Source organism: Sorex araneus, chromosome X (assembly GCF_027595985.1).
Source record: "Sorex araneus isolate mSorAra2 chromosome X, mSorAra2.pri, whole genome shotgun sequence".
Classification (NCBI taxonomy): domain Eukaryota; kingdom Metazoa; phylum Chordata; class Mammalia; order Eulipotyphla; family Soricidae; genus Sorex; species Sorex araneus.
Window position 1 is genome coordinate 318,195,508 of NC_073313.1, and position 525,794 is coordinate 318,721,301.

General features: G+C 40.2%; 2 protein-coding genes and 1 long non-coding RNA gene across 10 annotated transcripts; 2 read left to right on the forward strand and 1 right to left on the reverse strand.

Moving 5' to 3' along the window:
• The first annotated feature begins 27,079 nt into the window (after nucleotides 1–27,079).
• EML6 (EMAP like 6) lies at nucleotides 27,080–307,318 on the forward strand. 4 transcript variants are annotated; one of them, XM_055121945.1, is made up of 43 exons: nucleotides 27,080–27,319; nucleotides 28,161–28,910; nucleotides 147,123–147,282; nucleotides 150,333–150,431; nucleotides 154,295–154,363; nucleotides 158,328–158,513; nucleotides 159,987–160,122; nucleotides 179,729–179,930; nucleotides 182,856–182,993; nucleotides 184,786–185,042; nucleotides 186,593–186,805; nucleotides 193,330–193,497; nucleotides 194,552–194,658; nucleotides 198,620–198,738; nucleotides 201,061–201,247; nucleotides 201,962–202,067; nucleotides 211,218–211,311; nucleotides 226,215–226,315; nucleotides 227,532–227,734; nucleotides 230,488–230,599; nucleotides 231,701–231,828; nucleotides 236,059–236,200; nucleotides 239,698–239,850; nucleotides 240,092–240,223; nucleotides 249,604–249,692; nucleotides 253,022–253,198; nucleotides 264,352–264,553; nucleotides 264,668–264,794; nucleotides 283,426–283,504; nucleotides 287,087–287,216; nucleotides 289,093–289,191; nucleotides 289,796–289,816; nucleotides 290,164–290,337; nucleotides 293,919–294,127; nucleotides 294,939–295,096; nucleotides 295,688–295,802; nucleotides 297,796–297,984; nucleotides 299,254–299,426; nucleotides 299,847–300,009; nucleotides 302,419–302,522; nucleotides 303,332–303,485; nucleotides 303,825–303,925; nucleotides 305,510–307,318. In XM_055121945.1, exons 2-43 carry the CDS (start codon nucleotides 28,714–28,716, stop codon nucleotides 305,532–305,534), a joined length of 5,898 nt encoding a protein of 1,965 aa, XP_054977920.1. In that variant the 5' UTR covers nucleotides 27,080–27,319; nucleotides 28,161–28,713; the 3' UTR covers nucleotides 305,535–307,318. The 4 variants fall into 4 exon arrangements, with proteins under 4 accessions (XP_054977920.1, XP_004609272.1, XP_054977923.1 ...); XM_004609215.2 differs by lacking the exon at nucleotides 289,796–289,816; XM_055121948.1 differs by lacking the exons at nucleotides 283,426–283,504; nucleotides 287,087–287,216; nucleotides 289,093–289,191; ... (10 more) ...; nucleotides 303,825–303,925; nucleotides 305,510–307,318 and adding an exon at nucleotides 281,243–282,479.
• A 126-nt stretch (nucleotides 307,319–307,444) lies between these two features.
• Nucleotides 307,445–370,548, reverse strand: RTN4 (reticulon 4). 4 transcript variants are annotated; one of them, XM_055121949.1, is made up of 9 exons: nucleotides 369,771–370,548; nucleotides 352,011–352,067; nucleotides 348,954–351,344; nucleotides 325,413–325,620; nucleotides 322,679–322,817; nucleotides 310,401–310,470; nucleotides 309,499–309,545; nucleotides 309,250–309,308; nucleotides 307,445–308,453 (listed from the first exon to the last, which is right to left on the reverse strand). In XM_055121949.1, the coding sequence occupies exons 1-9, from the start codon at nucleotides 370,330–370,332 to the stop codon at nucleotides 308,411–308,413; spliced, it is 3,576 nt and encodes a 1,191-aa protein (XP_054977924.1). In that variant the 5' UTR covers nucleotides 370,333–370,548; the 3' UTR covers nucleotides 307,445–308,410. The 4 variants fall into 4 exon arrangements, with proteins under 4 accessions (XP_054977924.1, XP_054977925.1, XP_054977926.1 ...); XM_055121950.1 differs by having other exon boundaries at nucleotides 370,165–370,254; XM_055121951.1 differs by lacking the exons at nucleotides 348,954–351,344; nucleotides 352,011–352,067 and having other exon boundaries at nucleotides 369,771–370,535.
• A 61,241-nt stretch (nucleotides 370,549–431,789) lies between these two features.
• On the forward strand, nucleotides 431,790–454,721 carry LOC129400013 (uncharacterized). Of its 2 annotated transcripts, XR_008627362.1 has the most exons (4): nucleotides 431,790–431,901; nucleotides 433,390–433,455; nucleotides 436,940–437,081; nucleotides 454,601–454,721. It is a non-coding gene; the product is annotated as an uncharacterized LOC129400013 (long non-coding RNA). The 2 variants fall into 2 exon arrangements; XR_008627361.1 differs by lacking the exon at nucleotides 436,940–437,081 and having other exon boundaries at nucleotides 454,601–454,697.
• The last annotated feature ends 71,073 nt before the right edge of the window (nucleotides 454,722–525,794 follow it).

Sequence of the window (525,794 nt, forward strand, 5' to 3'; positions counted from 1 at the left end):
GGTCAGGCACGGGGCTTGACGTTTTGCATTTCTGTCACGTTCGGTCGGCGCTGCTGCACCTGGGAGAATACGTTACGTCGTCGGTTGCGTGGTTTCTCGGAGCGACTTTAACCCAGGGTTAAGAGCGCGTCGTTTTGAACCGCATTAAGTGCCGGAGTTTGAATTCTGGTCCTTTACGCAGTGCCCAAAAGCTCTGGTGGCATAGCCCCACCCCTCCCCGAGTGCCGCCGGCGGCCTTTCTTGCTCAGGAGACTGATGGAGTGGGAGCAAAGTGAACCTTTGCGAATGTTGCTGCCCTGTTTGATTTTTCAGTTTTTCCAAAAATAAAAGTGCTCCTATACAGTTCTGATAGGCATTGCTTTACATCTGTAGATGGCTTTTGCACTATTCTTGTTTGTTTGGGTTTAGGGCTACACCCAGCAGTGCTAAGGACATACTCCTGGCTCTGCTCAATGGGCTCACTACTGGAGGGCTCAGGACTGAGGTGCCAGGGGTGAAACCCAGGTTGACCGTGTGCGAGGGTCACTTTAGCGCAGGCTTTTGCACTATTGACAGTCTGACATTACTTTTTATATTACCTTTTTCTAGACAATTTAATTATAGTGTCACAATTGTCAGATTTGACAGTCTCTTTGGAGATATTGGGTCTTGTAGATCTGGACCTGTGTTTCCCCGTATTTGGGAAGTTTTCAGCTATTATTTTTCAAAATATACTTGATATAACTTTTCTGGGATTCCCAAAATGTGAATAGTTTCATTTTATTGTATCCCATAAATCCTATAGACCCATAAATCCTATAGACTGAGTGTTTGTTTTAGCAACCCTGAGTGGATAATTTCAAACATCCTTTCTTATAGTTTGCTGATTCTTTCTTCTGGATGGTCAAATCTGCTTTTGAAACTTTACTTAATTCTTCGTACTGTAGGATTTGATGTTTTGCTTGATGGTTGCTATTTCCTTGTCTTACTTTTCACTTTGCTCATGCATTTTCTTAATTTTGTTCTGATTTTGGTGTTTTTAGTTCAGTTGTCTTTTTTTTTTCACAGTTACAAAGTTGTTTATTTTTGGGTTTCAGTCATACAATGTTCCAACACCTTTCCTCTCACTAGTGTCCATTTCCCACCACCAATGTTCCCAGGTTCCCACACCCTAACCTGGTGGTCTCTGCAAGTTCCCAAAGCCCCGCCTTTCTCTACCTTTGTTTTGTAGTTCACTAAACTTCCTGGCAAGCACTGCTACTCTTTTTCCCCACCTCTCCCCCAAACCCCATCTTTGTCTCCTCTCTCTCTTTCTCCCTTTCTCTCTCCCTCCCTTTGTCTACCTTTGTTTAATAGTTCACTAAAATTCCTTCATAGGATTATTGTGAATCCTTTGACAATAAGTTCATACGATTTTTTTCCTCCCACCCTGGACCATTTCTGGTATTCCTTGTAGACTACTTCCCACTCATTTCTCAAGGGTTACTTTTGGCAGTACTCATGGGACTGTGGTGCCAAGGATTGAACCTGGGCCTCCTACATAGAAAGCATGTGCTTCAGCCCTTTCAACCATTTTAGATCTCAATTTCTATAGGGTCAATTTTTAGAAATTTATTGGTTTCTGTCAGGTCATACATATCTGATTTTTCTGGTTCTTTTTGTTTGGTAGGATTTTTGCTTTGGGGCCACACTTGGTGGTCTCACACACTTCCTGGCTCTGTACTCAGGATCACTCCTGACAGGGCTGGGGGGGACTGGTTCCAGGGATCAAACTCTGGTCAGCTGTTAAGGAAAGCACTCTACCTGTGGTACTATTGCTCCAGCCCCTTTTCTGTGATTCTTGATTTCTATATTGCAGTCTGTACATTCAAGTAATGAGGCCTTCTTTCAGGCTTACAAAATTGTTGTTTTTCAGTTTTGGCAGATAAACTTCTTCACCAGTCAGTGAAGTTTGGGTTTTGGAGTGAGCCTTTCAGTATATACTTTAGTGGATGGGGCCTGCTATTATGGTCTGTTATAGGTAAGGTAGATATTCTGAAGATGGACAAGGAGGATGGAGGCCTGTGCCACTGACTATTATTTAGGCCTGGCTCATGTTCTCTTGTGTACACACTCAGTGTCTAGGCCTTTCTTGCTTACACTCAGTGTTTAGGCCTGGCTCGCAAACAACTTCTGTCTAGGCTGGCTCACGTAAACACTCAGCATCTAGGCCTAACTATGTAAGCAGTGTCTAGGCTGGCTCGTGTGCGTACACTCAGCATCTAGGCCTGGCTCGTGCACACACTCAACATCTAGGCCTGATTCATACAAACGCTTAGTGTCTAGGTCTGGCTCATGTACACACTTAGCGTCTAGACCTGGCTCATATGCATACTTGGCATCTGGACCTGGCTCATGTACATATTCAGTGTCTAGGACTGGCTGTAGGTTAGGGTCCATAATTGTCTGTATTCTCTGCGTAGTCTTCCTAGATGGCCAGAACTGGGTATTCAGCATTAGATATGGCTATAAGTTAGCTATAAGTCAGTGGTTTTGTTCAGGGAATTCCTGACTTTGCCTGCTCTTTTCATGGCTCATGTGCTGTTGGGTGTATCAGTCCCTCACCTCATGGGCAGCCCTTCAGGTCAGGTGGGCTAGAAGGCACCATTCACTGTGGGTGAGCTGTGCCTCAGTCTCCTTTCTTGTCATAGGCAATCCTGAGTTTAAGGCAAAGTGCTACTTGGAGGATCTGAATCAGGTAAATCTTACTTTGTCAGATTGTCTGGTTCGAGAGTATACCCCTAATGGGCTGTACAGAAAATCTCAGCTGCTTGTGGTATGACTGCTTAGTGCTTGTGGCATAAAGTTCTGTTCTACCAAGATCCTTTCCCCTTCTGCATCTCATATTCCTGGTGGTTCAGCTCACAATTCCCCAGCTACTCCTGTGGGCAATATCGGAATTGAGATTTGCATGGGTAGTGCCCAGCTAAGGTAGAGGCTTCCTTTCTACTGTCCCCCACCTCTAGGTTTTCTTAAGCACTAGAGGTGCTGTTTATTCTGCAGAGACTTGTCTACAGAGGGGCAGTTTGGTCCATGTGAATGTACTTCTCATAACTTCTGACAGCAGTCTGTCCTAAGCTGGCTGCAAGAGCATCTCAGCCCACCCTAGGGGAAGCATACTCCCTGCTGTCTTGTTCTGGGGCGGTTCTTTTGGGGAAATGGGTGATAAGCACAGGGATCTGTTACACAATGTTGATGTCATGGCAGAACTATCAACATTTAATGTTGCTTTTCTGTTATTATCTGCCCTCTGTCTTTATTGTCTATCCATATACTCACTGACATACTTATACTGATAACAGTTCTTTCCTCTCTAAGTTAAAACAGAGCTTTTTCTGCTTGGCACATAGATGGTAAAAAATAGGGGGTCCACTTAATTTTACTTCAAATGTTAATTTTATCCTTTAAGTTTGTCTCTAAAAAATGCTCAGTGAGGGGGCTGGAGCGATAGTACAGCTCGTAGGGCATTTGCCTTGCACGAGGCCGACCCGGGTTCGAATCCCAGCATCCCATATGGTCCCCTGAGCACCGCCAGGGGTAATTCCTGAGTGAAGAGCCAGGAGTAACCCCTGTGCATCGCTGGGTGTGACCCCCCCAAAAAAAAAACAAAAAAAATGTTCAGTGAAAAAAAAAAGTTCAGTGAGACAATTAAGTGGACATTGTTATGTGTAGTATGCTATGTGTTTGATGTGCATTTGAATGCTTTTTATCTTCCTAGTCATTCTGCATTTCATCCGGATTCTTTTTTATTAATGTAGAAGTTCTCAAAACAATATAAAATTTTTTTTCATTGTTTGCCTCCAAAAGAGATAATTATATATATAAATTGACAGAAGTTACCCTGACAGACATATTCATTGGGTATTTAGTTGGAAATACTTTATGGTTGGCACAGTTAGCTATTCTATCTATGTAACGATTCTAGAATATAATGGTAAGTATTCTACCATTGTTATTCTACCATTGTATTCTACTATTGTTATTGGCTGACTGGAAAATTAACAGGAGTGTTTTAACAATACTAGTAAATTTTGTTTATCTTTCTGGAGCATTTATAGATGCTGTTTTAAATGTTATATATATAAATTATACCTAATCATATTAAACTATACTATATAGATATTTACTCCCATTTTTCAGATATAGAAAGATTCACTTGCCCATGGTCCTGTAACAAGAAAGTAGAATAACTGGTATATAACAGATTTTGTAATTTTAAGGTTTTATATTGTCACTGTCACTGTCACTGTCATCCCATTGTTCATCGATTTGCTAGATGCCAGTAACAACATCTCCATTCTTCCTAGCCCTGAGATTTTAGCAGCCTCTCTTTACTTATCCTTCCCAATGGTGCCGCATGGAGGCTCTTTCAGGGTCAGGGAAATGAGACCCATCATTGTTACTGGTTTTGGCATATTGAATATGCCACGGGGAGCTTACCAGGCTCCGCCGTGTGGGCAGGATGCTCTTGGTATCTTGCCGGGTTCTTTGAGAGGGAGAACTAGACAATAAGAAGTTGCAGATTTTATATTAAAATCTTAATACAAATTAAGATTTTATATTAAACCATATTATTTCCAAGTTACTTAGAACCCAGAATTTCCTTTTCTTAGGCTTTTCAGTTTGGGGTTGTTAACAATAGGTTAGAGTGGGACAAGGCTTGAATTCAATGGAATGAATACATAAGTATATAAACTTTAATACGTTTGCCATTAAAGTTTTTTTTAAAACTTTTGTTTTTTTTGTTTTGTTTTTATTTTCGCTTTTTGCTTCTGTTTTTGAACCACACTTTACTGTGTTCATGGCTTTACTCCTGGCTTGGTGTTCAGGAATCACTCCTGGCAGGACTCAGAGAGTGATGTGTATGACCAGGGATCAAACCCAGGTTGGCCACATGCAAGGCCAAGTGATCTACCCACAGTACTATCTCTTAGGATCCTTCATTTTCTCTTTGTATAACCATAAGTCAGGCCCTGCTTTTGTCCATCTCTGAACATGTTTGCAAGTTTAAAATCCTGCTAGCAGTTTATTCTTCTTGTTTTTGTTTTTGGCCCAACAGTGCTCAAGAGTTATGCCTGGCTCTGCATTTAGGAATTAATCCTAGTGGGGCTCAGGAGACCATATGGGATGCTGAGGATAAAACCCAGACTGGCCATGTGTAAAGCAAATGCCCTATCTGTTGTACAATCACTCAGTCCCTAGCAGTTCATTTTTAATATGAATGAGAAGTATTTGCTTTATTCTTCATTTCTATTAAGAATTCTTTCCAGTAAGTTGAACTGAAATAAATCTAGAGATGTAATGATTTGTTAACCTTATGTTATGTTTAGCCCTTGACCTGGATTAGAATCTTCCTTTGAATTTGAACCTGCCCATTCATAAGGAACTACTTGGTCCTGCTTAGACTATAGTGCTGCTTTGGAGCATTGGGTTTGTTTGTTTGTTTGTTTGTTTGTTTGTTTTTCTCTAGTTCAGGGAAATGTGTTATGTATTACACCATGTTTCTGATGAATGACGATTAGAACTCTACAGGATTGTGGTTTCTGAGTAAAATTGTGATTTTTTTTCCTGGTAATGTCCTATAATTTAGAATAGTTTGAGTGTAGACAAATTTCATTTGGAGGAACTCCTGTATGAGAAGTTTGTAGATTAAAAGAGTCTCCTGAACCCTGCACAAGGCTCGGTTGTCTGGGGCACCTTGGAGAGAGGCTGATCAGCCCAGTGCCCACCCAAATAGAGCCTCGGCAGCCAAAGCTTCCAATACTCCACAATTGCTGCCATGCCCCCAGGCGAACACCACTGCTCAGGATGAGCCTCACTCAGAAATTAATGTGTTGAAAAAAAAAAGCAGGTCTTCAGATTTTGTGACTGAAACCTCCAGGCTCTCAGGGAGTCTCATATGGACTATTTCTCCCCATCTCCCTGTACTTCAAAAAGTTCTGGCAATCACACACACAGACACACACACACACACACACACACACACACACACACACACACACACCCCCCAGTGCCAACACCCAGTTAAAAATTTAATTCCAGCTGTATCATCCCATTAAAAATTTTAGAGTGACTTCTCAAACTCTACAACACTGGTAAGCCAGAAGTAGTTTGGATGGCATGTAATGGAGAAGGCAACCAATCTCAATTGACAGTATGTAGACACAGAAGGCTTAATTTATAACAATGTTTTAGTAATCTCTTGTACAAGAACTTAATGGCTTCATAGTGAGATACAACAATCTTCACAAATTTTCTTCTAAGGAAACCTTATTATCCTAGTAGCAAATTATTGATAAGCAATATAAAATAAATTATTGAGGGCCTGCTATGGGGGCAGGCTTAAGAGGTGATTGGGAAAATTAGAGACAATGGTGGTGGGAAAGTGTTATGGTGATGGGATTGGTGTTGGAATATTGGATGCCTGTTAAAAATCATCATGAACAAAAAATAAAAGAGAAATATGTAGATTAGATCACTTGGGGACATACCTTACTTTAGAGAGTGTTAGCTCTTCCCTCAAGTTTGGAATCCTAGTTGGGAAATATAATGCTTTCAATGTTTAGAATTCTCAGCTGAATTCTTGGCAGCTTCTGAAGCAGTCATGGTGTTTTCATTAATATTTCTGATGTGCATCTCTCACTCTAAATATCTCAGTCCAGGTTTGCTGAAGTAATCCCCCTCTGGTCTTCTCAGCCATGAATTCTCGAGATAGAGGTAACTGTGGAGGAGAGATAGTATAATTCCACCTCTAGCACTGTCTCGTTGATTTTGTATCTTCTGGTAAGCCAGAAGTAGTTTGGATGAAAACCTTTGTATCTTCTGTATTGGCACCCCATGCTGTAATAGGAGCAGTCTGTATTAGTCATTTTTAAAAATGTGTGTCTTTCTCGATATTGAAGATAAAGGTATCTTCAAAGGTGACACAGAACTAAGCAATCTAGTAAAAACAGAGATCAACAAATGGGACTACATTAAACTAAAAAGCTTCTGCACCGCAAAAGATACAGTGACCAGAATCCAAAGACTATCCACAGAATGGGAAAGGATATTTACACAATACCCATCAGCTAAGGGGTTGATATCAATGGTATATAAAGCATTGGTTGAACTCTACAAGAAGAAAACATCCAACCCCATCAAAAAATGGGGCAAAGAAATGAACAGAAACTTTACCAAGGAAGAAATACGAATGGCCAAAAGGCACATGAAAAAGTGCTCTACATCACTAATCATCAGAGAGATGCAGATCAAAACAACCACGAGATACCACCTCACACCACAGAGACTAGCACACATCCAAAAGAACAAAAGCAACCGCTGTTGGAGAGGATGTGGGGAGAAAGGAACCCTTCTACACTGCTGGTGGGAATGCCGACTGGTTCAGCCCTTCTGGAAAACAATATGGACGACTCTCAAAAAATTAGAGGTTGAGCTCCCATTTGACCCAGCAATACCACTGCTGGGAATATATCCCAGAGAGGCAAAAAAGTATAATTGAAACAACATCTGCACATGTATGTTCATCGCAGCACTATTTACAATAGCCAGAATCTGGAAAAAACCCGAATGCCCTAGAACGGATGACTGGTTGAGGAAACTTTGGTACATCTATACAATGGAATACTATGCAGCTGTCAGAAAAAAGGAGGTCATGAATTTTGTATTTAAGTGGATGGGCATGAAAAGTTTCATGCTGAGTGAAATGAGTCAGAAAGAGAGAGACAGACATAGAAAGATTGCACTCATCTAGGGTATATAGAATAACAGAGTGGGAGACTAACACCCAAGAATTGTAGAAATAAGTACTAGGAGGTTGACTCCATGGCTTGGAGGCTGGCCTCACATTCTGGGGAAAGGGCAACTCAGAGAAGGGATCACCAACTATAATGTAGTCGAAGGCCATGTGGGGGAAGGGAGTTGCGGGCTGAATGAGGGCTAGAGACTGAGCACAGTGGCCACTCAACACCTTTATTGCAAACCACAACAGCTAATTAGAGAGAGAGAACAGAAGGGAATGCCCTGCCACAGTGGCAGGGCGGGGTGCGGGGAGATGGGATCGGGGAGGGTGGGAGGGATGCTGGGTTTACTGGTGGTGGAGAATGGGCACTGGTGAAGAGATGGGTTCCCGAACTTTGTATGAGGGAAGCATAAGCACAAAAGTGTATAAATCTGTAAATGTGCCCTCATGGTGATTCACGAATTAAAAATAAATAAATTAATTTAAAAAAATGTGTGTCTTTCTTTTCCAGCATTGCCATTTAAAAAAATTTCAGTCATTCTTCTTTGTTTGCACCTCTCATTCTGCTTTATGTACTGTCGTTAGCACTAGGCTGGAGCTTTACCCACAAGGTGTGTTTCTTTTACAAGTACGGAGTGAAGTGACAAGGAGAAGTGAGATTGCATCTGAATTATGTCCACAGAATTGGTAAAATGATTTCTTATCAAACTTGTACATAAATCATTGTAGATATCTTTGTAGGGGCTGGGGTCAGAGGAGGGGGCTAACACCTGGCTTGTTCAGGGCTTACTTCTGGCTCTACACTCCGGGCTCAGTCCTGGCAGGGCTCATGGGACCATATGGGTTGCTGGGATTCAAACCCAGGTCAGTGGTTGTACAAAGCAGGTGCCCTACCTGCTGTACTATCACTCTGGCTCCCATTGTAGATATCTTAAGACTATGTACTTTGCAAATGTGTGTAAGCATATGTTAAGACTATTGCAAGTACTTTCCTTAAAATTAATTAAATGTACATCTCCTTAATAAATATACTTTTTAAACTAGAGCAAGCTTTTTCTTCTTTCTAAAATGGACACACACACAAAGTATTTATTGGAGGATATGGTAATAAACATATGTATGCTCTCCCCCCCCTCCCCTCATCTCCACACACACATGCAAACCCAGTGATTTCCAATAGACTGTTTTCAGTTTTGTTTGGGAGCCACACCTGGGCTGTGCTCAGGGGTTACTTCCTGGCCCTACACTCAGATCAATCAATATGGGATGCTAGGGAACAAACCTGGGTCAGCCATGTGCAAGGAAAGTGCCTAACCCACTGCACTCTCTGGCCCCATTGGGCTGTATTTTAAACACTTGTTCAGGCCACATGGTCCTAGTCTAACCTTCAAAAGCCTCCTTGGTGAGAACTTGAAGATAGTTTAGAAAGATCTTGTGCCCACTTTCTCTCAGACATATCAAATAAACAGACACATATGGAAGAACAGTGAAGTTGGAAAAGGGTCTGAGTGAGCTAAACCACCACTGCCACAACAAGAGAGCAATTTACCATGCTAAAAGGAGAGGCAGAGCTGTGGTGTTCCCAAGAAATACTTCTCAGACACAGCAACCCACAGGTGGAAGAGATCCCATTAGTACACAGCTGTTTGCTTTGATAAGGAATTTGTATCCAGTGCTTGGGACCATAAAAACCCTAGTATAAACCAGTGAGGATTGAGACCAGGAAATCACAGAAGCAGTGTGGAACAGAGTATCCTCTTAGAGGGCTTTACCTTTGCACTGGGTCTCAGAATCTATGAGTCCTGGTGCAAAAATACCAGTTTAAAGCATATCCCCATGCATACATCCAGTAGACATGGTTCACCAATGTTCCCAGACCCAGAGAATTCCCCTGCTAGAGCTAAAGCTCTGGAAATGTAAGCTGGGATGATATTATTTTGTTTGGGGACTACATTTGGTGTGCTCCTGGCAGTGCTCAGGAGGCCATATGGGATGCCAGGAATTGAACCTGGGTCTATTGCATGCAAGGTCACCTTTGCCATTTAATTGCCTTCAGTGCAGAGATTAGGGCATATGCACCATTGAGTGGCCCTGGAAATCCCCAAACATTACCCAGTGTAGTCTGAAAGGGACCTTACCATTGCCAGGGTGGCCCTGGAGGTCTTTGGCAGTGCAGGGCCTAAACAGCACCGTATCCTTGAGTCTTTGTATCAGCCAAATGGCCTGGATGACTGAGAATCACCATGACTGGCTCTGGGCCCTCTACATAGTATTTGAGAGGCCACTAGTTTTTTTTGTTGTTTTTTTTTAAGACTTCACTAATATAATAATAAAAGTAAACTAATTCAGGAAAATTGCAGGGTACAAAACCATTTAAAATTGGTAGAATTTCTCTATACTAATAATGAATTACCACTGTCATCCCGTTGCTCATTGATTTGTTCGAACGGGCACCAGTAACATCTCTCAATGTGAGACTTATTGTTGCTGTTTTTGGCATATCCAATGCACGGGTAGCTTGCCAGGCTCTGCCGCGCGGGCTGGATACTCTCGATAGCTTGCCGGGCTCTCCGAGAGGGGCAGAGGAATCGCTCTCTGAGAGGGGTGGAAGAATCGAACTCAGGTTGGCTGTGTGAAAGGCGAAAGCCCAACCGCTGTGCTCCAGCCCCAATGAATTATCAGAAAAAGAAATTAAGGGTTTGAGTGATAGTATAGTGGGTAGCGTGCTTACCTTACAAGGTTTGATCCCCAGCACACCATATTGTCCCATGTGCCCCATCAGGAGTCATCCCTGAATACAGCCTTGAGTAAACCCTGAGGATCTCTGGGTGTGGCCCAAAAAGAAAAAAAAAATACACATTTACAATGGCATCAAAAGATAAAATACCTAGTAATAAGCACAGAGTTAAAAGACAATGGATACTTTAAGACATTGATGAAAGAAATGAAGACAGAAATGCAAAGCAATATATTTTATGCACATGTATTCTAAATATCATTATGATTAGAATGCCAATGTTGGGGCTGAAGAAATAGAACAGGGATTAAGGCATGTGTCTTGTATGCAGCTGATCCTGGTTAGATTTTGTCACCATATATGATGCCCCAGGCACTACCAGGAGTGACCCTTAGGCAGGGAGCCAAGAGTAGCTTTTAAGTACCTCTGAGTATAACCACCATCATACCCCTGACCCAAGTAAAATTTCCACATTAACCAAACCATACAGATTCAGTGTGTTACTTATCAAAACTACAATGGCATTTTTCAAAGAAATTTAATATACTAAATATGAAATTTAAAAAAGGCCCCATGTAGCCAAAAGATTTTGGAGAAATGAGAATAAATTTTAAGCAGGGGTCAGAACAGTAGTACAGCAGGTAGACTTTTTGCCTTGCACATGACTGGCCCGGGTTTGATCCCCGATATCCCGTATGGTCCCTCAGGCACCACATGAAGTAATTCTTGAGTGCAGAGCCAGAAATTGAGCATTGCCAGGTATGGCCCAAAAACTAAAACAAAAAAAGAATTACTGTAAATTGGAGTTGTAGAGTACTGTGGATAGGTTACATGCAGCGGTGGTTTCAGTCCTGGGCACATATAGGTACCCCAAAACACACCAGGAATTATCCCTGGGTGCAGAGCCAGAAATCAACCCGGAGCAAAAAAAAAATGATGAAGACACAAAAGAGATTTTTGGAACAGCCAAAGAGAAACAACATTTGCAACATATGGATTCCTAAGAAGAAACACAGAAGAAAAAGAATTGATGGTGGAAGAAGTATTAGCTGAGGATTTCCCCAGTCTGAGATTAGAGAAATAAGCCTGATTCAGGAGACAAAAAGTTTCAAGGAAAATAAATCTAAATAGACCCCCAAAACATGGTGTACTCAAAATGGCAATACCCAATGTGAGGAATTTTAGCGATTTAGAGCAGCAAGAGAAAAGCAGACACGGGGGAAAAGTAACTCTGGTAAGGCTCATACTAGGTTTCTCAAATGAAACTCTACAGAAGGGAATGGTATGATAGACCCAGTATTGAATGACAAAAACTCCACCCGAGGATTCTCAGTTCTGCTAGTTTATCGTTCAGAATTGAAGGAGGGATGGAAACATTTTTGAACAGGTAGACATTAATTGCCTCTAAGCCAGCTCTACAATAATTACTAAATGGTCTTCTGTAAAAGTCAAGGACATCCCGTTCAGAAGCAGAAAGACATGAAAAACATAAAATATGGGAAAGGAAAGATAACACCATTTATAGGATGTGGTATGTGAAGAAGCAAAGGAAAGACAAATGAAAACAAACCCTTGTACTCTGACAACAGAGAACTAAGGATACTGAGCCAGGGCGTGTGTGTGTGTGTGTGTGTGTGTGTGTGTGTGTGTGTGTGTGTGTGAAATTCTCACATGTGCACATAGTTCTCACTGTGTGGGGAAGGTGGGGGCTGGGGGCGGGGTTCTTTGGGTGTAAGTGACTTAAGGAAAGCAATGGAGAGATTTTGGTACTTAACTGCTAGTGGAGGTGCAATAACTTTGTTTTGTTATTCTGCTTGGGTGCCAATACCTGGCAGTACGTAAGGGCTACTCCTGGCTCTACTGGGAAGTCACTCCTGGAGGTACACAAGGGACCATGTGGTACCAGGGGTTGACCTGGGCCTCCAGCAGGCAAGCATGCATTCAGCCTATTGAGCTATCACTTTGCCCAGTAACTTTGTACATCAAGAGTATGAACCTAGGGGCTGGAGTGATAGCATAGCGGGTAGGGCGTTTGCCTTGCACGCGGCCGACCTGGGTTCAAATCCCAGTATCCCATATGGTGCCCTGAGCACCGCCAGGAGTAATTCCTGAGTACAGAGCCAGGAGTAACCCCTGTGCATCGCCAGGTGTGCCCCAAAAACCAAAAAAAAAAAAAGAGTATGAACCTAAAAGAAAAAAAAAAAAGCATAATCCTGACACCATTGTAAACCATGTTACCACAACAATAGTTTTAAAATAATAAAATAAGGATTTAAAAATAAAGGGCAAATGAGAAATTGTGTAAAAAAATATACTTTCTATAAATTTGCTTTATGTAAAATTTGTTTTGTAAAAGCTGTAAATAACAAATAGAACAAGTTGATTTGGAAAAACTGAACCATTTGATGTTTTAGGCAATATATCAAATATTTAAGATAGTACTGTTCAGCTCCGAGAGTATTTCTCCCTCTGAGATTGCCCAGTACTTAGAACCATGCTTGTCCCTAAATTATGTGAAAGTAGTATTTTGATGAATCTCCTTAGAGTAGGCATGGCCATAATGATGGTGTGATAATTACTAATTTTTTTAAATGTGAAATCTTTGTGAGGCTCTCACATTGTATGCTTAGTCTCAGTAAGCATCACCTCCATTTTAAATATGTGGAAACCAACATAAATAGGTTTTTATATCCCGAGAATTACAAGTTTGGTAAATGATGAAGCTGAAACAGCCAGAAAATCCAGGTCTTTATTAAAACAGAGACTGTCATGAACAGACAAACAAACCTGGGCATTACCATAGTAACCAATGCTAGGGCCCTATGGAGTTTTACATACCTGCCTCAATATATCATCTATTACCCCAGTTTTCTTTTTGCTCTAGTCCGCCACCCCCGCCTTTTTTTTATTATTACTTTTTACAAAGCAAATCAGACGTTTCAATAGTCTACCCTTGAAACTAACAGACATCCTGAGATATGTAATCTTGGAGCTATTTATTTACAGACCAGTTTCCTTTTAAACTTGGTAAGGAAACAAATTCAGTAAAGAAAAATTATTTTCCTTTTCATTTAAAAGGAACATGGGAGATCCTGTGTTGCCCTCTTGAGGGAGAACTATGAACAGCTTCACCTTTACTTGGGATATAAAGTTTTATAACCTTCCCAACTTCCTTCAAAAGTTGTAAGGCACAAGGAACTAAACACAGAGCTAAAAAATACAATTTCACAGTGCACTTCATAGCAACCTGAGAAGATATTTGCTTTCTTATTGAAATCTTCCCTTTTGGTATTGGTTCTACCTTGTTTTCACCTCCCTCAGTAGGACTTCATTAAATGTTGTATGTTTGAGTTATATTGCTTCCTGAGATGTATATTGCCAGTAATAAACTAATGCTGTAATTAACCATAACATTTCCTCCTTCCCTTCCTCTGTCTCTTCCTCCCTCTTTCTCTCCCTTTCTTCCTTGGTGGTGCCTGGGAACCCTCCCTGCTGGATGGGTGGCTACTTGTGGTGGTTGGAGGAATCATGGTGCCAGGATCCAGCCTGTGCCTTCTGTACACCAAGCACTTTATTTATCCTATTGAACTGCCTCTCCTGGACCTACTATAATGTTTCAGAGGTGGGAAGGTCCAAACCCTTCATTTAACGCTTGAGTAAACCAAGACCTGAAAAGACTAGGTGTCTTGTTCAAAGCCACAGAGATATGATTGGACCAGTTCCCAGATCTTGTTTTTATGCGTTGTTTCCCTGACTCTGTGACTGACTACCCTGTTCAGATTGTTCATTCACATTTCATCAGTGAAACTGACAACCTTACCAATGTGGGGAATTAAATATTTAACTGCAAAGTTCAGGAGTAAGTGTTTAGCCTTCCCACAATCTTAACAATGTTTTCAGAAATTCATATATTTGCATAATAAATGTTGCTTTAATTTTCCTCTCTCCAGGTCACAGGTACTTGATTCTGGAGCATTTGTGTTGTTGTTCATTTGCTGATGTACTGCAGTGCCTTTGTGTGCAATTTTGAAAAGTTTTTGGCATATATATATATATATAATGCCAGTGATTTAAATGTCAATAATATTTAGCTCTTCAATGTTTTTGCTTTTAAACAATGTTAGTATGAGAAATTTTAATTTGAGAAAGTGTCAGTTTCAGTGATCTAGAATTTTGTCAGGAAACTTTTATTCAGAGAATAGAGTAACTTCATTACTAGCAGTATGCATAGTAGAAGTAGTGTGAGTGAGTAACTCAGACACTCACATCTATAGGTGCATGATTTAATACCTCATTTCAGTTCTTTGGGTGATTTTGTTGGAGGAAATTTCAAGTATTGATGATGAGTCATTATTAAAAATAATATTTCGAGTGTATTCTGTTCTAAGCATGCTAAACATTTTGTATACTTTAGCTTGTTTCTTGGATCTTCACAATATACTTAATAAAAGGGCATTATTGTTATCTCCATAACTTGCCTAAGTTCTCAAATACACACGGTTAATATCTGCCTCCAGAGCCAAAATCCTTAGCTCATGGGAGGAAGTATTAAGCCAAGATTTTACTTGACTCATTTTAATAAAGCTGTAATTAAAAGTACTGTGCAGAGGGTAATGAATAAACATCTGTAGACAGAATTGAGCCCAAGATAAAGTTCTGTAGGGGTTGCTGTTTAGTGATTATGCAGCATAGAATATTTTTTCCATTTGTTTGTTTTGAGGTTTTACCCAGCGGCATCCAGGCACTACTCCAGCACCACTAGTGTTGGGGCTGGACTGAGCTACCAGGGCAAGCCCATGTATACTATACTGTACTACGGACAGGAACATAGGGACCCATGAAAATGGGCGAGACTTCTCGTGTGTCCTGACTGGTTTGGATGAAGCTGAACATTTTCCCCCTTCAAGCTGCCTTCAGAAAAATAATTTCAGAATACTGAAAAGAGCAGTTTTTCCTTCTCTCACAGAAGCCTGGCTGGTCTTTGACATGCAGATGGTGTTAGCCAGGCCTGACCTTTGATATTGTAAATTGTAGATTTCAGGTGCAGGCCCAGTTTTGTCTTTGGGATGTAAATCCAAGTGCTTTTAGCCCAAGGAAGGTTTCAGTTTTGGTTTTGCATCTTCTTTCCAGAGGCCTAGATTACTGGCCTGCGGATACAGGAAATAATGTTGCCTCAATGTTCTTCCTGTAACATCTTTTGATGCCTTTGGTGACGTCACTGTATTGCGCCCTTTAGGGGTACCAAGATCAGTAAAAGGAGGTCCACGAGGCCCTCTGCCTTTGCTAAGAGCCAGAGCGAGCCTTAGTCCTCCAATCAATGCATTTCTTCCGCGTTCCTATCTCAGCGCCTCCGATGCACGAACGTTCACGCAACACACTAGGAGTCCCGTGTACTCCAGCCCTTTGCACCATCTCCCCAGTCCCCAACTTAGAATCTTGACACTAATAGCTAGAGTATAGACTCTGTCCAGAATCAAGAGAGTAGTACTTACATTCTGCTGACCTCAGATCTAGTGGCACTGTATGTGGTCCCCAAGGACTGCCAGGAGTAACCTCTGAGCACCATAGGTCTGGCCAAAAACCCAAGCTCACCCCCACATACATAGAAAATCCTAGCTTCAACAATATTGAAAGCAATTTAAATTATATGTGAGAAAAGGTTGGGATTTGGTTCAAAGGACTAGTGTGCATGTTTGCATGGGGGAGGTTGAGGTCATATTCCCAGCAACATGGTTCGCTAAGCACTGCTAGGAAGTAACCCCAAGCAATAAATACCCTGGGAGTAGCCATTGAGCACTACCAGATGTGGCCCTTAGACCAAAAAAAATAGATAAATAAAAGTAGAACAGTATAGTGAACCTAGCTGTATTGATTACTCAGTTCACTAATATTCAACTCAGGGCTAATCTGATATAATCTAAATCCCACTCTCTTCATGTTATCTCTTTAAGCAAATTATACCAGTTCAAATCTCAAAGCCTTTTCATACATAAATGTTTCTGCTTGTATCTCTAATAAGAATTCTTTTTTCAAAAACATAATCAGTGGAAGGATCTATACGTCTGGCTCTAGACTATATCTTTCATCCCTGGCACCACATGCCCCCTGTACTGCCAGGAGTTTACCCATAACAAAAATGAAAAGCACACTCACCAAAACCCTATAACTCCTAAATTAATAATTCATAAAAATCCCCAAATATTAACATATTAAAATATTCCCATTCTCCTGGTTATTTCATAATGCTTTTGATTGTGATAGCTTGTTCATATCAAATATGCTTCATGAGGTTGGTATGTCTTTAAAGTGTCTTTTGTTGTAGTTTCCCCTTGGTGGCTTGTTTTTTATTATAGTTTATCTGATTAAAAATACTAAAAGCAGGGGCTAGAGCGATAGCACAGCGGGTAGGGCATTTCCCTTGCATGCCGTAGACCTGGGTTCAATTTCCAGCATCCCATATGGTCCCTCAAGCATCGCTAGGAGTAATTTCTGAGTGCATGAGCCAGGAGTAACCCCTGTGCATCGCCAGGTGTGACCCAAAAAGAAAAAAAACTAAACTAAAAGGAGCTTGTCATTTGAAATCCCCGTTTGAATCTTGTTGACTGCATTACAGTAGTATAATTTGTTATGCACCAGTATGATTACAGAAAATATTTTTTAAGTTAAACTTTCTTCAGAGACATATCCTTTTTAATTTTTTGTCTTTCAGTATATCTGTGGGAATGAACAGTTTTCTGTGTTTAAATTCAGGATAGTTTCAATTTGCATTTTTAAAACTTTTGAACTTATCTTTAAAAAATATGATTAAAGTCCACTTATATAACCTCTTTTGTGAACTGCCTATTTATATTTTCCATAGCATTATTGCTCTTATGAGGTGGGACAATTAGGCCATAATTTGAGATGCTCGAGGGCTTTTCCTGATTTTCTTGCTCTGGAGTGACACCTAGCACTGCTCAAGGGACCATATGGGGGTCACTGGAGGTTTGAGTCTGTGTGGGCTGCTAGCAGGGCAAGTGCCTTACCTATTGCTATTTCTCTGGCATATTCTTATTTTTCAATCAAAGAAACTCATGTATCAGAGATGTTTATTTGAAATATGAATATTAATATGTATATGTATCAATATGTATATCTGATACATATTGAGTATAAACATTTGCCCCAGTTAATAATTCCCCCTACTTATAATGATATTCTCTCCATTCAAATGATAATTTCTTGATAATTGAATTTATATCAACTTTTGCCTATGTTGGTTTTGTATTTTTCATCCTAGTTGGAAATGCTTTTCTAGATTATTGGTGAATTAACCATGGGTTTATTTTGGAGCTTGATGGTTTTATTTTTACATGTATATTTATGATTCATTTAAAATTTTTCTAGGTGACAGGTATAAAGAATGAATCAGCGGGGACTAATAAGATAGTACAGTGAGTACTATCTCTTCAAGGGACTGACTGAAGAGATAATACTTGCTTTGCATGCTGCTGGCTCAGGTTCAATCACCCTTACCCAATATGGTCCCTCAAGCCCAGATCATAATGGGTGTGGCCCCAATCCCACCCCTCAGGAAACAATAAAACAAAGAATCAAATTATATCACCTTTAGAACAGGTTTTTAAGTTATTAAATTTTATTAATTCAGGAATTTATAAAAGTATTGAAGGGATCTGCCTTACCTGGGAGTTCTGATTTTTTTTTTTTTTTTTTTTTTGCTTTTTGGGTCACACCCAGCGATGCTCAGGGGTTACTCCTGGCTTTGCACTCAGGAATTACTCCTGGCGGTGCTTGGGGGACCATATGGGATGCCGGGGATCGAACCCGGGTCGGCGGCGTGCAAGGCAAACGCCCTCCCCGCTGTGCTATCGCTCCGGCCCCGGGAGTTCTGATTCTTTATGTTTGTAGATACTGAGTTCAAGTTTAGTGTGAGGTCTCTGTCAGCTGACCTTTGCAGAGGGCTTTGTTTACCTCTCTGTGGCACTCAGTCAACTGAAAAGTGCTTTGACCTCAGCTGAGCCTTTAGACAGACATCTCAAAGCCTTGCAGCTCCGTGTTCCCTGGTTAGCTGGCTATCTCTCTCTCTCTCTCTCTCTCTCTCTCTCTCTCTCTCTCTCTCTCTCTCTCTCTCTCTCTCTCTCTCTCTCTCCTCTCTCACTCTCTCTGTCTCTCTCTCCTCTTCCTTCTTCCTCTCTCCTGTCCCCCCTCTCTCTCTCAAGGCAAGACTTCATTTTGCTACTTCTGTGAGAAGAGTAAGTAATTTCCTTTAGTTATGTAAGTGCAGTAACAAATTGACATGTGAATGCTTTCTGATACAGTTTTATCCAGAAGAAAAAGAAAACTAAGGGAGGCCATATTTAAAAAAAGACCTCTATTAAAAAGCCACCTCATTTTGTCAGATAAGCCAAGATTTTCACAGCAACTTGGATGAACAAATTCCAATTTAGCTTTGTTGGACTTCTTGAATTTTAGATGTGAGCTACGGCTCCCAGCCTCCAGGCTGCCTCCCTTCTGGCCTCACCTACTCTCTGAGATCCCAAGCACGAGGGGGCTTGCCCACAAATTTGTGGATCCTCTGCTCAAACATCCAATTTCCACTTACATGCTCCCCCACCCCACATTTATCTGTTTTTCTGGACATTCTCTGGCTTAGAGATTTTTCTCCAACAGAGAACCTTGGAAGATGCCTTGTAAAAGGCTCAGGACTGTTTGTAAGGACCTAAAGACTGTTTCAGGCAAGGTCTAGATGTAAAAAGGGTTTTTCTTAGTTAAAGAAAAGGAGTCAAGATAGGGAATACAAGATGCCATAGCTCAATCTTTACAATATAAGAGATAGGAACTATTGTGTCAGTCTTATAAAAAATGAGGCTAAAAGATTCAGTTAGCTACCTAAGACCAACTAAGTGACAAAGCAAGACTTAAATCAGGACAGTCTGTCTCCAAAGTCTTGTCTTGTGAATTTAAAATGAGGAAGTTTCTTATAGAATTCCATATTTTTTTTGTACTCTTTTTTAGGAGGTGGGGCTGGTCATCTCCCAGGCAGTGTTCAGGAGGTCTGGGAGCTCCTCCTAGTGATTCTGGGCCAACTAGGTGGTACTTCAGTTGCGTGTCCAAGTATGCTTTGTTGTTTGGGACCCTGTATTCATGCTCTGGACCATGCGTTGCCAGCATTGAAATGGGGTGGGCTACATATAAGGCGTGCATGTGCCTTAACTCCCATACAAACTCTTTCTCTCTCCCCCTTTCTCTCTCTCTCCCTCCCCTTTCTCCCTCTCTCCCTGTCCCTCTCCCATGTAGTCATCTCAATCCCTTCCTATAGAAGAGCTCAGGAATGATAAATCCAAAAAGAGTTGTAATTATGGATTTCATTCTTGGCCATCACCTGAGAAACCATTGGCAGTAAATTAAAGTATCTCTCAAATATCTTCCAGCTATATTCCTGTGATTTTTAGATGGGAATTATTATTATAATAATATCTTTTTTGTTGTATCCTTACTGTTCTATAAAATATACCCAAAAGTTACATGAAATGATTATAAATTAATAATAAGTACTTTTATAGGGATTTACCTAGGAGTGAGATTGCTGTGCAGCATTAAAGCTTTGGGACCTAATTTGACAATATTCATAGGAACCTCTTATTGATTTCTCTAAAAACAGTGGGGCAATTTGGTATCCAAGAAAGGAGTAAAAGTTGAAGGAGGGGCTGGAGCGATAGCACAGTGGATAAGGCATTTGCCTTGCATGCGCCAACCCGGGTTCGATTCCCAGCATCCCACATGGTCCCCCGAGCACCACCAGGAGTTATTCCTGAGTGCAGAGCCAGGAGTTAACCCCTGTGCATAGCCGGGTGTGACCCAAAAAGCAAAAAGCAAAAAAAGGTTGAAGGAAATTTAGTATAACAGAATAATAGGAAATTTAATATAGAAGAGATTAACAAAAATTGTCAAACTGTAAAAATGCAAATATGATTTTTTTTGAATGGGTTATGGATAAGTCACATTAATTAAACTCTAAAATCCACTGAGGAAGTATATATTATGATGTCAGAGAATGTGGTTTCACATTTAGCAACTAAGTGTAACCCCTATATGTGACTTTTTTCCAATTCTCTTTTTGAGATTAGCGACATTGTGTAAGAGTTGTGTAATAATAGAGGCTTTATTATAAATATAACTAGATTATTAGAAGGAGCAGAAAAATAATCACCAGAGATAATTTTTGGGTTTGGTAATATTAAGTAGTGTTGAAACTGTACATGTCTGTACATTGTAGTTTGGTTTTAGGTAAACTAGGCTGTAGAGAGAGTCATAATTACATTTGAAAGACAGATATTTTGGGGTTGTGTAGGAATCCTATGTAAAGTGGATCCTTTGCAATTATGGATTAAAGAGGACTTTTTTTTCTGATCTGTTTCCCTTATATTTCTTTCATTGAATAGAGAATATAGAAAAACTATATTCAATTTTTAAAAGTCATGGAAACTTTTCATTGATTAAATCTCCTAGATTGTAGCATCTCTACAGCTCACTAGGTAGAATTTTTTTATTCTTTGTTTTAAAAGGGTTGGAGAGATAGTTCAGCAGGTTGGAGAACTTGCTTTGCAAACAGGAGACCTGGATTCAGTCCTCAGCATTTCATGGTCTCCTGAGCTCTGCTGGATAAGACCCCAAACAATAAAAAATGTACTTAAAGAGAGATAGATGGGGGAAACACTTCAAAAGTTCTCTCTTGGGGCTGGAGCGATAGCATAGCGGGTAGGGCGTTTGCCTTGCAAGTGGCCAACCCAGGTTCAAATCCCAGCATCCCATATGGTCCCCTGAGCACTGCCAGGAGTAATTCCTGAGTTCATGAGCCAGGAATAACCCCTGTGCATCGCTGGATGTGACCCAAAAAGAAAAAAAAAAGACAAAAGTTCTGTCTTTATAAATTACTGATAATTTTTCTTGGCATTTAGCATTTTTATATTTTCAAATGTAACTTGTATAATTTACTTTGAGCCCTATAAAAATATTAAACATGGTATAAGTTCAGATAACAGATGAAATCATGACTTTACTTAAACTGCTGATCACTTTTCTTATGTATGGAAATTTAGTTTTGATCTAAAAATGATTGGAATTGGGATTGAGGGACAGCACAAGATTTTGAGAAGGGGTGAGGGGCCACACCTAGTGGTACTCAGGGCTTAGTCTGTGCTTGGGGTTCACTCCGAGCAGGGCTTCGGGGGTGAGGGGGAACCAATAAATGAACCCAGATTGGCTGTATACAAGGTAAGAGTTTTATCTACTATACTCTCCAGCCTGAAGTAGTGGAGTTTTAAAGTATAAAGTATAACTAGCACGTGTGAGATTCTGAGTTTGATATTAGGCTCTGCTGTTTCACGGCCCCTGAGTGCTGCTTGAGTACCAAACCACAGGACCTGTCACTGAACCATTAGGCCCACACCACTGGGTGGAGCATCATACTCCCTGGTTCTTCCCCCTGCCTCCACTCCCAGTACTGTTGGGGGGGTGACCTCTATAAGAAAAATGGTATTTAAGAGAAAATAAAAATTACTAGTATCTATATAGTATTATTTTTGTTGTAGAGATACTGGTGATTAAAACCAGTATCTCACATCAATCATGCGCTATACTGCTTAGCCACATTCCTGGCTGTATAGTAAATAGGAAATCAGTATACAACAACCAAAGACTTAAATCTTTTCTTTTTAATAGCTTTATTGATCCAATAACCTATTTAAAGTATATGATTCACTTTTTAAAGTATATTCAGTTGTAGCCTCACCCACAAGTGAATCCCCAGAAAACCCAGGTATGTGTGACTGAGAGCTCTGGATTCAATGGGACTGGGAACAGAGATCCTCTGCCCGTATTCCCTGTCTCTGGCAACTCAGTAGTCATGCCCATAAGCCACTCCTGGCTGGCGCCAGATAAGCTTGTCATCAGCCACCATTCAGATCACATGTCCTCTCCTGGAAGGGAGCAACATGATACCATAATTATGCCGCCAGACCCCATGCCAAGCTGTTTCATTCAGAGCACCCCGGAGGGGGGCGGGTGAGACCCCTCCTCGCCCCAAGGGATCTGGCCCGGAAGCTGAAAACCTCCAGAATTCAACCACCACCATGCTCATGGCTGCTCTCCACACACTCAGCTGAGCCTCACCAGAGGGAACCTTTTCCTGGACCACGTGACTGCATTTGCAGCTGAGCAACACTTCACAGGACACACCCGACCCATACTCCAAGAATACCGCACCAAATGTGATGGGATTCAAAGTCGGAGGCAAACAACCTTAGAGGGAAATATATTATTTCGATTCTGCTTTGGGGCAGGAATTGGGATTTGGGATAGAAACACCTGAAATATGGTGGTGAGAAGTTGTAATGGTAGTGGGATTGGTGTTTGAATATTAAACATAATCAAATATTGTGAACTAGTTAATAAAATAAAATAATAAAGTATATTCAATTGTATAATCATTGCCAAAATCTAATTTTATAACATTTTCATCATCTCCCAAAATCCTGTGCCAATTAATACTCATATTTCTCTGATTTACCTATTTTCAGCACTAGAAAATAAGTCACTAACTTGCTTTCTGTCTATATAGAGTTGAACATTCATTTGGAAATAAAATACAATATTTTGTTCTGTCATCGACAAAATATTCTCAAATTCTCTGTTGTAGCTTATATCAGTACTTTATTACTTTTCACAGAGGAATAATAGTCCATCATAAGAATATAACTTTTTATTTGCCTCTTCATCAGACATATAGATTCTAACTATGTCTTGCTATCATGAATAATGCTGCCATGAATGTTCATATATAAGATTTTGTGTGGATGTATGTTATTTCTTTTGGATATATATCTAGAAATGGAATTGTTGAGTCACATAGTAGCATTATGCTTAACTTTTTGAAAAGCTTCCAAATTGTTTTCCAAAGCAGCTGCATCATTTTATATCTTCAGCAGAAAATTAATGAAGGTTCTAGTCTCTCCATATTCTCTCTGATGCTCAAAATTATCTTTTTTGATCATGACCATTTTAGCTGATATGAAGTATCTCACTGAAGTTTTAATTTACATTTCCAGGAGAGATGCTACAGCTGAGCCAAACCAGGTAGGCTGGGGCTTTGGACCCAGATCTCTGAGATATTTTCTCGTAATGAGGGTGGGCTGAGTCCCTGCCCTATTGGAAGACCCAGTGTTACACCCACACTCGACTTCTGCTGGTAAATAAATGTTCCAGCTCTACAACCTATCTCTGAGAGATGCTACAGCAGAGAAGACCCTGGTGTGCCCAGTATCCAGGTTCAAATATCTGGAGTATTCATGGGATGATGGAAAGCTGAGTTCTTACCCTGTTGGAAGGACCAGCAGTCCGCCTACACCCAACTTCTTCCATATTTAAACAGCCCAGCTGAAACTCCTTGCTGCTGAATCATCGGTTTCGCAGCTCTTAGAGCATGTGTATACATATGTGGCTGCACAACATCTCCAAATTTCATAGTATTGACTGCCCAGTAAGAGCACAGCAAATTATATAGGAAAGTTGCATACAATCCTACTAAGATCAATGAGAAAAAAAAAAAAAAAAACAGAAGGCTCAACTAGCACCTAACAGCTCAGTAAGTACTCAGACAATGACTTTAGTAATAACATTATGAGATATATATTGTAGCAAGCAACATAAAGTAAATTATTTTGTGCCTGCTAAGGGAGCAGGCTGGGATGGGGGGCATGGGGTAACTGCGAACATTGATGGAGAGGTCACACTGGTGGTGGGGTTGGTATTGGAACATCGAATACCTGAAATAACTATTATGAACAGCTTTGTAAATAGCAGTGTTTAAATAAAGTTTCAAATATTAAAAAAATTAAAGCATGTTCACTAAGGGCTAAATATTTTGAGTATCTTTCCACCCTTTAAGTCTTTTGCTTGGCTAACCTCATTAGGTGATAACTGGTGAATTATCATTGTCAATTTTTTAAAAAAATATAATTGGCATAAACCCAATTATTCAAAAAATTAAAACCAATATAAATGAAAAAAATTAATGAAAAAAATTCAGAAATCAGGTAGGGCGTTTGCCTTGAATGTGGCTGACCCGGGTTTGATTCCTCCAATCTCTTGGAGAGCCCAGCAAGCTTCTGAGAGTATCCCATGTGCACGGCAGAGCCTGTTAAGGTACCTGTAGCGTATTCGATATGCCAAAAACAGTAACAAGTCTCACAATGAAGACGTTACTGGTGCCCACTCAAGCAAATCGATGAACAACAGGACGACAGTGATGCAGTGATAAGTCTATCTTAAATGAAAATATCATGTATCAGCTATTAAATATTCTGACCTCAGAGAAAAAGGTGAGAGATTGTTACAAAGAAGTTGCTTCATATTAACTGGTCCATTTTTAAGACAATAAGATGATCAACACTTAGTGGTACAAGATGTGGTATAGTTCTAAGGAGTGATCCCCGAGTGCAGAGCCAGAAGTAAGTCCTGAGCACCTCTGGCTGTGACCCCCCTCCTCCAAAACAAAATAATAAAACAATGAGATGGTCAACTTTTAGTGGTTTAAGCTGTGGTATAGTTCGAAGGTGCTACTAATGAGGTCTAATTTATCTCATGTGCTCTGACTTCAATAATCTTACAGGCTTTTAATTATGTATAACTGATTATTACTATCAGTTAATGGTGTGGGTGGATCAAAGGATACATACTATAACTATGCAAATAATTTCAACAAAAAATGTCTCCAATTTATACTTTTAAGAACAATGACTTAGTTTTAGTAAAAATGGTACATGTTCATATCAAAGTTTTGAATCATCAAAATGCTACACCAAATTGTCCTAAATCTCACTGCTCCATATGTAATCATGTTAGGTTTCAGTGCACTATATTATAATGTCTCTATACACAGATGGTTTGACTAGAGATATGGTTGAATGGATAGAAATAATTTCTTAAGAATTGGATTTTTTTTTCTGCTTTTTTGGTCACACCCAGCAATGCTCAGGGGTTACTCCTGGCTTTGCACTCAGGAATTACTCCTGGGTGCTAGGGGGAACATATGAGATGCAGAGGATTGAACTGGGTTGGCCGCCTGCAAGGCAAATGCCCTACCCGCTGTACTATTGCTCTGGCCCCAAGAACTGGATCTTATCTATTTTTTAAAAGCAGGGATAGAAAGATAAAGTATTAGGTAGTTTTGCTTAATAAAAGAAAAAATACTAGGTAACATTGAAGAATGGAAAAAAACTGTTTCAGTGCTCACGTCTCATCCTTTTACCATGACTTCCCTATTTTCTAATTCCTTTGTTTGCTTCTTGGATAATGGAATATAATATTTTTCCTTTTTTCTTGGAAAAAGGGACTCATGGGTGGGATAGCAGAAACTTCTGGTGAACATCAGATCACTTTTCCACTAGTAAAGCATTTCTAATTTTTAATGAACTAAGTGCCTCCAAGAATACGGTGTATAATTCTTGCTTTCCTTGCTGTTAGATGTGTTCAGTAACTAAGTTCTGGTCATTCAAACGTTGGCACTTCTAATTGTTCATAGACTTTTCTATAATTCAGGGGGCTCCTGAAGTAGTTGAAGACCCGAGAGATCACACTGAGAGCACGGAAGAGAAAGGGCATGCTCCGAACGTTCATTCTATTATATTTTTGCCTCCTCTTAAATCTCTGTTTGCAGGTCAACTCAATTTGGAAGTACTGTCTCAAGAAACTGGATTTCATACTTCACTTAGTTTTTTTTTTAGATGCTTCTCGAGTGTTTGAGAGCTGAGGCTGGTTGTTCATGGCATGAGCACCTTCCACATCCCCAAAATTTATTTTTGGAGGGCGGGGGAGAGGGCACACACGGCGATGCTCAGGGCTTACTCCTGGCTCTGCTCTCGGGGATCACTCAGGGCAGTGCTTGGGGGACCATAGGGGATACCAGGGATCCAACCTGGGTCAGCTGCGTGCAGGCAAATGCCCTACTCGCTGTACCATCGCTCCCTCTCCAAATCTGGTCACTCTAGAATACCCAAGTCCTGTGAATGGGGGTCCATTCACAGGAACACGCTGGTTCCCAGAGAGAGCCAAGTGAGCCACATTCACAGCATTTTCTCTAAACTTGCAATTGCTCGCTTTAAAGAGGTGATTTAAATAAACTGGAGCCCATGGGAGCGAAAAGGAAAAATTGAAATAGGAAAGTTAGTGAGTCAGTTACGGAAAGATGAGGAACCCTTCTCAGCAACGGGTGCGGAAGAAAGTCTAGGCGGGCGCAGCGATTGTCTCCACTACGACTCCACGCAAGCCCCACCATCCTCTCTGTCACTAGGAAACGCCGGGCGTGGTCAAGCCCTTGATACCGCGTCTTCGGAACTGGAGACCCGCAGGCTCCACCGGCGCAGAAAACGCCCTCTCAATGACCTCCCCTAGTCACGCAGAATCCTGGGAGATGTTGTCTCGCACCGCGCGCTGGCCTCTGGTACTGGCGTCGAGAGAACTACATTTCCCAGGATGCACCGGGCGAAGGGCCCAGGCAGTGGGAGGGGCGGCTCCCGCGCCCCGGGGCGCCGCTGTTTCCAAGCTCGCCGAGCTCGCCTAGTAACCCGCCTCCCGCCGCGGTTCCCGAAAGCTGCGCGGGGGCCCCGCCCCCGGAGTCCCGGAGGGTTGGAGGAACCCGGCTCCCGCGGCCACCCAGTGACGAAGCCCAGCCTCGGGCGCGGGAGGCGGGGAGGGAAGGGCAGGCAGAGGATTTCGCTGGCCTCGGCGAGATCCGGGACGAGCAGGCGGCGTCGCTGCAAGCAGAGGTTAGAGGGGGAGAGAGCGGAGATGCTCCGCGGACGAGGCTGATTCGGGCACGGGAGGAGTGCAGGACACCGGAGGGGACGGGGTGCGCACGGGCCGGGGCTGTCCAGGGGCGGGGGTCCTCCGACTCGCGGCGGCCGCTGGCGAATGCCCAGGCTGTGAGTCAGGTGGGGGGAGCTTCGAGTCCCGGACCGTTCTTTGGGAGACCCCGCCTCCCGCCCGCCCTGCTATAGGCGTGATCCTTGAGTTCGCGGGAACCCTTAATCAGCGCAGCCCTTCTAGGGTAGAGGTACAAGCCTTTTGCCACTTGTCAGTTATTTAATGTCTTCGGGACCAGAAGTGTTTGTCGGTAACGTTTTCCTCCCTCCTACGGCAGTAGCGCCTCTTTTCCTTGGATTAAAAAAAAAAAAAGCTTTAATGTTGCTTGTAATCGGAGTTGCCGATTAGTTAGAGCTGCTAAGTTCTTTATGGTTTTCTCGGAGAAGAGAGACTTCATGGAGAATATAAAATTTAAGCACATATACTACAACAAATTGGAGCATCCCCCCACCCCCAAATGATCACTGCCTATTCGCCCAGGCTTAATGGGGGAAACAGCAAAGAACCCACCCCCACGTCCCCAAACCCTATCAGCAACCCCCAACCAGCTGCATCAGGGTATATTTCATACCCTTGAAGAGATGAATCTGGAGGAAGAAAGGGAGAGTAGTTAACATTAAAAAAAAAAAATCACAACCACAGAAACTTGGTTTAGTTTGGGGGTTATTTTGTTGGACTGGGTGACATGCAAAAAAAAAAAAAAATCTTTTTTCTTTTTTCCTCGCTGTCTCATCCTGGATGTAGACTGTCAGTTTCGGATCCGAGAACGGTGATGGCAACGCTCTCCCGGCTTCGCTGTTAAATCAGAGCTGTCACCGAATAAATCCCGCTGCCTACCGCGGAGCCCCCACGCCCTGCAAACTTATGTGAGCGAACTGGGTAAATTAATCAGTGCCTGGATATGCAGATCCCTGACTTTGACTTTAAAGGCGGGGTGATCCGCCCGAGAACCGCTCCCGGGGGCCGGAGCCCGCAGGTGCAGTGAGGCGTGCGCGCGCGGGTGCTGGCTGGCGCCCCCGAAGACGCCTGGCCCGGGGAACGGGAGCCGGGGCACCCGGCGGGGTCTGGCGGCCGAGCCCCAGCAGCGGCGGCTCGTCTCCCGCGGCAGCGGATGATGGTGGCGGCCGGCGCGCCGGGCCGTGTGTGCGCGTCGCCGCGGAAATCGGTGCCCGGGGCTGCACGCTGAGCCCTTGCAGGTCCGCCGCAGCCAGCGCCTGGGCCGGCTCAGACCCGGCGCGCAGGGCCCCGCGGACCCGCGCGCGGGGGGGTGCCAGGGGGCGCGTGGGGTCGGCTTATCATGGCGGATCGGACAGCTCCCAGCTGCCAGCTCCGGCTGGAGTGGGTGTACGGGTACCGGGGTCACCAGTGCCGCAACAACCTGTACTACACGGCCGGCAAGGAGGTGGTCTACTTTGTGGCCGGGGTCGGGGTGGTGTACAACACCCGCGAGCACAGCCAGAAATTCTTCTTGGGACACAACGACGACATCATCAGGTAAGGAGGTGGACTGGGGAGGTGGGGAAGGGGAAGGGGAGAGAGGGTGGGTGTGGAGGTTGGAAAGGCGGGGAGAAGGATGACCAACTTGGGCTTTCCTGAGGTCGGATCTGGAGTTCCAGGGAATAAGGTTCTCCCTGGAACTGCTTGGAATTACAGAGGGGCTGGTGGTTCCAAGACTGGGGCAGAAACAGGGGAGACATCTCCTTTCTTCATTCCTCGGGAAGGCTTTCAAATATCTAAGGAGTTGAGTGTCCCAATTTTTTCGTGTGTGGGGTTGTTCATTCCTGCTACAAGTGGAAGGATCCTTGGTAGTTAACTAACAAACAATCCACAGCGCTTCCGTCCCTAACCAGGTAAATGCAGTAACCGCCTATAGCCTGGGTGGCTCCTTTGAGTGGCTCCTCAGTAGGTTCTTCAGCAAGCAAGTGAATTTAAAAAACGAAAAAAAAAGAAACTCACAAATTTTGCAATAAGGTAATTTTGATTTTTCATCCCAGATGCTTCAAAACTGGGAAATTTCTGCAGTGTGTAGGGGGAGTTTGATTCTATATTTCTCTTGGCAGTGTTTTAGTGAAGAAAAAAAACACTAAATGGATGCTTCCTCAACATCAACTGATTTTATAAAATGCTGGCAGCTGCTGAACCACGAAATCCTCCAGAGATCCCACAGAATGACCAACATCTGGTTGCAGATGGCAGGGCTGATAGAAGAGCAGGATTGGCTGAGTAGCTGTGTTAGGGGCTAATTAAATGCGCAGGGGGCATGTTTTAATTCTTGGCCTCTCCTGTCTTTGTGTTTGGACATTTTCCATCAAATCTTGTCAGCTCCTCGTGTGATCAAACAAGGTGTGGTTCTGATGTTGTTGGCATGAAATTCCTTTTCAGCATTGAGGATTCCCATGATACTGGAGCTTCAGTCTACAGGGAAAATGACTTGCTGAGAATGGGCTACAAGCAGAGACCTTATTTGAATCTTCCAAACTTGTGTGTTCCTTAATGTAAAATAACTTCCACTTCACTTTCAGAATACTATCACTTTGTGCCTTCATAATGAAATAGATGATCAAGGGGTGTGAATGTTAACAATCTTAATCTTTCAGGAGACAGAATGATTCAAAAGACAACTTTGCCTTGTCCCTTGTTAGTACTGTGCTCATCCCAGAATCTTTTTCCCCCCTGAGGCCTAACATTGAACAACTTCTAGAAAATAAAACAACTTAATATTTGAAAATACAGTGAAATTTTTTTTTCTAAGTAGACTTTTAGAGGCCAAAGTTTTTAAAGATATGGAGTGCTATCTGTTTCAAGATTGGGTGAAACTGACACATATAAATTTGTTCATGTCATATGTGGCAAAGTAGCTTTTTCTCCTTATTTCTTTGACATGATAATAGTTGGGGGATAATGATTGGGGGAATCCCTTAGTCCTATCCTGCAGATTTGGCTTCTCTAATTGCCAGGAGAATTATTAAAGTCACAGGTGCAAATGATTAAGACTGATGTGAAAAGGTTACATGTTTAAAAATTTAAACCTATTGTGTGTGTGTGTTTTCCTCTACTTTAATACAAATGCTTTCAACATCCAAAATAAGATGTAGTCCTTTGGGGGAAGGGAGAGATTGACAAATTTTTTTCTTCCTTTTTCTTGAGACTGACTAACAAGAAAATTTCCTGGAGCTGGACCATATTAATGTGATCAGTAACTGAAATATTTTTAGAATTTAAACTCTTAATCTTATTTCTTTTCCTCTAATAGAAAAAAAAAGGTACTGCTGCCACTGAAGGTGGGAAAGGGTGGAACTGCAGTAAACCACTGTTACCAAGGGCAGCTGGACTAGGAGATGTAATGATAGCTGGCTTAGTTGAAGCAATTCTGAGATTTGGAGAAAGAGTGAATGAAGCTATTTGTGTGACTAGGTTTGTGGGGGAACCTCAGTTGATGAAAGAGGATTTGACTTCTTATTGATTTATTAAGGTGGTCATATTTTTGTAGGGAACCGTGACATCGCAGTAAACCTTCCTTCAGAGGATGGGATTGATTGCTAGATTTTCCATGTTATTTGCTTTTGTCTGAGTTATGCATATGTAAGAAGAGTCTTTAACATGCATCTATATCTTGCATATAGGAATACAATTAAGTCCAATAGAGTGAAAAACACACTACAGGTAGCAAATAAGAGCTATAAATTGAGAATTTTTTTTTCTTTTTGGGTCACACCCAGCGATGCTCAGGGGTCGCTCCTGGCACTCAGGAATTACCCCTGGCCATGCTCAGGGGACCATATTGGATGCTGGGAATCGAACCCGGGTCGGCTGTGTGCAAGGCAAATGTGCTACCTGCTGTGCTATCACTCCAGCCCCCAAATTGAGAATGTTTTATGTTGTTGCTTTCTCTCTCTCTCTCTCTCTCTCTCTCTCTCTCTCTCTCTCTCTCTCTCTCTCACACACACACACACACCTTTTTCTGTCGAAGGCAGTAAACTGTGTTTGTTTTTGCTTTAGTAAATGACACTCCAAGATCATTTTTTCCATGATTTTCATTCCAGGAACATATGTGAAATTAATGTTGTAAAATGTTGGGAATATTAATGTATTAAATACTGTGAATGGACAGGAAATTCATGTTGTTTCATCTTTATGAATTTCAACTCATTTATGTATTTTTTACTACTGATTTTTCTACTTGAAATACTGAAATGTGTCTATGAATATATAGAACTACAGCTAAGGTTCTTTTTTGTTTTGTTTTGGAGCCAACCCAGCCTTGCTCAGGGCTTACTCCTGGTTCTGTGCTCAGGGATTATTCCTGGGAGCCCTTGGAAGAGCATCTTAGGTGCCAGGGACTGAACCCTGGTCGACTTACCCACTGTACTATTGTTTTGGTCTCAGGCTAAGGTTTTAATGAAAAAATGTTTTGGTCTGTTTTAGAATCATTAAATGAATAAGAAAGCTTCTAACCTTTAAATCCCATCAAATGAGGTACTTTCCACTTGAGTTTACTTGAAAGATGTATTGATAATGCAAATATGTCCTACTGCTTTATTTATTGTGCTACTTTGCCTAGAACATTAACCAGAAACCAACCCAACAATTTTGATATCACTCTCTGTTTGGTAAAATATGTGATCTTTGAGATGATAGTGAACTTTAATAGGAGACAGAATTTGCCAAAGCTCATTAGAGCCCAGCATCTGTGTCTTCCTGATATGACAGATATGTATTTAAGGCAGATTTTTAAAAACTGTTGATATGTGAAGCATAATATGATTTATCGGATGTGGAAGCTTAATTTTATTCTCTAGAATGACTGCCCTTCAAATGATAACAGGTTAGAAGATCACATAATATGTTTGCCCTGATTGCGTTGTGAAAGGATAGGTAAGAATCTTAAGCAGTGTTTGCTGTTAGTCTAACAAGAGGACTCAGCTCATAGCTTGAAGACTAAAATGGAGACTTGGTTTATACTTCAGGTAGCAGAGCATGACATGGCGAAGGAGTGAATGAAAGAAAAGGTCATGCACACATTTCCTCTCTGTTTGCCTCTTTCATTTTCACAGAGACTCCATTTGAAACATTTATTTCCTTACGTGGATCCCTATATTGCTTTTGACTAGTCCCTGTCTATATTTTGTCTTTTTTTTTTCTTCATATTTTTGAGCTGTCATTTGTAAGGGAGATTCTCCTACAGTGCTGCTGTAGAGGGAAGAGAATTGACACTGATTTCACACACCAAGATATGAACTGAACCCCATTCTGCCATTTCATGGGAATATTTGAGTGACTTGACCTCTCATTTTTGTTCTTGTTGTTTCTTTGTTTCTGTTTTTTGGGCCACACCCATCTGTATTTAGGACTTACTCCTGGCTCTGTGCTCAAGGATCACTCCTGGTGGGATTCAAATGACCCACCAGGGATGCTGAGAAACCTGGATTCACTGTGGGCAAGACAGGGCCCTAACAGCTATACTATAGCTTGGCCCCTCCTTCCTATTTGTGAAGAGAGGTAAATAGTTCTTAAATTGCAAAGTTGTAACCATCAAAAGTAATATATACAAATGGCTTGGAGGAAGGCCTTACCTTTAGTTGACAATAAATGCTCAGTATTGATAGCAGTAGTGTTCATCTCTTAAACTCTTTTGTTTGCTTATTTTTGGGGCACAGTACAGAATGCTCAGAACTTACTCCTCACTCTGGAAATCAAACTGATGTCAGCATCTTATAAAACAAGCACTTTAACCTCTGGAGTACCTTTGTAGTCCTTTGTTTTTTAATTGATTGAGGTTTGGGGCCAGAGTGATGTGGCTGCCTTGGATTTTATCCCTGGCACCACATCTGGTTTTCTAAGCCCTGCCAGGAGTAAGCCCTAAGCACAGAGCAGGAGTACAGCAAGGTGTGGCCCCAAAGCAAAAGCAACAACAAAAATTAATTGAGGCTAGTTGATTTACAATACTGTTAATGATGATTTCCCATGCTTGTAATTACAACATCATCATCATCATCATCATTATCCCGTTGATCGTCTAGTTTCTCGAGCGGTCTCAGTAACATCTCCATTCGTCCTAGCCCTGAGATTTTAAAAGCCTCTCTTTACTCGTCCTTTCCAATGGTGCCGCATTGGAGGCTTTTTCAGGGTCAGGGGAATGAGGCCCATCATTGTTACTGGTTTGGGCATATGAATACGCCACAGGGAGCTTGCCAGGCTCTCCTATGCAGTCAGGAAACTCTAGGTAGCTTGTCAAGCTCTCCCAGAGGGAAAACTAGGCTATAAGATGTCACTTCCGGAAGTTTTGTAGTCTCTAGATTTTGGCTGTTGGTGGGATTACATGACGCAAGGGGCAGTCCTTGGGTGTGACCACCTAGCTACTGGAAAATGGGGAATCTAGGTGGAAGAGGCCCAGTCCCCATCCGAGCAGGCTTAGAGGTCTCAGCCCCAGGTCCCACACACCTGGGTTCCTCTGCCAGTTCCTTCATGCATGAGGCTTGTCTGAATGTGTGGAGAGGGGCCTTGAGCATGGCTGTGGCTAGGCTCTGGAGGTCTTTGGCCACGGGAGCTCTGCTCAGGGCAGGGAGGAAAACTGAAGCCCAACCCCTCCAAAGCTCCCTGGGGAAGACAGCCAGGTGCGGAGGCAAGAGACTCTCTTGTAATTAATAACCCGTAATTACAACATAATGATAATATTTAATATACACATATACCAAAACCAAAACTATGATTCTTCATTGCCCACAGGCTGAAGTATAAATTCCTTCGTTTTCTATTCTTTCAGGCTCTTACCCATATTTCTATCTTTGGTATCCTTTTAAAAATGATTTACTTCCCACTTGCCATAAAACTGTAGTTTTTTTTCCCCCTTCTGCATCATATTGGAGTGATTTCTCTTCTCCTGATCTCCTCCCACCATTGTCATATTGGGCTGACATGGATTTGGTATCCAAAGGACTTGATTTTGGACCTAGATCTGTCACCAGTTGGGTGGGCTGAGGAAATGACTAAACCTCTGTGGATCTTCTCTGTCTTCATTAAAACTGCTTCTCATTATAGAGTAGGTTTGACAGACATCTATTTTGTAGCTTGTGGAGATTCCATAAGAGTGCTTCACAGAGTTTGACAAATATCAAGTGCCCATCACAGGGCCTGTTGGCGCCCCTCTCCTGTGAGACCTGGGCCTGCCTCAGATGAAGGGATGCCTCACAGTCCTCATCTTTTGTGACCAGTGTTGCTTACTTTAAATGTATAATTTTAAGACATTTTATTCTGATATATATATATATATACATATATGTGTATAGAAGTGTGTATATGTATGAGTTTTAATAGTCAGAGCTAGTTCTTTTCCCCGAGTACATACTTAAACTAAATCAATGTATAACATTTATCTTCTCAAGCCTCTTAGCAACCCAATGAGGTTGAACTGTTCTTAGTTCTGGGGAGGAAATAGATACTAAAAGTTAAAAGTTCAGGATCTTGTCTGTCTCACTGAATAGATTGTAGAAAGGAAATCAGAATTCAAATCAGTTTCATTCTAAAGCCTAAAGTTAGTTTCCCTGCTTTATAGCCCCCCTTTTTTAAAAAAGAAAAAAGCAAAAGTTACTGCAGTCCCTTCCTATTGTACCTTTTATCTACCCTTTCTTAGTAACAGTTTTGCTCCTTATAACACTGTTTACTAACCTGTGGTTTATTTAAGAGTATCTGAGACTTGGTCTTCAAGCTAGTGTTCTTCCTTGAACACACTTTTCTCCTGTGTTTCTTTACTTGCTTTTTCCAATCTGGATTAGCCTGTGTTCTCCCTCATATATGTACTTTTCCTTTTTTCATCGCTCACATCTTTCTACATAAATTTCAATAAAAACTTTCTTGCTTCACCAGAAAAAAAAAGAAAGTATTTGAATCAAGTCATTAAGCTTCTTTCTATGAATGGGCTTATGTTCAGGTTCACTTTAGGAATATCACAGGGGCCAGAGAGAGTACAGGGTTACAGTGCTTACCTTCCTGCAGCTCACCCTGGGCTGATCACAGGCACCACATAGTCCTCCTAGCATCTCTGCGTGCAGCCCTTTGGTTCCTGCATTGAATTGCCTAACTAGTTGACTGAAAATGTGGGAGGGGGATGTCAGGCCCCCTGAACGCTGATAAATCCTTTCCAATATTACCACCTTTAAGCACCACAGAGATAGTACAGCAGTTAGGGCGCATGCTTTGCATGCTTGGACTCTGCTTCAATGGCTAGCACTGTGCGTTCCTCACCAAGTGTCTCCTGGTGTCGCTCTGAAGGCCTCTAAGCTCTGCGGGTGATTCCTAGCAACACAGGGCCCAAGTGCACTACATATTTGTAACCTCGCATTGAACCTTGCTGATTGGTCAAATAACACTGGTAGTTGTCCCCAACCCTGACTTCACTTGGGAGATCCCCCTCCAAAGTAACACCAAGTTTGAAACAGTGACTAAGGTAGGTCTTTACTCTAGATTCAGACTATCTTACCTCATGTTTTTATTTGGAAAATGTCTTATCTGCTATCTCTTCAGCCCCTAAGAGTTATTTACTAGAGACACTTCACATTTTTGGGTGGGGTTTAAACTGCGAAATGACAAATTATCTCTTGCAGAAATCACAATGGAACTTTTTGGGTTGAAGGGGAGGGGAGAAGGGAAAGAGAGTGAGAGGGAGGGGGGAGATAAAGAGTGTAAACAGCAATGGTTGTTGGATATGGCATGCTGGATTACAAGGTTCATGTGATGGCTGGAGGGACTTTTTATTCCTTAACTCTTCAACCACTTTGAATAAGAACAACTATAAAGTAACAAACCTATGCTAAGTTGGGTGCCTGCTTTGTAGTAGACACTTGGCCTATTTGGTGATTTTTGTTATTCTTTCTTTCTTTGGGGGGGAGGGGCACATGCAGCTTTACTCAGGGTTTAGTCCTGATCCTGCACAGAGGGATCACTCCTGGTAACGTTCCAGGGATCATGGGGTGCCAGGATCAAACATGGGTCTGGGTCAGTTATGTGCAAGATTGGGCTGGAGTGATAGCACAGCGGGTAGGGCGTTTGCCTTGCATGCGGCCGACCCGGGTTCAAATCCCAGCATCCCATATGGACCCCTGAGCACCGCGAGGGGTAATTCCTGAGTGCATGAGCCAGGAATGACCCCTGTGCATTGCCGGGTGTGACCCCCCCCAAAAAAAGCAGTTATGTTCAAGATAAGTGTCTTACCTGCTATCTCTCCAACCCCTAAGATTCATTTTATTTTTGGGGTACATTTTATTATGTCTTGTTTGTTTACTAATCAACAACTTAACTTCACATCTAGAATGTACCAAGTGCAAAGGGTGCAGCAGATACTTTAACTTCCTGCTGCCTTACTTGTAGGGGCGGTCAGCAATAAATGAACAAGAAAACAGGGTGAATATAGATTGTGATGAGTAGTACAGAAGAACATCTTAGAGAGGAATTGGGTTAAACAGAATGTGAATGCAATATTAGATAAGGTCTCCTGAGCCTTTCTTTAGGAAATGGCATTAAATAAGCTGAGACCTAAATGATCAGAGGGACATATGTGACCATGCCATGGCAGAGGAGAGGTATCAGGGTCGATAAAAGAGAAAAGTCGATATGCCCAGAATTCTGGTGTACTCAGGGAAAACCTGAGTCATCACAGTTCTCATCCAGGTTATTCATGCCTCATGGGTTTTGGCACCGCATGCCCTAGATTACTCAGGACAGTTACAAATATTCCATTCAGTTATTTTCATAAATACACTTGCTCTTGTCAAGGTAGGTCTTTACCTTAGATTCAGAATATCTTATCTCATGTTTTTATTTGGAAAATGCTTTAAAAACATTTTGTTGGAAACACTGCATTACTGTATTATAGAGTGTGTTTTTGGTGCTGCCAACAGTGGTCGATTGTGTTGCTTTGGAAAGCAAAAGACTGGAAGCATCTCTAAGCAGGACCATTCTAGGACTGCTCCTGTCTCCAAAGATGTGGTTCTAAATACCTCTGAAATCTAGGTGATATTTTTGACACCTTCAAATGAAAGATAGCTGCTTGGAAGGCTAACTTGGTCATTCTTCCTTGGGATCTGACTCCCCTGCACCTCCACCTCATGTGCTGGGGCCATACAGAGAGCTATTCTCTAGCCCGTGCACCACACACCTTTAGCAGTCAGACTCCTTTGTAAGTTGAACATCAGTTTGTCATCTTAGATGTAATTAAAGTATCTGAGACCAAGAAGTTAATTTGAAATAACATTTTGTTTAGGAGCACTTTGTAAAATGCAGATTCTGAGTCATTAAATCATGCATGAGACCTGATATTCTGCATCTCTACCCCTTTATGCTCTTGCTACTGATTCACAGGACTCTAAAGAGCAATATTTTAGGGACTTCATTGGTATGTTTCAGATCTCAGTGGGGTGTGTGTGTGTATGTGTGTATAAACACAGTTGTTTTAAAAAAAGAACTTAAAACTAGAGAATATCATGCTGAGCTAGAATGATCTCTCATGTTCTCGTGTGTGGGACTTACAGATAATAGAGCAACACAGCAACGAAGGGCCAAAGGCAACCAAGTGGGAGAACTAATCCACACGATTGAGTTGGTGGTTGGTGAATAAATGGGGCACTGGGGCCCTTGCAGGGGGGAAAGACAATGGGATCTCAATTATTTAAAAATATGAATATAGGGTCCTGGAGCTGGAGAGATAGATTAGGGGTTAAAGTGCTTGCCTTACATGCTGCTGACCCTGGTGTCATCCCCAATACTCTACATGGTCCCCTGAGCACCGTTAGGAGTGATTATGGAGAAAATAACCTAGAGTAAGTCCTGAGTACTGCTAGGTAAGACACCCAAACCAAAATAGACTAAAAAGGACCCAGGAAAGAAAGGAAAAATTATATCCACCCCCAGGCATTGCCTTTGAGTTCTGCTGAGTGTGACACAAAAATAAAACCGACAAATGAGTAACAGAAGGAGTGGTCAGAGAGGATATCCTTTGACCTCCATCCCTTTATCAGTTATTGTTGCATCCTCTAATGGGAGGCAGACACTTGGATAGTCTCCATGGAGAAGTCAAAGGATTTCAGGGTTGCCTACTGATTCTCTGCCACTCCCTCTCCTTTCCACATGGAGGAAGAAAGCAGTGTGTCTCCTCTTCTTCCCTCGGACAAAAACTGCATCTCTCTGATAATACCTAAATAGTCTGGTCAGAATTATTCTAAGGCTAATGAGAATTACTTAAAGGCACAAGGATTCTAGTTTAGCTTAACTGCTATTTAATAACATCATTGTAACATTGTTTCTGCCTTCACTGTGAATTGATTTTCCGGTAACAATGAAACAAGATCCACAAATGACACAATGCTTCTAACCAAGATTATACCTTGCAAGAAATGGAAACTCAAAGAAGTACAATTAAGGAGAGGATCTTAAGGTGACAGAAGGATCTTCTCCCCTCCCCTTTTTTTTTCTCTTAAGGGAAGGATTGAATCTTTTTTTACTCAAAGTGAAAAGGGAAATTACATAATAAAGTGGAGGACATGACTTGTAATTCCGAGTTCCAAGGACAGTTTAGAGGAAAAAGAAATAATGTGACATCAGATCCAGACAAGAGGATCTTTTGAAATTCAATTAAATCTGGCCTCTCAGACAGTGCCTGGTTACCAGGAGCACTTCTCCCCTATTTATTTCTCTTGCAAGCATGCCCATGCTTTGCAGTGTTTCACATAAGAATATGTGCTTTTATTCTTCTCTACCTTCAGATTGGTTTCTTAACTCACTGATCCATTTTGTGTGTAATTGTACCCTCCCAATCTAACCACTTCCCATTATATCGGTTTTAACATCACAGAACATGTTGTTATCCAGTGTGGCCTTTCAATTAAATTTGTTTTTTGAGTCTTAATTCCAAATATCAAAAAAAAAAAGGATATAATTGACCTGGAACAAGTGAGGATGTTCAACAATCAGGCCTTAGTTGTGTCCTGGAGAATGGGACCATGAATCTTAGGACTTCGGCTTAACTCAAGATTGTTCATTAAAGGGAGTTCAGGCTGAAAGGAATGAATAACATCTCTGCTATAGGAGGTCGATTTGAAGAGGAAGAAACAAGTGATTTCTTGATGGACAAAGAAGAGTAGGATGATGATAAGAAATATTTAGCTAAAGGCAAGACAAAGGTAAAGAAAGGGCTTTAAGAGGGCTTAAATAAAAAGTATTGGTGTTGTCTCAATCCTCATAAAGTCTATGTCAGGGTAAGATAGTTGGGTCAAATTGGAGCTCCATCGTCTCTGTTTTGAGAAATAAATGCATTATTTTTTATTTTCCATAAAGGCTGGACTAGATGACCTTACCACAAACAATGAACGAGGGTTCCCTCTTTGCCATACCCCTCCTAACACTGTTCAGTTTTATTAATACATGCCATTCTCACTAGTACAAGGTGATACCTCATTGTCATTTTTTATTTTTCTGATATAAAGCAATAAGAAATACTTTTTGGTATTTATTTGTTTGGAGGCCACACCTAGTGTTGCTCAGGATTTCTCTAGGCTCTGCATTTGAGTTTCACTCCTGGTAGGCTCCGGGGATCATATGGGATGTTAGGGATTGAACCCTGATCAGCTTTCTACAAGGAAAGCACCTTAACAACTGTACTGTCTCTGGAACCTTGGGGAACTATTTTTAATATGTGTGTGTTGGCCATCAGTATGTCCTCTTCATGGAACTGTCTTTTATCCCTATTTTTTGCTGGGTGATTATTTTTGTTGTTGTCGTTGCTGAGCTTTGTGAGTACTTTGTAGATTTGGAATGTTAGACTTTCATCTGAAATATGTTGTGTGCCAATATCTTCTCCAAATCACTAGAATGTGTTTTTATTTTTTCCCTGAGTTCTTTTATTTTTTCTGTGAAAAAAACTTTAACTTCATATTTGATTGTTTTTGTTATCTTTGCCAGTGGAATGAGGTCATTGAAACACCTTTGAGATTCAGATCCAGGAGAGCTCTGCCTATGAGTTTCTTTAATGTTTTTTATGGTTTCTGGTCTAATCTCTAGGTCTTTGATCATTTTGAATTAATTTTTGTGTATTGTGTGAGATGTAGATCCAGCTTAATTTTTCTCCCAAGTGGTTATTCAATTTTCCTAACACCATTTGTTGAGAGGCCTTTCTTGCTCCTCTTCACCTTTTAACAACATCCTCAACATTGATTATCAGGTTTTCTTGCCCAAAATTCAAGACCTGAAGCTAATCAGGAGGAAACAAACCAATATAAATAAGGGTCATTTTAAAAAACAATTGATCTGTCCTTTGTCATTTTCATAAATGACAAAAGGAGAGCAGAGTTGGGAGGTAGCTCAAGTAGTAGAGCACATGACAAGCAGTACCCTGAATTTGACTGTTGCACCACAAACCCCCTCCGTAGCTCTGCTGGGCATAGCACTCATGACCCCTAAGGTCCCACAGGGTCTAATATTGCATTGAGTGTTCTCGATGACCTTCTACCATCTCTCAGTACAATGGAAGTGGTTGCTGTAAAAAAATTGAGGAACAGTTCTAAATTAAAGGAGACTAAAACAATATAATTGACTGCAATGTCTAATCCGGGATAGGTAAGTAATAATAGATAATGTTATTGGGACAATTTATTAAATTTAAATATGATACTATTAGGTAATAATAGCATTATGTAAGTGCTAAATATTCCAAATTTGATTGTAGCTGTGCACTTATTTAAGAAAAGTTATATGTATTAGAGGATATGTCCTGTAATATTTAGGAGTAAAAAATCATGATGGCTGTAGATTGCTTTCGAGTGGTTTATTTATTAACACCAGATATAGTAGCAATAGTCTCTGGATGTTGGCCGTTGATGGGATTACACTGCATCAGAGGCAGTTTCTGGGTGTGACCACCTAGCCTCTGGTAAATGGGGGATCTGGGAGGAAGAGGCCCAGTTCCGATCTGAGCAGGCTTAGAGATCTCATCTCTGGGTCCTGCACACCTGGGTTCCTCTGTCGGTTTCTTTGTGTGAGGCTCATCTGAACATGTGGAGAGGGTCCTTGAGCATGGCTGTGGCTGGGTTCTGGAGGTCTTCGGCTGCTGGGGCTCAGCTCAGAGCGGGGAGGGAAACTCAACCCACCCCTCTGAGAGGCCCCAGTGAAGATAGCCAGGCTTGGGGGGCAAGAGACTGTATCGCTCTCTTCTGGTAGCTTGGTTTTATAGTCTCTGGAACCCAGGTGTGCAGGAGGAACCCAGGTGTGCGGGACCTGGGGCTGAGATCTCCAAGCCTGCTCAGATCGGAACTGCGCCTCTTCCACCCAGATCCCCCATTTTTCAGTAGCTAGGTGGTCACACCCAGAAACTGCCCCAGCGTTGTGTAATCCCACCAATGGCCAACATCCAGAGACTATAAAACCGAGCTCCCAGAAGCAACATCTTATAGCCTTGTTCTCCCTCTCAGAAAACCTAGCAAGCTACGGAGACTTTCCTGCCCATATGGGAGAGCCTGGCAATCTCCCCGTTGGGTATTCATATGCCAAAACCAGTAACAATGATGGGTTTCATTCTCCTGACCCTGAAAGAGCCTCCAATGCGGCACCATCGGGAAGGACAAGTAAAGTAAAGAGAGGCTTCTAAAAGCTCAGAGCTAGGAGGAATAGAGACGTTACTGAGACCACTCGAGAAAATTGAAAATCGATGACGACGACGATGATGATGATGATGATGATGATAGTAGCAATAGAAATAGTCACAATATACGTGTGTTTGTGTATACATATGAGTTTGTATACCTCATGGCATCTGTCTTCTCCTTTTTATCCCACACTTTATTTTCTTCGGAAGTTTTTTTTTATATGTAATAATTATTTCCTCTTTTAAAAAATTGAATAACCATGAGATACAGTTACAAAGTTGATTGGGTTTCAGTCATATAAAGTTTCAACACCCATCCCTTCACCAGCGTACATTTCCTACTACTAACGTCCCCAGTTTCCCTCTGCCACTCCTTCCCCCCATCTTGCTACTATGGCAGGCACTTCTCTTCTCTTCTCTTCTCTTCTCTTCTCTTCTCTTCTCTTCTCTTCTCTTCTCTTCTCTTCTCTTCTCTTCTCTTCTCTTCTCTTCTCTTCTCTTCTCTTCTCTTCTCTTCTCTTCTCTCCTCTCTCTCCCCCCTGTTTCCCCCTCCCCCTCTCCCTCCCTTCTCCCATTTTTCCCTCCCTCTAGGTATTATAGTTTGCAATACAGGTACTGAAAGGTTATGTATATTCCTTTGCCTACTTTCAGCACTTTGGTCTTGTCCAGAATGACCGTTTTTAATTATCATTGTCATAGTGGTCCCTTCTGTATCCTAGGAGCCCTCCCCTCAAACTCCCCCACTTGTGATAAGCTTCCAACTGTGGACGAGTCCTCCTGACCCTTGTTTCTACTTGGGTATTAGTCTCATACAGTATTTTTTTTCATATCCCACAAATGAGTGCAATCATTCTATGTCTGTCCCTCTCCCCCTAACTCATTTCACTCAGCATGATTGATACTCTCCAGGTCCATCCTTTTTAAAGAAAGTTTTAAAAGTTATTTTCATAAATTTGTTCACAATAATTAATTTTGTTTAATATTTCAACACCAACCCCACCACCGTTGCCCCTTTCCACCACTATTATTTTGAATTTTTCCACCACCACTCAAGCCTTTCCCACAGGCAGATGTAACATAATTTATTTTGTGTTACTTGTTATGAATAATATGAGATATCTGTAAGGGCCTATCTCACACTGATTCAATAAAAAAGTAAAATTTTTTTAAGTAAAAATTTTTTTAAAAGTTAAAAAAATTAAAAAATAAATAGTATGTGATGTCGTGCATATGCTCCTGTAATTCTAAAGTTTTAAACAATCGAGGTCTAGAATCATCTCTCCAGTGAGCTGCTCTGTTCTGAGATTCATTTGTGAGCCTCTGGATATGGCCATTAGTGAACTTAAATGGTACCCGGAGGCAGTTTATGGGTGTGATTCTCCATGTCCATCATTTTATAAGCAAATATTATGACTTCATTTTCCTGGTGGCTGCATAGTATTCCATTGTATAGATGTACCATAGTTTCTTTATCCAGTCTTCTGTTCTCATGCACTTGGGTTGTTTCCATATTTTGGCTATTGTGAACAGTACTGCAATGAACAGACAAATGCAGATGTTTCTACTGTTTCTTTTTTTTTTTTTTTTTTTGCACCTCTCCCCAAACCCCCACCCCAGGATATATTTCCAGAAGTGGTATTGCTGGGTCATATGGAAGCTCAGTTTCTAATTTTTTGAGGAATGCCCATATTGTTTTTCAAAAAGACTGAACCAGTCAGCATTCCCACCAACAACAAATGAGAGTCTCTTTCTCCTTACATCTGCACCAGTCTAGTTGTTCTTGTTCTTTTTGATGTGGATTTTACACTCTTTCCCTAAGAGCTCCTACCCACTGACTCCTCCTCCCTGCTTCATGGATGCCTGTCCATTCTATTCTTAACACATCACATAAGGTCTCTTTTCTGAATCCCCAGAGTAACACAGCCCTTATAATGACCTCTAAGCCTCCATAGACTTGCCCCTGCTATCTCTATGATCTATTTTCTCCTATCCTGTCCTCTGCATCAGGCACACAACATACTAGCTCTTACAATAATACCTGGCACTCCTCTGCCTCTGGGCATTTACAGTTGTTTTTCCCTGTGTCTGGCTCCATCTTGTGCATTGCCAGGTGTGACCCCCCAAAAAAGAATTTATTTTGGGGGACCCCTTTGGTATATTGTGAAACTGAAGGATCCATCTCATAATAATGTTTTTCTGTTCTGTTTTATTCTTTTGTCAGAGTATAATATAGAAACAGAAAAGTGCATCAGTTATCACAAACCAAATATACCTCTAACCCTCATCTGTGTCAAGAAATAGAACATTTACAAGTATGGCAGAGCCCCCCTCCAGGTCCCTTGCAAGAATGACCTCCAGTGCAAAAGGAACCTCTTCCTGACCTTTAACTGTATAAGTTTTGCTTACTGTCCTTTTATTTTAATTTTATTATAATTTTATAGAGTAGTCCATAATATTTTATTACATTTAATATTCAAACATCAATCCCACCACTATTACACCTTCTCACTACTAAATTTGGATGTTTCCAGAACCCCAACCCCTGCCCCAAAGCGGAATCAAAATAATTGATTTTGTATTGTTTGTTATGGGCTGGAGTGATAGCACAGCACGTAGGGCATTTGCCTTGCACACGACCGACCCGGGTTTGATTCATCCACCCCTCTTGGAGAGCCTGGCAAGCTACCGAGAGTATCCTGCCTGAATGGTAGAGCCTGGTGAGCTACCCATGGCGTATTCAATATGCTAAAAACAGTAACAAGTCTCACAATGGAGATGTTACTGGTGCCCACTCAAGCAAATCGATGAGCAGCGGGATGACAGTGATATTGACAGTGACAGTGATTGTTTGTTATGAATAAACTGCTGAAAAATCTCCAAAAAAAGCTTTCCTTAGAGGAGAGAGTGTGAAGTTTGTTGTATTTCACCCAGGGGCCATTAGACCCTTCTATATGAGATTACTAATGTATTAAGGGTTGAGCCTTGTGTACATATATATATACACATATATATATATCTGTAAAAATATATTTCCCTCTAAGTTTGGTTGCCTTCTACTTTAAACCCCATCAGATGTGGTGTGCTACTCTTGGAGTATGAGTGGTGTGAGGTACGAGATGTCGTGTGGCTGCAAATGCAGGTGTGAGGTCCAGGGATAAGTTTACTCATGGGTGAGACTCGGCCTGAGTGTGTGGAAAGCAGCCGGAAGCATGGCGGAGATTGAGTTCTGGAGGTTTTTGGCTGCTGAGGCTGAGTCCCTTGAGGCGAAGAGGGGCCTCACCCATCTCCTTCCTGGGCACCCCAAATGAAACAGCCTGGCATTGGGTCTGGCAGCCTGGCTATGACAGTGTTGTGTTATGCTCTCTTCCGAGAGAGAAGGACAATGAGTCTCTGGATTGTGGCCCTTGAGATTATCTGGTGCCAGCCAGAGGTGGCTTGTCGGTGTGACTGGAAACGTGGGGGACATGGGTATAGGATACCTGTTCCTGATTCCATTGAACTCGGAGTTTTCAGTCACCAGTTCCGCATACCTGGGTTTTCTGCAGATTCACTTGTGGATGAGGCTCTGCCTGATCATGTGGACAGTGGCCAGGAGCATGGCAGAGGTTGAGTTTCTGAAGGTTTTTAGCTGCCCAGGCTGGGTCCCTTGGGGCAGGGAGTGGCCTCAGGCACCCCCCTCTGGGGCACCTCGAATGAAACAGCTTGGCGCGGGGTCTGTTATTTTCCTCTTAAAATCAATTGTACAGCATGCATTCTTTTGTATCTGACTTCTGTCAACATTGGGTTTCTGAATACATCTTTGTTTCTCTGTTTTTATTTCCAGTTCTCTATTTTTCATTGTGTAGAGATACCATAAGTTATTCTCACTCTTTGGGTATTGATTTGGGGTGACACCTGGCAGTACTCAGGGATTCCTTCTGGCTCTGCACTCAGGGATCAGTCCTGGCAGGCCTTGGGAGATAATTGGGGATGCAGTGCTCAAACTCAGATTGACTGTGTGCAAGGCAAGCACCCTATTCTCTGTGCCATTGCTTTGGTTCCAATTTATCCTCACTTCTATTGATATGCATTTGGGCAGCTTCTGGTCATGGTTACTGTCAACATCCTAGCTTAAGTGAATAGGTGTATGCACTGCTCTCAGGAAGTGGTGTAGATGCACATGTGACCTGCTTTGCTTACTGTTGCCATACAGTCTTTTAAAATAGATATACCAATTTATATTACTACCTTCTTACCATTAAAATACTTTGAAATTATAATAATTAGGATGGTTTCAAAGTGATAATGAATTGATATAACATCTGAGAGATCTGTAACAACTCTAATACTACATGAAATATCATTGATTTTACTAGGTTTCAAGGTCATAGGTTTTACTAATACTACTGTGGTTTGTGGCCTACACTTTAATAAGAAATATTAAAGTCTATTACAAGTCGGTAAATTACATTTTTCATTTTTCATTATTTTTACTTCACCTAAGCTCATAACCGCCCTGAATTCTTTTAAGGAATATGTGGACTTAGATTATGAACTCCTGGTTTATAGAAACAAAATGGCTTGCAACAAGATTTCTTAAATGCTGACAATGTGTGATATACTGCACTGGGCACTGGGGTTTCCACAATGAGCAACATAAATTATTCTTTCATGGAACTAGTATGGCAATGCTGATCAGTAGATGTGATGCTCATGGAAGTAATATGGAAATACTAATAAGTAAATGAGAAGTATGTTCGATTCTATGTTCTCTCACAGTGGTATGTGGTTCAAGGATATGGGAGTCTCAGGACATATAACCAATGCATTCATGTGGGAGAATGATGGCCAGATAACACTTTCTGGAGGAAGAAATGTTGGATTTTGAAATCTGACGACACTGACTGTTGGGTGGATAAACTGTTGGAGGAGAGAAAGTCTGGAGACACTTTATCTAATTTAGGTGTGAGGTAATTATGTTTTTTTATGCAAGGGAAGTAATGACTATTCTTGAGTGTAGATTCCTTGTAACTGATTTGATCTAGGCATTGGGGGAGGAGGATATAAGGTAATGGTCAAGTTTTTGTCTTGGTCAGCTACTTAGATGCTATTTATCATTCATAGAAATAGAAAAAGGAATAGGCTCAAGGTCGGGGGTAGTTAGTTCAGCTTTAACATATTTGGGTTAAAATGGCTGAAGGGGGTGCTGGAGTGATAGCACAGAGGGTGGGCATTTGCCTTGCACACGGCCAACCTGGGTTCGATTCCCAGCATCCCATATGGTCCCCTGAGCACCACCAGGACTGATTCCTGAGTGCAGAGCCAGGAGTAACCCCTGAACATCGCTGGGTGTGACCCGAAAAGCAAAAGCAAAAAACATGGCTGTAGGAGATTCAAGAGGTGATCATACATGTTTATGGGTCTCTTGCTCAGGAAAGAGAGTAATGATTTCTGTGCTTATGTAGGAATGGATGAGATAACTTAGTATGTGGAAGAAAGAGAAATCAGGGATAGGACTTTTAGGGAACCAGCAGAGAAAGGGTGTTTATGAAAAATATGGGAATAGTGGGGCTGAAATGATAGTATAGTGAGTAGGGTTCCTACCTTGCTTTAGCCAATCTTGGTTCGATTCTTGGCACCCATATGGTCTTCAGAGCCTTCCAGGAGTAATTCCTGAGGGTAGAGTCAGGAGTAAGTCCTGAGCACTGCTGGGTGTGACCCACAAACAAACAGAAAATAGAGGAGTTAGAGGAAAACAATGTCCTGGAGACCGAGAGCAGAAAGTGTTAAGAACTTCTACAGTATCAGTAGACTATAACAAGGTAGGTCTATAAAAGGCTGTATATTTTTAGCAATAAGATCACTGATGAATTCTTTTTACTACATAAACACAATAAGCTATTTTTCTTTAGGTTGTACCTTTGTCTGGTTTTAAACTTTCTGTTATAGCAGTTAGAATGTTCAAGGGTCATTTCCTTCTAGCTTTACCTTTCTTCTTCATCTCCTTTATATATTTTACTCATGCTCCAGTGAGCTTTATGCTGCTGCTCAGGTAGTAAGCAATCAACTAAGCTTAATGCCTTCTATCTCTCATAGACTCTAGCTCTTCGTTGAATAATAATATATACTGTTGCAGACATTGCCTCTTGCTAAAAATTTTCCAGGTCTATAATTCTGCACAGTAGACACAAACACAATTACTGTCGCCGGGCCATGTTTATCAGTGTGAATGCTTTACCTGCTGCTGATGAATTCACGAGTCATCCTTTTTGGCTTGAGTAAAACTCAGTTTCTAATTTATCATGGTGGTCAAAATATAATGAAGAGATGTGAATTTCAGAATATTTAATAATGATTTTCCACCCCTCCCCAGAACATGGCTTGGAGTTTTAAATAATCCATAGGAGAGCAGTGAGAAGTATTCAGTTAAGTAAATGTGTATTCAGCACTTACTGTGTATATGACAGTGTGCAGGCCTGAGTAGTGATGATTTTCCAAGCAGGAAACATGAAGTCCCCGTCACAATTTTCTTCTCTCATCTCCACTATCCAGCCAATCTCAGGTGCAGACGGTCATGTTCTTCCCACAGTGCTATTCTTCCTACCTTTATTGTCACTCCTCTTGTTAATTCTCTGTAAGTAGCAGTAGTAGCATTGTCGTCCCATTGTTCATCGATTTGCTCGAGTGGGCACCAGTAATGTCTCCATCGTGAAACTTGTTTCTGGCATATCGAATATGCCATGGGTAGCTTGCCAGGTTTTGCCGTGTGGGTTGGATACTCTTGGTAGCTTGCTGGGCTCTCGGAGAGGGATGGAGAAATCAAACCCAGGTTGACTGCGTGCAAGGCAGATGCCCTACCTGCTATGCTCCAGTCCAATATCAAAACCTGGCTAAAATGTAAATAAAACCACATTTGTTCATTTATTTTGAAAAACTTGGATTCAGTAGATATTTTTATGAGTGCACCAAATAATGCATTTTAAATAAATTTATCATAGAAACATTGTTGTAGGTGTATACATAGGTGTACACATACAAACACACAGTATCCTTTCTCTGTCTGTTCAGAGGACTGGCATGCTCTTATACATCAGTAGCAGAAACTTGGCTTTAAAATACTATTCTTTACAAAAATTGATCAGAATCCCTTACAGAAATAACTGGTTTCAGATCAGAATCCCTTACATAAGGAGTCTGGACTGTCTTGTGCTAGAAAGCACAGCAGTACTTAGAGAATAAGCTAAGATATAAAAGAGCCTCTTAAAGGGATTGCAACTGCCCAGATTTGGGATAAATTGAGCATGAATTATAATCCAATAGCTAGAATAAAAAGCTATGTATCTTTAGTGATGCAACAAGGCTCTTTAAAAAAATTTTTGTCTGTTTTATTTTAGGGCCACATCCAGTGGTGTTCAGAGCTTAGTCCTGGCTCTGCACTCAGGAAACACTACTGCAGGGTTTGGTGCACCATATGGGATGCTAGGAATTGAACATTGGTCAACTGCATGCAAGGCAAATGCCCTATCTGCTGTACTACCTCTCTGGCTTCAAGACAAGGTTCTTTTTAAAATACATTGTCAATTATGAAGTACAGGTGGAATGAAGGAGCTAGAAAATCAATTGGTACTATTAATAGTGATGAAATTTTCTTGTGGAGAGATACTTATAGAGTATTTTGAAATGAGAATTTTGAAACAGCATACTAATTACAAAGAATACACATTGTGTAGTGAAGAAATTTGTTAGCCTCAACCAAAGATGATCAAAATTAGCATTCACAGTAATGGGCCAAAAAAAGTCAGTATAAAAAATATTCCTTAGTTTTTGTTTCCAGAATACCTACTCTTTGCTGACACTGATTTGCCATCAGTCATACAATTCTGATCTATTCTAGCACTGCTTATTCTATTACTTCTAGACTGTGCCTTGAACTCTAGGTATGGCCCACCTATCTTTTGGGAGGGAATGAATTTCACCACAGTTTACTCTCTACTGCACCCTCGTTAGCTCCTTTCACATTATATTCTTTGTGACTTAGAGTTTTACCCTTGTTGTTAGACACAAATCATCTGCTTAAAATGCCTTCCCTGTCTGCTTACAGGGCAGACTCAACTAAGCCAAGCGGAAACTCCTGGCATCATCTCTGTGAAATCTTCCCAGAGTTCTTGAGCCAGAACCAATTTCTCTTTTCCCAGAACCTGAGCAAACATTTTCTCTATACCTCTCCTATAGCACTTCTCAAATTGTGACATTTTCCATTTGTACATCTCCCCACCCTACCTGGCCAATCTACTGACCCCTCTATATTCAGGTGGCATTTTATGTGATAATAAAAAGCAGGGGCCATACCCAATCAAACCTTGCTTTGATCTAATTCTTCAACTTTTAGCTGTTATCTAACTGATCTTCCTTAGGAACTACTGGGAGGTTATTGTGAGATCCACCTTCGAGACCAGTTGTGTCCGACTACACAATCATGTGCTTTCTGTTATGTGGAAGCTCAAAAACTAGGAAGGAGAGATGGAGCCAAAATTGCCTTTAAAAATAGGCTCATTGCCAAATATTCATAGGAGTTGTATTTTTTTTAATTTTAAAAATTTTTATTGACTCGGGCCAGAGCAATAGCACAGCGGGTAGGGCGTTTGCCTTGCATGTGGCCGACCCAGGTTCGATCCCTGGCATCCCATATGGTCCCCCAAGCATCGCCAGGAGTAATTCCTGAGTGCAAAGCCAGGAGTAACCCCTGAGCATCGCTGGGTGTGACCCCAAAAAGCAAAAAAAAAAATTTATTGACTCACTGCGAGATAGTTACAAGCTTTCATGTTTGGGAGTTGTATTTTCTAACCTATTAATGGGAGGACTGGAGGTGAGAGATAGTAGTTGGTTGAAGTTGCAGATTTGATGTTCTTTTACATGGGTGATCACCAGAATTAATGAGGGTGACATTTATTCCACAGGCATTAAGTGCCTGTCAGGAGATGCTCATGTTGGTCACCTGTGTGAGATCAAAGGGTGGGGTGAAGAGAAAAGGACAGGCTTAAGATAGAGCCCTCCCATACACTCTTAATTTTAAGTCTTGGGGAGAGAAAGATGACAAAGGGATCTGAGGAGGAGCAGGAACAGAAGAATTGGGGGAGTGCAGGGACTTGGAAGGAAAGGAAAGAGTAAACATCTGTGTCTGCTTTGGTGAGGCTGGTAATGAAAAATATGTGGTGGAGGGATCTACCATGAGTCTTGTGAAGAGAACAGGATTGAGACTCAAAAGAGGTCAAGAGAGCATAGTCATTGGAGTCATATGGGGGCAGAACCCACATTGTTAGAACAATGAGTAAGAATGAAAATGTGGGTGCAACAGGAAAGTGTAGCCTAATTAGGGCAACATTCCCACATACTTAGGCAAAACACTTCCTGAGGGCTGGGAGATTTAATCATCTTGTTCCTAGGCACCTATTCTGGGAGAGTAAGCACCTCAAAGATGCCATCTGTTTCAGCAGGGAAAATAGAAAGAAGGTGCAAGTTGACCATCAACTATATCTCTTCTTTCTCAAGGAATCCTTAACCAAGAGGCTTTGATGGAGCAAGAGGTCAGAGACTTGAAAATCTTTCACAAACCAAGGACAGGCTTGTCATTTCTGCTGATTTTTAATAGTGCTTATCACTTAAGACTTAAACAGCATTCTACTTAAATATACCCTTTTCCTAACAGATTAAAAAAAAGTAGAAGTTTTTGTTGTTGTTAATCCTTTGCAGTATAACAGACTGCAAAGAACAAATTACAGGCTCAAATTTCACATAATTTGAAGCTTAGGTTTTTTTTCCCCCCCTCAGCTCAAGAAGCTTTTTCCCTTTGTGATACTTTATTTATTTTATAGATGTAAAATGATTTATCTGTTGAGAGGCATATGAATTCCAGCTATATCACTGTATTACTGTCATCCCGTTGCTCATTGATTTGCTTGAGCGGGCACCAGTAACGTCTCCATTGTGAGACTTGTTGTTACTGTTTTTGGCATATTGAATATGCCACGGGGAGCTTGCCAGGCTCTGCAGTGCGGATGGGACACTCTCGGTAGCTTGCCAGGTTCTCCAAGAGGGGCGGGGAAATTCCAGCTGTATCCTAATTTTATCTAAATGTCTCACAAATCTCAGAAGCAAATTCAACTACTGACTTTTCCTTTCTGGGCTTCACAAAAAGCACATGGAAATTATATTTCCAGCAATAAATCAATGCAAGTTTTGAGCCACAGGTGATCACAAGACATGTCACATCAGAAAAGCAAATAACCTCAGAAAAGTTTATCAAATATCAGTTTTGGAAGTCTAAGTTGTTCTTCTGCACAGAGCATTCTTTAAAGGGATGGCAGTAGGAGCACTGTATTTCTTACAGTTAGTTGAAGTCAGCACATATCCTTCATCTTTACCTTCAACATTCTTAGACATTTTATCCAAAGGATTAAAAATAGGTGATCATACTAACTATTGAAGAGTACACTTTGGTAAGTTTGTTTATAGCAACTTGTGTTGTCACTTGTGACTTGTCATTCCATTATTCATCGATTTGCTTGAACGGGCACCAGTAATGTCTCCATTTGTTCCTGTCGAGTGCTAGTGTAGCCCAATGGCATCTGCTCGCTCCAGGAACACGAAGAGCACCAAACCGTTTGTTCAGGGTCTTAATGAAGAAGTATGACCATCTCGTAGGTGGGCGACCAGTGTTCTTTTGACGTTTGACTCATTCCCAGTTTATAGCAACAATACTAATTAATAACTTTAGACATTTGCTGATGTCTTTAGTTTGTTAGTAACGTTGCTTTATTTGTCTCCATAGAGGGAACACCCAGTACACTATCCAGAGGTGCAAAATCTTCACATGCTCAGAGATGGCTCTTTACCTTTTGTCAACCATAAAGGAATATATCTAACAAAGAGCGCCCCCCCTTTTTTTACATCACATGTGCTAGATGTTATTAAGGTGGTAACAAGTAGAAACAAGTAGCCAGTGAATATACAATGTCTCGGATTTAGAGAGAGGAAGGCAATAATGACATCTTAAAACTCTTTATTTTTCAAGTTTAGATTAGGGGCCATAGTGATGGTACAGTGGGTAGGGCATTTGCCTTGCATGAGGCCAATCCGGATTTCATCCCCAGAACCCCTTATAGTCTCTGAGCCCTGATAGGAGTGATTCTTGAGTACAGAGCAGGGAGTAAGCCCTGTGCACCATTGAATGTGGCCCCAAAACCAAATAAAATAAATTTCAGGGACTAGAGCAGTGGGTAGGGCTGTATATTTGCCTTACATGTGACCAATCCAGGTTCAGTCCCTGGACATCCCATATGGTCCCCCAGCACCGCCAGGAGCTGTTCCTGAGTGCAGAGATAGGAGTGACCTCTGAGCATTACTGGGTGTGGCCACCCAAAAAATTAGATTCATGTTATTTGGGGTTTCCAAAAACACCATACAGAAATGAAATAAGTATTTATGAAGTGGAATAAAGCACTATTAACTTTCTATACATTTCTGTTATAAACTTGTGTTATATTGTGCCAAGCTTTTGGAAACTAGCATATATGCCCAAAGCCTATTTATAAATTTAATTTTCACATATCACTAAAATAGCAATAGAAATGGTAATTACGAGGGGGAATTATAATTTAGTAAATTTATTTCAGGCTGTTATATTTTGTTTGCACTCTAATATTTTGTTTGCACTCTAAGGAAAACTAATTAGCATGTTTGATTTTTATGGCATGTAATTTATCCTTGAGATATGTGAAATTATGGATAAAAAATCCTCAAAGTATATGTAGAAAGATATTGAGCAGTTCTTGTTTCTAGTAGTGAATTCATTTGAATATTGTTTATTCATAGTCATACTATGGAAATTTGTCTAGAATTACTAATTTATATTAATACTTGAATTCTAGAACCTAACCATTATTACTCATTCTAATTTTGGGCATGGTTTTATATATATGTGTGTATATATGCATGCATATATAATATACAGATTAAATAAGCTAACATTAATATGTACAGAGTGTTCCAGTATTTCTGGAGGAAACTGATTCTTTTACAGCAATTTTTTTTATAAAATTTGTAAAGGGTATAATTATTTATTGAATTTTGGCAAGCTACAAAAAAGAAATTAGAGCTATTTGACAGAAAACAGAAAAAATAAATGATAATAGTAAAGTGACATAAGAAACTGATTAAATGGTTCCAAAAAGTCAACAAAGACTTGTTTCCAAATGAAAAGCAAACAAATGAAATAAAATAAAGACTTATTTTCTTTTCATGCAGAAATCACCCTGGTGATTTTGGTGGGTATAATTTTTAAATGATTGTTAGTGAATTTATAAACTAAAAATCATGAATGTCATTAAAACAGTCTCTTAAGAACTTAGGTGGATTGGGAAAATATAATCAGGTTTTAAGTTTTTCTGGATATCAAACCAGAGTTTAATTTGATCACCTCTGTCCTCAGCATGAAGCCTGACGTAGAGAAGATACTTAAATTTTTTGACATGAGTTGACTCATCAGCTAGTGATTATCTTCACATGGCTATTAAATAGGACCACCCTTGGACTTTTAATTTATCAGTTTAATCAGTGTTTTGTGTTTAGTTTTCCTATTGGAGACAGGGATGTGACTCAAGTGGTAGAACACATACTCTGCATGTATGAGGCCCTGGTACCTTGTGGAAAATAACAATAATAATAGCATTCCTATTGATGAAAACTGAAATTGGTCACTATTATAAATAACATTATACATGCTTAGGTGAGCTTTCTAGAGCATAGGTACGAGTATTTCTACAGTCAATATTTCTCAGACGAGAATAGTGAGGGTCAAAGAATATTTATATTTTGTTTTGTGGAGGATACTTCCAAATGTGCGTGTAGGAGAATGATGTTCCTTTGCAACTTTTGCAGATCCAATATGAGATCATTTAAAGTCCACTAAAATCAGAAGAAATGTGGAAATTATTCGTTTGTTATTTGGGTCCACACCTGAGGGTGCTCAGAGTTTACTCCTGGCAGTGCTCAGGGCACCATATGGGATGCCAGGGACTGAATCTGGGTAAACTTCATGTGAGGCAAACACCCTACTTGCTGTACTATCTCCCTGGCCCCAGAATTTTTTAAGATAAAAAAGTGAGGTGTTTCTGGATGAAAGGAAAGCTTCTTCTATTTCCCACCCCTTTTAATGCTGATGCCTTCATTATATACATGTGAAAATTCACAGAAATATGAAAATATTCAGTGTTTAATATTATGTTTAAGTCTATTTTTGGAGCACGCTGGATGGATCCTGTGTAAAAACACAAAAAAAGAAAAAGAAGTGGGCACCATACCGGGGAGGTTGATGGCAATGATGAGGCAGGCGAAGGAAGGAATGGAGCCAGGCTGGTTGGTCTCAGTTGCAGTTTATTCCATTCCCATCTCCATTCTCCTCTGATTCTCCTCCTGCTTCTTCCTCCCCATCCTACTTCATTCTTCTTCTCTTCTGGATCTGGATGTGGATCTAGCTTCTCCAGATCTCGCTCTGGGACTCGCACTGGGACTGGCCAGGGACAGGCCCCGGGACTGGCCCTGGAACTGACCCTGGGACCGACCCTGGGACTGACCGGGACTCCCCCCACAGCCCACTCTCACAGCCTAGTTAAATCTCCCAGCATTAGGGTTTGGGGCTTACACATAGGTGTGGTCACAATCAATAGGGTAAAGTTCTTTCCTTCAGGGGATGCTGCTTCTAGGACAGATACTCTTTCAGCAGGACACCCGCCCAAGAGCAGAATCCCATGGGTGTGTTTCTCCTCTCCTTGTCCAGCTAACATATAAGTATTCATATTATTAATCATTTTGTATGGACATAGCAAGAGATGCATTAAGCTTATAGAATTACTCTCCTGGGATCATCTCGATCTCAGACTACAGTGCTCAGGCCAGAATAGTCTTTCCTATCCCTAGTAGGGTCCTAGTCTCATCGTTGCTTTGGATCATAACATGATATGTCCATGACCAATCTCTTAACATATAGTTAAGCATTAGGCACTTTGGCCAGGCCCATCTCGATGCCAGGGTAGCACATAACTCACCACTTGCCCTGGGTCCATCCCGTCCCTCATCGGGACCCTACTTTTGGGGGTGCTACGAAGTAAGGGCAGCTGAGGCTTAAGTCGAGAAAGCAAATGCTCGGGAGTGAATAATTTTTGAAGCCAATTAAGTCCCACGTTACCAAAGCATATTAACAATTGTCTTTCTTTGTCCATACAAAAAGGATATTGCTTTAAAGTAAACTATTCAAAAGACATAAGGAGTGGAGAAAGGCAATATTAACTTACAATACAAGTTCACTGTCCTAGCAAGTCTGACCTTACAAATTAACAGATTCTGATTAGGGGAAGAGCTGAATGACTAGTTGGGGAAGGGAGCATAGAAGTGATTATGGATAAGCAAAGGAATGGGAGTGACTTGGGAGCACTTTGATGGGTGTGACTGATATACCTAAACTCCTAGTGGCAAGGGGTGCAGGACATACCAGTGTAGTCTAGAATTGTTTAGAGATTATTACCAGATAAGCCCAAACTCTGTGGCAAGGGAGAAAGGACAAACCAATGATATCCAACAGATCCAACCTAGGGTCTCACATGCAAGGCATGTGTTCAACCACTTAGCTACCTCCCCAGCCCCTTAAGTATATTTGTCTTTCGGTTTCATATGAAATAGTTTTAGTAACTTGTCTACAGAGAGAATAGTTTTATTAGTAATATATTGCTGATGCAGAGAATATAAAAGCAATATTTTTGTATGTGTGCTTTATTGGTTTAAAATATATTCATCCCATTGTGATTTATTAAAAAATATATATTCATATGTGCTAGGCACTTTGGTAAGCATTTGTGTATGTTATCTTTTTAGGGGGATGGATGCATATCTGGTAATGCTCAGGACTTACTCCTAGCACTATGCTCAGGGATTATTTCTGATGATGCTCAGGAAACCATCCGGGTCCCAGGGATTAAACCTGGGCCTCCACATGGAAGATGAATGCCTTACCTGTTGTCCTACCTCTTCAGCATCTAACAGCTTTTTTCTTTTTTCTTTTTGGGCTATACCTGGCAAGGCTCAGGGCCTATTCCTATATAAGTGCTCAGAAATGACCCCTGGCTGTCCTTGGGGGACCTTCTATGAAGTCAGGAATTTGAACTGGCTTTGCTATTGGTTGCCACAGTCACATGCAAGAAACTTGGGTTTGACTCTTAGCTTGATAATTATGAATTGTGGTCCTTGTGAATATCAGTAAATTCTCTAGACGGAGTTTCTTCTTTAGTATAGAAAAAGAAATAATACTGTCTACCCTAGTACTTAATGTAAAGAATAAATTAGGCAATGTACACATCTGGAGCTGAAGAGACAATCAGGAGGTAAGGCTTTTTGCCTTCTATGCGACTGATCCTAGTTTGACCCCCGTAACATCTATGGTCCTAAGCACAGAGCCAGGACTAGCCCCTGAGCCCTGCTGGCTGTGCCTGCCCAATTAGTTTTATTTTGCAATTCAGACAGAATATATTCTTCTGTGCTAGAGAACAGAAGCTGAAGATTTTTACTAGTTGATCTTGCAAGCTTTGTTATGCATATTGTGACCCTTATTGTTACTTTAGAGCTCATAAAGTGTTTTCATTTACTTCTGAAAAGGAAGGCAGTAAAAGAGTATCAAAAACAGGAAAAGACAATTCTATAATCTAGTTTCAAAAAATCAAGGGCAGTAGAATTTTGAATTTTTTAAGGATAATTTAAACGCTTTAAATGTTTGTATTTTACAGGGCTGACTCTTTGGAAAGTAAACTTTTATTTCCTCTATTTGTAACTTAGGCTTCCATAATTTTATTCCTCTTTCCCACCTTCAGGATACTCATAGGTCATGCCAGGTCATTTTCAGCATGTCTAGCAACCCAATGTTTTTCATTTACACAGTGTTTAAATTACTCATTATACTTAGATTTGTTTGGAATCTCACAGAATCTCAGTTCTGCTATTTTTTTTTAAACTTCTCTCCCTCCACCACAATAATATCTATATATACCCACTTAACAAAACTTTGAACATTAACACAGGGAAGAAAAATTGTCCCTGGGTGGACATTTCATTTTCATTTATCATATTGTAAATACTTTGCTTTTCTGTTTGTTACTGGTGCCAGGGATCAGACATAGGACTTCACATATGTAAGGCAGGTACTCTGTCATTGAGCCATGGGTCTCTGGCCCTTACCTCTTTGTAAATTTTTAAAATTCAAGTATACATATATTAAAAAATTGTTGGTGCTCAGTTTGATAAAATTTGGCAGAGTATACTCATAAAATCACCATGGAGATGACAAAAAATCTTCACATGGCAGAATTTCTCATTGCACCTCCCAGTCACCGTCCCTTTTTGATGATAATCACTATCCTGACTCTTCTCATGTAGGTAAATTTAACCACTCATACACCTCAATCATACAGTATGTGCTCTTTTTGTGTGTGTTTACTTATGCAATAATCGGAAACTCCTGCATGTTAGAACATATAAAAGTGGTTTATTCTTTTTCATTGTGTCACAGTTTATTGTGTGAATATAACTTACTGTGCTTATTACCTGGCATTTGAGTTGTTTCCACTTTGGGAATACTGTGCTGCTGCTTTCAGCATTCATATATATGTCTTTTGGAGATTAATATATGTTTTTCTGTTGGTATTTAGGAAACTAAAGGTGAGGAAACAACTCAAATGCCAGATAGTAAGCATAGTAATTTTTTTTTTTTTTGCTTTTTGGGTCACATCCGGCAATGCACAGCGGTTACTCCTGGCTCATGCACTCAGGAATTACTCCTGGTGGTGCTTGGGGGACCATATGGGATCCCCAGGATGGGATGTCAGGAATCAAACTTGGGTTGACTGCGTGCAAGGCAAGCATAGTAAGTTATAGTGACACAAGTGACACAATAAGAGCACATACTCAATGAGTAGGTATATATTTTTAGTGGTCTTTATCTTTGCCCTGATATTACAGTCTTACTGTAGTTGAAGATACATAACTTCTCAAACTTTGTTGTGTTTCTCAAAATTGCATGTTCTAGTATTTTTGCATTTCCTTTGCATCAATTTCAGAATTTTAATTTCAGAATAGTCAGTCCACACCTGCCAGAAATTGATTTTGATTACATTGAGTCTATAAATTATAAAGATAAATTTGGAGAAATTCAGTATTGTCATTGAATATTCTCAATCCATTTGTGATATATTCCATATTTACTTAATTCTCTTGGTAATGATTTTCCCATAAAATATTATGCATTTTTGCTATATTTCAAATATTTGGTAGGTTTTGATGTTTCATACAAGGCATGTTTTTATTTTCTAATTATTTTCATAGTCTATTTAAATAATATTGGTTTGTATATATTCTATATGCCAAAAACAGTAACAAGTCTCACAATGGAGACGTTACTGGTGCCCCCTTGAGCAAATCGATAAACAACGGGACAACAATGCTATAGTATATTAGATTTGAATCTACAAGCCTTAGTTCATTTATTAATTTAATAGTTTATCTCCATAGTCTTATATTTTCTATTACAAAATCATGTAGACCTTAAATGATGACTTTATTTATTCTTTTTTAGTTCTTAAAACATTATTTTAAAAAATCTTTATTGCATAGGTTATTACCATTCAACATAATGTTGAATTAATCAGTTTTTGTTCTTCATAATCTTAGAGGAAAACCTTTTAATATGTCATTATTAAGTTTAATAATTATAGAAAATGTGTTAAACTATCAAATTAAGGATGTTTCCTACTGTTCTTTTTTAAAATTTGTTTGTTGTTGTTTTGTTTTGTGGGCACATTTGACAATACTCGGGCCTTACTTCTGGTTCTGCACTTAGGAATCACTCTTGCCAGTGTAGGGGACTATATAGGATACCTGGGATCCAGCCTGGGCAAGACGAGTGTCCTCTCCTCTGTATTATCACTCCAGCTCCATGTTTTCTACTATTCTTAATAGTTTTTCATTATAAAAGTATGCACATCCCTTCTTAAGTACCTTTATTTTTTACATAAGTGATAACATATTGTTTTATTCACTTTGCGGTTTATATTGTAAATCACTTTATTTCTTAGGGATTTTTCTTATTTATGGTCATAGTACTCCACTGTGTGGTTTTATCTAGTTTATTCAACCAGTTTCTTCACACTGTCACACAGTCATCCCGTTGTTCATCGATTTGCTGGAGCGGACACAAGTAACATCTCCATTCTGAGACTTGTTTCTGTTTTTGGCATACTGAATACGCCACAGGGAGCTTGCTAGGCTCTGCCATGCAGGTGGGATACTCTAGGTATCTTGCCAGGCTCTCTGAGAGGGACAGAGGAATTGAATCCAGGTTGGCTGCAGGGAAGGCATACGCCCTACCCACTGTGCTGTCGCACCAGTTTCTTACACACATATATTTAGTTTGTTTTTAAGCATTTCAGTGATCTCCTGGTGATCTCTAGCCAGCTATCTTTGTTAAACCGAGAGCTGAGAAGAGAGGGAAGGGTTCTGCCTGAGAGTTGATCTCCTGCCTTAATGCCCCAGGAGCTTGTCACTAGTGGGTTTCCTCCTGTCCCTCCCCTAGTAATTGGGTGCAATCTCAAGCTCTGTGACCTTTAAAGAACTTTATGAATGTAAACTCATGGAGCTACAGAAACATGCCTTATATGAGGACCTACCAAGGTGCACATGCACACACACATTCACACAGAGGATATTACAGTCCTCCCCCATCCTCCCTAGATATTAGCAAGAAAGTATACCTCCATAGTAGATTTTCACCAGTTACCTCCTTCCTCTTGGAGTTTTTTACTTTTACTCCAAGTTTTTTACTCCAAGTTTTACTGCAGGTCCCTTTGTGGTCACCATATTCCCGATCCAGCTCTGCCACCCCAGAACCAGCTGAGAGTCTAGGACTCATAGTCTGCAGTGAGCCTCTGCATGGCATGGACATCAGGCCCCACCAGCCTCACTAATAGCCATCAGGTCATCTGCCATTCACTTGTTCTGTATGACACAGGAATCAATCCCCACCACCTGATTGATTTCTCTGGGAGCGCAGAATTGTTCCTTGCAGGAAAGGAGTCAGTCCTAGGCCCTTCCCAGGGCTTTTGGGTCCTGGCCTCTTCACAGAAAAGCATGTTAGGAGGAGACAGCAGTGAAGTCAAAGCGGATTTTATTGGAGGTTTTTTTCAGGAATGGGAAGGAGGGGAGAGGGAGAGAAGGAGGGGGAAGAAGGGAGAGAGAGAGAGAGAATGAGAGAGAGAGAAAATGAGAGAGAGAATGAGAATGCAGGCATCTCCCAAGGCAGAGAGAGCCCCAGTATACATTCCAGCATTCGATATGAAAGCACACATCTCAGAAGGGGAGCTGCAGGCAGCACATGTTCTCAGGCACCATATGCACTTGGCCATGACACATGGACACAAGTAGCACATGGGCTTGGGCAGCATACGTGTGCACTTCCTTTGTTAAAGTTGGCTTTTATGGAGTTTCTCTATAAAGCTACCCCACGTGGGGGTTTCTACCCACGTTGTCTGAAGCTTGGGTAGTTGCCAAGTGGTGTAGAGTTGGGATTAGTTGGCAGTTTTCTTGGAAATTTCTTTCTTGACCTTTGTTCCTGCTGGGTCTTCTCTTGGAAGGGTGCCCAGCCTTCACTGATCTGTGCTGGTGGCCAGTTAAAGGTCTTATCATCCTTCATTCCTGTATCCACAAGGAGGGTCCTGACAGCCATAGAGCTAGTTGGTTAATACTTCCTAGGAATTCCATTTCCATGGGGGCCCTTCCCAAAATACCTGCCTGCTTCAGTTTTAAATAATGCTATAATGAATAAAGTGTATGTAGACATTTTTTTGTGTGAATATTTTTATTTTTACATTTTGGAGGATGTTCTTCAGGAGTATTGTTAACATATTTTCAGATTAATTTCTAGGTTGGCAAGTTCTGGGTTAAAGAATGAGTGAATAAATTTTGTCATGATAAAACATTATAGCTAAAGTGTTTACAAAGTGTCAACACTTATAGTCTCTGTATACACAGTTACCTCACCACCACCAGTGCCCAACACTGCCCATCCATGCCCTGTGTCACATCTGGTCCACCTACTCTCCCACCCCAATTTGGGATTCTGAAATTTTTTTTTGTATCAAGAGTTTGTTATCAATTGATATGATCTATTCCCTTGTTTAGTTTCTCTGAACACCAGAGAGAAGTGAGATAAATTTTACATAGATGACGCTGTATACTTGAGATTAATAAAAATAGTTAGTTTGTAAGTTTTGGACAATAGAAGCCTTCCTAATGATGACTTACAGCTCTAAATCCTTTGAAAGATTAACATAGTTAATAGAAATAAAAGAAAAATGCATGGTTATAATGTATTATAGATGGTGGGCTAATTTCCTTAAGTATAAGGAATTTGGAGACATAGATGCCTTAGTTGAGTTTGCTTAGACCAACATTCTGCCCCTTCCCCTAAAGTTCTTCTCAAATGCAAAATTCAGGTCTGGCAGCTCTCAGAATTGTTGCTCTTTACTGCATGCAGTCTCAAGCCTATAGTTTAAAAATTTTTATCCAGATGCCACTTAAGTCAGGCACAGGTAAAAGTTTGAATATGATTTTTAAAAGATGCCAGATTTCCCTTCATGAGGGTTGTACCATTTTTATGAGAATATTTTCCAATAACTTTGTCAGCAGAATAAAAAAATTTACAGTTTGGTAGTAAAGAAATTATATCCCAGTGTACTTTAACTTAGAATCTCCTATTATAAATGAAACTGGAATACTTAAGACATATTTTCACAGTATTAACCTGCACTGATATTAAATGTGATATTATCTGCATTGTTTGCTAAAGTTTGACATTTAGCTCTTGACTTTTGCATATGACATTTTAAGTGACAGCAAAGCTGTTGGGCTTTCGCCTTTCACTCGGCCAACCCGTGTCCGATTCCTCTGTCCCTCTTGGAGAGCCCGGCAAGCTACCGAGAGTATTGAGCCCTCACGGCAGAGCCTGGCAAGATACCCATGCGTATTGGATATGCCAAAAACAGTAACAATATTTCTGTAACATCTCAATGAGAGATGTTACTGGTGCCCACTCAAACAAATCGATGAGCAATGGGATGACAGTGACAGTGACAGTAATATATGCATGCTTATGACATTTATTTACCTTTGTAATATCTTTTTATGTATCAGCTATCTATGCCTTTCCTATAGACCACAGTTAGAAATCTAGCTTTCATAATAGTCTACAAAGGAATTATCTTTGAAATTTCTCTAAGTGCATCTGTGGCTTCATCCAAGGTTTGGTAACTCTTGGTTCAGTTGATGGTGCTTGAGGGACCATGTGGTGCCATGGATTGAGCTCAGGGCTCCTGCTTTCCCAGCAAGTGCCCGCTGAGAGACCTCCCCTAGCCTTGTGGCTTCAGGTTTAGAGTGGAAAACTTTGATCCAATTAGAGTTTATTTTTATTTTTATTTTCTTTTTGCTTTTTTAGGTCACACCCAGTGATTCTCAGGGGTTACTCCTGGCTTTGCACTCAGGAACCACTCCTGTGGTGCTTGGGGGACCATATGGGATGCCAGGGATCGAACCCGGGTCAGCCACGTGCAAGGCAAACACCCTACCTGTTGTGCTATCGCTCCGGCCCCCAATTAGAGTTTATAATTTTTGTGTTTTTTTTTGATCTTTGGGTCACACCTAGGGATCAAACCAGGGTTAACCAGTACAAGGTAAGTATTTTGCACTTTCTGTAACTCCAGTACCTTAGAGTTGATGATTTTGTATTGTGTGAGGAATGGATTTAAAATTAATACCTTTTCCACAGTCAGAGCCATAGTACAGCATTTAGGGCCCTTGCCTTATATGTGCCCAGCCTGGGTTCAATCCTTGGCACCCCATATGTTTCCCCAAGCCCTGACAGGAGTGATCCCTGAGCAGAGAGCCAGGTGAGAGCCTTAAAAACCTCTGGGTGTGGCCTAAAAATTAAAAAAAATTCTTTCCATTGTCTTGATACTTTATCAAAAGCTCTTTTTGTCCCAATGATTTGAAATACCACTTTATCAATATAAAATTTTTCATTATATTTGGATTTGTCCAGATATATTTCTAGACAAATTTTACTATAGTGTTCTATTTGTCTGTAGACTCTTATCTATAGGTTCAGTCCAGCCTAGTAGTTCTTGAATGCATACCTTATGTATGAAAAATGTTTAAGGATATGGATGATGTTATCATCACAGGCCTTCAGTTTTTTGGTCAGGCATTTTAAATTTGAAACAGATCACCATTATTGAATCAGCATTTGAGGTTATTGGAAACTAGATTTCTGACTGGTGTGTTTGCAGTTTATTCCAGCCCTTAGTAGCGCAGCCCTTCAGGGGACTAAACTGTTGTTTTGGAGATGTACCAAAACAACTCCCATTTTGTGTTATTCTGTAGTCTATGTGTTTGGTTTCTTCAGTTTATGTGTAAATTCTGACCCTCAAAGGTGATGAGATTCGGAAGTGTGGATCTCTTCCTTATCTGGGGGAAGCATTCAAATTATAAAGTTCTAGCTCCGATGAATGTGGTTAGCAGCTTTATTCTCAGAGAGCTTGCTAACCTTATAGAGAAAAAAGAATTCACCAAAAAGAGGGCCCTCAACCAGCTATGCTGGTGGCACAGTCTTCTGCTCCAAGCTTCTATAACTGCAAGAGGTAAATCTCTTTTGTTACAAGTTCCCATTGTGTGATATTTGATTATAGGAGCCTAAATGGACTAGGGCATTCTGAATACAATTTTTGTTTCTGTACTTGTGAGTGCTAAACTCTCTCCTTAGATTTTTTTTTTTTTTTTACCTCTGAGCAACTGTTTTCTCCCGTAGCCCTTGGGTTCCCCTTTTATGTATGCACTGGTCAGTACTTCAAGGGAAAATCAACTATCTCAGGAGGAAAAATTGGTTGTTTTCTTACTACAATACTATTCATCTCCAGATCTTGACTTCTTCCTTCAAATTCATGCCACCTTGGAAATCACAAATACAAACAAATTCAACTTTGTTTCTTCAGTTTGGCAAAGGTGCCCCTAGAACTAGGATGCTGCTTTTAGACTGGCTTCTGTGCTCTGTTCACTGCAGATCAGTAAATGCCATCAAGGAGGAAAAATAAATAAAATAATAGGACTTACATCAGTACTCAATGTATTACCCCTTTGTCAGTTGTTTGCTTTTAAAATCTGTCTGTCTTGGTTTGTTCTTTGGTGCTTTCAAGTGCATTATGTTTACTTTCTCCAATTGTGGCTAGCTTTTACAGCAGTTTGCAGTGGAAAGATTGGTATAATCAAATCCATGTTGTCAAAGATGGGCTGGGTGTCTAACATTTTTGTGTATTTCTGTTCAGTTTCTTCTGATGTACTTATTTTTATATAAATGTGAGCATGTGGCTTGTAGAAATTTGGCTTATACAAGCACATGCAGCAATATAACACAAACAATTATATTGCTGCATACTACTTAGTTCCCTTAACTATTTCCCTTATATTTGGAATTAGCTTGGCTTTTTTATTTTCCGTTCTTATAAGTGATATTATGATGAAACATTTTCTACATAATGCCAATTTTGGATTAGGGATTACTTTCCTAAGGAGTAGAATTAGTCATTTGTTTCTGTTTGTTATTTTTCTCTGAAACCCTTAGGAACTTTTCTTTATTTCTGGTATGTTGAAATTTAACAATAATATGTAATTGAATCTTTTCCAATCCATTTTTCTTTATTCTTTCTCTCTCTCTCTCACTTTCTCTAATCTCTCTCTCTCTCTAGCTCTTGAATTGTGGTTTGGTTTTGGTTTTGGACCATATTCAACTGTGCTTAGGGCTTACTCCTGGCTCTGATGTACTCAGAAATCACTTATGGCAGGGCTTCAAAGACCATATTTGGTGTCTGGGATCAAACCCTGGTTGGCTGCTTGCAAGCAAATGCCTCACATGCTGTACTATCTTTCTGTCCCTCCTAAATTTTTAATAGTTTCTTTCTCTTGTTTCAGTGTATTGCAAATTTTTTCTTTGCTCTCTCTGAAGATGTTAATGATGGCATTTTTAGCTTAGCATAGAGATTGACTTTTATCTTTCAAATGTGAAACTTTCATCAAATATTGGGTGAGTTTTGGTTCTTCATTTATATTTAAGAAGAAGACTAAAAAACTTGTTGGATGCTTTGTGTACGGAGGCAGGTCTTTATTTATTTATTTATGGTTTGGTGGCCACACCTCGCCAATGCTCAGGGGTTACTCCTGACTTTGCATCAGGAATTGCTCCTGGTAGTGCTCAGGAAACAATTTGGGATGCTGGGGATTGAAACTGTCTGCATGCAAGCCAAATGCCCTACCCACTGTATTATCTCTCCAGCCCAGGCCATGACTTACTAAATGACTCCCTCATTGAGTGCTAAGGTGGTGGCCCAGATTTTCTATGGAGGATGGTGAAATGTCAGAATTGAGAAGTATTTACTGTTGTGCTGGCCAGTTTCCCATGATTGCTCTCCACTTCACTAGTGGGTTCCTGGAAATTAGGTTTACAAGCCACCTATCAATTGCCTTGGACTGGTATGGGTAGCTTGTAAAAATAATGGCCAGGATCCACTAGTCAAGTGGAAGAGGATATTTTTGGTCAATTTTTCTCACTTAACCCCATGTATGACCCTTGACTCTAAGATGGACAACTTCTCCAGAAAATAAATCTTCAGGCTTCTGCTGGGCTGGGAGGAGGAGATATGGAGGATTAACTGCTGTTACTGTGACCTCTCCACTCATCCTATTTCTCCTGCCTCTCACCGTTAGGGCATTCTCCTGTCTCTAAGCTCTGCCCTTTTCCAGGTTTCTTGCTGTTAACTGGCTCCTTACTGGCTCTCTTCCCCCCACCCCCCCCCATTCACACACTGGTAAGCTTAGATTTCAGCTTTCATAAGACTCTGAAATCAATCACTATTAATGATTTACTTCCAGGCTCTTTATTATTTTATTTTTATTTGTGCAGTTTCTTTTGGGTATTTTCTCCTTTTCTATTCTCTTTGTGAGTTTGTGTTCTTTAACATGACTCACTATCTTTTTATTCTGCCTTGGAAAATGAAAGCATAGATAATTGCTTTGAAAGTAGAAGTCTTGGAGGTGCTAAAGGGATGGTAAGACAGCAAAAAGCAAAAAGGCTTAGCAAGCAGAAGGCTGAGTTCAATCCCCAGTGTTATTTATTTGGATGTTTACAGAACCCACATCTCTGCTGTCTGGGTGCCTTATCATTGCAACACAATGCATCTGTGGTGATCCACAGCCAGATGTGAGACCACAGAGAGCAACCCCCTGGTGCATGCCTAGTTTAATGGTGCCTCCCTAGCAAGCACATGTACAACCAGTACAGCAAAAGTGTACAACCACCGTTAAGCACTGTGGTTGAGTGTACAAGCACCATTACCAAATGAATGTGATCCCCGTTTTCTCAACAACAGTAAAGGAAGGGAAAGGGGGAAGAAGAATGAGAAAACAAGTAGAAGTCTTGCATTGTTTCTTCAAAGTCAGTGATTCTATTTTTTTCCTGAAGTTTTGTTTGCGTTTGTTTTCTTTGTTCTGTTTTTATCTTGCCATGTGATAACTACACATTCTTTTATCATTAAAATCAAATTTTATATTACTATAGTTTGCTAGGGTTACAATAGTGTTCAAGCTCCTGGTATTGATGTACATTTACTGCCCACCCCACCCCCAAAATGCATGTGACTCTGCCCCAATTCCTATGTTACATCAAGTCCAGTGTTTCTCCCCCTATTATTTGTTATGATTCCCCATTATTTGTTTGATTAGCAGTTGTGGTTTTAGTGCATACTGCCCCCTCCTTTTGAGCCACAAAAGAGAGCCTCAAGAAAGCTTGTTTGGAGGTTCTAGCAGGGGAGTGCAGCTATGCCTATACCCTCAACCCAAGACTGAAGACCAGTCCGTCTCTATTAGGGGAAGGCCGTTCTCTTCGACTGAGCGCGCAGCTTCGGGAGGTATGCACATGGGGCGGTGAGGGAGGAAGGGGACACCTGCCTAGCCAGCCAGATCAGTTGAATCAACCCTGGCGATCAATGGGGTGACAGATGTCGCAGCCAGATCGCCCTCGGCTGGAGCGATAGCACAGTGGGTAGGGCATTTGCCTTGAGAACCTGGCAAGCTACAGAGTATCCCGCTTGCACGGCAGAGTCTGGCAAGCTCCCCGTGGCACATTCAATATGCCAAAAACAGTAACAAGTCTCACAATGGAGATGTTACTGGTGTCTGCTTGAGTAAATCAATGAGCAAAGGTGTGACAGTGACAGTGACAATTGTCCATACCACAGATAGTGAGATCATCCTATATTTGTCCTTCTGCCTCTGGATTTGTCCATGCCTCAGATGAGTGAGATCATCCTGTATATGTTCTTCTGTCTCAGCATAATACTCCTCAGTTCCATCCTAATTGCCGTGAGCTGCATGGCTTTATTGTTTCTCGTGGTTGCATAGTATTCCTTTATGTACTTATGCCACACTCTTGTTTTTTATCCTTGGGTTGTATTGGTTCTGTATATATTTAGAATATTTCCAGTGTTCTATTTCCTAGTCTTTGGAGGATATGTGTGTATGCTAATTCTCTTGTTTGTGTATTCCAACACCAATCCCATCATCATTGCACCTTCCCCCCACCATTATTTCAAATTCTCCCAACACAAGCCTGACCCAATAGAAGGCCTTATATAATTTATTTTATATTGCTTGTTATGACTAATTCACCATAAATGACCAAAAAAGATTTCCTTAAAAGAAAGTGTGTGAAGATTGTTGTATCTTACTCTGGAGACATTAAGCTCTTGTATAAGAGATTACTGACATGGTATTAAAGGTTAAGCATTGTGTGTTAATTTTTCTCAATTGAGATTAAGGAGACATTCATATAGATAAGTTTGTTTTTCACTTCTGTTTGGCCAAAATCCGTCTTTTGGGGGTTGGCTTCTTCTTTTTTCCCCCATCTATCTGTGGTTTCTTGAGTATTCAGTATTCTCATCTTTGCTTACTCTCTTATTCATCTCCTAGGTCTCAATTTACAAGATATTTCTGGATACTTTGCTGATCTCTTCATTTCTTATATTCTCTCCCTGTAAACTGTATTTCCTCTATCACAGTACTTATTCTGTAATGCAGTCCCCTTTATTGTTGTCTCTTTTGTCTAAGTTCTAGGAGGCAAGAGTTATGCTATCCTGTTAATCTATAAAGCTGTACACAAGGTCAAATTTGGGGGTTGATAAATATTTCAGTCACTATATGCTGCCTCTTATTTTAAGAATTTTTGTAGGACTACAGATTTGTCTGAGACCCTGCTTCTTTGTCCTGGATTTGCTGCATGCCAGGTGACACCCTTCATTGAGCAGTGCAGGATGATGCAGTGTGCAGTTCTCGAAGCCTAAAACCTGGATGTTTACATATGCCCTTTAGAGCAATAGAGATTTTTTCTGTTATCATAACTTCCACATGTAATATGCAAATACTTCACATGCTGTAAAACAAACAACTGTGATGGCGTGGCTGGCACTCAGCATATGGGAGGGCTTTCTTTGTGGCTCCTTTGTATACAATGAAACAGTTCCTATTAAGTGAAATGTTTCCAGTTCCATTTTTATTTGTGAAATGTGTGACTCTTGAGCACCTGTGTAACAATCTGTTCTTGTATCCATAGTGTCCTCTTTCCAGGTAGTAAGAAATGTCAAATTCATACTGGATAAGTAATAATATATATGTCATGAAAGTTAGACCCATAGCTTATAGAGGCTATGGCTAGTATTACTTATAGCTGTCCCTCAAAACAAATTTAGGAACTGTGCCCCAATCTTCAAAAAAAAAAGTAACCAAATTAATGATTTTGGTTTTCTGAAGTATTTCTTATGGAAATACCAGAATGAAGAGTACTGATGGAAGTAAGAATGTGTGTGTGGGGGGGAGGGGGGTGGGAACTGGAGGATTCTCTTGTTTTGCTAGCAGAAATAATATTTTCTGATGTTATTTTGAATTTTTTGTGTTAAGCGTTCCTGTAAAAACTTTGCATGTTATTAAGTGGAAAGAAACTTTAGATTGGCATCAGTAAGTTCGTTATAAGGCGAGAGAGAGCAGTGTTTGGCATTGACTACATTTTAGGTCCATTCATGTATTACACTGTGCTAATGTGAGAACTGCTACTGGAGTTCTTATTTTGAAGGAACTTCCTCATGAAGTTTTCAGTAATGCTTAATAGCTGGGTAATTTGGATATGGTTCTTCCATTGAAGACAACTTAAAAACAGTGGGGGAGGCTGAGAAGCTGAGCTGGCCTTTAGGGTGAACAGAAGTTGAATTTGGGACCCTCCATGAATCTTGGTATTTTCATCTTTTTCTTTGAACTCTATGAGTAAAGACTAAACTGGAAGCAAAGTAGCCTCAGTGAAGTTTGAATCTTGGATGCCTATCATTTAAGTTAATCAGGAATTTTTAAAAAGTTTTTTAAAATTGATTGAGAGTCTGTGGTTTATAAAACTGTTAATAGTGGTTTCTTATGCATGTAATTTCAACACCACACCCATCACTTGTGTATCTACTTCCTTTTTTCCCATCCCCCCAAAAAACTCCTTGCTCCTCACTTTCAACCCTTCTCTCCCATAATCTTAATTGTGTGGGTCAGTTCTCCCATTATGTTGTACATCAGGCAGTCTTAAGGGGAGTATTTCGCTTGTTAGGCTTCTAGGACCTTTAAATACAGAAAAAAAAAAAACCCAAACAAATAAAAATAAAAAAGCAACTGTGTAAATTCTCTACAGAAAGTAATGACATCCAGAGTTCAAGTTACTTCTATGAGTATTTTTTTCCACTACAGCACTGTAAGCTTTGTAGCACTGTCGTCCAGTTGTTCATTGATTTGCTCGAGTGGGCACCATTGTGAGACTTTGTTGTTACTGTTTTTGGCATATAGAATATGCCATGGGTAGCTTTCCAGGCTCTGCCTTGTGGGTGGATACTCTTGGTAGCTTGTTGGGCTCTCTGGGAGGGATGGAGGAATCAAACCCGGGTCGGCCGCATACTAGGCAAACACCATACCCACTATGCTATTGCTCCAGCCCTCCAATACAGCATCTAGCAATAATGAGAGATGCACGAATAATTTTTTCAAATACAACATCTAGCTACAATGAGAGATGGCCAAGAATCTGAGAAATCCTAGTAGATTGTGTGTGTGTATATGTGTAAATATACATATATATATATACATATATACACATATATATAGCACAGCGGGTAGGGCATTTGCCTTGCACTCGGCCGACCTGGGTTCGATTCCTCCACCCCTCTCAGAGAGCCCAGCAAACTACCAAGAGTATCTCGCCCTCACGGCAGAGCCTGGCAAGCTACCTGTAGCATCTTGGATATGCCAAAAACAGTAATAAATCTCACAATGGAGATGTTACTGGTGCCTGCTTGAGCAAATAGATGAGCAACGGGAGGACAGTGCTACAGTGCATACATATATATGTATAATATATATGCACATATATTATACACATACAAATATATGTGTGTATATGTGTGTACATATATGTATATATTTTTTTGACTTTTTGGGTCACACCAGACAATACTCAGGGGTTACTCATGGCTCTACTCTCAGTAATTACTCAGGCGGTGCTCGGGGGACCATATGGGATGGTTGGCGATAGAACGTGGGTCAGCCACATGCAAGGAAAATGACCTACCCACTATACTATCACTCCAGCCCTGAGTAGATTACATAGTCGTTTTACAAATCAAAAGAATGGAAGAGGAAGGTAATAGGTAAGAGAACATTTCCTTAAGTTTCACTTATTTGGTTCTGAGCAAAATACCAGTAAATGTATTCATCTGTTCTCAGTGAACAGATGGTTAAAAAGACATGGATTCTGTCATCTTACTAGATACCTTCTTGTTCTAATAATATATTTCCTTAGACTTTGTTATTTCTGAGTCTCTACTGAAAACTGATATTTCATTTCCAACTCTTGAGTCTTAGTATAATACCCTCCTCTTTGTTGATTGTTTTTTTAATCTAAGAACTTTTGAAATAATTTTCTTCTGACTTTCCTCTCTCTACCACTGTGAAGTTTAAATCACATAAATAAACAAAATTAGGTGTAATACTTGAGGAAACATCTCTCCCTTCTTTCTCTTCTCTTCTGTCCCTTACTGCCTCCCTTTTGTTTCCCTTCCCTTTTCCTGCAGTATCTGCAGTGCTATTGCTCTGACCCCAAACTCTCTGAATTTTAAATTTATTTATTTAGTTATTTGGAGGACTGTCAAATAATGCTCAGGAAGCCCGGGGCCCCCTCCTGGCAATTCTTGGCCAACTGGGTCAGCAATCTAGCAGTGTTGAGTATTACTCAGCCCTCTCTACCAGTACTCAGGGGCCTTCAGGATGCATCGTGAGATGCCCAGGGGACCTCTGGTGCCAGGGATTGAACTGGAATTGACTGCATGCCAGGCATGTTCCTGAACTCCTGTGGTATTGCTCCAGCTCATCTAAATTATTATTTTGGGAAAATTTCAAATGTTGAGAAAAGAAAGCAAGAATAGCCCATAGATCTTATCCATCTTTATAGCATTTTGACAGATTTGCTTTACTGGTCTTTCTCTTTATAGGTATATGTTAATATTATTATTTAATGACACATTTAAAAGTTTATTTCATGCATAATTCCCCTTTACTCTTAATACTAAAATCTGGAGTTTAAGAGTGAGAATGTTCTGTTCTATAAGCATAGTATGGTTATTAAATTCAGGAAATTTAATATTGACATCATACTCTTATCCAGCATGTGTTCTAATTTAGTTGTCTCAGTAATTTATTTAGGGAATTTTTTTTTTCTGGCACAGGTTTTTATCCAGGTCACATATTAAATTTTTCTTGTTTTCTCAGTCTCTTTTAATATGAAAAAGTATCATCATGTTTTTCTTTTATGGACACTCATATTTTTGAAGAATCCCAATAGGAATGTGCTTCAAGTTGGGTTTATCTGTTATTTCCTTATGCTTAGATTCAGGGCATGTTTTTTTTTTGGCTGGAATGTCTTATTATTTTATTTAAAAATTTTAATTGATCACATCTATGTGATTTAAGTTTCTGTTAATGATGCTTTCTCATGCACATAATTCCAGCACCATCAATATCCATTGCATATCCTTCTTTCCCCGAGAACCCCAACACCCCTTTGTTTCAACTCCCACCCCCCAACCTCCTGCTCAAACTCAGTTGTGTGGATTTTTCTGGTGTTCTTGAAGCAATATTGCTCCCTCCTTGGTACATGACATGGTAACTACATGATGTCCATTTGTCTGTTACAGTAAGATTAAATTTGCTCATGTGAAAATTATTAAAGTATTACTCATATTATCCATATTAGGGTTACAAAGTTTTCCTTTTGTGGTTAGTAATTTGTGCAGAAAGGCTTTCAGTCTATCTTGGACCCAGAGCAATAGCACCTTAACTTAGAGCACCTGCCTCAAAGCATGTGATCATAGGTTAAAAATCTCTAGAGTCCCACATGTCCCGAGTGTGATCCAGGTGGCCACAGCTCTGCTCTTGGAGATCTGTGGTGCTGTGAGGCATTTACAGCCACCCCACAGGAGGCTTATAACCCCTGGTGAGTATCACAACTAAAAAGATAATGTGAGTGCCGCAGCCAGGACATGGGACTCCTGAAGAGCATTTGTGCAGGCACTGCAACAACCCACAGTTAGCACCACAACTCTAACTTGTGTGACCCAAGCAAAAGTGTGACCCTTGGTGGGCACCACCACTAACAGAGCTCAAACCTCGAGTGTGTGAACACACAGCCTGATGTGTGACCCAGGGTGAGACCCATAGCTAAAAAGGTATAGCTTCATCAGCCAGGTGTATGTGCGAGGCCTGATCATTGCAGCAACAACAGCAATAAATCAAGGGAAGAGGGAGGGAGGAGGGAATATAGTTTTCTTTTTGAAAACCATTTATATTAAATATCTGAGTCCTCATCAACCATATTCATCCCCTGGCCCCAAATTTAGTATTCATTAACATTGACTTATGTTAGAATTTAGGATTTTTATAAGAATTTTATCATTCCTTTTGTATCTGTTAATTGACTTTCAACTGCAGTGATGCTCTTTCTAATTATTTGGATGCTTTAATTATCTCTAGGATCAATAGAAGCTCATCAAGCTATTTTCCACATCCTTTTGACATGCTCATATACTCTTTTTTGAATTTTATTGCATTTTTGGTGGAACTAGCTAGTCCAGGTTTATCTTATACTTTGCCTGCTCATCTCTGAAGTCAGCCATTGCACCAGGAGCCCTGGCTCTTTCAGTGATGAAATCTGTGATCACAAGTTCTGTCATCATTGCTCTACTAGAATGTCACTGCTTCTTGGATAGAACTATTCATTTTCTACAGAGAGAACTGAGAAATACATATACATACATGCTCTCATAGATGCAGTTAAGAGGATGACACTATGTTTTAAATTTTTGAATCTTTACTGATATGCCTAATTCCAAACTCTTCATTTCCTTTCTCTGTTTCTTATTTGAATATTCTTTATTTTTCACAGGAAAATATTTCTAAATTTTCTCATTTTATCAGACCCCAAAGGCACATAATAGAGATTTAGAATTTCTATTCTTATGACTATTTTTAAAAGCCCTGCTGTTTAAGGTTATTGTAATTAAACATTTTCTCTTTGCATTTCAAGTAGTAAGTGTTCTATGTTGAGAAATTACTTGGATTAGCTCTAGTTTAAAAAAAGCTTCTGTATGGTTATTTTATTATAGTTAAGTTTATTAATTTTAGTCTGCATTTATCTTTTTATTTTCTTTTTTTGAGCCCCTCCCCCCAAAATGGAAGTAGCCAAAATTCATTAACAAAAAGTCCAATCTAAAAATGATGAGAGGAGATGAACAGACACTTCTTCAGAGAAGACATATAGATGGCTACTAGGCATAAGAAAAAGTGCTCATCTACAATTTCTATTAGGGAAATGCAAATCAGAGCAATAGTGAGATATCTCTCACCAATAAAAATGGCATCTATCAAAAAGAGCAAAAGCAACCAAGTGTAGGGATATGGTGATATAGGAACCCTCATTCATTGTTGATGGGCATATCATCAGGTTCAACTCTATGGAAAATAGTATGGAGATTAACAGTTTTCAATGAAAAAAATTAAATTAATTTTCTTTTATTGAATCACCATGAATCACAAAGCTACAAAGGTAGTTTGTCCCCACCAACCCTGACAAAGATATTTGTGATTGAATTTCAGGCATACAATGTTCCAACACCCATCCCTTGCAGATTTTTTTTTAAAATATAACTCTCATCCGACCCAGAAATTCTGCTTCTTGTCACCTACCCCTAAATCCAAAAACATTATTTGGAAAGACATATGCACAGCCACGTTCATTGCATTTCTTAGCACAATAGCCAAGAGCAACCTGAATGTCCAGCTACAGGTGAATGGATCAAGGAGTTGTAATATATATGCTCAGTGGAATACTGTGCAGTGGTAAGGAAAATTAAATCATGCTATTTGCTGCAGTGTGGATGGAATTGGAGGGTATTGTGTGTTGTGAAAAAAGAGGTAGAAGAATAAATACTGGATGACCACCTAGTTGTGGAACATAGTCAAAGGATAGATAGTACTGAACAATTCCAAATTCCTTGAAATTGGACTCCAGAACTGATTACCAAATAGTGTCAGGGGTGTGAGTGGGGAGGCAGAACAGGCTAGGAGAGATGCAGGCATAGTGGTGGATGGTTGAGGTGGGATTTAGAGATTTTGTGGGTTTAGTGATTTTATTTATCAGTACCATAAACTTTAACTCTATTGTAAAGTCCTAAACCATAATAAATACTAAAAACAAATGAGTTTAGTGCAAAATGGTTATGACACAACAAATTTGGAATAACATTAATTTCACTAGATGAAGAAGCCTTGATGCTTTTCCTCCTTGGCACTAGAATGCATTTTGCTCATATGTGCCTCTTGGCCTCTTCTGCCAGGCTAAACTGGGAAGTGAGATTTAAGATTCCTAACCCCATGGGCCTCATAAAATTATCCTGGTGGTTTTGTGCTTTTTCTTAAAATTCGACTTAGGCATGGATTAGTTGAGAGTCAGGAGCAGCCTCAGACCTCCCGTTCTTTGTGATTTTGATCCAATTGCTTACCTTTTATTTTTGATTGTTTTATTGAGGCACCAATAATTGCCACTACTGATTTGCAGTTATTTATGAAGTATTAGACATACAACGTTCCAACACCAGTCCCTTCACCAGGATTTATTTCCCTCCACCAATGTTTCCAGTTTCCCTCCCACCCCTCATCCCACCTCCACTCCCTCTTTAGGTACTGTGATTTACAGTACTGTTACTGATATGATTTCACAACATAACACTAAACACTTTATCATCTTCCAGCAAACCCCTCATTCTCCAGAGTGGTCCCTTCCTTCCACCATCCCTGTATGTTCCACCTGCCTCACTCCTACTTGTGCCCCAGTTCTATGCTTACTGCTGAAACCAGTTCTCATGTCCTTTGTTTCTGTTGTTCTTAGGCACTTGTTATTCCTATACTATGTTTCCTTATACCCTGCACTATGAAAGAGATTATTCTGTGTCCCTCTTCCTCTGACTAACTTCATTTAGCATAATACTCTCCAGATACATCCATGTAGCAGCAGATTGCTTACCTTTTAAATCGACTTTAATTTTGTTAGGTTGGCAAAAAAGGCTTGTGATTTAAGTAATTTATCCAGAGTTATAATTCAAAATACAAATCACCTAATTTCCTTCACCCTACCATCTGAGAAGTATTGAAAGAGCAACCCTGTATACTCTGTCTGGCTGCATGCAAAATAAGACCAAGACTATATAGTTTCCTAATACATACTGGCACTAAATGGACATGGTAGGAATAGTATTAGTCACACATTAATGAGAGCAAAAAATTCAAATGAGAGTCAATTAAAGTAAATATGGAATTAATGAGATTAGACTAAGAGGAAAAAATTTTAACTGATAATTAACTCAACATCTGATTCCCCCAAAAGTCATCCAAAATGAAACCATTATCTCTGTTTCTTGTGAAAACTTGGAGCCTAGCCTTTACATAGGCAATCAGAAGTACATTTGCCTTTCACTGTTTGCCTGCTATTGCTTATGCAGACTTATTTGCATAGATTACAATAATGCTTAGTTATTTGGTAACTTGAGTAATATCCTCTGACTTGAACTTTAGGATATTAAAAAAAATATGCCCTAATTGTCTGTAGGTACAAGATTAGTCTGGCAGTTTAACTTGATTCTTAAGAACATCACTTATCAGTGTGGTGACTTGGTAATACTCTGCCTGAGGCAGAATCAAACCCAGTTTAGGTAAATGGAGAGCAAAAGGTGAAGGTGGCATTTTAGCTTTACTTCTTTTTGGCATTTGAGTATAGAAAATGCCAGATTCTCCTATGTAGCCTTTCTGTTTGCCAAATTACTTATGTTAAAATTTATCTATGTGTATTTGCCTTGAACCTTTAAATGGCCTTTCTTCATCTACTGTTGTTGACTTGTAGATTAGCGAGAAATGGTTAGATCACACAAATAGCTAATATTTGTGTTTCAGTGTATATTTGCTTCTATTTTACCTTTCCCTTTCATTAGAATATTTTATTTTTTTATGTATTACATTTTTTGGATCTTTCTTTGAGTGAAAAGTATTACTTTCATTTAAAACCCAACTGATTGCAGAAGTTTAAAAAGCAGTTTGTGGGGCTAGAATGATAGCATAGTGCGTAGGGCATTTGCCTTGCATGTGGCTGACCCGGGCTCAATTACCAGCATCCCATATGGTCCCCTGAGCACCGCCAGGAGTGGTTCCTGAGTACAGAGCCAGGAGTAACCCCTGTGCATCGACAGGTGTGACCCAAAAAGCAAAAAAAAAAAAGCAGTTTGTGTTGTATTATATACACATAATATAAGCAGTATGTATTTGATTATACATTCAGAGTACATTTAGTATATATTTTGTTCTATCCATAAATAAGCATACCTTTGCGATAGGATAATGGGTAGGCCACTTGCCTTGCTTGTGGGCAACTTGGGTTTGATCCCTGACATCCGATATAGCCTACTAAGCTTACCAGAAGTCATTCCTGAATGCAAAGCCAGGAGTAAGCCCTGAGCACTGCTAGTTGTGGCCCCCAAATAAAAACAACAGCAAAAAGAAATGCTATGATGCATTTTTACATTGTTTGCCATTATTTTAAATCTTAGGCTAAAAATCGTCACAATTATGTAATATCCGTAATCTTTAATATCTGACTTTCTTTTTGAACTGTTCTGTTTATCTTGTTGTATAATCCCCTTTCCTCTGGAACTTTAAGAGCAAAACCAAAAGCATTTCATTTATCATTTTTAGTGTAGTTTTATAGCTTCAGCACTATATGACATAGTAGACATTTAATAATAAATTATTCTCAATACATACCTTCACCATTTTTATGTACATGTACTCTACTTTTTTAGTTTACTTTTACTTTAAGTAACTTCGCTCTTTTTTTTCTTTTTTGGTCACACCCGGCTATGCATAGTGTTTACTCCTGACTCTGCATTCAGGAACCACTCCTCGTGGTGCTCGGGGGACCATATGGGATGCTGGGAATGGAACCCGGGTCAGCCATGTGCAAGGCAAATGCCCTACCCACTGTACTATCGCTCCAGCCCCAATTTAAGTAACTTTAAACTTATAGGAAACCTTCAAGACTAATACTGAGAACACAAACATGCCCTTACCCAAATTTAATATTTAGTCACATTTGTTTTTAAGTTCTCTCTTAAGTTTCTTTTAGGAACAGAATGATAGTATAGCAGGCAGGGTGCTTGCCTTGCATGTGGTTGACCTGGGTTCAATCCCTGGCCCCATGTGGTTCCCCAGGCCCCACCAGGAATGATCTCTGAGTGCAGAGCCAGGAATAACCCCTGAGCACTGCCGGGTGTGGCCCTAAAACCAACCCCCCCCAAATGTTTCCTTTTATTCATTTTCTAGAATTTACTGATTTTTCTTATTAAGGCACTGTGACTTACAGAGTTAATCATAGTTGTGTGTCTGGTATGCCTGACACAAATTAAATCACCAATCCCACTACCTTTGTCAACTCCTTCCACCAATGCCTCTAGATTCCCTCCCACCCAGTTCTTTCATTTTTCCTTTTCCAATTTATGTATCTATTCTTCTGTTCACAAATACTCATCAACTTATGATTCACAGTACATATACATGCATAAGACATGTATTTACACATAGATATAGTTTTTCTTAAACCAGTTGAGAATTAATTGTAAAACTGATTCATTGCTCTGTATCTCTGAATTCTTCAATGTGTAGTTCTTTAAAAATGACATTATTTTTCATAACTACAGTAGAATGATCAGAACTAGTAAATTGGCACTTAACTCTATCATCTGATGTCCAGATTATATTAATATTTGGCAGTTAGCTGCCTAATATACTTTAGAACAAAAAATCATACATTAAATTTACATATAAGGTTTATCTGGTCTCTTTTAGTACAAAATAGTGTGCCGTCTTTCATGCTTAGATATTCTTAAAAAGTATAGGGTAGTTATTTTGTAGAACAACTTTTCAATTTGGGTTTATCAAATGTTTTCTCTTAGGGTTATATACTTTGGGACATAAATACATAAGTAATTGGTGTTATCTGTACACATATCAAGAGACAAATGACATTCTTTTTTTATATTACTGGAGTGGTTAACTGTTACTTGGTCTAGATGGCATCTGCCAAATTTATGTCTCCTAAGTTACAATTTTTTCTTTGTAATTCATGAGATCTTATGAGAAGATATTTTGAGACTATGTAAATACAAGTTTCTCTTTAAATTTGAACCTAGGAATTTTAATATCAATCATTGATTCATGCTTTAATGTACCCTTGCTGTAATGGTTGCCAAATGGTGATATTTCTAATTAACTTCTGTTTTAAATTTTGTATATAAATATCCCAAGTTTAGTTTCAGATTTTTCTCATAGTCTACTGTATTTGTGCAACACCTGGTATTTACCACAAATTATTTTATAACGAATACTTTGTATTATAGCAGGATTATGGTACCCTCTTACTTGCAATTGAGGCTAGAAGCAGCACCTGATATACTAAATATTTCTGGAAAAATAACTTGCTTTCATTTGATTTTGCCAAAATTATTCTCCTTTAGTGAAATAATCAAGGCTGGTTTTTGTAGAGAATCTATTTGCTATTGCTGTTTCTTTGAAGTAGCTTGAGTCCTCTATATCAATGTTGTTTTGACAAAGTATTAACTAGTGCAGTATAAACACAATTAACTTAGCATTAACATGACAGTTTGACAATCTCTAGTCTGTTCAGGTTGCTATATTAATGAAGAAGAATCTGCAGCTATATAAAGCAGATTCTCACAGATCAACAAAGAGACAGTTTTACAGTTTTATTATATGTAGATGGAGTAGAATCAAGTAGACGAAACTAAACAATGTATTTAGATTTTTAAATCAAGATTGGAAAATTTGTTTAATTTTATTTAAGAAAATACCCAAGTTTATCCTTTTAGTCTGCAGTCAAAAAGAATTTCACATGGAGATTATTTTATCTCTGTTATTTCTATTTTAGTTCAGTTCTGTGTAACATGTATTTATTGAGTAGCCTGCCTGAGCCTGTTCAATAATTAGTGTGAAAAGATTTTATAGCTATTTGTAATATCTTTTCAGGACTGGTGATAATCTTGCTTTAGTTCTCATTATAGTTTCTAAACAGATCAGAAAAACAAAACTTTAAATGCTTCATTGGTCTTTGAACACAACAAATCATTTTTTTCTTTTTTTTTAATTTATTTTATTGAATCACCAAGTGGAAAGTTACAAAGTTCTCAGGCTTATATCTCCGTTATACAATGCTCAAACACCCATCCCTTCACCAGTGCCCATATTCCACCACCAATAAAAACAAAAACAAAACAAAAACAAAAGCAAAAACAAAAAAAAACAGTATACATCCCACCCCTCACCCCCCAACCCCCCCCCCTGCATGAGTGATAATTTCACTTCCTTTTCTCTTTACCTTGATTACTTTCCAGATTTCAACACACAACTCACTATTGTTGTTAGAGTTTCAAAACAGACTCACTATTTTTGTTGGAATTTATCCCCCAAGAATACAGCTCTATTAACAAGGAAATATTTTGATAATAAGTTTTCCACTGATGAGAATGAAGAGATAAAAAAAAGTTGCGCAGCCGCAGTAGCGGCCGCGCGGTTTACAATTTCTGTATTATAGTGATTAAGTCTGCGGAGATTTAAGTTGGAAACTGAATCATTTCCCTTCCTGGACCATCATGTAGCAAAAGCTTAGTTCACAGTCTCCATACATGGGTGCAAGCACTTGCTGGAAACCCAAATCCTAAATTGTCTCTGGTTCCCGCTCGTTCCACATCCACCGGCTGTGCAGAGGCATGGGCACCCAGGCGGAAACCCGGCCGGAGCCGAGCACCGGCCCCAGCGGGGACTGCCCCGGTATCCCGCGGCTGCAACAAAACATTTTTTAAACCTTTAACAGATTATAGAGATGCCATTTATTTATATATTTTTAACTTTATATATTTCAACCACTGGGGCAGAGAGATGGTTCAAGAGGCCCTGGGTTTCATCCCTTGTGTGTGCATGCCTCATGCTCATTCCCCCTCCACCTGCCTTCCTCCCCAAGTCCCAGGAACACTAGGTGTAGCCATAACTTTTGAACACATCTAGGGTGAGCCTTGTAGTTCTCCAGATACTGCTAGCTTGAGCATCTTTGCATCAATAGACATGGGCACTGAACCATCAGGTTTATGCCACCAGGCTGAGCATTGCCAAGAGTAAACATGCCCCCTCCCAGCTCTGCCGAGGGAGGCAACTGTGGGGAAAAATATTCTGCAGCTGTTAAACCAATTTAGCTGTGCTTACCTCTTCTCCTCTTCCCTTTCCTTTCTTCTATTGTGATGCTCAGGGCTTACTACTGACTCTGCAGTCAGGAATTACTCCTTGAAGTTCTCAGGGGCCTATATGGGGTGCCAGGGATCAAACATGGGTCAGCCAAATGCAAGGCAATTGTCCTACCTGCTGTACTGTCTTTTCCAGAAGCTCTCTAATGGACTCTTGTAAGTATTCAGTGTGCCAGGCTAAACAGTGATAAGAACATTGTGAACAGCTTGTTTGCATTAAGGACACTATATTTTAACATCATATAGTCAAGTTGCATAAATAACTTCCTGTGAATTGTCGACAAGAATTGACTTTAATCATTGTAAATCATGTGATGGAGCTACTAAGATTCAGGAGACTCAGATTCTAGTTTAAGATCTACTGGCATCTTTCCATGTGATATTAGGCAAGCATTATCATCTCAATCTATTTAGGTAATAGCCAAAGATTCTTATAACACTAAGACAGATATTATGCATATATATGTATTTGGCATAAACATAAACACATATATTGACTACATATATAATGGGTTGTACATATTGTTGGTATCTTTACAGTTGTTCTGATCAAAATTATTTTTTCAGAAAATAAATGAGATTTTGGCTTCTAAGCAGATGAAAAAAGTCATGCAAAAATGTCTAAATCCAAATATGTATCGGTTCCAACTGTGGAAAAAAATCATGATAGCAGATGTTGTTAATGCTGACTTAGAATTTTATCATGACATGGAAGACTGTGAGATGGTTCCTGTTGTAAATAAGGTCCCCACAGTTGCCTTGGAATCCCTCATTTCTCCACCAGAGCTGGAGTTGAGACAAATTTATGTACCACTGAAGACTGCAGACTTTGTGTAAGACGACATTTAACTTTCAGCTGGAAACTGCTTAGATAAGAACCACACTGGCCAAGAATCTGGGAAATTATTTATTTTAATCAAAACACAATGCACAAATGAGTTAGAAGAAACTCCTGATGACAGTGCTTTGTAAATAAACTGGCAGAGATTTATATGAGCCAGTGTGACTGCAGTGCACCTGGTGGGTTGTCAGGAGGCTTTGATGAATTAGTGGTGATGTCGGGAGACTTCACCATAATTCTAGGCTTGAACATTTCCAGCATGGTTGCTGTGGAGAATAACTAGCTGGTTTCACTTCAGTTTATCTGTCAGATCCAATAGCATTGAGTACTATGAGACCATATCTGGAGACACAGATTTTCATTCTATTGTTATTTTAATTTTTATGTTTTGGGGTTATAACCAACCCTCAGGACTTATTCCTGGCTCTGTGCTCAGAGGTAACTCCAGTGGGGCACAGAAGACCATATATGGTTACCAGAAGTAAAGTGAAGAAAGCAATGGGTATGGGGAAATTCATGGACTGTTTTGGAGACTTTTAGTTAAAAAAACTAAAATGAGTGCCAGAGAGATATACAGAGAGATATGGTGTGTTTGCCTTGAAGTGTGGTCAACTGGGTTTGATACCTGGCATCCCATATGGTCTCTGTGTACTGCCATGAGTGATTCCTGAGTGCAGAGCTAGGAGTAAGCCCTGAGCACCACTAGGTGTGGCCCCCAAACAAACTTAAATTGAATGCATAAAAATAAAGCAGATACAATGCCTGTCTATAAGAAGTTTACATTCTCATAGGCAAAGGAGACAGGAGATAACAATAAACATATTGTTTTATAATAAAAGAACAAAATGTAGCATAAATTTGAAAGGGGATTCTTACTGTCCAAAGACAGGAAAGGCCTCTCTGAGGAACAAAATTGAGCTGAAACCTGAGCTTAATTGGGAAGACACTTGTCAAAAATCCATGAAGTGGGAACAGCAGATGCAAACTTATGTGATGCAGTCTGAGCTTGGTGGTTTTAAGAACCAACAAAGTCGAGGTTGGAGAGATTGTTCAGGAAGTAAGGTGCTTGCCAACCCAGGTTTGATTCCCCAGTGTCCAATAGGGTCCCTGAGCACTGCCAGGAGAAATTCCTGCATACAGAGCCAAGAGTAACCCCGAAGCATCTCCAGATGTGACCCCAAAACAAAACAAAAATTGAAGAATCAACAGTCAGTTGTAAGTTTCCAAAAGGAAAGGGCGTGATGGGCCCGTGCAGGGGACTCTAGCGTTCAGTGGCCGAGAGCCGCCTGGGTAGGCTGTTATCCAACAGTCAGTGAGTGATCAACCCCCAGGAAATTAGAGGGAAGCAAGAGAAGAGCTTAAATAGTGAGGGTCATGCAAGGAGCTTGGAATTTTTTCTAACCTCTGTTATGATGCCATGAGCAGATTTCAAAAAGGAAAGAAACGTTTAAATGTTCTCTGACCACTAAATAGAAAATGGGTGGTAAAAAGACAAATGAGGCAGAAAAACCTGTTACTGAAAAGGGTCAAGATCACTAAAGATGGTGGCTTGCACTAAAGGGTAGCAGCAGAATGAATAGAATATTAGAGTTCACCTGCTGGGAAGGAAGAAGTATGGGATTAGAAGAAATCAAAGATGACTGATCTCTGGATTTGGAGCCTGAGCAAGAGGGTGAATATTCATGCCATGTTCTGAGATGAAGACTGAAAGCTGAGGAGAGGGTGCCAGAGATATAGAATAGCAGGTAGGGCTCTTGCTTTCCACAGTCATTTTTATTTGCATTAAAAATAAAGGTCTTTGCTTCTTGATGATGAATATTCAGTGGTCACTATGACCCAGGCAGTTCTTGAACATAAGTACATAAGTGACCTGTTTTCATTTCAAAACCAATATTGTTCACTGCCCTGTCTATCTTATATATATATATATATGTGCATATATATATATATATATCTCCTGTCAGCTCCCATGGTACATACTTTAGGTTTTTATAAGCTTTGTGCATGCTTTTTCTTGCCAGCAAATCATTACCTTACCTCAAAACATTTATATGTGGGAGGCTTCTTGCTAAGAGATCATTCTGTGCTGTTTGCTAGGTTAATCTAAACACCCAAGAATCACTTTGAGGGGCTGGAATGATAGTACAGTGGGTAGGGCATTTGCCTTGCACGAAGGTCAACCCAGGTTTGATTCCCAGCATCCCATAATGTCCCCTGAGCACCGCCAGGATTAATTCCTGAGTGCAAAGTCAGGAGTAACCCCTGTGCATTGCCGGTGTGACCCCCCCCCAAAAAAAAGAATTCACTTTGAAAACTGGTTCTTAGTTTCCCTTTTCTATTCCTTTCACTTGACACTTTGTGGAAATGAGACCATAGTCAAGAAAGACTGAGTCCTGCCCTCCTAGTTTTATAATTCATTATGTAATTAATATTAATGCCTACCACAAGTTTTTTTTTACAAGTAAGTTTACAGTTTTGGGTTTATTATCTTCTCTCAGAACATTGCTAAACTCTTCAGCTTGTGCTGTGTCATCTGGTGTCACTTGGTAATCTGGCGTCCAATTCTTTCATTCTCATCATGCTCCTTTGTTATCATCCCAGTCACCTTGTCACACGTAATCCTTCAGCAACTTTTTTACTCATTTGAAAACATATGCATCAGTTGTATTTATCTCCCTGTCTGAAGTTATTCAAAAGCCAGTCTTTAAATGCCAGTTCTTATGCCTCAAACAATCTTCATCAACTATCAATGGAATTTATTCTGCTAATTGCATGTATGAATGCAAATACAGATAATACTAGATACAGAATGACTTCTACAAAAATGAATTCTATTAATATTAATTTTAGAATTCATTTAATTTTTTCATACAAAATGCCTTTTATAATATGTGAGGTGTCACATGCATGTGTGTATCTACTTGAATATGTATATCATATGTATATGTGTGTTTGTAGACATATAGCACATACATAATTGAACTTGAGACTGTATCATTTATTTATTTGGTTTTTTGACCACACTCAGCAGATCTTTTTTTTTATTTTTAACATTTTTATTTTACAAAGTAGTTCACAAAATTTGATTACATTTAATATTCAAACATCAATCCCACAACCATTATACCTTCCCACCACCATATTTCAAATAGTTCCATTTCAAACTGCAACCTCTGCAGAACCGAAATAATTTATTTTGTATTGCTTGTTATGAAAAACTGTGGAAAATGTTCCAAAAAAGTTTCCTTAGAGGAAAGAGTGTGAAGATTGTTGTATTTCACCCAGGGGCCATTAAGCCCTTCTGTAAGAGATCACTAACATGTTAAAGGTTGAGCCTTGTGTGCTTTTGTGTACAAATATATGTGTGTGTATATATATATATGTGTGTGTGTGTATATATATATATATATATTTATAAGGTCCAAAAATACATTCACTTCAGGGTGAGGCTCGACCCGAGCATGTGGAGAGCAGCCGTGAGCATGGCAGCAGTTGAGTACTGGAGGTTTTCAGCTGCCGGGGCTGGGTCCATTGGGGCGGGAAGGGGTCTCATCTGTCCCCCTCCGGTGAACCCTGAATGAAACATCCTGGCGCAGGGTCCGGCAGCATGGTTATGGTGTATATTGAGTTATGCTCCCTTCCCGGAGAGAAGGACAATGTGACTCTGGATCATGGCCAATGATGAAATTCGAATATAAAGACTTCTCAAAAGAGCAGAGAGCTCAGAATGATTTGGGGTAAGAAGTTATATATGGGTTTTCACAAGTTGACCAAATTTGGAACTCTTAGCAGACAAAAATCATTGTTGGTGTGTTAAGTAAAAGAGACTGATGAACTTTATACAGTGGTCGGTGTAAGGCCTATCTTCCTGCTAAATGATCCACTGATGCTTGTCTAAGTGGTTCTTGTCCTAGGGTTTGAGTAGACCTATTCAGTCTTGAGGACGAGGTCTGTGGCAGGATCTCTTTTTCAGATAAAATATTAGTTTTATTTTGCTTTGAAAATTCATTCCCAGTGACCTACCTTTTGTGACTATCTATTTCAACAATATTAGGTATAAGAACAAAATAAAAGAAATCATAATAACCTAATAATCCAGTCATGTTTAATTTTAAGGATACATCATTAATACAATGATTAAGATTCATTTTCTTTACTTCAGTCTCTCCCTCTCTCTCTCTCTCTCTCTCTCTCTCTCTCTTTCTCTCTCTCTCTCTCTGTGTACGTGTGTGTGTAAGCTAAAATGTATAAGCACTCCTTTTAGTTTGCACACTAAAATTACTTATGTGAAGTGAGTAGAAGAGAGATGGCGGCCTCCTCAAGAAGGGAGTCTACACTACGGACCAAACATGATGGCCACTTAGTACCTGCATTGCAAACCATCACACACACCCAGCAGTTCTTCTGTCTTGCTCCTGGCCCTGCATACAGGGATCATTACTGTTGGGGTTGGGGAACCATCTGGAATGTCAGCAAACAAACCTGGGTCAGCCACGTGCAAGGCAGGTGCCCTACCCACTACACTTATCTCTCCCACCCCTGTTCTCGACATTTCTTTACAATAATTTGTTGAGTTATGTAGTGTCAATATAGTTTCTTTGATGCATCAAGTAAATATCATCTGGAAAAGAAAATTGCAGTCTAGTTTTCTGTTCCAGTAGTGTTTTTGGTGTTACTTCTTTAAACAGAGGGTTTGAATTAAACACAGGCAAAGCTGAAGTTTAATTTTAGATTAATAATGAAAAATGGTATCTCTTTTTCTTAGTGTTAACTTGTGGGCTATACAAACTAAAGAGACAGGGCTGAAGAGATAGTAGAGCAGGTAGGACATTTGTCTTGCCTGGGGCCCACCTGTCCAATCCCCACATGCCATATGGTCTACTCAGCAGTGCTTATAGTGATCCCTGAGCACAGACCAGGAGTAACCCCTGAGCATTGCTGGGTTTGGCTTAAAAACCAATGAAACAAAATAAATTTACAGTCTTCTATTACAGTGACAGAAACACCTTAATAGAAGGTGCTTCTTGTGTATCCATTTTCCTGTCAGTCTTCTCAGACCATCTTCTGATAAGTGAGCGTCTTCTCATCACTGAGATCCATACCTCGAGTCTGGTTTTCTCTTGCGCAGTGTCCTGGCCTGAATAGCTGGGTGTAACTAGTACTCTCTTCCTTCCCATCACAATAAATAACCCCTTCTGAGAATTGAGCTTTCTTTTTCCCTCAGATCAACACAGAAAAAAATTGCTTATATTTAGAAGGAAATTGCAGCTACAGAAGATTTATGAGCCGATATTGCTATCCTAGACAAAGCATCACTAGATAATTAGTTCCTGTTGACTTTGTGTAATATCCCAGCTAACCAAACAAACAAGTCATATTTCTCTGTCACATCTTTAATTTCCTACAATATTTAGAACTGGGAAGCTCTTTCTAAGAATAAACTTAGTCTACATATTTTGTTTGAGCATGGATAGTTCTATTCTAGGCCCAGAAGATAAATATATATATATATACATATATATATATATATACACACACAAACATATATTTTTCCCTAAGCAGAATTATCACTAGTTTATCTTTTGTGTTTTGTTTTGTTTTTGGATCACATCTGGTGAAGCTCAGGGGTTACTTCTGGGTCTGCACTCGGGAATTATTCCTGGTAGTGCTCGGGGGACCATATGAGATGCCAGAGATTAAACCCAGGTTAGCCACATGCGGGCATGTGCTCTACTCACTGTGCTATCTCTTTAGCACCATCACTAACCTAATAGAGTTATGGGAGCATAAACTTTGGAGTCAGATCTATATTCAGGTTTCACTCTGTTGCTTACCATGAGTTTGCCTTTGGTTTCACTGTAAATCTTAGTCAGCTTCTGTATTTGTAAACTGGAGGCTGTATCATTCATCCACCTCACAGGATAGTCAATGGAAAATCCACCCCACATTTGACTGGCACATGCCTCTTTGCTTTGCTTTCTCTGAGAAGGTTGCTGCCCCAAATGCATCCTTCATATCTGCATGCTGGCCAGCAGGAAGGAGTATAAGGCACAGGCAGGAACTCTCTCCTCCCTTAAGGAATACATTCTTGAAATTGCACATACAACGTCCACTTCTACCTATTGGCCTGAACTTGGTATAACCAACCTGCCTAGTTCCAAGGGAAAGTGGGTAGCATCATCTTTATTTTTGGTTCTTATCCATGTTTTGGCTGACATTTGGATGTTCTATTTCTGAGAAAGAAGAGAGGAGCATTCTAGATGGGTATCTCCCAGGAATGGGACCCTGAGACAAGGTTGTACTTGCAGGATATTTATTGAGGAGTGCTCTGTGGATAGAAAGAGATGAAAGGGAAAACAAAACAAAAGTGAAGCTACAAATGTCCACCTGATGGCTGCCTCAGTTGGTTCCTACAGGGTACTCTGGAGCCAGACTGGCTAGGATTTTTTATTGTCTTTTGACCAGTCACTAGGTTGGCTTCATAATACGTGTGACCTTGGACAAAGCAACTCTCTGCAAATAAAGTGACCCCTGAAGAGACTAATAGAGGCTTGATGACATGAGCAAAACTGGGCCACTAAGTCCTTTATGAAAAGAGATTCTAGGTGACTCATTTTAGTGTCATATAGGGAGAGCTAGTTTATCTGTCATACGACATCACAGTATGATGTGAGGGTCACATAAGGAAAACTTAGAGGGCTTTTACAGAGTATGTCTTTTATTAAGTATCTAGTCTTAGCTGTGGTATAAGTGTTTCCTAAAATTATTTTAACGGGATATTTTTTTCCCAGAGTACCCTCTGAGACTAAAGAAATTAGCCTAATGATCAAATTTAAGAAATGCAGTGCTGTAAACACTTACTTTCTACCCCATGTCAGTTCATTTTTTTTACAGGTTTAATTTGGTGTTAGATTTTGTATTTGATAATACAGAATTTTATTTAATTTTTTTAAAAATTTATTTATTTTTTAATTAGTCACCGTGAGGGTACAGTTACAAATTTATCCATTTTTGTGCTTGTGTTTCCCTCATACAATGTTCAAGAACTCATCCCTCCACCAGTGTTCATTCTCCACCACCAATGAACCCAGTATCCCTCCCACCCTCCAATCCTGTGTCCCCCCCCCCTCCGCCTCTGTGGCAGGGTATTCCATTTTGTTCTCTTTCTTTCCTTTTGGGTATTGTGGTTTGCGATAGGGGTATTGAGTGGCCATCATATTCAGTCTCTAGTCTACATTCAGCACGCATCTCCCTTCCCGTGCGGGATCTCCAACCACATTTTACTTGGTGTTCCCTTCTCTATCCAGGCTGCCCTTCCCCCAGCAAGTGAGACCAGCTTCCAAGCCATGGAGCCAACCTCCTGGTATTATATACTACTATTCTTGGGTGTTAGTCTCCTATTCTGTTATTTTATATTCCACAGATGAGTGCAATCTTTCTATGTCTGTCCCTCTCTTTCCATGTCAGTTCATTTTTAATCAAGCTCTCATATAATGAGTCATATTAGAAAATATGGTGCTGGCATTGATTTTGACATACATTTATCAAAATGTATATGCATAAAGGGCTTTCTTTAAGATTCTATGTTATTGCTATGCAATATTTATTTTGAATTCTGTTAACAAATATGATGCATAGAAATTTCCTAAAAATAAGACCAAAAACTGAAAAAAAAATTCTTCGATGGCTCTGAGGATACACTCTGTGGGAGTCCAGTTCACCCCAACATTTCTTACCTGTCTTCTGCATTGTGTCTGACGGGGGTCCCTGTTTCCCACTGTGCCTCCTCTCTGGTCTGTTTCTACAGCAGCCAGAGTGATCCTTTAAGTGGTTTAATTGTTCTTGTCACTTCCTTTACCCTCAGCCCTCCACCTACTGCCCAGTATATTAACAGTAAAATTCAAAGTCCTGTCTATTCTTGCCAGACCCTGTAGGCTCTGGCCATTAGCCACCTCTCTGACCTCATTTCTCTCCAGCCACACTGGTCTCTTTGCTATTCTCAGACATTCTAGAAAGTTTTGAGTCAGGACTTTTGCTGTAATGCTCTTTTCCTAAGGTGAGTGGTAAACTCTAACCCTTACTCATTCAGATAGCTGTATGCTATTGTCTCTCCAAAAGGCCTTTCCTGACACAATCTCTCTTTTCTCACCCCAGTCTACTTCAAAAAATATATATATATATACACATATATATTTATAAGATATTAGGGCACTGTGATTTACCAAGTGATTCTTAGCTGGGTTTCAGGTATATAATGTTGTAACACCAATCCCACCACCAGTGTCAAGTTCCCTCTGTCAATTACCTGTTTTTCTTCTATATCGTGCAGATAAATGAAATCATTCAGTATTTGTCTTTCTTCTTCTGGCTTACCTTACTTAATATGATAGCTTCCAATTCCATCAAAGTTGCAGCAAAATGCATGGTTTAATCATTTTTTGAAGCTGCATAGTATTCAATTTTTATATATACCACACTTTTATTATTCATACATATGTTTTTGGACACTTAGATTGATTCCATACCCTAGCTGTTGTGCTGAGTGCTGCAATGAATAGTGGTGTGCACATGTCCTTTTGAATGGATGTCTTTGTGCCCTGGCGGGTAGATACCAAGATGTGAATTTACAGTGCCATTTGGTACCTCTAATTTTACTTTTTTCCAAAGCAATTGAAGAAAACAACATTCCTACCAGTAGTGGATGAGAATTCTTTTTCACCACATCCCTGCCAACATAAATTGCTCCCAGTGGTTTTTTTAATCGAATAGCCATGACATAGAACATTACAAAGCTGTTCATGATTGGGTTTCAGTCATACAATGTTCCAACACCTATCCCTCCATCAGTGTAATTTCCCAGCACCAATGTCCCAGTTTTCCCCACCCTTGCCTGACTTTATGGTGTGCACCTCTCTTTTCTCTCTTTCTCTCCCTCTCTCTCTCTCATTTTAGGCATTATGCTTTGCAATACAGATGCCAAAAGGTTATCATGTATATTTCTTTACCTACTTTCAACACTCAGTTCTTGTCCGCAGTGTTCATTTTCAACTAATATTATCATAATGTACCCTCCTCTATCTCAACTACCCTCCATCCTCCATCCTTCACAAATTATCACCACCTTTGTGGTAATTTGTGGTAATTTCCAACCATTGACCACTTCTGACCTGTTTTCCCTGGCCTTGGGTATTAGTTTCATACTGTTTTTTTTTGTAAAAAAATATATATCCCACAAATAAGTGCAGTCATTCTTTACCTGTCCTTCTCCTTCTGACACATTTCACTCAGTATAGATATTCTCTAGATCCATCCACTTATAAGCAAATTTGATGACCTCATTTTTCCTAACAGATATGTAGTATTCCATTGTGTAGATGTGCCACAGTTTTTTTTTTTATCCATTCACCTGTTCTTAGGCACTCAAGTTATTTCCAGATTCTGGTTATTGTGAATAGTGCTGCAATGAACATAGGAATGCAAAAGGTGTTTCTGCTGTGTGTTTTTGGATATCCCTTCCCCCAGGGAAATATTACCAGAAGTGGTATTGCTGGGTCAAATGGCTCCCAGTTTTGTTGATGTGTACCATACATGCTGGTGTCAGATAATATCTCATTGTCATCTTGATTTGAATTTCCCGGATAATAAGAGAAGATTACATTTGTCATGTGTCTTCTTCAGAGAAGTGTCTGTTTATTTTCTCTCCCCATTTTAAAATAGGGTTTGTGGATATTTTGTTTTTGTTCTTCCGTGTGAGTGCTTTATATATCTTGGATATTAATCCTTTATCTGCCAACTCTACTATTTTTTGGGGAGAGGGGGGAGTGACACACCCAGCAGTGTTCAGGGCTTTTTCTTGACTCTGTGTTCAGGGATCACTCTTGGTGAGACTCAAACTACCCTGCTGGGGATCAACCTGGGTTAGTCACATCCAAGGTGAGAGTTTGACTCACTGTGCTATCTGTCCAGCTCCTGCTACTCTTTTTTATAGCAGTAATTGCTTACTGAAATTGTATATTTTTTTGTTTATTTTACATTTCTTTTCTCCTGAGCCTGCCTGTAGGATCTCAGAAGCAGGGACTTTGGGTGTTTTTCTTACTGTTTCATCTCCAGAAGAGTGACCAAGCAGGCACTCCATTAATTTTTATAAAAGGAGTGAGATGGTCAGCTTCTGGAAATATGATGAGGGGCTGGAGCAATAGTACAGTGGGTAGGGCGTTTGCCTTGCATGGAGCTGACCCGGGTTCGATTCCCAGCATTCCATATGATCCCCTGAGCACCATCAGGAGTAATTCCTGAGTGCAAAGCCAGGAGTAACCCCTGTGCATCACTGGGTGTGGCCCAATATATATATATCCTATATATATGATAAGATAGTCATGACTCTTTGCAAGATACTATTAATTGAAACAAAACTTGCTTAGGGAGATTTGAGAGGAGAGAAAGAGGGGAAATGTGTTCAAGAAAGAACACAGGCTTCTCAGGAGTGGAAATAAACAAAGACATAGATTGAGAAGCAAGTGAAATTCATGTTCAAGGGAGAACATGAGCTTGAAGAACAAGCTATGGATCTGGTATTTATAGAATACATAATCTACAGCAACGGACCATTGCAACAAAAGGTGAATTAGAATGGTAACATTGTCTCTTTTCATACATTACAGATGTTAAAAATTATGAAGAGTTTCTAGTGTTTAAATATCCTTGCATTCTGATGCATACCTCTACTTGTTCATGATATATAATTTAAAAATATATGCTGTCTTAAAGATTCACATTTATATTGTGTACTGTACTTAACATTCACATGTAAGAATGGTTTCTTTAGTTTCCTGTTTTCTTTATCCTGTTTTCATAATTATTTGCATTATCATGGTTATGCCAACATCATTGGATAGCTTGGAAAACTATGTCTTTGTTTTTAGAAGCTCTTCAAATAACATAGGAATCCCTTGCTTACCAAAGTGTGATAAAACTTGCTTTTAAAATATGCAAGTGTAGTAGCTTCTGACTGGGCAGAAGTTTATAATTTTTATGACTTTTTTTGTATTCAGTTATTCTCCTTTTCTTAAGTACATGATTGTATTTTTCTATGAAAGCTTTCAGTTTACCTAAAAAATTCTTATTTGTTTGGAAAACTTTCTTGGATCATTTTTAGCAATTATTCATAACAAATAATACAAAATAAATTATTTTGGTTCTGCTTTGGGGGCAGGGTTTGGGGTTCAGGATGGAAACATTTGAAATATGGTGGTGGAAGGAGGTATGGTGGTGGAATTGGTGTTCAATATAAAATGTAATCAAATGTTGTGAACAACTTGATAAAAATTAAATTAAATTAAAAAGAATTTTTAAAAATTTATTTTTTAAATTAGTGAGTCACTGTGAGGGTACAGTTACAGATTTACCCATTTTCATGCTTGTGTTTCCGTCATACAATGTTCGAGAACCCATCCCTCCACCAGTGTTCATTCTCCACCACTAATGAACCCAGTATCCCTCCCACTCTCCAATCCTGCCACCCCACCCCCACCCCGCCTCTGTGGCAGGGTATTCCGTTTTGTTCTCTCTCTCCTTTTGGGTGTTGTGGTTTGCGATAGGGGTATTGAGTGGCCATCGTGTTCAGTCTCTAGTCTACACTCAGCACACATCTCCCTTCCTGTGCGGGATCTCCAACCACATTTTATTTGGTGTTCCCTTCTCTATCCGGGCTGCCCTTCCCCCAGCATGTGAGGCCAGCTTCCAAGCCATGGAGCCAACCTTCTGGTATTATATACTACTATTCTTGGGTGTTAGTCTCCTATTCTGTTATTTTATATTCCACAGATGAGTGCAGTCTTTCTATGTCTGTCCCTCTCTTTCTGACTCATTTCAGTTAGCATGATACTTTCCATGTTGATCCACTTATATGCAAAGTTCATGACTTCATCTGTTCTAACAGCTGCATAGTATTCCATTGTGTAGATGCACCAAAGTTTCTTTAACCAGTCATCTGTTCTTGGGCACTCGGGTTTTTTCCAGATTCTGGCTATTATAAGCAGTGCTGCGATGAACATATAAGTGCAGATGTCATTTCAACTATACCTTTTTGCTTCTCCAGGATATATTCCCAGAAGTGGTATTGCTGGATCAAATGGAAGCTCAATTTCTAATTTTTTGAGAAGTGTCCATACTGTTTTCCAAAGGGGCTGAACCAGTCGGCATTCCCACCAGCAGTGTAGAAGGGTCCCTTTCTCCCCACATCCTCTCCAACAGCGGTTGCTTTTGTTCTTTTGGATGTGTGCCATTCTCTGTGGTGTGAGGTGGTATCTCGTGGTTGTTTTGATCTGCATCTCTCTGATGATTAGTGATGCAGAGCATTTTTTCATGTGCCTTAAAAAGAATTCTTATTTGTTTGGATTTTGGGACTTAACTTGGCTGTGCTTAGGGCTTACTCCTGGCTTTATGGGATCAGTCCTTGTGAAGTTCAGGGGACCATATGTGCTGCAGGGGATAGAACCTAAGTCGACTACATGCATGGGAAATCCTACCTGCTGTATTAATTATCTCTCCCACACCCACCAAAAAGTTTCAATATGTATGTTTATTACAAGTTTTTGTATATATAATTTCATCTTGTCATAATTTTTATTTGGGGGCCACACCCAGTGGTGCTCAGAGCTTATTTCTGACTCTGTGCTTAAGGATCACTCCTGGTGGGTTTGGGGGACAATATGGGGTGCTGGGGACTGAATCCCAGTCAGCCACATGCAAGGCAAATGCCCTATCCTCTGTACTATTGCTCTGACCTCCAACATCTTATTATTCTTAATAATTCTGTCTTTCATTGGTTTTAATGAGCTGTGATAGTTTTATCTACCTTACTATTATTATTTTATCTAATTTACTATTATTAATTATTATTACCATTATTATTAGTTTGGGTGCCACACCCAGAAGTGCTCAGGGCTTACTCCTGGCTCAGTGCTTGGGGCACCATTTGTGGTGCTAGGGATGAGAACCAGGGTCAAGTTGCTTAGAAGGCAATTACAGAGCTTGGGCTCCGGCCGAGATTCGACCCGGGTGGCCATGCCTTTGCACAGCCGTGTGGATGCGGAACGAGCAGGAGCCAGAGCGAGCTATATGACTTGGGGTTCCAGCGAGTGCTTGCAACAATGTATGCAGACTGTGAACTAAGCTTTTGCTCCATGCTGCTCCAGGAAGGGAAATGATTCAATTTCTAACTTAAATCTCCCTGGACTTAATTACTAAAATACAGAAATTGTAAGCCGCGCAGCCGCTACTGCGGCTGCGCAACTTTTTTTTATCTCTTCATTCTCATCAGTTGAAAAATAATTATCAAATATTTCCTTGTCAGTAGAGCTGTATTATTGGGGGATAAATTCCAACAAAAATAGTGAGTCTGCAAACCATAAGGTATATTGAAGACAAGGTCCACAAAACCCTCCACGATATTGAAGATAAAGGTATCTTCAAAGATGACATGGAACTAAGCAATCTAGTAAAAACAGAGATCAACAAATGGGACTACATTAAACTAAAAAGCTTCTGCACCGCAAAAGATTCAGTGACCAGAGTACAGAGACTATCTACAGAATGGGAAAGGATATTTACACAATACCCATCAGATATGGGGTTGATATCAATGGTATATAAAGCACTGGTTGAACTCTACAAGAAGAAAACATCCAACCCCATCAAAAAATGGGGCGAAGAAATGAACAGAAACTTTACCAAGGAAGAGATACGAATAGCCAAAAGGCACATGAAAAAGTGCTCTACATCACTAATCATCAGAGAGATGCAGATCAAAACAACCACGAGATACCACCTCACACCACAGAGACTAGCACACATCCAAAAGAACAAAAGCAACCGCTGTTGGAGAGGATGTGGGGAGAAAGGGACCCTTCTACACTGCTGGTGGGAATGCCGGCTAGTTCAGCCCTTTTGGAAAACAATATGGACGATTCTCAAAAAACTAGAGGTTGAGCTCCCATTTGACCCAGCAATATCACTGCTGGGAATATATCCCAGAAAAGCCAAAAAGTATAGTCGAAACGACATCCGCACTTATATGTTCATTGCAGCACTGTTTACAATAGCCAGAATCTGGAAAAAACCCGAGTGCCCTAGAACAGATGACTGGTTGAAGAAACTCTGGTACGTCTATACAATGGAATACTATGCAGCTGTTAGAAAAAATGAGGTCATGACGTTTGCATATAAGTGGATCAGCATGGAAAGTATCATGCTAAGTGAAATGAGTCAGAAAGAGAGGGACAGACATAGAAAGATTGCACTCATCTGTGGAATATAGAATAATAGACTATAAGACTAACACCCAAGAATAGTAGAAATAAGTACCAGGAGTTTGTCTCCATGGCTTGGAGGCTGGTCTCTCATTCTGGACAGCTCAGGGAAGAGAACACCAAGTAAAATGTGGTCGGAGGTCAGGTGGGGGAAGGGTGATGCAGGCCGAATATAGACTAGATACTGAACACAATGGCCATTCAACACCTTTATTGCAAACCACAACACCTAATCAGAGGGAGAGAACAAAAGGGAATACCCTGCCATAGTGGCAGGGTGGGGTGGGGGGAGACGGGACTGGGGAGGGTGGGAGGGATGTTGTGTTTACTGGTGGTGGAGAATGGGCACTGGTGAAGGGATGGGTTATCGAACTTTGTATGGGGGAAACATGAGCACAAAAATGTATAAATCTGTAACTGTACCCTCACGTTGACTAATTAAAAATAAACTATTAAAAATAATTATTGATCACTGTCACTGAAAAAAAATAGTGAGTCTTTGTTGAAACTCCAACAACAATAGTGAGTTTTGTGTTGAAATATGGAATGTAATCAAGGTAAAGAGAAAAGGAAGTGAAATTTATCAGTTACACGGGGGGGTTTGTGGGGTGAGGGTGGGATGTATACTGGATTTTTTTGTTTTGTTTTTATTGGTGGTGGAATATGGGCACTGGTGAAGGGATGGGTGTTTGAGCATTGTATAACTGAGACATAAGCCTGAGAACTTTGTAACTTTCCACATGGTGATTCAATAAAATAAATTAAAAAAAATAGAGGCAATTACATTAAACACTGAACTATTTCTACAGCCCTTTATTATTAATTTTTAAACAATATATGGTTTTAGTGGTGAAATTTGCTTCCTGTTGTAGCTAGCTTTATTCTCTATGTCACTGGTTTCTCCTTTTATTATACCACAATTTTTAGAGTAAGTGTAGCTGTGCTTGTGGACACAGCTTTGCTATCCACCCTGAACAGACCTGGAGTTAGCACAGACTCTAATCTGATTCTCTGTGAATTCACACACATAAAAGGGAAGTCCCCCAGTCTTGAATACGCTTTATTTGGTGCATATCTTAAGATTTGAGCACGGAGACAATGTCTTTCACTGTTGACTAATTAGTGACTGTGGGAAAGATGTGATGGCAGTGATGATGAGGAGCTTATTATTGATCCAGCTGCTCTCCAGAAGGTAATTAAATTACATATCCTAGTGACTAGAGTGATAGCACAGCGGGTAGGACATTTGCCTTGCATGTGGCCAACCTGGTTTGATTCTTCTGTTCCTCTCGGAGAGCCCAGCAAGCTACCAAGAATAGCCCACTCACACGGCAGAACCTGGCAAACTACCCAAGGCATATTCGTTATGCCAAAAACAGTAACAAGTCTCACAATGGAGACATTACTGGTTCCCGCTTGAGCAAATCTATGAACAATGGGATGACAGTACTATAGTGCTATCCTAGTGCCATCAGCACTATTTAGCGTTCTTCTATTTGTTTGACCCTGAGTGTGTTCTTTAAGGCCCATGTTTAGGTTTTGGTTATTTTGCCTTGGGTTTCATGTAAATTTATCATCTGTAATCCCAACATGCCTTCAACGATTTAGTTTGCTTTTACCACCCTTTCTCAGTATTTAGTATTTAGCAAAACAAAGACTCTCTTGTTATCTGGACAGTGCAACAAGAACTCTGGCAACCAGAAGCATAATAATTATTTGTTTTGTCCTCAAGGGGCTTCATTTAAGTTCTGTCTATTATAATTGGCCTCTTGGGAGAGAGTCATGAGTTCCATCTAGCAGAGGGTTCCTTTCCTCCCTGCCAGTGATATTCAGCTCAGTGAGACAACCCAAAGGTAGGGCCTGTCCATGCTTGGACTTTTCACCTTGGCAAGAAGTGGTAAAATAGTGAAGTGTGCTTAAAAGTCCCCCTCACACACATTTTCTTTGGTAAATAAACTATTGCTAAAACTCAATGAGTTATTTGGTCAGATTATTTCTTTTTTTTTTTTTTTAAATTTTTTTTATTTTTTATTTTTTTTTATAGTTTATTTTTAATTAGTGAGTCAACGTGAGGGTACAGTTACAGATTTATACATTTTTGTGCTCATGTTTCTCCCTTACAAAGTTTGATAACCCATCCCTTCACCAGTGCCCATTCTCCACCACCAGTAAACCCAACATCCCACCCCCCCTTCCCAGTCCCGTCTCCCCCCACCCCACCCTGCCACTATGGCAGGGAATTCCCTTTTGTTCTCTCTCTCTGGTTAGGTGTTGTGGTTTGCAATAACGGTGTTGAGTGGCCATTGCGTTCAGTCTCTAGTCTATATTTGGCCCGCATCATCTTTCCCCCACATGACCAACAACCACATTTTACTTGCTGTTCCCTTCTCTGAGTTGCCCAGAATGAGAGACCAGCCTCCAAGCCATGGTGACAACCTCCTGGTACTTATTTCTACTATTCTTGGGTGTTCGTCTTATAGTCTATTATTCTATATTCCACAGATGAGTGCAATCTTTCTATGTCTGTCTGTCTCTCTCTTTGGTCAGATTATTTCTGTATGGTAGATTCTGTTGTCTTCAAAATAGACTCAAATGAATTTATAAAATTATGGGAAAATATCTACATGTGAAAAAATTCTCATGGTTCTCCTTTTAAATTTAAGTTGTAGAAAGGTGAAAAAAGTGAGCAAAATGTGATTTAAATGTCTAGTACCTGAAAATTCAGAGTTTGAAAAAATTAGCATGACTTTTGATTTCTTCCTATCTTTTTGATATCATTTAGACATGACGAGATTGGATTTCTGGGGGCTGGAGCAATAGCACAGTGGGTAGGACGTTTGCCTTGCACGCACCTAATCTGGGTTCAATTCCCAGCATCCCATATGGTCTCCTGAGCACCGCCAGGAGTAATTCCTGAGTGCAGAGCCAGGAGTAACCCCTGGGCATCCCCAGTGTGACCCAAAATAAGCATAAATAAATAAATAAATAAATAAATAAATAAATAAATAAATAATGAGTTCCATTTTACTTCTATGTGCCTGTGAATCTGCACATATTTGGTCTGTAAGAGATTATGTCGGAGTGTACAAACTCAGAATTAACTCTCAAAAGAAAATGAGATGAAATTAGTTTGGTGATAAGTGAATTATTTGTTTTTGATTCCAGTAAATTTTGTTATGATGAAATCTATTACTAAAAAAGACTCTAAAACTTGTTCTAAATATTTAGAGAGAAGAGGTGGGGAGGAGTGGTAAGGGAAGACGTGAGAGAGGAAAAGCTTCTGTCAGGGATGATGAAGTTTTAACCCTCCTCCTTTCATTTGGGACTGAACCATAGTTCTACCTCTAAAAACTGCTCCATTTAGATATGAAGTTTTAATAACAGTCCATTTTATCATTCTTAAGGAACTGAATCTGTGTATTTGTAAGTCAGGCTCTACTTTTTTATTCTGATAAGAAAGAAAAGAAAGAACTGAAATAGAACTAGAAGCATATTAAACAGAACAAAATAATTATTACATATATAAGGGATTGTTATGCATTCATTTTAATTGTGACATTTAAGAATGAATTCATAATTTCTATTTAATATCTGAAAAATATTGGGACTTCAGAATTTGGTTTCTTCACAGTATTAATGAAATCTGAATAGGTATTTTTTTTTTGCTTTTGGGTCAGACCCAGCGATGCACAGGGGTTACTCCTGGCTCTGCACTCAGTAATTACTCCTGGAGGTGTTTGGGGGACCAGATGTGATGCTGGGAATCGAACCTGGCTCGGTCGCGTGCAAGGCAACCTCCGTACCCTTTGTGCTATCGATCCAGCCCCTGAATAGGTATTTTGAATGATAGAGCTAGTGTATTATCTCCCTGCCTCTCTTTAATCAGTTTTGAATTGACTTTTGTGTGTGATGTTAGAGTTCTCTTCCTCCTCCTCTACTACCTCTGCCTCATCTTCCTCTTCTTTGTTGTCCTCCTTTTTTATGGATTCTTGGCCTTATAAAACAGTTAGCCTACATAAGCCAGTGGCTTCTAGAAAAGGGTTGAGTGGGTATTAACACAAACATCAAGGTGTGTGAGTTCAAACTATGGGCACTTGACGGATGTGAGTTCACAAAGTGTGGGTGCATGACATGTGCATTTGGTGGCCAAGAGTCACCTTCCCACCCCATCTGGCTTACAGTGATGGGTACATGGAAGAGAGAATGGACTGTCAGGCTGTTTGGTAATCAGTCGCTGTTTATTCTAGTCTCACTGTGCGCCCTGTTCTGCTCGTACAATCCCTTATTCCAGCCTCACTAAGCTGCTCCTTCCAGTCTCACACTGCCTGCCTATTCCAGTCTCACAGGGTTAGTTATAGAGAAAATCATGAAGGGTTGGTGGTAGCAGTTACACGTAGCCATGGTTGCAAAATCAGTGGATGTAAAGCCCTTCCTTCAGGAGAAGCTTCTTCTAGGACAAAATCTCATCCTGCTAGGAGATCCACCCAAGGGCAGAATTTCATCTAAGGGCATATTTCTCCTTTCTTTAGTCCAAAGCCATTTAAACAGTCATGTTAAATTTACTTCTTACTAATATTTCTAGTCACTGTCACTGTCATCCCGTTGCTCATCGATTTGTTTGAGCGGGCAGTAATGTCTCTCATTGAGAGACTTATTGTTACTGTTTTTGGCATATCCCATACACCACGGGTAGCTTGCCAGGCTCTCCCAGAGGGGCGGAGGAATTGAACATGGTTCGGCCGAGTGAAAGGTGAATGCCCTACTGCTGGGCTATCGCTCCAGCCTATATTTATAGTCATTTTGTATAAACACAACAAGAGATATAGTAAGATTAAAGGGTGGCTCTTCCTGGAGACATCTCACTATATACCCAGACTAGAGTCCTCACACCAGGTTAGTATTTCCTAACTCCAGCAAGGTCCTTACCAGTTACTTCGTTTTAGGTCATAATAGAGTTTGTCCTTGACTGTGCTCTTATTATAAGTTTTATAGTGCTTGGCTTGTGCCTCTTTAATGCCAGGGTAGCTTACAGCTTGCTCCTTTTTGATACCAAGGTAGCTTATAGCTTGCCCCTTTTCAATGTCAGGGTAGTTTATGGCTTTCCTTGGGTCCATCCAGGGTATCTTGTCAGAACCCTCCTTTTGGGGTGATAGGAATTAAGGGCAACTGAGGCTTACGTCGAGTAAATATGACAGATGCCCAGGAGTAAATATTATTTGGAGTCAATTAACTCCAATTAACAAGTAAATATAATTTGGAGTTCCCAAGTTACAAAAGCATAGCATTAATTGTCTTCCAGTATCTATACAAAAAGGATATTGCTGTAAAGTCAACTATGCAAAGCACATAAAGGAAAGAGTAAAGCAATGTTTTACTTGCATATACAAAATCCAGAGTCCTCAAAGGAATCTGTCACAGAGTCTAATTTTGGATATAGTGATTAACAGTAGGGGAAGCAGAGCACAAAGGAGAAGTTGAAAGTAAACTCAGAGGAATGAGAGTGCCTCAGGAGCACTGTGATGGGTGTTACCCAATAAACCTAAACTCCCTGCAGTGGGGGAAAACAATCAAACCAATGTTATCCAACAAAGGTGGTCTGAACTGAAGCGGCCTAAGCATAGACAGTATGGCTGGGGGGTGGGTGACAGGCTGGAGGGGCTCACCACAGTGCTAGGTTCAGGAGTTAACTGGCAGAGCCCATTGTGAGAACCTTTTATTTTCTCTATCTTTTTATTTTAATGTGTTCTGGTGTCAGCAATAGGAAGGATTGCTGGATCTTGTTGTTTCTTGGCTTATTCCTATGAGCCTTCTTTCTCTAGAACACTTCTCTCTATTCTTTTTTTAGGAGGGTGCTTTCTCTTTATTTACCTGATTTGAACTGACCTTAGCTTCTCTTGTCTTAATCGCACTAAGCTAACAGAGAATACCATGGACTGGAGTCTTAGAGCTTTTACAGAAAACAGAAACTCCTCTGGAGAGTATTAGCAGCAGAATAATTTATTAAAGGGGATTGAGGTGTTGGCAGGATTTCTGAAAGAGGCAGAGAACAGTCCCAGATGCTCTGGACTCCCCCCATTCACGTGCTGTACTATGTTGCTCCCTGCCCACCCTACAATAGCAGAGTTGGCTGTCCCCTTTCGGGAATGTAGTTAGAGAGTAGGTGAAATTGTTCACACAAGGCAAAACTCACTTCACTTCAAGGTCTTTAGATTCCACCCTGTAATATGGTAATAAGGAGTTTCTGGCAAGTGGTGTAGGTCTCCATCATTCAGTGACAGCAGACGTTCCAGTTTCTTGAACTTTCATACTGAATCCAGCTGCTGTTATGACAACTAATCTCTAAAGTCCAAATTAAAATCACCTTCTTTCTTTCCCTCAGAGTACATTCCCACATAGCCTCCAACTTTGTGACATGCGTTAGACTTATTTAAGTTTCTCAGTTTGTAAAAGATTGCCACATTTTTTGGTATGGAAGGCATTTTTCTCTCTAGTTTGGCTTCTTCTTTGGGTCACCCCCACTGCACCTGGAAACTGACTCTGATTATGTTTTTGGAAACGGGGGCCAGAGAAGGTGGGGCAAGAGTAGATGGGTTCTCCCTGTGAAGTCCCTCCACTGAGCTTTCACTTTTATCTACAAGCAAGGTAGATAACTGCCTATGCAGGGGTGGGAGACCTTTTTCCGCTAAGGTCATTTGGGTATTGATAACATTATTCACAGAATCTATAATACAGATAGATGGGCTGCAGGCAGCAGACTAGAAGCATATGCATCTGTTGCATCATGTACCAGGGCAGAACACATGGTTTTCTGGATTTTATACTACCCTCAGGACTGGACCTTCCCTACTTCTCAAAGGCAACATGGTTTTAAGGAGTTTGAACTATGGACTGGGGAGTGGATGTTGGAGGAGGTCATTTAATGGTTGGTAGTAAACTGCCCTGGTTTCCCATCACTCTCATTTCCCCATCAGTGTTTTAACTTTCACATTAAGACTTAGCTTCATCAGATACTGAACCTTGCCAATGAGAGAGGTAAGAAAGAGAAGTGAAACTTTATACCTGGTTATTAGGTTTTTATGAAAATTTTAGGAATATTTATATTTCAAAATAAGAAATCAGAGGAAGATTGAATTATGAAAATACTTTGAAGCTGTACAGACCTAAGTGTAGAATCTTGGATCTGCTAGTTACTCAGTGACCTTAGGTAAGTTTTTTAACTTTTCTGAGCCTCAGTATTCTTGTGTATGAAGAGGGATAAGTATCCTTATGATTAACTGGGAGGATACATAAAGAAGCACTGATCTGTAAATAGTAGAAAACAGTCACTTCTTGTCAAATCAGCAAATGGAAATTAATGAAATCTGTAATCCAATAAATAGCTTTCGGTTTAAACAATAAAGAAAAATTCAGTTTTAGGTGATGTTAGTGGTGAATTTCAGAAAGAGTGTGCTTTCAAAATAGTCGTGAACTAGATGGAATTATCCAGTGTTATGTCTTAAGTATTTGCATTGCTTTTTCTTCCCTTACACTATTATGTGCCAGGTACTTACATGGATGCTTATCATAGACCATATCTTGTTTAATTTAATTCTTACAGCAGCCTGAAGGGTGCTTGATATTGTTCCTATCCACAGATGAGCAAACTAATTCTCAAAGACATGGTCCTACAAATGTGTATAGAAATTTAAACCCAGGATTTTTACCTCCAACACACATTTTTCATTACTGTTTTCATTACTAGGGTGTTTATCAGCTAGATGTTTAATCAACAAGTACAAAGAGAACTTTATTTTTTAAAATTTTTTATTTTTATAAAGTAGTTCACAATATTTGATTAGATTTAATATTTAAACACCAATTCCACCACTGTTACACTTCCAACTACCATATATTGGATGTTTCATCCCAAACCCAAACCCCTACCCCAAAGCAGAACCAAAGTAATTGATTTCGTATTATCTGTTATAAGTAAACTGCTGAAAATTCTCCAAAAAGTTTTCTTAGAGGAGAGTGTGTGAAGATTGTTGTATTTCATCCAAGGGCCATTAAGCCCTTTTATAAAATATCACTAATATTTTTTAATGAGCCTTGTGAGCATATGTATATATTTAATATGTAAAAATATATTTCTCTCTAGGATTGGTTGCCTTCTACTTTAAACCCCATCAAATGTTGTGCACTACTCTTGGAGTGTGAGTGGTGTGAGGTATGAGATGTTGTGCAGCTGCCTTTGTGGCCATGTGGTCCGGAATAGGTTTGTGTGTGCGTGAGGCTTGGCCGAGTGTGTGAAGAGCAGCTGTGAGCCTGGTAGTGGTTAAGTTCTGGAAGTTTTCAGTTTCCAGGGCTGGGTCCCTTGGGGTGGGGAGGGGCCTCACCTGGCCCCCTCCAGGGTGTCCCAAATTAAACAGCCTGGCACGGGGTCTGGTAGTATGGCTACGGAGAGTGGTTGTATCCAAAGAGAACTTTAGAATGCAATATCAACTAGTATTTTGACTTTTTTGTCCCTTTAACACATAAATTAGAACAAGCTTTTAAACACGTTTCTGTGGGTCTTCATTTTATTTATTTATATATATACATACATACACATATACATATACACATACACACTATATAGTTTGGGGCTGAAGAGATGGTTTAAAGGTTTAGGCACTTGTCTTGCATGTGATTTGATTTGATTCCCAGCACTGCATATGGGTTCCCTGAAAATTAAAATTGTTTTATTATTTTTAAATAGTGTAATATATAAAGCTAACATTATTAATTTGAATAATGTCTTCTGAAGATATTGAATAGAGATCTGGAGTGATAGTATAGTTGGTAGGATGTTTGTCTTACATGTGGCCAACCTAGGTTTTTTTTGAGGGGGGGGCCTTTTTTAGTCACACCCAGCAATGATTAAGGGTTACTACTGGCTCTGCACTCAAGAATTACTCCTAACTGTGCTAAGGGGACCATAAGGAATACCAGAATGCCAGGGATCAAACCCAGGTTGGTTGCATGCACAACAAATGCCCTGCCCACTGTACTATCATTCTGGCCCCCTGAATTCGATTCTTGGCACCTTGTATGGTCCTGAGCCTTGCTAGGAGCGATTCCTGACTGCAGAGTCAGGAGTAAACCACGAGCATCACTGGTGTAGCCCAAAAAACAAACAAAAAGTATTTAATAGGTATAATACTCACATACATTAAATACTAATTACTAGTAATCTTAAATAGTACAGATTAAATAGAGCAATTATATCTGATGGATAGTTAAAATAATTGGATACTTTTCTGTATCCAGTGGAACATGAATAATTTTATTATAAAATTTATCTCACATTGATTTTCTACAGATGTATATATTATTCAGTGAAATATTAGTTAATTCAGTTAATATTTTTATATTGTGTCTAGATAGCATTTAGTGTTTAGATAGTTAATTTCAGATTTACTGTTGAGGGAGAAAAGCACTGGTTTGTGAGTTATACTATGAATATTTACCCTAAACAAAGGAAATATCAAACTCCTTTTATTCCTCAATGCTTATGTTCTTGAGGAAAGGGAGCATTATATCCCATGGTGTTAGTCTGTGTGCTAGAGCCATTGAGGACTGAAGATCTATAAGAAGAATTATATCGGCAGTTTTTTTTCCTTTTTAGTGCTGATTCTGTGAAAGAATGAAACATCCTGTTTGACTTAGAAAATCTCAATAGATCTCTTTAGTGTTTATTGTAGCTCTTATTGTAGGGAGCTGTCCTTTAGAAGCTTCCACAAAATCAGACATAAAAATGCACCACAACCTCCCATAGTCATTCTCAGTCTTTACAACATTCTTTTTAAAGTTTGGAACTGTGATTTGTAGGAGTTATAACAGGAAGTATAAATCACAGCAGCAATGGGAAAACATTAATCTTAAATCCATATATTTCTTTGTCCCTTTTCAGCATCTAATATTTCCCTATTTCTGTGTGTTGGGCATAATGAAAAATGGATCTAGATACATTTTGTCCTGTCACTTCTAGCCTATTTTATTAATGTCCCCTGGGCTATTTCTTACAGTATTGGTGCCAGTTCCTCTTTTTAGTAAGTTATTATGCAGATCTTTGGGGATGACTCTCAAAATGCTTTGTACGAATTTGATATTTAAGCCAATTCTTCATTTGGCACTTCAATAAGTATTGTGACACAGCAGTATGACTCTGATATAAAGTGTATATATAAATAAATGAAATAAAACTTAAATTCACATAAAACCCTATTCCTAATGTCTATAGCAACTGTGTTTGTAATTGTCATGGGCAAGAAGGTGTCTGGTTAAAGGGGCACAGACAGAGCTGTCATCTATCTTTATTGCTATTTTGGTGATTATGTAACCACAGGTATTCATAAAAACTTGCAGAGCTGTTCACTTAAAGGGCTAATTTCCTTTATGTTAATTGTAACTCAATTAGAACAGGAAAAAAACAGGGGAAAATGTTGCTGCAAACATCAGAGTGCATATGTCCTTTTGTTATCTTAACATAGATGTCTAGGAGTCAGATTGCATGGTCAAAGGGAGCTCTAGTCTAAATACTCTGAGAAGTTTTCAAACCATTTTTCAAAGATGCTGACCAAAGAGCAATCCCACCAGCGGTGAGTGGACCTTTCTTTAAAAACTTTTTTTTTTTAGTCACTGTGAAATTATAAAGTGACTGATGACTGGGATGACTGGGTTTCAGGCATACAGTATTTCAACAACACCCCCTTCACCAGAGTCTGCTTCTCCCCTTATCCCCTTCGCCTCCAACCCACTAGCCTCTTTGTTGTAACTTAACTACCCATACAGTTGAGGGTTTACCTTTGGGCTTTCAATTCTATCCCACTGGAAAGTTTGTCTGTGTTTCAATGTCATGCAGTTTTAGTTACCATAGTATTAGCATTAAAAAAAAATAGGGCCCTAAGTCTGCTGTGCTCACAAGCTGCTGACTTGGTGTTCAAAGGGTCACTCCTGGTAGTGCTTGGGGTACCACATGCAGTGTCAGGGATCAAACTGGGGAATTCTAAACTATGAGAAAAGATGAAACTGCTGCAACTCGGATGGAATTGGAGAGAGTCATGCTAAATGAGTGAGTCAGAAAAAGATAAACATCAGATGATCTCACTCATTTCCAGAACATAAGGAAACAAAGCAAGGGATTAGACGAATTTTTATGGGAATAGCTCAGAGATATGGTCATTTTAAATGCAGTGTAAGGAGAATGAGGATTCTAAGGGAGGGCACCTTGGGATAATGGTGGAGGGATTGAGGCACTGTTGTAAGCATGGTGTAGCAGCACTGTACAGATTCAATATGAATATTGGTTCTGATGTTAAAATCATTAAAAAATGACTCCAAAATATTAAAAAGAAAGGACTACTTCAAACAGTATCCCATTATTATTTTTAACTCAACTCTTCTGAGCACTATGAGGTGAAATGTTTTAAAATGTTAGCTGTTTAGAATGAATTTATGAGTTAAGTAATCAAAATTTAGGATTTTTAAAATACATGCTAATAAGACATAAGGATTATTGGAAACAGTTATTTACTTTATTGCCTAACAGCTCAAGAAAATGTAGGAGCAGTAAGTGAATAAAATACTTTTCCATGATACAAAGATTTTTTAAAGTATGGAACATGAGCTTTAAAAATGTTTAATTTTTTTCTTTCAATACTGGGGTGGGGGTAGAGGTGAGGAGAAGCAAGTCATGAAACAAGTAATAAAATACAAATTAACCTTTGTTTGCCTTAAAAGATACAAGGTAAATAAATATTAATGAATTTCTTGTCTCAGCATAAAATAAAAGCTATTTTTGATTATTTCCATTTCAGAAAACAATTGAATCATGGGAGCATAATCTATGTGAACTTATTTTTTGTGCAGTTTAAGTGCACAAATTGATTGCTTTAAATGTTAAACATCCTCTCAAGCACCCAACACAGAAAACAGTAATTTCAGGGACTGTGAAAATGACTGCCAGTTGTTGAACAAGTGTCTAGTATCCCTGGCTTAGCCTCAGAAGCACCTTGTTTTCCAGGGAAACAATGTAACCTTAGAAGACTGGGTTTCTCAGCTCTCAGGAAGTCAGATTGGCGGAGTAGCAACTGTTTAGCCTTCCAGAAGGTCACTTATGGGGAGACTCCATGGTGCGGTGTAGGGGTTAGAGAGGGGGGGTCTCTGCCATCTTCCTCCTCCTACTGATGGCTCAGACTCAAACTTCAGTGGCTCTGTCTCCTACTTCCCTCCTTTAGTAACCGCTAGGACACAATTCTCCCTTCCAAATGACTTCATGGTGGATAATGGAGGCCTTGGGACTGGTTTCCCTTAAATGGCTCTTTGATCAAGCCCTTTAATTTCCTCATTCAGTAAACATGAGAAAAGGTACAGGTAAGTAGCTTTTTCTACTTACCTGCAGTGCCCTAAGAAGTCTACTCCTTGCTTTATTTCATGCAGACCTCATATCCCTATAAGTTCAGTATTACCCACATCTCACAGAGAAATTGGAAATTGGGACCAGGTTCAATGCCCGGCACCACAGATAGTTCCCTGAACCTGAGCACAGAGCCAGGAGTACTGAGCACTGCAGGATCTTGGCCCCAAATCAACCAAAATCAAACCAAACCAAACCAAAAAAGAAAAAAGAAAAAGAAAATAAATTAGAAGACCTCTTTAGATTTATAGAACTGTCACAACTACTTGGTCATACAGTGGGAGGATTGGGGTTTCAGCTAAGACCTCTTTGGTTCTGGACGGTGATATTAGATCCTGCTGCCAATGCACCCTCAAACTCTTGTTGCTTCAGATCACTTAAGTGAAAACCATTTAAGCATCCTGAGTCCTACAGGTCACCTCTGTGTTTCTATCGTTACTATACATTACACAAATGCCTCATAGTAAATGTCTCAATTTGATCACTTGTCTGGAAACATCAGCTTATAATATCTACTGCCAGAAACATCTGGTAAAGCACAAAATCCTAATCAAGGAGCATCTTTGGCTGGAGCATCTGGAGACTGTGGGTGACCCTCTGAGAGTGAGGCAAGGACACGAGTTAATTCAGCTCTTTTTAATTGAAACCCTCCCGCTGGGTTCTTTGTGCTGACTGGTGAGAGGTCTCACTAAGGAGCCTGTCTGTCTGTCTGATGCTTCCCCAACGTGCTCCTTATTATGTCCAGCAGCCCCTTCTTAATGTCCAACTTTCCTTTAAGTGGTTCATCTATAAATATTTAGCAAGCTCAAGGATGAAATTTATTAGCAAAAGAGTTCTAAGTGTCCCCACCCCCAAGTGCTCTTATTTGCTGTGTTTAGTAAATGTCTGGTAGAGGTCTTTTGGGATAAATTTGCAGTTTCAGTAGGTTCTGGTATTAGGACTGGACCTGTGACAGCCAACAAGCATTCAGAAGTTTATTTGTTAATCCTTTGGTCACACCACTTTAGGCTCTGAAATAATTTATAGCCTTTATCCCAAATTTGTTCCCTTGCCTCTCTACTATTTTCTGCCAACGATTTCTCATATTGGTTTTTCCTTCTTCAACAAGGTTGTAAGCTTCTGGGGGGTGGGGGGTGCCTAGGGGGGATGGGGACAGTCAGCAATGCTCATAGGTTACTCCTGCCTCTGTGTTCAGGAGTTAGTCCTGGCAGTGCTTGGGGAACCATATGGGATGCCTGGGATTGCATCTGGGTTGGCCACATGTAAGGCAAATGTGCTAGCTCTGGCCCAGTTGTTTCTTGTAGGTACACAGTTTTATAGTGAGTCTTATGAAGTGTATCGCATTTACTTCTGTGTCCCAGGAGGGCATTCTGGAGGGGAAGAGGGGAAAAAACCTTGAAATGCATCACTGGGCCCCCTGCCACTTCTTGCGAGGCGTAAAAACCTCCAAGGAACTCTCTAGTTTCCTCAATGGGCTATCATTCCTGCGTAGAGTTCCTGCTGGTGGCCCAAGGCACTCATTGTGAACAAATTTTAGACATCAGCCCCCAGAAGAAAATATAAATCTCCCAGATTCAATCTCGGTAATTGAGTGAGCCCCACCTCTCTGGCCTCTCGGGAAAGCATTGTGGAGCAGAGAGAAGCAGGATAAATGAGGCATGTGCTCAAGATTCAGTATGTTACTCCTTTGACTTTAGAAGAAACAGCTTATGTGGAATTTTTTTAGTTTATTTTAATGAGGGGGGGGCTACTTATCCAGGAGTTGTATTAGTTTTAGAAAACACTCCAAAATAGAAAAAAAAAGAAGCAAATGCCAGTTCCAAAATCTAGATGATATGCTTGCATATAAATTTATTTAAAGCCATTGAATACTGGATTAAATTAATATAAACTTTTAGTCCTTATATACGAAGAAGGTTGAGTTAAATGCTTAAAAATATTTTTGTAAAAGATAAACATGATACAAAACCCATTTAAGATAAAATCTCTAGTGTAAGATATCTCTGCATATGAAATCTCTATACCTACATATACGTATCTAATTTTAACCAAAGGAAATCCCCTTGGGAATAGGTCTGATTAATGAATTCTAAAAATGACTGATGAAAGAGAAAATATCTCCCCCTGAATTTCACTATTCAGTCTTTACTTATTACACTCAAAATAACACAGTAGGAACATTAAGGAGCTGAATGACCTATTTCTTTAGAGAATTTATTTCTTAAAGGGGAAATGAAATATTCCCGCTTTGGATGTAATTCACATTTATAATTTGTGCCCTTTTTTTTGAAGAATATTGAGTAAATAGAGGGCTCTGATTTCTATTTTTCATTCAACCATGCACCATCAGTGCTGAGAGGTGGAGGAAACAGCTTGCAGTAGCCCCCTGCCTGCCACCACTGTGGGTATGCCTAATCTATTCCTAGGCGGGCTGAGAGCCATTGGCACATGTGTCCTTCTGAGAGATATGGAGTGGAGCCACTGTGCTACCATGGTTGGGTGCTTTGCACCCTATCTCCAGCTGCAGAGCCACTCCTACTTCCCTCTGAGGGAATGACACCATACACACTGGAGCTGGAGAGCTGATTATGCGCTATGGATTCAGGTGTCATCAGAGATAGAGCTTTTCATTTCCAGCCCAGAGCAGAGAAGCAGAGAGCTACAACTTCAGAAGCAGCTGCTTCTGGGTCCCAGATCCTGTGAGCTTGAGACAACAAACTCCCAGCACCACAGGAGAATCCTGCACTGTTACTCAGGCTGGCACAAAAGTAGACCCTCATCACTACCATCCACACAGTATCCAGCTTAGTGAAGAAGGGGAGGAATTTGCCTGCACTAGTGAATGATGACAAATATCTTGGAAGGACCCCAAGCACTCAGACTTCTCTAACCTCCCTGATGAGGAATTCAAAGTGACGATTAGGAGCTTCATCCAGAGATTAATCTACTGAAAAATTCAGAAATGCAGGTTTTGTGACTGAAATCTCCAGGCTTCTGTGAAGTTGGGATGGGCTACCTCCCCTTATCTCCCTGTACTTCAGAAGCCTCAGGAGCCATGCCTATATCCCCAAACCACCACTCCCCAGTTAAAATTTTAACTCCAGCTGTACCACCCCATTAAAAAATCCAGACTTCCTGGAGCACGTGACTGCATTTGCAGCTGCACAACATCTCAAACTCTAGAACACTGATAAGGCAGTAGTAGCAAACCAGATTGGACGGGATATAAGGTAAAAGGCAACCAATCTCAATTATAAAAGCATAAACAGAGGAGGCTTAACCTGTAACAACATCTTAGCGATCTCTTATACAAGGATTTAATGTCTCCACGGTGAAATACAACAATTTACACTAATTTTCTCTGAAGGAAACATTTTTGATCATTTTGTTAGCAAATTATTGATAATAGGCAATATAAAAAATATTGAGGGCCTGCTATGGTGACAGGTTTAAGGGGGTAGTTGGAAGCATTGGAGACAACAGTGGAGGGAAGGTATAATGGATGGGATTAGTGCTGGAATATTGAATGCCTGTAATAAACCATCATTAATAAGTTTGTAAACCACAGTGTTTGTATAAAGTATAGGGGAAAAATTTACATACGAAGGCCTTACCTATTCAATGTAAACTCCAAATTATATTAACATAGAATTGCTTTAAAAGTTTTATTAATGACAGGTGAGACGTGATTATTACCATAATGAGATATAAGTTGCATTGATTTATCACTGTCACTGTCATCCCGTTGCTCTTTGATTTGTTCGAGCGGGCACCAGTAACGTCTCTCATTGAGAGATTTATTGTTACTGTTTTTGGCATATCCAATACACACAGGTAGCTTGCCAGGCTCTGCCAAGCAGGCTCAATACTCTTGGTAGCTTGCCGGGCTCTCCAAGAGGGGTGGAGGAATCAAACTCGGGTCGGCAGCGTGAAAGGTGAAACCCCAATTTAATATACTATACTTTAGATTGCAGAATTGAAAACATATTTGTAAATGAGAATAGGCATTTTATTACATTGTATAAAATGGTTTTAATTTTCTTATTTACACAGGTCAAAATCATAGTAATCACAATTTGGCTCTTATTGATTTATTTCTGATTATTCTATTTGCTATTTCTTAAAGTTTTGTTGGAATAAGTAATATAAAGTAAATTTGTTATGTGCTTATGGGGGCAGGAAACTGGTGATATTGATGGAAGGAAGGTCACACTGGTGGTATTGGACACTAAATGCTTGGAACAAGTGTTAATAAACAACTTCATAAATTGCGTTGTTTTTAATAAAAATTAATTTTAGAAAAGTGATGATTCAAAATCACCATTTAATAAACTAAAGAAAACAGTAGGGAAGAATCAGAACAAGAAAGAGAAACTGTGAAAATTTCATTCAGAAATCATTAAGCTGTCGAGCATAATAGAATGAAAAAATATAATAGAGGGCCTGAGTAGCAGGATGATAGAGCACGGTCTTTGAAGGCATGCATGAAACTATCCAAAAAGAACAAAAGAAGAAAAAAAAATTTTTAAGTCAAGAAACACCCTTAAGAGAAGCAACTTCTGAATTATAGGAGTCTCAGAAACAGAGGAAAGTGAATGGAGGTGAAGTCTTAATGGGAGAAAGTGAAGGCAAAAGGGCCTCGATCTATTTATAACACTAGGTCCCCAGAATCTCAGTTACAAACAGAATCAAATCAAACTGAAAAACACAATGACACGGTGTAATTAAAAAGACAAGAGACAAAAGTAGAGATACAATCCTTAGAGCAACTAGGGTGGAAGAACCTTACATAGATGCAAAGTGTTGTAGGGATGGTTAAGGTGAGAAGGACATCAGAATAATGGTGAAGGGTTTTTGACACTGAAGGTGTAAAACACTATCAATACAACTGTAAACCATGATACTTCATTAAAAATAACTAATTTGAAAAGTCTTTTTTGATGAGCCAGATAGGTAGTACAGGGGATCAGGCATTTAATTTGTACACAGCCATCCCTGGTTCTATCCTCAGCACAACATATGGGCCCTTAAGCACTGCCAGGAGTGACCCTTGAGCACAGAGCCAGGAGAAATGCCAGGAGAAAATCCCAGGAGCATGCTAGATGGGGCCCCCCAAAAAAACAACAAGAAAAAGGTATTTGGTAAGTTTGCTATATTTGAAGGCTGTTTTAATTCTTTTATAATTAAAATGGACTATATTAGACATGTATATGTAAATACATACTTAAGGAGTTATCATTGATTTGGCCACAAAGCTTATAGTAACAGGAATTTAAGCATAATACATGTCCAGGAAAAGTTTGAGAATCATCACAGGCCCTACTTAGGAAAAAGTTTTAGTTCTGTTGAAGTGCTCAGAAGTAGAATTACTTTAAAGTTCCATCAAGCTATGCAAGATTAATTGCAGGACTGATTCAGACCTGTGCTTATGTCTTTTTCTTTCTTTTCTTCTTTTTTTTTTTTTGATAGCTCTAGGTTTTTTCTTTTAATTGAATCACTGTGAGATACAGTTACAAGCTTTCATTAGAATTTCTATGTAGAGACATGGCGCTAGAAAGACAGAAGTCTGTTATACTTACAGTTATGGCTTATTAGAGATGAGACACATTTAACTACAGGAAGAGACACTGGGACAATCCAGGAAGCTTCCAAGTTTAAGCCAGTTGTCGTGCTAGAGATACACAACACACACAGTGTGGTCAACCAAGGAAAGTTCACTCAAGCTTCCATGTTCCAAGTTTCTACCGGGACTCCATGACTGGTCATCTGCATTAGACTTCAGCCTCCTGATAGACTGATACTATATGACTTAGAGCCACGTTGGTAGGCTTTCTGATGTGACCATTGTCATATTAGATTCTCAGTATTGACCCATGGGCCACAAAGGAAAGATATTTTTATCAGGCGAGACTTTCCAGGGATGTAGTGGTTACCCCTAGAAATGGAGGACAAAGGCCAAACCTCTGTGGACAGGCTGAACTCTTAGATTGTTTATTGCAGGTAGGCGTAGTATGGGGGTGGAGGGATGGACTCCCAAGCAGTGCTCAGGTGGTCTGGGAGCCCTACCAGCAATTGCAACAGTCAGATGATGTGATGTTGCACAGACACTGTGGTATTGGGGATACCACGGCCCACTCGTGTTCCTGGTGGCCCCCAGAGCTGCACCCAGAGAAGCTTCATGCCAGGAATCGAACTGCATTTTATAGTCTCTCCAGCTTCAGACTGGCCACACTCTATTGCACAGGGAATGCTTTTCAAACTACTTCTGGATACTCATTAGTGACCAATGAAATAGATGTATGTAGCCTCTATCAGCTTTTCACCAAGGACCACATTTTAAAAATGTCACTGTCACTGACAATGTAATGAAATTGGAAATGCTTCACTCAACTTGGGAGTAGTTCAAGTGAAATGTCTCACGCAGCGCTGGATGTGCCACTGTATGAGCCCCTTAGGGTTTTTGTTTTTCTTTGATATGTATTTTTTCATGCTTACCAGGACTAATATTTTACAATCTTTGCATTGCTTTATCTGTCATTTTAAAGGAAGCATATACATTGATATTTATAGTAATGCCTTAAATGTATAGAAAAAAAACCCCAAAACCAAAGGCATCTATAAATACATTTAAATACATCATAGTGAATTTATATATGTATGTGCAAAAATAGCAGTACTTTATAAATACTTTATAAATACTCATTTTAGTGGTTATTGGTCTCTTGAGTCCTGTTTCCTCTAACAGCTTATTATGCTGGCTTTGAAATCCAGCTGTGATTTCAAGTCCTGAGCCTGCTATTGATACATTGTGTGATGATCTTGAATAAGGTCACCTTCCTTATCTGTTTGTCACTTTTTTCATTTGTAAATTCAGATAATAATAACAGTGTTGTTAGACTTTTGTGTGGTGAAATATAAGTAAATTGCTTAACACAATACCTGACATGTAGTAATTGCTTCAGAAATGGTGGATATTATGAGTATTAATATAATAATCAATTTTAGATGTGGTAAGAAAGTATCTATGGGGAAATCAAGGTTTTTAGTGAGGTTATGTTGTAGAGAAACATTCTTTGTTATCATAAGCACAGATCTAGTACCTGACTACTGGGATATAAGTTTTAGCTCTACAATTTGTCAATTTTGTGATACTGGGCAAATTACTCAACTAACTCCTCTCCATTTCATTGATTCATTTATCTTTATGCCAATATCACATTGTCTTAATTACTATATTAACAGTATATTTTTACTGTATGACAGTAAAATTAACAGTAAAATATAACCGTATAATTACTAAATTAACAGTATAAGCCCTCCAAGTTTTTCATAATTGTTTGGCCTAATGTTTGAATTTCTGAATAAAGGTCTGTCTCAATCAGCTTGTCAATTTTCATAGAAAACCTCACTGGAATTGTTATTAGAATGATAATAAATTGATTGATCAGTTTTGGGAAAATTAGCATCTTAATTTTTTTCTAATCCATGAACATGGCATATATTTATTTTAGTCTTTCTTTAATTTTACTGTGTCGTAGTCCTCACTACATTTTTTTTATTAAAACGATTCTCTTTGCTGTTGTGTTTGGGCCACACCCAACTGTGCTCAGGGCTTACCACTGGCTCCGTGCTCAGGGATCACTCCTGGAAGGGTTTGAGGACCATATGGAGTGCCAGAAATGATCCAGAGACACATAAACGAACCTCGGGCCCAAGCAACTTGCTGCAGCGATCTCTTCAGACCCTAATTATTAAAATTTTAGAATTCCTAGAGCGCACGGCTGCTCTCGTGGCCATGTGACATTATATTGTATCCATAACAAGCAATAAAAAACACATAGTTTAGCATTGCCTTTTTGGCAGATATGAGTGGTGATGGGACTGTCTAGAAATATCGAAGGTAGCTAGAAAGAGTATTGTGCAAATTGTCTGCCACACAGGCAGGGGGAGGTATGGAATGTAGCAACTGGAATGTATCTACTTCCCTGAGCACTAGGGTCAAGTACTGCAACCCCACAACCAGTGTGGAACCTCAGGCTGGCACCACAAGCAAGTGTATAAGAACCCAGTCAAACACATACATGACTTCTGAAGACCACAACAGTAGTAATAACAAATCTAAGAGAGGAAAGAAAAAGAAAGAGGCAGGGAATATTATTTTAGATTCGACAGACATCAAAAAGAATAATCAATGTTGAAAACATTGTGCCAATACATTTGGTAACATAGATGAAGTAAATAAATGCCTTGAAAAAACACACCTTACAATTCTCTCTTTTCCTCAGTCTCTGTCTCTGTCTGTCTGTCTATCTGTCTGTTTCTCTCTCTCTCTCTCTCTCTCTCTCTCTCTCTCTCTCTCTCTCTCTCTCTCTCATCTGGAAGTCCTAGCAATTCAATAAGCAAGAATAAAGAAATTCACTGCTGGTATAAAGATTGGAAAATAAAAAGTAAATTGTCTCCATTCACAGATGATATTTTTATCTGTGCAGAATATACTAATAAAGCTACCCCCTAAAATAATAAGCTTTGCAGGGTTTCAAGATACAAGATCACCTGTATTTTTATATGCTAGCAGCAATATTTGGAAAGAAACTTTAATGCTACTTCTAATAATAAAACTGCAAAACACTTAAGAATAAATTCAGGGGCCATAGTAATAGTACAGCGGGTAAGGCATTTGGTGCACACTTCTAGAAAACAGCGGCAGGCGGAGGGACAGCACCTGCCCCCGTCTGGAGTAGCCCAGCAGAAACGGCTCATTGCAAAGTCCAGGGCCATCTCTGCAGCAAGTCGCTCGGGTCCGAGGTTCGTTTGTGTGTCTCATTATTATTTTTAATCTTTTAGAAAAACCAACTTTTAGCCAGGTTAATTTTCTTCTCATTTTTTCAGTTTTATTTTTATTTAATTTCTGGTTATATTGTTGATTCTTTCTTTCTTTCTTTTTCTTTCTTTCTTTCTTTCTTTCTTTCTTTCTTTCTTTCTTTCTTTCTTTCTTTCTTTCTTTCTTTCTTTCTTTCTTTCTTTCTTTCTTTCTTTCTTTCTTTCTTTCTTTCTTTCCCTCCCTCCCTCCCTCCCTCCCTCCCTCCCTCCCTCCCTCCCTCCCTCCCTCCCTCCCTCCCTCCCTCCCTCCCTCCCTCCCTCCTCCTCCTCCTCCTCCCTCCTTCCTTCCTTCCTTCCTTCCTTCCTTCCTTCCTTCCTTCCTTCCTTCCTTCCTTCCTTCCTTCCTTCCTTCCTTCCTTCCTTCCTTCCTTCCTTCTTTTGCATTTGAGATCACACCAGGCGATGTTCAGGGGTTATTCCTGACTCTGCACTCAGGAATCACTCCTGGCGGTGCTTGGGGACCATATGGGTTGCTGATGCTGGGCATCAAACCCAGTTGACTGAGTGCAAGGCAAACACCCTACCTTTTGCAGTATTGCTCCAGCCTGTTGTTACTTTCTTCTCATTCATTTTTGGTGTGATTTGCAGAAGTCGACTTGAGAGCAATGCACTCCAGTATTTTAGTTTGTTTTGTTTGCCATTTTGGTAGTGTTAAACATTTATAACTATTGAGAATTTTTTGGCTTTTTTCGAATAGTTTTGCCCATTTGCACTTTGAGGAATGTTATGTACTCCATGAACACTTTTCAAGAAGAAAAAGTGGACCTTTGGGTTCTATTTTAAAATTAGCAATTTAGATAAAACCTAAATGAATAAAAATTTGCTGTTTGATAATGATTTGGAACTCCTGCCTATTTTCTTTTTCTGCAAATGGAATCATTAAAGAGAGTAAAGTTTTGGGGGGAAATGCAGTAATAATAAATTTGGCTCACTTTTTTACCTTATGTCTTATGAAAATTCTGGTGAATCCGTGTAATCAATGATTAATATTTGCCATTAACACTTATATATAGGTTTTTTTTTACGGGATCATCATGTGATACAGTTACAAACTTTCATGATGATGTTTCAATCATAAATGATCAAGCACCCATCCCTCCACCACTGCACATTTTCCACCACCATTGTTCCCAGTGTCCCTCCCGCCACCCCCACCCCATCCCACCTCCTGCCTCTGTCTGTGGCAGGTACATTCCTTCTTATTCTCTCTCTAATTTTGGGTGTTATGATTTGCAAGACAGATACCAAGAGAACATCATGTGTGGTCCTTAGTCTACTTTCATCACACATCTCCCATGCCTAGGGATCCCTCAAACCATCATTTACTTAGTGTTCCCTTCTCCATCCCAACTGCCTTTTTCCCAGTACATGAGGCCAGCTTCTAAACTAGGAGGAGTGATCCTCCTGTCTTTATCTCTGTTGTCCGTAGGTGTTATTCTCATATTATGCTACTTTATATTCCACAAATGAGTGCAGTCATTCTATCTGTCCCTCTCTTTCTGACTCATTCCACTTAGCATACTCTCCATGTCCATCCAAAATATGCAAATTTCATCATTTCATCTCTTCTAGCATAGTATTCCATTGTGTAGTTGTACTAAAGTTTCTTTAACCAATCAGCTGTTCTCTGGCACTTGGGTTGTTTCCAGATTATGGCTATTGTGAACAGTGCTGCAATGAACATACTAGTGCAGATGTCATTTCTACTGTGTTTTTATGCATCTTCGGGTTATAGTCCCAGGAGTGGTATTGCTGGATCATGTGGGAGCTCAATTTCTAGTTTTTGTAGCAATGTCCACAACTGTTTCCAAAAAGGCTGGACCAATCGGCATTGCCACCAACAAGGAAAAAGAGTCCCTTTCTCCCTCCATCTGCTGCTGCCACTGCAGCTCTGGTTGTTCTTGTTCTTATTGGTGTGTGCAGTTTCTGTGGTGTAAGGTGATATCTCATTGTTGTTTTGATTTGCATCTCCCTGATGATTAGCAATTTAGACGATTTAGAGCATTTTTTTCATGTGCCTTTTGGCCACTTTGAGGTAGTTTCTGTTCATTTCTTCTCTCCATTTTTTTTGATGGGTTGGAAGGTTTTTCTTGTAAAGTTCTACCAGGGTCTTGTATATCCTGGATCTTAGGCCCCTATCTGATGAGTATTGAATAAATATTTTTTCTCATTCTGTGGGCTCTTTCTGTATTTTAGTCACATTTTCTTTTGAGGTGCAGAAGCTTCTTAGTTTAATGTAGTCCCATTTGTTTATATTTTTTTCCACTTGCTTGGTCAGTGGTGTTTCGTGCTGAAAGATGCTTTTAGCTTCAATATCATGGAGGGTTCTGCCTACATTTCCCTCTATGTACCTTATGGATTCAGGTCTGATATTGAGGTCTTTAATCCATTTTGAACAGACTTTTGTGCTTGGTGTTAGACAGAGGTCAAAGTTCATTCTTTTGCATGTATCCAGTTTTCCTAGCATTGCTTGTTGAAGAGGCTTTCCTAGCTCCACTTCACATTTCTTGCTCCTTTATCAAAAATTAGGTGATCATATACTTGAAGGGCTGTGTCAGAATATTCTAGTCTATTCCATTGGTTTGCAGGTCTGTTTCTATTCGAATACCATGCTGTTTTAATTATTACTGCTTTGTAATACTGTTTGAGATTGAGGAAGATGATGCCACTCATCTTCTTTTCCCCAAGGATTGCTTTGGCTCTTCATGGGGATTTATTACTCCATATGAATTTCAGGAGTGTTTTGTCTATTTCTTTGAAAAATGTCCCACGTATCTTTATAGGGACTGCGTTGAATCTGTACAATGCTTTGGGGAGTATTGCCATTTTGACGATGTTAATCCTCCCAATCCTTGAGTAAGAGATGTGCTTCATTTCCTAGTGTCATCTTTTATTTCTTGAAATAAAAGTTTTCTTCGTATAGCTCCTTCACCTCTTTAGTTAAGCTGATTCCAAGTACTTGATTTTCTGAGGCACTATTGTGACCGGGATTATTTTTTTTAATATCTTATTCTTCTTTTTCATTATTTGTATATAGGAAAGCCCTAGACATTTGGGTATTGATTTTGTAAACTACCACTCTACTAAACAAACTTATTATTTCTAGGAGCTTTTCTGTGGAGCTTTTAGGATTTTCTAAGTGTATTATCATATCATCTATGAATAGTGATAACTTAATTTCTTCATTCCCTATCTGGATGCCCTGGATATTCTTTTCTTGCCTAAGTGCTATGGCAAGTACTTTCAGTACTATATTGAATAGAAGGAACACATATATAGATTTAAAAGATCTTGGGTTCATTTATAAATTGACTTAAATTGAGTAAAATCTAATCAATTGACTTTAGCTTCAATAAGTCATCTCCATTCTGTCCGTTCCTGCCAGCCCTTCTTTTATCCTGCTTTTGCAGTACTGAGTCATAGCCTCCCTAAGGTCATTATCGTCCATTTGCAGACCATAAGGGTTAAGCTCCATGACAACTGTGATGGAGATAGTTCCACCTCTTTACTAGCTCCCTGAAAGCCCTCTACCTATGGGTCTGCATTATCCACACATGTCATGCATGGAATCATAGTTGGTACTGTACACTCCATTTTAAAATTCTCTTTACACCTTGAAGCGTCTGCCTGCCTGTCTGGAGCCCTGTGCCAGACTGTTCATTAGTCTTTAACCGCTGCTGACCTTAGATTGTAGGGTTCTGGCTTTTCTTTTTTCTTCCTGCCTTCCTGTTCCCCCACTCTGATCCCCTGCAGCCATGTCTGCCTAGCTCTGGCCAATCGGAGTGAAACCCCAGGCCAGTTGACACTGTCCACAGCCCTATTCACATAATGACAGCGCTTTGCTTTATCTTTTGAGAAAATATTTGTTCTCAAAACAGTACTTTTGAGAAAATATTGTTCTAAAATGTTTGGATGAGTTTACAATTTTGAAATATAATAGTTTTACTCAATAAAGGAAAATATCAAGCATTTAAAATGATTTGTATGATTATATGTATAATCTTTTCATGCACATTAGAACTTATTTAGGTGCATAACCATCATCCAATATCTGTACAAAAAAGAGATACTCAATAAGGATTACTTATTTTAGTCTCCATCATGTGAGGTGGAAACATAACTTGGTATTTGTAATGAATGAAAGTTCCTTTACATGAAATTTCTTTCATATAGATTTTGTTAAATTTTTAATGAAAGATTCTCTCCAAGCTTTTGTTAACTCCTGTCTTTCAGCACATCTACTATTTCAGTAACTATGAGCTCATATTTGAAATAATAATTTTGCCAAAATGATCAAAATACAAAAATGTTATTAAGCATTAAGGTAGGTTTGCAGTAGCCTTCTGACTTGTAAATTGAAATTTATTAGTCTAATAATAATGATCTGACCACTGAGATTTCTCTCTTCTCCACCCTTTTTAACTTTTTAACTCTCTTCCTGGTTCCCATTTCCTGGATGCTTTGGTCTCCCTCAGTGCTTCAACACTTTGACTCAGCCCGGTTGCCCACCTACCCTACAACTTTTGCTTAACACAGTTATTCTAGGTCTACCTCAGGCACCTTTATATCACAGTCTGACTTACTTTTCTTATTTTTCCTTTAAAAAAATACAATTATTTCTTGTGTCATTAGGCTTGCACAGATACTCTGGTGCGCTCTTCTTCCATACACGTGGTAGTTTTGCACATCTGTTCCACTTAGAGTCAGCATGTGACATACACTAACCCTATGAAATATAACTAGAAGTAACACTTACGGCCTAAGTTTTAAAAGCCAGTGTTCACTATTTTTGAAAGCGAGTGTTAACTATTATTATTTCTTCACATGCTTCTTTCAGATTAGTGTGTGCTCCCAGCCTGGGTCCCCCCTGAGAGCCCCTCTGCTGACTCATGGTGGCCATGTTCATTGAGGAAGGATCCACTGAAATTGTAGGGCTCCTAGTTACTGTAGAGAAATTTAGCTTTTCTCATATAGTTAGTTATACACATGTCGTTCTCACTGGATTATAAATACTTTGTAGGCAGACTCTGTGTCTAACTCACTTATACCCACATTCACTTCTAACTGCTGTATCCCTAGTGAGTGCTGAAAATAATTTCACTTGCATCTTTCTGGAACATTGAGGAAGATACTGATTTTGGGAAGAGCTGAGAGTGAACAATATTTTAGTAAGAATACATAATACATATTAGATGAAATACTCTATTTCAGAAACTTAGAGGGAAAGAAATCTGGGAAAGAGAGAAAGAAAATCCTATGGGCTGCAGCTGTTGGGATGGTTCTCTCTGCCAGAGTCATGCCACCCCACTGGCAGTGCTGCTGGGCAGACTCAACTTTGTGCTTTTGTACTTTGGCAAACCAATTCTAAGAAAGATATTTGAAGCTTTAGTTGATGCCATTGTATCTTTCCATTTTATTTTATTTTAGACACCATAATTTACAATATGGTCAATGATAGGATTTCAAACTCAGACTCCTTTGTTTCTGGACATTTGTTATTCCCTTTCTACTTTTATTTATATCCACCTGACTCTGCATTCAGGAATCACTCCTGGCAGTACTTGAGGATTGAGTGTGAGGGATTGAACCTCAGTCAGCCATGTGCATGGCAAGTGCCCTACCCACTGTAGTGTCACTCTGGCCCCAGGTTTGTTACATTCAGTATGGAAGATAAGCTCCTCAGCTCCAGCACAGCTTACCTCTCTTTAATATTACCCTTGAGGGGCTGGAGCAATAGCACAGCAGGTAGGGTGTTTGCCTTGCATGCAGCCAACCCAGGTTTGATTCTCAGCATCCCATATTGCCCCCGAGCACCACCACCAGGAGTAATTCCTGAGTGTATGAACCAGGAATAACCCCTTGCATTGCCGGTTATACACACACACACACACACACACACACACACACACACACACACACATTGCCCTTGAGATGGGCTGGTCCTTCTCATCCCCTCGTCCCCCATGGGACCGTGGTCACACCTACAAACTGCCTCCGGCTGCTACCTAAGCTCCTAACAGCCATGATCCAGAGACACATAAAAGAATCTCCAAACGGAGGAGCTTGCTGCAGAGATGCCTCCAGACTTTAAGCCAGACCAACTTCACCAGGATACCTCTAATGGGGGCAGGCACCGTCTCTCCACCTGCCCCCTGAAAACCCCGGTGGCCACCAACTTCTAGAACCCAGTGAAAAGTGAAGGTATGTGGGTTCAGTGACGACAAACCTCAGGTCTCAAGGGATCGGGGATAGGCCAGTCCCTCTCATCCCCCCATTCCCATGGGACCTTGGAGGTCATGCACACAAACTGCCTCCAACTGCTACTTAAGCTCCTTAACAGTCATGATCCAGAGACACACAAAGAAAATTTCCGAACAAAGCAGTGAGCTGTAGAGATTTCTCCAGACCCTAATTACCTAAATTTTAGAATTCCTGGAACACGTGGTCGCTCTTGTATCCATGTAACATCTTATGCTATTTATAACAAGCAATACAAAAGAGAATGTTGGGGAGATTGTCTGCCATAGAGATAGGGGGAGGGGTGGTATGGGGGGATGAGGACCTTGGTGGTGGAAGATGTGCACTGGTGGAGGATTGGGTGATTGATCATTGCATGACTGAAATTCAAACAGGAAAGCTTTGTAACTGTATCTCACAGTGATTAAAAAATAATAATTTTTAACAATAATAAAATTAATATCCTGAATAAAAAAGTAATTTGGAGTTCATGCCCAATTCAATCAGCTTAATCAATGGCTGAACAAATAGCAGTACTCCTACATTAAATATATATATGTATACATATATATATATATATAACTCTTGATCACACAATATAATGCCTTTGCACAGGAAATGACAAACAAGACTTCCATTTTTTTAAGGATTAAGGGCTAGAATAGAGCCATCTTTCATATGTTTCATTGACTTTATTTAGCCCTGGATAATAATTTCTGCTCTTTGAAATTTTCACAATGGAGTTGAAAACCATTTACTGTGACATGTCTGAAAATAGGAAGTAATGCCATTGGGCTAGGTCAGCCTGGGTGCTAAAGTGGTTCTTACATGAATTCCCATCACTGGAGGGTTGTTTGTTTTAAATTGGGTGTTTATTCATGCTTAACTCCATAATGTGATGTCAGGATTGACGAGGAGTTAAACCCTTGCCCTGATTTAATGAGGTCATGCGTGTCTATTTTTTGAAGGAGTAGCAAAATACAGTTAAAGCACTGCGCGCCCCCCCTCCCCGAAACCGTTCTCTCTCAACAAAAATACAAAGGAAAATTCTGTGACCTTGAATTAGGCTTCATTGCAGTGTTCTTAACTTTCAGAATATCTCTGTTAATTTCTACTTAATATTTTTGGTATACAAAAATCCAATTTTGCATTTCATTCAAAATCAATATCACAAACATTTTTTGTTTATTGTTTAACTGTTTAAACAATAAAAGAGTGATGCCCTATGATTTAAAATGTGTATCACCTCTGAGACTGGCACATTAAAAACTGGGTTTTGAATTTTCACTGTAGCACTGTCATCCTGTTGCTCATCGATTTGCCTGAGCAGGCACTAGTAACATCTCCATTGTGAGACTTATTGTTACTGGTTTTGGCATATTGAATATGCCATGGGTAGCTTGCCAGGCTCTGCCGTGCGGGTGAGATACTCTCGATAGCTTGCTGGGCTCTTCAAGAAGGACGGAAGAATCAAACCCAGGTCAGCTGCGTGCAAGGCAAACACCCTACCTGCACACTGTAGCGCTGTAGCACTGTCATCCCATTGTTCATCAATTTGCTCAAGTGGGCACCAGTAATATCTCCATTGTGAGACCTGTTGTTACTGTTTTGGCATATCGAATATGCCATGGGTAGCTTGTCAGGCTCTGTCATGCGGGTGGGATACTCTCGGTAGTTTGCTGGGCTCTCCAGGAGGGACGGAGGAATTGAACCCGGGTCAGCCGCATGCAAGGCAAATGCCCTACCCGCTGTGCTATTGCTGCAGTCCTTATATACTGAAGTCCAATCATAAATAGCTTTTTAAAAAAATTGTTGCTCTTTGGGTCACACCTGGCAATGCACAGGGGTTACTCTGGCTCTGCACACAGGAATTACTCCTGGTGGTGCCCAGAGGACCATATGGGATGCTGGGAATCGAACCCGGGTCGGCTGTGTGCAAGGCAAAAGCCCTACGTGCTGTGCTATCGCTCCAATTAATATCAAATATAAATCACAGTTTTCATGATCTTTTCAATAGAGTTTATGACCATAATTTTATGCAAGTAATGTGCCTATAGCATTTAATAGGTTTTTTAATCTATCATATTCTTGTTCAGATAGTTGAAGCTATTTGTGTTTGCTTATTTACTTATTCAAAATGTGTTTATAAAGAATTCATTAAATGTTAGGCTGTGTTGTTTCATTTTTGTGATAAAAAAGTACTAAAATATCTGTCAGATTGCTGCCAAAATAAATATGATTGCTGCCAAAATAAATATATGTTTAATAGCAGAATTAATAATTATAAGCCAGTTATATGTTTAAGGTTTAAACTTAATTTACTTGATAATGAATACTTTTGGTTTGTCACTTATAACTTCTATGATTGAACACTCCCTGAGCTTCAGAGCCTGTGCTAAATGTTTATACCTCTTGGCACATTAGAAAATTGAGTCCAGGAATGTCAGTTAACTTTTGAACTTGTCCTACTCAGTAAACTGTAGAATTGGGATTCAAGCCAAATATAGGTTATATGATTCTGAAGTCAGAGCTCTTACCTGTCACATATACTGCCGCCAATCGAGATCATGGTCATTAAGAAAACAAGTTCAGAATTCACTGAAATCTCAGTCTGTATTAAGAAGAATACTGAAGATGATGGCCATATTCAGAAATTCTAGATTGTGCAACAATACTGACATAGATATGCTAGGCATTTAAATTAAAAACACAAAACTCAAATTTGATCCAGGTAAGTCTATACTGAATGATTCCTGTGTGTTTCTTGTCCAAGAGCCAGCACATACAATGTGTGGATAACAGTGTAAAGCCTGTAAGAGTAGATGAGTATGTGTGTGATATAAGTGTGCAACTGTGATTATGTGCATCATATTTGTGGTAGATGGTGACATTGTGGAATAATAATAACTGTCCTTGTAGAGATAACAGATGAGAAGCATTCAAAATATGTGAATTATTATTTTAGGTGGACTGAAAAATATAATAATTACAAAGTGATAGCCACAAAATAGTTTGGGATTTCAGAGGAAAGGACAAACATTATCTTTAATAGTGTACAAAATGAGATAACCTGAGCAACCATGCCACCAAGAACAATGTAAAATGTTGGGTTAAAATGATACAGCCCAAAGCCTGAATACCCATATTGTAATTATGAACCAAAAAACTAAAACATGACAACTCCCTTGCAGAATGAGAAAGTGAGGAAATAAATAAAATCTTATTCTTGAAAATTTGTGATAAAAAGGTGACTCTTATATAAGTTTAGAACACCAAATCACACCGCCAATGTGGTCTGACAAAATCTCACACAGCGATCCTAGTAGATTGAAGACAGGGGTGTTTAGAGAAGTGAATAAAAATCCTCTGGAGGAATGTACTTTTACCATGCATTGCAGAGAGTTTCCAAAAATAAAATTCCAAGGAGCACAAGCTTTTGGTGAAAAAGAAGAATCACAACACATTTAAGAAAGTAAGATATAGTAGGTAAAAGCAATAATAAAATAGCCTCAGAATTGGATAATTGAAAACTTCAGATACTTGAAATGAATTTCTATGTTTAAAGAAATAAAAGAAGGAATCATAGATTAGGAACCAAACACTGTTGAAAATTATTAAGATTTTTCGGGGCTGGAGCGGTAGCACAGTGGGTGGAGCGTTTGCCTTGCACGCAGCCAACCCGCGTTTGATTCCCAGCCAGGAGTAACCCCTGTGCATTGCCAGGTGTGACCCAAAAAGCAAAAGAAATATTATTAAGATTTTTTTAAAGAACATTAACTGGAATTATCAAATAAACAGCAGATTAAATGGGAGTTCGAGGAACTTTCCTCAATATAGTCATAGCCATCTACCATAACCCCAGGGCAAGCATTATTCTCAATGGGGAAAAACTAAAAACCTCCCTCTAAGATCAGGGACAAGACAAGGTTGCTCACTCTTGCCACTTCTATTCAATATAGTGCTGGAAGTACTTGCCATAGCAGTTAGGGAAGAAAAAGATATTAAGGGCATCCAGATAGGAAAGGAAGAAGTTAAGCACTCACTGTTTAGAGATGACATGATATATACTTAGAGAACCCTAAAGCCTATAGAAAAAAAACCTAGAAACAATAGATTTGTATGTAGAGTGGCAGTTACAAAATCAACACACAAAACCCCATGGTTTTCCTATATATGCATATAATGAAAGTAGAAAGTCATATTAAAAAAAAACCATCACAATAATACTTCAGAAAATCAAGTACCTCAGAATCAGTTTAACTAAAGGTAAAGGACATGTACAAAGAAAACTACAAATGCTACTTCAAGAAATAAAAGAAGAATTGGAGACACATCCCCTGCTCATGAATTGGGAGAATTAACATTGTCAAAATGGCAATACTCCCCATAGCATTGTACAGATACAATGTGGTCCTTATAAGGATACCTGTGACATTTCTCAAAGAAATTGATCAAACATTCCTGGAATTCATATGGAACAATAAACCCCCATGAACAGCTAAAGAAATCCTTGGAAAAAAGAAGATGGGAGGATATCACCTTCCCCAACTTCAAACTCTACTACAAAGCGGTAGTAATTAAAACAGCATGGTATTGGAATAAAAACAGACCAGCATACCAATGGAATATGGTTGAATATCCTGACACACACCCTCAAATATATGATCATTTAATTTTTGATTAAGGGGGCAAGAAATGTGAAGTGGAGCAAGAAAGGCCTCTTTAACAAGTGGTGCTGGTAAATCTAGGCATCTACATGCAAAAAAAATTGGACTCAGACCTCTAACACTATGCACAAAATTTAAATCAAAATGGATTAAAGACTTCAACATCAGACACGAATCCATAAGTTACATGGAAGAAAATGTAGGCAAAACCCTCCACAATATTAAAGCTAAAGGTATCTTCAAAGATGAAACACCACTGACCAAGAAAGTGGAATCAAAGATAAACAAGTGGGACTACATTAAACTAAGAAGCTTCTGCACTTCAAAAGAAACAGTGACCAAGATACAGACAGCATATGCAATAGGAAAGGTTATTCAAGCAAAACCCTTTTGATAAGGGGTTAATGTCAAAGATAGAAAAGGCACTGATTGAACTTTACAAGAAAATAAATCCAACCTCATCAAAAAATGGGAAGAAAAATGAACAGAAACTTTCTCAAAGAGATTTTGAATGGCCATTAGTCACATGAAAAAATGCTCTTCATGACTAATCATCAGGGAGATGCAAATCAAAATGACAATGAAATATCATCGCACACCACAGAGACTGGTACACATCCAAAAGAATATGTGACATGCTGGTGTGGATGTGGGGAGAAAGGGACTCTCCTTCATTGTTGGTGAGAATGCCAACTGGTCCAGCCTGTTTTTGGAAAACAATATAGACATTTCTCCAAAAACTGGAAATTGAGCTCTCATTTGACCCAGCAATACACTTTTGGGACCCCAAAACACACAGCAGAAACATCGTCTGCACTCCTAGGTTCATTGTGGCTCTATTCACAATAGCTAGAATCTGGAAACAATCTGTGTGACCAAGTACAGACAAATGGATAAAGAAACTATGGCATACCTACACAATGGAATACTATGCAGCTGTTAGGAAAAATGAAGTTATAAAATTCGCCTCTAAATGAATGAATTTGGAGAGTATCATACTGAGTGAAATGAGTCAGAAAGAGAGGAACATATATAGAATGACTGCATTCATTTGTGGCATATATATGTATATATATATACACATAGTGATATCTATCTATATAGTAGAAGATATATCCATGATCAGGGAAAACAAGGACTAGGAGGACTGGCTAATAGTTGGAATCAACCACAAGTGTGTGGGGGAGCAGAGGTTAGATAGAAAAGTAAGATAGGTAAGATAGAGAAGGGACCAAGATGACAGTAATAGCTGGAAATTATTATGCTGGACAAGAACTGAGTGTTAAAAGTATGTAAACTTTTACAGGATACCTTTTAGGCATAAGCTTTCAGTATCTGTGTTGCAAACCACAATACCCAGAAGGAGGGATTAAGGGGAGGCAGGTGGAGAGAGTGAGAGAGAGTGAGTGACAGAAAGAGACACAGAGGAGAGAGAGCTGCTATAGAGGCAGGCTGTGGGAGGGGGTGCTGGGGACAGTGGTGCTGGGAAATGTACACTGGTGGAGGGATGGGTGTTAAACACTGTATGACTGAAACCTAATTATAAACAGCTTTATAAAGGTCTATCTCACAATGATTCAATAATAAAATCTAAAAAACAGCAGATTAAACACACTGAATAATAACTGTATAACTGTATTACTGTCATCCCGTTGTCACTGATTTGCTCAAGCAGGCACCAGTAACATCTCCATTTGTCCTTATTGCGTGCTACTGTAGCCCAATGACTTCTGCTCATTCCAGGAACACGAACAGCCTGAGATTTTAGCAGCCTCTCCTTACTCGTCCTTCCCAGTACTGCCGCATTGGGGGCTCTTTCAGGGTCAGGGGAATGAGGCCTGTTATTGTTACTGTTTTTGGCATATCAGATACGCCATGGGGAGCTTGCCAGGCTCTGCCGTGTGGGCAGGATACTCTCGGTAACTTGCTGGGCTCTCTCAGAGGAAAATCTGCGTCACTTCCTGGAGCTTTGTTTTATAGTTTCTGGATCTTGGCCGTTGATGAGATTACATGGCGCCAGGGGCAGTTTGTGGGTGTGACTGCCAAGCTACTGGAAAAATGGGGATCTGGGTGGAGGAGGCCCAGTCCAGGTCTGAGCAGACTGGGACATCTCAGCCCTGGGTCCCGCATGCCTGGGTTCCTCTGCCCTTTCCTTCATGGGTGAGGCTCATCTGAGCGTGTAGAGAGTGGCCTTGAGCATCGCTGCAGCTGGATTCTGGAGGTTTTCAGCTGCCGGGGCTCTGCTTGGGGCAAGAAGGGAGACTCAACCCGCCCCCACTCTGAAGGAGCCCCCGGTAAAGACAGCCTGGCTCTATATTCACCAGTAGTAGTGATAGTAGATCACTGATAGTATAAGCTGATTTTCCACCTGGGATTTAAAAAAATCCATCTATGTCCTTTTGTAAGAGATACACCTGACGTTTAGGAATATAGGAAGGTGGAAAGTAAAAAAAAGTTGGACAGTTAGATACCAGACAAGTTCTAGCCAAAGCAAAGTTTAAAGTTCAACTAGTGCTGATAAAATAGAATTTAAAGCACACTCAAAATCCTACTACAGATAAATAGAATTTCCAGATAAATGAAATGTTTTGATTGTGTGTTGTACCTAGTAAATAGCTTTAAAAATGGAGGGGCTGGAGTGATAGTATAGGGGCTAAGTCACTTGCCTTGGTATAATGCTGATCCCAGTTTGATCCTCAACACTGCATATGCATTTATCCTCTGAGCACTGCCAGGAGTAATTCCTGGGCACCATAGCAGGAGTAAGCCCTGAGTACTGCTGGGTGTGGCCCCAAACAAATTCAAAAGTGTAAAGCATTCAATAGAACAACTTAGAGAATTAGATCTGTGTAGTAAGTGGAAGATATGGTCCTTCTTATAGTTAATTGATCAACCATGTGAAAAAAAATAAAAGACCAACTCAGGAGGCATTTTAGCGGTTACGAGCCCTGTCATCTGGTGGATAGTCCTCTTTTCCAAGAGTTCCAAGACTAATTCCAAGAGTTCAACTTGGAATTAGTCCTTCCACTGATATCTAAAATCTTTGATAATACCCTTCCACAGCTTACAGGGATGTAGTGCTAGGTTCTTGCTCAGTATTTTCTTATAAAAACCACCCCTTTCTCATCCTAATTCCAAATTCAGACCAAAACAAACAAAAAGCCAGTTTGTTAATCTCAACCCTTTTACCTTCAGGCCTCTTGACTTACTTTTTCTCATTCTATCATTAGGTACAAATGACGAAAGTCCTGAATCCCACTTGATCTTTCCAGCTGGTTGTTCACATCACACTGCAGGGGTCTGCAGTGATGAGAGATAGTGGTGGCAGGAGGGCCCCCACTTTGCAAACCCTTGTATTCAGCAGAAGCGCAAATGATCCTGTACATATATAGTCTTTAAAAGATTTCACTTGTGCCAGGTTCACAGCTCTAGCTCCACAGAGAGGGTCCCGGCTGTTCTGAATCGAGGGAGGTGGTATCAGGGAGTTCCTGTGCTGGCACAGGTGAGATGAGTTGCCACAGAGACAGAACTGCCCGACTCCTCTCCAAACAGATCAAATAGAACACTCCATTGTAAATACAAAGGAGAAACATGAAGAGGAACAAAATAACAACAAAAGGCGAGAGGGAGTGCTAGTAACTAAGAACAAAATAAAAACCAAAATTTTCATACAAGAGTTGCTCAAGTGTGATACTCATGGTTCCTGGATTGTCACGGGGTGGGTGGCCTTATTAATTATATATAGATGTATATATAAATTTGTCATAATCCACCAAGTCGATGTGCAAGTACGGCCTTTACTGAGGAAGAATGGGGCTTCAGCAGAGCCTCTTGTGCAGCCCTTGACAGTGATGAAGATGAGGGCTTAAGAATTGAATGTAAAATGTTGCACTCATTTTCTAGGCTTTATTTCTAGACTCATTTCTTTGTTTCATTTCTTCCCCCAGTAAGCCACCGCAGACACTGCTACAGCAGCGCTGAGCATCTGGTTAATCACTAAGACTTAGGCATTTACCTTAGATGTCAACAGACAGGGTAATTGTATTAATGTTGCCATCATTAATGCTTTGAAAAAATATCCTGGTAAATCAGAAGTTAACTTTGCATTATCAGAGAAGGAAAACAACTTTAAGATGGTCATTTTTAGATACAATCACAAAACAAAGTGTGTAAACAGACCACTTTCCCTGTAGGAGGTCCATATGAATAAAGTAATTCAATTGTTTTACTCATCTTGAATATAATATAGCTTCATAGGCTTGAAATAGAGCTAATTGTGTGCTGCTGTGGTTTTGACATTAGTAATACAGTTGGCATTCTGTGAAATATTTTTATTTTATTTACCTCCTTTATTTGCCTTTCCTTTTCTCCCCTCGGTTGTTATGATCAGGGGTTATACACATACTTGGTTGTGGTGCTTGTACATTTAGTTGTGCTGCTCATTGGGGATTTCACATCAGGTTGTGGTGTTTGCACGCTCCGCCATGGTGCATTCTTGGGGTCACATTCCTTCAGTTGTGGCACTTGCACATGTGCTCACTGGGGGTCACACACCTTGCTGCGGTAATTGAACATCTTTGCAGTTGTGGTGCTCACCCAGGGCGAGCATCCATTAGTTGCAGTGCTCACACACACCAGCCTGCATTGTGACCAGAAATCATGACTCCAGGAATCTCAGACTGCAGAGCACCAGGCACCAGCACTGGTCAGCTCTTGGCTCTGACCTATAATATTCGACATTGAATTTCAGATTCCTTAGAACTTTAGGTTCTGTGGAATCTGAAAAGTTGAAAACACTTTGAACTTTAAAGGAAATCACTTTGAAAGAGTAGAATGGATGGGGGTGTCATTTAATAGAGCCTTGAAATCTTTTTTCTTTGGGCAACACCCAGCTGTGCATGGGGCTTACTCCTAGCTTTGTGCTCAGGGATAATTCCTGGTGGGCTGGGGAGACCATACTAGGTGCTGGGCATCTAACACAGGTTGGCCACGTGCAAGACAAACACCTGCTGTATTATCGCGCCAGCCCCAGAGTCTTAGAATCTTGTTGCTGACTTGGCATGACACTGTTGTTAGGATTGCCGTTTCTAATTCCCTTGATAATATCAACTAGACAATTAAGACTTACCCTTAAAAAGATTCTGTACTCTTCTCTAACAAAGGTAGAATATTCTAAGAGCATAACAGATAGAGGTAACATTTTTCCATCTGGCAAAGTCACTAGACCAGATGGATTCACTAATGGCTTTTTTAAAGTATTTAATCAGACCTTACTAAAAACATGACTAGCATATTTAATTATTCTAAATTAATGGGACTTTTGCCAGATATAACCTTTATGGCTTGAGTCATGCTCCTTACTTTTGAAAAGACATGAATAGCTCCAGAAAGCTGGCTCTCACATGCACCCCTTTCATTAGTGAACCTTCTTATTACCATATTGTTGTGTTACAGTCATAAAGTGGTATTTTTCCTTTTTCAAAAAAAGTTGTAAGACTAATCATGCTGATCAAATTTATTTAATCAAAAACAGTTATATTTGATGTGAACATCTGGGGGGTTGATAAATTTCATGTAGTCATTAGACATTTCTTCTACTTTATGCTTGTTAAGGACTTTTAAAACTCCAGATATCATCATCTTTTGTCTTTTGCTGTAGGCTAATTTTTATTTTTTCAGAACTTTCCTCAAACTTTGTTCAAAACAAAACAAATAAAAGCATTATAGAAGGATTTATAATGAAACACTGCTTTTACCTCACTCTTTCCCATTTTTAATCCACTTACTAAAGTAATAGTGAAATTTTTGAAGATTATTTTCTTAACATTTTGTGTCATTCATAGTGTTAACAGCTATAGATATCTAGCACACATTAATTCATTAATTTATTATGAGTTAATATTTTATCTTTTTATGTTTAATAAAAAACAATAAAATAAGAACTGATTGTGGCATTTATTGATTTTTGTGATATAAGTGGACCTTGAGAGCTTGTTTGGAGGTTCTAGCAGGGGAGCACAGCTACTCGTATACCCTCGACTGAAGGAAGGAAGGGGACACCCGCCATGAACAGCTGAGTCAACTCTGGCGATCAATGGGGTGACTGATGTCACAGCCAGATCTCCCTCACATAAGTGGGGTTGGAGCGATAGCACAGTGGGTAGTGTGTTTGCCTAGCATGTGGCTCACCCAGATTGATTCCTCCATCTTTCTAGAGAGCCCAGCAAGTTACTAAGAGTATCCCGCCCACACGGCAGAGCCTGGCAAGCTACCTGTGGCGCATTCGATATGCCGAAAACAGTAACAAGTCTCACAATGGAGATGTTACTGGTTCCTGCTCGAGCAAATCAATGAACAATGGGATGACAGTGCTGTAGTGCTACAATGATATATGTGATCCCACCAGATGTAATTTCTAACCACTATTTTTTAAAAAGACTTGGAAAGAGATGTTCAGTAGCACATCTTTCTATAATTTTCTACCATACAGATAAATATCATTAAATAACCTCAAACTATAGATAATAGTAAAATACTTAGGAAATGAGTTTTGTCTTTTTTATTAGTATAATTCAGTTGTAAATTAATATATTTTACTTCTTAACAATGACCCATATTTGACAACTAATTTATAAAATGACTAGGATTTAATAATAATTTCTTCTTCTCATTTCATGATGGTTAAGCATACTTTGATTCCAGGCAGTCAAACTAGTTGTTGTGGTCATTTATTTGTTTTGGGGCCACACTCGGTGATGTTCAGGAATGTTTGGGGGATGATATGGGATAGTCAAAACTGGATCCAAACCTGGATCAGCGGCATGCAAGGCAAACACCCTACCTGCTGTATTATTGATTTAGCACCAAAACTACTGTATTCTTAACCACTCTTGTTTTTTTTGTATTAAATTTTGCTAGAATGTAGTTGTATATTTGTATAGATATTTATAGAGTTATGGCAATCCTCATCAATGAAGATACAAACATTTCTTTAATTTTACTCAGTATAGGGCCACACACACCAGTACTTGGGAGCATATGCAGTGTTGAGGATTGAACTGGGCTTGGTTGCATGCGAAGCAAATCCATTAACCCCTGTACTATCTTTTCAGCTCTGTTTCTTTATTTTATGAACCATATTCTTATTGTATGCACCGCATGTTAGCTTGTTGGTTGATTCAATTTAAGAAAGCCCCTGTTCAACTCTGAGTTATAATAAAGGTGTCTGAGGGCCAGAGAGACAGTATAGTGGATATGGTGGTTTTCCTTGTATGCATCTGATCCAGCTTTGATCTCCAGGATCCCATATGGTGTCCTGAGCCCTGCCAGGAGTGGTCTCTGAGTTCAGAGCCAGAAGTAAGCTCTGAGCATTGGTGGGTGGGGCCCAAAAGCTAAAATAAAGTAAAGAGGTGCATGAAACTTAGTTTGGAAGCATTGCAATGATCCTTATTGGTCTATCAACATGGTTATCACGTCCATTTGCCCCATCAGGTCGACCCGAAGGCAGTTCCTCCCCATGGTCCTATGAGATCACAATTCAAGTGGTCTCAGTGCCTAGTGCAGACTTAGGGGATAGCCTGCAGTATAGTCATCCCCACCTCACCACCTCCAGACCACTGTGATCCAGTGAAGCCCTTTTTTTGCCTTTTCTTAATAACTGCTGAACATCAACTGAGTTCAAGTCATTCCCTCTTCAATCTGGAAAGTTGCAGCATCTCCTGTTCTCAGACAGAGCTGACTAATCTGCGTGAGGCACTTTTATCTCCATCATTGAAAACATACCTCAGTGTTGTATTAAAGGAAAGAAGGAAGAAGAATTTCCTGCTTTCCTTTTGGACTCTCTTTTTAAAAAGATACTAACATATAAAGTATCATGAGAGAACTGTTGAAGTATGCACAAAAAATGAAGTAAGGCTTTGCAAAGTGAAGTCAGTAAAAACCTACATGTGCATGTATTACATTACTTTCACCACTGAAATCTACCTGAAACTTACGTAAAGCTATATATAATGTTACTTCAAGAAAAAAAAGTAAAGAAAATATCAAGAACATTTTAAAATTGCACTTAGATCAAGTACTTATATTATTTCTATATGTTGCCTTCAGGATTCAAAGATGATTAATCCTTTTTTAATTAACCTTATAAGCAAGATTACCCTTTCCTTCAACCATATTCTTATATTCTTTGCATACAACCTATCTGGAAATTTTTCTGATCTGATCTGACATCAGAAAGACATCCTTTTGCCTTCCTGTGGTGCCAGTGAAACAAATCCATTTCTTTTACCTGATCGGATGATAGAAGTCCATCTCTGGCATGCTTTCGTGCTTTCTGTTGCTATGGTAACAGAAGATGTGATTTCCCAGTGGAACTAGATTTATATACACACAGAGAAAAGTAGTTCTGTAAGAGCTTGATCCCTTTTTTGTTACATGGTATACAATCAATCAACGACATAACAGAATTGAGTACCAAAGAAAGATAGAGTGATACCAAAGCTTTTGTATGTAGATGCAGAATGAGACTTTTTTTTATAGAGACCCTAGTGAAGGGAATAAATTTTGGAAGTTTTAATGTTATGACATTATTGTAGCAATAATAAGTTATAAAAAATTTAAAGTACAATAGTTTTAGAAAAAAATTTGGATTTATGAATTGTCAAATGCAGATAGATTTAAAATTAAATAATATCAGTACTTTCAGTCACAGAAAGAATCACAATATTTTGGGGTTTTTTTGATAAGGGGGTCATACTCAGAAATACTTAGGGGTTACTCCTCACTCTGCACTCAAGAATTACTCCTGGTGGGGCTGGAGCAATAGCACAGCAGGTAGGGCATTTGCCTTGCACTCGGCTGACCCAGGTTCAATTCCCAGCATCCCATATGGTCTCCTGAGCATCGCCAGGGGTAATTCCTGAGTGCAGAGCCAAGAGTAATTCCTGTGCATTGCTGGGTGTGACCCAAAAAGAAAAAAAAATTACTCCTGGTGGGGCTGGAGCAATAGTAGCAGGTAAGGCATTTGTCTTGCACATGGCCGACCCAGGTTTGATTCCCAGCATCCCATATGGTCCCAGGAGTAATTCCGAGTGCAAGAGTGCAAAGCCAGGAGTTACTCCTGTGCATCGCTGGGTGTGACCAAAAAAGAAAAAAAATTACTCCTGGTAGTGCTTTGGGGACCATATGGGATGCACGGGATCAAACTTGAGTCAACCGCATGTAAAGCAAATACCCTACTCACTTTGCCCTCTCTCCTTCTCCAGGGTCATAGTGTTATGTACTAAGTAAGCTTATAGGAAAACTAGGTAAATGGTAGTATTTTCCACTTCTCTGTAATTTTCTGTGTGATGGACACAATCATTGGCCCATTTGTAATAAAATTGTATAAGAAAGAATTCAGAGAGCACTATTCTTGTATCACAACTCATTCATAGGAAAAGAATATCTACCTTCCCTTATGTTGATTCGTAAAGTGATTAATAAAATCTGTTGATTAATAAATCTATTTTTATGGAGTAGTTCCTTAGATTTAGGGCACTTCTGTGGGAGGAGCAAAGTACAATTTTGAAATATGAAGCACAGGGCCTAGAGAGGATAGTACAGTAGGTAAAGTGCTTGCCTTGCATGTTGCTAACCTGGATTCAAATTCCCAGCACCACATATATTTCTCCCAACCTTTAAGCACTGCCAGACTTCATTTCTTTTTTTGGGGTGGCACACCTAGTGGTATACAAGGTTTACTTCTGGTTTTATGCTCAATGATCACTCCTGGTGTTACCCAAATAATTTTCTTAATGTATGCAAATGACAAGAGTTGGCTGGATTAAATGGAGTGCTGTTGTCTGCCTTGAACTCGGTCAACCAGGGTTTGATTCATGAAAGCTTGTAACTATCTCACGGTGATTCAATAAAATTAAAAAAATTAAAAAAACAAACCAGGGTTTGATTCCTCCGTCCCTCTCAGAGAGCCCGGCAAGCTACCGAGAGTGTCCTACCTGAACAGCAGAGCCTGGCAAGCTACCTGTGGCATATTCAATATGCCAAAAACAGTAATGACAAGTCTCACAATGGAGATGTTACTGGTGCCCACTCGAGCAAATTAATGAACAACGGATGGCAATGCTACAGTGCTACAGTTTTTGACGAAGAAGAAATGCTTAAGGAACAGCATTATGTAACTTCTGGGGAACAAATCTAATGTGAACATTTAGAAATAAGTGTGATATATTTATGGGCTTTAATATGACTGGAAGGAATAATCATGTATAAATCAAACCTAATGATAAGTAATGGGTTGTTTGAAGGTAACTTTGCTAATTAAATAACTTAGACTACTTGTTTTTCAGACCTCTTTAAAGACTTGTTCAAAGCTAGCTTTGTATTCTTAACCACTTCATAGAACTGAGAGAAAAAAACAGAAATCATGACATTATAGTAGGAATTATCTAGAAAAGCAATTTACTAAAATTGGGAGGGTGAACCCCTTGAAGCTAATAGATATCTCCAGCATCTTTAAATAGTAATTATGATTACAGCAGATCGTTTTATTTTATTTCCTGGGCCACATCTGCTGGTGTTGAGGGGCTACTCCTAATATGTTGTTTGGGAGTCAGTCCACTAGAGCACAGGGAACAGATGGGATTCAAATTGGAAGTGGTGGCCAGGCCTCCACATGCACAGGATGTGCTCTAGTTCTTTGAGCTCACTCACTCTCTCTGTCTCTCTCTCTTTCTCATCCCTGATTGATGTTTTTCAAAGAGTCTTGAATGAAATATGCTTATTCCTTTTTTTTAAAAAAATTTTCCAGTCTCTAAGTAGAATCCTTATATCAAAAGTAGAGCCAATACAGCAACCATAATCATTAGCATCATTCATTGCTTCTACTTTGTTGTGTGTGTGTGTGTGTTGATTTTGAGACTGCGCTCTGCTGTCCCAGGTCATACTCCTGGCTCTATGCTCAGGAGTCCCTTAAAAATTTTTTTAATTGAATTACCATCAACTGCAGTTACAAAGATATTTGTGATTGAGTTTCAGGCATACAGTATTCCAGTACTAATTCCTCCATCAATGCCCCCAGTTTCCCTCTTATCCCCCAGCCTGCCTCTGTGACAGGCACATTTCCCCTCTGCAATTGTCCTAGTGATCTCAGGGATCATTCTTGGAAGGGCTGTGGATGGTGGAGATCAAGTCTGGGTTGGCCACTGCAAAGTAAACACCCCTACTCACTGTGCTGTCTCTCCAGCCCCCAGCAGTGCTTACTTTATAATGTGATATTCCAGAAACTGTGCAGAGTCATGAAATTAGTCCTTAGCCTCCTTGATCAGTGTGATTAAATCTTCTTCCTCATAGCCCTTAGGATTCCTACTGTGGTGCTGACCTGAGGTCTTTCTTTGGTTTCCTTACTAAAATTTTCTTTTTTCCATTGTCAGGCTCCTGTTGTCGAAGATGAATGAAGCCAAACTCTGAGTTAGAAATACAGTTGCCTCCCCCCCCCCAAAAAAAAAGAAATACAGTTGCCCAAGCAAAATTCATCTTTGACATGCCCAACCTTTTCCTTAGCTTCAAACATCTTAACTCCCTGTCCTTTGTTATTTTGGGCCACTCCTGGCATGCTCAGGGCATAATCTTGGTGGTCTCCGGGGAACATATAAGTGCCAAGGATTGAACCCTGGTCAGGGGCATGCAAGGCAAATGCCTTACACACCCAGTGTACTGTCTCTTTGCCCTTAAATATCTTTGACTCATTGTTTCCTCCCCCTATCTCATTATGTCCTTTTTTTTCTTTTTTGGGTCACACCCAGTGATGCTCAGGGGTTACTCCTGGCTCTGCACTCATTTAATATATAAGACATCATAGATTCCTGCACTCAGGAATCATTCCTGGCATTTCTTAGGGGACCATATGGGATGCCGGGGATTGAACCTGGGTTGGCCGCATTCAAAACGAACACCCTATTCATTGTACTATCATTCCGGCCCCTCATTATATCTTATATAGTCTAACAGCCTCTTTGCCTCCTTTTAACACCCATCACTCATCACTGCCTCATTGCTGGTAGGGCTACATTTTTAAAAAATGAAACTTTATTTTGTGTCCTTTCATTAATTTTCAGTGGTGCTCTTCCCTCCTGCCTCTTCAAAAGGGTTTTAGAGTCATCTGACACATGGCCCTTCCTGCTGTTCTCTATCAGACTTTTCATGTGGATATTCCTTGCCTTATTTATTTTTTATTTAAAAGTTTTATGGGGAACCATTCCCAGTGTTGCTCAGGGAGTCTTGGGTGCTATTCTGGGAGCACTGGCAATGCTTGGCTGAGTGGTCCTGGCCTGATAGTTCAGTGCTCCGGCCTGATGGTGCTGTGCTTGTCACCAGCAGTGATGGAGATGGAACTCTGATGACAGAGATGCCATCTAAGCTAGCTCCCCGGGCCAGCACCATATCTTGCACATAAATTCATATACTGCCCAGAGTTCTGGGAAGCTGGCCATGCCATTCTCCTTTTAATGCCATTGTGTATGTGTGTGTGTGTGTGTGTGTGTGTGTATACACACACGTATATATTTAATCTGTTCTTCTTAAGGTTTCCTTAAAAGAGGGGTAGTGTATTTTCTGTTAACAAATCTATAGTGTGGTATATGATATTTCATAGGCTTATAAATAAGGGTTTGTCGGGTTGAGAGGATTAGCTAAAACATTTCAGTTTCTCTAAAGGTTTTCACAGACTATTTCTGTTCACTTAATTTAATGATGCAGACATAACATTCTGGAAGCTTGCAATTTTCTATGATGTCTTATATATTAAATATCAACGATATTCCAGCAAAATTGAGGAGCAGAATTGAGAAATATTGCAAAATATTTCCTGTTGCTCTCTCAGCAACTCTAGACTTTGAGTTTTAAACATTTGTAAAAGAAGCTCTACAGATAGTACATGGGTAAGGTGTGTGTGTATATGTGCCTTGCATACATTGGACCCAGGTTTGATCACATGGCTCCCTGAGCACTTCCAGGAGTTTTCCCTGAGCACAGAGCTAGGAATGAGCCCTGAGTACAACCAGAGATGGCTCAAAAAAAAAAAAACCCAAAAACTTGTTAAAGCCCCTAGTATTCACCTGTTGTGAAAAACTATCCTTTTGGATGTGTTATTTAATTATTGTTGTTGTTTGGCAGCTAATCCCAGAACTCTTACTTAGGGGGCTGGTGATGGAAACTGGGACTCCCGCATGTAAAGCATGAGCTGCAGTCTTGAACACCATCTCCTTGGCCCCTATATGTCTTTATAAAGATTCTTGAATGATTCTAGCAAGCACTTGTTAGCTAACCAATTCAGATCTGGGGCCCAGTTGTTCCTTATCCCTGGCCTCCTCTGCCCACCCACGTAGATCTCTGAAGATCACGGTTGATCAGCCATCTGCTGGCAAGTGCAGGCATGGCAGCAGCGCCTCCAGCCTGATTCTGCCCATCCTGAGTCACCCCTGATGTTCATTGCATCTCATCCTGCCCTTGCCCTTCCCTCTGTGCCCACTCTCCCCCACCACACCACAACCAAGCCCCAAGGTACACCTGCACTTTATTTTCATCTTGAGGAAATCCCATCCTCCACCATCCTGAAGCAGGCCCTGCCCAGGCTGCAGGCATCTGGGATAATAGTCAGGAACCTCTCCTGGGCGAAGAAGCCAGTTCCCCACAGTGAAGTGCAGGCAGCTGACTGGGTTAGGAAGAGAGAGCAGCTCCTGGAGGCTGCTCTCTACGGAAGGCCTGGGGGGATGTGCGCAGAATATTCCTGGAATGAATTGTCCACAACTTGTAGCTGCCTGAAGGAACAGCTGGCCCCTGAGGATGTGTAAGTTCTGTCTAGAACAGTGAATTTGGATCACTGTCACTTTGGACCTTGACGTGGCTGATGGGGGCTTATGGGTCTGTCGCTACCCTGGGCCATTTTTTTCTTCCTGGAAGGGGATAGCTTGGCATTCAGTTGGTCCAGCTCAGAGTTCACTCCTTGGTTCTGATCTCAGGAGATTAGACTCCAGAACAGGCATTGAGCTGGAGGCCTGTCCTTGTCCTCATCACTGGCCAGGCTGCTGCAGTGAAGCACCTGCTGTGACACCTGAGGGGCAGGCTAGGCCCTAAGGAGAATGGGAGTTTGCCTACTGAGTCCCCTATGATGGGCCTTAGCATATGGGACTTCCGTTATGTTTCTCGTCACAGGCTTCTTTGGTTCCTCGCTGCAGCACCCTGTCCCAGGAAGTAGGAGTTCTTTGGGAAGAGTGGCTGTGCTAGCTGGATGTGGGGCCCGACTCCTCCAGTCTCACGCCCAGCACATCCCAGTGCAGCCTCCTTGTACCCCACAACCTGGCTCTGACACTCTATCCTTCCCCTGGTTGAAACTACTCAAAGTAGTTTGAGGCTTTAGCTGCCACCTGTTTACTTACAAGCGAAAACCCAAGGAAGCATCCAGCCTCATCAGGAGGATGCGTGTGGATGGCCCTTCGGCTTTAGGGGTTGTTCACAGGCTTAGGACCTGCAAGTGGAGCCCTGGAAACTCCAAGGAAGACAAGTTACATTCTGTTAGGCCCCAGGAGAGTTGGGGCCTGGGAAGGCGCTGTGGATACTCAAGGATTCTTCCCAAAATGTCTTTATTGGGTGAGAGGCCCATAAAAGGAGCTTGGTGGGATGTGTGGCCATTGTGACAGCTAATGGCTACAGAACTGGGGAAATCACACTTGGAGTCAGGGAGAGCCAGAAAGTTTATTTTGACAAGATATGTTATAGTCACAGAAATGTGTGTGTTGGTTGTATATATATGATGTCAAGTTACACAAATTTTGATGATAATGAAATTTGTTTTGATTGGGGACTTAACCTGTGCCAGGTGCAATGCCTAATACTTTATGTTCATCATAGCCTCTATTTTTGTTTATTATTTACATTTTATAGATTAGGAACCTGAGGCAAAAAAAAAAAAAGATGGAAGCAGCATGATTAAAGAGCCAGTTGGGGTAGCCACTATGCAGATCCAGATATCTGATTCCAGAGTCAGTTCTCTTACTAAAAACTCATGCTGAAAATTGAAAATGGGAAAAAACTTGATTAACTGAAAAGCAGATACTGAAACTAAAAATAGAAAATATTCTACTTGTATAAAAAGTATTCTCTGCTAGTTATTAACATAGGTAATGTGCTCTCTTTTATTTTCAGTTCCAGCATCTATTTTTAGAAGGACAAATTTCTTTCCACAATGAATTTAAAGCACCGAGTATATTCTCATCTAGGAATAATAATGATCGCATGTCTCCCTCTGGACTGCTACAGGATCTTTGAAATTATAGTTAGCATTTGACAAAGTTTTGTTTTGATTGGGCTGCAGAGGGAAAGTGCTACACAAACCACAAGCATAGTAATTTATAGTTCTCCTGTGTCAGAATGATTTATGTAAAATAGAAATTTTCATTTCAAATATATAACCTATGGCAGCAGACACAGAAACAGCCCTTGACTCGGATGCTTCCGTGCTCTGAAATCCTAATGAGGATGGGATCCAGAGCTTCGCAAGAGGGTTTCAATAATTCTGAGAAGTATACTTTCTCCTAGCAACAGTGTTGGCATTTTTTTTAATTAAAGTCGAAACTTAAGTAATATTTTTAAGTTAGTTTTCAAATTTACATTAATTAATTAAAATAAGCAATAAGAATAACATTGCACTGTAGCATTATATAAGTTTCTGGTGTGCATTACTATAATTCAACCTGTGTGTCTACTACCTTAAGCTCCTCATGAAAGGGTCAGTCCTATCTCTCACCATACACACAGCTGACCCTTTTTACTTAATTTTCCTATCCCTACCCCTCTTCCCTTTTGGTAACCATTAATTTTGTTTCCCTCTCTAAATGCGTATTTTTGTTTTATTTAGTATAATCATTTATGTGTTTCTCTCTTGTCTACAATCTGAGTGGAACCATATGGTATTTGATTTATTTCACTAAGCGTATTACCTTCTGGGCACATCCATATTGTTGTAAATGGCAGGATTTCGTGTATTTGGGGGCAGGGGTTACATCTGGTGCTTGGGAGCTCCTCCCCTCTGTGTGGGGGTGGAGGATCATATTTTGCTGGGAACCAACCCAGGGCTACTGCATGCAAAGTATGTACTCCAACCCTTGAATCTATCTTCCTGACCCAGGATGTCATGTTGTAGAGATGAGCAGTATTCATCCATATCTTCCTTGTTCATTATTTGTTGTCTTTTTAAAATCGTATTTTATGCGCCATGATTTACAGTACTATTAACACTATACTCTCCACCCATGTCCATTTCCTTCCTCCACTGTCCCAGCATTGTTTCCCATCCCCCACCCTGTCCCCATCCTCTGTTCTATTCCCCACCCATCCCACCTGCTATAATTATTTTGGTGATAGTTCGGATTCTTTCTCTTGATATTATCTTATTAAATGATTAAAGTCAGAACTCTTTTTAAATTTTTAAAAAAATTTTATTGAATCACTGTGAGATAGTTACAAGCTTTCATGTTTGGGTTACAATCTCACAATGATCAAACACCCATCCCTCCACCAGTGCACATTCCCCACCACCAGTATCCCGGGTATACCCCCCCCATTCCCACCCTCCCCTTGCCTCTAAGGCAGACAATATTCCCTATACTCTCTCTACTTTTTGGCATTATAGCTTGCAACACGGACACTGAGAGGTCGCCATGTATGGTCCATTATCTACTTTCAGCATGCATCTCCCATCCCAACTGGTTCCTCCAGCCATTATTTTCTTAGTGATCCCTTTTCTGTTCCATCTGCCTTCTCTCCTCCACTCATGAAGCAGTCTTCAAGCTATGGGGCAATCCCCCTGGCCCTTGTATCTATGGTCCTTGGGTGTCAGCCTCATGTGATGCTACCCTACCCTCCACAAATGAATGCAGTCCATCTATGTCTGTCCCTCTCTTTTTGACTCATTTCACTTAGCATGATACTCTCCATGTTTATCCACTTATAAGCAAATTTCATGAATTCATCTCTCCTAACAGCTGCATAGTATTCCATTGTGTAGATGTACCAAAGTTTTTTTAACCAATCATCTGTTTTAGGGCACTTGGGTCGTTTCCAGATTTTGGCTATTGTGAACAGTGCTGCAATGAATATATAGGTATAGATGTAATTTCTACTGTGCTCTTTTGCATCCTCGGGATATATTCTCAGAAGTGGTATTGCGGGGTCATATGGAAGCTCCTTCACTGTTGGTGAGAATGCCAACTGGTCCAGCCTTTCTGGAAAACAATATGGACAGTCCTTCAAAAACTAAAGTCAGAACTCTTAACCACAAATACGTCACTTGGCATTTGCAGTTGCAAGACTTAGGGATTCTGTCATTTTCCGATTTCTCAAGCACAAGCCTGGAAGCGCCCTTCTAGCCTCCTGACCTAATTTAAGCAGGGTTCCATATATTACCTTTCATAACAAGTTGTAATAATTAGCATTGGTTTTTATTTTAAACTTTTTCTAATTGGAAAATGTAAAAAGATGCCTTTTACTCCTTTTCTCTTTCAGCCTTGCCTTACACCCAGATAAAACTCTCGTTGCAACTGGTCAAGTTGGGAAGGAGCCATATATATGCATATGGGATTCCTATAATGTCCAGACTGTATCTATTCTTAAAGATGTCCACACCCATGGAGTTGCCTGTCTGGCTTTCAACTCAGATGGACAGGTGTGTCTCTCTTTTTCATTTTTCATTTTCTTTTCTGTACTGATGCTTCACTAGTGATCTTGGGTTATAATGTATATATTCTGTAGGCTCAGAAATTCCATTAACCTTACTGTATCCTCTTTGTGACCTCCTAGAATACTTAATCTGTTTATTTTCCAATTTTTATGGTGTAACTCCAAGCTCTGGGAGGACCCTAGTTTGGGTTCCCTTAAGCTTTTCATCTGATTAAAAAGCCTTCGGAGAGGAAGTCATAAACTCATGCTGAGCAATTCTATTGTTTTTTGTTGTTAGCATTTTATTTGGAATAAGGTTTGGACCTAACTTTTTGCACAGATGTTAAGCTATACTCACCACCTTGGTTCCCTTTGCTTCCAGAATATAACATCATTTTCAAATCATTCACTGAAGAGATTCTCTTTGAAGCCTTACCAACTCCCAACTCCTCTCTGCCTGCTCCCCCAATTCAGGAAGTCACTGATTCATGTATATTTAATAGATTCTTTATGGTAACTTTTACATTCATCCCCTCCTTCCCATTCTTTTCTATGCCTTCCCCCCACCCCTTAAGTTCCAAATCAGTATTATGCTTGGCTTCATTGAAGCACACTTCTCACTTAAAAAAAATAGTGTCATTGCAATATTTTAAAACAGCAGATCTGAGACATCTGCAGAATGAGGCCTATGCTTTATTTTCTGATCTAATTTTCAGGAGCCCCTTGAAATTAAATTGTGCATGTCGGTGAGATCCCTCCACCAGACCTTGCACTTTACATCTCCATATCCCATCTTGTTCTGTCTCTCCACCTCAAGTGTCCTATTAATTCTTTTTGCCCCTTTAACTTATTCAAAGGTCTTCTTGAAACTTTCCCCTTCCCCCAATGAAATTTCCTTTTTTCCTTTATTTTTTCGGGGGAAAGATCTATAAAGTTATGCAGGCTTGACCAGTTTATAAGAAATTCAGTAATATTTTAGGACTTGATTTAGTTTGATTTTTTAAAAACAACTTATACTTTTTTGTGCTATTTTGAGAAAAAATGATGATTATCTGTTCATTTTTCTTTCTATAAGTTCGCGACTTATGTAGAGTCCCAAGATGTGTGTTTTCTAAAATTTTGCTATGCTATAATCCTATCTAGCTTAGTCAGGTTGATGCATATATCTTATACTTACAATAAGAGAAATAGCTGGATTATAATATTTATTCAGATTTATCGGTAATGACTGATTAAATTGTGTAATACTTCATATATGTGCAAGTGAAAAATGTGTGTTTCGGTGTGTGTTCACATGCAAATTTTAAAATTTTGTTTTGTGAGCAGTCACTATTAGGATTTTTTTTCTGACACATCATAAGAAAAATGTAATGGCACAGAAAAAATTTCAGACTTAGCTTTAAATTCTTTTTTTCAGTTATTTTGTGTTAGAATCTAGTTATCCTTTTTAGGTGCTATTTTGAGGAGGACAGGGATGGAGTGGACTGCATGGTACTTAACTGTCAGTTGAGAAAAATAACCTTCTATTTGTTTGCCACGATGAATATCATAGATTGTTGATGAGTAGTGCATTTAGTCTGCCTTGTTCCCTGAACAGAATTTCCTGGAATCAAGTGGTATTTAGAAAATGACAAATGGACCATCACCTCACAAGCAACAAAAGGCAATAGAAATGCTTTTCAGTCTGTCACAACAAAAGAATAAAATGGTTATCTTCTGAATCTTTCTCAATCCCAAAATGTGGGTTTTAACTTTAGTTTCTATATTATGTTAACTGCATTTTCCTATCTAAAGAAAAGAAAATATTGAGTTGAATGAGATTTACCTCCTTAAAATTTAAAACCCATTCAAAATACTGCCATGCTTTATAATTTCCATTTCTAGAACCTTCAGTTAAAAATTAAAACCCAAGTCTCCCTACCTAAGGGCACATTTAAAAGCCTCCAACTGAGTATTTTATACTTAGTATCCTTAATGAAAACCATCTTTAGTAAAGAAACATGAATAATTCCTACAAAGCAACACATGTATACATTTAGCCATTTGAGGCTTTCTTTTGTCCTGTATACATTCATACATGTACTTTTAAGCATACTCCAAAAACATAAACTCAGATATTCTCATATTTAGGTAGTAAATAAACCTTTAAACCTTTGTCTTACCCTATGACTTATTTCACCAGTCCACACAAGAATCTTACTATGTAGATAGATAAAATAGCTTACACCCATTTTGTACCTGAGAAAACTGATAGTATATGGAGTTAATTGGTTTTCCAAGGTTTTGTATACTCACAAAGGCAAGAGATCTTCTCCCAGAAATCTCCAAACTAGAGTTCCTTCCAATCCAAACCATACTCAGAAGTGTGTCTTGCAAAAAGCTCTGATTTGGAACTTCCTTTCTTTTTTTTGTTTTGCAGGCTTGGTTTTGTTTTCCTAATACATGGTTTGACATTTTTGGTTTTGTTCATACTCATATATATTGAATTTTCTTTTCCCTTTGAGCATGTTTGGGTCTGACCTCATAGAACTTAGATTGGGGATGAATTCATATTACTCATACTAGTATTAAATAGCCTCCTTCAGTCACTTTAATTGTGTAATCATGACAATTTAGAAGAAATGAAATTAATGTTCATCTATGGGCTTTCTTCTCTATGCATGTGAAATTATTTCTTTTTAGTAGTTTGGTGAGGTATGTAGATGATAGAATCCTAAATGCAAATCTCACATTAGGATCTTAAATTTAAAAATTGAACCCTGCCTTCAAGTTTCTGTGCTTTTTATCACTACACAGAAATTCTATGAGATTTTGCACTTACATTTTCTGTTTTGAAGGAAAAAAGTGAGTTGTGCTTTTTCAGTTTATGAAATTTCACTGTTTGCCAAGTCATCTTCTATGACATCTTTAAGTTTTGGATATAAAGATGAATCTTGAAAAATACTTTTTTTCTTAAAAAGTTTAATATTTGTTTCATAGTAAGTAATTGCCTGTTGAAAAACAAGAGGAAAAATATCTCCATCATTTTCAGCTATTAAGTTATTATTTTTATTTTAGCGTTTGGCTTCTGTGGGATTGGATGCCAAAAACACAGTCTGCATTTGGGACTGGAAAAAGGGAAAACTTCTGGCCTCGGCCACTGGCCACTCTGACCGGGTAAGACCTTGCTGAATCCAGCCATGTAAATGTAAATGAGGTAGCTATTCAGAGTTGCAATATTTTTCAATGTCACTTTACTATATGTAAATTTTTCCAACATATTCAAACTTAAAGCACTATATTATTTTAAATAAGTATCAATAATTAATAACTGTCAATAGCTAAAAATTATCAATGATTGATATTTTTGAGCAACCAGATGCTTTATTTAAATTGTTAACTGCTTTTTTAGAGGTAAAGCAAGTTTTTGGTACTGGCATTTTACTTTCAAAATCAAAATAGAGTTGAGTTTGAAATTGGATGTAGAATTTAGATGCATTAATTTATAAGTGGAAATAATTGTTAGAAAATAATATTCACAGGGGCTAGAGAGATAGCACAGCAGGGAAGGCATTTGCCTTACATGCAGTTGATCTGGGTTTGATTCCCAGCTTCCCATATGATCCCCCGAGCACCGCCAGGAGTAATTCCTGAGTGCATGAACCAGGAGTAACCCCTGTGCATTGCCGGGTGTGACCCAAAAACAACAACAAAAGAAAATATTCACAAATTTAAGTCTTATTTGTATGAACAACTTTGTCATTCTTTGTTATATTTGAAAAACAAATATTGTGGCCTTATTCATATTGAAGTCAGTAAGATCAGAAATGATAATTTCACAGTTGGCATAATAGTATATGAAGTAGATATATGAATTAACTGGCCAAAAATATATTTTTCCAGTGTCTTGCATAATTAAAATAATTTTATTATTTCTATTTTCCAATGTTAAAAGGAATTTGAATGAGTTTTATATTGGCGTCTAGTTTTATATTTCTGCACAATATAACCATAATAAACTCTAAATATTAAATTCACTGTCTCTGGTTTAGTGTGAACTAAAAAATTGTTTTTATTTTTTAAATTATTTATTTACTTTAATTTTTTTGTTTGTGGGCCACACCTGGTGATACTCAGGGGCTATTCGTGACTCTGCGCTCAGGAATAACTCCTGGAGGTGCTTGGGACTATAAGGGATGCCAAGGATCAAAACCACTTTGGCTGTGTGAAAGGCAAGCGCCTTACCCACTCTACTATTTTGTTTTTAAAGACAACACCCAGTGGTACTCAGGGCTTACTCCTGACTGTGTTCAGGCATCACTCCTGGTGTGACTCTGGACACCATATGGAATGCCAGGATTAAACCTGGGTTAGCTGTGTACAAGGCACTCACCCTACGCACTGTACTATTGCTCCAACCTCTAAAAGTTATTTTTATATGAATGGTACATCCATCTAGGGAAAATAATCGTTTAAAAAGAATTTTATAGTTAATGCTATCATTTTGGGCCAGTTGTTCTACTGGATTAGATTCTCATAAAATCCAGGAATATCACTAATGGAACGCCAGTATTAGAGGTGTCCTAGCTCTCCTCTGGCCCAGCGCTTCCCATTCATTGATGTGCCTGGAATTCCCTAGGAACATTTTATAGCTCAGTGATGATCAGACTCTGTCCTCAGGTTTTAGTATTAACTTATTGGTCAATAACTTATTTCTTGGTTGGTATGCTTACTAATTGCGGTTGAGAATATTTGTGAGACCAAAATTTTGGATATTACTCTTTCTGCTTATGTGGGGATCTCATAAAATACATTAACTTGAACTAGGCTATTATGTAGATTTCTTATCCCTCTGTTAACCTATCCCCTTGTTAGGGGCAGATTATAAAACTTGCAGTGCTTCTCTAGTGAGAAATTGTATTTTTTTTGCATTGTATGAGGAGTGATATTAACTATTTTTTATTCTTACATTTTTTAAAAAAACTTTTATTGAATCACTGTGAGATAGACCATTAAAAAGCTGTTTATGATTTGATTTCAGTATATAAGGACTGGAGCAATAGCACAGTGGGTAGGGCATTTGCCTTGCATGTGGCCGACCTGTGTTCGATTCCTCTGTCCCTCTCGGAGAACCCAGCAAGCTACTGAGAGTATCCTGCCTGCACGGCAGAGCCTGGCAAGCTACCTGTGGCATATTCTATATGCCAAAAACAGTAACAACAGGTCTCACAATGGAGACGTGATTGGTGCCTGCTTGAGCAAATCTATGAACAACGGGAGGACAGTGCTACAGTGTTCCAACACCCATCCCTCCACCAATGTACATTTCCAAGCACCAGTGTCACCAGTTTCCCTCCAATCATACCCCCAACCCCTGCCTGCATGCCTTCATAGCTGGAGCTTTTCCTCTCTCTGTCTCTGTCTCTCTCTGTCTCTCTGTCTCTCTCCCCTCCCCTCTTTCTCTCTTTGAGTGCTTTGGTTTGCAATATTGATACCGAAAGGTTATAAAGAATATCCCTTACCTACTTTTAACCCTCAGATCTTATCCAGCATGATCATTCCCAGCTATTACTGTCATACTGGTCTCTATCTTACTTACCCTCAGCCCCACACACACTTGTGGTTAGTTCCGACTATTGACCAGTCCTCCTAACCCCGTTTTCCCTGGCCATGGATATTAGTCTTCCACTATATATATTTTTACCTATCACAAATAACTGAAGTCATGCTGTATCTGTCCCTCTCCTTCTGATTCATTTCACTCAGCATGATATTCTCCATGTGCATCCATTTATAGGCAAATTTCGTGACTTCATTTTTCCTGACAGCGACATAGTATTCCATTGTGGAGATGTGCCATAGTTCCTTTATCCATTCTTCTGTTCTTGGGCAATCAGGTTGGAGAAACTGTAATCTTAAGAACCTAGAATGTTCTCATGAAATACTTTTAGAATACTGCTTTCCCTGACTCCATAATTTGTATTATACATAGTTTCACTCTTCATTCTAATATCAGAATTAACTATTCTCGACTGATTATGGGTAGTTATCTTTAAGATTATTCTAATGATAAAATATTTCATCTCTAGCATTTATTTGTATAATGAGTATTTATAACTTGAAAAATTATTTTCATTATTCTCTCATCCTAACATAAAAGATAGTGTTACTCATTTGAGAGAAGCTAAGGTTAAAATTAGAAATGCTGAAATATACCTGAGCTCATGTAGCTATAATGGATTCTTGAGTATTGTTGGTGCTTGGTACTTGTACCAAGTGCTTTACTTCAGTGTTTTTTATGTAGTCCATAATTGGTCCTTCTGTAAAGGGAGATGGTCAATCATTTTTTCTCTCTGATGATTGGTTTCTATTTCTCCTTATATGGTGAGATGTAAGCAACCTAAGAATTTTCTAAACTCTGGATCTGACAATTGGTTCTTCTTTTTATTTACACTTCACATAATGTAGTCCATGGACCACCAATATAAAAATCTCCTGAAATCTGTTTTAAAAATGCAGCATTAACAATAGGTTGCCATATAGCTCTTGTTGCTGCCAGATAAATCCTCCATATTGTATTGAGAATTGTTCACATCTATAATTACTAGCAACTATTGACTCTACTTCAGTTGGCTGTTAGATATTTTTATTAAAAATAAAACATCTTTTCTCCTAGTTTTTATTGAAAAGCTGTCTTTGGAGTATTTTATTACTATTTTACTATTGTGTATTCCTACTAAGGTTTGATTACCCTAAACTGGCTGAGTTCGTTTAGCCTTGATGGACAAAATTTAAAATATGACATCAATGTATCTCAATAATTGTGATTCAGGGAAAATGTGAGTAGACATGAGGCATTAAGATATGTACTTGCAATTCCTGGCTTAGCCAAAGAGCCAAATTCTCCATTTTTCAGTTTACACAGGTAACACTGTGTTTTAGGTGTTGAGTAGATTGTACTATACTGGTAACTGGACTGGTTTCTAGAAGGTTCAAACTCATAAATGACCAACAGAGCAATTTTTATTTTTTAAAAACAGATCTTTGATATTTCCTGGGATCCATACCAGTCAAACAGAGTGGTTAGCTGTGGAGTAAAACATATAAAGGTAATGTTATTTTAAAAATTATTTTAATATCTTGTGTGAAAAAGTTCTTATGATTTAGTGTATATAATTTTGTCTGGGAAACTGCTCATCTTTAAATTTTCTCCCTTAAATTTTGTGATTCAGGGCTGGAGTGATAGTACAGTGGATAGGATGTTTGCCTTGCATGCAGATGACCTGAGTTCAATCCCTGTCATCTGTATGGTCCCCTGAGCATCACCAGGAGGAGTAATTCCTGAGAGCAGAGCCAGGAGTAACCCCTGATTATCGCTAGGTGTGACCCAAAAAGCAAAAAAAAATGTTTTGTGATGATCAGGGGTTACTCCTGGTTATGCACTCAGGAATTACCTCTGGCAGCAGTTGGGGACCATTTGGGATGGGGATTGAACCTGGGCTGTAAGAGTGACTTGCCCACTCTACTCTTTCTCCAACCTCAGTTTTAATTAGTATTTTTTTTCTTTTTGGGTCACACCCGGCAATACATAGGGGTCACTCCTGGCTCTTCATTCAGGAATTACTCCTGGTGGTGCTCTGGGGACCATTGGGATGCTGTGAATAGAACCCAAGTCGGCCACGTGCAGGTTAAACGCCCTACCCGCTGTGCTATCACTCCAGCCCCTTAATCAGTTTTTAAAACATAACACATAATCCTGAAATTTATTTGAAAATACTGAGAATTTCATATCCTGTTAAATTGTTAATGTGTTCTAGCAGATTTAGACATTACTTTATAAGAAAAAAATGAATACTTTTTATTTATCTCAAATAAATCTGCAATGCCCACCCATATATTCTTTTTGTTTGTTTTTCTGGACACCTGGCAGTGATCAGGGATTACGCCTTGCTTTTGTTCTCAGGAATCAGTCCTAGCAGTATTTGGGATATCATATGGGACGCTGGGATGATCAGCCTGGTTGGTCATGTGCAAAGCAAATGCCTTACTCACTATCCTACCACTCCTGTGTTCCCACACATATGTATATATGCATATGTATATATACATACATTTTATTTGTTTAGAAAGAAATCCACAACAGATGTCAGCAAACTGACAACTTTTCCTAGCTATATTCTAGTATGCCCACCTTTCTTCCCCTTAGCTTGCCTAATAACAAATCAACAATTTAAGTCACAAGTTGAATGCAAAATCTTTTGTACTCCGAGAAAATATTTTTGTGTGAAATTTTTGGAGCTAGGATAAAATCATTTTCAGGTTCTAAATCCCTAGTGTCTGGCAAACAGGCAAATTACAATATTTGAAATGTATGCTTGAAAAACCGTAACAGTTGAGTATTATCTGCTTGGTTGGTTTTACAGCAAATGAACCACCAGGTTTGTGGATATTGTTTATCCTTCTCCTTTCTCTAGTCTGAGACAGAGGGGCCTTGGGGATTACCTAGAGCCAGAAGAATCCCAAGGTACCTGTCAGATCAAGCAAAATCTGCTTTACAATCTGTGAATGGAGATTGGAGAAAGTAAATATGTCTCTTATTTGGTGTGAATTTAATGGTGTGCTGCTACCATAAACTATCCCTGTTTTTCAAATAAGAAGCATTTTTCAAGAGGGAAAGTATTTCAGATATTTATCATTTTTCTGTAGCCTTGTGTCTATTCTGACATCTTGCCTTTTTCAGCAAGGCATCTAATTATTTGGTATGTTTCTTGCTGGCCTCTAGCTGGATGACTTTGAGATAATTTTTGTGTCTGATGAATGATATTTGTACTCCTTGTGGTTATCCCTCTAGAAATAATTCAATAACTTTGGTCAGAGGTGTAGAGTCTTATGTTAAATAATTACTACCAAATAATTGCCTATTTTTTCATCTTCATGTGTGGGAGATACAGTGAGAAGGGCAAATACCTGCCATGTCACAGACAAGTTCTTTGATGTGTTTATACAACCAGTAGTTGTTTTATGTCTAGTAGTTTGTTCAACTATGAAGTTAATACTTAAATTCTGAGTGTTTCCCAAAAATGTACCCCTTCTATTCTTTGGTGTATGGTATGCTTTGGCACCTTTTTCATTTAAAAAATATTAATTCTCAGGGCCTGGGGATATGGCTCAAAGTGGTGGAACACATACTAGGCATGTGCAGGGTCCTGCATTTGGTTCCTGGCACTGCATGGGACCATAAGCACTGCTAGTGCTGGGTGTAGCCCTAGTGGTGCCTCCAGCCCCACTAGATATGACTCATCCTCCTCAACACCTTCAAACCAAATACACCAGGAGTGACCTTTCCCCCCCAGCACTGCATGGTGTGAGCCTATGTTTAAAAACTATTAATACTCAAAGAAATGAATCGCGGAACTGACACTTGCCTCCTTAATGAGAGAAGAGTTCTTATTATCTCAAATGGTTTCACATCTCCTCCCTAACAGCCAACTTCCCTTAGCTGCTGGAGCCCCAGCCCTCCTGAGTGTATACAGTCCTCTGGAGCTTGTGTGGAATAATACGGTACTCTCACAGGACCTTGTTTCCCTTCCTGCAGACGCTCAACACCTGAGGGTTGTCTCTGACTTACCCCCACACATGTAGCTCCTGCCATCTGGGTTTGCTTAATTCTGTTCTCCCAAACCACAATGCAGTTTCTTTCTCTTCATTGATCCTAATCCTATTTTTGCCTGTTCTCGTTAATTCAACATAATTCTCTTTGAATTCCCAAGTAATATGTACTTGTATGTCCTCTGAATGTGTTCCCTTAAAATAATTCCTTTCTTGATTTTTTTTTCCATCTACCTCATTAGATTTCTCAAGGTAACGGAGCAAGATTTCAGTATGGGGGCTGGAGAGATAATACAATGGGGTAAAGTGGATGCTTTGCATACAGTTGACCCAGGTTTGATCTCTGACACCCAATATGGTTACTGCCAGCTATGATACCTGAATAGAGAGCCATAAATAAACCCTGAATGCATTTGGGTGTGTCCCCCAAGCAAAATTTCCCCCTATTTTTCCATGTAAAACCCATTTTAAGTTCTCACCCTCAGCAAGTCACCTATATTTTCTTTCTCTCACTATCCAAAAAGGGACAATAAAGAGTATTTGCTTTAGTCTCTTTCCAAGAGACTGATGGAAAACAAATAATAACATGGGAGAGAAGATTTTGTAAACTGTCGGTGACTGTATACATGGTGGTCAGTCTTACCAGTGCAAAAACTTTTAAAAATGATGTCAAAGCAAAATATTTTATTTCTACTTTACCTTGGAAATCTTACGTCTGCTTTTATAAAATAGCTCAAGATTTATGTTTTTGCCTTTCACTTAATAAATTATGCAGCAATACCAGAATAGCTTATCAATTATTTGGCTATATATGTTATAGCTCATATTTGGAAACATTTCTGAGTAATATTTTTGCAATAAAAAGTTTATAGTTATAAATTATTTTCAAATGTACATAATATGTCAGTATATTTAAGAAATATATTAATCCTAAATGCTTAGAAACTATGCCAGCATGTTAATAGGAAATTGACCAAAGAATTAGATAAAAAACATAAATTTCCTCCTATATTCCAACTCACAACACTGATATTTTGTGTTAAGGCACTGTTAAGTAGTGAGTAAAGTTATGGATTTAGGGTACTTTTTAAGTTCTGGGGGAATTGTTTGTTTTATGGGTCACACCTGCATTGTTCAGGGATTACTTCTGGTTCTGCACTCAGAAATTACTCCTGAAGGTCTCAGGGGACCATGTGGGATGCCAAGGATCCAACCCAGGTTGGCCACATGCAAGGCAAATGCCCTACCCCATGTACTATCGCCTGGCCCCTATTTTTTAAGTTTTAAGCATTTTTTTTAGTTGTTTTAAAAATGGTTTTAAACACCTGGACAAATTGTTTTAGAGTTCTCTGCTGTCAGGAAAAACAAGTTAAATTTTAGTTAATGTAAAATACAAACAAATATAGATTAAGTGGTGGTTTAGAATATTATGTTTTAGAGTCAATTTAATTTATCGCTTTCTAGTTTTGGACACTATGTGGAAATGCCCTAACTGCAAAGAGAGGGATATTTGGCAAAACGGGGGATCTTCAGACCATTCTTTGCCTTGCATGTGCCAAAGAAGACATCACCTACTCTGGTGCTTTAAATGGTGACATCTATGTCTGGAAAGGGCTTAATTTAGTCCGCACCATTCAAGGAGCACATAGTGTAAGTATTCTCTTACAGAAATTTGGGATGACTTATTTAATAAGAGCACAAATCTCTGTTGATATTTTTATCCACTGCTTATAGCATCATTAGATTCTGCTCCAAAATTATTTTTGTTCACCTAGAAGTAATAAATATTTTGAAAACATTAATTTAATTGGCTTTTACCTAAATTGTTTATGGGTTGATTATTGTTGATATTCATCAATAGCAGCTTGACAGAAAGCTAGTGCTATTAGACTATCATTTTCATCTTACAGAACATTTTTCAATTTTTAATCAGCTTATGAAGATCTTCAGAAGATCTTGTTAAAATGCTGATTCTGACTCAATGGGTCTGAGATGATGTACTTGTTCCTTGCTTTTTAATAGCTAGTGCTTAGACAACTACTGGTTATTAGGTTAGATTTTTCCTCTCTGAATGATTGAACATCATCTCCACATCTACATCACAGGCTTTCAAAATACAAATGAAAACTATTGCTTCTCTCTTTTTTGATGGGCTGCTCTGTTAGAACAAGGGCAAACTTCTATTAACTCTGCTCAACTCTGACAAAAATTAAAATGATTACATTGCTGTATCTACAGATGATAAAATGGAAGTACCCAGAAGAATGGGGAGATGATATGAAAGGTAAAATCTATGTAATAAATGGAAATTTGGTAAAATATTATTGCAATCCAACAGAACTTTAGCTAATTGCCTCCAAATTGATTTCCTTTTACTCTAAATATGTAATAAAAAGAGTATAAGCAACTTAAAGCAAAATTATGAAATTTTACATTTTTTTGTTGAAGACCAAGATTTATCACTAATTATGAAACATCTCTCAAAACAAAGGAAGATATTTGTCCTAAGTCATAGAAGCAGTTGCCTTAGTAATCTGTCTGCTCTATACATTGAATTTTCTGTTAACATTGTACTCTTGTAGCAATTATGAACAGACTAATTCATATTTTTCGTGGAAATAGTATCTTTAGGTTATGAAAGTTACTGATGTGAAAAAATACAACTATAAACTTTTAATGAAACTGGGGAGAGTACTTTATGGAACTCAATGAGATGTATTTCAGGTACCTTTATACCTGTAAATATGTTTATTTTCTTAGCTTATCATTCTTTCATAGTTTTTTGCAACAACTTATACAAAATACCTCTGTTATCTTTCCTTGGTAAGACTCAGTTGTCACAAAGAGAAGTTTTTTATACCAATGTCTGCTTTAACCAAGATATTCCTGAATAATTTTTTTACAACCTACCATTTAGTAATGTCAAAAGGACATTTGGACTTGTTTTCTTTGGTGGTTGTTATGACTAATTTTTAGTCTGGCTAATATGGAAAATATTATGAATGACTGCTTGAATTATTACTGGGTTTTATATTGCAAAGAATTTGTTTTGTTTTAATAATGAGATCTAGCTATAGTGATAGTTTGATTGCATCATTAAGTATTATTTATCTTAATCAACAGGCTGGAATCTTTAGTATGTATGCTTGTGAAGAAGGCTTTGCCACTGGTGGACGAGATGGATGTATAAGATTATGGGATACTGATTTCAAACCAATAACCAAAATTGATCTCAGGGAGACAGAACAAGGATATAAAGGTAATATGGAAATACCCAAAGCTCTAAATTTGTGTTTTTGTATCCTTTCCTACTTTGTTGCCTGTAAGATTTCAGGTAGATTTGATAAACTTATTGAATACAATATCAAAAGTATGCTAACAATGTGTGGTTAACCATTTTTTCATAAATTGCATAAAGAGACATCTTATGTACTACCAGTGGCCCTGTTCCAAAAATGAACAACAGTAAAGCTATTTACTGGTTGGCATCTCAGGAACTGGAATGTTCTAAATAGTTTGGCCAACTATGATTGTTCCCAACCTCTAAAATAAATAACTAGTAATTAAAAGACAAATTATTCTTATTATATATTAAAGAAGTTTTATTAAATAAGAAGAAAGCTTTATGCATTTAAGAAATAACATGGGCATCTCCAGAAAAAAGACAGTGCTTTATGAAGTAAAAGGAAGGAATTACACACCCTAAGGTGTGTGCCGAAGAAGAATTCTGAGAAATTACTTTTAAGAATAGCTTTATAGGAGACCAGAGCGATAGTACAGAGGATAGGGTGCTTGTCTTGCATGTAGCTGACTTGATTCTAATGACCCGCACTCCGTGTGTTTCCCCAAGACTCACCAGGAGTGATCTCACTTAGCACATAGTGTGGCTACAATGCCACTTAAAATGATGTTTTCCTGACCTTCAGAAATCAGAAAAGAGCTTGAGACAACTAGAGAAACTGAAAATGTAATAAAGCATTTAAGGTAAAACTTCACTAATTAGAGAGCTACATGGTAAGGGTGGTGGGAAGGTTATAACACATATTTTACATACACTCTTCCTGAATGCCCCACTGATGCCTAAATTATACATGCATAGGTCAGAGTCTAAGCATTCCAATCAAAGATAAAGAACTGAGCAGAAATTTGAGCTGATACCCAAGAGACAGATTTTTCAGTATAAATCCAACTCAGTTAAATTACAAAGCCAAAAAAACAAAAACCAATTTTTCCAAAGGAATAAAATCGACAGAGACTCAGTAGAATATGTGTGTACATAATTTATATTTAAACATCTGGAATATGATTCACAATTATTAAATGAAATAATTTGAATACATGACCTATTTTCAAAGGAAAAATATTAATATAGAGCAACTCTTATTTGTGCCAAGTGATACCATTAAAAAATCATATAATTGCATTCAATTTAGAAATGGAAAATTTGCTAATGTAAGAATAGATGTATGAAATCTCAACAAGTCGGGTTTTCTTCTTCTTTTTTTAAAAATTTTAAAAATTTTTTATTTTTTGTAATGGATCCTCGTGAGGTGCAGTTACAGACTTACAAACTTTCGTGGTTACGTTTCAGTGATACAATGCTCAGCACCCATTCTTCCACCAGTGCCCATTCTCCACCACCAATGATACCAGTGCACCTCCCCTCACCCCCTCCTCATCCCCCAACCCCGCCCCACTTCTATGGCAGGGCATATCCTTTTGCTCTCTCTCTCATTTTGTGTGTTGTGGTTTGCAATAGAGGCATTGAGTGGTCATCATATTCGTTCTATAGTCTATTTTTAGAATGCATCTCCCATCCCAAGCGGGCCCTCCAAGCACCCTTTACTTAGTGGTCCCTTATCTATCTGAACTGCCTTTTCCCTCAGTGTGTGAAGCTGGCTTCCAATCCGTGGAGCAATCCTCCTAGTGCTTATCTCTACTATTCTTGGGTGTTAGTCTCCCTTTCTGTTACTTTATATTCCACAGATGAGTGCAATCTTTCTCTGTCTGTCCCTCTCTTTCTGACTCATTTCACTTAACATGATCAACAAGTGGGTCTTATAAACTGAATCACAGTGAGATACACAGTTACAAAGTTGTTCATGATTGGGTTTTAGTTATAAAATGTTCCAACACTGGTCCTTTCACCAGCAGACATTTCTCACCACCAATGTTCTCAGTTTCCCTTCCTCCAGCCACTCTCTCTCTCTCTCTCTCTCTCTCTCTCTCTCTCTCTCTCTCTCTCTCTCTCTCTCTCCTCTCTCTCTCTCCTCTCTCTCTCCTTCCCCCTTCCTCTTTCCCTCCCTCCCCCCATCTTTTGGGCATCATGGTTTGCGATACAGATACTGAAAGATTATCATGTATATCTCTTTAGTTAATTATATTTCTAAAAGAACCAAATGAAAATACTTAGTGTTGAAAAATAAAGTGCCTGAAATTAAAATTTTCTAATGTTGGGGCCAAAGTCATAGTACAGTGGGTAGGGCATTTGCCTTGTACACAGCTGACCTGAATTTGGTCCCCTGAGCCTGCCAAGAGTGAATTCTAAATGAAGAGCCGGGACTAAACTTTATGGGTATATATGATTATGGGATACTGATTTTAAACCGATAACCAAAATTAATCTTGAGCATATAGAACAAGGATATCAAGGTAATATAGAAATACCCAAAAATCTAACTCTAATTTTTTTCATATTTTTTCTACTTTGTTGCATAAAGATTTAAAGTAGCTTATTGAATACAGTATCCAAAGTATTTTAAATATATATGGCTAACTGCCAGGTGTGCCCCAAGTTACTTTACTTTTCAAAAAAGAAAAGTAAAAGAAACTTCTTAGGGCCAGAGAGATAATGCAGTGGGTGAGGTACTTGCCTAGCATGCAGTCAAACCAGGCTCAGTACCTGGTATCTCATATGGACCCCTGAGCCCTGCCAGGAATTATCCCTGAGTGGAGATACAGGAGTAACCCCTGAGCATAGCTGAGCATTGCCCCAAACAAATAAACAAACAATTATCTAACCTTAACAGAATGGACATAACAAGAATCAGTAAACTTGAAAATAAAAAGTCCCATTGTTTTTTCTACATCTTACATTTTTAGGTATCTTGCTACTTCCAAGTAAAACTCTTGTCCTTATGTAGAAGTTTCTAAATTTATTAAGACCTGGCTTAGTAGAGATGAATTCATGTAGCGGTTGTTTGTCTAAAAAGCTCTTTATACTTTTAAGTGATAATCTGTCTCAGTTAGGTGTCATTTCCGCTCAGAGCTTTGTATTTTGCCTTGTAGCTCCTAGCCACATGGGAGTTGATAGTCACAGGGGAGTTTCTTTATATTTATTCTTTTCTTTTCTCTTGCTCCATTTACAATTCATTCTTTGTCTTTGAATTTTGTCATTTTAATGATGCAATGTCTTGGTGTGCATCAGCTTGGGTTTATTTTATTTGGAACTCTTTGAGCTTCCTGGATCCAGGAGTCCAACTTCTTTGTAAGTTTGGGAAGCTATAGACTATTATTTCTTAATGTAAGAAATAATATTCTTGTCCTTTCTTCTCTCTCTTTTCCTGGAACCCTAATAATGTGAGTATTGTGCCTCTTGATACAGTCCTGTGTAACTCATATTATCTTCATAGCTTCCAATATTATTTTTGCTGATCCTTTTTGAATTTTTTTCACTACTTTTATATTTAGGGTCTCTTAAGCTTTTTTCCATTCACAATGTATTTTCTTCTGAGAAATGCAACACAGGTGTGCACTTCCAGAAGCACCTTGGATTCATTGCTTGGTTGATTTTGAATCGATTTTTACTTACTGTGCATCCAGAAACCTTTTGCATATTTTGCATCTTCCACATTCACTTATTAAACCCCATATGTGGCTATGCCTGACAGTTTGAGAAATTAGATTATAGGTCCCTGATTTAATTTTCAGCTTCTTCCATTCATCTATTCTGATCTCCTGTTGTATTTTTTTTTTCAATTCAGCTACTAGTCTTTATCTCTACGATTTCTATTTGGACTTTTCTTAGACTTTTGGATTTTCTTGTAGGCTTTTCATGTTGCTCATTTCATTTCAGTGAGCATCATTATAAATATTGTTTTAAAATCTTCTTTAGGTTCCTTGCATAACCCTGTTCTTTAGGAGTTCTTCCCAGGTTTTGTCTTGATCCGTTAGCACAGCTGAGCTCTTCCGTCTACCTGTGAGGCCTGAGCTCTATGAGGGCTTGGGTCTGTGTCCAAGCTAACCTGAACAGTGACTGGGGAATTTGCCGTTGCGGCTGCCTGGCACTAGTTGTCACACTGTGCCTCAGTGGCAACCCAAGCTTTGTGATACCAAGTCCCTAAATGGGAGCTGTGAACCAAGTTTGAGCAGGCCTGGCTGATGACCAGGAGTTAAGGTTTGCCAGTTCCACCAGCCGTTGGTCTGCCTTGGTCACTTAGATTGGAGTGGTGTTGGGGAATCCACAGTAGAGTGAGTTTGAAAGAAGTTTGGGACCTTGGTCACAACTTGTGACAGAGTGTTCCTTCCAGGACTGGTGGTGAGCAGAGTCTGCCTGGTCTTGTCCTGGCCAGGGAGCACAGCAGGCTGTGGGCAGCTCTCTGACTGGCTACCCTTTGGGGGTCTACAGGGTTCTCTCTGTAGAGGTGAGATTGATTTGCTGGCAGGCCCGATATTGATTGGCAGGGGTTAGGTCTGTTTGCCAGGAGTAAGTTTTCTAGATAAAGTTTCTCCGCCTCTGTCATGCTCAGCTATTTGCTAGGAATGTGGAACTCTTCTCAGAGATTTGCTTCAGGGTCTGTTCCTGTGGGGAATGGATCCCAAGTGCATCCCTAGCATAGTTATCAGTAAGCTAGAGAGAGGTCAGCAAGACTTGTTAGCAATTTTAGCTCCTTTTTTTTTTTTTTGCCTCCCATGCAAGTGTTGTGAGTATAGGATTATAGGTTTAGGGTGTAGATTGTTTGATGCAGCCATCCCCACTTCAGAATAAAGTTCCTCCCCTAAAAATCTCTTACCCACTGAAGCTTGTCCCACAGTGAGGCTTCTCTCTGAGAAAGGGTGTTGCTCTGCCTCCAGCCCAGCCAGGTGCTATCCCTTTGCTCTAGAAGCTTTTTTTTTGGGTAGTTGTGCAGAAGGGAGTGGTTTCAGGTCAGTTTCTTGGTAGATTTATCCACATATTTTTGAAGATTTGCTGTGATCTCAAGTAGAGGTAATGTGTTCGCCCTGGTCTATCATCTTGGCTCTACCCTGGTTCTGCTCTAAATTTGGGCATGAAGTTGAAAGTATAGGTCATTTTTTTTCTTTTAGGAATTTCTTGATAGTAATGAAAGAGTTCCACATTTTCACTGTTTATGTAATAGTGACTCTAGAATTAATTTCCATAAAAAGATCGTGATTTCTCATTTTACCCAGTTAAGTCATTTTCTAAACCAATTTAGCAAGAGAATTAATTATGGCCTCCAACTAATTCTCATATCATATTTCTGATATTCTGCATTTCTTAAATTTAAACGTTAGTTAATATTCAGAAACTGGTATTTACTACCATTTGGGAATCTGAATCTATTTATAAAGCTCACACTTACATAGTATGTTACCTATAAAGACTTCTGTTGCTCCTTATGTAAACTTCCAGAAAATCCACAAAATGAATCTGGCAACTTTCAAGTTGTATTATGCAAATACACATAGCATTTGCATATATTTGCATTTTATAATAACTAGTAATTGTTGAGCATCAAGAAGGGATAGTTTTTAGATGAATTGAGATGAACACTAAGCTCATGGGGAAAATATAGCTTTATTATAAAGAGACAAAATTAATAAATTTGCTTGCATTTTATAACCCAGCTTAAGCTAATTAAGACATTTGACTTCCAGAGAAAACAATTAACCATACATTAGATTGAAAGTAACCCAGCTTTGAGATAGGTCATGCTCTTAGCTGCAAGAATTTATAATGCTAGAGCTGATTTTCCGGCTTCCCTGGCTTCTCCCCAAATCTTAGTCAAAGAAAATGAATTTTACTAATAAGAAGGGCCATCCCAACCATCACAAGAAGAATACAGTTTTACTTATATAAAAGAAATGACCGGCATGTCTTTGTGGGCTATCAGAGTCCTGCTCACTCATGAGCCTACAGACGAGATCTTACTAATAATATATGATGCTATAAATCAGCAACCTAGTTTATCCAGCCAGAATCCCTTCTCTACAGTTCTGAAAGCCATAGAACTCAAGATGATGGTTTTCTTCTGTTCTTTTTTTTTTTTCTTTTAGTGTCTGGCTGTGGTGCTCACTCATTGAGTTTTGTTGCTTGCACACATGCTTGCCGGGGTCATGACAACTTCCTGGTCGTGATGCTCAAACATCTCTTAGTTACTCTTCTCAATGGGAATAGGGTGTCATGTCCCTTTAGTTGAAGTGCTTGCACACATCAGTCTGTGGTATCTACCCCAAAACACTGCACTGTTAGTGCATTTGGGGCCAGGGATTGAACCATGGCCTTGTTCAAGCTTAGCCCCTGAGCTTGCCCCCAGACCCCGAGTAGTTTTTAGTAGGGGTCATGCCCAGCGGTGCTCAGGGGCCAGACCCTTCCCCCTGATGCCTTTTCAGGCAGTGTGTGGAGCTGATAGTGCCATACTTGGGCCAGTGCAGCCAGGGTCATGTCTAGCATTGCTGGCACTGGGGACTTCGAGTGTCAGGGAGTCCACCTAGCACCATGTAGGCATGTACCTATCACTTGAACTATCTTTCCTAACTCCTTTGGCCCCCTAACATTTTTTATAAACACAGTGAACTTTTAAAAAATTAAGATGTATACATTATACCCTTTCAGGGGGTATTTTCTACATTAATTTGTGTGGGATAAAAGAGAGGTGTGCTCAGGGCTTACTCCTGCACTGCATTTAGTGATAACTACTGATGGCGCTTGCGGGAACAAATGTGTACCGGGCATTGAACCTTGGTCAGCTGTCTGCAAGGCAAATGTCCTACCCACTGTACTGTTGCTCCAGTCCTTACTAATAATGTTTTAACTATTGCTAATGGGCACATCAATGACACAAATTAAATTTAGTTACATTGTCGCGTGAGCCCTGCACCACCATCCAGGTCCAGATCATTTTTTTAAATTTTATTTTATTCTTTAATTAGTGAATCACCATGAAGGCCAGGTCCAGATCATTTTTTAGGGAGCCACTTGTGACTGGTAGTTCTTGGGACTCTTAGGGCCAGTGCTATGGTTTTCGGGTCCCCCAGAGATATACTTAGGGTGCTTGAATGCCAACAGTGCTAGGAATCAGAGTCAGGAATTCAAACACACAAAGCATGTGCTCTACCACCTGGCTCACATCCTCAGCCCCAGAGCAGTTTTTAGTCTTCCCAAAAGGAAATTTTATACCCATTGTAGAGTAACAGCCAAATCCCCTCTTCTCCTGGCCATGGCACTGACTGTTCTCCAGCTGGTGTCTATGAATTTGTCTGTTCCAGACACCTCTCCTAAGTGAGACTAGAAAGTATTTCCTTTTCTTGTGACAGCCTTATTTCTCTTAGCATAATATCTTCAAGGTTCATTCACGTTGAGCGTGTGCCAGAATTTTTTTCCTTTTATTTTTTATTTTTTTAAACCTGCCTTTTAATTTATTTATTTATTTACTTTTTGATAATAAAGAAACTGTATCAGGTCAAATATTTCATATATGTATTTACATATACATATAAACAAACATGTATAAGTATAGATAGAGATAAACTTTAAATTTATTGTTCCTGTAGATCAGCATTTGCTGTGAGTTTTTTGTTTGAATGTAATCAAAGTAAAGAGAAATTTTTTCCCTTTTAAAGGTTGGAGGGTATTTATTGTTCAGACCACTGTTTATGCATTCTTCTACAGATGATGGCTTGAGTTTCTGTGACTTTTAGCTATGACAAGTAATGGTGCAATAAGCACGGGCCTGCAGGTTTCCCTTTGAGATCTTGCTTCAGTCCCTTTGTCTGTGTAACCAGAAATAACCAGAAACCAGAAGTAGAATTAATGTGGATCCTGTGGCATTTCTACTTTTATTTTTTTTAAAGCCATGGCCACACTGTTTTCCATAGCAACTGCCCCATTTCACATTCCTACCAGCAGCCTCTCTGATAGGTGTGAAGTGGTGTCTCATTGTGGTTCTGATTTGCATTTTCCTAGTGACTAGGATGTTGAGCATTTTCCATAAACTTGTTGGCCATTTGCATGTTTTCTTTGAGAACTTTCTTTTCAAATTTGCCCATTTATTTTATTTTAAATCGCCATGAGATTTACAGCTACAGTTGTTCATGATTGAGTTTCAGGCATACAGTGTTACAACACCTATCCCTTTACCAGTGCACACTTCCCACAAAGCCCCCAGTTTTTCTCCTGCGCACACCCACTCCACCCCCACAACATACTTCTTTCTCTCTCTCTCTTTCTCTGTACCATGCATATCACATATATCACTTTACTTCCTTTAGCACTCAGTTTTTTTTTTCTTAGCACTCAGTTTTTGTCCAGCGTGATCATTTCCGATTATCATTGTCACAGTGGTTCCTTCCCTGTCCTAGCCTAACTGCCCTCTACTCCTCCTTGGTGGTATCTCTCCTACCGGCCCTTGTTTCTACTGTCTTTAGTATCACTCACATACTGTGGTTTGTTTTCTCATATCCTGAAAATGAGTTCAATCATTCTATGTGTGTCCTCTCCCACTAACTGATTTCACTCACCATGATACTCCCCATTTCCATCCATGGATAAGCAAATTTCATTACTTCATTTTTCCTAATGACTGCATAGTGATCCATTGTGTAGATGTACCATAGTTTTGTTACCCAGTCACTTGTTCCCAGGCACTTCGGTTGTTTCCAGATTCTCAAATTTGCTCATTTTTAAAAACAAGTTTTGCTGTTATCAGATTGTCTTTTTTGAAAAATATATACTGAGTGGTAGCCTCTTCTACTGTTTATAGGTAGATTTGCATTCCATAAGATGATGTTTTATTCTGTTAATTTTGTTTAAATTTTTACAGAATAATTTATCTTTTTTAATTACCAATAACTTTTGTGTTCTAGCTAGGAATTATTGTCAAATTCAATATCACTGTGCTTCTTTGTTTATGTTTTTGTTTTGTTTCGGTTTTGGCACCACACTAGGCAGTACTCAAGGATGACTCCTGGTGGGGCTATGAGACCTTGTGGGGTGCCCAGGATCGAACCCAGGTCAGCTGCTTGCACGGCAGACATCCTACTTGCTGGCCTATCACTTTAGCTCCTCTACTTTCTTATATATTTTAATAAGCCTTTACATTTATTACATTTATTATGACATGTATACACATATTATATTTAGGTCTTTGATACATTTGGAATTATTTTTGTATATAGGTTTTTTTTTTATTAAGAATTTTATTTTATTGAATCACCATGTGGAAAATTACAATGCTTTCAAGCTTAAGTCTCATTTACACAATGCTGAAACAACCATCCCTTCACCAGTACCCATATCCCACCACCAACAAAAAACAAAAACAAAAACAAAAAACAAAAACAGCACACCTCCCATCCCGCCCCCCCGCACCCCCCCATGTAACTGATAAATTTCACTTTACTTTCTGTTTACTATGGTTACATTCAATATTTCAACACAAACCTCACTATTATTGTTAGGAGTACCCCACTAGTCAGACCTGTTGTGAAGAGATATGAGGTCGTTGCCACGTAGTTTTGGATTTCTGTACTTTAGCAACTAATTCCAGGGAGATTTCTTCCAGATATTGGATCATAGCAAGCTTGTAAACCCCATCTGTGGACGTCATAATATGGCGGTCACCACGCCCTTCACCCCCGGCAAGGAAGATGCGAGAGAGAGAAATACCTTTCCCCTCCTGGGCGGGCATGAAGCCACGGCTTAGTTCTCAGTCTGGAGACATTTCTGCGAGGAGCTGCCCATGCCGAAAAATTTAGCTGGTGTCTGGAGTCACGCTCATGCAGCTGCGGAGAGGCCGCACACACGTGTGGCTCCCGGGATCACATCTTGGAGGCGGGAGGGGCCGGTGCCCTGTATATAGTTTTTAAAGGTTCAATTTTTTATTTTAAGATGTTTTTCATAAGCAATTTGGCAGCAAAACCTTACTTGACTTATATAGATTGCTCATTATAATCATTATATTTATCCATTCATTATATTCATCCATTTAAGTGCAAAAGAACTTTAATTCAAGGTGCTTCCTCAAATCCAATTGATATATTAGATGATTCCAATATGTAGGGAATTTCTCAATTCCACTTTCCAATTCCAAATACACCCAAAGAACTTTAGGTGTATTGGATGCTGGGCCTCAACATATTTTTCAGTAAATATCAAAATCTGGAATTTTCAAGCTGCGAGAAATCTGGATTCTATGTGGGACTCTCTTACCTTATGAATATATAGAATAAGGCTCAGAATTATTTGCATCATGCTTATTGTGTGATTAAGCTCTAACTCATATCTCACACTTAGTTAACAGTTTTGTGTCTGTTTTTTAAAGGCAAATGTATGATCTGAGTAAAATAATGATGCTTAGATGACTTATCGTGGTGGCAGAAAAAGGCAAAAATAGTTTTGTAAGCAAGGCAACTAAAGTGAATTACATTCGTGGTAATGAAACACTTAAGAGTTAATGAATGTAAATAATTATGTCTCAGGGAATACAGGAGTCACATAGTATAAGATGCATTATTCACTTATCCATTTAACAAACAGGGATTAAACATCTATTAAGTGTCAGATACGTGTCTGGGAACTAAATCAACTGTTCTAAAAAGTGTGCTTCAGACATTTTATTGGAGTTTTGTGTATGTTTAATGTTCAACACACGTTTGTTGAGTTGCTGCTATGCCTAATGACCTCTGAAGCCAGGAACAAGTGTGTGTTAGATCGAGCGCCTGCCCTCAGCCTTGGGAAAGGGTTGGAGAGGATGTCTTCAGGATACGAGATTCCCCTCTGTAGACTCAGCATCTCTGCGGCCTCTTTGCTGATCAGCACCGCACTCAATGTTAACTCTCGGTGCTTTCAGCTGCCATCCCTGAAGATGAGTTGGAGGGCTTACTCAAAATTTTGTAGCACCAGTTCATATGACTTCTTTTCCCCAGTCTTTGAAAGGCTCTCTCATTTCCTGCAGAAGAAGAATCCAAGTCATTAGCACGGTCGCCCGGTCCAGCCCCTTCTGCCCTGCTCACTGCACTGGGCTCAGGTCAGCACCGCCTTGATTGCTCCATCTTAACCCCCACCTCTGTGCATAGGCTGCTTCCTCTGCCCAGCCATCTGTGTGACTGAGGTCCTGGTCCCCTTCAAGCCCTTTGCTCAAAGGGACCTGCCCTGAGGACTCACTGCCTCTCTCAAATCTATGTTTCATCTTGTAACAAATGGTATTACTAGTTTATCATTATTGTGGTTACTGTCTAACCAGTAACTAACCACAGTGGTTACTGTCTAACCACAAGGGCAGAAGCCCCTTTGTCAACAGGTGATTCCCGAGCTCTTAGAACTGAGCTTGGCACACGTTGACTTCTGGAAATAGCTGCCAGAAAAGTGAATGAAGAGTGTGGAATGTGTGTCTGACACTTGAAGAGGAGCACCAGTGTTCTGTCTGCAGAGGGAGGACTGGATCACTCTGCTCCTTTATGCCAACCTGCTATGGGTCCATGCTTGGCCAGCAGTAGGAGGTCCTAGAGCAGGGTGAGGGAGGCGAATGCCATGAGGAAGTCTCCCTGGCCTGAGCAGAATGCATACTGCAGTGCAGACAAGTCAGAGCTAGGAATTCACGGTGTATTCTTCCTATGAGCTCGTATCATATTTAGTGGTTCTGAATGTTGTTTCCTAAGAGACATTTTGAATTACTTTTTAATGAAAACTTTTTTTTATTATTACAACTGTGGAGGTGCCATTGACATTTCTGAGTAGAGGGCAGAGACACTGTCATACACATCACAGAGTGACATTAATAGTGATAGCAGGCACAGTGAGGAACTTTCTAGTGCCAGATGTTAACACTGTTATAGAGCTAAGACAGCAGTTCAGAGTCCCAGCCCTTCCGTCTGACAGCAGCGATGCTTTTGTTGTGGTCCCCTTGGGTGCCTTCATCATGCATTACACTCCCATTGCCTTCATCCCTGTCTCTGCACCGCTGGCTTTTGAGTCATGCCTCATGTTTCTATGATTTTGCTGAGAAGGTGAAGGTGTTGTAAGAGGATCGTGTGGCACCTCTAATGTGTGCATGTGCTCTTGTTAGCTTGGACTTGGCATAGGATGTGATCTTAGACAAGCAGAGATGGACCGATTTGATATTTACACCAGGAATTCCTGGTGTAATTCCTTGTAAACTCTTTTTCCGTGTGGCCTTATATGAAAGCCTTGCTATGTATTCCCCAAGGTGGAGGCAGTGGGTTTGACAGTGGGGTTCAGGCACCTATACATTTTAAATATGTTGCATGTTGATTCTGATGCACAGTAAGAGTCAGAAACAGTAAGTATCTGGAACAGTGGATCGTGGCCTCTTTTCATGTGTCCAGCCCCTGGTCCTTGATTTAGGAACATATAAAGCACCAGCTCCTGGACAGAGGGAGATTCAGGGGTGAAGGTATTTGCCTTGCATGTGGCTAACCCAGGTTCCATTGCTGCATCAACATATTGGTCCCCCAAGCACTGCCAGGAGTAATCCCTGAGCACTGCTCACTGTGGTCCATCTACCTCATCTCTTACCCTCCCATCATACCCCCAAAAGTACCAGTATCCCACACTATGAATCTTCTCAAGCGTAGAATACAGGAAAAGGCTATGTATGTTGGACCATGGCCTTTCAACCTGACAGTCTGCAGGTGGGAGCCAATCAAATGATAAGAACGAATAACTTGTAACACAAGAAAGACTCATTCAGCTTTCTTCCTTCTGGTGCTCACCCTTTGTAGGACCACATTAGCAAGATGCTCTAAGTTGTAACTTAATAAAAATAATCTTTGATCTGCTAGATAAGGCAACAACCGCTAGATAAGGCAACAACTAATAATTAGTGATGAGTTTCCAAAGTACCAGAAACTGAGCCAAGAGTTTATATGTAATATTACATTGAATACTCAGAAATAGAATTATGAAGTGTGAGTGCTAATATTCTCTCCACTTTACTGATGGAGAAACTAAAGATGTGACAGGATGGGGCCAGAGCAATAGAACAGTGGGTAGGGAAGACATGGATTTGATCCCTGGTATCCCATTATAGACCTCTGAGCTCCAGGAGTGATCCCTGAGCTCAGAGCGAGGAGCAAGACCTGAGCAAACTGCTGAGTGTGCACCCCACTTCCCCCAAAAAAATGGTGTGAAAGTTTAAATAGGTTGCCATGTCACACCTTTGAGATGTAAAGTCAGTCTGTGTACTTAGCCATTCATGAGCTAGTAGAAAGTAGTATTCTTGAAGTCCATGTTAATATTCATGATACTCATGAACTAAATATTCCCAGAATCGGATTCAAGACTGTAGTGGAAAGGGCTAGAAGTATGTCTCTCCCACTCTCTGGCTTGCCTACAAAAGCCACACAAAAGGGCTGGTAAGAATTTGGTTTCTTATCTTGAAAGATTTTTGTTTCAGTGAATGCTCTCTACTGCCATCTTCTGGCTGTCTGGGTCAAGTACACATCTGTCTAAAGGCCACATCACAACAAAAGGGTAAAAGGCCAGAAGTCCACCTTATCAGGCCATTGAAATACCTTCAGTTTATACTGTCAAAAAACTTTAGAACACATATTTAAAAATAACTTTCAGGGACGGAGTGATATTACAGCAGAGAGGGCACTTGCCTTGCTCTTGGCAGCCCTGGGTTCAGTCATCAGCATCCTGCATGGTTCCCCCGTGCACCGCCAGAAGTAATTTCTGAGTGCAGAGCTAAGAGTAAGCCCCGAGCAACGCCAGGTATGCCTCCCCCCAGCAAAAAAATATTTTAATCTTATGTTGTTGTATAAAATTAGGACTTTTCCCCTGCCATTTTTTATACTGTTGATGGATTTCTAACCACATTACAAATAAAAACTCATATATATATATACATATATATTTGAATTTTAAAGCAGAAGATAAAAGCAAAGGCAGTTTAATTAAACCTCAGTAAATAGCCACCATAGTAAGCTCATCTGGGACACTGCTGGTTATATTTCTATTTTCTGTGCTAATGTCAGAGGAATTGTAACCAAGTGTAGATAGACAGGAGAAAGAAACACCGCCAGAACCTTGGCTGCAATCTGCCACTCACTAGGGCCTCTCTGGAATGAGCTGAAGGAAGACTGAACTATTCTCAACACTACCTTGCATGCAAAGCAGAGATTAGGTGTAGAAATGATGAAACAGGACATTTGAATGCAGTTTTCTGTCCCCTCAGTATCTTATGGAAGCAGTTTTTTTCAAGCTAGAGAGGCATTGTGTACATATTTTCATAGGTTCACCCCAGATGTTCACCTGTCTAGCATAGCATAACAAAATGAAATTCACATTTTGGAAGACCTGTTCATGGACCTGCTGTGTTTGCCTCTGAAATAATTAAGTTCACAGCTCAGTATGTTGTAAACAGTAAAGATATAGCAAACTCTCTGTTTCTTTCTTTCTCCCTTCCCTATATTTAACTAGAAACAATCCCCATCATTGGAATTTCATTGCCTTTGGCCTGGGTAAGCTTCTCTTATGCTGGAGTTTACACTTAGTTCAGTGGAGCCCTTTTTGCAAATGAAATCTGTCATGGAAAGCAAAACGAATTGTGAGTGTTGCAGGGTAAGCAATGGTGAGGTGTCCAGTCTGCCTCTGGGTCTCTGAGTATTGGCTTTTTCTTGCCAGTCCCTCAAGGCTCTTCTGAGGACTCTCAGAACTCTTCAGACACAGTCTGAAAGCATGTCTGGTACTGTGCAGTTTGCCTGGATCATCAGCAATGGCAAAGATTCTTCGTTTCTAGACCTCCTAAAAAAGGGCGGGGGGAAACGAATATTTTCAAAGTATTGACAACATCAATGACAGCTACCAATTCCAAATGGTACCTGGGTTGTTGTGATCCTCTTGTCCCTTTCTGAAATTGCTCCCTTAAACAAAAAGGCAAAAAAAATTGGTGGGTGTGATGAGGGAAAAAATGTTTGTATCCTGGGCCAAGTTTAATGCCAGGTCTTTGTGAGATGTTTTGATTCTTAATCCATTTAACCTTATACAACTGTACATGCTCATAGTGGGACTATAAATTCTCTCCCTGTTGGAAAGAGGGAAAGTCTGGGAATCAGAGAGATAATACAGTGGGGAAGGTGCTTGCCTTGCACGTGTCCATCTTCGGATCAATCTACTGCACCCCATACCATTCTGGAGCTCTGCCAGGAGTAATCCCTGAGTGCAGATCCAAAGCTCAGGAGTAAGCCCTGAGCACTGCTGGGTATGCCTCCTCCCACCCCGCAAAAAGTATGTATTTGTGTGTTTGTAGGGGGAGACTCTTTTTAAGAATCTGTGTGTTTGTCTAGGGAGATAATACAATGCTTAAGGCACTTGCTTTGTGTGTAGTTGATGCAGGTTCAACCCTGGCACCACATATAGTCTTCCAAACCCTGCCAGAAGTGATCCCTGAGCACCCTGGATGTGGCCTAAAATTCTTCTTGAAATTGACCACAAAAGGGGCTGGAGCGATAGTACAGTGGGTACGGCGTTTGCTTTGCATGCCGCTGACCCAGGTTCGATTCCTAGTATCCCATCTGGTTCCTCGAGCACTGTCAGGTGTAATTCCTGAGTGCAGAGCCAGGAGTAACCCCTAAGCATCGCCGGGTGTGACCCCCGCCACCCAAAAAAGCAAAAAAATTGACAGCAAAAGAATATAATCAGTATAATTTTTTTTCAACCAGGGGGAAATCGGTATAATTTAAAAGGATTGTGGATTGAATAGATAACATTTAAAATATATAACTCTGCTGAGATATGTTTGTATAAATATATAAAGATGTGCATATCATTTTACTGAGATATAATTGACATATAGCATATGAACTTCTTAGACATATAACATAATTCAATATATGTATTATTTAATTCACTTCTATTCTGGTCTTTAATATCATCCTTCTAACAGCTTTGGGCTGAGTTTGTTCTCCTTATTGTTTCTTGGGTATAGGGTTAAGTTATTTAAGACTTTTCCTGTTTCTTGGTATCAGTGTTTAAAGTTTGTGTTCTCATGTGGGATTCAGACCTTTATTCCTCCAGCTTAAATCTCAGAGTGTGTCAGAGACCTCTACCTATTCAATGGGTTTTTTTTTCTGTTTTTCTGATGTGTAGAAATCATTCTGCTTGTTTTGGGGTTTCCTTCAGGAAAAGAATCTTCTGCATATGGATATAAATTCAGTATGTTTTGGAGGTGGTGAGTTCAAGACCCTCTGAACCAGTATTGAGCATATATCATTTTAGTTGAGTTTTGTGTACAGATACCTGCTTCCAATGACATGACTGGCTCTTTTACAATGTAAACTTCATTTGACAAAGAATCTGACTTGTTGAGTGTTGAAGTGTCTGTCTTGGGAACATAGTAGTTTTGAAAAATGAATATACACTCTCCTTTGTATGTTATCACTGAAAAGGGATTGCACCTTTTATATCTTCAAGGACTCAAAGAAATGTTTCTGATTTTGATGATTTGGTCATTCAGTAATATTTAGTTGTTGACTACATGCCAGCCAGTGTGCTAAGTACTGACAATGTAGCTGTAAAAAAAAATAGAGAATGCTCTTAACAGATACTAGGGAGATAAAATGGCCAATACAAATGATAGGTTAATCTCATATTTGGGGGCAAAGTCAGAATAGAATTAATATCTCTTTTTACCTTCTGTTTCTGAAGAACAAAATTTTGTGTAATATAAAATATAATTATAGATGATAGATATCTGCCGGTCAGATAACTAATTGACCATTCTTTTGGAAGAGGCAGGAACATGTTAATTAATAAATCATAAATATCAAAGAGCTAGGAAAGAGATAACAAGAGAGAGTGACAAAAGGATTGTTGCTATGAGACAGAGTTTTCTCTGCATTTGTGCTGCCTGCCTCGTTTGTCTGCTTTCTGCACACATCTGTCCTTTCCAACCTGAACAGCCTATCAAGATGTTTTCACTGGAGGACCTGGGGTGGTTGCCCCTGAACAAGCTGTTGCCAAGGTACCGCTCCTTACTGCTCACAACAGAAACAATAAATCTGCTTGTGTTCTCACTCCTTCAATTTTAAGACATAATCATGAATTCAGAGCAAGGAGTGAAAAGAATTATCTCACATAAAAATAGGTTTATGACAGATACTTTTAAAATAAATCTCTGTATAGCCTCATTTGATACGTTTAAGACCACAGTGAGCTGATTATATGAGGCTAACAATTAGAGTGTCCATGTGCCCCCAAATTAACTAGATATTTTTAATAAGTCTATAGTTCACATTAGGCTTCACTCTTGCTATTGTAAAATCTCTGAGTTTATATGACTATTCTGTATAATCATATGAACTCATTCCTCTGAGCTCTTACTATTTGTTCCTTTCTCCTGAGATTTTAATTTTGTAGTACAGAATTATTGGAATTTTGTATTTGGAAATATATTCAGACCACAGTGAGATCCATGAGAGACCTTCTCATATCTATGAGAATGACTTCGACATCAATGACAGCAAGTGTTGGAAAGTGTAGAGGAAAAGATACTCTTGTGTATTGTTTGTGAGAATGTAAATTAGTGTAACCATTTGGAAAGTACTACAGAGCTTCCTTAAGAAGCTCCTTAAGAAGCTGGGAGACGGTAGAATGTTAGGGCACACACGAGGCAGGGTTCAATTTCCAGCGCCACATGGTCATCCCAGCATTGCCTGGTGCAGACGGAGTCCCTGAAGCACCACTGGGTGTGAGCAGGTGCCCCTTGCACAACAGGGTCTGACTAGCGCAGCATCCTTGGGCCCTTCACATTGGGCTGCTGGCCTGGATGGGGGCCAAGAATTGTCGATGGGCTCCTGGCTTCCTGAGCACTGCTTCAAAGCTACCTCACCTCTGCACACACACAGGAGAGGAATCTAAAGACAGACCTATGATGTTTTCTAGCAATCCTACCTCTGGGTAGCTATCCAGAGACGACAAAAGCCTTAGCACTAGAAGTCATGTTCGTCTCAGTGTTTATAGCAGTGCTATTTACAATGGCTACAATGAGGAAGAAACCTAAGTGCCTATAATAAACTAGGCAAAGATTATGTTGCACCTTTATACAGTGGAATATTATTTACAGTGGAATACTATTCAGTTATTATTTTTAAATGATCCTGTGCCATTTGTAACAAATGGAAGTAGCTCAAGAAAATTATGTGAAGTGAAGAAAGTTAGAAATAAAAATGTCAATATTGGGTGATTTCATCTATGTTTGCACTATAAGGATATAAAACTGATTATCAAAATAAACAAAGCAATGGATATTGATAATAGAACTAAGATTACCTGAAGAGACAAGGGTTGAAGGAATTGGTCAGGGTCTTAAATGGAAAAGGAAATTTTTGTCACTATATGTGATGATGGATTCTAAGTAGACATGTGTAACCATGTCAAAATATTTGCAGATATTAAGTCTTAAAATATTTTTGTAGCTTTGGAATAAATAGCAGTACTCCTACAATAAACCACTTGTTCAGTGAATAATAATGTATTTTGAAATGTGCAAACTTAATTATTTTAAGAGCCTCCTTTTACTTTCAGAGAGGATGCAATTTGAATAGTAAATTACTTGGTGTTATGTGGCCTTTAAGGAGAAAGCCTCCCCCACCCCCCTCTCTCACCTACTCTCTCATGTTTTTGACCAGTCAGATATAGAGACAAAAGCTCAGTGCTTTAATTTCTGAGACTTTTTGTACCAAAGATTCAGAGCCTGCAAGGGAGGCAGCTCAGTTTTCAAAGCTCTTCACATCCTTTGTTCAAAGTGATTATACAAGTGATACTGCTTCTGTTTTTCTGATTCAGGCATGAGAAAATTCAGCATGTCAGTAAATAAGTAATGACCCCAGTAAGGAAAAAAACAGACCACAAGAAGTCAGATTTATGCAGCCAATGTACACCTGCTTAGGAATGGTAAAATTTTATAGAGGGGCATAGGCTGGGTTTAAAAGAGTTACCATGCTTGGAGAAAAAGATTCCATAATTTATTAGTGTTTGATGGTTTTTAGAGTTTCATTGACATATTTCTGAGGCATGGTACATCTGTTTATTCAGCAGAGTGAATCTAGGTTCTGATCAGAAACATTATAAACTTGGGCTAATATGATATGATAGTGAATTATTCTGTAGTAGCTGTAGTATCACCCACATAAAATGTAGTATAATGTTAATATCCTAAAGATCAGTGATAGCTACCTTTTCTATAGAAAATTGGAAGAAAATTATCTCAAAAGTGGCTAGATTTTCATTAAAGACTTCTTACATTTATTTTAAGATGTAGGATTTAAAGTATATCCTAGTGTACAAGCAGATAGTCCAAAATCAGACCGGACAGAGTGATGACTTTCAAAATAAATTACAGGAAGTTTTTGCAATCAATGAGCCTGTGTAAGAAAATCAGAGGGGCCAAAGACAGGACTCACCTGTTGGAGTAGATGACTGGCATATGCAATCTGTGACGTCAACTCACAGCTCCACCATTGTGGACCCCACAGTAATTGAAAAAGAAATACCAAATGGGGTGTGGAAGTTTTGAGTTGTGTTGCAGTAGGTGCTCTCTTGGTGAAGATGTATTCTCTGTATGCAGATTTTTGGTGAGTGTTGTGAAGGTACCCTTTGATCTTACTGAGCTATTTCTTTCCAGGCCTCTCTATCCGGAGTGTGTGCTGGAAAGCTGACCGTCTCCTCGCGGGCACCCAGGACAGTGAGATATTTGAAGTGATTGTGCGTGAACGAGACAAGCCAATGCTGATCCTACAAGGCCACTGTGAGGGGGAGCTCTGGGCTCTGGCCCTGCACCCCAAGAAGCCACTGGCTGTGACAGGCAGTGATGACCGCTCTGTCAGGTGAAATCCCAGCAGTGTCCGCTAGCTCCTTCCTGATTCCCTTGGGATCACAACTCTATTTTCCCAAATTTTGCTTGTTATTAGGAGAAGATTAAATCATAGTGAAGAACAACACAATTTCTAGACAGCATGTTAAGATGTTTAACTCAACATTAGTCGACTTCTTGGCAATTTTGTTATAGACTTTTTTTGGCTACAGCCTAAGTCATAAAAAATGTACAAGAGATGAAAGCATATTGACATCATTTATATGGCCTTCCAGTTTTCCATCAGCAGAAGACGTGAGCTCTGTGTGCTCATCTGTGATGAGATCACATTTTCCCCTGGAACCTTTGACTCTGTGGGGGTGGAGGCGGGGTGCTATACGGCACTTTCCCAGTTGAGTCGCTATCAGAACTTAAATTCTGATTTTCAACATTGTCTTCAGCATCTGAGTAAAGGATTATTTCTTTGTAAATCTTTAATGGAATTTTGAGCATTGTGGTCAAGTCAGAGTAGGGTGCTGGTTCCTAAAATACATACATGTACAATTTTCTGAGGCCATAAGGTTTTTGCTATGACTCATTTGTTATTCTTTGACAACCATGGAATTGCATAGCATGAGAAAAATGATTATGCTTCTAATATTCTGACTGCTGAAGAAATGCACACATTGTTTTAAATTTAAATTAAAAATGTATGCACTAATTTCAGGATTTTTAAATGTATTAAACATGCACAACAAACAGATTTGAATGTGTGATAATACAGAGGCTGATCATTTGATTTGGTATATATATATTGATCTTATATATATATTTTTTCTTTTTTGGGCCATCTCAGGCAATGCTCAGGGCTTACTCCTGGCTCTTTGTTCAGGGATCACTCCTGAATGTGCTTAGGGGACCATATGCAGTGCCCAAGATCAACCTGGGGTGACTGCATGCAAGGCAAGCAAATTACCTCCTGTACTATATCTCCAGCCCCTGTCTTTTTGTTTTAATAGCATTATAAGCTAAACATTGTAAGCTAAATGAGAAGTTTTTACTGCCCTTTGCTCCCACCCCAGCTTTTAAAAATAAATAGCTTGTGAATCTGAATAAGGTGCAATCAATTTTCTTATTAATGAAATATGGGTCCAAAAATTCTGTTTTTAGTTTCTACTAGGTGCTAAGAGCTCATCAACATAAAATCAGTGAAAACAACTTCAGTTGTCTCCTCATGTGATATGGCTATCGGTCATGGCTATTGATTTGGCTTATAATTCACTCATTTCCGCCTCTTCTCTTCCTTTTCCTTTCTTTACTCTAAGCTTTCCCTAAACAGCCAGAACAATGCTTTTCAACACTCCCACATGGATTATCACCAATCAAGAGGGAAATGATTTTGAGAAAGTTTTGGCTTTTGTATTCTATTAGCTGTGTTTAATCTCCTAGCTGCAAAAATCCTGAGGAACCACAGTGTCTTATTTTCCATAGCCATTAATTTGACTAAAATTTTATATTGGGGACAGGGAAATCAAATAATTTTATTGGAAAGTCTTAGGGGAGGATTGAAAGCCAACATCCTGGACTTGCCAGTATGTCAAAATTTTTTTCAGAGGTATTTAAACATTCAGAGATGTTTACTTGACACATAATCTGCATCACTTAGGGTTTTTTTACATAATTAAAAATTTTGAAGTATAATGACATTAGTTTTGGTAGTTAACATATTTTATATTTGTATACATTACAAAAATGCTCACAATAAATCTAAATAACACCACCTTGCATGAGTCATTCTCAAGGAAGATTAAATCAAGTTTAAAGCATATGCAGTTTTTTGAGCAGTGATGCTAGTGCAACAAAACTTGCATTGCTTAAAATAGTATAAGCCTAAAACCAGCATGAGATTATAAATAAAGAGCCAGATATTGAGAGAAAACCATAAGCTTTTAGACCAAATAGAGCAGGGTTCCTAAGTAATCAGCGGACTATTCACCCCAGCGCCACATGGTAAGGCGTGTGCCTCTCTCTCTCCTATGGCAGAATGCATTTAGAAAAACTGCACCCCAGCTGACTTAATCTTGACTCTTTATTGTAGAATTATGGATTCTCCATCCTGCGGATGCTATTGTTTGCATGTAAAAATGGTCTTAATGGACATCATACACCACAATTGCAGCTAACATATAATTCTTACTTGTATCCTCGTACATACAGTTCACGGTCACTCAGTTTGGGGGTCCCTGAACTAGAAGATCTTAGAGAGGCTGGAAGCGTAGCTCACTGTACTCAACTCTTGATCCTTGATGCTTCCTGCAGCAGCAGTGTTCACTGGTCAGCCTTATGAGGTACCCACCTGACCATGAATGAGCCTCTCGGCAGTGGAGCCCCCAGAGAGCTGTGTGTAATGTCAGTCTATGGCTGTAGTCAGCTTTGGAGCTGTCCGAGGCAAGGCACAGCTGCTTCACTGCTTTCCTGCTCAGATGCATTTTCTTTCTAGGAAGGCCAACAATTATAATGAGTAATTTTTTAAATGTGTATTTTTATTTTTTACTTAACACATTTACTAGAAGGCTACTCATTAACATTTTTTTAAAAAAGAAAACAATAGAACCTAGTAGTTTTTATTTCCTAAGTGTTATTAACAACCATTGGGGTAAATAAGAACAGTCTTTTAATTTTATAAGATTTTGTGTGTAGTGTTAATATTTCCTTAAAAAAATAAATCTCAACACCTTTAGAAATGTTCTTTCATTTTTTTATTTCTTACTGAGTTTCAGAAGGTAAAAATAATTCAAAGATAAAGTATCAGATTCCCACATAGGCCAGGAGGAAGGGCCTTTGTAGGAATGATTGTGACCTTTCCTGTTCATAACACAGCATGGAGTGCAGGCATTTCTGACCTGGACTGGCCATTGCATACAGAAGTTGATTTTGTTTTCTTTGTCCCTGTGCTTAGGTTGTGGAGCCTGGCTGACCATGCCTTGATTGCCCGCTGTAATATGGAGGAAGCAGTTCGAAGTGTTGCTTTCAGCCCAGATGGATCTCAGTTGGCCCTGGGCATGAAAGATGGCTCTTTCATTGTTCTCCGAGTCAGGCATGTACTGATATTGATAATACTATGTGTGAAGTTCTGTAGAGAGAATTAAGATTCTCCTGTCATAATGGGTGCCTGAATCTGTGGAAAAGGCATCTACTTTTCATTTACTTTATTTTTTATTTTTATTTTTTGGCTTTTTTTGGGTCACACCTTTCAATGCAGTGGTACTCTGGGGGACCATATGGGATTCTGGGGATTGAACCCAGGTTGGCTGCATACAAGGCAAACACCCTGCCCACTGTACTGCTGCTCTGGCCTCAAGGCATCGACCTGTCAAATAGAAGCAATATAGATTCTCAGTTCCCTATCTGAGATACAATTCTGAAATACAAACATCTGAAAATCCAGAGTTATTTAGTAAATTATTTGGCAACATAGCCTAATCCAGTGAACTGATGTAAAACTTTTAAAAAAACATTAATTTATTAGAAGAAATAATCATGCATCATGTAAAATATTTTTATGCAAAAATATAAATACAGTTCATATAGGGCAGTGTTACCTTAATCCCTTGTGGAGCTGCTGCATATAATATTGCATGTGACCTTCCTAAAATCCAATTAATGACAAATTCACAAGATTATCAGGTCCCCAGGGATTATAGATAAGAGATTATGTGTATTACATTAGAGGTGAACTGGAAGTCTTAAAATATTTCTTCACCAATAATTAATAAAATGGAATAGTTCCTACTTATCTAAACTAAGATTTGATACTAGAAAAAAAGTCATGGTTTATTCAGGGCCTGAGCAATAGTATAGTGAATAGGGCGTTTGCCTTGCACGTGGCTGACCCGAGTTTGATCCTGGCATCCCATATGGTCCTCTGAGCACCACCAGAAATAATTCCCAAGTGCAGAGCCAGGAGTAACCCCTGAGTTTCACTCAGTGTGACCCAAAAAGAAAAAAATTATGGTTCATCCTTGTAATTCCTCTGAATGCATTGTTCTTTTGGCTTACGCATTCTGTGATTACAGAATGCAAACAGTTATAAATCAGATGTCCATGTTTTGCACAGAGGAAATTCCTTATAGATTTAAAAATGCTCATGCATAGTTTATTACACTAAATTTTCATTATCAGCCACACATAATCTACTACCAAATTAGTGGACAACATTTTCTCTCTCTGCTTAGTAGAGTGTGTAAAGATGGCTGACTACCAAGTTTTCACTTTTTTTGATAGATTTCCCCAAATCTTCTGCTTTATTATATAACATCATAGTAACTATATTGAATTAATAAACAGCATCAGGTGTGAGGAATTACTTTGTGGAAGTAAATATTTGGCATTGTTTATGAAGTTTGTTTTGGAGTTGATGAAAGCATTGTTACTGGCTCAGGGCAACTCCCAGTCACAGTCCTGTTTCATAATTGTAGAAATAAAGCCTCTGAGCTTTCAATTGAGAGCAGAAATTTTTGCCAGAATATGATCATGTAAAAAGTGGTGATTAAATTTCTGCGGACCTTTCTACACAACATGTTTTTTAAAAGGTTTATAAATCTCAGTTTACTTAGCAAAAAGTCAGTGAAAAAAAGAATTTAATATTGGAGCAAATATGTGTTGTTTCATTACTTTGGAAGCATGAAGTATTATTTATGTTTGTGCTTTTTTCCCTGTTGACCATAACATTTAAGTTTTTTATATCTTTTATTTAAAAAATGTGAATCCTTTGCTCCATATAGGTTTTCTTTCCCTTTCAAATATTTTTTTCTGACATATACTTCAGCACATGACTTAAACTTCCCTTTTCTAGATTTACCGCTTATCATTTTGCTTTTTATTTACAGAGATATGACAGAAGTGGTTCATATCAAAGATCGAAAAGAAGTCATTCATGAAATGAAATTTTCTCCAGATGGTTCTTATCTTGCAGTGGGATCCAATGATGGTCCAGTAGATGTTTATGCTGTTGCTCAGCGGTATAAGAAAATCGGAGAGTGCAACAAGTCTCTCAGTTTCATCACCCACATTGACTGGTCTTTGGATAGTAAATACTTGCAAACTAATGATGGTGCAGGAGAACGATTATTTTATAAAATGCCATGTAAGTCATACAGACGTTGAATATTTGTGAAAAACAAAGCTTTGAACTATGTTTAGAAAATGTATGAGGAGATCTGACCTTAAGTCATGGAATATTTTCTGAAATTATACCCCAAATCACAAATTTTTATAAATATTTGTTCATAAATAAAGAAACTGAATTACCTTAAATATTTATTATTGACCAACTTTTATTAACTTATTGTGCCTGAATATATAGAATAATTCTAGATTTCTCTGAATGATGAAAGGCAGGGGGAAAATCAATATAAACTTTTGAAATATTAATAAAATGTTGGTAACTATGACAAAAAGAAATTCATTAACAATGCAATACATTGTATCATATGTTTCTAAACAATTAAGGCCAAGAAAATTTTCCTCATTTGAGACATTACATTTACTACAACCATTGTATACTCAATGTACTTTCTTTTTTTTGTCTGGTTTTTGAGTATATGCTTTTTTTTTTGCTTTGCTTTGTTTTGTTTTGTTTTGTTTTGGGGCCACACCCAGTGATATTTAGGGCTTACTCCTGGGTCTGCACTCAGGACTCACTCCTGGCAGATTAGGGGACCATATGGAATGTCAGGGATCAAACTGAGGCTGGCCATGTGCAAGGCAAGTGCCCTACCTGCTGTACTCTCTGGTCCCTTGAGTGTGTGATTATTAAAAACCCTGCTTCCGCTTGCTTCCACAATCCAAAATTGCCACCAAACCCCCAGCTTCAAGATGGACCTCACTGAGACATAATCTACTGAAAATTCTGGTATGTGTTTTTTTGTGACTGAAATCTTTCTTGGAGTTGGGATGGGCCACTTCCCCCCACCTCTCTATAATTTGGGAAGCCTTAGCAGTCACATCCACACCACAAAGCAGCCACACAGTTAAAAGATACTCCAGCTTTACTGTCCCAATAAAAATACTGAATGCCCTGAACCAACACGATGATCTCTTAATATCTATATTTCAAACCATAATGCACAAAAGGAAAAGGAGAGAGAGTAAGAAGGAAAGTGCCTCCCATAGAGGGAGGCTGGGAGTGGGGGTGGGATGTTGAGGGATGGTGGAAGGGAACCAGGGAACATTGGGGTGGGAAATGTACACTGGTGGAGGGATGGGTGCTGGATTATTGTATGAATTATGAACAGCTTTGTAAATGTCTATCACATATATTCAATTTAGAAAACTTTCTTAAAAAAGTAATGTGGAGTTCATGCCTGCTTTAGTTAGCTTAATCAGTGGCTGAGTAAATAGCAGTAATACTACATTTTTTAAAAAAAACCTGCTGCTGCTGTTTCTGAAAATAGAAATCACTTGGGAAAAGAAATAAATCTTAGTTTTCTTAATTTGTGTAGTTTTTTTAAAAAAAGTTTTGGAACTCTAAGAAAAGAAAGAGAATATAGTAAATCCTGCTTTTTATTTTAAGGTATCACTGTATTACTGTCATCCATTGCTCATCGATTTGCTCGAGCAGGCACCAGTAACGTCTCCTGTGAAACTTGTTGTTACTATTTTGGGCATATAATGTTATATAATTCTTATTTTCAGCTGGGAAGCCCTTAACAAGTAAAGAAGAAATCAAAAGTATTCCCTGGGCCTCTTGGACATGCGTGAAAGGCCCTGAAGTGAGTGGAATTTGGCCAAAATATACTGATGTCATAGACATCAACTCAGTGGATGCGAATTACAACAGCTCAGTGTTGGTGTCTGGAGATGATTTTGGATTGGTTAAACTGTTTAAATTTCCTTGTCTCAAGAAAGGTATGATCAAAAGACATCTTTGCCTGAATAAAGATTCAATCTAGGATTAACACTTATTCTATTTCATATTAATCAGTTTATGTGCATTTTTGTCATTTAATGGAAAGTAGTTGTGATTTTTTTCTAACATTTTGAAATATGTGGTTTTATAAACTTAAATCAGAATTTTTTGTGTTTTGGGAGGCCACACCTGGGTGTGCTTAGAGGCTATTCCTAACTTGAATCTTGTGGGTTATTCCTGGCAGTGCACTGGGCACTGGAATCAAACCTGGGTTTCACACATGCAAGGCAAATCCTCTACCATCCCCAGTGCTTAAGTCAGAATTTATTAACATAATTTTTACTCACCATTTTGGGATTGATAAGATTAATGCTTTATATTTTAAATCTTTTTATATTTATGCAAATAAATATAATTTAAATTAAACACATTACATGTTTAATTTAACATTGCAATTGAAATGTGTTTGTGAATTATAGCTAAAATGTCCTACACCATGGAAAAGCAAATCCCTTTAGACATTTAAAATAAAACCAGAAAATGATTTTTCTGGTGATAACTCAGGTTATGGACCCCTTGATATACCACTAATTTTGCAGACCAGCCTTTAATTACTGGCAAAATATTGAGAGAGGGGTTTGCTTTATAATAACTTTCCACACTTCCCATTTTATTATTTTTCTTTATTGTGATGCTTCTTTTAGGCTTTGTGAGATATGACTAACTGGACTAGCCCTTTTCTTTAGGGTAAAGCAGAGCCCATGTACAGGCTTTTCTGAGGCTCCCCAAGTGAGCCCTGACAATCTGAGCTCGGCAAGGTAATCAGTAGATGGGGACCTGCTGCAGCCTGCAAAGTCTTTCCACTTGAATGAGTTTTAGATTAAGCAAGGAAAGGGATGGAAAATGTAATTGGAATTTCATTTTCAACTAATTGGCAGTTTAAAAACAGTGGCAATAGTGGTATAAAATTGAACATAAAACGCATAGTAAATCCGCCATCATTCACACTTGATGAAATAGCCATCAGTTTAAAATTCTTTAAGAACAAAATTGCTTTCACATGTTAAATTCAATCTCTCTTTTCTCTCTCTCCCTTCCTCTCTGTCTCTCTCTGTGTGTGGGGGGTGTCTTTTGAGTAATAGGGAACACCCTGCAAACGGAGTAATATACCTGCAGTAGGCAAGGTTGTCTAACTTACCTACTGCAAGTATATCACTCAGTTATATAAGACCTGGAAATAAAGTTAAGCCAATGAGAGTTGGTATCTCATATATATCACCAAGCCTTCATTCTCTGGAGAATAGCAGTGATACTGAAGATCTTGAGTTCAAGTAGGGAGATAGGAGTAGACAGGGAGAATGCAGTCAATGTGAGACACTTAGATGTCAAACAACCATGAAGATAACGGCACGAAAATTATCAGAGTGAATGCTGATGGGTGGAAAAGACTGGTAAATTTATAAGTAACAAAACACACCATAGCAGTTTGCAAAAAAAAAATTATGTTTTCATAGCAAATTGACATGTTCCACTTTTTATGACTCAAGTGTATAAATCTTGGAATTTGACTCCTTCCAGGCTTTTGCTACTAAAATACCAGCAAAGAAGTTTATTAATAAGTGTGTGTGATGTGAGTGATAGCAGGTGGTAGACCTTAACTCCCTGTAGCCCAGGTACTGATGAAAAATGTTTCCTGCATTACTTTAACCTAAAAATATGAGCGAAATATGAGCAGGTGTTTATAACTGTGAGAGTGTCTGGAGACTGAGCAAACATTACAGTTTTCCTTATGATTAAATAAAACTCAAAATCAAGTTAATTGATACATTTATGATTGCATGTGTGAAGTATTCTGTTGCATGGTAATCAGATCTTTGCACTAATGAAAATGACTAACTGGTATTATTTTATATAATCAAACCTATCCTCTATCCATTTCTATTTAGGCAGTTTTCTAATGTTAAAATTAGGGTAATGCTGCTCTCATGTTAACTGCATATTTGACTCTTGTCCCACAGATGACATGAAAAGAATTCAGGTCTTTTATTATTGACATTTGCCATGTCTTAATGACCTAGCCACCCACTCCCGCTCCAAGGAGAGACTCTTTACTGGGTATCTCCACATTCCCCACTTGTTCTCCCATCCTGTTGCCCTTCACAAACACACATGCATTTAACCACAACCTTCCATGATGAGCATCTTGGCTGTTAGAAGATCTCAGCTGCAGAAACCCTGGGCCTTCGAATACGTAGACGAGCTTGATGTATACAGGGACTGCAAGGCCAGTGGGCTAGAGCATGGTGAATGAGAGGAGCATTATGCACCATGAAGCTGGAGAGAGCAGCAGGGCCATGCCACAGAGGGCTTTGTAGCCATTGTTAGAAATTTGGGTCTTATTCTTAGCATGATGAAAAACTCCTGGGGGTTTCAAATGGTGGCATGACTTGGTCAATTTAAGTTTTGATAATTTTTTTAAATTTCTTAAATTTTATTTTTATAGATTGCAAAAACTGCTTATATAAAATCAGTGGAAATAAAATTGCATAGCAGTGTTACTCAACTTTTTCATTATTACATAAAAATCTTATAGTGATCACCATTGAGAACAAATTCAGTGATGGACCAAGGAAGCAGCTTATGTGGTAGAGCACACTTCTGTCATGTGAGGCCAGGGTTATCATCCCTGACACCACATGACACCCCCTTGACTCTGCTGGGTGCAGCCCTGGTCACCCCCGGGTACCAGCAGCCTGAGCAATACTGCACCAGGCTAAACCTCAAAACCTTCAGGTCTGTACCACCCAGATGAGCATTGACAAGAGTGGCTCAAGGCCACCCCACCCAGAACTGTTCCAGCAGCTCCCATTGAGAAGGAATGTTAATGACCTTTTCCCTAACTGCTTGGTTCACCTCTCCTGAAAGTAAAATTTAAGTTTCTTCTTAATTGAACCAGCTTGAGATAGGTACACAGTTACAAAATTTTTCATGATTGAGTTTCAGTCATACAATATTTTAGCACTCATGCCTTCACTAGTGTACATTTCCCCCACCACTCCATAGCCCGCCGCTATGGAAGCACTTTCTTTTTCCACCCTTTTTTCCATTTAGGTGCTGTGGTTTGCAGTCCTGTTACTGAAAGGTTATAGTGCATCACTTTACCTCCTTTTAGCACTCAGCTCTTGTCCAGAACAATCATTTCCAACTATCATCATCATAGTAGTCCCATTTCTGTCCTACCTGCACCCTGTCTACTGTGTAGCAAGCTTCCTACCATGGACCATTTTCCTGGACCTCCTTTTTGTAGTCTTTGGATACCACTTTTTTTGATATCATTTAGAGTGGATTAGGGAAAGAAAGACTTTAAGTACATTCATTGTAAAAGTCTAGATGAGAGATGATGTGGCTTGGAGAAAAGTGTTAGGAACAGACCCGAAGATTGGTTAGTTGAAATTTGGAAGTAGTGTCAGGGTAGAGATGAAAATTTTGCTTTATTTATTTCTCTCTGTGAAAACAGAGAGGGGGAATATAAAAAAATAATTCTGAGTAGCTGTTGGTACCATTTATAAACAGGAAAATCCTGAATAGGGAGTGTGTGTGATACGCTGTAGACTGGGTTCTTTGAACTGAATGTCTACCTTATGGCTCATTGCTCTGACACACCAGCCCCAGTAACACTAATTTGTTCTGTTTACATGAGTAAATCACTCCAAAGATATAGGTTAAAATATCTTGTGGGAGGTATAAAGGTCAGGGAAGAGAAGAATTGTTCAGTAAGAAATCACTGTCATCCCGTTGCTCATCGATTTGCTCGAGTCGGCACCTGTAACGTCTCCATTGTGAGACTTGTTACTGTTTTTGGCATATCGAATACGCCACAGGTAGCTTGCCAGGCTCTGCCGTGCGGGCGAGATACTCTCGGTAGCTTGCCAGGCTCTCTGAGAGGGGTGGAGGAATCGAACCCGCGTTGTCTGCATGCAAGGCAAACCCCCTAACCGCTGTGCTATCACTCCAGCCCAGTAAGAAATATGGGAAGAATATACATTGCTCCTCAATTATTGGATTTTCATCAGCCAGTTTTGCTAACTTACTTGGAACCTTTATTAAATTACCAAATGCGTATAGGCAACTCTTTAGAGTAGGCATATTGCTTTGAGACCAACATCTGCCTTTCCCTCTTATGACCACATTCATTTTTTCTTTCTTCCTTCTCAGTTTTTGGGCCACACCCAGTGGTTATCTCCTGTTTATTCCTGGTAAACAGAGTAAATAGGTACAGAGTAAATAGTAAACTAGAGCCTGGTTTACACCTAACTCTACAGTCAGGGATCAGTCCTGGCAGACTTAGGGGACCATATGGGGTGCCAGAGATTGAACCTGGGTCAGCGGTTTGCAAAGCAAGTGTCCTCCCCACTGTACTGTCACTCCAGCCCCTCACCCATAGTCTTTGGACTACTAGGTCTTCCTGTAATAAAATGGATCCTGTTATTTTCACAGGTGTCTTTATGCTGCCATGTATTGACTATTCTCTAGAGACATTATTGCAAGGTTCTAATAATTTTAGTTCAAACAAGTTTTTCTGCTTCATTCACTCCCTGTGGAAGGCATTTACTAAATAAAGCAACCCATTTAAGATTTAATACTATTTATTCTCCTAACTCCACATCTACATGTCCTCAAATAACAGTTTTCCTCCACAAAATTACTTTTTTTTTTTTTTATTTTTTTTATTATTATTTTTTTTAATAGTTTATTTTTAATTAGAGAGTCATCGTGAGGGTACAGTTACAGATTTATACATTTTTGTGCTCATGTTTCTCCCTTACAAAGTTTGATAACCCATCCCTTCACCAGTGCCCATTCTCCACCACCAGTAAACCCAACATCCCACCCCCCCTTCCCAGTCCCGCCTCCCCCCACCCCACACTGCCACTATGGCAGGGTATTCCCTTTTGTTCTCTCTCTCTGGTTAGGTGTTGTGGTTTGCAATAAAGGTGTTGAGTGGCCATTGCGTTCAGTCTCTAGTCTATATTTGGCCCGCATCATCTTTCCACCACATGACCAACAACCACATTTTACTTGCTGTTCCCTTCACTGAGTTGCCCAGAATGAGAGAACAGCCTCCAAGCCATGGTGACAACCTCCTAGTACTTATTTCTACTATTCTTGGGTGTTCGTCTTATAGTCTATTATTCTATATTCCACAGATGAGTGCAATCTTTCTATGTCTGTCTCTCTCTTTCTGACTCATTTCACTTAGCATGATACTTTCCATGTAGATCCACTTATATGCAAAAGTCATGACCTCATTTTTTCTAACAGCTGCATAGTATTCCATTGTATATATGTACCAGAGTTTCTTCAACCAGTCATCTGTTCTAGGGCACTCGGGTTTTTTCCAGATTCTGGCTATTGTAAACAGTGCTGCGGTGAACATATAAGTGCATATGTCACTTCGACTATACTTTTTGGCTTTTCTGGGATATATTCCCAGCAGTGGTATTGCTGGGTCAAATGGGAGCTCAACCTCAAGTTTTTTGAGAATCGTCCATACTGTTTTCCAAAAGGGCTGAACTAGCCGGCATTCCCACCAGCAGTGTAGAAGGGTCCCTTTCTCCCCACATCCTCTCCAACAGCGGTTGCTTTTGTTCTTTTGGATGTGTGCTAGCCTCTGTGGTGTGAGGTGGTATCTCATGGTTGTTTTGATCTGCATCTCTCTGATGATTAGTGATGTAGAGCACTTTTTCATGTGTCTTTTGGCCATTCGTATCTCTTCCTTGGTAAAGTTTCTGTTCATTTCTTCGCCCCATTTTTTGATGGGGTTGGATGTTTTCTTCTTGTAGAGTTCAACCAGTGCTTTATATACCCTTGATATCAACCCCTTATCTGATGGGTATTGTGTAAATATCCTTTCCCATTCTGTGGATAGTCTTTGTATTCTGGTCGCTGTTTCTTTTGCGGTGCAGAAGCTTTTTAGTTTAATGTAGTCCCATTTGTTGATCTCTGTTTTTACTAGATTGCTTAGTTCCGTGTCATCTTTGAAGATACCTTTATCTTCAATATCCTGGAGGGTTTTGCCTACCTTGTCTTCAATGTACCTTATGGTTTGTGGTCTGATGTTGAGGTCTTTAATCCATTTTGATCTGACTTTTGTGCATGGTGACAGATCGAGTTCTAAGCCCACTTTTTTGCATGTGGTTGTCCAGTTGTGCCAGCACCACACAAAATTACTTTTTACCTCATTTCACAGGACTGCCTGTTTTATCTTGCATTTAAATAAAAAAGATACCCATTCCTTATCATTTATTTTCATAATCAGTGAAACAGTAGGTGGTGTTTGTAACAGGTTCAAATTAGCCAAATGGCTTAACTTTTAAGACCAAGTTTGAGCTTAACCCATTCTGTAATAGCGATGTTTTGGAGAACATTTCCTTGTATATTCAGAAACTATTTTCTAATCATTTGAATAAGATTGCACTAGTATTAATAATATCATTGTCTCCTCTCCAAATTATCTTTTCAGGAGCAAAATTTAGAAAGTATGTGGGCCACTCTGCACATGTCACAAATGTTCGCTGGTCCCACGACTTCCAGTGGGTCTTAAGCACAGGCGGGGCCGACCACTCAGTTTTCCAGTGGCGATTCATTCCAGAAGGTGTCAGCAATGGTCTGCTGGAGACTGCACCCCAGGGTAAAAACAAACAAAAAATGTTCAACATTAATTTTTAATGCAATATTTCAGAGAATGTTCTAGTAGCAGTTCCAGAGGTAGAGTTGAGGCAATTTTCAAAAACACACTCCTATAATTTTAAAAGAAAAACCTTTGAGACCAATGTGGTTTCCTTAAAAGAAGTTTTACTTCTGCCAAAGGCAAATTGAAGGTCTAAGATTTATGTGAAAAATCAAGTTAATTAATTTGAAGATGTGAAAAATATATATGTCAGCCACCTTAGGATGATTGTAGGCAGTGGTTCTGCTCAGTCCAGCTGCCAGATGATCATATAACCGCAAGTACAGCTTTTGTCTCCAAACTGTGACTCCAAAGAGAGGTTCTCATTTAATATGGGTGCGTTCCAGTTCAATGGACCTGTCTCTTTATTTGCCGTGATGTCAGCAGAAAAAATCAAGTAATGGCAGTCTCTGTGGGAAAATCTGCTATTGGGGAAGGATCTGTGGTGGTTTGACCATGGCAAGTGCTGACACTCGGGTGGCACAAAGAGGACTAAAGTGAATCTTTACTGAACTAAGTGGTTGGATTACCTCTTCATCCGGATTCCTGAAAACCTCTTTATTTCAGCCTCTTCAAAACAACATTTAAGACCAAATTATCTGTCATCTAACAGAAGTAGAAGTGTATTGTTTTCTGGGAAGGGAAGTTGTCTTTGGTTGTGCTTCTAACAGGGTTGGGGGTTTTATTGAACTAAAGAAGATAAAGAGGAAAGAAAAGAAAGGAAAAATTGAAAAGATGCATGACATCGTTGTTTTTACTCACTATGCTAGTTTAAAATAAAGAATATGCTTTAAATTTGACTACTTTATCTTATTTATTCTGGCTTTTGGCCACACCTGGCTGTCTGTGCTCAGTGTTTGCTCCTGGCTCTGCACTCAGAGATCATTCCTGGCAAGGCTGGGGCGCCATATGGGTTGCCAGGGATTGAATCCAGGTTGGCTGTGTGTAAGGCAAATGTTTGGCTATTTTGCACCTCAGAACTTTTGCTTGTTTCTCATGGTTTTTGTTTCTGCAGACGGTGGTACTGATTCTTACAGTGAAGAATCTGACTCAGATTTATCAGATGTGCCAGAGCTTGACTCTGATATTGAACAAGAAACTCAAATAAATTATGATCGCCAGGTTAGTAAACAGGGAGTAATAAATGCTGCCTCATAACTCTAAATCATGATCTTATTGGAGTTGTACATTGCAACTTGTTGTAATATATGTAAAAAGGGCTGGTATTCAAGATAACAATAAGAAAAATTGCCTGTTATTTACATATTTTAGAAAAAAGCAAGACATTTACTTAGTCATATTATAACTTTTTTAAGTGGAAGGTAGTAGCAAATTATTAAAACTAATTTTATGACAGTTGAGGTTTCCTACCTACCTAGAATCCAAAACTTAAAGTTTTTTTTGCAGAAAAATGTGTGAATATATGCTAAGGAATTTTTTATTTTCTTAATATATTTTTAAAATATGTGTTTTCTTTAGAGAATGGGTAGCGTTAGAGCCATGGTAATTTGCAAGGTTGCTTTTCTAGTTTCTCCTCTTAACTTTCAGAGGTCATTATCAACTTTAATAAAGTAAAACCCCAAACACAATGTGCATTATCTCTCCAGTGAGAAATCATCTCTAGAATAAAAGTTGGCCAATAACAACCAAATTGAGTCTCGTTTTTTGTAAGGTAGACTTTTTATTTTCACACCAAACTATTAAAAAGAGTAATCTTTCCGAGATATCTGGGCACACAGTACCCTTTTGTGATGATAGCTCTAGAGATTCTCATTTCACCAAGGCATGGGAGTCAGATCCCAGACATGAACATGGAGTGAATAAGATTTTAGATATCCGACACAGCAACTGTGTCAGTGTTGTGCATGGTGACACTTAAGCCAACGGCAGCTGCCATCTATCAACTGTTTCTATGGGACCAGATCCAATTCTTTATGCACACTAAATTCAACCCCCATTTCACTGTAGGGGTTAAGTCACTGCCCAAATCCACTTGCCTGTAGCTTTAGGTAGAGAATGTGAATCTGGTTTTCTCTCCAGGGTGTATATTCTTTGTACTGTTCACTTAGTCTCTATGTATGTACTGAATTTCAGATAATGTCTTTTCTTAGCCAGTATTAATCACTCTTTAGTTTAATGTTTAACCAATTAGTACAAAGCAACCTAATTTATGGTTTGGGTCAGTTGCAACTAAATCAGCTTGACTGCATTGATACAATGTATTAAATGCAATAAAACATCTACAGATTGATTTAAAAGGAAACTATTAATTGGGAATATCAAAAATATTAAATAATATTACCATTATATAAAGGGAAAATGGAATATCAGAAAAGTGAACATAAAATTTGGGAAAAGTGAAAGCATCCTTTGGTCAGATACTCTAATAAAATGCTAGTAAGAGAACATGAAGGCATGACTCTTGAAATCTGTAGTTAGAATTATATATTCTAGCAGACATTTACTTTTCAGGCCTTTGGTCCTTATTGTTTGACTTACATTCACAATATTCCTAAATTATTCTTCATCATAGATTTTAATTGTGTTCTGCAGATGGGAATTTGAGATCTACAGAGCCAAGACTTGTTTGAATAAGCAGTAGAAATGCCCACACTATAATTCAGTGCTCCACTTATTGAGTTGATAAAAACACCATAAATTCAGATAGTTACTTTAGTTTTTTTTAAAGTTATTATAATACCATGATTTACCAAGTTGGTCACAATACAGTTGTTTCCTGAATTCAGTGTTCCTACACCAGTTCCACCACCAATATGACCCTCTCTCCACCAGTATCCCCACTTTCCAGCCCAGTCTTCTTTAGCTTTTAATAGCTTAGCTTAAAGCAATTGTAATATATAAGATAGTAGTAAGATATCTTTTGGCTTTTTGCAATATAGTTTGATCAAATGAAAACTTCCTTTTATGAAGATGAGAAGTTACTAGTTGTATTTCATTTTCAGTGTACTAGATTGATGTTTCCTGGTCTTAAGACATAAATATTTTATAGTCAAAAGATTAATAATTTTTATGTATATTTAAGTCAAATTGTAGTTGTTCTATGAGCCAGCAACACAGTGGAACAAGAGCTTTACTTAATATATCAATCACTGTCAAGATATATGAGGATATGAAAAGAAAATACTTCCAAGAATAATTGCCATGATTCATGAGGCTCATATTTTTTAAAAACCCCAATCATTAAGAAATTTCTTGACTTAAAAGAAATGTAACAATGTTTTAAATGTTTTATTAATGACTTCATATTTCTCATAAGAAAATTAATATCTTTTCTGAAATCAATTATGTAAAAATGAAATAGCAAATTAAGGAAAATTACTTTAAATATCAATGACTTAACGTAATTAATAGTAGTTTTGTTCATTAGAAAAAAGTAAATATGATCTAATGTTCTCAGTTTTGTCTTTGTTTTGTTTTTAAAGAAATCAACTCTTATTTTCATTATTTAAAAAACTTTTTTTGTCTAAGTATAATAGTTTACAACATGTCAAAATCGTTTTACAGTTGCAGAGATACTATATCAATTCCTCTGTTTTTCTGTATTTTAAAATTATTTCTACTCAAAACTGTATTATGGGTTTTTTAAATTGATTTTGAATTTAATTTGTTATTTTCCTAGTTCCCTAAGGTATAATATTAGGTAGATTTTTGAAATTTTTTTTTAAATCTTAATGTATATGTTCATCACAGTCTATCACTGTCATCCCGTTGTTCGTTGATTTACTTGAGCAGGCCCAGTAATGTCTCCATTCATCCTGAGATTTTAGCAGCCTCTCCTTACTCGTCTTTCCCAACGGTGCCACATTAGAGGCTCTTCAGGGTCAGGGGAATGAGACCCATCATTGTTACTGTATTATATGGCATATGAATACGCCACGGGGAGCTTGCCAGGCTCTCCTGTGTGGGCGGGATACTCTCGGTAGCTTGCCAGGTTCTCCAAGAGGGAGAACTAGGCAGTCATATGTCTTTTATTTATTTTATTTAAAATAAAATTTAATGGGAGAAAAAGATTTATGTATCATTCAGTGCCTGTGTTCAAATATATGCATATCTATATACATGTACACATACATATATATTTCTTACTGTGTATGTTACTGACGGGTAGGCAGTGTGACTTAACTGCCACCAATGGAAAACAAACCAAGAAAACAGGGGCTATACAGCTCTAGTTGACAACAAGCTAAATTCAGTTTGACAGCAACAAATTCAGTAGGATATGGCTATCAGAAATATACTGATAGCCATATCCTACTGAATTTGTGTACTTCAGAAGAATATTCAGAAGAATACTGTGATGGGGCTAGAAAGATATTACAGCAGGTAGGGCGCTTGCCTTGCACACGCCCCACCCCTGTTCAATCCCTGGCATCCCACATGATCCCCCAAGCACTGCCAGGGATAGTTCCTGAGTGCGGAGCCAGGAGTAACCCTGGAAAATCACCATGTGTGTTTATAGCAAAAAAATATTCTTTCCTCATAGGAATGCTTTTGCTGTATTTCATAAGTTTGGGTATGTTATGTTTCTATTTTCACTGAAAATATTTTTAATTTCTTTCTTGACTTCATATGGGAGCCACTGGCTTTTCAAAAGTATAGTGCTGTTTAATCTTCAGATATTGGTGGAGTTTTCCAGCTTTCTTTCGTTTTGCCACAATGGTCAGAAAAGATACTCTGTATAATTTTAATTTTCTTGCACTTTTTGAGACTTGCTTTGTGGCCCAAAATACTTTCTACTGGAAAAGTTTCTGTGTGTACTTCAGAAGAATATATATTTAGCTATTATTTGGTGGAATGTTCTGCTTAAGTCTGCTACGTCATTTGGTTTATAGAGTTGTTCAAAGCTGTTACTTTATTGATTCTCTGGATGATCTATCCATTATCACGAATTAGGATTTTTACAGTCCCCAACTGTTTTAATATTGATTTTTTTCTCTTTTAGTTATTTAGGTACTCTGATGTAGCATGCAAAAACATTGACAATCATTATGTTGTAATGCTAGACCTTAATGTATTTGGAAACCTAAAGAGACTAAACTGAATGTTTATGTCATGCTTCAAGGTTTACAAAGAAGATCTACCTCAGCTAAAGCAACAAAGTAAAGAGAAAAACCATGCAGTGCCCTTCCTCAAACGAGAAAAGGCTCCTGAGGACAGCTTGAAACTCCAGTTCATCCACGGGTGGGTGATGTCACAGTCGTGTGGCCATGCTGAGGAGGCTACTCCCTAGGGCAGCCCGCTTCAGGCTGATTCTTCTTTCCAATTTGCACTTACCTGTGGTTAATGTTTTAGTTATGACTTATGGTCCAGTTTTCTCAGTAGGAGTTCTGTGGTCATCATAACAAGTGGATCTAGAGTTTTCATATTCCACGATCCATGTATCACTACAGCTCATCTTTCTCTCTATAGTTTCTATTTCCTTTATTCCATAACTTCCTGCTCTATTTTGCTGCCATCTAGTTTAGTGTTTTCTTTGAACACTTTTTGCTCACATATGACTGAAATAACTTTGAATATTTTAATTATGTACAGTTCTCTTTAAGTTAACATCTAAACTTTCCAACATAAATTTAGGTTGTTGTAAAAATTACAATGTCTAGCATTTTATTAAATGGAATCAAGAGAACTTAGGGACTATAGATATTTGATTCTTTGAAACATCAGCTTAAAACGAAGTTTTAGAACAAATGCTTCTACAATGCGGAACTTGATATTATTCATATTTTGTCTTGAACTCACATTGTTATACTGCTATTTACTTCTTCTATATTACTTTGTTGTAACTATTAAATTCCCTAACAGACTATTACCCTAATGTAATTTTTCTGTTATTCAAGGTCTTTGAAGATAACCCAGTCACACTTTATTCAAGAAAAAAACAATGTGTACAGATTCCATTTAAGTGTAATTTCCTGTATGGATCTGGAGAGATAGTACAGCAGTTAGGGTGCTTGCCTTGCACACAGCTGAACCGGGTTTAATTCCCAGCACCCCTTATGATACCCTGAGCCCTGCCAGGAGTGATCCTTGAGCACAGAGTCAGCCTGAAAACTGCTGAGTGTGGCTAAATAAAGTTAAGTCTCTATAGCTACAGTATTTTACTTTGTGCTGTCTAGTGCAATATCCACTTGTTATCCAACCACTTGCAATATGGCTATTCTGAATCAGAGATGTGCTGTATGTTAAAATGTACACCAGCTTTTGAATCCTTAGCAGGAAAAACAGAAAGTCAGAGTATGTAATATTTCAGTCATATTGAGTTAAATGTCTTTAAAATAAATGGGTTTTTTGGGGGGGGAGGTGGGGGCACATCTGGTGGTACCTCAGGATTACTCCTGGTTCTGTGTTCAGGGATTACTCCTGGTAGTGCTCAGAATATAGTATGTTGTTCTGAGGATTGAGCCAGGGTTAGCCATATGCAAGGCAAGGACCTTAAGCCCTGTATGATCTCTCTGGCCCTTGTTTTTATTTTTACTAATTATTACTGAGAAATCTTGCTCACATGAGTAGTTTTTTTTTTTTAATTTGAGTGATGCTGTTTAATCCTTCAAACTTCTCTTAAGGTGCAGAGAGAGATATTACAGGGGTTAACGTACTTGTCCTGGTTATGACTGACCCCAGTTTTAGCCCGGCATCATATGGTCCCTCAAGTATGGTTCAGCCCCCTCCACCCTGCAAATAAGAATGAATTCCTTTTGAGTTATGGATCAAAAGTGTATCTTATGGTATTTCTCTTTCCCATACAAAAGTAGTTTAGGGGCTGAGAGATAGTACAGTGAGTAAGGTGCTTGCTTTGCATACAGTTGACCCAGACTTGGTCCCTGGTACCCCATTTGGTACACCAAGCCCCACCAAGAGTGGTCCCTGAGTGCAGAGCCAGTTGTAAGCCCTAAGCACTGCTAGGTGTGGCCCCCAAACAAACAAAAATTAATTTAATAACATACCAGCTGACAATTCAATAAAAGGGCATTTAAATTTTGTAAAAAAGAAACAAGTTATTTTTAAGCCAAATAACTTCCAATACATTGAGTTGTTCACTTTCAACACCAATACTTGTATTTTGAAAAGTCCCTTTGTTTTGACAACCCTGGAAGATGCAACTTTCAGAATAATTTATCATACTAAGATTTTAGATAGACTAGAGAGATGACTTCCTAATGTGGAAGGAAGTTGATTATGAAGAGGAAGGTGAGAAAAGAAAGTCTCTTCCTCATCATAAGTGTGTTTTCAGATGGATCTGTTTTTATAAATAGCACAAAGAGTAGCCGAGGACTAGAAATGGTCGTTTAAATTTTTTTTATCCATTTGCCTCAGTACTCATTGCATCAAATTCATCACTTGCCCTCAGAGTTCCCCCTGCCACCATTTTAAGAATACTGTCTGGGTAGTAACACAGAAGTAAGCAGTTCTACTTGTGTATCACATCAGCAAATCCAGACAGTCCCTACTCATTTCATTCTTTGTTTATTCAACTATTGTGTGTTTCTTGGGACTGTGCTTCAGTTATAGAGGCTATGACTGTAGAAACAATCTGTTCTACACACAAACTGGAGAAGTAGTCTACCACATTGCTGCAGTTGCTGTTGTGTACAATAGACAGCAACACTCCCAGAGGCTATACCTGGGGCACGATGATGACATTCTCAGCTTGACCATCCATCCAGTGAAGGACTACGTGGCTACTGGGCAGGTATATATCTCTCATCTAAGATGGGGGCTTAGCCAATAAAGAGTGGAGATTTAATTTTTAACCAAAACTATTTATTAGAAATTGAAGAAAGCTCTGGTAGAAATGATCATGAGGCAGGAAGCTGAAGATTTAGTGACTACTGGATAATTTCATGATAAGAGAATCAAACAATATACTCTAGTACTGTTCTTATTTCAGTGTGATAAGATCTATGAATAGGGGTATCTAGACCTAAATATTATCTTAATATTTTTTTCCTCATCCCTACATTTCCATTATTTAGTATATCACCATTTTATCAAATTTAATAAGAATGTATTGAATGAGCCATCTTTTAATACTAGCACAATATCTAGATATACAATCACTTTGTGATATTTAAAGCCATGTGGATATTTACTAATTTATTATTTTTATTTTAACCTGAAAATTATTCCAAATTTTATGAAACTATTTGGAATCTCTAAACTTTGGGTTGAGTATGTAGGTGAAAAGCTGTTTAGAACAAAACTGTTTGGAAAAAGCTGTTTTTATTCAGCCTCAAGGTCTTAGGTTCATTAGTGCCTCAGTTTCCTGATCTGGAAAATAGTGAATCACAGGATTTGTGCATCTTCCTCTGTGTGTAATTTTAAAATTTCTGAACTGTATTTGACTCTAAAAATGTAATTTTTTTATAATTTATCAGTAGTAATTATACACACTCTGTTGTCTAAGGTTGGAAGAGATGCTTCTATCCATGTGTGGGACACTCAGACTCTAAAATGTTTGTCATTGTTGAAAGGACAACACCAGAGAGGAGTGTGTGCTCTTGATTTCTCAGGTAAGACCATTTTTTTCTAGAGCCCTTGATAGTTACACACTGACTCTGGCATTTTGATTTAGTTTTTTTTAATGAATCACTGTGAGATACAGTTACAGACTTACAAACTTTCATGATTATGTTTCAGTCATACAATGATCGAGCACCCATCCTTCCACCAGTGCCCATTCTCCATCACCAATGTTCCCTGTATCCCTCCTGCCACCCCTACTCCTTCCCACCCCATACCTCTATGGCAGGCACATTCCCTCTTACTCTCTCTCTTCCTTTGGGCATTATGATTTGCAATGCAGATACTGAGATGCCATCATGTTTGGTCCATAGTCTACTTTCAGCATGCATCTACCAACCTGAGAGAGCCCTCCAACTGTCATTTACTTAGTGGTCCCTTATTTATTGAAGCTGCTCTTTCTCCCAGCACATGAGACCAGCTTCCAAGCCATGGAGTGATCCACCTGGTCCTTACCTCTACTACCCTTAGGTGTTAATCTCCTACTTTGTTACTTTATATTTCACAAATGAGTGCGGTCATTCTATGTCTCTCCTCTCTTTCTGACTCATTTCACTTAGTATGCTACTCTCCATGTACATTCACTTATATGCAAATTTCACGATATAATCTTTTCTAATAGCTGTGTAGTATTCCTTTGTGTAGATGTACCAAAGTTTCTTTAACCAGTCATCTGTTCTTGAGCACTCAGGTTTTTTTTTCCAGATTCTGGCTATTGTAAATAGTGCTGCAATAAACATACAAGTGCTGGTGTCATTTCTACTCTATTTTTTTGCATCTCTGGGATATATTCCCAGAAGTGGTTTGCTGGGTCAAATGGGAGCTCAATTTCTAGTTTCTTGAGAAATGTCCATATTGTTTTCCAAAAAGGCTGGACCAGTCAGCATTCCCACCAGCAGTGAGGGGAGGGTCCCTTTCTCCCCACATCCAAGCCAACACCGGTTTCTTTTGCTCTTAGTGTTTTTTTTTTAATATATTTTCCTGTTTAGCTGAGCTGCATTTAAGAAGAGGTAAGCCCTTTATATCAGCTTTAAGACTGGAAAATTGATACTGTGAATACCTCCTCACTCACAAAAATGTGACCTTTATATTACATATTATTTTCTCATCTTCCTTATTTCCTCTCTCCCAAGTCATTACCTAGAGCTCACACTGTGTTCTGCATTTGCCTGAGTGATCTGAAACCCAGAGCAGCTGTTACTGTTGAAAGACTTAGTTGCAAATGTCTGGCGGTGACTCAGAGCATCAATTCTGTCTCTCCAAATAAGTGGGAGCATGGCACTTGCAATTTAATATATAAAGAACCACAGGGAGTCCTGCAGATTTTCTACAAAGAGCTGCTTTGTGACACTGTTATTTTGGAAATAAATTTCATATGAAAAAAAGTGACCTTACATCATAATTTATAATTTGAACACAGTACTAAAAAAGTACTGATGGATGTTGTTTTCATTGGGGCAAGGCCCATTTGGCTGAGGATCTATCTAGAAATTTTTAATGAACATCATTACAGAAATTAGATCAATAGGGGGAAATCAGGCTTTGCTATGGATAACTGATTATATCATTTCCTTTGTCTAAATTCCATTCAGATGTGCTATATGCTATTAAGTGTACTCCTCAAATTCCCTGACTTCATAATCCCACTGTCTCAGTTGTTCCTCTCATTGTTCCCCTGGTTCAGGCCCCCATTTCCTCTCATCCGTGCTATGTAATGCTGGTCTCTGATTCTGTCTCGACTTCCTCCACACCATCCTGCCCGCTTCTGAGCCTCCTGGAAGCATTTACATTGCCACCCTGGGAACTTCCCTTGGTTGACTGTCTCAGCGTTTAATCTCTTGGTTGAACATTCATGGGCTTTCTCAGGGTAGCCTCTACCTCCTCTGCAGCATTTATACCAACAAACGCATTCATGCTCTTTTGCAGCTAACTACAAAACCTAGGTGCATCTGTCAGTCTGTGGCCTGTGTTCCTTCACTCATACTGTTCTGTGCATCTCTTCAACTTCATCAAGCTGGAAGTCCTTTCTTTATCTACTAACCCATTATTGTTGCTCTTGTAGCTCCTCTAAGTCCCTGTAATACAGCTGTTATTTGTGTCAGTACCTCCTATTGCTCTTCACATCCAGTTAACTTTTTAGCGGCTAAGCCCATATTTCTGTTTTCCACTGCTTCTCTAAAAATATCATGATGGATGAATGAACAAAGGTGGTTTTGCTTAACATTCTTTGCTCTTTGTCTACTTTTCATTATGACTACTAGAATCTCAAATTGTAGCCAAGTTATTATTTCCTGACAAATAGCACAGTTCATTTGGCTTGTTTTCTTGTGTGGCTGGAGAGATAGCACAGGGAGTTAGGACGCTTGTCATGTATGAGGTCACCCTGGGTTGGACCCCTGACACCCCATATGGTCCCAGGTGGTCAGGAGTAAGCTCTGAGCACTGTCAGGTGTGGCCCCAAACACAAAACAAAGTAGGTATACATATCCTTGATAAAGTGGTAAAATCTAAAAGGAAACCAGAATTTGAGTTCAAATATAATTCCATTCCAAAGATGTAAATAGAATTTTTTTCATAATTCTGCTCCTTAGTGGTCAGGGTTACCTCTTCTAAAAATTAATTTTTCTAGAAGACATATAAAATTAAAATTATGCTAATGTGCTTCTGTTTTAGAGTGATAAGAACATCATTAGAGTTTGAAAATTAAAAATACTAAAGCCTAAATGGTGCTAGATTGTAGAGAATCTAATATTTTCATGTTTTGGAAAACATAGAAACTTAATTCTAGCAAACAATTTATATTCATATAAGAAAATGTATAGGAGAGTCCAGAGCAATAGTACAGTGGGTGTGGCATTTGCCTTGCACGTGGCCAACCTGGGTTTGATCTCCAGCATTCCATATGGTCTCCTGAGCACTGTCAGGAATGGTACCTGACAGAGAAGGAGAAAGCCCTGAGCACCACCAAGTGTGGACTAAAAACCAAAGAAAATAAAGAAATTTAATCAGGGTAGAAACTATAGTATAGTTGATCGGGCACTTGCACATGTCCTACCAGGATTCAATCCTCACCACCACATATGGTTCCTGCCAGAAGTGATCCCTGAGCAATACTGGGTGTGGCACAAAACTAAAAAGAAAATAAAGTTTATAATTCATATATAGACTGTTATATAAGGAAAAAATAGAGCTCAAATATTATGTAATGATTTCAACTGATAATATTCTACACAGGTAGGGCATATGCCTTGCATGCGGTCGACATGGGTTCGATTCCTCTGTCCCTCTTGAAGAGCCTGGCAAGCTACTGAGAGTATCCTGCCCTCACAGCAGAGCCTGGCAAGCTACCCATGGCATATTCGATATGCCAAAAACAGTAACAAGTCTCACCATGGAGACGTTACTGATGCCTGCTCAAGCAAATCAATGACCATTGGGACAACAGTGCTACAGTGCTAATATTCTACATATTTAGCATAAGAACAGAATTACAGGAAATTTAGAATGATTTTAATGTAGGTAAAATTTAGAAACCATTGGATCCTTCTTCTGTAGAGCAATTTAGTTTTTGGTTTTTAAATTTAGAAAAGGCAAGAGACTAACTCATATTGCTTAATTGACTTTAGGGAGAAGGATTAGAAGAATTTTAACAAAAGTATTGATTCTGAGACTAGCAGCAGTAAGTCACCTGCTACCTGCATTTCTGAGAGCTCACATCTTCTTTGTACTTAGTTGTTTTAAAGAAGAAAGGTCAAGAAATGAAGTAAATTTAGAAATTTTTCTCTTGTTAGGCAGCTTTTAAAAATCATTATTAGGACAGAGAATTTAGATACCTTAGCAAATGCATTTGACAAGTATATTATTTATGACTATGGAAAATTGTATTTTTGTCTTAACATTTAAGTAATATTAATGTGTAAATAGCAGAGAGGAAGCCAGTTTATAGTTTAGGAAAATATGAATATTAAGGACTGTTTAGGAAGAATGCTCGCTACTATCACCCCTATGTTGGTCTGCTAATAATGGTTATATGCAGACAATTGGTCTTTGTGGGCCCTCTGATACCTCCTAAAGATGTGGGCCAAGATTTCTTTGGTTTAATTTTTATCTAGAGTACTTTGTATAATTCCTATAGTCCTAACCATGCGCACCAATCTATGATCCAGAATGGAAAACCAGTGTTGGGCAGTGTGGCCTGGGTACAAGTCCAGCCCTGGCAGGAGCAATACCGGGAGTTCTCCTCAGTTTTCCCTTCTCCTGCCTCTGCCCTCCATCAGGGTCTACGAGAACAGGACGTTTGAAAGTGTTACATGGGACATTCAGCATGCTTGCTTACATCCCCAGTCCCTCTGGCCGAAGCAAGTACCTCCAGCTGCTCTCCACACCATTCAACATAAGAGAGACGTTGGTATTGTATTGCATAGAGGCTGCCATGTGGAACAGCCCCCTGTGAAGACATCCCTATCCTGGAACAACCAGAATCACAATTTACCAGAAAGGAAGCTGGAGTGCATTCACTCTTTTTTGTAAATTAACAAAAAAGAGAGTAGATTCGGTCATAATCTCAATAGAGAAGACAATTTAGACTTTTCTGTTTACTATGTAAATAGATATTAGCATAATTTATTACAGAACTGGTTTCTCCACCTGTGTGCCTCAATAACCCCCGTATCTGTCTAGCTCATACAAATTAGTTCATTTGGGAAGTATTATATGTATGACTTGATCATATGTCTGCCTTTTATTAGAGAAGGAAATTATCCTAGAAATTAAAAGCAGGCAAGTGATGTGAAAATTAAGTAATAAGTAACAATTATAAGTACTTGGATTAATTTATTCCTGTCACTGTTTATAAACAAACAAAAATAAGAAATTTTCATCAAGAAAATATTTTACAACATAATTTATAGCTTTAAATTGTGCAAACAAGAAGAAATGGATTTACATTGTTTCACATAATTGAGCAACTCTTAAATTGGTGAATTATCACTGTTAAAGGAACATAGAACTTTTTTGTGCTTGTAATAAGAAAAATTCTCCACATAAATAGGAAACCAGAATATACAAGGAAAATTTCATTCACATAAATATTTCCTACCTTCGTACCATTCTCCTATTTATAAAAGACCTTCAAAGATGGTTTTATACTGAATCCACAGGGGTAACTCCAAGATTTACTTTATTTCATTGTGCTCTATTCTGAAAGCCCATGCACTTTTTATGAGCCCTCAATGGGGAGAGAAACTTGTAATTGTCTGAGTCAAAGTATTTCTCTTTCTAATTTGCCCTTTACTGTTGACATTAAGTGTCTTTGGATTATTTTTGGGCTGTACACAAAATATCCATAATTAATACATACTGTGACTTAAGGACTTGAAAGGACATTCCCAGGTTCTAAGAATATTACAAATATATATGTATATACACACACATATAAAACTTCAGCAACTAGCAGGTCAAGCAACAATGATTTTCAAAGCTAAGGTCAAGCCCTGCAGGGAGAAATAAAAACTGGGGAAAAAATAAGAAAATAGCCAATTATATTTCCTGAATGTGGAGTCTGCAGAAAGAGCCTACCTGCACTGGCTGAATTAAAAACAAAACTAAACAAAACAAAACACACACCATTCTAAAGAAGAGGTGTGATTGCTGAGGCCTTTCTACATTTGTGTTGTTTCTGCCATTGCTGCTCATAGTCACAGAGTCTTACTTATAAGTGTGAGGACAAGCTGAGGGGGAAATTACAGAAATTCTAGTAAAAAGAAGGCTTGAAATTTCCCCCAACAACCAGCTCCTTTCCTGGTATGACAGTGAGTTTGGTGACAGTAACAGGCCTGTGGACCTGATGTCTGCACGGTCTTATAGGTGTAAGCAAACCTAGGGCCACCAGCTCCAGCGAGAGCACCAGAGGAAAAGAAAGACCCTCAGCTGCTGGAGAGCCCTTCCCCACTATTCAAACACTGACAGTCTCATATTTCACCTTCCCATCCCAAATCCCTTGAAGTGGAAGCACTCAGGAAGCCCTCTCTAGTCACATCAATAAATAGATCTTTCAGTATCTCCAGTATCATCAATAAAGTCCACCCATTGTGCCCCAACAAAAAAAAAGCTGGAAATAAGTCCATCCACAGGTCATCTTCAAAAGTTGCAAAAATATCCTTTTAATGTGAATCCCCATACTTTACGACAATAATATAGCACCAATGTTTTTAAAAACAAGATAATATGGGTTCCAAGACATACAGTGTATAAGGCACTTGACTTGCATGCAGACAACCTTGATCCAGTCTCCACTCTCCCAAAATACAACACTGTGCGATATTGTTAGAAGGAGTGATCATCACAACTAAAAATGCTACAGCTATAGTATATATAGCATTTTCTTTCACCCCTTGCCATTCATAAGCACTTTCCACCTTTTCTTCCTCATACTCCTCAAGATCATCAGTACCCAGTGAACACCAGCGCAGTGTGAGGACCACAAAGACAATGTGATGCATTATTATAAATCTTTAATGAGCTGGTAATGTAAAAGGAGAATAATTCAATAAAAATTAAATTGCCAAATGCATGTTAGTAGAAACATAACCAGTACAATACCGAGTGAGAAAAGTAATGTTACTGGTATTATACAGAAAGAAATTAGCTATCCAATCTTCTCTGAATTTATAGGAGAGTGCTCAATTTGAAGCTTGGTAGCATTTAAATGTAAGGATATGTCCTTAGTGAATTCAAAAGATAGAGTTTTTTATGGCTTTTTAAAAAAAATTTTATTGAATAACCAAGTGAAAAGTTAAAGATTTTAGGCTTAACTCTCAGTGATATAATGCTCAAACACCCATCCCTTCACCAGTGCCCATGTTCCACCACCAAGAACCCCAGTATACCTCCCACCCTATCCCCACCCCCCACCGTGTAGCTGATAATTTTCACTTTACTTTCTCTTTACTTTGATTATATTCAATATTTCAACATAAAACTCACTATTATTATTTGGAATCTTTGCCCCAAAATCGAACCTGCTGACAAGGCAGCATTTGATAATTTGTTTTCCCTTGCTGAGAATGAAGAGATAAGAGGTTTTGGATTTCTGTATTTTAGTAGCTAAGTCCAGGGAAATTTCTGCCAAAAACTCCATCATTGCAAGCACCTCTGTTTAGTGGGCCTTATAAGGTGGTGGTCGTCATGCTACCCCGCCAGAAAGGAAAAGCTGAGAGAGAAAAACCTTTCCCCTCCTGGGGCGGCATGGGGCCATGGCTTAGTTCACAGTCTGGAGGCATTTCTCTTATGGCTTTTTATGGTTTCTTTTTTTGTTTGTTTCTTTGGGGATAGTATATTCTGAAGCTCACGGGTCTTGCCTATAATTATCAATTAACTAGCCCCCAGCAGTTCAATGTAAGCGCCAGAGGGTGCGATATACATCAGTGCTGGGCATATCCAGGCCAATCAGATAGTGCCCCATTAGGGTCTCCACGGTGGCACCCAGCAATGCTCAGGGAATCATCTGGTGCCAGGAAACAACTCCATGCTGGGTGTATGTTAGACATCTGCCTGAACCTCAATAGTATCTTGTGGTTCTAAGTATTTTTTTTTTAGAGCCAAATTCTTATTTTCTCTTACTCTAATTTCTCTAGAAAGAGAGTAGACCACTGTGTTTGATTGTTGAGGAATATTTCTGGCACAACTGAACACACTCATGGGTTGGACATTGATTAGTCTTTTGGGGTAGGGGTGCTAGATGTAGCAAATAATGGGGCCCAATTATATTTGAATTTCAGATATACCACAAATGCTGTTTTCTTATAAGCGTATCTCATGTTTTATATAAATATATTCCATTATATATAAATATAGAAATTCATGAGTATAAATATTGTATGGAATAAACTTAAACTCAGAAATTATGTTTCTTCTCTGAAATTCAGTTTTGCTAGGTTTACTTTAAATACTATTTTTATTTCCAGTGTAAAACACATGTAACATATTCTATTTTATTTTTGTCAGTGTGGGTGTGTGTGTCTGTGTGTGTGTGTGTGTGTGTTGCTAAGAATTGTACCCAGGGCCTCATACATGCAAGACATGCTAATTTGCATTTGTGAGCTGAGATGCATTCCTAGCACACATCATTTTTATTAAGTTTATTAAGTTTCATTGCTTTTTAACAGTATACAAGATTCATGTGTGAATCATTGAAAGTCAATGTGTGCTTCTCTTTTGTCCTGATTTATGTTCTATATACATTAAAATATTTTTTAAATTAGCCTTAATGTCCAAATTGTATTAATTATTGAAAAAATATTGTATTTTCTAGGCAATTCTCATTTTGTTTTTTAGAGCACATTTAGGTAAGGAAAATATGGCTATACACATATGTATATCAAGTGTAGGCTTACAAATTTTGATGATAAACATTTATCTATATTTTAAAAATGTCCAACAACAAATATCCTACCTAAAAATTATCCTAGTTTTGGAAAGAATTTTTGAAGTTAAATTCAATTTCTTTAATGTGTTTATCTTTATGTTTTGGTTTTTCAGTGGGTGGCACACCTGGCTGTGCTCAGGGGTTTATCCTGGCTCTGCACTCAGGAGTAACTTCAGTACTCAGAGGGCCGTAGGGGTGCCAGGGATTGAATCTTGGTCAACCAACGTACTATCTCTTCAGCCCTATGGTGTTTTTTACCCTTAAGAGTTAATCCAAACTTAGGTTTTTGGAACTGAAAAGAGACATGGGTCCACAAAACCTAATGCATTTGAAGTAATCAAGTAAGATTTACCTACCTCAGAATAGAAAAAAGTGTGCATGACTTACCTAAAACACTTCCCCAACCATATGTATCAGCTTGGAATGTTGGATCAGTGAGATTTTAATTCAGCAAACAGTCACTTGATTTTTAGCTGAGTTTTTAAAAACAAATTTAAAGAAAGAGGAAGCAAAAGAAAAAAAGCAGGTCAGCTAGTACTAGTTACTGTTAGCCACTTTACTCAGTGAGGTTCCTTCCGTAAGATGCTTTTAAATGTATTTGAATCTTAATAATATTCTTAAAATAGATTTCTTATTTTTCCTTAATAGTATATTAAATGTTTTGTTTTTTCATTGAAAAAATGCATCATTTGACATTTGTGTTGTTTTCATACAGCTGATGGAAAATGTCTGGTGTCAGTTGGTTTAGACGATTTTCACAGTATTGTATTTTGGGACTGGAAAAAGGGAGAAAAGATAGCCACAACAAGGTAAGAAGCTGTTGAAACCTTACAGCATCCAGCCTATTATCATGGTTCAGTAATGGTCACTAATTTTCATTTTATGGAAGATTTTACCTTTGAATTCAGGTGAAATTCACATCGGAAGCTTAATACCTAAGGAGAAATATATTGCAAATTTTCTGATAATAACCCCACTTCTGGCTGTTAATGTTTGTTTGAGAGAACTGGAAATTTCTGAGATACTTTCCAGAAAGTGGTCACTTTACTCTTATTTAGAGTAAGCCAGATAAGTCATATATGCATTATCTCTATCAAAGCATTTTTAAAAGCAGCTTTTCCCAGGCATATGCCATGCCTCTTGTTTTTCCACTGTCATAGCATCTGGTAAAGGATCGTCAGTGTCGCTGGAGTCACATGTGCCATTTGTCATGAGGCTGTGGCATGCCGGCAAGGAGGCCCCATCATGTACATCTGCCAGTTGCTTTCAAAGCAGGCAAATTGTTTCCCTAATCTCCCTGTCTTATAAATAGACCTTTCAAGACCGTCTGCTCTTTATAGACCACCTGTCCTCCCTTACCCCAGCCTCCCTTGCTGCTGAATCAGCCAAAAAGCTGACCATTACTTTCCACTCCTACTTATGTTGAGCTTAACTGTTGGTGCAGCCGTGGCAGAAGTCAGAGCTGTTGGCAGTGAATCCAGCAATATGATTTGTTGTCCAAGTTGTGTTAGCAGTTTGCTTCTACTAGTTCTTTCCTGCATTAACCACTGTTGTAATTGACTAAAATTGTTTTATTTAAGTTGAATGGTTCTGAATTTAAATAATTTTCTCTTTTGGAAATTTTTAAGTTGATTATTTTTCAAAAGCTATCTTTTTTTGCAGATATAAAATATCAATAAATTAATTGTATGAGTAAATCTATGCTAATACATTTTAAAATTTATTTGAACAGGAGGAAGAAAACTTTACAACTTCTTCATAGAAGCTTATCAGGCATTTTCCTGCTTTTTCTGTGAATGGTAGTTAGATCTGTGGGTTTGATTAGCTTTACTTTCAGATTTTGGGGGCATTTTTTGTTTGGTTTTTGTTTGCTTTGCTTCTTTTTCTTCTTGTAGCAGGTACTGGGTCATACAAGTGCTTGTGTACACTGGGTAGGGTGCTTATAGGGGATTGCACTCCTAAGTTGTGACACTCACATTTGTTATCTCCAGGGGTCACCTATCTGACTGTGGGGACTTACCATATTCTGTGATGCTTGTCACATACTCTGTAGAGGTTCCTGGGGTCCCAAACAGAATCTTTGGGACCATGTTCAGTATTCACAATTCAAACTTATGGTCTCATGCAAGCAAAGCAGACACTTTCACCACTGAGCTAGCCCAAACCCTAGTTCTATTTTTCTTGAGTTTAATTGTCAAATCATATGCCATATAGATGCCTCTTTTTAAGCATACTATTTTTTTTGGTGGGGGTGGTTACACCCATCAATGCTCAAGAGCTCCTCCTGACTCTGCACTCAGGAATGACTCCCGGTGGTGCCTGGAGAACCATATGGGATGCTGGGAATTGAACCCGGGTCAGCCGCGTGCAAGCAAATGCCCTACCCGCTGTACTGTCACTCCAGTCCCAAGCATACTATTTTTTAAGTACATTACAGAGTTGTGCAGTGATAACATTCGATTTCAAAACATTTTCATTTTCCCAAAAGAAACCCTTATGCCAGTTATCAGTTAATCTGCCTTCTGTGTCTATGAACTTATCTATCCTGGACATTCTTATAAATGGAATAAAAACACTATGAGATCTTTGAGACTAGTTTCTTTAACTTAGCATATGATTTTAAAGAACTTCATGGCCTTTACAACACTTCATCCCTTTTTTTTGCTAAACAGTATTATACTATATGGATCTACTACATTCTTTCATCAGTTGATGGATAAATAGATTGCTTTTACTTTGTACACATTAAAAATAGCATTGCTATTAAAAATAACATGCAAGGTTTGGAGTAGAGTATCTTTACTATCTCTTGGATATATGCTTTATAGTTGAATTGCTGGCTTATTAGGTAACTTTAACATTTTAAGGTAGCATCAAACCGTTTTCAAAGTGACTTCACTTTTCTATATTACCAATCTTACATTACAAAATATGAAGTTCCCAGGTGCTTCACATCCTTGCCTGCACATTATCTTCTGTCATTTCATTATAACCTTTCTGAAGTGAAGTAATCTCATATGGTTTTGAGTTTCATGATCTACATGGCTTGTTAGGCAAAAACATCTTTTTATATGTGTGCATTTGTGGTTTCTGTAGAAATGTCTATTTAGGTATTTTGACCATTTTAAACAATATTTTTATTCTTGAGTTGTAGAGTTTTTCAAACATATTCTGTACAAGTCCCTTATCAGTTATGTGATTTGCAAATATTTTCACCAGTGTTCAATATTTAGACTAGAATGCATCCTGCTGCATTATATCAGTAGATATGGTGCTTCCCAGGCATAAGCAATAAGCCTATATTATCTATGCAATACACTAACTATAACTGTAATTTTTATTACCCAGTGAACTAGCATGCTAAACAATGTCAGGCATGTAAATCTTCTCCCCCGGGTAGACCATTTCTCCACTGTTATACCACTGTGCAGAATATGTACTCGACCTACTTTAGTAGTACTTTGCTGAACTATGGGTTCTGGTAGTTGTCTGAGCCTTCCATTAAGAGCTTTCAATTAGTGAATTATCTAATATTTGTACCCTTCATTTGCATTTGTGAGCTAGACTAATGACTTAATTAGGGGTTTAAAATGAGAATATCATTCTTTGTTTATATTACTAGAATTCTTATATAAATAAGAATATCTACTCATGAATCACTTGGTTCTCTTAAAATATAACTCACACAGCAAGTAATCCTTTAAATATTAGGGTCATATATCCTTTAACTCAGAGCTATTTATCCTCATTTGTCTTGAGTTTTCTGTGGTATCTTTCATCTTGCAAAAGGTTTTATGGGGGGTTGGGGAGGCAGAGAGCACAGCAGATAGGGCACTTCCCTTGCATATGGCTGACCTGGTTTCTATCCCGGGCATCCCATATGTTCCCCAAGCATTGCCAAAAGTGATTCCTGAATTAAGAGCCAGTAGTAAACCCTTGAGCATCTCTGGACATGGCCCAGAAAGAAAGATTTTTATGTGGAAAAGTTTATCAATCTTTACATTTACCATCTTCTACATGATTTTGAGTCATCGTGAGAAAAGTATTTTCTATTCTCAGGCTAAAAAAATTACTCATAATTTAATCTACCATAGTTTCATCTTATATTAATATCTCAAAGCTATTTAGAATTTGTCTTGGTGTCTATTTTGAGGAACAAATTTAATTTTGTATTTTTACCATATGGCTAATTAGTGTCTTCTAAACCTTATTATTTTATTTTGAGATTTTATAGAACAGTATTTAGGTTCATGACAAAATTAAGCAAGTTCAGTTTGTTTAATTCCTCCCAAATTTATACATACTCCCACATGTCCCTATCCTGCAATAATGGGTACATTCTCTACACATTATGGAGCTACACTAATAGCCAGTGTCCATAATTTACTCTTGGGCTTACTCTTAGTTTTATGCATTCTACAAGTTTTGGTAGGTGTGTAATAGTAAGAATTATATAATTAATTATTAATTGTTTCACTGCCCCAAAATCCTTTGTACTCTGCCTATTTATTTCTTCCTTATCTCTATTCTGGAAACCACTAATCTTTTAAAAAAATTTTTTTATTAGTGAATCACCGTGAGGTATAGTTACAGACTTTGAACTTTTTGTGCTTGTGTTTCAGTCATACAATGCTTGAGTACCCATCCCTCCACCAGTGCCTATTCTCCACCATCTATGATATCAGCATCTCTCTCACCACCCCCACCCCACCCCACCTCAGTGGCAGAGCATTCCCTTTTGTTCTCTCTTCTCCTTTTGGGTGTTGTAGTTTGCAATAGAGGTATTCAGTGGCCATCGTGTTTGATCTATTGTCTACTTTCAGTGTGCATCTCCCATCCCCAGCGGGTCCTCTGACCACCCCCAAAAGCAGGGTCCCGAAGAGGGACGGAATGGACCCAGGGCAAGCGGTGAGTTGTGTGCTACCCTGGCATCGAGATGGGCCTAGACAAAGTGCCTAATGCTTAACTATAAGTTAAGAGCTTGGTCATGGACAAATGCTGTCATGATCCAAACAGTGATAACTAGATTTGGACCCTGCTAGGGTTAGGAATGATTAATCTTGCCTGAGTGCTGTAGTCTGAGTCTGTGGCAAGATGTTACCAGGAGAGCTGCCTTGCAAGCCTTAATGTATCTCTTGCTATTTCCATACAAAAATAACTAGTATTAACATGTTAATGAATGTTTGGACTAAGGAGAAGAGAAAAACAATATTTACAAGTCAACAGAACACTAAGAAAGAAGCTACAAATAAACACAGAGGAATGGGAGCACTGTGATGGGAGTAACCCAATAAACCTAAACTACCTGAGGCTATATTATCCTACACAAACTTTACCTGGTGTTCCCTTCTCTATCTGAGCTGCCCTTTTCTCCAGCATGTGAGGCCAGCTTCCAAGCTGTGGAGCCAACCTCCTGGTACTTATCTCTACTATTCTTGGGTGATAGTCTCCCATTATGTTACTTTATATTCCACAGATGAGTGTCATCTTTCTATGACTGTCTGTCTCTTTTTGACTCGTTTCACTTAGCATGATACTTTCCATATTGATCCATTTATATGCAAAGGTAATGACTTCATCTTTTCTAACAGCTGCATAGTATTCCATTGTGTAGATGTACCAACGTTTCTTTAACCAGTCATCTGTTCTTGGGCACTCAGGTTTTTTCCAGATTCTGGCTATTGTAAACAGTGCTGCAATGAACCTTCGAGTGCATATGTCATTTCGACTATACTATTTTGCCTGTCTGGGATATATTCCTAGGAGTGGTATTGCTGGGTCAAATGGAGAGCTCAATTTCTAATTTTTCTCTGTGGTGTGAGGTGGTATCTCATAGTTGTTTTGATCTGCATCTCTCTGATGATTAGTGATAAAGAGCATTTTTTCATGTGCCTTTTTCCCATTCGTATTTCTTCCTTGAGAAATTTTCTGTTCATTTCATCACCCCATTTTTTGATGGGATTGGATGTTTTCTTCTTGAAGATTCCAACCAGTGCCTTGTATATCCTTGATATCAACCCCTTATCAGATGGTTATTGGGTGAATATTCTTTCCCATTCTATAGATTGTCTTTGTATTTTAGTCATTGTATCTTTCGTGGTGCAGAAGCTTCTTAGTTTAATTTAATCCCATTTGTTTATCTCTATTTCCACTGGTTGGTCAGTGGCATGTCATCTTCGAAGATACCATCAGCCTCAATATCATGGAGGGTTTTTTCCGACCTTGTCTTCACTATACCTTATGGATTCTGGTCTGCTGTTAAGGTTCCTAATCCATTTTGATCTGATTTTTGTGCATGGTGTTAGATCGAGCTCTAAGCCCATTTTTTTGCATGTGGTTGTCCAGTTATGCCAGCACCATTTGTTAAAGAGACTTTCTTTGCTCCACTTTACATTTCTTGCTCCCTTATCAAAGATTAGATGTTCATACATTTGGGATTGTGTGTAAGGATATTCCACCTTGTTCCACTGGTCTGCAGTTCTGCCTTTGTTCCAATACCATGTTGTTTTAATTGTTACCTCTTTGTAGTAGAGGTTGGGGAAGGTAATGCCTCCCATCGTCTTTTTTTCAAGAGTTGCTTTAGCTACTTGGAAACCACTAATCTTTTTATTATTTCTGTAACAACATTTCCAGAATGTCATATAGTTGGAATCATGCGGTATACATATAGTTTTTATTTTCAGACTGGATTTTTAAAAATGTTTCCTATATGATTTTACCTGACTAGGTCATGATTCCTTTCAGTATCAACTAATAGCCCATTATCTGAATGTGCCACTGTGAATTCATCCATTCCCTATTAAAAGATATCTTGTTTGGCTCTATATTGGTAGTTATCATTAAAGCTATTTAAACATTGATGCACAGGTTTTTTGTGTACCTAAGTTTTCAGCACCTTTGAGTGAATACTAAAGGATAAAATTGCTGGATCTTATAGTAAGATTAGAATATGGTTTTCTAAGAAGACAAAAATCTGTCTTCTGCAGTGGCCATACAATTTTGAATTCCTTCCAGCAGTGAGAGGTCTTTTTGCTGTACATGGTTGTCAGCATTTGGTAACAAAAATTATTTTCCTGAAAGCTCTTTTTTCTCCATTCATTTGAATCCCTACCTTCATTACATACTAAATATAAAATCACTGTATCAGTGTATCACTGTCATCCTGTTGATTATCTATTTGCTTCAGCGGGCTCCAGTGACATCTCCATTCGTCCTAGCCCTGAGATCTTTACTTGTTCTTCCCATCAGTGATGCATTGGAGGCTCTTTCAGGGTAAGGGGAATGAGCCCCATCATTGTTACTGTGTTTGGCATATTGAATATGCCACGGAGAGCTTGCCAGGCTCTGCTGTGCAGTCAGGATGCTCTCGGTACCTTGCTAGGTTCTCTGAGAAGGAGAACTAAGCTAAAAGAGCTCGCATGGCCTCTTATATAAAAAATACCTCCTTTATATTTTTCCATTGCTTTATATTTTAATACATGCATCAGTAGTATTTAAACTATGATTGCTTTCTAAATTAATATCTAGGAAAGCCATTCTCCATTTTTTTAAGGTTTTCTTAGACACTCATTCTCCTTTATTGTTCCATAGAACTTTAAAATAAGGAATCTTTACCAGGTTCTTAAAAAAAAAAACCAACCTATACCTTCTAAAAGGTATAGATTTTTGGAATCTATACTTTATAGAATAATTTTTTTCTTTTGGTTTTGGGGCCAGTTACTCGATAGCACAGTGGGTAGGGTGTTTGCTTGCTGGGTTCGATTCCTCCGCTCCTCTTGGAGAGCCTGGCAAGCTACCAAGAGTATCCCGCCTATACGCCAGAGTCAGACAAGCACCCCGTGGTGTATTCAATATGCCAAAAACAGTAACAACAAGTCTCACAGTGGAGACGTTACTTGTGCCCGCTCGAGCAAATCAGTGAACAACGGGACAGTGCTACCGTTGTTTTGGGACCACATCCAGCAGTGCTCAGAGTACTCCTAACTCTGCTCAGAGATTACTCCTGGCAGTGCTTAGGAGAACATATGCAGTACTGGAGAGTGATTGGGCATCAGTTGCATGTTGTGCGAGCACTTTAACCCCAGTACTATCTCTCTAGCACATTTTACAATTCAAGAATATTGTGTTTCCTTTTTAATTTAAAAATGGGGGCTTGTCCTACGGCAAGCATTATCCTCAACGGGGAAAAACTAAGGGCCTTTCCTCTGAGATCAGGCACAAGATAAGGATGCCCACTCTCACCACTCCTCTTCAATATAGTACTGGAAGTACTTGCGATAGCTATTAGACAAGAGAAAGAGATTAAGGGCATCCAGATAGGAAAGGAAGAAATCAAACTCTCACTATTTGCAGACGACATGATACTATATCTAGAGAAGCCTAAAGCCTCTACTAAGAAACTCTTAGAAACAATAGACTTATACAGTAAAGTTGCAGGCTACAAAATCAATACCCAAAAATCCATGGCCTTCATATATGCAAACAATGAGGCAGAGGAAAGGGACATGAAAAAAGCAATCCCATTCACAATCGTGCCCAAGAAAATCAAGTACCTCGGAATCAGCTTAACCAAGGAAGTAAAAGACCTTTACAAAGAAAACTACAAAACGCTACTCCATGAAATCAAAGAGGACATGAGGAAATGGAAACATATACCCTGCTCGTGGATAGGGAGAATCAATGTTGTCAAAATGGCAATACTCCCTAAAGCATTATACAGATTCAATGCGATCCCTATAAGTATACCCATGACATTCTTCAAAGAAATGGATCAAGCAATCCTAAAATTCATATGGAATAACAAACGTCCAAGGATAGCTAAAACAATTCTTGGGAAAAAGATGATGGGAGGCATCACCCTCCCCAACCTCAAACTTTACTACAAAGCAGTAACAATTAAAACAGCATGGTACTGGAACAAAGGCAGAGCCGTAGACCAATGGAACAGGGTGGAATATCCCTACACACAACCCCAAATGTATGATCATCTAATCTTTGATAAGGGAGCAAGAGATGTGAAGTGGAGCAAGGAAAGCCTCTTTAACAAATGGTGCTGGCACAACTGGACAACCACATGCAAAAAAATGGGTTTAGACCTTGACCTGACACCATGCACAAAAGTCAGATCAAAATGGATTAAAGACCTCAACATTAGACCACAAACCATAAGGTACATTGAAGACAAGGTCGGCAAAACCCTCCACGATATTGAAGATAAAGGTATCTTCAAAGGTGACACGGAACTAAGCAATCTAGTAAAAACAGAGATCAACAAATGGGACTACATTAAACTAAAAAGCTTCTGCACCGCAAAAGATACAGTGACCAGAATACAAAGACTATCCACAGAATGGGAGAGGATATTTACACAATACCCATCAGATAAGGGGTTGATATCAATGGTATATAAAGCACTGGTTGAACTCTACAAGAAGAAAACATCCAACCCCATCAAAAAATGGGGCGAAGAAATGAACAGAAACTTTACCAAGGAAGAAATACGAATGGCCAAAAGGCACATGAAAAAGTGCTCTGCATCACTAATCATCAGAGAGATGCAGATCAAAACAACCATGAGATACCACCTCACACCACAGAGACTAGCACACATCCAAAAGAACAAAAGCAACCGCTGTTGGAGAGGATGTGGGGAGAAAGGGACCCTTCTTCACTGCTGGTGGGAATGCCGACTGGTTCAGCCCTTCTGGAAAACAATTTGGACGACTCTCAAAAAATTAGATATTGAATTCCCATTTGACCCAGCAATACCACTGCTGGGAATATATCCCAGAGAGGCAAAAAAGTACAATCGAAACAACATCTGCACATGTATGTTCATCGCAGCACTGTTTACAATAGCCAGAATCTGGAAAAAACCCGAATGCCCCAGAACGGATGACTGGTTGAGGAAACTTTGGTACATCTATACAATGGAATACTATGCAGCTGTTAGAAAAAAGGAGGTCAAGAATTTTGTAGTTAAGTGGATGGGCATGAAAAGTTTCATGCTGAGTGAAATGAGTCAGAAAGAGAGAGACAGACATAGAAAGATTGCACTCATCTATGGTATATAGAATAACAGAGTGGGAGACTAACACCCAAGAACTGTAGAAATAAGTGCCAGGAGGTTGACTCCATGGCTTCGAGGCTGGCCTCACGTTCTGGGGAAAGGGCAACTCAGAGAAGTGATCACCAACTATATTGTAGTCGAAGGCCATGTGGGGGAAGGGAGCTGCGGGCTGAATGAGGGCTAGAGACTGAGCACAGCGGCCACTCAACACCTTTATTGCGGGCCGTAGAAGCTAAATAGAGAGAGAGAACAGAAGGGAATGCCCTGCCACAGTGGCAGGGTGGGGTGGGGGGGAGATGGGATTGGGGAGGGTGAGAGGGACGCTGGGTTTACGGGTGGTGGAGAATGGGCACTGGTGAAGGGATGGGTTCCCGAACTTTGTATGAGGGAAGTATAAGCACAAAAGTGTATAAATCTGTAACTGTACCCTCACGGTGATTCTCTAATTAAAAATAAATAAATTTAAAAATAAAAAATAAAGAAAGTTTGGTACAGCTACACAATGGAATACTATGCAGCTGTTAGGAGAGATGAAGTCATGAAATTTGCTTATAAATGGTAGACATGGAGAGTATCATGCAAAGTGAAATGAGTCAGAAAGAGAGGAACAGACATAGAAGAACTGCATTCATTTGTGTAGTATAGAATAACATCACATGAGGCTGACACTCAAGGGCAGTAGATACAAGGGCCAGGAGGATTGCCCCATAGCTGGAAGCCTGCATCATGAGCGGAGGGGAGAAGGCAGATGGAATAGAGAAGGGATCACTAAGAAAATGATGGCTGGAGGAATCAGTCAGGATGGGAGATGTATGCCAAAAGTAGATAATGAACCAAACATGATGACCTCTCAGTGTCTGTGTTTCAAGCCATAATGCCCAAAAGGAGAGAGAGAGAGTGTGGGGAATGTTGTCTGCCACAGAGGCAGGGGGAAGGGTGGGAAAGGGGGTTATACTGGGGATATTGGTGGTGGGGAATGTGCACTGGTGGAGGGATGGTTGATCATTGTGTGATTGTAACCCAAACATGAAAGCTTGTAACTATCTCATAGTGTTTCAATAAAATAAAAAAAGAAATTGTCAAAAAAAAATGGGGGCTTGGGGGTGCTGGCAATGCATCGCTATATACTTGATTCCCTTTATCTAATTTTCCCACTTCCTCCCCCTTATCTTATGTCAAACAGTGTTTTATTCTTTTAAAAAAATTTTAATTTTATTTTCCTAAGGTTGTTCACAGTAATTGATTATATTCAATATTTCAACACCAATCTCACCACCATTACACCTTCATTCCACCATTATTCTGAATTTTTTCATGACCACTCAAGTCTACCACACAGACAGATGCTAAATAATTTATTTTGTATCACTTGTTCTAAATAGTACCAGTACCGGTGTCCCCAGTACCCCAGTATCACCCCCCACCTCCCATTACTCTATGGCAGGTGCTTTACTTTTTTTTCAATTTTTCAATTTTACTTTCATAAGTTGTTCAAAGTAATTGATTACATTCACCAATCCCACCACCATAACATCTTCCCACCACTACTATTTTGTATTGCTTGTCATGAATAGTATGAAATGTCTGTAGGGGTCTGTTTCACAGTGATTCAACTACAACAAAAAAATATGATGTCGCAGGTGCACTCCTGGATATCTAAAACTTTAAATAATTGGGGTCTGGAGACATCTCTATGGCATGGTGCTATCTTCCGAGATTCATTTGTGGAGTCTCTGGATCATGGCCATTAATATGTTTGAATGGTGCCTGGAGGCAGTTTGAGGGCGTGACAGCCCATTCATGCCTCCATGTGACTGCAGGTTTTCAGTCACTGGGCCTGCATACCTGGGTTTTTCTTCTGGAGGTTTGTGGCCCCTGGGGTTCATTTGGAGTAGGCAAAGAGAGAATATCTACTCCATATGATGCCCCCGTGAAATCAAGCATGAGGTGTGGCGACATCTCTATGGCGTGCTGCTATCTTCTAAGATTTGTTTGTCATTCTCCAGCTAGTTGTTCACAGATACTTCACTTGATGAATTAAGAGGCACTTCTTGCGCACTGGATGTAGCTTCTGAAGATGTGTAACTGCCAATAGGTTAAGCCTTCTGAAACGCAGGCACAATGTACTCAAAAACAACAGGAATCTTTGTTATCTGGCATCCTCCATTACTCGGCTCCAGTTCCCTCTGTTTCATTCTTATAGTAGATGAGTTTGTTTGGGTTCATTATTTTATCACATATGATTGAAATAATATGGTATTGGTCTTTATCAGCCATAGTTTACTTATCATGGTAACTTCTAGATCCATATATGTTACTGTAAATTCCAAAATTTCTTTTTTAAAAAAAATAGCTGAGCAGTTTTACATTGTATCTACATACTCTATATACTTCATCTTTATCCACTTATCTATGGAGGGGCATTTCGGTTGTTTCCAGATCTTGACTATTATTAATAGTACTGAAGTGAACATTATGTATGAATCTCTTTAAACACATTTTTATATTTTCTGATATATATCCAGAAGTTGAATAGCTGGACCATAAAGTATTTCTAGTTTATATTTACTGAGTAATCCCTATACTGTTTTCTACAAAGTCTGCACTGGTTTACATTTCTACCAACAGTGCACAAGGGCCCCATTTTTTTCCTGTATCTTTGCCAACACTTATTTCTTGTCCCTTTAGAGAATAGTCATTTTTATTGCATTTTCCTACTAATAAGAGATGTTGAGCAACTATTCACGCCCCTGTTGGCCAACAGTATATCTTCTTTAAAGAAGTAATCCTCTTCCCAAATTTTAAAATCAGGTTTTTCATTTTACTGCTGCTGAATTTTATGAGTTCTTTATATTAATACCTTATCTGATGTGAACATCATGGTTGATATGATTCGCAAGTCACTGTCACTGTCATCCTGTTGCTCATCGATTTGCTTGAGCGGGCACCAGTAACGTCTCCATTGTGAGACTTCTTGTTACTGTTTTTGGCATATCCAGTACACCATGGGTAGCTTGCCAGACTCTGCCCTGTGGGCAAGATACTCTTGGCAGCTTGCCGGGCTCTCCGAGAGGGGCAGAGGAATCAAACCCCGGTCGGTGACGTACAAGACAAATGCCCTACCTACTGTGCTATCACTCCAGCCCAATTCTCAAGTACCTTCTTTTATTCAGTAGGTTACCCTTTTTATTTTGATGATGATTTGTTTTCCTGTTATAACTTACATTTTTATACTTTTTATAAATACAATCCTCTTTCCCAATGTATCTTAACTGTCAGTTGTATACATTAAGGTTATTGATGTTACATTTAACTTTCTGTACTGCAGTTTTGTCAAATTATTTTGTTAATATTTGTTACTTATAAACATATGTTATCTTCAAATATAAATAGTTTTTTTTCTGTTTTGGGTCACACCCAGCAATGCACAGGAGTTACTCCTGGCTTTGCACTCAGGAATTACTCCTGGTGGTGCCTGGGGGATCATATGGGATTCTGGGAATCGAACCTGGGTTGGCTGCATGCAAGGCAAATGCCCTACCCGCTATACTATTGCTCCAGCTTCCAAATAGAAACAGTTTTACCTCTTCCATTATACAACTTGTGCCTTTAATTTTTTAAAATGATTAGACTTTTCAGAATTTATTTTATTAACTATTTATTGCTTTCAGATTACCCATTTATCAATTAAACAGGGCCATCTGAGACACATTTTAACCTAGTATGATTTAAAATATCACCTATAAATTTTTTTTTCTTTTTGGGTCACACCCGGCGATGCACAGGGGTTACTCCTGGCTCTGCACTCAGGAATCACTCCTGGCGGTGCTCAGGGGACCATATGGGATGCTGGGAATCGAACCCGGGTCGACCACGTGCAAGGCAAATGCCCTACCCACTGTGCTATCGCTCCAGCCCCCTCACCTATAAATATTTTAACCTTGTCTAATTGTAGAAATAAGGTCAATACAATGTCAAAGAATATAATACAGTGTTTCATAGTAGTGGTACTTGCTTTTTCTGACAGTACTAGAAATACTGATTCTTAATATTAAAATCATGGCTTTTGAGGAGTTGAAGAGATAACTTACTAGGATGGAGCCAGTACTTTGCTTTCTAGAGACCCAGGTTTGGTCTCTCTAGTACCACGTGTTTCCCTGAGCACTGCCAGGAGCAACCCCCAAGTGAGGAGCCTATAGTGGCCCAGAATCTAGAAAAAAGAAAAAAATAGAACCCGAGTTTTTATTATACACACCAAACACACCATGAACCTGCTTCTATTTTAGTACTTTCTACTTGCAAAGAAAATATAATGGTACACATCATTTTTTGTGGAGAGCTGACCTGTATGTGGTAGTATAGAATGAATATTAAATCTCAATGAATGTCAGCAAACATAGGGAAATAATATATACCAAAGAGATAAATTTGAGGCACCAGTTTATTTCTGTTTTTCTGAGTGCTGATTTTTTAAAATTACAAACGAGTATTAGATGGTGCTCAGATATCTCTAAACACCTATGAAAAAAATATAGTTTTTTCTCCAATATATATCAAAATTATAAATAGCACTATTTTGTTAATGTATCCAATCATAATACTTGCATTCTAGTCATAATGTGTTATCTTTATGTTTATTACTGAATTCTCTGCTAAAAGTTGAGGTTTGTATGTCTATATTCATAAAGAAGATTGACCAGTTAGCTTTTCTAATTCCTTTTTTACATAATGAAAATATTACCATAATTTTTTTGCTAATGAAAGAGAAGACCATCAAATAGCTTATAAGGCTAGGAAACTTTTATATTGTAATGTGGTACTTTCTTTGGAGCAGAATTTCCCATTGTGTAATGCCATGTCTGTAACTTCTGTTCTCCATTTAGCTCTCACTTTTGTATCTGACCTGTCTTTGGGACAGTTAGTCTTTACCTCTGAGTGCATAGCATCCTAAAGTGCCTTGATTTAATGAATGACATCCTTTCTTTATTTATGCAGATGAGTCAGGGGTTTCCATTTCTAGTGGATACATTATCCACTAGATATGATAGTGGCTAACCCAAAGATATACCTCCCACAGCAAATATGTTACATTTGAAACTTCTTATTAATATTATTGCAGTATTTTTCCCTCAACTTTTTTTTCTTTTTGGGTCACACCTGGTCATGTACAGGAGTTATTCCTGGCTCAGGAATCACTCCTGGCGATGCTCAGGGGACCATATGGGATGCTGAGAATCGAACCCAGGTCGACCACATGCAAAGCAAACTCCCTAACCACTGTGCTATGGCTCCAACCCCTTTTTCCTCATCTTGTACAAGACCTCTCTGTGTATTATAAATTTAAAGACTGTGGTGGTGGTATTGATTTTGTTATGGAAACCCGTGATCTATTAAAAAAAATCATAATGTGTTTGAAGTATAATTAAATATGCTTTGGTAAAAACAAACAAGCAAAAAACCTGTATGGTAAAAAGAGATCAACACGCAGAGAAAAGCCAAAACTTGTATTTTGGTGCAATTAAATCTCATTTAATTGTCTTATGTTTAATTACAGTATAATGACAGTTAAATTAATGCATGCTTTTAATAAGACTATGTTAGTTCCTCTATTACACTGGAATTTTTTCAATTTGTCTCTTTTAGAGGCCATAAAGATAAGATATTTGTGGTAAAGTGTAACCCACACCATGTTGACAAAATGGTTACAGTTGGAATGAAGCACATCAAATTCTGGCAACAAGCAGGTACTGCTATCCGAATTTATCATTTATATGATTGAGAGCTTTGTACCTATTAAAAAGTACTGCCATCATTACCTAACCTGTGTGCAATCCAAATTTTAAAATATGTCTAAAAAATATTCTCTACCAAATTCACTGTGGACTACTTCATGTCTAAGCTATGAAACTTAGAATATTCATCCTTTATAATGTTATGTATATTCATGTGTCTAGGGAGCTTTAGTATTTAGTCCTCTATTCTGAAAGGAACTGAATTATGTTGGTCTATTAGGCAGAAAACTAAATAATCACTTTGGTTGAACAAAATGTGGATTTCTTTATAATTTATCACTGAATTTAGCACATGAATTAAACTGTGACTATACACAGTAGGTAATCAAAATAAATATTTGTAGATTTCAGTGTTATTAATGAGGCTAGATTAAAAAAAAGTATAAAAATGCAAGTATATCTTATTTTTCTCACTAAGAAGTCAGATCTTTTATTGAGAGTGTTTCTGAATTCTTAATGTTAGCTTTGGTACCAAGCCCTATCAAGCCCTACTAGACAAAACATACAAAAAGTAATGTTCCGGTGCTTTCTGCTTTTAAAAGAAAGGGTAATGCCAATGCCATGGATCCTAAAGTGTCTGTATACATTTGCCTGGAAGGAGTCTAAATGTCTCATTGTAAATCAAAGAAATACAGGGAAATGTTAACAACGCTTAAGGGACAAATTAATTGTATCTCTTCCTCTACATTGCTTGTGTTTCTCACCAAAAATTGTTACATAAAAACTGTGGAAAGCATGCACTTATGTTTTACATGTGTGGTATTTTTGTGGGATTTTTTTCCTCAGTATTTTCGTAAGCATATATGAACTCTTTTTAGTTCTCCCTGCTCATCCTTTGGGAGGCACAGAACTTGCCCTTAGGCAATCTTAGAGAACAGTACACCATGTCCCTCCACCAAACCCCCAGTTACTTAAAGACAGTATTTCTCTTTTGTCATAGTTATAGCCCAACATTGATGACTATGTCTTCCACAAAGTGGGGATTCAATAATTAATTCAATTTAAAAGAAACCTTCTACAATAACTTTGCATATTATTTTCCACTAATTTTCTACTTTTTATGCAGTATAGAAATTCTGGGGTTTTTTTCATTGAAGGTAGACATTCTGCATGTTCATAGGAGGTGCCAATTTTTTAAATAGTAATAAATATTCTTGGTATACTTCAGGTGGGGGCTTCACATCTAAAAGAGGAAATTTTGGAAATGCTGGAAAATTGGAAACAATGATGTGTGTTTCTTATGGACGAATGGAAGATTTAGTGTTCTCTGGAGCAGCTACTGGGGATATTTTTATTTGGAAGGACATTCTCCTGATGAAGACAGTAAAAGCTCATGATGGGCCTGTGTTTGCTATGTATGCATTGGATAAGGTATGGTTTTGTTTTGTTACACAATTTCTCTCCTCAGTTTTCTAAAGTTAGAAGGTAGACTTAGAAGGCCTATTCCAAGAAGACATGCGTATCGGTGCTATAAAACTATGAATATGGGAGTGGATGCTTTGAACCTCCAGTCAAGGATAGACAGGGACATATACTTTAAAGTTATTCATTTATAACTATTTATATGCCCTTTCTTTCTACTTTTTTCACTTTGCTGTATTTTGCTCTCATTTAGAATTCCCTCAAAAGTGCCAATAGCATAAAATGACCATATGTGGTACCAGGGATAGAACCAGAGTTGGCTGCAAGTGACTTACCTCTGTACTGTCTCTCTGGGCATACAAGAGAGAGCCTTTTCACTGGCTAGTATTGGAGTTCTTCAAAGAAAGTCAACGAGTAGGATTTACATCTATGCATACATATACATATATGTGTACTTAATTTTTTAATGGAGATTTACTAATAGTGATTGCCTCATGAGTTTATGGAAAGTGAAAGTTCCACAAACTGCCTTCAGTCGAGACCCAGGAAGGGCTATAATAGGTAATTCAGTCTGAGTTCAAAGCCTGAGATCAGGCAGTAAATCATAGTCTAAGTACTAGAAAATGTGTGATGACCTAACTTAGTCATGAAACAGGAACAAATGGATGAAGTTTTGCTCTGTCTTTTATTCTCAAGCTTTGGATAATGGGCGATAGGGTTGTAGTTCAGTGGTAGGCCACTTGCCTTGCACGTGTGAAGCCCTAAGTTTGGTTCCCAACACTGCAAAAGAACTGCTGTGTCCACCAGTTCAAATGTTGATCTCTGGAAGCACCTTCATAGGCACACAGAGAAAGATATTTAATCTGAGAGCCCTGTGGTCACTATATTGATAAATAAAATTAACTATCGCACTGACTAGTTTCCTATTCAAACTCAACTTTGTCCAGCTCTTCCAACTATTCACCTGCTTTGTAATATATATTAAGACCTCACTTACCTTCAGTGTTATTGAAACATTTTGTTCAGTCAGTTGCCAAAAAGAGTCAATTTCTCATTCATGGCTAGTTGACTGGCATAAGTTCTTCCAGGCTCTCTAGCCTCCAGCATTCTCCTCCTAATGATGCACCAACTTAGCCAAGCCTCATTGACTTGCTCCTTGGTACAAATGCTGATCTCACTGCAGAAGTAAGATCTTGTTGGATATGCAACTAAAATGGTGATTTTTTTAGTGTATCCACTGGTTTGTCTACTGACAAATTTGGTTTTGGTTAAACTACAAATGCTAGAAAAGATTAAAGTAGAATGCAAGTTTTTGTAAACTCAGAAGTATGTAACTTGTTAAAGGTTTTGTATTCCTGGATAACCTATGCTGACACATCATGGGAAAAGACAAGGATATCACAATATAATGCATTGCTTTTAAAATTAACATAGGGATTAAATTTACCTGACTATGAAATCTATAATAAGAGTAAGGCTATCGAGGACAAGGGGATATTGTACAGGAATGAGGATGCACATCTTCGGTGAGAACAAGCTACGTTCAAAACTCAGCATCACATGCTGAGCATGCTGGTGGCACTGGTGATCACCAGCACCACATTCTCAGGCCCTGGCATTCAATCAGATGACCCAGTTGGCTAAGAATTGACAATAGTGGACCTAAGTTCCCAAGCACTGCTTTGGAGACCCCCCAAAATAAAAAGAGTAAGCTTGTTTTATGTAGTAAACATAAGATATTATTTCCTTGAGAATTTCATTGAAATGAGATCAATTAAAAGTAACTGAGAAAATGGAATGAATTACTCAGTACTTTTTCTTGAAAAAAAGACTTATTTAAGAACAGTTGGTGGATAGGAAAAATTGCCAGAAGGGAAAACTACTAAAGCCCCCCAAAATCACAAGCTTAGTACAGGAATAAAAATTACTGTTGATTTTTTTAAAAAATCCAATTTGTTAAGTTTTTTCTTATCAGGTTTTATAAAAAGTAATCTGGATTTTTGTTATTGTGGAAATTTATGTTTATTGAACAAGCACTGTAGCACTGTAGTGCTGTTGTTCATCGATTTGCTAACGTGGGCACCAGTAACGTCTCCATTGTGAGACTTGTTGTTACTGTTTTTGGCATATTGAATACACCACGGGTAGCTTGTCAGGCTCTGCCGTGTGGGCGAGATGCTCTTGGTAGCTTGCCGGGCTCTCTGAGAGGGACAGAGGAATCAAACCTGGGTCGTCCACATACAAGGAAAACACCCTACCCGCTGTGCTATCACTCCAGCCTATTGAACATGATAGCAGGATAATTTTAAGAAGTACTGAAGCTATCCTGAACAATATGGTATTTTCTGTTGGAAGAAACTATTAAGTATTTAATGATAATGTTATATTGTGGCATTAATTTTGATTCATTCAGTAGGTATATTATGATAACAAAGCCTGTCAGACTTTGAAACTGGTCTTGTATCACAGAAATACACTCTCATAGTTGGGGGATGGGGCATAGATATGAATATTCAATATTCAAGGTACCAAGTGTCAACTTAGTAACCTCAGAAAAGTGAATGAACAATGAGAATATACTTAATCCTGCTATGGAAGTAGAATATAAATACCTCAGAAAAATAAATAACTTTAACAGCATATGTTATAATCTTGTGCACCTGGCAGGAAAACACACAAAGTTGCTTTATCCAAAGGGGGATCCAGTTGGGGCCTGGTTATTCTGGTGTGTCTGTAATCCTCTGTATGTGTTCCTCCCACAGGGTTTTGTAACAGGTGGAAAGGATGGGATCGTGGAGCTCTGGGATGATATGTTTGAAAGATGCTTGAAGACATATGCCATTAAAAGAGCAGCATTGTCAAGTAGTTCAAAAGGTGCTCCTTCTTGAGTATGCTGTGGAAATTTCTGTTCTTGGGGAATGGAGAAAATTGTGCTCAAATTTTTGGAAAACCTTTACCAAGTTAATTTCATTCTTTCACATTCTGAGTTTTGGCTTTTGGTCATATAGGTCGTATGGCCTATTACCTAGTACTTGAGAACTATAAAAACAGGATTTATATGCTAGACATTATTTTATATTTTACTAGATGTGATATTTATAATCATATGTATTTTCATTATTTTTTAAATTTATCATTGAGGAACATGGTTACAATAATATTTACCCTTGTGCTTATAGTATACAAAAATCAGTCCCCTTGACCATTACCAGAGTGCCCACTTTTTTTTTTAATGAGTCACCGTGAGATAGTTACAGACTTACAAACTTTCATGCTTATCTTTCAGTCATACAATGATCAAGTAGCCATGTGCCCAAGACTCTTAATCACTGTTTCTAGTTCACCTCTTCATCTCCTCTCTACTGTTTGATAACCTCGGTTACATATTCCAAGTTCAAGGGATGATTGTCAGAAGATACTGGCCACTCTTTTGCTTTGTTTCTGTATATATCACATATGATTGATATACTTGTTCCGCTATTTCTTCTTTTCCCTCTGACTAACTTCTCTCAGCATGATCCCCTCTAACTCCATCCAAGTGGTATCAAGAGGCAAGATATTTCTTACAGGCATTCCATTGGGCATATATACCACACCTTCTTTATCCACTCATCTGTTGTTAGACACTTGATTTATTTCTATATCTTGGCTTTTGTAAATACCCTGCAGTGAACATAGATGTACATACAAATTTTCAAATAAATTGTTTTGTGTTCTTGCTATGGATGTCAAGGATTATAATCACTGGGTCATGCTGGAATTCTAGTTTTAATTTGTTGAGAAGTCTTCGTAGCATTTTCCATAAAGGCTACACCAGACAACCTTCCCACCAACAATGAATGAGTCTTTTTTTTTCTTTACATTCCTACTAGTACTAGTTCTTTCTGGACATTATTATATAGGCCATTATCACTGATGTGAGGTGGATAGACATAGTATTTACAGCATTGAATGTATTATTTTTTTTCCATTCAGGTCTGCTTTTGGAAGACAATCCTTCAATTCGTGCCATCACTTTGGGACATGGACATATCCTGGTGGGAACAAAAAATGGAGAGATACTGGAAATTGACAAAAGTGGCCCCATGACACTGCTTGTTCAGGTAGTATGTCTGTACATCAAAACCAAAATTAATACAGAGCTGGGACTAGGGTGAGGGCAGCATTTGGGTATAAAATATATGATTGCATTCACTATCAGTATCATGCAGATGTTAATATTATTTACCAATTTGCATGTGAAAATGTGCCACCACCTTACCAGCTGAAAACTGCACATATTTTATTTTATGGTTTCCAATGGGTCAGGAGTCGGAATACAGCTTAACTGGAATCCTTTGCTTAAGATTTCTCATGGCTGCAAAATAAGGCTTATTTTAGTCTCATCTGAAGTTCAATTGAGAAGGTACCACTTCTGATGATGTTCAAGTTGTTGGCAGAATTCAATTTCTGTCACTTGAGGACTGAGGATAACTTTCATTTCTTGCTGCTGTGGGTCAAAGGTCACCTTCAACTTCTAGAAGCTGCCAGAAGTTCCTTGTCACATGGTCACTTGCTTTCTCAAAACCAGTAAGGGGGAGAGAACAAGCACCACTCTTTTATAATATAACCATTCATTGCAAACATGTAACGAGGAACTTGTAATCCCTGTTACCATCTTTTATTGGTTGGAAACAAGCCATAGGTCTTGCCACACTCAAAGGGAAGTAGTTACAGCAGAGAGTGAGCACCAGAAGGCTCAGGACATCATCTCAAAGGTCTGTCACTGTCTCCCCACAACCACCAGTTATTCATGCCCTTACCATAAGCTAATATGCTCCCCTCTCCCAAGGTTCCAAAGAGTCTTTTTCTGTCAGAGTGTCTTACCATAATCATATCAGAGATCATAATCCCATCACCTAAACTCAAGTTCAGTTGTATTTGATACTATATATGTTTATTTTTTCTGTCAGTCTGTAAAATTGATAAAAACAAGTTATTGCTCTGTGATATACAGCTGTGCAAGTGTCACTTTAGATTTTGTGCCTCATCTTAGTTACAGCCTTGATTGACATAAGCATGTTACATATTCCTTACCTGTACTTTTCCCTCAAGAATTGTATTTATGTAAAATCAGGTTAAAAGAACTCTCCATAGATTCTCAAAGATCAAAGAAGATCTTAAACTCACCTGAGAGCATGGTAGTATGTGCAGGCGAGTAAGTAATTTCTTCCAATTTAGTGAGGAATGGACTTATTTATAAAAGGAAGAGGCACAGGGAAGGTGAGGTATGTGTTCAAAAGCTAAAGTGAAAATTAAGTGCATTCATTATATAAGCTGCTGGACATACTTTCGTAGATGAACTAGAGGAATTTCACCTACTTCCCATGACCTGACTCATGCCTTCAGTTTTGCTATTTTAGGGATGAGCCCTAATTTCCCATGGAAGGGGACACTTTAATTGTTACTCCACCCTCAGGACAGATCTGTGAAAAATTATCGCTCAGAAAATGTTGAGTTTTTATAAATATGTTTACTCAAGCCACCCTGGAACATCCAGCAAAAAAAAAAAAGATGCAATAGCATTTAAAAAGATTCTGTGTTGAATTAAACAAACCTCAGAAACTCTCTAGCTGACAGCCAGCCAGGCAGCAGACAGCCAGGACTGAGAATGATGGTAGAGCTGTGTCATCAAGGGCCCTTTGTTCTCCAGCTATTCTGCTCTCTTCATTCCAAATAATTTTATTTCTTTGCGGCCATGAATTCTTATTTAATTGTATTGAAAAATGAGTGTTTATTTCTGTTTAGCTTACAAATGTTTTGGAACTGAGTTGTTTTCATGAATATATGTTGTTCAGCCTTTTGTAATATTTATACTATAATGTGATATAAATATGTACAATTTTAAATTCTAAGCTTTATCATATTTAAGTATTAGGTTATAATTGAACTAATTTTATTGAAGTACATTTTAAATTCTGTGTGCATTTTTCTGTGAGTCTTATCACTGAACTATATCCCTGGCTGCAGTTTTGAGCTTAACAATAAAAGCTTTTTACTTTTTCATTTCCTGTTACTTTATTTTTCCCTTAAAAAAATTGTTCTAATAGTGGAAAAAAACATAGCCACCATTTAGTGAGTACCTTAGAGCGTAAGTAAATACTGATTGCAAAATTTCTCATCTCAACTGATTACATAATCATTGAAACTAGTTCATAACCAAATGGCCCAAAGCCCAGTAAGTTGCAGAACTGGGATTCAAATCAAAGTTTATCAGATACCAGAGTCCCTTCTTTTCCTTGTTTTTAAAGAGAATATGTTACTTGTTTTTAAAAAGAAGAAAGGGGTGGGTGAGGGAGAGAATGACATGTGGCAGGTTATGTAAATCACCATTGCATATAGTTTATTAAACTCTCAATTATGTAGCTGTTATCAGCTTTCTGGATGATCAATAGGGAAAAATGGTCCCAAACTCATTTCCTTCTGCCATTCATGGCACTTTTAGCACACCTTGCTCATTATATTGTGCAGGTATTGAATTAATATTTAGATTTAGAAAATAAAGTTTTAGAGCCAATATATGGGATAATGGTTTGGAGTGTTGTCAGAACCTCACAACCTCTCAAGCAAAATGTGTCTGTGTAATAGAGCTTCAAGCATACGTGGTCTTAGGGTCACATCCAACCTAAGAGACATTGGGGTCTTGGTGAAGAAAAATTTGATGACTGGGAATACAGGTTTCCCCGAATACAGCAAATTGAAAAACAGTATCTACTCTCTTCAGCTTTTCTCATATATTTTAATGTCAGCTGTATTTACTTGGAATTTTTTCTCTTCTGCCAAATTGCTGTTTTGTTTAAGCAATTTCCAGTTTAACTGGCTATGGTTCAATTTCTTTTTGGAAAACCACCTGTGTTCCAAAGTGTTCTAGCTACAAACACCTTTCAGATGGCTGTGTATAGTTTTTATTTTAGTTTTAGTAAGCAGTGCCTTTATAATTAGCCACTAAAAACTTAAATTCAGTAAACAATTTGGTCTGTCTTATTAGTCTCTACACTAATATATTTTTTACATTGCTTTGATTGCTAAATAACAGAAAAAAAGATTCATTTCTCCCTTGATTTGAAATACTGCTTTTGTTTTATTCTAACTCAGTTAAATGTGTGAAATATTATGAGCATGTGTAATTGAATCAATACACTTACAAGCATATTACAGTTTTCTGATATTTGTTAAATAGACTATCAATGAACAAATGCTGAATCTAAAACTTATACTAGGCACTTGAAATGAAAGTTTAGCTCTTGTTCTATTCTGTCAGAAGTTTCACATCCCAAGAACTAAACTGGGGTTAAATTTAAGACTATTGTTCCTTAAGTCCTATGACAGAGCTAGGTGGTTCCTGCATTTTTAAGAAGACGATTTAGCTAAAGAAAGTAGTTAGTGTCATGATACAACTTTTTCATAAGGTGTTACACATATACTATGTTTTTTCAATATCAAAAAATAGGAAGGCATTTCAGGGGCCTGAGAGATATTGAAGTGGGTAGGGCATGCTGCCTTGTATGCAGCTGACCTAGGTTTGACTCCAGACATCACATACAATTTCCTGAGCACCTCCAGGAGTGATCCCTGAGCAGAGTCAGGAGCAAGCCCTGAGCACTGTCCGATGTGGTCTTTTTTTTTTTTGCTTTTTGGGTCACACCTGGCGATGCACAGGGTTTACTCCTGGCTTTGCACTCAGGAATTACTCTTAGCTGTGCTCAGGGGACCATATGGGATGCTGGGATTTGAACCCGGGTCGGCCGTGTGCAAGGCAAACGCCCTACCCGTTGTGCTATCTCTCCAGCCCCCGATGTGGTCTTAAAGAGGAAAAAAAGTTAAATCATTTTGAGTGATAGCACAACCCAGGTTGATTCTTCCACCCCTCTCAGAGAGTACCTCGCCCACACAGCAGAGCCTGGCAAGCTACCCGTAGCATATTCAATATGTCAAAAACAGTAACAAGTCTCATGATAGAGACGTTACTGGTGCCCACTCGAGCAAATCGATGAGCAATGGGATGACAGTGGTAGTGACCCAAATTTCTCTAAATGGGAATTTCAACCACATAAGCAAAACTTGTGACTGATGAATCCATAATTTGCTTCATAAGTAATTTGATGCATCTCATAGGCTCAACTTTAGTAAAAAAAAAAAAGTTGAGGGAAATCCTTTTGGTAATAAGGAGGCTGATGCTGCATTTGCTCATATTTCAGCTTGTTTGATCTTGTGGGGCTTAATGAGCCACACAAGCTGCTGAGAGATAGCCTGGAAGCACGAACTGAGCTGTGTTACCTTTTCTTCTCCTGCAGGGACACATGGAAGGGGAAGTGTGGGGACTGGCAGCTCACCCTCTCCTGCCCATCTGTGCTACTGTGAGTGATGACAAAACCCTTCGTATCTGGGAATTATCCTCCCAGCACCGTATGCTGGCAGTACGGAAACTCAAAAAAGGTACAAGGCATCACCTTATGCATCTGGAAAGTATTTGAAAGCAACAGAATTTACTTTATCCACTCAAATAATATTAACAGAATGTAGGGTATATGTTTTTATGTCCCCTCCCCCACCCTTGGCAGTGGTAATTCAGTATTTTCTGCAGAGTTCTTACTAAGCACATGTAGAATTCTACATGGAATGCTGAGCTGATCCATAAGAACCCAGCTCTGTAATTTATTTCATTTCTCCTTGCACTGCGCAGACATTTGCCACCTGGGGGCAATATGTCCTTCCTCTTCTCTTCAATAACAAAGTCAGTTGAAATATATCAGCTTGTGAAGAATGCTGCTTATCTTTATGCCTAATAGTCCCCAGAACTTACTGCTGAAAAAATAATCAGCTATATCACAATGTTAAGTGTCGAGAAACGAGTAGAAATGTATTGAATGCATATTTATGAATTTGCACTGTATTTAACAGGTATCCCAAGAAGTACAAATTTCAGTAAATATTTATTAAGTAGTTTTCATGTGTCACAGACTGAGGATCCAAAAATGAATAGTCCCACTCTAGGGTCAGACATTGACATGGTTTTATCTGAGTCCCAGAAACAGATGCACAATTCAAATGGAATTTTGAGAAGATTCTAGAAACAGCATTTAAAAAAAAAGAGTTGGACAGGTTTTTAAAAAAATGATATGGGCTAGTGCTAGTAACAAGTGGACCTCTTTACCAGGCCTGGATCCATAGAGGCAAGAGGAAGGAGTGATTGAAAGTTGTGAAGGGGCAATCAGGGATGCGAGACTGCCAGCAGCAGGATGCCACCAGGAGTCAGCTAGGGCAATCCATGCTCCAACCTCCCTATCCTTCCCTTCTCCCTTCTTTTGCCTGTACTCCCACCCCCTTTTGTACAAGCCCAATCAGAAGCCAAAGAACAAGGTAGCCTGTCGATGCCATCTGTGCAGGCCAGCTCCAGGCACAGAGCATGGTCAACAATATGTAAAGAAACAAAATTTTTGACACCAGAAACAAGTACAGTGGAGGCTTAGAGCACAGCCATATCAGGGATGGATTTATGAAGGAGGAAACTGGAGAGCTGATTTATGACACCACTGATGGAAGTTAAAAAAAGATGAAATAGGGGTCTGGTCCTAAAGTATCTGTATTAAGTTGTTTTATAAGCAGAGAAACACCGGGAATATATTTTAGGGAAATAAAATGGGGAAAAATCATTTTAAAAGAAGCATAAGTGATTACTACCTAAAGTAATGATGGTGACAGATATTACTGAGCTAGAGATTATGTAGTGCTCTGTATTATAATTTATGGCAACCCAAGAAAACAAGGCTATCCAGATTACCATGTCCATATTGAAAAATGAGGTGTGGAGAGCTTAAGCTGTCCAGTCAACATCGCACAAGTTAGTAAGTGATAGAAGTAAATTCAAATCCCGGGAGTCTGACTTCAGCACCTTTGCCTGTAGCCACCACACAGCAATGCCTCCCTCCATCTGTTGCCTCTCTTTACTCTGGATTTCTAGACTTAGAAATGTGGTGGAGCTAGAATTCACCCCTAACTCCAATATTCTCTTACTGGGTCTCATATTTATCTCATATTTATGCCAGAAAATTGATAGCCCACATTCTCATTGAGTGACTTAAAGTTAAAAACCAGTTCAAAAGAATTTTGCTTTGCATGTAGGAAGCTGGGTTAAATCTCCTGTCCCTCCCTCTGCCCCTACCCCCACATGGTCCCCTGAGTTCTGCTCGGAGTAATCCCAAGCACTGCACCTGGAGTAGACCCCTGAGCACCACAGGTATGGCCTCAAAACAAACAACAGCAACAGAAAATGCTACTAACATCTCTGAGATAGGATGACCACTTAACTCAGTATATCGTTTGTCCCATGTAATTTTATTAATAGATGTCTTCTCACATCCAGAAGTGCCCTGCATGGAACAATAAACAATATGTTTAAGCTAATCTTGATGATTCTCCTCAGGGGACAATCCTTTTGTTGTCTCAGCCCTAGCACCTTGTCTGACTCAAGATAGAAGCCTAACTGGTGACTAAATGAATGAATTAAGATGCAATTTAGTGATGCAGTTCAGAATTGTTGGCATGAGTATTGCCTTCTGAATCAGTGATGATGGGTGTATATGAAGGTTCAGTTAGAAATGTCAAGGTTGCATGCCTGCCCCATGCCACGTGCTGTGCTTACCAAAGTTTTAATTATACGAATGTGTGCATGCGTATGCGTGTATATTAGCAGTTAAAGGGTGGGTAATATTCTCAAATAAAACTATTAAACAAGCCCCATAACACACACACACAACACACACACACACACATCGCACAAGTCCCACATTCCATATTCCTCATTCACAGATGTCTCCCTGTGACCCTTGAAGCTATAGAAAACCCTGCTAATGAGTTGTCAGCCCAGTTCATAGACACCTCCTAGGAAAATGTCCATATATCATTTTTTTTATTGTCAAGAGATAGAGACAATCTTTTACTTATGTTAGGGTACTAAGTAAGTTTTGTCTATCATGTATCATCATATCAAAATACAATTTTTAGAAGTTTGATGACAGAACTTTAAGGCTGGCAGGAGCAAATATATGGAAATCCTTTACTCCTTTCCCTCGTTTGCTCCTCTTGAGAAACCCAGGTATTAAGATGCTAAAAAATAAATTGTTAGACCTCAAATAAATTATAAATGTATTTTTTGACATTATTATCTTTGTCCTTTGGTTTGAAGGGAAGAGATACTAATGGTTATAAAGTCTTCATGCTTCAGTCTAGTATTAATTTAGAGATAGTCACATGTCCATGAATAATACACACACATGATTTTTCCATCTTTTCATCAGCTTGGTTTAAAGTTGTGGATAATAGTATTCTCTGTAGATTCTTTTACAATTTTTATCCAAGTAACATTTTTTTATAATCCACCTGTTTCATGTATACATTTTAAATAGATATTTTAAATAAGCATATGTATAGTGTTTACTACTAAAATTCTAATCCATCTTTCACCATACAGTTGACTCCTTTCACTCAACTTAATTCCTTTCCCCTCCTTTCCAGGTTGGTTCTTGCCATCTAAGAATTCGTTTCTGTTTTGTTTGTTAATTAGCTTTGTTTCTTTGTCTTCCACATATGAATGAAATCAGAACTGTATTTATTCATCTGGAATAATGTTGCTAAAGCATAATATCAACTAGGTCCATTCATCTTGTTGCATATGGCAGGATTTTATCATCATTAGACTTTTTTTTTCTTTTCCTGTTTGGTAGCTGAGTTGTATACCATTGTATATCTATACCTAATCTTCTCTAAGAGTCAGCTGATACTTATGTTGTTTATAACTCTCAATTATTGTAAATAATGCTGCAGTGAACTTGGGTGGGCATTTTATCTCCTCAAAATGGTGTTTTATAGACTTCTCTTAGATTCCCACAAGTGAAACAACTGGGTTGTGGAATTTCACTATTTCATTTTTGTAGGTGGAAGATGCTGTGCCTTCTCCCCTGATGGGAAAGCCTTAGCAGTTGGCCTGAATGATGGGAGTTTCATGGTTGTAAATGCTGACACGGTTGAAGATATGGTCTCCTTCCATCACAGAAAAGAAATGATCTCTGATATTAAATTTTCAAAAGGTGACAGTGACAGAACTTTTTAATATTTGGGGAGGCAAAAAATTGCTAACTTGGACTATTTTAAATATTTCCTCATTCCCATTTTAAAATGCTAGGATTTTCGGGGCCAGAGTGATGGTACAGTGACCTTGCATGTGACCAGCCTGGGTATAGAACAGCATTCCATAGGGCTAGACTTTCTGGAAGTAAATTTCTATAGAAGATGTTTTGGTGTTAATGAAACAAATTTTCTTTATAATAGATTCAGGAAAATACCTTGCTGTGGCATCCCATGATAACTTTGTGGATATTTACAATGTGCTTACAAGCAAAAGAGTCGGCATCTGTAAAGGCGCTTCTAGTTATATTACACATATTGACTGGGACTCTAGAGGTAAAGTATGTTGTGGTTTTTAAAACAATGTTTTTTAAAAGTCAGTGACATTCATATATTGTTTCCAGAGAGATGGCAGTTGAGTTTTAGAGAAAAGGTAGAGGAAATTTACAATAATATGAATAAATGTAATTATTCAACCTAGAGTCATATGTAGTAAGTGTCTATACTTTCATTATTGTAGTATTCCTACTACTATCACTGTCAAATAAAGTCAGTGATTTGAAGGTCGTTTAGGATACGTGATGTTGCTTATTATCTTAGCACACCACTTCTTCGCCTTTGGATATCCTGGCCTTATGTCTCATTACTGCTTCCTCTTCTGCCATTCTCTGACCTCACAGAGCATTGTTGAAGAAATCTCAGCCAGTTTTCATCCTCCATTGGAGAAAAATGGTGCATCTGCTCACCTATAAGCTTCTTTGCTTTCCTAAACTTCCAAAAACTTCCTAACTTCTCTCTTCTCCAAGTCATATTCACAAATGCCAGATGGAGTGGTTCCTCTGTTTATTTAACAAATCCAGCTTCTATCTTGTGTGATATCTTTTTTGTTTGTTTTTGTTTTTTTGTTTTTGGGCCACACCCAGCAGTTCACCACACAGATCTTACTCGTGGTTTTGTGCCGAGGGGTCACTCCTGGCAGGGCTCAGGGGGCCCAAATATAGAGTGTTCTCTTGTGTGAAGTCTTAAGACAGAAAGTGTGAAAAATGTAGAAGACATAATTCTTGTCCTCTAAAGAGTATAATTCAGTAAATAGGAGATACAACTGCTTGTGAGTAATGTAAGAGCATAATTTGGGTAAGGCATAAGAGTGAAGTGGAGAGCCAGGGCTCAGAATGGACTAAGTCTCCAGTAAGCACAGTGAAGCATTGGTGCTTCAGCAGGAGAGGGGCAGGGGTCACTTTTAAATGTCATCCCTAGGATGAGGTTGATGTTAGAGCATTAGAAAGATATTTTAAGAATGAGAAGATTCCCAGCTTTTAAAGAGGTTCTAGTTCAATGTGATAGAAAACACCAACTCAGTGGTATCTGTGGAAAGAGCTTCTAGGGAATCATTGGACCTAATAGGGAAGATTTTCAAGATCAGCATGGAAAGGTAAGTAGAAATTCATCTGATGGTGAAATCTAAGCTGGTCATACCAGCAAAGCAAGGAGCCTGTTGTCCAAAGACTTGGAGGTGGGAGAACAAATGGTAGTTAAGAAAGACTGAGCAAAATATTTGGAGCCAAGTGGGTAAAGGGTGGGGGATGCAAAGTGACTGCAAAAACAGGATTGAAGGAAGTTTTATGACCTAAAGGAAGATTTTATTTTAATCACTGTGAGATACAGTTACAAAGCTTTCATGATTGAGCTTTAGTCATACAATGATGAACCCTCCTCCAGTGTACATTTTCCACTACTAATGTTCCCAGTGTCCTTCCCACTGCCCCCACCCCACCCCCTGCCTCTATGGCAGTTTCCTTCTTACTCTCTCTCTCCTTTGGAGCATTAAGATTTGCAATACAGATACTGAGAGGCCATCATGTTTGGTCCTTTATCTACTTTCAGCACACATCTCCCATCCTGAGAGATCCCTCCAAACATCATGGACTTAGTGATTCCTTGTCTATCCCAACTGCCTTCTTCCCCAGTTCATGAGGCAGGCTTCTAACCATGGAGCAATCTTCCTGGTAAAGGGAGATTTAACAGTGAACTTTATCCTGCAGGCCTAAGTAACTTTAAGTCTTTAAGTATAAGGGCATTCCCTATTATCTCAGGAGTGAGCCTGGAGTTGGAAATCAACTAAATCCTGAGAAAGATAATGTTGGCCTCAACCAATAAGAGAGTATTTCAGAGATGCCAAAATATTTTATTTCAAGAAATCAAACAGATCTTTCTTTAGGGCACTGGAATTTGAACTAAATTTCACCTTTACAACCCACAATCATTTTATAAAGTACAATAGTTGGAAAGAAAACAGGCCATTTGTAAGAGTTGCAAGTCCCAACAAGGACAAATGGAGATCAGATAAGTCCTCTCTCCTCAGAGCCATGCCAAGAACAAAACTGAGGACTTAATTTTATTATTTTATGTGTTTGTTTTGGGGGCATACCCAGTAGTGCTCAGAACTACTTACTTCTGGCTCTGTATTCATGAATCTCTCCTGATAGTGCTCAGGGGACCATATGAAATGCTGTGGATCAAACCTGGGTCAGTTGTGTGCAAGGCAAGCACCCTATCCAGTGTACTATCACTCCAGCCCCAGTACTGAGGATTTAATCTGGCATTTATGAGTGGGTAGGACACCAGCTGCCTGAGTCAATTAGGAACTGATGAGGACAAGGAGGTAGATGGAAACAGCCCCTTTGCACACCCTTTGATATGCCCCCTTTTTAAGCAGTGATTTCCGCCCCTCCCCCTTCCCAATTTACTTTTTGACTGTCATCTCTAGGTAGCTCCTCTTAGGAGGAAGATTTAGAAAAAAGAAAGGAAAAGTCAGGACCAGAATACCCCCACCTCTCCCCCCACATATATTCACATACTCAATATGTAGAACTTCTTCAGCGATCATTAACTCATTTAAACCAATAACTGTTTACACAGTAGAGAATAAAAAGCTAAGAAAAAATGAGACATAGGAACAGTATGTTTTGACTAAAGGGATGTCTTTAGGATTATTTTTAATTGTGGTAAAAGTATACCTAAGAGAAATTACCACCATAATCCTTTTTAAAGTGCAATCTTTTTTGTTGTATAATGTGAATCATCATTATCCTTCCCTGGAGCTGTTTCTTGTATAACTGAAATTTTATGCCTATTAAACACTAGGTCCCTTTCCACCTCCCTGAGATCTTGGTAGATAGAGCCATAAAACCACATGGGCTCTATGAATTTGATTATTGTCACTATTTCATAGAGGAACAGAGCTGTAATAAAGCAGGTAGAACGTTTGCCTTGCACACAGCCAACCAGGGTTCAATCCCAGGCATCCCATATAATCCTCCAAGCACCACCAGGAGTTATTCTTGAGTGCAGATCCAGGAATAACACCTGATTATCATCGGATGTGACCCAAAAAGCCAAATAAATGTTTCATTAAAGTGGAATCATACAGCATCTATCCTTTTTTGGGCTAGTTTTATTTAGCATATTGTGCATATATATATAGTATGTGTCAGAATTTCTTGCCTTTGGAGACTGAGAGTATAGTTTATAGGGAACTTGCCTGGCATACTGCTAACCTGGGTTCAATCTCTGGCATCTCTTATGGTGCCCTGAGCATCTCCAGGAGTAATTCCTGAGTGCGGAGCCAGGAAGCACTGTCAGATATGACCCCCAAATTAAAAAAAAAATACTGTCCTTTTTAAGTCTGAATAAACATTCCATTTTATGTATGTATATACACATATGCATACTTTCATTCATAAAATATAAGTGTATTCACAGATTTATATGCATGAATATATGCATTGTATATTTATGTATATATACATTTATGTATATGTATACACACATACATAAAATGGAATGTTATTCAACCTTTTGCATTATTCCATTCATCCATAAATAAATATACTGTTTTCACCTTTTGGTTACTGTGATTAATACTGATGTATGCACAGGTATATAATGGGGGGTGGTATGTACTCAAAAATGAAATTGCTGGATAAAATGAAAATTCCATTTGAGGAGTTCCAAATTATTTGAAGGAATGATACAAATGAAGCACTAAGTAGACACTTTGATATAACTTAGAGAGGCAATAAAGGTAACCCTAAGATGCACAGATTGTCTGGGAGACCAAGGAAGTCACTCCTTTGTCTGGAAAACAAACCAGAGGCTTAGCTCTTGTCAAATGTGTCCCTGGATGTGCTAATCCAAGAGCTACTCTGCCATGCCAGACTGAGTGCCTCCATCTTGCTTAAGTTGGCTGTGTGATCACCTGACTCCTGGATGAATTTCATGTGCTCATCCAGGGAACTAATCTCCAGGAAGTCACACATGGGGACAGTTTGTATGTGACTGATTCATGTAGTTGTTTTCCAAGTATAAAGCATGTTCCCTTGCACCTCGCCCAGTTTCTTGCGACCTGGAAGGAAGATATAGCCACTTCACAGGTTTTTGCTTCAGAAGTTTCTCAGCATGGTCCCTGCTCTTCACAAGATTTTGTGAAGAAACTTTGACAAAGTGCTGCCAAGCCACATCATCACAGTCATCTCAGTAAGCGGCAGGCAGGTAGGCATAGGAGACATCGAGCCACAGATTGATCTGGCAGTTGGCAGCAGCTTCTCAGCCTGGTGGCATTTATGGAACACCATGGCAGGGCAACAAATGAGAACAAGCAGCAGTGGCAGCCAGGACTGCAGCTGTGCAATTTTTTTTTTTTTGAGAAAACACCCAACTGGCTACCACAGTGCCTGCACCATTTTTCATTTCCATCACCAGTGTGCAAGAGGCAGTATCTATATAGCTATCTATGCTAGAAATGGAAAGCACATCCTCATCAATGCTTGGTATTATTACTATTATTATTTCTTTTTCTTCTCCTCCCCTTCCTCCTCCTTTCTTTCCTTCTCTCCCTCCTTCCCCCTCCCCAATGAAAGTGAGGTGCTGTTTTATCTTTAATCTTATTTGGGGATAATTATTTTTAATGCAGAAATATGTAAATCCTGTGTCAGATGGTACAGATAAAAAGATATGGACTAGAGAGAACAAGATCAGGGCCAGAGTAAGTGGATTGCAATCATGAAGTCCACTTCACGGTGCCTGGCTGCAGGTCTATGTAAACGTTCTTCAGGTAGAGGTATTGGCCTTATGAACAGAAAGACTGACCTCACTGTTTTTAGATTTGTGCCTAGCCTTACCTTCTGTGGCACTTAGGGTAATCAAAAAGGTTCCCAGCTTTTGGAGGCTGAGATTTTGGGAAAAAACACCTTGCCTCTACCTTAAATGACATTTGTAGTCAAAAGGATTCAGATCACATGATTTCTGTGGATTGGAAGATGGTAGAGTAATTTCAGTTTTTACCGGTAGGGTTAGGGGTGAGGACAGAGTACAATGGTGATGGGCAAGGATGCCATCTGGAGTCTAAAAGCAAATGCGCCTATGAATCTTCCCTGACTGTATTTCAGTTTCATTGCCAGGAGACAGGTATCCTGTTGATATTTGTGTGCTCCAGTTCCTGAAATGTATTGACTTTGTGCCTTGCTGCCTCACTACCAGACTAGCTTGTCACAGCAGGGTCGTGAGGATCTGGCAAGGGCAGGAAGCAGAATTTAGGAACAGGGATGTTTTATTCCTTTGATCTTGTCAAAAATAGTGAACACATTTGCCAGAGCCAGCTGGCTTCTCAGGGGCGGGGACTGGGCCAGCTCAGTTGAGCAGCCCTGGTGTCCATGGCAACCATAGGTCCTAGGGAGATAGAAAGCACAGCAGGTTCCACAGTAACAGCAGCTACCCCAGATGAAAGCCTCACACAGAATGCCTGGCAAATAAAAAAATATATATATGTAGAGAGAAAACAAGAAGGGGTATACTCTAGCCACTGTTAGATCATTTCTAGAATTTAAGATCTTTACCAGTTAACAGTTTGAGCCATCATAAGATGTTTTCTTCCACTTCACTGCAAATAACCTAACAAATGTGGGACATAAACTACCGTGAATGAATGAATGAGCCTAACATAAATTATGTAGTAACTAGGAATCATGTGTTTGAAGCATTTTGTGGCTTGGAAGTCTTGTACACTTGTAAGATATGTGATTTTTCTATACCTGTTTAGTGATGAGGGAGGACCTCTTTCACTTTTATTTGGAGTGAGTAGGCATTTCTAGTGGGGGCAAAAAGTGATAATTCTGAAAGAATTAAGAGCATTGTTATTCATGGGCAACTATAAATGGGTTAACAGGCTTTTTGCTCTTTGCATTTGCCCCTGTCCTGAAATTCTTTCAGTGGCTGTGTTTTCCCAGAGTAGCAGACAGCAGAGGAAAAGAAAAAGAAAAAAAGATAGTGGTGACCTAAATACTTCGATTGTGCTTTAAAAAAAGACAGTGTAATAGCAGCAGTGAAGGAAATTGACAGGAGGCTGGGGGATGGGTGCACAGGCAAACACACCCATAATTCCATCTTCCTAACACAAAAATAGGATTTTCATTTTTTAAAATCTATTTCCTTGGTTACAGGGAACAGAAACCCACTCACACCAGCTTAAATTTAACAATGATAAGAATGAATTTATGGGAGGGAGAACAGGGATATCACAGAATCAAAAAGCCAGCAGAAGCCTCACGTCCAGAGGAGCCAGCTTGCTGTTAGGAGAAAGCACTGTCTGGGAAACGGAGCTGGCACTAGTCTCTGCACCTTCCCGAGGCAACCCTTTCCTCTGTCCACTGCTCTCCTGGAGCTCGCATCTGTCTCGGGCTCCTCTCTCTGGGTCTAGGCAGGTTTTCCCCATTTCACTGACACATGCCCTAAGCTCTGTTGTTCACAAAATGCCACTCCCAATGCAATGCACTTCTCATCCTAGAGAATTACTTTCCAATTCTGCCACCCATATTTCATTTTTTCAGAGGGGAGAAGATGATTTCCAGATTTTGTCTCCAGAGTACAACCAGGGGCTGTCCCTGGAGCCGTGCAGCTCACAGGGCAGGCACAGGCTTGGGAGGGTTCTCACAGGGGTCTGTGCACTGCACAGCACTTCAGTGCTCCTCTGTTGTGTCTAATAATCATTTTACAAATTTGATTTCATGCATAGAGCATTCTAACACCACACGCTCCACGAGTATGCCCTCCCTCTACCATGGTCTCAGGGTCCCGCCCTCACTCTCCAACCTCGACTCCTTACCAGGATAAGTTCAGTGCTATCTGTGAGTACGTAGATTCATAGATTCTTTTTCCTTGGACCAAATGATATTCCCTTATTATGTTTCTTTATATCCACATATGAGAGAAATAATTTTGTAACCTGTCCCTCTCCTTCTGACTGACTTCACTGAACCTGATTCCTCTCCAGTTTCAGCCTGTACTGGCAGATTAAATGATTTCACCTTCTCGTATCTAGCCAAGTAGTTCAATTGTGTATATGTACCATAGTTTCTTCATCTAGTCATCTGTTCTTGGACTCTTGGGTTGTTTCAGATTTGGACTATTGTGAATAGTGCTGCAATGAACATAGTACACAAATGCAGTTTTGAAATGGTGTTTTGACCTTTGGGTAGGTGCCAAGAGTTGGACTTTCTGGGTCATATGGAATCTCAATTTATAGTTTTATTAAGAAGGGTCCACATTATTTTGCAAGAGGATTAAACTAGATGACATTCCCACTAGCAGTGAAAGAGGGTCTCTTTTCCCCCCATCCCCAATAATAGTGGTTGCTTTTGCTTTTTGATGTGTTCCAATCTCACTGCTGTAGGTGATATCTCATTGTTTGGATTTGCATTTTCCTGATGACCAATGGTGGAGAGCATTTTTTTTCTTATTTGGAGTGAGCAGACACTGTTGGGCTACACTGGCATGCGACAGGGAAGAATGAAGAAATTACTAGTGCCCGCTTGATAAATCGATGAATAATGGGATGATAGTGGTAGTGGTCTATTGTCTATCTATACGTCTTCCTTGAGGAAATTTGTCACATTCTCTCACCATTTTTGGATGGTGTTTTTCTTTTTTACTTGTTAAGTTTTACAAGTGCTTTATATATCTTGGATTTTAACCCTTTGTCAGATGAGTGATGGCCAAATATTTTCTCTGAGTCTGTAGACTGTCTTTTCACTCTAGTCATGGTTTCTTTTGTGGTATAATAGTGTCTTAATTAATTTGATGCAATCCCATTTGTTTGTCTTTGTTTCCATTTGCTTACAGTGACATTGAAGATTTCATTGAAGACATTGAATTGTTGAAGATGTCTCAGACTGAATGTTATGAGCATTTTGCCTGTGGGTTTTTTAATGTGATTTATGGATTCAGGGATGATAGTAAATAATTAATACATCTCAAAATAAAAATTAAAATACATCTGTTTGCAGAAAACACAATACTTAGAAAATGCTAAAGTCGTTACAGAAAATCTACCATAGTAAACTGGTACAGCAATGTGTCAGGCTACAAAATCAACACACAGAAATCTATTACATTCCTATATATAAGTAATTAAATAGAAGAGAGAGAAATTAAAAAAAATACTATCCCTTTCTCGGGCTGGAGCGATAGTGCAGCTGGTAGGGCATTCACCTTGCATGCGGCTGACCAGGGTTCTATTCCTCCGCCCCTCTCGGAGAGCCCGGCAAGCTATCAAGAGTATCTCACCCACATGGCAGAGCTTGGCAAGCTACCCATGGCATATTTGATATGCCAAAAACAGTAACAACAAGTCTCACAATGGAGACCTCACTGGTGCCCGCTCGAGCAAATCCCTTTCTCAATTACACTTCAAAAAATTTAGCAACTGGAAATCAACCTAACAAAAGAAGTGAAATATTTATATAAAGAAAATGCTTAATTGTTAATAGAAGAAATTGAAGATGACTCAATGGAAACTCATTTCTGGTTCAGGGATTAATATTGTTGAAATAGCTATCCTACTCAAAACACTATACAGATCCAGTGCAGCCTTATAAAAAATACATCTTTATTTTGTTTTATTTTTGTTTTGGGTCCATATCCACTGTACTCTCTGGCCCCTGCCAACATTTTAAAAAGACATAGACTAAATGCTGTTAAAATGTATATGGAATAATAAAACCTCCTGAATAGCCAAAGCAATATTAGGGATAAAAGAGAAAATTGGAAGGATTTTCTTTTTCCAATTTCAAATTATACAATAAAGCTACAACAGTCAAGACAACAGTCAAAATTTCTTTATCAATATTTGAGTAAGAAGAGAGTGGGAGGAGGGAGAATGAGCATTTATACTTTGTTTTGTGAGTTTATAATAGTTCTGTTTCTAAACATTAAAGAGAAAATTTAGATTTTAGATCTGAATGAATGCAAAACCATGCCATGAGGTTTTCACTTCTGATGCCGTAATTCTTATAAAAGCAGTTTGCTTTTACTAGAGCCCTGTTCTAGTAGGCACCAGGTAAAAAAAGCAAAAATTGATTTTTGTCAGACTTTTGAAACTGTATGTAGCCACTTTCAGTGTGAGAATAGACCATAAGTAGTTTGTCTTCTATTTTTTTTTAAATGAGCAGGGTCAGGTTTTATGCAGTCTATATATTTTTAAAAATATCACTTTGTGGCTTATGCCATTGCAGGTAATTGCCTTTTTTCATGCACTTGAATATCAACATTTACTTATGAGACCGATTAAAATGAATCAAAATAGTTGCAGCCATTCTTGTTCTTTTATAATAAAAAGGATCAATGTAGAGTTTAATTGACTCTTCTTCATTTTATCATAACAGGAAAGTTACTGCAAGTTAATTCGGGTGCCAAAGAACAACTCTTCTTTGAAGCTCCAAGAGGCAAACGGCATATAATAAGACCTTCGGAGGTAATCATTATTTACAGAGCATTTCATTAAGATTTAATATGTACATTTAAAAAGAAGACCTCTCAATTCTTATTACTAATATGCATTATATCTAATGCATCCTTAAGCTCAGTCATTTCTTTAGTCTGACTGCTACCCTGTTTTCCCACCATTTAGGACATATGGCTTTATTACAGCACTGAGGGAGCAATGTGCAGCTGGCATTCTGCTGAACTTTCCCTGCCAATGACAGCCAATAAGCTAACAATTTTTCTCTGTACATTTCTACTTTTCCACTCGACATGTTTTACCCAAAGCCTTTATGAACATACATTTTGAACTGTACTTTTTTTCAGTATTTGCTCTTTGTAATGGCAATAGTATCGTCTGCAACAATAAAATACATAAACAAGAACTGAACAAGGTCTGACTAATCTAATGTATCCAACTGTTTTTCCATGTTTTTCTCATGTTATAGATCACATTTGTCAAATTTTTATTATTAAAATCAAAGCCTGGATTTTTTTTTGGTTTGTTTTTTGGGAGTCATGTCCAGCTTACTCCTGGCTCTGTGTTCAAGGGTCACCCCTAGAGGGTTCAGAGGTCAACATGAGGTTCCAGAAATTGAACCCAATCCAGATATGTGCAGAGCTACCCACTCTACTACCCACTCTACTATCTTTCCAGCCACCTTGGATAAATTTTTTTTGCTCTCATGGGTCACACACAGTAGTGCTCAGGAGCTACTCCTGGCTCTGTACTCAAATTACTCCTGGCAATGCTCCTGGGACCATATGGGATACTAGGGATTGAGCCCTAGTGTGTGAAGCAGGCACCCTACCTGCTGTATTGCTCCAGCCCATTGGTTAAATTTTTGAATTTTGTGTTTGTTTCCTGAAATCCAGCTGTATAGTGCTACCAGCAGATTACCTGATGTCCGAAATAATTACCTGATTGAACTAAACCAGTTTAACCAAATGAGAGAGAGCGAGATCATCTTAGGTGAACAATTTGAACACATACTAGAGGGAACCAAAAGACTTTATTCAGACTCTGATTCTAAAGAGTTCATGTGTGGAAAAAGACATGCATCTGTCTTCATCTCAACAGAAGAGCAGATCTGGACATAGTGTCTGCAAGGGAAGCAATATCTTAATTTGTTAGAAGCCATAGAAATTGTATTTAAAATAAAAAAATAAGATGAACATTAAGAATAAACATTCAGAAAAACCCAGAAGGAGAGAGTAAACTTGTTGAAAATGCTGGGACGAGAGACAATGGTGGAGGGATTTCACCACTTTTTTTTTCCATTTTAATGAAGGATCTCTAGTGCTCTTGGTTGAGAAATCCTTCCAGCTGAGCTTCCTCTGCCTGACTTCCCTAATACTGTCTCTACCAATGGGAAAACTCACTGCTTTTATCACCATTAACCACCAATATTGCTAGGCCATTCCACTGACGATGAAGGATTTTGAAAAAAAAATTTTTAAGGTCTTTTTTAACAGATAGAGAGCAAGGGAGAGAAATCATTTAAATTTTTCTCTAACAAAAACGTAGGCATTTCTTCCTGAGACAAGGGGCAAAGAATGACCCTGTCCTCAATACCAGCAGTGCTAGATGAGAAACCCTGATTTAGGCTATAGTTTATATAATAATAAAGACCCCAGGTTTTTTTAAAAAAGAAGCCATATTCTTGTCAGATTACCACAATTCCAAAGTGTTTATTTATCAAAAGTGTGTAATCACACATGAGTGTGCAGACTGCCGCATGGTCTCTCACTCTCTCCTGCCACGTGTGTTTGATGACCATGAGCCGCTTCCCTACGCTGGGCTGCCTACTCGTCACCACTGCCCCAGCAGACGCATGAAGGAGGGAACAGGGCTGCCAGGCTGGTTGGTGATCAGTTGCAGTTTATTCTAATCTCATCTCCTCCTGCCTCCACCCAGTGTCTTTAACTCCCGTATTCCTCCTGTCCTTCATGCTCATCTCTCTGCACTCCATCTTGCAGCCTTAGTCTAGAGCCCAATTTCCCCAAAGTTGGGGGAGCAACTACACCTAGGTCTGATAGCACAATCAACATATGTAAAGCCCTTGGGGTGGGGGGATCTCTTCTAAGACAAAGATCCCCTGTTAGGAGAACTGCTCAAGGGCGGAATTTCATCCAGGGGTACACTTTTTCTCCTTTCCGTAGTCCAACAACCATTTAAACATTCGTCTTAATTCTGCTTCTTAATAATATTAGTCATTTTGAATGGACACAGTAAGAGATATATTAAGCTTATAGGGTGCCTCTTCTGGGGATATTTCGCTATAGATCCTAGACTACAGTGCTCAGGCCAGATGAGCCCTTCCTAACCCTAAGCAGGGTCCTTGTCCAGTTGTTTCTCTGGGTTTTTTTCCTGCTTTTTAGGTCACACTTGGCGATGCACAAGGGTTACTCCTGGCTCATGCACTAAGGAATTACCCCTGGCGATGCGCGGGTACCATATGGGATGCTCGGAATCAAACCCAGGTCTGCCGCATGCAAGGCAAACACCCTACCTGCTGTGCTATCACTCCGGCCCCGAGTTGTTTCTCTTTGGATCATGACAGACTGTGTCCATGACCATGCTCTTAACTTATAGTTAACCAATACTTAACTTGGTCTGTGGTGCTTGGTCTGTCCCGTTTCAATTCCATGGTAGCTCACAACTTGTCCTGGGTCCATCCAGTCCCTTCATCGGGACCCTGCTTTGGGGTGCTAGGAACTAAGAGCAACTGAGACTTAAGATGCCCAAGAGAGAATATTTTTCAGAGTCAATTAACTCCCAAGTTACAAAACATAGCTTTAACTGTCTTCCTATGTCTATTCAAAAAGGACATTGCTCTGAAGTAAACTATGCAATGGACATAAGGGGAAGAGAAAAGCAATATTTCACTTATAAATACAAATGCAGAGATTTTCGGGGAATTTGACTTGACTAGTCACAGGTACTGCTTAGGGGAAATAGGTGATTAACCCGTTGAGAAAGTGCACAGAGAAATTTAAGATAAACACAGAGGAATGGGAGTGCCTCTGGAACACTGAATGGTGTAACCCAATAAACCTAAGCTCTCTGCAACCAGGGAGAAAGGACAAATCAATGTTATATTACAAAAAGTATATGGTATTTGGCAAAAGTGTTAGGGTTTTTTTTTCTTTTTTTAGAACATAAGCTTTAATTGCAGCTTAGAGTTTGTTGTACCTCAGAACACAACACAGATGCCTAATGTTTCAGCGATCATGTGCAGTTTCCAATTTTTTTTCCAAATAAAACAAAGATCTCTAGGTGATGCGAAAGCATATTAATTTTAAATTCCTCTTTTTAAGATCGAGAAGATAGAGTGGGACACATGGACCTGTGTCCTGGGACCCACCTGTGAGGGAATCTGGCCCGCTCATAGTGATGTGACAGATGTAAATTCTGCCTGTCTCACCAAGGACTGTTCCCTCTTAGCCACCGGAGATGATTTTGGTTTTGTTAAGCTCTTTTCATACCCTGTCAAGGTAATATTGCATGCTTATTATATATTCTTACATACAGACCCAATGCTTATTTCTTGTATCTGTGGCATATTTTTCATCTTTTAAATTTTTTAATACTGAGAGTTTTCAAAACGTTGAATACATGAGCAGTCAGTGGTGTTATTTTTAGTTTGGTTGCATATGTTATATCAAAACCTGCATGACTTGATGTTTAATAATTTGAACCATTATCCATTGTCATCACGTAAAATTTCTCCTTGATAGGCCTTCTGTGGTCATCAAATTCACTATCTCATAGACTGCGAAGAATTTTCTTTACAAAGATGTCCTAAGTGCCTTTGTAACTGGTACTAGCAGACTTCTAGAAATGAGAAAGTGCTGCCTCACAAGGTGTTCCATTTAATTTTAAGTATCTCTACTTGTTAAAATGTTTTGCTCTGTATTAAGCTAAGGCTTCTCTTAGCTATCCTTCTAATTTGCTATTAAATAACTCTAGTTTATCTTTTAAATTTTTTTAAAGCCTTTTTGTATAGGAAGATCAGATTTTGAGTCTTGTTTCTTTTTCATTTTGTTTTTAGGTCATGCCAGCAATGATCAGGGCTTACTTCTATCTCTGCACTCAGGAATTACTCCTGGAAGTGCTTGCCAGGTTATACAGGATGCTGGGGATCAAACCCAGTTGGCCATATGCAATGCAAACACCTACCTGTACTTAAGCTCTGGTGCTTAAAGTTTCATTTTCTCCAACAAAATTTGTCTGATCCTTTTTCTCATCCCCCTTAGACATGATTTCTAGCTGCTTGCTCTATCCAATCACATCATTTTTTCAATTCCACTTAAGGTGGTCTGATTTAAAACTGAATTTATTGCTTCAGGTGGAATCTGACCAACTCAGGGACTCTTTCCTTCACTTTGTTAAATTTTTTTTTAATTTTGTGAATCACCGTGGGGTACAGTTACAGATTTACAAACTTTTGTGCTTGCGTTTCAGTCATACAATGATCGAGTACCCATCCCTCCACCAGTGCCCATTCTCCACCACCAATGATCCCAGTATCCCTCCCAGCACCCCCACTCCTCCCCCTGCCCACCCTACCCTGCCTCTGTGACAGGGCATTCCCTTTTGTTCTCTCTTTACTTTTGGGTGTTGTAGTTTGCACTAGAGGCATTGAGTGACCATTGTGTTTGATCTCTAGTCTACATTCAGTTTACATCTCCCAATCCAAGCTGGTCCTTCAAATACCCTTTAGTTGGTGTTCTCTTCTCTATCTGAGCTGCATTTTCCCCCAGCACTTGAGGCTAGCTTCGAAAACGTGGAGTAAACCTCCTGGTACTTATCTCTACTATTCTTGGGTGTTAGTCTCCCATTCTGTTACTTTATATACCACAGATGAGTGCAATCTTTCTATGTCTTTCCCTCTCTTTCTCATGCACTTCACTTAACATGATACTTTCCACGTTGATCCATTTATATGCAAATTTCATTACTTCATCTTTTCTAATAGTTGCATCGTATTTCATTGTGTAGGTGTACCAAGGTTTCTTTAACCAGTCATCTGTTCTCGGGCACTCAGGTTTTTTCCAGATTTTGGCTATTGTAAGCAGTGCAGCAATGAACATACAAGTGCAGATGTCATTTCTACTATACTCTTTTGCCTCTCCAGGATATATTCCCAGAAGTGGTATAGCTGGGTCAAATGGGAGCTCAATTTCTAATTATTTGAGAATCGTCTATACTGTTTCCCAAAAGGGCTGAACCAGTTGACATTCCCACCAGCAGTGAAGGAGAAAGGGACTCTTACCTTCTTGGTTTGCTTTTACATTTGTTTCAAATCATAAAAATGGCATCAAACTTTTGCTGAACTAAGGAAGTAAATCATAAATGTTATTCTCCAGAATGTTCAGGTTGTCCCCATCCTGTATGTATGCCATTAATCTAAATTATGAGTACAGAATTTTATGTTTGTGCCACATAAGATTTATATTTTAATTGAATTTTCTTTTCCTAACCTTCAGCATCTTTTAATAATTTTTCAAAGTATTTTTCTTTCTAACACCATGGAAAGGAAAACAAGATTAGATTAGAGCAACCAAATACCACCACAAGGAGCCCTTATTCCATTTGGAATTCTGTTGATTAATGCAGGCCTGTAGTCACTGTTCCTTAACTAGCAGCAGGTCTTGAAATCTGTGCAATTACCTTCATGTAGCTCATACTTCTGCCCTCAGTCCAACACTTTATTCAAGACTTGGAAACATTTTTATAAAAGCAAGAGTAACCATGTCTCTGGAATCCCTAATCTCTCTTTCTAATAAAACTACTAATAAAATTAAAAAATTGCAAATTCACAGTGAATCCTTGTTCTAGCCTTGTAATCATTATTTCCTTTTCCAAGTGCTTATTGACCTTCTGTATAATAATTCACCCTAGAATTTTCCATGGATTGCATTAACTCATAAATCAATATTTGCCAGAGTCTGCCTGTTTTCCCTGCTGGAATAGGAACCTTCCATGTGTGATGTCAGCCCTCAGCTATTACTGACACTTTTGTGGCTACATTCAAGGAAATAAGCCCTGTTTTTCTCTCTGTTTTGAAGAGAAATCTCTTTGGTAGAGGAAATGAGCAAATATGTTTCCTTTCCTATTACCATCGTATTGCCATCAAAGACTAGAAAATATTAACAGTGAACTATTAGAAACCCATCATCTAGCCCCAATAATCCAAAGAAAATCAAAGATACAAGAGTATTTGCCCCTGGGGGGCTGGAGCAATAGCACAGTGGGTAGGGCATTTGCCTTGCATGTGGCCGACCCGGGTTCGATTCCCAGCATCCCATATGATCCCCTGAGCACTGCCAGGGGTGATTCCTGAGTGCAGAGCCAGGAGTAACCCCAGTGCATCACCAGGTGTTACCCAAAAAGGAAAAAAAAGGGGTGTATTTGCCCCTAATTTTTTTTCTTTTGGGGTCACACCAGGCAATGCTGAGGGGTTTCTCTTGGCTTAGAACTCAGAAATTACTCCTGGCAGTGGAGTAATCAAATATGGTCCCCTAGTGGAGTAATTAGGGGACCATATTGGATGCCGGGGACTGAACTCCAGTCAGCTGCATGCAAGGCAAATGCCCTACCTGCTGTACTATCGCTCTGGCCCCAACCCCTAAATTTTTTTTTAAGCGTGATCTACTTAGAACCCATGGGAATCACAGCACCCTTTGCTAAGATCCCAGCTTACTAACTTGCCTGTTTTGGAAGGGCGTCTGGTCTGAGTCGGAACCTGCAGCAGTGTTCTCTGACAACCATCGCTTACTGCAAGAAGGCATTTCTCTCCACAACCACCTCTTCAGTGTGCTCCAGACTCTCAGGGGTGCTAAAGTACAGCTATGAGATGGAGGTTGACATTTTGCTGCTTATTTTGTTTTCATATAGCTTTTGATCATGCTGTCACTTCACATGAAGTGACTCAGGTAGATAGTAAGTTGTCTTTGGCTGTCTTCTCAGAAATGAACACAGACACTCTCTCAGAGAGTCAGATCTTGAATTTTCTTTTTTTTTTTTAATTCTTTTATTGATTCACCATGTGGAAAGTTACAAAGCTTTCAGGTTTAAGTCTCGTTACAATGCTCAAACACCCATCCCTTCACCAGTGCACATATTCCACCACCAAGAATCACGATATACCTCCCCCTTCCCCCCACCTCCGCAGCCCCCCACCCCGAATGTGTAAATGGTAAATTTCACTTTACTTTCACTTTACTTTGATTACATTCAATATTTCAACAAAAAATTCACTATTATTGATTTGGAGTTTCTCCCCCCTAAAGTCGATCTGCTGAAAAGAAAGCATTTGGCAATTTGTTTTCCATTGCTGAGAATGAAGAGATATGAGGTCAGGAGGCCGCACTAGCAGCAGCATAGTTTTGAATTTCTGTATTTTAGTATTTTAGTAACTAAGTCCAGAGAAATGTCTGCCAGGAATCGCAACATTGTAAGCTTGTACCTCTCAGCTACTTTATATTCCACATATGAGTGCGATCTTGCTATATCTTTCTCTTTCTTTCTGACTCATTTCACTCAGCATGATACTTTCCATGTTGATCCACTTATATGCAAATTTCATGACTTCATGTTTTCTGACAGCTACATAGTATTCCATTGTGTAAATATACCAGAGTTTCTTTAGCCAATCATCTGTTTCCGGGCACTCTGGTTTTTTCCATATTGTGGCTATTGTAAACAGAGCGGCAATGAACATGGAAATGTAGATTTCATCTCTACTATACCTTTTTGCCTCTCCGGGAAATATTCCCAGGAGTAGTATTGCTGGGTCAAATGGGAGCTCAATTTCTAACTTTTTGAGAATCGTCCATATTGTTTTCCAAAAGGGCTGAACCAGTCGGCATTCCCACCAGCAGTGAAAGAGAGTCCCTTTATCCCCACATCCACGCCAACACCGGTTGCTTTTGTTTTTTGAAACCCCTAAATTTTTTTTAACATGCATCTTGTTACCTAGAAGTTAGCATCTGTACATGTTTTATACTACACTTGAAATGCACTAAATTTAAGGCTCATTTTGGTGAACATTCACAAACACACACTTATAGAATCCAAACGCTTATCAAGATATAGAATGTTATCATATCCCTAAAAAGTTTCTAAAAAGTTTCCACACCCTCTCTACCTTCAGGTGAAAAACTTATTCCATTATCTTTCACCAAACATTACTTTTACCTGTTCCAGTATTTTGTGTAAATGGAATAATTAAATAAGTACTGTCTTAAGTCTGACTTCCTTCATTCAAATGTGTTTCTGAGATTTGTCTGTATTGTTGTTATGCAATGATAACCTGTTCCTTTCTATTACCAACTGGAATTCTATTGTGTAGATGCAGTAGAGTTTGCTCACCCATTCAACTCTGCACAGACACATGCTTTTCCATCACTTGGTTATAATAAAGCTGCTATGAAAATTTGGGACAAATATTTGTGGGTGTTTGATCCATAGTATACTTTCAGCCTGCATCTCCCATCTACCAGCAGGTCCTCGAACCACACTTTACCTATTGTTCCCTTCTGTATTTGAGCTGTCTTTTCCTCCAGCATGTGAGGCCAGCTTCCAAGCTGTGGAGCCAACCTCCTAGTACTTATCTCTACTATTTTTGGGTGCTAGTCTCCCATTCTGTTACTTTATATTTTACAGGTGAGTGCAATCGTTCTATGTCTGTCTCTCTCTTTTTGACTCATTTCACTTAGCATGATACTTTCCATGTTGATCCATTTATATGTAAAGGTCATGATTTCATCTTTTCTAACAGCTGCATAGTATTCCATTGTGTAGGTGTACCAAAGTTTCTTTAACCAGTCATCTGTTCTTGGGCACTCAGGTTTTTTCCGGATTTTGACTATTGTAAACAGTGCAGCAATGAACATACAAGTACAGATGTCATTTCTACTATACTCTTTTGCCTCTCCAGGATATATTCCCAGAAGTGGTATAGCTGGGTCAAATGGGAGCTCAATTTCTAGTTTTTTGAGAAGCTTCCATACTGTTTTCCAAAAGGGCTGAACTATTCAGCATTCCCACCAGCAGTGTAGGAGAGTCCCTTTCTCCCCACATCCACACCAACAGAGGTTGCTTCTGTTCTTTTGGATGTGTGCCAGTCTCTGTGGTGTGATGTGGTATCTCATGGTTGTTTTGATCTGCACCTTTCTGATGATTAGTGATGAAGAGCATTTTTTTTCATGTGCCTTTTAGCCATTCGTATTTCTTCCTTGAGAAAGTTTCTGTTCATTTAATGGGAAAGAATATTCACCCAATACCCATCTGATAAGGGATTGATATCAAGGATATACAAGGCACTGGTTGGAATCTGCAAGAAGAAAACATCCAACCCTATCAAAAAAATGGGGCTATTTTTATTTTTTTCGAAGCAGTTCTTGATTGAATTTAAGTCGTAGAGTATTCCAACACCTATCCGTCCACCAGTGTACATTTCCCAGCACCAGTGTCCCCAGGTTTCCTCCCAACACCCCCGCCCCCCACCCCCTGCCTGCATTGTAGTTTCCAATAATTACACTGAAAACTTATCAAGAATATTCCTTTATCTACTTTCAACCCTCAGATCTTGTCCAGCATGACCATTCCCAGCTATTATGTCATACTGATCTCTTCTCTATCTTATCTACCCTCAGCCCCACACACACTTGTGGTTACTTCCAACCATTGACTGGTCCTCTTTACTCCTGTTTTCCCTGGCCATGGGTATTAGTCTTCTGCTATATATTTTTTATACACCACAAATGAATGCAGTCATTCTGTATCTGTCCCTCTCCTTCTGACTCATTTCACTCAGCGTAATTTCACTCACCATGTCCATCCATTTATAGGCAAATTTTATGACTTCATTTTTCCTGACATCTGCACAGTATTCCATTGTGTAGATGTGCCATAGTTTCTTTATCCAGTCGTTTGTTTTTGGACACTCAGGTTGTTTCCAGATTCTGGCTATGGTGAATAGTGCTGTGTAAATAATACAAACGTGTGCACATGGAAGGGGGTGATGATGTGATGTGTGTTGTGTTGTGTTGTTCACAGGCTCTCTCTCTCTTGCACCACTCGTATTTGGTGCTCTCGAGCTGCTGTGTATGGATCAAATCGGGATGGCTCCTCCTTGTGCTCTGCTTCTGTGTATGCCACTGTGCTCTCTTCTCTCTGTCTCTCTATCTCTGTCTCAGTAGTCTCTGGTCTCTTCTAACATCTCTCTGTCTCTGTTTCTGTGTCTTCTCTCTGCTTCTGTGTCTTCCCTCTTGCTTCTGTGTCTTGTCCTGTGTCTTCTGTCTTATCTCTGTGTTTTCTCTCAGCTTCTGTTTCTTCTCCTTGCTTCTGTCTTATCTCTGCTCCTTTGTCTTATCCTCCACTCTGTGTCTTCTCTCCTCTGTGTCTTCTCTTCTGCTTTGGTCTTGCCTCTCTCTCTACTTCTCTTATAGTCTTAGTTTATATAGCAGTCACATAGGGCAGTGACACAAAAGTGGGTTGAATGTTAACAAATCAACAAAGTAGGGTAAGACCATTTCTCCAGGAAATTAACAAAATCTCATCTAAGGAGATTACTCCAGATTACTAGGAGATCTGCTGAAGGGTGGGATCCAAATAAGGGTGTGTCACTTTCTTCCTTCCTATTACTAACTATCTTCCTTCCCTTACTAACTATTCAGCTAGTAATCCACTTGAATAGTTACAGTAAATTTACTTCTCTTATTTATAGCAATGTCATTGAGATATATTAGTAAGAGATATATCAGAATTAAAGTTTGGTTCTTCCTGAGGACATTCGCTATATATTCCAGACCACAGTCCTCAGGCCATGTTAGTCTTCCTAACCCCAGCAGGGCCCTAGTCTCGCCGTCACTTTTGGATCATGACAGCATTTGTCTATGAACATGTTCTCAACTTACAGTTGAGTATTGTGGCACTTTAGCCTGGCCCATTTCAATGCCAGGGTAGCTCACAGCTTGCCCTGGGTTCATTCTGTCCCTCGTCGGGACCCTGCTTTTGGGGTGCTAGGAACTAAGGGCAACTGAGTTGAGAAAGCAGATGCCCACGAGTAAATATTATTGGAGTCAATCAGCTCCCAAGTTACAAAGTATAATATTAACTGTCTTCCTGTGTCCATACAGAAAGGACATTGCTTTAAGGTAAACTAAGTTCTCTGTGGCAAGGCTGAAAGGACAAACCCAATGTTCTCCTACAGTGCTGCAAAGAACATAGTAGTGCAGATGTTGTTTCTGCTGTGTGTCTACATTTACTTTTAGGCACCCTGGCTTACAAGCTGTTATTAGTCCAGTTTCATACATAAAACATTCTTGCATCACACCCTCCACCAGAGTGTCTGCTTCCCTCTACCATTGTCACAGTGTCCTTTCTCTCCCATGCTCTCTGTGGTAAGCTTCTAACTGAAGACTAGTTTTCAGTTTCTGTTGGGCCTTTGAACATTTGAGCATTGTCCCCTACTCTGATTCTTTGTATCCTGCATATGTTAGAGCTCATTCTGTGTCTGTCCCTCTCCATCTAACTTCACTCAGCATGAAACTCTCCAGGTCTATGAAGCAGCAAATTGAATTTCTTTTTTCCTCAAAACTGACTAGTATTCCATTTTGTATATTTGCCATAGTTTATCTGATCATCTATTCTTAGACACTGGAGTGTTTCCAAATTTTGTCTCTTGTGAAAAGTGCTGAAATGAACATAAACGTGCAAGTCTCTTCTCAGAATAGTTTTTGGGCCCTTGATACTTCCTTGTCCTCTTGATTTGCATTTCCCTGATAATCGATGATGATTCTGAGAAATTTTAGGATATATTCTCGTATTCTCGTTAACAGCCTTCAGTATGCCATCCTGCATATTTGCTATAGTATTAGATTGCATTTTTCATCTCCTATATCTGTATGTTTTGTATTGCAAGATGTGTACCTTAGACTACTCCTGACAGAAGGTAGTAATTTACTTTTTGCAAACTCTACTCTCAGGTTCTTAAGATTCTATCTTAGAATATTAAAGTCTCTAGAGAATGGGAAGAACCTTGTGTATAAATTCTCCCATGCCTTCCCTGTTTGTTCTTGTAGTGATGGTTGTAGTGACCAGGATTGCACATCTGGTGGCGAGGCTCCCTCCCTCCACCTCAGTGCTCATGTTGGGGGCAATGATTGGTCACGCACTTTTTTTTTTTTTTTTTGCTTTTTGGGTCACACCTGGCGATACACAGGGGTTACTCCTGGCTCTGCACTCAGGAATTACCCCTGGCCGTGCTCAGGGGACCATATGGGATGCTGGGATTTGAACCCACGTCGGCCGCGTGCAAGGCAAACGCCCTACCCGCTGTGCTATCTCTCCAGCCCCTGGTCACGCACTTTAAGCTGCAATGCTTACACACATGTTTGCCAGAGATGGCATACTTAGCTGTGGGACTGAAGCATATTCTGGTTATGGTGTTCACTGAGGCTCACACAGTCCAGTTATGATGCTCACACACATGCCGGCTCGGTGCTCCCACACTTTTTAGTTGTGGCACTTGCCAGTGATTGAGCACTTTAGTGGTGTTCAAAATCACCTGGCTGCAGTGTGCTACGGCCCACACACTCTGTGGCATACCAAAGGTCGCAAACAGTAGAACCACCAGAACTACACTCAGGACATGTGCCTGTACCAGAGATTGAACTGGTGGCCTTATGTTTGTAAGACAAGCACCTTTGCCACCGGGCCATCCCCTGCATCCTGGCCCTGTGTAAATTGTCCAAGATAAACCAAATCGTTGTGATTATAAGAAGCCTTCTTAGCTTCCATCAGATAGCAATTTGAGGAGCAAGAAATCTCGAGGATTTCTCACTGAAAATCAGAAACCAGGGTTCTCCAGACATACATGCCCCATTCTTCAGAGACTCAACAGAAAAGGAGAGTTGTAGTGTCGAATTCTGATGAGTGTGACAGAAACGTGCCATTTGGCATAAAGATCCACTAAACTGCCCTTCCTCTTAGAGAAGCTGCTTGTTTCCTGGAACCTTTAAGTAACCATGAATTCCCTCTACTGTTCCATGGAGCACTGATCTTATCTCTGATTCTGAGAATCTTGTTCACTTTTTGCTGGAAAACTCTCAGCTCTGTTGAACAGCCTCAGTGAATGACCCAGAATTCTTCTCGCTCTCTCTCCTCTGTGTCATTTTCTTTCCCTTTGCACTCTAATTCTGGTCCCCCTCGAATATTTCCTCTCCTTTTGCAGTCTCTCTTCTGTCCTGTCTAGAACCCCGATGTCCTCTGATGTAAGGGGGAGTATAAAGAGACATTTCTTGAACTCTTTTCTGAATCCACCTAGCATTTGTAGTAAATGTAATAGCTGACTTCCTATTCTAGCAGGACTCCTGGCCACAGCCACAGTGACAGTCCTGTTTCCTTGCTTCTAGATCTCACATGGTCACACATGGCCTCCCCTGGCCAATTCTTTTTGGCCCTATGTATTCGCTATCAAAATAGGCCCTGGAGGTCATCCTGGGAAATGCCGCATGCTTGTTTTCCAAATCTTTCTAGACTCAGCACTCTGCCGAGAACTGGACATTTCCGCTAGAATCAAACAAGAGGGATCTTGACAAGAGGACTTCAGAGTCATGAACTCTCTGTCCCAGTTTTAGGTTTCCCCACATTCCAGCCCAAAGCCCTCTGGAAGCCTCTTGTCAGTTATTTCGGAAAGTTTCATCGGGAGCACCCAGCCCTCTCCTGACCTGCAAGTGCACGAGGCTTCCCATGTTTCGTAAGGTATTCCCTGGGAGTTGCTGAGAGGACAGAAAAACTCCCCCTCTTTCAGTGGCTACCACTGGAGCTGTTTTGCTGGTTTGTGGCTCAAGGATCCAAAAATAGAAGCTTGTTTCTGGTGCCAGAAAAAAAATAGAAGCTTGCCACCACTTGTTGGCACTCCCTTGAACCAAGACTTGTGTTCCTCCTTTATCCTCAGTGGGGATAAAGTGACAGTGGCTTGGATGCACCCCTCTGAGAACATTCAGTGATGACTAATACAGTGAACCCCATTTATTTGCTTGGTTGTTGAAAGGGAACTTACTTTGTTTTTATATCATTATTTGAGTTTTTCTAGTGATAGAAAGTCTTTCCACTGACCTTGGCAGGGACTGCTCTGTACATTTTGAATCTCAATGGAAGACCCAGGACAATTCCTTGTTCTTCTGTTATGCCCTAGGCTGTAGTACAAAAGTCATCATAGGGTAGGACTGGAGCGGGAGGCACACTTCTGATCTCAAATGTCAGCCAGACTCATAGTCAGAAGTTCAGTCAAGTGATTTGTGGAGAAAGCACATTGGATATTTGACTGAAACAAGTGTTCTGTGCTTCCTTAGGCTTCCAAGAATAGTTGCTGTCATCCAGCATTCCCTCACAAACTCTTTATAGATGATCTCTGATGAGCAAGGCAGTGTCTTAGGGGGGAAAGGATGTCGAGACATAGTCTCTGCCCTCATAGAGCTTACCATCTAGAGAAGTGTGGGGAAATAGCTGCTTGAACCAATGGTTTCATTTCTGTCTGCTTGGAGAAGCCACCAGAGAGAATACCAGAGGTGGCAACCCAGAGGCAGGGTGGATGAAAAGTCTTGGGGGTTATGGCTAATGTCTGGCTTTGCAGGGCCAACATGCAAGATTCAAGAAGTATGTGGGACACAGTGCACATGTCACCAACGTCAGGTGGCTTCACAATGACTCTGTGCTGCTCACCGTCGGGGGTGCTGACACGGCCCTCATGATCTGGACAAGAGAATTTGTAGGGACCCAGGAGAGCAAGCTGGTGGACAGCGAGGAATCAGACACAGATGCCGAGGAGGATGGAGGTGAGCCCAACTGCCATGCACGAACACCTTACGCCACATCCCCGTCCTGTCCTTGCAAACCATTCTGCTCCCTGTCCCCCTCCCCCCATCACCACCACCCCCCTGTCATTTAAGGTTACGACAGTGACGTTGCTCGAGAAAAGGCCATTGATTACACCACCAAGATCTATGCTGTGAGCATCAGGGAAATGGAAGGCACCAAGCCACACCAGCAGCTGAAGGAAGTGTCCGTGGAAGAAAGGTATGGTGTTTAGGTTTGATGGCATTGAGATGCTGATATCAACCACAGCTTCTTGCTCCTCAAAGTTACTTGATGCTTTTGTTTATGCCCAGAGTCTTAATTTACCTGCACATAGGCCGCAGCTGGAGAGAATGGCTCACAGCCCTCATTACTTAGCAAAGGGTTGGTCAGACCTTGTGGAAGTTGGTTATGGACTATGACTTGAACAGACAGATGGTTTTCTTGGACATGTCTTTCCCTTGCCCATGAATGTCAGGAAGACCCAAAACCAGTGCTAAGAGAAGACAGAAAGTGTGCTGACTAGAGAGGGTGGGGAGAGGGCGGGCTTCTAGGAGCATGGAGGAATATCTGTGAGTTGTGAAAAGTTCTCTTAGTTTCATCAGAGTCCTGGCACATTACACAGCATCCCTCAGTGCGTCTCTTCCTGTGCTGCTCCCTGACTAAATGCATTCATGGGGTTGGAGCTGCCAGGCCTAAGAAAATAAATTCTGTTTCTTTGAGTCTTCTATGTATAAAGGGAGTTTCTGGCATTATTGTAAAACTTTCTGATGTGCTGTTGAAAGCACTGATAGATTGTCAAACACTTTAGCATTTCTAAAAAAATTAATGGTAGTAACTTATTTGCCATATTTGAACCCAAAAGATAAATATTGAATAAAAACTCTAGCATGTAAAGAAACTAACAAGACTCTTATAGATGGTTTAGCAGTTGTCTTATGTGCTCATCGCTTTCATGTGGGTTCAGTGTTCACAAGTACGCTGGTCCCGCTGCTCATAAGATTCAAGTATTGTTTTTCTATGGGTGTTTTTGTTGTTTTTGTTTGTTCTGCTGTGGATTTCTGCCTGATAATAACAATTTAATAAATCTCATCTATCACCTCTTATTCAAATGAGAATTTATAAATAACTTTCCTAGTTTTGATTTAATATTTTACATTAAAAGCTTGAGAGAACCTGAGAGATAGAACAGTAGTTAAGGCCTTATGTGCACTAACCCAGGTTTGATCCCTGAAACCACATTTAGTCCCCTACATGATTGGTGATCCCTGAGCATGGAGCCAGGAGTAATCCCTGGGCACCAACATGTATAGTCCTAAAATTAAATTAAAAAACTTGATAAATGATGAGTGTGTTATAAGCAAAAAGATTGAATCTGATGTGAGAAAACTCTAATTCCTTCCTAGTATCTTTGTTAGATTTTACTGTGATGTTCTCTTTTGGTTTTAAAGAAATGAAATACAGAGGATCAGAGAATGTGGCTCACTGACTGGTAGAGCACTGTGCCTCACATGTTCAGTATCCTGGCTTATATCTCCAGGAAAATGCACACACATATACAAATACACACACACATGTAGTGTAGAGATTTATTTTGTGTGTCAGACTGTAAATGATAGTTTACTTGCAACCTGTTTTTTTAATGTCCACAAAGGATAAATTGCTTAAAATGATCTATCTAATAATAGAACCTCATGTACATAAGTGCACAAATAATTTTCCTAAACAATTCACTGTAAAAATTTGGCCTAAATTAAATATTCTTTTGAAGAAATTACCCAACCTCTCAACTCTTACATAGCATTGTGAAATGAATTAACTTGACTATTATTCCAAAGTTGTTTCTGGCTGATTTCTACAATTCAAACATTCATCATGCTGAGATTTAGACCAGCCACTAAGATGTAAAAATCTAACCAAATCCTTAATTCTCAAGTACCGTAGCCAGTTTCTAACCTAAACATGGCTTCTTAAAGCCTCTCTTGGATTTGGTATCTCTTTGGGCAGGTCTGGAAAAACATTCATGCTTGTTCCATGTAGGAAGGGGTGGGAAGGGTAAAGGTGAGAAGATCTTATGAATGTTCAAGTTCAGACTTCAGAAGTTTGAAACTACCTCATTTTCTTCCTCTCATCATACTGAGAACCTGTCATACATTTGCATACATGGGATTGACTTTTTTATATACAAAAGAGGAAAAATGCTCCCTAACTTTGAGATACAGGGTAGGTATTTCATTTAGAGAAATGACAAGAACGAGTGATGAGAGAACAAAGGTGGAAACAGGAGGATTCCTGACAATAAGCCAGGCAGAAAGTACCCCTGAGTATTTAGCTGGGATACCCAGTGGATTCTGTGGACTCCAACATGTTGGACATGAGAGAAAAGCAGAAAGAAATATTGAGGGTGGGAGTGGTCTCAGACATCTGGCACATGAGGCCAGGTGTCATCCAGCTTCAAGAGATGTGTGTTCCAGATTGTCAGCCCTTGGGACTGTTTCAAACCCTGCTGGTTGACACTCTCCTTGGCTTTCCCGTCACTGGCCTTCGTTCCCTTCCTGTGTATGTATGAAGTTAGTCTGCAGATATCAGGGTGCTTTTTCTAAACACCTGGGCCAAAATATAATACCTAAAGGCTAGTGGGAGGCAAATAACTGGGAACCACAAGAGACGTGAACTCAGGATCCCTCTCCATGTCCATGCCAGGACCCGTTTTGCCCCTCACCAGTGATTCAGGCAGTTTTACTTCCAAGATAACTCCTTTTCCACCTTAGAAACCATGAGATGTATGCAGCATCCATCACATTGAGAACAGTGCTTTGAAAGCAACTGCCTATTTAGTACACACCAGTCATTGTTAGGCAAAGAGATTCATTTCTGAAATGTGAGGTTGTTTCTAATTTGACTCTGAAATTTGATTTAAAATAGATTTTAGGATTTGTATTATGATGTATTAGGCAGTTTATAGCACGTTGGTTTCTTGTTCTGTCAAAGTCAACAGTCTTCACTTCAAATCTTTTGAACAATGAGAAAAAACTAAGGGAGTTGCTCTTACAAGAACATTGGACTACAGTGCTCTTAAAAGATTTACAGTTCTTTTAAGACGGTGCTTACAGTATATCCTGGTCACCCACTTCAGCTTTGCTTTAGCACATGGGTACCTTGACTCCTTGTTAAGTCAGTTCCAACTGTGGTGAACCATAGAATCTTCCTTCTCTTCCACTGACATGTGTATCATGTAATCAAGGAAAGTCAGGAATTGTTTTCTGGTTCCAGAAACATATGCTTTCGATCACAACCAGACTCTCAGGTTCTGGTCTTCTGGTCTTCCCCAGCTGACTCCCTTTAGTTATGCTCTCGCCCAGCCTGTCCAAGCCACTCCCACCTTTCAGTTCCCGATTCCACACCCTCTACCTCTCAGTCCTCTTTTGGACCTCATCTTCAACTTAGCCATATTATCTTAAAACACAACGGCCACTTTGTCCGGGTGAAAATTTAAATTTATTTTAAGAGGTATTTTAAATCTAACGAAGTTCCCTTTAAAAAGAAAGTGGAAACAAAGAAGGGAAATAAAGCATAGTTGTCCAGGATAGTTTTAGGTTCCAAATACTTATAGTCACCATAGCACTAGAGATAATCCTGGAATTATGAATTCTGATTTCAGTTATTAAAAAAGTTCTCCCAAAGTCATTACATTAACGACAGCACCAAAATAATCCTGAAAGTTTGCTCAGTTATAAAACGACTTATTTGAGTTGCCTATAAAATTAAGTGTGTGTTATTTTTGCCATGTGACCAAAGTCAGACCCATGGTCCATCTTATGGTTTTAATTTTTATGTTAAAAAGAACATTACAAACATGGATATGAAACTCAGTATATGTACAGGATTCACTGTAACCGGCTCCACAGTCTCTGTGCCATCTGGCACTGAAAAGAACCCTCCCACCTACTCTTTCCTTCTTAGTTTCTGGCAACCACCATAACTTCCACTAAGTACCAGAGTTAATTTTAGTATTTTTCCCGATTTATTTGCTTCAGTTATTTATATATAAGTAATATCCTAATGACTAAGATCATCCCTTCATTGTCTTTCACATCCTTACATCACATAAGAACCTCAAGGTTTAAGGTTTATCCACTTTGTCCCAAGTGGAAATTTTATTTTTATACATATATACACATATACATATGTATATATATATATATTCATCTACACTTTTTTATCCGTCACCTTACAAAAAGTTAAATCATATTTTAACTGTCATGGATAATTCCACATTGAACATGGAGGTACAAAAAGCATTTTGAAATAAGTGTTTTTATTATACCTGAGAGTATTATCACTAGAACATACAGTGTTGACATTTTTATTTTTCACCTATCTATCTCCATACTGTTTTTTTCATGAATGATGCTAGTTTACATTCTCACCATTAGGTTCCTGCCCCACATTTTCACTAATATTTGTTTCCAGTTTTTGACCTAAGCCTTTCTCACTGGTGTGAGGTGATACCTCATGTGGCTTTAATTTGGATATTCCCGATCAGTAGTGATGGTGAGCATTTTTATTTTTTCATGTACCTGTGATTCGCCACCACTGTATCTTCTTGAGAGATGTGTTTCCCAAAAGATAAGAATCTCTTGCCCATTTTCAAATTGGGTTGCTTTGTGAAAGGGGTTGTTGTTATTTTTAAATTGTGTGAGTATGGGGGGTACCAATCCCTTGTCAGACTTAGGGTGTGCAAATATTTTCTGTTTTTTGTTTTTATAGTAGATTATTTAACTGCGTAGAAGCTTCTCATTTGCTTTAGTTTGGGGGGCTCCACTTGTTTATTACCCTACTCTTACCCATTGGAAGCCTGTGGATTCTCTAAGGAATTGAATAATCACTGATTTTGTGGTTTGATAAAGTTAGGGTTTTCCACAAAGCCTTCTCCCACGTCTACCTAGAATGGCATCTCAGCGAAATAAAATATCTGATACACTGTTTTGTCTCTAAAATTGATAATTGTGCCTGTACTTATGTAACATTGGTTGAATGAACAAATATCTTAACAACTTTACACACAGGTTTATTTCTAGTCGCTGATTAGCTTCAAATTAGTTGTCAAGGTCTGAGTTCTGTTTTTGCTTCTTTAGAGGTAGGGGAGCTATACACATTGATTCTCAGGGACTACTTCTTATGTCCAAGGGTACAGTGCTAAGGGGTCACACCTAACCATGCTTAGGGGCTGTTAAGTGCCAGGGGTTAAACCAGGTTTCCTGCATGTGCTTCATCCGTTTGAACCCTCTTCCCACCCCAAATCTTGGTTCTTATTTACATCTTGTTTATATTTACATTATACATACAGCTATAATTGTAGGAAATTTTAGTCTCTAAGTGATTGTTACCCCCTGGGCATTCTTCTCAATCTCGAGTTGTGGTTTCCTAACTTCTTTAGATTAGTGTTTCCCAAAGTGGGTTGCTCTCTGCCCTGAGCAGGCATTGAAATGATCCAGGGGAACCTTGGAAGCGATTGAGAGCACTTTTTATTTACTTGCTTAAAGAGGACAGATTTCAAGGGTGGCACTGTGTGTTTCCTTCTCTGAAAAGGGGGTGGTTGGGTCAAATATACTTGGACATCTGCATTAGATAGTTCAGACAGCCTAAAGGAAAAATCTAATACCCAAGCACTGAGGGCAATTGCCCTTGTCTGGCAGGATATGTGACAATGGGTTCCTAGGAGAGTTGAGAGGACCAACAGCCATACAGGCTAAAAATTTATCTGTTTTTTCATTTGGATGGATCAGTGGTGTGTTCAGTTAATCCCCACAAGCACACAAACCCCACGGGAACTCATGCCTAGGGACCTGGGTCCCTTTGACCCGCCCACATTTAGCTGATCCTCCCACATTCAACATCCCATCATCTTTTTGTTTTTTTGGTTTTGGGGGCCACAGCCAATTATGCTCAGGGCTTACTCTTGACTCTGTGCTCAGGGATTAATCATGGCAGGCCATATGGGGTGTAGAATGTTGAACTCAGGTCAGTAGCCTACAAGGCAGGTGCCCTCCCTGCTTATAGTTGCTCCAGTCCAGCATCCATTATCTTTCAGTGGCCCCGAATTGTGGACCTGCTGGCACTCAGGATCCTGAAGAGTGGTCTTTCCTTGTCCTTGTCCTCCTCCCTGCATTCTGAGTTCTGATAGTTCTCTCTTGATACAACAGCAAGGGTCAAACTCTTTCAGACAAGACATGGTCATGTTGATTTGGGGGTGGGGAAACCACAGACTTGGTTGGGGACTTTTGTCCTTCTTGGAACCCCTCTCTCAGTTCTTCCTCCAATGGAGAGAAGAGGGCCAAGAACAGTTTTTAGTCCACAAACTTAACTCTTTATTCATCTCAGCTATCCAGCATGCAGAGATACTGAGGTGGTAGTGCCAGAATTATCCCTAGCTGGGGATTACAAAAGAGCCTGAATACTCTTACATTAATATTTTTCCCCTCTGATACACTTCTCTCAATCTAGGCCATAAGTCCCTTAGGAAATCAAGGAAGCTTATGAGAATCAAGATTAGAAGCAAATTCAGGACCTTTTGTAAATGGTATCTGTGAACTGCTGATTTAGCAAGGTAGAGGTGGGGGATGCAACCTTAGAGATGGATATGATTGTAGCTAAATAGATGAGCGCCTAAGATTTATCTTCTGCTACTACTATTATCTCATATCCTTCCTAAATCAGTTGCCATAAATTGATAAATGTAAACAGAAAAATAAAGAAACCTCCATGTTGGAGATTTATAAAGAAATATTATGAAAGTTTGCCTTTTATTTTTGTTTCATCCTCTAAGTATTAGCCATTCTATATCTTTGGTTCCTTAATATGTGGGTCTATGACCTTAAGATATTTAAAGTTCTGGTGGATTGTAGAATGTTTCCTTTAGGTGCTCAGATTCTCATTGTACATATAAAACAAATATTTCTTGAATGAGAAAATTAAGACATTTGCTTAGCCTATTTTTCTTGATATTTAAATAAGACCTCAAAATTGTCTACAGATTTATTCCTTACAAACACTATTTTCCCCTTTCAGTTGGGGAGCATGTTCTGAGCTACATAATATTAGCAATACCCCAATTTGTCATGTTAAATAATATTTTTAAATTTTAATACCATCAGCCCATTAGAAATTAAAATATGTTTGGTTTGTGTATTTAAATAACTTGAGGCAAAAAATATTGAAAAAAATCTTTTATAGTCATCATGCTTCTTCACATATAAGACTTTTTTTGTCAGCAGATTTACGAAGAATATGCTTCCTGATAACATGTAAAATAGTAGCGGGGTAAAGTAAAACTAATCACCATCAGTAGGTAATTCGATTTTTTCCCTAATCCTAATTTATGCTGTGTTTTAGAACAGAACCTTTCCCCTATTTAAAAAAAAAAGTTTCATGTAATCAGAAAAAACACATACCAAGTTTGTGGAATGATCAGCATGATAAAGCAAGATAATCCTCCATGGTGATAATCAATGGCCTGTTTTGCTGGCATTTCCTTCAGTCAAACAGGTCTAACAGAAGCCTTCTGTCATTAATCAATAGTTGCTTTGTGAGCTTGTAAGAGGTTCTAAGAATTTACAATCTAACTTGCAAGTTCTGCTGAATTTACCATACTGATACCTTTCATCTTCTCTTGAAACTTGGTCCAATAAATGAGGAGGTGCTTTTGACTCTTTATTCCCACTCCATTTGAGATAGTGCAGTGACCTTTAAGAGCCTAAGACAGCACAGAGACCTTAAGTCACGTGTTTGTTGCATGTGAATGAAGCTCAACCCTCACTCTAGGGGAAAGATTGTGCACTGTTGGAGGGAGCATGGCAAACATTTAATTCAATGACAATTCTAGGTAAATAGGTGCTCTGGGAAGGGAAAAGTTAGCAAAGTTTCTGTTCTTTTGTTTTATTTATGGGTCACACCTGTGATACTCAGGGGTTACTCCTGGCTCTGCACTCAGAGGGACATAGAGGGAGGTGATGCTCAGGGGACCATATGGGATGTTGGGGACTGAACCCAACTTGGTCACATGCAAGGCAAGCATCCTACCCTCAGTACTATCTCTCTGGCCCCAGTTCCTGTTCTTTAATTGGATGGAAGAAACATTATAATATTAAACCCCAAAATGATAAAACTAATCATTTCAAAGGCTTTTTGTTTACTATCTGACTTCACTAACTTCACAGTCAGTTCATTTTTTAAAAGAGAATTTAATGCTACCCTTCATAGATGATGTTCCTTGCTTAACCTTCATTTTCTGTAGTGCTTGAAGCAAAAGTAGGACTTCTATGTAACTGATAATTTTAGGAACTGAACCAGGCATTTGTTAAAGAATAGGTTGCTCACTTCTTATCACAAAGACTAAAACATTAAAATCTTATAAAATGCTATAAAATTGTTCTTAAAAAATTAGTACATCTGGGAAATCATATTCCTTGGGTAGCTATTAGTTCATTCAAACCCACTCTCTTGTGGAGATCACAGAGTGGCAAACATTTTTCTTTCTGAAGGAAATAGTACTTAGAACAGCTGGATCCAATTCATTTAATCAAGTCTCTCAACATCTTTTAGATCCTCTAGTTGGTGAGATTAGATGCTATCAGAGCAATGATTCTCCCTTTTGTCCTCTTTTCTACTGTTGTGTGGTCATGATGCAATAACTGCTGAGGTATTTGCAGACACAGGACATAATCAGGCTCCTCTATGAAGGTGTCGGCTATAGAGGATCAGTGTACTTTGGGGTGTGTAAAGGATATCAGTGTGCTCTTTAAGCAGCCCTACTGTGTTCCTTTGATGTTTACTTTACATTCTGCCATTTTCCTCTTTGTTCCCATCATTTTATCAGTTTTTTTGTCACTGTGAAGTTTGGCTAATGGCCAACTGGGTCATGCTCTGAGTCCTCAACACCTCTAACTTAGCTTTCTCTCCTCTAGACTTCTCATTTTCAGTAACCTGATCTTCATCCTCATTAACATCCATGTCTGAGATAGCTCCATTTTATCCAGATTTATCAACTACCTCTTGAACTCACCTTTCTCCCTCTAAATCCTAAATACCACTCCACTAGTCTGCCTGACTGGCTCTTCACACCAGTGTTGTTTGTACCTCCCTCCCTCTCCTTTGACTATGAAAGCACATTGCTGCAAATTGCCCTCACCAAAGACCATATTCACTTGGTTTCCCTTCACTGCTCTCACATTTCCACTCTTGTCTTCAGTGAGCTTCCCTACTGCCTCCTTACTATCAGACTGATGTTGCCTCGCACTCAGACCTTCCCTTCCACTCTTGGAAGATGTCTTGTTTGTCCTCATTCACTAAGGAAACAGAAGCCACTGGGCATGAACTTCATCTTTTTCTTCTCTCTGCCTTCCCATTCTTTATCCTGTGTAAGTCTTTCACCTATTCCCTTCTATTTTCAGTTGACTATCATCCATCCTAATTAAGGTGGGCCCCTTAGTTCACATCGACCTCATCTCCCATCTATAGGAGTCTTCTCTTCATCTTTCTTGACTCCTGTGTCCCCTTTGTCTCCTCCATGACTTGTTCCATGCCTTCATCCGAGAAACACATATGGGTCTTTATCCATACCCACATGGCTCTCAGGAAAACATGAAACAGACCCTTTGGATGATCTTATACATAGAATTATGCTCTCATTGTCTCACGCTTTTCACCCTCTTATCCAGCATCACCATTTTTTCTCTTTATTTAGCCCTTTCATCTGTCTTGTGCCTTCACTGTTATTCTGCCAAAATACGGAGTTATAATTCCCAAATCTAATTCACTTCTCTGTCTTAGTCTTGCTAAAATGAAGCACTTAATTCTTCTAAAGCCTAATTTCTTAAGCTGGAACCCCAGATGAAAATTTATTTTAAGTTTGTTTTAAATAAATTTCTTTATAGCTTATTATTGTGTAAACACAAAGGGGGGGGCAGCGGGGCTCTATCTCTCCCCTGATGCCCGCATTCCGTAGTCTCACACCGCTTCCCCTACCCGGGGAGGTCAATGACAAAGGGCAGGTGAAGGAAGGAACGAGGGCCAGGCTGGTTGGTCTCGGTTGCAGTTTATTCCATTCCGATCTCCATTCTCCTCTGATTCTCCTCCAGCTTCTTCCTCCCCCATGCTACTTCAGTCTCCTTCTCGCTCTCGATCAGGATCTGGATCCCCTGGATCTGGCCCCCCAGCCCACTCTTACAGCCTCGTTAAATCCCCAAGCATGAGGGGTTGGGTCTTACACATAGGTGTGGTCACAATCAATAGGGGTAAAGTTCTTTCCCTCAGGGGATGCTTCTTCTAGGACAGGTTCTTTTTCAGTAGGACATTCGCCCAAGAGCGGAACCCCGTGGGTGTGCTTCTCCTCTCCTTGTCCAATAAACATATAAGCATTCATAATATTAATTATTTTGTATGGACACAATAAGAGATACATTAAGCTTATAGAATTGCTCTCCTGGGGTCATCGAGATCTCAGACTACAGTGCTCAGGCCAGATTAGTCTTTCCTATTCCTAGCAGGGTCCTTGTCTCATTGTTACTTTTGGATCATAACAACATTTGTTCATGATCAAGCTCTTAACTTATAGTTAAGAATCATGTGCTTTGGCCTGGCCCATATCAAGCTCACAGCTTTCCCTGGGTCCTTTCAGTCCCTCATTGGGGCCCCGCTTTTGGGGTGCTAGGAACTAAGGGCAACTGAGGCTTAACTTGATAAAGCAGATGCCTGGAAATGAATAATATTCAAAGCCAATTAAATCCCAATAATTTAATCCCAATAATATTCAAAGCCATTAAATATTCTTTTAATAAAGAAAGACAATATTGATTGTCTTTCTGTGTCTATACAAAAAGGACATTGCTTTAAAGTAAACTATTCAAAAGACATAAAGAGAGGAGAAAGATAATATTTCACTCATACATATAAAATCATAGATTTCTGAGAATCTGACCTTATAAGTTAACAGAGTCTGATTAGGGGGAAAAGGTGATAGACCGGTTGGAGAATATAACATAGAGAGGAGTTTACAGATAAATGCAGTGGAATGGAAGTATCTCAGGAACACTGTGATAAACCTAAGCTTCCTGTGGCAAGGGGAATAGGACATACCAATGTTATCTTAAAATGTTTAGAGATTATTACCAGATAAACCTAAACTCTTTGTGGCAAGGGAGAAAGGACAAACCAATAATATCCTACAATTATGATTAATATTTTATTTGCATACCTATCTCAGTTGCATTTACATTTCTTGGGCAAAAAGGAGATACAAGTATTCTAGAATAACATTAGAATGATTTTTTAGAATAATGTTGTCCAATAGAAATGTGATGAGCCACAAATGCAACTTTTTCTTATAGCAACATTAATGAAAGGTTTAAATATATTAAGAAATTAATGTAATTAATCCATTAATATAATGGATTATGGAATAATTTTATAATTAATATTCCATAATGGAATAATTTTAGTAATGTATTTTAATACAATATATTTACAACTTTACTAATATTCATTCCTTTAAAAATTATCTTTTACTATATCTTCAAAATCTGTATATATTTTACAGTTTTAGTGCATCTTAATTTGGGCTTCCCATAGTTCAGGTGCTCAATGGTTGCATGTGTTGTCTGTGGCTTCTATGTTCAACAGGACAACTGAAGGAAGACATTCTCTCACTGATCTTTTTGAAAACATCTCTTGACCCTCCCCCTAATTCTCTGACCCTTTCTTCTTAGAGTTCTGTCTTTATTTCTTCTAGGACTTCAAATACTATAGGTCCTTAGAACTTCATTTTATCCTGGGGCTGGAGTGATGGTATAGTGGATATGGCATTCACCTTTCACACATATGACCCAGGTTCAATCCCCAGCACTTCTTATGTTTCCCCAAATGCTTCCAGAGTAGTCCCTGAGCACAGAGCTATGAGTAAGCTCTGAGCATTGCTGGGTGTGCCCCTCAAACACCTGCCCCCCCCAAAGTTACACCTTTGGTTATCCTTTTTAAAATTATTTATCTATACCTTTTGATTAACCTCATATATTGCACTCAGATTTATCTTTAAGTTGAACATGAAGTTGTTATAGCCACTGCACAGATGCAAAAGCTTTACATGCCAAAATGGAAATTATCTCTCCCTGTCAATATCTTTTTGTAACTGTGGAGGTCCACTAACATTGCTGCTTAATAGGGTCAGTCAATGGAGAGGTAGAGTGAGAGGTAGATGAAAAGCTTCATTAAAGTAGTAGGTCAGCAGTTTGGAAAGTGATAGATTCATTTCTTAGCAAACCATCATCATTAGAAACTACTTATATGGGGAAAAATGGGGAAGTCCTTTTTTAAAAAAAAAAAAAAGAATGGGTTACATACTGGTAGTCATAACATAAATTCTGTTTTTACCTGGTTTTCTGAAGCATATCAAATGAATCTGTTCTGTAAGTCAAAGGAAATATTCTTGATTACAATTTTTGCCTCTATTGCTATCTTCTGTGGGCTTTTGAGGAAGGAAAGGATAAGAGTAAATGAAAAACTCTTTTCGTTGCCAACAAGCCATGCCCAAAGGAGTTTGCAAAACTTAATGTTGAGTCTAATTCTTAATTTCCACTAACTCTCGATTCCTTCCAATTCTTAATTCCTTTTGGGCTAGATTCACTCTTTTCTCAATATTGCCACCATCTATTTAAATGCCCAAGCAAAAAGTTAGTATTCCACTTGAACTGTTTTTCCTTCATACCCTAAAGCCAATTAATTACAAAGTCTTTCATGTAAGTTTTGCCACCAGATTTTTTGGTGATACTCATTTATTTATTTTACCACAAGCACCGATCTAGACAAGGACTTCATCATCCCTCCCTCGGATAATTGTAGTGGCCTTGTCAATGGTCTGTTTATCTTTACTTAGGGTTCCTGTTCAACATATTCTTTTTGTTTTTGTCTTTGCTTTTGAACCACACCCGGGATGCTCAGGGATTACTCCTGGCTCTGCACTCAGGGATCACTCCTGGCAGGCTCAAAAGACCCTCTGAGACACCAGGGATCAAACCTAGTCCAACATATTCTTTATGCCCTCAATTGGGGTGAGAGGCAGGTAATCTGATATTCACCTAGTTAGCCAAGTCTCAAATTACATCATTACTTTAAATTTTTTTAACTTATTTTTTCATTTAGCCTGAGGTTTTATTTAAATTTGTTGAGCTTTCCTACATCATCCATATTCTACTGTAAGGTAAATGCCAGAGTTTATGTTTTGTTTGTCTTTCCTACCTTTATGGTTTTGGTATTTTACTTTTTTCCCCATTTTATTTTTTAATGTAGGACTGTTATTTATTCAGCCATTGATTAAGCTGATTGAATTGGGCATGAACTCCACGTTACTTTTTATTTTTTTATTGAATCACTGTAAGATACAGTTACAAAGCTTTCATATTCAAGACTCAGCTGTATAATGATCAAACACCCATCCCTCCACCAAAGCACAATTTTCACCACCAGTGTCCCCAGTATATATCCCCTCCACCCCCCAGTCCTCACCTTGCCTCCATGGCAGGCAATTTCCCCAATACTCTCTCTCTACTTTTGGGTATTATGTTTTTTTCTTTTCTTCTTCTTTTTTTATTGAATCACCATGAAAAAAGTTACAAAGTCTTTCGGTTTAAGTTTCAGTCATACAATGATCAAACCCCCATCCCTTCACCAGTGCACATGTTCTACCACCAAGAACCCCAGTATATACTCCCATCTTCCCACCCCACCTGTATGGCTAATGATTTTCACTTTACTCTCTCTATACTTTGATTACATTCAATATTTCAACAGAAAACTCACTATTCTTATTTGGAATTTTCCCCCAACAATCAAACTTGCTGAAAAGGCATCATTTGATAATTTGTTTTCCATTGCTGAGAATGAAGAGTATATGAGGTCGCGGCCATATGGTTTTAGATTTCTGGTATTTCAATAATTAAGTCCAGAGAAATTTCTGCCATAAGTTGAGTCACTGCAAGCTTGTACCTCCAGTTAGTGGGTATTATGCTTTGCTCAAATTTTCCCACCACCATTCAAGCCTGTCTGCCAGGGGAAGTTGCTAGATCATTTATTGTCCATTGCTCATTTTGAATATTATGAGTGCTGTGGCTGCCCGCTTCTGGAATCCTAGATTGTAAATTGTTGGGTTCCAGAGACATTTCTGTAGAGCACTAATCCATTTTGAAGCTCAGTTGGGTGACTCTGGACCAGGGCTGTTGGTGCACTAAGATGGCACCCAGAGGCACATTGTGGGTGTGACAGCTAGGTTGAAGAGTGGGCAGGGAGCTGAGGAGGGACAGCCCGGCGCCTCTGCCACCATACAACATGGAGATTTAGTCCTGGAACCTGCATACCTGGGCCTTGCTTGCAGAAGCTCTTGGTCACCAAGATTCCATCTGGAGTAGCTGTGGAGATTTTACCTGCTCCATCTGGGGTGCCCCAGTGAAATTGACTTGGCATGGGACGCAGAGAGATCTCTGGCTCTGTGGTGTCTTCTGGGACCCGCTGCTGTTGTCTCTGGCTTTTGATCTCTTTTGAGATTTATGGATTTCTGAAGCAAGGCCAGTAAATGAGCTTGTATAGCTGAGCCGGAGGTGGTTTGTGGGCATGGCTCCCACATACCCAACTTTTGGCCATTTAATTTCTTGGTAAACTTGGTCCCAAGTTGTTGGGGTCCGGACAAAGGCACAGCATCAATTTTGGGGTATCAGGAAGCCTGAAGGCACCATCAGGCTGCTGATGCACTCACTCTGCAGGTACATGTTGACCTGTTGGCGGCACCATAACCCCATTACTTTTTTTTAATGAGTTCTTTTATTTAATAAACATTATTTAGTCAAGAACAGTTTGAGGATGGTAGGTTTCTCTTGGGGAATTCTACTGAACTTCTGGACTCCTTTCAACTCTTCATCACTAAGAAATTCTGAAGATGATTTTGAAAAACATAGAATATATTGGACAAAATCCAATTTTCTTTGTTTTGACAGTCAAGTGCCACAGGGCTTTGGGAACTTTATAAGCTTAGAGCAGTGACACTCACTCTCCAGATTTCTATATGACATCAGAGTAATCTTTCAAAATTTGATTAAGCATGCCTCCTTTCCCCAGAAGAAATGCACACATGCAAACACAACCTTATCTGGGTATCAAGAGGTTCTGAGTCCCTAAAGAACATTCCTGGGGTGATAAAACTCAAAGGCAGACTATAATACAATAATGCTCAGATAATCTCATGGTTCCCCACCGAAAATCAGGATCAAGAGTATGTGAGATTCCAAGATATTTGGAAATCTCCTGGAACATTTTATAGCACACTTTGGAATCTGAATAAACCTACATTCCTCCCAAGCCACTTTGAACTTTGTCTGACTAATAATACTTAACAATTCAAGACTTGCCTTTCTTGGCTAAACGTAAGCTCAGTTTATCTAGACTCATGCCCCTCTTTATAGAGCGGCTTGGGATCACTTTGTTTCTCACCAGCTGCCCCAGCCTTGTTCAGTTGGGCTCACCTCGGCTCCTCTTGAATTGTACTTGACTTCGATAACCCAATGGGTTGTTTCCAATGTTCCCTGAAAGCTGGAAACCCTCTCATAGGCCTTTTAGGTCATATTGCATCCCTCTTACCACCAGCTCAGTGCTTGGGGAAGGGGCGAGGCAAGGTGACTGCTAGGCTTCAGCTTCTCTTAGGGGTCTTTGTGGGATGGGAGCCTGTATTGGGGCAACGCTTCTCACATCTTCAGGTGAGTCTAAACTTTCGAACATCCCAGGTGCTGGGTGGCAGGACTACGGTAGGGTTTATTTTCCCATGGCCCTTACCTTCCCATTGAATATGCTATTTCTACCGGGGACTTGAAGTACATGGCAGTTTTCATTCCTCTGGGTGGAGGTGGACCTCCAGCAGCCTGCCCCCCTAGCACTGGGCAAGAATAGGGCTACCTTGTTCCTGAACACCAGGCTTTATGCCTGAGTTCATGGGTCTCTCCTTGGCTTTCTGTTCCTCCCACACACAACACACACACACACACACACACACACACACACACACACACAGAGCTTCTTGCCTGGTCTTTTCCAGCTCAAGCCCATCCGCCTTCCTCTTTCCTGATTACCCAGTTTGTTTGCTCTCGTGCCAGGCTCTCTCTTAAATCTCTTGCCCACTGGAAGTCTTTTCTCCTCTATTTTCCTGAGTGACTTCAAAGGCTCTCTTGTCCCCACCCTCTTTGGGTCCCTTTGTGTCTCTGCTGCTCCCACTTCCACTCCCACCCCCACCCTAGCCCAGCTCTGACCCTTTCTGCCTCTTTCTGATGGTTCTCAGCTGTGTTCCACCTTCCTTACTCTGCTAGCCTGTCCCAGGCGGAGCAACCAAACTAATGTTTATTGGACTGAAAAGTGAGTGAATGTTCTCATGCACTCTTTTCCACCTCAGCAGAGCTTTTCATAGTCACATTTCTATTGTAATCTGAATCCAGGAGGATTTAGATCTACTGAAAAATGCTAAAGCTCCAGCATTTGGCTGTTTGAAATTTCGGGCGGTCCCTCCCATGTCTTATATTACCACCACTGTTTATAGAAGCCTTTAATACTTGTATTATGTTTTAACTTGCTTTCCTTTGGAGGCAGGGAATTGTCAAGTAAGTATTTCCAGCACCCTGCAAAAGCCCAGGTGTTGGTTGAGCATTCAGTACTAATTGTTCATGCAGAACCCGCGGCCATGAAGGGTCTATACTCATAACCCGCTAAATTTGCCACAATGCAGGTTTCTTCCTTTTGCCCCCTCAACTTCAGTTCTGAAGCAATACAGATGTAAACATATGCTTGTGAAATAAGAAAGAAACATTCTGAGATTGCTTTACTTTTCCGTTTTTAACTGAAAAATCAAGGTGAAGAAAGCATCGAATTGCCTCTACGTGTATATATATACAGTCTCGTGTATATATAAATACACGGTGTTTGTGCCTGTATGCATACTCTATAGACACTGTATAATATGTAGCATATTATACAACATGTGTGTGCCCTGAATATGAGCCCTGTGTCTAATCTCTGACTTCGCCTTTGAACCATGCTCTCGTCCCAGTGGCCTCTTGCTCCCTTCTCAGGCATTAGCTTGCTTTTGTCATACACTTGAACATCCTTAGGTGGAAGAAGAAACCAACGGATTTCATTTGAAAGTCCCACTAAAACAGAAGAAAGAGCAGATGTCCTGGGAAGTGATAATTAACGTGAAGGAAGCATCTAATTGTGAGAACTGGCATGTCCCTGGCCTCCCAAATTTGCTCAATTTGGCGGTAATGATGTCAGCCGGGGGTGTCATCTTTTTGGCAGAGCCGTGTTCCCTGCCCATTCTTGGGTGCTGATTACAATGCCATTTGGTCCAATTATCACTTATGATTACATAACGTGTTTTGATTGAAGAGTTTCTGTGAAAATAAAGGTACCTTGTTTTTCCCCAGCACAAAAAAATGCAAGCCGTTCCAGCAGGCAAGCTGCCCTACCAAGAAACACTGGGAATTAGTTGCCTAAATTATGAGTTGAACTTGACTGGCAAACAAAGCATCCATTATACACAATTCCCAAAAGCATCCAGGAGGATGTTATTGTTTTTCTGACGTTTCTCCCCAGCACACTCGGAAATCCGCAGCATTCCCAGGCACCTTCGCAAAGTCACAGAGAGTGTGCGGGAAGCGTCGACAAGGCTTCCTTTTTCTCCCCATTCTGTAGGCGATTTAGTGCAGAGTTTGCCCAGAGATGCCAGGGTATGAGCTTTCTGGATTTGTCAACTGGTGCACTCTTTCATTTCTGTTTTAGTTCTTTGCTGGCATGCTTGGGAAGCATGGATTGTGCCACACAGGAATGTCTGTTCACTTGGAAAATGCTTGTGCATGAATGAGGTGGTTACTAATGCAGCTCTAAATTATACTAAGTTTCTCACTTGGCTTTGTTTGCTGCTTACAAGGGGATCAAGGTAATCCTTTCTCTTTGCTTAGCCCGAGAGCAATCACTAGTGGATATGGAACATGCAGTGGGCGCTCCTGCAGGCTCCCTGCCCAGACCATTTCCTAAACTCCAGGAAGTCCGAATGAAGGGAAGCCCATTTCCATCTCTGAGTGTTGGGATAGTCACTTCAAAGCCCATGAGGAGGACCCCCTAGAAAGTCTCTTCATGCAATTTGGATGCCACATCTCTGAAGCCAAGACAAGAAAAGCCACCTTTGGTGTGATGCTAACAGTGGAGTGTGGACTTAAGGGAGCCCTGAAAATGAGAATGAAGTGGGGATTCTTTCTGTTTTCTCCCTTAGCTTCCTGCTGGCCCTTTGGTGTAGTGACAGTAACCTGGGCACTTTGCACATGGTCTTAGGGCCCTTTCCCAAGTCTCACTTCACATTGTGATGTGGTCTTAGACCACTTAATTCTGAACCAGTTGGCAGGTTCCTGTCTGAACAGTGCCCAGTGAGCTCAGGAGTGTAGCCTCTTCGTCTTCCTAATCAGGCTCCTGTTTAGTTTTAAAATCGGCCCCTTTGGCCCTCCTGGCTCCAGAAGGAGGATGTCCTGACCCTAGTGCCTTAGCTGTGGGACAGCCTCACTCTGCTTGTGAGCTGCGGCCCCGTTCATGAGGGACCTGTCCTGTCACTTGAGATAGTGTGCGGTGTGGGAGTGGGTAGGGGGTGGCAAGGCATGAGAAACCCAGTGGAGGGCCTTGTGAGTGGGGGACCCACCCTGGCCTCAGTACATGGTCCCAGAGGAGCACCTCTGACACCTCTGTCCAACATTACACTTGCTCTGACTCTTCTGTTTTCCAGACCACCTGTCAGCAGAGCAGCTCCACAGCCTGAGAAACTCCAGAAGAATAATATTACCAAAAAAAAGAAGCTGGTTGAGGTAAGGAGTTTTGACTGCTTTGCTCTTATTTCCATCACGGCTGTCTTAAGATGGGCCTGGTGGAATGCCCTGCCACAGAGGTGGGGTGGGGTGAAGGGGACAGTGTGGGGGTAGTGGGAGGGATGCTGGGACCATTGGTGGTGAAAAATGGGCACTGGTGGAGGGATGGGCACTCGATCATTGTATGGCTGAAACATAAGCATGAAAACTTGTAAGTCTGTAACTTTATCTCACGATGATTCACTGCAAAAAAAAAACCCTAATATTAAGGGGCTAGAGTAATAGCACAGTGGGTAGGGCATTTGCCCTGCATTCAGCCAACCCGGTTCGATTCCCAGCATCCCATATGGTCCTCCGAGCACCACTGGGAGTAATTCCTGAGTACATGAGCCAGAGTAACCCCTGTGCATTGCTGGGTGTGACCCAAAAAGAAAAAAAAAAACCTAATAAAAAAAAAGATGGGCCTGGTGGATGTTACCTTTGATAAGTCGCACAAGATTCTTTCATTGATCATGGTATATAGCGTTGTGACCTCTCATCCCAACCCCAGTGATCAGAATCACATCTACTCAGTCACATTTCCCCAGCCCCATTATTGGGATCTCAGCAGTACTAAGTGGAACACTCCCCATCAGATTCCTTCTCCCTAGATCTGTTGTCACTCAGGCTCTACCCTCAGCATCCCTTTCACAGATAAGAAATGAGTGAGAGAGAGAGTATATGCTGGGGGGGGGGAGAGAGAGACAGAGAGACAGAGAGAGATCTTTACTGCTTGCACACTTGCTCTGAGAAGTTCAGTGAATTGTCAGATTCCATGCCCAAGACCCGTCAGCCAGTCAGTAGAGTTTGAACTCAGTTATTAGTACTTGAGGATAGTCGTTCCAATAACCCTGCTGTTTTCAGAGTGTCTCCTAATGCGTGAAGGTGGTTCTCTAAGAATACAACGCTGCATGCCGCACCCTAACTTTAATACCATGGCATTTACTAACTATCAGTGGGGTACAGATTCATGGTTCCAAAACCTGAGTCGGTAGCTGCCTACGGCAGTGACTCTCCATAGCAACTCAGGTCTCTAACAACTGAACAGTCTATGATGTTTTCTTGAACTTTTATGCCCCTGTGTTTTTGTACCTTCTACTGTTTCCACCTCTGTTCACTCCCCATACTAGGTCTTCCATGCTCATCCCTGGCACTGTCTTTCTTCATACACTTCATTCAGAACCTTCCCCATGCACATACCCTTTCCCATAGCACATACTCCTCTGCCCTGACTTCTTACTTGTTTCTCCAACTAGACCAGACATTCTCAAATTTATAGCTTATTTGACCTACTGCTCTACTTTCAGGAAAAAAATGACTAACTGTGCCTCCTGAAATCTACCTTGTTTAAATGAACAAGATACCCCCTAGTTGTATATGAGGCCACCACCAGGGTGGTGGGATGGTAGTGTCATCTAATTTGGGAAACATTAGCTAGACCAGGAATTCATTTGGGTCAGAAACATCTATCTTCAAACTTTTTATTGGAATGGGGGATTTTGTCTGGAAGCTGTATTATGGAGCATACAACACAGGGAGAATACACAGCTTCAGGAAAGGCAGAATTCAGAAGCTAAGAAACCATCATAAGCCAACTGGATGACTTTTCCTACCTAGCTGGCCCTCATAGGTATGTGTGAGTCATTCTTCTCTCTCTCTCTAGACTTCAGGAATGACTTTGTTAGACTATTGGTGCTATTCTGCACCTAAGTTTACATCTTTTCATTTAAACAGCCTAGTTTACCAGTGGCAGGACTAAAGCGATAGCACAGTGGATAGAGCATTTGCTTTGCACGCAGCCGACCTGGGTTCGATTCCTCCGCCCCTCTTGGAGAGCCCAGCAAGCTACCAAGAGTATCCTGCCCACATAGCAGAGCTTGGAAAGCTACCCGTGGGATATTCAATATGCCAAAAACAGTAGCAACAAGTCTCACAATGGAGACATTATTGGTACCTACTCAAGCAAATCGATGAACAATGGGACAACAGTGCAACAGTGCTACTGTGCTACAGTCTACCAGTGTCTCCAGTTCTAAATTCCTGGAAAAAAACATCTGACTTCCAGCCTGAGTCAGCTTCCCACTAGGACTCAGGGGTCACATATGATATATATGGTTTCTGGGAAGCACATAGGAAGGTAGGAAATAACTGAAAGGTGGACATGACACTAATGTCAAAGGAGGAGAAGCACTTTCTGGACAAGCCAGTTTATGAACAAGTTGTACAGATTGCACCAACATATAGGCAGTGGATGTAAGGCAGTATTTTTAAATAAGTATGCATTATTATAATAATAATATTATTAGGAGAGTTAGTCCAATGTTTGCAGTTGGTGAAATTTGTAAACAGAAAAGCTAGAAACAGGAATGCTAAAGAAAGTGTAAACACATTTTGTGGGAAGAAGGACACTTGGCAGTGCTCAGGACTTACTCCTGGCTCTGTACTTAGGGATTACTCCTGGCAGGCTTGGGGGACCATATGGGATGCTGTGGCCACATGCAAGGCAAGTGCCCTACCCACTGTATTATTGCTCTGGTTCCCATACACACATTTTAAAAGTATTGTATCTTATCAACCAGAGCCTGGATGAAAAGATCACGGGGGGTGGGGTGTGTGTGTGTGTGTGTGTGTGTGTGTGTGTGTGTGTGTGTGTGTCTGAATTATGAATGATCTGAATCAGCCACTACTCCCTGACATAGAAGACAAAACAGGGGAAGAGAAAGACTGTAAACCTATAAAAGTAGCTGGTTGTTGAAAAAACACATGGAAATGACTCAAACGTCCAATGACAGATGAATGGATAAAAAAGTTTAAGTATATGTGCACAATGGAATATTATGAACTTATAAGGGAAAAAAATAAATATTTCTGTTTTGTGCAATGTGGATGGAACTGGAGGGTGTCATGTAAATAAAAATAAGTCAAAAGGTAAAGGACAAATATTATAGCACAGCGTGTAGGGCGTTTGCCTTGCATGCAGAAAACCCAGGTTCGATTCCTCCGCTCCTCTCGGAGAGCCCGGCAAGTTATGGAGAGTATCTCGCCTGCATGGCAGAGCAAGCTATCCATGGTGTATTCGATATGCTAAAAACAATAACAAGTCTCGCAATGGAGACGTTACTGGTGCCCGCTCGAGCAAATCGATGAGCAACGGGATGATAGTGATGACAGTGATACAGTGATACACTTATTTGTGATATATAGAGGAAAAACAGTAAAATAGGGCATGTGAGAAATGATCAGAGCAAATCTAAGCCCCAGCTCAGCTCCCCTAGAGTTCAGGCCAGGAGCGAACAGAGAACCTCTTAGACACTGTCCACATGGTGGACTCTGGATCACCTGAAGAGTGATTGGGAGTAAATCCACTTAATTTAGGAAGGTTTCTCAGATTCTATGCCGATTTTCTTAGTGCTTAGAAAAGGCTTTCATTCTCTTCTCAGCTAATCAGGAGCAAAAGGCTTTTAGTGAGTGGCGGTTTGTCTCATGAAACGGGACTTTTCATAATACAGGATTGTTCCTCTGCTCTTCCTTTTGGGAATATAGGAGCTTGCTCTTGACCATGTATTTGGCTATAGAGGATTTGACTGTCGAAATAACCTGCACTACCTGAATGATGGTGCCGACATTATCTTCCACACTGCAGCAGCTGGTGTGGTTCAGAATCTCTCCACAGGTAAATTCTCCACAGGTAATCTCTCCACAGGAAACCTCTCCACAGAAAATCTCTCCATAGGAAACAAAAATACCTTCTGAAGACAGGCTTCTCGTTTCACACTTTCATGTATTTTTTCAGAGGCCCCAAAGCTTAAACACTTTTCCTCCTTTTAGAGCAATTCCAAACTGGTATCATTTAATCCTACAAATGCTTAGGCCCACATTCAGAATCAAAGCCCTCTTTAATATCTTTCGGGAGGCCCTCGAAGAGAGGCCTTATGTTCTCTTCTCTCCTGGGAAGCTGAGAGGTTTGGAGAGAAGCCAGAAAGGGAGTGTGGAATGTAGAGAAATTCCTTCCAGGTGGTAATCATGAACAAAGCATGAGGGAAGTGATCTCATTAATTTTTTAAAATAGGTTATTTGGAATTTTTTACTTTTGTCATGGTGACCACCTCCCAGAATTACTAGGGTGGTGGTACATGTGATGCCAGGAATTGAACCCAGGGTTTCACACATGCAAGGCATATGCTCTATCCACTTGATCCCTTGTCACTCATTTTTAGTGGTTATTGAGCTTCTAGCAGTTCAGATTTTCAAATTTTTTTGATCATTTAGCTATTTTAGAAAAAGAATGAAAAGAATAATAATAAAAGAGAAAAAAGAATGAGAATAACCAAAAAATAAAAATACCAGGCATATCCCATAACTAGATGATCTTTAAATTTTAAAATAGTGGGCTAGAGAGATAGGTCAGGGATTGAGTGCTTGCCTTGCACACTACTGATCCTGCTTTAGTCCCTGAAACCGTTTCTGGTCCTCTGAGCACCACCAGCCATGATTATGGAGCACAGAGCCAAGAATAAGCTGGACCCTCTTGGAGTGTCCCCCAAATTTAAAAATATTTTAAAAGGAACATTTCAAGGACAAAAGGAAGCACTCAGAAATGAAATTTATAGATATCCACATCCTTATAATCAGAAAATGTGTTAACATTTTAATCTTTTCTTATTTTAAAAATAATGCCTCTCCCCCACCAAAATATTTATGTTCTTTTCCAATTCTACATAGCTTTTAATGTACAGATTTTTAATACAATGAATTACTGAGTACATAATGACACGCGACTTTGAGGAGAGGAAGACATCAATATTTGTTATACATTTTCTCACCAGATATTTTAAAATTAGCAGTGTGTAATTTCCTTGTATCTCAGTGTCATGGTCATTGTTCATCTCTCCGTACTCAAGCACTTGGGATGGGGGGCTGGGTGGACAGCAGCCACTTTGACCTTTGTCATCAAATCCATTTGCCCTCATAAATGATTGGCATTCCTTGTCCCTTTTTTCACTGTTAAGACATATATTGATTTTGAGTTTTAGGGTGTAGCCATTACCTGTTCCATGCAAATGCCCAAGTGGATTGTCATTTTAATAAACTAAGATGACCAGAGAAACTCCCTAAGTATTTTCCTCTGTCACTGACTTTCCTTCCCAATGAGTCAGTGGTGCTCAGTGGAATGATATAATCTCTAGGCTCTGTCCAGCCCCAAGGTGGGCACTGAGAAGCCAATGATCCTGAGTATGGGGAAAAAGATGTGATGCCTCTGAGAGCATCTGCTTCTAGACTGTTCTCTGGACCCCTGCCACACCAAGAACTCAAAATTGGAGCTTGTGTATGCTAGACAACAAACACCCCTCTCTCCCAGACCTGAAACAAAATATGTAAATTTGAAAAACGTTCTTCTACCTTTACTCAAGGACAATTCTGAAAATGAGAATTGGGGGGCTTTAATCATGCACTGCTACAAGGCAATGCCAAAGACTCCACATGAAGTTTTGGGGATAGCTAGAAGTGTCTTTAGGTGCTCACCTTACCATGTCATGTCTCTCTCCTAGGGAGCCAGAGCTTCTACCTGGAGCACACAGATGACATTCTCTGCCTCACAGTGAATCAGCACCCCAAGTACAGGAACATTGTGGCCACCAGCCAGATAGGTAGGGGGAATCCTGTGGGATGGAGCTTCTGCTTCTCACTGGAACAAGGTCTTATTAGCAGTGATTGAAAGTGGGGATGGGGTGTTCCAACATATTCCCCTTTTGGTTGCTGTTATTATTTATTTTTTGAGCTCTGGATATAACTGCATCACCTGAGTTGGTCCATCCAGAGAGCGTTAACTCAGGCCATAGTCTGAGAATCTGAATGAACAAAGGACTGCATCCCTGTGTCCTTGTCATAACATTACTTTCAGACTCGAGGTATTAGCTGCAGAGCCCCCATTCCAAACCCAGATGTCTGTACTTGGCAAGGGTAGATTGCAGCGTGCATGCCTGTCCCGCTGTGTCCCCGGAAACTGCCAGTGGCAAATGTGAATCTATTCACATTTGTGAAAAGTTGTTTGTTGTTTTTAACTTTGTCATTGCGGAGGAGGTTTTTACAAACATACCTTCCTGCTTGCTTTCATTGAACTCATGTCCATTTTTAAATTTAATTTGAAACTTTCTGATGCTGCTGTTGAGTGCTTCACTATTAGAAACATGACTTACTTTAGCTATTGTTTTCCCTTGACGCTTCCTCATTGCCATTGCCCACCCAATGCAGGTGACATTACGGAGACCCCAGGTAAGGCTGTTCCATCCGTGAGTAGTTTATTTACACAGCAAAATCATTTCCATGTATCATGTTTGCTGATTGTATCTGAGTTGCAGATACGAATCATTGACCCCACCAGTTTCCTTTGTATGAACTCCTCACAAGTGTGTGTGCTGGGCATTAGTGCCCCTCAGTCTCTGCCTCTAAAAGAACAGCAGATGCTTCCCCTTGTCTCCGCCTCTAACAAGGTCAGGTCTTTTATGCCCAGTAATTATCATGTTCCTAAATGCTTGCTTTAAAGGGTAGGTAGAAAATACGCATTACCTTGGTTCCGCTGTTCTTTCGTCTTAGTTCTCTGTCTTGCCTCCGATACCCAGGGACCACACCATCCATCCACATCTGGGACGCCATGACCAAGCACACCCTCTCCATGCTGAGGTGCTTCCATTCAAAGGGAGTAAATTACATCAACTTCAGTGCAACCGGGAAGCTCCTGGTGTCAGTCGGAGTGGACCCTGAGCACACCATCACCGTTTGGCGTTGGCAAGAAGGTAAAGGAATCTCACCCTCCGATGCTCCCTGAGGCTTGCTTGAGCCATGGTCCAGCTCACTCCACAGATGGCTTGAGGCCATGATGCTCAGTCAATAGAAACCAGAGTTTCACGGTCATAGAGGTGCTCCTTTTCAGAGGCCCTGTGGCACAAGAGGGCTGGCCAGAGGTCCCTGGCTGGGCACATCAAGAAAGAGCCCCTATGTTAGCTACCATTCTCCTTGCACAGAGACGGTGCTTCCCCTGTTTCTTTTCATCCCACCAGTTCCTGATCCTTGACTTCCTCCTGGTTGCTCCCTGGATCCCACTGAGGCCTTGTTACTTGATTATATTATAACAACTACAGTGGATTTTACTACCATAGTCTCACAGACACAGGCTTTTTTGTTTGTTTTTATGCTTTAAATTTTTTAAAGGGGATTTTTCTTCCAAACAAGGTTTACATGTAATGTACAGGACTTCTTACACATACACACAAACACACACACATACACTGGCTGTCATCAAATTTAGGTTCATCTGCAATTCAAAGTTGTGTAATCTTTGAGTATATTTTCAGGCTAGCAAGAGTAATTGAAGTTCCAATTGGGACATGAATGAGGGTTTTCTAGAGGAGGGTGGCTTGTGTAAGGGGCATTGTGAGACTGACACAGGCAGAGATGTCAGACATCTAGTCCAGGCTTCCAGCACTTCCGTCCCATTATCTCAGCACCTTCCCAGGAAGGGCCAGTGAGCAGGGACTATAGAGAGATGAGGTCTGTGGGAAGGAGGATTCGGTCACTTCTGAACTATCACATGAGAAAAAGTGGTTGAGGACCTGCAGACATTTGTGATGACACATGCACATCAGATGCCATGTATTTCCCCATTTTCACATTTATCAGTACAGTGTGTATAAGCAACCCCCAAATAAGGTACATTTCTTGTGATCCAGGTGACTGATTAAGTGCAGTCAATCCCTGATGAGAAATGGTGCATCTTTAAATGCTGCACAGGGTTGGAAGGACCAGAGAACTCTTCCTGCAGTCAGCATCCTTCCTCTGGGGAAATTCCTCCCAATGCATTCCTGACAGGTTGCTTTCAACCTTCTGCTTTTGTACTTCCAAGAATGTGGTCCTCAACAGTTTAAAGGCAGCCTGCGCCTGCCCCCTGCTTCACAGCCCTGTTCTGTTTGGTACTAACTCTACTCTCCACAGTAGCCAAGACCAGGACGAGCTCCTGCTTCCTTGGGTGGAAGTCAGATCAGCCTCTAGAAATTTTCTTGCTTTTCAAGTTCAAGCCCATTTCCTCCCATTTTCCTTGTGTCCCTTGGCCATACCTGTGCTGATCCTGTGCTGATCGATAATTCTCTTTCTCCTGTGGGCTCCTTCCCATGTTCCAAGGGAGAAATGAGTTGAACCAGGACATTTGTAAAGGCTCCCAAGAAAGAGTGGAGACTTTGGGCAGTAACTTTGTCTCATTGAATTTGTTGGAACCCACACCTGGCTCTGTGCAGCGGGTTCTGAGTCAGTGATGATATCAACTGCCACCTACTCTGAAAGGATTGTATATAGGGTATTTTCCTTCCCTTCCAGTTAATAATGTTATTTTACAGAAAGTAATAGGTGTTTAATACACATTTTGTTCATTATTAGAGAGCACATTATTCCTCATTTGTTAAAAGATTATTTTAGAGAACTCTAGGACACATGTATGGTGAATGTGTGTGTGTGGGGAGAGAGTAAATAATAAGCAATTTAATTTATTTTTTTTAATGAACTTACTGTATCAAGCACATGTCCTCAGATCCCTGATATTTTTGTGATGCTTGCTCTCAGCAAGCTATCAGCCAGTGTAGAAAGGGAGAGGAAAGAATCATCCAGTGAGATTTATACAAGGGAGAAACAGTCACTTAGAAAAAAATAGGTATTGTTGCTTTGTAACTTTGTAGTTCAGATCCTTTTTTCCATCAGGGCTATTTGTCTTTCATTTATGATTTCTTTTGTTCTTTATTTATTGCTGAAGTTCATTGTCTTGGTCTCTTATAAGCATTGGAAATGTTTTTTCACCCAGTCTTCTGTCTTTGAACTTGATATTCTCGGTGAGTGCGGAGACACCTCAGGCCTAGTAGTGAGGCATCTGTTGCAGCATGTCCAGTGTTGCATCTGCAGAGAGTTGCCATGTCCCAGCCGAGGCTGGGAAGGGGCGGGGGGAGGGCTGGCTGCAGACCCACCCCCGCTTAGAACCTGTCACCGCTCCACTCGAGCCATTATGAGAACAAAGAAATAAATGCAGATTAAAGAAAAAGGGAAATAGAAATATGTATTAACAGATCATATAGGGATGAGAGATCATTTAAAAAAAAGTGAAAACATTAAAAGTTAAAATAAAAAGGTATTTAAAATTTAGAGATTAGCTATTCAAGGGCTGAAACAAAATGAGATTAAAAATAGAGGAGGTTTAAAACACAAGCTGAAAGACTAGAAGCCAAGAGATTTTAAAAGGAGCTGGAAGCATGATGATAATTAATCGTTAAGTGCATCACTCTCTAAGGACCTCGCTTATATCCATTTTTTTCATCTTAATGATACTCTGTAAAATGGGAAACTATTATTATTCTCAGTTTACAGCTGAGGCACAAAGAGTTAAAACCTGTCCAAAGTTGCTCCACATGGTGATATTAGGATTTGATAAAGACGACAGCATTAAATTAACTGAGGGAGCAAAACCAAACAAACTCAGGAGTCAAAAACATAAATAATTAAGATTGAGAAACTATCCCTATAAAAGGTGAAAAAACACTGACCCTCGGGGTGAGAAAGGTAGTGCAGGGGTTATATGATACTTTCCTTGCATGCTGCCAAGCCTGGGTCGATCCCCAGGTCCACATAAAGTCCCCAAAGTACTACAAAGGTGTGGCCCCCAAATCAAACAAATTTAAACCTAAAGCACATAAAAGGAATAAAGGAATGCAGAGGACTTTCCTGCCAAGAAGCCAGAGCTATGCAAAGGAATCTGATTCTCCAGTCATACCCTTAAGGGATGCTGGGCTTTTCTGAGTAATGAGTCCTCTGTAGAGGTTGGAACCTGAAGTAGGAGATGGAGGATGCCCTTCAGTCATTTTTTGTAGAAACATCTTTTCTCCTACCTGAGTGGTTGTTTCCTGCTGTGTTCACAGCCTAGGTATCACTATGGGAGTGCAGTGTTGTGGGGTGTGGGCTGTTAGCACCAGACATTTCCTAGACCCCATCTCTCTTTTTTGGCGGGGAGGAGACACACCCGGCAATGCTCAGGGGCTACTTTTGGCTCTGAACTCAGGAATTATTCCTGGTGGCACTTGGGAGACCATGTGGGATGCTAGGGATCAAACCCAGCAAGGCAAATGCCCCACCCACTGTGTTATCTCTCTGGCACCCTTATGCCCCATGTATTCTCTGCCCTGGGAGGGAAGCCTAACAGGGAGGGTGCCAGTGAGGAAGACCACCACTGAAGTGTGCCTGGGCCTCACTGGAGTGCACCCCCCACTTGCCAAAACTGCAACTTCCTGCTGAGCCCTGAGAGCAGAGGAGGGACCTAACCTCAGCCACCCACTCACCCACACAGGTGCCAGGATTGCCAGCCGAGGAGGTCACCTGGAGCGCATATTTGTGGTGGAATTCCGTCCTGACTCAGACACACAGTTCGTGTCAGTGGGAGTCAAGCACATGAAGTTCTGGACCCTGGCAGGCAGCGCGCTGCTCTACAAGAAAGGCGTCATCGGGTCCATGGAGGCTGCCAAGATGCAGACGATGCTCTCTGTAGCCTTTGGTGCTGTGAGTTCCCGAAGAAGCTTCCTGAGAGGAGACCCTGAACCCCTGGGCATGGGCAGGAGGCAGGAGAGGGAGTGTGTGGGGAGAAATTTGGTCAAGATACCGCAAACAAGAAAAATTCTTGCCACAGTATTTTTTTTTACTAGGTTATTTGCAACTGTTGTTCCCTTTCCCTAGCACACATGGGTGAGTTGACTCTATTTCCCTTCAAACTAATCACAAAAATATAACTCCTCCATTCAGGAAGAAGTTCATTATTCTGGGGATATCTGACAGGCAACTCATAAGACCCAACTTACGTGGCCACAGAGGCTGTTGGGGATAATTTTTATGACTGTATAAGATCTCCTTACTCCCCACACACCCTCTCAACCAGTTCTCTAAGTAGACCAGTGGTACCCTCAAATAATGCAAACCCCCTTAGGAACATTTTGGAACCCAGCCCGCTCTTGGTCCTAAATGTAGAGTTTTTCAGCCTTGTGGATGAGCCCAGGAAAGTTTCCCTATGGGCTAGAGTCCAGCACTTTCCTCATTGTCACCTGTGCTTGGCCACAGACCTGAAGTTCACTGAAATCTGATGTCAGGGAAGTCAGAAGCCCCAAACCCAATGTTTCAGAGCCAAGTGGCGTCTGTTATGCACTTTTGGTGGTTTTCTGCAAGTCCTTTTGCCTTTCCTTAGCACAGAAGTCAATTTGAATCTGTGTCTTTATTTCTCTAGCTCTGGTTTCTTAATGGAGGAATGAGGGGTTGGGAGGGGACCCTCGTGAGACCTGCTGTGAGGGTCCTGGCATGGAAAGTGTCCTTCTGTTTTCAGAACAACCTCACTTTCACGGGTGCCATCAATGGAGATGTCTACGTGTGGAAGGACCACTTCCTCATCCGGCTGGTGGCCAAGGCTCACACAGGGCCTGTCTTCACCATGTACACAACCCTTCGAGATGGACTTATAGTGACGGGTGGAAAAGAGCGGCCGTAAGCTAAAGCTCCCCCTGAAACAACTGGTCTTTTCTCATAGTCTTGGGGAAAACTGCACAGATTTCACAGAACATGCAGAAATACCCAGGCTTCTGTCTTTCCTGCTCTAGGGAGTTCAGGCTGCCTCCCTCTAGGAGGGCTCTCGTCCAACACTTTCAGGAGTGAGAGAGGAGAGCAGTGATGCACTGGTAGTTTTCCTTCTGTGACTTTTCAGTTCACAAAGTGTTAGTCCCAGGAGTTATTTAGGAATGGGGAGAAAAGATATGACATCAAAGCAGGTGAGCCCTGAAAGCAATTCTCTTCATAGCTGGTCCAATGAAAACAGCTGTGGTTTAGAGTACCACACCTTTTCCCTCCAAGATATTAGCATTTGAAGGGATTTTAAGAGCTCAAATTCAAAAGATGATGATCACCCACAAGTGGGCCATAAGAAGGGGAGGGGAGGAGCACCCTGCAGAAAAAGGTCTTCCTGATCCCAGTGAGATGTGGCTGTGACCTTTGTGAGACCCCAGAGAGGAGAGGCACATGGAGGACCAGGGGTCTTAGGAGGAGAACTAATAGGCTGATCGTCTCTCAATCTCTTTTCAGGACCAAAGAAGGGGGTGCTGTCAAACTGTGGGACCAGGAGATGAAGCGTTGCCGGGCCTTCCAGCTGGAGACGGGGCAGCTAGTGGAGTGTGTGCGCTCTGTGTGCCGAGGCAAAGTAAGTGAGGCCACTCTGCCCATCTGGGGTGGGAAGTAGGGCTGGGTCAGGGAGACATTGCAGTCCCTTCCCAGACAAGGGTTTCCCCAGTGCTGGTTTGTTGGATCCTTAAACCAAAGCTCTGTAGCGTGACTTACACGGTAGTGGGGATACAGCAGAGACAGACCTGGTTGAACACTGTGGCTCACTCAAGTAGAACTGACTGTGGGGTCCTAAGTGTGCTGCTTATTGTTTGTGTGTGCACCAAATAGTTGCTGTACAGTTGTGAAGGTGCCTGCATTAGCCATGCACAAGACCTTTTATTAGAAGCCACCACAGTCAGCAGATACTCACCACTGTTATTATGGATCGTTATGTATTGTTACCGGTACCAAGTTCTAAACTACTTTGCCATGACTGAGGCTATCCAGTCAATGGTGGCGAAAGTACTGAAGGACCAAATGGACTCACAACCACTGATTTTCAAGTGATAGTTTGGCTAAATACAAAAACCAGTTACGTGTTAAAAAGCTGAAGGATGTCCAGGTTCCTACCTAGGCCTGCCAAATCAGAATCTCAGGTAGGGGCTAAATATATGTGATTTCTTTTTTCTAATATTGAAAGCAAATCCCTTTAATAGTCGACTGTTTTCATGTGTACTTGGTCTAAGAACTTAACTTCTTGTATGCCTTCCATACAAAATGACAAACCCTGAGCTGGGGAGATGTTACAGGGGGGAGGGGCCCATGCAAAGCATGTGCCCAATCTTGGTTCAATCCCCAGCACCTCCAGAGCATTGGAGGCCCACCAAGCAATAATGGGGTGGCCTTGATAGTCTGAGCTGCATCACATTCTTGGGCCCAAACATTGAGTCATTAGGCCAGTTGAGTATAACCACGAGAGGCCCCAGGAACTCCCTAAAGACTGCTTGTGGAGCTGTTTCCTCCCCCCAAAATTCCAACCTGACATGGAGTTCCCATAATTTATTTTAATTTTTCAAATAATATCACCATGACATACAAAAGTTGTCTATCATGCATTTGTTTCAGGAATATAATGTTCCCACATTCATCCCACAGTGTGATCTTCCTTCCACCATGTCCCCAGTTTCTCCCCCAGCCCCCAAGCCTGCCTCCTTGGCAGGCACATAAAAGTTTTACTTCATATTGCTTGCTATAACAAAATGGCAAATAGAATTATCAGAAAATAGATTAGTAAGAGTCAACTTATGATAATTGACTGTTACATCTCAGAGTACTGTTACTGGAGTTATTGAGGATTCATTGCGCCAATTGGTGCTGGTTGAGCGTTACTGTTTTTGCTCATGAGCTTGGTGGGCTTCTATGCAACTTTCCTATCTAATTTGCTGTCCTTCTACTGGGCTGTAAATACTTAAATTTGGAGGAGGTGTCATGCAGCCATGAAATTTAAATTAAGAATTTGATTTCTAAATTTTACTGTTGGAGAAATGACAGTCCTCTGGGAAGGTAATTAGATTTGTGGGAGAAGGAGGCAGAAGTAGGACAGGAAGAGGATTTTCATTTAGTGTAAGAAGAATTAGGATGAGTTTGAGTTGTTAAAGAGCAGAAATCAGCTGCCCTGCTCCATAGTAAACTTGCAATCACTGGAATATTCTAGCAAAGACTGGAATGATAGAGAATGCAGTGCTGAAGCTCTTATCCGAGGGTGTTGAGAGAAAAGGTCATAAGGAAGTAGCTTTAGCATGGACAATTTAGTTGGTAAAACATCTCTAGGCTCTTTCTGTTTCAATACCATTGCCAGTGAAGAAATTTCCCAAGTTGTTACGACAGAATTTATAAAAGTTTTAAAATCATGACAAAATATAGACAACATGAGTCTTTACCCATTAATTGGTAATGCTTCTTTCCCCTGCCCACTAACCCTTGGAAACCTCCATTCTATAGCTCTGAATGTGACCGCTCTTCAGGACTTCATAGAGGTGGGACCGTAGAGTATTTGTCCATTTTTGCTAACAGTGTTTTTATTAAAACAGGGGAAAATTTTAGTGGGAACCAAAGATGGGGAAATCATTGAAGTTGGTGAAAAAAATGCCGCTTCCAACATCCTGATTGATGGCCACATGGAAGGGGAGATCTGGGGCCTGGCTACCCACCCCTCTAAGGACATCTTCATCTCTGCCAGCAATGATGGCACTGCCCGGATCTGGGACCTGGCTGACAAGGTGAGGGCTTTGTCTCTGGGCTGTGCCTGCACATGGGCCAAATTGGAGGATGGGTCTAGAGATGAGCCACAGATCAGCAATTCAGCTTGAAAGCTTAATTAAAAGAAACATCATTACCTGAACCCAGTCTGTGGATCTTTCAGCTGTACAATCATCTATAAATATTTGTAGTACAATAATAATATAATTTGGAATGACTTTTCCTTTCTCTTGAATGAACTCACAAAAACTATAGGCAAAAAGAGACAATCATTTTCTCTGGGTGAGAAGACTAAAGAGACTTTATAACGTCAGATGTTCCAAAATGGGAAACATTTCTATCAAAATTCCAGTAAAATTTCTTCTGGAGTTAATAAAAAATTTTTTAAATAATTTTTTTGATTAACCTGGGGCCAAGGATGTGGTTCAGTGGCAGAATGTACTATTTGAGAACTTGAGTTCAATCCCGGGAACTGTGGAAAATAAAAATTCCTCTGAAGTAAAAATATAAAATAGCTAGAAATTTTGTGGAAAAATAAAGAGTAATGTTTCCAAATATTATGTAATATTAAAACAAGTACTTAAGCGCTGATAATCAAAATATTTTATTTCAAAGTTACTAGTAAATGTTTGGGGCATTTTTAGTCTTAAGAATTGAAGAACAGATGCCTGAGCGAGGTTGTTATACTCTATTTAGTCTTCATAATTGTAGTGTTTATTATTAACAGCAACTTCATAAATATTATTCTCACAATGGCTTTATAAGACCAGTATTAATGTTGCTTCTTTATAAACAGAAAGAGAAGTAGTTTATCCAAACACACCCGTGGAATGACAGCCAAGAATCGAGATTTGAGAAAATGCCAGAGCTCAAATTCTTCCCTCTGGACAAGGGGTCATCAGTCTAGATCTGCAGGAGCAACCTTGGCCTGATGCCTGTTTTTGCAGATTAAGCCATGACCACTCCCTTATATAGTTTGTGTCTGCGGCTGCTCATAGCTGAGGGTCAGGACTGAGATCATATAAATTATAAACCCTAAAATATTTGCTTTCCAAACCATTTGCAGAAAAGGTCCCCCAACCCCTGCCCTAAAAAATTTTTTCTCCTAACCTGCTCTACATGCTGCCCACCTCTGCCATGCAGGGCCAGTCCATGCGAGAAGCAAGAACCCTGGAAACCTAGAGCAATAGCAGGGATAGCCTGGCTGCTCTGGCTGGAGTTCAGAATTTCCCCCTGAAAACCTGCCAAGGAGCTGGAGGTTGATATGATACTACTTTGTATCTGTGTAGAAGCTGTTGAACAAAGTAAACCTGGGCCACGCAGCAAGGTGTGCGGCCTATAGCCCCGATGGGGAGATGGTGGCCATTGGCATGAAGAATGGAGAGTTTGTCATCTTGTTGGTGAACAGCCTCAAAGTTTGGGGGAAAAAACGAGATCGGAAATCTGCTATCCAAGATATCAGGTACATAACAGGTGGATGGGGGTGGGAAGCGGGGGTGGAATGGGTATGTTCTTCCTTCCCAGTGGTTCCCATTCTAGAGGGCTATGACTGGATTGAAGAACTCATTTGAGAGAGGGCCACTTTCAGTGAACCAAGAAAATTGACATCTGCACACATTAATTCACAGACACATCTTTGTGAATTCCCATTGTGGTTAAAACTTGTAAAAAGTCAGTCTAGAAAAATATTCGACATTTATAAAACATCCCTGTATGGGATCTTGTCCCTCACAAAATTCCATAGACTATAGCAGACTCTAACCACATTTTAGTCTAGAATGAGACTCTTTGAGCCTAGGAGGAGCCATCCCAGAGCAGACCTTATGCCTGACCAGATTCAAACCACCTTCTTCACAGACCATGCTTTGAATTGCTTTTCTAGAATCAGCCCAGACAGCAGATTCTTAGCTGTTGGCTCTTCTGAACACACAGTGGATTTCTATGACCTCACTCAGGGCACCAGCCTGAATCGCATTGGATACTGCAAAGATATCCCAAGTTTCGTCATTCAGATGGACTTTTCTGCAGATGGCAAATATATCCAGGTAGGCTTTGGGCTTACTGATATCCAGGGAAACCAAAATAATGGTGATAACAACAATCACGCATATTGATTGCTTACTATGTGCCAGACAATGTGCTAATTTACTTATGACAAGAATTCCTCTAAATCCAGTTACTTGAAGACTTAGAAAGTAGTCTTAAGGTAGTTTCCTTCAGGAACACAAACCTTAAAGATCTTTTTTTTAAAAAAATAAATATTTTATTAAATCACTGTGTGGAAGATTACAATGCTTTCAGGCTTAGGTCTCAGTTATACAATGCTGAAACAACCATCCCTTCACCAGCACCCATATACCACCACCAAAAAAAAAAAAACCCCACACAGTACACCTCCCATCCTGCCCCCCTACCCCCCGCCTTGTAACTGCTAAGTTTCATTTTACTTTCTGTTTACTTTGGTTAAATTCAATATTTCAACACAAACCTCACTATTGTTGTTAGGAGTACCCCACTAGATTCAGACCTACTGTGAAGACAAATGAGATTTTGAATTTCCATACTTTAACAACTAAGTCCAGGGAGATTTCTACCAGATATTGGATCATTGCAGGCTTGAAAATCCAATCTGTGGTCGTCATAATATGGCGGACACTGCGCCCTTCATCCCCGGAGAGAAAGAGGCGAGAGAGAGAAATACCTTTCCCCTCCTGGGCGGGCACGGGGCCCAGGCTTAGTTCTCAGGCTGGAGACATTCTGCGAGGAGTTGCCCATGCCGAAAGAGGTTTTGCTGGGTCTGGATTCACACTCGTGCAGCTGCCCTTAAACATCTTTAATCCTTCTCTCACCATCTCTTGTCCAAAGTTTTCTAATTTCTAGTTAGTTCTCTAGAACTAACTATGCACTTAAGCTTGTATTGCCGCTTAATTCTTTTTGGTTCCAAATTCTACTGGGAAGTGTTGTGTCTACACATGTGTGAACTAGACTTTAGTCACTGGGCCTGGGCAGAACTGCCAAGTGCAGAGATGGAAGGGGGAGGAATCTGTGGAATTACTGCTGAAAACACAACAGCGATGTCTTTGGAGCATTATGCACTTATGAGCTGGCTTGGAATTGGATATTCACTGTTAAAGGGGAGTGGACATGTTCATTCATTTGTCCTAGATTTACTGAATCAGACATCTTGCTGGACTTTTTTTTTTCTTTTTGGGTCACACCTGGCAATGCACAGGGGTTACTCCTGGCTTTGCACTCAGGAATTACTCCTGGCAGTGCTCCGGGGGTCATATGGGATGCTGGGAATCAAACCCAGGTCGGCCGCATACAAGGCAAACGCCCTACCTGCTGTGTTATCATTCCAGCCCCTGCTGGACTTTTAGATGAACAAATGAGGCCTGTTCCCTGCTCTCCTGGAGTTTGCCATTTTTAATGGAAAAAACCAGCACGAAACATATCATCACAAAAATATACATTTAATTACAAATTGTGCTGAGAAGGAAAAGTACAGGATGCTGTGGGTGCGTTTAACAGGAGCTGAATTTAGACTCACCACTTCTCCATGCAAGTGATATTTAAGCTGAGGTCTGTGGGATGTGTAGGAGTCGGCCAACAAAGAGGGGCGGCAACCTCGTTCCAGGCCATCTGTGAGACTCCCTGAGGTGGGAAAGATATGAGCTCATTTCATGAACATCAGGAAAACCTGGGCCAGCACTATAGGGAGAGAGGGAGCTGACGGTGTTGGCGGCAACCATTCTGTGGGAAATGGTCCGTTTATCCATCCCTAGAGAAACACAGGCCAGGGGTTCCCAAATGTGGCCCACTTCTCCCTTTACAAAAAGGAAAGAAAAAAGGAAAAGAAAATGATCCATTGCCTTTCATCCCTAGAAATCTCTTCTTTGAGGGAACAGAAAGTTTTCCCCAGTTGCACTAAACCATTTCAGCACCTGGTGGGCTGGGGAGGGCAGGAAAACCCACTTTGGGAAAGTGGGTTTTTGACCTAGAAGCTTCAAAACATTTTTTGTTCTCTGTTATCTGCAAGGACCAAGTCAAGTTTAGGACCTTGAGAACAGGAATTCTCAGATGAGTCAGTGTCAGAATCTCCAGACCGTCAGACCCCAGGGTGTAACCTCCATGTTCTATTGACTGAGGGTGGATTCAGGCTCCCGGCTCTGCCCCCACACCCTGCCCCCATGCTTGCTACCCAGTTTCTGTGCTGCTCTCTGCTCTCCAGGAAGCTTGCAGACCACTGTCCGAGGGCTTGAGTGAGAAAATGAAAGGCAAATGCCTCACATGCCACAGGCTTTGTAGGTAGAGCCGCACTTGGGGTGGTCTTGGCGGGGGGGGGGGTGGGGGAGGGCTTGCACAGGCTGCCCTAGTGTTCTGGGAGACAGCTCAGTAAAATGGGGGCCCTTTGGACTAGAGAGTTGGTGGATATGGATTTCCCCCACTGGCAGGTGTCAACAGGAGCCTACAAGCGTCAAGTGCACGAGGTCCCCCTGGGAAAGCAAGTGACTGAAGCCATGGTCATTGAGAAGATCACCTGGGCCTCCTGGACAAGGTAACTTGAAAAATCTTGTTGAGAACTTGTCACAGGGGCCTCCTGTCCTAGGTGTGATCAGGAACTAAATAGATTTTTCTTTGGGCAGCGGGGGAGTGTTTCAGGACAGAAGTTTCTTGGTACCAATATGGGCCGTTGACTTTAATCCAGCCAGAACATTTGAAATGCAAAGCTCCTCTTTTGGTGAAATATATCCTTCAAGCCCCAACCCTTTGCCAAATTTGAAGGGTGACTATCAACACTGGCCACACCCAGGTACACTCTGAAGAGAGGCTGGGAGGGCTGGGCCCCAAGGCAGCAGAGCGGAGGCCAATTCAAGGGGCCTGTGAGCTTGAATGACTTCCTGTTCATCTCCCAAACATGTGCATACTTAGGACTGGAAGGAAAAGGAAGAATCAGAGATGAAATGATTATTTAATTATTAATTTATTAACTTTTGCTTTTTGGGTCACACCCGGCGAGGCACAGGGGTTACTCCTGACTCTGCACTCAGGAATTACTCCTGGAAGTGGGGGACCATATGGGATGCTGGGAATCGAACCTGGGTCGGTTGTGTGCAAGGCAAATGCCCTAGCTGCTGTGCTACCACTCCAGCCCTGGAGTGATTCTTTAGAGGGTGTTCAGGATAGGGGCAGAGAATTATAAGAGCAGGGCAGGGCAAGTGCCCAGATGAGGTGGAGGGGTCAGATGCTCTCATGCCAGAAGAGCCACATAGCCACACTGAATCGTGCAAAATATCCCCCATCCTTGAAAGAGGAAGACAATGTAGGAAGTCTTTTCATGGTGAACACCTCTTCTTGTTGAAACAGTATTCTGGGAGATGAAGTCATTGGCATCTGGCCTCGAAATGCAGACAAAGCTGATGTCAACTGTGCCTGTGTGACCCATGCTGGCTTGAACATTGTCACAGGAGATGACTTCGGGCTGGTGAAGCTCTTTGACTTTCCATGCACTGAAAAATTTGTGAGTCTTCATTGGAGTAACCTTTGTATATCATGCAAGTGTGTCTGTGGGAGACAGTGGCCACATTAGATGAACAGCTAGAATCCAGAGCAAGAGGAAACCTAATCTTTTCCTTAAGTCCTGCAAGCGGGCAATGGGAGATTGGAGGGAAGACTTAAGTGGCCACATAGGAGGCCAGAATGAGACAAAAAGACCAGCACCAGGCTGGCTGACAGACCAAATAGGAATCCCATAACTGCAGATTGGTCGTAGGAAGAAGGGATTTGAGTCCTAGAAGTAGGACTGGCTGGTGGGAGAACTAAGATTCTCTTAGCTGCCCCTGTTCATTTTTGCTCACAGGCCAAACATAAGCGTTACTTTGGTCACTCCGCTCATGTGACGAACATTCGTTTCTCTCATGACGACAAGTACGTGGTCAGCACTGGAGGTGATGACTGCAGGTATGTGTTCAAGTGACCTCCAGGGCTCCTCCCCCCTCATCATGGTCGGGGGGCGGGGCTGATGTGGGATAGTAAACAACATTCAGGCATTCCAATGGAGATAAGGGCTTTCTACAAATAAGTTTTAATTTTTAACAATCCCCAACCTGATCAGATAAATCCCAATCTAAATTTTCAGAGGGCTGAGCGTCCCTGCTAGAGGTTTTTCAGCAACTGGTGAAATACCAGAGTCAACTCTGAGCATTGCTGGGTGCAGAGATAGATTTCAGTTAAAGCTCAGCATCATTCCATACTCCCAGGGAGGTTAGAATGACCTTGATCCATAGGGATTTTAAGAAATGCCACTGGATCAGAGTTCTTATAATGGATTAGTCCACACCCAAGATGTTTAAAAATATCAGTAATATTGAGCCTTCAAAGGCAAGTGATAGCCTAGTTTCACACATGAGCTGGGGTAAGGGACGGCCACTGGCTGCCCAGTGCCAGTTAGTAGTGGGAGAGCCTCAGCCAGGTCTTCAGACCCCGAACCAAGAGACCTGATCTCACTGCTGCTCAGTGTGAAGTGGGACCACATTGTTCCTCACAAGGCATTTAGTGGTGGTGTTTGGGAGGAACTCCTACTAGCACACTCCAGATACCAGCTTTGTCAGCATTTACATGGCAGCTTTGTTCTGCCCTTTCCCCCCCTCACTCCAAAGACCGTATTTTATTTGGTGTGTGGAGGAAAAGGTTCAGGTCATCCTAAAGTCATCCAGCATATCGGCTGAGTTGAAGATCTTTAATTCAATATGAACTTTGGGTTCTCTTCAGCCCAAGTAAAACTACTGGGAAGGATAAAGGGGGGGAAAATAACGCAAATTCCATGCATTTTAGTGGCCTGAGTGAATTTGTACTAAAGGCACACGTATAAAACTTTAACCCACTTTCTACCCATAAATATTGGCCCCAAATGATACTTTCTATGCCCTTCCTAGGCACACTGACCCCTGACCTGCTATGCCAAGCGCTGCTGCACTTAAAGCTCTTGAGAGTTCTAAGAACAGCCCTGGCAGAGTGGAAAGGCCCATTCAAAGCAGCACTAGCCCCACTTTACAAGCCAACAAAAGGAACCTAAGTGACTGGTCACCTCAGTGCTGCAGATACAGGGTGGCTTTTGATTACTCTAATAGGCTTAGAAGTAACCTTTAAAATGTAGGGCCCCTGGGCCTTTGTAGTCATGGGAGTGTAGTGTGATCCCTGGCTCGGTGCTAAACACTAGAAAGGACTCTCTTACTCAAGTGGAGTTGATAAAACCTTTTCAGAAGTAACAAGCGAGATAGTGTGAAGTCAAATTGCTAAAAGTCCTCACATTCAGCAAACACTTAAGAAAACGAGCCAAACAAAACATAAAACAATAGGCCTTTTTAAAAGAAGGCAGTGACCTTTCACTGGTAGCAAGATCCCTGGCATGTCTTTTGATATCAAAAGAACCATGTTCAGTTCATCACCTGAGCTTGGTCTTGGAGCCCTTTGTGTTGGTTTTTGTCACTTGACAAAGGTATGAAGTCCAATCAGGCAAACCGATGTTTTGGTCTGCCTTTACAGTGTGTTTGTATGGCGATGTCTATAAATACCCGAAGCCTCCTACATTATCGCTTCTGCTGCTACCACCCAGTGACTGCAGACAGGGAGGAGGCACCTCCACGCCACAGGCTGCTGGGAAAAGCCCGCAATACTGTGGGCCGACTGCTCTGGTCATCTGGAATCTCCAAAACTGTGACGCCAAGAAAGGAAGGTCAGCTCTAAAATACTAAGACAGCTTGCATCTGTTCCTAAAACAAACCTACAATTACTAATTATGTAAACAATGACAAAAATCCTAATAATGTAGCCCACTGACAAAATTTAAAGCCTGTTACCCTGACCAATAATGTAGCTTTTAATTTGCAAGTCAAAATTTTTACAAGACATTTTGTTATGTTTCTATACTTTGGAAGTGTTCACTTTTACAAATAAGTTGAATATGACCATTTAAGTTACTGCACTTAAGTCCTAGAGAAGCTTAGCCTCTGTTCTTCATGTTTAGCTTTCAAAAACCAAATGAGCCATGTATAAAAAAAAAAAGTTGAGAAACTTAATTTTTTAACACTTTATTTGCAGAGTTTTATATCCATTAAGTGCCTTTGAAAGTTTCCAGCTATGTGGGCTGCTCTCACTTCCCACAAACGATCTCCTTTCTACCTGTGGTGCTAAAACTTAAAACTGAGGAGGGCTACATGGACCCTTAGATTTCCTGGTCTGTTGCCCACATCATGTGTTTGTGTCAAGGCTTCCTAAATGAAAAAGTTAATTGCTTGTGAAATGCTGGCTAAAGGAAGGTGAGCAATGAACTTAATTTCAGGGCAGAAAGGGTAGTACAGCTCCATATGTTTAGTGCCAAACCTGCAAAATCCCAAATAGAAAACAAACAAAAGGACAAAAATCCCTCTTACTACAGAATGAAGATGCAGAGTAAGTCACGTTAATTTAAAAATGATCATGAATGAGGTGGCCTACAAACTGCACTAGGTTTATATACTCCCAAAATTCAGTCGACAACTCCACTGATTTGTATATTAGGTCATAACTGAATAAATGTGAACTTATTTGATGAATCAAGATTATAAAACAAAATTTTCGGATTTAGAGTTTTTCTGAGTTGGTTGATGACAGAAAGTGACTTGGACAATGTTATTCAGACCATCTCTCTAGACCACCTCAGTCAGACTTAAGACTCAGCCGACAGCTGATCATGAGGGGCTGACAGTGGGCACCGAGTGAAAGGCTGGTGAGGAATGGTGACTCTGAGCACATGCCAGTTAGTCCTTGTGGTCTGTGATTTAACATTCTGGATCTTGAGCTACTAGCTAGTTGCCATTCTCAGTTTAGAGAAAAGATGAAATGAAGCATTTTCAATTAGCTAGATTAACATTTATCCAGAAGTGCTTCAGCATTCTTAATGGATTAGATCACTCATTAAGCTATTTTTATATGCCAATTTCTAATGCCTTATATTAACCCACTGGTAGGTGTTGGGCCCCACAGTTAAGTCCCTCCTTCAGTCCAAATTCTGTCTTCTGTAACTCTGTGACTGGTGATGCTGAGTAAGAACCATGTCTGCCGTTATTGTCCCACTGAACTTTCATACCAATCAGATCTTGTATTGAAATAACCACGTGGAAGAACAATGTTATGTACAATTATATTTAAAGAGCAATAGTGTCTGTGTCAAGAAAACTTCTTAAATCTTATTTGTACATTTATATGGTATGATTTTATGTTAAAATATTGGTGCATGAATTTATTTTCAATGATCAAAATATAAAAATGCATAATTTAAAAACATTTTGGTGTCTAATAAATTTGATTATGTAACTGTCCTGCATTACTTTTGTTTTCAAAGTAAACACGGCTGTACCATGAGCTGAGAGCTGTTAACAGTGTCCACACTTACATATACTTTTAATCTGCTGCAGTTTAATGAAACCAAAACACCAAACATATTTGTCTATAAGCTTTATTGATAACTTCGCTTTTACATTTCACAATGCATTCCACAGATTTAGTTCAGTACAACTTAAACCACAATTGTATAAATCTTCATTTTATAATCTCTTGCATAACAACGTTTGATATTCGCAAATGTTTTTGGAAGCATTAGAGTCAGTCCATAGGTTGAGTTTGTGACGAAATTAACTACAATAAGTCTGAGTGATGAAGTTTATGTTGAGGAATTCTATGAGCATGGCATCATTTCATGATAAAAATAGATGGTAGTGCTCCTAGAAATGTTTTCTTTTTCTAGCTTAAGAGCTTTGAAACTACACACATAGATAACCAAGGACTCTCTGAAATACCAAGCACTTCAAGCACTGGGGGCAGCTGAAAGGTAAAGGTCTAAGCTTTGTGAAACACTATATATAGATATATATAATAATCTATACTTATATTGGCAATTAATATAACAGTAAAATTCACAATACACCTAGAACATACCAGAAAGGCAAACTTTTCATTTATGCCTTCGTGGTATGATCTCGTCTAAACATTTCATCTCAGAAAATCTGCATCAATCTACACAGACCAGACACAGTGCACAAACTGTGAAAAGGGTTATTTTTTTTTTCAGCTCCACTTTTCTCTGCAATTCCTCAAACACACCAAGACTACCTGCAACGAATTGTATCAGACAGCTTTCGCAGATCTTTTTTTTAATTTACCAGTGCCTCGTATGGGAAAAATAAAAGATTATGGTTTAAAGTCCATACATAGCAGCTTACATTACTTAAAATGATGAACACATGGTAGTCAAGGCAGGTCATTTTTCCTCAGACACTGCATTGCCAAAAATAAAGATCTGTGAAACTGCACTGCAATGTCAAGGTTCCATTCTTCCCTGACCCTCCCCCACGTAACCAAACAAACATCCCCTTTAAAGATAAACTATTGTTCATTATTTCAGGTTTTTCATTCAGCTTTGCGCTTCAATCCAGGGATTTTTGCTTGGATTCTACAAATGAAGAGAAAAACTGTCAATGTAAATATTTTTAAATAAAGAATTTTCTTTGCTGCTGCCTAAAATGACATCCTTTAAGAACTAACTACAGCTCTTTTTCAACTCTAGAGTTATACACACAGCCCAATCAACTGATTATAAATTGAAAATATCAAAGTCAGATATGGATTTAATACATCTACCCCCACATGACACTTACTCAAACACTTATTACCCAACTACAGGCTAATTGTCTAATTCAAAGCTTGGGCTATACATAATAGAGTCTTAAATATCTCAGGTACTTTACTGAATAATGAAGGTCAAAGTAAAGTCTTTTAGAGTAGCATATGGCTAACAGGGAGCTGTGGCTCTCAACTGCTGCCCAGAGTCACAAGACTATCACAGATCATCACTAGCCAAGAGAACAGAAAAATCTGAAAATTGTTTATACTAAATAGGTACCACTTTTAAGACTGCAACAGTTGAAAATCTTAATCAAACTGTTATAAGTCAGGGAAAATAACTACTCAGCAACAGAAAATGAAATACTGATGACTGTCAAACTGCAGCTTATAGTTTTGCTGCACATTGGTCTCACAGATTAAAGAAAATCTTTAAATATTTATAGTGAGCCTAGAGCTTAATGATCCAAATGTTAGAGAAAAGGCGACTATAATGTCAACACTCTAGATTTAAGTTATTACTCATTAAACCCTGGATATGGAAATATATGCATACTATACTGTTATCAAAATCCAGCACACCTGGACCACAGTAAAAGCAAAGGTTATAGATTTTAAATACTTACTTAGCCATAGCATCTTTAATATTCTTATTTGCAAGTCCTATATAATGATCGATCTGTGTCTGAAAGATAGGTACATAGGAATGGTAAGAAAATCACTATTTCTAAAGAATCCTACTAACCATTAATGTGTTCTAGCAAATTTACTTCTAAAGAAATCAATTTCTTATAAGGCTCTATAAATTGGCACTGATGATTTTTAAGAGCCACTGATACTGAGCTCCTTATTTTGAAATATTGTTTAGAATTTACCTGGTGCCGTTCATAAATAACAGGAACGCTGAAGAGCGAAATCAGAGCTGAGAAGAAAAAATATACAACCTTTTTAAAAGACTGGTATGATTTGAAGAACTCTAAACCCTCTCAAACTGGGGACAAAGCAATAGCACAGCTAGTAGGGTGCTTGCCTTCCATGTGGCCACCCTGGGTCAGTCCCCGGCATCCCATATGACCCCAAGCCTTCCAGAAGTAACCCCTGAGCACCATGGGATGTGGCCCCAAAACAATACCCCTCAAACTGGCAGCACTACTAAGACAAGCAGTGTATGAATAACAATACATAAAGGAACTTTTGGTCTTTTGGATGCAGTTGCTGGTGAGTGCTACTCTAGAGTAATGTGATTTAACCCAGGGAGGTTGGAAGAACCATTCTTAGCTTCAGACTACATCACATAGTGTGATTTTATAAATACAGGAATCCTTACTAGATTTATGACTGTACCACCATATTAAAGCCACACTTTATCTGATTTATCACTATTGGAGTGATATTACTTCTGGAACTAAAGTAGAATTTCAATAGCTCGCCAGTTATCAGCAAGTAATTTAAGCCTCAAATGTGTACTTTTCAACACTACGAAAAAATTCTCTACTACAATGTTTCTAAGTTCCTAATTACAATATTTTTTAAGTGTTAATTTCTTTTTTTAAAATTTTTTTATTAGAGAATCACCGTGATGTACATTTACAAACTTATGAACTTTTGGGTTTTCATTTCACTCTTACAGTGATTGTTTGCCCATTCCTCCACCAGTGCCATTCACCTCCACCAATGATCCCAGTATCCCTCTCACCACTCCGCCCCACCCCCACCACCTCTAATTACAATTATTTTATTCTGCAAATTTTCATTCCAGTAATTTTGTAATACTTACCCAAAATCAGTAGCGTGAGACCATTGAACAAGGCACCAACATAGGTAAACACCCACATCAACACTGCAAACTAGAAGAAAATAATTTTAACCTATTAAAAACATAATTCAGATACAGTTCCTTTCTCTTTTTTGGATGGGGCCATAAGTCTTGTGCACCCAGCCATATTCAAGGGCCCAGGTGGTACTGGGATCAAACTGGGGTAAGCATTGAGCAACGGTATACATCTTCATCCCTAAATGATCGATCTGGCCCCTTGAGTACCCTGAATAACACTTCTTCCCATCCAAGTACTAGCCAGTCCTGAACCTCCTTCGATTCTGATCAGATGAGATGGGGTGTCTTCAGAGTGGCATAGCCATAGACTGAGTACCATTTTTAAATAAAGTTTCTCCATCCCCCCACTACCCCCCCATCCTGTTCTTTTTCCTTAGTTTACTTAGACACCAACCTACTAGACATACTCCATAGAAACTTTATATTCTTCAATTTAGAATTTTAAAATCCAAATCAAAAGATTTGACCTCCAAAATCTTAAAACACACCGAGCTCTAATATCATACTTATTTCTAATGGTATTTTGCTTTTAAAGGAAAAGAGTGGATATTATGAGAATTAGTAGTTAAAACTGCTTTTAATCCATTTTGAATTTTTTCCGTGGGGTGAAAAGTGGGTATGAGTTCATTTATTTAACATAGTGACCAGTTTTCCCAACACCATTTGTTGAAGAGGCTTTCCTTGTTCTACTTCGTACTCAACTCCATCATTGAAGATTAGCTAGCACTACCTGAAGATCTTATTCCACCATTCTGTGTCTTTCGTTCACACCATCTTGATTATCATAGTTTTATAACATAATAAAAAATGGGAAAAGATAATCTCCATTTTTTTCCTTAGGATTGCTTTGACTATTTGGGGAGTTTCATTACTCCATATAAAATGTCAACAGCAAATGCTGTAAGGCTTTTAAAAATATCATGGATATTTTTATAGGAACTGCATTGAATCTGTACAGTGCTTTGGGGAAGACTGTCATTTTAACATTAATTCTTTTAATCTAGGAACAGGGAAAATGTTTTTATTTCCCCCTCAGTTCTCTTTGTAATCATTTATAGTTTTCTTTGTATGTCTTTCACATCATTTGTTAAGCTTAGGAGCGATAGCACAGCGGGTAGGGTATTTGCCTTGCACACGACTGACCAGAGTTCGATTCCTCCATCCCTCTCAGAGAGCCCAGCAAGTTACTGAGAGTATCTCGCCCACACAGCAGAGCCTGGCAAGCTACCAGTGGCGTATTCGATATGCCAAAAACAGTAACAAGTCTCACAATGGAGATGTTACTGGTGCCCACTCGAGCAAATCAATGAATAATGGGATGACAGTGACAGTGATTCCTGGATATTTGATTTATTTGGGGGTATAAAATGAAATTTTAAGAATTTCTCTTCAATTTCACTGCTTACATATAGAAACCCAATTTCTGCATGTTAATTTTGTAGCCTGCCACTTCACTGTACAAGTTTATTATTTCTAGGAGCTTCGTTATATAGTCTTTGGGGATTTCTAAGTATACTAACATGCAATCTGCAAACAGAGGTTGATTAACTTCTTTTCCAATCCAGATGCCCTTAATATCTCTCTTGCTTAACTATTATGGCAGACATCCAATATTATATTAAATAGTAGTGAAAAGTGAACAACCTTGCCTAGATTTTATTTATTTATTTTATTTCGGCCCAGTGGTGAACAAAGCTTTCAATAACAGAATTTCAGACATTCAGTGCTCCAACTCCAAACCCACCACCAGTTTCAATAACCTTTCTCCATCAATAACCCAATATTCCTTTCCTCTTACATCTTCTCTCCTTAGTAAAATATCCTCTTTTAAAAAAACAAAACCAGACACTTTTCCTCTTCCCTCCCCTCTGTTGACGATGTTACTGTGATGGTCAGAGTCGTACACAACCCAGGTAGTTGCTCCTACATTCAAGTGTGTTTGCAGGAGCTGCCAATCAGTCCATTGTGCTCACACACTCAGCTGCAGTACTTGTTAGGGGCCACATTCCCATTCGTTTTGGCACCTGTTGTGCCTGATTTTAGAGAAAAGGTTTCTAGGTTTTCGCCAGAGTACAGTATTTGAGTAGGTTTGTGGCAAATGGCTTTGTTTATAGAGAAAGGTTCCTTCTATCCCCATTTTATCAGACTTTAAATCCACAAATTACACTGTCGAAAACACAGGCAGAACCCTTCATGACACTGTCTCCAGTGATTCAATGTTAATGGCCAAGAAAACAGAAGCAAAAATAAACGGGACTACATTAAACTACGAAGCGTCTGCACCACAAAAGAAACAATAACCAGAATAAAAAGACATAGATTGGGAGAAAGTCTTTTCCCATCATTCAACTGACAAAGGGTTAATATTCAAGATACAGAAATCACTTGTAAAATTTAACAAGGCTTGGGATGGGAGATGTATGTTGAATATAGATAAAGGGCGAAACATGATGGCCTCTTATTATCTGTATTGCAAACCATAATACCCATAAATAGAGAGTAAGAGGGAAATTGTCCATCGTAGAGACAGGGGGAAGGGTGGGATGGGGGGCGGGGCACGGCAGGAAGAGATACTGGGGACATTGATAGAAAATGTACACTGGTGGAAGGATGGGTGTTTGATCATTGTATGACTGAAATTCAAACATGAAAGTTTTGTAACTGTTGCTCACGGTGATTCAATAAAAAATATTTTAAAAAAATTGTGGGGGGATGAACAGAAAACTTCCTCAAAGAAAATACATAAATGGCCAATAGGTACATGAAAAGAAATGCTCTGCATCAAGGAAATGCAAATCAAAGCAACAATGAGATATCACCACACACCAGTGAGACTGGCACACATCACAAAGAATAAATATAAACAGTATTGGCATGGATTTCTCCCACTGCTGGTGGGAATATTGACTGGTTTAACCTTTTGAAAGACCATAGGGAGACTTCTCAAAAAAACTAAGAATTGAGCATCCATATTACCCATCAGTTTTGATTATTGACATGCACCCCAATGTCCCCAAAGTTCTATTTGCTTTCCTATGTTCATTGCAGTACTATTAATAGCCTAAATCTATATAAACAAGTGCCTAAGAACAGATAAAAGGATAAAGAAACTGTAATACATATACAACAAACACACTCAGCTCTAAGAAAAGATGAAATCATGTAATTTGCTGCTACAGGGATGAAACTGGTGGGGAATCATACTGAGTGAAGTCAGCTAAAAGGAGAGGGACTGATAAAGAATGAGTTCCCATGTGGGAATATAAAGAAGCATAGGAAGGCAACAAATACCCCAAAGCACCAGAACCTGAGAACTGGTATATAAACTGAGCTTTACCATGGCAGTGGGACAAGACGGTGGACGGTTAGGAGGGCTAGGGGGAGTGGACGGAAGCAAATACTTGGGTGGAGAATGTGGTGCTGGGATGTTGTATGCATGAAACCCTACCATTGACAGTAATGTAAATCATGGTATCTAAAAGAGAAAACTATTATTTAAAAAAACAACTTTTGAAAAAGTACTAATATTTAAGTCTTTGCAGGTATAGCTGAGCTGAATACAGACCTTAAAACCTTAGATAGCTGAATGAGCAATAAGTCAGACAGTCCTTCACTTACTATTAGGAAAACAGACTGTTACCAAATAGGTTATTAAGGTCCAGAAGCACTGCCTGCCCATTGGTATTTGTTTTGTTTTAGAGACACACCTGGTTGTACTCAGGGCTCACTTCTAGGAGCATTCAGGGGACTAGACATGTTATTAGGAATTGGCAAGGCAAGAACTTTGCCTGCTTACTATGTCTCAGGCTCCAGCCAATTGGTACCTTAACAGCTGCATTTACCGCTGGGAATGAGTACTTCTTGACTTTTTATTCATATTAATAAAACTGGCTATAAATATTCTTTCAAACTACTGATTTATTTACTTACTAGACATGACTTGTATATGTCAGTGCCAGACATTGTTTTAAATATTTTACAAAATACCAATTCATTTACTCCGCTTGACTTTATGAAGTAGGTACTATTAACATTAACACAACAAAAGCAGACATTTGAGAGAACAGAGGTTTAATACCTGATCTGAGATAGTATTAAAATTTTTTTGACTTCCCACCAGGAATTGGACACTACACTCAACTGTCTCCTACTTTAGTCTCAAAATCTAAAATATTTTGGGGGGGAGGTGAATGCAAGGTTGTTAGGTTGGTTTTTTTGAGGGGCCACACCCAGCATGTACAGTGTTACTCCTGAGACCATATGGGATGTCAGGGATTAAAACCAGGTCAGCCACATGAAAGGCAAAGCCTTACCTGCTGTACTATTACTCTAGCCCCTAGGATTTTTTTTTTTAAGTCAACAAATGAGACACTCAGGTAAAGGCCTTGCTTCCAAAGAAGTGGATTCATTTGGAGGCTGGAGAAATAGTACTGGTTTTGCATGCCACTGACCCCAGTTCAAACCTGGCACCCCCCATGAGCACTACATGAGGAAGCTCTAAGCACTACTGGGTATGCTGCAAAAACCAAAAATATTTTAATAAAAATTAAAGGTGGATTTTGATTCCTTTAGTTGACTGAGGAGTTAACTGGACAAGAGAATTTCAAAGTTTTCTTCCAGATTTAAAACTTGGTGACACTGTGTAGTACACAAAGATTCAATGACATGTTCAAAGCAGTCCTGGAGGACTTAAAACGTCAATTAAAATTATTGGCAATTCCTTCGCTTCCAGTTAAAAACCTTCATGTGTCTGACATAAATTTACTCTACTTAGCATAACAAACATCATGATGATATTACTCATAAGTAAATATTGATATTCCACCTAAATGGAGAGGTGGTTTGCAATGAAGAGGGAAGTTTGCACTTACATCCATAATCTAAGAGCTGAAATCAGCAAAAATTTTCTGTAAAGTTACTAAGCATCTTAGGCTTTCTGGGTTCCAAAGAATCTGTCACATTTTGAGACACACACAGAAATCTCGGATCTGAGCAACTTGGCAGAGATGGCTCGGGACTTTGCATTAGGCCTTCTCTGCTGGGCCACTCCAGATGGGGGCAAGTGCCGTCCCACCACCTGCCCTCTAGAAGCCAGCAAGAAGCACCAGCTCCCATGTGGCCTGGATCCAGAGACACACACAGGAATCTCTGACACGGGCAACCTGTGGCAGCAATTTCTTCAGGCCCTAATTATTAAAATCTCAGAATTCCTAAAACGTGTGGGTGCTTTTGCAACCGTGTGGCATTATATTATATCCATAACAAGCAATACAAAACACATTGTCTAGCAATTGTATTTTCGGCAGATATTAGGGGAGGTAGGACTGGTCTCGAAATATCGAAGGTAACTAAAGTAGAGAAAGAATACCTTGCAAATTGTCTGCCACACAAGCAGGGGAGGTATGGAAAGAAGGGGGGAATACTGGGGATTGGTGGTAGAAAATGTGCACTGGTAAAGGGATGGGTGTTGGTTAACCGTATGATCTAAGTTCAAACATGAAATTTTTGTTACTGTATCTCACGGTGAATTAATAAAAAAATTAAAATTAAAAAAATCTATCACTTTTTTTTTGAATCCTTTATAATAAAAATCAGGCAGTATAAGAACAGGGCAGGGCCCATCAGGCAGTAGTTTGCTGACGACCCTTGATCCAAGAAGTGGTTCAACACTTATTTAACATTTTCAGGACCAGCAGAAGCCCAGAGACCTTTATTTTCTCAATACCATTTAATTGATTGTGTTCTGTGAACCAGGAACTGAGCAATAATTAAGTTTTCAAACTCTAGTAAGTATACATACTTATTACTGCAAGGAGGACACTTGGGATTCCTCAACCAACTGTCAGTCCTACAAATAGCAACTCTCTGGTTGCTACACCCTGCGTCTGAACTTAACGAGTCAAGTGAGTAAATGTCAAGCATTCTTAGCACCTGTCAATTGAAAATCAAATTTAAATGTTGCACTGGTCTTAGTAACTGCTATGGAACCACCGGTGGAAAGGCTTGAAGCCTGACTCCAGTTACCAAGCCTCTCCCCTTGGATTTTACAGACTCCTACTGCAGAATCTAAATATAACCTCTCCACTTGGCCACCTTACAATAGGGCAACAGAGTTATTTTCTTCTATTGCCATTCACCAGTCTAGTCAACCTTTCATGTTCTAGAAGAAATTGTTTCAGCTATAAAGATTCCCTTACTATGACAGAATTTAGGTACATACACAAACATAAGTCCTAATTTGGTCATCGAATAACAAACAGGGCCACACTAAAAATCCTCAAGAAGAGAAGCTCAGAACTAGATCATCCAAAGGGCTCCAGTGTCACCTGACTTACCTTTTAGAGGACACTCTTTCTACAAGTCCAGCTGCTACTACAAATTTTTTTAAAAAATGTTACAGCAAGATCTGAAGAAAATGTAATACTCTGGAGCCCAAAAATGAAAATATTGGTTAGTTTTCAGAGAACACACATCAAAAGAGAAAGGGTTGGTGTTGTAAGAGCTAGTACCCAGTTGTTGCACAATTACCAGAACTGCCATGAAATAAGCAGCAACTAACACTTTTAAATATACATACGTTACTTAAAAACTCATCATAATTATGTACTATTGCCCTCATAGAAGAGGAAAAGTTATATACAAAGATTAAACCTGTCACAGTAATCTCACCTTACCTGACACTTAGAATAACTGCGCTACTCTAAATAAACTTTGGGCCTACACATTGCACTTGATTCCATCGCAAGTAGTTTACAACATTATACAGCCAATGAATATTAACTGTAGAAGTCAAAGCTCCTCGGGAAGCTCCAAGTTTAATCCCCCAGCACCATGTTTCCCCACAATTCAAGAACTAAAACCCCCAGCACCAATGAGTTTGACACCAAAATAAACAGAGAAACTTGCTTTTTTTTGGGGGGGGGGTCACACCCAGCGATGCACAGGGGTCACTCCTGGCTCATGCACTCAGGAATTACTCCTAAACAGAGAAACTTGGATCTTTTAAAATAGCATCAGCCACATTATTAGTCTCACCTTGATGCTACAACTTTTCCCAGCTAATTTCCCTTCTAATTTTTCTTCTCTCCTCTCTCTCTCTCTCTCTCTCTCTCTCTCTCTCTCTCTCTCTCTCTCTCTCTCTCTCTCTCTCTCTCTCTCTCTCTCTCTCTCTCTCTCTCTCTCTCTCTCTCTCTCTCTCTCTCTCTCTCTCTCTCTCTCTCTCTCTCTCTCTCTCTCTCTCTCTTTTGGCTTTTTGGGTCACACCCAGCGATGCACAGGGGTCATGCCTGGCTCATGCACTCAGGGGATCATATTGGATGCTGGGAATCAAAGCCAGGTCGGCTGTGTGCAAGGCAAATGCCCTACCCACTGTGCTGTTGCTCCAGGTCCCCCTTCTAATTTTTCTAAGACAAAAAAAAAAAAAAAAACCAGAAAACTGTCAAAACGTGTATATTAACAACTGCCTAAAAGCCACAAGTCTAGATTTTAATGTTCTTTTGGGTCAGCTATTTCTGGAGTTCAGGCATTTTATTCACTTTCAGATTTAAGATTGAATTCTGGAGCATTGTGGTTGGCTAAGGTTCAGGCAACTGTATCTAGTAATTTTCCAGAAAGGAATTTTAATAGATACAGCACTGCCACATAGAATCTAGTCTTTTTCATCCAAAGCCATATTACAGAAAAATAAGAAATCTTTCTAAAACACCTGGTCTTGGGGCCGGAGAGACAATGTGGCAGTAAGGTGCTTGCCTTGCAAGTGGTCACCCAGGTTCGGACCCCAGCATCCCATGTGGTTCCCTGAACACTGTCAGGAGTGAACACTGAGCACTGCAGAGCCAGGTGAAATCCCTAAGCATTGCCAGGTGTGGCCCCCAAACAACTCAACATCTACAAAAACCTTAAAAAACATAAAATAAAACAGCTGGTCTTACTTTCCAGTTAGTAATATCACTAAATGTTTGGAATTTGGGGTTTCAAAACGTGGGAATCCTCTAATGAAGTTCAGAGTCTAACTCAACCCCAAGGGGTTGATGTAGGTTTTTCATTTATATTTGTTGGGGAATGGGGGTGTAGATAAAAAAAATCATAGACCAGGATTCATAGTTTAATTCCACTCCTTAAAAATCTGTGACTATCCAGGTAGTATTTCCAGAAAAAGAAAACCGGAATTTCAGAATGAGACCCTCATTCCTACCTCCAGTCTCAGTAAATTTGCGATCAGGAATTCCCAATGTAGAGTCAAGATTCAGAATCACTGTGGTGTTTTTTTTTTTTAAGAGCCCAATCAGAAATACCTTATACAAAACAGAAGATTAAATACAGACACAGAATTAAACTTTAAACCTAAGTGTTAGTTCAAATTTGTTCAAGAATCAAAGGAGATCGCCTCTCTAGGGGCAAAGCACACATGTAGGATGACTAAGGATACACATTTAATCCCAAGTAGCACATGCCCAATGATGATCAACCATGAGACCCACAACACTGGACCAAGTATCCCAGGGAACGGCCCCCAGGCCCTTGAGCAACAAAGGAGGCTCCTACTTTTTAAAAAAAAGTACAAAAATCTAGTATTCTGGTGATAAAATTATTCAAATAAGACTGAGACACACACTAGGTTAAATCAAGTTGTCGAGCATCTTGTAACATGCACCCAACTCTGCACAAAGGAGCACATATACAGCTTTCACAACGAAGGTCACATGAGAACATGCTCCCTTTACTTCCCTTTCATTAGATCTCTGCTTACTTCCTCACTCTACATACTGGGACAAACCTTCTGCAAATCCTGAAGATTGCTCACAACATTTGTCTACAGTGAAATTTTATACTAATATCTAAAATAAGGTCTATTATATATTCAAAATATGTTCTAATTCTCTTCAAAATACTTTGTCATGACTTTAATTGCTAATATTTGATTCGAATTCTTTGAAAAATGGGTTGTTAGCATTTGAAATCTTGTTTAAGACTTAAAATTTTAAATTTTAAGCCCCACCCCCCCTCAAAGGGACGATAAAATTTTAAAGTAGGAGTCTGTAGACCATTTTCTTTAATTTGGATTAAACCAAGGGTCTTACATACAAGACATCTGCACTGCCATTGAGCCACATCCCTGACTCCGAACATGTCTAAGTTACTTCTCTAAGTCCATCCCCAGTGGGTGTCCTGGACCAGGAGGCACAGTGCTCGGCGCCGTCTCATGTTAGTCTTTCAGGACTGACGAGCCTTGGAGCTGAATAATACTTTAATCACACATCTGAAGGAAATCAGGCTCCTTCCTCATACTTCCCTCCCGCAGAAGACGGGTGAGAAAGAGTGAGAGAGTGAGAGTGAACGAGGAAGTACATGCTAAAAATAGCACATGCTAAACTCATATTTCCAGTTTCTGAGGGAAGATTTCAAACAGAAGCAGTACTAATTGTGACACAATTTAGAAATGTATATTATATAAACTTGAGGGCACCAAACATTTAAGAAGATCATGAGCTATAGAGAAATCACTTTTAATTTTTATTTAAAAGATAGGGTCTGAGGCTGGAGCGATCGCACAGCGGGTAGGGCATTTGCCTTGCACACGGCCAACCCGGGTTCGAATCCCAGCATCCCATATGGTTCCCTGAGCACCGCCAGGGGTAATTCCTGAGCCAGGTGTGACCCAAAAAGCAAAATAAATAAATAAACTAATTAAAGATAGGGTATAAGGAATAACACAGGGGTTAAGGCACTTGCTTTGCATACAGCCCCACCCCGGCACCACACATATGCTCACCTGAGCATTGCCAACATTGACCCCTGAGCACAGAGTCTTATTCTTTCATGATGACATATTTTTATTTTATTTATTTTTTTGCGTCACACCCAGCGATGCTCAGGGGTTACTCCTGGCTTTGCACTCAGGAATTACTCCTGGCAGTGCTTGGGGGACCATATGGGATGCTGGGGATCAAACCCAGGTCGGCTGTGTGCAAGGCAATTGCCCTACCTGCTGTGCTATTGCTCCGGCCCCATCAGGATGACATATTTTTAAATCTAAATGCAAGTTTATTCCATGTGTTAATAATCTGAAGTGGTTATATTTATTGGGATCCCTCCATCTGGGAAAGTCACCAAGCAGCTGGATTTGAACCACTGGGCTTGGGAATAACGACCTGGAAAATCCACTCAATAAGTTTTCATTTTTCCTCTTAAAAATTACTAATTCTTTATTTTAAAAAAAATAACTAACATTAATATCTAAGTTCTCAATCAAAAGTACTGCTAATTCTTTTGTTTGTTTGTTTGTTTGGGTCACACCCGACAATGCTCAGGGGTCACTCCTGGCTCTGTACTCAGGAATTACTCCTGGCGGTGCTCGAGGAACCATACGGGATGCTGGGAATCAAACCCGGGTCCACCGTGTGCAAGGCAAACGCCCTAGCTGCTGTGCTATCGCTCCAGCCCCAGTACTGCTAATTCTTAAAGAGAAAAAGTGAAACACTAGTAGTCAACGCAAGTACTTTTATTCAGGTTTTTTTAAAATTTTTTTTTAATTGAATCACCATGTGGAAAGTTACAAAGCTTTCAGGCTTAAGTCTCAGTTACACAATGCTTGAACACCCATCCCTTCACCAGTGCACATATTCCACCACCAAGAACCACAGTAAACCTCTCCCCCATCCCCCCCGGCCCCTCACCCAGCCTGTGTAGCTGATAAATTTCACTTTACTTTCTCTTTACTTTGATTACAAACAAAAAACTCACTATTATTGTTTGGAGTATTCAGTATTTTTTAAAAAAAAAGAAATAGAAGAAAATGTTACAGGCCCATCTCCCACAGTCACTGCCATGTTGACTCCCCCACCTCACCCTGCTCTTCCAATTCATGACCAAATCTCTGAGATACAAGCCAAGCCGCTAAAACTCATGGACACACAGATACCTCACCTCCACCCCCACAACTGAAAATTCTGGGGTGTTCTCTCGAGGGGGGCAGGCTGAGGCCCCATCTCCCGAAGCCCCAGCAGCTGCACTCACACCCCACCACTGCAGCCACATCGAGGGCTCAACTCCACCGCTTCACTAATACTCTTTGCAGAGGCACTAAATTGCAAAAAGTTTCAGGTACCCCAGTGCCCAGGTTGAGAACTCTGGGGTCTTCTTGGAGTGGGAGCAGGAAGCTTCCCTCCCAAGTTCCTGAAGCTCTGACAGCCACATCCACTTCCCACAACTCACTGGCCCAAACCATAGATCGTGAAGTCTCTGGACCACACGGACACATATGCAGCCCTTTGACACCACCAAATTCCACAATACTGAAATTCCAGCAGGAGCACATCAAATTAGATGTGAAAGTAACATAAAAGCCAACTAAACTCAACAAGCAAAATAACACAGAAGGCTCAACTAGCAACAAGCAGCTTAGACAAGGATTTAATGAGCCCAGGGTGAAATGGTAACAATTTTCACATTAAGAATTGATTTGAGGGGCTGGATGGAGCAATAGCACAGCGGGTAGGGCGCTTGCCTTGCATGCGGCCAACCCGGGTTCGATTCCCAGCATCCCATATGGTCCCCTGAGCACTGCCAGAGGTAACCCCTGAGCATTGCTGGGTGTAACCCAAAAAGAAAAAAAAAAGAATTGATTTGATTTGATTGATTTTAGTATTAGAGCTTTGTTGGGCTGGAGCGATAGATAGCACAACAGGTAGTGCATTTGCCTTGCATGTGGACGACCCGGGTTTGATTCCTCCGCCCCTCTCAGAGAGGCAAGCTACGAGAGTATCTCACCTGCATGGCAGAGCCTGGCAAGCTCCCCATGATGTATTCGATATGCCAAAAACAGTAATAAGTCTCACAACGGAGACATTACTGGTACCCACTCAAGCAAATCAATGAGCAACAGGATGACAGTGATACAGTGATTAGAGCTTTGTTAATTAATTTTAACTCTAGAATTGTATCAATAGTTGTGGTTCTTGTCTATGTTTAAAAAATTTTAAAAAGAAAACGTCATAATAAATAGCTCTCCCAAAAGTAAACCTATTTTATTATGTGCTACCCAAGACAAATATTTATCAAGTTTATCAGCTTTCTGAAGTACAAATTTACAGTAACATGATTTCAATACATCGTTATAATTTACATAAATATAGAAAAATATAGTTTTACATTCAAACTCAAAAATGTAATATTATATATTACATTTGGTTTTGTCAAATTTGAAAAGAAAAGAAACTTACCTTTAGAGAATCAACTAAATCATCAACTAAGAAGAGACGTCTGAGTTCTTTTATTGTGCAGTTCACATGACCAAGAGCAGAATTACTGTACTTTTGAACCAATTCCTCAGATATAGCAACTTCTGAATCCAAATATGCCCTAGAAAGCAAAATACATCAGTTAGCAATCTGCTTCTGTGTGCCATGGTTTTTGTTCTTGCTGAAGACAACCTCTTGGCCAGGAGCCACAAGCAGCACTCTCCCCATCAGTGACATCCTGTGAATATTTACATGAATTTAACTCGCTGTGATATTAGTGCAATGTTCATGGCTCTTTTCCAGTGACCATGAGTGCTGGATATATGATATCATATTTATTCACATTAACTGGTGAACTAGAACAAAACTGTCTAGAAAGCTAAAACTGGTATTGTGGCTAAATTTATAGTACCTATGAAAGACCTTCATATTTAGAATTAACTGTTCTTAAAATAAAAATGCTGATTTTCCCCAAATCACCGTAAAGAGGAGTCAGGTTATACATAAAGTTATTGTATACCATTTAGAAGTGCTAACTCAATATTTTATATTTATTTCTATATAACTAAAAATCATACTTTGGGCCAGAAAGATGATGTAGGGAATAAGCCACTTGCCTTGCATGTGTCAGACCCTGGTCTGATACCTACCATTGCATTATGGTCCCCAATGCACTGTCAGGAAAGATTTTTGAGCACATCCAACCAACTGTGATCCCCCCTTCAGACTCCCTCAGAGGGGGGATGAACCCTAAGAACTGTACACCTTTAAAACCTGGTTAAAACTTGATGTGACTATGCCATTTTGAAAATGGAATTCAAATTACTGAATTCCAAATTTGTTTCCCTACTCTATAAAATGGAGTAATATCACCTACCATCGTCATCATGCAACTAAATTAAGTACACGAAATACCAAAAAGGGGACATTCAATAAATGTCAATAAATGTGGACTCTCTTCTCCAAACTTAAGTAACAGCATCAATATGAAGAGAAATATAAGACAGACAAAGCAGCAATCTTTATCTGGGACAAAATAATGAGATCTTATAAAGTATGAAAATCAATCAATTAAAGTTTAGCAATTAACCAATAACATGAGTAGTTACATATTCATGTCCAAATAATAGAAATTTGCCTTGCCAAAAGTTTTTAAATGTTCACAAATTATGTCAGAAAAAAAAGAACATCAAAAGCAAACAGGACGTTTCAAAGTCATAGTGCAACAGGAAATTAATTCTCAGATCATTTTGATCACCTTCTTCAAAGAGCTGGGTCTTAAAACTGAGCACAGTTGAGTCAAAAGTATGTAAGACTAGGCATCTGGAAGTAGGAAAGTAGCATAAAAATGACACAGAGCCTCAAGGGGTAAACAAGAGAGACAAGACAAAGATACTTCTTCTATATGTCATTCTATAATGAAGAGAAAACTCTGAGCTAAGAATACAATAAAAGTGGTGGTATCTGAGAAAAATCAATCTAACAACACCTTTAAGAGGTGAAGATGCCGCAGTAGTCTACGGTCATCAGAAATCAGTTAGGCAAACTGCTTCTATAAAGGACCAGGAAGTATTTTAGACTAAAGCTCATATTGTCTTAGTTATAACTGCTAAACTCTCCTACTACAGTGCTGGGTATGGTTGTGCTCCAAATCAGACTGGATTTGTCCCATGCTATGGTCTAGACACATGGTCTAGACTAAGGAAGCAGGAGAAAAACAACAAAATAAAGCTTTACCTGAGAAGGAAACAACATCAAAACTGGAAACTAACAAGGTCTACAGTAGTGTTACAAATTAAATAGACAAGTGAGAGAAACAAAGATTCATTCAAAGACAGGGTGGGTTAGGGTTGTGAGGGGCTGGATAGGTATTGGGCAAGGATCTTTGGTGTGATGAAAATATCTGGAGTTTAGATGGTGATAATAGCAGTATTATGAATATTCTGTGAATACATTTTTTTAAATCACTGGAATTTACAGCATATTAACTGTATCTTGATTTTTAAATGGAAGAGAAAAAAAAAACACGCTGAGTATGAAATGAAGGCAGAACATCTATATCCATTAGTAACTAATGCTGAAGTGTACTTGTAATAAAATAAGGCTGAGGATGAAAGTGGAGACAAAGAGAGACTGAAATAAAGGAGCTCTGACTAAATGAAAATAGAAAAGTTAAAGCAAGACAAGAGAGACATGGAAAGAAAGCATAACAAAAACACTTTTCAGTAGTATCAGACAACATAAAAAAATGACCAATGAAGAAAATATAATTCTCTGGTCATAACTGTATAAATATATATAGCTTTTAAGTAAAACTAGATAACCAATTACCTACCTCTAATAAATATTTCTAACAAATAACAAAGTTAGACTAAAGACATATTTAGCAATCTTTTCTATCTTGAGTCTATGTCATAATCTTAAAAGCAAAAAGCAAATAGTTTTGGTATCATTTTTGCTGTTGTTTTGGGTTTCTCAGGACTTACTCCTGGCTCTGTGCTCAGGGATCACTCCTGGCAGGGCCGGTGATGGAACCTTGGTCAGCAGTATGCAAGGCAAGAGCCCTGCCCATTGTACTACCCCTCCAGCCAGTGGTATATAGGATTTTTGGTTTAGCAAAAATTTGCAACTATCATTACACAAGAGAAAAAAAAGCATGCCAGACTACAGAAGTCTCAATACTAATCCTGTTTACAGTGTTTTCCAGACATCTCACCTGAATGGGTGGCCTTCATCTGATTTCTGGATAGCCTGGATCACGCCCTTATATATCCTAAAGCTGATCGTCACAGAGAGCAGGGCCAAGGCAATGTAGGCCATTACGCTCACAATGCTGAATACTGTCAGGGAAAGCAGCAGGAAAAGGCTGGCACCAAACACCACTCCAGTCTTCTTAATGTCTCTCCAGTAGAGGAGGTCAACAACTGAAAATTTTAAAGAAGAAATCTGAAGTTAGAACACCATTTCATTCATTTTGATGTAGTATATTTGTATTCTATTTACAAAGCTATGAGTTCCTACAGTAAAACCAAAACTTGAAATGTTAAAAATTATTTTATAAACTACATTTTAAACCCACCCATTAATCTAGCATTACTAGCTTAATATTGGCACCTACTTCTATTTATCATAAAGTATTTTTCAATTAAATCAAGTTCTCACATGTAAACTCTCTTACTCGGTATAGCCAACTTCTAACTCAAAATAAGAGGTGTCTTAAAATCACCTTAAGGGATGTTGTCTTCATACAATGCAAGGCATATATTCAAATTGTAGGGGAAAAAAATCTTAACCTCACTGAAATGATACTGTAGTGACACAAAAATCTGTCTTAAAAAACTTAAGAAATTGAAACTACTAAAAACTGCATGTAAGTTCTACAGAATTGCTTTTAAGAGATCTTTAAGAGAAACTTAACAAAATTATAACCTAATTGTATTATTAAAACAAGAATTTCCTACAAAGCAAAAGGAGGAAAGAAAAGGTCTTTATAGATCAATGGCTTTCAACTTTTACACCTTACAGACTGGCACTGGGTCTGGTTGAAAGACATTGCTTAGATTACCTAAAAAGTTATGTCCTTTAAATAGTAAATAAATATACCATAAAAACTTAAATGTCAGGGGCCAAAGAGATAGCACAGTGGGTAAAGCACTTGCCTTCTATGCAGCTAACTAACCTGGGTTTGCTCTCTGGTACCACAAATTGTTCCCTGGAGCCCACCAGAAGTGATTCTTGAATGCAGAGCCAGGAATAAGTCCTTAGCACAGCTTGGGTATGGCCACTCCCCAACACAAGGAATTTTTTTGAACTTATATATCAAAGCAAGAAAAAATAAATGCACTATACTGTTATATAGTGTTTTCCTTAACTTAGTAAAAACTGCTCTTGGCCTCTGGTCGCAGGACCACTGTGGGGAGCTAGTAAGTAGAGGTCAGCGATTACATGATCAGATTATGTATAACCCAAGGAGAATTCAGCAGTGTGCCAAAGGGTTCTTGAATTCTCAGTTTAAACATAATTTCTCTCTCTCTCAGGATTGTAAAAGCTTGCAGGGAGGAAAAGGGGTGTTCATATAATAAAACAAGTATATTAAAAGCAGAATTTTTAAATGTCTAATTTTTAAAGAACAATGTTAGTTTACATTTGGGGAGCTCTTTGGTTTTGATCCCCAAGTGCACTAAGTATTCACATTCTTCTTTATTGTTAGGGGCATTTCTGAGGGGAAAGCTGATATGTGAACTGCAAAAAGTTACTTATTATGAAGCCCTGAGATTAGATAGCCAACATATATATTATACGGATAGAGATGAAGAGATTTCAAGTGCCCATCACAGTGTTTAGCACACAGCAAGGACACCTTAACATTTATGTTTCAGAAGCTTCTATTCCATTCACCAATGAACTTGGTTTGAAAACAACTAATTTAACTATATGATTTACAGCAGCTGTTTTATTAAATTCTAACTTCAACTATTTATTCATCTTTCCCATTTCAAATTTATTACAATCCTGCCAATAAAACACCTATCAGTTTTACTCTATTCAACTAGTTTCTACTATTATGCTAATATGCTATCACAACTAAGAAATGACCATAACAGTCCACTGCGCTGTCCAAATAACATAATAATTATAATAAACAAAGCTTTAATGCTAATAGTCCTGTGAAAATCAGCAAACACCAAACTGACACTGTTCAAGAAACTCAATCAGTAGAATCAATTACAAAAACGAGGAACTAATTTTCTTGTGTGTATGGGGGCTTGGGGGGTGCTGGGCCACACCCAGCTATGCTCAGGTGTTACTCTTGGCTTTGCACTCAGGAATCACTCCTGGCAATGCTTGGGGGACCATATGAGATGCCAGAGATTGAACTCGGGTTGGCCATGCACAAGGCAAGTGCTTACCTGCTGTACTATCTCTCTGGCTCAGAGAACAAACTTTTAAGCCCCTGTCTAACTCTGAGAGACAAAAATAATGTCAATAAAGTTATAAAATAAATCTTACACTGTCACACAAGCTTAGAGATGGAAAAAAAACCTTATGGAAATGTAAAGACCTTGTGAAAAAAATTACATTTGTCAAACATTGTTTGTAGACTACATATTATTATCTCTTTGAATTTTTTTAAAAGAAAAATTGTTGGCGGGGGGGGGGTCACATCCGGCAATGCACAGAGGTTACTCCTGGTTCTTCACTCAGGAATTACTCCTGGCGGTGCTCGGGTACCATATGGGATGTTGGGAATTGAACCCGGGTCAGCTGCATGCAAGGCAAATGCCCTACCCGCTGTGCTATCACTCCAACCCCATCTTTTTCAATTATCAGAGCCCATGTGAGACAGGCACTATATTAGAAAGTAACACCCAGGCTTTATATGACTGGACCCAAATCACTTCAAAACTCATATTCTCCATTGATGATGCCACACAACAGATCAGCACATTCAAGGTCTTCAAACTGTTACACATTTGCATGCATAATGAATAGTCAAAATATGGGCAGATTATTACTGATATAACTCATGAAGGCAACTTAAGAAAACCTAAAATCAATTTTCTGATCACTAACAATTAAAAGGTGTAAATTTTTTTTTCCTTTTTTGCTTTTTGGGTCACACCCAGCGATGCACAGGGGGTTACTCCTGGCTTTGCACTCAGAAATTACTCCTAGGTGTGCTCAGGGGACCATATGGATTGTTGGGAATCGAACCTGGGTTGGCCGAGTGCAAGGCAAATGCCCTACCCAAGATACTATCACTACAGCCCCTAAAGGTGTAAATTTTAATATGAGTATTTCAGCTACAGCTGAAGGAAAAAGAGGAGCTAAACAAACGCTCTATTTCAATATAGTTGGCAGGCATTTTTTCCATAGCAGAAAACTATAGTTAATGAAGTAAACATTCATAAAAACCACATGAATCTGGTTAAGCAAATTTAGAATGTATCTATTAAAAAAGAATTAAAAATAGTGAGGTAGAGCTATCTGGACATTTCTCCATAATGAATTGAAACAAAACCATAAAATGGCAAAGCATAATTTCTCTTTAAATAAATTATATGATTAAGTTTATTAAATGTATCTATTAAAAAGTCTTATTACAATAAGGTTAGAAGCAAGTTTAACTTCTCTAATCCCTTCTTTTGCCATCTGAAATCATGGCACTTTCCAAGTGTAAGCCATACTTAGAAAAGCACAGCCCTTTCTTTCTTTTTTTTTTTTTTTTTAGGTCATACTCAGTGATGCACAGGGGTTACTCCTGGCTCTGCACTCAGGAATCATTCCTAGCCATGCTCAGGGGACCATATGGGATGCTGGGAATTGAACCCGGGTCGGCCGCGTGCAAGGCAAACGCCCTACCCGCTGTGCTATCACTCCAGTCCCGCACAGCCCTTTCTATTCCTTTCTGATACCACTAAAGATTTATAAAATGTGCTCAGTTTTCCCTGTAGACTTCCCAAACAAACAAAAAAAGAATACATTGCCTATTAGCTTAACAACATTCTGGGGGAATCAGGGAGACTGTTAAGTGGCTTGCCTTGTTAAGTGTGAGGCCATGAATCCAATACCCTGTAACACTGCATGTAATGAGCACAACTTGTGGCAGCTCTTCTCTCTGTGATCCTATGTCACTGTCACTATCATCCCGTTGCTCATCAATTTGCTCGAGCGGGCACCAGTAATGTCTCCATCCTGAGACTTGTTACTGTCTTTGGCATATCGAATATGCCATGGGTAGCTTGCCAGGCTCTCGAGAGTGATCCTAGGTACTGCAGCTAAGTCCCAACTGCTTGGCAGTCAAGTGGTGTGTGAACACAAATAGAGGGTGTGATTCCTAGTGAGCACTGTAACTGATGATGTGTAAACACATCAGTCAGGAATGTTGCCTTTAGGAAGAACTGTGTGAGCATCACACCAATTCCTCCTGTGACCAGAATGTGCAAGAGCACCATAACTAAAGATGCAACAACCCCTAGGGGGCACATGTGCAAGAATCAGACTAACAGAGTGTGAACTCCAGCGAGCACCCCAGCCAAGTGTTTGAGCATTGTCACCAAGCACATATATGATTCCCCTCCCCAATCATCACAACAGCAACAGCAGGGAGGGAAATGGGGGAAATGAGTAATTGGATCCAGCTAACAAAATTCTAATAAGTTCACAAACTCCGATTTGGGGGATTAAGTCAGGACAATTTTTCTGAAACTGATGATAGGGAAATAGTCATGTTTAAGGTCCAGCAATACTCTGATTAGTTTAAAATAAACAACTGCAAGTAAATCCTAACCTACTTCCTTTTCTCTGATACCATGGTTCCTAGGGTTTTTTTCAATAAATAGAAGAGTTCTGAAAATTACATATGCAAGCTGCTAAGAATTGTGTGAAAATATGTTAATAGTCCCATTAAATAGCCAAAGCACGTATAAGAGCCTTGTTATATAATACAACTTAATAGAAATAAGAATAAAACCACATAATCATCACATCACAGTGGGCACAAAAAGGGCACCTGACAAAAAGCATCTATAAAAAATTCAACACATGATAAAATGTTCAACAAATGGAGAATAAAAGGAATTGTCCCTCAAACTGATAAGTATACACAAAAATTTCATAGCTAATATCATACTTAATGGTGAAAAACTTAAGGGCTTTGCCCCTAAGACCAGGAACAGAACAATAATATCTAATCTTCTGTTTTGTAATGTAGTATTCTGAAGAATACAAGGCAGAGAAATTAGGTAAGAAATAAGACACCCCAATGTAAAGAAAGATAGAAAACTATCGAAATTACTAGTCAATTTGACCATGTATTTCAAAAGTCCTAAGAAAGCTACAAAAAAGCTACTAAAACAAATAAATAAATAAATTTAGAAATGTTACAAAATACATGAAAAAGAATAATAACTTCAAAGCTGGAGGATTTGGTGTTAGTAGTACACTCCTAGTATATGTGAGGCCCTAAGTTCAATCCCTACCACCTATTAAAAACAAGCAAATGTGGAACTTTTGTAAGAACTAAGAAAAAAAAACTAATGAAAGACATGAATATAAACTTCCTCAAAGACAACAGACAAATGGGCAAAGGTATATTTTAAAAATTCCCTGAATCACTAATTATTAGGGAACTACAAATCAAAACAGCAATAGGACATCACCTCACACCAGACTAAACACAGCAAAAAGAACAAGAACAACCAGTGTTGGTATGAATGCATGGGAAGATATCCTCATTCACTGTTGGGTGGGAATGTCCACTGGTCCAGCCTTTCTGGAAAATAATACAGACACTCCTCAAAAAACTACAAAGTGATCTTCTAGAACATGATCCAGTAATTCCACTTCTTGGAATACACCCCAATGGCCCAAAACACAATGCAGAAAAGACATCTGCACTCTAGCACTATTAACAACAGCCAAAATCTGGAAACAACCCACATGCCCAGGAGCAGATGACTGGGTAAAGAAGTCATGGTACATATGTACACAATGGAATACTATGTGGCCAATCATAAGAAAAGATGAAATCACAAAGTTTGCTGCTGTGTGGGTGGAGCTGAGTATCATGCTGAGTGAAGTGAGGGAAGAGGGGCAGACAGATGTTCTCTCCTACGCAGGCTATAAAGAAACAGAGGAGGTGAATAACAAATGCCCAAAGGCAAAGGCAAGAAAAATGAAGAACATGAGAACCTGTCTTTAGTATGAAGCATACTGCCAGGGCACAATGAGGCGGCGGGGTGGTGGTGGGGGGGGAGGGGGACGTTGGGCAAGGGGAGTCCAGGGGGAAAGGTGGCTACAAGGCAAGATGACTCTGGAGGAGGAAGCGGGTGCTGGTACATGGTAAAGTGTTACTGATGAAACTGTATCAGTAACAGTATTGTAAACCACGGTGCCTAAAAGAATGGCCGAGTGGGGAGGGGAGAAGGTGCCAACCATAGAGGCAGGCTGGGGAGTGGGAGGAAAACTGGGGCCATTGGTGGAAGGAAGCGGACACTGGTGGATTGTTGCTGGAACACTGTGTGCCTGAAAATTATGAAAAACTTTGTAAAGCATGGTGCCTCACTAAAAATTAGTAAATTTTTGGAAAAACAAAAACCAAAAATAATTTCTAGAACTGCATTCAAATAAAACAGTAACAATGGTTAGAAAATCAGTAGACCCAGAATCATAAGCTTTGTTGAAAGAATTAAAAGCAAAGCCTGGGGATATAGTGCAGAGGGCAAGAGCACATGCTTTGTAGCTGGAAGCCCCAGCTCCCGAGCCCAGCGTGGGGTGAAGAGTGGACTGACATCCTCAGCACAGGGCCCCTGAGCGCCTCTGGGTGTGGCCTTACAGCAAAAACAGAGATAAACTAGAGATAAAGAAACATAGGAAAGACATCCCAAGTTTCTGAGTGGAAAGCAGTATTTGTTAAGAAACTAATTCTTTTAAAACTGATTCAGTGCAGTTTTGATCAAGACCCTAGCTCCTTTTAGCAATAACTCATAAACCAATTATAGAATTCATATGGAAACTGAAGTGATGGGAAAAAAATCAAAACATTCTCTGACAAGAACAGAGTTGGAATTCCCACTTCCTTTTTTACATAAGTTCTTTCTGTTGTTTTTTTTTTAAATTGAGTCACTGTGAGATACACAGTTACAAAGCTGTTCATGATCAGGTTTCAGTCATACAAAGATCCAACACCCATCCTCCACCGGTGTCCATTTCCCACCACCAATGACCCATCCTCACAAAAGCTTATACAGGAATGTTCATAGCAGAGCTGTTCACATTAACCCAATATATATATTAGCTGACAAATGAACAGACAAAAAATGGCATGTAATTACAATAAAACATTGGAAATAAGAAATAAAGTCTTAAACATGCTAGAACATGTGATAAACCTTGAATGCATTAAGTGAAGATGCCAGACCCAAAAAGACCATTATATAAATAATGTTTACATGAAAAATTCTAGACCTTAACTCTACAGAGTCCAAAAGTAGATTAGTGGCACAGAATCTCAATCAATAAAATAGTAAATATAAATAAATAAATAAATGCAGACTACTAGTTGCCAAGGGTTAAGCCAAATGGAGATAGGGAATTAGTGAGTATGGGTATTTTTTTAATGATAATGAAAGTATACTGCACTAGGTAGTGATAATGGCTCCACAAATTTTTTGTTTTGTTTTGGTTTTTGCTTTTTGGGTCAGACCCAGCGATACTCAGGGGTTACGCATGGCTCTGCACTCAGGAATTACTTATAGCAGTGCTGGGGCGGCCATATTCGATGCCGGGGATCGAACCCGGGTTGGCTGCGTGCAAGGCAAATGCCCTACCCGCTGTACTATTGTTCCACCTCCCCCCCCAAATTTTTTTTGAGTATACAAAAAATGAATTCAAGTTTTTTTAACTGAACTAAAAATACTTGTTTTAATCTATGTTTCAGGCAGGAGAAAGGCTGAGCACAGGAAAAGCATACATGATTAGGGAGGCCCAGGTTCCATCTCCCAAACCACATCCCAACACACACCACAGGGTCTGCCAGGCAAACCCTGAGCAGAGCCTGGAGCAGGCCCCTCACCAGCACCACCTGGGTGTGGCCCAAAAGCAAACAAAAAACCCACTATACAGAGAGAAAACGTTTTATGTAAGATTAAAATAACTGCATGTATTATACCAGTGTAAAGCATGCACAAACTCATCTAAATTTTCTTTTAAACATTTTTGTTTTACCGTGTTTACTTAAAAACTTTCTGGGGCTGAAGAGATAACAGCAGGCAGGGTACTTGCCTGGCACAAGTTCAATCTTTGGCACTCCATATGTTCCCTGAGCCCCTCCAGGAGTGATCACTGAGCACAAAGTCAGATGAATGCCCTGAGTACTGCCAGGTGTGGCCCCCAAACAAAAATCACACTTTCAGGGGACTACGGATATAACTCAGTGATAGAGTACATGTCTAAGATTGTGGGTTTAACTTCATCTATCTTTATTCAATTGCTAATAGTAATACTTTCAGTTGATTTATAAAATGACGACTACTGCCTCCCCGTTCGAGGCCCTGAATTAAGCTTTATATCTGTCTCATTAAAATTTGCGGCCCTATCGGAATAATAGCTAAATTACTGAGGAATAAAAACTTTTTCATTATCTTTCCTCTGAAAATATTATAAAGAATATCTTTATATAAGAACTATAAGGTTCTTGACGTTAATTGTCCCTGGAATCACTTTATTAATTCTATTTATGAAGAGTTTTATGATCCTTTTATTCTTGAAACAAAAACTAAGACAAAGAATTTGCACAGAAAATGTTTAACTTTCCACGGTTCCTTAGAAATCCTTCTGTATTACACATGGGGAATAAAGCATTTTTGGTTTGGTGGTGGGGGGGGGGGTGTTTGTTTTTGAGGCTACACTCAGCGATGCTCGGGCTGCTCCTGGATCTGCACTCGGGAATTATTCCTGGCATCTCGGGGGACCACATGGGATGCTGGGAATTAAACGTGGGGCGGCCATGTGCACAGCAAGCCCTACCCATTGGATTCTCTCCAACTGTGGGGATAAAGTATTAATGATTCAAGCTAGCTACTCTAGCTTCAACTTTACTTTTCTTCAGAAAGTTCATGAAATAATTCTTTTAAAGATGTAAATGTCTAATTTTAAATTTAAAAGACATTTACATACTCCCTGTTCTCCTACCCACTTTTGCTTTTAAAATAAAAATGTGAAAAATTCCCATTTTGACTTTTACATAGAGAAATAGTTTCATATCAAACTAAATTTCTAATTTAAAGAAATTCAGTATACTGCAATCACTACTTCAAAATAAAAACTTCTTCTGACCCAATGCAGAAGAAGGGTTACCTACATTTGGTAATCATTAAACTGTCATCTGCCATAAACCGAAATGGCTAAAAATAGTGCCAGCATGAATGCCTTACATGCAAGGCCTTATCCAATTACACTGAGCCTCAAAGCAAATTCCTACTGAAGTTCTTCCTGAAGTCAAGTTTCAATTTTAAAAATCCTTTAAGAAAAAAAGTTAAACTAGCTAGTCCTTAAAATACTGAGGACAGCTGTACAAACAGCTGGTAGTAAAGCGCCTACTTCCTAAGCAAAAGCAAATATTAAGTTCTCTTCAATAAAGTCAATTAATAGGGGCAGTGAATTTGGAAATCAACAAATATAAACTGATATGAACAGTAACATATTTAGCAAAAATCGAGCTCCTTAAATTCTTCCCAACTTCTAGGAAAAGTGACTGGAATTCGGAGATGATCATTTGGAAGCAGTTAAGGACTTCCTCAAAGTAGGCAATCACTTAGCCTATAAATGACAAGAGAAGGTGCAGGAAAAAAAAAATCTGTGCAAAATGGAAACATAACTTTCAGCAAGTATGTAAGAGGAACACTAGTATGAGCTTGACTAGATCATTTGACCTAGTTTCCCAGGTGTAAAATTAGAAAAAAAAATGATACCTACCCAAGAAGCCAGTTAAAACTGAAAGGATAGATTTAACACAGACCAGCTTGTTGCACAAAGAACTAAATAAAGGTAATGCCTAAAAAAACAAAGTCAGGCAATCAATTATCAGATGCAATATTTAACCTAACTCTGGATTTTTCCCCTAGGGTAAATTCATCTTTCGCTCAAAACACTGCTAAACTCCAGGTACTATTCAGAGCAGAGCAAGTAGGTTTCCAGAATTTCAGGCTGATAAACTTCTAATATTACTACAGAGTTTCTCAACCAAAAATACCTTCCAGCCAGCACCTCTCAGAGCCATATCCTCAGCCAACGGCAACCACACACATCTCAGGGAAATTTTATACAAAACTAGCATAAATTCTTTAGCTGATTTTTCTGTAATTTTAGTAAATCCCCTAGTCTATGGCACTATTTATATGTATTAATACATAAATATATAGTTACTAATATATATCACTATATATTATCATTTATATATTATCACTAATTAAACCTCTGTATTATCTGCATTTTATGAGCCAATTGAAGTTAAGAAGAATTAAATTCTGCAAGGTTACGGATTAAGATTCAAACCTCACCCTGAAGGCCTCTTTCCATCAGACCACATTTTGTACCACACTTTGTACTTAAGATAATTTATCACAACTGAAGTTTGCTTTGCATTCTACTTGAGATTGCCAATGATTTCAATCTTCATTTAAAATGATCTGAAAAGCAATTTGTTAATACCAGGAGCATTTATTTTATATATATGCACACCAATAAATTACAGTAATATTCAATGCAGGAGTGAAATCTTGTTCCTTTTAAATTGCAAGTCATAGGACTGGAAAAATAGCAGAGGAAAAAGAGGTGAAGACAAGTTGAACTGGCTAGTCCTAAAAATACTGAGGCTGGCGAATGGCTGGTAGATGCTGCCTTAAAAGAGGAGCCTGGCTGTCAAGTTCAGATCATTGGGTTTCTCCCATGTGCCCAGGGTCCCGGCAAGATCAGCTGATTCCAGACCCACAAAAAAGGTTTTTGAAAAGTAAATTTTAAGTTTTACTTGAAGAAGCTACCTAAATTGCCCCACCACTCTGAAAATAGTAAACCTAAACATTGTTATATTGTATATTGTAGTGCAATATAGCATGTATTAATAATTGTTATTTTGGCAATATTATTGCATTAATTTGCAAACCTTCCTAACAGAGTCGAATTTTTCTAAGATTAATGTTGTTTGATTCAAAGCCAGATAGGTACTTCAAAATAAGAGTATCTGACCTCAAAAGATAATCACTAGGAAAGTCAATAGAAATATAAAGTTTTTGTAAAAGACATTATGAATGATTCACAATGGAATTCAACTATAAAAGATGCCATTTTGTGCTATCAAATGTGTGACAAAAATCACACATCCTCAAAGTCCTAAGACTCAATTCACCTTATGTTCATTTAAAGAACATATTCGAAGAAACCTTGACTTAAACCTAAATTTTGTTGAGAACTGAGAAAAATAGGAGTAAAATAGCTGGCATGTTTAAGAAGCCCTTCAATGTGGCTGAAGTGAGAAATCTCTGGGTAATGGACTTATAGAAAGGGCTAACTCATGGGATCTTTTTGAAAGTAATTGTAAACAATTTGAAAAAACAAGAATAAAAGCCTTAACTTCTATGACTCCAGTCACACGTGGAACTAATCTGACGGGTGGGAATATGGTTCCGTGGTAAAGTCCACATGCCTTGCTTGCAAATAGGGAATCTAGGTTCAATTCCTAGCATCACAAAAGGAGGGGTGGAGTGGGAATTCTAAGAAGTCTAGGCTATGAAATAGAGTATAATGAGAAAACAAATTAAGAGTCCTGATGAAGAATTATAAATACTCCATTGGCTAAGTTAAATAGAAACAACATCACCTTCATTGCTCTAATTATTATTTACTCATACAGGATTTCAAACTACATATAGTACAAAATATTTGCGAGTTTTTTTTTTAGTATAAATTCTCATTAGGTAATGTCTATTTAAAATTGACCTCAAAATAGCCATTTTAGAAAGGGTTATAAACATCAGAAATACATATGTACTATTCAATCATAGCCGTGTTCAGGACAGGTACCCCACATGTTGTTCAATGAATAACTCATACAGTCTTTCTGAGATGCAGTTATAAAACATGAAACAAATGCCCAAATACTATAATCCAGAACCTTATATTCACAAGTATACAATTAACATCCAATTGTATTCATTCTAGCATTGCTTATGCTTACAAAACTTCTAGAATAGAATTAACGTGAATATTTATATCAGATTAATACTATATGCTTAGAATACTAGTTATTAAAATGGTGTGAAACATTTTTTAAATAGAAAGGAAATGTCCCCACTTAGTGGGTCAATAATGACCACAGAACAAAATGAATCAGATCACTGTCCCAACATAGACATATACCATTAAAAATAAAACCAAAACCTTTGTATGAAACGGTAATTTTAGTCTACACTATTTTCTGAATTTCCTACAAAATACATATATAATGTGGTATTAACCAAACCAACATCCAGCACAGTATTTCCCACAGTGAAGGCAGATTTTTAAGAGTACTGAGTAATTTTTTTTTTTTTTCTGAAAAGGGGGCACTAGGTCAAATTAGTCTGGGAACTTCTGGTCTGGAATGCATTAACCCTGGGTTTTAGTTGAGTTTAGAGAAAGCAGGTGACTTCCTCCAATCAGTGGATCTCACATTATGTTAATGTTACTCATTCCCTTTATGGGCATTTTGGGCATTTTCAGGGCTTACTAAAGGGAATCAGCAAGAAACGACCCCCCCGCCCCCACACCTCTCTTCCAGAATGACAGTATGTGTGTACAACTGTACTCAGTTCAGTAACTCCAACTTTACAAAAAGTTGGAAGTGGTATAACAAGGGTTCAAGAATCCTAATAAAAATCTGTGAGGAAGTATGCTCTAGAAATGATGATCCAAATGCCAGTCTTGAAGTACTGTCATTTTTTAGTGCTTAAAACATAAGTCCCTACCTTACAGAAACTTCTCTCAAAGGTTACCTATAGTTAACTGCCAAACCCAAAGAGCAGTCAGTAATAATGGGCAGTTAGAGTCTTAAAATTTAACACAGTACACACCATTTTTCAACTTTTTCATCTTTTCTGTACTTTTAAACATTAATTCCCTATTAAAAAATTCTCCCCCCAATTTCAATATAAGTAGAAACTACACAAGCCACAGTGGCAAATTCCTCATTCTTTCTATAGCCACACACATACCCTAAAGTGTAGGTTTTGAGTTTCCCATGATTAATCTTCCAATTTTCTCTGCAATTTTCTTTACAGTATCCATTCTATGCCTAGAGCTTAAGTGAGATCCTTACCCCTACTGTCACCCTTCAAAAAAATCATCATGACTTTAGATTTTCAGTGATTTCCATGTTAATTAATTCAATTCCCAATTCTTGATCATGAAACCTGTCATTTTTCTGAGTTTTAAAGCTATTCTACCTCTACCATCACTTCAATGTCGGAATTTCTAAACCCGTCTTGGCCTCATTTCCACTTTAGCTCACTGATATAAAGTACTAGAATTGCCAGTGTTTTGCAATGATGAAAGTTTCACATTGTCCTTAAGAGTTCCTCTCCTCGCTGGAGTCCCACAAATCTATGTCAGGTGTCAAGCATTTCTCCTTGAGATTTTCAGATCTGTTACTAGATTTTATCTTAAGTTCGGGCCACATTCAGGCACTGTTTGCTTTAAATCTGGGCACAACTATGTTATCCTAACTGTTGCACCCCTAAGTTCTTAAATTTATCTTAAACAGAACCCCAGCCCAGATTTTCAAACTTGCTACCTTTTTATCAGTATGTACTTTAAAATTCTGAAAGGTTCCTCCTCCACCTTTGTGATAGAATCCAACTCCCACTTACTAGTTTCTATAACCTAGTCCTTGGTTGCTTTTATGAAACCTGAGAATCTCAAATCCAGAACTCTAGAAGTTATAAGAATGAGGAAATGAAGCACCAAAAGAGCAAGTTTAACTGTAGCCAAAATTAAAATGTGCCAGAACAGAAACTTTTAATACTAGATCAATGTTTTCTACATTTGCCAGGCTCTAACATGAAGCACATGATGTAATAAAACACCTAATATACATATGGCTGGACCTTTATCCTGTAAATTCTGGTTTTCGTAGTCTTGAGTAGAATCATAAGAATCTGAATTTTTGAGGACTAGGATAACCTCATCTTCTGCAATTTTTTAGGAAACCTGACCTAGGTCTTGCAAATCTTCTATCACACCAATCATATCTTTCAATTACCATCCTGTCTATATCTAGTCTATTCTGTCTAGGAAGCTTTAACCATTGTCTTCATTATTCCTTGTTTGATGATGGTTATCCCCTCCTTCTCACCACCCCCAAACCTACCCATTCCTGCCTAAAATTCTTCAAAACCTTTTGTTTTAACCAAAACTTTTAATATAACCCCAACAACCAATACTTTGTAAACTTCACTTGGTATAAGTATCCTGCTAAAAATAAATGAAAATTCAAAATGAAAACTGCATTAAAGAATATAAATTAATACTGGTTTTAGCCTAAAGATAAAGTTAATACAAAAAATAACCCACTTTAAAATTCTGAAATCTGAGCACTTCTCACTTCTAATATACTGACATATGTCAGTACCTTCATATGTCTAGAAGTGCTTCAACAATGGTACTTGGAGAGAGCATGGCAGTGGAGGTGTAATAAAAAAGTATCTCATTCAAAATATGCCTAGAGCCTAAATGAGATTCTTACCCCTATTGCTACCTTTCAAAAAGATTATCACATGATTTTTTCCATAACTTCCATGTCAAAAATCTGTAACTTACATTAATACTAGCAGTTGATAATATTAAAGTAACTTCAAAAAAAAAATAAGAAAAATAGATACTAGTTTTACCAAGCAAAAAAACTGAAGTACTGAAAAACATACTAGGCCATTCTGCTTACATATAAGTGAGGCTCCCCAGAGACATAACTAAATTTGATTCTGTACTTAATGCCTGAGGATAACCAAAATACATCTCTAGTATATATGGACTATACTAGATCTTAATACTCCACCTAATTATTTCCCTAAATTAACTTGGCAAATAAAGAACTTAAGATGTTGCACAGTAGGTTTTGTTAGTGACATCTAACCTATTTTTAAAGCCTGTGTAATTGTGTTATCGCTGCTATCATCTTTACTTATCAAGAACTGGTATATAAATTTGCCTTTCACCTTGTTAATGTTAACGGTCAGAAAGCTGGCGAAATTAAACATCTCTTCATTGAATCCACAAAAGGTAAAAATCCCAAACCAAAGTGTTTTCATTCTTTAGGTCGTATCTATAAACCTTCCCACTGTTTTAATGTGAATTCAAAAACCCCGACATATCCCCACTTTTCTTATTAAACACATTTTTTATGGCATGATGTGAAGGTTACTGTAATTAGCTCCAAATATTTTTTAGAGTTATATCGCTATCTCGTGAACAATTTTGTTGTACAAGGAAAATAATATTTTCAGTTATATAAAACTTGAATATAACCAGTTAAAAAAATTTCTTGTGTGGAGTTTTCCCTTTACTTAAAAATAGCTTTAATACTGTTTAAGCTGATTTATTATGTGGTCAGATATATCGACTCCCATCTTCTCTCTTTTCTCAAATGGTACATTAGCCATCTCATTATAAAAATAGCTTCTAAAATATTCATTATAGTCAATATTTTATCATTTACAGGCTTAAATTCTTATACAATGATCTACTGAGACTTGAAAAGATCTGGGCTTTCAAGGGGGAGGAAAGGGGATCAAGATCTCTGATTGGTTATTACAAGGACAAAGGTTAGTGACTTAAATATAGACTTGTATATAAAACTACTGTGTATACATTTCAACAATTAATGATATGTAAAATTTAATCTCTTTAAATGTTCACTCATATTTATGGATAAGAACATTAACTTACTGCAAATGCAGTAACTTGGTACCTACAAACCTTTGAATAAAATTAAAACTACATCAAGTCAGCTTAGAAAACAGTCACAAAAAATGTCATTATGAAATTCAGATCTATCACAGCAATGGAATCAGCAAATGAAATGTCAGAACTATTTTGCTTACAAATGTGCAAGATTAAAAGAATAGAATCTAAGCAACGACAGGACTGCAAAAACTATACTGAATGCCAGTGAAAACGAACAGGATGACATTTTGTAGCACACAACTAAATGTAAAAACACTTATGAAATTGCTGCTTCAATCCTTTACTCTTAACCTTTTGTAGGCTCATTTCCAATCCAAAATGCATCTAAACTGCAAAGCTGATTCACACAGAAACATATTACCGGTCACATTACAAAAAAAAAAAAATGAGTAGAAGATTTAAAGCAAATATACCCTTGTCCTTCCAATTTTTCTTCTGACCGTCCATGTCTCGTCACGATCTGCCCTCCAGATGCAATTATCAATTATGCATACCAAAAGAAAAGCTGTAGCTGCAAAACTCTACCCCCTGAGACATGAAATATCCGTTTCCTCAACCGAAGTCTGCAGTGTCTCCTCTACTGCACAACTGCAGCAGGGCTGAAGTCACCTGACGTCTTCTGGGTGTGGAGCAGCCTGACGCAGCGCAATCTGTAACTAGGCTACTAATACTCGGCACCGCCGCCTTCCTTCTATCTGTTTATTGTTCTAGCCTTTTGCTTGTTGCTCATGCCAAGTGGAGCTACTTTTGCAGGGGGAATGGCAGGTTACCAAAAAGAGAGTGGCTCTTTCAATGTAGCTAACCATTAAATTGATCTGAAATGCACTTAGTCGTGCAAGATTTTTTTTTTTTAACAGATGGCTGAATTATAAATTATGCTGCTAGATTTCACTTACATTTAAAACCCTAACTAAAATTAGTGACTACCTGAGAAGATAAAAATGGACTAACCCAAAGGGTATTAGCTTAAGTTTCAAGCCTGGGCAATACTGGGTCTCTTTTTCAACTAAGTTTATTAAGGCTTAAAGCATTTTGCACTCTTCTGAGGATATGTAAAGAGAATCACAAAGTCAAATCATTAAAGTAGAATCACATTCTACTTCAAAAGAAAAAGGCTGAATCAATTTCAACAATCTCGTCATTCTAATGTCATGTGCTATATTTTCTCTTACACTACAGAAATGCAGAAATTTACAAATATGCACTTGTTTTTACTCATTACCTGCTCCATTTCAATCTTTCAATAAATATTTATTCAGCAAGACTGCAGGTGTTATTTATAGATTCTAAGCTTGTAGAGAAATATTCATGTGCTAATTATATCATCTGCCTTGGAAAAATGACATAATAGCACATTAAAATTGTACTAATAAATACAAAAATAAGTGTATATACTAATTTCTAATATTTATATTTAACTTAATAAAACTGGCATTCACTCCAAATTATTATGTACTAATCAAAAGTCTACAACCAACCTAACTGATGCAACCCATTTAATTAAGTAGAAAAGGCAATATGAATTAAATCAGCTAAAGTATTTTTAAATGTGTATGATACAAAGTTGTAAGATATGTAGCCTGTATACAAATACACATACTTCCAAAAACTGTACAACTATAATGAAATGAGTATATTTTCTGGAGCTTGCTAGGAAATCATGTGCTGCAAAATTCTTAGCATTGGAAGTAACCTGAATATTAACAATTTGCCTAATTAAGATGCTTTCTTACCGTACATGCCTAATTTCAAGCATATAAATTTCAAGCAAAACAATTTTTAGAGCCTAGTACTCTCACCCTGAGTTAATATTTAACTTTATATCTATTTACTAGACCCTTGCATAATGTAAAAGTTGAGCACTCAATAGTCACTACATCTATTTAAAATAAGAAAACTAAGGGGACAAAGGCATCCGACACATTAAAAAGTTCATACAATAAGTCATTAAATTCCAGACAATAACCCTGCAATACTGTTCTTCTATTCTCTAAGAAAAAAAATTAATTAACAGATATATTTTATAGGTTTTACTTTACATTAAACTCCAACTAACAAGCAACTTAAGCTATAAATTGGATAAAATTGCCTTAATTTAGTTTTCCTTCAAATGCAACATTTTGTTTTAAAAACAAAAATTTTTTCAAGGGTAATATTCAAATAGAGTAGATATATCCCAATTTGTGATGTACTTTATCTGGGACAGTAGCCTACTTTCCCTTAAAAGTAAAGGCTTCCTTGGAGTGAAAGATAGTACAGGGGGTTCGGTGTTTGTCTTACATATGCCTGGTGCATGCCTGGTTCAGTTCCCAGCATCATATACGTTTCCCCAAGCACCATCAGTTGTGATTTCTGAGCAGAGCCAGGAGTAAATAAAGTTATGAAATATGTAACCTGTGTACAAATACACATGCTTTTAAAAACTGTAGCACTGCATCCTGTTTTTCATCGATTTCCCCGAGCGGGAACCAATAACGTCTCCATTGTGAGACTTGTTACTGTTTTTGGCATTATCGTATACGCCACGGGTAGCCTGCCAGGCTCTGCTGAGAGGGATGGAGAAATTGAACCTGGGTCGGCCACGTGCAAGGCAAACGCCCTACCCGCTGTGCTATTGCTCCAGTCTTTTTAAAACTGTACAGCTACAAGAAATGAATATATTTTCTCAAACTTGCTAGAAAATTGTATGCTGCAAAATTCTTCATATGGGAAATAACCTGAATATTAACAATTTGCCTAATTAAGATGCTTTCTTATCACATGTGCCTCATTTCAAGCACATAAAACAAAACAATTTTTAGAGCCTAGTACTCACCCTGAGTACCACCAGGTGTGGAAACCCCACCCAACCCCACCCTCGCCCCAAAGTAAAGGCTTCCAAAGGAGGCTGAAACTGCTTTTATTCATAATGCATATAAAACAGTGCCTGCTAAATTCTAAACCCAACTGTGGTATTTTGCATATACTGCAGGAAGAGGTGATTTTTCTTTTCCTGAAATTAAAAATCAGCTTTATATAAAAAGTTTAAAATGAACTGCTCAAAATTCATGTTTAGCAAGTTCCCACTCCTTAATCTCCATATACTTGGAACAATTCAATAAGAATAAAACTTTTGTGTAAATATCTCTCCTTTCCAAAAGATAACACTTGCTAAAAAACAAGCACACTTTTTCTTTTTATATCTTAATTCATTTTCTTAGTACACCAACTTTACTGTAGGAAAACTACATAATTTCTACTGAAACAACAAAAATCATTCTTTATAGCCCTCTGATGAGTATTGTGCATGTCAAATTCTGAATTATACCTAGCTTGTTGATTTCCAGATTAACAGGGAATTATATCTTGGAATAGGCAGCAATATGAAAGCTAAAATCTGTCCTGGAAATGCTACTAAAATATTATTCTTCCTTTTCCATTTCTTTTCATTTTTCTACATGAACACCAGAACAAATCAAGGTTTTGTTTTACTTTGTTTTCTTTAAGATGTTTATAGATCAAGAGAAATAAAGTGGGGAAAGAGTGAACTCTTGAATGTTGGGGGTTGCTTGTATACTATTCTTGACAGACAAGTTTCAGCAACAGAAAACAGCAGTATTCTTAATGATTAAATTTTAACTATATATTATATAGTTACTTATATATCAGTAATCAGAAGCATAATACGGGGGTTTAAGGCACTTGCCTTACACACAGCTGACAACAATTTGATCCCAGGCACCACATACGGTTCCTTAAACAGAGCCAGGAGTGAGTTCTAGGAGCAGCAATCCCAAATATGGCCCCAAAACCAAATGAATAAATACATTTCAAAATGTAATTGTTCTGAGTTCTACGAAAGATACAAACTAAAGGTCTCATTACTGAAAAGTACTAAACAGTTCTGTTAATATCATATGCTGTGATATAATGCCCTCTATGGACTAAATTATAGCACTTCAGTATTGCCTACTTTTTCCTTACGACATGGAGAAAAACTTTAAAACAACACACGTAAGCTTGTAGAAAAAAGAAAAAGCACTTAAAAGTCTATGAACAACTTCATGTCTCTAACATTGAAATTTTCCATCCTTATGAATATATATGAAAATAATACTCCTCAAGGAGAACAAAATAAACGATACCTCTCACAATAAAAAACCAAATAAACATATATATGTATATATATATATATGTATCCCCAAATCCAAGGCATTTTTAACTTGGGAACTATAAACATTACAGTTAATAGGCTCTAAACAGACTTTAAAACTCCTATATTTCATAGGTCTGGAGAAATTATGAGTTATTTCATAATGTTTAAACAGTATAATTCAACCATGACTCAAATTCAAAACTGTTCTCTTTTTAAGATTTTACAAGTGTTCTATGTATCTTGGATATTATCCCTTTTGTTACATGGGTGGTGGGCAATTATTTTCCTCCAATTTGTGGGTTTTTTATTCTGGTCATTGTTTCTTTTGCAGTCAAAAATTTTTTCTAAAGTTATTTTACATTTGATCTTAGCCAAAAGGCCGAGAAACAATCAAACTTATTTTAAAGGCATTTCTTTCTTAGTGCCAAGAAAATAATCGCAATTCAGTTTCTCTGCTAAACAATTACATATGGCAAGCTTGTAGCATTCTAACAACTTTTCTTTCTACCTACAACACTAGGTGGCACCAACACTCATAGTACAGTTAACTGCTAGATGGATGGCATACAATCAGGCAAAAAACTTGGTTTTGAATTTTCTGGCTTTATCCTAGGATTCTTACCTAAAACCAGGCAAATGAATCAGTAAGCTAGGAAGGCAATATAAAATGATCTATGACTAAAATTTAAAAACTCAGTTTTCAGCAGATCAAAGTTAAATGTAATATTGGTATAAGTAAGATGTAAAGTAAGGTTAAAAATGCATACAAAATTAAAGGAAAAGAGGACAAGGCAAAAACATTACAAGAGCTTATATAATTTGGATAAGAAAAGAATGGATAACTTAATTTAAAAATGGACAAAAGGGGAGAGACTGCACAATGGGTAAGGCACTAGCCTTGCAAATGGCCAACTCAGGTTCAATTAATTCCAGACATCCCATATGATCCCCTAAGCAACGCCGAGTAATTCCTGAGGGAAGAGCCAGTGTAACCCTTGAGCATCGCTAAGTGTGGCCCCTCAAGTAAAAAACAAATAAATAAAGTGGGCAAAGGATATGAACAGGCAATTTACAAAAGAGGTAAAATTAGACAGTATACAGAGCATGTTGGCCTTCACTAATAATCAAAATTAAGAATACCATTTTAAGCTATAAAATTGGTAAAGGTTTATTAATAAAAAATACTGAATAGAGAAACTCAGGAAGGAAACAAATAAATCATAGTAAGTGACTCTATGCCTCAGAAACAAAACTTATTGTCATTATACATATAAATATTGCAAACTGTTGATAGCAACAAAATAATGTGTGTTTTCTTACAAAGTAAGGTGTAAAAATTAGTACAACTTTTCTGATGGTCATTTTTGGTCAAAACACTAAAAATTCTCATACCTGGGATTATGTTCTCAAAACTTTATATGAAAGTAATGATATGTAAAACATATCTAAATAGATAAATAGATAATAAGTAATAGCAAACTATTTGCAATACAACCATACCAAAGAACTCTAAGCATTATAAAGTCATGCACAGAAAAATAAAGAGGTGGAAGTGCAGGTTATTATACATATTATCACTTAATGTTTTTAAAAGCTAAAAATAAAATGTAGATCTTGAACCCATTTACAGTAAAATTACAATTTTTTACATAAAGTCATAAAGTATACATAATGACTGAAAATAGATTAGAAGGATATAACTAATTCTGAATTAAAAGCCTCCTAATTATTAAGAAAGCAAATAAAAATGAATAGTCTCTTTCAAATAATGCAAACACACTGACAGCCTGAAAGCAAAAAATTTAACGATATGCACTTAATCTTAAGCAAGGTTGGAAGAGGGGAATTTGCAAACAAATTCTGCACTCATTTTCATTCATTATGCTATTAGAAAGTATCTAAAGCTATTTTAAGAAGTACAAAAGAACTAAACAAAAGAGTAAAAAATCTTCCCCACTACATGGAAGAGAAGGAACAAATAAATATGAAAGGAAGGAATCCTCAATGAATAAGTTTGAATAAAAGTATCTGTTTTAGTTCATATTTCTAGGCCTATAAGCTAATGCTGTTTGTATGTACATAAACATTTCCAAGCTATCTGGTTACAGTGATGAATTGGAAAAAACACAGCACTCCAGCTCTTGATCTCTAATACCATTAACCACTAAACACAATTAAGAATCTAGAGAAATGGTTAATATCTTGGTTGAGCAGAGTAGGCATAACATAATTCTATAACATTTCATTAAGCTACAAGGTAAAAAGTCCTTTCCTTTTCATCCCCACCCTAATCCAAAAATGAAAGATAGCTACAGGTCCACCTTGCCAACCTGATGGTGATCTCTGAATCCAGAACATGGTATAAAAAGTTTTTTAAATACAGCAATAAATTATAAGCGATGAGGGTGAAAATAAGAAATTTATGAATCTATACTGATAACTACTTTATAATTCTTGGCATAAATGTGGAGTGTTGGAACTGAAGAATCACTGTGGGCCAGAGAATAACACAGGGGTTAAGGTGCATGTCTTGCATAGGGTCAACCTTAATTCAGTTCCCGGCAGCACATGGTCCCCAGGGGCCTGAGGGCCCCGAGCTCCATGGTCTGGGGAATTCCAGGCACTTGCAGGGGCTTTAATCATAAACCCCAAACCCATGGAGAATAGATACATACAGCCAAAGGCCTCCTGGTCTCCTAAGTACCGTATACCAACTTATTCAAAGCTGATTTTTTTTATCTTACCGTAAGCCCACTTTATTCTCTCAAGTTTCCAAAAACTTGGTTTCTCATGCTGTCATCCATTTTATTTGTACATACCAATAATCCAGGTGCTAGAGTCATCTTAAAACTTCTCCCTTTACCATAGCATATCAAACAACAAACCTTCCATTCTTGCCCCATTTCCTCAATGTTTACAAACTTCTTATTTTATGGCAACACTTTCTGAACTAGTCTGTCATTTACTGACGCCCACCTCCAATAATAAGCATTGTCAGTAAATGCAAATTTTATAGCAATTACAACTAATTTAGAACATTACATTTTTACAAAATGTGCAAATCATGTTGTCTGGGAAATGAAGAAACCAAAAATAAGGATACTTTTCAGAACAATTCATAACATTCCTCAATTACCTCAACTTTTCAAAGAAATGTCTACCGATTTTCGATATTCATTTAACTTAGCCTATCACTGAAAAACACTGCATTATACTAAAATATTAGATACATGCTTCAGAAATGGTCTTTGATGAAAATTTTTAAGTGAAGTGGTTCATAGAAAACAGAAGTCAAATATCTAAATCTTGTTTTAATATTTGTTGCTGTTCATGCTATCAGGAAACAGTGAAGCAAAAGAAAAGAAATAGACACAAATCAATTATAATAAATGTCATCCTGTTGTATAGTGCGATATAAAAATGACTGAACAATTGTATAAGAAAAATTAAGATTAAGTGGTGAGTGCAAAAGGTAAATAAAAAGTACAAGAAACTGAGTTTTAAAAAAGAATTCTTATTAATAAGTATTCTACAGTCTATAATATTACGCACACAAATGTGTTGGAATGTTCCATGCTAAGTTAAAATGGTGGCAAGAAAGCAAAATACAATGTATGGATGGATTACCTGAAGTTTTACTGAGCTCTGCTGAAAATATAGCAGATGGTGATCTGTTCTCTTTTTCTGTATCAGAAGGAAGTTTTTTCTCAGCTTCTTTCACAAGAACTTTGGGTTTAACTACACTGCCTGCATCTGTTTGAATGGGCAAAGCAGAAACATCTGGAGGCAGTACAGGCACCTTTGAAGTAACAGGCCTATCTTTGGGGAATTCATCTGACACATGGGCTTTATCTTCGTCTTTAGGTTGTACACTCTTGACAGAAAGGTCACGGGGTAATTCTGAACAAGGCAATGACCCAACTTCATCCTGGACATTAGAAATTTCACCTTTGTGGGATACTTCTACTTCACTGTATTCTCTAGCTAATTTAGGAGAAAAGTCAGTTTTAGAACTGGCAAATGTAGGGAATTCATCTATAATCTCAATTGGAGATGAATCTGAAAATGTTTCACTCTCTCTTATCTCTGCTTCCTTAGAAATAAGTAAGCCATCATTTGAATAGGTTGCAATATTGAGCTCTTCCATCTGCAAAGGAATTTTCTCTTTTTGGGTCAGTGTTGAAACCTCATCAGGTAGCAAGTTACCTTTTGTTGTATCTAAACTGGGCTTAAAAGATTCCAAATATGGCTTTCCCACCTCGTGTGGTGATGAAGCACCGAGTTTTTCCTTACTTTCATCTTTTACCATTGACTGTGATGAAGTTTCAATGAGATTTTCTTTCACAAGAACCATACCTTCATCTTGTTTTTGTGGAACTTCAGATATTGAATCATCACTAAATAAGTCAACTGGTTCAGAATCAGGGGAAGAATCCTCAACCAGTTCAGAATGATCAGGCACTGGCTGCACAACTTTTGTTATTTCTGAATAACTAGAGAAATCTGGAATGAGATCAGACGAAAGCTTTGTTTCTTTAATTAAATCACAAGCAATAGATATATAAGGAGCTTCTGTTTCTTGAATAGCTACACTAATACCTTCCGACTCTTTAATTTCTTCCTTTATTCCTGATACCTTTTTTAGTGATACATTCATGGCCTCTTCATAGGGTGGGGGATTTTCAGATTCAAGTTTCATGCTTTCATAATTAACTAAAGGAGGAGTTTCTAATGGTGATGAGCTGGGCTGCACCACAGAAGCACCTGCACTAGGAACTACAGAATTTAACGGTGCTTCCATAACAATGTCAGGTAAAACTGGGGAAGGAGTAGCTTCAGATTCTTCAAACGATGGGCACAACTGTGTCATAGGGTATAGCGACTCCTGCACAGCTTCTGATGTTTGAACCAAATCCATTTTTGTTTCAAAAGCAATTTTTGTACCTGCCACTTCATTCAACTCACTTTCACAAGCTTCCTGTACTAAATCTGGAGTTAGACCTTCAGGCATATTAGCCACTGCTTCCTCAGTCACCTTTGATAAATGATCTGTTTTGACATAATCTGACTCTGAATCCTGTGCTGCTATTAGGAAAGGATTTGATGGTCTAGTGTTCTTCTCTGTGACAATTTGGGCTTTTTTTTCTTCAATTTTTTTTTCATCTGTCTTATTTTCTGAAGCATGATCTTCCAACAAGGGAAAGATGTTTGTTGATACACTTTCAGTTGCTGTTGTGTTAAAGGGAGCACATGTAATATATACTCCTGAACCATCTTGTACAGCTTCTGGTGTACTGGGGAAAGAAGTATCCTCATTACTGCTTTCACTATCTTTTTCATGATTTGCTTGCTCAAGGCTATCTGCAAAACATTTTTGAGCCATTTTACTTTCCAACTTACTCTCTCTATTACCTTCAGCTGCCAACACTTCACTATCTTCCTTGTAAGTACTTTTCACTTCCCATACTCGCTCAAATGGTTTAAAGTCTGCATATTCCTCCCTCATAGGAGCTTCTGCTACAACCCCCTTCACATTAAAACTGTCCTTTGTATTTTCAGGAGACATAATTTTGTCCTCGTCCTTAAATGATTTAGTAAGGGTTACAGGTAATGCTTGCTGGTTAGAAAGGATGTTATTACTAACTAAATCCTCCTCATCTCTACTCTTCTCAGTTTCTTCCCTACGGCTAGCCACTATGCTAACAGATTCTGCTTTTGGAGAGTCAATGGGTGATGATCCCATTTCTGAATATTCCAATTCTGAAAACTCAGCTGTATCCCTGTTTACAAATGGATTTGTGGACTTCTTTGAGTATTCCTTAGACGCTTCAATTGAAGTTTCTTGATGTTTTCCTTTGGTGGGTAAATTACCAAGGTATTCATGTTCTTTTAAAGGAGCAGCTGAGAAGTGAGACAGAGAAGGAAGAGAAGCAGCAGTTTCAAGCAGGACAGATGGAAAATCCTCTTGGCCAGTGGAAACAGTATTACCTGGCTGCTCCTTCAAGTCCATAATTTTTTCTGTGACCACGGACAGAAAGGAAAGTTAGAGAATGCCAGTGTTCACAGAGTTAATCCAAGTTTTATAACAGATCAAAAAATATGTTAATAAAGAGTCATGAACTAAAATTAAATGTTAGCAATGTTTAATGTGCAAATATTAAATAGCCTTGAATCATTACTAAAACTGACAATAAAATATGAGCATGGCTATAGAGATAATTATATGCTATGCAAAGACATAAACCAAGTCTTCTAGAAAAACCTCAAATGCAATCAACTGATAAAAGTTACTTTTATCTTGATTTAGAAGATGAAAAGAAGACTTCAGAGCAGAGTTTGACAGTATAGAAAAGAAAGGCATTAGATAGTTAAATGCCTTCACCAGGCATTTGTTTACATGAAAGCTTTCCACATATAAATAAACTATATGGGGAGAAGGAATAGTCAATGTATCCACTGTAAATATCAAGGGCCCAAGAATTCCTTGTACACAGTTCCAGTTATAGGTTCTACCCGTTTCTCTCTGGACATAGCATATAAAATGTAAATTTGATTTTTATTTAGTAATAAATATTTTTGGAACCATGCTAATGTTTAGTAAATCCAAGCTACTCTATACAATTAATACAACTAAAGAGTTAAAGTTAGACTACACAGGGTAAAAGGCTAGCAGAAAGAACTTGCCTGCAGAGGAGTGTATCACAGGCTCAGATGCAGCAGGAAGAGCAAAAAGTGTCTCATCTGAAAAACAAATAGAATATAACCTCAGCAGAAATACAGAGTTGGAAGGAGACGAAGGACAGGAGTAGTAAGCAGAGGTTCAGTGTTTAATGAGTTAATGCAAAACGTTATCTACAGAGAAAAGCCAGAATGGAAAGGGAAAAATAGTGCCAGTAATGGTACCATTGAGGTAGATCACATTATCATATAATAAAAGTGATCCAACAGTAACTATGAAGTATAATTTTTCAAGGAACTCTGTAAACCAAAGTATACTTAATAGAATGTCGCTTTCACTTAAAATACTACATTCATAACATTAATTTATAATTTTGAATAGTTCAATTACTTGGTCCTATTAAAACCAAAAATTAAAATGATGTAGTTTAATAAACAGTATAAAAAGTCTATCTGTTCAACAGTTTTACTGTTGTATGTACAATACAGAAGAACACCTTCTGTGAATCACACATCTTTGATTGTATTCGAGGTTGTCCGTCTTTAAAGAAAAAAACCTAATAATCTAAAATCTAATTATTTGAAAACATAAGCCTGTGTACCATTGTCCAAGCTACAAAGAAATTATCATTAAAAAGACTATTTTTATCATGTCATTTTTGCTTAAAATTAACACTGAGGGCTACTTATTATTTTAAGTATTATTACATACAGGAGCTCATTTTACTCCTTGCAAATCTATTTTAAGAGTTGTTAATAACGCCCATCTAACAAAAACATGTTTTTTTTTAAAGAACTAAGTAATAAACACAGAGGCTGGAGCAACAGTACAGCAGGTAGGACACTTGCGTTGCACACAGCTGGCCCAGGTTCAATCCCTGGCATCCCATATGGTCCCAAGCACTGTGAGGAATAATTTCTGAGTGCAGAGCCAAGAGTAACCCCTGGGCATCGCTGTAATGACCCCGAAACAGAACAATTTTTAAAAAAATTTTTAAATAATAAATTAAATACAGAACTAATGAAACTAGGGCACTTTAACTCCAGAACCCAATTTCTTAACACCATATAGTATTATGAACTGACAGTTCATATAGTATTATGAACTGTCACCCCCATCTCTTGCCCCCAAATTCATGTTAAAGCCCCTAATGTGATGGCATTGCAAACAGAGTCCTTGAAAAGTAATAAAGGTCACGTGAAGTTATGAAGATGGGGTAGAGGCACAGCTTGTTAGGATTAGAACCTCATTAGAGATGCCAGAAAGCCTGCTCTTGCATGTGTAATTCTCCCTCACTTCTCTTCCCCGTTCTTCCCCCTCCCCCCTTCCCCACCCTAACTCCCTTTCTCTTCACAAGCACAGTGGTCAAGTAAGCTCATGGATGGTAGTCACCTAATAAAGACAAGCAAAGAGGCTACCTTTGCCAAACTTCCCCACCCTCCAGAACAATGAGAAATAAATTTCTGTTGTTTAAGTCAGTAGTTTTCAACTTCCAGTTCATGGACCAATGCCAGTCAGCAGAACTTTCCTGACAGTCTGAGAAAAGGTTATTGCTGCTTAACACACGGTACACTTGGAACTTGTAACAGTACTACGCAAAAGACTGACATAAAATATTCTTATTATAAATAATGTTTTTATGTCTGCCTTAGAAGTCTGTGAATAAAAGAAAGTATTTCTCCTGTTTTTCAAGTATAAAATACTTGAAATACTGTATTTCAAGTATAAAATAATTGAAAACACTGGTTTAAGTCACCTAGAATACTAATTGGCTTAGGTACGGCAATATATTGTATATTAGTATATATATGTTAAGATGATATGTAGATATACACATATGTAAATATTTGTATTATATATAATTTATATATAAATATTTATAATATTGATTAAGATACTAGTCACTAGTCTTAACCAACATCATTTTACACCTCCAGTTGGAAGATCCTGAGCTAAAAACCTTATTTGGTTTAGCCTAAAAAAACCTCTAACAAAATAAAGTTGAAATAGCCTAAAAGATGACAGAAAAGTACTCCTTAAGAGAGTAATAAACTTGAATACGTCTAATAAATTTGACCTAGTAAATTTGAATACTTCTAGCTGGAAGCACAGGCTAAATAAAGCTCATCAACAGAATGACATCAAACAGATATAGCTACCCATAAAATCAATAGCTTTTAAGGACATTCCATTTGATGAATAGGAGAGCTAATATTATATATAATTTTTTTTTTTTTTTTTTGCTTTTTGGGTCATACCCAGCGATGCACAGGGGTAACTCCTGGCTCTTCACTCAGGAATTACTACTGGCGGTGCTCAGGGGACCATATGGGATGCTGGGATTCGAACCCGGGTCAGCCGCATGCAAGGCAAACACCCTACTCGCTGTGCTATCGCACCATCTCCAACAATATCATAATTTTTCAATAAATTCTTATTAAACATTAAAAAGATATCAATTTAAGTGGAATAAAGGATATCCCACTGCACTACATAAGTATCACAGATGTCTATATGCAAGTATTTTTGAAAAAGGGGAGGGAGGAGTGTGATCTTTATGAGACACTTTAAAAAACATGTTGGTATTACTTAAAAACAGTGCGGTGAGGTGGAAGATATGTCGTAAATTTAAGAGCCTCATATTACCAGAGGAGCCACTACTCCAAACCAGTAAGACATAATATCTTACGAGGCTTTTACAAAATAAACACACAACACACAATAGGAAAAGATGACTTGCTATGTAATCTTAAAAGTCACATAGTTTCTCAATAAAAGGACTAAGAAGTTCCTTTTAGTTAATAAATTATAATCTTGTATAAAATACTCAGGGAAATCAAAGAGCAGACCCAAATACACAGCTGTTCTACTTACATATAATAGAGCAAATTCTTAACAAAATGGTTGTATTTTTCATGTGACAAAATGCAGGTAAGTCACTGTCACTGTCATCCCGTTGCTCATCAATTTGTTCGAGTGGGCACCAGTAACGTCTCTCATAGTGAAACTTATTGTTACTGTTTTTGGCATATCCAATACGCCACGGGTAGCTTGCCAGGCTCTGCCGTGCGGGCTCGATACTCTCGGTAGCTTGCCGGGCTCTCTGAAAGGGACGGAGGAATCGAACATGGGTCGGCCGCGTGAAAGTAGACTTAGAAAACGGATTAGAAACATTATTGCTTAAATTACAGGGGAAACAAACTGTATGTAAAAGGGTGCCAGCATTTTACGGTTTTTCCCTTGCATGTGGCTGACCCCAGTCCCACCCCAGGCGCAGCATGATGCCCACTCACACCACCAGACAAAGCATTACAGCGTTATTTAGGAGCGACCCCCAAGTACAGAGCTGGAAGTAACCCAAACTATGCCAGTGCAGCCCTAAAGCCCCAAAGCATAAATTAATCTACATTTTGTCATGAGATTCAATGAAAATTAACCACAAAACGAATACTGCTTTTCTAACAGCACCTGGGTGGAAAGTATATCAGAAATGGTCCCTACCATTGAACCTTTAAGAAGAATTGCTCAGACTCCAACTAAGGTAGTCAGGGCTCATGGGATCAAATTCCCTAAGTTCAAATTTCAGATCCATTATAACTTGGCCTTTTTTCATTTTATTTGCTCCTCTATTGCTACAGATAATAATAGTACCTACTTCAAAGAGGGTGAGAGAGAGAGAGAGAGAGAGAGAGAGAGAGAGAGAGAGAGAGAGAGAGAGTTTAAAGTAAAAAAACAAAACAAAGCAAAACCAAAAAAAACCACCTCATCCTCCCCGGCCCTAGAACTGAACTGCAAGCACAGCTCATGGAGTTACCACTGGAGTGGCCCCATGCCCTTTAAGCACTGCTTGGGAAGACCAAAATAAATTTTAAAATAAAAATACTAATAAGTAGAAATTAAGGGCGTTAAAAAACATTTTCTCACAATGGAGAAGTTACTGGTGCCCACTCGAGCAAATCCATGAACAAATGGGATGACAGTGCTACAGTGCTACTTTTATATAAGCAACCAAATTAAAAAAAAAAAAATTTGAGTCACTGTGGATAGAGCATTACAAAGTTCCAACACCCATCTATCCACCAGTGTCCCCAGTTTCCCTCCCACCCCTACAAGCCACCCCCACCCTAGCATGCCTCTATGGTAGGTTCCTCTCTCTCTCTCTAGTTCAGCAACCAAATTTTTAAGTAAAATAATCTCATTTTCAAAAAAAATTTTACTTTCTCTTTACTTTGATTACATTCAATATTTCAACAAAAACTCACTATAAGTAAAGTGAAATTTATCAGCTACACAGGCGGGGTGGGGATCTGGGAAAGTGGGGGGATGGGGGGAGGTTTATTGTGGTTCTTGGTGGTGGAATATGTGCACTGGTGAAGAGATGGGTGTTTGAGCATTGTGTAACTGAGACTGAAGCCTGAAAGCTTTGTAACTTTCCACATGGTGATTTAATTAAAAAAAAAAAAATTTAGATTCGTCTTTTTCTCTTTTTTCTCCACATTCTTATTGAGGCATCATGTTTTCTAATATCGTTAATAATAAAGGTTTATGAGTATAATGTGCTTTCCACAACTGAATAAACTATTTTATAATCAGGAATATTGTTTTAGAAAGCATAGGGGCGGAAACCAGAGTAATAGTACAGTGAGTAGGGTGCTTGCCCTGCACGGTGACCAAGGTTCAATCCTGGCACCCCATATAATCCCCTGAGCACCACCAGAAGTGATTCCTGAACACCACTGTGACCCAAACAAAACCCACCCACCCAAAAAGCCCAGGAGCTTGAGAGATTGTACAGACATTTGCCAACACCAGTTCAATCCCCAGCCGCACTTGGTCCCAACTCAAATACCACAGAATTGGGAGGAGCCCCTAAGCACTGCCAGATGCAGCCTCAACCCCCTCCCCACAAAGCCATAATGTCGGGAACCACTGAGATATAATACATATTATCCAATATCACTGCACTTAAAATGTAAACAATTCCTGCTTCCTATGATCTATTTAATGTCAAAATCTATTAAAGGAAATTAAAACTTTCACTGTTTCATTTATGAATATTTTATATATTCACGTATAACCAGAAAAAATAAATATCAAAAACTCAATTTTACCCATTACCAAAGTGGGATGTATTTATGTTTAAATAGTGGCATATTTAAAACACAAAGTTTTTACTAAATAGGTCAAAGGGAAGCCACAACTTTTTATTAAGTGTCTCCACTCTACCATCAAATTAGTATCTTGAAAAAATGAATCTATTATCTGTTTTAAAAACGTTTAAAAGCTCCTACTTATCCACTGAATTACCCCTAAGCCCTGAGTCAGATAAATAACCTTTCATTACATGACCCAAAATTAACTGTCTACACTTATCTCCCATCCAAGCACTAACCAGGTCAGACCCTGCTTAGCTTCCAAGATCAGACGAGATCGGGCGTGTTCAGGGTGGTATGGCTGTAGACTACACTTATCTCAAGGACTCCTTCCATGTCATCTATGTTAACCAAATGCAATTCTTCCTAACAATCCAACACTCCTTCTTCCTGCACACCTAAATGCTGACACTTAGTAAAGCTCAAACAGCCTTCCAGTTTATCATCCTTATCTTATTTTTGTTAAGTTTCTACATTTCTATTTGCTTAAGCTTAGAGAATTAAGTAGCTAATTTAATGTCACGTGGCTAATGACAATGTTAAAAATTATAATTTACCTGTAATTAGTTGTCCATTTTTTTTCCTTACCAGTCTCAGTAAAAATACTTAAAATGGTAGTATGGATGATGACCACTTTTCACAAAACATTTTCCGAACGATCAATTCCTAATATTGGTCCTAAATTTAGATTCATTTCCTTACCTAAATTTAAATCTTGAGTGCAAATTTTGATCAACAGTCTCAGGGCTACATAGTTTCAGTTCTACTTTTCATACACAAGGGTAGTTTCAAAATTAAAGTTCAGTTAAAAGTTTTTAAGTAAAAAGTGGTATATTGGTTTTTATTTTTATAATCATTGGTCAACTTAAACATATGTGCTATCTAACAATCTCACAAATGTTCTGACACTAGTTGGGGGAGGTAAAGACAGTCAGAGGGCTCCCAAGCAGTGCTCAGGAGGTCTGAAGGACAAATCCACAGATGCTTGATCAACAGATTCTCTGATCAATAGGGTCACAGGTTCAGGGCAAGGTCTCAAGGATGTGATACTGTTTGCGCTGCCTCCCCCCCACCCACCCTGGTGCTGGGGGCCGCCAGGCAACATGGTGACACACAATCCCTGGCCCCTGACCACACTCTCTCAGACTCAGTATTAACAATCATTTTAATACTGTGAGACTGGGCAGTAAAATCATATCTGATTTCTAAAACCAGAAAAACAAACTACACTTTAAAGCTACAGAGAAGTATTTCTGCTTCCAGATATGGTATCATTTCAGAACTCCCCATCATAAGCGACCATAAAATGAGGCAAAATCCATGAAGTAACTGTGCTGAGATAATGGACAACAGGCATGGAGGAGTGTTGATTCCCAAGAAGAGGAAAGCCGAGCAGGTGAGTTTTCTGGCCTTCCCCCAAAGGCATGTCCTGGTCTGCAGCAAGGGAAGCAATGTCTAGTTAGAACTAACGAGTCCCTGCAGAGATGCTTAGAGTGTATAGGAGAAGGTAACACACAAAGGAAAGTTTCAAATACAGAGCACAGACTCAGCCAAAGCTAACAGAATGGTCCATCTGGGGCCGGAGCGACAGCACAACAGGAAGGAAGCTTGTTTTTTGGGGGTTTTGTTTTGTTTGTTTTTTACTTTTATTGAATCACCTTGAGATCGTTATAAGCTTTCATGTAGACACTTGCTTTGCTCACAGCCCACCCAGGTTCAATGCCTGGCATCCCCAAAGCATCCCCTGGGCCCTGCCAGGAGTGATTCCTCAGTGCAGAGCCAGGAGTAACTCCTGAGCATCCCTGGTGTGGGCAAAACATTAGCAAAACAAAACAAAAGCTGACTGGATCTCAGGAAATCAATTAGTCTAAAAGTTCTCAGTGAAGAACTTTTGCTAAGCACCTAAGCATAAAAATGAAACCTAAGAAAAGGTGTGCCTAAAAATACCATAACCCTACAAAATACTCTAGACTAGTGGTTTTCTTTACCTGTAGACCCACGAGAATAGGAGAAACATCTGCAGGCTGCTAAGGCATAATATTGTGTGTCTGTGTCTGTGTATGTGTGTGTATAGATACACAATATTTATATTATAGATTTATACTAATATATTACTTTGGAAACCTGTTATTATTTCTGAAAATACTATCCAAAAGCACTAGGTGTTAAGCAGCAATAACAGAAATGTCCTGCTTGTTTTACAGAAAAGCAAAAATTTCTAGTTAAAAACCACTGTTCTAGATCCACAGTCATCAAAATATGGCTTATAAGAAAACACTGTATTGGATGGCAGCCTTGTTCATTGTGTGATATACTATTGATGGCTTATCTTGCATTACAAGGACAAAGATGAGTAGTTACAATAGAAACAGCAATTTCATAAGCTTAGAATAAAATTCAAAGCTTAAAGTTTCTAACATTAATAAATGAGAAAAAAGTTGAAAACAGTAAAGGAAAATAATATAAAGAAAAACAAAGGACAAAGGCAGGAAAAAAAAACCATTTGATATCACTGATAATATTTAAAATGACCAAAAGAAATTAAGAGAAAAACAATTATTAGAATAAGAGGGAGTATCATTCGATTCTAAAAACAAAAGACAACATTAAGGACAAGTATGCTAATAAATCAGGCAACTTAGCGTGAATAAATCTCTTAACATCCATTCATCAAGGCAAAAGACACAAATTCCTTGGCAGGCATACATTTCCAAATTTGACACAAGCAGAAAGCCTTATTATCCCTATATCATTTAAAGATAGCAAACTTGAATTTAAAGCTCTCCAAAAAGAAAACTACAAGAACAGATGGTATCACTAGTAACCTCTGTAAAACAGAAGGAAGTTCTAAAAGAACTTCTGTACTATCTTTTCAGCTCCAGAGTCAACATTTAGATTTAAAATTGAAACAGACTAATATTAACAACTGAAAAAAACAAGTCTTATGATTCTCTCAATAAAGGCCATGAGGCATGTGATAAAAATTCAACACTAATTTCATAAAAATTCTGAACAAATTGGAAACTGAAACTTTCTCAGCCTAAAGTTCATATCTAGGAATGACACAGAAATCAAACTAAATAGCAAAAGACTGATTTCCTCAAGATACTGAATAAAGGAAGTTATCTATTTGCATGATCATTACATTTATAGGTAAAGAGCTGAAAGAAAAATGTAAACTCTTAACTTGTAAGCAGGATTATATAATTTAAAAATCCTAATGGTTCATCTAATTCCTTTAAGAGCCAATAAGCGAATTTACAAAATATGTAGAATAGACACAAGAAGAGTATATAAAATTTCTCATGTTTCTATAATTTTGAAAATAAATAGAAGCCAAAAATTTTTCATTATCATTACTACCATCAACAAAAATCAAAAACATGGGGGTATGGTGCTGCCAGCAGGTAAATCTGTACCTGTGGGGCAAGTGCATCAGCAGCCTGATGGTGCCTTCAGAATGCCAGATACCCCAAAATTGCTGCTGTGCCTTTGGCCAGACCCCAGCAACTTGGGGCCAAGCTTACTAAGAAATTAAATGGCCAAGTTAGGTATGTGGGAGACACACCCACAAACCACCTCCAGCTCAGCTATATAAGCTTATTTATTGGCCTTATTTCAGAGACCCATAAATCTCAAAAGAGATCAAAAGATGCAGTTTGGGCCTGTAGCACAGAGGCAGGTGGGAACCCATGACTCTAAGCCCCAGGCTCGCTTGGAACAGGACGCGGCCTCCACCTCCCAGGCCCCCAGTTTTCCAGTAGCTTGGCAGTCACACACAAACTGCTCCTGGCACCATGGAATTTCATCAATGGCCGAGACCCAGAGACTATAAACTAAAGCTCTGGGAAAAGAGTGTCACAGAATGCCCTGGCCCGCACCAGGCTGTCTTCACCAGGGCACCTTGGAGGTGGATGGGTTGAGTTTCCCTCCCTGCCCCAAGCAGAACCCTGGCAGCCAAAAACCTCCAGAACCCAACTGCCACCAATCGCAAGGTCACTCTCCACACGCTCAGACGAGCCTCACCCAAGACGGGATGAACCTCACCAGAGAGCAGACCATCACGATAACCCAGATATGCGGGAACCCGTGACGAGATCTCCAAGCCCACTTGGATATCAACTGGGCTTCCTTCCCCCAGGTCCCCAGTTTTCCAGTAGCCTGGCAGTCACACCCACAAAGTGCCACCAGCACCATGTAATTTCATCAATGGCCAAGACCCAGAGACTATAAACTAAAGCTCCCAGAAGAGAACAACACAGAATTTCCTGGACATTATATTCTATTCATAACAAGCAATACAAAACAAATCGTCTAGCATTGCTTTTTCGGCAGGTTTGAGTGGTGGTGAGACTGGTGTCGAAATATCAAACGAAACCAACATAGAGAGAGAATATGGGGGAAATTGTCTGCCACACAGTCAGGGGAAGGGTTGGAACGAGGGTGGAGGTGGGGGAATACTAGAGATTTGAGTGGTGGAAAGTGTGCACTGGTGCTTGATGATTATATGACTGAAGCTCAAACATGAAAGCTTTGTAGCTGTGTCTCACAGTGAATAAAAAAAAAGAGGGGGGAGGAATAATAATAAATAATAAAGTGAACATTCAGAATAGAATTCAAAAAAAAGTAATGTGGAGGTTATGCCTAATTCAATCCGCTTAATCAATGGCTGAATAAATAGCAGCACTCCTACATTATTAAAAAAAATCAAAACCAGAGATTAATACATACATATCATGCTCGTAAACTGGAAAAAAATATTAGTATCAGGGAAAAAGCAAGCTACCAATTTCTAGTACTTTGGTATAACTTGCGCAGAGGTACTGCGCACTGGTTACTCAGGCTCCTGACTATCTTTTCAAAAACACTTATGAAGCAAACAGCTTGGGACAGTTTTCGTCTTTAGCAACAGGTAGGCATGCTTATTAGGTAGTATAGGATTCAGTTCCTCTACACTCAGAGTTCCTCTCCGGCAAAACAATCTACGGTGAGTGCAAGTGTAATTGCTCTTAGGGGAATGGGACTCAGGGAACTTGTGCGAGAAAATGCTGCCATTCTAGCTATTATCACTGCTCTGACCAGAAGGACCCACACTTATTTGGCCTACCACCCACTTTTCAGAAAAGGAAAAAAAAAATCACTCAGTGCCCTGACTAGAAATCTAACCTCTTTATATGAGCAAATAGAAAACACCTCCAACAACTGCCACGCTCTGAATTGTTTAAGAGTCTGTATCACCAACTTTGGAAAACCCTGTCTAAAACAATCTTCTTTCCATTTTTGATGATTATATGACCACTCAAACAATGAAAGCTTTGTAGCTATATCTCACGGTGAATCAAAAAAAAGGGGGGGAAATAATAAAATAATAAAGTTAACATTCAGAATAGAATTTTTAAAAAAGTAATGTGGAGTTCATGCCCAATTCAATCAGCTTAATCAATGGCTGAATAAATAGCAGTACTCCTACATTATTAAAAAAAAAAAATCAAAAACTCACAACCTCTTTACACTAGGAAAAAAAAATCATGCAACCCCAGGTATATAAAAGAGGTACATAAATCAAACATTTGCTGATAACAAATCACAATGAAACTTTTTGTTTTGAAGCTACACCCAGCAATGCTCAGAAACTTATTCCTGATTCTGTGCTCAGGGATCACTCCTGATGGGGGTTCTGGGGACTATAGGAGTGCTGGGGATCAAATCTGAGTTGGCCTCATGCAAGGCAAATGCCTTTTCCACTGTACTATGGCTTGAGTTCCAAGAAACTTATTTAAGACCAAAAATTTTTTAGCTACAGTTTAAGAAGTTAGATGTGAAATTGTAGAGATACAACAGGCTGAGCACATGTTCCGCATTCAGAAGGCCCATTCAGAAGGCCCCTGGAGCAATCCTCAAGCACTGAGTCATGAGTAGCCCCAAAGCAATGCTGTGAGTATCCCCCACCCCTCCTCCAAAAGAACCTAGGTTCTAAATAAAGTCATTATTTGCCACTGGCTCAGGCATCTGTCTATGACAAACTTGTTAGCTTCTTATAGGATAAAAAATTCAAACTGTGTATTCAGTTCTCTTGTATTAGTCTCAAAATTCAATGCAACCCAAATCAGATTCTCAATAGGCATGCTGTAAAACTAAGTAACTGATTTTAATATATACAGAAGTATGAAGTATCTAGAAATAGAAAATAATTCTGAAACAGAATGGTCACACTCACTGATTTTCAAACTTACTGTAAAAGTGTAATAATCAAAACAGCTTTATATAGGCCAGTGTAAAATGTGTTTGGCCTACTGTCCCTTTTTCAGAAGACAAAACAAATCACTCAGTGCACCTCCTCCCCAATAAATCTTTAAAGAGAAAGAATCTCCAAATTGCACTTAAGGCTACAACCATTCCCTTCAACTGCTCTGGTGCCCCCAGTATCTCCCACTTTGGAAAACATTGAGATAGAAAAATAATCAATAGACTAAAATAGACATATTTGAGTAGATACTTATATGGTAGACTAATTTTTATCAAAGACACCAAAGCAATTAGAGAGTTTCAGAAAAGAAAATTTCTACAGGGACAACTGAGTATCTATATAAAAAAGAATACATAAATGTGGGCATGTAACTTCCATAAACAAAAATTACTGCAAAATACAGCACTGGTTTAAAATTGACAAAGCTAAAACTATAAAGCTTCTAAAAAACACAGAATAGAGGGTGCTCTTGGGAAGGTGGGAGGCACCAGCCCCTCCCACAGCTGCCGAGATGTGACCCCGGGGGCTGCACGCGCAAGCGGCCCCTCCACAGCTGCACGAGTGTGAATCCAGACCCAGCTGAACCAACTTCAACATGGGCAGCTACTTACAGATTGTCTCCAGCCAGAGAACTAAGCCTCGACCCCATGCCCGCCCAGGAGGGGAAAGGTATTTCTCTCTCTCGCCTGTCCCTTCCCGGGGATGAAGGGCGTGGGGACCGCCATATTATGACGACCACAGATGGGGTTTACAAGTTGCAATGATCGAATATCCAGAAGAAATCTCCCTGGACTTAGTTGTTAAAGTACAGAAATACAAAACCGCGCAGCCACTACTCCGGCCGCGCGATCTCATTTCTCTTCACAACAGGTCTGACTCTAGTGGGGTGCTCCTAATAATAATGGTGAGGTTTGTGTTGAAATATTGAATGTAACCAAAGTAAACAGAAAGTAAAGTGAAATTTATCAGTTACAAGGGGGGGTGCGGGGGTGGGCGGGATGGGAGGTATACTGTGGTTTGTTTGTTTTTTTTGTCTTTGGTGGTGGGATATGGGCACTGGTGAAGGGATGGTTGTTTCAGCATTGTATGACTAAGACTTAAGCCTGAAAGCATTGTAATTTTCCACATGGTGATTCAATAAAATAAAATTAAAAAAATAAAAATTAAAAAATTAAAAACACAGAATATATTTACAATCTTGGAGATGGATACGAGCAGAGAGCACTAGTCATAAAAGAAAAAAATGATAAAAACCTTCAAAATTAGAAAATTATTCTCACAAAAAGAAACAATAAAATTAACAGGTGAACTACAAAATAGGAGAATACATTCACAAAGCTTATCTCTGAAAAAGAACTTGTATTCAGAATACACAAAGAACTCCTACAAATCTGTAAGGAAAAAAGCATATATAGATATTAAAAAATATTTTCAACGGAATGTTTTTGCATTGTTGGAATAGATACTCAGAAGTAGTATCACAGGATAATAAAGTTCTATTCTTAGTTTTTGAAGAAGTCTCCACTCTTCCACAGAGACTGAGTCAGAAGACATTCCCACCAACAGTGAATGAGGGTTCCTTTTTCACTATGTCCCCACCAACACTTTTACCAGGCTTTGGATATATACTATTCTCAATAGTGTGAGATGGATCTCATTGTCATTTTGATTTGCATTTCCCTGATGAGAAGTGATGAACATTTTTTCATATGTATATTAGCAGACTATGTTCTCTTAACAGAAATATCTGTTTATTTCCTCACCCCATTTTTTGATGGGGTTCCTGTTTTTTTGTTGATATTTGAGAACACTTTATATAGTTTAGATATTAGCCTTTTTTCTCATGTATGGTGAGCAAATATTTTCTCCCATTCATTAAATGTCTTTTCATTTTAGCCCAATTTCCTTTTGCCTATGCAAACATTTTTTAGGCTGATGGAGTCCCATTTGTTTATTTTTGGTTTTTTGGTGTCATTGCCAAAGATATTGAGTCATTAAAAACCCACCTGCAGTCTATATCCTGTAGTTTTGCCTATGTTTTCCTCTGTGTACTTTATGGAATTTTGTTCTGATCTTGAGATCTTTAATTTACTTTGAGTTAACTTTTGTATGTGGTGTGAGCTATGGATCCAGTTTTATTTTCTTTGCATGTGGCTATCTATTTTTCCTAGCACCAACAGTTAGAAGGGCTATTTTTGCCCTACTTGTGTACCAGCTCCTTTGATCTCTCTGAGTTACATTATGTACATAGTCAGTCTATGGAAACAACTTAAATGTTCAATGACAGATAAAAAGATAAAGTTATATATGTAGAATGGAATAGTATGCAGCTATAAGAAAGGGTAGAATCTTGCTGTCTGATACAACTTAGATGGAACTGGAGAGTACTGTGTTAAGTGAAGTAAGACAGAATGAGAACAAATACCAGATGATCTCACTCATCTGTGGTATATTCCCAAAGTGAGATTATTAATGGGAAAAATATATAGTACATCTAAAGCTATACAGAATTGGAAGATCAACATTTATCCCTATCGTATTCCTTCAACAAATATCTTGAGTAGCTAACCACATCTAAGGCACTGTTCTCAGCAATGAAGACACAATGTTATATAGTCCTTTTCCTCAAAGGAAAAAATAAAATATCTCCTTTCTCCTCAAGGTACATAGAGACTGGAAGAGAATAGATATGAGTAAACATACAGCTATTATCTATGTAGTATATCATAGTATGATATACATGATGAGGTAAGAATAGAATGTCATACATTCTAAAATCTTAAAATAACCACTAGTCCAAGAAATAAAACAAGCAGCAATTTAGAAAGTAATTATCAAATTCTCTTTAGAACAGAAAATAATGATGGAACCACCAGTCTGAAAAGACCTTTGCATCAATAAAACTGGGTTCCACCATTTTGCATGTCTATGTCCTACACCACTAGCTAGCCACAAAGGTCACATTCACCCATTTAAGCACTGCTGAATTATGGTTCTGCCCTTACAATTCCCATCCCTTAGAATTCCTCAGAGGATGACAGTAGGCACTAGGCACTATATTTAGAAACAGGACAAAACGTCTCCAAGAATGTGCTATAAGAATAGATTTAACTTTACTTCCACCTAATCAGAAAGGAATCAAGAAATACCCATTTGGTTGAAACTTTTATCCTGAGCTAGGGAGTACTTTAAAATTGCCACTTATATTGGAGCTTTGCATCAATGTTTCCAAAATAAGTTGCTTTTAGTTATTTTATGAAATAAGTACACATAAACCAGTGCCAATTGCTGGACAATAGATAATATACTCCTTTCAAAAATGCTTTAAATAATACATCCAGTCTTCCAAGTTTACAGTGACACGGCACTAAAAGCATGCTTTCAAAATAGTATGCTTCATAACCAGCTATCTAGCTAAGGTTAAATTTGTGATTTTATCTTTAAAAAATTAAGTTTAGAGAGATTGCAAGTTGCTAAAAATCATTTTGGACAATGGGGTTCCATTTTGGACAACGAGAAGCAAACATATTTTATCTGACTGCATACCATTTGCTTCTAATTCTTATTTCTCTTACCAAGACTTCCAGTATTTCCTGTACATAATCTCAAAGATAAAATCAACCACCTTTCCAACTTTTACCCAAATGTTTTTCTGTAGTGTGAGTAATGGTTACCATGCAGTCTCACTTCTACTGCATTCAATGGGGATGCGTCAGCAATAACAGAAAACAGCAAAATCACAACTATTCATCTGACAGAGATCGATGTACTCAAAAACAGTGTAAATAGTATAGCGATAATCAAGTATAGCACTCACTTGTATAAGCATTATAAACCTGTTCATTACACAGGTTTCAGGGATCTATCACACCCACTAATATAACCACCTAAGTCTTGGGTTCCTAACCATGCTCTACACATTTCTTACTCCCTTTGTCCCTGGTATATCAATCCTTTCAGTTCCTCTAGATCTTTAAAATTATCTTTGCTCTAAAATTCCAATTATTTAAGGAGCACATTTCTAAAATAAACAGCATATTTAAAAAAGTCAAACTTTTACAATGATGTACTAAAGCTCCAAAAGACAAAAGTATGACCCACCTCTCCATCCTCACCTTCCACTCCTCTCCCTTTATATTTCTCACTCATATTCTCAAGCACACAAAGCTCACTCCTGCCTCAGGGACTGTACAAATTACTAGGAATTGTGTGAATTTTTTTTTTCTCCAGCTCAAATCTCCCCTCTTCAGAAATTTCGGCCTTCCTCAGTGCCACCCTACCTAAAAAAGCTCCAGACATTCTGATAATCTTTTGTTTCTGGTTTTCATGCTGTCATCCTATTTTTCATTACTGCATTCCTAATTTATATGCATTTTTCTGTACTGCAGGGAAGGGGTGGGAAAGGTGGAGGAGGTGGGTGTAGGGGAGATAGGTACATATGTCTTGATTATTGCTATATCCTCAAAGCCCCAGGACAGTGCCTGCCTTTTAGTAATCAATAATCTACTGAATGTACTATGGTACTAAATCTAAATTCACCTTAATGGCTTTAACTATATGCAATGTTCCTGCATTTCTAAAGAAACTAAGTCTCCAGATAGGAGGTATCATCAGTAGAGTTAGGGGACTAATGAAAGATCAAATTCTGAGTAGGCAATATTATTTTGCCATCCAAACTTACTATGCCGAAAATTAAAATTCTAGGAGAATAATGTCATCTCCTGAATCCCTAATGTTTGAAGAACAAAACGCCTCTTTGTTCCCTTACAGGAAAACAAGATAACAAGTTGTAAACTTCTGATAGTCATTAATTTTCCAATTTGAAAATTTTTACTTTCTATTTTCTTAGGCTCATTATAGTTTCTAACAAACGTGTCCTTTTGGACAAGAAAAAACTTATTAGCATCCTCTAATATCTTCAGGGTAATGACTGTTCTGAATAACGTTTTGCAATACATCAAAATTACTATGTTACTAAGAAACATAACAATTGGCTTATTTTCTGACTGGAAAAAGGGGTGAATCGAAAAAAAAAATCTGGGATCACTAGAAAGTGAACCCCATATCTAAAATACTATTAAGCTATGAAAATTTTCTGCAGACAATGACTCTCTCTTATTCTTGAATTTTCATACAATGGTGTCCTACGCGATTACTGCCTCCTAGTAGCATATAATGTGTTAATCTGGTTATTAAGATAGAGAATTCTCAATCCCTAACAAATTAATTTTTTCCTCTTCCAAAAGAATTTTCCAAGATGAAAGGGCAATTCGATACTGCTCTTAATAATAATATTCAACAAGGCATGTATACAAAGGACGAACGTTAAACGATCTGAAAACTACGGCCTACGCAAGCCTGACTGTCGACCTTCAACATGCCTAGCGTATAAGAAATACTATTTCTAACCGGTATTAGTAAGAAGCGACTGACTCGGTCAGTCTCGGGATCGCTAGGGCCGCTGGCTTATTCCTACAAAGATTCCACAGGTTTCCCCTAAGAACGTCAACCATTTTGCCCGTTCCTTCTCCTAATCCATTAAGAGACGAAGCCTCTCTCCACACTAGCAGCAGTTCCTGCGGTGCAGCAACCGAGACCCCCGCGGCACCGCGCTGGGTGGGAACCGCAGGGCCGGGCCGGCTCCGCTTTCCCGAGGCTGGTCCTGCTGCTGGCGGGAGTCGCCACATCACGAACCGGATGAGCTGGGCGGTGGCAGGACGTGGCCCGAACGCTCCTTCCCAGCCCTCCGGGCTCCACCACTGGAGGCGCTGTCCCCGCACTGCAGCTCGGTCACTGTGGCCGTTTTCCACTGGACCAGCTCCCCGACCCGAGCCAAGAGGAAGGGAGCGGAGGGCGATCACGCACGGGGAGTGGGGAGGAGGTCTACCAAGCCAAGGATGGGGTGAAGAGGGGGAGCGAGGGCCGAATGCAGGGCCCCCCACGGGCAGGCAAGCGGACGGTGCCTTTTCCTAGGGGCGAGGAAGACAAAAGCCTCACCTAAAAGATTCGGGCGCCAAAGGCCTTTCCATCCTCGTCCCGCCACCGAGTGAGCCCCACGACTCCCCCCATCCTGGCTCCTCGACCCGCACCTCCGCCCCTAGGCACTGGGGGAGCCGAGGAGGAGCCGGGCGGTCAGCGGGGTGCACGTGCTCCCCGAGCCGAGTCAGACAATAAAGCACAAACTCGGGTTTCCTCGGCGCCCCACCCAGCTCCCCCGCGCCTCCCACCAGGGGGGGCGCCTCGATCCCGAGGTCCGCGAACAAAGCCCCCACCCCGCCCCTCCTCCCGGCGCCGAGGAGGGGCTCCGCCCGCAGCATCGGGGACTCGCACACAAAAGAGGGAGGGGCGCGGGGCGCGGCACTCACCCACGGAGCCGGAGGAGCCCTTGCGCTTGGGCGCGGCCGGGGTGGAGGGGGGCGCGGCGGGGGCCGGGGCAGGCGGGGTCCACGCGGGCTCGGCTCGGGGGCTCACGGCGGCAGGGGGCGGTGGGGGCGGCCGGGCCGGGGGCTCGTCGTCCTCCGGGACGAGCTTGGCGGCCGCGGCCGCGGCGGGCAGGGATGGCTCGGGCACCGCCGACGGCACGGGGCTCGGGTCCCAGGACGGCTGCCGCTCGGGGGCGGCGGGGGGCGCGGCCGGCAGGGGCCCCCGGGGCGCGGGAGGCACGAAGTCATTGCCGAAGTCCAGCAGGGGCGCCCCGACAGGCGGGGCGGTGGGCACCGGGGCCGCCGACAGCGCGGGGGCAGGCTTCCTCTCTAGTACCTCCAGCTCCTCCAGATCCTCGTCTTCGTCCTCGTCTTCTTCATCTTCCTCCTCTTCCTCCTCGTCCTCCGGCTCCTTCACGAACTGATACTTGAACGGGGGCTCCGGCCTGGGCGGGCTGTCCGCGGACGAGGAGGAGACCAGGGGCGACTGGAACAGATCTTCCATGGCTGGCTGGGATGCTGCTGCAGCTGCTGCCGCCGCCGGGGACGCTTCTCGGAGTAGCGGACGGTTGTGGGGGGTGGGGAGGACGGAGAGTGGGCACGGCCCAACGGAGCCGAGGGACCTGCAGTGGCGACGGCTCCCGGAACAATGAGACTGCTGCTCCTGCCTCCGTGCCCGTGATGCGCCACCCGCCCCGTCCCCAGTTGCCGCCGCCGCCGCCCAGACGAGAGAAGGAGAGGCCAGCCGACTCTCCGCCCAGTTTGGCGCGACTCACCCTCCCGGGCCGAGAGAGGCAGACTGGCGCGGGAGGAAGAAAGCCAATCGGTTGTGGGATACAGACAATGGACAAGCCGTTTGACCAACCGAAAGGGAAAGACTTAAATGTAGGTGGGGCTTACTGAATTTCCGCTCTCCTATCGGCTGTCATGGGTTTTAATGGGGCGGGGCTTGGCAATGGGGCTCCACCCTCTACCTTTAGGTTGAAGCGGGTCTCCGGGGGCTTGGCCTGGCGTCTGTCTGGAGTTAGGTAGGGAGCTGCGGAAGGAGCCGGCTGCTCCCCGCGCTGCGGCTGGGGAGAGCTTTCTGGCTCGCCCCCAGGAGGGATGCATCCTCGCAGGCTGGGAGTGGTAACTTTCCTCTCAGAAAAGGGAAAAACGCTGAGTGGAGAAGGGTACTAACAGGATGGTGATGTGAGCCAACCCTAAAACATTTTTAAATTAAAAAAAAAAAACTTTTATTTTTGTTTCAAACTTAAGCCCCACACTACCGTTATCACCTCGTAGGGCACAGTTTTAGGATCCCTCCCATTCCAAACTGCAGACACAGGGAATCAAAACAACTAGGCGGGACGACCTGCGCCCTGGGACTGCACCGTCTGAAAGTTCCCTCATCGCCGTCAGGGGGGTTGGGGTTGGCATTCGCTGGCCTCAACACGGCAGGAGGATGAGTCACCCAAAGAGGAAACAAACAGTCAAGAGGAAACGGGAGGACACCTTGGAAGGCGAATTTGGATCACGTTACATTTCTGATACCTTTGTCGACATTTCAGATGACTCAGCCTTGTGCGAGAGTCAAGAAGCCCATTATCCAGGACTTCTCCCATCCATCGGGCAGAAAGAGCATGATTCTCATTCCATTTTTTTCCAGAACAGGAGAGTTGAAAGAACGTGGTTGGCGGAGCATTGTCAGCCTTCGGAGAGTCCTTTACTATTTCTACAGAATTGCTTCATGCCTATTCTGGAGACCCTGGGAAGAAAAGAAGCAGCCCTAAACTTGTTGTCTAAGCCCCCATATGTTAGACAGTGGCTACTTGTGATCATTAAGCACTTGAAATATGACTTGCCTGAAATATACCCGTACTTGTTTTTGGCCACACCCAGCGTTACTCAGGGGCTACTCCTGGCTCTGCACTCAGCAATCACTCCTGGTAATGCTTTGGGGACAATATGGGATGCTGAGGACCAAACCTAGGGTGGCAGCATGCAAGGCAAGTGCCTTACCTGCTGTACTGTTGCTCCAGTGTCCATACCCTGTACATTATATGTACACATTAGGGCCAGAATGTAACTCATTCCGGTAAAGGACCAGCCGACTAATATGGTAAAGGGTGGTAAAGGACTAATATTGGATGTATGAAGTCCTGGGTTCCCAACATTACCAAAAAAAAATCAATAAAAGGCAACTTAGACATTTTTATTAAAAGGTCTTTTTCTGGATCAGAAACATAGTACAGGAGATAGGGTGCATGCTTTGCACCAGACCCACTCAAGTTGAATCCCCAGAACCATATATGAACCTCCAAGTCCTGCCAGGAGTGATCCCTGAGCACAGAATCAGGAGTAAGCCCTCAACAGAGCCAGGTGTGCCCCCAAAAACAAAAAATAAAAATTCATATTTTTCTATTGATTGCTTGTTAGAATTGATAATACTTGAAATATGTAACACTAGCAATTTATTCTTTTATATTTATATATAATTTTCCCCTTCCCTTCATTGTTGCTCCGACCAGGGGTCATGGCATACCTGAAATACACACATACTAGTCAGGGGTCAATCTTCCTGTTCATAGGACTATGTATCTTTAGTTGCAGTGTCCATCGGGGTGGTTGTGGGCACAGGGCTTAACCCCTTTTAGTTGTGGTGCTGGCACACACCTCACTGGAGGGAGGCACTTTTGGCTTCAGGTATTAACTAATAGCTAAATTTCCGGGCACAAAAATGGGACTATCTGGGCTTGGCTGGAGAAACAATACAGTGAGTAGGGAACTTGTCTTGCATTAGCCAACCTGGATTCACCCCATGTGGTCCCCCTGACCAAGAGTGATCCTTGAGCACAAGGCCAGAGGTAAGTTCTGAGCATCACCAGGAGTGGGTCAAAATAATAGACAAAAACAAAATAAAAGGCTACCTAGACCTTGCACAGCATTAAGCAGAGGAATTAAACTGGAATTAAATTTAGGGCTTGATGCTTGCAAGGCAGCACCCTAAGCCCCTGAGGTACCCTCCCAGCACCAAGTTTCTTCTTACTTTTTAAAAAGACCTTGTAGAAAATATTGAATACACATATCGCTCACATTTTTTAATTGGGAGGGGTTCTATTCACTGTGATTTACAAAGCTGATAACAGAATTTGAGGCATTCAGTGTTCCAATTCCAAACCTACCACCAGCCCTGAGCACTGCCTAGTATGGAGCAAATATGTTTCCATATTGTAATTTGAGTCATATGTTTACCCTGGTGTTAACTTTCATAGTTTCTTGATATTTTTTTAAATTTGGAGGCCACACCTGATGATGCTCAGGGGTTACTCCTAGTTCTGTGTTCAGAAATTACTCCTGGCATTTCTCAGGGGACCATATGGGATTCCAGAGATTAAACTGGATTGGTCACATGCAAGGCAAGAGCCTACCCTCTGTACTATCTCTCTAGTCCAAATTGTATGTACTAAAATTTTACTTTAGTTTTGATGTATATCATTACTTCACCTTTACATCACTGAAATGCCCAAGACCCTTGGTTTACACATCTTTATTGGATAAAGTTCACCTAATTAAACATTTTAATTTCTAGGCTGGAGAGATAGTACAGTGGGTAAAGTGCTTGCCTTGCGTGCAGCTGACCCAGGTTTGATCCCTGGTACCACACAGAGTCTCCTAAGCACTGCTGTATGTGCCCCCCCAAACAAACAAACAAACAAAGTATATTGCTTTTTTGGGTCACACCCAGCGATGTACAGGGGTTACTCCTGGCTCTGCATTCAGGAATTACTCCTGGCAGTGCTGGGGGGCCATATGGGATGCTGGGAATGGAACCTGGATTAGCCGCATGCAAGGCAAACACCGTATCCACTGTGCTACTGTTCCAGCCCCTATATATGTATTTTAATTGCCTCAGGGAAACATCTTATATCCAGCTAATTAATAATGTACTAGGTTTAATTAGGGTATTAAAAAGAAAATACAAAAATTTCATGAAATGGTCAACAAAGCATAGAAAAGGAGACATTGCTGCTGTATGAAAATTACAGATAGAGGGACTAGAGTAATAGTACAGTGGGTAGGGCACTCACTGCCTTGCATGCAGCCAACCTGGGTACCATCCCTGGCCTACCATATGGTCCCCGCAGTGCACCAAAGTGATCTGTGAGCACAAAGCCAGGAGCCCTGAGTATCACCAGATATGGCCCAAGAACCAACAAAAGAAAAGAAAAAAATTGTAAGTAGAGTTGGGCCAGAAAGAGACCTCAAGTTTAGTATACATGCCTAGTATATATAAGGCACAAGATTGATCCTTGGCACCACACGGTGCTCAACCACTACAAAATGCCACCCTGTACTCCTCTCATTGATCCTGGTCATCCCCAATACCAGCTCAGTTCTGCCAGACTAACCCAGGACAAAATCTTCCAGGAGTGCTCCCCCTTTTTTTTAAGTTGATGAATACTAGTGTACCTAGATGAAAATATCACTTAACAAGAAAATTTTGATGAGCATTTAACGGGGTGGAGAAGTAAATGAATGATACAGCAGATTGTTAGGGCAGTAAAACTATCATGTATGTAGCTACAAGACATACATTCATTAAACCCCACAGAAATGTACAACACAAAGAGTAAATCCTAAAGTAAACTCATGGATTTCAGCTAATATATGAATATTAGTTCATCATCTTATAGCAAATGTACCACACCAATGAAAAATGTTAGTACTGGGGAGAAACTATATATTCTGTCACATTTTCTGTATACCTAAAACTGTTCTAAGAAATTATTTATATATATATATATATTCTGTCTATATATTCTGTCACATTTTTATATATTATATATTATTTTTATATATTATTTATATATATATATATTCTGTCTATATATTCTGTCACATTTTCTGTATACCTAAAACTGTTCTAAGAAATTATTTTTTAAAAAGAAAATAAGTAGAACAAGATATCCTTGCAATGTTACCTATTCAAGTTAATCATCAACACATTCAAGATCAAGCATATCAGCCCCATATTTTATTTTTATAAAATGATTCTTCATTACTTGGGATGATTTGGCCTTATTTTTTTTTAAGGTTAGGAAGAGTAGGAAGAGCATTAGTGAAGGATCTTGGGTGAGAAGTATAATGTTAAACTACAAATTTTTAACAGATCCTTCTAATGATCACTAAGATGATTATACATCAGGCATTTTGTCAAGTATTTATAAAAATTTCTCAGAAAATATATGTAATATCCACTAGTACACAAAAATATGTAAGTGAAATATTATTAGTTTTTTCTATCAAATCACTACATATCTAGAAGCAGTCCAGTCTTTCCATGCTGTGTTCCTACCATGATTGCTCTGAAACTTTATAATAGAAATTTTATGGTATTTTTATATCTTAAAGATACATGAATGATATTTCTGTGTTCTGCAATGGGAATTATATCTGTGCAACTTAATATTACTAAGACAGTCTCGAAGGAGCATTTTTAATTTACCAAAAGTAGCATATAGGAATGATCACTGGAGAATGTTACACTTAAAACTTTCAAAGAAAATAGCATAGCAGTAAACATAGAGGCAAAGAGGCAATAATGCAAGCACACTCTATTGAAGCAGAATGATAAGAATTTTTTTATTGATCTAAATAACTTTTTAAAAATGAAGCATTTTGGCGGATGAATAAGAGAAAATAGTTTCTATTCCTAGAATAGTCAATAAAGTACAGGAAAAGAAAATATTGCTGCTAAACTGTCACTGTCATCCCATTGCTCATCAATTTGCTCGAGTGGGCACCAGTAACGTCTCCATTGTGAGACTCATTGTTACTGTTTTTGGCATATGCCACAGGTAGTTTGCCAGGCTCTGCCGTGCCGGTGAGATACTCTGGGAAGCTTGCTGGGCTCTCCAAGAGGGGCGGAGGAATTGAACCCGGGTCTGCCGTTCCATCATAAGATACAACAATATTCACACACTTCCTTCTAAGGAAGCCTTTTTGATCATTTTTAGCAAATTATTCATAACAAGCAATATAAAATAATATAGGACCTGCTACTGCGGCAGGCTTGCATGGTGGTTGGGAAAATTGAAAATAATGGTGGTGGGAAGGTGCAATGGTTGTGAGATTGGTACTGGAATATTGAATGTAACAAATCATTATGAACAACTTTATAAAAATAAATAGAGAGACCTCATGTATAGATAAAAGACCCATTCAGCCTAGTGGAATGATGAAATCTTAAGTCGATGTTTCAGGTCAGCGTGCTGAACCATCCTCATATTAAGGAATTTCCAAAAGATTTTTTAACGTTGGTTGTCTGTGGTAGAATAAAAATGGCTATAAACTCTGCAACAATTCCTATCAAGAAGTCAGATCAGGGGCTGGAGTGATAGCACAGCGGGTAGGGCGTTTGCCTTGCACGTGGCCGACCCGGGTTCGAATCCCAGCATCCCATATGGTCCCCTGAGCACCGCCAGGGGTGATTCCTGAGTGCATGAGCCAGGAGTGACCCCTGTGCATCGCTGGGTGTGACCCAAAAAAACAAAAAAACAAACAAAAAAAAGAAGTCAGATCAAATTCTCCACTACTTCTTTGTGACATTATTGTCCAGTTAGAATTCAATAGATACGAGTTCAGGCATAATCAACAAAGATAGTGCTGCTTCCACTCTCATGCTTCTGGAATGCTGAAAAACAAGATGAGAGACACATGAAGAGAGACCTAACTATCCTAGACATAGAGCCGAGGTCACAGAAATGCGAGACTATCCAGCCCACAGAACTATGAGAAATGACGAATTGTTCACAGCAAAAGGATACCAAAACATCATCTACTTAGTACTTCCATTTTGTGTGTTGTTGGTTCATTTGTGTAATATTTATTGCGTAATATCCTCAATCCCTGTTCAAGACTCCAATAGTCCTGAATAAATCAGACACAAATGAATTTAAACATTCTCAGTAAAGGGGGATTCGCTACTTGGGAAAATAAGCTATTCCACCTACAGACCAGACATTACAGCAGAATGCTGAATAAACACTAATCTGTATATAAGGAACAGATTAATTAGTCTTTCATCATGCATGCCTCCTGAGAGTTAAAGGGCATAGTCCCAGTGAAGTTACTTTCTCCAGGTTTTAACTATGAATACCATTTACTAGAAGTGAGGTCTGTCGTCAGATTATTTAGTTTCCCCCTAAAATGCCTCTAGGGCTCTGAATTACCATCATTCCCTCCACTTTACTAGAGTAAAAAATGTGGAGGACATGAGAAAAAGGATTTACTAAAAAGAATTTAGTTGTTCACTACCTTAAAGAAAGTTCATAGGTAGAAAAATGAATGATGGGACAGCTGTGGATGGTTATTAAGTAGTGTTGCAAGAATAAAAGAATTATATGGGAACTGATATAAACCACATCATAGCAATATAAATAGGGAAAAAAATCTTTAGTGCTAAAACTTGTGTAGCACTGTCATTCCATTGTTCATCTGTTTGCTCAAGCGGGCACCAGTAACGTCTCCATTGTGAGACTTGTTACTGTTTTTGGCATATCAAGTATGGTAGCTTGCCAGGTTCTGCCGTGCGGGCGGGATACTCTCAGTAGCTTGCTGGGCTCTCCGAGAGGGACGGAGGAATTGAACCCGGGCAAATGCCATACCTGTTGTGCTATTGCTCCAGTCCTTTTATTTTAAAATTTTCAAAAATGTTCTATTTTTATTAGCATATATATATACAGATGTCGATTTATAATAGTGTATACAAAAATATAATGTTGTAATGCAATGTAATCAAACTATTTTAAAATTAAGAAATAGCTAAAGGGCATAGAATTCTTTCTACATATTTCAGGATGTGACCTCCAGAGTGGCTTTAGCAACTATAAAAGAGAGAGCACTGGATTCTTGACAAATCTATTTCAAGAGCTGTGCATCACACAGCTTTTCTGTCTAGTAAGAATGACTTGCTGGTATTCAAAACTACCATTAAATTAATTCAATGTTCTACTCAAAAAGGATTGAAACCTTACTTGACATTCTTAGGTGAAAAATAAACAACTTGTCCCTTCCACTTATATTACTGGGATTTTAGATTTTAGATTACTGGGAAAGTACCCTTTTTTTGTAAAATGTAACTTGTGGTTCTGGATGGTTAGTATCTTGTAATAAATTTATTCTATAATATTATAAGTATAAATATGAGAATATATGTATTTATATTCATATATGGATGTATATAGGTATATATGAATATACAAGTATGTGGCATACATATAGAGAGGTTAAAAGGCATATTCTAACAGAATTTGAGGAGTTTTTCAAAAAAGAAGTTAATAGCAATTTTTAGGATAGGAATCAAAGGAAAAGCATCAAGAAAGAGAAAATAGCAACCAAAGAGGCAAGGAGGAGAAAATTCGAATAGAGATTCAAGACAGAGAGAGATACGTGATATAGTAGAGCTATAGAAAAAGATTGAAGATAAAAACCAAGGAAAAAATAAGCTAAGTATATACAGTAAAATTTCTTGAATACAATGCTAACATCTAAGAAAATAATAATTAATGGTCTTACAAAAAAATAATAATTAATGGTCTTGAATCAAGATAATAGGATGACTGATTTCTAATTTACAAAAAATAACACTGATAAAGGATGGACTATGAATGCTAGAATCAGGAAATATAGTATTAAAGATGTAATTACAATATTTTAAGCGATTTCAATAATTTTATATAGCTACTATGGCCTAAATGACACATAATCACAGATTATATTTAGACAAATGTTGATGAGAGCCTAAACTAATACCATAGGAAGTGGAAGATAAATTTGAAAAACACTTAAGTTGAATTCATAGAATTCGGTGACTAATAGTATGGAGAGTCTGATGGAAAAGAAAAAGGAAAAGCTGATTCTAAGGTTTAAGTTTAGGTGACAAGGCAAATTGGTGCTGCCATTATCAAAGAAAAGATTTCAAAAGAGGAGGACAGAATGGGTGAGTAATGCAGAGGAGAATAAAGACCACGTTTTTAGACACTTGAGCTTCCTGAAGAACACTGGAGAAGAAATAATCAGGAGGTGGCTGGAAAACTAGAGCTAAATCTTAGGTCTCGTCAGCTGGTCCAGTTCTTTCACTTTAAAATAGGTATTTTGTGTTATTGTGTCCATCCACTTAAATATTAAACTCAGAACTAAAAATAGTATTTCAGTAAGTGTTCAGTACAATTATATTTAGCACTAAGTAATCTGTATTAATATGGACAGCACCAATAATTTAAGCCACAGAAAATCCTAAAACCTTCATTAAGTAGCTCCACCCTCCCAAGCATAGCAAATGTGCTTGTTGCCCACCTTGTAGCCATTCATTCATTAATATGCTAAAAGAAGGAAATGACTTAAGGAAAAGCACAGAGATTAAGAAAGATGCATTAATGTTTTTTATGTCATCAAGGATCAAACTATAATAAAGTCAATAAATTATTATAGTTTTTTCAAATCTGTACATTCAACTTTCCAGATACTTATAAGAACCCTTTATTCTCCAAAGTGCTATAGTATATTGACCTGCCTATATCTTTGAAGTTCATTTTCTTTTGTTGCTAAGACATTATTGGCATTATTTTCATTTATCTTACTTTTATTTATTGCCGTGAGCAGAATTCTTTCTGCTAGATGTTAAAAATAAAGCGTTGTAAATAATTTATGAATGATAAGTACTATCTACTCTAATAAATTAAATTAAATGTAACCTATCAGATTTTTTTCCTCTCCATCCTCAAACACCATTAAAATGTCAATTAAAAAATAAAATGACATTAACCAACAAGCACAAAGAGAGTAATGGAGACAATAATAGTAAGACAGTAAAGAATGTTTTGACATACTTTTTGAAGATTAAAAGTAGATGGAGAGGGGCTGGAGCAATAGCACAGTGGGTAGGGCGTTTGCCTTGCATGCAGCCGACCCGGGTTCGATTCCCAGCATCCCATATGGTCCCCTGAGCACCGCTAGGAGTCATTCCTGAGTGCAGAGCCAGGAGTGACCCCTGTGCATCGCCGGGTGTGACCCAAAAAGCAAAAAAAAAAAAAAAAAGTAGATGGAGAAATACTTAGTGACTTAGCAGACATGATGAAATTACAACTTAAATACTTCTCAAGGGACAATGTCACCGAGGAGCAAGTCATATGTGCTGTGGAACCCTCAAGACGTCAGTACTCAAAGATATCAAGAGAAAGTGGGGGTTTCAGGGCTCCCTCTGCTCCTAGAAAATCTCCAGAAAAGCTCAAACATAATCTCTGGTGCTCTTCCAATACTGCTCTACCATTCTTCTTCAGAATATTGGAGAATTCTTTGGTAGAGAAACAAAATAACTCCTGAGAAAATGTATTACTAGTTGGGGTATCCAAATTCAAAGAGCTAATCTAGAAAGAGAACAAGGAGAGCACCCACCAAGTTTTTTTTATTAATCTAATTGGTCCTCTAGAAAGTGACCCTGCAGTATCTCTCTCATGCTCCATGACCAAGAATTATTTAAAAGTTTACATCTTAACTTACTCTCTTAAATGTGTTACTCTCTTAAAGTTCTTTTGTGTGCCAAGAGACACTTAAAGATGATTTCTTAAACAATGTTCCTTCTCTAAATCACCCTCCATGTTTACAAAATTGCTAGCATTATAAATAAAATCTAAGTCTAGCTATGCTGTTAGTTCAAGCTTAGAGTTGCTAACTTGGGTAAATATGTATTTTCAGTTTTTCTTTTCTTTTTGTAGCAGGGCCTCCCAAGAGGTACCCAGGGTCAGGCACATCTCCCTCTGAGTCTTGCCAGTTGGGCCCAGTCACTCAGTGTCAGACCCAAGGATGTAGTCCTGCTCCAGCTCTGTGGTACCAAGAGCTGGGACCACTCAGGCAGTACTGGGCGACCTTCAGTGCTATACCCAGTGAGGTTCAGGAGATCAAGTTGTGCTGGGGACCAAATCCCGAACTATCTGCCCAGCCCTTTAAAGAAGAAACTAATATTTAAAATTAGGATCCAATGAGTGACTCAGTGATAGAGTTCCTGGCTTACATGGGTGAAGCCCCAAGCTCTATCCTTGGAACTGCCTCATCGCAGTCAACCCCTAAACCTTAACATTGCCACAACAAAATAAACAAAATTAATGTTTCACTTTTGGGAGATGACATTTGCAATATTCAATGAGGCCATGATGGGACTAGAACCCAGGGCTCCTGCATGGAAAGTATGTGCTTGAGTCCTTTGAATCATCTCCCCAATCCAAAATCAATGTTTCTTAAGCACATTGTGGTTTGGCAGAGTCAGATTTGGGATCCAGTTTTGTCACACTCCAATTAGTTCTTTCAAACCTTAATATCTTTGTTTGTAAAACAGGGGGTTAAGTTAGATGACTGCTCTGCTCCTTGCTTTGATCCACTTTCAAGGTGTTTTTTTAAATTGCTTTTTATTTATAACCTATAATTTCTCTTTAGCTCATAAAGACATATTTGGAGGTTGTGGTTCACATCCAGCAATGCTCAGGGCTTATTCCTGACTCTGTACACAGTAATTACTCCTCACAGTACCACATTGTATGTCTGGGATTGAACCCAGGTCAGCCGCATGCAAGGCAAGTGCCCTACCAGATGTATTATCTCTCTAGTCCCACATAGGATGTATTTTACAGCGGAACAAGGAGAGGAGAGAAGTGTGGAAGAAAGGAAAGGGCGGGGAGTGGGGAGAGACAGGGAGGGAAGGAGATAAGAGGGGTGGAGTAAAAGAGGAGACATATTTAAATTTTTTTCAATTTTATTTTCATGAAGTTGTTCACAGTAATTGATTACATTCAATATTTCAACACCAATCCCACCACCATTACACCTTCCCATCACCATTGTTTTGAATTTTCCCACAACCACTCAAGCCTTCCACATCTCCCATAGGCAGATGCTAAATAATTTATTTTGTATTGCTTTTTATGAATATTTTTCCAGCTGCATGCTCCTGAAATTCTAAAATTTTAAATAACTAAATAACTGGGGTCCAAGAAGAAGGAGAGAGGGTAAAGGAGGGAGGAAAAGGGAGAGAGAGAGAGAGAGAGAGAGAGAGAGAGAGAGAGAGAGAGAGAGAGAGAGAGAGAGAGAGAGAGAGAGAGAGCCTGTTATAGAGGCAGGCTGGGGATGATATGAGAGGTAATGGGAGGGAAACTGGAATTAGGGACACAGGTGCTCGAAAATGTACATTGGTGGAAGAATGGGTGTTGGAACAGTGTATGACTGAAACTTAATCATGAACCGCTTCGTAAGGGTCTATCTCACAGTGATTCAATAAAAAAAGTTTTTTTAAAAAGAAAGTGTGAGAAAGCCATTTAGAGCAATCTATTAAATGTTATCTAAGAAGCCCCCCCCAAAAAAATAACTGGGGTCCTGAGACATCTCTGCAACGTGATGCTCTCTTTCGAGATTAATTTGTGAGTCTCTGGATCAAGGCCATTAATGCACTTAAATGGCGCCCAGAGGCAGTTCTTGGGTGTGACAGCCAGGACACTGGATGGGTGGGGAGACAGTCAGGGACTGCCCATACCCGCCTCTATGTGGCCTGGAGTTTTTAGTCACTGGTCTCGCGTACCTGGGTTTTTCAGCAGATTCATTCTCATTCATGGAGTCTCCAGACAAGCCTGTGAAGGTTGGCCTTGAGCCTGACTGCGATTGGGTTCTGGAAGTTTGCGGCTGCAAGGGTTCATTTGGGGCAGGCGGAGGGACAATTCCTGCTCCCCCCCAAGGCACCCCAGTGAAATCAGCCTGGTACAGGCTCCAGAGACATCTCTGCTCTGTTCCAAGATTCATTTGTGAGTCTCTGGATCATGGCCAATGTATTTTTTACAAGAGAAAAAAAGCATGAACGTACTCATCATCAAGGATACCAAGGACACAAAGACAGCCTACTTGGACAGCCTACTGAAAAAAGGGAAAAAGCTACAGGAGAACTGTTCCTTAGAAGATAGCTTAATTCCATCATTTGTTATTACTAAACCACTTGAATATCAAAATGAAAATTTGACAGCAATAGAAAAATTTAAATATGAAAATACTGAACAAGGATGTGATAGATGCACACTTTTTTCCTTGACTGAATTTACTACTTACTGGTTTTGTTATTTTGAGAAACCTGTTTATCATTCCTCATTTGTAAAGTGAAGTAATAATAGTGATCATTTCCTAAGTCTCAAGGGTAAGTTTGATAATCATAAAGTACAACAGTGCCTGGCACACAGAACTACATTATATAGGTAACTGGTTTTTGGTTGTTTTTATTTGTGGGAGACAAACATTTGCCACAATTATTTGTGGCAGAGAGTCTCTTGCCCCCGTACCTGGCTGTCTTCCCAGGGGCCCGTCAGAGGAGGTGGGCCTCAGTTTCTCTCCCTGAGCAGAGCTCCAGTGGCTGAAGACCTCCGGAGACAAGTCACAGCCATGTTCAGGCCCCTCTCCACACATTCAGATGAGCCTCATGCATGAAGGAACCAGCAGAGGAACCCAGGTGTGCAGGACCTGGGGCTGAGACCTCCAATCCTGCTCAGATCGGGACTGGGCCTCTTCTGCCAGATTCCCCATTTTCCAGTAGCTAGGCAGTCACATCCAGGGACTGCCCCTGGCACTGTGTAGTCCCACCAATGGCCAACATCCAGAGACTATAAAACCAAGATTCCGGACATCTTATTACCTAGTTCTCCCTCTGGAAGAACCTGGCAAACTACTGAGAGTTTCCTGCCCACATGAGAGAGCCTCGCAAACTCCTCATGGCGTATTTATATGCCAAAACCAGTAACAATGATGGGTCTCATTCCCCTGACCTTCAAAGAGCCTCCAATGAGGCACCATTGGGAAGGACGAGTAAAGAGAGGCTTCTAAAATCTCAGGGCTAGAATGAATGGAGACGTTACTGAGACCGCTTGAGAAAAATTGAGGATCAACAGGATGATGATGATGATGATGATGATGATGATGATGATGATGATGATGATGATGATGATTTGTGGGGGTGGAGTGAGGGGGACACATTGGCTGTGGTTAGCACTTCCTTTGATCTCTATGCTCAGGAATCCTGGTGATGCTTGGGAGATTATATGACCAGACTCAAAGCAGTGGGGCAGCAATCAAAGTAAGTGTCTCACCTGCTGTACTATCTCTCTAGCCCAATACAGTTAATTTTTTATTTATAAGTATTACTGAAGTATTTTATGCAACAAAATAAGAATTTCAGACAGTCCTGGGAATTTTTGAGAAAGTTCTGCTATACTTTTGTATACTATATACAAGAGGATATAGGAAAGAAGGAAGATTGCTAATATTCATTCTTCCTGAAAGATTTCACCTAAGGAGATAATAGGCCTTTTGATTTTCTCAAAGAGAAAGGTCTTTCTAAAGATCAAGAAGATAATACATTAAAGAGGGAACATGCCTAGAATATACCCAAAACAAATTCAATTCCCAGCACCACATGATTCTGCCCCCACCCCTACCCAAGCCAGGTATAACCCTGAAGGCCCCTAGCACCACCAGGCTGGTCCAGGTTTCCTATGTCCACAGAATCACACCCTCGGGTCCTTGCACGGAACCTCCCTGGGTTATCCAAGAATTGCTGGTGGGAGTACCCCCCTAAAAATTTCCACTAACACCATCTTCAACTCATAGATAGGAAAAGTTCTGATAAGCTATAACGTCCACAAAATTTATGTAGCATCATCATAAAATACAAATACTTTGTACCATATTCCTTTCTACACACATATTAAAATAAAATAAATTTGTATTTGTTTGGAGGGGGTTTTTGGAGTCACACCAGACAGTACTAACTTTGTGCTTACATTGCTTCTAGCAGTGTTTGAGGGACCAGCACCCTATATGCAAACTCCCAGGCCTCCCAAGTACAAAGCATGTGGTCAGCCATTTGAATCATCTCTCTGGACCACTAAAACTAGATATTCACTCTGCTCTCTGCTAAGTGCCTAACTGGGTACTACCAAGAAAAAGGTAAAAGTTATTATATAAGAAACAAGTAGCATGAGAATAATACATAGCAGCCCACATAAATTAGTCCAAAGGAACTAACGAAAATTATGGATAAGCAGAGAGAAGTGGCAGGCATTCTGGTGAGCAACGCGGCCCGGAAGATGCTCCGGACCCGAATTGGGGCCAGCAACACCGGGGTGCCGGAAGGAGGAGGTGCCGCCAGCACACCTTCTCCAGATGGAGCCCTGGCGACACTGAGCAGCAACTAACATGGCTCCAGGATTCGGGACTGGGACACATCTGAGCCGCGCGGCGACCTTTACTTAAACCTGAAAACATACAATCTTTTAATGGAAAACTAATTATCAAATGCTTCCTTATTAGGGTTATCTTGTTTGGGGGTATAACTCCCACAACAATAGTGAGTTTTGTGTTGAAATATGGAACATAATCAAGGTGAAGAGAAAATTAAGTGAAATTCATCAGTTATACAGTTGGGGTGGGGGTAGGGGGTATACCGGGGATTTTGGTGGTGGAATATGGGCACTGGTGAAGGGATGGTGTTTGAATATGGTATAACTGAGATATAAACCTGAGAACTCTGTAACTTTCCACATGGTGATAAAATTAAAAAATAATTTAAAAAATAAAATAAAATAAAAAAGAAAAAGAAAAAAAAAGAATTATGGATAAGCAGCTCCCTGGGCCCCAGGAGGAAGTATGCTGCCGAAGATAAGCTGTGGCTCTCCTGGATCCCTGCAATAAGGAAGAGAGCATCAGCCCTGGACACCTATCTGAGCCAACGTGAATTGGCCAGGGAATTAAAAGCGAGTTGACTGGTCAGCAGGACCAACTTTGCAAGAACTTTGGGAAAACATTATGCAGGTCTATGAACTCTAAGGACTTCACTGCACAAAACTGACATCCTTGCTCTCTCTGTCTTGGATTCAGCTTTGTTCAATATAAAAATTTCCACTGAAAGATATTAAGCTGTGGCTATGAGAACAGAATGAGAGTATACTCAGGAGCAAGAGGGCGAGGGGGCAGCCTGTCTGGCCTGGTCTGACCTGGCCCTCAAACAACAAAGTCAGGGAATGTGGAGGAAGAGAAGAATTTCAGACAGTCACTCACAGTCCTGGAAAATTCTGAGAATGTTCCACTATGCTTTAAAAAGAAGGAAATAGGGAATTAATAAGTATGGACTCCAGATTCCATGTTTATTACATATAGTCTTCTAAAAGTCAAAACTTAAACCAGTACTACATTTTAATTTCAGTCTACAATGTGCCAAGGAGAGTAAAGTGAATGACTACTTTATGATGAACTAAAGTAAACCTTGCTACAAAGATGATTTCTAAGATTTTCTGTAATTTCTGTGATTCCCCCTCCCACCACCATTTCTCTTGTGATCATCAATATGATCACAAAGAAAGACATCTTCCAACTTCCTTAAATCGTGCTTAAAACAATAAGAGAATATTTTACATTCTACTACTAAGCTTCATCTAAAATTTCATCTACTAAGCAGAGGCTATGAAAAGCATAGACAAGGCTGTAAGTGGCTGGTAGCTGGCATGTAGACCATAGAAATTCCTTATGAGTGAAAAAGAACTAAAGACAAATCTGTGATTTTGTGATACTTTTAACATTATCACCACCTACATGTTCAGTCAAAAGCTGTGCGTGGCTGAGGAAGAAAACTCCTAATTCCTTCCTACATCACGTTTTAGTTTAGTCTTGGTATGAGTTGGAAGTGACCTCATGAAAACTGCTTATATCTTCTCTAACCCAAGATAAACGTTCAATATACATGTTGTGGAACATATAAAATAGATTATTAACTCAAAGTTAACAATAAACAATAAAATTCTAAGTATTTTTTTCTGATTATCCTCCTTTTTTCTCTGCATAAGCATCAGTTTCTGAAGTCACTATATATTTGATTTTCAGTAGTGAATTCTGCCTTAAGAATCATTCCAGAGCTAGACCATCTATAATATTTTTGAAACAATCAATAATATTTAAAATAACAGAAAATTTCTCATATATCAAAAAGTAAATTGGATTCTAGGGACAGAGAGAGTACAGGGTTTAAGGCATTTGTCTTGCATGCAGTTGTTCTATCCCTGGAAATGCATAGTCATCTGAGTACTGCCAGGAACAACCCCTGAGCATGGAGCCAGGAGTAATCCCTGAGAACTGCCAGATGAAGTCCAGTCCCTACAGCAAAATTAAAAATTAAAAATTGAACTCTACCAAAACACTAAGACTAGAAAGGAATAACAATTTGTTTCTAAGATGTCTTTAGTAAGAAATAAAAGTTTTCTGTTTAATCTCTAGTCAAAAGAAATTATAAAATTTCAGTTTATTGAAACTTTCTCAAATTAAATGTTCAATGAAACATATAAATTATTTCTTAATGTAATTTTCCTTCTTTAAGAATAATCACTTGTTGGGGCTGGAGCAATAGCACAGCGGGAAGGGTGTGTGCCTTGCACGTGGCGGACCTGGGTTCGATTCCCAGCATCCCATATGGTCCCCTGAGCACCGCCAGGGGTAATACCTGAGTGCAGAGTCAGGAGTAATCTCTGTGTATTTCCAGGTGTGACCCAAAAAGAAAAAAAAAGGATTATCACTTGTTTGAAAGTTATCTGATATTAAATTAGGTTAATATTACAACAAACAACAGCTTTTATCCATTTTAAATGCATATGTGGATCTTAATTTTAAATTTATTATTTATTGAATCACCATGAGATAGAATATTACAATGCTGTTCATGATTGGGTTTCAGTTATACAATGTTCCAACACCTATCCCTCCACCAGTGTAATTTCCCAGCACCAGTGTCCCCAGCTCTGCCCCCCCACCCCTGCCTTCCTCTATGGCAGGAACCTCTCTCTTCTCTCTGTCGCTCTCTTTTTAGGCATTATGGTTTACAATACAGATGCTGAAAGGTTATCATGTATATCCCTTTACCCACTTTCAATACTTAGTTCTTTTCCAGAGTGATCATTTCCAACTAATATTGTCATAATGGAATATGTGGATTTTTAAACAGTTAATACAAAGTATGACAACAAAAGATACCTTGAAATCACAGAGGTAAGTTTAGTGGATATATTAAAGTAGCCTGAGAAAGTCACCAGTTCTCTTATAGGAAGTCTTCTTTATCCAGGATTCCGCTTACAGTTTTTTCATAACCCAAATCAGTAATTTTGGGGGAGGTAGGGATCTGGAGGACTGACTCCAAATCTGTGGTATGTGCCTGGTGATTTGGTGCTCAGGGCCTTGTTGTGCTAAGGGCCATCTGAGGCCTACCGGACCTGTATCCTGAGAGTCATGTGGTACCAAGAACTGAATTCAGAATCTATACCCCTTTGAGCCATATCATTAGCCGTAATATTTCTTGGTTTTCAGTTATATTAGACTGACTCATAAAATTGTCCTTTTTGTAAGTAAAAATGGAAGAAGAATGAGTTTTACATAGTTCAACCTAATTGTATAATAAAGAGGTTATGATAAGCGTTCATTGGACCAGAGTGATGGCTCAATGGGCCGGAGCACATGCTGTGCATCATGCAGGATACACAGATTCAATTCTTGGCACAAAATGGTTCCCTGAGCACTTCCAGGAGTGACCCCAACCCCAAGTACTGAGCTGGGAGTAGCCTTTGAACATTGCCAGGTATGGCCCTAAAACCAAAATTATTACTATCATTTTTTAAATTACTAAACCAGGGTTTATAGCCATTGCAAGTCAACATAAAGGGCATAATTCAAACCAAATAAGATTTTATTATAGTACATATTTGAGGGGCTGGAGCGATAGCATAGCGGTTGGGCATTCACCTTTCACACGGCTGACCCGAGTTCGATTCCTTCGCCCCTCTCGGAGCTACCCAGAGTATTGAGTCCTCGAGGCAGAGCCTGGCAAGCTACCCGTGCATATTGGATATGCCAAAAACAGTAACAATAAGTCTCTCAATGAGAGACGTTACTGGTGCCTGCTCGAACAAATCGAGGAGCAACAGGATGTTAGTGACATATTTGAGATTATATTCATTACCCAGATATAACTTAATAACTCATTTTTTCCTAAACTGATAGTTTTAGCTATTTATATACTAATAATTTTTGAACATATATAGAAGCATTTCAGAAACATGATGTGGTTCAAAACTGAAAATCCGGGTCACCCCAGTTCTTTCCCTGGTGAGTGAAGGAATTTTCCTTGCATGTGACTAATCTTGTTTTAGTCCTCAATACCACGGGGCTGGAGTGATAGCATAGTGGGTAGGGCATTTGCCTTGCACCGGGCAGACCCAGGTTCGATTCCCAGCATCTCATATGGCCCCCTGAGCACCGCCAGGGGTAATTCCTGAGTGCAGAGCCAGGAATGACCCCTGTGCATTGCCGGGTGTGACCCAAAAAGCAAAAAACAAACAAACAAACAAAAAAACACATGGTGCCTCAAACATCACCAAGTGTTACCTTGGAGCTCTCAAGTGCTGTGTAGGAAGCCCTTATAATAAGCAAAAATAAATTGGAGAAAATAATGCCTGACCTGTAAGGTTGCTTATAGAATTAGCTTTTTTATTCATGGAGAAGCACTTTGGAACATACAGGGCACTATTTAAATGAAATCATAATTTTAAATGAGAAAAGGGAATAGCCTATACTTGCTTTGGACATCAAATATTTAGCAGTGCCTATATTGCAAATGTACTCTCCTAGATTAGTGTTTATCAAATATTTTTATTTCAAGTCACTCTGTAATCTGAATTTTAGTTATTAACATTTATATTAACACATTTAAACATAAAAAATAATTATTTTTAAAATAAAAAATCCATTACATGTTAACACAATTTTTTAAGAAATAAATGATTTCTAAAATAAAGAAAAATTAGTGAAAGGAGAGACTTTATTTCACATTTTTGCAAAATGTTCTAAGGTCCATCTTAAAACAAAGCAGTTGGATTCTCGTACTTAATTTTACATTCCATCTGCTGCAACATGTTGTTTTGGTTGAGGTATGTTAAAAAAAAATCTTATTTTGTCCCTGATCTTAAAGGGAAAGCTTTTGCTGACCATGAAGAATGTCATGTTGAGTAAAATAAGCCAAAAGGAGAAGGGCAAACATAGAATGACCGCACTCACTTATGTGATATTAAAAAAAAACATAGTATGAGACGAACACCTAAGGACAGTGAAAACAAGGGCCAGGATGAATAATCCATGGTTGGGAGCCTGCTGGGGATCAGAGCAGTTGGGATAGAGAAGGGAACATTACAACTGTGATGGTTGGAAAAGATCGCTCTGGATAGGAACAATGTGTGCTGAAAGTGGGTAAAGGACCAAACATGATGGCCTCTCAGTATCTGTACTGCAAACCATAATCCCCAAGAGAGAAAGAGAGAGAGAGAGAGAGAGAGAGAGAGAGAGAGAGAGAGAGAGAGAGAGAGAGAGGAGAGAGGTGCCTGCTATAGAGGTAGGCCGGGGGTGGCAGGAGGGATGGGGAGATGGATATCAGTGGTGGGAAATGTACACTGGTGGAGGGATGGATGTTAGAACATTGCATGACTACAACCCAATCACAAAAGCTTTGTAACTGTATCTCACGATGATTCAATTAAAAAATAAATTAAAAAATTATCTTGACTTGTACAAATATGTAGTTGCAAAATAGAGTATTTTGATAGCCTTTTATATTAATTGTTAACATAATTCTCCAGTACTGTGTCAAATTCAATCAAGTAGCAGTAACTGAAAGACTATTTGCAATATAGAAATGAAAACCAAAAAACGTGATTTATTGCTTTTTATCAATAAAAAGTTCATTGATAAAACTTTTTCATCAATATAGAATTTTATACAATAAACTTTTTCTATCCTAAAACAAATCTATTGTTCTGTATTGTATTTTGAAGAGATCTTTTGCACATCCATGATTTGATTCCATGACTTGGTTACTTATTGGTCATATTATCAGTATGTAGAACTATTCAGAACTTCATGGTGTTGACATACTTTCTTATACAATACTTTAAAAAATCACACCTCTTAATATCACCTTTCAGCTCACCAGAAATGCTTTTAGTAATGGAAAAGTGATAACTCACTGTGGAGAATGCAAATTTTCAAAAATGTTGATTTCCCTGGGGCCTGAGTGATAGAACACTGGATAAGGTGCCATATGGTCCCCAGAGTACCATCAGGAATGATTCCTGAGTGCCAAACCAGGAGTAACTCCTGAGCACCGCTGAGGGTAACCCTGCTAAAACAATTTTTAAAATTTTTTTTCTTAAAAACTAATTTTACTGTTATCAAAACACTGTATTTTCCCTTTAAAACAAGAAGGACATTTCACTTCTCTGAAATGTTCTAATGAACATCTAAGTCTAAATTACCGTAGTTCGGCTTTTCAATTGTTCTTTGAAGTAACTGTGACATCACTAAAAGAAAAAAAACAGTGGCTTAAAATTAAGCTTGCAACTCAAGCAGAACCCATATTTTTCCTCCATACAACTTTTGTATTTAGTATGCTTCTTTGCTTTATATTGACTTCCCATTCTGTTACCCAAAATATTAAAAGCAGGGTTATTCAAAGGTAAAAGTTTGATGAAATCAGTCACTGTTATTGTCCAGCAAGGAACTTGTTAAGTGAAACTGAATTATGTTTTTATTGTTAAGTGAAAATAAATTATCTTTTTATTGTGTGAGTGGAGGTGACAACTAATACAGTTTAGTAGAACCTCTGCTCTGTTTTATGCTGGAACGTCAGCCCGACATCTTGTTTTGCAGTCAATGAGGCACAGGAAGAAAAAAAAAACAGAAAGGCAAATAACAGCTTAATGTCATTATGAAAAACACTTGGGTCTTATGAACTGTCTAAAAGAAGCACCTAGCAGTCTGAGGACTCTTTCCAGAATGCTGATCTAGATGGTTGCCCAGCTGAAGAAGATTGGCGGCTGCAGAAAACAGACACATTTTGGCCTAGCTCTAGGCAGACCCTAAAGAGACTGATGAAAATAGTCCTGGTTGGGCTGGCCACGCTTAAGTGTGGGGCTGGAGTGATAGCATAGCGGGTAGGGCGTTTGCCTTGCACGCGGCCGACCCAGGTTCATAATCCCAGCATCCCATATGGTCCCCTGAGCACCGCCAGGAGTAATTCCTGAATGCAGAGCCAGGAATAACCCCTGTGCATCGCCAGGTATGACCCAAAAACCAAAAAAAAAAAAAAAAAAAAAGAAATCAATTAGTGAAATATATGTAGTTCTAATCTTTATTACTCATCATCATCATCATCATCATCATCCCATTGATCATCGATTTTCTCGAGTGGTCTCAGTAATGTCTCCATTCATCCTAGCCCTGAGATTTTAGAAGCCTCTCTTTACTTGTCCTTCCTAACGGTGCCATCAACGGCCAACATCCAGAGACTATAAATCTTTATTACTAGGATGAAAAAAATGCTTCCTCATCAATTGTCAGCATTATTCTGGGAAATAAAATGCTAACATGACTACACCTCCCTCCACACACCCTAAAGAATCAGAAAGTTCCTCCATTTAGGAAATCTTAATCAGTCTATCCTAAGAGTAAGTGGAAAATACCTGCATGGCAGACTACACATGTATACTTCATCAACATGTAGATAGAGTTCAAAGGTGTAGGGGGGACGTGGAATGCAATCGCTTGCCCACCAGCCTAAGGCACTCTGAGCAGTTGCTGTCTCCTTAGTTGAACCATATTTCCAGACATAACAGCAGGTCCTACCTGGAGGCACCTCTCAAAACTGCTCCTCCCACCCATCACCCAGTCTCTGCCCAGACTCCATGTTCTTGGAGAGCAAGAAGGAAACTCAGAGCAGAACAGAGAAAACCATGTGGTGTGAATTAATCTGTGGTGGTAGAGAGGATGACATCTGGGGAGCAAGGACTTAGAGAGGGTAAAGCAGAGGAAGCAGGCTGGAGAGAGCGTACAGGGGGTCTAGGAACTTGCCTTGCATGTGGCTGACCCTGGCACCACTTATGGTCTCCAGAGCACTGCCATGGTAATTAATCACTGTGCACAGTGCCAGGAGTAATCCCTGAGCACCACTGGGTATGACACAAACTTCCCCATCCCTAAAAAAAAAAAAAAAACGAAAAGAAAAGAAAAGAAGAGGAAGCACTAAATGCTTCGTAGAAAAGGTTGAACTCCTTCTCCTTTAAAATGATCCCATTAGCAGTAATATAATTCTCATGGCAGAGGCTGAAAATGTGACTGAGAGTAAGTGAAACCACCATTGACTAAGGCCAAGAGATCAAGAGATCAGGGTTCCACAAACCACAACACCAGTGACACCATGAGCTGGGTCACTTTGTTAAAGAGGTTATGCTGGGCACTGTAAGATATTTAGCAGGATCCTTGGCTGCTGTTCACCAAACGAGGGTGGGGAATGACCGCCAGTGGCCTTACTGTAATCATGTGGCCTGGTCCTGGTATGTGAAGAGACAGACACATATTTATCTTTTGTTTGCTTGTGGTTTGGGCACCACACCCAGCTGTGCTCAGAGCTTACTCCAGCTTCTGTGTTCAGAGATCACTCCTGGTGGTGCTCAGGAGACCATAGGAGGTGTTAGGGATTGAATACAGGTCAGCTGTGTACAGCCCTAGTTACTGTACTATCTCTCCAGCCTTATACATTTGCTTCTAATTGGCTGCCCACAGCCTATTTGCCTTTATTATCTGACATACAAATGCTGTTATAAATATCCAAATGGCCCTTGGAAGAAAAAGGTTTCCATTGCTGCAAATGCTTATAATACTCTCCCCAGTTCCAACAATCAAAAATGGCTTTCAGTATTACCAGTTGTACTCTTAAAAAGGAGTGAGATGATGCAACAGGTGACAAAATTGTCCCTGGTTAAAAGCACTAGTTTGGATGTGTTATTTTTTCAGCATATAAAATTCTTAAACTACGAACAACTACTGTGACCTCTTTCAACTTAAAAACTATAAGCCAGACTGAGTTCCTGAGAATGGTTTCAAATTCTGCCTAGCTACAGGAATAATTTAATGGCTACCAGGGGCTCCTGCTTGTGATCTATAAGATAAATGCCCAGCTTGCTTGGAGTCAGTCATCCTGGGTCCTGTTACTGCTCTACAATTAACTCCTTGTGTCTCTGTTTCATCATTTCTCAAATGGGCTCAGTAATACTTCTCCTGCCTCTGTATAGGTGGTCATAAAGATACAATGAAAGGAGATGTAAAGGTCCTTTAAAATTTTTAAAGAAAATAAAACCAGACACAATTAACTCATTATGGTCTTTGCAAAAAAGGGAAAACACATTAAGAACCTTAAAGTTGTTTGATGCCCTTTTCTACTTTTAACAACATATGATTTGCCTGGCCTGTGTAGGAGTACAACCATTTGTCACTAAATAATAGTCATTTACTACTACTAATGCAGAGAACAAATATGGTCTGATTCTATACCAAAAAATACTAGAGGCAATCAGTAACTTCAGATGCTTAATTTGTAAAGCTTCTGTTCCTACCACATAGTGGCCTGAATATTTGCCATAGCCTCACACCAGACTTCCATTACTGGAGTCGGGATGAAAACAAAGTCACACACACAAAACCCCAGAATCTTTTGAGAGATCCTGTGTGTTGACTGAAAAAGGGAGGGAAGAAGTGAAATCATACCCAGAGGGATTTTTTTTCTAAACCACTTTGTGACAGAAGCAAAGAAACTAAATGAGTTCAAGGAGTTTAGGCTCCAATAGGAAGAGCAGCTGAGAGATGAAAGAGCAGAAGGGAAAGCTGGAACACTGCTAAGACAAACTTTATTTTGTTCAGCATTTTTTCAGAATACATGAAAGTAAAAATAATGTTACCATCTTCCTCCCCTTGCTTCTTGGACCAAATGGCTCCCATCTTTAGTTCAGATCATTGAAATCAGAGTCTCTTGCCCGCACGCCTGGCTGTCTTCCCTGGGGCCCCTCGGAGGGGATGGGCTCCAGCTTCCTTCCCCACCCCAAGCAGAGCTCCTGGCGGCAGAAGACCACCGGAACCTAGCTACAGCCATGCTGGAGGCCCCTCTGCACACGTTCGGACAGGCTTCATGCATGAAGGTACTGGCAGAGGAACCCAGGTGTGTGTAATCCCATCAATGGCCAATATCCAGAGAGAGACTTAAAAGCAAGCTCCCAGAAGATAAAGTTATCTTTAGCCTACTTCTCCCTCTGGGAGAAACTGGCAATCTTCTGAGAGTTTCCTGGCCACATGGGACAGCCTTGCAAGCTTCTCATGGTGTATTCATATGCAAAATCCAGTAACAAGCTGGATCTCATTCCCCTGACCCTGAAGAGCCCCCAGTGCAACATCGTTAGAAGGGTCGAGTCGAGATAGACTTCTAAGATCTCAGGGAAAGGACGAAATGAGATGTTACTGAGCCCGCCCGAGAAATCGGTGATTAACCCATAAAAATTTCGTGATTGAAATCATTCCTTTTTATGGGTTTGTTCAATTTATGTAAACAATTTCTTACCTGTGGAAACAGTAATTGTTTCTAGTTTTTTTAAAAAATATATTAGGGGCTGGAGCGATAGCACAGCGGGTAGGGAGTTTGCCTTGCACATGGCCGACCCAGGTTCGATTCCCAGCATCCCATATGGTCCCCTGAGCACCTCCTGGAGTAATTCCTGAGTGCATGAACCAGGAGTAACCCCTGTGCATCGCCTGGTGTGACCCAAAAAAAACCCCCAAAAAGTTAAATAAAATAAAAAATAGATTAAATACAACATCATCAAAAAATAGTTGTGTATATCTATATTTCATTAGCCTATATTCATCATTATGCAGTTTCTGAATCAAGAGATATATACATTTTAGATGCTGAAGCAATCTTGATGATACATTGTAAAAGCTCTTTAATAATTTTTATAACTATAGATTTATTACAGATTTATTGCAGCTTGACATCCAATTTTGTCTCTGCCTTCAGTCCCCCCTCACCCCCCCAAACTTCCTCTCCCTTTTTGTTGTTGTTTTAATGTCTGGAGGTCACACACTAGGTTCTAGTGTTTGCATACACTGGCTGTGATGTGTCAGAGATTGCAAACTTGTGTCACCAAGGATTCCTGAGGGCTCTTGCTCAGCCACTAGAATAGTGTTTAGCAATATGGTGCAGTGACAGTTCCAGTGTAAGCAAATGCGTCATCACCAAACAATCCCCAGCCCAATAATATTTTTTAAGGAATTCCCTCTCTTTAATTATCATGATGATCTCTTGTACCTAACACTCTCTCATTTTTGAAATTCACTGTCACTGTCATCCCGTTGCTCATTGATTTGTTCGAGAGGGCACCAGTAACGTCTCTCATTGAGAGACATTGTTACTGTTTTTGGCATATCCAATACGCCACGGGTAGCTTGCCAGGCTCTGCCGTGGGGGCTCAATACTCTCGGTAGCTTGCCGGGCTCTCGGAGAGGGGTGGAGGAATCGAACCCGGGTCGGCCGTGTGAAAGGCGAATGCCCAACCGCTGTGCTATCGCTACAGCCCTGAAATTGTCCAAAGAAATGTTTGCCTGATTAGGGTTGGAGCAATAGCACAATGGGTAGGGCGTTTGCTTTGCATGCGGCCAACCCAGGTTCAATTCCCATCATCCCATATGGTATATGGTCCCCTGAGCACTGCCAGGAGTGATTTCAGAGTGCAAAGCCAGGAGTAGCCCCTGAGCATTGCTGGGTGTGACCCAAAAAGCAAAAAAAAAAAAAAAAAAAAGAACGAAAAAGAAATGTTTGCCTGATCTTCAAGCATGGACAATTTCTAAATATAAAGATTACAATTACAATCACTCCTTGTCACTCTTGGTGGAAAGTAGCACTTGTGCTATACAATTTTTTTTTCTTTTTGGGTCACTCCCGGCGATGAACAGGGCTTACTCCTGAATCTGCACTTAGGAATTACCCCTAGCAGTGCTCAGGGGACCATATGGGATGCTGGGAATCAAACCCGGGTCGGCTGCATGCAAGGCAAACGCCCTACCCTCGTCGCTATTGCTCCAGCCCCTGTGCTATACAATTTTAAAATTTTATTTGTTTGGGGTTTTGGACCACAACAGGCAGTTCTCAAGCTTTACTCCTGGCTCTACACTCAGGAATCACTCCTGGTGGGGCTTAGGGGACCATATGAGATGCCAGCAAGCACCCTACCCACTGTACTATCACTCCAGTCTACATGATTTTTAAAATGTGCCTTATTTATTTCAAATAATCAAAAGAGAAATTAATCAAGTTCTTCCTGTAACTCAATCCCTTGAAAACAAACTTCTTCAGTTGCTGTGCTTCATCATTTTTTCATCTTACTCAATAACCATTTTAGTTTTCCACCCCTCAATATGGTTATTTACTTCTATGATTTCTTTAAGCATTTCTATTGAGTCAAGTTTTATGTATTTTAAACAGATTATCAATAAAAGTTCTACTGTATATACCATAAACAAGAACATAGATAATTCTAACTCATTTTGTTTCCCACAGACGTCATTTTAAAATGGAATTTAATGGTACATGTAAATTTAGGTGATTTTTTCTTTCATGCTGAGGCTAATCTTTAGCTCATTCTCAGTATTACTTATCTTCAATATAAAACAATTCAGAATATTAATTTCACCCTCTAATGTGCATTCTGTTATATTTAAGTGATGTCACTCTATAAATGCACAAAATTTGCAAGAGCCATTAGGTGACAGTCTTCAGAATCTGTTCTTGACAACAATCTGTCTTCAGACTGTTAATGTGAATGGTTTTCTGGCAACATGTGTAGATTCCATGTACTGAAGAATTATAATCTAACAACCTGTCACACAGGTATGGAGAATCAAAAGAACTTCAGAAATAGGACAGAAGAGACAGTACCAGGGTTAAAGTACTTGCCTTGCATGTATCCAACCTCAGTATGATCCCTGGCACCACATATAGTCCCCTGAGCACTGCCGGGTGTAGTCCCTGAGTACCATTGGATATGCTCCCCAAACCAAAAAAATATTTTTTTAAAAGCCTTCAGAAATAAATGACAATTTTCTTTGTTTACTAACAAAGAAACCAGCTAACTGTTCAATAGTACTCACTGGTAAAAGGCCGCACCAGGACCTAAGCCTCAGCCTTGACAGGAGACCTAAGAGTCCATCCACAAAATCTTTTTTTTTTTAATTTTTTTAAATTATTTTTTAAGGGTACAGTTACAGATTTATACATTTTTGTGCTCATGTTTTCCCCATACAAAGTTCAAGAACCCATCCCTTCACCAGTGCCCATTCTCTACCACCAGTAAACCCAGCATCCCTCCCACCCTCCCCAGTCCCGTCTCCCCCCCCCACACACACTGCCACTAAGGCAGGGTATTCCCTTTTGTTTCTCTCTCTGATTAGGTGTTGTGGTTTGCAATAAAGGTGTTGCATGGCCATTGCATTCAGTCTCTAGTCTACATTCGGCACACATCACCCTTCCCCCGCATGACCTCCAACTACATTTTACTTGGTGTTCCTTCTCTGAGTTGCCCAGAATGAGAGATCAGCCTCCAAGCCACGGAGTCAACCCCCTGGTATATATTTATCCTATTCTTGCCATCCACACAATTTTATTCTCCTAGAACTATCCACCCTCTTCACATCACAGGGTTACATAATTGTAAGGTTAAGCCCAAGTCACAGCTTGTCCAAAAAAGGTACTTACGTACATAACTCCAGCAATGAAAGTAGGTGGCGACTAGTAAGCACAATTTGCCCTCAGCTTCAATTTCAAACCATCTCACTCACATTCTTGAAAGTGTTGTCCTTAACAAATTTCCCTTCGTGGTAGTGACTCTAAACTTACAGATGACTGTCATTAAAAAGCAAACTTCAATGTAGTTTTGCCATATTATCCTTAAACTGAATGGACTCTTAACCCAGCATTTAAGAAGGTAGGCCCCTCTGGTTTGGAGAGATATAATGGCAGGTAAAGCATTCATCTTGCACACAGATGAACTGAGGGTGCTGACCTGGGTTCGAGCCCCAGCACTATAAATGGGAGGAGGAAAAGAAAGAAGAGGGGGAGGGGGAGGATGAGGGAGAGGGGGAGGGGAGATGGAAAGAAAGAAAGAATGAGGGAAAGAATGAGAGAGAGGAGAGGAGAGGAGAGGAGAGGAGAGGAGAGGAGAGGAGAGGAGAGGAGAGGAGAGGAGAGGAGAGGAGAGGAGAGGAGAGGAGAGGAGAGGAGGGGAGAGGAGAGGAGAGGAGGGGGAGGGGAAGGGAGGGGAGGGCAGGGGAAGGGAGGGGATGAGGGGAGGGGAGAGGAGGGGAGGGGAGAGGAGGGGAGGGGATGAGGGGAGGGGAGGGGAGGGGAGAGGAGGGGAGGAGGGAAGGCAGGCAGGCTAGTGAGTGCAATCTTAGCAACCAGCCCAATGCTCCTGCGCATGTGTTTCTCCCTTCACTACAGGACAGGACAGTTCGATGGTAGGAGGACTCAGAGCTAAGACAGTTGGTTATACAATAGTTAAGCTTCCTGGCAGATGGGACCTGGTGTTTCATGCATAGACACACTCCCTGTTTGCAAAACAACTACTGAATTGATACAAACATTTTAAAAGACGAACCTATAACATGTCCCCTCAACTTTTGAACCTGTCATTCCACTTAGGAAATAATCCTAAATGGCATTTTTGACAACATGGATGGACCTGGAAGGCATTACACTAGTGAAATTAGTTAGATGGAGAAAGATAAATACAATTACTGTATGACTTCACTCAGATGTGGCTGATAACGAAACAAAGCAAACAAATCAAATCAAAACAAAAATAAACCTTTGACTCTGATAACAGAATGGTATGTCCGGACTGTGTGCTAATAAAAGCATTTATTACCCTTGGGACTTTATAGTTGACTGGAAATTTTATATTTTACCTACTGAACACCTACCATGTGCCAGGTGAGATACTCTGCTAGGCATCTTGTATGTTTTCTCACTAAGTCGCTATAAACTATATAACTAAGTGCTATCAATCATATCTCACACCACAGGGAAAGTGTAACTTGTCTTAAGTCATAGAGCCTAGTAGCATTTCTTATTTCAAGCACAAGCCTAGAGGGCTGCAAATGTTGTGCCTTGACCACTAAATCTTGCTGCGTTGTGTTTAAAACAATAACCAACAGATCAACAATCATCAAATGTAAACAATAGAGGAATGACAAAAAAACCCTAATTTTAATAGGTTAGATAAAAAGTCATTAAAAATTATGCCTATGACAGTTTGTGACAACACAGGAAAATACTTGTATGTGAATATAACAATAAAAGCAGATGTGAATTTATATATGCAGAATAGCTGAAATTATGTTTAACATGGATACACAGATACTAGAAGCAAACATGCCTTTTTTAAAAAAAATTAGGCAAATCTATACCTTTGTTTAATACAACACTGAGTTAAGGAGAATTATAAGAGGAATAGTTGTACTTTCTTATGGGATCCAGAGAAAATATTTCACTCAAATCTGCAGAATTCACTTTTTTTAAAAGGTGTTCAATTTGCTTTTCCCTAATAGCCATAAAAATACCTTCTCCTATATTAGTCAGCATTTGGCAAACAAAGCTAATGGGATGGACACAGAAAGATATATAGATTCATTTTTCATGAAGTGATGCCTGCAGTTTGCAGAGATTAAAGTCTGAAATCCGTGGGACAGATTGGAAATACAGAGAATGGTTCATGATGTTATAATCATGAACCCAAAGTTAATCAAGAGGCAAAACTTTCTTTTGGTGTGGGAGGGTCAGTCCTGATGTGTTAAGGCCTTCAGTGGGCTAGAATATATCTTGTCATAGTTAATATTGAAGATAATGCAGGGTGTTAATCTTGAAATGTCTTGCAGGGTATTTGATTTTTTTGTTTGTCTGGGGACTGGCCAGGAAATGTTTGGGTACTGATCCTCATAGTGCTTGATGATTGAATCATGTGCTCCAACCCTGTAAGCCATCTCCTGGGCCAGAATGATTCAAATGTTAACTATGTGTGCCTTACAACAATATCTAAACATCTCATTAAATAACTAGGCGCTAGACAGTTAAATAACATATCAGCCTGGGGCAGAAGGGAGAGAGACAGAGACAGAGACAGAGAGAGCAGTTAGGTCACGTGCTTTGCATGCAGCCAACCCAGGTTCAATTCCTGGCACCACATATGATCCCCCAAGTACATCAGGAGTGAACCTTGAGGCCAGGGTCAGAAATAATGCCTGAGCATTACTGGGTATGGACCCAAACCAAACAAAATAACATCACATTAGCCTTTCTCATTATACACAAAAGGAACAAACAAGAATCTGTTTCACACTCTCTTTAAGCTCATTCTATCCTCTAACACACACAGTTTCTTTACCTATTGATGATTCTGTCAGGGGCCACATATGTACTTGGTTGTGATGCTTTCTAGTGTCACATGCTCACTGGAGATACACTTTTCAGCTGTGGTGCTCACTCACACATATTAGAATTGTAGTGTAGATGGAAATAGCTCGTGGCACCCGGAATCACAGACAGTAGAATTGCCAGGATCAAGCTCCACGGAAGTGGGCGATATTGAGGCTCAAAATTGTAATCTCATACCTGCGGGGCAGGTGCTTTAGTCACTGAGCCATCTTCCAGCCCCTTGAAATACATTTTTAAGGTCTTAGCTCCCTCTAACATTACACACTAAGAGACATAGATACCATTTGTTTGCATATTTGTAGATCACAGTAAATTGAATGTGCAGTTCTCTTAAAAATATGTATAAAATTTATGGCCAGATGGGCTGGAGCAATAGCACAGTGGGTAGGGCATTTGCCTTGCACGCAGCCGACCCAGGTTCGATTCCCAGCATCCTATATGGTCCCTTGAGCAGCGCCAGGGGTAATTCCTGAGTGCAGAGCCAGGAGTGACCTTTGTGCATTGCCGGGTGTAACCCAAAAAGCGAAAAAAAAAAAAGAAGAAAAAAATTTATGACCAGCGTGACAGTATACCATGTAGGGCACTTTAATTACATGCAGCTGGCCCAGGTTCGATACTCAGAATCTCATATGGTCCCCAAGCACAGCCATGAATAATTCCTGAGCACAGAGTGAGGAGTAATCCCTGAAACTGTAAACTGCTGACACTGTGAAGCAGGTCAACCCCATGCCTCAGGTTCCTGTGTGTGCTTTGTATGTGGCCTACTTTACCTTGTTTAATTTTTTCTTATCCGTGATGATGTAAATACTGTTCTTATCATGCATCTTTGCAGAAGCCTGAGAATGTGTGATCAAATTTGGATATGGCCCAAAATTTATTTTTAATTTGTTTATGGGTGGGTATAAATATCTTGTATAATCTTTACAATAAGCTATAAAGAAGTCCAGAGATAATATTAGGACTTGTTCAAATCTGTGTAATTAGAAAATAGTAAGTTTTTTTACTTCAAGTGCCTGGCTATCAAATATGTACCATGGACAGAGATATCGCAGGTTTTCAAACTATTTTATTATTTATTATATGTATGCATGAGGCAGAGTCTTTTGCCTCCACGCCTGACTGTCTTCACCAGGGCCCCTCGGAGGAAGTGGGTAGAGTTTCCCTCCCCACCCCGAGCAGAACCCTGCAGCCAAAGACCTCCAGAACCCAGCCACAGTCATGCTCAAAGCCCCTCTCCACACGTTCAGACAAGCCTCAAGCATGAAGGAACTGGCAGAGGAACCCAGGTGTGCAGGACCCATGGCTGAGATCTTCAAGCGTCTTCCACCCAGATCCCCAATTTTCCAGTAGCTAGGCAGTCACACCCTGAAACTTCCTCTGGTGCCCTGTAATCCCATTAATGGCCAACATCCAGAGACTATAAAACCAAACTCCCAGAAGCAAAGCAGCTGCATGACATCTTATAGCCTAGTTCTTCCTCTCGGAGAACCTGGCAAGCTACCGAGAATTTCCTGCCCACATGGGAGAGCCTGGCAAGCGCCCTGTGGCATATTCATGTGCCAAAATCAGTAACAATGATGGGTCTCATTCCCCAGACCCTGAAAGAGCCTCCAATGCGGCACTGTTGGGAAGGACAAGTAAAGAGAGGCTTCTAAAATCTCAGGGCTAGGATGAGTGGAGATGTTACTGAGACTGCTCAAGAAAATCGATGATCAATGGGATGATGATGATGATGTATGTATGAGATTCACTTTAAAGATATACAAACCAATGGCCTGGCTTACTACCTAGGATGGGACTATGAAGCAATGGAATAACCTCAGAAACTGATCACTGGACACAAAGAAGGTTTGTTTTTCTTTAATTTCAATTAGCATACTAACCAGATTACAAATATACAACACAACTTGAACATGATGAATAATGTCTAAACTGCCATTAACTTAATATAATGTTGTTAGCTCTCAGAAGACCCTTATAGACTCCCCTGTCAGTTATCACCTTTAAATAAAAATTACCACCATCCATATATCAACCAATTTTGCCTAATATCCAAACTTCATTTAAATGAAATTTTATTGTATATGCTTTTGTATTGTTTGTGTTTATGTTTAAAGACCATACTTGGCTATGCTCAAGCCTTACTCTTGGCTCTGTGCTCAGGGATCACATCTGGCAGTGCTGTGAAGATCATATGTGGTGCCAGGGACTGAACCAGGGCTGACAGTGTGAAGCAGGTCAACCCCATGCCTCAGGTTCCTGTGTGTGCTTTGTATGTGGCCTTCTTTACGTTGTTTTTATTTTTTCTTATCCATGATGATATAAATACTGTTCTTATCATGCATCTTTGCAGAAGCCTGAGAATGTCCCTGAAATGAAACTGTTGAATCCTGTATTACAGGGCCCCATCATTTCCCTTCATAATCATGTTAATGAAGAAAAAAAGAAATTTCAAATGATGTTAAATGAAATGACATTATTCTAGGACCTGCTTTTGTTTACAGTCTCAGCTTTCAGTAATTTAACAACATCGAAGCAAGAACTTATTGTTTATTATATCTCTAAGTTATAACAGATATTGCCAAAATTGCCCTCCAAATTGTTATTCCAAATTATACTGCTATTAACAGTCTCTGAGGTGTCCATCACTCCAAATTATCATTAATTTGTACAGTCATATTTTTAAAAAATATTGCCAAAGAGGTATTTTTAATAGCTGTCTTAAACTTTATTTTGCTGAAGCTGAAAGGCAGAAAGAAAAGAATCTTGTGAAAACAGAAGAGCAGAGATGAACGGAGACTGAGGAAGGAACTTGGGGTAAAAAAGTAGCTAAAAAGTGATGTTTACTCAAGAGCCAATAAATGCAATGGGGCCTCATTGGGTAATATATTGGAAGTGGGCCCAAGCTGATGGTGCTCAGGAGCTACTTCTGACTTTATGATTGGGGTGACTCCTGGTGGTACCCAGGAGATCATGGGTTCTGAGATAGAACCCAGGCCTTCATGCAAAGCATGTATTCAGTCCTTTGAGCTGTCCCAAACTCCATAGGCAGTTCATCTGGTCTCTCATTTTCTGACCAGACCAATGGCACAAGAAGGAAGAATTGAACCCATAGTACATTAATCATTAACTTACCATTCTTCAGAATATTAAGAGAAGACAGTACTCCCCAGGCCAGAGACACAGTACAGGGGTTAATTAACTTGCCCTGCCCCCCAATGACCCTGGTTTGAATCCCCAGCACCATGTTTGGTTCTCTGAGCAAAGCCAGGAGTGACTCCTGAGCAAAGAGCCAGGAATAGCCCTTGAGCACTGCTAGGTATGGCCTAATCTGCCAAATGTTAAGAACCAGGACCGGAAACAGGAATATAACTCAAATAGTAGAGCACATACCTGTATGTGAGAGACCCTGAGTTTTATCCCTGATATCATATGGTACTTCGAGTACCACAGGGTATAGTTCTTGTGGCCCACAAGTATCACCCGACCCAAACACCAAACTATTTCGTCTACACATCTTAAATGGTGGTCTCGAGGCCCCCTAGCATTTCTGGGGGCAGCCCCTAGAGAAAAAGAGAGAAAGAGAAAGGGATTACTCACTCCTTTCAAAGCAGCATAGTAAAGGGCGTTGGTGGTATAGTGGTGAGCATAGCTGCCTTCCAAAACAGCATAGTTAAATTTGACTCTGAAGGCTCATGAAGGGTCTCTGCTTTGGTTTCAAGGTTACAGAATCCCAACTGCATCTTTTTCACTGCATCTTTTTCGGTTCTTTCCAGTCACAAACCGTTTAAAATGGTTCAGTCACAGTCTGGCAATCGTTGACACTAATTAATGGGCATATCAATTACAGAAAAATCTGTTTCCTTGTCTGGGTATGCTTAAAATTCAGTTCTCCTTCAACTAATCAAACATTGTCCAACACATGTATAGTGCTTTAGCTATTTTGATGGGTTGTCATTTCCCAAATCTGTAAAAGGGAAAACTTGAGGTATGGATCTCATCCAAAGCACCCCCATCCTGCAAACCACTTTCAATTCATTTGCAAAGCACTATGGTGCTGGTGCTCAGGGAAAAGGCCTTATTAACCATTCCAGCCACTGGCATTTCCAGTATAGAAAGGTACCTGCTGGATACTTAGGGCTGAGATCAGAGGTCAGGAAGAGGGAAATAGACTGTGCCTCTGAGATTTCCGAATATCAGGATAGGTACAGGTATCAAGGACACTAATGAATGTTATAGTTGAGACAGGCGTTCTTTTTTCAAATAGCTATTATTTTATAGATTATTTTTTAAGTCACCTTTTCCTAAAATTTGGCACATGTGAAAATGGGTTTAGTAGAGCAAGGCTGCACCAAAGTGAGTTCCACTAGTTATGTATATCAGGTAGAATTAAGCCTGATTTCCCTTACAGAAAAATCCCTTAGAGAGAATGAGCTATTGTTGTTGTTGTTGTTGGGGGCTGAACTATTTTTTGGAGTGGTGGTGGTGGTGCTGGGACTCAAACTCAGAGTCTCATGAATATATAACAAGTGATCCACTATTATCTGCCCCCCAGAGACATTCTAAAAACAGAGAGAACAAATATTTAACAGAAATGTTGTTAATAAAATAATGTGCCACAGTCTTCTCAAACATATAAACTCATCACCTTTTTCTCTAGTTTCTTGCACTTATTCACTTGTATCACTTGTCATCCCATTGCTCATCTATTTGCTCAATTTGTCCCTGTTGCATGCTAGCATAGCCCAGTGGTGTCTGCTCACTCCAGGAACACGAAGAGCCTTAAACTATTCTTTCAGGGTCTTGATAAAAATGTCTGACTATCTAGTAAATGGGCGGCCACAAGTTCTTTTGATATCCTGTGGCATCCAGTCGGTAACAGCTCTAGTCCATCAGTCATCTCCAAATCGCATTACGTGTCATTATGTGTCTGGCCCATCTGATTTTTGATGCCTTGACAAATGAGAGAGCGTCCCTGGTTCTTAATTGTTGATGGAGGTTGGACCTCCAGATTCCTTCTCTCACTTGAGTGAAATGTGGTATTCCAAGCATGGCTCTTTCGATTCCTCTTTGGGAGACCCAAATAGCGTTCTCATCCTGTTTTCATAGGGCCCAGGTCTTTGAGGTGTATGTTAGTACAGGAAGAATGGTGGAGTCGAAAAGATGTGCCCGGAGCCAGAGCCTTTTTGTCCTCTTAACAACTTCTTTGATGCTCTTAAAGGTGTTCCACGCTGCTCTCTTCATCCTGTGCAGCTCAGGTGTCAGGTAATTTGTCATGTTGAGTTTTCAACCCAGGTACACATAACTGCTGCATTTGGAGATGTTCATTCCATTGAGGGCAAATAGAACATCAGGAACTAGTTCATTTCTCATGAACATTGTCTTCATGAGAATCAGCTGCAGTCCGACCTTTCCACACTCGAGGTTGAAGTTGGCCAGCATTCATGCCACTTGGCTAATGTTTGGTGTTATTAGAACGATGTCATCAGTGAAGCAGAGGTAGTGTAGTTGCTGACTACACACCCATTCCTTCCCATTCCAGTTGTTGCATGACACTCTTGAGGGTGGCACTGAAGAGTTTCAGTGAAATGGTATCACCCTGCCAAACCCCTCTTTACGTCGATGATCACTTCCTTGTAGAATGGTGAGGTCCTGGTGGTGAATTTGTAACATAGCTCATGGAGAATCCTGATGTACTGCATTTGAATGCCCTGTTTTGCTAGGGCTTCGATGACCGCTTCAGTCTCAACAAAATCAAAGGCCTTAGACAGAGCGGCATCTTGAACTCTCATGAAACCTCAATGAGTTTGGCCATGGTGTGGATATGGTCAATCATGCTGAATCCTTTTTGGAACCTGGCTTTCTCTCATGGTTGTCCTTTGTCTAGTGTTCTGCCAATTCTATTCAGGATGACTCAAGTAAATAACTTGTAGACAATGGACAACAGGCAGATCGGGCAATAGTTGCCCATGTCGTGGATATCTCCCTTCTGGTACAACAGGACAGTCCTGCTGGTTTTCCATTGGGATGGAACCTTGCATTCAGACAGGTAGCGTGTGAAGAGCCGAGCCAGTGTATTGAAGAGTACTGGCAGCAGATTCTTCAGGTGTTCAGGTCTGACCTTGTCTGGACCGAGGGCTGTCCGCTTCTTTACCAACAAAATGGTGTGCCGGATTTCTGAAGGGAGAACGCTGGGATGGAATACCCATCCTTCGAAATTTGGTATGTGTGCAGGTGGACATGGCTATCGAAGAGATCCAAGTAGAAGTCTTTGATAACATTTTCCATTGCCCTTCTGGAAGAAGTGATAGATCCAGCAGGACGTTGGAAGGCAGTCATCTTGATCTTATAATTGGCGAAGGACAGGCAGGCATTGCAAATACTTTTCCTGGCTTCTGCCGCATCAGCCAACACTGCTGCTCTTCTCTCTTTGAGGTCCTCCTTTATTGCTTCTCTGCACAGCTTTGTGAGCTCAGGTGTTAGTTTGTGATTGCCTGAGACTTTCACCAAACCACTTTGGTGAATGAGCTCAAGAGTTACCGAAGACAGGCATCTTTTTGTGGCTTTTTCTCTCTCAGCATTCTCGCACAATCATGGAGATGCTGAACCAGTTGGTCATATTCCTTGTCAATGTTGTTGACGACAGCATCTTCCCATATTGCCGCAGTAGTGCCAAAGAGCTCCCAGCTGGTGGTCGTCCTGGGAGTTCTCTTCGTAAACTTTGCAACCCTTTCTCCCTGCTCTTGACCAAATATGTAAATCAAGGTGTAGCAGCTAAATTTCATCCCTGGGGAAGAGTATTGCAGAAGAATAAGAGATAGTCTACAAACAGCATTATTTAATGGAAGATGGAACTGGGACAAAGAAAGTCACTTTCTGTCTTTCTGGAAATTCCCCCAAGTCATCTCAAAAGTTTTGGAGTTTATGAAATGGAGAATGACCATCCTTTAAGGGACAAGAAGACTGCAGTCAATTCTCAAAAACCTATTTTCAAACCTGATCTGGGATCCAATTTCTTGAGTTCTCCTCTTAGATGTCTAATAGACATTTCCAATTTAAAATGGTCAAAATCCATGGAACTGGAGCAGTAGGTAGGCATTTGTCTTGCACGTGGTCAATCCAGGTTTAATCCCTAAAATCCCATATGGTCCCCTGAAAGCCACCAGTGGCAATTCCTGCATGCAAAGCCAGGAGTAACCCCTCAGCATTGCCAGGTGTGGCCTAAAAACTAAACTAAACTATAATAGTAAATAAAATTGTTAAAATACAGGAGCTGGTGAGATAGTACTGTAGGTAGGGAACTTGCCTTGCACATTGCTGACCAGGTTCAATCTTCAGCACCACATGGTCCCATGAGCACTGCTAGAAGTGAACCCTGAGCACAGAGTTAGGAGTAATCCCTGAGATTCACTAGGTGTTCCCCCCCTACAAAATACATCAAAATTAAAACTCAGTTCCACTATCTAAACATGCTCCTCCTTAATCATTCTCATCTCAGTTAATAGCTACACATCCATTCAGCTGTTCAAACCCCAAACTTCAAATCATCCTTGATTTCTTCCTCTCATTCTGCACATCAAAATCATCAGCATGTCCTCTACACCCTGTCTCCAACATAGGTCCCCCGTTTAGACATGTCCTACCTTCTCTACAGATCCCACCCTTTATCAGCCATTCTCAGCAAAACTAATGTAAGAACACACTAACTAGACATCCTGAGTATATTCTTTCTCTCTCTCTCTCTCTCTCTCTCTCTCTCTCTCTCTCTGTGAATATGTTTCTTAGAGCACATCATGCCACCCTTTAGAATCATCCATAGCTTCCCAATTCAGACTCTTCCCATGATCTTTAGGGCCCCATATGACCTAGCCCCTGCTCACCAACTGACCTCATTTTCTCTCTTCCATTCACTGGGTATCATGCATACTGGTCCCTTCATTTGGGAGTGCTGTGGAGGGGAAGCTGAGTAGGCTCCCAATTAGTACACGGGAGTCCTGGGGCAACTGAAAATGATACTTAGTCAATGGGGCATGGATAATTCAGTGGGCAGCAATGCAAAGGTATTTAGGCCTAGAGGTGGTACAGGCTACCAGGGCAAACCTGGAGATAATTTGGAACCACAGGGTTATGCCTAGATATGCATAGGGGGCCTCCAGAGCTACACCCAGTGGTCCTTGGGAGACATGTGGTGTCAAGGTTTAAACCTGCATCCCCCCATATGCTCCTTACAGCTTAGTTATCTCTCCTGCCCCACGGGGCCCCTTCCTTAAAACACAAATGAACACCCTCCACCTACTACACACACACATACATGATTCTCCTTCTTGCCTCAGCAACTTTATTATTTTTTTTTGAAGTAAATAGATTTTATTTAGAGGTTTCTGAGGGAAGGAGGAAGGGATAAATGGGAGAGAGAATAGTAAGAATAGCGCACTCAAGAGGGAATGCAGGCTTCTCCAAAGGTGGAGGAAGCCCCTACACATAACTGAGCTTTAGACACAAAAGTATGAAAGCATGAAAGTACACATCTTAAGAGGGGAGATGCGGGCGACACATGTGCTCGGGCGACACATGTGCTCGGCCACATGGGCACAAGCAGCACATGGGCTCAGGCAGCATATGCGTCTTGCCTCAGCAACTTTATACTTTTTATTCTTCTACCTAGAATTCCTTCCCTCTAATTTTTTGCTTAGCAACTGCAAAACTTGCAAAACATCCCCAAACTTCTACTCTCCAGTCTCTTTCTCTACCTTATTTTGTTTTAATTCTTCTCTCCAACTTTTAGGAAAGAAGTTGGTACAGAATAGTGCTTCATCAAAATTTATGGGATGAACACATCAGAGTTTCACTTCTTTCCTGCTTTCCTTCTACTAAGGTGCCTCAAACTCTTATGTGGAAAAAAAAAAGACCTCACTCAGAGTTCTGCCATTAAACTAACTCTCCTCACTCAGGTAAAATGAACCACAAGTATTTCTAGTTGTGGGGCTCCCCTCAGAAAATCAGGGACCTACCTATAGCTGGCAGAGGTGCTGGAAAAGGTCCCATGACAGGAGAGTTTCAGTCTTTCCAAGATCCAGTTTTGTCCCTTTTTCATAATCTTATTAAAATTTTCTACTATTTTCATTTTCTCTTCTCTTTTGACCCTTTCCCAATGGGTAAAGCATTCTTCGGTTAGACTTTCATTTACATAGTTAATCAGAAAAAATTTACTTTCACTCACAGCGGTAGGGCATTCACCTTGCACAAGGCCAACCTGTGTTCGTGTTCGATTCCTCTGCCCCTCTCAGAGAGCCCGGCAAGCTACCGAGAGTATGGCGCCCGCACGGCACAGCCTGGCAAGATACCCGTGGTGTAATCGATATGCCAAAAATAGTAACAATAAGTCTCACAATGAGAGACGTTACTGGTGCTCGCTCGAGCAAATTGATGAGCAATGGGATGACAGTGACAGTGACAGTGACCGATGTAATGTTGCTCACTGACATTTACAGCAGAAGACTAGGGCCTTTCTTTGGGCAGGTTGGAAATGTTTGTGTTCTGCATCAGAGAGATAGTACAGTGGGGAAGGCTCTTGTCTTGCATGTGGCTGACCTGGGCTTGATTCCAGGTACCACATATGGTAGGTACTCTGAGCACTGACAGAAGTGACTTTCAGTGCAGAGACAGGAGTAAGGCCTGTGTCCTGCTGGGTGTGCCCCCACCCCGCCAAACTGGCTAATTCTGTTTCTCACAGCTCATGGTACCCACCGATTCTTAGGCTGCAAATTGCATTAGTCATTTGTGAAGGAAAGTTGCATATATTTTTAAAATATAAATACAGAATTTGAATTATTCTCAGCAAATACTTAATTTAACAGATTCTTTGGCTGAATTGCTCAAATGTACATCAAAAATGTCCTCGAACTATAAATGACTAAAAGCACATGTACATGTATATTGTCTTATTGCACGTGTAAACACACACACATAAATAATTTGAATAAATTAAGCAGTGGCTTCCCTGGGTCCTTAGAGACTGTTCTTCATTCTACTGTTGTACCAGAAAATCACTCAGTGTGAACAGAAAGATCCTCACACCTGCATCCCCAAAGGAACCTCCCAGAATCAGAATCCCAGTTGAGAATCCCACGTCATTTCTTGCATCTTCCCTGAGATGTGGAGTGAGCGAGGACAGTCACAACTTCTCCCGACCAGATCTTGGGAATTAGGGCAGAGTCGGGTAAAGTAGTGGAGCACTGTAGCACTGTAGCACTGTTGTCCCGTTATTCATTGATTTGTTCAAGTGGGCATCAATAACGTCTTCATTGTGAGACCTGTTGTTACTGTTTTTGGCATATTGAATACACTTTCCAGGCTCTGCCGTGCGGGCGGGATACTCTCAGTAGCTTGCCAGGCTCTACAGTGCTCAAGGGACTATATGGGATGTTGGGAATCGAACCCGGGTCGGCCACATGCAAAGCAAATGCCTTACCCGATGTGCTACCACTCTAGCCTCTGAACTAAGATAGCCTTTAACATGAATCTATGTGTCAGATATTTCCTGAGTATCTCCAGGTACTGCTGCAGAGAAAGCAGTACCTTCTGGCGTTCTGATTCCAGTAAGGAGATCCACCACTGATAAAAACAAAACAGAACAACAACAAAACCAACCACCAGGAAACACAACAGGGAGATGCAAAACAAGTGACAGGGAAGGGAGGGGCTGTTTTGCTCTCTCAAAGGAGGCTTTAAGGGCAGGGAACATGTGAGGGGAATGATAAGGAAGAGCCAACCAGCAGATAACCAGGTGGAATCAAGTTCCAGGCACAGGGAACCAAACTGTTAGCACAGGGCCTGTGTAAGACCTGATAGTTACCTCTGAGTTAGGACTAAGAAGCACAGACCTGAGATGGACAAAGAATGTTGCAGACCTGAGGTAGAGCATTCCTACCCAAAGGGGGAAGAAAGAAAATTCATGTTAGAAAGCTTCAGATACGGAATGTCAAAGGTATGGCAGCATTCTCAGAAGGAACCCCTGCTCTACACAAGTGCCCTCCTACTTCCTGTATTGACATCTTCCTTCCTCTGAACTACAGGTAACCTCCACACAGGAGGATCACACATCTCAAAGCAGTGTCTCTACATCAGTGGGATACCTTTGTTGCAAGAACAAGCCAAAGCTTATGTTAAGTAAAATAAATTAGAGGAAGGAGGAAAAAAAAAAAAGGATAAGCCCACACATTCATGGTTTATAGAGAAACAAAACAAGGGAATAGACAGTATGGAATCAGAGAACTCTTATCCTTGGATTTGATCTCAGATTGGGGGTGGGGAGAAGTGGATTAGAAGTGACATAAGAATAGTGGCACAGTGGTGGAAGGACTTCAGCACTGTAGCAGTGGTGAGGTGCAGTAACTGTGGAACTCAAAGCTAAAATGTTGACACTATTGTAAACATATTGCCCATTGCCCAACTATAGTAATTTGTTTTGTTTAGGGGCCTTGCCCAGTGGTGCTTAGGGCTTACTCATAGCTCTGTGTTCAGGGATCACTCCTGATGGTGCTCAGGGTACATATGTAGTGCCAAGAATCAAATCTGGGGGGCTGGAGTGATAGCACAGCAGGTAGTAGGTCATTTGCCTTGCACGTGGCCGACCCGAGTTTGATTCTCAGCATCCCATATGGTCCCCCGAGCACCGTCAGGAGTAATTCTTGAGTGCAGAGCCAGAATTAACCCCTGTGCATCACCAAGTGTGATGGAAAAAAAAAAGAATCAAATCTGGGTCAACCACATGCAAGGCAAGTGCTCTACCTGCTGTACTATAGCTCCACTTTACTATAATAAGTTCTTACTAAAAAAAGCCCACCTTTCTACTATAGCTCCAAATAACTGTACAACTTCTGCACTAATGGTTCCTCCTTTTTCTTTTATTTGAAAGGAGACAAGCGAAATGCAAAAAGATATTTTCAGAATATCTCCCCAGAGATATTAAAAAAAAGGTAAAAATCAGTTATTATGAAGAGTTACTGTCTCCAAAAGAAATGGTTCAAGTTGGATTTACAAGCTTTGTAGGAACAGAATGAGAAATTAGATGGGTGAACTGTTGCTCCATCGATGCAGGAATTTTCTTATAGATCAAAACTTAGGAAAAAAGAAAGGAAAATGGGAGGTGTATTTAATACTTGGAAATAACTTGGAAAATTGCCAAAGACTTGAGAGTCATTTGCAAAACTGCTAAAAGATATCCTATGATATAGGAGATTATTTTCACTCTCCCATAAATTGCATAAATCAGAAGAAGTAATGAAAAATCCCTCTCCAGATAGTCAATGTGCTGAGCACATACATGCCTTGCAGGCTGGAGGCCCAGGTCCGATCCCCAGCACCACAGGGTTCCCTGAGCACTGCTGGGAGTGACCCTGACCCATAGAACTCAGAGTGGCCCCTAAGCCACTCTGGATGTGGCCCCCAAACCACAAATTAAGTCAATTTAATTTAATCTCTCCTCACATTTTGAAATTGTAACCCTAAAATATAGAGCCTTGGGGCTAGAGCGATAGCATAGTGGGTAGGGCGTTTGCCTTCCATGCGGCTGACCCAGGTTCGAATTCCAGCATCCCAAATGGTCCCCCGAGCACCGCCAGGGATAATTCCTGAGTGCAGAGCCAGGAGTAACCCCTGTGCATTGCCGGGTGTGACCCAAAAAGCAAAAATAAATAAATAAATAAATAAGTAAAATATATTGCCTTGTAAATTGTTACTTCAATTTATTTTAAGTGAAAAAAAATAGGGACCCAGAGAGATAGTACATCAGGTAAAGCGCTTGTCTTAGGCATGACCTACTGGGCTTTCATTCCTAGAACCACATGTGGTCCCTCAGATCCTTCCATGAATGATCCCTGAGCACAGAGCCGGGAGTAAGCCCTGAACATAGCCAGGCATGCTCCTTCCCCCAAAAAGAAAGAAAGAAAGAAAAAAGCTATAATGAATAAAATAAATAAGTAAATAAACCAGTGTTGATATGTTGTTGTTAAGTAAAGTCTATACTTCACTCAGATTTCAAATGTCCAAGATAACTCTTTACATTTAGTCATAGCTCCTTAGGTTCTTCTTGGCTTTAACAGTTTTAGTCTTTTATTTTTTTATGATCTTGGACAGATTAAGGAATAGTGGCAGGGTAGGTTGTGTATCTCCTGACCGGAATCTGCTGCTTTTCTCACTATCAGTTAGAGGTTGTCAGAAAAAGGACCACAGAGGGAAAGCGACATATTTATTACCATATCAAGGATACACACTATCTATGACCTTGCACTGTGGATGAAAACCTTGATCTCCTGCATGAGGTTTTAGGCCCTTTCTAATTCTACACTCTGCCCATCCTGACACCCCCCAGTCACTAGCCCCTGCCTAATAGTCACAAGGCCTTGCCTACTGGCCCCCACTCATTAATAATGGCAAACACCCTCATGTATAAGTGCTGAGCCCTTCTCAGCATCTTGTCCCACATTATCAAAGTGGTCTTCTTGAAAAGAGCCCTTGTATCTTTTCTCAGGTCAGATCATTCCACTTAGAAACAAAATCTTTTTCTGTTGTTGAGAGGAAGAGCCCCCCACCACTATTTTTAAGCATTGCATTTAGGCCTTTGTCTCAATCTGAACCATAAACTACTTTCCCCTTTTGTCTCTCCCTGAGCTCTGGACAGGGCATTAACACCCCTTCACTCACATCCCTGTTCATTCCTTCTCACATACCACACGGGTCACTATTTATAAAGCTTCTGCCCTGTGACAGTTGTCTCTCTGGATAGTGGAATACGAAAGCAGCTAGGAGAAGTTTCCTTCCCCTCACTGAGTGTGGGGCAGTTGGAGTGACAGCTTGCCTGTGAGATGGATGCCATGTGTTGGCCTGGGCGTGGACAAACAGCAAAGGGTGCATTTAGGCCAAAGCTCTCCTCGTCACTCTGGTATTCAGGGGAGATTACACAAGGGAAGAAATACATAAGCTGAAACTTGAAGAAAGGAAAAAAAGTTCATCAAATGGGCAAGAAGCCAAGGGGCCAAGAAAAAGCTGAGGCCAAGTATGCACCAGGCAGTGAGTAATAATGCCTGGCTGTTGTGCAACTGAATGTGGAAGTATTTGCAAAGGATGAACAAGGGCTAGATTGTGTGTGTGTGTGTGTGTGTGTGTGTGTGTGTGTGTGTGTGTGTGAGGGGGTGGGCCTCAGGGGTGGAGTGCAGGAAACTGGATTTTAAAACAGTAGGTTTTTAAGTTGTGTTTTGAAATGAACTTAGCAAGAACTTCACACCATTATTTTAGAGTTAAATAAAATAGAGAAGAAAAATTAAATTTGTGGATGTTTTTGTTTCTGTTACTGCCTCCCTCTTTCTCTCTTTCTCTCTCTATATATACATATGTATATACATATCACTGTATCACTGTCATCCTGTTGTTCATCTATTTACTCCAGTGAGCGCCAGTAAAGTCTCCATTCATCCCAGCCCTGAGATTTTAGCAGTCTCTCCTTACTCGTCTTTCCCAACAATTGGAGACTCTTTTCAGGATCAGGGGAATGCGACCTGTTATTGTTACTGTATTTGGCATATCAAATACTCGATGAGGAGCTTGCCAGGCTCTCCCGTGTGGGCAGGATACTCTTGGTAGCTTTGCAGGCTCTCTGAGAGGCATATATATTTCGCTTTATGATGATGTGTTGCATGGTCCAGGTATATGTTCATTCATGTGTGCAGTTTGGCCCAAGCGCGTGAAAAGCCATCTGAAGCGTGGCGGCAGTGAGGCAGTGGAGGTCGGCTGCCAGAACTGGGTCCCTTGGGGCAGGGAGGGCTCTCACCCACCATACTCTGGGACACCCCTGGTGTGGACTCCAGTGGCATGGTTATGGGGGCCTTATATATATATACATATATATATATACACACATATATATATTTGCATTGCATATGCAGATCGTGACTTGTGCTGTAACGTATACTTTTTTCATTATTTGTTTTGGGTTGTTTTTTTTTTTTTTGCTTTTTGGGTCACACCCGGGGATGCACAGGGGTTATTCCTGGTTCTGCACTCAGGAATTACCCCTGATGGTGCTCAGGGGACCATATGGGATGTTGGGAATCGAACCTGGGTTGGTCGCCTGCAAGGCAAATGCCCTACCTGCTGTGCTATGGCTCCAGCCCCTCCATTATTGTTTCTTAAAAAATATTTATTTTTATTAAAAACACCATGATTTATAAAATTGCTCCTGATACAGTTATTTCAGGCATTCAATACTGCAACACCACCAGTGTGACCTTCCCTCCACTAATGTCCCCATTTTCTCTTCCATCCCAATCTGCCTCTGTAGGCACAAAACAAATTGATTTCATATTACTTGTTTCAACAAAACTTTTAGAAATGAAAGACAGAATGATCAGAAAATAAATTAGTAACAGCCAATTTGTGGCTGCTATAATATTTTTACCCATGTAAATAAGGAAATAAAACCCTCTAATACAATATAATAAAAATACTTATTCTTGTTTACATAAGTAAGTTCTCAACTCTGGAATCTATATTGCATTAAACTTTATTTTATATTTGGATCTCATTATGGTAATAATCATGCCTTACCTGTCTTTAATAAAACTTTTAAAGAAGTTCTGTGCTAATATAATTTGGAGTTTACATGAAATAAGTAAGGCCTACTTATGTAACTTTTTCTTCCTATGCTTAATATAAACACTGTGGCTTGCAAAGTTGTGTGTGATGATTTGTTATAGCATTCAATTTTCCAACATTAATCCCACCACCATTATCACCTTCCCTCCACCATTGTCTCCAATTTTTCCAACCACCCCTCAAGCCTGCCTCCATAGCAGGCCCACAATAATTTATTTTATATTGATTATTATCAATAAATTGCTAACAGAATGATAAAAAAAATTCCTTAGAGGAAAATTAGTGTAAATTATTGTATTACCATGGGAACACTATGTTGTTGTAGGAAGGATTACGAAGATGTTGTTATAAGTTAAGCATTCTGTGTTACTGCTTGATTAGTCAAGATTGGTTGCTTTTGTGTTACATCCCATTCAATCTAGAGTGTTACGATGTATAGTCAGTATTGTAGAGTTTGGAGATGTCACCTGGCCATCTCTGTGGTCACACACTCCAGGCATGCTTCACCCAGAATTTTTAACTGGGTGGTTCAGCTGGAGTTAAATATTTAAATGGGTGGCAACACTGGGGTGTTGATGTGACTGCTGGAATTTAAGGTATATTTTGTCTTGGGAACTGATCTTACATACTTTTTTTCAAGAATTGCTATATGAAAGTCTGGTAAGAATATGTAGCAGGGATGTATGTTCAAATAGTGCTTCTCAAACTTTCTGGATGATAATATTAATTTAGTGCTCTTTAAAAAAACATAGATTACTGGAAGAAACTTACCCTATGCTGACAGACATAGAGGGACTGCACTCATTTGTGGAGTGTAGGGTAGCATCACATGAGGCTGACACCCAAGGACAGTAGATACAAGGGCCAGGGAGATTGCCCCATATTTGGAAGACTGCTTCATGAGTGGGGGGTGGGGGGAGAAAGCAGATGGAATAGAGAAGGGATCACTAAGAAAATGACGGCTGGAGGAACCAGTTGGGATGGGAGATGCATGCCGAAAGTAGATGATGGACCAAGCATGATGACCTCTCAGTGTCTGTGTTGCAAGCTATCATGCCCCAAAGTAGAGAGAGAGTATGGGGAATATTGTTTGCCATAGAGACAGGGGGAGGGTGGGAAAGGGGCAGGGGTATACTGGGGATATTGGTGGTGGGGAATGTGCACTGGTGGAGGTATAGGTGTTTGATCATTGTGAGATTGTAACCTAAACATGGAAGCTTGTAACTATCCCATGGTGATTCAATAAAATTAAAAAAAAAATTTTTTTTTAAAAAGAAAGAAACTTACCCTAGGCTGTCTGAGCAAATAGTGGTCTGAGTTTCTCCCAAACTTATCTGTTCCTTTGACTTGGGGAAATAAACCCAGTTTTTTTTTTTTTTACTATTTTTATTGAACCACTGTGAGCTAGACCCTTACAAAGCTGTTCATGATTAGTAGATTTCAGTCATACAGTATTCTAACACCCATCCCTCCACAGTGTACATTTCCCAGCACCACTGTCCCGGGGTTCCCTCCCACCACCTCCCACTCCCTACCCCCAGCCTGCCTCTATGGCAGGCGCTTCTCCCCCCTCTTTCTTCCTCCCCCTCTCTCCCTCCCTCCCTCTCCTTCCCTGTCCCTCCCTCCCCTTTTGGGCATCGTGGTTTGCAATATTAATTCTGAAAGGTTATCAAGAATATCCCTTTACCTACTTTTAGCACTCAGATCTTGTCTGAAACCAGTATGACAATAATAGCTGGGAATGATCACACTGGACAAGATATGAGTGTTAAACCTGGCTTTTTAAAGGTAAAACAAAAACATAAATCTATTATAGATTATAACAGATACCAATCCAGATTCACTGTATCACTGTCATCCCATTGCTCTTAGATTTGCTTGAGTGGGCATCAGTAACGTCTCCATTGTGAGTCTTGTTACTATTTTTGGCATATCGAATACACCACGGGTAGCTTGCCAGGTCTGCCGTGTGGGCGGGATTCTCTTGGTAGCTTGCCAGGCTCTCTGAGAGGATGGAAGAATCAAACCTGGGTCGTCCTCATACAAGGCAAATGCCCTACCCACTGTGCTACCACTCTAACCCCATCCAGATTCACAGTTTCAGAATTCCAGAAAGAAGTCAGGGAATCTGCATTTGTGATAAGTACCCAGGTATTTCTTGAGGGAACCTGGTAATACCAATTCTCCCACTGCAGAATGAAAAAAAAAAACATTTGGCAGGAGAAGTAATACCAATTCTCCCACTGCAGAATGAAAAATAAACACTAGAGACAGGGAGAGCATCGAGAAAACCTGAGGGAGGGCAAGGCTGGAACCAAGACAATGATGCTGGAAAGAGGAGGACATGGGGGACTTTGGACCTCCAGAGAGCTCTGGCAGAAGGAAGTTGCGGACACAGAGGACCCAGGTGTCTGAGCTTTGTATCTTTGACACCGGCAAAGACTTGAGACAGATTGATTAGGCTTTGGGAAAAGGCAGAGTTGTTGGGGGCATGCTGACCTCTTAAGGCAAAATCTACAATACAAAGTAGGCACTTACACATTGAATTCTGGAACTCAGGCTAGACAGAAGTTAGGGCAGGAATATGAATTTCTAAATTGTGGGGCTGAAGTGATATTATAGCAGGTAAGGCCTTGCATAGAGTCAATCTGAATTCAATCCCCAGCATCTACCAGGAGTAATTCCTGAGTGCTGAGCCAGGAGTCAAGCCTGAGCATTGCCGTGTATGAAACAAAACAAAACCAAAACCAAGAATTTCTGAACAGTTAGCTTGCAGTTTAGAACATGGAAAATGAAATTTCCTCAAGAAGGCAAGTGGGGGGTCTGGAGAGATAGCATAGCGGATAGGGCGTTTGTCATGCACGTGGCTAACCCTGGTTCAATTCCCAGCATCCCATATGGTCCCCCGAGCACCGCCAGGAGTAATTCCTGAGTGCATGAGCCAGGAGAAACCCCTGTGCATTGCCAGGTATGACCCCCCAAAAAAGCAAAAGAAATTTTAAAAAAAGAAGGCAAGTGGGGTTTTGCTTGGGCAAGGATGACACAGAGGCTGCCCGCACTCACTGCTTCTCTGCGCTTTCTTTGCTATGGGCCTTGTGCCTTTGCTCAGGTCCCTTCCCTCCAAGAACCAGCACTTCTCCTGGTCCCCTCTACCTAATGCAATTCTATCAAAGGCATCTCTCCAAGTTATTCTAAACTATTAGCCCCAGCACTGTCCACTGTGGTACAGAATCTCTTTGGAAAGGAGGTCCTCAAATAACATCCCAAAGATCAATGGCATTTCATTATACATCGATCACTGTATCACTGTCACTGTCATCTCACTGCTCATCAATTTGCTCGAGCAGGCACCAGTAACATCTCCATTGTGAGACTTGTTGTTACTGTTTTTTGGCATATTGAATACACCATGGGGAGCTTGCCAGGCTCTGTTGTGCAGGCAAGATACTCTTGGTAGTTGCCGGGCTCTCTGGGAAGAGCGGAGGAATTGAACCCGGGTCGGCCACAAGCAAGGCAAACGCCCTACCTGCTGTGCTATCACTCCAGCCATTCCAGACTGGGATCAGTCCTGGAGTTTACTTGCACTGACTCTTTCCATGTGCACTTTCTCAAGGGACGGCATTATCCTTCTATATCCCAAAGACATGCAGGAAGGGCTTACAGGGGTGTCCCAGTTATCCCAACCTGAGTAACTCTGGTGCGAGTGTGTCTGTGCTCTGCTCTGGAAAGGTATTCTGTACTGTTGAGTATTTGTTCCTGCCCAGCACCCAAGTTTGTAGGGATAGGCTGTAGATGCCCACCACCCTGAACTGGTAAATGAGTAGGAAAATAAAAGATTACGTATTATTGATTGCTATAAGGAATGTTTGGAGTCTCTCTCAAAGTTTGGTGATGTTTCTGATATCAGAAATATGTCTTAGGAATGTACCTGCTATTTACATCAATTAACCTATGTTAAAATTGGTTTCATTACCTGTCATTAAATTAAAGCCTTAGTTTCTAAGAATCTATTGATATCTATGGGGAATTACTCTACTTTCATCTATAAGATCTCCAGTCTTTTGGGATTAGGGATGGTGTGATTCCAGTTTCCTTTAGCCTCTGATAGAAGCAGAAATATGTGTGGATTATCAGCATTTAGACAGGAACAGGTCATTGATGTCACATTTGGGACATCATAGAGAAAATTTTAGAATAATTTACTAATTGGGGCTAAACATTCTCGTACTCAAGTTGCAAATGAATCTTAAGCATTCAAAATATAAATAAATCTAAAACAATAGCTATGAAAGTATCATAAACGATTGCTGTTGGTATATCTTGACATAGAGCCATCTAATTTTTGTCTCCCTATTTCTAGCTCAAGGTTTTCATATTTTACCAATAGCGCCTGAAAATTATATTTTGTATACCACTTCATGGCAGAATCTCCTGCCCCCACACCTGGCTGTCTTTACCAGGGCCCCTTGGAGGGAGGTGGATTGAGTTTCTCTCCCCGCCCCAAGTAGAGTCCCAGCAGCTGAAGACCTCTGGAACCCAGCCACAGCCATGCGCAAGGCCACTCTCCACATGCTCATAGGAGCCTCACACCTGAAGGAACCGGCAGAGGAACCCAGATGTGTGGGACCCAGGGCTGAGATCTCCAAGCCTGTTCAGATTGGGACTGGGCCTCCTCCACCCAGATCCCCCATTTTTCAGTAGCTAGGAGGTCACCCCCACAAACTGCCCCTTCTGCTGTGCAATCCCACCAACAGCCAACATCCAGCGACTATAAAACCAAGCTCCCAGAAATGTGCAACCTCTTATTGTCTAGTTCTCCATCTCAGAGAACCCGGCAAGCTACTGAGAGTATCCTGCCCGCACAGCAAAGCCCTGCAAGCTCCCCGTAGCATATTTAATATGCCAAAAACAGTGACAATGATGGGTCTCATTTCCCTGACCCTGAAAGAGCCTCCAATGTAGCACTGTTGGGAAAGATGAGTAAAGCGAGGCTGCTAAAATCTCATGCTAGGACGAATGGAGACATTACTGGCGCCCACTCGAGCAAATTGATGAACAACGGATGACAGTGATACAGCGATACAGTGATGTAGCACTGTAGCACTGTGGTACCATTGTTCATCAATTTGCTCAAGCCAGTAACATCTCCATTGTGAGACTTGTTGTTACTGTTTTTGGCATATTGAATATGCCACGGGAAGCTTTCCAGGCTTTGCTATGCAGGTGGGATACTCTCAGTAGCTTTCTGGGCTCTCTGAGGGGGACGAAGGAATCCAACCCAGGTCAGCCACGTGCAAGGCAAATGCCCTACCCTCTGTGCTATCACTCCAGTCCATGATCCAGTGATACCACTACATAATACAGAAAGAAAATACATTAATTTATGGGTGATTGAATGAGGCATGTTTTATATCTTCATCTCTAAAGTATTTTAGGCAAAATTACTCATGTACCTTTTATTAGTAACAGTGTACCTTTTACAAACCCAAATTATTTATTTCACTTAAGAAATATTTTAAAACCTATTTCTATCATCATACTTCAAACAAATGAACTAGTAGAAAAAATAATAAGCCTCCATGCATCCATAACTGATTTTAATAGTAATAAATTCAGCCAATTCTGCTTCATTTCTACCCCGAGACTTCCACATTATTTTGAAGCAAATCCCAGAGAGCATATGACTCATCAGTACAAGAGAAAGCTTGGGGCCAAAGAGATTGTAAAGTAGGTAAGGCATTTGTCTTGCATGTAGCCAACCCTAGTTCAATCCCTGGCCCCACACATAATCCCCAGACACCACCAGGCATGATACCTGAGCACAGAGCTAGAAGTAATCTCTGAGCACTGCTGGGTGTGGTCTAAAAATAAAAAATAAATAGCTGAAAAATATGCCCCATTATTATGCATAAAAGTCACTGTCACCGTCACTGTCATCCCATTGCTCATTGATTTGCTCGAGTGGGCACCAGTAACATCTCTTATTGTGAGACTTATTGTTACTGTTTTTAGCATGGAACACGGGTAGGCCATGTAAAATGCGAACGCCCTTACCGCCGTGCTATCGCTCCAGCCCTATGCATAAAAGTAATATCTTTTAAAAATTATCAAGTGTTCATTGTATAAATTGTCTTTTTATAAGTGTTTCATTTTATAGTTTGAATAAAGTTAATATCTATATAAGATCCACACATTATGTGGGCTAACATACTTAATTATGTCTCTTAATCCACAGATTTTCTTCTTTTTTTAAATTTTTTGTTGTGAATAATATATTAAAAAAATGAGATCTGTAGTTTTCTATGGCCTGTTTTTACTGCCATTTATGTCCCCCAGTTGTAGGGTACTGTATTCCTCTCTCTCCAATTTGACCTCAGATATTATTACTCAAGGATACAGTTCACACAGGAAAGATGAAAGACAGTAAGATAATTTATCAGTTTCAAATCAATAACAAACTATTTCCCATTTTCTACATATGAGCTTTTTTCTGAGCATGATTATGATATGCATAGGTGTAAACAAGGCTAGGAGATCATTTAAAGGGCTGGAGTACATGCTTGCATAGGCTAGAACCCCAAGTTTGATCCCCTGCAACAAAGGGCCCTCCTGGCCAGCAATTAGGATCTTGGTGGCCCCTGATGGTTCCTGACCTGCTCGGCACCACAGCACTGTGCTGAGCCCCTTCCGGCCTGTAGAGCTGAGCCAAGTATTATTGGGAGTGTCCCCAGGTCCTGTGAACACAGCTTGGGAGGTCCCTCCAAGTTAAATAAATAAACATATTTTATGTGCTTCAAGCTGTTGCTGTTATTATACCTCCGGATGTGCAGTAGGTCACATGTTTGACCAGTGAGGGCCTCTTTAAATTTGCTCTCAGTCTTTTGGGGTTTCTTCATTTTTTTGGGGGGGGGGACAAAAGGGACACACTTAGCAGTGCTCAGGGCTACTCCCATCCAGTTCTGTGCTCAGGGTTGCTCTTGGCAGTGCTGCAAGGGAGGGATGCATGCAGTATCGGGTTCAAATTCAGACACTCAGTCTCCTGAGCCTCTCATCTCTCTGGCCCTCTCAGTCCTTTTGGAAGGATGTCAGCAGTCTTTAGTACCTTCTTTACTTTTTGTATAATCAAGTGCTTCAGGTTTTTCTTAAGCCTTTTCTTCCTCGACTTTGATCCAGCCTGTTCCCTCTACGGGGAGATGCTATCTTAAGACCTCCATCAGGCTCCCCCACTCTGGTAGATTTGATGTTGACTTACCAGATATAACAATAATGACTCAGGCACAGACTCAGGGGGAAGACTGCCTGGGTTTGAATCACTGCTCGCTCACTTAACTGGGCCAGTTTATGAACTTGTCTGCACTTCAGCTTCCTCAAATATACAGTGTGAATAATAGTATCTAACCTCAAAAGATCCTGACAAGGTTTAAATGAGGCAATTCACATCAACCACTTATAATAGAAACGGGATCACAGGACTGGGGGAGAGCTGACTGTCTTTATTCTTAACACTTGTCTCTTTTCTGCTTTGTCTTTTTTGCCTGCTCACGTGGTGGGGTCATCTGGGATGAAACACAACTTACATATGATTCATATCTAGTGACATACTGATTTATTTTAAAACATGACTCTAAAGTTTCATTTGCAGCATTTGTCCTACTAATGTGCTGCTCTGAAGAACATAACACTCACACATATTAGAACATTTCCTATAAAGGAATCCAAATTCAACAAAGCTAATGGCATTCAGAAGGTCCCCAAGCTCCCGCATACTTCCTGCTTTTCATTCTTGTCTAGAAAGGGGTAGATTGGCAGCAACCTGGCTGGGAGTGGCCCAACAGAGTTAAACTTTTACTTTGTACCAGGGGTCAGTGTAAAGTCACATTCATCTGGTCTTTGCTAGTTGAGCATTGTTTGCTATTGAGACTGGCACACCACAAAGCCCTTTAGCTCTTTTTCTAATCAAACTAACAGAGTTGCAAGACTCTATATCACAACTTCCTAATGCTGGTGCTAAATGGAAAGACACCCATGTTACCAAACCTTGATCCATTTAGCTGTTTGCAATGGAACTCTTTCAGTGGGGGTTAAAAGATTTCAGGGCTGGGACTATTTGCTGGATGGTCCTTTGGATTCCAACACAACCTCAAGGTCCTTCTGTAAATCTAAAAAGCCTGAAAGAGTTCTAACTTGAACAAAGTAGTTATGCTGCAGGTTCTTCAAAACAAAGACATTTGTTTACAATTTTGTACCCTAGAATCATTGACACAGAATTGCACTATTATTGCATCAGCTGTGTCAAGCTGTCTACAGACCTCTGGCCAGAAATTCCCAGGATGCACCAAGGTTCATCACTGCTTAAATAAAATATATTCACTTGTTTCACTCAGTTTCTTTGTTCTGTGTGTATGAGCACCTTCACAGCATTCTCACAATCTTTGAAGTTTGTTACTTAAGGTGCTGTTGCCTTTAAGGCCTTTTAAAATAATATTCATGATCCAAATATTTTGTCAATAGAAAGTGACTATGGCTAAATGATAGTAGATTCGTTTGATGGTAACTATGGAGTTACTAAAACAAATACAGTATATCTTTAGAAATTGTCGTGGAAACAGGTTTTTGAGAGAACTAAAACAGGTTCAAAATAATATCGAGGAGAATCACATTTAATAAATAATAATCATCACACATGCTGGCAAACACATGAAAAAACCTGAGGCTAGATGGCCCAAAGTGTTAGGGGTTCTCTCTAGTAGCGAGATTATAATTGAGTTTTCCTATATATTTCTACAGTCCCACATTTCTAATAAATAAGCATTACATTTTTGTCAGAAAAAAATACCTATTTTTATTGAAAATCAGTGGTGTTATGTTTGTTCAGAACAATGAATGTCTATATTACAATTCTTATTTCAGTGAGGTTTCTCAAAATAACTTCTCAGTTGAAAGGCATAGCATTAATGTCTATGAAAATAGAAGGTGTTAATAAAACTATAATCATGCAAATCAATGTATTAGCCCACATTAGATAAAAATATTTAATATATGTTTTCTATACATAGAAAACATATTTCAAAACTTTAGTATATTAAGAGCAATTAAAACCACATTTAGTCAGTAAAAATTTTTTTCTACCACACAGTATGTAGTAGGCATGTGTAAACACTAACACTACTCTGATAGAAAAAGGCTACAAGTTCCTGTCCTTATTTTATGTTTTGAACCAAACCATACATATTCTGGAGTACAATAACAACCAACTAGATCAATTATTGCATATAAGTAAATAATAAGTAAAAAATTATTTGTACTTCCACTAAAATTCTTATTTCTTATGTATCAACCCCTACCTCCTTTGGTAAAGGCTAAGTAACTAAAACTACGTATACACATTTCATCAGCATATCTAATTTCACAAAAGAATCACACTTGAGAGTATATCATTATTTTGACATTTCTAAATCATATTTTAAAAGGAACAAACAGATGAGAAACTTATTTTTATTACCTAGTGGTATATTAGTTTTGAATCTGACATCTGAACTCCAAAGACCTGTGAAAAGAACTGGTCTTATTTTTAATTACAGTGCTAGTGAGTCAATTTTTAAGAATCATTAATAGCAATCTTCTCAAAGATATTTTTATTTCATAGCCTCCTTTCCAAATCATATGCATACTCTTTAGTCCTCTTATTGGAACAGATGATGATTCAGTTTGGGAAGGAAGGGACAAATCAAAATACCAATGAAATAGAATTAAATTTACTTATAGCACTGGAATTCCTTGAAGTCACTATATATATCACTATATATACAGTTTCTCAATCCCACAGGTCATCAAGCTTGCTATAGAGAGCCAGATGGTAAATTTCTTGGGTACTATGAGCCATGCAATTTTTGTACAATGAGATTAAAGACATGTAATCCCAATAATTGCACCATGACATGTTTATCATCTTTAACTGAAGAAACATTTTTAAGTGGCAAAAACAGAAAAATCATGGGTACTTTTTTCCACTGTCCTTCTTCCCTGAAATAGGACATAAATCTGAATAGAGAAAACAAGTAAACTAAAAACAAAACAAACAACAGCAACAACAAAAACCTCCTTTATGAAAGATTCCTTCCCTCTACTAGAAGGAAAATAGGTACTATCACCAGAGAAAAAAGAATTAAGGATCAAGATGGCTACATACAAAGCCTTATTAAAACTAGCCCTTTTCCCCTGCTCCTTTTCTACCCTTAACACAAATCATTTTTAGTCTTGTCAACTATTCACAAATTTAGAGTTTCTTTGTCTAAAAGGGGTGAAAAAGCTTCCTATTCCAGTTACTTCCTCATTCTCTTGGGGAAGTTTTGTGGATTTTGTGAAAATTCAATGAAATGTGTGAACTTTTTCTCCTGTTAACTTGTCTTTATCAGTTTACTCTTCAGAACCAGCTCGCCAGAAACTCTAAGAAGGCCAAGAATTTTTTTTGTTTTTCCCTGTAGTTGAAATGACTCAACTCTGCTGTGGTCGCTCAGAAACAGCCATAAATAAATGGATGTGGCTGTGTTCCACTAAGTTACAACCACTGAAATTTGAATGTTATACCATTTTCCCATGTCATTAAGTACTATTCCTTTGGCTTTTTCCAATCATTTAAAAAGGTAAAATCAATTTCAGTTTGTAGGCCTTATAAAAACCTAGTGAGAAGCCATCTTGGCCCATGACTAGGTTTACAGGACCTGCTCCAGATCAGAGTGAGATGCTTGGTCCTTCTCTTCAGTCCTGGAGTGGAGGGGTGGGGAGGAGGGGAAAGTCACTGTTACTGTCACTGTCATCCATTGTTTATCAATTTGCTCGAGCGGGCACCAGTAATGTCTCCATTGTGAGACTTGTTGTTACTGTTTTTGGCATATCAAATACACCGTGGGTAGCTTGCCAGGCTCTCTGAGAGGGACGGAAAAATTGAACCCGGGTTGGCCTCATGCAAGGCAAACGCCCTGCCTGCCCAATGTTATAGTATTGTTTTACTAAAATCAAGCTGCAGTCTCTTAATCTAAGGAGTTGTTATAGTAAGGTACAACTGGAAATCAAGTTTATAAAACATTTAAAGAATTAGAGAGTTTTTTTTTTCTTTTGGGGTCACACCTGGCGATACACAGGGGTCACTCCTGACTCTGCACTCAGGAATTAACCCGGCGGTGTTCAGGGGATCATATGGGATGCTGGAAATCAAACCTGGGTTGGCCGGCCGTGTGCAAGGCAAACGTCCTACCTGCTGTGTTATCACTCCAGCCCCAGAATTAGAAAGTTATAAAAGGCAGTTTTGTATGTGAAAGATACCCATTGTGCCTTGTCTTACTGGAGGATATAACCTTTTTCAAAAAAGAAAAGAGAAAGAAAAAGAAACCTTGTGGGGCCAGCGAAACAGTGAAAGAGCGTTAGGGGATGGAGTGTGGACTCTATGTTCATTCTCAGCATTGCATGCACCAATTTCACATGCCCTCTCTGCCCCCACCTCACCCCCAGCAGCACTGTCAGGCCAAGCTCTGCCCCCTCCTCCCCGCAGCCCCTGGTCCCCAGCAGCTCTGCATGTCCAGGACTGGTGCTTGACTGTCAAACTGAGTACATCAGGGAGTGACCTCGGGGGGTCCTAAGCACTGCTTGGGAGGTTCCCCCATAAAAGAAACTATGCTTGGGTTTGTGAGAAATTTTACCTCCTCATGGTTTTTATTTAAATTCCTTTCATTCCTATTCATATGGAATTTTTTTATGTTTATGTCATTTGTATTTTTGTTTGTGTTAATCATTGCTTTTTGCCTAGCTTTCTATTAACATATTAATTTTTCTAATTTATCTGATGCAAGTTCTTTGTATTGATATAATTCCTTTATTTGCTATTACAAGCAACACATTTCCTCATTCTCTTTTGCTCTTTCACTTTGATATAACTTTGTGATAGTTCATTTTATTCAAGTAAATTTTAAAAAGAAACAATTTACTATTTACATTTTATTTTTAATCCATAAATGGAATTTGCTCATTTTATGATTACAAGAACATTCAGTTAAATGATCTACTATTTTTTCAATATTAAACTGTTAGGATATGGAATCCAAAGTACGTTATTTTCTAAATAGCTCACCTATTTTCCTATATTCAGACCCAGACTAATCTTCAATCTCAGCTCAAAGGCACAAGCTCCGTGAAGCTTTTCAGGATCTCTCCCCCCATTTTGTGGGAGCTCATTTTCCTCTGAATAACTAGCTGCTCCTCCTCTCCTTGCTTCTGCATGTTTGTTCTTTCTATCTCATGTTATAATTATCCTGTATATCTCTTCTATTGTACCACACTGTAAGCTCCTTAAGCGCTGAGACTGAGCCTTATTCATCTTTGTATCGCCTTAAGCTCTAGTCCAGGACCTCACACATTTGTGCAAAGAAAGAGCAAGTGATGGGATGCTAGACCCTCCCCCCCATTCCCTCTGAGAAAGGGTGATCTACCCACAGACACGAGGGGCAGCCTTCACTGTGTTTCTGGGGGATTTGCGGTGCCATGGATCCCAGGCAGCTCTTATTTTAACAAGGCTGGTATTTATAGAACAAGGTCATGCACTTCAGTCTGCACAGATACAAAGTGAGGAGAGATGTTAGTCTGGCTCTGGGTAGATAAAGGGTTCTCTGGGCATCCAGAGCCATCCTATCTGTGAGCATCGGGAATGTCCTTCCCACTCCCTGGCAAAACAAAGATCTCTAGACACTATTTATCAGCCTTGGCCAACTATAATTACAACAGAGATTTCAGATACTTCTGAGTGACTCAGAAAAGGCTATCTGTGGTCAACCTCCTGATGTCCTCAGCTACCTCAGAGATAGCTGCCTTTAACTACAAAATAGATTTCTATGGTATTAGGTTGGTTGTGTATATGTGTGTGTTGACATACACACATATCTTTAGAAAAATGTAATTGAGCATTCTTAAAAACTGACCTCTTTCAAATGTGGTCTCCAAATTCTAAGCTTTAGAGCACTTCATAATTCAAGGGCCTATTTCCTGCCAGTGTGGGAGGGCCTCCAACATGGGGCATGGGCCTGGAATAGGAGGTTGGTAGGGAGGGATATACAGATAATGAAACACTGGCAGCAAGGAGTCGCTTGTTCAATATGGGGGACTGAGGCTTGGGGACTGCATGTTAAGTACTCCTTGAGGAGAAAAACCAGGAGTAGTCCCAATGTGAGATTTGGAAATAAAAAATACTCAACCTTGGGTCCAGAGAGATAGTACAGTGGGAAGGGTGTTTGCCTTGCACAAGACCAACCCAACTTAAATCTTGGCATCTCATACAGTTCCCTCAGCACTGCTGGGAGTAATTCCTGAGTGCAGAGTCAGGAGTAAGCCCTGAGCATCTCGCCAGGCATGACCCAAAGTCCAAAAACAACAATAAAAACAAAAAAACACTTAGCCCTTTCTCTGTCCTTACCTCTCACCTCCTATTTCCCTGAACCCCACAAAGTAAATAATGAGACAATTTCTATGGCTAAGGTCTCAGAAAATAAGAATAAAGAATTCATAGAAACTGTTACCAGTTATATTTGCAAAGAACAATCCCAAGAACTGTGTGCTAGACACATTCTCCCAAAAAATGGCAAAAAAGAAGGTCAAAACCAGAGGCTTTTCCAAATCCATCTCATTTCCTAGTGACAGCAGGCTAGCTGGCTGCTACTCCAAGTTCTGTTTCTAAATTATGAGAAGTTATACTGCTTTAAATCTAGATTGAACTATTATTTTTAAGTGTACTACTGTGAAATATTTTGGCTGCAGTTCTTAAAAGATTGGTAAGTAATAAACGCTAAAATCATATTGGTTTTTCTAATTGGGGGAGGAGACCACACTCAGCGGTGCTCAGGAATTTCTTCTGACTGTGCTCAGGGATCACTTCCGGTGATGCTTGGGGGACCATATGTAGTGTTAGGGATCAAACCCAGGTCAGCAAAGTATAAGACAAGCAAGTGCCTTGCAGGCTGTACTATCTCTTCTGCCCTAAACTACAGAAATCTTGAAATTGAAAATCAGCAATATAGAAAAATTATAAATTCCTATGGAAAAGTAGTATATATCTCAAATCACAAGCCATAAAAGCAAAATCCTATAAATGGATGCTGGACAGCTTGAGTTCTTCTATCACTGTCACTGTTATTGTCATCCCATTGCTCATTGATTTGCTCGAGCAGGCACCAGTAACATCTCCATTGTGAAACTTATTGTTACTGTTTTTGGCATATCTAATACACCACGGGTAGCTTGCCAGGCTCTGCCGTGCGGGCGAGATACTCTCGGTAGCTTGCCAGGCTCTCTGAGAGGGGCAGAGGAATCGAACCTGGGTCAGCCGCATGTAAGGCAAATGCCCTACTCGCTGTGCTATCGCTCCAGCCCAAGTCCTTCTATGATAGATGCAAAGTTAGCAAAATGTCAACAAGAATAGCAGCTTCTATTCAACTGATAAGTTCTGGTAGTAATTGTATTTACAGAAACAAATTTTTCACATTTCTTCCATGCTATGGCATGGTATGGTATCCAAGACAGGACTTGAATATAAAAGGGTAGCTTCACTTTAATAAGAATGTCTACTCTTGGAATTTCTGCTATCGGAAATGACTTGGTATAGTATTCAATTGTTATTCACCAAGCATTCTGCCAAAATATCTTTTAGAGAAAGAGGAGATTGAGCAGGGTGGTTATTTTGCTGGTATGCTATGGAGCAAGTGGGTGTCGTGTAAACACTATGTTAGGGGCTTGTCAGAGAAAATGCAACACATAGTGAGTGGATGACTCAGAACACTCATGACCAAGGCACGCAGCAGTCTGCACCGTCACCAGAGTCAAGATCCTTTCAAAATGCATCAAAATGGGAATCACTCTGTGAGGGAAAGGGAAGGAGAGAAGTGAGGAAGCACACAAATGAAATCTTAGGTCTGTGGAGAGATGGTACGTATTCCCTATATTTATTTATTTATTGTATTTAAAGAGGAGACCATTGTTTTTCTCCTATTTAAAGAGAGCAAGATTAAGCTTGTCCTGATAATCAGAAAGGGGAAACTTGAGGAAGGAAGAGATGCTCATAAAAGGAAAAGGAGAGAGAGAGAGAGAGAGAGAGAGAGAGAGAGAGAGAGAGAGAGAGGGAGGGAGAGAGAGAGAGAGGGAGAGAGAGAGAGAGAGAGGGAGAGAGAGAGAGAGAGGGAGAGAGAGGGGGGAGAGAGAGAGAGAGCGAGAGAGAGAGCAAGAAGAAAAGTGCCTCCCATAGAGGGAGGCTGGGGGTGAGGGGGTCTGGGGGATGGCAGTGGGGAAATGGAGGACATTGGTGGTTGGAAATGTACACTGGTGTAGGGATGGGTGCTGGATCACTGTATGACTGAAACCCAATTATGAACAGCTTTGTACTGGTCTATCTCACGGATATCCAATTTAAAAAATAAAAAAAGAAGAAGAGACGCTCAATAATGGAATAAATTACTCAATAGAAAGTATAATTGTGGAAACTGGGGATGAAAAGACAGTGCCGCAGGTAAGGTACTTGTTCGCCTTGTATGAGGCTGGCCTAGGTTTAATCCCCAGCACCACATATAGTTTCTCAGGCACTGTCAGGAGTAATTCCTGAGTGTAAAGCCAGAAGTACTCCTTGATCATTGTTGGGTGTACCCCTCTCTGCACCCCCCAATAAACCCTAAAAAAGTATAATTATAGAAATTAATGAGGCAGGGAGAAAGGCAGGAGACCCCTCAACTTTCCTTCTCATCGTCCATGATTTTATGATGAGAGATGTTTATATAAAATTATAATATCAAACCAATACATTGATCAGAAATTCTTTGTGATGTAGCAGCCCCTAATAAAAACATAAAAATTTTTTGCTGATGTGGAAATCAAATGTTCTAAAACAGCATCTTCTCATTATTAATCAATAATGCAGACCAATGTTAATCGATCTTAAGAGATGTGCACAGCCATTTGGAACCTAATTTTGTCTTATTCTTTAAATAAATGTCAAATGTAATCACTCCAGAAATAAAAGCAAGATGAAACCACCAATGAGAAAAAAAATACAGATAAAAAATAAACACACATACACGTTCACATTATATCAATTCACTTGCTTGCAAACTTTGCTAGTTGCAAAGTTGTTTTTCATTTTACAATAAGTTCTGAGGGAGTATTAGAATACTTGCATTAAAAAAAACCCAAAACACGTCAGTTTTAACTTAATTTTCCAAATTTTAAAACTGTAAATACAGGAGTAATGATAAGGCATTTTTTCAGAAGCATCCTTATATTCTGGGTGCAAGTAGACAGATTAAGCATTTATCAAAACAACTGAATATAATAGCTAAGGTGGGGAAAGATCCTTATTGCAAGCTTCTCTTGTGATACCTATCTCCATCTCTGGCAGAAATAAATGCCTTCAACTCATTCCCATAGCCTCATCTTGAATGTATTTGCATGGTAGAAGGAGTCGAAGGGAGCATCCTTCTCCACCCAAACCAAGTAAGTGACTTCCCCTTCACAGCCATGTGTCTTCCTCCCCTAAATGTCAGAAATTCCTCTCAGGAGCCAGTCAGGAGGTTGTTAGAGGAGAGCTAGTTCCCACTGGGTAGTTTGGATGGGCCTCAATAAAAGTTGGATTACAGGGGCCAGTGGGTGATAGGGTGTTTAATAAAAGTTAACACCCACCCCACCCTTCCTTTATCTAGACACACTAAATAGGGACATTCACTAAGATCCTGTTCACCGTGGCCATCTGTCTTCCTGACTGCTGCCTGACTTTTGCCATTGTGCAGGCTTAGACAGCTGACCCTACCGTGTGACTCAGCAGGCTCAAGGCAGGCTTTGTGGGCCCTCAGAAAGTTCACAACTGCTTTTACTACCAGAAGCAGATCATTGCTAGAGGCCACAAGGAATTTCTCCAATAATAACCGTCAAAAGATACCTTCCAGTAAGAGCTGCTAAAATCAAGGAAAAGAAGGACTGTAAAGACAGCAAAGTGGTTAGGGCACTTGACTTGCACCCAGCTGACCCAGGTTCAAATCTCTGTGGTCCCACCAGGAGTGATTCTTGAGTGCAGGAGTAAGTCTGAAGCATTGCCAAAAAGCAGTAACAAAACAGTGACTGAAATCAAGTAAGAGAATGCTTTTGACTTATGAAAGTGCTCAGGGTTTTACTTAAGACTCTCTCAGCCCACTTTATTATATCATTGAATTGTGACGATGATGATAACAGTGATGATGATTTTGGGGCAACAAATGGTACAAATAATAAAGGCACCTCGGACTGAATGCTGTTTGTTAAGCTTGACATAGATTACCTCATTCCCTCTGTTAGCAATTCTGAAAAGCAGACATTAAAATCCTTATTTTACACAAAAAAGCAGGGGTCATAGCACCTAAAGCTAGATGATGATTAAGTAGAATTTGAACCCAGGCCCGGGACACTAGGAAGTCTAGGCTCCCAAACATGTTTCAAAAACTGCTGGCTGCTCTGGGTAAGAACTGTGTTCTGGGGATGGAGAGATAGCACAGCGGGTAGGGCGTTTGACTTGCACCTGACCGACCTGGGTTCAATCCCCAGCATCACATACGGTTCCCCCGAGCACCACCAGGAGTAATTCCTGAGTGCAGAGCTTGGAGGAACCCCTGTACATCACCAGGTGTGACTCCCCCCTACCCCAAAAAAAGAACTGTATGCTGAAAGTAGGTAAAGGAACAAACATAATAACCTCTCAGTTCCTGTCTGTATTACAAACCATAATGCCCAGAAGTGGGTGGGGGGAAGAGAGAGAGAGAGAGAGAGAGAGAGAGAGAGAGAGAGAGAGAGAGAGAGAGAGAGAGAGAGAGAGAGAGAGAGAGAGAGAAGAAAAGTGCTGGGGAGTGGGAGTAAGGCAAGGAAGAGAAACTGTGACGACTTTGGTAGTGGGAAATGTACACTGGTGGAGGAACGGGTGTTAGAACATTGTACGACTGAAACCCAACCATTGAACAGCTTTGTAACAGCTGTGTATCTCATGGTGGTGAGTCAGTAAAAATTTAAAAAAAAACTGTTGGCTGTAGAAAGGCCATATATGGCAAAAATATCAGCATAGCAGGTGTAGGAGGCCCGAAACTGACCTCTGGCATTTTCATAGAGGAGCATCTTCCCGGCACATCCCCTCTAGACAACGCAGAGCAGCAGCTCAGCAACCCGAGGGGGCCTGTCCAGAACCTGCCCTTGCAGTTTTCTGTACCGAGAACACTCTGGAGCCAGGCCCAGCCTCCTAGCCTTGGGCTGTCTCACAAAAACGGATATGTAACAGGTTAAACTCCCAAAGCATGTAAAAAGACCAATATTTATGTCACTGAATTAAAAAGGGCTTAATGTGGCTAAGATCATTAAAAGGGTGGCTAATCCCTCAAGCTTATCTGAGGATGGAATTGAAGTTCTCCTCTGCTAGAGAATTTATTAGGGCTGCTCATGACTCTGGCTTCCTTCCTTGAGTTCTTTAGCAAACCCTTAACTGAAACTTGTGGAACAATAAAATAGCTTCAAGGGAAAGGGGAAGTAATGAGAGTCCAGTACTTACAAGGATGGGGAAATTAGTTCTGAAGAACAAACTGCAGAATGAAAAACTGTGGCCAGAACCACGTGGGGAGCCAGAAGCTTAGTGGATGGTCCAGAAAACTCTGCGGCTTGGTGTTTTTCCAGGCCCAGTGGGAAGCCCAGGGCTGGCAGGAGGAAGAAGGCAGCCACCAGCCAGCCAGAGAAGGGCTTTGTCCTATGCTGTCCTAGAAATAGCAAAAGGCTCACGCTCACCCTAAGCCTCTCCGCATTTCTGAGAGGAGGGGAAGAGCCTTGGGCCAAGGCACCCATGATGGGGAAAGGTGTATTCTCTCTTCTTTGTCAGCAGGAAATTTGCGTACCGAAGAAGGGAACTTCTCAGGGACCAGTAAGGTGTGGGACATCCTCAGGCCATGGTAGAACCGAATCAAACCTCACCAACATTCACAGACAGCAAGGGTAGCAGGATGGGTGATGGCTACTGTTCCCTTTCATGAGCATCCTGATTGGTCAGCCCATCTGTCAATCTGTCCACGGTGCCAAGAGGAGATTGGGTAGAGCTGGCAGCTACGCTGAGGGGAAAAGCTGCTGTGTGGGCCTAGTAACAATATTGTTGGATAATATTATGGATATCCCTTTACTCTGAGCTGTAGGACCCTGGGTCCCACACAACCAAAGTGACTCATCGGCTTAGATTTATTCCCTTGTCCTGAATCCACACCAGAATGCAAGGCACTCGCTCCTCTATAAAGGAAGGTGAGGGAGAAGGTGACAGTGTCACTTTCCCCCATCCTCAGAGGCGTTGGCCCAAGCCTCTCCCCTTCCTCTCCGAAGTGTGGAGTGGCTTGGGGTGGGTATGAGCCTTTTGCTACTTCTAGGACAGCACAGGACAGTGCCCTTTTCTGACTGGCTGCTGGCTGTCTTCTTCCTCCTGCCAGCCCTGGGCTTTCCGCTGGGTCTGGAAAAACACCAAGCCACCGTGGCCACTGCTCACAGTGAGTGGCCCTGATTGAGTGGCCCAGGCGCAGAAGACAAATGAGCTTCCTGCCTAACAGTCTAGTGTCAAATACAGGAACATCTCTGCTCCTGGAATATTCCTCAGTCCAAACCAAAATCAACTAGTTTTCTTGGGCCCTGAGCAGCTAAGTTACTATGTGAAACTCCCCTATCTTCAACTTCTTGCTCCCTGACGTGACCTCACAGATGTGATTCTGGAAACCATCTCTTAGTTAAAACCTGACCTTTGGGGGTTCTTATTGAAAGTTTTCAATAATAAATGCTCAGTTTACAATTAATAGAAAATGTTGCTCCATTTCTTTCATCCAAGAGCAATTTGAAATGATCTGTCTTTACATTAATCATTAAGACAGGCATAATTAGAACGTTTTGTGACGTCACTTCTTCACTCTGGGACTGGGTATGTCTTTTGGTGTGTTCTTAGTTCTGCTTGTGTGAATTTTCTGCAACTCCACTCTGCAATCTGAGTGCTAAGTCACCATGGGGAGAAAACTTATCTCTTTAAGCATCTCTGGCAACTGGAAAAGGTCAAGGAAGCCTCCATCATGACGGATATCACAATTAAGGTAAGAACAGAGAAAGCCAGTATATCCATTCAAGCTGCTTTTGAAAATTGATCAGACTACAGTGTCCTCTGAAACTTCTCTGATTTCAGAGGTGGAGATAGGAAGAGGCCCCACTCACTTCCCACTGCCAGAGGATAATGCCAACTGGATATCTACTGAACTATTAGAGGCTTTTATTCACTATTTCCATCATTTATACCACATTAACATAGACATCTAGACTTTCAATTCTTTTGACCAAGACTTGAAGTGAAAATAAGAACTGCTTCCTTCAACCCGTCTATTTATCAAACTATATTCTTGCTGCATGGACCAAACTGTGTGCATCACTTTTCACTGTCTTTGGTACACTGTAGCACTGTAGCACTGTTCCATTGTTCATCAATTTGCTCTAGCGGGCACCAGTAATGTCTCCATTGTGAGACTTGTTACTGTTTTTGGCATATCGAATATGCCATGGGTAGCTTGCCAGGCCCTGCCGTGTGGGTGGGATACTCTTAGTAGTTTGCCAGGCTCTCTGAGAGGGACGGAGGAATCAAACCCTGGTTAGCCACGTACAAGGCAAACACCCTACCCACTGTGCTATTGCTGCAGTCCCCATCTTTGGTACAAAATACAATAAATTTAAATGGCTTTAAACTATACATTCATGGCGGCTGGAGAAATAGTATGGTTTGTAAAGCACTTTCCTTACATATAGCCACCTAGGAATCAATCCCCAGTACAGGTTTTGTTCCCTCAGCCCACCAGAAGTGATTCCTATTCACAGAGTAAAGAATAAACCCTGAGCACAGCTAGGTGGGGTTCAAAAGTCCCCCCTCACAATGGAAGGAAGAAAAAAGAGAAGTAACTATCTATGTTTATTTAGTATCTTATACATAAAAAGTCTGACATAATTAACTAAGCTAAAATCAAGATGTCAAGATTTTTTGTGAAAGTTCTAGAGCACAATCCATTTTCTTATCTTTTTCAACTTTATTCTTTAACTTAAAGTCCTTTCCTTTAGCTTCAGCCTCAGAAATGGGTGACTGAATCTTTCTCACATCACTTCATTCTGAAACAGACTCTCCTGCCTCCCACTTCTCCTTGAGCCCACCTACATAAACCAGATTGAGGCAGTGTATGTGGTCACCTTCCGGGATCCAGCATTATGCCTCTCATACTACAATACTACAAAAGATCTTCATCTATTTGAAAATAAAGGGATAATATCCTTATCATGTACTGCAATGGGAAAAAAAGAGAAGAGATTCACTAACTGCACCATTCCCCCTCCCCCCAATATACACAAGATGTATGTTTACACATCTTGAGATGCCACTGCAAATGCCCAGGAAAGCATAATCTGTTCCAAAATACCCATCAGTACCCTAATTCAGGGTATTAAATCTTTCTTATCAGCAGGGAAAGAACTTTGTGAGGCTCATTCCTTTTTCTGCATGTCGCCTTTTACCACATGTGGGCTGAAAAAGTTTCCAACATTTATATCCTACTCAAAGTTATAATCACTAATAATATTCTCCTGTGAAAGTTTCTTTAATCCATCTATCTTCTCACAATTATTTTATAATTCTTGAACAATTTTGACAGCTCACCATCATCTAATCCCAACTCTGAGGCTTTGGGCAAGCCTGAGCTTTAGAAAGTTGATAAATAAGATCTTCTGTTGTGCTTCAAATATGGCAGCCATAGAAATTGCAGGCCTCTGTTGTAGAGCAATAATCCACAAAGAGGATATTGTAACAAGGAGACAGAGCCATCCTCAAGTTCCATGGCCCATCACATTTGCTTTATTTTGCTGATAGGGACAGGCAAGGGGGTAGGACCTGACTGTGCTTGAAGTCATATGAGTAATATGAACAGATAAGAAGAGAAATGCATCAAGAATATCAAACCTGGAAGTTAAACAATGATTTTTTTTAAAAAGGCTAATAGTTTGAAAACTATACATCAGAATAATCAAGAGCAAAGATTCTGGTGCTAAATTAATTACTGGATCCCAAGCAAGTTTCTTAACCTGAAATTGAGGGCAATGATGGAACCAAGTTAAATAGCATTATAGAACCTGGCATATTGAAAGCACTCAGTAACCATTAGCTGCTATTATTATTAGCCAGATGCTATGCCAAGTATTTTTAAAACATTTCTTAAACATCAAAATAGCCCCATGAGGTATATGCTATTCCTATAACTGTCATTAAAAAAATTTTTTTTAGCTCATCTATTTGTTTAGTCTCTAATTTCCATTTTTAAAAAGAAGATGAGTTTAAGGTCACCTAACAGCTAAGTAGCAGAGCAGAGCCAGGATTACAACCAAGTTGATGTGATTCAAAGTCCATACTTTGAGCCTCTGACATAACTCTCAATAGAGATCCGTTCTGTCTACAGTTTCTAGAAAGTGTGCATAGTTTCTTCTTGAGTGATGGATCAGAAACCCTTAAAGACAGTAACACCTGCATGTGACCTTGAAACAATAGAACCAAACAGCCCTGATCATTTCAACTATGATTCATTGTCATAGACAGATGATTGGGTTTTGAGATACCTCAGTTTATAGCTCTTAGCATTTCCTTTAGGGAGGTGCTCACTTTTTTAAAGGTGCTCCCTGAAGAGCTCCTTGACAAGCTCCTCAGTCCCATCCCTGGCACGGAGAAGACAGAGCTGCTGCCAAGAAGCCAGGATTCCCAGGCCTCATTCAGCAACTTTCTGGATGATCAACTCAAAGAGCACCATGAAATTCTCAGCAAAATCTTTTTAATTTAGTGTCATTTTACAGGAAATGCAGTGCTTCCCTGAGGTATGGCAATAGAGCCAAACAATGCAAAAGGCAAAATAAGATGAGTTGGAAACTCAGTGTCTTCTCACAGACAAAATATTGAGCAAAAGAAACTAGATACCAAGGAATCCGTACTTTGCGATTCTATTTAGATAAAGGTCAAAACCAGGAAAGACTATGACTATGCTATTTGGATATGCATTTTCAGATGGAAAACCTATAAAAGAAAGAAAGCAAGTGACTACCAGAGAAGGCGAGAATGTTTAGCCTGGAGTGGGGAAGAAGGGCTTGTTGTATACTGACAAGGAACTATTTTTTTGCCCTGGATTGAATGACAAAGCGTTACTTTAGTTAAAATTTACTTTGTCCTACAGACTTTCTTGCACTTTTTATGTGGTATATTTCCCAATACAAAAGTTGAGGGTTTTTTTGGCTTTTTGGGTCAAACCTGGTAATGGTCAGGGCTTACTCTTGGCTCTGCGCTCAGGAGTCAGTCCTGGAAATGTTTAGAAGACCGTATGGGATGCTGGGGATCAAACCCAGGTTGGCCACATGCAAGGCAACCCCAGGTTGAGTTTTTTTTTAATTTCACTAATTAAATTCATAACGATCTACCTGAGAAGTTGTATAAAAATTACAGGAATTAAATAATTTTTAATTGGATCTGAAAGACCATGAAAGGTCGTCTAGCTCAGTGACTATTAGCTATTTTCAAACTTTAGTGCGCTTATTTATCACCTAGATTGGGTCTTCTTAAACTTTTTCCACTTGAGTAACTCTTGTTACTCAAGAAATTTTTACACAATCCCAGATATATAGGTATATAAAATCAAATATTTGTTATAATAAATCAAAGTTACTTTAAAACAAGTAAGTTTTTCTTTAGGGCACATCCAGCATTATTCAAAGGTCATTCCTGGCTCTGCATTCAGGAATCACTCCAGGCAGTGCTCAAGGGACCATATGGGATGCCAGGAATTGAACCAGGGTCTGCCTCGTGCTAGGCAAGTGCCCTACCTATTGTTTCGGTCTCTGTCCCAAAACAAATTTTTCAAGAACACACACACACATATTCAGACCCCTCATGGGGTTGTTAAAGAAGCTAGGATAGATAATAAGTTAAAATGCAGATCCCAAGGCTGGAGCAATAGTATAGCGGGTAGGATATTTGCCTTGAACGTAGACGAGCTGGGTTTGATTCCCAGCATCCCATATGGTCCCCCGAGCATCACCAGGAGCAATTCCTGAGTGCAGAAACAGGAATAACCCCTGTGCATCGCGGGTGTGACCAAAAGGCAAAAAAACAAAAACAAAAAACAGATCCCTAGGTTCTGCTCCCCAGAAATTAGAACTCAGAAGTATAGAGTCTGGGGCATGATTCTGAATTTCCAGTGAGCTTCCAGTGAAATCTAAGCTACAACAATCACTTTGAATCGCATTAACCTAGTCTGCTCCCAGACTAGGAGCAGTGTACCTCTTTACCTTCTTCTTTTCTTTCTTTCTATCCCCTCTTTTTTTTTTTTTTTTTTTTTTTTTTGCTTTTTGGGTCACACCCGGCGATGCACAGGGGTTCCTCCTGGCTCTGCACTCAGGAATCACTCCTGGCCGTGCTCAGGGGACCATATGGGATACTGGGATTCGAACCTGGGTTGGCCGCATGCAAGGCAAATGCCCTCCCCGCTGTGCTATCACTCCAGCCCCTATCCCCTCTTTCTTTCCTTTTCTTTTTATTTTATGCCGAGGGAAGTGCTCCTAAGCAGTGCTCAGGAACTTTAGGTCTTTCTCTGCCAACCAGGTTAGCAGAGGACCTGAGGATGCAGCATTGTTCTGTCCCTGTAGTGCCTGGGATTATTAGGACAACCCTGGTAGTACTAGGTGAGGGTTCGTAAGGGGTCTTCAGGGCTACACCTGGAGATACTTGGGGGACTAAGTCTCTATATTTTCTCCCTGGCCCAAAGAGATGTTTTATTCCATTTTGTGTTGTGGTCACAGTGGCAGTACTCAGCGATTATTCCCAGTTCTGTGCTTGGGTTTGCTCCCAATGGTACTGGGGGGCCACGTGGTGCTAGGGATCAAACCCAGACCTCATGCATGCAAAGTATGAGCTCATTCCATTTTGCTCTCTCTCCAGCCCATCCCTGCCTGTTTTTTTTTTAAAGACAACCAAGGAGGCAGTCCACAATACAGGACATAAGATACGGTACTCTGCCTGTTGGTTAATGGGTTCTATTTAGGTCTAGTCTTGACAGATGATTGAATGTAATAGCATTCTTATGTGAAGTCATCTTCCCTGAACCCTAAATATATGTACTCATGCTCACACAGTTTTAGTCACTACATAGCCAATTATCCATGTCCTTTTCAACTTTTACTAATCCAGGAGTTCATTTAATGGTTTTTCTAAAATCCTGCAAGGGGAAAAGGACAAATAAGCCCCTGCTCACAGGATCCCGAGGTGGACTTGCAGGTGAGGACACACTTACTCTGCCATTTCCTATTCTGACCACTGCAGCCTTCTGGCAACAAACGTGGATCAATGCCCATTTATCAGGAAACAAACAACCTGACTTTTCTCCTGTCTAACTTCTGCATCATATTTCTTTGCATGGTACCTAAAATGCAAAAGAGAAGTTAAAATTAGAAGCAAAGGTGCTAGCGAGGTCAATGTGTAAGAAAAGATTCAGATGATTACTGCCTGGGGCCCTTTCTCAGCCGTCAGTGAGAGCATGGAAAGGGGCTAGTGGTGCCTAATTATTACACCCCCCCCAAAGAATCCTTGTGAGTTTGGGGTTCCCTAAAAGCACCCTGGACGACTTTTTGAAATGTTTAGTTCCTGCACTTATACTATCACTTGTGTCTCTTGCATAATGATAATATAAATTCAGTAAGTTTCAAGGAAATGACATGCTTTATTTTATTATTTTGGGGCCTCATATATTGGTGCTTGGGGATTGGTCCCAGTAGGGCCTGTGGACCCAAGCAATGCTGGAGATCAAACTCAGGGTTTCCCCGTGCAAAGCATGCACTCTAGCCCTTTGAGCTTTCTCTCTGACCTATGATAGATTTCTTCAAGTTGCAGGAAAACTTCATTTTTAATAAATCCACCTGAAAAGACTATGGCAGAGCCTGGAGTCTATTTAAGAACAAAAAGCACCGATATAATAGTTGGCTGCCTCTACCTCTCTGCAAAGGCATACAGATTTACCGATTTAGGCAACTAGACAGGGAAGAGCCCCTATGGCAATAGAATTCCTAGGAGGCAATAAAACCAAGAGGGCCAAGGCTATAAACACAGGAATCAAGGCCTGATAAAACCCTCACCTGACACCTGACACCAGCAACAGACCCAGAGAAGGCTTAGTACCCTTCCCAGAGAAGCTCCAGCAGGAACAAAAAGCCAGGAAAGGAATTTTTCAAAAGGTCATGGACCACTCCCAACTCTTCCCACTTGGCAACCTCTCTAGCAATGGACCTTTACATAGGTAGAAGCTCCACATGGGGACATGTTGGGAAAACCTTATAAAAGTCACCTTGAACAAAAGAAGGGCGTGCATATGCTGCCCAAGCCCATGTGTTGCTTGTGCCCACGTGGCTGAGCACATGTGGTGCCCATATCTCCATTCTTGAGATGTGTACTTTCATGCTTCCATAGCTAATGCGGGGATGTGTGTTGGCATAGAGGCTCTCTCTGCCTTTGGAGAAGCCGTGTTCTTACTTGAGCATGTTGCTCTCTCTCACTTTCTCTCCCTCCTTCTCCTTCACTGCTCATCTACTCCTGAAACTCTTGTCTTCGAGGCAAGACAAAGCACCTGTAAACCCTGAGAAAGGCCTACGACTGACTTTCCAGACTTGATCAATCCTAACCTTCACAGCTGGTCCTGGGCTGACAGGTGGATTGGATTAAAGTGACCATCTGCTTCCTTTCTGCTTCACATAAGCCACCTGTGGGGGCCCACCGACATCATTACCAAGCATGAGAATAAAAAGTTTACCACTGTTTCACTGCTACATAAGTAATAGAGTTCTCCACCACTCCACTACAAAAGTAGTCCACTACTTTTGAAGTAGAGTAAATGCAATAACACCTAAGATATAATGAGCACCTTTTTTTTTTTTTTAAGAGAACCCCAGGCACTCCTAGTTTTAATAATGGATACTTGACTCTCGGGACCAAGTAGCACTGCAGCACTATCGTCCCATTGCTCATCGATTTGCTCGAGCAGGCACCAGTAACGTCTCCATGGTGAAACTTGTTACTGTTCTTGGCATACGCCACAGGTAGCTTGCCAGGCTCTGCCGTGCGGGCAGGATACTCTCGGTAGTTCGCCAGGCTGTCCAAGAGGGATGGAGAAATAAAACCCGGGTTGGCCATGTACAAGGCAAATGCCCTACCTGCTGTGCTATTGCTCCAGTCCCCTGGACCATGTAACCAACTCAAATTCCCCAACACAGTCCACCTTGAATCCTCACCCAGTCACAGTGAACATGATGGAACAAAAATAAATAAATAAATAAATAAAAGCTAAAGTCTTGGGAGAGGAAGAGCCACTTCCGGGATCCCCCAGGCCGGTCTGGCTCCTCCTATGCAGGCAGCACAACACCAAGATCTGGGGCTGGTGGTTTCAACAGCTGCCTCCTCCTTCCTTGTGTCACAGGGCTGTTGAGAAAATGCGGTGGAACTTGAGGCCAACACGTAATGACACAGGGGCATAGGGATCAGGTCATTGACTAGATTCTCATTTCTCCCCTCAGCTGCTCAGCAGTCCCAGACACAGGGACAAGATTCTGGGGACATTTCTCCATGAGCTTCTTCTGCAGTGGGGGCAAAGCATTGGCATCAGCCCAGCCGGCTGTAAAAGGCAGGTCCGTGTTCAGTGTGGGCTGTGCGTGGCCTGGACCGGCTGGGCAAGGAAAGGCGGGTGAGGATGGATTCCCACACCCACTCCTGGTGCTCAGGCATTGCCTGAGCAGCCCTGGGAAGGAACTGAGTCCACAGTCACTGCTCGTAAGAGCAGAGGCCGTGGCAGAAGGAAGCAGAAGTTGCTTAGAAGGAAGAAAACCCTCTTTCTATTCTCAGCTCCCTAAGGCTGCTTCTCCTAGCAGCCCTGCCTCTACACCCCAGGCCATCTGCCTATGTGTGCACCTGGAAATCGGCCCCTGGGGGACCCTGGCAGGCCCAGAGAAATTAAAACTGACCTCCCTCATACCCAGGCTTCCCAGGGGGCCTCTTACCTAGCCGGTAAAATGAAAGAGCTTCAACCTGAACAAATGAACTTGGAGCTGGTTAAGTGAAATGCGCGAACGGGCTTTTCGGGTCTCAGCTTCTCTGACTCTCATTCTAAGGCAAGTGAAGTATGTCGAGCTGAGCCCCGGCTAAGAATATAGTGTTATTATTAGAGCAGCAAGGGAGGGATCCATGCCATCTCCGGGCAGGGCCCGGGTGGGCCGGGTGGGTCGTGTGGGAGGAACAGCAGCAGCTGCTGGGTGGGAAGTTTGTTTATTGTCAGCCGGCTAGTGCAGAGATTCAAACAAGCTTGGAATCCAGATCACACCCACGCGGTGGCAGGCAGCAGCTGCTCTTGGCACTATATCCATCTGGGTGCAGGGGTCCCCGGTGAATCCACAGGTTTAACTCAGGGAAACCCACAAGGCCATCAGGACAGCTGGGGAAAGTCCTCTGCGGCCACCCAGCCACACACCCTTGGGAGAGAAGTGTAGCTTCTAATAGACTAAACCTGAGAACCAGGAGCCAGTGTGAATCCCACAGCGGCTTCATGTCCCGAGGCTGTTGTTCATTCATTCACCAAGTTCCCACTGTGCACCTCCTCTGACTGATAATGGACTGCAGCCCGGAATGAGACCATCTACGTCCCTGCTCTCGCACAGCCTGCGGTCTGGAAGAAGCCACCCATCATGGAGCCAGCTATTTGATTAAATGGGTATCATGAACGAGGAATCTTAAGGCGCCAAGAGCACAATAGCTGGGAAAATCCACACTCCAAGAAAATGCCTCCGTAGGGAAAGAGCCATGAAGAGACGCTGCGACGTGTCAACAGTTCCGATTTCAAGAGATGTCTGCCTAAGGCCATTCCTGCTTTCTGTTTCTTCAGTAATTAAACTTACAGCTAATATTTACCCATCTAGAACCTGTTCTATTTCATTAACAGTCTCTTAAATAGGGAGCTCTGGGAATAAATAATCATAATCATAGCATATCCATCAAAGGATCCGGGATTCCCTGGGACGTGTGACAGATTCCTTTACGCAATGAGGTCATTAGAGTCAGCATGCTATTATCCCAGCCATTATTCTTACTCTTCCTGGACAATGAGAATCACCAGGAGTCTCTCCCCCACGGAGGTCCAGCCCATTATGGCATCATCTGATATATGGCGTCAGATCAACCATACAAGGAAGGTGCAGCAGACATGCTCAACTCCAGAGACAAAGTGAAGTGGGCAAGAATTTGCCCTGACTTCCCTAGAACAGTGGAGTGAACTTTTAAAAATGTAAATCAGGATGCTTCTGCACCCCAAAGTCACCATCCAGTTAAAAATTTAACTCTGTAGTAACGATAAGGACCAGGAGGTTTGCCCTATAGTTTGGAAGCCAGCCTCACATGCTAGGGGAAAAGGCAGCTCAAACAGAGAAGGGAACGCTAAGTAAAGGGGCCTGGGAGGACCCACTCGGGTTGGGAGCTGCTGAAAATAGACTAGACCGAACACGATGGCCACTCAATACCTCTATTGCAAACCACAACACCCAAAAGGAGAGAGAGAACACAACGGGAATGCCATGCCACAGAGGCGGGGTGGGGAGGGGAATGGGGTGGGGTGGGTGAGAGGGATACTGGGATCATTAGTGGTGGAGACTGGCACTGGTGGAGGATGGGTACTCAATCATTGTATGACTGAAACGCAAACAAGAAAGTTTGTAAGTATGTAACAGTACCCCATGGTGATTCGCTAACAAAAAAAAATAAATTAAAAGAATTAAAATTAAAAACTGGTGCCCACTTGAGCAAATCGATGAGCAATGGGATGATAGTGACCGTGATACAGTGAAAATTAAAAAAAAAATATTTAACTCTCATTGTATCACCCCATCAAAATTTTAGAATTCCTGGAGCAACATCTCTACACCATATATTCATACTCTACACCACTGATATACCAGGATGGGATGTAATCAAAAGCAACTGAACTTGATTAAGAAATATTAGCACACAAGGATCAACCTGTAACAACATGTTAGTAATTTCTTACATAAGGGCTTGATGGCTCCAGGGTGAGACACAACAATCTTCACACACTTTCTTCTAAGGAAATATTTTTTGATCATTTTTTGATCATTTTTAGCGAATTAGTCACAACAAGAAATACAAAATAAATTACTTAGGACCAGCTATTGAGGCAGGGTTGGGTGGCGATTAGAAAAATTAGAAATAATGGAGGTGGGAAGGTGTAATGGTGGTGGGATTGGTGTTGGAATATTGGATGTAATAAATCATCATGAGCAACTTTATGAAATTAAAATAATTTTTTTAATGTAAATGAGACAATGTGCTCCTCTGTTCAAAACCTGCCATGTTCTCTGCTTCAGTCAGGCTAAAAGCCAATATCCTGATGATGGTGATAGCAGCCCACAGGTCTTCATTGCTGCCTGACTTCCTCTCCTACAGTCTCTCCTGGCTTACACGGTGTCAGCTGTATCAGTCTCCTATTGAGTTTCCTTGAACACACCAAGCACACGCCTCTCTTTTGGCCTCTGTACTTATTCTCTCTGTGTGCAACTTGCTTCCTCCATATGTCAACACCCTTATTCTCTCACTTCTTTCAAGTCCCTGCCAAACATCACATTATCAGTGACGCCTTCTCTGGCTACCTGATTTATAATGACAATACTCCCAGCACAATTCCTGTTCTCCTCTGCAGCTTTACTTTTTCTCCATAGATGATAGATATCACTATCTGACACATATACCCTTCGTCTGTCTACCCCACATATGCTCCTTGAAGATGGAGATTATTTTCTACCCCACTACCCAGTGCCCAGAACAGTGCCTGGCATGTGGCAGAACTTCAATAAATATTCACTAAATTAGCTAATTAAATAATTAAAGATAAATAATTATGAAAGGAGAAAACTTCAATAAATGGTGCTGAGATTTTGAGTATTTTAACTAGAAAATAATAAAATTCAACTCTTACACAAGTAGCAAAGCAAATTGTAGCTGAAGTAAATACCTAAATACAAAAAGTGAACCTTTAAAGTTTGGGGGTTTTTTTGTTGTTGTTTTGTTGTTTTTTTTTTTTTTTTGGTTTTTGGGTCACACCCGGCGATGCACAGGGGTTACTCCTGGCTCTTCACTCAGGAATTACCCCTGGCGGTGCTCAGGGGACCATATGGGATGCTGGGATTCGAACCCGGGTCAGCCGCGTGCAAGGCAAATGCCCTACCCGCTGTGCTATTGCTCCAGCCCCGAACCTTTAAAGTTTTTGAATTACAGTACAGGGATTTAACTTTTATGATTTTAAGATAGGAAAATGTGATTCAGTTAAAAAGCAAATAGAGGGGCTGGAGTGATAGCACAGTGGAGAGGCCATTTGCCTTGTATTAGGCTGAGCCGGGTTCGATTCCCAGCATCCCATATGGTCCCCCAAGCACCGCCAGGAGTAATTCCTGAGTGTATGAGCCAGGAGTAACCTCTGTGCATCGCCAAGTGTGACGCCAAAAAAAAAAAAAAATCAAATAGAGGAAGCCTGAGTGGGAAAAGGCTCTGTGGCAAAAAGTAACTTGCCTGGCAAGCAAGGCTGAGCTCATCTTCAAGGCCTGCCACACGTGCTGTGCACAGTGCTGGCAGCTCTGCTGAGTGAGATGCCCCAGCACTGCCACTGTGTGTGTGATCTCCACCCAGTCAGTGCGTGTGAGCCTCACAACGAAAGGGCGCCATCCCTGGTGAGCACTTTCACTAAAGATAGGCAAACACTGTGGCCAGGAGTTTGACCCACTGCAAGCACGTGTACATGCACGACAATGACCACCAGCAGGCACCACAGCCAGAGTGCAGCACCATGACCAAGCGCATGTGACCCCTGCTCATCACAACAGCAACAGCCATCAAGGAATTTTTTTCATAAAACAAAGCAGAAAAGCACACACCACGTCAAAAAAAAAAAGTTTGATACATTTGACTAAAACAAAACTGTAAACTTCTATATATCACACTGTCATAAACTGAAAATAAAACAACTTTTTGATCCATTCTTTATAGTTGGGCATTTGGGCTGTTTTCATATCCTTTCTATTGTACTAAGTGCTGCAAAGAACACAAGTGCATATATCCTTTTAATTTATGTTTTTGTGTTTGGGGGTAGCAATCAGGATGAGGTATCATGGGGTCCTGTGGAAATTATTCTTGCTTTCTTGAGATATCTGCATACTGCTTTGCCATTGAGGCTGAACCACACAACATTCCCAAATGAGGGTTCCTTTCTCATCATACTTCTGCCCTCATGATGTATTCCATCTTTATCATACATGCCATTCTCAGTGGTGTGAGACAATATCTCAATATTATTTTTATTCCCATTTTTCTAACAAAGTGACAGTGAGTTGTTTTTCCTATGCCTGATATCTATCTCAAAGCTTAACAACAACAACAATCCATTAACCCCATCCAAAAATGGACAGAAGAGATGAACAGATACTTCCCCAGTGAAACTGTCTTCATTTGATAGATTGAAGGAGACAGCAGGAACAAAGGAAGAGAGATTTCCCACTTCCATTTTCAGAAAAATCACATTATTCCAAAGAAAGCAGTCATACAAGGTCAAAACAAATATCAGTCATCTTGCTGAGACGTAAGGCCACCTCTGGTATTCCATCTCCTGTCTCTCTGTCCAGTAAATATTCATCTCCTTGGCCAGGCAGGGTTAGGACACTCTCTTGCATGACAGGGAAAGTTGAGGGCTCCAATGTTAGTTAAACATCTGCTGAGACTCTACTACCTTGGCACATAGCAGTGATCACACACTAAGCTCACTGATGTCTCACTAGGCCTAGGCCACCAGATCTTGGGTGAACCTGGGGAGAGTAATTAATGTGAGTTAACTTAGTAATGGTTACCTTTGTCTAGATGGAAAATAAGTGTTTCTAATGGGATCAGTGTGGTGGTGCCCCTACTTAACAACCTGGGATGTGTTGGTTTTCTGTTTGTGGATTACACTTTTTGTTTTCACTGGTCCCCTGACTTAGAGTAGTTTCCAGTTTGCAGTACTACTTATGCTCCTTATTCTCCACCAAAGTCTGTGTACACACCTGGGCACCACGGGTGCCAACCAACTCTCAGAAGCTGTGCCACGCTTGATTCCATGCTCTATGTTCACTGTCCTTACAGTTACTTTATAAAATTTTATCTCTTCCTTTGCATGTTAAGTGAAGTCCAGTGTGATAACAGAGTGTGTGAAATGGATGAAGCAGTGCAGACAGTTCTGCTTATATTTATAGAACTCCAGGCCTATGCGCACAGCAGGTGTGCTAAGGACACAACCAGGGTCTAACCTGAGTTCAGATTCATGTCAGTGAAGCTTCAGCTGCAGAAGCCTTTATGTCAACGATGGCCCCAGTGCCCAAAGAAAGGTAGCACCAAGATAATGGTGGGAGGCTTTCTTGCCCATCCCTGCAACCTCGGCCTACATTTTCCTCTATGTACCTTATGGATTCAGGTCTGATATTGAGTTCTTCATCTCTTTAGTTAAATTGATTCTAATGTTCTTGATTTTTGGAGCCACAATTGTGAACAGGATTGTTTCATAAAATAATTCTTTCATTATTTGTATGTTGGAAAGCCATGGAGTTTTGAGTATTGATTTTGTAAACTGCCACTGTACTATACAAATCTATTGTTTATAAAACTTTGTGTAGTCTTTAGGATTTAAATGTCTTTTGCAATAGCAAAAGCTTGACTTCTTTCTTTCCTATCTCGATGCCCTTTGTATCTTTTTCTTGCTAAGTACTATGACAAGTATTTCCAGTATTATATTCAAATAGGAGTGACAAGAGTGAGCAACCTTATCTATGCCTGATCTTAGACGGAAGACTTTTATTTTTTTCCTATTGAGAATAAAGCTTGCTGTGGGCTTGTGATAAATGGATTTGACTATGTTGAGCAAAATTCCTTCAATCCCCATTTTGCTGAGCGTTTTCATCATAAACAGGTGGTAGATCTTGTCAAATGCTTTCTCTGCACCTATTAATGATCATATGGTTTTTATCTTTTCTTTTATTGATATGGTGTATTATGTTCATTGACTTGCGAATGTTAAACCATCCTTGCATCTCCAGGATGAATCCCACTTGGTCATGGTGTATGATCTTTTTGCTGAGTCTTTTTGGATTCTATTTGCTAATATTTTGTTGAGAATCTTCACATTTGTGTTGATCAGGGATATCAACCTGTGTTCATCAGAGATATCTTTTTTTGTGGTGTCTTTGTCTGCTTTTGGTAGTAGGGTGATATGTGCCTCATAGAAACTGTATGGAAGTGTTTCTGTTTCTTCAATTTCCTATAAAAGCTTGAAAAGACTGGCAATACCTCCTTTTTAAATGTTTGAAAGAATTCACTAGTGAATCCATCTGGACCTGGGCTTTTGTCTTGGGAAAGACTTTTGATTACTGTTACAATTTCCTTGATAGTGATAGGTCTATTCAGGTATTCCAATTCTTTTTTGTTCAGCCTTGGGAGGTTATAGTAATCCAGAAATTTATCCGTTTCTTCTAGGTTCTCTTATTTCATGGCATACAGACTTTCATCAGTAATCTCTGATGGTCGTTTGGATTTCTATGGTATCTGTTGTGATATATCCCCATTTTCATTTCTGATTAAGTTTATGAGGGTTCTCTCTCTCTTTCTCTCTCTTTCTCTCTCCCTCTCTGTCTCTCTCTGTCTTTCTTTGTGAGTCTTGCTAGTGGTTTATCAATCTTAGTTTTTCAAAGAACCAACTCTTGGTTTCATAGATCTTTTGGACTGTTTTTTGGGATTCCAGCTTGTTGATTTCTGTTCTAAGTTTTATTATTTCTTTCCTCTTGCCTGGTTTGGGCTCCTTTTGTTGGTCATTTTCTAAGATATTAAGCTGTGAAGTCAAGTTATTTATGTGGGCCCTTTCTTCCTTCCTGAGAAATTCTTGCAGAGCTATAAAATTTCCCCTCCACACTGCTTTTGCTATGTCCCACAAGTTCTGTTAGCTTATGTCTTCATTCTTATTTGTTTCTAGGAATCTTTTTATTTCTTCCTTGATTTCCTCTCTAGCCCACTGATTGTTCAACATTGAGCTATTTAATTTCCAAGTGTTTGATTTAATTCTCCATTTCTATGTGTGGTTAACCTCTATCTTCAGGTCTGAAAAGATAGTTGATACAATTTCTATTTTCATGATTCTATTGAGGTATGTTTACTGGCCCAGCCTATGGCCTATCTTGAAAACTGTTCCATGTGCACTGGAAAAAATGTCTATTCGTTTTTTTTAGGGGGGGACCGAAAAGCCCTGTATACATCAATTAACCCTTTCTCTTCCATTTATTCCTTCAGAGCAAGTAACTCCTTGCTGATTTTTAGTCTTGTTGATCTATCAAGAGGTAATAAGGCGGTGTTGAAGTCTCCAACTAGTATTATGTTGCTACCAATGTTCTCCTTGAAGTCTATTGGCAATTTTTTTAAGTATTTTGCTGGCCCCTCATTGGGTACATATATGTTAAGGAGTGTGATTTCTTCCTGATGAATATATCTCTTCGTTATTAAAAAATGTCCTTTGCTGTCCCTTCTAAACTTTTCTAGCCTGAAATCTATGTTGTTGGATCTTAGTATGGCAACCCCGGCTTTATTGAGGGAGTTGTTCACTTGAAGGATCGTTTTCCATCCTTTAACTTTGCATCTGTGTTTCCTCTGACTGTTCAGATGTGTTTTTTGTAGGCAGCAGAATGTTGGATTCAGTTTTTCAATTCATTTTCCCACCCCGTGTCTCTTAATTTGTGCATTTAGACCATTGACATTGAGAGAGATTATTGTCACAGGGTTTTGTGTCATCTTTCTGTAGAGGTTTGTTGTGCTTGTGGAGTTTGTTTTGTCTTACAGTGGCCCTTTAAGTCCTTTTTTTAAAGTTGGTTTTGAGTCTATGAAGTTCCTAAGCTGTTTTTTTTTATCTATGAAATAGTGTATCGTTCCATTGAGTCTATGTGAGAGTGTAGCCAGATAAAGTATTCTTGGTGAGGCATTCATTTCATTGATGAATGAAAATTTCATTTTCATTATATCCTACCACTGTTTTCAGGATTGAACAGTTTCCTCTGATAAGTCTGCTTTAAATCTAAGATATGTTCCTCTGTAGATGATTTTCTTCTTTGACCTTGCTGCTTGCAGTATTGTGTCTGTGGTATTAGTCGTTCTGAATATGATTTGTCTTGGAGTCTTTTTATTAGGGTCTCCTCTAGATGGTACCCTTCAGACCTCTTGGATCTGGATTCTGCATTCTCCAGCTCTGGGAACTTTTCCAGCAATGATATCTTTAACGGTTACCACTTCACTGGGGCTGTCTCCCTGTCCTTCTGGTACTCCGATGATTCTATATTGTTCCTTTTAAATTCATCCCCTATGTCTCTTATTTTCCCTTGAGCTATTTTGAGGTATTTCTCATTGTTTGTTGTTGCCTGGATGCTTTCTACAGCTCATCTTCAAGCTCACTGATTCTGTCTTCGGCTGTTGTCATTCTACTGCTAAAGGTACCCACTAAGTTTTAAATTTTATCTGCCAAATTCTTTATTAGTGACACTTGTTTGTAGCTTTCTGATTTCTGCTTTCATTTCTTCCTGTATTTAATTGGCTGTCCACTGCATTGTTTCTTTCATTTCCTTCTTTAATCTACTGGATGTCCGTTCCACCATTTCTTTCAACTCATTGAACATCCTCAATATTTCATCTCTGAATTCTTTATCAGAGAAACTATATATGTGGGTATTCCCTGTTGAGGCTTCTGGGCTCTTTTCTTCATCCACTTTTCTTGTTGGGGATTTGCACTGTTTCTTCATGTTGCTGTAGCAATATAGAGGTGGATCCCTCCAGCTCCTTCTCGCTGCAAGGGAGGATTCTGGCTGAGCTCAGTCGATGGTGGTCTTTTTTCCCCCCCTTCAAGAATACTAACTTCCACTTTGGTGCTCCTGTGTGACTTATGTGGGGCCTTTAGTGAAGCTTCAGGGCATGTGTTCTTTTACATTAGGCTTGTTAAGGTTCTTGTGTTCACTATTATTTTGATGGGTTTTGGAAGTGTTTTGATTGGAATAGGCTAATATGGCTTAATATGTTCGGGATAGTCAGGTTATAAGTGTAAGAATTAGGTAATGGAGGTTGAGGTATGAGTCCAAAGCAGTATGAAAGGGGAAAATAACTGCAGCTGCTTGAGCAGCTGCCACCCAGGAGGCCACAACCCCCTGCCACTACTGTACCTGTGGGGAAGGGGCCCATGTTGGTATTGGTCCTGGATTAGAGTTCTATTTCCAGTGCAGTTCTAAAACCGCAGGAGATCCCTCTGGCATAGGTGCTAATGTGGGCACCTTAGCTGAGAAGGGATCTTCCAGTTCACTGTGGTTGCTTGCTTGGCACACAGTTCCAGGCCTAGCTTAGTACTTTCAACAGAACTTTGTTTCCTGATTATTAAACAAAGACTGCTTTTTTGTGTACTGTGTCCTGCAGATTATACAGTCAGTCCCACACCAGACAGTTTTCCAGAGGTCATGGAGCTTCTACCATCCATCATCAAGACCAGGTGTCCTTCTAAGTGGCAACTCACCTTGGAAAGTAAGATGCCATTTCAGAGGCAAACTGAAGATCCTGTGTCTTTGCACTGGCTACGAACTGAGAAAACACAGCATAACAGCATAACAAACAGTCCAGTCACAACTATCTTCTCCGTCCATCATAATGCTTTTGCCAGTCTCACACACATAAAATCTGTAGCAAGTTATAGCTAAGAACATCACTCAGTTCTATGCTCCTTAGTCAGTGATTTTTTTCCTTCTGTAATGATTATCTGCATCTATCTGGGGACATATTAAGGAACAAGGCTGAAGTTCTATTGAAGGGGTTATATATATGTATATATAATATAATATATAGCATAGGCTATATAGCATTTTTGTTATTCGGAGTCTGACAGTCAATTTCCCTGTATTTCCCTCTGAATCCTGTTTGGTGGTTCTTAGTCACATACCTGGTTCTCACAGAGTCACTTCACTAAGGGGTCAGAGTCTTAGCAATTGATAAAAGTCCTACCAGAACTTGAAGCTAATCAAAGGAAAAGAAACACAGGAGTATTAGTCAGAAGTTTCCAGCTGGTGCTCCATTATCTTCTAAAATAAGGACAAAAATATAAATTTAAATTTTTAAATTTCGTTTCATATTAAAAAATATTGGCAGATTTCATAAAAACACAACCTTGAGCCAGCCCCAGTCGGGGCCCGTGCTCGGCTCCGGCCGGCCGGGTTTTCGGCCCCGGCGCCCATGCCCCTGCAGAGCCGGTGGATGTGGAACAAGCGGGAACCAGAGACAGCTTTAGGAATTGGGGTTCCAGCAAGTGCTTGCACCCATGTATGGAGACTGTGAACTAAGCTTTTGCCCCACGCCGGCTAACGGAGGAAATAACCTTCCTTCTTGGTCTCTCTCCCCTCCGGGAGAAGGCGTGGTGTCCGACATTTTGTGGGTCCGTTGAGAAGGTATGAACTTTGGCGCGGAAAAAAAAATAATGTGTGCTTTGAACTTGAAACAGCCGCGGGATACAGGGCCAGCCCCAGTCGGGGCCGCGCGGCCGCTACTGCGGCCGCGCGACATTTTATCTCTTCATTCACATCAATGGAAAACTTATTATCAAATATTTCCCTATTAATAGAGCTGTATTCTTAGGGGATAAATTCCAACAAGAATAGTGAGTCTGTTTTGAAACTCTAAGAACAATAGTGAGTTATGTGTTGAAATCTGGAATGTAATCAAGGTAAAGAGAAAAGGAAGTGAAATTATCACTCACCTATGGGGTGGGTTGGGGGGTGAGGGGTGTTCTGTATACTGTTTTTTCCTTTGTTTGTTTGTCTGTTTTGTTTTTGCTTTTGTTTTTGTTTATATTGGTGGTGGAATATGGGCACTGGTTAAGGGATGGGTGTTTGAGCATTGTGTAACTGAGATATAAGCCTGAGAAGTTTGTAACTTTCCACTTGGTGATTCAATAAAAAAAAAAAAAAAAAACACAACCTTGAGTAGAATTGCACTCTTGCCGCTTGAACACAGCACTGATAGTTTCCACTACCAAACAACCTGGCAATGTGATAATTTCCTGCTTTGTCCTGTTTTTTATTTGTGTGTACAGCATGAGCTTCTTGAAAAAAGGAGATCATGTATTCTTTATGTGTCAGCTCAGTCATAACAATTGATAACTCGCATGCAATTGATAACTCATTTTTCCACTTTCCATGCCATCGATGCTCACAGTATCTCATCTTCTTGCACTCCAGGTTAATAACTATTTTACAGAGGATACAGAGGCCTGGAGAAGGATACTTAGAGGATGGGAGTAAGGACTCAGGCATCTCTGGGTGCTTCTGTTCAGAGCCAGGAGTAAGTCCAGGTGTGAGAGGAAAGGAAAGAAAGAAGGAAAGAAAGAAAGAAAGAAAGAAAGAAAGAAAGAAAGAAAGAAAGAAAGAAAGAAAGAAAGAAAGAAAGAAAGAAAGAAGGAAGGAAGGAAGGAAGGAAGGAAGGAAGGAAGGAAGGAAGGAAGGAAGGAAGGAAGGAAGGAAGGAAGGAAGGAAGGAAGAAATGAAAGAAGAAATGAAGAAAGAAAGGGCTGGAGCAACAGCTCAAAAGGGCTGCTATACATGAATACATGAGGGAAACCCAGGCTGACTTCTTGGCACCTAAAAGTCCCCAGACCACTATCAATTGTGATCCCCAAACAAACAAAAATAAGATAAAGATGAACAGCAGTGACATGCTGCTGACATCTCAGCTGTATAGAATGAAGGCCAGTAACTCTGGCCTGTTCCTACCCTAACGGTCCTTTTGGGTTAGGTGCTTGTGCACAAAACACATGGTCTGGAGATTCAGTGTGTTCCATCATTCTGAAAAACTGAGCCCAACTGGTGGAGGGATGGGTGTTTGATCATTGTGAGATTGTAACTCAAACATGAAAACTTGTAACTATCTCACGGTGATTCAATAAAATTAAAAAAAAAAAAACATTAAAAAAAAAAAGTAGAAAAACTGAGCCCAGCAAGGATCCACCGAAACCTGCAAGAAAATATTCTTTTGTCATTCCCATTCACTTTCTCTTTCCCCATAAGCAAATCTCTTTAGTTGTTTAAATTAAACAATTTAATTGCTTAAATTCTCAGCCTTGTTTAAGTACTATGCACGCATGCCTTCCATGTATGATGCCCTAGATTTCATCCCCAGTCCTGCAAAAATATTTAAAGGAATCTCTAACCATGATCTAATATTTTTAACAAAAATAATAAAATTCAGAGAGTCTCTTGCCCACATGCCTGGCTGTCTTCCCCAGGGCCCCTCGGAGGGGATGGGCTCCAGCTTCTCTCCCCACCCCGAGCAGAGCTCCAGGTGGCCAAAGACCACCGGAACCTAGCTACAGCCATGCTCGAGGCCCCTCTCCACACGTTTGGACAGACCTCATACATGAAGGTACCAGCAGAGGAACCCATGTGTGTGTAATCCCATCAACAACCAACATCCAGAGACTGATATCTTGTAGCCTACTTCTCACTCTGGGAGAAACTGGCAAGTTTCTGAGAGTTTCCTGCCCACATGGGACAGCCTTGCAAGCTTTCCATGGTGTATTCATATGCTAAATCCAGTAACAAGCTGTGCTACATCATTGGGAGGGCCGAGTGGAGATAGACTTCTAAGATCTCAGGGAAAGGACTAAATGAGAAGTTACTGAGCCTGCTCGAGAAATCGATGATTAATGGGATTTCATGATCGTGACTGTGATTATTCTTTTAAAAATATATATAGGGGCACTTCTGGCTGCAGTGCTGGGGTGAGGTATTTATGGGGACACCAGGGAACCATCCAACAGTGCTTAGGGGTCATGTGGTACCGGGGATCAATTTTAGGGCTTTGCACATGCACATCCTAATATTTTATTTGGCAGTTCTAGGTCATCTGAATGGGAAAAAGGGAGGATAATGTAACCTATATCCCTCAAAGATGACAGGTTGCAAAAATAAAGAAATAACCCAGAAGGAAACAATGCTTAGAAAATCTTTAATTTATTGTTTTTTTATTGTCCCTTACTGTCTTGTAGGAACTCTAATTAAAATATCTGGAACTAAACTGTAGATGTATTGTCTTCATGAAGACTTATAACTCTGAGGTGAATATTAACAATGTCCTCTTTTCGGGGGGTGTGGGGAGGTATACTGTGAATCTTGGTGGTGGAATATGTGCACTGGTGAAGGGATGGATGTTCAAGCGTTGTATAACTGGGACTTAAACCTGAAAGCTCTGTAACTTTCCACATGGTGATTCAATAAAAGAATAAAATAAAAAAATGTCCTCGTCCTCTTTTCTTTGTTTGTTTTGGGGCCACAAATGATAGTGCTCAGGGATTACTCCTGGCTGTGCACTCAGGAATCATTTCTGGTAGGCTTGGGGGACTGTATGGGGTACAGAGGAATAAATCCAGGCTAGCCGCATGCAAGACAAGTGCCCTACATACTGTACTATCACTCTGGCTCCTAACAAAATCTTCTTTAAAGGTACTAATGAGCATCTATTTTAATGAAAAGGAAGTTGGGGTTTGGAAAGGTCACATAGCTATCAAGTAATTCTGAAAGTTCTCGGTGCAGGTCTGGCTAGCTCCAAAACAACCAAGAAGGGAGGTTTCTTGCAGAGACTCAAAATGATTAGCCCAGAGAAAGACAAATAGTGAGTACCAAGGAGGATATATTAAGAAAGTAATTAATACTGCTCTTCTGAAGAGGAGTTTGGAATAGAGATGTCCAGGAGCCACATAAAAGTCCTAGTTCCCCTCTTTGTCTTCACTATATGAAGATAACCAAGTAACTTTATATAGTGTATGAGACCATTTTTAGCAAGTTTTAAAACCATGACAATATTTTCTACTTCTTATGTTTACTAATAGTTAAATTACTTAACTATAATATTTCATTTTACTATTATTTTTAAAGGGAAAATTACATATTAAAGAGACATCTGTGGAGGAAGAGGGCTGGATAGAGAAAGCCACTTAAGGTTCAATTTGTATTATACTAATAAAAAACTAGGTAATGGACAGAATAGTATTTATATCATTTAAAATTTATTCATTCTTTCATCATCATCATCATCATCATCATCATCATCATCATCATCATCATCATCATCATCATCATCATCATCCTGTTGATCATTGATTTTCTCAAACGGTCTAAGTAATGACTCCATTCGTCTTAGCCCTGAGATTTTAGAAGCCTCTTTCTACTCATCCTTCCCAACGGTGCCACATTGGAGGCTCTTTCATCAGGGGAATGAGCCCCATCATTGTTACTGTTTTTGGCATATGAATAAGCTATGGGGAGCTTGCCAGGCTATCCCAGGTGGGCAGGAAACTCTTGGTAGCTTGCCAGGTTCTCTGAGAGTGAGAACTAGGCTATAAGATAGGCACTTCCGGGAGCTTATAGTTTTATAGTCTCTGGATGTTGGCCATTGATAGATTACATGGCACTGGGGGCAATTTCTGGGTGTGACCGCCTAGCTACTGGAAAATGGGGGATCTAGGCGGAAGAAGTCCAGTCCCAATCTGAGCAGATTTGGAGATCTCAGCCCTGGGTCCCACACACTGGGGCTCCTCTGCTGGTTCCTTCATGCATGAGGCCTGTCTGAATGTATGGAGAGGGGTCTTGAGCATGGCTGTGGCTGTGGCAGAGTTTCTTGCCCCTGTGTAATCCCATCAATGGCCAACATCCAGAGACTATAAAACCAAGCTCCCGGAAGAGAGTGACACAGAGTCTCTTGCCCCTGTGCCTGGCTGTCTTCACCGGAGTCCCTCAGAGGGGGTGTGTTGAGTTTCCCTCCCTGCCCTGAGCAGAGCCCCAGCAGCCAAAGACCTCTGGAACCCAGCCACAGCCATTCATTATTTATTATCAATAATTATTATCTCCACCAAAGGTAGAAATATTAACAGTATCATTTGAATTTTGAAGTTCGGCCTATTTTTTAAAAGAAAAAGTGTTGCCTTTTTCCCCACTATACTCCCGTGCCTTTAATACACATATTTTTAACAATTATGCTTAGATTACCATGAAAATTTTATGACATTAAACAAAGCTAGCCTAACAACTCAAGTTATTTCCCTATTAACTATTTTTTATGATTTAAAATTTTTTTAATTGTTTAATTTTTTAAATTTTTTTTAACTGATATATTTTTTTTTATTTTTATTTTTTTTTAAATTTTTTATTGAGTCACCATGTGGAAAGTTACAAAGTTTTCAGGTTTAAATCTCAGTTATACAATGCTCGAATACCCTTCCCTTCACCAGTGCTCATATTCCACCACCAAGAATCCCAGTATAGCTCCACCCCACCCCCTCACACCCCTAACCCCCCCACGCCCCTAGCCCTCCCAACCTAAGCCCCCCCCCGCCTGTGTAACTAATAAATTTCACTTTACTTTCACTTTGATTGCATACAATATTTCAACAAAACTCACTATTATTGTTTGGAGAGTCTCTCCCCTAAAGTCAGACCTGCTGAAAAGGAAGCATTAGATAATTTGTTTTCCATTGCTGAAGATGAAGAGGTATGAGGTCGAGTGACCACACTTATCGGCCTCTCAGTTTTGGGTTTCTGTAATTTAGTATTTTAGTAACTAAGTCCAGAGAGATATCTGCCAGAAGTTGCATCGTTGCCAACTTGTACTTCTCAGTTACATTATATTCCACATATGAGTGCAATCTTTCTATGTCTGTCTCTTTCTTTCTGACTCATTTCACTCAACATGATATTTTCCATGTTGATCCATTTATATGCAAATTTCATGACTTCATGTTTTCTGACAGCTACAAAGTATTCCACTGTGTAGATGTACCAGAGTTTCTTTAACCAGTTTTATTAGTGAAAAAATTTTGAGGTACAGTTACAGATTTACATATTTTCATGCTTGTGTTTCAGTCATACAATGCTTGAGTACTCATCCCTCCACCAGTGCCCATTCTCCACCACCGATGATCACAGTATCCCTCCCACCACCCCATCCCATCCCCCTACCCCACCCTGCCTCTGTGGCAGGGCATTCCCTTTTGTTCTCTCTCTACTTTTGGGTGTTGTGGTTTGCAATGGGGGTATTGTGTGGCCATCGTGTTCTATTTTTATAGCATATGTGTATGAGGCAAGTATTTTTTAAAAATTACAAAAATTTTTAAGTTAAATTTTTTGTTGTTGTTTTACTACTGTGCTCAACATACAATGATGTAATGGCCACCAAACAATTCCTTTTTGTTTGTTTTTGGGCCACACCCCGAAGTACCCCGGGACTACTCCTGGCCCTGTGCACGGGAAGTAACTCCTGCCTGTGCTAGGGAGACTTGTGTGAGGCATAGGACTAGGCTGCAAGACAAGGCAAGATCTGTGCCCACTGTACTATCTCCAGCCCAAGAAATTCACTTGTACTTTATCTTTACTTGTAAGGATTGCTCTTTAAATGTTTCCTAAAACATTTAAACACACATAAAATGTGTGTGGCAAACATAATGAAAACCAATAGCAGGAGACATTAGAAATAAAGGAATGGGAAGAACCATTTCCACCTTTATTCAGGGTAAACTTGGGGACAACTTGGTCTCAAGAAATACTTCTGTAGCTGGAGTGCAGTTTGTGTCCACTGAGATTCACTATCTCAGACACACGTGGTCCAACACGCAATATCAGTGAGATTATTTACCTCCACTGTAACCTTTTAAGTGAATCAAACCTTAAAGTACCCACAGTTACTGCCCTTGTGGCAGGAACAAATTCTCTTTATACCCCACCAGGACAACAAGTAAAGAGGCAGTTTTTTGTTTTACTCCCCTAAAACTAAATTCTATATAAAATCAATGGACTGGAACCATAGCACAGTGGGTAGGGCATTTGCTTGTACGTGGGCGACCCGGGTTCGATTCCTCCGTCCCTCTCGGAGATCCCAGCAAGCTACCGAGAGTATCCCCCCTGCATGGCAGAGCCTCGCAAGCTACCTGTGGCGTATTTGATATGCTAAAAAAAGTAACAGCAAGTCTCACAATGGAGACGTTTCTGGTGCCCACTGGAGCAAATCTGTGAGCAACAGGATAACAGTGTACAGTGATAGAAAAACAATATATGGAGTTAGGAAGTAAGACTCGTGCCCTATGTACAGCTGACCCCTGTTAGATCTCTAGCACTGGATATGTCCCATCCCACACCCCCACTCTCCTAGCACCACCAAAGGTCACTCCCAGGTTCATGCAGGAATAGTTCCTTGAGCACTTATGGGTTTGGTTCCCCAAAAGAAATAACAAAAATCACAGGAGAACTATGTCAATTCAAATAAAGGTAACATAAACCTGTCATAAATCATAAACAAAAAACTACTTATGGGACAGCATGGCTGAAAATCGTTCACTATATAAATGTTAGGATGAGACAGACAAAGTGGAAAGCCAGTTAACTTCCTCTTCTTTTCCTGCTTCAGCATCATCTCCTTGGGTATCTAATGTCCACAATGCCACATTGTCTCTCAGTAACTGCATTATTCGTGGGCTATCTTTGTAATGTGGAACTTTGTGATCTTGGACTCTGGGCTCAATGGGACCCAGGAGCAGAGATCCTCTGCCTGCTTCCCCCAGTCTCTGGGGACCTGGGGGTCACACCAATAAGCCACCTCCTGATAGCACCAAATAATCTCCTCATTGGCCACCCTCCAGAATTCACGGCTGCTTCTCCCTGACGGGAGCATAAAATTAGGCCCTTGTAACTATGCCACTGGAGTCCGTGCCAGGCTGTTTTCACTTGGGCCCCCCCAGAGGGGGGTGGGTGAGAGTGCTCCCTGCCCCAAGGGACCCAGTCCCAGCAGCCGACCGCCATTACCCAACTACCGCCACGTTCAAGGCCGCTTTCCATGTGCACAGGCCGAGCCTCAAACATATTCCTGGACACATCATCATATAGGGAATAAATATATATGTGTCTCAAAGAGCCCGACAAGCTACCAAGAGTATCCTGCCCTCACGGCAGAGAAACTCCCTGTGGTGTATTTGATATGCCAAAGACAGTAACAATAACAGGTCTCATTCCCCTGACACTTAAAGAAGCCTCCAATCGTTGGGACAGATGAGTAAGGAAAGGCTGCTAAAATCTCAGGGCAGGGACAAATGGAGATGTTACTGGCACTCGCTTGAGTAAATCTATGAACAACAGGATGACAGATACAGTGATACAGTGATCTTTGTATGACTCTTCATACATTAAGAATGTATCAGGCTCAGCAGCAGCTTCATTAAGCTCTGTCTATGTAAGAAATCAAGCTTTCTCTGGGAGCTCAGACTCTCCCAATAGAACACAGAAAAGGGAAGGGCCAGACTATCTGATAAGACATGTGGATAGCATTTCCTTTCTGCAGATTTCAAAAGTTTCTTGTTATGCTTGCTGTTACTAATCCACAATCCCTTCTGGTTACTTGCAGCAGCAAAAAGTAGAGTTAGTCTCCTTTCATTTCTAAATAGAAGACTTTGGTTTTGCTCCCAGCTTGTAAAGTATTAGGGATCAAGAATTTCTTCAAAAGAGAAAGTACAGGGCTGGAGAGAGTACCATGGTAGGGTTCTTGCCTTGCATGCAGCCAACCCAGGATCGATCCCTGCACTCCAATATGGTCCCAAGACCTACCAGGAGTAAACCCCCTGAGCACCACTGGGTATGGACTTCTTCCCTCCAAAAAAAGTTGAGTATCTGGAACACCAGTTACCCCCATCCTTTGGACCACAAGATTCCCTAATAATTCCTATAGGGAGATGAACCCCACTTGGCCTTAGTCACAAGTAGTGATAAAAATACAGAAGGAGGTAGACCAGAAAATGACCTTCAGGCAGGCTGGCTCATGAGCCACAACCAGGACACTTTAAAATTATTTTAAGGGCCAGAGTGTTAATAGTGTGAGTAGGGCATTTGCCTTGCACACAGGTGACCTGGTTCCATCCCCAGGATTCCCTATGGTCCCCCAGGCCAGCCAGGTGTGATTCCTGAGTATAGAGACAAGAGTAACCCCTGAGCACTGCCAGGTGTGCCCCAAAATCAAACAAAACAAAACAAAACAAACTTACAAATTTTAAAATGTATTTTAATATTTCAACTGTTCTGGAGAGGTAGCTCAAAAGCTCGAGTACCTAACCTGTATGAGAAATGAATGAAGTTAGAAGTCCTTAAAACTCAACAAGGAATACCCACCTACATAATATCTCTGATAAACAATTCAGAAACAAAATGGTGAGGATGTTTAATGAGCATAAAGAAACAGTGGAATGGACATCCAATAAAACATAGGAGGATATGAGAGCAAAACTTAAGAAAACTACAAGCAAAATTGTCATTATTAAAAAATTGGCAGGTTAAATGAAAAACTCAATGGGTGCCCTCAAGAGTAGAGAAATAGCAGCTGAAGACTGAATCAGTGAGCTTAAAGATGAGATATAGAAAACCTCCAGGCCACAGCAGGAGACGGAGAAAAAAACTCAAAATAAATAAATGGCAGACAAGAGAACTTTGGGATAAGTTCAAGAAGAATAACATAAGAATTATCAGGGTCGCAGAGGGATAGGAAGGCAACCAAATGAGGAAGTAACAGTCAAAGACATCATTGCTGAAAAGTTCACAGAGCTGGAGAATGCAGATCCAAGAAGTCTAAAGGGTACCAGCTAAAAGAAAATCTAATAAAAAGCCTCCAAGACATATCCTAATCAGAATGTTAAAAACCACAGATAGAGATACAATACCGAAAGCAACAAGATCAAAGAAGGAAATCACATACAAGGTATAGTGTCCCTAATATTTACAGCAGATCTATCAAAGGAGATCTCTGGGCCCGCAAAAGTGGACATAGTAAAAAGTTTTAATGAAATGAAGGCCTCACCAAGAATACTTTTTTTAAAAAAAGTTATTTAATTATTTATTTTGGGGGTCATACCCAACGATGCAAAGGGGTTACTCCTGGCTCTGCACTCAGGAATTACTCCTGGTGGTGATCAGGTGACCATATGGGATGCTGGGAATCGAACCCGGGTTGGTGGCGTGCAAGGCAAACACCCTACCCGCTGTACTATCACTCCAGCCCCAAGAATACTTTATTCAGACAGACTTTCATTCAGATTTGAAGGAATGGTACACAATTTCACAGATAAACAACAGCTTAGGAACTTCATAGACTCAAAACCGATTTTAAAAGAAAAACTGAAGGGAAAGTACAGGGGTGGAGAGAGTACGATGGTAGGGTGCCTGACTTGCAAGTGGCCAACCCAAGATCGATCCCTAGCACCCCAATATAGTTCCTGAGATCCACCAGAAGCAAACACTGAGCACCGCTACTGTAAGGCAAGACAAATTCCCCAAACACACCAAACTTCTAAAGAAAGATGGCAGTGAACCCCATGAAAATAATCTTTCTCAATGTCAGCAGTCTAAACACACCAATTAAGTGGCAAAATAATTTAAAAATTAAATACAATATTCTGCTGCCTATAAAGAGAGAAGAACACTTTTGAATAGTTAAAGCAAACTCAAAGACTGGAAAATAATTCTTCAAGCAAACAACTCCTTCAAAAAGGCTGTGGTGGCCATACTCATATCTGATGATATCAATTTCAGGCTGGAAAAGAAGAGACAGAGAGGGTCATTTCCTAATAATCAAGGGATATTTACATCAGGAAGAAATTATATTCCTAAATATATATGTACTGAATGAGGGACCAATATATTTAAAACACTACTAATAAACTTCAAGGAGGACATTGATAGCAACACAATAGTAGCTCGAGACTTCAACTCTGCATTGTTGCTCTTGATAGATCAACAAGACTAAAACTCAGCAAGAAATACTGGCTTTGAAGGAAAGAATGAAAGAGAGGGGGCTAGTAGGTATATATAGGGGTTTTCATCCCCCAAAATACAGATACATATTCTTTTCCAGTACACATAGTACTGTTTCCAAGATAGGCCACATGCTGGGCCATAAAACACACCTCTATAAAATCAAGAGGAAGGAAATTGTACCAACTTTCAGACCATGATACACTTGGAATAAAAGTTAATCAAACACAGAAACAAAGAATCAAATCAAACAACTGGAAATAAAACAGCTAACTACTGAACAACCTGTAGGTCAGAGAGGAGATCAAAGAGTAAATCAAAAGATTCTGAGGAAGAAAATGAGCTACCAGAACTTGCAGGACACAGCAAAGAAAGTGTTCAGAGGAAAGTTTATAGCTCTGCAAGCATTCATCAAGAAGGAAGAAAAGGCCCACATAAATAACTTGACTTCACAGTTTAAGATCTTAGAAAATGATCAACAAAAGGAACCCAAACAAGGCAGGCAGGAGGAAGAAAATAATAAAACTTGGAGCAGAAATTAATGAGCTGGAATAAAAAAAAGAAAAAACCCAAAAGATCAATAAAACCAAGAGCTGGTTCTTTGAAAAAAAAATAAACAAGATTAATAAACCACTAGCAAAGCTCACAAAGAGAAAGAGAGAGAGAAAGAGAGGGCTCTAATAAACTAAATAAGAAATAAACATGGGGATACCATAACAGAAATTAAAAGGAAAATGAGAGATTACTTTGAGAATCTTTGTGTTATGAAACAAAAGAATCTAGAAGAAACAGATAAATTCCTGAATTCCTATAACCTATCAAGGCTGAACCAAGATTTAGAATACCTAAATGGACCTATCATTATAGAGGAAATGAAAATGATAATCAAAAGCCTTCCCAAAAACAAAAGCCCAGGCCCAGATGGATTCACTAGTGAATTCATTCAAACCTTTAAAGAGGACCTAGTGTCTATACTTTTCAAGCTTTTCCAAAAAATTGGAGAAGAAGAAACAATTCCAAACAGTTTCCATGAAACAAATATCACCTTGATACCAAAAGCAGACAGGACACCACCAAAAAAGAGGTGAATTACAGGCTGAAATCCCTGATGGACACAGATGCAAAGATAGTCAACAAAATATTAGCAAATAGAATCCAACAACTCATCAAAAAGATGATACATCATGATCAAGTGGGATTCATCCTGGGAATGCAAGGATAGTTTAACAGTCATAAATCAATCAACATAATACACCATATCAATAAAAGAAAAGATAAAAACCATATGATCAAACCAACAGATGCAGAGAAAGCATTTGACAATATTCTCTACTCATTCATGATAAAAACTCCCAACAAAATGGAAATTGAAGAATTTTTCCTCAATATAGTCAAAGCCATCTACCACAAGCCCATGGCAAGCATTATTCTCAATGGGGAAAAACTAAAAGCTTTTCTCTATGATCAGGGGTAAGTCAAGGATGTCCATTCTTGCCATATTTATACAATATAGTACGGGAATTACTTTCTATAGCAAGTAGGGAAGGAAAAGACATTAAGTGCATCCAGATAGGAAAGGAAGAAGTCAAGCTTTCACTATTTTCAAAAGACATGATACTATATGTAGAAAAATCCTAAAGACTACACAAAGCTTTATAAACAACAGATTTATATAGTACAGTGTCAGGTTACAAAATCAATACCCAAAACTCTATCGCTTTCCAACATATAAATAATGAAAGAATTATTTATGAAACAATCCTGTTCACAATTGTGACTCAGAAAATCAAGAACATTAGAACCAGTTTAACTGAAGAGATGAAGAACTCAATATCAGACCTGAATCCATAAGGTACATAGAATAAAATGTAGGCAGAATCCTCATGACATTGAAACTTAAGGCATATTCAAGGATGAAACATCACTGACCAAACAAATGTAAGCAAAGATAAACAAAGTGGACTACATTAAACTAAGAAGCTTCCGCATCTCAAAGGAAATAGACACCAGGATACTAGAGACAGCTCATAGAACAGGAAAATTTATTTACCCAACACCCATCTGACAAGGAATGAATATCAAGGACTACAGGTAAGGCACTGGTAGAACTTTACAAGAAAAAAAAAAGTTCAACCCCATCAAAAAATGAGGAGAAGAAATGAACAGAAACTTCATCAAAGAAGAAAGTCAAATTACCAAAAGCATACAAAAAATGCTCCACATTACTATTCATTGGAGAGATACAAATCAAAACAACAATGGGATATTATCTCACACCACAGAGACTGGCACATAGCAAAAAGAATAAGAATAACCAGTGCTGAGCTGATGCAGGGAGAAGGGGACTCTCATTCAGTGTTGGTGGGAATGCTGATTGGTCCAGGCTTTTTAAAAAACAATATTGAAATTCCTCCAAAAATTATAAATTGAAATTATATATGACCCACCAATGCCACTCCCAGGAATATGTCTTAGGGGCCCCAAAATACAATGCAGAAAATCTATTTGCACTTCTATGTTCATTGCAGCTCCATTCGCAGTAACCAGAATCTGGAAAAAACCCGAAGACCCAAGAAAAGATGACTGGATAAAGAAACTATAGTTATCTACACAATGGAATATTAAGCAGCTATTAGGAAAAATGAAGTCATAAAATTTGCTTACACATTGATGGACATGGAGAGTATCATGCTGAATAAAATGAGTAAGAGGAAGAGAGACAGACATAAAATGATTGTACTCATTTGTGGGATATAAAAAAAAAACATAGTATGAGACTAATACCCAAAGAGAATAAAAATGAGGACCAGGAGGATTGGTCTATGGTTGATTGGTCTAAGTTTGCCACAAGTGGTGGTGTAGGGGAGTGTAGTTAGGGCATGGAAGGGACCTCTATGATGATGATAATTGGAAACGATAACTCTGGACAAAAACTGAGTGCTGAAAGGAGGTAAAGGGACAAATATATAACCTTTCAGTACCTGTATTGCAAACCATAATGCCCCAAAGGAAAGAGAGATATGGAGAGAGAAGAAAGGTGTTTGCCAAAGAGGCAGGCTAGTGGGTTGTGGTGGCAGGATGGACACTGGGGACACTGGTGGTGGGAAATGTACACTGGTGAAGGGACAGGTTTGGAACATTGTATGACTGAAACCCAATCATTAGCAAATTTGTAACTGTGTATCTCAGTCTGTTTCAATTTAAACAAATTATCTGTAAGAGATATCTATTCAATTATGAACAGAAAGATGTGACATTTGTTTTCTTAAAAAGTACCAGCAAGAGGTTGACAAGATATTCAGAGGCAAAGCACTTGCCTTGTATGGTACCAGGGTTCAAATCTTTGGTACGATGAGTGTGTTCTGAGCATAGCCAGGGCTCACTCCCAAGCTCAGAGTGGCCCCTGCGCACCATCAGTGTGGCACAAACCATCTTTCTCCTGACCAATAAATAAAAATAAAATCTTACAATGTCCACAAAACAAAGTGGCAGTGGGAAGAATGGGTTAATTCAGTACTTGGGATTATATCATATTATGTTTTTTTGTGTTTAAACTTTCAAATAAGAATTTAAAAAATAAACATACTAAATACTTTAGCAGTTCATGCATACACATCAAAACTCTGTTTCCCTATAAAATAACATAGTATGAGACTAACACTCTACTAAGGGCAGTAGAGACAAGGAGTAGGAGGACTCTCCATGGTTGGAAGCCTGCCTCCTGAGCTGGGGAAGAAGGCAGTTGGAAAAGAGAAAGGGCCGCTATGTCAATGATGGTTGGAGGGATTGCTTGGGAAGGAGATGTGTGCTGAAAATAGGCAAAGAACCAACCATGACGGCTTCTCAGTATCTGTATTGCAAACCACAATGTCCAAAAGTAGAGGGAGAGTAAAAATGAAAGTTCCTGCAGAGGGTGGGGTGGGGTGGGGGTGGCAAAAGGGATACTGAGGACATTGGGGGTGGGAAATGTACACTGGTGGAAGTATGGGTGAATATAATATAATATAATATGATCATTGTATGACTGAAACTTAATCATGAAAACTTTATAACTGCATATCATGGTGATTCAATTAATAAAAGACTTCCCTTTCTCCCACCCTTTATACTTGCATAATAAAAATGTATGAAAATAAAAAGAATACAAAGATCTATAAATCTATAACCCATTAACACATACAATGACAAGGCGGTGCTTCTCATCCTAAAGCAGAACAACTTGTTTCAGTTAGAATCACCTTTCCTCAGAAGGTTAAGAAGGCATTGCAGAGACTGTCTGCAACAACTTCAATTTACAGATGTGGAACCTGAGACCTTGAGAAGGGTCACATGGTCAGTGACCCTGAACTGGTTAGTGGCAGCATCATAAATAGTTCTCGGACTGTTTTTCTGGGTCAACCCTGCGGGGACCCCATAACCTCAGGGCTCATAATGTCCCTGTTTGTCCTACCTCCAGCACATCCCAGTGCCATCTTTTCTCAACCCCTTCTGTAGAATCATTTTTGCCTTCTAGAATTTTAGATAAGTGAAATCATACAGTAAATACTTCTTTAAAACGGCCTTTGCTCACTGCAGTGAGAAATATAACTGCTTTTAATCACTGCAGTGAGATTCATTCACAGGATTGCATGCACCAGTCATTCCCTTTTACTGCTTAGTAATAGATTCCATTATTGAATGTACTACATCTGGCGATGGACTTTGAGGTTTTTTTTCCAGCTTGAATATATTACAAAGTACCTGTACGCCTTTGTTCAATTGTAACATTTTTTTCTTTTGTTTGTTTTTTTGTAATTTGTTTTTTTATTTTTTTATTTTTATTTATTTATTTATTTATTTTTTAATTTTTATTATATCACCATGTGGAAAGTTACAAAGTTTTCAGGTTTATGTTTCAGTTATACAATATTCAAACACCATCCCTTCACCAGTGCCCATATTCCACCACCAAAATCCCCCAGTATACCCCCCGCCCCCGCCCCCCCTCAACTGTATAACTGATGAATTTCACTTCATTTTCTCTCTACCTTGATTACATTCCATATTGCAAAAACAAAACTCACTATTGTTGTTGGAGTTTCCCCCCAAGGAAGACAGCCCTACTAAGGAAGCATTTGATAATTGGTTTGTCATTAAAAGATTGTATGTTTTCAGTTTTTAGAAAAGGTCGCGAGGCCTCGCTAGCGACCGCACGGCTCTGATGTGTTCCAGTCCCGCAACCCGGAGCCGTGTTAGTTGCTGCTCAGTGTCACCAGGGCTCCATCTGGAGAAGGTGTACCAGCTGTACCTCCTCCGTCTGGATCCCTGGTGTTCTTGGCCCGGATTCGGGTCCGGAGCATTTCTCCGGCCATGTTGCTCACCAGACTGCCTCTCAATTGTAACATTTTTAACATGCCGACTAGAAGGCTTTAAATGTTACTCCTAACAGTATATATCTGAATTCTCTCTTAGGCCCTTCAAATTTTGGCAGAGTCTGGCAAGCTACCCTTGGAGTATTCAATATGCCAAAAAACAGTAACAAGTCTCTTAATGGAGATGTTACTGGTGCCTGCTCGAGCAATGGATGACAGTGATACAGTGACAGTATCTATGGAAATGAACTTAATTCAACAAATCAGTGCCCTGAGCCAGAGCTGCTATGACAGAAATGAGCCCCCAGGGGTACATGTTCCTCTGGCGCTCCCAGAATGCCATTTTCTAGCAGTCAGCTGATAGCACTGGCTACGGAGGCAGGGGGAAGCAGTACTGTCACATCAAATTCAACAAGAGAAGTCAGAAAGATACACGAGGTCTTCTGGTGACTCAAAGGAGGAAGCACTTCTGTGTGGAGAGCTGGAGGGGATGTTTGAACTGGGTCTTGGAAGAATAGAATTCACCCTGCAGAGTTGGGCTGGACATTCTGAATGCAGGAGAAGGCTTGGAAGTGCTTCAGGGAAGGGCAGATGCCAGGAACTCAGAGCAAACTGGAGGGCACAAGATGGGGTGACAGTGAAACAGGCTGGAGAAGGGACAGGCAGGCCACACATGAGCTTGACTCTACCTAGCTGAGGGGGATGGTTCTTGCTCTCCAGAATATCACACCTCCATACTGTGTAAGGGAGCCAGAAGAGAAGACAGGTCTATAATGGACATTGAGGCGAGTTCTGGAGGGTTCAGCAGATTGGGCAGGAAATAGTGACTAAAAACAGGCTAATAGCATGTGAGGCAAGTGGCAGAGCTTGACTCAGGGTCCCTCATGGGTGGACATTCTGGGTGGACGCTCACCATTCTTGCCTAGACCCTAGCACCGGTCTCCCTAGAAATGGCCCTCTCACCCTGTCTCCACCACTGTTCAACTGTTGGTACAGCAAGAGTTAAACTCCCCAAGTGTTTTCTACCAGCTCAGTTTTTCCTGTGAGTCTCCACCTCTAGAATGACATGGTGAATGGTACCTACACTCTTCAGAAGGGCAGAAAGCCTCATTCTGGCCCTAAATGCACGTGCACGTACTGGCGTGTGTGCGCAGACACACACACACACACACACACACACACACACACACACACACATGCACACACACACACTTCCCCAGGTTCCCACAGCCTATGTGCCTTGTCACGTGTTTGGCCTAGACTGAACACAAAACCTTCCTTTCCTTGCCGACATGATTGGAGGCCTCATCTCCAGCTCTCCCTGAGGTCTTCACCTGAGTTTCTCCCATTCTATGTCCTAAAACACCCTTTGATGAACCTCTATCACCTCTTTCTTGCCCTCTAATCTCTCACTCCTTGAGGGCAGCATCTAAGCTTTTGTCACCTTTGTAACCAGAGTGCTGGAGAGATAGTTTGAGAATAATATGATGTTGGCAGCAATTGCCTTAGGAAGACTGAGATAAGCAGAGTGTGTATAGGAATGAACTGCCCAAGGACAATGACATCAGCACACACCAGGATTCTAGCCCAACACAATGTTTGAAAAGGGTCAGAAGTGGCCCTCAGATAGGATTAGATTCTCTACTCCAAAAAGTCTTGAGGATACGACACTGTGTTCTGTCAAGGTCAAAGGATAAAAGCTGTAAATCAATAGGGGAAAATATTGAGTCTTTGCTCTTATTAATAACTAAAACAAAAATATGGAATGGACACATGAATGCACACGGAGACATTAGATGTCTAGTATTTTGTATCATGTTTCAAAAGGAACAAGAAATAATTTATAGGGAAAGTCTGCAGTTAACCAATTTTTTAACTGAATTCTTATAATGTTTGCATTACATTATAGCTATAAAATAGGTTATATATTTTTGCATACCTGCGGAAGGTGTTTGCATACCTGCGGAAGCAGTATCACATACATGAAGACATTTGGGAATCAAGTGATCACGACATGAGAGGAACCAGTTGATAAACCCCGTGCCTGACTGGGACAGAGTATAATATACTGCCCACATGACATACACAGACCTCTCATCCAAATGCAGATTTGAGTTCAGTAATTGTGGGATGGAGTATTCAAGACTAAATTTCTCACATATTCACAGAAGGGCCTAAACCTCCTGGACTGGAACCTAATTTGAATAAATAAATCCTTAGCAAAAGGAGACAATTGTGTGAACTTTGGGAGAATTCCCTAAATAAGAGAAAAGTAAGGGGCTGAGCCATAGCACAGCGGGTAGGGCATTTGCCTTGCACGTGGCCGACCCGGGTTCGAATTCCAGCATCCCACATGGTCCCCTGAGACTGCCAGGAGTAATTCCTGAGTGCAGAGCCAGGAGGAACCCCTGTGCATCTTCGGTGTGACCCAAAAAGAAAAAAAAGAGAAGTAGCTGAGAGGATAGTGTGGGTAGGTTGCTTCCTTACATGTGGCCAACCCGGGTTGGATCTGTAGCAACCTATATGGTCCCCTGCGTCCACCAGAAGTTCTTCCTGAGTGAAGAGCCAGGAATAACTCCTAGGCAGCCACTGGTTGCAGCCCCAAAACAAAAAAGAAATGGGGCCAAAGTGATAGGGTAGGGTGCTTGCCTTGCATGTGGTCAGCCCAGGTTCAATGCCATATGGTCCCCCAAGCTTGCTAGGAGTTATTTCTGAGTGAAGAACCAGGAGTAACTCCTGAGGCCCACCATGTGTGGCCCACCAAATAAAAACAAAACAAAAAAGAGAAGAAAGTGACTGGGACCTGAAGCTGGGTGGACTGGACAAGGCAGGAGGGGATTCCAAGTTGGGCATGGGGAGAACAGTGTTTTGAACCTTACAGGCAGGTTTTGAAGCTCACAGGCAGGAAGAATCATGACACTGGAATTCAAAACACTGGAACCAAGAATTCTCATTTGCCACCAACAGGAACTAAAAATGACAACACTATTGGAGACTTACATGCACACTGAGGAACTGTAATTTGTTTTAAAAGAAAACAGTAAACTGGAGTTGTATTTTGGGTCAGTTTTGCTGGCATCTTTGAGAAAGGCAGAATAATGTACATCCATACAAAGAATGGAGGAAAAGGAGTCACATTCTCTCACTTCTTCTCCTAAGAGATTCAGTGTGACACTTTGACACCATGTTCCCTAACCCTTGCCCTTCATCCCCTTTCTGCAATCCAGGCCTTGCTCTCTGAGACCCTGGGTCTAGAAGCCTCTTTACAAGAGAGCCAAGTGTCATATGACCCAGCATATGAGGGAAAAAGCCCTCTTCTGTGGTTCTGTGGTTCTGCGAAGTCTTTCTCTCCATGGATGTATAAACAATTCAACAGCACATGATAAAGTGAAGGGGTGGGGGCACATTAATTTCCTTGAAGCAAATGATAAGCTGGCAGGTTTGGCTCTATGGGAGGAGATAAAAGCTCCAAACACAGTTGAATGACTCTTGGGATCCGAGCCTGGTACGGATGCAAATTAAAATAAAAACTATATAAACAGCAGCACAATTGCACCATTCAGGACTCCTTCATTAGCAGCCAGCTCTCCAGTGCCACTGCCTGCAAAGACAACTTCCCTTTCTTCTCCCTTCTAACTAATTTCCAAGCTGGTCAACAAAAGGGGGCTAAGGACAAAAGAGTTTTAATTGATGATGCGCTGGGGAGAGGGTCATTGGGAAGACTCATTTTATGTGTGCAAATCAAAAAGCAAATGTGATGTGTCAGACCAGCCAAGAACAGGTCTCCTGCTGAGGATCCTGAGGTGACCAGCTTCTCCTCTCAAAGTTCACAGTCAGGAAACAAACAGCCTGGTGGTCACATCCACCAGCCCTGGCTTCACAGTACCTGACAAAGCCAACTTCCCAGCATTCAACACCACGACCCGTGATGCTTCAGGCTGCTAGCACAATAACTTTTGCTCTTTGTCATTGAGTCCCTTTGCCACATCACCAGGATGTAATCACCAGGAGTAATCACTGGGGTAAAGAAATACATTTACTGGCCAAAAGGCACATGAAAAAATGCTCCACAATGCTAGTCATCAGGGAAATGCAAATCAAAACAACAATGAGATATCATCTCACACTACAGAGACTGGCACACATTCAAAAGAACAAAAGCAACCAGTGCTGGTGTGGATGTGGGGAAAAAGGGACGCTCTTTCACTGTTGGTGACAATGCTGACTGGTCCAGTCTTTCTGGAAAACAATATGGACAGTCCTTCAAAAACTAGAAATTGAGCTTCCATATGATTCCACAATACCACTTCTGGGAATATATTCTGAGGATGCAAAAAAGCACAGTAGAAATGATGTCTGTACCTATATATTCATTGCAGCACTGTTCACAATAGCCAGGTTAAAGAAACTTTGGTACATCTACACCATGGAATACTATGCAGCTGTTAGGAGAGATGAAGTCATGAAATTTGCTTATAAATGGATAGACATGGAGAGTATCATGGTGAGTGAAATGAGTCAGAAAGAGAGGGACAGACATAGAAGGACTGCACTCATTTGTGGAGTATAGAATAACATCACATGAGGCTGACATCCAAGGACAGTAGATACAAGGGCCAGGATTGCCTTATAGCTGGAATACTGCTTCATGAGCGGAGAAGAGAAGGCAAATGGAATAGAGAAAGGATCACTAAGAAAACGATGGCTGGAGGAATCAGTCAGGATGGGAGATGTGTGCCGAAAGTAGGTAATGGACCAAACATGATGACCTCTCAGTGTCTGTGTTGCAAGCCATAATGTCCAAAAGTAGAGAGAGAGTATGGGGAATATTTTCTGCCATGGAGGCAGGGGGAGGGTGGGAAAGGGTGGTATACCGGGGATATTGGTGGTGGGGAATGTGCACTGGTGGAGGGATGGGTGTTTGATCATTGTGTGATTGTAACCCAAACATGAAAGCTTCTAACTATCTCACGGTGATTCAATAAAATTTAAAACAAAAGAAAGAAATACATGTACACCAAAGTCCACCTCTTATGAGACACTCTGGCTCCAGGTGGAAACCTCTGCTCACAAACCACAGATTTCTTTCATTTTCTTCTCAGTGGGTTAGCATTCGTAATCACCATGCCTCTCCAGGAGACCTGTCACACGGTAGAGTTCACCAACTATATTTTCCACCCCACAAAGGTATTTTCACTATTCCAGACTCTCCAATCTCCCCTTCCCATGTTTTTAATTTGCTACTATTTCCTTGAGGTACAACTATATACCTTCAGTTTCCCCAAATCTTTGTTTTCCCATGTTTTTAAATAGGGTAATAATCTTTGCTCTACTCATCTCAGGGGCCACTGTGAGAGTCTAATGAAATGAAAACTCCTAGAAATGGTATTCTCATGTTTACACAAGTTTCTTAATTGACCACTGGACCATTTAATGACTGCCCAAACCTCCCTCTTCGTTGTTATATGAGAGAACAAAGTTGACTGGAGTCTTTTTTTCCAGCTAATTTGTACCTCAACATCAAAAGAAACTTCCAACACTCAAAAGACTGGAATCAAAATAGCCTGATGAGCCCTCGCCCACCTCAATGTTTCCCCAGGATTTCCCACTGCCTGGGACTCTTTGCTCCACCCTCTTGATGCTTCTGGGAGATGGAAAACCAAAGTAGTAAGAATGAGAGTAGGGGTGGGGGTGTTCTTTTCTCTAGTTTTGTTGTTAGCTAATTTTGCATCTTTAGAGAAGACTCTATCACTTTAAAACAATCAACTCTAAAGACTAATTCAGTGTCTTCCAAACTTTTTCTCACTGTGACCAACTTGCAAACCCTCCAAACTTGTATCCTACTATGGTTACTGATTGGTCCCAAATCTGAAGTTCTCCATTTACCTAATAATACCTTGGGGGCTCATGGGGGGACCATAGAGTGCCTGATGAGAAGCGCCCCTCTAGGCAGCAGCTGCAAACAAGAGCACTGTGCTTTCCTGACTGTACTAAGCTGGGCACAGTGGGAGGAGGTGACAACATGAATGCCCCATGACCAAAGCCCTTTCCACCCTCCTGAGCTGGCTGGTGGTCACTAGGCCATATGGTTATTCTCTCATTTTCCTAGCTGATAAGGATAAAGGAGCAATATCTGCCGTGGGCAGCCTGGGCTTTAGGAGAGAAGAACCCCAGGGCGGTGATTAATAGCACATGACCCAGCACTATTTGCCTCAATGCTCCACAGCCCTGGCTGCTTCAGCCTGGACAAAGCTGTTGAAAAGATAATAATGTGGGGCTGATAAAACTCAGATCTTAAAGGCCTTCCAAACTACACACACACACACACTACCACTTGTACAGGTTTCCACAGCGGTCATAACAAATTACCACAAACTGGGTGACTTAAAGCAACAGGAATTTATTTTCTTACACTTGTGGAGGCTAAAGCCCCATGTCAAGGTGTCAGCAAGTGGGCTGTTTCCGGAGGCCCAAAGAAGCACAGTGCGATCTTTGGGATGTGTTGCTTGTGGTGACATTGCCTATGCTTCCCGTCACATGATCTTTTCCTCAATGTCTGTCTTTCCTCTTCTTTTAAGGAACATCTGGATTGAGACCTTATTCCAACCCCAATATGATTTCAACTGAGATTCTTGCTTTATATATGCAAAGATCTTCTGTCCTAGTAAAGTCAGCTTTGCAGGTTACATGGATTAGGATTTAGAACTACCTTTTTGGAGGGAAGCTGTGGAACCTGCCATAAGTACCCAAACTAAGGGAAGGGAGAAGGTAAAGTAACCCACACTACTAAACTCTTCAAACCTGAAGCAACCCAGGGAACAAAAGTGCTGAACTGACTTGTAGCACAGTGATATATGGGAGAAATTTGGGGTCTGTCCTCCACTGAGACCAGAGAGAAATGGGTGGCTAGACTGACCGCATTAAAGGAAAGAGCAATGTCAACAATCTCTCCCTACTGACCCACCCCCTTTCTCCCATTTCATAAATTATTCTGAGTGATCCAGAGTTTTTTGCTCCAGACCCCAGATAGAGTGAGAAATAACCTGGGCTGAACTCCCCTCATGACCTATCCAGGACTGTGCATGTTTTGTGGAAGTCAGTCAGCTCTGTCCACTCAAAGTACACAAATGACAGCACTACTGATCTGAGGACACAGAATTCAACACGTTATTCTTTTCCTGTCAATATGCAAAAGGAAAATCCCTCAAAAACTTAGTTAACAAAATCTAATTTGGAGATCAGAAAAAATACACACCAGGTACAAAAAATTCTAAAGGTCTTAAAAGAAAGAAGAAAATATTGACTTTATCAGCTATTCCAAGTTTCAAAGGAACAGTGCCTTGTTATTAAAGTGACTTTCTTCCAAGAAATTCCTGCCAATTGTGTAAAAACAAAACAAAAGAAAACAAAAGTGCATATGAGTCAGTGATGGCTATCAAGAAATTTTCTGAGGCTAAAATGGTGGGCCAATGGTCAAACCTAAGCCTGTAATGTGTTTAATTTTTCAGGCCTGGAATTCATTAATAGTTTCAAATAAACTCCCTCTCCCCCAACTCTCTGCTCTTAGTGTTAGGAAGAGGAAGTCTGACAAAAGTGGTCTAAAAAAAGTTCTGTAGGAGTCCTGAGGCACAAAACTTTTACATGCACTCATTTAGCAGGTATTTGTTGGTGTGTTTCTTGTGTTGGTCATGCTCCTAGGCGCTAGGGTTAGCCCTGGAAAACAACTTATACTCAGTTCAGCGTTTGTGGAGTTTTCATTCTGTAAGGAAAAGGAGGAAGGGAGATATTGAACTATCACACAAATAACTGAGGTTGAGCCAAACATTACATAGCAAGAGTTGTGGAGAGGGTGATGGATGCCATATGACAGAGTACTATGTACCCCAAACAGATGATTTTAGTAAAAACTGGGACATGGGGAGTTTTGTCCCCAATGATAATAAAAATTCCAACATGTCTTCTCTCAAAGGTTTGCACATATTCTTTTTTGCTCTCTTTCTAGGATAGTAAATGGAGATGCTTGACTGGGAACTTCAAGACTTTTTAGCTTCAAGCAAATCTTCAGAGTTTTGGAACTCATTGCCCAGATGATCCTTGAGGTGACCCTAAAGCCCTTAAGGGTGGGAAAGAGTAAGTCTGGGAAAGATGGATGTAATAAAATCAGGTCCCACGGGTGTAGATCAAAAATAAAGACAAGAATCATCTCTAGGATTAGCACACATCCAAAAGAACAAAAGCAACCGCTGTTGGAGAGGATGTGGGGAGAAAGGGACCCTTCTTCACTGCTGGTGGGAATGCCGACTGGTTCAGCCCTTCTGGAAAACAATTTGGACGATTCTCAAAAAATTAGATATTGAATTCCCATTTGACCCAGCAATACCACTGCTGGGAATATATCCCAGAGAGGCAAAAAAGTGCAATCGAAACAACATCTGCACATGTATTTTCATTGCAGCACTGTTTACAATAGCCAGAATCTGGAAAAAACCCGAATGCCCCAAAACGGATGACTGGTTGAGGAAACTTTGGTACATCTATACAATGGAATACTATGCAGCTGTTAGAAAAAAGGAAGTCAAGAATTTTGTAGTTAAGTGGATGGGCATGAAAAGTTTCATGCTGAGTGAAATGAGTCAGAAAGAGAGAGACAGACATAGAAAGACTGCACTCATCTATGGTATATAGAATATCAGAGTGGGAGACTAATACCCAAGAACTGTAGAAATAAGTACCAGGAGGTTGACCCCATGTCTTCGAGGCTGGCCTCACGTTCCGGGGAAAGGGCAACTCAGAGAAGCGATCACCAACTACATTGTAGTCGAAGGCCATGTGGGGGAACGGAGTTGCGGGCTGAATGAGGGCTAGAGACTGAGCACAGCGGCCACTCAACACCTTTATTGCAAACCACAACAGCTAATTAGAGAGAGAGAACAGAAGGGAATGCCCTGCCACAGTGGCAGGGTGGGGTGGGGGGGAGATGGGATTGGGGAGGGTGGGAGGGACACTGGGTTTACGGGTGGTGGAGAATGGGCACTGGTGAAGGAATGGGTTTCCGAACTTTGTATGAGGGAAGTATAAGCACAAAAGTGTATAAATCTGTAACTGTACCCTCACGGTGATTCTCTAATTAAAAATAAATAAATTATTAAAAAAAAAAAGAATCATCTCTAGGTTTATATTTTTAAAATTTTGGAAAAATATGAAGAAATTTGAACTCTAGTTTACTGTTGACAGAAATATAAAATGGTGCAGCTACTTCTAACTATAAGCAACGCTGTAGTGACTGATATGATATTGGCATGGAGTATTCGATATGCCAAATACAGTAACAATGACGGGTCTCATTCCCCTGACCCTGAAAGATGAGCGGTGCTGGGAAGAGCGAGTAGAGAGGCTGCTAAAATCTCAGGGCTAAGATGATTGGAGACGTTACTGGTGCCTGCTTGAGCAAATCGATGATCAACGGGATGACAGTGATACAGTGATTGGCATGGGAGCAGATATGAGATCGAAAGAATAGAAGAGTCCATAAATGAACTCATGCGCATATGATCGATATATGACATTAGATCCAAGAATGTGCAGTGGGGTCCAGATCAATAGTACAGAAGGTAGGGAACTTGCCTTGCACGCGGCCAACCCAGGTTTGATTTTTAGAACCCCATATGGTCCTCTGAACAGGCCAGGAGTGATCTTTGAGTATAGAGTCAAAAGTAAGCCCTGAGCACTGCTTGGTATGGCCTACAAATTTAGAAAGAAAGAAAGAAGGAAAGGAATGGAGGAAGGGAAGGAAAGAAGGAAGGAGGGAAGGAAGGAAGGAAGGAAGGAAGGAAGGAAGGAAGGAAGGAAGGAAGGAAGGAAGGAAGGAAGGAAGGAAGGAAGGAAGGAAGGAAGTTAGGAAGGAAGGAAGGAAGGAAGGAAGGAAGGAAGGAAGGAAGGAAGGAAGGAAGGAAGGAAGGAAGGAAGGAAGGAAGGAAGGAAGGAAGGAAGAAAAAAGAAAGAAAGGGTAACGTGGAAAGTACCTGACTATTTTCAGTAAAATGATATTGGTAAAACTAACAGATAGTCACATGCAAAAGACTGAAAATGAACTGCTATCATACCATTTACACAAAAATTAACTCAACATATTAAAGACTGAAATGTGAGACCTGAAGCTATAAGATACTAGAAGAAAACAGGCAGTACACTTAACATCAGACTTGGTGCTAAATTTTTTAACATTATTATTTGAAACACTGTGACTTATAGCACTGTTCATCACAGGGTTTCATGCATACAAAATTATAACACCATACTCTCCACCCATGTCAACTTTCCTCTACCTGTGATAACTTTTAAATCAGATGCCAAAAGCAAAAATCAAAAAGTGTGACTGCATAAATTTTTAAAATCTTCTGAACTGCAAATGAAACCCCAAAAAATGAAAAGGCAGCCAACGAAATGGGATAAAATATTAACAAAACATATCTGATAAGGGGTTAATATCTAAAATGCAAAAGAAACTTGTGCAACAAAATAATTTAAAAATTGGCAGAAGAGAACCGCAGTGATAGTATGCAGATAGGGCATTTGCTGTGCATGTGGCTGACCTAGGTTTGATCCCTGGAAACCCATATAGTGTCCTGAGCCCTGCCAGGAGTGAGTCCTGAGCACAGAATCAGTAGTAAGTTCTGAAACCACTGAGTGTGGTAAAAAAAAAAAAAACAGAAGGTTTGAAGAGAACATTTTTCAACTTTGTCCCCACCCAAGATGACCAATAGAATATGTACATGAGAACATACTCATCATCACTAATCATCAAAAAGAATGTAAATTGGGACAGGGGAATATGCTTTGCATGCAGGTGGCCTGGGTTCATTCCCTAATACCAGATGGTCCACTGAGGAAATGACCTCTGGGCAGCTGGGAGTAAGGCCCCGAGCATTGTTGGATAGGGCCTAAGAAACAAACTAAGACTATAGACTGAACATGATGGCCACTCAATACCTCTATTGCAAACTACAACATCCAACAGGAGAGAGAACAAAAGGGAATGCCCTGCTGCAGAGGCAGGGTGGGGTGGTGGGGGTTGGGGTGGGGGTGGGTGGGAGGGATACTGGGAACATTGGTGGAGGAGAATGGGCACTGGTAGAGGGATGTAAATGAAATGCAAACATGAAAGTTCATAAGTTTGTAACTGTACCTCATGGTGATTCACCAATAACATTTTTTTAAAAAAAACCCACAAATAACTATACACTCTATCAGCTAGAATTACTATCATAAAAAAAAACAGAAAAATAAAAGTATTGGCAAGGATTTGGAGAAAATAGAACCATAAAGCATTGCTGGTGGAGATATAAACTGATAATGCAACTATGGAAAACAGTGTGAGGTTTCCGTTAACACCTTTTTAAAATAGGGGCTGAAGATTTAGTGCAGGGGTTAAAGCACTTGCCTTTGCATGTGGTTGACCCTGATTTAAATCCCTGGCAGTGCTTGGGGGACCATACGTGGTTTAAATCCCTGGCACCACATATGGTCCCTCAAGCACTGCCAGGGATCACTCATGAGCACAGACAGGAATAGTCCCTGAGTAATGTTGATTATGGCTCAAATCATCTCTCCAAATCTTTTTATTTAAAAATATAATCCATCAATTCCTCTTCTGAGTGTTTACCCAAAGAAAACTGAACTAATTTATAAAGATATATGCATTCCTCACCCTCACCTCCTGTTTACTGTAGCATCATTTACAAGAGCCAAGATATGGAAGCCATCTTAGTGTCCATAAATAAATGAATGGAGAGGAAGGGATATTTTAGAAAACAAATTTACAAACTATGGCCTGTGAAGCAAATCCAGCCTACTGCCAGTTCTTATAAGTGAAGTTTTATTGGAGCACATCATCACATGAATTCATTTCTGTATCATCTGATTTCCCACTTCAACACATTGCTGAGTAGATGTAACAGAAATTATATGGTTCACAAAGCTGAAATCTTGAACTATCTTGTATAAGGAAATTAGTTTTTGGTTCTTTTGGTATATTTCACGTTTCTTTCTTTTTTGTTGTTTTTGTACCATACCTGGTTGTATTTAGTGCTCCAAGCTCTTCACTCTGGGATCATTGCTGGTGGTGCTCAGGGAACTATATGGAGTGCCAGGGACTGAACTCAGGTAAACAGCATACAAGACAAGCTCCCTACCTGCAGTACTATAGTGCCAGCCCCACACATTTCTATTTAAGTTTTCTATCCCTCTAGAAAACTTGAAACATTTTCCTACTTATTAATCTATCACTCAATCCACAGTCTGGGTTTGTGCCACAGTTCTAATTCATATTTTCCAAGATGGCTAAGTTCAATAAAACAGTCACCAGACACATGTGGCTTTTTATTTGTAAATGTAAAATAATTACATCTGGCCCTTTATGATACAAATTTAATATCCCTTAATTTAAATTCCTTGGAGCTCTTATCACCATACCAGATTGTCTTGAACACCTTCATCTGGACCACTTTTAAAAGAGAAGGTCAAAATCTCAATAAAAAGTCCATGTTCTAGGGGCCAGAGTGATAGTGTAGCAGTTGGGGCATTTGCCTTGCACACAGCCTGCTTGGGTTCAATCTCCAGCAACCCATGTGGTCCCCCAAACATCACTAGGAATAAGTTCTGAGCACAGAACCAGGAGTAGCCCTTAAGCACTGCTGGTGTGGCCCAAAAACAAACTCCCCAAAAATCCATGTTCTAGAAACATCAGAATCATCATAAGCAGCCACTATGTGCTGGGCTCTGCTTTGTAAATAACATTGCATTTAGTGTAGAAGTAAGACCATTTGCTATTTGTTTTCCTTAATCTGACTTATTTCTCTTGGTCTCAAGGTCCTCAAGCTTGTGAGGAAGGAATGATCATCTTCATTTTACACTTAAGAAAAAAGACTCAAATTGGGGCTGGAGTGATAGCACAGCGGGTAGGGTAAACACCTTGCATGCAGCCAACCCTGGTTCAATTGCCAGCATCCCATATGGTCCTCTGAGTACTGCCAGGGGTAATTCCTGAGTGCAGAGCCAGGAGTGACCCCTGTGCATTGCTGGGTGTGACCCAAAAAGAAAAAGAAAAAAAGAAAAAAGACTCAAATATAGAAACTGCTGGTGGCAAAGTCTTATTTGATTTTAGATCACCCTGTCTATTTACTTTATCACTTTCTCCAACCTCCTACACTGTCTGCTGCTTAAACATTTCTTAGAAATTAATGGGAAGAATTACACCACTTTGGACAAAGAGATGATGAGTAGGACTATATCAAGTGAATTCACTCTGCACAACAAACAATATCAGGCCACCCTCCTGTAGCCCAAGGTCACTCTTGGGTCCTTGGACATCAGCTACTAGGAATTCCATATTTAAATTCCTATAGTCAGGAGCTTCAGTAAGTAAGTGGGAAGTGAGATGAGAGAGCCATTCATAGGAAAGTTAATCTTATTACTAGATCAAAGACCTAGTTGCTCCTTGCCAGTTTATACTACTCCAAACACCACATTACAGACATTTAAGCTCCTACCCAGAGACAGGAACCAGTATTGTGAGAATCTTCCGATGAATTACAAGGTCAAGAGACAAGAAGACCCAACAGAAGTGTGTGAGTCGAGCAGTAATTCTCCAGAAACCCTTTCATATCAAAAACAGACTTGTGTGTGTTCTGTCCTAGTTGAGAATGAAGATCAATGAAAGAAAAATGGGAGCGTATCTAGGTTCACAAGTTGGATGTTTCAGCAACTATAAACAGGACTGCTGCAGTGATGAGCCAGCCTACTCTAGATGCTCAAGCAGGAACCAGATGGTATCTGTCAGGGAGACTGTGACATGGGCTTCTGAATGGCTAGACCAGTTCACCACTGTAGCTTCCTTCCATTCACAGGTTCACAACTCTGTAAACAAAAGAGAACACATTGGGAAAGTTGCTTTGAACCAAATTCACTCTTCCCAAACTCCATCCCATCCTAATTACTATACTGCACCACAAACTGGGGTCCATTTTCAACCAAGCCCTAGACACTGGAAGTCAAATTCCAGAATACCCAGGTATTCATGATATAATTGTTAGGAGACTGATTTTGCAGTTTTTCAGGTGAAAACTATAAGGAACAGATCGCAGGAAATGGTGACCAAAACAACATTAACTGATACATTAAGCTACCAGATGTGTGGGGAGGGCACACTATGATTCAATTGATCTTTATAACAATCCTATAAGGAAGTAAGAGAGGTTAGTTTTTTGTTTTTAGGAGATGGGGGGACACACCCAGAAATTAAAAAAATTATCAGGAGTTACTCTTGGCTCTACACTCAGAAATTTCTCCTGGTGGTGCTTGGGGGACCATATGGGATGCCAGAGATCAAATGAGGTCGGCCACAGGCAAGGCAAATGCCCTACCCACTATTGCTCCAGCCCCAAGAGATATTAGTTTTTTTATTATCCATTTGTATAGTAAGAGGTTATCTTACGGAACTAATAGAACTGCAAATGACTGCAGATCTATTGAGTAAAGCCTCAAAAACAGTACTGTTCATATTGAGGGACACCATTTTGATTACCACTCTACAGAGAGTGTTTAGGACTATTAAAATATTTTTTAAAATTCTATTTTTGTGGTTGTAGGTGGTAATTTTGGCACAAGAGACCCAGCAGAAATGAATACTTTGCTCAAACTATCATCTAGTTCCTCAAGACTACCAGTGTTTGCCAGTGCTTGAATTATTAGAATGAGTTTCACATCCTGAGGATGTATTCAGCTTGAAAGGCTAGATATGTAAGAGATAATTACCTAGGCTCATGCCATTTAAGTATAGGTTGCTGTTATTGTTCACATCATTGGTGTTGAATTTTACATCCTGTTTTCCCATCAGCTTGGGATTGAATCATCCCCTCTTCTCTCACAACACTTGCTACTGGAGGCCTTGGAAGGAAAACACTGGCAAATGTTAGTTAACCTACATGCTGATTAGAGGAGGCCCGCACACCGTCTCCTGAGAAAATCACCCTCCAGCATTCTTTGGGTTCTCTTAGGGTGATTCATGGACCAGCATATGACTAGAGATGGTCATCTTTGCCTTAAACTAAAATACATCCCTTATCATATGCAGGCTGGTCAGCCTTTAGAAGCAAAGCTTTAAAAAATTATATAAAGGTAAAATTATTTATTTGCAAATAGAAACATGCTCGCCTGTCAGTTTCTAATGAGAATCATAATTTTTTTTGGGGGGGGTCACTCCCAGTGATGCTCAGGGGTTATTCCTGGCTCTGCACTCAGGAATTACTCCTGGCAGAGCTCGGGGACTGTACAGGATGCTGGGAATCAAACCTGGGTCAGGCGCTTGCAAGGCAAATACCCTGCCCACTGTGTTATTGGTCCAGCCTCAGCTTTTAAAATTTTTAAAAATTATTTTTATTTAGGCACTGTGATTTCTATAGTTGTTTGCAATGAGTTTTCAGGCATACAATGTTCTCACCTCCAATCCCCTGTATCTCCATCCTTTAATCCTGAGTTGTGCCCTCTGAAGGAGCTTAGGATGCACATCTTGGGGCTCTTTTTGCTCTGGGGGAAGCCTGAGCAGGTCAAGTATTTCTGAACTCATAGTTTCACAGAATTTCCACAGAAGACACATTTTCAAGGCACCTTCCCTGCCAAAATGTGACCAACATGCCACTGTGCACGAGCAGAGTATCAGCATGGGTTTGAGAGCCAACCAGCAGATGCAGATTCTGTCTGGACAAAGTTGGCCAGCTTGACTCTTCCAATCAAACGTTGTCACCAGAATATTCTCTAGCTTCTGGTCTCAGTGAACAATGCCATTGGGATGGAAGAAATTTATAACCATCAGATCAGATCTTTGATGGTGGGGATGCCTTGCCCAAACAAACCACTAGGCATTGGCTCATACATTGAAACACCAGAGTCACTTGGGTCTCCTAGTTGATTTGCACAGTGGCAGAAAGGTCCATCAGTCAAGGGACAACACTGGGATGTTCAAAGCCTATAGCCTTCTTGGTAATATACTTCTGGAAGTGAGCTGAGGGGGAACCCCGCTTGCTGTCCCCTCCCCCCCCACACACACACAATTCCTCATGCTTGAGGGGACAGTTCTCATGCTTTATGGTCCCTGACCAAGTAGAAACAAAAATAAACAAATGAATTATAGTAAACTAAGAAAAGCTTCTGCATCTCAAATAAAAAATGACCAGAAACAAAGACAGCCCACAGACTGGGAGAAATTATTTGTTTATCCCACACTCAAAGGGTTAATATCCAAGATATATAAATCACTGGTAGAACTCTACAAGAAAAAAAACCATCCAACTCTATCAAAAAAATGGAGTGACTAAATGAACAGGAACTTCTTCAAAGAAGAAATAGAATGGCCAAAAACAGATGAAAAAGGCTCTATGTCACCAATCACCAGGGAAATGCAAATCAAAACAACAATGAGATATGACCTCATACCACAGAGACTGGCACACATTCAAAAAGAATGACAACAACCAGTGTTGGCAAAGATGTGAGGAAAAAGGGACCTTCATTCACTACTGGTAGAAATGTCAAATTGTCCAGCCTTTTTGGAAGACAATAAGGACATTCCTCAAAAAACAAGGAATTCGGCTTCCATATGACCCAGCAATTCCACTGCTGGCATATATTCAAGGGCCCAAAAGCACAATGCAGAAAAGACATTTGCATTCCTTTCTTCCTATACAGTAACCAAAATATAGAAACAATCCAAATGCCCATAAAGGATGACTAGAAAAAGAAACTGTAGTACGTGTACTCAGGGAATACTCCTCAGCCATGCAAAAAGATAAAGTCATGAAATTTGCTGGAGCACTGTAGCACTGTCATCCTGTTGTTCATCGATTTGCTCAAGCGAGCACCAGTAATGTCTCCATTGTGAGACTTGTTACTGTTTTTGGCATATAGAATATGCCACGGGTAGCTTGCCAGGCTCTCCCGTGCCGGCAGGATACTCTCAGTAGCTTGCTGGACTCTCCGAGAGAGACGAAAGAATCGAACCCAGGTCGGCCGCATGCAAGGCAAATGCCCTACCCACTGTGCTATCCCTCCAGTCAAAATAGTATTTGTAGGGCAATATCAAATGCCCAATGGCAACAAAAACAAGGAGCAGAAGAACTGGACTGGTTTTCAATAGAAGGTACATAGGGGGAGGGGGGAAAGTTAGGAAAGGAACAAAAGGACAATGGTTGAAAGAAAAGTCTCTGCCACAGAGCAGGCTGGGGGGCAGAAGGGAAACTGGGTATGTTGGTGGAAGGTAGTGGGCACTGGTAAAGAGATTGTTGTTGGAACAATATATGCCTGAAAGTCAATCATAAATATTTTTGTAATCTTACAATTCATGGTGACTCAATTAAATAAATAAAAGAATAGACTTTAGGAAGATTAGTCAAAGGACTAGCATATACATTACATATTTGAGACCCAAGTTTAATCCCCAGATTTAATGAAATGGTCTTCTAAGCACTGAACCAGGAGTAATAGTAATTCTTGAGCATTGTGGATGTGGCCCAAATTCTCAATGGAGTTGGACTTGGGGATTGGGAGGGAGAGGAAATTGGAACACATCTGATTGTGCTCAGGATTTATTCCTGGCTCTGTATTCAAAGATCACTCCTAGTTGTGCTCAAGGAATCTTATGTGGTTGGTTACATGTAAGGAAGATGCCTTATCCCTGCACCTTCTCCAGTCCTCACAAGTGAAGTGTTTGTGGCTTAGAAGCTGGCCTCACATGCTGGGGGAAAAAGCAGCTCAGATAGAGAAGGGAACACCAAGTAAATTGTGGTTGGAGGACCCGCTCAGGATGGGAGATGTGTGATGAAAGTAGACTATAGATTGAACATGATGGCCACTCAATACCTCTGTAGCAAACCACAACACCCAAAAAGAGAGAGAGAACAAAAGGGAATGCCCTGCCACAGAGTGGGATGGGGGATGGGGTGGGAGTGATACTGGGGTCATCAGTGGTGGAGAATGGGCACTGGTGGAGGAATGGGTACTCAAGCATTGGATGACTGAAACACAGGCACGAAAATATGTAAATCTGCAACTGCATCCTCATGATGATTCACTAATAAAAATATAAATAAATAAATATTTTTTAAAAAAATGAAGTGTTTGGTTTGGTTTGGTTTTTGGTTTTTAGGCAACACTTGGCAATTCTCAGGGGTTATTCCTAGCTCTGCACTCAGGAATCACTCCTGGCAGTGCTAAGGGAACCATATGGGTTGCTGGGGATTGAACCCAGGTTGGCCCCATGTACGACAAATGCCCTACCGCCTATACTCTCACTCTGACCCCTCAAAAATGAAATTTTAATGCAGGCACATACACAAATAAAAATGCATTTTCATTGTGTCACTTCTAAAGACATTTCTCCTGGAAGAAATCAGTGACCAGAATGAAATATTTCATAGCTTTTCTTCCTCCTCCTGGCCAAGGGAGGAGGTATGAGAGAAAATAATTTTTAGATTTATTTTGAAGAATTTTGAATTTCACTTTCAACACAGAAATGTAAATTAGTGAAACATAGAAAGACTTGAAAATCTGCCATGTCCAGGAAATCCTGACATAGTTCTCTCCCAGAAGAGACAGTCAATGGGGTCTTCTCGGCTGTTGATTAACAAAAATACTGCTCTGACCAGGGTAGGATGTGCTTTAGGAAAGAGCAGAGGGAGAGGAGTGGGGAGAGGTTTTTATAATAAGAATGGGAGCAAGTCTTAAAATCTTATTTTAGGGGCCAGAGCGATAGCACAGTGGGTAGGGTGGTTGCCTTGTACGTAGCCGATCCAGGTTCAATCCTTGGCACCCCATATGGTTCCCCAGGCACTGCCAGGAGTAATTCCTGAGTGCAGAGCCAGGAGTAACCCCTGAGCATTGCTGGGTATGACCCAAAAAGCAAAAAATAAATAAAATATTATTAGCTTGGTTGGAATAAGAGAAGGCCCTCACCATCCACTCCAAAGCATATGTGATTGAAGCCTGATGCACAGTATCATTTTATTTTATAGACGTGTTCCTGGAATCAAGTGTCTCAGTCCAACCTTTCTAAAGAGTATTATGTCTGGAGTCCATTCTGCAAAGGACAGGAAGGATACCTTTGATCTAATTGTAAGAAGATCTGGATTCTTTTCCTAGTCTGTAATCTTGAATTTGGCCAAGATCTTATGTTCGCTAGGCCTCAGATTGGTCATGTGAGAGAGGAAAGCAGTGGCTCCTGATGATCTATAGGATCCCTGTCGTGGTGATCTTCAGAGATTCAACACCAATGATGCTGAAGTAACCGTCTGGACCAAGTTCTGAGCAGTCATGGCCCTGTGCCTCTGGAAGGTTGCTCTTAGCGAATCTAAGTTTAACTCCCTATGTTAGCAGTATCTCTGTATTATCGAAAGAAGCCCAGAATAGGGGGTGGGGTGGAGGCTAATATAAACAGGTATGAAAGTGATCCCTTTGCATGAATGATCTCATGTGGTTAGACAAGTGAGGAGGTTCAGTCCTGTCTCTTAACACGAATTAAAGCATGTCTGCCACAAAGAGCAACAAGTACCATCAATCACTTGAAGCTGTTTCCAAGGAGACCACAACATACTCTTCCCATTTGAATAGCTCACACTGGTCCATCCCGTATTCAGCTCACACTGAACACTTCCTTTCCTTACTCATCACTCCAACTCTTGCCCATTCCCCCATATGACTAATGCATGTGTCAGTTTCCCAACTACCTCACTGCAATGTGTTCTCTGAGGGCAAGACCCCTGGTGTGTCCTTCTTGACCTCATCTTTGTTTTCTGTATCCATCAAGCCTGGGGGAATAATGAAGGGCACGACTGTATATCTTTGATATTTTATTTGCCACCCAGGTTGGTGTTTGGAAGCTCGTGCTGAGTTCTCTCATTCCCAAAACAGCACCGACACGTGACTGCCCACCAGGAAAATGGTCTTCCTCTGCAGCTCTTAGATGCCACTACCAGTGAGGGGTCCATGGAGCTCACGGCTGTGCGCCCTCCTGCTGCCTGCTCGTGACTCACCCGTGTCCTCACTCAGTTTTTTCTCCTGTCTCAGTACAGAAAGGGAAGCATCTTTCTTCACACAGTGATAATAGTTCCTATGAGCTGCTCCTCACCTCCAAGGAAATCTGACAGTTTCCATTTACAGCTCAGTCTGCAAAAGTGCTCACAAATTCAGAAAGGCCAATTCTTTGCCAAGGTGTGACACAGCAAAGATTGCTGCCTTTGTATGCCCATCCAAGTCATAGTGTTTAAGGCAGTTTGTATTTCCCTCGGAAGACTAGATAAAGGAGCTTCAGCTTCTACACTGACCATCACCTACTTGGTAAGACAGAAATCAGAACAATGGCTTCTGTCAAAAGCAGACCAGGAAGTAAAGAACTTTAGTTTTGCCATGCTTCGGCTAAGTACCAGATCTGGAAGTTCTCATACAAGTTGGGATGCATTTCCCATGAGGGAGCTCTGTGCAACATCAAGTTCTACATCTCCCGGGAGGAGCATCCATGATCTATAGCAAAACTATGTACTGTGCAGAGAATAAAGAGGAACTCTGAGCAACAGACTGCTGTCATAAATCCCCATGCTTAGCTCTAAGAAAGAAGAGCCATTTCCAAGACCTGACTCCTACAGCGTGAGAAATAAGGCAATGGATTTGAAGCAACCAAACTTTGGCATTAGGGAGAAATATAAGTGGAGAGTGCTAAGGAAATGAAAGCACACAGTGTAACTATTTGGGAACAATGAGTAAAAGACACATAGGGCTGCCTCATGTATTTCAGCTTCCTAGAGAGAATAATTAATAGCAGGATTGTAATCCCTAGTATTGATTCCTCTTTTACTAAAAAATATACCACATTAAATATGCGATATTTACAACTTTTATTTTTTAATCTTCAAATTTTTTACTTCAATATTTAAATTTTAGATAATATAAAAAGATACTACTTGGAATAGATCAATCCCTGAAAAAAAAAAGTTAGAAAGTTGGAAAATGTAATGCTACTATATAAAAGAATTGTATCTAAACTTCTATCTTATTATGCATCCTTGTCTGAAGAATTAGGAATCAAAGTGGTGATTATCACAAATAAGAGGGGGGGGAAATGTACATATACAATATTGATGGTGAATATATAAGACAGAAATTTCCTGAATAATGTGCACAAAAACTCCTCCGAAGAGCTAAATAATACATCGAGGGGATGCTGGTCCTGAAAATGAATCCATGAAACCAGCAGCTCACATCAGGAATCAAAGGCCCTGCAGAGCGGATACTGACAGGCGGATATAACTGAGTTCCACAGATCGATGCTGATCCCTTCCAGACATTTAGAGGACAGCAGCACCAGAATGATTGTGTCAGGGCCCATTTGCCAGAGCCAACTGCTGGCATTTCCAAATGGCAAACTTTTTCAGGAGCAGATGTATAGGCCTGGCTGTACAGAGAGCCATGGAAACTGTTTTGCAAGCTGTTGTATTTAAGAAACACTTCTAAAGTCTGCCTCCGTGCATAATTAAGGCAAGTTGCAACTCATCAGTCACCACACCCATTGTCTGAATACATTCAAAAAGGTTAAGCATGTGTGTAATAAAGGATCTAGGGCAAGGTGAATGGCTTCCAGGTAACCTATGTTGTCAGAAAACTGGGCCTTCTGGAAGCAGCAGGACCAAAACCCAAAGCCTAGAGCCTCAAGATTCTGCCTGCCTTTACCCTCTGACTCAGTGCTCAAGGGACTGGGGTGTGTGGTGGTAGTAGTGCAAGAGAGGAGAGGTGCCTAATGTGTCTACCCTTGATAAACTCTTTCCTTTTCTGAGCTTTGATGTCCTTCACATTGCTGAGAAATACAGTGTCTATCTAAAAAGAGGTGGATTTGGTCTCAGACAGAATTTCAGCCAAAGGCTACAAAAAAGAGCAGTGTGCAGGACCAGAGCAGCAGTGCTGAGGCTATGGATCTTGCCTTGCACGAGACTGACCCGGGTTTAATCCCCAGCACCCTGCATGGTCCCTTGAGTGCCGCCAGGAGTGATCCTTGAGCACAGAGCCAGAGGTTAGTCCTGAGCACTGCCAGGTGTGGCCTCCCAAATAAAAACAAAGGTCAATGTGCTGTACCACAACCATCTTGGCTCATATTCTAGGGTCAAGCATTGGCACTGCCAGCACTATGCTCAATACCAAGCACTGTGGAGTTTTTTGTTTATTTGTTTTGGTTGGGGTAATGTTTGGGGGCAGCGGTGCTCAGGGCTTAACCCTGGCTCTACTCTCAAAATTACTCCTGCTATGTTTGGGGGACCATATGTGGAGATGGGGATGGAACTGGAGTTGGTTACGTGCAAGACTAGCACCTTCCTCCTGTATTTTTTCTCTGACCCAAATACTGAGTACTCCATAATCACCTGCCCTACTAAGATCCTTCTTTGAACAGAAAACACCATTCCATCAAAAATTGGAGAAGAGTAGCCAGAAACCAGGGGTGAGGGGGGCTGTGCTAATGCAAAGCATATGACTGGGACCCTGGTAGAATTGTTTACCACCCTGGCTCTACTACTTATTACCTAGGGGTCCCTATTCCTTTTCCACTAACCTCGCCAAGTCTCAGTTTCTACAAGTTTAAAGGGAAACTAATGATATGTATCTTTCACACCTGTTTCAAGACATCAAGATAGTGTATCTAGCAATGACTAGCATATAAGAGTTGCACAATAAGTAGTAGCTATTTTTAGTAAAATTATCAGATGGGGCTCACTACTATGTGGGAATAATTTGATGGGACGATGAGAGGGAAAAGATAATGGCATGAACAATGAAATGGGCTTGGTTGATAAACAAAGATTTTTCAGACCCAGGTAAGCTGCTCTGTCCTAGGAAATGCTCACCTGCAAAGTAAGTATGTAAATACTAAGAGTCTGCAAGTATTCTTTGTTCTCTGCAGGTAAGTTCCCAACAGCCATGAGATTTGCAGCAGGCAAGTATCATCCTGTTTTCGTGGGTAGGAGAAACTGAGGTACAAAAGATCACCCAGTTCTCCAAGTGAGTCAGAGGCAACACCCAGAATAAACCCAGGGCATCACAGTCTCCACTATTTTTGGACTTGCACAGTTCTAACAAATGATTCATATTGGTAGAAATCCCAATTTATGGGGTGGGGGGAGGGGAGTCAGTCCAACAATGAGAACCCTTTGTTTTGTGACAACCCAGAAATTAACCTTTGGGGGGCCTGTGTCCACTCTTCCCACAGACATACTTGGACACCATCCTGTGTCCATCTCTCCTTGGCTGGGTCAATTTGTCAAAGGCATGAGCAAGAGCACAAACAGAATGAAGAGCATGAACCCCACCACACACCTTCCTGCCTCAGTGTTCTGGACTCAATCCACCTTATGCGCCAGGGATGGAGTCTACACCCCTCTCTGCATCCACTTATCCCTTGGGCCCTGGCTTCTATTTGAACACTCCTCAGATATTGGGAACACACCTTTGCACTCATTCAGGTTAGGTTCACCGAACCCCGGGTTGGGGAACAGGCAGAGAGCACCTGCTTGTTAAGTTAAAGGAACATGTTTCATCAGAGGCAAGCCAGTTTCCACTGCTTTGCAGTGGAAAACTTGCAAGTTGTGTTTTATTTCCTGCTGTGCTGGATTCTTTCCCCAGCTCTCATGGCCCAACACCCAATGCCGTCTGAAATGAGTCATCTTAAGGAGATGAGACTAAAGCCTGTGGCCAGATGGCCGGCAGAGGCCACTGAATCCCCCTCTGCCCACATCCTTTCCAGTGTGGCTGTTTGCCCTTCCAGTGTCTGGAATTCCTAGTTCACTTAGTGGGATAGTGGCTGATCATGTGACTTTAGGCAGCTGGCACAGGAGGCTTTTATAAATAAGTAATCCTCAACACCTCTAATAGGTGGTTTTGTGCCTAGCAGAGTGACTTGAATATCAGAAGGGTGAAAATAACTGTGAGCAAATAAATGTTCATTTTATGAGCATTCCTATGTGCTCATTTAATGCCTTGATACTTTAAAATTGTGCCTTGATACTTTAAAATTGCACCATAAGTGATGCTATACCCATTTTACACAGGCAGTTTCAAATTAACTTCCTTTAGAGAAATCAGTAGACTAGCTACTTCTGAGACACGCTCTGGAAAGCAAATGCAAGAGCCAAATTTATCTCATTAGTAATTTTTCCCATTAAAATGACACAGAGTTCTGTAGACTGTTAGTCTCTTCGGGGACCACAGGCATTCCTCTGTATTCTGGGGGAGGAAACCGAAGCAACTTTTTGCAACAAGTTCAAAAGCCAAAAAATCTAGCAAACTGGAAAGGTCTCCCCAGCCTGTAGAGATTTTGCTGCCACAGTCACCAGGAAAATAGCAACAAAACAAAGATTAGGAACAGCAGCCCTGGGCTTGAGAGTTGCTATTAAATCACACTTATGCTTGGCCCCTGATACATTTTCTTTCCACTTTTGCCTAATAATCTAGGGCAGCAAGTCAGAGACTCTGAGTTCCAGCACGGCTTCCTCTCCCTGCCCATTCTTCATGCCAATCCTCTTTGTAAATGTTTACCTTCAACATAACCTGTAGCTTTACCAAGATTATGTCTTAAGCACACATTTTTCAGTTATCCAAATCTGTCCTAAGAGAGAGTGGACTTTCTGGCACCTTAATTTTGGCCTCCAGCTTTATTCCTTAGATATCTCCCAGCCTTTTTTGTTCTGCCCGAGACACTTGGGAGCCAAAGATCCACAGAATCCTTGAGGACAAAAATCACTGCCACCTTTCCTTTGCACATGGGAGACACTTGATTAAAAACTTTTAGCCAACCAATCTACGCATTGCTCTTTGAACTAATTAAGCACATTTCCCTCTTTGAGCCCATACTGAAGCCTTGTCTCTTGCCAAGAATGTAGTCAGTCCCTGCTTCTTTCCACTTATGCAAATACTAACTGTCCCTCAGGAGTAAGTGCCAGTCCTTTGAGATCTGACAGAACTCTGTTCTCCTGGCCATTAACAGGCAATTTTTGGAGGGTAGGGGGTGGGAAGGAGGCTATGCACACCCAGCAGTTCCTGGCTCTGTGCTAAGGGAGAATTGCTGGCGGTGCTTGGGGAACATATCCAACATAGGCTGACGGCATGCAAGGCAAGTGCCCCTACCTGCTGTATAATCTGGTTATACCAGGTAATGTTTAAAAAAAATTTTTTTTTGTCTAAACATTGTCTCCTCAAAAAACCTGAAATCCCTTGTGCTCCATCTTGGCTAAACCAGCTTAGAAACATCAGAACCATGGGCTGGTCAAGGTGAGAAAGATGGTACCAGGATCTTAGTTTGCCCCCAGAAGTCTTATCGGGGGCTCCCCAGTCACACACTGAAATAATAAGTGGAAGCTGCCCATGTGGAAACCGAACCTAATCAGGGAGTCTGCACTTACAGGATCAGAGGAGGTACAGATGCTGAAGTGAGAATGTGGCCCATCAAGAAAATCCTCCTGGACAAGGGCCATTTGCCCAGACACGAGAGTGAAAGAGTAGGTCCTGCCCTTAGGAAGAACAGCTTAGTGCATTGGGTAAGGTGGTACTCCCTGACGCTGGCACATCCTGTCCCACCCAGCACCCAGCCCAGTGTAGAAATACCAACTTTTTCATCAGAAAGGGGGAAAAGACACCAATTATTAGGCCAGTCCCATGCCAGTTCAGAAAAGACAGAACAAGGCCAGGTAGCGGCTGACCTCACACCTCCAACTCAGACCTCACATACCCCATTCTTGGGTAATAATATCTTTACTAGACTGGAGATTGATTTCATCTCCAGTGGGCATGGAAGATCTTATCACACACATCAAGGGGCTCAGGGCAATGGCAGCAGGGACAGGTCTGTGGGTTGGGACACTCATTTGGCTTTTGTCCGTCCAGTTTCCCTCTGTTGTCTCTTCATTCCCACCCTGAACACCCAAAGTCAAACCGGAGTTCTGTCCACTAAACTTTGGACGATCTGGATCTGCCAATGTCACCACTGCTGGATGCACAGCAAGGATGCAGAATGCAGATGGCCTTGTGATGGTGCAGAATGTGCATGGCCTTGTGAGTGGGTCACTGCAGATTCCTCCTAACTACTTCTCAAGTCAGGATCACACCCAGGGGAAGAGAAAGCCACTATCATCCTCTGCTTCCTAAAATGGTGTCTCCCGGGGCTGGAGCCATAGCACAGCAAGTAGGGTGTTTGCCTTGCATGCAGCTGACCCAGGTCCTGTTCCCAGCACCCCATATAGTCCCCTGAGCACTTCCAGGAGTAATTCCTGAGTGCAGAGCCAGGAGTAACCCCTGTGCATTGCTGGGTGTGACCAAAAACAGAAAAAAAAAGGTGTCTCCCTCAAATAACATGTGAAGTTGGAAAACTAAAGTCTATCAGGAGGAAGTGGAAAGGGTGGAAAGAAGGCTTGCACCTTTCCTAAACAAACCAGTCAGAGTCCGCTCTACATGGCGAAAGCTGACTTCAGGGGAATGGTTACAGGAGTAATGAAAAAGCCCATAGAGAGTCAAGTGGGCACCACCCAGCAAAATACAAAAGGCAGAACTGCTGTGGCATGAGGCTGTTTTTCATAATGGTTGATAGACAGGACTCTCGGGGGACTCAAGCTGCCCCCTCATAGCCACAGAGAAGCAGCTGAGTGGACAGGCAGCCCAGGCTCACCTTTCCAGGTCCAGGCCTGTGTGTTCTTTCTCTCATAAACGGGGATGACTGGCTGCACTGCACCCAGTTGGGTGCCCTGTGCACACAGAGGCTCTCTCAGGCCAGAGCGATTGGCCAGGAACTGTAGACCATTAGACGGGAAAACCAGCTCCCGGGAAGAAGTACTTCAGATACATATGCCGGCTGGACACATAAACAAATGAATGGGTCCAGGATTCTTCTAACACCAAGTTTAGGGCTCCGTGCACTGTCTCCCAAGGTCACAGGCCTGTGTGTGGAGAAGAAAGCAAGAGCCAGACTCGGTCCCACCCGCACCTGCCTGACTCCAGTGAGCCCCCAGTCTCCGCACCAAAGCTTTCATTCAGCCATGCTCTCGGGCCAAAATATCTTCTGGCCAAACAATTCTAGAAAGAGGAATGTATGCTTGGGAGACCCACCCAGTTCAGCCAAAGGGGGAGAATGGGTGGATGACCAGGCTTCCTATTTTAGGAAATCTGTCAGTTCTGTATCAGCAGAGCTTAGGCCTCTGGCCAACAAGTCTCTGGAGAGAGAAGAGTGAAGAGTCAGGGCAGCTGTAGGGAACTTCTGTCTTCTCCACGGAGGCTCGAGGCTTCCCGGGAGTGGGTGACCTCAGTCCTCTGAGCAGATGCTTGGACCAGGCCCCTCTGGCCTGGCTGCTACTCCACCTCCACAGGGCAGAGATGCTGCTTCCTACCGCCTGGCCCTGAGCCCACTGGGGAAAGGGGATGGAAAGTTTGCTGCCCCTCCTTCCCCTCAACCAAGTGTCAGAGGAGAACGAGCTAAATCTGTCTTCCATTCCCATTTCCTCTTCAGAGAGGAAGAGGCAGTGCATTCTGCAATGGCTGTGACCCTGGTGATTTCCTCCTCTGAAAAGTGACAGCAACACCTACTTCATAGAATACTGTGGGGCTTAAGGGAAAGAATGTTTGTGAGGCGGCCAACACAGAGTGGGCATCCAACTAAAAGCCATTTGTCCCTTCCGCCCAGCAGAATTCTGAATTCCTTTTATAGCTTTGGCCCCTCTCTGATCTTGTTTTCTGTCCTTACATCTTTGCTTTAAACTCAAACATGTTTCTCTCCACCCCACCAGCAGATTTCTCCTGGTAGCTCCACTGGTCCCCTTCGTGGCCCTCAGCGGTGCTGGGGACATGATCGCCAGGCACTCAGATAGCTCCAAGGGCGGAAGCAGATCTTCTCTTCAAGTGCCTGTTCAAACTGCAACACAGGCGCGGGAGCATCCAGAGGGGGGATTCACACAGCATTTCGGGTAGCGTGGTGGGAGGAAAGGGGTCCCCAGGTGCCCCTGAATCATCACAGTTCCTACTGAATGTCTCCTAAAGCAAGCCCGAAGAGCTAATTTTGCAAAGGGAAATTTGGCTGCTACTCTTTATTTCTATTGCCAAATACAGTATCTTTCTTCTCACCCAGTGTTTTCCACGCCCCAACGCTGCAGATTTCTGAAGTTAATGTGTTATCTTTATTTTTTTTAAAGAACTTTCCTAGGCTCAGCCCCTCCCACCATACATTCTGAGGCTGAGCCAACTTTAGGAGTGGGAGCCAAACTGCTGTGCCTGGCAACTTACGAGCGTGGACACCCTCTCCTCTCCTGCCTCTTCATGCTCCACGGTAAGAAGGATGTCAAGGATAACTGGAGGCCTCAGCAGACCCAGTAGGGGTGGCCAAGAGGAGCTGCTGTCAGCATCTTTCAGAGAGTAAACTCTGCCAGTTCAGGTTAAAAATCTCTGGCAGGCCTTGGGCCGGAGCAGCATAATGCGGTGTGATTATAGGAAGCAGCTTAGAAATCAATATTGAACGGGGAGCCAGCACAGCACAGAGGAAAACAGCCAATCAGCGGGCCCTCTTCTCCAAGGACCTGGCAGCCAGCGGCCCTGCGGCACAAATAAGCAAAGTTTCTAAACTGAAATAGTTACCTGGGTCTGAGAAACATTGAAAGACAAATGGTCAGTGCTCCCAGGGAGGGGATTTTTATCAAGCTTTTAAACTCCACTGCAGAGAGAGCCAAAATAAGATGATTCCCTGAAGGTGTGTCAACCTTCCTGAAGCTCAGTTTGGCCCCTATTAGCTCTGACAGCAGCTACTGTGTCACTGCTCTCCTTGGGACAGGGCCCTCCCCGCACCAGTGGACATGGTTCCTGCCCAGCTTAGGGGTAGCCTGCAGGTTTATAAGGCAGATATGGAGGCTTACTCTGTTTAAAGATGTTTGGGAAGGACTGGAAGGCTGGATGAGGAGAGAGATAGATGCTGACACATAGTTTTCCAGCAGACAAGGCCTCCTCAAACTGATGAGACCATGGCCCAAAGATTCCCTGCCCTTCCACCCAGAAATAAAAGCAGTGGGGTGACCCCATGTAAGGGCTTTGCTCTTTTTTTTTTTTTGGCTTTTTGGGTCACACCTAGCAATGCACAGGGATTACTTCTGGCTCTGCACACAGAAATTACTCCTGGCGGTGCTCAGGGGACCATATGGGATGCTGGGAATCAAACCCGGGTCGATGTGACTGCATGCAAGGCAAACGCCCTACCTGCTGTGCTATGGCTCCAGCCCCAGGGCTTTGCTCTTCTACTCCCCTGCCACCACCCTTTTCTCTGGGATCTTGAGTCGGGAAATATTTTGAAAATATCCAAGAGACACCAAGTTCCCAAGACCTTGTTTTCTATTTCAGCAAGGCTATCCTTTTGTGCTTATTCAGTGATGCTTTGCAGACAATTTTCCTCTGGCCCAGGATGGCTTTTTCTGATGATCCAGGCATTTGCTGTGTACACACCAACCTGTCTTGCTAAAAAATAAATGTTATAGGAGAGTTTATTTATTTTATATATATATATATAGCCTTTTTATATATATTTATATATTATATATATTTATATATATATATAAATATATATATAAACAGCCCCGCACCTGGCTGTCTTCACCGGGGCCCCTCGGAGGGTGTGGGTTGAGTTTGCTCCCCGCCCCAAGCAGAGCCCCTGCAGCTGAAGACCTCCGGAACCCAACCACAGCCATGCTCAAGGCTCCTCTCCACATGTTCAGACAAGCCTCGCGCATGAAGGAACTGGCATAGGAACCCAGGTGTGTGGGACCCGGAACTGAGATCTCCAAGCCTGCTCAGATCGGGACTGGGCCTCTTCCACCCAGATTTCCCATTTTCCAGTTGCGAGGCGGTCACACCCAGAAGCTGCCCCCGACGCCATGTAATCCCATCAAGGGCCAACATCTAGAGACTATAAAACCAAGCTCCCGGACATCTTATAGCCTAGTTCTCCCTTTCGGAGAACATGGCAAGCTACCAAGAGTTTCCTGCCCGCATGGGAGAGCCTGGCAAACTCCCTGTGGTGTATTCATATGCCAAAACCAGTAACAATGCTGAGTCTCATTCCCCTGACCCTGAAAGAGCCTCCAATGTGGCACCATTGGGAAGGACGAGTAAAGAGAGGCTTCTAAAATCTCAGGGCTAGGATGAATGGAGACATTACTGAGACCGCTCAAGAAAATTGACAACCAACGGGATGATGATGATGATGATGAGAGATATATATATGTATACATATATATATATATTTAAAGAAGCAACAAAATATTACACACAAGGGGTCAAGGGTGTGGGAGCTGAGGGCCTCTGTGTTTTGTCTAGGTACAGCAGGAGGAGTACACGGGGTACTCCGAGCTGTCCTCAGCCTCATGTCTCCTGGAGAACCATCTCCTGAGAGGACATCCTAAGACTAAAACCTGAAAGCTTTTTAACTTTCCACATGGTGATTCAATAAAAGAATAAATTTTAAAAAAAGAAAAGCTCAACTCAGGCCTTGTGCTGTGCCCCAGGTGGGGCTGGCTCTCAGCTCCTGGCAAGCAGAGTTCCCTCTGATGAATGCAGCCTGCTAAACGCACCCCATCTTAGTGGCACCTTAATCACACCTGCCTCTCCTTCCTTCCCTCTACCTCACAGAACAGAGAAAGAGTTTCTTTTCTGCTGAGCCCACAGACTGCTGCACTTTCAGGAGGAGCAGCCTGAGGTGAATTCCCTGGTGGCAGCCCCTTCGGTTGCCAAGGCACTCTGCAGACCCAGGCCTGGCTCCTGAGGCCAAAAGGCAGAATGTCAGGAAGACTGGCAGTAAAAAGCAAGGATGTGTCATTTCAGTCAAATATTCTCATTGGTCCTGACAGTGTCCCAGTTCCTTTTATACTCCCTATCAAACCAAGAAAGCAGGAGTTAAATAAAACCTCTAAAGGACAGGACCAGTGAGTGAAGAACATGCAGGGAACCCTGGCCTGTCCCTAGGCTGGAAGGCGATTCCTTCCCTCACCAACCTACACACACACCTACACACACACACACACACACACACACACACACACACACACATGCGCATGTGCAAGCACAGCAGGTGCTCAGTAAACATCTGTTAAGTGAGTACAAGAATTGATCAAAGCAGCTCAACCATTAGCTTCTTGAGGAAATTTTTCAGATAAAAACTAGATGGGTAGGTCCTTGGCTGCCTTTCCAAAAGCTTTCCTGTGTTATCACCTTTGATCTTTGCAACAAGGAAAGGCACTTGAGCTGGGCTGGAAGATCATTTTGCAACTGAGAAACAGAGTGGAGGCTCTGAGGCAATCCCTCTCCCACCTCCTCTGCCAGGGCCACAGAAGGTCTGAAAGGGCACGGAGGAAGCTGCAGCCACCAAAGCCCTGTCTAGGCCTTGGCTCTCCTGGGACTCAAATAATGAAATATTTATTAGTGCTCAGACGTGCCCGTCAGCTCGAATGGCCGCTCTCACCTGGTTTACCTTATCAGCAAGCAGACTGTGTCAGTGTCTGCCGCCTCCAGGGGCTTGGGGTCACTCCCTCCCTCCAACTTGCCCGTGAGCCACGGAGAGCTGCCCACTGCCAACCCCTCAGAGAGGAAAGCAGAGGCTCCAGAAAGGGAGTCAGACCCCAAGGAGCTGAAGACACAGGGCACAGGCCAAGTGTGTCCTCAGACCACACCCCACCTCAAGACCAGGTGGCTTCTGACCTCCTCGAGGGAACCAGGGAGCCTTCTCTGCTTTCTGACTGCCTGGTCACTCCCTCCAACACAGCACCCTCAGCCACAGAGCTGCCTGTAGACAAACTTGCTGATAGGGGAAAAACACAAAGGCTGAATGAAGTGGACCAAGCTCTGAGGAGATCATATTCTGCATGCATAAGGCCCCCAAGTTCAGTCTCTGGCACAGCACCACATGGTCCCCCAAGCACCATAATATGTGGCTCTGGTGACTCCCCAGCAGTGCTGAGCCTAAGGATTGAGACCATATGGCCCAGTTGGCCAACCCTTCCACCCGCCCCAGCCTTGCTTGGGAGCACCCCCAGCCCAGAGGGGGAAAGAAATGTGGATCAGTGACAGATGGTCTCCATGACTGCCTTTCTAGCTAACGCTTAGAGGGCCTTTGACTTCAAGCTCCTGCCAGTGGCTCTGGCACACATCCCCTGGTCTCACCTCACCAGCTGTACCATCAGGTACAGGCTTACCAGCGGCCCACCAGCCTCCCGGATCAGGAAGAACCACACCTGGTTTGGCCTTATTCGGAGGGATTTCAAGACTTAAATGAGGTAACATGTGAAGCACTGTGAACTGTTCTGAAATCGATACACTCTGGAAGCCAGGCTAGCCGTGAGATGTGCTGGCTGTCTCCCTTTCACTCACATGCTCGTGTTCTCAGCCCCAGGAGGCATCACCTTGGACGCCCTTACTGGCGGGCTTCCTGTTCAGCAGCAAATGGACGGCCACAGGAGAAGGGGCAGAGGATTTCTCCTCATGCCCTCACTGCCCTGGTACCCCAGCTCCAGTGACCCTTCCTCTATGACTCCCGCATCCACTGGTTCAGGAACCAAGATCGCCCCTCTTTGCCCTGTTGAGAGGGATGGGCTTCGCATGTGATGTGTGTCTCCTGGTTACCTCACATTTGTTCTGTTAAACTTGCCCAGGACACTCTGAATCTCCTTATTAAAGGATTTTTGTTTGTTTGGGGGTCACACCTAGTGGTGCTGGGGAAACCGTTATGTGGTTCTGATGATCAACGCTGAGTTGGCCAGGAGCAAGGCAAGCACCCTAACCCTGTATGATTTCTTGGGCCCCTGTTAAAGGAATTTTATTTAGGCCATTTTGTTTTCCTGTCAGAGGCCTGACGATGAACTCGGAGAGCTGCCTCTGTGAATGACGAGCGGAGAGCACAGCCCTGTCCTCTGCCATCACTGGGAGCAGAGCCACTAGCATCGATGCTCCAGAACTGATCTTTAGCGCTAAACCTCCAGTGCAAAGCAAGGTAAATTTGCCCTCCTTTCCTCATCTCATTTTTCTAGAGCCAGTAGCCTCGCTGCACATTCTTATGAAGCAGCTCGGCGTGGGCTTCCAGCAATCTGACATCAGATGGAACAATACAGAGGGCCTCAGAGGTTCTGCATTTTCTGGAATCTAATAATTCCGCTGACCCTCCAGTCTTTGGCAACAGTGATTCGATTTTTAAGAAGCCTAAGCTACGTTTGAGTTTTCAGGGGCTGCTCAGTCTGGAAGACTGCTATGTAGGGCTGTGGATTTGCAGGACCGGGGTGGGGGTTTCTCATCACAGGAGGGCGTGATGGGGTGGGGATGGCTGCCCTTTTATCGAGGAATCACATCATGGGTTGGAAAGGTTTCCGCTTTGCTCCTTCTTCAATCACACTTCTTCAGGCCCTGGCACTTAGCATTAAAGCCCCCTTTTAGTCCAGGGGGCCTGTCTGGTTTTGAAGATCCAAGGCCTCTCCCCCTCTGCTGAATCTACCTCCTTCCAACTTCTAGTCTTTCTTGCCAAATGCCACCCGCTACACATTATTTTTCCTGGCAGCCGGCCATGTGCCAGGTACAACAATGGGCAGAGGGAAAGACTGGTGACCAGACACTGCCTGGGCCCTCCAGGAACTCGGAGTTTAGGAGAGAAAGACAAGGAGGCTCAGGGCTATTAGCAGGAGCACCTAAGGCTGGGGGGCAGGGGAGGGGTTGCTGGGGGCTGCCTGTTCCAGGGCAGGGATCAGGTTCCTGCTAGCCTATTTTCCACACCTCACAGGGAATGTGCTTCATAAATAAGTAACCACACCTGAGTTCCCATGCAAATAAATGCAGCTTTGCATTCTGCACTGCCAGGTTCACTCTCCCATTACTGTTTTCTTCTTGTTTGCGGGAGGATGGGGGGAAGGGGGAGCCTACTAAGTGGTGCTTATGAGATTTGTTGGGGGGAGGGTCACCTGTTTAATACTTGGTATTGGTCAGACCCAAGTGTGCTAGGGATCACTAGGCTCACCCCTGTGGTGCTCAGGGACTACTTGGGCCACACCAGCAATGCCGGGACATCCTGTGGTCACAGGGATTGAACTTGGGGCATTGTACACGTGACACATACCCTTTAACCTCTGATCTACATCCCCCGTCCCTTGCAGGAACATGGGGGAAAATGTTCCAGCTTTCACCCTCTGCACTGTGCAACCTATTTAGCAGGGTCTATCGGCACTGCAAGGAAATGAGCACTGGAAGTGTCTTTGCTTGGCCTGCCTGAGTCTGAGCTCCTTTAAACGGCCAGTGTTTAGCCGGGTTCAATCTCATGCAAAAAAAACCAAAACAGAACTGCTGCAGAAAATACCAAAAGTGACAACTAAATTCATTTATGAGAATGAGAGGGAATCCAGGGTCCAGAGAGATAGTACATTCTTGCACATGTCTAACCCGGGATCTCTCCCTTAAACCACATATAGTTCCCTGAGCCCTGTCAGAAGTGATGTCTGAGTAGAGCCTAGAGCACCACTGCCTGTGATCTCAAAAAAAATAGAGAGGGAATCCAGGAAAATAAAAGTAGCAAGAAACCACTCTTGTTGCAGTAGACTCTCCTGAGCATTCCAAATGCAGCCAAGTAAAGTCCTGATTAACCTTCAGAGTCTCAGAGCAAAGGTGCAATTATAAGATCAGATGCTAAGGGCCGCCGAGATGTGATCCCGGGGGCCGCACGCATGTGCGACCTCTCCGCAGCTGCATGAGCGTGAATCCAGACCCAGCAAAACCTCTTTCAGCATGGACAACTCCTCACAGAATGTCTCCAGCCTGAGAACTAAGCCTCGGCCCCGTGCCTGCCCAGGAGGGGAAAGGTATTTCTCTCTCTCACCTCTTTCTCTCCGGGGATGAAGGGCGTGGTGTCCGCCATATTATGACGACCACTGATGGGGTTTTCAAGCTTGTAATGATCCAATATCTGGAAGAAATCTCCCTGGACTTAGTTGTTAAAGTACAGAAATCCAAAACCACGCGACCTCATTTTTCCTCACAATAGGTCTGACTCTAGTGGGGTACTCCTAACAATAATAGTGAGGTTTGTGTTGAAATATTGAATGTAACCAAAGTAAACAGAAAGTAAAGTGAAACTTATCAGTTACAAGGCGGGGGGTGGGGGGGCAGGATGGGAGGTGTACTGTATGGGGTTTTTTTTGCTTTTTTTTTTTTTTGGTGGTGGTATATGGGCACTGGTGAAGGGATGGTTGTTTCAGCATTGTATAATTGAGACTTAAGCCTGAAAGTATTGTAATCTTCCACACGGTGATTTAATAAAATAAAATTTTATTTAAAAATTTTAAAAAAAGATCAGATGCTAAGAACTTCCTGATTTCAGTTCAGACTGGTTTCCAGAATGTTTTGGGGACAGCCAACTTTCACTCCTTCAAACATTTCAGAGAGTTTCCTAACGAATGCCACATTTTGCATTTATTTGGGCAAGAACGATGGAATAGAGTACATAGACTGGGATATCTGGGAACTTTTATTGTTCCATTTATGTTTGTGGAAATTCTTCAGATCAAAAAGTTATTGAGGGGCCACAGAGAGAGTGCAGGAGATAAGGTGCTTGCCCTGTACATGGCAGTGCCAGTTCAATCCCAGCACCACACATGGTCCCATTAGCACTGCCAGAAGTGATCCCTAAGCACAGAGCCAAGAGGAAGTTCAGTGCACTGTCAGGTAGGACACCAAAACAAAACTTAAAAAGTTATGGATACTGGGCATGTGACTCAACTTACCACTGAGGATTTGCCTTGCATATGTAGGGTCCTAGGTTCAATCCCTGGCACTGAAAAGTTGGAATTAGAGGAGATGCTGGAGATCATTTTAGAACAATGGGTTTTCCTGGTCTTTACTGTTTTTTGATTTGGGGGAAGGAGGTCACACCTTACTGTTCTCAGGGCTTACTCCTGGCTCAAGTGCTCAGGGCTCACTCCTGGGTGGGTTTGGGGGAATCATATGGGATGCTGGGGATCGAACCCAGGTCTGCCACATCAAGGCCCTCCTGTACTATCTCTAGCCTTCATTTTAAAGAGTGAATTGTGATGACAGATCATGATCAAAATCCTACAAGCTAGAGAGGTCAAGCTTAGTTCCAAGTGTGAGCAGCACAACTCCCTACCAACAGAGGGAGAGAAAGAATGTGTAGTTATGAAGGGAGTGACAGAAAAACTGCTAAGAAAAACTTAGCTTGCCATCTAGTCTGGCTGTCAAGGCTCACACTGGAAGCAGGTGAAGAGAACTGGTGAAGGGAAATGAAAAGACAGTCACGCAAAGAAACTGTCTTTTCTTTGAGAAAGAATGCAAATCTAGGCAAGGTGCTGAACATGGACCTTCAAGATGCCTACTGAAAGGTCACAGTTTATTTCCCCACAGGTGGGAATGCTATCAGCAGAGTGTCAGCTATCAGCCCATTTTCAGGGACTCCCCAGGCTCAGAAAATCTGCCCTACCCAAGGTCATAATGTCAGATGGCAGCTCCCATCAGTCACTCATCTGCAGGTGTCTAAAGGCATAACCAACCTGTCCCAGGAAAACCTTAGAAAGGTCCCTCCAGGAACTGGAGCAATAGCATAGCGGGTAGGGTGTTTGCCTTGCACGCGACCGACCCAGGTTCAATTCCCAGCATCGCATATGGTCCCCTGAGCACTGCCAGGAATAATTCCTGAGTGCAGAGCCAGAAGTAACCCCTGTGCGTCACCAGGTGTGACCCAAAAAGCAAAAAAAAAAAAAAAAGAAAGAAAGGTCACTCCAGCCCCAGAAATATCCATAAATATCCATGTGATTAGCTGAATTCTCTACCTTTGCTTCACAGAGGAGCTTCCCTCATTCCCAATCCTTCCGCCCACCTTTGATACTTGATACCAACAGCACTCCCTAAAAAACAAGCAGCACACAAATCTCCACCCAGAGTCGGCTTTTTGGGCAATCCAAATGGCAACCCTGCTTGCCAACATAAATTTATAGATACTCCTGAGCAGAGCAAAGTCCTCAATGATTTGGATTGTGTAACATCTATGAGACTCTTGCCCAGGTCCTGATCTAGAGAATGAGCTTAAGTCTCTAGCTTAAGTCTCTAGCTTAAGTCTCTAGCTAGATCCTAGCTTTTAAAACTGTGGATAACTCAAAGTGGAGGTCATGAAAAATTTTGGCAACAGGAAAACAGTAAAAAGTTTCTGAATGCCCAATAACTAAAAATTAATTCATAATCACCTATAATGGATCAGAGGTGTTTCTGGCAATACTTGCCCTAGTTGCATTTCTTGAGCTAGAAGGGAAATGCTGAAGAAGGCCTGGTCTCGGTGAGAAACTCTTACCTCATTGCCAGGCACAAGATCTACTGATCCATCCAAATGTCAGAGCCGTGGAACTGAAAAAGTCATTACTTTCCCTGCAGAACCACAGCCTCGCTTTCCCAGCCAGTCAAAACCCAGCACACACAATCCATTTAGACATTTAAAGATTCCCAAGTTCAAGATTTAAATCCTTGGATATAGCACTTCTTGTAAAGTTGATAAGCCTTAGCTGTCATAAATGCTCTAATGCATAAGTTAAATTCCGAACACCCTATCGTAACTTTTTTTTGTTACCTCGGACAACAGTAGAAAACAATTATATACCTCTCTGTTTAGTGGTCTTTTAAGATGTATCTTCAAACTTTTCTTTGTGGTGAACGATACCTAATCACTAGTTTAGCAAAAGGTCATGTTTCACACCTTAACATCATTTCTGTGGCTTTCAATAGTCATTTAAAAAATCTCTTTCAAACTTTTGTTTGAATAGAAATTTAATGACTAATTTTTCACCTGTTCTTTTGTGAGAAATTATTCTGAGAATCAACTGTCATTGTACATCTTGTAAAAGTCATCACCAATAAACCACCAAGAGTACTTTTTCCTTGGTTTCCACTTTTCAGAGCAGGCATTCTCATAGACCAGAGATCTCATAAGGACTTTGCTTCTATTTAAAGAGGAAATGAAGGGGTTAAATCTTGTAAGCCGGAACCGTGAAGGAAGGAGAAGCGACTGCCCCAGACCACAAGATGGAGGGAGGAACCTTGCAGAATTCTGCTAAAGGCAGTTGGTGTTCTGACATCATTATGCGTCTGCCTGTGAGAGAAATCAGAGCACAGCAGTGCCTTCTTGCTGGCCACAAATCTTTGATTTGCTTATATATTTCTGAATTATAAACAGAAAGTGAAATAAAATTTTATTTTCTTGAACTCAGCATAGGATGCTTTATAGTAAATAATAATTTATATGAGAAATCAAGGAGGTATGTTCATTTATCTTGCTATATCTTTGATCCCTCTTTGCCAAAGAACTGCCCAGTAATTATGTTAAACCGGAGAGGTTGAGTTTTCATACCCATTACAAAATTTTATACCAGGGCAAGGTCAGGAGACATTTTTTCATGGGCTTGGCTGACTAGGCTGGAACAGGGAGCACTACTGGCATCCGGTGGAGAGAAGCGGGAATGATGTTAAATATCCTAAAGAGAACAGGACAATCTCACAAGGAGTGTGTCCTGGTCCAAGTGTTGACAGTGCTGAGACTGAGAAAGTCTGACTTCAAATAGTCCCACGGCGTTGTTTTCCTCTTCAGGAAGCTTCAGGTGTTGCTGTTTCTCCTCCTTTAGCCGCTGGAGAAATTACAGCTGTTTGACAAGCTGATTCTTGTTTGTAAGAGGCAAAGCCAAGGAACAAAGGCAAGTGAAACCCCAAAGTGAGGTACAAGCAAGCCTGAACTTGGCTCATGGGCCCTCTTCAAAGTCTGTATTCTGTGGGGCTCTGTGAGGGCCTGCAGATAATAACAGGCAAGTCTCAGAATTACTTTCGAGATCAAGGTCTTGTTCAGAATCACAAAGAAGATGCCTCTTGTTGTCAAGTGTGTAATAATTTAATTTCTAAAGGTAGCCTCTCTAATTTTAAGACCACAGCAATGATTTGGGGACAAAAGCCACAGTATGACTGGTAGAGCGACGGGTGTTGGAACATTATGACTGAAACCCAATCATAAACCACTTTGTAATGTTCTACCTCACGGTGATTCAAGGAAAATAAAAATTTACATTAAAAACAATAATGAAAAATTAAAAAAACCCAAAATAACACCACAGTCTGGCTGCAAACTGATCCTTCGGAGATAGTTTCAAGTGTACATTTCTTTTCTGAAGAACAGACCGGGCATGTCAAAACTTTTTGAAGGTGCAGCTGTGGAAACTTTACAGCTAACCAGTGCTGCAACCCAAGAGAGAGGGAGACAAACAGAAAAGCCAGCCAAGCCACAAGGCCATGCTCAAGCACATAACCATGTGGAATTGCTGCATAATAGGTTGGATCCTACTACAATCAGCCTTTGACTTGTCTTGAAAAGAAATCTTATATCTAGGAGACAAAGCCCTCTTCCATAAGGCCCAACTCCCCCATGTAACCTTATCCCTGCTTCAATTGAAAAGAGAAAAGAGCTAGAATTATAAAACATGTAAATGTAGATGAACTTTTTTATATAAAGGGACAACTTTAAAAATACGAATCCTTTAAGAATTATCCTCAAGAAGGATTCTGGGAAGATGGCAGAGTAGAAAGGACCAAGAATCCCTCTCTCTTCTCACCCAGAAAGCAATTGCATGAACAGAATCTGTCCAGGACCAAAACAATTTAACCCTTTGGGGTTAACTTTAAACTTTGGCGCCCCCAAGTCTGTTGAGGCTTGGAATGAGGCAGAAAGCTTGCATGGTAAGATGCTATTAATGTTGATTTATCAGCAGAATAGTACATACCTTCTCCCATCTCCAGCTCTGTGGGAAGCAGCTGTGTGCCCGACTTTGCAGGAGCTACAATCCACAATAAAGCCAACCAATAAAAACAACCCTGGTCTTTAAAATAAAAGTAATATGATTAGAGCTGGGGAGATAGTTACAGCAGGTACAGCACTTGCCTGCACATGGCAGACCTGAATTGCATGTCTGTTACCACATAAGGTCCCCTGAGACCACAAGAAGTGATCCCTGAGCACACAGCTGGACATAAGACAAGCATAATCAGGTGTGGCCCAACAACAAAACCAAACAAAAAAGTAATATAAGTTTGCTTCACTGACTGCTGATTCTGATCAAAGAGATACCACTAGGAGGAAGTTGGGGAGCCAACATTACTGCATCTCTCTCCGCTGTGTCATGCCTCTCCCCCTCCAGCTGAAATGACTTCAAGAGGATTTAAAGCATCAGCATTTTTAGCCCTCCTTTATTTTTTCTCTTTTTCCATTTTGGGGTGCCAGATTAAAGACTAGGTCATTCTAAACTAATTCCATATATGGAAAAAATTTAAAAATCATGCACTCCCAGAGAAAGGCACAAACTTTTCAGTTTATACCTCAGATCCTTAGCAAAGAGAGAGCTATAACAATCAAAATTCAAAATCATCAAACCCTAGGGAACAGAAAGTGTAAGAATCTGTTTTCCAGAATGAGTACATGATTAGACACAAATTCCAGTTTTCAGCAAAACACCAAGCAGATAAATAAATTTTCCCCTCAATAAAAAAACACTTTGAGTTTCTTCTGATCTTTTCTGCCTGCTGCTCTGCCATGAGGCAGGCCTCCAGTTGACATCGTCGAGCCTAATCCGGCAGAGGAGGCAGAGCCCCTCCCTCCCAGTGGGTCCCAGTGGCCTCCACACCTGGCCCCACACCATAGATCTTTCCCGACCTTCTGCTTGCTGCTCTGCCACTCCAGGTGAGGCTGGCCTCTGGCAAACGTCACAGCTCCTAAAGTGCACAGCTGCGTAAGTGACAGATAGCTGCTCAATAAATTACCTGCTTCTCACAGTTATGCTTCCTGTCATTCTGTGAGGACAGGTAGAGCAGCTGCTCTGCCGTCTGTGCTCCCTGGCACCACAAGTGAATTTAGATTGTACCACAGCCAGGTACATGTGACCATTACAATAAAGGGGGGTGGTGATGCCTGGTCAGCCCTGCAACTAAACATGTCCAGGCACTGTAGCTAGAAATTGTGACCTGGGCGAAGTACGTGTGTGAGCACTACATCAAACCCCAGCAAGTACTATGAGCAGAATGTGCTTGAGTGGCAAAACTAAAAGGTCTGACTCCCAGTGAGCAGCTAGATGAGGACAACTGCAAGTGTGCAGCCCTTGTCACATGCCACATCACGACGTAATATACAACTCCTACCAAGCACCACAACCAAAATATGCAATCACCTTTGCAACAACATGGGGTAGGAAAGGGAAAGGGGGGTGGGGATCGAAACAGTGGCTTAACACAGTCACAATGCTGACTGTATCATAGTGAAAAAAACTGTCAGCCACGAATCTGTATTTGGCAAAACTGTCCTTTTTAGTGAAGAAGAATTTAAGGCATTCTCATAAACAAAACTGAAGAGAGTTCATTACTTTTACCTGCCCTGGAAAAAAAAAATTAGGCAAGTCTCAAGGGTGAAAATCAGACAGTATTTTAAAGCCAAATAAGGATATAAAGATCTTAATAAAGGTAAATACATGGCAATTATAAAAAACTGTTTTTATAATAGTTTTAATTCCACCCTTTGTTTTTAACATGACTTAAGAACTAGCACTTTTTAAGACTACTAGTCTTATAGTTAGTATTACTGTAACTTGAGTTTGCGACTCTGTATTTTGTTCTATATAATTTAAGATATTAATACATTTAAAAGAATTATTTGCTTATATTTGGGCACATGGCATCCTAAGATGTAATTTGGGGGTTGGAGACAAGAGCTGGTAAAGGAGAACATTATATAATATGCATTGCAGGATGAAAACAGCAGAAACTGGCCATCTTCTCCATTAATTAGAACTTAGTTCAGAGGGATTAAATACATTTATATTGTGCTATTAATATCACCATCTCTCCCCATAACCCTTCATCATGTAAAGTGGAAACTTGACACCTCATTAAGCAATAACTGCTCCTCCTCTGCCCTCCTCTCCTGCTCCCAGACTCTGAGTACACTGCACTCTCTTTATGATGGTGATGACCCTAAGTATCTCATATAAATAGAATTACACAATATTTGTCTTTTAATAACCAGTTTATTTTACTTAGCATAATGTTCTCAAAATTCACCCATGTAAGCACATGTCAGAATTCCATTCCTTTTCAAGGCTGAATAATTTAATCCAACTGTGAGTATCCCATATTTGTTTATTCGTATCTATTGATGGACACCTGGACTGACTTCACATTTAAGCTATTATGAATAATGCTAACACAATCATGGATATATAAACATTTCGATATGAGTATTGAGATCCTTATCTCAATACTTTTGTGTATATACCCTCAAATAGCATTGCTAATCATAAGGTAATTCTATTTCTAATATTCTCAAGAAATGTCATACAGTTTTCCACATCAGTTATACCAAGGGAGCAGAAGTCTTGTTACTGAAATTAAGCTGGTATAAATCCTCATCAGAATGTTATATTTAACATACCACAGATATGCTACATTTAACATACGATAAAAAGAAAGAAAATAGCTATGTGGGGGCCAGAGAGACAGCATCATGGACTCAGCACAGACACTGCATGCAAGAGGCCCAGGTTCAGTTCCTAGAACTGTTTGGTCCCTAAACCCTGTCAGGAATGGCCACCATACACAGAGCTGAGAATAGCGCCCAACACCTCCAGGGGTGTAGTATATATGTATATATATACATGTATATATATATACATATACATATATATGTATACATATAAGCCTGAATAAACATAAAAGAAAATTTAAAAGGAATTTAAACATTGCCCTACAAAGATAATTTAAACACATAAAAAAGATGGTAATGCAGGGGCCGGAGTGACAGCACAGCAAGTAGGGTGTTTGCCTTGCACACGGCCAACCCGGGTTCGATTCCTGGCATCCCATATGGTCCCCCAAGCACCGCCAGGAGTAATTCCTGAGTGCAAAGTCAGGAGTAACCCCTGAGTATCGCTGGGTGTGACCCAAAAAGCAAAAAAAAAAAAGATGGTAATGCAGAATTGAGGGATAGTAAAGGCATATAGAAAATAAACAGTAGGTGGGGTCAGGACAATAGTATAGTGAGCAGGGCGCTTGTCTTACATGCAGCAGACCTGGGTTTGATTCCTGGCACCCCATAGGGTCCCCTGAGCACAGCTAGTAGTGATTCTGCCAGTAGTGAGTGTGAGCCAGTGGTAAGCCCTGAGCAACCTGGGTGTGTCCCCCAAACAAAAAATAGTGGAATTAAGCAAAAATAAAAAGGGGGGCCTGGAGCAATAGCACAGCGGGTAGGTCATTTGCCTTGTATGCGGCCAACCCAGGTTTGATTCGGACCACCCCATATAGTCCCCCGAGCACTGCCAGGAGTAATTCCTGAGTGCAGAGCCAGGAGTAACCCCTGAGCATCACCAGGTGTGACCCAAAAAAGCAAAAAAAAAAAAAATGGTGAATTACAGAAGTGAAGTCCTTTTTGTCAGTAATGACCTGAAATACAAATGGATTAACTCTCCAGTCAAAGACAGAATTTGGCAAAATGTGTAAAAACACATGATGCAATCACAAACTTTCTCAGGAGATTCAATTTAGATCACAGACACTGAAGAAGAGAGTTGCACAGTACAGGGGTTAAGGTGCTGGCCTTGCATGCAGCCAAGCACTGCTGGGAATAACTCCCAAGAAGTGCAGGTTGTGCCCCTGCCCCATAAGAGAAAGAATAGGAAAAGGTGGGTGAAGAGATAGTACTGGGAGTAAGGCACTTGCTTACCTATGGCTGCGTTGGCCACACCCTGGTTTGAATCCCAGTACCACATATAGTACCATGAGCCAGCGTCACTCCTGGGCAGAGCCAGGAATAGCCCCTGTGTACCACCAGGTGCGACCCAAACCACCTCCCAGCCAAACAGAAAAAGATACACTGTGCAAATGGTAACCAAAAGAGAAGACCAGCTGTACTAACTGAAACAAGATGGCTTTAAATTTTGGACCCTTGTAAAAGATCCATAGGTATAGCTCAAAGGGTTAGAGTGCAAGCATTACATGGATCAGGCCCTGGATTTGGTCCCCAGCACCATATGGTCTCCTCACTACTGGGTACTCTTGGGACAGCCCAGGTGGTCCCGGCACCACTAGGTCCAAGTAGCACGGCAAGCCTAGCCCTCAGGTACACAAAGTCAAGCCAAAATATCTTTGGGAGCAGTTCCTGAGTCTCTAGCACTGCTTGAGAGACAGACCCCTTTCATCAAAAAGCTTAGAAGAGGCAAAGAAGGCTATGCATACTAATAAAAGACCTAACACAGCAAAAAAAAATTATACATATTTATTCCATGAAGTTGTCTGTCTGTCTTCCCATTGCTCATGATTTGCTCGAGCAGGCACCAGTAACATCTCCAGTGTGAGACTTATTTTTACTGTTTTTGGTATATGGAATACGCTACGGGTACCTTGCCAGGCTCTGCCATGTGGGCGGGATACTCTCGGTAGCTTGTCGGGCTCTCCAAGAGGGGAAGAAGAACTGAACCTCCGGTATACACCTAATGACACACCATCAAAAGCAAGGGGGTGGGGAAAGGACCAAGATGACTAAATAGGGAGAACTTGTATTCATCCCCAAATCCAGTTGGTGCTTCCCAAAGTGATGTTGTCCCCTGTGGGGTGCCAAAACCATTAGGGGGGCTGATAGCAGAATAGTGGACATGAGTGCAATGGGGGAATACAGGGGGCTTTTGCTTACAGGAGGCAGATTTGGTTGGGGGGAGCAGGGGAGAGGGGCCATCAGTAGGTCCAATAAGTTTGGGAACCTCTGATCACCACAAATCTATACCATAACTTGGGTTAATTTACTTGTAAGCATATGTGAATCCCGGAAAATTAAAGAAGCCCCAAAACAGACAGGACAAAGACACAGACTAAAGGCAAAAGAAACCCCATTAGGCAATATGACTGAAAAGAGAAGGGGGCGGGAGGGTGGTGCTGCACACCTGCTCTTACGACCCTATACTTACAGCAATGGAGGAAGAAGTGAGGCACGAAAGCAGAACTGGTGTCAATGGCAGGGACCTTCTTGGCAGCTTTTCACCTTGCTGACCGCACTGCTATGGACGCCATATTGGGTCTCACTCTCCAAACATCCTAAGGGCAAGTTCCCAAGGAGAGCTCCACCCACCCCTGGCAAATAAATAGTTAAGCTACAGGGAAACAGACAATTATTAAGAGTGGTTGGCACTGGAATAAAGATAGACCCTCTGATCAATGGGTCAGAATTTAATACTCTATGACAAAACCACATATAATATATATACATATAATATATATATATACACACACACATGGGCATTTAAGTTTTGATAAAGGAGTTGAGAACATGAAATAGAGTAAAGACAGTCTTGTCAACAAATGTTCTTTTTTTTTTCTTTTTGGATCACACCCGGTGATGCACAGGGGTTACTCCTCGCTCTGCACTCAGGAATTACCCCTGGTGGTGCTCAGGGTACCATATGGGATGCTGGGAATCAAACTCGGGTCGGCCGCGTGCTAGGCAAACACCCTACCCGCTGTGCTATTGCTCCAGCCCCAGTCTTGTCAACAAATGATGCTGGGAAAATTGGGAAACTATGTATAAGAAATTAAAGCTGGATCCATATCTTACATCTCACACAAAATTCAATTCAATATATAAGTTCACAGTACCTCAATATAGATCAAAGTTAAATTTAATTTTCCAAAATATATTTTCTATATAAACTTATAAACCATAAAATTGACCAAATATAAAAATGGTCGGGTAAACCATACATATAGAATTTGATCTTGACTGATTGTAAAGGTGGGAGCTATGAATAACTTTGTAAATTACAGTACCTCAATAAAAAATATATAAAAAAATGAGCAACAATAACGTTAATAAACAAGACGAAGAGTAAATTTAGTAGAAAATATAAAAGGGATCTTGCCACATTCAACAGAGAAGAAGCGGGGCGTTCTGGTGAGCAATGCAGCCGGAGAATGCTCCGGACCCGAGACCGGGCCAGCAACACCAGGGATCCAGATGGAGGAGGTGCAGCCACCACACCTTCTCCAGATGGAGCCCTGGCGACACTGAGCAGCAACTAACACGGCTCCGGGATGCGGGACTGGGACAACTCTGAACCGCGAGGCCGCTAATGCGGCCTCATGACCTTTTCTAAAAACTGAAAACATACAATCTTTTAATGGAAAACTAATTATGAAATGCTTCCTTGGTAGTAGGGCTGTCTTTCTTGGGGGGAAACTACAACAACAATAGTGAGTTTTGTGTTGAAATATGGAACGTAATCAAGGTAAAGAGAAAATGAAGTGAAATTCATCAGTTATACAGTTGGGGGTGGGGGAGAGGGGAAGGGGGTATACTGAGGTTTTTGGTGGTGGAATATGGGCACTGGTGAATGGATGGGTGTTTGAATATTGTATAACTGAGACATAAACCTGAGAACTTTGTAACTTTCCACATGGTGATTCAATAAAAATTAAAAAAAAAGAAAAGAAAATATAAAAGGAAGTGAGTCCAACCTGTTATTTTATTCATTCAAACACTACTTAAAGAACATTTATTATGGGGCTGGAGAGATAGCACAGCGGGTAGGGCGTTTGCCTTGCACAAGGCCGACCCGGGTTCAAATCCCAGTATCCCATATGGTCCCCTGAGCACAGCCAGGGGTAATTCCTGAGTGCAGAGCCAGGAGTAACCCCTGTGCATTGCCAGGTGTGACCCAAAAAGCAAAAAAAAAAAAAAAGACATTTATTATGTACGCAGTGCTATTTGGTTTGGATATTATTGTTAATGATAAGTGTTAAAGACTGAATTGTGGGGCTGGAGCAATAGCACAGTGGGTAGGGTGTTTGCCTCGCAACGCAACCGACCCAGGTTCGATTCCCAGCATCCCATATGGTCCCCTGAGCACTGCCAGGGATGACTCCTGAGTGCAGAGCCAGGACTAACCCCTGTGCATTGCCAAGTGTGACCCAAAAAGCAAAAAAAAAAAAAAATTGAATTGTGATCTTCTAAAATTCCTGTATAACCCTCAGAATGTGACCTAATTTGAAGACAAATTCTTTATGGCAGTAATCAGGTTGAAAGAAGATATATAGAGTGGGCCCTAATGACTGTAACACTTATAAGAAAAGGAATTCTGAACACAAAGACATACAAGAGATTAACAGAATAGCAGAGAGAATATGGACACCTACAATTCAGAGAGGGGTCTTAGATTTCAGAAAGAACACTCCCTATGTTATACTTATCTCAGACTCCAGAACTGGGAGCTGATAAATTTTTACTGGGTAATTCAGCTAAGCTTGCTTAAGTCCCTTACAAGAGCAACAGAAAGGAGTCAAATGAAAGACATTCAACAAAATAAAAAGTGAACACATGTTTCTCAAAAAACTAGAAATTGAGCTCCTATTTGACCCAGCAATGCCATTTCTGGGAATCTGTCCTGGAGATGTAAAAAAATAGTCAAAATGACATCTACACTTGTATGTTTATTGCAGCACTACTTACAATGGCCAGAATCTGGAAAAAAAAACCTGAGTACCCGAGAACAGACGACTGGTTAAAGAAACTTTGGTACTTATGGAAATATACATATACACAATGGAATATACACAGCTGCATATACACCATTCAGCTGTTAGGAAAGATGAAATCATGAAATTTGCATAGAAGTGGATCAACATGGAGAGTGCTAAGTGAAATAAGTGAAATGAGTCAGAGAGAGAGGGACAGACATAGAATGACTGCACTCATTTGTGGAATATAAAGTAAACAATATGGGAGTTTAACACCCAAGGATAATAAAACTAAGGGCCAGGCGGATTGTTCCATGGCTTGGAAGCCAGCCTCACATGCTGGGGAAAAAGGCAGCTGGGATGGAGAAGGAAACACTAAGTGAAGATGCTTGGAGGGCTCACTCGGGAAGGGAGATGCATGCTGAAAGTGGACTATAGACCAAACATGATGGCCACTTACTATCTGTATTGCAAACCATAACACCCAAAAGGGGAGAGAGAAAGAGAGAGAGAGAGAGAGAGAGAGAGAGAGAGAGAGAGAGAGAGAGAGAGTAAAAGGGACTGTGCCTGCCACAGGGGGGGGCGGGGGATGGGGTGGGGGAGGCAGGAGGATTACTGTGAACATTGGTGGTGGAGAACAGGCACTGGTGGTGGAATAGGTACTTGATCATTGTATGACTGAAAACGTAATCATGAAAGTTTGTAAGTCTATAACTCTATCTCATGGTGATTCATTAAAAATTTAAAAAATTTTAAAAAGTGAGCACAGTAAGCAGGAAAGCTAGCTGACTATTGGAACCCTGATTATATAGAAGCATTTTTTGTTTGTTTTGCTTCAGGCCACAGGAAGGGATGTCAAATATTCAGCATTATTTGTAAAGTATTATTGCCCAAAATTGCAAAACTAAATCTAGTCAATCTTTAGAGTTAACTTTCATTTATAGGATAGATAGGAACTAAAATAATAAGTTAAATAACACAGTGACATAATTTGGCAGGTCTGAAGATGGAACTCAAAGATAATCTATACCTTGCATTCTATCCTGAATTCAATTCCCAATAACACAAAAACAAAGAGAGGAAGAAATATTCAGACAAATCCAAATCCAGAACATGAAACATTCCCAGTCCAACTAGTCAATACCAAAAGACAAAAGGAGGAGAGAAGGCACATTCAAGATCAGTGTGCTGGGATTGGATATATATAAAACAGGAGGCAGGGCACTTGCTTTGCACAAACCTGACCAGAGTTTGACACCCCAGCATGCCAGTCATTTGGCACATAAAGAATATTAACTAGATCAAACACTCCCGAAATTCATATGGAACAATAAACTCCCCCAAACAGCTAAAGAAATCCTTGGTAAAAAGAAGATGGGAGGCATACTTCAAACTGTATTACAAAGCGGTAGTAATTAAAACAGCATGGTATTAGAATAAAGACAAACCTGCAGATCAATGGAATAGAGTTAAGTATCCTAAAGCTGACCTCAAATACATGATCACCTAATCTTTGATAAAGGAGCAAGAAATATGAAGTGGAACAAGGAAATCCTCTTCAACAAGTGGTGCTGGGAAAACTGGGCAGCTACACAAACAGAAATGTACTCAGGGGCTAAAGTGATAGCATAGCAGGTAGGGCATTTGCCTTGCATGCAGCCAACACAAGTTCGATTCCAGCATCCCATATGGTGTCCTGAGCACAGCCAGGGGTAATTCCTGAGTGCAGAGCCTGGAGTAACCCCTGTGCATTTCCAGTTGTGACCCAAAAAGCAAAAAAATTAATAAATAAAAATGAACTCAGATCTCTTTCTTGAGACATAAGTCAGATCAAAATGGATTAAAGACCTCAATATAAGAATTGAATCCATAAGACACATGGAGGAAATGTGGGCAAAATCCTCCATGACAGTGAAGCTCAAGGCATCTTCAAAAATGAAACACCACTGACCAAGCAAGTGGAAGCAAAGATAAACAAATGGGACTACATTATACTAAGAAGCTTCTGCACCTCAAAAGAAATGGTGACCAAGATACAAAGACAAAAAGACAGCTCACAGACTGGGAAAACTTACTTGGTCTGATATGGGGTTAATATCCAAGATATATAAGGCACTGGTAGAACTTCACAAGAAAAAAACATCCAACTCCATCAAAATATCAGGAGAAGAAATGTAAAGAAACGTCCTCAAATAAGAAATATAAATGGCCAAAAGACACATGAAAAAATTCTCTACTTCACTAATCATTAGGGACATGCAAATCTAAACAACAATGAGATATTATCTCACACTACAGAGATTGGCACATACCCAAAAGAACAAAAGCAACCAGTATTGGTGTGGATATGGGGAGGAAGGGACTGTCCTTCATTGTTGGTGGGAATTCCGACTAGTTCAGACTTTTTGGAAAACAATATAGGCATTCCACAAAAAGCTAGAAATTGAGTTTCATTATGACCCACCAATACCACTTCTGGGAATATACCCCAGGGGCCCAAAGACACACATCAGAAATGCCACCTGCACTTCTATGTTCGTTGCAGCACTATTCACAATAGACAGAATCTAAAAACAACCTGAGTGCCTGAGAACAGAGAACAGGTTAAAGAAACCATGGTACATTTACACAATGGAATACTATGTAGCTGTTAGGAAAAATAAAGTGATGAAATTCGCTTATAAATGGATGGACACGAAGAGTATCATGCTGAGTGAAATAAGTCAGAAGATGGACGGACATAGAATGATTGTACTCATTTGTGAGATGTAAAAAGAATGTAATGTGAGACTAATACCCAATGACAGTAGAAACATGGGTCAGGAGGATTGGTCCACAGTTGGAAGCCTACCTCAAATGCTGGGTGAGAAGTCAATTGGGATAGAGAAGGGACCACTATGACAAGATAGTTGGAAATGATCACTCTGGATAGGAACTGTGTGCTGCAAAAGTCAGATCAAATTGGATTAATGACCTCAATATCAGACCTGAATCCATAAAGTACATGGAGGAAAATGTAGGCAGAACTCTCCATGACATCGAAGCTAAAAACATCTTTAGGGATGAAACACCACTTATCACGCAAGTGGTAACAAACATAAACAAATGGGACTACATTAAAGAAGAAGTTTCTTGCTTGGAGGGCCTGCTTGGGATGGGAGATGCATGCTGAAAGTAGAATATAGACCGAATGATGACCATTCAATATCTCTATTGCAAACCACAATATCCATAAGGATAGTGAGAGCAAAAGGAAATGCCCTGCCACAGAGGTGGAGTGTGGGGGGTTATGGGATGGGGTGGGTGGGAGGGATACTGGGATAATCGGTGATGAAGAATGGGCACTAGTGAAGGGATGGATACTCAATCACTGTATGACCAAAACGTAAACACGGAAGTTTGTAAGTCTGTAAGTATACCTCACGGTGATTCATTTAAAAAAAAAAAGAGGGGGCTGGAGCGATAGCACAGCTGGTAGGGCATTTGCCTTGCACGCGGCCGACCCGGGTTCAATTCCCAGCATTCCATATGGTCCCCTGAGCACCACCAGGAGTAATTCCTGAGTGCAGAGCCAGGAGTAACTCCTGTGCATCACCAGGTGTGACCAAAAAGCAAAAAAGAAAAAAAAGAAGCTTCTGCGCCTCAAAAGAAATAGTGACCAAAATACAGAGAGAGCCCACGGAGTGGGAAAGAATATTTACCCAATACCCATCTGATGAGGGATTAATATCCAGGATATACAAGACACTAGTAGAATTGTACAAGAAAAAAACCTCCAACACCATCAAAATTGAGGAGAAGAGATGAACAGAAGCTTCCCCCAAAAGAAATATGAATGGCCAAAAGGCACATGAAAAATTGCTCTACATCACTAATCATCAGGGAGATGCAAATCAAAACAACAATGAGATACCACCTCACACCCGGAGACTGGCACACACTCAAAAAGACAAAAGCAACCAGTGTTGGCATAGATGCGGGGAGAAAGGGATGTTCTTTCACTATTGGTGGGAATGCCGACTGGTTCAGCCTTTTGGGAAAACAATGTGGACACTCCCTCAAAAACTAGAAATTGAGCTCCCATTTGACCCAGCAATACCACTTCTGGGAATATATTCCAAGGGTGTAAAAAGGCACAGTAGAAATGATACCTGCCCCTGTATGTTCATTGCAGCACTGTTCACAATAGCCAGAATCTGGAAACAACCTGAATTCCCAAGAACTGACGACTGGTTAAAGAAACTTTCATATATTTACACAATGGAATATTATGCAACTGTTAGTAAAGATGAAGTCATGAAATTTGCTTATAAGTGGATGGGCATGGAGAGTATCATGCTAAGTAAAATGAGTCAGAAAGAGAGGGGCAGTCATAGAATGACTGCACTCATTTGTGGAATATAAAATAACATAATATGAGACTGACAACCAAGGACAGTAGACACAAGGGCCAGAAATATTGCTCCATAGTTGGAAGCGTGCCTCATGAGCTGGGGGAGAAGACAGCTGGAATAGAGAAGGGATCACTAAGTCAATGATGGTTGTAGGGATCGTTTGGGATGGGAGATGTGTGCTGAAAGCAGATAAAGGACCAAACATGATAGCTTCTCAGTATCTATATTGCAAGCTATAATGCCCCAAAGTAGAGAGAATATGGGGGAAATTGACTGAATATAACTGAAACTCAAACATGAAAGTTTGTAACTGTATCTCAGGGTGATTCAACTAAAAAAATTTTTAAAAAGAACTGTGTGTTGAAACTAGGTAAAGGAACAAACATGATAACCGCTCTGTATCTGTATTGCAAACCATAATGTCTAAAAGAAGAGAAAGAAAGAGAAAAACTGCCATAGAGGCAGACTGAGGGAGTGGGAAGGCCTGGTGGGAGGGAAACTGGGGAGATTGGTGGTGGGAAATGTACACTGGTGAAAGGGTGGGTGTTGGAACATTGTATGACTTAAGCCCAATCATGAATATCTTTGTATCTGTGTATTTCACTGTGATTCAATTAAAAAAAATAATCAATATTGCTAAAGAATCCTCATGCCCCACTTTCCACATCCTTCAAATTTTCTTTTTAAAAAGCACAGCTAATGTAATGCTAGAAATCATATTAGGCAATATAAGCCTTGTAAATTATATTCCTTTAAAATTATGTGTGTGTTTCTTTAAAAAAATTAAGTTTTAGAAAACTGAACTTAAATTACCTAGTATTACCATTAGTCATATGTGGAAAAATTGAAAACTCAGTTAGTACTCCTTCTAAATTTATAAATCAAGCAACCCTAAACTTAATCTATTGCTAATATAATAAAAATATTTCCAAAGAAGAATTATCAGATAAATGGAAAGATATTTGGGAGATAGTAGTTACAAGCCAAGTACAGAACTATATGTTTCTAGAACACACTGCATAGAGTGACTGTTACTTACTTACACTATACATACATGTGACTAGTTCTCACAAGTTATACCTTTAGGAGAGGTATAACTGCTCATATTTAACAAAAAACATATATATATAGCTAAAACCCAATTTTTATAAGTCTATAATTCCTAGTTCATAATATTTCTATTCTAAAATAAAAGATATATTTGATTTAAATTTAGTACGTGAAAAGTATGCTTTTTGTCCCTAGTCTAACTAATAACAATCCATTTTTACCATACTCCATAATCAAAGGTGCCATTCAGTTGGTATGCTCTGGTGTGGCATAAGGGCTAAAAGTTGTTCTAACTAGTTGGCTGCCAGTTATGTAATTAGTTCCATTGCATACTGATCACTAAATAGTTTCAATATCATACCTGTCTATGAGACAGAACTCACTTATACATACACATAAAATAATCCAAAATTACTTCGTAAACATACTTTAGATATCCACAGGTATTTCAGGTATGTTTCTATGAAAAACAAAAACAAAAACTGATTGTTCCTCTATATAAGACATACTGACAAAACACAATGATCAATCTCTAAAATGTGCCTGTTTGGGAAGCAGACTGGGGGTGAGGAGGGGGGAGGGAAGAGACCTGGGGACACTGGTGGAGGGAAGCTGACGCTGGGGTAGGACTGGTGTTGGTAAACTGCATTCCTGAAACTCTGTATTGGGCACTTTTGTAAATCACACTGCCTAAATAAAGACTTTATCAGAAAAAAAATGAGATAAAACAAATGCTGCTAAAATTTGTACAGAGCCATAAACTCCCCATATGGCCAAAGCAATTCTAGGAAGAGAATGATTGGAGCACTGCATTCCCTGACTTTAAACTACATTATAACATATATTAAACAAAACTGTGTGGTATTAGAATAAAGGCAGACTCTCAGACCAATGGGACAATTGAGTGACCAGAGATTAAATCCTCCAATTCATGGTCAGTTACTTCATGACAGATTCACTGGGCGCATAAACTGGAACAAGGCATGCCAATAAATGGTGCTTGGAAAACTGGCTCAGCTGCATGCAAAAATAAATGAAACTAGACTCATATCAAACACAAGATTTAATTCAAAATGGATCAAAGACCTCAGAATCAGATTCAAACCCATAAAATACAATGAAGAAAATAAGCAGAACTCACCATGATAGATCTATCTCAGAAAACTTCTCAATGATCCAACCACATTGGCCAATAAAAAAAGGGAAGGGGGAGAAATAAACAAATGGGACTACAATAACTATCAAGTTTCTTCATTGTAAAAAAACAATGGCTAAAATTGAAAGACACCAAATGGGAAGGACCAGAGTACGGGGGTGAAGGAGTTTTTTCACTGGCAGCAGTGCTCTG

What these genes read in the sequence shown, in the direction of transcription:
- RTN4 (XM_055121949.1), bottom strand. Translation starts at nt 370,332, where the DNA reads ATGGAAGATCTGTTCCAGTCGCCCCTGGTCTCCTCCTCGTCCGCGGAC. An exon ending in ATTTAGTTGATTCTCTAAAG is followed by an intron (nt 310,471 to 322,678) that starts GTAAGTTTCTTT and finishes ATTTTCTTCTAG; the next exon opens with TTTGCAGTGTTGATGTGGGT. An exon ending in TCTCACGCTACTGATTTTGG is followed by an intron (nt 309,546 to 310,400) that starts GTAAGTATTACA and finishes TTTTCTTCTCAG; the next exon opens with CTCTGATTTCGCTCTTCAGC.
- EML6 (XM_055121945.1), top strand. Translation starts at nt 28,714, where the DNA reads ATGGCGGATCGGACAGCTCCCAGCTGCCAGCTCCGGCTGGAGTGGGTG. An exon ending in AAACTCCAGTTCATCCACGG is followed by an intron (nt 198,739 to 201,060) that starts GTGGGTGATGTC and finishes ACTGTGCTTCAG; the next exon opens with TTATAGAGGCTATGACTGTA. An exon ending in TGTGGCCACCAGCCAGATAG is followed by an intron (nt 289,192 to 289,795) that starts GTAGGGGGAATC and finishes CACCCAATGCAG; the next exon opens with GTGACATTACGGAGACCCCA.